Genomic DNA, 435,033 nt, shown 5'->3' with positions numbered 1-435,033 from the left:
GTACTTTGTAGAGTTAACAATGCCGTTCGAGGATGCTATTGGGGAGGCTTACGAGCGGAAACTGTTAAAGTATGCAGATCTGGTGGCAATCAAGAGACTGTGGATGGCGGGCTCATATGAGACTGGTGGAGGTAGTTGTTAGAGGGTTTGTGGTTAAATCAGCTACATTGCTGTTGGGGGAGTTCAATATTAGATGCTCCTCGTTAAAGGAAGCAGAGAAGACAAGTCAGTGGTTATGGTTGAGGGGGGCGTGGTGATGCAGCGGGTTGGACTGGGTCTTGCTCTCCGGTGGGTCTGGGGTTCATGTCCTGCTTGGGATGCCTTACGATAGACTGGTGTCCCGTTCTGTGTGTGTCCCCTCCCCCTCTAGCCTTACGCTCTGTGTTCTGTGTTGCTGGGTTAGGCTCCGGCTCCCCGCAACCCCGTATGGGACAAGCGGTTCAGACTGTGTGTGAGAAAAGAGAACAAAGGTAGTTGGGGTTGGAAGGAGGTCTGTAATGGTGGAAAACTAGTGGCAGGTGGTTAGTAATGGGAAGCAGCTGGCAGTGATTAAGGAGGTGTGGCCTTTAATTAGGGTAGTTTAAGTTGGTGGAGTGTTGTATTTGCACTTTCTTCTGGTGGGTACAGAGGTAAAGGTGTAGTGTCTAGAAGGTATGTATAGAGCTGTGGTTTAAGTGGTTGTTGAGTTAGCAGAGGGTCAGTATTTGTTGAGACTGAAGGACACTAATGTCTGTGAAGTAGGGTGGGTCTGGGATGCCAGACTGCACTGTTGAGCCTTCTGGAGATGTCATGGGCCTAATGCAATGAAATGCCAACAAATGGAGGTGCCCAGTTGACAACCTCAATTAAATACTCCTGTTGGTGGTCTGTTTGGTTTGGTGCGGTGCGTGGGTTGGAGAAGGTAGTTAAGCTTCTTGGTCTTGGGTCATGGAGACAAGTTGGCTATGCTTTGTGCAAATGACACAAAGCTACAGGTATACTTATCAAAATTTAAAGTAATGAGTAGTTAGACTGTTCTGACAGATTTCTCAAGTGTTTTATCTTGGAAAAAGGCTTCATGTGATACATGTCATGTTAGGAATTTGGGTAACTTTAGTATATCAAAAACGTGTGAGCTACAGTTTCCATAATGGCCTTCAATTTCACTCAGAGCTGCTGGTTTTTATTTTAACTCCCCCCCCATTCAAGAGATGTCTCAAAAAAAATCTTTAGGATTGACTTCTCCCTTGACTGGCTATGTGCTGGATAAATGTGTGCCATGTACTATTATCTATTAAAGCTATATGGAGCTACTCAGTGTATACTGGTTTATACAGTGTGGTGTGACATTTATCATAGTCACAAATGTCTGTGTCCACATTTCTATGATGTAATAAACTATGTGTTCTGGGATAGCTAGTAGTGCAGCTGTGGCCTTGGATCTGAAGGTTATAGGTTTTAATCTCACTTATTGCTGTGGCACCCTTGAGCATGGTTCTTACCCTGAATTGCTCCAATAAAATTTAATTTATTCATTTATACAGCTGAGTCACTTTGGAGAAAAATATCTGCTAAATTAACGTAAAGTCTACACAAGGACTCAGATTTCCATGAATGAGGATTGGGATCTAACTGCATCCATAGTGAAAGACCTTTTGGCCTTCACTTTGATGCACTCAGACTGCCAATACTGGCCCCCCACTGTGAGCCACAGGACCAAGGAGATGCACAGGGACTTTGTGCAAAGTTACAGTAACCCGAAATTTACTCCAACTCCACCACGGATGGTCCCAAACCCAGCTGAGAAAGGAGGGTTGGGTGTGGGGCTAGCTACCCTACACCGTAAGAACCTTGCCAACAAGGAAACGTCACGACATCTTAGCTCTTGGGGATGCCTGGAGAGTCCTTGTTGGCGGCCGATGCTCCAAGAGGGGTGGAAGGCATGAGAGGTGTACTCGGCAAGCTTGTAGCCTCAGGGCTGTGAAAATGTCATGTTTAAAAGGCTTGGCTGGGGTGCAGTGCTAATGAGTCTTGTTCAAATTTCAAGTATGAATATCTCTGAAAATCCAAGCAAAAAGCCTAAAACTAATTTAAGCAACATGGGTTCCAGTTTTGCTACAGTCAGGGCTTCTGAAGTTTGTGGTCAAATAATTAGTAGTGTTTACAGCTCTAACAGGCCTATTTAGAAAACATCTTAAGATATATTAATACATGATATCAAGAACAATTTAATCAAAGAAACTATTGTGTTCATTGCAGCTTTTTTTGGTCAAACTGGCAATGTCAAAGATTTTGTATACTTTTGTTGTAGTTTACATCAGGTAGCTTGGATCAACAGCATGCTTTGTACTACACTGTTGATCACAATATGGTTGAGCAGTCTGTCAGAACTTGCTAATGGAATGAGTTGTGTAAAGAGACCCAACTACTGTATGTGTATTGAACATGTTGGAAACTTTATGTAATTTAGAGCTAGTCCAAAAGTGCCAGTCGAAGCTTATATTTTGTTTTCCCCTTTTTCAAAAGGGGGGAGCGACTGGTAACCTGGCAACTTTTATCTGCAAAATAACCACATCCCATTAAGTGAAATTTCTTGTCCCAGAAAGAAATTGTCTGCTGTGCATTGTTCAAGGTTCCCTCATTTAACTATAGGGATCTGTTAGCTCCCCTGTCCTGTATACAAAAGTGAACTTTGTCAGTCTTTCATATGTATTAATTAAACTGACAAACCGAGGCAAGAGAACTTTAGTATTTTTGCAACAATGTTTCCATACACATTAGGTATTTATATATTGCTTATTTATACTGAAGGGACATTTTTTTTTTAAATTCATGAATGGAGATTTCATTCATGAAATAAGAGTGGGGTATTTTTGTAAGTGAAGTTGTACCCTGGGCATTTTTATATTCTATAGTAGTTTTTACAGCTCTAAAATTTGACTTGGACATTGGTGCTACAGGTTTATGTTTTGAACTTAAATATTTATCCAAACTTCATCTAATATTGTAGAAAATTTGCTTTTATCACAATTCCCCTTACAAGCATTGTTGTACTACATTACATACTGTTTGTACATTTTGTAAAATATTCTTGTAATGTAACATAAGGGTTAGGTCTATTGCCTTGCAACCTGAAGGTGTTTTTTGAATTTTTCCCTCCTGCAGTATTACTCAATGTTCTTACCTTGAACTGATGTAGTAAGGAACACCCTGATTGTATTAAGGGGTAAATCATTGTCAAGTTTAACATTGTAAGATGCTTTGGAGAAAGGTGTAATTTTTTTTATACATATTCAATAGGGAAAGTTGGAACTCTTCCTAAATCTACACCCTACCTTTGTGAATAAAATGTTAATACACCTTAATCCCTCAATTTATGCATGGCTTAGGTTCTCTAAAACATTAGTCATGACACTTGCCTTTATTAGCAGCTGTACCAATGTAGTGTGCCCCCCCTCTATCTGAAACAGTGAGACAGGGTACACTATGGATGGGACTCTAGTTTTATGGTTTTAATATGAAGCAACAGCAATGCTTATGTCACTGTGACAGTAAAACTCCACCCTCACATGCAGCATAGAAAAGATGAGCTGCAGACCACTGATGGACTGCATGGGAGTTTTTTTTTTTAAATTGAAAAACTGTATAACAAATGTAGCTCTGTTTATTGTTGGATATAGAAACAAATATGAAAATTAGTTGGAGAAATTGCTGCTCCCCTCAACTGCTTTCTAGAGTTGAGCACATTTTGCTGGCCCCTAATGGCGAGACATGAAAATGCACAAATTTGGTATGAATTAAACTTCCAATTCTATTTTGTGCGTGCGTGTTTTTAACTTATGGGACAGCTGCTAGCCTACTGGTTAGAGGTGTTGCCTTTGGACCCAAAGTTTGCAGGTTTGATTCCCCCTGGCTGTAGTACTCCTTGAGCAAGGTACAGTACTTACCCTAAAGTTGTTCCAGTAACATTACTCAGCTGTATAAATGGAATAACATTGTCATTTGCTTTGTAGAAGTGTCAGGTAAATTAATACATGTAAATGTCACATGTATGAAAACTTCGTTTTACTTTGGGGTGTTTATTCTTCTGCTGAAAGCTGAGAAATGAAAGGTGGTATACACTCCTTCCCACAGTGCTGCCCTTCATTTAATTTCACATGGTAGGTGGCTGAAATGGTAAATGCTTCAAAAAATGAACTCCTTTACATGGTAATCAAAGTAACTGTTGGACTTGACTGAAAAAGTATGTGGTTTTAAAAGCTACCTGGAACATGAATAGTTTTTTTTTTTAGAATCAGACATTAGATTAGTGTGCTTACTTCATACTGAAAATCAAGACAAAGGATCAAATTAATTTGCTAATAGGCTTTATTTACCAAGTATATTATGAACACATTACATGCTATTGAAATAAAAGGTAAAATGTCAATAGCCTTGAAAGAATATAGTGTTATAGTACAATGGCACAACCTGAACTCATAACCAAAATTCTCCTGCCCTGCTTTCAAAAAAAACAAACTTAGAGGGTATTACAAAAATAAGATACTTTAAAAAAAATTTCTAGGTATCCATGATAATGGGGAAAAAACTAAAATGAACTCTGGATTACATAAGCAGTGACTGAAGGAATGGAAAGATGTGCAAATAAGGGCTCCTAGAAGCCCTTTGAACACTACCTAGAGCAAAGGTAGCAATGTTCACTGAGAGGCTGACTATGAGGGGTAGGGCCAGGTGACAGCTGGCAGAAAAGGACTACAAAATGTAGTGGGCAGAAGGTTCTGTTGCTTCAATGATTAACACAAGAATGCAGGCACTTCTCTGGGAGTTGAAAATATTCACTTTACACATATCCACATAACCTATAAGTGCAAATCCCAGTGAAGCATCTAAATGTATGTGTAGGGAGAATATGTGGCAGCTGACTACTGAATACAGCAAAGACTTGCACAAAAAGGTGCCATTTCTGAACCAATGAGACCATTACAAAAATATAGGAAACTTTTTCTTTTTCACCACAACCAGATTGGATGAACAGTATTCCAATACTTTTCAAGTTGACCTTGGTAATTTCAGCTCATATTACACTGACTATTTTAGATACATTCCAACCTTCATGTCAAACACTCATTTCCAACTTAACCATGAAAACTCAGCATAGTATCCAAACATCTATCAGTAAATGCATGATTAGTGATTTTTAAATTTGTATAATGTCAATGTAAAAAAGCCTGTAATATCTTTCCAAGGAACCTGAAACTTTTGAACACTTATGTTGATGAACCCATACTGTAAAGTATTCTTCAGACTTTAATGTTTGACATGTAAAAGTAAATTCATTTGACCTGTCTTCCACTTAGAGGAAACACTACAAACATGAATTCATTTAATGCTAACATATGCAAAGTAATGGTCACAGTGCAGGACCACATTTCTGAATGTCAAGAACATTCAAAACAATAACATGAAAAATTTCACCACAGCACTGGCCTGATTTTAATGCACTCAGAAGACCTGTACTAGCCTGATGTGCTCTTGCTTGCAATCACAGCGATACTTCATACAGATAGAGCAACATCACCTCAAGGTGATAAAACTACAGGATATTTAAAATTTAAAAATAAGTCAAAAAGATCCTCTGTCAATGCAACAACCGGTAGTGTCATCTTAGGGCAAAAAAGCTTTAATATTAGTGTTTACACACTGCATATTTTCAGTACTTTTTGGGAGTTTGGTAAAAGGGAACAGAGTCCATCTAAGCTACCTTTCCCTCAGGGACTGATTCAGACCTTGAATGACAAGAAAACTGGCTTCTTGTCTAAATAACGACTTCAGATAAAATTTACGACATGAGGTAGAATGATAGGCAGCGGACCCTTGGGGTCCTTTATGACTGGAGCTGCCCACTGTCTGCAAGTTCAGTCAAAACCAACAACAATGATGAAACCAGTCGAGCCTCCCTGGATAAGCATAGCACTGGTGATGAGGAGAGATGGGGGCCAGAGGGAGTTACAAATGCAGGAGACCAAAGCCAACGAATGAGGACATGTGCAGCACTGCAGTACAGCTAAGGCTGCTGTCAAAGGCCAGAAAAAAAGGAGAATGAGGCAGAGTCTATAACCAACAACCAGTACAGCATGAGGCACAGAGAGCACAGGCAACATTGTTTCTTGCTCCATATACTGAAACAAAGCACAAAAAAGGTAAATTTCAAAGGAAGCTAGTCTGGGACAATGGCACAACAGCAGATGGAGATCAGGTTTCAGCCAATAACAAATACAGAAGAGTCAGTTTAAGTCAGTTAAAAAGTAAATGCTAAAAAACATTTAACTAAAGTCTGTGAAAGATTTGGAAAGCAACTAAGCCATTCACTAGAGCTTTGTGGCCAACAGGGTCAAAACAGCATCTGGCAAATACAAAAGAATGCCGGTGTGCCTGAGTGCAGACAGGAGGAAGGTGAAGGGCAATAACTGAACGCATACCAAACACACTGCTGTAATTCAGGCCTTCATCAAAAACTAACTTCCTTCTGAATAGAGAATCCAGATTGTTTCCCAGGCCAATTAAAGTTCTCCAACTGTGTGTAAAGTGGTATCCTGTGCAATATCAACCCGGGGTAACCGACTTTCAATAGAAGGGTTCGAGAATGCGAAGGGCACCATCAATGAAGCACACAGGGATGTACAAAAATGATGGAACTATACACCATCTAGTGGCCCCTGCATGTTCTATACAACAGTATTTCTCATTTCATTTCAAAAAGACAAATGGACACCATAGCCTAGTTCAACTTGGTTTGCAACTTACAGTGCGGCCTGTGAGCCAGAAGTCAGGTCCCACCCTTAATCTCATTTCCAGCACTTGACGTTTCTTCCGTAGCATGGTGCTGGCATGTCATTCAGCTTCACTGGAAGGCCAGTCCAGAGTCCCCTTCTCTCACAACCATCTATTTTCCCACAGTTTATACCCAGCTGGTATAAAGACTGGCTGTGTAAAAACTGTCCATAAGTCTGTCACAGCACCCTCAATGGGGTGGCTATATGAGGTGCGTAAGTGCATTTGGGATTATCATTCTGATTTTGTGGCGAGGCAAAAACTGGAGTCTATATAGCCAGCTCTCTCAAGACTTAACTGTTTGTACACCAGCTGGGAATTTGGAAAGGGATAAGAAGGGGGGGAAAAAAAAAAAAAAAAAAACAGCTCAGAAGACCAGCAAGCAGTGGCCAATGACAACTGACAAGGTTTCACCTGTTCTCACTGGAAAAGGGGATGGACAGTGGAAAAGTGGAATGTGAGCACAGAACTGTAACAAAGAAGCAGAATACATGTGGAGGAACAAGTGAACTGTAGAGGAGTGTGTGTTCATTTACTAATATATATAAGGGTGAGAGTTGGCGGCGGAAGTGGGTGTGCTGGGGGATGGGGCGAGCCATTTGAGGCCCAAGCTACACCCTCAGCTGAGCTCATCCTCGGGGTTGTGCTGGTCCAGCAGCCGCACATGCGTGAAGGGGAAGTGACCACGCTTGCCTTTGCACTCGCCTTCCCACTGGCCGTTCACGTTGATCTTAGTCACCTTCACCATGTCACCTACCTGTGAAGCAAAATAGTGGAGGAGCAGGTGAAAATGCTGTACCACACATACCATTATATACTATGTAAACTGAAGACACTAAACAGCTGAAACCGAAATATGAAGGAAATAATTAAAACAGAAAGGCACCCTCCTTTGTTAGACACCAACATCACTAGCTACAGAGCAGAAGCTCAGGCTCAGAAACTCTTCAAAATGGATGTAGTTCAGAAGGTCTGGCTCTTGGGGGAGGGGCTGTGATCTGCTCATAAAGCAACAGACCTGGATGGGAAGCCCTATCTACTGACAAAGGAAAAGTAGCCAAGACGCAGGATCTTTCAGCTCCACTGCACTGAAGTAGGGATGTGTGGGGAAAAAGAGGCTGGTCTGCCAGGGTTCTGCTGCTCATACAGCCTTCAAGGGGAGGAAGTGCTCCACCAAACAAAGCATTTCCCTTCCACAGCAGCCCTGAGTGCAGAGTCCCTTTTCTGCCCAGCCGAATCCTTAATGCTTTGTCACCACACCACCCACAGTGCTACCATGCATGAAGACTTAACAGCGACACTCAGGAAAACTAATACTTTGTTAATGTATTCTTCACAGGCTTCAACCCAGGAAAGCTTGAATTTCATGTGTATTCATTTATACAACAACAGGATATCCACAGGAGGTAACAGGTTAGGTACCTTAGTTGACAGAAGGAGGGGAACTCCAGTTGTTTACGTTCTGACCTAGGCAATTGTTTGATAAGTTTAGATCCTTAACTGCTGAAGAACCAGTGTGATCAGGAATCTCAGAAAACATTCACATTTCAGGCAACTAGCAGAGACTTTGCATCTATGGCCCCACCCCCCAGTGTGCCAGAGAGAACCTGAGATACCCTGCAGGCCTGGGAATACAGATGGCCTTCTGGAATGTATTTCCTGCTCAAAGGAGGTCAGTGAATGATACATGCCGTACTCCCACTAAACATTAGGAATGTTTCAATTTCAACTTATAACTTAGGCATTATTATAAAGAGATCAACATATAAACACCACCAAGAGACAAAATACAAAACTTTTCAGAACAAAACAAAGCAGCATTATTGATTAAGATCAGAGTCACAACTGCCAGTAAGTTTCCAGCCAGTAGCTGTTTAAATCATGCACTACACTACTATGGGAATAAACCAGATTGAACAGTCTGCTTTCTATCTCTGGAACAATGTGAGGGACTTAGACAATGTTTTTTTATAGCTTGTTCTGGGGAAAAATATCCAAGCAAAAAATACATCATGTCCCCACTGAACAGAGTGACACTGTCTGCTGCACTGTGATTTGGACAGGAAAATAGGTACCTCCAAAGCTAGTGCGGTCTTGTCATAAGCATTGGGCACCCTCTTCTGGATGGCCCTGGCGTAGACGGGCCCATTTTGCAGGTTGGGCAGGGGTGTGTTGACGCTGGGCTGGGCATAGGGGCCAGGCTCCCCTAGCAATGGAGTGGGTTGGGCACCCCCAGAACCATCTGCAGTCCCCCCAGCTGAGGCGCCTGAGTTTGGGGATGCTGGCCGATACCTCTCCACATAAGGTACTGGAATCATACCGGCACGGCCTTCTGAGTTCTGTGCATTCCACCACTGCTCCTCTGGCTTCTCCAGCACCCGGAGCACTTCGCCCTTGCGGAATGGCAGGTCTTCTTCATCATTGCCAGGAAAGTCGAAAAGGGCACGTACGTACTCTGCTGCCTCTGGCCTCTGGGGGGCACCCCCTGGCCCCAGGCTGGTACTCACGAATCCTGCATGCTTGGCCTTGCTGATGGGCTCAATCAAGGTAGTGGTGTCCAGGTAGTGGATCTTGTAAAACTCTAAGAGTGCAGGGAGTGCGTCAAACTCCTGGTCTCCAATGCGAAACCGTGGAGACACCAATCCTACAGGAACAGGAGGTTGGGTAAACAAACAGAAAGGGCGAAAGTTTTAATGTGTTCATTATTTTGTCATATTTTGACACGAAAACCAGACAGACTAAAAACACTCCGCATAAGTACAATCTATTAATTTTTTTCAGTTCAAGACTTTTTGCCTCATACATCAGGAATACAAGAGGCTCAGCTCAACTATCCGCAGCTGTTAATGAACACAAACTGGTTTTACCATCAACCTCTCAGAGAAGTTGGGTTCTACAAGCAATGGCCATCATCAAAACAGCTTTCCAAAACAGGCAACATTATAAAAAAATTCACTTTTTCATGACTGCCAACGTAAAGTCCAAGTGTTTCTAAATTATGTCTCAAATTTTGAGAAAGTCAACTAAGCTAATTTCTCAAAGTCCTTTAGAATTTTTCCACCTCCATAAAGGTAAGTATCAACAGAAGGCATAAGGCTCGCAAGTAACACATTTAAACACCAATCTTAACTGCATTTCTGATTCTGACAGACTGCTATGCCAGGACACCTCCCAAAAAAGTCAATCTGAGGTAAAAGACATCTTCAATAATGGAACAGCAAACCACATGGAAGCAGAAAATTCAAAATTACTATAATAATAGAAAACATCAACTAAAATCTATTTTAATTACACAAAATTCCTAAATGAAACAAAAAGAATATGGTGTAGGATAAATCCAGAAATCTCCTGGATCCCTATATTTTGCAATGAACATGTCTTAGTTAACTGCTGCAGTTTATGCAAGCTGAGTGCTTACCAATAAAACAAACCCCACAGAGCTCTTTGCCACACCGTGGGTAACACATTTTGAGTTCATTTTGGGTAATGCCTGCAAGAACGGTTATTTAAAGCAGGGACAGCAAGGCGACCAATGTACTGGTGGCCAGTTAGCAACCATGCCTGGAATCAAACACATTCCACAAACACCATTCCAACAAGTCATCCTCCCACTGTGACAACTGGCCCATTCATTCAGGACAAACGTGTGTCCACTCCCTCCTTGTTTATTTAACTCCCCCTCCGCTTTGTGCAACTACCTCCAACTCCCCTTTCCCCCGCCTGCCGGCACACACTTTCCAACCATTTGCAGTTCCACGCCTCTGCCCCGATAAGTGATTCTTGCTGCGGAGGATATCAGAACAAAGGTTTTTGTTCCTTGTGGGTTTATTTGGTATTTGTATTGCCATTGATCTACGCGAGAGGAAACGAAAGATCAGGGTGCCCCCATTGGAAGGCTGCTTCTGGGACAGGTGTGCACCTACCATCAGACAAATACAAAAGGAGCAGCTTTCATGCCGTACAAATTTAAACAAGTACACCAGTATAAAAACGCACCGCTGAGCAAACAGCAGAAATATCTTAAGGACTCTCAGGAATGCAAACTAGTCTACTCAGCACAGCCCCAGGCACCGGATTTACCGCACCTAACCTGACCCCGGTATTTCCGAGGGGGTGGGTTCAAGTTGCGAATACCAGACCCCTTTACCCAAATGCTCCAAGACAAATGCACACAGCACAGCAAGAAGATGCATGAAGACACAGGACCCCAGGCGCTTTTCTGTATCATCATGACCCCCATGACCCCAGAGTGCTCAGTGTCCCTTTTCTGTACGCATCTGTATGCTACTGTTACGCAACAACAAAGCAACAGTTAACTGAATGTATTAAAAGAATCCTGCAAGTGATTTCAGTCAAAGAGTTAAACAAGACCCACCCAAGTTTAACCTGTCATTAATAAAACTTGAGCCAGGCTTGTAAACCTGCCACCATTCAAATTTATCCAAAAGTAATAATATTTACCTGGACACTGCCTATACACACACACACACACACTGACACACTACCTGGGCACAGAAATACGAGCCAGCAGCACTGTACAACATACATGCATTAGGAAATTTAAGCAATTTCCAGTCCAGCTGGACCTGGACACGTTCCAGTGGCCTCGTGCCGCTCATCGTGCCCACACACCCCCACCACCCACCCCACACACGCGCCTTCACAGGATAAATTCTCCGCGCCGATTCTCGCAGCTCTGGGCACCAGGGCTCACTCAGTCACTGATCGCTTCGTTTTTCGTTAAAAATAAATGTGTCTCCACAAGCTTGCTGCCATTAACTAACCTTCGCTGGGATCTTTTCCAAAACGGTGCTGAAAATACCAGCACTGCTGTTCCCAGTGAGTGATTGGGCTCCCAACGCCCAGTTAAAACTAAAATTCCTGCCTAAGAGAAAGCTTCCAGTTGGTACGTAGTCCTTAACTCAATCAATGGGCAAAACTGCCAGGTTGCAGTGTTTACTGTACGTAAGTGAAACACGGGGAGAGAAGATCTTAATACCACCCAACAACAACGCGGTGAAGGTGCCGTGTCCACCGACAGGCTGCTGGCGCCGCGGAGCGCCGTCCCGCTCACCTGAGCCCGACTGCCGGCTGTTGCTCACGCTGTTGATGATATAATGCGACACTTTGGAGTTCTCCGACACCGAAAGCACGTAGTCGCCCGGGCTGGTGATCGAGTCCCTGACGAGGAACACGCCGTGCCTCTGTCCCTGCAGGAGAGAAACCGCCTCCTGCCGGCTCAGCCTGCCCCAGTACCAGCTCACTCGGTCCTCGGCGTCAAAATTGCCGGCCATGTCTGCGACTCCGACACCGAGGTTTCAGGCCTGTCCGTAGCCTTCCCTCCTCCTAGAGGCGGCCAGCGCGCAACTCATACAAAACTTTGGCTTCTGTGGAACTCGCTCAGCAAATGCACGGCATCCGCACCGCGGAATTTTTTCTCTCTTCTTCTTCTCGCTATTCCGCCTTAGTCAAGAACAACCACACACTCAATGGTAGACAGAAAGAATACTACGGTATTGGAAATGAAAGACACACTATCAAGTGCACAGAACCGAAATCTCCGTCAAAATTCATTTGAATAAAATCTCTGAACTTCTAACAGTAACTCCAAACTGAAATGGCGGATCGGAGGGGAGGGGGGCAAAAAAAAAAAATTGACCTCATTCGCCGGAAATGATGTAATGAGGTTAGCGAGCGCAAATGAAAAAGCTGTAATGGAGGGCGCGCTCGCCCATGCTAGTAAGGTCACTGTCCGTATTCACGTGTACTCTTTGGGGTTTGTACGTAATGGATTTACATTAATTAAAATTCAGTAAAACACCATTAAATATAAAGACTTCCACTCATGCTGAAAATGAATCCTGCGCTAAACACCAAGGCATGTAGTGAACTGGAAATTGTAAGTAGTAAACTGGAAACAGAAAGAGTTAATTAAATCAAATACTGTACCGCAGTGCCTCCTACCACTGACGTATTGACAACAAACCGCAATTTTGGACCGTTACCACCAGGTGTCAGCAAAATATCATGTCAAAAATAAAGTAACTAGACAATAGCAACTGTCTCCTACTGAGAAGCAATGCGAAGTTACCCAGTAGATCGGTTGTACCAGGGACACCAATGTGTAGCTGGAGCTCCGGTTCTATCTGCAATAATTTGCTTATTAGCTGTGAACATGCGCAATATATTGTGGCGCGCACCACTGTGGGATTAGATGAGGTGAAGAAAGACGCAGTGTTCGTGGCGAGCGGTTTATTAAAACAGTAGCACCAGGATAATATTGTTCTCGGTCCGATGACCCCATTTCTTCTAGGGCTTTTTTTTTCCTTCAAACTTTATTTAATAAAGTTATCAATAATACACACAACCAAAACAATACATTAAAAAACTCACAATCAAACAAACCCAACACCATTTTCCTACAGTTGGTCAACAAAATTACTAAACTATTACATAAAACACATTGTCAAAACAAATACCAATGTGCTTCCCATAACAACCCCCCTTCCTGACTACAGGCAGCCTGCCTGAATATGCTGGGAAACACGGTCACCCCATCATTTTCCCCCTAAGTGCCCCCAGTGGTTGCACACCCACATTTAACATTATTTCCCATAATGCAATTATTTACATTAGACGGGTTTTCCTCCTAAATACAAGTAACGCGGGTCATTACAATTTAAATAGAAAAGTCAGTGCTTCTCTTTACAGTTGTATTTTAAAAGGGGAGCGATTTTCTGTACACCAGCCATCTTTGCTTTTTTAAATTACTGTTATTGACATTATTTATCCAACAAGTTTGCCCAAACTCAGGGGGTGCGGTGGCGCAGTGGGTTGGACCGCAGTCCTGCTCTCCGGTGGGTCTGGGGTTCAAGTCCCGCTTGGGGTGCCTTGCGGCGGACTGGCGTCCCGTCCTGGGTGTGTCCCTTCCCCCTCCGGCCTTACGCCCTGTGTTACCGGGTAGGCTCCGGTTCCCCGTGACCCCGTAAGGGACGAGCGGTTCTGAAAGTGTGTGTGTGTTTGCCCAAACTGACATTCAGTATTACCTAGACAACTCTTCAGTCATGTCCCCATTAATTCTCGCTGCATCAGTTCAGAGCGCAGTACTGCGTCTGCCTTGTTCAGGCCTAGTACAGCAGGAGGGGGATTCAAACCCAGAACCTTCAGGATTCAAGGTGACAGTCCTAAGTAGAGCACTTCCTGCTGCCCTTATTTACAAAGAGCTCCATGGCTGGTTTGGATGCTCATATATAAACATTCAGGTTTTGAATAAATAGATGCAAATTGCGATTCTGAGCTTTACATTTTAGCAAATCGCTTAGACTTTATTAGTATATGCCATTAACTGATTTAAATACACTGCCTGTAGTTTAAATAAAACCCTGAAGGACTCCCAGAAACAATTCCAGAAAACTGAACCACTGTCCATGCATGTTTTATTTCAGAGATGCAAAGTACAAAGTCTGACTGAATGATTTTACTTGATCCCTCTGCCCTCCCACTGGATATTTCCTATTTCCCACTGTACGCTTCACACTCAGAAGCATGATATAAAGGTTTGGAGGAATGAGAAAGCACTATGTTACACACTGAAGCAAGCAGCCTTCTCAAGAAATAAAAAGCAGCAAGTATGGTGACAAAAAATGCCTTTGGAAAAGCCGGTGAGTTATCTTTTACCGAACTGCATATACACAGTGTGTGTTACAGTGAGTTCATTCTTGTCTACTTTAACAGATGATGGGAACACTTGTCATAAGAAAATGGGAGGCTGATTAGAGCCAGTGTAAATATAGCTTCTGTTTCTAACATCGCTGTATGAATAAGGGAGGCTCCAGCACCACCACCCCGAGACAGTTGTTGAAGCGGTAAGTTGCGTGTTTCTCTCACATTCATTACTGAGAGCTTGGTGAAACCACTGGAAACACAGGATAGAAGATGCTGTCTGAATATGAAGACTCAGTCACCTATTTTCCTCCCATTCTTCGTAGTTTTTCCTTATCTGACCCCTTGTCGAAAGGGAAACAAGTCTTCTTTAGTAACACAGACAACACTGAAGCAGTGAGCTGGACAGAGCAGAAAACTTTTAATAAGATATTTGCTGAGTAAATTCGAGACGTAATATTGTTGTTCCACTGAAAAGCTTTAACAGGAATGCTTAGGTAGATTTACAGAAATTTACCCAGAACTGGACGGGGGTGCGGTGGCGCAGTGGGTTGGACCACAGTCCTGCTGTCCGGTGGGTCTGGGGTTCGAGTCCTGCTTGGGGTACCTTGCGACGGACTGGCGTCCTGTCCTGGGTGTGTCCCCTCCCCCTCTGGCCTTACGCCCTGTGTTACCGGGTAGGCTCCGGTTCCCCCGTGACCCCGTATGGGACAAGCGGCTCTGAAAATGTGTGTGTGTGTACCCAGAACTGATGAAAAACGAGTTGCGTGTGACAAATGCGTACAATAAAAATTGCGAAGCTATGAATGCAACATTTAACGCTTCTAATTTCCTTGCTGCCCGAGTCGTTTTATGAAAACTTAATGCCTTTTACAGTGACCATCCTCAGAAGAAAAGCAAGGCCTCTTTAGTTTCCACAGCGACTGTGTCACCTAGTAACCTTGCTCTTTCCCTGTGACCGTGACAACCAGCACATTGTTATCATCAGCTCTGAGTTGGAAAGCCTTGAACAAGTGTTTTAAACAGCAGCTGGCTGTAACTTGCTGGAAATGGTGTCAAATGACCTGTTATTCACCTTGATATTTTGCCATGGGTATAAGAACTGCAAAAACACCAGATAAAAATGACGATAAATAGCCTGATCTCAAGGTATGAAATTATATGTACGTGGTACAGTCAAAAAGTTCTAAGAGTGTGTGCAGTGTGATGCGGCTCTGTTTGCAAGCTTACACGTGCTCACGAGTTAATTGTTTAGCAGTGTCATGCAGTTGCATCTTAGAACTTACTGACCGGACCACTTTTTTGCCTCTAATTCTTGCAACTTTGTGCTGATTTCGAAAAAAATCTTTAAAATTCTGTGTAAAGTAATAGAATGAAAGTTAATATTTATGTGATATTTGATATATTTTATGTTTTACAAATGTACCTTGGCATTTTTTTTTCCCCCCATCAGGCAGTGACATTTTAGACATTCAGGGTTGTGTACACAGATAAGACTGACAAGTGCCACATTACATATTCTGATGGTGAAGGTCTCATTCAGCCCCAAGAGATGTTCCACAGTCTGAATGCGTGTGTGTGCCAGAAACATGTTACCATATTCGCTGCCCTCTCTCCCCACTGCTGTCATTGTCAAGTAATGACACCATTAGGATTATCTGGATCTTGCCCCTAGTTTCTGCAATTTGAATGCATCTTTCTTCCAAATGTGATTGTTCACATTTGTGAAATGACAGCGCGAGTATGTACGAGTAAGTGTGGTCGCCTGGTGAGGCAGTGTGCTGTGACCTTTGAGCCAGGGATGATCCACATAAGCTGAACGTATGAGAATACATTGCCATTCATAGGCGGAATAAAGTGGAGATAAATAGGAAATGGAGTGTCTTTCAGGTAAGGCTTGCTGTTCCCCTCTTCATCTACTTCCTTCTATTCTTTTTGCTACTGTGCTTCGAAGTCAGCTTTGACGATTGTGGGTACACACTCTAGCAGATGTACAAAATCCCAAGGATATACACACACCTAAATTAAAAGTAACCCAGGGTGAGTCAGCATGGAACAGAAGACACACCGGTTTACAATTCACCCCAACTTTTTAGAGTACAGAGTTGACCCTCCATGATGCAATGCAGTGTTCAGTAAAACAATTAAAGTAACACAGTGAAAGTCAGCCCAAATGATTCTGTAAAAATGCAACCAAGAAATGACTAGGCACATAATGATATTGAGCTGCAAACAAGCATGCTAAGATGCACCATCTTCCACACTAGATTGCTTTCATCCCAGCGTTTTCTGGAATGAAATGCAGACACCGCAGGTTCGAAATAATGTACTCATTCATGTTTTGTTATTTGTGGTTCAGGGATTTTCCTACCATACCTTTGCACCTCTTTTGATCTCCACACATCTTTATTCTACTTTATTTTCACCACTTGGGGTTTTACAGTATCCCACCTGATCTTGCTGACATACGCAGTTGGGTTCCAAGTCAGAGCAAATGATGGGCTGCTCCAGGCTCTGTGGATCTCCCGTTTAATGAGTGCAGAGAGGTAATTGCTCTAATAGCATTAGCTACTTAATTCCCAAACTATCGAGGGATGCCTAGTTGTACAGTGTCCGGCGTGTGACATGCATTTAGCTAATAGCTTGGAGACAGTGCATCATTGCCAGAACAGCCCAATGGCTGCAGTGATTCCCTTGATGGAGAAACAGGAGAGTGGCAGGCATGGACTGACAAGCCAGCAGGGATTCAATCCCACAAGCTCTGCTGTCAACATTCTTCACCCAGCCTGTTGACAGAAAAAAGTAACAGCCAAAAAAAGAGGAAACAGGAAAAACTACCAATATCTTGTTGAAAAAAGTCATGTTTCAAGTTCATTTTCCTTTGTATTTCACTATGTGACAGCAAGTCAGGTCATATGTTTAATTTTTCTTTTTAAAAATTGGGGAAAAAAAAAAACAAATTTTCTTGCCTATTCAAATAACACTTTGCTGTAGAGTTTATCCTATCTTACTAGTAGCAGAAAAGAAGGGACTGCTTTACAGCAGGACATGTAAATATCAGTAATTCCCATTTTAAAAACCATGTGTTGCAATTCAGCTGTTACAAAAATATGTGTTAGGAAAGAAACAGTACAGCATTTCTGACAAATATTGCAGAATGAGTGACAAACACCTTGGCTGACAAGGATACCCTACAGCCAAGGCAGCAGACAATCTCTCAGATGCAAACTGATGGATTTTTAAACAATGACCACAGTATGGGTTCACTTTAGTATTCCAGGTGCACAGGTGGCCAGTTTTTCTCAAGGAATGGCTCGTTCTGTATATACTGTATATATACAGTGCTGCTTGATAGTATATGAACCCTACAGTGATGGTCATTATTCTTGTATAAAATATTAAGATAAACTCATAAAATCTAAATCTTAAACTTATAAAATTAAGAAATAATTATGATTTACACACCTGATTCTTCTTACCTACTTGGTTTAACCAATGCAACTTGGGACTCGCTTATTTTTGCACCTGCACTACTACCATTTCTCTACTACATGCTCAATTTCCTCTAAAGCAGAATATGGAATTGGCTGTTACACACCTCTGATATCGGATGAGAAAGACCGGTTCTCATCACATAATGATTTCGTGCTAGAACTAAGGGACATAAGGGGTTCGCATGCTTTCAAGCAGCACTGTGTACATAACAAATCTAAGCACTCATAATGTATTACACTTAAATTCTAATTTGTTAAAGTGGTTTTATTTTATATGCATAGCAATATCTGTTATGAATTAATTATAATGGATAAAATTACATATATGAAAGTGAAAACAAAAACATGCTTTTACATACGTAGTTGAACAAAGGGTTGAAAAACATTACTTATATTTCATAATCCTTTAACATTTGTTAATATATGGCTTACTGTGCCTTTCTGAAGTCACACAGGACAAAAATTACTACATCAGGTAGCACCTGGTTACAGAGTTCAGATTACTCACCACTTCTGCGTCTTGGTTCTAAACTTTGTCCTCCCTTCAGGTGCTGACAAAGGGTCACCACTGGCAACAGCTTTCAGCTTTGCAATATTTAAAAAAAATATTTTTAGCTTGCCTGCTAAAACACAGCAGTATGTGATAAAATCAAGACTTCACCCCTTTCCCTATGCTTTTTATGTTGTTGCTTCTCAGGCACACAGGGTTCCTACGTTCAACTGAACAACCTACCAAAAGGTCTAACACTTTGCAAAAGTGTCACTTACATTATGCAAAAAGGTGTCACAAAGTGCCAAAGTTCGAATACAACAGTACACACAAAAGTAATAATGTCCCATAGCAATTTCATGTACTGTAGCAGCTTTTCAAAAATACATGGGATATAATTGAATGTCCTTATGATGTATAGATTACTATGCGAGTACTGAAAAATACCTTTAGCAGTCATAGTAGACCACACAACTGAAAAGGAGGGTTTTCTTTTTTTAACAGCTCAGGTATATCTCTTATAGGCTTGAATGTACCTTCTCCTGCTTACTGTGAGCAAGTCGAGTGGAGTAATGGGTAGAGAAAAAAGTACTTAACTGGGACTTTCAGGTATAATGTTCAATTTGAGTTCTCACCCAATCTTCCATTTCATCTTCTTCTGGATCATTTGACCCAGAAGGCTGTTGTGATTGCCGAGAAATTTTTAACTGAGCAGGTCTCTTCTCCTTCCCCTTCCCTTCTGCTTTTCCTTGTCCCTCTCCTGTCTTTTGCCCCAGTGAACTGTCACCTCCCTGCATGTCTGAAATCATCTGTATTTTTGCCTTCGCCTTGTCCTGTGCCACCAAGTTAATCGACCCAGCTGCCTCCATGCCCTTCAAGCTTCCCGTCCCAGCACCCTCAAGCTCGCTGGCTTGGCTCTCTCCAAATTCTAAAATAGTGGGCAGGTTGCCCTGCTTGGGACAGCGCTTGCGTAGACCCACCAGGAAGGGCTGTGGCAATGAGAAAATGTCAACGTTGTTGCCCAGGTCAATCCAGGTGACACTGGGAAAACGGCTTGGGTCCCTCAGGGCGTCTGTAAGCTCTGGGAGTACAGCTCGTGTCAGCCGGTTACCGTTGAGTGCAAGCGTCTCCAGATGGGGCAGTGCAGCCAGACAGGGCAGCAGTTGCAGAAGGGCCTCATCCGTGAGCTCAGTGAAGCCCATCTCCAAGTTCTGAACACGGGTGGTGTGACGCTGGAGGTGAGCACGTAGGCGCTCCACGTCCCGGGCAGACAATGGTATTCCGGACAGGTCCACGGTACCACCCAGTGGTGGGGTGGACAGCACAGCTTTCAGGCTGGCAGGAAAGAGAAAGAAAGCACTGCACATTCTACACTGCATTCCAAGACAGAGAAATACAATAATTCATAGCATACATACGTAACACAGAAATAACACTATTTTGCCTTATATTTAAGCCCTATCCCCATGAGCGAGCTTCCACACTCAGTCTATTTCCTCTGGACTTCATGTGGACTCTTTCCACACAAATGCTGTTCTCACTGATGTCACCGTTTTGTTTTTGGTTTCTCTCTTTAGTGATGGATGGTCACAGCCCCATCATGAACATCCTCCTACTCTCCCCCCGTCTCCTTACAACCCCACAATCTCTGCTTTAATTTCCCTGTTCTGAACTTGTACTATCTCAAACAGTCACCATCAATGCTAGTTTTTTGGAAATATTACGTATATCAGACCACTTCCTCTTACGAAAATGATGCAGTTTTACCTTGATCAATCTTCTGATTCCGTGGCTTCATTTTATTGTTGCTATTAACGCAGAACGTATTGATTACAAGTGAGGTTGTAAAAAAATCCACAAATTTCTTTGGCATTTCACTGATATCATTTACATTTTTTTTCATTTGGCAGATGCTTTTCTCCAAAATGATGTACAACACAAAGCAAACAAAACGAGGGCTGCACGTGGCCCACCATTTCTCGTAACACAGAATGCAAGCGCACTTGTGAAATTGTTAATACATATTATAACTACAATATATAGTATAAATTCTATTCATTGATGTGGTACAAGTTAGACACCTGAGTACACACAACTCCTAAATAAAATTAAAAAAAATAAATCATTTTTCAATTTAGACATTTTACGTTCGGTATATCGCTTACTACGATTCTTACACCTGCAGCCCTTCGAGCAGTTTGCAATAATGATTTTGACCCTTGGCCTAAAAAAGATTGGACAACCCTGCTCTATATAACAAATATACCTGCAAACTAAGAGTAACACTTGTTAGTGGCATGTGACAAAAGCTTCCGCCAACAGAATTTCAATCAGTTAAAATGGTTTTTGGTGCTTGACTGATTTGTGTGTGAATAACGTGGGAATTGTGCGTGGGAACTGATTTGGGGCTGGAGTTATAAGGGTTGGGGGAGTGCGGTGGCGCAGTGGGTTTGGCCGGATCCTGCTCTGTGGTGGGTCTGGAGTTTGAGTCCTGTTTGGGGTGCCTTGCAGAAGACTGGCGTCCCGTCCAGGGTGTGTGTCCCCTCCATCGTTGGCTTTGCGCCTTGTGTTGCCGGGTTAGGTTCTGGTTCGCCCGACCCCACTTGTGACAAGCGGTTGTAGACATGGTGTGTGTGTGTGTTATAAAGGGTCAGGCCTAAAATGTCTGAAAACACATTTTTCCACCCAAAAGAACGCTCACTGAAGATCTTGCTCCCGATGTCATTCTTATTGTTCAAGCTACTTGCCATTTTCTCTGCATGCACTGTGCACAGTAACCCTTCTAATGGTTTTCAATTTCCCAAGTCAGCTAACATGAAAAATCCAGATGAACATATGTTATTGTTATGAACAACAATAAGTAATAATGATGCTTGTTGTTCCATACCACTCCCCCACACTCTCTCAGATTACAGCTCTCTGGCAATCTGTGGCGCTCCCAGGAGCCTTTTAATGGAGCTAGATCACTAATGCATGAAAGCTGCCTAAATGCCATAGCCACAGAGAGGAGACAGGGCAGATCCATGTACACACACACACACACACACACACACACACACACACACACACGTCAGCATTTACAGACACGCTCAAAGAAACGAGTTAACAAGCCATGCGTTTGCCATTCACAACCCAGAAAAGAGGCACTTCAGAAACATAAACAGCCCCCCCCACATCCTGCATACAATCACACACAGACAAACCTGTAAAAGTCCATCTGCGCACGAACGGAGGAACAGATGGAGAGGCTAAAGCGATAATCAGCTGAAAGGGCCCTGGATCGGTCTACGATCAATATCAACACAATTAGGGAGGCTTTCTCAATTAGTTGAGGCTAAGATTAGCTGGATCCTCTATCAGTCTCATTAAACAAGAGTCACAGCAGAGCAGAAAGAGGCTCAAAAAGACCAGCCTATTGACATCCAACGGTTTTTTGAAGATTCTCAGGAAACTGGCTGTTTAATTGCTGCGCTATTTAGGTAAGCAGGAGGAATATGACATGAAACTAACTGATACGTGCAACCAAAGTACACCCACATCCCGAACCGAGGCAGAGTTGTAGTGAATCGCTTACTGCCATCTAACAGGACCAAATTATAAAGAAATGCTACATCGACAAAACTTAAAGTCTTAATGTCTGTTTTTGCTAATCTCTTTTGGAAAATAACATGTTGATGCAGCTGCTGTAATAAAATGCTTCTTAACTCCAGTAATACCAGCAAAAATAAAGTCATACCTCTGCAAAGCTTTTTGGCTGCACTGTGTGGTCCTGTCAAGCCTCACCATTCATGCACATGTGATGACAGCTGCTGGAATTTCAGCGTGGCACCATGCAGATGGTGGCACTTAAATTAAGTTGCCTGTCTAACTAAATATGCTTATGGGCTTTGCATTTGAGGGCACATGGGGGGGGGGTGGGGGTTAACTGTTTGCTCTCTCAAGTTAAAGTGAAAGTGAGGTGATGGTATATAACGTCATGACACAGAATCAAAAACATCCCACGTTCACTCCTATTAGACTGTGCATAGCCAAAATATAGAAAATGTGTTTCTTCCTTGGTGGAATTTTACAGGCTTAGGAATATAAATGGGAAGGCAACCAAAGTTGAAAATAGCCAAAATGCAGGGCTATAAAAATGGACCATTAAGTCTGCAGGATCCATTCCATCCTTTGGAGATTACCAAGAGAAGAACGTTATAAGCAAGGGGCGTGAATACAGAGCAAACTGGATGATTTTCTGTCATGACTGGACTGAATACCAGGGGAATAGTGAGCAGGTGAAAAAGGTAAACAGGAAGGTGGGGATCAAAAGGATAAAAAGGGAAAGGTAACAGCGAGAGCAAGAAATAAGGGGGGCGAGAGAGAGATGAGAGAGGAAAGAGAGGAAAATGACAGAGTGAGAACTGTGGAAGTTTAAGGGGTGTCTACGCCAGATATGCCTGAATGCTGAGGCCATCATAGATCTCTGACAAAGAGCCAAAGCAATAGGGCCTAACCCCAGCCTATGGTTACCTCCACCTCCCTGTGCTTCACATATATTCACACAATCTTGCCTCCTTTAAAGGTTCTCTTTTGAGCACATACACATCTCAGTCTCTATCTCAGACATAGGGATGCACCAGATCCCATTAGTCTCTCCTACCATGCTGTCTCTACTGTTATCCCCTCCTAGAAAGTTTCTCTTTCAAAGATACACAGTCCCGCCCCGAAGAAACACATCTTTAAATTAGCCGATCAAGCATTCTAAGAAAACATGGATACACGCGTTATTCCCATCTTGATTTTCTTACTGAATACAGAAGTGGTTCTAATTTGTGCACTTAAGTTCTGCTGGTTTCCTTCAGTGTGAAAGTAGAAAAATAGTTTCAAGGATTAATAACATGAAAGGGAGAGTTCCTCCCTTGAAGAGAAGAGGAAAGGCAAGGCTCCTGCTGGGAGTTGCAGGCTAAAATATTCCATTCCCTCTTGCTCACACTTACAGACAGACACAAACAACTGGTAGAGAGCTTCACGTTGAGTCAGGTGTCAAAGGCTTTTGCTGTAGGTCCCTGGTCTGCTGGGTAAAAAAAAAACAGCACTGTCTGCTTGGATATACACATATGCACACAAACATGTTTTGACACTATAAAGACAACATGTAGGATGGAATCATAAAATCACTTTATTTATATACCCAGGGCCAAACACTTAACCAAACAGCGCATCCAAAACACCGATTATTTCAGCAAACCAGGATCACTAGAAATGGTACCTAAAATGAACTTTTTGAGTCAAGGATTTTCAAAAGCAGTTAATCCAACCCTAAAAGCAGCTGCAATTCCTCATAAATTTTAAATCTAATGTCGACAAAAGTTTCCTACCGGCAAGTTTACTGAGTTCCTGGGACACAAAGGCATCTGATGAATTCTCCTTTGGTAACACCTTTGGCACCACCCTACCTGTAGATGATTCCACCCTCCAGTAAACGTATCAGTGCATCACATGGGTTCCTCCAAAAAAGACTCAAAGAACCCTACCACCTACATATATGTCACAAATGCCTCTTGTTCCAACACACAGACAGAAAATCATGACACTGATTTACTATTGGATCCAGCCCTCTCACCCCTTTAAAGGAGCAGGCAGGTGAAGTCATTGAGTTGTTTTCTCTGCAAATGAGATTACAACCTGTCTATTTGCACCATTTTATCCCTCTCATAGTTGAAGGGCAATCATGGCACTCATGACAGGTATGACAGGTGATACTGATGTAGGAGACAGGGAAGGCAGCACAGTTTGAGCACTATTCATTTAAATCCTTACTGTGTTAGTTACCTCATAATGACTGAATGCTGGTTAAAAAGAACCAGAGGATTGAACCCTTCAAGACAAGATGGAGATAGGGAATTGTATAGAGATGAGATTTTACTTTTCTGTCTGTAAACCACAGACCAGCCTGCATGTAAATTCCTTTCATGAGTCTAACATCCAAAGGCAGACTGGCTATGTCAATACAGTCACCAGTGTTTATAATGGGTTTGATTAGTTTTTCTATCCCAGTAATTGTCCTAAGATGGATGTAGCTATTAAATTCCAGATATAATTTAATTTCTGTGTGGTATCTGAAACCCTCTGTTACAATGCTTTTAAAAAGACCAAGAAAGAGAACGAGGTAAAACAAAGAGTACAGAGCAGAATTCATTAGAGAGACGATACCCCCTAAAATTAAAATAAAAATGAATAACTCTACTGCCTTTCTTGTGATAGCCTAGTGATACTTGTTTACTCACTGGTTTCCCAAGTCCTGTCCCATTTGTGTTTGAGTCTCGAGTTCTGTCTTTTCAAAGCCACTCTGTACACCTTTTGGCTCCAGTCCTGTATTTCGTGTCACCTCTACATGCTAATCACGTATTCCTGTTTCATTTAGCAACTTGCACAAAAATCATGTCCGCGTCTTTGTTTTATGTTCATTGTATTGCATACCGGTGGCATGGTGGCACAGCGAGTAGTGCTACCGTCTCACAGCGCCTGGGTGGTGTGAGAGGACATGGGTTCTATCCCTGCTCAGTCTGTGTGGAGTTTGCATGTTCTCCCTGTGTCTGTGTGGGTTTCTTCCCACAGTCCAAAGACATGCTGTTCAGGTTCCCCAAAGTGTGTGAGTGACACACAGAGAGAGAGTGTGTTCCACTGATGTATACATGAGTGACCCCTTGTGAGTAGTGTAAGTTACCCTGGTGAATAAGGTGCATGGGCTGATAACACTACATAGTATCCATTGTAAGTTGCTTTGGAGAAAAGGATCTGCTAAGTGAATAAACATCTGTAGTGTATTTTCCAGTTTGCACTGTGCACCTACAAATACACTCTGAACATGAGGTCATTATACTTTACGTTCAGACGTTACAGCAATATGTGTCTGTGATGGACTCATAGATCTATATGTGGAAAAATGTATCCATTGTAGACCCTGACAAACTACTATCAACAAATTCCTGGAAATTAGATAGCATACATCAGGTTGTCAAACTCATGGTTGCACCTGTCATGCAACCCAGACAGTGAAATAGAGAAGATCCACCCACCTCACCTGCTCACCATCAAGGAGGAATAAACAACACCCAACAACTGCAGAAAGATTGCAAAATCGCTTACAGAACACATGCCTCCCTTGTGATCTACTCAAATCCCAAAACCTGTGAGTAAACCACGTGCCCAATCTTGGATGAATCCCTCGACTCTGATTCGGATAACAATTTGAACCTGACACTTGCTCTTCCTGGGACTCGACCTTCACCTCGGCCCTCGACCACGACTCGGCCCACCCCTCGACGGAACTTCGGACCTCAACCTCGCAGTCTCCACTTCAGCAACCCTGCACGCATCGTTCCCTACCTCAGCACTGCTCCATTCGGGAAGAGTTTCCTGGTTCCCGTTTCCAATAAACTCAGCTCTTGGTTCCAGCCACATCTGTCTTGGCATTCACCATGACCGCACCGCAAATGAGGGATGTGATATTTCAGAGGACTGCAGGACATTCTCAGAAAAATAAATATTAGTGTCATAAGGCACTTACATCACTAGTAAAATATGAATGATTTTTTAAATAGTAATTAAAGTAGAACGGTTGCGGACAATATAGTATCCATATAAGCTTAATAAAATAATATCTGTTCATGTCCATTGCTTCTGCATGAAGCAGACCAGCACGGAACTTATTAAGCAGCACGCTTAACTGAGTGCAGTATTGTAGATGGCTCTGTAATTTTAACAAACTTACAGAAGCTTACCCATAAAAAAGAAGCAGTGTTATGGTAGTCACTGAGAATATCTTTGACTCTGTAATAAAGTCTCATTTTCATGTAAATGTGTGTTTTTAGTGATGAGTTTGTAAATCATTCAGTAAAACTGTATGACTAAACACGACACATGAAAATTAATGGTCATTAACACTGCACGTACCAGCCTTAAGTGTTACCAGAAAAGACTATTCAGGGCCACCACCAAAAACGTTTGGGAACCACTGACTTATACATCATTAATGAACACTTCTTATTTGCAATAAGTGGAGCTCCTCCCACTAACACGAGTACCGAGACAATCTCGGTGGGACTGCAGCAAAGCTCTGACAAAAAATGAAGCCAGAATCGCAGCGCTTTTGGAAGACAACATTGTGACGCAAAATGAAGTATGTGGGGCCTAATCGCATTAACACAATAATGCATAAGGCCCCCACATTCTGTGCTCCGATAATTTCACGGGAAGAGGTGCAGAATGAGAAGAATATGAGGGACAGTTATAGAACATGTGGGGTACTGATCCCCTCATTCCACTGAAGGTTCCACAAAGAAAGCTGAGGGCTTGGGATATCCAGCTTGAGCAGACCTTCTCCACCTCCCGAGCGCTTCCCCATTTCCGGAACTTCAAAGCAGAACTGCTTTTTTTCCCCAAAATTAAATTATTAACATTCTGCCAGGAGAGAATATTAAACCTGTCACCGATTCTCTTCTTCACAATGCTCATTTAGAGGTGAAATACTGGTGCAGGAAGTACGCATGATGTCATTGTTTGCAAATGAATGGTTTTTTTTTCCGCTCATAACGAGCACTTCAGTTGTTTGGTTTATTTTAGGCACAACCAAATTCTGCCCCTGGCCGATTGCATCAGCCCCCTGTACTCCTGCTGTACTCTCACCACCCTCTTGCATCCACCCCACACATACTCAGACTGTCCTCACCATGCCTGGGGCTTCCTCTTCAGAAGACCCTGCCGTCGCCACTGTGAATGGGGGCTCAGATGGTAGGTCAGCTGCCGACACACTTTCTCCATGGAGCTCAGGGCATCCCCTTCCTGAGGAGTTGAACGGAACAACAGGGAAGGGGTGGGAAGAGCAGCTGTCACTCAAGAGGCTGAAAAAACCCCAGTGAGTGAAATCTCAGCGGAGAAACACACGTTCAGTTCTCTGACAGAGGGAACAACAGGGAAGGGGTGGGAAGAGCAGCTGTCACTCAAGAGGCTGAAAAAACCCCAGTGAGTGAAATCTCAGCGGAGAAACACACGTTCAGTTCTCTGACAGAGGGAACAACAATGCCCTCTGCAGCTTGGAGTAACCAGCTTAAACCTGTCAGTAATGACTCAGATACATTAAATTTTGTTATTCAGCAGCAGACAAACTTAGGCAAGGAGAATTAATGAGAACCACTCCTGTTACATATTAGAGAAGGCACAGAGAAACATCAGGTGGGCTGCAGGTGAACCGACTTTTTCATATGTCTTCAAGCTTACCAGCACAGATGTAACATGGGGTATGAAGGAACATGTCCATCAAAATTTTCACGCAAGGATAATGTGACCCTCGATATTTGTGCATATGTCCACTGAGCACCTACTGGAAATATTCTTTTGATACGACCGGTTAAGCCGCTGCTTGGCAGTGATGACCGCTGTCAGCTCCAACTTTCCAAGACAGGTCATTTGTTTTCCTTTTGTTTTTCTTTCCAGCCCCGGTTCGAACACGCTGGAATCGAATGCACAAAAAGCACGAGACAGAGAGAGTAGCTTTGCAGGGCCCTACCCACACATGACCAGGAATATTTAATCTTTGCTTTGCACAAGAGCAAGAGTTGAGTTCACAGAGTGAAAAAGCAACTCCTGTCCAGCAACCGCAGCCTATGGATTCCTCGTGTACTCTAAAAACTAAGCTTTGCCATATTAAATTGTAACATAGATTGTGACATTGTAACATAGACTCTCTCCATCTTTCCCTTTCCCTTGGCCCCCCAACTCCCAATTTCCTTTATTCCCTAACACTTCTGCTGAAAATCCTACTGAGGGCAATGAGTGTTATGACCTTAACGCTAATAAAGCATAAAAGCAGAAGGTTAATTCCTTGATCATTTGTTGCATATTACTTCATTTTTGTAATAATTCATCATTCATAACTCATTCCGACTTATATTTGGTGCTTAGTTACATTTCAAAATCATAATGAGATCTTCCTCCAAGAGTTCCTGCTCAATATCGTTATGCTGACCAATCATTAAACACTGACGTTTCAGACCTTGCAATACAAATAACTGGAGCATTATGTACAACTTATTTAAGACATAAAAACGTTGACATTTGAAAACAAGCTCTTCCACACATCCCTATTAAGTTGCTGGTGACTCATAGATACCACCAAAAGAGAATGCCAGAGACTGCCTGCTAACAAGGCCGCGAGGGTCCCCCTGCGGCACAGGTCTCATGGTGGACAGCTATTGATAGGAAGCTTACTGAGTATAAATTCTGGGCCTTCTTAGCTTCTTGTCTCTCTTCAACAGCAACTCTGCTGGAAGAGACCAAAGCTGACACATTTCAGAGATTATAGGCTATTCACCGTATTTTTACTTTCTTTAAAAGTACAACCAACCCAAACCAAGTATAGATACAGCTTCACATAGAGGAATCATCATGCCATTTTTCACCTTAGGCTAACCCCTCAGAACAAAATTAATTAGCCATCACTTGGCTCATTCTTTTCCTTTACACTACTTGAAAAAGATTTCTTTCTCATTTTATAATTTAAGTACTATTCACAGCTTTCACAGCTGTGGATATCAGTGACCAGTCAGGGTCTTAGACTGACTACTCAAAAGCACTATAGTCGTAGTGGTTAGGAGACATTCATGAGGTTTCTTTTAAGAGCGAAAGCTGTGTGCTCATGACTGAAATGATATAAAAAGGTGTTGAATATAGAGACGAGCAGCTAAATATCAACTTTCAGATGTCGTTTCGCGGCTTATGAGTTCAAATGAAACTGGGTAATTGTTTTTACCTGAGATACAAAACTGAGATTTGGTCAGAATGTATTGAAATCTTTTTGTTACCTGTTTAAGAGATTTTTCAGTTTAAACTCCATAACAACGTCTCCTGCTGTATGTTCACTTATAATGGTGGTGAAAGTGCAAATGTGTAAAATAGCTTCTCTGAATCATCCTTTCATTTCTCTTCAGTTATGTTTTTGCTAAACTTCACTGTCAGAGTCGAAAGCTTTACCATCTTTCTTCGGTGCTTTATAGTCAAACCAAACGTCTGCCCCTTGCTGTCTGCCTTAAGATCTTCTACTTTCCCCTCAAAAACTGAACAACGCTGGAGATTTTCACTGCCAAAGATTTGGATTTATTGTATTTTCACTGAGGCATACTGTTCATGTTTGTGTGTATAATGAGTCATACCCGCTTAGTGACTGGCTTCAGATCCTCTCCTTCATGATAAGTCACCCTTCCCTTGTTGGCTGCTTCTCTCTTTTCTTACTCATTGGCCTCTAGGTTGCTCTTAAATGTGCTTTACTGGCTGCTAAAGCAGATGCTGTAGTAAATAATGTCAAACAATGAAGAACGACTAAAAATATTCTCCCTGCTCCTTTCTGCTCTGTCTACACATGCTATTCTCAGAGCTAACCTTTAAAGTAAAGAATGGGAAGGAAACAGCCTAGTGAGTTATCCCCACTGAACTGATTTTTCCACCACCCAAAACATTTTTAAAACACAGATATTAAGATTGAAGACAGACAATTCTTGGCTTCTCTTTCTCTTTTTTTTTCTCTTGCACACTCACACACACACACACACACACACACACACACACACACACACAATTTTCCAGGTGTGACTGCACAGACAGCAAATCAGATCTCGCTGCCCCAGGCCATGCCTCTGTGGTCCTCTCCCCTGTGCCATACCAGTATTCTTCCTTTGTGTTCCCCTCCCCCATAACGGAAGGTATCCTTCTTGTCCTTTTTAACCCCAATGTCCTGGCCTCACAGCTCCGGTTTCAATTTTAATTGGACAAGGATGGAAAGGAGTAAATGGAACATCACGCACAGGGGCTAGTCTTCTCAGCTGAGCACAGCTGCTAAGGGGGAAGGAGTCTGAGTCACCAGCGGTGCGTGGTGGGGCCTATGAGGCCCATCTCTTGCAACCATATCGGCCTTTCCTGCCCAGGGCTCCCATTCACTCACTTCAGCTTAATGTCAATCTGTGGGACACCTCGCTGGCATGCTGTGAGACTGTCACCATCACAACTGATGGAAAAAGCAGTTATCCATCATTACAAACATAGCCACATGCTATAACCATCAGTGACTGCAACAGCTATGACGCTGGTAACAATGCTGATGCTATAAATAACCAAAATAGACTTCTGGACACCGTTGAGTCCTGAGCAGGTTTTGCGATTGTACAATGAAAAAAAGGCTTTTCCTGAATTGCTCAAGTAAACGCCGAGCTACACTAACTGAAGTGTATAATGTATAATAAGCATAACGGATGTCATGTAGGTACTCCTCAAGAATAATTTACAATGTATGAAAATAATGTTTATTATACATTACATATTTTAGCATTTCATTTTTTGACAGGAGTAATAGGCACACAATATTTAGATTTAATCAAAATATTTCTCTCCAAAAATGTTTGCTAGTATGTGTTTGACTTAACAGTGCCAAGGTACATAGGCTTCATACAAGTACACACACACACACACACACACACACACACACACACACACACACACACACACACACACACACACACACACACACAGTCTGAAACTGCAAGTCCCAAGCGGGGGGTCACAGCAAACCGGAGCCGAACCCAGCAACACAGGGTGCAAGGTTGGAGGGAGAGGGGACACACCCAGGACAGGACGCCAGTCCATTGCAAGGCACCCCAAGCTGGACTTGAACCCCAGACCCACTGGAGAGCAGGACCAGGCAAAGCCCGCTGCACCATCCCACCCCCCTCATGCAAGTACAGCCATCCCTTAATCCATTCCTGAAAACAGTTACGATAATAAAAAGGCAGATAGCTCATTCTATCAGTCATCTCCCAATTCTCTTGCACCAGGCCACCTTTTGCAACAACATGCACAGACACAAGCTTTGTCATCAAACACTACCCAGGACAAATCTTAATTTCACAGCAGAAGATGACATGCTGGTCGAGAATTTCTGATGCACATGTAGCTCTGAGTGTAAAGGAAGTGCAGTTCTGGCTATGTGAGGATATACATTGGACGTACATTTATCTTCATGAGAACCTTACTGTTTTAGGGCAATGGACATGTCGGGCCAAACTGATGATGAGGTCATGAGTGATGGGGTCCACTAGGTTGCGGAAGCTTGCATAGCGGTACAGAACGTCATCCAGGGACGTTGACTCCATTCCTAAGTCCTAGGGAGAAGAAACAGGACACACAGCTGTAACACGTAAGATTGTACTTTTCTTTCCATCTAAAAACACATTTATGTCAACACCAGTCTTGACATTGCCTATAAACAAGGTCTGTAAACCCCGGTATATTTAATATACTAAGTGAATATTTAGGTGGGTGGAGTAGTTGAGGAAAGTATTTTGTGAGTTTGCTCCCATGATTCAGCCCCACTGCACCATACCTCCTGACAATTTCTAAAATATTTTCAGAATACAGAAAAACATTGTATGCTAGTCTGGTGTTTCGAACCCAGCCACCAGGCTCAGAACAGCCACAGTTGCTGTGGCACAGCCACTGACTTGGTCATTTGGAATTCATATTGCAGTGGAATTCTTCAATCTGACGTGACCATTTAAAGGCCTCAGAGGAGAAACTAAAGACTGGGGAGGTGAAAGAAACATGAAAACGGCCTTGATATTAAAGCTGAATATTAAAGCCTGGTTAGCCAGTGGCTTACTCTCACAAGGGAAGTGATAAATTGTGTGCACATAACTTTTAACATGTATTGTAAATGTGTGTGGGAGAAAAATGCACAAGTATACATACACAAGTAGGAGAAAAAATATCTCAGCTTTAATGGAAATAAATACCTCTGAACATAAAACAAGTAACCTTTAATGAGTGTACATGATTTGCTCTCTGATGTCCATTATTAAAAATGCTAAATATACAGCAACAGATCAGCAAGTACAAGTCCAAAAACTGTTAGAGTGATGGTGCACAACGAAGAGAAAAAGATACAGACGAGGGGGAGAAAATTAAAAGAAAATTTTGCTTTTGCTTAAAAGAGTCATATGAATTTGAGGCTGTGTGAGTCTGAAATATGACTGAATAGAAGAAACACAGCCAGCATCCTCCAATTCTTTTTCACTTTGACATTGTTACCGGGCCAAAGACCAGTGAAAAAACGAGCTTTTATTGCAACCCCATGCACAAATATAAGCATCAGGTCTTACTGTTGTCCATTCAGAAGGGAAAGGAAGTTGTACAGAAAAGCACCCATTAATTCCAATCAGGTAGTTTCTCAGTGCCAACACATTTCCAGGAGAAAGCATAGCCTGCTCTGCCTAAAATCACCCGTGGAGTTCAATCCCAGATTGCATTGGGATGGGCTGTTGAATCACCGGAGCCAACTGGAGGGAGTTCAACTCCGGAATGCCCCCAGACACAAAAAAACAAGAATTTACTGTGTATATTATTAGGGTGGATATAAAGGAAAAAGCAAATAAACATTAAACAGCAGTTAAAGTCTTCCCAAAAAAATCAGCCTATACACCTCCCTGCCTGCCATCATAATGCAGGCAATGGAGAAGTCATCCATTCAGGAAAACTGATAATTCCCCAAACCACTCTGGATGAGAACAGTTTGCAGGTTTACAACAGCTGTGCCCTTTTTAGTAGTTCAAAATGCCCTGATACAGTTAATGGAGTAACACTTGATCTGCTACTTCACAATATTATTCCCAGCTGGCATGGCCAACTAAAACTAAAGAAGGTGGATGATGTTTTAATTCTGACGTTTGACTCTGAAAGGCTGTGCTGCTTTTTAGCTACTCCCGGCCTTGGGTAACAGTTTCCTTCACTTCGATCATCTCACTTTTACCAGGCTTTTCTCACAATGCTCCTCTTTCGTCAGAACAGCAGAGCCAAGAGTAGCATCAGTGTCAACTAGATAGGTAACACCGGCCATCAAATTAGGTTAACTTTCAAGAAGAAATTGTCTACTATGGTGTCTGATTAAACAAATATGCTGCATGAGCTTGGAATACAAATTGACACAGAAGGGTTCTGGCATGGAGGGGGAATGAGGGAGGAAAATGAAAATGGATGAAGAGAATGGGTCAGTTTTGTAGTTGACCTGGCTTGTTTCTCTGATGGATAGTCTTCTCTCTTGTATGCTATGACAGAGGGGGATTGGAGGGGGTCAGGAATAATGAGCTTTGAATATTGAAAAGGCAGGAACAGTGTTCTCCTCCTGCGTGCTATTTCCCCATTGCCTTGTTCACTCTCTGTTTCCCTCCCTCACCAAGACAAGGCAGCATTCATTCAGCAGCTGAGGAAATCCTCACACGTTCAGATGCTCCACTGAGCTGCAAGTCAAAGCCACTGAGACATGACTGATTATGAGCTGACTGCGGGGAGGTGGGAAAACCATTCTCCTCACTTGACAATGTGTCACAAAGTGAGGCTTAGTGGAGGAGAGCCACCATTTAGCATTCTTAAGAACTTGCTCCTGGGGGGGGGGTCAATGTCAAGTCTCATGGCGCGTTCAAATCGAAGTCGGTTGCGAATCCAGCCTAACTGCTGATGCTGCTCTGTACTCTTTGACAGGGTTTCATTGCACCAGTGAAAATACAGCACTGTCTGCAACTCCTCCCTTGCACACACACAAACATATCCTCAATTCAGGCATGTATCTGGCTCTGCCCGGCCGCTGCAATACAACAGACTGCAAGATAACACGGACAGCGTCACTGTGGCAGATTCAGTAGCTACTTCATAATCCAGATTGCTTTAAAACACTATGGCATCAACAGAGACGTTCCCAGTTTTGCAATTAATTTGATTACTTTTGCCAGCGTACTGCACAATATAGACTAGTCTTGCCAGAGACACCCGACCGTCGATTCGGGGGCTTAACCACGCAGAGCAGTTGCAGTTCCTTCCACTGCCGCTGCGATCGCCTAGATGGCGCTAGATCTCAGCTGTCACTCACACCGCACTTCTTCATCACGAGGTGCTGTCCAACTAAGACCACGCTCGGTGAAACGCTGCACTGATTTTACATCATGCACTTTTAAAAGTCCCTTTTCTGTTTCTCACATTAATGTTTAAACACTGGGGTAAAGATGATGAAAACGCTAAATAGGCCATTTTTCAGATTTTTTTCTTCTCTTTTCAGAAGAACTTGTAGCAGGAATAGCCTACACATCCGATTTAAACGCTGGAGTTAGACGCTTACATACTGAGTGAAACATTAAATCGTCGACCCCTTTCGACAAGCCCGGCTGTGTCAGTCCACGTGAAGAAACGATCCATCCCTGAGCTCTTTTCCACTCACCTGTCGGAGTGTTTTCAGCAGCTCGGTCGCCTCGTCCTGCTTCCCCTCTTTGGCCATGGCCATCATTTGCTGGATCATGACCACGCGGCGCTGGTAGGGCGGTGGTGGGGCATGGCGGCCGAAGCGGTCCCCCGACTTCAGCACGAGAGAAGCGAAGATGTCGCCGCGCTCCTTGCTGGGGGTCCGCTTCCACGCGCCGTGCTGTGGACTCGGGCCGGGCTCTGGAACGGACCCCTTCGTGTGTCTGGTTCCCATGATGGTGAACAGATGTACAGAAGTGACAAGCGCACCTGATCCGCCACCCGGTCATACAGATGAACTTAGCTGAAGCTCATTTAAAGTAAACAAACGTGCATTTTAGCTCGCAACAGTGTGCGGCTGCAGCATTGATCTGCAGCACAATATTACACTGTATACGAAAAACTGTTAACATTTATTTCTGCACGGATTCATTTTTTCCCCCCTACAAAGCGTCCAAAAACAAAAGCGCTTCCGATGACACCTTAATTATTTCGAATATCATCATGATTATTGCGCGCGAGCAGAAACACAGCATTAAACACAGGTTTGCAAGATGCAACTAGATAAAACTTAAGTGAATAAAACATGAAATCAGTCTCGTTTAGCTTAACTGGTTACTGACTCCCAAGTGACACAGGAGAGTCCGATTGCAAGAGCTTTAAAAACACCACGGAGAAGAAAATTTCACATGGTCACTGATGTGCAAAAAAAAAAGAAAAAAAAAAATCACACGAATTGCCTCATTTCAACCGGTTGGATGACGAGAGTTCAGTGTGAGAGCAGAGGAGCATGACGGCTGCGGAGTACAGTGTAACACACGCATGGGACACAAAGAAAGAAAGAGCACCCGTCAAAAGTTGTTTCTAGGTTATTTCTGCCACGCCACGGCAGAAAATATTAAGCATGTAAACAAAGGAACCGAGAAGAAAAGCACACAATCCCCAGGCAGTTCTTCGAATGGGTGTCACCGATCACACAGCAGCAGCAGCAGCAGCAGCACAAAAGCTGGAAGATTTGCGTTTGTTGAGACGCGGCGCCCCAGGGTGTGACCGTCTATTTTCGCCCGTGTACATCCCACCGGGTTAGGTCCATTCAAGTCGGTAACATGTTGCAGGTAAGCGTGTCCAAGAGTGGGAAGCAGCGTGAAATCAGTCCTGAACACTTAGTTAGAGCAAAGTGACACTAACAGCATCAGCGCTCTTCTCCGACGGACTTGATCCGTGTCTCTAGTAACCTAACGGGCTTCTTTTCTTCGCGAGCCGCAGCTCGATCCTCCTCCTCCGCTTGTGTAGCTCCTCTCCATCTTTTTCAGGTTGCGGGTATTGTCCTCCTGGTGTTCCTGTCGTCCAAACCTCTTTCCTTTCAGTCCGAAGGTTTCCACTTCGTGTTTGACTTGTGCTGTAGCGGGCTACCCCCCCGATCGCGGTATTTACCGGGCACTGATACAGTAATGATATCCTCCTGTACCAATGGCTACATAATTTTAAATTTATCTAACACCCTGAGTCACTTTGGTTTGGACAAAAAGCATCCGCTGAATAAGAAGCGCGAGTCCACGTGTTTCAGGAAACTGACAAAGGCAACCATTCGCACTTAGTTAGTGGTCAGGATACCTTCTCTTTACCCGATATTCGGGTGTTACACACACACACACACACACACACACACACACCCTGGACAGGACGTCAGTCCATCGCAAGGCACCCCAAGCGGGACTTGAACCCCAGACCTACCAGAGAGCGGGACCCGGGCAAACCCTCTGCGCCCCCTCGCCCTCTCTCTTCTGGTGTTAAACCTTTTTAAAACAGTCATTGACTATGTTTGCTTTCTTGTCAAATAAAGATCTCTGAATGCTTATTTGGCATTCAGAGATTTGGTAAATTACTGTATAGTTCGCATCTCATATAGTAGTGGGCCGTGATTGAAGCCGTCGCCTTATCATTTGAAGGTTCCCGTATCATTTTTTGAACTCCTCCTATATTGACTCTTACACGGCGTACTTAACCTTGATTTGATACAGTAAGAATACCTGCCGCTGCATAAACCGATCAACCACTGTAAAATTAACACTGTAACAGTAAACCCTGTTGAAAAAAGGCGTACGCTAAAGTATTAATAATCTCAAGAGGTATTAATTATAATCTTCATAAGATTCACGAGGTTTTAATACTTGAAGCTGCATTTTTTTTTTGTTAAACCTCCGGAATCACCACGTTTCTCACCATTTGCAGAGAATGTACCCATCTTTTCTGAAGCACACACGCTTTTAGCTTTGTTCCCATTTTGGAAACGCTACAGTCGCACCCTGGCACCCCGGGCAAGGTTAAGATGCCCTCCGTGGCACTGAATAATATCTTGTTGAAGTGCAAAGTTAACTCTGTCTAGGGTTCGGATCTTTGCAACCGGGCAGCATCAGTTATCATCGGCCTTCCAGTCCTAACCTGAGCGAGACGATGATGCAACAATGAAAAAAGACACCACGCTTCAAGGTGTGACACGGCATACCCGCGAGCTTTTTAAAGGAAAAATTCTCCATTTAAATAAGATCGTTTATTAGTACATTATATACTTGTTTACTGACTCGGTCAGTGTATGCTTGCATGTGGAGTACAATATTTACTGCTTTAAGTGAACTCTAGAAAAAGCAAATTATACATATTGTGTCATTCACTGGATTTTGTAAAATTTTTTGTTTAGAAGAAGAAAGATTCACTTAAAATTAACTAATTAAAACCACCACATTTCCTCCAGTCTGGGGAATTTGCAGATTTCTTGATATACTGTACGGAAGCATGCTGATGCCACATATTTCAAATTCATACCGGACAAACTGCGCCAAATATACAGAGGAACAAGCAATTGACGCGCTTCTGTTACGTACTTTTGGAAAATTAAAAATACATATAATCGCATTTCTTGCAATGCACTGACACCTGGTGGTGAAAGGTAAAATCACAGGAAAATGTAAGCTTGTACATAAGCAGTATTCATTGTTTGCCAAACGAATGGAAGATTCAAATAATATGAAAGAAAGAGCACTAGCTGAGGATTCTTTGAAATGTATATATTAGATGCAGAAAATTTATAATAAGGCAGCGCAGAGCCAAGCAGTTACGGACATGAACGGAATGTACCAGATGAACTTCCACTCCCCTCTCCTGCTGTAGAACCGTGAATACAATATTTACTCTGAATTATGGCAGTATCATTATCAGTTGCAGTGATTCCTTGCATATAATATTGTTACTGGCATGGATATGAACGTAATACAGACAAATAATTATTTGAATTAATTCTAATAGCATGTTTGTCTTTTTTTAAAAAAAAGTATAAAATTATTTCAGTTTTACTATGATTAGGACGATAATTAACTTCCGTTTCAACTGTGAAATAATTTTATTAATGTAAAGTATAAAATTCAAGTGTAATATAGAAAGGTATTCACCCTGAATTATAGCAGTAGGCTATTAAAACCAGTTGCAGCAATTCCTCAGATTTAGTGTTGTTAGGGGCAAGCATAAATACAAATTCTAATTCTCCTTTTTCTATTGTTAGAATAATAAAATATGGAAAATAAGTATAAATTTCTTCAGATTTGTTATGATTAGGACGATAATGAATTGATCTGTTTGATCTGTGAAATAATTTAGTATAACTTATTAAATTCTAGTCTACTTTTATTCCACAACTAATCAAAACACTACATAGAGTTCATTGGAAGTTGTTTTGGAGAAAAGCATCTGTTAAATAAATAAATGTTTTCCAGAATTTATTTATAGACTTTATAGGAGGATTCATCAGATTCTTAAAAGGTTTATGGCCTACAAAAAGTCAAGAAACTGTATCTGAAGTCCCAAATTAATAAATTCAATTTAAAATTATTGGAACTGTGCTATTCATCAAAGGTAATTAAATACAAACTCTGAATACACAAACACATGACAAAAAACAAAACAACAAATGGCATAAACAGGACCTGCAGCTCAACAACAAAAATGGAGTCCTTCTTTGCACTGGACTTTTTCATGCAGCACATTTATAAATAGCAAATTCAGTCAAAACAATAAAATGGTACACTTTAAATCTGTGCTGAGGCACTAGCCACACTCATTCCATTGAATTATAAATATTTATTTCAGCATTTTTAATGGATTTGAACACAAAGAACTTACAAAAAAAAAAAAAAAGAAACTTCTCCCCCCAAAATTTCTTTTTCCTCTTTATATCCATATTTAGACCGTATATCACTGATTTTGGTCAAACACAATCCTTGCATATTACTTTTCTCAATACCTCAGCATTATTATATGAAAAACACCTGATGGTTATAATCAAAGTGTTATCTGACCCGCAAGACTTGTATGGACTTGGATGACAGTACATGCAAAGCATTTGTATTTGTAGAACATCTACACTGAGTCCACAAGTGTGAACACTGTAAAATAATCTATACCGTTACACTTAACTGCTGTAATTTTGCCTATTCTTCATTTTGAAAGACAAAAAATAGAGGCAAAAATACAGAAATCTGCTTTAAAATACATTAAAATGATACAAATAATTTGACTTTTGACTGAATGCCAAAGGTCTTACTCTTATCCGTGAGGAAAAAATATGAACTAAGAAACAAGTGGAGCTTAAGACCTAGACTTTTAAATCAATAAATTCAGTTTCTACTTTATTTTGCAAATATGACACTGCCATGAGTTATACTGACAGCCAGTGGTGAGGCTTAGCCAAAGACAGATTGCTTTACACACTATTTATACCCTGAACGTTTCTGTAAAAATATATACAGACACCAGAGCTGCAGTGTATGTTAAGCTTAAAAGGTTTTTTGGAAGAAAAAAAAAAAAAATCTTTAACAGCTAGATGTAATTTCAATAGTTTCAAAGTAACTTTCATTTGCAATTGAGTGCATATTTCAATCAACAAAACACTCAGTTTTTTATACTGAAAAGAAATTCCTTTTAATGGATGAAAGCATTTTATGATTTCACCTGTACAGTTACAGCAATAAATTATTCAACTAATTCCTTGACATCCTTACTGCTATTTTTTCCCCCATTCTTTTTTAACACAAGTTTTTACAGTACAGAACTGGATTTTTTTCAAGACACTTCCATATAAGGGAAATTCATAAACAGCTGTATGTTTCAACTGTATAGGTGTGATGACCCATGGTGCGCAAGATAGGTTCACTATTCACTCAGATTCACGAAAGATACATTGTGGCAGGAGAGAATTTTAAAATTCCTCAGACTGAAAGCCTTTAAATGCACAAATTAATCATTAAGACCTTTCCAAGATAAAGAATCTTAGAGAATAAAATATGGATCACCGATTGTCCAAATAAAGACCAAATTCTCTGAGGGTATGAACCAGTCAGCCCTCCTTAAGGCTTCAGTTGATCACTGATATACTGAAGCATTTCAATGCAAGTACAGTTTTAAGATTATGTCCTGCCTCAGAGTGTCCTGTTTTACATGAAGTTAACGGCCTCTCTATGCCTCAGAGAAATTAAAATTTTGGTTCATCCTGCTTTGGTCTTTTTTTTTTTTCTTTTTCTTTTAAACCAGGTGGAAAAGTCCTATCTCTATACCTTTACCTAGACAGTGTAATTATGTGCAAAAGTTTACAAATTGCATTAATAACAGTAACAATGTACAAAAAGAATATGCACCTTCAGACTTGCCAATTTCTGACCAGTAACGTATTGTGAAACAAAATAAAACTCAGATGAACATAAATCACGTAACAACTTTTGTTTGCCAGCCAATGTGCTACTTTCCCATTTCCCTTAAAGTAATATTTGTTTCAGCAGAACTGAGGGTAAACAAAGTTAAACCTCAAGCACAGAAACAAAGCCTGGTAAGTACTGTGAACATTTACATCTTTTATAACGTAGTAACCATATCTGTGTGTGATGTTTTTGAAGGTAAGCTCCAAATTTCAGGCTTACAAAAACTGCAAGGTGCGCTTTTACAAGTAGGGAATGGTTACTATGACAATTTGAAAGTGTCTATACTTAGATATGTACCAATTCTCAGTTTTTCAGGACCAGACCAGCATTTTAAACCCAGCCTTTGATCTTTATTTCACAAGGCTGTTCTTAGCTGGAATCAGTAATTTTCTGTTCTAACCGAACACTGATCTGAAATCTATAGAGATGGAGTGTTACCTTATCTCATCTCACACCACTAATCATACACCGCAACCTGCCCAAAGTATCACTATCCCATAATGCACAAATAAATGGCAGACAGAGTTTTCAAGGATTGCAAAGAACTAGTGGGGGTTGGGGGAAAAGGGAGGTGCAAATATTTCAGCATGAATGACACAGGACTTATAGACCTTGTTTCCGCAAGTCAGTCTGCACAACGTAGTACATTATACTTGTATAAAAAAAGAAAAAAAATCATTGGCTTTTCATCCAAGTTACTACTAATAACACTGTTGAAAAATAAAGTGTAATTTCACCCCAAAATCCATCCTGCCAAGCATCCACAGCAAAACCATTCTAGATGTCCAAAATGCCTTGGGCTTCCTTCAGCAGCCATACATTCAGGAAAGCTATTACTCTCACTTTTCCAAGTCTTTCTTTTTGAGTCTCATTCTTTAAGGACTTCAATGCAGGAAAAATACTGAAATGTACCATCTGAAAGAAAATATGAATCAATACAATCTTATGAAAATATCACATGAATTGGGCTGGCTGTTAAGTTTATATCTTCTACCAGCTGTAGCCAGCAGGGGGGGCCTTCTCGTCTTTGTTGCTCTCCAGGGAGAAGGGTGGGATCCGCACATCAAAATGGGAACCATCAGTCCTTTCAATGCGGAACGTCCCCCTGTGGAGAAAGTGAGGTTAGAGACTCAACAAGAACAGGTCTATAAACCTGGTCTAGACAGGGATTCAGAGAAAGTGTAATGCTACACCACTGTTTTTCTTCATGAACAACAGATGACCATTACAATGACCATATCATACAGCATCACAAAGGGAAAAGTGAGACTTGAAATTCATTTCCTTAGCACTTTTATTTGCTTACAGGATTATATCGCACACCAGAACTGATTTATGTCCACGATTGTGGACAAGATGTCTTGGAATAGAACAAAAGATTAATATTCCAGCAATTAAAACTCGAGGCCACCTCTTCTGGACATGTGTTTGAATGCCACAGTACACCCCAGGCGACTAATTGCTAAAACATGTAATACAACAAAAGGATTGAGACATCACAAATATTTGGTCTTTTTAAAATTCGTATCTGGAGTCAAACACTTATGAGATGAAAAATAAAGCACTATATAACTATGCTGTAAGATGTTAAGTAAAACATCGTAATTACTTCCTTACAAAAATATAAAAAAAACGAAATGGCAACCAAGGTCACCATTTGTACAACTGCCTGGTGTAAGAGGTAGATTGTGGAGGTAGGAGGAAGCTTCTTTTTTGGTGTGTGTGTTTTTTTTTTTTTTTAAACTTTGTGAGCTTTCCATCTGGTCTAGTATTGCATAAAAGAATGTAAAAAAGTGGAAACAAGAATACATAAACTATTGTCCAAAGTGTGCTGGAGTGTTCAAGAAACTGGGCATGCGTCCTCAAGAGAGCAAGTTGAAATCCCAAGATGGTCTGACCCTCTAACGCATCTGAAAAATTTATTCATGCAAATAAATTTTGTACAAAAGGGTCAAGGAACCAACACTGAAGATGTTTAATGTGCTCATACATACACCAAATGTGACTCTGGGTACATGAAGAAATGCAGTTAGCTTCTAGTCTGCTATGCATGTCTGAAGTAGAACATTGAGGTAAGTTGATTCAAGCTGTCTTTCCCTTATACATGGAAAATTGATTCACATAAGTGGAAGCTGGAGGTGAACTGGTAGGTCCCCCACAAGGAAAAAGCTTTCAGGCAAGTTGGTCTATAGCTGCAGCAGAGCTTAAGCAACTGCTCGTGAGAAGATGCAGTGAAGAAAGAGACAGATCTCCCGTGGCTGTCAAGGGAGGTGGAGGGGATGGAAACATGGAACATATTGATTGGCCTGCTGAAATGGGAAAGTCCCCCTGCAGAAGGTGGAAATAACCAAATTACAGTTGGGAGATAAAAATTCCCAGCCTTTTCCTTCTGGGGATGGAGGAAATAGCCAGTGGCAAAGCAGCATGTTCCTCTCTACCACGGGCACCATGCATTCGTAGTGATAATCCACCAAGGTCCACCTTCTATCCACCAAATTCTCTTCCAGTGCATGTGTCACTGCACTTCATTGGGAGAAGTTGTCACATACCCACGGACATATTCCACCAAAACAGAAAACAGCACCCCTCTACTTCTCCATACTGCTGAGGAGATATTCCATCAATCCATGAGAGCCTTCCAAATTTGGTCAGATTCTACATTATGGATTTCAGAACTAACATTTGGTTTGAAAACAAAAGACTTATAGACTCTCTGCAGATGACATCAAGCTCAAACTTAAAAACACTATTTGCTTATGTCTACACACAGCTAGGGGTTTCAGCAACAAGTTCAGAAGTGAGCCTCAATCCTACTATAGCATGACTCCAGCCCAACATCTAAAGAAGCTGATCAGAAATGGGCGAGTATTCCCCAACATCTCCCCCTTCCTTCTTTCCTGGAAAGCTGTCAACATTCCTTAGTATAGTCCGACATGTTGTTGATCAGAACACCAACCATTAGCCCCACTGGTCTACACACGCATGCAAAGGACAGGAGCCAAATGCCTCTGGACATAGCTTATTTATTTTTTTATTTTTTGCAACTTGATGAAATTTGACAGTTTTGGTCAGCTATCCACAGTGAGCTAAATTTTTGCTCAGTTTAAAACTCCCCCAAACAGTCTTACCCAAACTGATTACAACACTTAGGGTAGAACACATGCAATGTTTTAACAGTTTTTGAAGCCAAGTTTCCTCTAATACAGCTTTGCACCCTTGATGAATTTTCCCATGGGGATTAATAAAGTGTTATTACAAATAACAGGTTGCCCAAGTAACAGAGCCTGTAATATTAACATTTCCAAAAAGCAAATTTGTTTAAGCCACTTGTAAAATCACTTTCCCAACAGCACTCCCTTCCAAATGATGCACATGTATTAGCATACACATAACTGGAATACAGAACAAGCAGGGCTACTCCTCTCAGCCAAACCTTATACCTGAAGGGGCCATTGGAAGCTAAAGACAGAAAACTTCAGGTCTAAAAAAACAAAAAACACTGCCTTAAATGAGTTGTCGATTAATTTACCTGATTCTTTTTCCAAAGTAATTTGCAATGTTAACCTGCTTACAGTAATTAATGGGCAAATTATAGCTTCCCCATTTATACAATGGGTAATTTTATCTGGAGCAATTTGAAGTAAGCACTTTGCTCAATCATACCACAGCAGGTGCTGGGATTGGAGCCTGGGTCTTTTGATTGCAAACTGGCAGCTGTAACACAATGCTACCTGCCACCCCAAATGAAACAACAGTACAAATACAACAGTATCAAACACTATTAACCAGAAGGGAATATATGCCTTTACATCTTACAACCGGTTATAAAATCAACTGACCAAACCAGATATTTGTAGTGGGTCAGTGGTGTCCAGATGCCTAGATGCCTGAAGCTGTTTAAAGTGTTTGGCCCAAAGGGTTGAAGATGAGAACAGCTTTGGGGGGCCTGGCTCACCCATCGACTGGACCAACCAATATTAAGTGCTCTCTGCTTCTTCTACAAACAGTGCTTTTACCATTGAAAAGCTGTTTTCATTTGGTCAAAACCTTGGCTTCATTCCATTTTAAGTGCACCCTACAGCTCTGAAGTGCCTGCCTGAAGACAGAGGGTAAAGCATGCAGATGCAGGCATGTATTCAACACTCGTAATGTTCCTCTGCTGCTTTCTGAAGTGCAAATACGCAAGAAGTGAATCACAGAAGCTGACAATGCCTGGTTATAAAGGTCCTAGCACTTTGTGGTACAAATTCCATACTAAGCCCTCTTCCAAAATAACTTATTTCAGTACACTGTCAGACCAAAACCACTGAAGTGACATCCAAACACAAACACACCACAATGAAGAACTATATTCAGAGACATACTTCTAACATGAAGTCTTAGTCATTGCTTTAATAATTTCCGACTTCCAGATAGTAATATTAGTTTTGATACTATCTTGTTCCTTCCAACTACTTCCAATGACATTTCCGCTTGAATGAATGAAAGCAGAGCAAATCCACTGGCTTCCATTAGGAGGGAAAAAAAAAAAAAAAAGATGATCAATTTACTGATAGTACCAAATCTCTTCTAATTTTCCAGTTATAGAACTCTGAATTACCCGTAAAGTAACAATTAAAGAAATGTATAATAATTAAAAGAACAAGGAAAATGTAGCATTCATCAAAAAAAAAAAGTGCCAAATTGGCATTATCTTCACATTTGTCTTTATAAAGCTTCTAATCTGCAGTGTCTCCAGCCCATGCCTAATGTAACTCTGATGCTCGGATTGAGGTGTGGGGGGCACCTCAGCAGTAACTTGACTAACACCAGGGCAGAGCCATAATTTATCTGATGTGAGAATACCAGAAACAGGCAAGGGGGAATTGTTGGGATTGAAGTGAGGGGGAGTTGGGGGACGGGCAGCGCTCTCAGGCTAGAGAGAAGGGGCCTGGCAGGAAGCCGTCAGGAGTATCGTCTTTCTTGCTTTCGAGCGAGAAGGGCGGGATGCGGACATCGAAGAAGGTGCCGTTGGGCCTCTCGAAGCGGTAAGATCCCCTGTGGGTGCGAGAGACAACAGGCACCGTCAGAGCACGACTGCCGGCCCTTCTTCATGCTCTGACTCCACCAGCAAAATGCCATATCTATCGGTCCTCTTCCTTTCAGTAACAGCACACTTGGGTGGACTAGGCAGCAAGGCCAAGAACACCTGGACCAGCTACAAAACCAATGACGTTATGCCTTCCTCGAGTACAGTCACTCTCACATCTCCCTTATAAAAACTTTCTGCTCAAAGCATCTGTTCAAATTCATCATCACAGCCACAATGAGATCAGAGACTGAGGTTTTTTCACACTCATCAATGGTTTCTGCTCATGATGATTAGTGCACACAAATCACCTTCCCCTCTTAGTGCACTAAAGCTATTCAGAAGCATCTGGATGTGTAACATTGCTTAAGTACTTGCTTAAGTATAATGCTGAGCATAAAGACACTGCTAAATGAAAGCTTCAAACTTAACTTTTTAAACAGATGTACATAACAGCCTAAACATTTGATAATGCCCTGTTAAATCAATACAACTCACTTCACAAATATGAAAAATAACCAATGTTCAACACAGGTAAGATGGAAACCTAAAACACTACGCAATTAAGTTGGTGCTATTCGTTAAAACGTAGGGACTTATAGTCCATATATAGTTTAAATACTATAAAAACAAAAGCACCCTTCCTTGTATGTACAAGAAAACTCCGAAAGAGACTTTAGCTACTATTAAAATAGGGCTGGACATTTTTACTTCATGAACAGAGATTCACTCTGTATCTTATTTACATTTATTCATTTAGCTGACACTTTTCTCCAAAGCAACTTCCATGGTTGAGGTTACAATTATTTACCCATTTATACAGCTGGGTAATTTTGCTGGAGCAATTTTTAGGGTAAGTACCTTGCTCAAGGGTACTACAGTCAGAGGTGAGCCTCAAACCTGGGACCTTTGGGTCCAAAGGCAGTAGCTCTAACCACTATGCTACCTACTGTCCCCTACTACTATTAGTCTGCCAATGGCAAATTGGAGATAATCAGCTAAACTAGCAGAATAAATACAAATTACTGAAAAAGGTCTAAAAGATAAGTTAATACTTTAGCTTGCAAAGTCTAGATCATCAATAGCAATATTTCAATATGTTACATGAAAACATACAAGGCTGAAACAGACCTGAAGCCCTAACAGTCACCACTTAACCTACAACTAGCATCTGAAAGTCATGTCAACACAAGGTCTGCTATGAGCAACCTGCACTACAATACAATGTTACCACCAGAAGATGTGCTGAAAACTGTTACAAAACCACACAATACATTAAAGAGTGACCATCATTGCCATTCCTATACATGGAGCTTCTCCAGTCTACATCATTCTACTGAAACAGTGCTAATTATGGCAGTTTGAAACAACCAACCTTCTATTACTAAACACACACACATTATCTTCCAAGTGTTCTATTTTAACTACAAAAGGCAAAGTAAAAAAGATGTTTCATATTGACTATATTTGATACGTTATATGACCAAACACACACATTGTCCTCCAAGTTTTGTTTTTTTGGCTGTAACAGGCAAAATAAAGCTAAATCTGCTTAACTTGTAATGCAGAGGTGTTTAACAAAAACTAGTCACATGCTTTACTTCAACTAACAATGCAAAAAATACTGAAGTACACATTCAGAGTGAGGGCATTTTGACACACAGTACACTGGGGGGGGGGGGCTTCATACCCATAAGAGTTAAAGTTGTTCATTGTGTCCTGAAAGCAAAAACACATTCCACACACACAGACATGCAAACGTGTGTCTGACAAAGTGGAGTTTTTGTGTGTGTACGGGGGAAGGGTCTTTGCTCTCAGCTGTGCCCCCATAGGTCAGACTGGGTGAGGCAGCTGAGGGAGCGATGAAGTGATGTAAGGAGGGGTGCAAAGTTGGTAATATGACCTACCACATGTGTCCGCTTGGTGCCTGCAGTGACACATGGCTGCTGTACTGGAACGCAGGTTGCTCCTTAGATAACACTGGCTCCTGTGGGTGAAGATGCATACGTAGGGCCAAAAATGTTATCTAATGTGCATTTTATATTTTCTGCATTTAGCAGACATAAAATACACAAAGAATAATCTAAATTCAGTCACTGTAAAACATTCGATTGAGAACTTTCCATCCTCAAAGATTTTTTTTTTTTTTTTTTTTTTTTTTTAAAAAACAAAAACCCCACATACCCGGCCCACCACACCACGGCCTCGAACAGTTTCTAGTGTCCCTGAGAGACTGAAGATCCTCCAGTGCCGCTCCCGGAGCTGCACCACCTCATTGCCCATGTTCTCCAGACGGATGCAGTAACGCCACTGCAGGCAGGCAGATGCAAAGAGACAGACACAGATGTACAAAGACGACACACAAAGATCACTGACAATACTCACTAACATGCATGTGTGGCTGCTGAAACACTGAATAGTGACCATTAAACCATGGCCATTCAATTTCTATTAAGGATCAAATCTGTAGTTCTGTGAACAAAAAAAAAAAAAAAAAAAACCCAACACAAATTAAAAAGAAAAAGAAAAAAAAAAAAAAAACTGTTAAAGTTTGGATACCATGTATCTTTTAACCAATTCAGGTGTTGTCTCTTTTACAGGGACACAGGCCAATAAATTGCACACTGTAAATAAAAATCTGTTTCATAACACCGAAAGCAATATTACATATCCTACTTACCCAATATACATGGGAGTTCTGAGCTTCCTGTAAATAAATAAATTAATGAAAAAAGCAAAATACAACACGATCATTATTCAGATTTGTCAAGGGCATCATCCTAATGCAATGCATTTAACAGTAACTGTCTTTTTAATTTAAACATGCTCATTTGCTTAGTACGCTCAGACAATATCCTTGTAGTACTTGGGAAGTCAGTCATCATTGGGGGTGAAAGCAGAAGACCTACCCGCATGCCCATATAGAAGGGGATGACAGTAACGCGGATATTCTCGGTGGTTTCACGGTGAACATCTGACAACTCAAGCCAGGGGTGGTTCTTCTCCTGCCAAGCACGGAGTGTGTCTCGCGGGACAAAAGGTGGCACTGATTTTACCAGGCCAGGCAGAGGGACACATGGACATGTTGTCAGTTAGCTACTGATGAGTGCTCTGATGAGATGAGGATGGGTAGCATTAGTGTTTTTTTTAAATGAACTACGGCCCTTTCCCCAAGGTAAAGTTGGCTGCATATCACGTCATTCTGACTAAATGGATGTATTGTATCTCTTTAGTTTGTTTTAACAGTACTACTGGCTAGGAGTGGTTGGGTGATAGTACCTTTGGAGGGGTTGAATGTGAGGAACCGCTCAAAGAGCTCGTGCTGGATCGGCACCTGATCAGTGGAGCTGTACGGTAGGACATCCTCGTGGCTCACATAGTCCAGCCCTAGAGTGATGACAGAAAGAGGAAGTGTGATCGAGGAGGACAGAGGACTTGGCAGAGAGGGATGAATCGGGAAATGCTCATCTGTCTCCCTTCCTCTTTCTGCAAGTCCAATAACACAGTAAGAGGAAGACAGAATTATTCTGGAAGACTTCCAGTGCCTCCCACCTGGAATTGCATAGAGGGCCCTGCTGTCATCGTGATTCGCCAGAAAGGTCACCGCTTCTGTCTGTGATCTCTGAGACTGAGCACAACAGGAAAAGATTTCACCATATCAACCACGAATCTCATGTCAAGTACATTCAGTTTTTACATGGATTACCTACTACAGCAAATCATGTCTTTCAGTAAGAGAAAATAAAAATGTAGCTATAACAGAAATATAAACATCCTTGCAAAATTTATTTACTGAGGGATCAGAATGGTCGCATATTTAGACTAATGTTTTGCACAAAGAAGGCCCTAGCTAGGAGGGTTTGGAAGGCACTCACAATGTGCGGACAATCCCGTGTGTCAATGAGGACCTGATAGTATGTGTGGGTTTTCCCCTTCACCTCTTTTGACCCACGAGTACCGGGAGGTTCTGACTTACTGTACCGAAAGAGGGAAAAACAGGGGAATGTAAGACATTTAAATAAATAAATAATAAAAAAAAAAAAAACAAGAAGTGATTCAAATGCCCCAAGCTTGCAGGCTACAAATACACAGCAGAATGAACTTTGAAAAGGCTGATGTGGTAAACTGTTTAATTATTTGAGGCCATAATCCAAATCCTTTTACATTCTGCCTAATTTAAAGAACCACACCAAACAGATCACTTATTTAGCATGAAATTTCTTTTAAAGCCCAAGGTTTTTTACTTAACTTACTCTGCTTAACTCAAATAGATGGCACATACTTGAATAAGACATGCAGCGTTTTGAGATGTGAAGATTTCACATGAAACAGCAGCATGTGCAGATAATATAAAGGAAAGTTGGCAAGGGTGGGCAAAAGTGGGTACCTCTCACTTGTAGGGGGTGTGACGTCACGGTCGTAGAGACGGGCATGCCAAGGGAACAGAACGATCCCTCTGTAGCCAAACACGCTGTGAAGGAACAGCTGTGGAAACGGAGGGGGGGGGAACATACAAATATTGACATATGTGGGAAACTGCCAGCTGCAGACATTCCTACCCAAGCACTATACCTTCAGTTTTACTTTTACTGGAAATTAACTAGAACTACTGCCAGTATTTTATGCAGTCCAAAAAACTAAAGAGCAACACAAATTAGACAAACTAGAAACACAACAACGTACACAGCCGAGGCTAATCGGTAGTGTTTCTACAGGTTACACTGCAGAGGGACAACGACGGGGACGATCACAGCGAACTCAGCCCCTCACCTGGCCTGTTTCATATTTGCCGTGCTGCTTTGGTGCCTCAAACACTCCAACTGTCTCCAAAATCTTCCCCTCAGGCCTGTTACTAGCCAAGACAGGACGGGACAAGAAACACACAGGCACATACAGAAAACACAGACCAACTTAGAAATCAGGAAACAAGCAGGCAACGGTCAAATTGACAAAATTGAGCATCTGGACCACTCAACTACTATACTGGATTGGACAACACAGTTATGCAGACGGTACTAATCAAACCTTGTCGATCCATAAGGCTTTCAGTCCGCACATAACCAACAGTGTCCCGAACAGCAATCTACCAGTTAACCCAATTCAAGGGACACACTGTTCTGTTTGTGAAACAGCTGTGAATGACTGCTGAAAAAAAATCAGACTTTAAGCAAACGCAATTAAACGTGGCTTATATAAGGGCACGGAACAATGTCGGATGAATAGGAGCGCAGTTCTAGCTGGGTCACTTGCGAAGCCAAAAGAGCAGCCACGGGCCCATAGGCAATGACAAAGAGAAGCGGTTCAGTTCTCCATGGCGCTGTGCCACTTCCGGTGAGCACCGGGGTCTCTTACTGGCACCAGCACAGAAGACAGCGGTTGTGACATGTCGCAGAAGGGGAAAAATACCGGGTAGTGTACTTCCTACTGCTTGATAAGGTTACATAACCCAGATTTGTATCAGGCTCTCGTCTTTCTTTTGTAAACCCTAATGCTTTGGACAGAGCTTTATGTACATGATGAATCATACAACACAGACATATCAATATGCATAACATACCGAATGCTGGCGCAAGTGGCTCCTTATATAAATATATTTTATTGATCTCATCTAATTTCCAAAAACATACTAATTGTTATGAGCTGACTTTTTTTTTTCTTCTTCAATGTTACACACTAAAGTTATCAAAAAAGCCATGTTAGATACCAGACACTCCACAATGATTTGCTGATGCTGGTGACTCGCCAACGTCGCGGTTTACTTTGATTTGTCACTGATTTCACCTCAAACACCTCGATAAGTAAAGCAGCAGCTGGATTCGAACGTGGAACCTGCAAAACATTTAACCCACACAGCAGAGTACCTGCTGCTGTCCCCTCAGTCTCAGTACAGTGTGGCGCGCGCACGCTGCACACAGTCCCCCCCCGTCTACAGTAACGGCCTCGTGCTGGTTGTGTTTATCCGACAGCAACAGCGGAGCGACCTTGCTGCGTCACCTCAGCCCTCGATTACGCAATAACTAAGTGCGCTGACCAGCGCTAATGTGTAATTATACACAGCCAAGTCCTCTTAGTTTAACCTGTCACACTGTCCGAAATCGCGTGCAAACCACTGTGTGTGTTAATAACGACTTGCAGCAGCGCGTCTAAGAAGCTAATTCCGTGTGGCTGAGGGTAGAGCTCAACCGCGGCGCGCACGCGCTCGCTCAGCGATGGCGTTCGGTTCCTGCTTACCGCGAGGACAGGAACCGCGCCTGGGCACCACCGGCCACACCGCAGCTCGAGCACGGCAGCGCGTGTCCGTTCACTTCCTGTCTGCCGCAAAGGTCCGCGTGCAACGCCGCGAACGCTCGTTTTCTACCGTATTTACCTACTGAGGACAACAAACCCCGTCTTAACACACAGGCGGCCATCTTTGTTCAGATGGCTCGTGGAGGGCTGTGGGTTCTGCCCGAAAAGCATCACGGGAAATGTGTGCTGTTCTTGAGTCCGCAATGGAGCCGATAATTCGCATAATAGCATTATCTTCGCTGCAGCTTTTACCATTACTTTTTTTCTCTTTGCCTTATTACTTGTTTTTGATGCTTTCAGGCTATGCTAGTTTAACACCAGTTAAATATACATTGTACGTCTTTTCCTTAAACGGTTCTACAGGTGGGGCAGCGTGAAAGAAATGTTAATTTCCGGTTATTTGTAATCCCATGGAAATCATATTTAATAGCATACATTTAATTTGACCTTCATAAATGTACGTTCATGGTGAGCACGCTGAAAATCCCCCCCTGAAGTAACCCGCAGTCCCTTTTCTGGTCAGTTGGTGACAGCAGAAGTCAACAAGTAAAGTAATTCAATCAGGACCTCCGGCGTGGGTTTGTAGTAGAGTTTAAACACCACCATGCTTTACCAGGGTGCATCACTAAATTATTAAATGTTTTCTTATTAAATGTTGATCTAAAGCCCTCTACTAGTTTGCAGCATAGGCAAATAGAAAAAGAAGTCATAAAACCTAGGGTAACGTGACAAAACAAAAGGACAATGCCAGCCTCCCATCACTCACTGTGCATTACCTACGTTAATTCTGTGTGTCGTCGAGCAGAAATTAATTTCTGGTATTTTTTTTTATTCTCCATCGAGATGCTTCATTTTAGTGCGTATAAAATACATTACTTTGGATAATGCTTACTCGACCGTCTGGTTATTGCAAATGTCTTCGCCCTTCTGAAACTGTCTGTCGCCTCATTCTTTTTCTACCTCTCGAACTGTCACAGAAGGGAACACATTAAAATACTAGAAAATACCGTCCGATCGCTTAGCGTTATATCTAGGCTCATTTCAAATAAGGAAAGTTTTCTGTCCCTGCATACCAGTATTTACACAAACGTTTTGTACAAGAAGTATTTTGCCATTTCTAGATGGAAATAACAAAAAAAATAAATAAATAGATTTTTATGTCTAAAAACTACATCATAAATATCTTTTGAGTCAGACCTCTGGTAATGACTTTAAACTGTTCCACTAGACGATCATGTTTTCTCTTAATTTTTTTATTAATAAGGACATCATGTCCACATATCTCCTCATATCAGTGATTAAAGGATACGGCTACATCTGGAGTACAATAAGTATATCTCAAAGAATTTAAATTTGACACCCGGATTAAGTTTTTTTTAAAGATTATTTGGTATTACAGATTATTATGATATGCCAAGATCACTGTCCAGCAGGTCCGTGTCAGTGCTTCTGTCATATCGTCACGGTAATAACTTGTATGTAATACAGCGCAGAGGACTTTAAATCCAGCTAGAATTAAAGCACCGATAAGACGATAGAAACTTGAGCTCTGTATTTAATTTGTTTTGCATTTATCCATATTTTTGAAAAAAAAAAAAAAAATGTTATTCCACTAGAGAATTATTTTATGCTGCCTCTCAGAGCAAGCAAAGAATTTATTGAAGATATTGCGAATATTAAACAGCCAGAAAGAAGGGTTAAGTGTTGCAGCTGCTTGAGTCTGACAATATATTTAGAAATATGCAGGAAATATTTGTAGAAATGTGTGAATGCACTTAAGAAGTGCAAAAATTCTAGGTATTCTTTCATTTTGGTTTGGTAGGCCTAGTGTTTCAACCAAGTCAACACCACCTCAGATTTGACCACAAGTTCTGTAATCCGACAGAAAATCACAAGAATGACACTTTTTTTCATTTTTATACAGACAAATGGTGCTTGAATAAGGTGAATACAATTAAAAAATAATAAATATTAGATACATGATTTACAAACTTGAGAAACACGTTCACATTTTGGCATATTGAAAACAGTGACTCAAGAAGAGAACCATTAGCGTACGTAAACCTCGGCCACAAAGTTTGTTCATACAGTCACAAAAGGCTTATTCGCGACTATTCGAGACAATGTCCAAAGAAATTCCAAAGAAATTTCCGGCATAACATATTACTCAGTGACAAACTGAGAGAACAGTGACAGTCAGCCTATATGTCATCAGCGTGCCCTTAAGAACGAGGACATAATTTTTTTCTGAACTCAAAAATATGAGAACAGGTTGAGAAAGCAAAGAAGTGACAGATGGAGGCAAGGTAGGACTGTTTCACATTGCGCCGGTGGGGTTGACGAAAGGGTCAGAATTACAGCAGGTTTGTCACAACGGCAGCATTGTAAATCAGGTCAGAGATGTACCCCAGTGAGGTCTGGGGCACAGCTGTTGCTTGGTGGTCCTGCTGGATGTTCCAGTACATCTGTTGTGGTTGCATGTGTACCATTTTGTCCACAGAGACAGAGCCAACTCTTCCCTGGGTTGCCAACTGGGGTTGAGCCCTGGAGCATCCATATCCTGGGGTGGAAGCCCACAGCTGGTTGAAGTCATCCCATTGCTCCTGGACAGGGCAGACCTGCCTACCAACTACAGCAGGGGGAACAGGTTTTTCCGAATAGGGCCAGTAACTCTCCTCCCAGACAAAGGCCTCTTGAACATCCGCAGAAGTAGGTTGAGAAGGATGTGAGAGGTGCTGGGGTGCAGAGCCCTTGCGCTGCCTAACCCAGTCTGGAAAGAACTGCTGCGGACCATTTCCCCAGCCTACTTCAGGTGCTGCCTGCCTCATCGGTGCGGGGGAAGTAAAGACAGGACCCTGAAAGGTGCTACCAGGCATGGAAAAGCATGCAGATGCCACCCCTCCTCCCAGACTCTTCTTTATGGCTTTGCCAAGTTTGCCATTCTTTATACTCCTAGCTCTTCTGTTCTGGAACCACACCTGCAAAAATGATGTGTTAAGTTTGTTGGTCGCATGATTGTAAGTTACGCACAGCTAACGTTTGAAAATATGTTTAGGAGAACAGTGAGTAGTAGAAGCTCGCAACTTGCCTGTATTTTGCTCTCTGGGAGGTGGGTTAGTGAAGCCAGCCTTTCCCGCAGTGTTATGTCGGGGTACGGGGTTACTACGAAAGTTCGCTCCAGCTCCGACAGCTGCGCGCGGCTGAAAATGGTCCTTTTCCTTTTCCTCTGCGCTTCCCCGAGCGCCGCTGGCCTTTCCGCTTCAGGAGGCGACACGGTCCGCTCACTTATCGTGTCTGTCGATGACAAAAATACGTTTAAAAACGTGCTCATGATTTTTCTTTTTTTTTCTTTTTTTTTAACAGTAAGCACAAACAGTGACCCAGTGTAAATAGTGTATCTAGCAGTGTAAGTCACCAATAGGTGTGTGGGCTGGTAACAGTGGAAGTCGCTTTGGAGAAAAGCGTCTGCTAAATAAATAAAATGTAAATTACTAAATGTAAATAAATCATGTGGACATCTTTTACATATACATCCCTCTCAAACAAAAATTCTTTACACTCAAAAATATACAGTTACAGTACCTCAATCAAATAAATCAGGTTAAACGCCGGGATTACGTAAAGTTACATCAGTCAGAATCACGAAAATACCAATCGTAACAGCAAAATCTACGTATAAAAAGTTACACATCAAAACTGATTCATGCCCATTGCCAATGGTCTAACAAAAGACGACTTATTCTACACTGTCTGTGGTCCTGGAAACACAGATTTGTTACCGTTTATATCATGGACATGGTCATTGTGGCTGGAAAACGGGAAACTGATCTCCTTCTCCATCGACTTGTGGGAACTGAAGAGCCTGGAGTCCGCGAACAATTCCATAACTCCTGCTGGAGCGCAAGTGGAGCGACCAGAAGCACAGAACGAGTGTAGCCCTGGGACACTACAGTTAAATCTTAGCCAGAAGGCAGAGAAGCGATGTATAGGATGTCCCTCTAAGCCTAAGCTAAGGTCCTGTGTCTTCTGCCAAATCCCGCTCGAGTCTACGTCTTATATGCGTCCTGAGCGCCGTGGAGCCCCACCCCGTCAGACCACCGCCACTCCGTCCCTTTCCCTCATTCATGAAGAGAAAGACAAGGGAAGGGACGGAGATGGGGGACCAGCCAGCGGTAGGGGAAACAGGTGACGAAAGAACATTTCATTGATCCCATTCTCTCCACCACCTTAATTTCCTCTCTAGTGGACGTTGGGATGGATTCGGCCGTCTGTTTTTCATGATATGGCCTTCAACGATGCAGTCAATAGCAATGTGGAGGATAATAATAATAATAATAATAATAATAATAATAATAATAATAGGTTAGGGTTATCGCTTTGCAAATTGAGACCAGGTTCGCCTCCTGCAGAATTCTTGAGCAACCAAGTATTCACACTGCGGCAGCATTGCTCTAGTTAAAATTACATTTGCATTTATTCATTTATCTGACGCTTTTCTCCAAAGCGACTTACAATGTTAAGTCTTAAGAGTGATAAAATTACCCACCTGTATAAATTCGTAAACTATTCTGTGTACGAACCTAACACTGCAAAGCGCTTTCGAGAAAAAGGCGTGAGCCAAACGATTATCATCTTTAAGAACCACATTTTTCATGAGAAGGACGGTTCCCCTTCACTGTAATAAAACATTGTAAAACAGAGAATTTATTCTACTTTCCGTTTATCTTAAAGGTTGTTAAAACTACTATTAACAATTTTATGTACATTTTTATTAACTGAAGTCATAAAAATGTCCATAAAATGTCTGTAGAAGTTAAACAACATCTCATAATAAATCTTCTTCCCAAACGCAGTTTTTATATTTTAATATCCAGAGCCAAATTATGGAAGGGATGATATTGTGCGGATTTGTACGGTGAACAACAGTGCATACCTAATCTGAGCCTAGATTAGTTCGGTAATCTGGGTGTTGTCGAATTTTTACCGTTTCCAGCTTCTCTCTGGAGGCTACTCAGATAGAACCTTTAACAATAAAAACAATAAACAATAAAATAGTATATTATCGTTTTTACTACTGATTATTCTTCCTTTTCTAAATAACTTTGTGGTTGCAGTGCCGGTTACCACAGTGAATGGGACATTCCTCATACGAGAACTACTTCATTTGTACTTTTACGGTTAGACCTAGTTAAAGGTATATATTTATGCAGTTTATTTTATTAATCATTTTCATTTTGATTTCAATCATTTTTATTCCTTTCGTTTTACTTCCTTGACGTATTTTTTTTTTTATCTACTGAACTACCGGAGAGGTGAAGTGTAATTCATTTACATTACTATAGTATAGCACACGGCCTGGCCCGGCTCTACACACCCCTATAACCACGGTAAATTTCCGCCACTTTGATATTCATATCCTATGTGGAGTGACATTCGTAGGGAGTGAGGGGGATACTTCCTCCAAAACACGTGTTTTAGGAAGAGTGAAAAAAGCAAGTTGTTAATAATGTTAGCAAATAAAAAAAAATAAAAGGTGTTAATTTTGAAACTGAAATGACACAGAGATTAGGCATGGGGTTCTTAGTTTAGCTCAGATCTAAATATTTGTTTATAATTATTTCGGTCTAAGAAAAAACGATCTGAAACTCAAGCTCTTCATATCCATAACTCCTGTGCTGGTGGTGCAACATAACTGAACTGTATTATATTTCAGTAAATGACAGAGAAGCAGGATCAAGTCCAGATTTCAACAGAACTAAAATGAGATGCACATAAACACAGTAAAAGGGCGAAGGCTGGAAGGTAACGGTCGGACACCAAGCTTCCTCCACGAGTGTGAAGTGTACCTGTCGGACTCGGCGGGAGACACCGGTTTACACCATCAGGTGAGAACCGAGAGTCGAGGGAGCAGGAAGAACCGGAAGGAGATGAAAGCGGGTGGTTGGATCCAGCGCGCGCGCACACACGCACACACACACACACACGCACACGCACACGCACACGCACACACACACGACAAGCAATTCGAATACACATACTCTGTGAAGGCGAGTATTTTTGCAGATTTTAAGGGATGCAATAAGGGGAGGGGGCGTGTCCTCCCCAAATTTCAAACCTGCCTCATCATTTCGTCCCTCTCCAGTATTTTGTATCGTCCAATTTGCTATTGACGATCTTTTTGTCCCCCAATTTGTGACAAGATCTTTCGCCACTCGTTTGAACACATGAACTAATACGGTACACACGTTTATTTCCCATTTAATAGTATTTTTTTTTTTTTAAGTCGGAGAATAAAGTAGATGAACATATACACAGAAAACAATTTGTACAAAAGACAAATTAAATACTTCATTATGTATTGAGTAAAATACAGAAAATGTGTAAAAATATGTTAATATACCTGAAAAAATATAAAATTGTTTATATGGGATAGCAAGTACCAATGAAGTTGAAGATTTAATCCAGGCTATTTGCGTGTGCCGCATGATCCGCTTGATCAGAGACAGCACTTGATTTTCTCCAGTAAAATACCCTCTCGTACAAATGGGTAGATAATGCATTTTTTAGATGTACCTTGTCACACAGGAAAATATCGTTAACAAAAGCACACATACACACACACACACACACACACACACACACACACACACACACACACACACACACACACATTTTCAGAACCGCTTGTCCCTGACGGGGTCACGGGGAACCGGAGCCTAACCCGGCAACACAGGGCGTAAGGCCGGAGGGGGAGGGGACACACCCAGGACGGGACGCCAGTCCGCCGCAAGGCACCCCAAGCGGGATTCGAACCCCAGACCTAGTGGAGAGCAGGACTGCGGTCCAACCCACTGCGCCACCGCGCCCCCTAATTTTTTAATATTTCGAATCGTATATTGTACCTTAGGTCTAATTCCAAGGATTCCGTATTTAGCTTGATAAAAACGATCATAGAGTATGTGTAGGATAACAATAGGGCAAGAATTCATCATAAATGCATTTTTTATATATATATATATATATATATATATATATATATATATATGACTCACTAGTCAAAATTCAGATTTTAGAAATTTATACTTAAATTTCCACTAAATTCAAATTCCAACCATCAATAATTTCAGACGAAACACAAGTCATGTCTTGGATTTGAAATATTTTTAGCCGAAGGTATCTACAGAGCCTTTGCAAAGAGTTTTCACTTTAATAATAATATTTCTAAGATTTTTTTTTTATATATAGCACTTTTGAAACAGCTCCTGAAAGCGCCTGACAGTAAAAGGAAATATTTAGAAGGTAAAATAAAACAACGCAATAAGGTTTATTATAAAAAATAACGGAAAGACAGCAACAAATTAAAAAAAAGAAAAAAACTGATAGTAACGGGAGACAGAGAATGGAAAAGAACACTCAAATATGTTATCTGAAGACAATTCCAAACACGTAGGTGTTAAGGCTGGATTTACAGGTGTTTTACTGTAATAGAGGAATGACGGTGTATTTCAGGACCATAGAAACTTCTGCCTATCGGAGTCGGTGATGACATGGTGAACATGGAAAAAGCTTGCAGTTATACAGTGAAAAAACAAATGAGTGCAAAGCACAGAACCAAAAAAAAGAAGGAAAAAAGAGTCAAGAAAAAGCTAACAGAAGTGGATGGAGAACTGGGAGAACTGAAAAATGCAGTCTAAACCATGCCAGCCTACCTTCTCAGCTAGAATTTATTTCACATATCTGAAATAACAGTTCAGATCAACAGATTCTGGATATGTTTCATGTACATTACGAGCAGTCAGAGCTCAGGTACCGGTATGTTAACATGGAATTACAAGTAGTCAAACAAAAATCCCTAGTACTTCATCTTTGACCAGCGTCATCTAACTGTAATAATGATGTGTTGTGATCTTGACCGACCAGAATGTATTTACAAATATTTCAGTCAAGAATTCGCGAAAAAATAACATTGCGAAAGGGCTTGCTACATGAACAAAGCGACGCACTGAGTGTGTGATGTGGACAACATCAAACGATTAAGGAAACATTTATTCGACCAAACCGCTACATCTCAAAATAGCCAGCAGGTGTCAGTGTTTACGCACTAAAATGCCGACCCTGGCTATACTCAAACAACAATTTTGTTTTTAAAAGGCCCAGACTGCATGTGTGTCAGAAACACACACACACTGGCTGAAGCTGCTTGTCCCAAGCGGAGTCACGGCGAACCGGAGCCTAACCCAGCAACACAGGGCGCAAGGCCGGAGGGAGAGGGGACACACCCGGCATGGGATGCCAGTCTGCCACAAGGCACCCCAAGCGGGACTTGAACCTCAGACCCACCAGAGAGCGGGACCGGCCAAGTCCGCTATGCCACCGCACCCCCCTCAGAAAAACACAATGCTTTTTTGTTCCTATAACATTAACGCTTTGGACCCATATCTCCTGGCACGCTATCCTGTTGGTTATGAGGTGTTGTGCAAGTAAATTAAAATGATGACACCCAGAACAAAACTTTTAAATACAGAAGGCTTTATTTTGGTTTTACACTGTCTTTGTCACTGCAGTCTTTTCAAAAAATGAAACTCAGCAAACACACTATGACTTTAATAGGGAGTCGGACTTTATACTTCTTTGGTGGAATACACACAGATATGCAACAAAAACACAATTGCACCAAAAAAATTTTTACTTAAAGTAGGAATCATACAGCGCTGTGATTCATCTGAGTCTCTTTCCTGATGAAGAATCTAGAAGAAGCCATAAAAGCTAGCTTTGGTATGGCGCTATTTTCTAATATAGTGTCTGTATGTTAGAGGTGCTGTGAACACAGAAACTTCTCTGAATCATAATTGGGGATGAAGATGACAAAATACAGTACCGTAAAGCTCTGATGCATCTATCAATAAAAATAATAGTAGCACAATAATATACCAAACAAGTTTATAAAATGCTTACATGTTTGAAAAATTACTCCTGCAGCTACTTTGCATTTACTTTACGCTTCTTACTTTAAAGATTTTTGTCTTTACTTGATATTTCCAAGAATTTCTGAAAGAGTGAATATTAAGACAGGCCAATTTCACATTGGATGAAATGAGAGATTATCATATGGGCTGCACCTGTTCATGTTTCTGTTTCCTGTGCCTTTGCAAGCCAGTGTCTTATGGCCACAAAAGGTACCTTGGTTCTTTTGGTTAGGAACATCTGAGAAACAAGTTGTTAAAGACGGAAACATTTAAAATTTTATTCTGAGTAATTAATGCTTGAAGATACAAACATTTCCAATTTTATTTATTTATTTCTTATTGCATTTCTTTGCTGTTATATTTTCTAAAATTTTTGTTTGTTTTGGAGATTGTCCGTCTTTCCATGTACCTCCATTAGTTGGCAGCAAAAACGCACTGAGACAGAACAGAAACACAACAGAAGTGCCGGACCTCCTTCATCCACTGTGTTTACCCTGTTTGCAGCTTGTATCTTGTATACTGCCAATGGAAAGACGGAAGCACTACTGACTATATTTCATTATTATACTTTGTCTGAGGTTTTTACAAAACAACACCTGTTAATAAGTGCAGGGATGTCTGTATTATTCAGCTTTTTCAATTGCGACTTAGTGGTAAAAGGGACTTTGGAAGTACAAAAAATTAAATTCCGGTCCCAAATGTATTCATAACCCAGTGCATTCTCCTTATTCACATTAAGGCTTCTCGAAGAATCGACGAGAAGCAGAGAATGGTAGTGAGATTTACATTTGTGCAGTGGTTAGTGATCTTCTATTCTGGAGAAATCTGCAGAATAGGTTAAAGTAGTAGTTCCATGATTCCTCCACTCCACTTGACTGTGTTGACTCCAGACTTTATAATCCAGGATGAGTGTACTATTAATCTGAATGTACAGAGGAGGGGGTGATGTGGTAGTTATGGCCATCCCTGAGTGGGTAGGATTTGAGCTGTGATAATGCAGGGGGAAAGAAGAAGTGGGAAGGTGTCTAGTCCTCACTCAAACCTGCGTAGATGGTTGTAGAGGGACTGCACATACGTGAAGACACACATGGGGTCAGGCTTGTGGCCCATCACCATCATGTCTTCCACTTCAATAAGACGGTCACAACCAGCTTTCTCCCTGAGACAGGAAGGAGAAAGAGTGTCATTGAGAAAGTTTGCATGAAAGGGTGTGTGAGCAAGATATATGCTTAGTGCTTTTTGGATGTGCATGAGATTATACAGTCTAATAATTTAAAACTGAGGAACTGATATATCACTGCTAACAGCTATGTACTTGAAGAACTGCAACTGAAAAAATATTGACTATGTCCTCCTGTTTTGGCTTTGGCTTCTTCAGCAGAAATATCATCACACAAAACTGAATATTTTTATAAAAAAATACCTATAGGGTGATAAACTGTAATGCCTGTGTGTTAAGATACAAAATCAGAGAGATTTATTGTTAAATACAACCTTAGAGTCAGACTTGCTGGTACAGACAGAATTCCAGTAGAAATAGACTAATGGAAAACAGGTGGAATTTCCAAAATATTTGGAATGTTCAGAATGTTCCAATAAATAATGAAAAGGCTGGTTTTCCTAGATTCTCATTGGGCAGATTCTGATTCTGCCTATGTACATATGGGCATACGGTGAATGTACGGTAACTTAATGATGAGGATACGTTCAGGCAGACAGAAATCTTTGTGGTACATTATGCTATGTCGCATCCCACTTACTCCGCAGTGCTGAAGGCTACCTCAAAGTTGTGCTTGCGGTTGGCAGGCAACAAGGCATTGTAGTCAAACTCAGTGGGGAAGAAGGAGTGTACAAGGGCGCAGAAGGCCATGCCATCACTCCAACTGGAGGAGAAGTTCTGGATGTCAATGTTCTTTGAGAAACCAAGGCAAGAAAGGAAGAATAGTCATAAATCAATTTTTTGGCTGTCTTATTGCTAGAGGGGTGAATGGTGATGATGACTGGAGGACCCCATACCTGGACAGGGGCCACAAAAACTTCAGCAGTAATTCGTTTATTGAAGGAGGGGAGAACAGCATTACTTCAGGGGACCCAGAATTCCTTGCCACACTCTTGGTGTGTTATTGTTTTTGTTACATTATTTACCTAGCCCATTCTTTTTTCAAAAAATCTTCAAAAATCGTAAATCCTATTTAATTATTTATTTAATCATTCATTTTAATACCTGCATTTATTACTGTGGTCAAGATTAAAGAAAGAGTTCATCTTCTTGACCTTCAGCAACAAGTTCAACTACTACTTGATCAGTCGCTGCCAAAATGTAAATCATGCAAAAAAATTGTACGACATGCAAATAAATAATTTTTAAATGTAACTTAGCTGAACTGACAAAGACTAAAACAGTGTTAAAGAGGGGTGAAAAGAGGGAAAGGCAGACATAGGAAATAGAGCTGTAAAACGTGTCTGGCAACAGGATGGAGGACTGAGAAACTTCCTCTGTACGGATGATTGCCTATTTGCAGACCAGAGTAAAGGGAACACTTGCAGAAAGAAGGCCAGGCATAGTACCCTGACGTCCCCTCTCTAGCCAATGAAACCCTCTCAGTCCAGGGCCCGGAAAAACTCTCCCCACCAAAGGGAACATTTCATCTAAAACTGAGCTCTATGTCCCAGTTCAGGGTCCTCTTGGCGGCCAAGGGTTTCTGTCTGACTCTCCCTCTGGGCTATGCTTTTAGCAAAGCAATTTGTTTCCATTGCAGGCTTTGGCCAGGACAGTACTCTATTTAAACAGATCCATATGCGATGGCTGTTGTTTCAACACATGTATGCGTAGACACACACACACACACACACACACACACACACACACACACACACACACAGAGCTTTGATAGACTGAAGACTCAAGGTGCAGCTCAGAATTTAAAGTTGAACAGGCTCACAAGATACTGAAATGACAAGGTAACCCACCTGGTAGCCAATGGTTTTGGATCGGCACCATTCCAAGAGGATCTGCTTGATGCTGCTGGCACTGGACACACCAAAGCTCTGTGAGCGTTTCAGCTTGGGCTTGGAATCTAGGGCCTTGGGTCTTGGGGAAGAGTGTAACAGAGTCAAATGTGAACTAAAGAGTGCCATTTAAAAATAGGTATAAAAAGTTGGCAAGAAATGGAATAAAGAAAGGGATCGGCAGAAGTTGAGCCATGTACCTGATGGGTTCTGAGTCCAGCCTTTCAAAGCCTGGACGGCGCGGCTGTGCCCCAATGGAACGTGGCAAAGTCTGTGACCTCACCAGCTCACGCCTCTTTTCCATGGCCCTGCCAAAAGACATTCCCTTGTCTCCATCGATACCCCTTGAGAGAAGAAAAGCAGAAATAAAATGTTACCTTATCCCTGTGCCAGCACTTCATTAAATGTAGTTTGTGACTGAACTGAACATGTTTTTTCATATCCTTTCATTCTTCTGCCAAACACACTCCCAAACGTAGTGCCAAATAGACTTAACTGTACCATGTTTTTATATTTTTTGTAACTCACCTGTCTGTGCTGGGTGGTGTGAGAGGAGAGTAGGTAACTGACTTGGACAGCAGGGATGAGGTCCTATCTACAAATGACAAACCAGAAGGCTCATAAGAGAAAGATGGACAGATGAGTATAGAGTGATACAGAGATAAAGACATTATTGGGAGGCAAGGATAAAGAGAGGGATCTAATAAAACTGAATTGGCTAAAGGGAAGAGACAGTAAAAATACAGGAATAAAACTCACTAGAGATAACGTCAGCCTTACCAGTGGCAGCAGGAGAGCCCATCGTTTTCACTGGTCCTGGGGCCCATGTCTTCACTTCAGGTGCTGAAATAACAGAGTTCAAGTCAGACACTGAAGGAGGAGGACCAAGACAGACAAATGAGGACTTGGAGACACAGAAGGTAACAAGAAGAAGAATATGACAGCTCAAAATATTCAGGTTCCTCTCACCTGGCTGACTGAGAGGTTCTGACACTGGGTGAAACAAGGCATTACTTGATGCTGGTTGGCTGGTTAGCTGAGATTCCATGGGAAGTGGGGCCTGGGCTCTGGCAGGACTTCCCAGTGGCTCTGGGGCTTTGGTTATTGGGGAGGCAGGCGGTTCTGAAGCTTTGGTTGTAGCGGTGATTGGAAGGTGGAAGCGTGACCTAGCCATGGAAGCTGGGTGCTCCTGTGGAGGGTCTCCAGGGCAAAGCCTTAACTCTTGGGACACAACACCTTTGTCCAATTGGACAAGAACATACACATTATATTAGAACCACATTCTGAGTACCATAGTATAATATTTTGTTGAACAGCAATTGTTCTTGACTTTGAACCTACTTTCCTCTTGTTGTTTCCAACCCTCATCCCCAGGACTACCTCCTTAACTCTATGTTAAAAGCTATTCACCAAAGAAGTATGTAGCCCGTGCACAGACGGGTACCTGAGTTTGCTTGGTGTCCATTTTCCAGCACAGTCCTTGCTGGGGTAGGGTCTACGTCAATGGGTTCTTCTCTCTCTGTGCTCTGTGAAATGAGGAAACAAATCTTCAGTTTTCATTTATTTACAAATAAATCCTGATGAACCTAATGAGCTGCTTCTTCTACTGGATTTAGTACTTTCAAACCATTTACTAAAAGCTTTAGACTAAGGACTTTAAGTATCACTGTCACAATGTCTTGAAAGTGATCTTGAAGTGGTCAAAATCGATTTCATATTCTGAATTCAGATTTTGAACTCAAAATCAGATCAAAAGTTGAGAACCATTAAATGACCATCATTACACATTTTCATATCCTTATCCTTATGTACATGAAATGCAAGTGTAAGAAAAGTGTTATATATCAGGCTGCAGTTTGTTTCTGTTGTTGCTACACGTTTGTGTGGCATCTTAAACATGGTCTCTACCTGCATATCTTTACCCTTTCCAAGTTGATGCCCAGATAGTTCTCGGGCTCAGAAGAGATACCTTGACTCCATCACAATTCCACATCATCTGTGAGAGGCTGGAGACTAGATGGTGGGTTGAGATGGATTTCTTTCAAAGATTAAAACAAAAAAAAAAAAATTCTAATTTTTTCAAGCCAAATTGTAATCATGAGATTGGAGGATTTTGAAAAATTTTTCATATTGTTTTCTATTCACATTGAAAAGTAGGAAGAAGCAATATTCCAGAGTCTTTTTGAGACATAATAAAAATGTGTTACTGTAAATTCAGGAAAGAAACAAGCTAACCCGTTTTTTTTTTTTTTTTTTTAGTTTTGCTTACTATACTTGATTCAAAGAGGAATATTTCAAGATTTGAGATTAGACACACTGTAAAAAATGAATATGTAGAATATAACATGTTAAAGTAGAGATGGTTAGTACTCCCCCCTGATAAGGATGAAACAGATCCTGGTAAGCCTTCAACACACATGATTACTGCATAGCCACCTACTTAGCGGTATCCGTAATGAGAGGTTGTGTTATTTGGCAGCAGGTGGCATTGTGGCTAGAGTTGTTGCCTTGTAATTGGAAGGCCCCAGATTCGAAGCCCCATTCTTACTGTTGTACCCTAAACTACTATAGGAAATATTACCCGGCAGTATAAATGTAAAAATAATTTTTAGTGACTTAATATACAAATCTAGTATCGTAAGCCAATTTTGATAAACGTAAATAATATTCTTTAGGACACAATGCCATATTTCTATAATATTGAAAAGATCCAAAAGGAAAATAAAGTGTAACATTACTTATTCTTGTATTTTAAACTGATCATAATCATTTTAGGAAAAATAAACTCCATGTGCATTTAGAAGAATACTTAAGAATCCAAGAAATACAGTGACTATACACGGTTACCTACACGGTTGAGGCTACAGTCTCCAGTGATGCACTTGAGTATGTTTCTGCTGTGAACTGCACCATTAGGGTAAGTGAGAGGGACCACATGCCTGCCTATACAGCTCTGGTTGACTCAGACAACTGATCCCACAGGCATAAGTACACATACTAGTGGAGCATCTTATCAGCGAGATAAACAGGCTGGAAGTTAGGCTAAATCTGGATCTGCATGACGGGAAAAGTCCAACCCTCAAATGACACAGTTCAACTACTGATTTTCCGTTCAGCTACAGAGTTTTGACAGACAGATCTGTCCCCTGTGGACACTCTCCTTCATCTGTTCTCATCAGTCATTAAGCCATTGCATGAGCATTATTACTCCATTTCAGTATGCACTGAGCCACTGAAACACAAGTGCCTAACTGACCATAACAGGCTATGTGCCCATGGAAACCATGTGACAATAACTGACCCCCCTTCCCCCAGGACAGACTTTGCTCTTTGCTTTTATCACCACCTCCTGCCCTGTTTTACCCTGACCTATACGTCTGAAGTAGTGTAGCGCCTTGGGAGCTCAGCAAATAGCTTCAGGAATGAGCAGCCATGCTTTGCTGTCAGCTTGGGAGCCCACATTTAACACATATAATTTCTCTGTGCATTTTCACAAGCACAGAGTCACAAGCAGACTGACAAAAACATACATGCAAAAGGGTAGTAAATTCCTGACGTGCGGTAAGTTATGTGGTTGTTGGGGGAGCTGCTAGTTGACATCAGCTCTTAAAAATGTTGATGAGTATGAGTTTTTTTAGAAGGGAAGGATTGGGGGTTGGTGTGGGCAGCTGTTTAAAGCTAGCTACAGGACCAAGCCACTTAAGGTATCATACAGCCCCACCTCCTAGTTCCCCAACCCTGCTTTTTTTGGTATCTGTGTGGTTCCTGAGGCTTTCAGCAGGCTTGCGCGTGGCTTTTCTAACAGCAGTGCACACATCTTTTCCTGTTAACAAATTACTAGAAGGGCCTCAGTAAGCAGCACCCTACCCCCATGAGTTCGCTCTCCCTGATGAGATTACATAGCTAGGATTTATGTTTGTAGGGCTGTATCGTGAACCCTGCTGAAGGTCTCCCACACAAAAGCTCCTTGTCCAAGATCAGACTGGTCTATGAGCTCTGCAAAAGCCTTCTTGAGAGCTACCATGACCAGTGAAGCTATTTAGAGGATAGGGAGCCAAGCGTAGCCCACTTGGGGGTATGCAGTGTCCTGGAGGTGAGCTCTTCTCCTCTCCTTCCCTGCACAATAAATCTATCCCCTCCCACTCTAAAACCCAGATACTGCATTATTGGATTACCTGGGGGCAATGATAAAGTACCAATCTAGACTGGTTAAATGGAACAACATCCATAAAGGGCCCTTGTCCTGTCCCTAAGACTTCCTGGGGAACAGTCTGTATTGTGTCCTTTTTCCAGCCCTCAGAGATCTAGGTACCCACCTCTATCCAGTCCCAGTTTGTGATACTCATTTATCCCTTTTTTGAAACAGAGGGGCCCACTCTGAGATTGGGCTATACCTTGAACAGGGAGAGATGAATCTGCCTATTCATCACCGTGGGAGTGTACTACCACATGACAAAGAGACAAAGGCACTGGAAAAATCTCCCACCAAGCTTTCATGCTCTTTTTCAAAACACAGGACACAATTAATGAGAGAAAGAAAGGCTGAAAGGTGAAGGAAAATGAATTCATCAAGATGCATCTTTGATAGCATCAAAGGAAATGCGTAAAAGTACTGAAAAACATATGTGGCCTGTCACCTGTATTTCATTTATACTGTGCACCCTGCAAAATGGACACAGGCTCTCCAGGGATTTGAACCTGCAACATTTTTATTAAACTGGATGCTTTTAAACATTATTTCAGGAAAATTTTCACATCCAGTCTGACGATTCTACTGGTGATGATTCATCCAGCTGCAATCAACTGAGGAAGTACTCAGTAAGAATTTTTAAGTACGTCATCAACTGGGTACAGTTAAGATGGGTTGGCAGGTAGGAACTGGGTAGCCACATCATCAGCTTCGTTTAGATTCTGGAGTGTGATTGTGTATTGGGAAAATGGGTAGGGTTTGAGGCTGTGTGCTTGTGCGGGGTCTTTCTGTGAGCAAGCCTCAGGTAACACACAAACCCTTAGGGATTAACCCACCCTAAGGTTTCAAATCCATAGCTGCAGAAGACGACATTCTCCTTCCCTCCACCAACAGGCCCTCTCACGAAAACAAACAAATAAAACGTAAAAATAAAATTGCATCTTTATCCCCACGCTTGCGGATGGATCATGGCTTTACGGGAAACATCCCCCCCTACTATTACCCTGCCCTCTTGCCAATACCTCGTAATACTAACCCCCACCTCTTCTACTGAAAAATCTAAATTAAACTTGACAATAAAAGAGAGAGGGGGAGTTTCAGGCTCCCAGCTGACCTGATATAAATGGCCCACCTCAAACAAAAACTCCATGAAGTACTCATTCGCACTGTAGCTTTCATTCTCAGTCCCCACCCATGCTTTCCACCCTGACCTCTCAGTGACCTTTACAAAGGCTGAACAATGGTGGTGGGAGATGGGCCAGGGAGGGCCAGGGAGTGAGGTCATCACCAGAACAGAATGTTATTAACCCGTATCCATGGAGACCAAAACAGCCGCTTGTCTCCACATATGCACTGACTGCAAGTCATTTCGAGAGGAGTCCCCACTTGAACCCCAAACTTCAGTTTATTCAATTCTCTTTAATTCATATTGTTTTTATTTGCTTGAAAGGCATTCTGAGGTATCCCCCAAACGTTTAAATACATATTGCATAAATCACAATAAAATGGAATATTATTTTATGTCCACCCTGCAAGCCAAATTTATTTCTCCCATTCTCTTTAACTGACTCTCCTCTACCCACTCTTCTACTCTCCCGTTGGTCTCTATTGCTAGACATTATTAGTCACTCAGGAGATTCTTGTTCTAACCTCTTCTTCCAGAAATTCATCAAGGTGGGCCGGGAACCAGGAGGATTTTAAAAGTCCAGCTCCATTTAGAGGAGGGAGGGGTCTGTCTCTGAGCAAGGGGGGAATTTTGTGGTTTTAGCTCAAAATGACACCCCCTAGGCAGAAGAGGCCATGCTTGGGATTGTGCCAAAGTAAAAAACAGCTTGAAGATCACAAGACCACAAAAATACAAACCATCCCACTTTAAGACTCTCCTGAGATTTTAACGAGTAGAGCTGCTAAGCAGTAAAGCTTCCCTGTTTGCAGTGTAAATGAAATTACTGAAATTAATAACCATCTCCTTCTCAAAGTGGGATCTTACAGTGTTACTCTCCTTTAAATCGCTAAGGAAGAGGAACATTGTAGAATAACTGCTGAGTGAATGAATCAAGCACCCTTTTCTTCCACATCTGAGGACCATGCACCAGAATGTAATTAAAGCTAGGGGCTTATTGGAAAAAAGGGATGTTTGGGGTAGGGGTGTGTGGAGGGTTGCTGAAGGTGCCCTGTGAACTTTTACAAGGCCTTTAACAGTCGCTGTGAGCCAACAAGTATGGGTAGTAAAACAGAATTTTGGAGAGGTACATAATCAATTAACTGTGCCAAGGTAAACTGCCCCTGGAATGGGTGGAGGGAGAATTTCAACTTTTCCAAAAAAAAAAAAAAAAAAAAAAATAAAACCAAATGTCGTGATGCCTTAGAAACAGAGGATTTCCTCCTCAGACAGTACTGTTTTAATGCACTTTTCTTTAAAGTCTTCAGATCAAAAAGGTTTACAATTTTCCAGGAGTTGTTTTTAACTTGATTTGATTACACTTCTGGACTTGAAAAAAACATGAATAACCGAATGCCTCTATACTGCATATTCTATGAAATACTGTGAAATTAAAAGATCTGGATGGCTCTATGGATTGAACTGGGTAGTGTTTCTTTTGCTGGTCCAGGCTTATGAATGACCACACAGTTTTATAAATGACAAGAGCAAAGAACCAGACACAGATGACTTAAGGGCTGATGTTCCAAGGGAATTTAACAGATCATCAAGATTAACATGCTGCACATGTGGTTTTCAAGAGCTCTTAGCAAAATCCTGAAGATGTCTCAGTCAAGTGGCAAGGAAGAGTGACTGGCCACGGTTAATACTAGTGCGGACAGACCACCATGGCATACATGACATGATGCATCTGTGGACCAAATAAGTAAAGTAAATAAGAATAGATAAAAACTGAAATTAGGAACCAATTTAAAGCAGTAGATAAGTGGGCTAGAGTGATGATTTTATGCATGTGAGACAGAGGGTTAGAGTGATATCATCTAATAAGAACAAGATGGCTGTTTGTCTGTGTTCTGAGAGAGACAGAGAGCCTTGTCCCAGTAACATTAGAAGGTTAGATGTCCACCCAAAACATAGCTCTGGAATGACAAAGGGAGTTAGGATCGCTGGTGGAAACTCACAGTCACACGGTCCTCGCTGGAGACAAAGAGAGGACACCAACCATCTGTGTAATGTGTGGCTCTGAGAGAGAGGAGGGCTACGGCACTTTCTCCACATTCTGAAATCTTATAAATTACACACATTCATTGCTTATTTTGATTCATTTATTTTGTTTTCATTCCCCATGCAAATCAAATCCTGTGTAATATTTAGTCTTCTGGTATTGTCAGATATGCAGAGGCAGAGAAAAGATATTTCTTTGTGTGATAGCCAGCTGTGCGGGAATTTATACTTCGATGAAGTTTGCCACACTAATTATTATTTCTTTATGCCAATGGCTGGGAGACATAATAATGATGACTGCAAGTTCTAAAGTGCTGCCATAAAACACACTATAGCTTGATGCCCCAACACTACTTTGCCTTGGCCAGAAAGAAGCAGGATTCTGGACCTTCATAATGTTCCAAAGCTGATCGTACTACAATGATAGTCCCGCAGGACTACAAACCATGAGCAAAGTCCCACTGACAATCTCGGACGGACATCTTCGTTGCTGACACGGAGGAATGCCAATTGCCAGTTGTTGGGCAGGTGTGCAGGTGTGTAACTGTACAGATGTCTGTGTATTCATATGAGTGTCTCTTTCTCCAGACACAACTGGTTATTAGCCCATGCTGCTCTCTGTGAAAAGGAAGTAGAGACCACAGAGAAACAGAAGAGACCCAGGCAACCCTGAAAAGCAGAGAAGGCCAAGAGCCCTATGCGTTCTGATTCCAAAAACTGACCCCTAGTACTTTATACAAGTACTGAGCTCAAGTACAGATTACAAATATTCTATACAAGCACGAATGCAGCACAATGAAACCCTGTGACTAAACTTTTGAGATTGTCACCCATCAGATGGCTGATGCTGGTTAATAACTCTTCAATGGCACACCAGACAAACTGACTGAAGTAGTCTCAATATGAGTTCTGAAAATGAGGGCACACTGAAGGTTGTAGTATGAAGTTTACATCCAAACGTCAGTTGACTGTTGCACTTTTACCAAGAGAACTATACCAGCTCCACAAAAGACCCTGTATATCTAACCCATACTTTGGTTCTGGCCATCAGGTGTAGCAGAGGCATTCAAAAAGAGCACAGGGAAGGGAACAGGAGGTCCAGACGTGTGGAGGAGGTGGATCTGTGAAATTCAGAAAAATTTTGGCCACACACTGAGAAAACATTTCTGCTGCAGTAAAACTGAAGGATGAGTTTGCACAAATCTTCTTTATCTTTATCTAATGCAGTGAAAGACACAAAGAAAAAGAGACCATTGCCGGTGCCTCAAATGGAATTTATCTCCTTGTAGAAACTGGAAACTAGTAAAACGACACTATTTTGCTCTCTAGCCATTCCTGCTCAATTTATCGATGAAGTTCGCAATGAAGTTCACCATGAACATAGACAAAAGCTATGGAGACATAAACAAAACATTTGTTTCATACCTTTTTGGCTGTTGGGTCAGTCAGTTTAGTTGTTTTCCATATTGAGATCTGCTTATATCTCAGAAGAAATGAAATTGGCTGCCTCTTGCCTTAGTGAGAGGACAGAAAAGTAACCTAACCCTTTTCTACATCTCAAGAACTGTAGGATTGTGTTCGCTGTTTGCAATGTATGCGGCAGTTCATCTGCAAATGATCTTTGTCCATTTCAGTTTTTCTAGTTGCACTACATTTAAATTGATTAATTTTCTTTATATTCTTTTCACGCTACTTGCTCCAAATAAAGTCAAGTAATGATTATTTGCCATCTACCTTGGGGAATGCTTAGCCTTGATGAGCCACCAGATACGCTATCTTTTTAAACCAAAGCATAGAGGTCTCCTGAAACATATAAAATCACACCACATCATGCAGCACAGCATGGAGGGAATCTAGTTGACCAGCAATGAAGTTCAAAGGCATGTAGATGGAAAACAGGAGTATTCAAATGTGCTGCCCGAGACTGCTTATGTTGGCCGACTCTAAGCATATACATTTACTTGTTAGCTTGTAAATAAGTATTATTATCCTTAATATTATTCCTTATTTTGCAGACTCGCTTGTGGAACGATACTTAGCAGGAGTGGGATTCAAACTTCAGATTGTAAAGCAAGGACCCTAATCACTACACAGAGTTAAAATTATTCCTGACACTGTTAGCATCCCCTTGATGTGCCAACCCTAAAGTGTGCACCCACAGAGTACTTACATTGTTCTTGCTGAACACTGCAATAGTGGCCCGGCTGGAGAATCGCGCCTCCGCCGATCCAAGGATGGGGCCAACACCAGTGCTAGGAGCAGATCCCTCACTGTTGGTGGATGTGGCAGACTGGCAGGTTGTGGATTGTAGGGCCTCCTGGCTGCTGTAAGGTCGACTCATCGATTCCAGTGTATTTGGTTTGGTGGTGCCGTCTCCATCATTGCTGTTGCTGTCAACGATGGCGCTCCTGTCGCACACAGTGCCCGTAAGTGCCTCCACTCGGCGGGTCAGTGCCTCTAGTTGGATCCGGAGCTGCCGGTTCTCCTGCTGTAGTTGTGCCACGGCCCGGCTCAGTGGACCAGTCAGGTGGTCAACCTCCTCCAGGCGACGTTCCACACCCAGCTTGAAAGCACCCACATCTGCATGGAGCTCGCACACTGCAGCCTGTAGGGTGGCCTCGTAGCGGGCCAGCGCCGCACACACCGTTTCCCCCTCCACAGGGCTCTCCCCAGCTGAGTCCATGACCCCAGTGCTCCTTACTCCACCAGACGCGTACCGCCACTTGCTCTCAACTTCGTCTGCCCTCCACTCCCCCGTGGTTTTTGTCCTCTTGCCAAGAAACCCGTGGGATAGGAGCAACCAGCCTCAGTGTCAGTGTTTCTTGCTACTGACTGTGGAGAATCGAGTGACAGCTGAAAGCGCTGTAAAAAGAATGAGGGTCTGTGGGGGCAGCAGGCAAGCCCAAAGAGCTGAACCCTTCAGAATTCCATTGAAGCGATGGTAGGTTCCTCTCAAAATTGTCCTTGGAGCCTGAAGCACGCTCACCACTGTACAGGCGGACGGGTGTGCAGGAAGACAACAAAAATAAAAATCGAGAACTTGCGTCCTCGGTTATTTCCTAAGTGTACAATGACGTTACTTTCAGGTAGACTGAAGAAACATGGGAAAACCCACCAGCTATGTATGTCTGACCTTGGAGGATGTCCTGCAGGTGCCTTGTGCTGACAGAGTGACAGAGAGTGAGAAAGAAAAAGGGAAAGAAAGAACGCTCCTCTGACCTCCTCTGACAGTTCACCTTCGGCGCTCGGGAACTCTGGTCTGTGTATCTGCTCGCTCCCCGTGACAGACGGCTTTAAAGTACTTGTCTTGCAGACACACTTCTCTCTCTCACTTCTGCAACCAGCTGGTGGTGGTGGTGGTGGGGGGGGGGGGAGGTTGAGGGAGGGCTTAATTTTACTTTTTCCCAGCCCCCTGTAAGCGGTTGGTGACTGTCCTCCTCCTAATCTTCATCCCCCGCCTCCCAGTTCCACACTTGCACACCCTTTTCATGACTCTTTGAGTGCTCTTTAACTTGCTGAACTTTTTTTTTTTTTTTTTTTCCAGACGAGCTGCTCGAGCAACTCTTCCATGATTGGAGTTGCTTCAGCTCGGCTCGAAAGAGCTTCTCGGGCTTGATTTACATTTTTGTTTGCACCGCTGCTGGAGTTTACAACCTAAATAACGGTCAAAGAGGACAGTGCAACAGCTGAACAGCATCCTCAAATAAGATGTATAAGTGTTTGTGCGCACTAACTGGCCGTTTGTTAATGTTCTCTAAAAACACCGTCTCTCAGGCCACGGACATACACATTAATAAGCATGCCGATCTGCTCTTGTCACCCAGCTCTTGTCATGTTTAACAGGGAAATGCTCTACTTTGTACTCATATTAAGAGAATAAGAGACACGAAAACTGACAGCATAGATGAAGGAAGAAAGGTAAGACGTGAACTGTGTCGTTTCCTTATGTGAAACTAAAGGTAAAGGGGAAGTGGGGTCACAACAAAATGCAATAATGCTTCGCAAAACATATGGATATACTGTAGTGTGGCTGATTTTATGACTGTTTGAGGTTTTTTAGAGTTAGGGGTATGTGCCATATAAAGAGTCTTATCTACACTGCTGCTTGCAAGATGAGGGTTTCAAAGGAGTAGATGTGTCAGCAGGCATCGCCGATGTGTAAATCGGCACAGCTATGCAAGGTGCTTTGCTTTTGCAAAGAAATTTGAGTTTACCAAAGTCACTTCTGTTCAAAGCCTGCTAGTAGTGAATTAGCCAAGTTGGTTCAGTTGTGAACTTTCTAGAAGATGATGCAATGGCTCTCAGTGACCTCACTTCTGAAGCTAAAGGTGTTATCTCTGCGGGTTCAGAGCTGAGTGAGCAGTTATCACTCGTTTCTCCTGGTGTCTTGGTGCAAACTCAAGGTATTCAGCACAGGGTATATGATGACAATGGTAGATAAGCGGAGTTCAGGGGAAGTGCTGCAGAACCACAGCCTCTTACTGCGGTATTTGTTACCATGGAGCTACATTGTATCCTGTGCTCTGTCTCTCCCTTATCAGATAGAGCAGGTGGACCATGAAGAACTGCGGGGAAAAAAGTGGAACCAAATCACAGAGGATCTTGCATTACGGAATGGACGCACAGGGACCCCGGCTTTGACCCTGCAGCCAGTGGCGCTTATCAGACCTCAGAGGAAAGCCAGAGAGAACACTGTTTTGAACCTGAGCGTGATAAGTGTGTGATGCACTGAGATGTTACAACACCCAGAGTGAGACAGGACTTCTGAATAGCGATAGAAAGGACAACAAGCAGAGCAGCAGTTAAGGTAAAGACAGGCTGGCTCCAACCTTCTAGAACAGTGCTGCAGTTTTCCGAGGAAGGACAGAGCAAGATACTTAATTTAAACCACTCAGCTGTGTTAATGTGCAAGTCTCTGTATGTAACTGTGGGTAAAAGCATTAGCTGAGGATTCCAATACATATTGGTCCTCATTTATGAGCAAAACATGTTCTTGAAAACTGCTCCTAAACCAAATTCTTGTAAATCAGGACCTATATTACAAATAATTTCATTTGTAAAAAATGATAACGTTATCCTACGTCCACAAAGTCCACTAAATGTTTATAAGAAATTACTAAAAAAAATCACCTGATCATATAAACCAGGACAAGTGTACAGTGCTTCAATATTTAACCATGGATATTGTAACAGAACATAATGAGCCAGTTATTTTAAAATCTGTAGTTTTTAAGGCTTGTAACCTGCAGTTATTGAGTTATACCTTTAGTATGATTTGAGGGAAAACAATGGTGATCACTCTGAACTTGTCAAAGCACAGGTATAACATACTACTGATGTTTTATTAAAAATGATGGTTCTGCTGTGTCTGGCACACTTCGTGAATTCCTCTGCATCATGATGAATCATGGTCTATTCTGTTATAATTTTGCCAGTAATTCATTTCATGGAATGAATTTTTCCTTGTTAAAAAAAAAAAAAACAGTAAGGCACAAACCTGACTTTCTTATAAAATCGAAATCTCATCAAATGGGGTATCAAAGACCAATGTGAGTATGTTGCTATAATAATAAAAATAATGATAATAGAACAGCAGCAACAACAATAATAATAATAAAGGTTTGGTCAAGGCTATTGATTGTAGTGTGAAAAATTACATTTTTATTTTTCTTTTTACCTAGATACTAAAGTTGTCACTGTGTATTTTTCTTTTTATCCCTCTCTGATTGCAGAATGAGAGCAGGGGACATTCTGGGATTTCTTGACTTTGACAGCCTTAAACTAAAGGCTATTTTGCATGTTGTTCTGTACATATTAATGCTAGGGGCTAATCAAGGAACACATTGTCTTCATGGCGCTTAAACTTAAGGTTTAGGTTCCTCTTATATGATTGTCAGTAGATTATTAAAAAGTCCTGTGGTCTTTAGGCAGAGTTCAGTGGTAGGTCATCTTGTTGGGAAGGCTTGACCATGTGTTGTCAGAGAGTCTGGCTGTAAAATGTATATTCCATTGTTGTACACAATCTTCTTGAAGCCTTTTTGCGTGATCTGTGATTGCATTAATAAGTTAATACATTTTCTCGTGCACTAATATCCATGTAAGCTTTTATTAATCAATGGAGAGGCAGAGGATTGTATGCTTGGATCTAAACTTTTGTTGTTAAGCATTTTATTTATCGTTTGCAAAGAAGGGCTCCGGCAGTTGTTTGCAATGTGTTGACATTATACACAAGAAAGTGTCGTTTATCATCCCTAAGTGGTCGAGAAGCTTCTTCTTTTTTTATTTTTCTTCCATGCTGTCTAAGACCACTACTACAGAATCCTATTTCGGAGAGCTCTGCGGTGTCGCTGGTCTCTCTGTTGCTGTGGCAAGAATAAAGAATCGCTTACTGAGGCCTTTTGTTGTTTAATTAAGACTTCTTCCAGAGTACACTCATTTTGGCTAAACATCACAATCCATCTGTTCTGCTGAAGAAACCGAAAGGCATCAGATTGTGAATGCCCCCCTCAGGGGGTGATGCCAGCCTGGGACACTATCAGCTTTATGAAACTCCTGCCTACTCAGCCCGCCGAAAACCCCGCGGCTTTCATCATTTCGCAAGACAAACAAAAGTCGTATCTGCGCGGTTCCTGTCGTGCAGAATGTAACCAGAACGAAAACCTGCATGGCTATGAGATCATTGTTTCCAGGGGAACTCGAAGCATGCCAAACATGCACCAGAGAATAAAATAAATAATAAAATTAAAAAAAGAAACACAACGCAAGCAGCGGACGACGTCATTGCAAACGATACGTAATGAAGTGCACATGCAAACTGGCAGAGAAGCAGGGTAGGAACTGGAGAAACTGTAAAACAGATTAATGGTTGTTATTTTTCCTCATAACATCGACAAAATCTCATGAGAGCAAGACATGCTAACGCCGCCCCCACCCTCGCAACTCTCAAGCCCGGCAACAGGAGTTCTCCATCTTAAAGCCGCGCTCTCCCGATTTGGTCATAAATGCATACCGTGTACACGAGCCAAATTTGCATTGAGAGAACAAAATGAAAAGCTGCTGGAACAATGCTGTACTTAAGCATACTAGATTTAACACGAAATGTACAAGGTCAAACAAACTCCACAAAGCAAACAAGGCAGCAGGACATTCAGAATCAGTATCCCCAATTCCGACAAAGCCTAACATGACCCTTGGTGATAGGCATGCCTCTGTAGAGCGCATTGCACGTGTGTAACGAAGGTTAAAACCTCATGCATATACACGCAGGCAGGTGCACACACATGAATTTATGAATGTGTGGATGAGTAGATCCCAGAAATACCGTCCCCCTGCCCGTTGTCCATTCCACGTGGAACTCCGCACACTGCCCTGCAGGTGCCAGCTGGAGCACCTCACACTGGCCACCAAACATCGAGCACAACATCATGCAGAGCCAGATCCTATAGGCCAGCAGTGTTTTATAAAGATACAGAGCTTCTCTTATTTAGACATTACAGTTTTACAAACTGGTGTTACAAGTATTGCAAAATTTGAGACCAGATCTCATAACAGCTTCCTATCGTTAACTTAGCTAAACAAATCCCATATGACAAAATGCAGATGAAGACGCGCAGAAGAACGTCTTGGTTTACTGCACCTCCCTGCTCTCTCACGCACGCACATGCACGCATGCAGGTGCTATGGACCGTCGTGCGGACGAAGCAATGCAGATTCCCAGGTGATGATGGATTCAAGATGGACGAGAGAAGGAATGATGTCATATTCCCAGGCTCCAGCCAAACACTCTGTCTTATCCATCAACTGCTGCTGCATTGGGCCACCCCTGTTCAAAAGCATGCACGCACACACATGCACACGCACACGCACACGCACACACACACACAGACGACCCCCCGATACGAACGTCATCACCGTAAGAGAGCAAACAGGATTCTCAGTTCCTGAGTGCTGTTTACTTTGTCTGCCTTATTTTTCCTATTTACTGCCCTCATGGGGATATACTTCTAAGAAGCGTCCATGCAAGATTAGAAAAAGTATAACTCACAAAATATAGACATTTACCAGAAACAGACACATGTGCACAGAGTCATAAATACATCATCTTGAGCTGATGAGGTCATTATCAGCTATCAAGGTGGTCAAAGACGAGGAGCCAAACCCTGAGGCGAGCAACGCGGCATGAACACGTTTCAAAAGGAAGCAGGCACTTCTTGTAAAATGTTTCATGCAGTTCAAGATGCAGAGCACAGTCTTTGAAAGCATTTTTTTTTTTTTAATGAGAACCCCCTCTCGCTCCCCGTGGCTTTGACAAGTGGAAGCGTTTGTGCTCAGCATTCATGGAAGAGTGTGTGTGTGTGTGTGTGTGTGTGTGTGTGTGTGTGTGTGTATACAAGTGCAAACCTGCAGGGAGCCCATGACTGATAATAGTGAAGGAGCCAGGGGACCTTAGGGTGCCTTGAGAGCTGGCGAGAAGCTTCACTCTGTGTCCTGACACATTCCCTTAGGGTATTAGCTTTGGGGTATTAGTGATGTTCCAGCTGTAATTTATAATCACTGATCCCTGTTGAACCTTGAGGTCTGTAATCCATCTCTACAGGAGCAAACTGAGAGCGTCTCTGTGTTACAGTACAATAATTCTTCAAATTCTGAACCGAAGAACCATGGTTTATGGCACTGATTGCTACCCGACATGACTGCTTGCTGGGTTCATTCCCATAATTCCTATACCCCTCATCCACATGAGGGCTCATGATCATCAGGCCATCCTTCTTTAGCTGTGAAAATCCTGGTGTATAGTATCAAGCCGAGTCTGTTAGAAGGGCTCCTCTAGAGACGAAGACTCCATCGCCACCTCCGTCAAATGATGAGAGCTAATGAGTGCTGCTTAAGAGTACCAGGCCATCCAAGTGGACTCCATTTGGCGCTCTTATCTTCGTGTGCGCTGTCCAACACCCTCCTCCACCACCACAAAGTCTGGAGCAATCCCTGACAGTTAAGCATGCTGGGATAGGCCTGGGAGCCTGACAGCTGAACACTAAGTGATGCAGATTACTCGTAATGAGGGGAGAGGAAAACAATGAGAATGGGGGGCGTGAGTAAGGAGGGGGGAACCTCCAGCCGTATCTGTTGACGTGATAGACGGACAGCACCACGAGGGCAGTTTATTTGAGTAATGGACCAGACTTGGCCACAGCTGGGTAGAATGACCCTGATCGTGGCTCTCAAACAGAATGCGCTTACTCACTGCACATGTTCATATGCGCACAAGTACACACATATGGACCAAATAGCAGAGAATGACCACATTCAGCACAATCCTAATTCCCCAGATCCACCAGGTGTGCTTGGGGGAATCTGCTGCATCAGTTCCCTTGATTTACACACTGCCGCATGACCAGCTAGGGGTAGGGATACGAGTCGGACCTCCTTGAGATGTGCGGGGGGTAAACTTTAATTATGCGTTTTTTCGTTGGAAGCCAGGGGTGTTTCTCTTTGATGTTTTCCATGCGGCGCTTACAGAAACGGCGCCTGTGCATGCAGTCTGACCCCTGACCTTTACTGCAATAGGTACGCCGTTTTGCTGAAGTGGATTGTTTTTCAGTTGCGGTTGATCCATCCTAGCTGAGGCCTGGCAGAGCAACAATAGGATGGACACCAGCTCGAGATTTACGCCGGCTTAGGTTCAGTCTGGAGACGGCGCCTCTGTTGGAAACGGACAAACGAAGACAACGCGGGACGCAGGCGACGAAATCCGACGACTTCATCGGGACTTAGCGGGTTCGCAGCTTTGGTCAGCGAGCTTAAACGTTGCACTTCTGCAAGCGCATGATTGTGTGCTCGCTATGAAAGGATGATGGGAAGCCATTTTACGGTGAGAGAAAAATGTCCCATTGCTTTATTGCTGTTGTTTTCTGCACAATTTTGTCACCTCTCCTGGCTTGGAATCCCCCGCCAGAATTACAGCCTAGATCCTACAAGCGTCCCTCTCCCTGCCTCACAATTACAGCATGCCTCTGAGGAGAAAGAGCCGTTTTGAAGACGAGCCCATAGATAGGTCACGGCGGCCTTCAAGGCTGGTTTTTCCAACAATGCATGAAGACGAAAACGACTGCTCTGGACGCGGCACGCGATGCAGCCATGCGGTTTGCTGCGAAAATGTCCCATTCATTGGAAAGGACCTAATGATTACCATCCCCCACGCTCCTATCATAACAAACTCAGAAAACGCAAACTCTTCCCTGCTGCCTCATGTCTTCCAGCATTTTCCGGGTCAAGCGGCTAAAGACGGAGGAAACCAGAAACAATTGTTTGAAGCCGCTTTGCTCTTAGCGCGGTGACCCACACGTGCAGATACCAATTCCAGAGACCGCAGTTGCTAGGATACCCCACTCCTCCGAAATACCACTCTTAATGAAACTCACCTCTAGGCTTGTCCTAACCCCCCGTCTCACCGATACGGCGGTACTTTAGTTACAACTTTCAAACCGGGACAGTTCCAATTAAACGCGGCTTCTCAAAGATCCACAAAGGCTCAACTTGCACGGCTGAAAAAGGCTTACATCGCAGTTAGTTTACCGCCGTGACTCTCTTGCACGAGGCCAACCACGGCTCCAGCAACATTATAACTTATTTAGGCGAACGTGCGAAGCGTCAGATGATATCATTGCGGAGTCACTGTCCCCGATACCGGTGTCTGATGCACGGATGAATTATGCAGCGTCGCACGTATTCGAGTTGCTGTCTTCAGCCGGATCAATACTGCTATTCCTGCGTTGCAGGGCAGTGCTGCGGGCTGCGCCTGGGTCGTACTCGCCGTCCAGAATTGTGTCAGTAGCCTTATGGAATTCTCCAGCTGTGAGGTGCAACAGTTGTCACCGAGCCTCAACCAACCCTTTCAACCACATGGAAGTATGCGGTAATACCTGCCTAACATTATCCCCAATCCTGCGGGATTAAATTGAAGGGCTTAACGGAGGGGCCAGCCTGGGTCTGTGACTATAGTTGAATTCAGACACTTAATAATACACAAACCCCGCTGTATCTGAGGAACACACCACGTATTCACAGTCCAGCTGTCTCGCGGCCAACTAGGTATCAGTTTCTGCCGAGCGCACGTGGCCATTTAAAAATACGGTGCTTTAATAAGGACAAGAGAGGACTTTCTAAGGCTGTGAAATGACCTACGTGTGGAGCGGTAGTTGTACACGAAGACCCCGGAAGAGAGGAGGAGAACGGGAGAAAGACGCGAAGAGAGACAGAACTAAGATTAGGATGCCAAAAAGAAATGCCCTGTCCGCCCGCCCGGCACAGTGTCGTGCAAGAAAGCTAGAGGAAGAGGACGGTATTGCCGGAGAAGATGAGCGAGCGCTTTGAGATATGCCCTGAACAATCACATACGCGCATACATTCGTAGGTTTAAACACATATTGAGAAATAGGCGCCTGAAACACACACACACCCCTTGTATTCGGTTATTTACAGGGCATAATTATTGGCAGGTTCATGAAGCATGTGTCCTGCTGGTGCACTGTGGGGCCTCTAAAGCTTCCCCTGGAGGTCTGCAGCTGACACCGAGGAACCAGAGGAATGTCCCAAACTCCTTGAATTACAACCCTTGTAGGGCAAGGCAGTAGTGTGTGTGTGTGTGTAAGAAGAAGCAGAGGCACACGCTTACCACCCCAATTTACCTTCACCACTCTATTAGTACTACTATGTTAAAGAGGACTGTGGAAAAACAGGAACGGCTTGTTTCTTTTACCTGGTGGTGTCACTCTTAGGAACCGGAACATGAATGGAAGAAAGGCTTTAAACGGTAAATGGAAATGAAATCAGGCATACATACATTGACAGGTATTTTCTATACTGCAGTACTACAGCATGCAACATTGAGGTATTACTATTTAGCAACAGGTAGTGCAGTGGTTAGAGCTGCTGCCTTACACGTGAAGGACCCAAGTTCCAATCCCCGCTTTAGCTGCAGAACAGTTGAACAGAGGAGGTGTTCTGGGCTGCTGTTGTAAAAAAATTACCCCGCTAGTAGCTTCACTTTTTCAGTCGCTTCCAAGAAAAGTGGCAGCTAATTCCAATCCATGTGGATATACTGTGCAAATGGTCATAAACATACAATGAGCATTAAAATACATAGGTTCATTTTTAATGTGATTACATGAAAAGCATCACTGCTACTTTACAATTCAACACAACGTAAATGAGAATACTGTGTAAATACAAGGCGGGAGAAAGATGCGCAAACACACACATTTCTGAACCGCTTGTCCCATTCGGGGTCACGGGGAGCCGTAGCCTAACCCGGCAACACAGGGCACAAGGCTGGAGGGGGAGGGGACACACCCAGGACGGGACGCCAGTCCGTTACAAGGCACCCCAAGCGGGACTCAAATCCCAGACCTGCCAGAGAGCAGGACCCGGTCCAACCCACTGCACCGCCGAGATGCGCAAACATTTTTTGAAAATAAACTTGTTTCAAATGTGTCCTCTGATGGGATTGCGTTTGCTGTTTTCCTCCTTAAGAATTTTCCCAGAACAAACCTTACATAAAGACAAGCTCACAGGTGCATGCTGGATGGTGGCCATGTCTGGTAACTTGGAAACCAAACAAAACAGTTTTTGCCCGCTTTCCTCTGATCTGCTTTAACGAGACCCTTCAACAGTTCGAGTAATGTGGGACAGCTTGTTTTTCATTCCCGTGTGTGAACAAAAGGAAGCGGCACGACATTGTAGGGGGCTCCACAGGAAGGGTTCTCTCAGAGCCAGAAGCCTAGAATCGTTCAATCCATTCAGTGCAACAGGCGGGATGGGACCGGCGAGCCTGCAACAAGAACGTACGAGGTGCACATTTCAGAAAACGCTCAACCCAACACATCAGCAGGATTCTAACAGCGAATACAGAACAAGAAAAATCTGGGATTGCCATCTTACAACCGCACAGACCTCACACAGTATCAGAGAATGCAGCCCCACTGATGGATGGGAAGCGGTCAAATCCTTTATAAGCCGCACCGACAAAATGGATCCAAGCGCTGAAGCCTCAGAGCTAGTGGACCATAAATCAGAAGGACTGGTGCAGCAGATTTTCCGTGCAGCCACCACACCCTCACTCAAACCACCCCCTGCAATGACTGACAAGTTTCCACATCAGCCTTTTCAAAGATTACGTTTTCCCCGATCGGCATGGTAGCTCTCACCTGAATTCTTCTTACCTAAGGGGTAAGGCAGGAGAGAAGAGTCTATATGCATGTGTGAATCTTCAGGATACATAAACGGATGTATGAGGAAAAGGAGGGCAGGATTTGTGAACTGAGCTGATGGGTAGGCAGGACTGGTTGTCGTTTTGGAGCAGCTGCCATTCCTCAGCAAAGTGTTTATCGTGTGGTTATATGCTGGGATCCAACTCGCAGGTGGGGGTGGGGGGAAAATGGGACGAGGTACCTCAGAATAGCCCAGACTGACCCTCTAAGGCCTCTCACTGTCTGGGGCAAAGTGTGCCGTTTCTGGCCTTGGTGGGGGTGGGCCATTTACATACATCATGATAAAGACAAAGAAGTGAATACTGTCAAAACTGAAAAGAATGTGCATAAAAACTGCTATTGATGATCATCAGTGGACACACATTGTGCTACATGCACAAACCCAGAAATAACACAAATAGAAGAATGGCCGATAGCATCGCCTGACGCAACAGTTCTCAGATGAGCACCAGATCTCCGCTGGAATATGCTTAAACCTGTCAACATGATGATATCATTCTCCAGACTTTTGGGAAGCCTGACAAAGTTTTTCTTGTTTTTCGCTATTCATTGCTCTAATATCACGTCACTCAACTGTTCATGTATGTGTGAAATGAATGAAAGGCTGTGATTGCTTCGCACTCAGGGAAGCATACTTTTCCAATTTCCTTTGTGTTGCACAACAAAATCAGGCTTTTCATCAGTATGTCAGTCATTCCGCAGCGGTGGAAACAGCTGCTCGAGGTGTTGTACACCGAGTACAGTTTGATAACAAGTCAGCAGGACAGTGTCATTCATTATAAATGCATCAATAAATGAATAATCTCATTTGTTTATAGTAGTTTAGACTAGTAGAATGCCTTTCTATCAGGAATTGCACCATTACCATTGCTACATGGCAAAAAAAAAAAAAAAAAAAAAATATTCAACAGCAATTACTATGACAAGAGCTCAATACATTAAAGCATTAAAACATTGATTGATATTTTTCCTTAGCTGTGTAAAACTGGGGGTACATAGCAATTCTGGGTAGCTATGTAGTTTTTCCACCTACAGAGGATTTTCTTCCTGCTTGAAGATGTTTTTATCTCCTTTCCTCCACTGCTTTCCCATCAACACATGTGTTTTTACATGTTTTTTCTTTAATTGCCCATGTTCCCATATGTAAATGTACCAATGTAGATGAATGATTGACATTATACTGTATTTTGTGTCCTGAGGCAGCCAAATAGGGAAGTGTGTTATATAAAAATAAACAGAATGAAATAGAATATATCCCTAAACTGGAATATTAGTACAAGGGACACCATTTCAAGACATCATAATCATCACATCATTCAGATGTGTTTTAGCCAGCAAAGGAGCTAACTTGTGTCAAAGAGTGATTTTTTTTCTCTACAGGTATTTTTTTTTTTTACATTGAATTACTAAAGAATTACTGAAATAACATTGTTCCAGTAAGCACTTAAAGCCTCCACCTGTGGACTCGAAGGGCTCAGGCTGAATCCCACCTCCTACCGCAACACACGAGCAAGAAACCAATCCTGAACTGTATAAACTATAAAATAATTTTAAGTAGCTTAGCACTGTAGGTCGCTTTGGGGAAAAGCCAGACTACTAGAGAGAACTGCTAAATCTCTCACACACACACACGCTGCCTGAAACCACTTATCCCAAGCAGGGGTTGCGGTGAACCGGAGCCTAACCCGGCGGCACAGGGCACAGGGCTGGAGGGGGAAGGGACACACCCAGGATGGGATGCCAGTCCATTGCATAGCACCCCAAGCAGGACTCGAACCCCAGACCCACCAGAGAGCAGGACCCAGTCCAACCCACTGTGCCACTGAGCCTCCCGTACTGCTAAATCACTATTTGTGATTCTAACCTTGGAATAAAGGAGTGTTTCACATTTCAGGTACTACAGTGGAGTGTGTTTTGAATGCAACAGCTCCCCCTTGTGGACAAACTGAACTCCCCATTCAATGACACAAATACTGTACTTAGAACAGCTCAAGTTTAATAAGCTAACATTTATTCTAGCTTATACATTAATGTATTCATGAGCGATGGAGTATTTTGAATTATTAAATTAGAGCGATTTTAAGTTTGTTTTCGGTGTCTTCTGGAGGGCTAAATTTACTTTTTTGTCCAAGCTGGTATACTGCAAATGCGCTGTTTTCACACTGACGGTGAATGTACAACCTGCTTGGCATATTTGCTACATTAAAACAGTACAAAAATATTAAAGGCTTTCAGTGCAGACACACAAGAATGAGGGAATAACACCAAAATGCTGTACTGTTTGGACATGATTAAAAGAACAGCGCAGTATAAATTACAGTATAAAGTGTGGTGTAGGTTAGCCGTCTTATAACAGCTTCGGGTGGACTGCAGTGATCCCACATGTAGTGCACAAAGTTTCTTTACCAGAATCCTCAGGTCTTCCATCAGTTGCACACTTAAGACAGTTCTTTAATAAACTAAATGCACAAAAGGATCAGATTCATAGGTGTCATATGAACGAGGGGGTTATAGGACATATAAACCCCTAATTCACCCCCTCAACGTTCAAACGGACCTGCGTGCAACTGAACTAACTCTTCTAGTACTATTGCTAACTAATTTTTGTCCCCCAAACACCTGAAAAGTTGCATTTTAAGTTGCTTTCATGGTAGTACTTACTAAGCCAGGACCAGCAGGAGCTCTTATACGTCAGCCATCGTGGGCAGCAGCTATTCTTTGGAGTTACAGGATCACGAAGCCATTTTCCCTCCAAAACCAAAACCCAGGACTGCCTGCTGAAATAGCTGTCATGAGCTATAAAAATTTTCGCATCCATTCTTTTTACTTTTTCCCCTCTTTTAGTGCATCTTTGTAAGTAAAATACTATTATAGAAAAAAAAAAAAAAAAAAGTGCACATAATTTGTCACAGTGATCTGATTTTTTTCCACTGTCATTAACTGATTGAACCGAGACCTTTTTTCCAAGGGATAGAAATATCAGATAATGAGATTGCTTTACACCAGAGTAAATCATTTTAAAGTTAAGTAATCTCACTAAAGTAATTTAGGGTTAAAACCTTGCTCAGTTGTACTACAACAGGAGCAGAGATACAAATTGGCAACAGAAGTAACCTGCACTTCCTGCTGCCCTGTTCAGTCCTATTGGAAGCATAGCTTTTGATAGTGACTAAACCAGTCCAAAGCCCTTTTACAAATTAAAATTTACCAACTGAATCAAAATATATACCCAAAAAGTATACTAAAAAACAATAGACAGCCACTTAAAAGGGATTTATCAAATCAGATTTATTTTTCTTTAAGGGTAACGATCAACAAACAGCAGCAGAATGATATTCTTTATCGTATTAAGTTAGGTATGTTCAATGCATTCTTTTTCAAGAAGAAAGTCCACAAAAGGGTCACTGCAAACAAAAATACTATATATGTATATATCAAATAAGATATATAAATATATATGAAAAATGATAATGTATCAATATGTAACAACTGGCAGGAAGTGTTTCAGGCTGTGAGTCCCCTGGTTGGTTGTCAGCAATTAGAGTCAATTACTCAGCCAAAGGGGTGAATTGTAACAGGTTGTATGAAGAATTTTAACAGCAACGCACAGGACTGAAAGCATAACAATTGCCTTAACGCCACCTTTAAATCTCAGTGGGGAGGGGGGGAAAAAAAAAAAAAAAAAAAAATCAAGTTGCACATTGCATCAGAGAACAAAACAAAGAGGGGAATATCTCCTCAGTATATGAAGAATCAGGACATGAAGACATGATAAAACGGCAAAAAAAGAAAAAGAAAATTCAAATACAGAACCAAGAACAGGTGATATTCACTTTATACTATAATTGAGGAGAGCAGTTGTAGATAGTGAGTCTGCCTAGCTCATCCTAGATTTATAGATGTCCTACTTTAGTATTAATGCCACCTTTTGAAATTAATTTGACAAATACAGCCACAGCCTAACAACACTGCCTGCAATCAATTATTCAATTCCACCTGTGGGTGTTACAGAAAAAGGCACTGTATATGAATTTGGTTCTTTATCCAGAGTTCATATAAACCTTGATTGTTTAATCACCACTCCTCACCCAAAAGTATATGCTAAAATTGTCAAACATTGTGCTGTCAACATCAGACTAATCTCCCACAGGAGACCGTAGATTAAACTTCTGTTACCTTGGCAATGACATTCTTAACCCTACCTGTCAGATCACTCCACATGCTGCTCAAAATGCTGTTAAAATGTGATCAATCATGTGAGCTACTATTGTACTGCTCAGTAAAGTAAAAAAAAGCTACGATACAGCGTATGTATTCAGAGTGTAAGGAACGCACACCTTAACCTAGTCAGGTGGCGTGCAAATACAGCACTGGAAAAGGAGCTAGTGCTCTCACTTCTGGATGGTGGGGTGACAATGTGGAGATGAGTCATTCACAGAGGAACCACAGAAAGGTGCTATATTTGAGAATCGAAATTTGAGGGGCTTTCTTTAAACATTACTAAATAAAGCACCTACAGTCTTTGGCTGACCAACCATCAAGGCTACAGTTTCATGCCATGTCAGTTATTAAATCAGTTAATTCTAAACTCAACATATTCCATGTTTTTAAATTCAGCTTTTTTAAATAAACTTGAGACATAATTATGAGATGCTGACATAGTATCAAACCCTGAGCTAATAATGTCTCCAAGACATTAGAGATACGACAGTTTATTCAAAAAAAAAAAAAAAAAAAGAAATCTAAATCATAGCATTAAACTGATCATAAAAATTTGCCATCACATTCTGAAGCCCTGCTGAAAGTCTTTCAGAGGAAGCTCCACCTCCACCATGAAACTGTCCCACAGAACCCTGAGACACACTGGCCCTTGCAGAGTAAAGTGCACACCTTGAGATCATACCTCCCCTTCAGGAGTTAATACTAAATCCATACTTAAAGGGATCTTGCTTCAGCATTACAGCAGACAGATCTTTTTGTCTAAAAAGGCTGAGGAAGACAAACCCATAAACTTGTATGTTAAGAGGCTGCTCAAATGAAACACTGTAGTAAAAACAATGTTAGTGATATTTCAGGTGGAAAGATACCACGCATCATTGTTTGAAATGCAATGGTCAGACCAACTTGAATCACACTCATTAAGCTGTGAGTTAAATTCATAAAGACTTAACAGAGGAAAACCTGGTTCAGTCCAATGCAATAAATGGTGAAGTGAGTCACTGAAATAAGTGTGGCTGACAAATGTTGGCTAAAAATGACAAAGAATAGATGTAAGGACAATGAAAATCATGAGGGATGTGAGAAACCACTATTTCAATTCACAGCATGTAAAAAAAAAAAAAAAAAAAAAAAAAAAAGGCAAAAAGACCCTAACAGGTTACATACTGTGGATGTACTCAATTGACTTGCATGTGATTGTTAGCTGGTCCAGGTGGCTGATTAACACATATGATCTAAAGAGATGAATGGCAAGTTAGATATACTGCCAAATGTCAAACTGAGAGAAAAACATTCTTTTCAACTGAATAATCTCATATACCTTTCACCAACTAATTCTATTGTACTGTTCTTCCACATTCCAAAAACTGTTAGAATTAAAAGGAAGAACAAGAGAAATAACAAGTTTAAAGAAAAACATGTTAAGTATCTAAGTTCCATTATCTGTTCCATGAAAGGCAGGAAGATTCAAAGTACGGAATATCTATGACAACTGTCACCCACTGTTGTCATCACCGCACCTGCATTACAGATAAACAATCACAGATGATAGTAAGCCTCCTAGCATTTCAGTGCAACAAAATCCTCAGACCCACCTGCTGACCACCAGGGTAAATTCAGCACAAATGCAACAGATAATTTCACTATGCAGAAGAACCAAAGTTAGAATTAACTCCACCTTTGGGAATGAATTGCTGGAGAAGGTGCTGCAACAGTGGTTTTTCCATGCCGACAGCCAGCCCCCCTTCCTCTGGCTGAGTCAGGAGGGTCTGACAGCTGCTGTAAGCACATGCAGCACTTGCTCTCCAATTAGAACTGAGCCTCTCTATTAGTCAAACAAATACCTTTCACACAGAACCCTGGAGCTCAGGACAGTGCACCAAAAAGCAATTAAGTCATTTTTGCTCACTAAGACACCTCCATCTCACAAAACCTTGTCAGCTGACAGTCAGGAAATGGTAACCTTCCAAAACCCATAACAGGATCTAGCCTTTCCTGATCACCCGAATGACAGTAAAATTACCCTTTCTGCTGTATCTCGTAATACCCTTCACAAAACAGAAGAAGCATGTACCACAATATAGATTAGTTGAATCTGCTTTCTTCACAATGCTATTGTGAAAAAGTGAGGACATATTGGGCCTCTGAAACAGTTCACGTCATTGTCTGGGCACTGGAAGACAGCCATGGCACAACTCACATCACAAACCCCTCTATGGCACCCACGCCATCAGAGACAATGGCCCCTCCCCTGGTGCACAAGAGTACTGGCTAGACAATTCAGGCTCATGCTGAGCAGACACACATAGACACAGGATGGAGATGTACCAGGCTGTAGCTGCCAAATGAAACATACAACAGAACTTTCTGCCTCGCCCCAAGAGAGACTGACCTCTAAGCAGAGAGACTGGAGTCATGTAAGCCACAGTCTGATATCAACTGGACCCAAGAATGTCCTGGGCCTATTCTCAGAGGCTAGGAGTCAATGTTTCACACATAATGGAATACAGTTGTGACATCAATAATGAGTCCAATTTAAAAATAAAAAAGGAGAAATCACCCAAAACATACAAGATGAGAAACTCAAGTGATCGCTTTGATATTTTCAAGATACAGGCTTGGTTTTTAAACTATTTTAAAACTGGCTGGTTGCATCACAGGCCACCACTGTGCAACAACACTCAGACCTACCTGAATTCATTCTGTCACTGAAAGCCCTGCACAACCATGTGGTAAAGATATGGGAGTGTGGAAAGTCCATTCAATACTAAGCACATTAACTGTTATAAGACTCAGTCCAACTTCTAAAAACAAAGCCCAAAAACACTAAAGCCCACTCTATAAATTAAAATAAAAATCTTAGGGCTACTTCAGTAGTGATATTCTGTGCAATTTCTATACATTTAATAACTTCTATAAATATTGCTCCAACTGCTCTGTAATTCAGTTTATAGAACAATGGTCTGGGCTAACACCTTTCGTCCTGTGGTGTTAAAAAAGGAGATGCATACATTGATGACAGTTCCCAAAGCCAAAATCATTCACATGCATCACGGTGCATTCATTATTCATTCAGTGTCAATCTATTTTAGGTTGGAGTACAAGATGTGAAAGTATTGATACCTTGTGAATAAAAAAATAACAGTGACCAAGAAGTCCTCAAAACTTTCTCATAAACACATTTGATAGTATAAGTCCTTAAAAAAATTAAAAAAAAAAAAAGTATGCTTTCACCAAAGTTTCTAAACAGTTAGATTTGCATTAATGCCAGAAAATATGACCCTGATTCAATCACAGTGATAAGCTTTTAAGATGGGACAGTCAGTAATTTATGGCTTACAACCACAGAGGCGCCACACAGTGGCCAGTCATAAAACTTACTGACTGTACCACATATATGGGAAAATAAACTGCAAAATACAAAAATAAAATTGTTAAACGCACATTTAAGGTTCATGAATTAAGTAATGTAACAAATCTGAGTATTCAACAGAAATTACATCTGACCTGCTTGCCATGTTTGATTGATTCAAGGGACTGATGGGGAAACAAAAGCACAGCAGTGAGACAGACCTGAAACTTCTGTTATCACCTTGTCTTCAAATGGCGCACATTAAATCATATTGGTAAGAAACAAATAAGGTTACTGTCAGTTGCAGCCTCACAACTTTCCAATGAAAAGATATATATTGTTGCAATGAACTACATGCAGTTGTTTGGTGTTTTTGCACAAGCATCAAGTGGTGAACTTCCCTCCACTCTGTCTGTACACTGACAACTTATTGCTTTGAAAGGGGCACTAAGAGCTACCAATGCCCTGTGAAAACCTTAAGATTGCAGGAAAAGTTTATGATATGGGAGAATTGGGTACTCATATTATGCATATGATTGATGAATCACAGAGTGCTGATGTGTAAAGTACTACTGTACTTGTAAACATAAGAGTATGACCTTATTTAACAACCCTGGCAAGTGTACCATGCACCTGCAGATCAAGAGCTTGTAAACAGAGCACTAGGGAAGCGCTCACAGACATCTATCTTAACAAATACACGAAGGGTGCAGTACCATTCAGGGGGCTAGAACAATTAGTGGGTGTGTCTTATAATGAGCAAAGCTGAAACATTAAAAATGCTGGTGAATTGTATTTTCATGGATGCTTTCCTGAAGACAACCTAGTCCCTTTTACTTGACATACATCAGAAATGGCAAGTTAAAAAGTGTGTGCATTCCAGGGAAAGAGAGAGAAGGGGGAAGAAAAGAAAAAAAAAAAGAAAAAAAAAAAGAAGATGTACTGTTCCCAAATCATAACTGAAGTTACGAAGGTCAAAAGAGTGACAAAGCTTTGCGAGATTCTGCAGTCTTACTTTCAGCATGTACAGCAGAACAAGGACAACTGGTAGTGTCTGCACAGAGAACTGCCTGACAACTACAGAGAAGAAGAAATGGAAAGGGGGAATAGGTGATTAATTACAGAAAGAGAGTACAGGCAGGAGAGAATAGTGAGAATTTGAAATAAACTAATAAGCCACAACATAAATGGCTTAAACAGTATTAAGCAAAGGTCTGATAACCCAGTCTCCCCTTTCCCTGTGGCAGCACACAAAAACCAGACATTTTACCTCTAAATTTACACTCCAATCTCTCCATCCTTTGGGGACAAATAAAAAGGAGGCAAGCGTCTCATCCAACCTGGATGAATGCTCCCATCAAAAGGGCCATTTGCATAGATTCTCCCCCCTGAGTTACTTCACATTTCTGGATGGAAGATGACAATGAAGGAAACAGGAGAGATGGCAAGTATAGAAATAAGGAGGAACCAGAAAATGTCAGTAGCAAGGTAGAAGGGAGCAAGAAGGTAGATCTAAAGGCAAACAAGGCAACAGCAGTAGCAGTATTAATAACATAAGTAATGCAGTTGCATTATTAGATGTAGTAGCAGTAGCAATGGTGGCAGTAGTGGGATCTATTGGTCTTCCATGGGGTTGTCTGTGGTGACGGCAGAGTCTTGTGCCTTGCCCTGGCGTTGGTACAACCGGTAGCCCTTCCGGCACAGTAGCACAAACCAGTAGACCTGGGGTGCCAGGATGAAAAGACTGCACAGGTTGAGGGAGAAGGGCAAGTGGAAGGGCACACTGTACAAGGAGATGCCATAGTGCTGGCCATACGCCCAGTACATGTAGGGGAAGAGCATGATGCGACACACGAAGAAGGTCAGTAGTACAGCTACACCGTTGGCCTTGTGCACCCAGCAATTCTGGAGACCCAGCTGGTGGATAGGTGGAGAAAAAAGGGAATTGTTACAATACATTTTACATTACCATTTCAGTGTAACTTAATGAAGCAATACACTGAACACATTAAGATTAAACATTAAAATTCTCCCTTTTCTTAGAGTCTTCTGTAGTGCCACTAGAACACACTGCCAATAAAGAAATGCCCACGCATTTCAACTGCATCAGAAGGTAAGGCGAAACAGACAATGCTTATTTTAATTTCCACCACATACCACTGAAAAAGTAGTGAAACTAAAGCAGCTGAGAAAGTTTACTTGTAGCATACTATGGAACTGCCTGTGACAGTCATTTTAGTTTTCCTGTACATCAGGGAGCCAAGTGCAAAGACATCCTAAACAGATGACGGACTGAATTTCTGAAGAGAAAGCACACTGTGTTACTGTAGTAAGGACAGCCTATAAATGAAATACTGTTTTGACTCATTCAACAGTCCAAACATAGAGGAGTGCAGCATGTAAGTTTGCACTACCGTGTAAACTGCTTTAAAGCCTTCCTCCTATTCAATACAGTATTGCTGCAACTGAACAGAGAAGTGTTTATCACTGACAAACCTTTTCCCGCTCTGGGGGGGAAGAGTGTGGGTACACAGGGTGCTAGTCTCACCTGTATGAGGATCTTCCCCAGGGAGACAAAAGGAGTACTCAGCTCTGTTAGGAACAGGCATCCGATAAAGTAGTCCCCCTGATCCTTCCTGAAGAACTATGTTGAAATGGGAAGAAAGGTCAGCATTTTTTATCGACGTCTGGAGGGCTTAGAAAAGAAGTTTTGGCCAAAAATATGCAGAGGGGAACTGCTGCTGTACTCTTAAGTATTTTAAAAAAAACATTACTCACTCACTCCCCCGATGCACAAACACACACCAATGGAACAGTGACGTCAGAAATAGGACCTGCTTCGCATGATAAATAAAACATTTGAAAGAACCCCGAGGACATGGTCCAAGAAACAAAGCAGTAGCTTTGCTGAGTGCAATGTGTGTAACATGACACCCTACCACCTCCGTACCTAACAGACTTCTGTTCATGCAAAGGTGTGTGCTAGTGTGAGAGAGAAGGGAGAAGTACAGGGGCAGTATCACCCCAGCAGCTGGACCTAAATTATGAAAAGGCTAGCTGGTAAGGTGATATCATATCACTCGACAGCTACTCCAAACAAGAGGCTGGGTTTCTCCTACTGTGGCCTTCTGGTTATACAAGAAAGATGCAGCTTGCATGTATGTTTACTTGTCCTCATGTGGATCTGTGAGCCTTATTTCCTCAAAAGTGTTTTGAGTTGAGAAAATGTTTCAACATAGGTTTTTATGAGGCATGAAGGCAGGAAGAAAAAGACAATAGATGGTGAAAAAAAAAAAAAAAAAAAATGTATAGTCTCACCAGTGTGATGGGCAGAAGGATGGTCAGCAGGGCGATGTGATGTAGCACGAGCAGGAACTCACGCCGGACAAATGCGTTGACTGTCTGGAAAGAATGCTCCTTGTACTCCTCATGGCCTTTGACCCGGAAGCGGTAATAGTGACTCAAATACATGGCATAGATGTCGTAAGTCATGTATGGTACACCAAACCAAACCACAAACTGAGTGGCCAGCCAGTGCCTGTGACAAAGGGGCGATAAATGGTGTTTTTCAGCGGGCGAGTGACAATGAAGCATCTCACACATTAACAAACAGACAATCCATTCTCCATCTCATTTTCACCTGAAGCAAAGCCTTAGAAGCACTTTACCCATTAGAAACACAAAAATTAACATGACTTTTATTAAATCAAAAACAGGATAATTTCAATGCCAGAAATCCCTATGTCATAATCAGTCTACCTCATAGAGTCATTTACAAATGTTTGGGCACCAATGATCAAATTTCATGTCTTATTGATTTTCTAAGTGAAAAGAAGTTAACACAGCCTCTGCTGGGAGCAAACAAAAATGACAGACCAGACTGGAAGAAAATAAAACAAAATATAGCATGTACATAAGTTTGGGCACCCTGTCAGTTAGTACTTAACACCATCTTTGGCAGAAATCAGAGGTTCCAAAAATTCCTTAGAGCCAAACAGTCTTTGCATTCTTGTTTTAGGATTTCACCCCACTCTTCCTTGGAGAAGACTTCTACCAACCAGCTTCAATAACTGCTTGTCCCAAGCAGGGGGGCACATCCTGGACGAGACACCAGTCCATCGCAAGGCCACAACTAGGCACCCAGGCACACAGCCAGGCGAAGGTACTAGTTTAGACATATTCCTAGATCATCTTGCATGTTGGTGGCGCAGCAGGTAGCATTGCTGCCTCAGTACCTGGGCACAGTTTCCAACCCAGATCAGTCTGTGTGGAGTTTGTATGTTCTTCCTGTGCCTGTGTGGGTTTCTTCCAGGTGCTCCGGATTCCTCCCATTATCCAAAGACATGCAGTTCATCTTAACTGGCAATGCTATGTTGCCTGTAGTGTGTATGTCTGTGGGCATGCGTGTGTTAGGAAAACTCACCCCAGCCTTGTGCCCAGTAATTCTGGAATAGGCTCCAGACCTCCATGGTCCTCACCAGGACAAGCTGTTTGTGAAAATTAATGAATGTATTCCACAACTGCATGCACTATGTTTCAGATGTACCCACAGATTGTCAATGATATTCAAATCTGGAGAGAGCCATTAAGGCCATTCAGTTTCTTCACTGCCTGAAGGACATTAGCTTCCATGATATGTTGACAGTAGAATCCATTCTTCGATCTACCGGCACAATATTTCCTGTACCACTGGCTGCCACACAACCCCACAGTACAACAGATTACCCCACGCTTAACAGTTCACAAGGTGCTTTTCTTCAAATGTTCTCCTTCTCCACCCCCGAACACATCTTTAGTGAATGCAGCGAAAGAGTTCAGTTTTTGTTCCATCAGAATACAGCACTTGGTTCCAAAATGCCTCTCTGCCTTATCTAAGAGTCATGTTATATACATCAGATGTTGACTTTTGTGATGAGATTGTAGGCAAGAGGTCCTTCTGATGACTCTTCCAAGCAGATCATGTTTGTGCAAGTAACACTGTACAGTGGAGAGGTGCACCACTACACCGTGCCAGCTAAACCTTCCTGCAGATTTTTTTTTGCTTTACATACCTGACCAATTTACAAGCAGTTCTATCAGCTCGTATCTTGAATTCAACAGTTCTCCATAACTTCCCTTTCTTAATGACATTTTGTCTAGTGGAAATTGCAAACAGGAAGCATTTAAATATCTTTTATAGCTTTATCATGCTTTATAAGAGTCAATTATCTTTATTTTCAGATCCTCACTCAGCTGCTTAGAGGACCCCATAACTGCTGAATGTAAGCACAACACCCTGACAGGTTTGAAGGGTCAGAAAATGTATTAAGCTCTGGAACTGTCTTCACCTGACTTTAAGACAAGGGGGTGCGGTGGCACAGCAGGCTTGGCCGGGTCCTGCTCTTTGGTGGGTCTGGGGTTCGAGTCCTGCTTGGGGTGCCTTATGACAGACAGATGTCCCATCCTGGGTGTGTCCCCTCCCCCTCCAGCCCTACGCCCTGTGTTGCCAGGTTAGGTTTCGGCTCACCGCGACCCCACTTGGGATAAGCGGTTTCCATCAATGTGTCTGTGTGTGTGACTTTAAGGCCTAATGAGTCATTTAGGGTATGAGATCTTACAAAAATGGTAGCGGATCAACCGGAATGGTGCCCAAACTTTTGCACGCCACATTTTATGTTTTATTTTTCAAATCTACTAAATTCAGCAAATATTATTTGTGCATCAAAATTTAGAAAAATCTGTCATATCTAATAGGGGGTGCAGTGGCGCAGCAGGTTTGGCCTGTGCCTGCTCTCTGGGGGGTCTGGGGTTCAAGTACCGCTTGGGGTGCCTTGCAACGGACTGTCGTCCCACCCTGGGCATATCCTCTCCCCCTCCAGCCTTGCGCCCTGTGTTGCCAGGCTGGGCTCCAGCTCACCACGACCCTGCTCGGGACAAGCGGTTTCAGTCAATGTGTATGTGTATCATATCTAAGTTTGCTGCCTCCAGATGTTTTGCTAATTTATTTTCACCAAAACATGTGATTTGACTGGGGGTGCCCAAACTTTTGTACATGACTGTAGCTAAACACAAAAATACTATGCTTTGATATATAAATTTGACACATGCTTCATTCTGCATGAGACATACTGTATAGCACAAACTCAAAATGCCCATTGCTTTGCCATCCTTCAACAAATAAATTTCAGTGGCAAGGATTATATAAAAATGCATCAAGGTCTACAACAGTTTGAGTACACACTTGCAAAATGTGCAATATTTACACTGGGACAACAAAGCAGACTGATATACTTTGTAGCTGTGGAACGGGATAGTAAGATAGATTGTATAGTTAAAGAAAATGATCCCTCCCACATACCCCTTTTCTCTTTCACCTCCATACTGTAGATGGTGAATAGGTCTGGGAATGGAAGAGACTAGCAACATCTCTGCTGGGCATGCGGGAGGCAGGGCATCAGAGGCAAAAAAATTGAGAAGGGTGATGCTTTAGCTGCAAATTACTGGAAGCTTCCATAGCTAATGGAACATCCAGACCCCAAGATGACAGAGAGGAAAAGCTGAACACAGGTCATTAGGTGGCATTTCACACGCACCCATGTCTTTTTTTTTTTTTTTTTTTTTGCTTCTGGCAGAACATCAGATCACATGTGGTTGTGGAGGGTTGAGGTGGGTGAGTGTCAGTTACCTGTCTGTTATCACATTGTTGCAGGAGGAAACCACAATTATTCCAGCTGTTGTGGCCATGATGGCATGGATAGTGGATACCAACCTGGGAAAGAGGGGGCAATGGAGACAGAAAATGTAGCTAAATATATGAAGATTACATTTTAATGTACTCTGGAGTCTGTCAATTAACAAAGCAAATCCAATATTTAAATGTGTCTGAAAAATTCAGTACAAAGCTTCACAGCAAAAGTCCAAAATTATTAGTAAAATATGTCTGTAAAACAGTTCCTGTATTGTAGAGTGTTTCTGAACAGTTGCCATACCACATAAAGCCCAGTTTTGTGAAACTCATAACAGTTTTTGTTTGGACAGGTTTAGACAACCACAGAACTGGTTCATCTCTTATCTGAGGCTGTGTTGTAGTTTTAATGAACTTTCTATTCAAGAATTAGTCTATGCTGTTCAATGGTTACAAGTAAAGCTCACTATGTGTTTTTGGCATATACTGTCAAGACTTTTCCATGTTAAAGAATTTATTTTGAGTGTATTTCAATGAGAAATTTTAATCTGTATAATTTTTATACTTCTTTTCAAACGTTTTACTTAATTTTAACATGTTAACAGCAAGCAAAATGTCACTCAGTCTATACATATAAAACAATAAAAGAGCAACTTCCATATAACTAAATAAAAATGTGATTTATACCTGTGGGATAAAATCCAATACAGGAATAAAATCCTGTTCTTAATATACTGAACTACAGAACACAGGAAGTACCATCAGAAAACTGATTTTTAAAATCCGGCACGAGACAGTACTGAAAATTGAAAGACGGCCAATTATGGCCAAATATCGTTAAGTAAAAGTACATAGTATTGAGTCTGAAATTATGTAAGCATCTTTATAATTGTGATTTGTCAGTTTTCGTATGATCTGTCATGTCTGTCCACCCCTTTTGCATAAGTATGTATGTAGGTATTTACTCATGAAATGTATGAAGATTTTCTTGAAAACAAATGCACAAGATTTAAACAGAGTAAAATATAACCAGTTTAACAACTAATCTCTTTTTAATCAGATGGCAAACTTAAGCAAAAATTTTCTTAAGTGACAGCCATGCTTTTCAGCAGTATCATTCATGTGACAAACTAGGAACCCTCAGTCCACTGATTTTAGGCAGGAGTTGAGCCCTGGATTACCCTCTCCTTCACTGGTGTCTGTTTCTTTCTTTCTCTCTCGCTCACACACACACACACACACACACACACACACACACACACACACACACACACACACACACACACACACACACCATGCCCCACTGTCCCCTAGGCTGGATACTGTCACAAGACCCAGCTTCGCACAATTCACCCTTTGTATTTTCTTGGTTTTTTGGGGGGGTGGTGGAAGGAAAAGGTTGCTCTTAGTTCTTTACTTTGTTCTTTTCTAACATTCAGAGCTACAGGATAACCTTGATTTCCTCTCAAGAACACAGTGTTTCTATTTGTCACCATTTATTGCAGCTGTGTACAGCAGACTAAGTTCTCTAATGCCCCCCCCCCCCCCCCCCCGCAAGCCCACCTGATCCCTCCAGTTAATGAACTGCTCAGTAACCTGGAGCCTGAGTCACACGGGACAGCCACTTGTGGCTGAAATGGAAAAACCAGCACAGCTCCCCCAACACCTCCATTATGCAATAACATTTAGCATTTACAGTCTTTGCCATCTTACGAAGGTAATACATTCCTGAAAAACCCTTTGTACAGCAAATTCTCTTAACTTAGATGTAATTATCATTCGTTTCGATAGTAAAAATTTTTTATGCAATCCTGAGCCACAACAGTGACAACTATTTATAATAAAATAGCATCAAATCCTGTTTAAATAGATACATACAATTACTTCAGTAGTCAGCATAAGTTATCACAACGCAACATAAGGCAATTTCGCTTGATTAACTAATACTGTATGGCTGTCTACGTACACTCATTCATCACTTTCGTAGCTATTGCATACCATATACATGACATACACAAAACATATATACTCAGTTTTTCTGTATTCTTTCCACCTCTAACAGAAAATGACTGAAAACTCCCTCAGAAAGTTGACGTGGTGTCTTGCAACTCGTGCCATTTCATGTGTGCCACAGCTCACGATGTGTTATATTACATTTTTCTTGTGTTTGTGTGACTTTCTTCCCAAAGATGTGTTTCAGGTGAACTGGTGACTAAATTGCCTATAGTGTGTGGGTATGACTTACTTAAAAGTGGAGAATGCTTGCACAAATTGCACCTTTCTTGGTTCTGAAAATAGAAAATTAAACACGGAAAAGCTGTCGCTACGATTATCCACCGAATCAGAATGAATGGCACTATATCAAAATGCAAAGGTGCTTCGTAATTGTAAATTTGCCAGGCAAAAACAGGAATCAGTCCATAGCGGAGTCGCAGGGCTCGGTGGTTAAAACACATTTAGACAATTATGAAGTGGTGACCTTGTGTCCCCTTTGGTATTGGGGTGATCCAGAGACCTTTCCACCTTTCACACTCATGACTGAGTCCTAGCATCAGCAATCTATTCAGACAGCAAGGTCAGGTAAAGGTCAAGCCTTCTTATGCTTCAGTTTCACACACACTGCCATCTCTCCACTTGAGAAGACAGGTGCCCAAAGGATTTGCATACCGTCCTTGAGTTTGGAGCAGAGCTTTCCAGGGGCTTCAGACAAGGAGAAAGACAAAACAATGTCCACTTCTAGACACATGAGCTGAAAAATCTGCCACAACCTGGAATCAAGTCATTCAAGAGATGATGAGAAACCAACAGGAGGTTTTTTTTTCCCCCCACGCTAAGTGTACACACAGATATGAACCCAGAGTTAAGAGTTGTTTTCACCAACTCGCCTCATGGAGGGGTTTAACCCAATCGGGGAACTCCTTATAAACAACCCAGAAGGGCTGTTACCTTCTATAAGAGAGGTTTCCAAAAAGTAAACAGAGCAGTTGCACTTGTACAAGTAAAAAGTTCACAAGGCGATTCATCCCAACACTTAAATGCATTCTCTGCAACGTTCCTCAAAAATATTCATTGATAATTTTCACCTGTATAGAAATAATATGTATATGAAAAACTTATCAAAAAAATACTTCACACTGTGGAGTTTTATTTATTTATTTATTAATTTTTTTTAAAAAGAAAAATGTTACTGGACTGCTGTTTTACCGCATTTATAACTACTAAGTCAGTGTGGCATATTGCATAACCTTAGCACTCCGTCTTAGGAAGATTATGGACAAGGAGACTATTCAGCACGTTTGGACACACACAGGGCCCTACACATGTGTTCATAGTGTGTGTGTGTGTGTGTGTGTGTTTATCGATATCATAATGTCATAAGTAAACCAGAGAGACAATCTGTACAATTTATGCATCTGTAAATCTGTGTGCATGTTTGTAATAGTGTTGATCTAAGTGTGTGTGTCACTACTATTAGTGCCAGTGTGTATGTGCTTGTCACTACAGACAGTGCGTGTCCGAGCGTGTGTGTCACTAGTGACTGTGTGGTCCGAGTGTGTGTGTCACACAGACAGTGTCCCGTTAGATCAGCACGCCGGGTGGTCATTTCCCGGCGTCAGACTAAAGCTTTGCCACACTAAAACCATCAAGTTTTTACTGTTTAAATTAAAACTAAACAAGCGGGGTTCCTTGCACTAAAAACTGCGGAAACGCTGCTCTCCATTTGGCAGCCACTGCAGTTACATCTGTTGGCTCAATTTCAGTTTCGCCAGGGCAGTTTTGTCAGACCCTGTTGTTTAGGGAGAAACTACAGAGCAGGAAAACACAACTAGAATGACAGCAATTCACCTTCATTCTCATTCTGACGCCTGCTTACTCCCCTCCAACTTCGCATTGTACAATGAATACACCGGTAAAAATTTAAAAAAAAAAAAAAAAAGCGCTTACCTCTCGCTGACAAGAACCACGTCGGCATGGGTCCACTGAGTGAAAATGGACGGGAGCGCTTTCCTGAGGCAGAAAAAAAGTCCCGGGAAAAGCACGACGGCGCCGCACCACAACACTTGCAACATCCTCGCGCTGCGCTCGCGCCGTTACTCGGCTCGTCTCCTGCTGTGGATACGCCGGTCGGTCAGCGGTGAGGGGAGGAGTGTGAAGGGGCAGGACGCCGCGTTTTAATACCGCGAACTGGAATCCGCCGTGTGCGCTATAGGCTGCATTGACGCTCACACCACCAGCCAGCCACAGTGACCGTCAACACTGTGCTTTCCCTACCTCAGCAACAGCACGCTATTGTACACCAGGCAGGCGGTGGAAGAACTCGGTGATCGATTGCTATTCCCTTTCTGTGAAAAGCCGGTAACGGGTGCACTAAGATGACTCCACGTCCTCTAGACTATTTATTAAATTAAAACCTTAGAAAGTCTTTCAGTGCTGTAGCACATGTGCTTCGCAGTCTGCAGCGATCGCCACGAGTAACACCCAGCCGACTATTCATTAGCTCTGGTGATATGCCAAATCTAACGGTGATAAGACGGTTTAAGTGCCCCGCATCAGCCTGCTGTGATCAGCAACTCTGCGATCATCTAAAATGCCTGTGTGGTTCTGATAAGGCGAGTCGCAAACTCAGCACTACCAAGGGCGAGAGAGAGAGAGAGCGAGTCGGCACAACAGCGACATCTAGGGAGAGCTGACCTCGCGCACATAACGGCAGCAGCGCGCGGCGGCATTTGTGCCTCAGATACCGCGTTGTCCAGCTGTTTGTGTTTCATCTGCGAGTACACTGTCTCTAAATGCTCAGTGCTCTTTCTCTAAAACCAGAACATTACCAGCCTACATGAAATTTCTCATTGCTGGCTACGTTTTTATCCAAAGCAGCCATTACAGATTGATATAAAGCCACTCCAGCAGATCATGAGTTCTCTGCAGAGTAAATTGCGCTCAGCTTGCCAAAGTGCTCCCAACTCTCTGCCCCTCATCATCTCTCTCTCTGTTGACTTCCTCTGCCTGCCCATATCAAGTTCAAGACTCTGGTTACGGCATATAAGAAGCTTAAAGGATCAGCACCCTGATACCTGCAAGACCTGATCATTCATACACCCTTGCAGGACTGTTGCACCTCTGGAAGCCTGATGGCCTCACTCACAAGGGGTTCTACTGTGAAAGTTTGCAGATTCTTGGTTTTTGTCTCCATTGTGGTGGAATGAGCTCCCTCTCTTCCTCAGAGCGGCCGAACACCCTTCCTGCACTCAAGAAGATTCCCAGATTCCAGCTCTTTTCTCATCACATCATCTGTCACAGTCATCCTTGCATTTCCTGTCACACTCAGTTCTCTAGACAACTACTTTTGTAATGCATGTCAGAGGAAAACTTTCATATCAGACAAACAAACTGCTTTGATAATCCCGTGCCTGTATCTAAAGGCCTTTGCCTGTTGTTAATGTACTTTTGTTTACCCTGAGTTGTATGTCACTTTGGAGAAAAGCATCTGCTGAATAAACATCTGTAAATATATAAAGAGAAATATAATAAAAAGATATTTATTAGTACTAAATTCATAATCCACAGGAATTATATCATATTAGCAAAATGATATTAAAATTTTTATGGTCATGTGTGGAAGGGGGGCACGGTGGCGCAGCGAGTTTGGCCAGGGCCTGCTCTCTGGTGGGTCTGGGGTTTGAGTCCTTCTTGGGGTGCCTTGCGATGGACTGGCGTCCCATCCTGGGTGTGTCCCTTCTTCCCTGTGTTGCCGGGTTGGCTCTGGCTTGTTGTGACCCCGCTCGGGACAAGCGATTTCAGTCAATGTGTGTGGTTTATCAGTCTAATTTGCAAAGCACCGGGGACTCCAGGCTCATGTTATGAGTGAGATAATACATAATGTTGACAATCATCTACCACCACATAGCTGCCTACCTTCTCTGGCCCATGACTCTCACCCATGCCATTGCTTGTTACCTTATGCAATGTTCCTGTCAGGCAGCATGTCTGCTTTAACCATTATAGGTTTCCCTTGGGAAGTTCATTCTGACCGCTTGCCATCGTAATTAGAAGTAAATTAGGCCTGAATGTGTTGGTTGGATTGTCTACATAAAATTTCTGGATATTATCGTATTACATGATTTTTCAAGTATAGTATTGAAGATGTGTTTCTTATTCAATAACTTATTTAACCTGAAAAGAATGAACCTAGGAGTGCATTATTTTTCAAACAGCTGCATAGCTTGGACTAATTTATACCATGGCAGCTTAATTTTAAAAAAGAATGATACATGTCAAATTCTTTCTTAATGCTCTATCTGAATGAACGTCAGTAAAAAATACTGATGCATTGTATGTCAGTTAGGGGGTGCGGTGGTGCAGTGGGTTGGACCACGGTCCTGCTTTCCGGTGGATCTGGGGTTTGAGTCCCACTTGGGGTGCCTTGCGACGGACTGGAGTCCTGTCCTGGGTGTGTCCCCTCCCCTTCCGGCCTTACGCCCTGTGTTGCCGGGTAGGCTCCGGTTCCCCGCGACCCCGTATGGGACAAGCGGTTCTGAAAGTGTGTGTGTGTGTGTGTATGTCAGTTAGACCTGATTTTTGCTGTGGTATTATGAGGAGTTCATTTATTGCATTCAGAACCTCATCCAGTCATTACTGAGCATTTATCCAAACTATATCTGTTGTATATACATATAGATATAGAGTACATGGGGGTGCGGTGGCGCAGTGGGTTGGACCGCAGTCCTGCTCTCCGGTGGGTCTGGGGTTCGAGTCCTACTTGGGTTGCCTTGCGACGGACTGGCGTCCCGTCCTGGGTGTGTCCCCTCCCCCTCCGGCCTTACGCCCTGTGTTACCGGGTAGGCTCCGGTTCCCCGTGACCCCAAAAGGGACAAGCAGTTCTGAAAATGTGTGTGTGTGTGTGTGTGTGTATACAGTACATGTAAATATATATAATTTGCATTAATAAAATTACCTTTCATAAATGGGACAGCTGGTAGCATAGTGATTAGAGCTACTGCTTCTGGATCCAAAGGTTGCTGATTCAATCCTCACCTCTGGTTGTAGTACCCTTGAGCAAGGTACTTACCTTAAATTGCTCCAGTAAAATTCCCCAGCTGTATAAATATATAAATAGTTGTCAGTTTGTAATTGTAATAATAATGGTAACCTTAACAGTGTAAGTTGCTTTGGAGAATAGAATCACCTAAATAAATGTAATGTAAATGAATATTTCACTTACAGCACTTGAATAAATCATTATCTAAACAGGTTGGTAATCACTATAACCATATACTACTCTGTAATTACATACTGTAAAAACATACTAATTTTTAGCTTTAATTTAATTACTAGTTTGTCAAACTCCAAGTTCTAGGAACCAGTAGTAAAATCAAGAATCTCATCTGAAGAATCACCTTTTTTAAATTTTGTCAGTTTAAATAAAGGTTTTAAAGAATCCGAGAATGAAATCCTCTGCCAAAGTCATGGTCAGATATCAGGTCAGGAAAGCTTCTTAATAAAGTGTAACTCAGCTGGAACAAAGACCTTTGCACACTTGGGGTGACAAAGGCTGGTACAGAAAAACTTACACTACATGACCATCACCTCATTTTTAACTATCAAATATATGAATCCTTTAAAAGCAGCACATCTCATAATGACTATTTCTAAGTATCCCTAAATTTTATTTCAGGTATGAAAAGTATCTCCACCCGTGACTGACAGTTGAGGAAATAAAGCTGTGGGCATTGCTGATGTTCACAAACTTCTCTCCTCTGGTTCCCACAGTGAAAGTTTTATTTCACACAGCTCCTTGTCCTCATTGGTTTTGTAGATAGTCATACTTGTGTATATAAATATAATTTTATGGCTCCATCATAAAATACTGATATGAGCTTCTGCTCACTTACATCAGGCTGGATGGAGTTTGATCATTTGCTTAAAGCCCCAGAAGAACATACCTAGTTTGAGTGATGTCAAAAACAGGATGTATGAGGGATAAAAAAAGTTAGGATATAAAACTGTGCCACAGAAAGAGAGAGTACTAGAACAAGGGCGAGGGTAAGACACAGTCAGACCTAAAGGTTTGCTTCTTGTTTTCGACCGGAAAACAACTGGAAGATTTACACATACTAACAGGTACTTTAATACATTAAGTTCTACTATTTCTTCATCTTTCATCTTCCATTTTTTCGCTGTGGATGCTAACAATGTTCAGCTCTATAGAAGACTTTTAACAACCTTCAAAAGTATGCTGAGGAAAGGTCTAGCTTTTGTTTCCAGACATTGAATGCTTAATTTTTTGGCAAACAATTCACTGGTTGTCAGAGAGACGGATGTTATAAATATGGCATTTGATCTTTTCTTCACTGTATTCATTTATATTTCTTTTTAGAGGAAATATTTTCATTATCTATCCTTATTAGTAGTTAAATGTGATATAATATGGAACTTGAGAAATGTTCCCTCTTGGCTTTAATGACAGTAACCTGGGACCTGCTGAGGACACCATGTCTGGAAGCTTCCACACCTTTAACTGGATCCTGATCTGTGTAGGTGAGGTTCACGTCTTTGTTCCCAGACAGTCCTTTTGTCCATATCTCTTTCTTGTCAGAAACAATTGTCAATATTCTTGGTACTTCATATGTTCATACGAAGTTTTTTTTTCCTTCTATTCTCAGGCACATTCATTTTTGTTACCGAGGCCTCGTCCTCTCAGAACAATGAAATTTCGATGACACCAAGCTTAGATGGTACTTCCTTCAGCTCCAGTGTCTCTTTAGCTACCAAGAGCATGAGCACCAGCCCCAGTGACATGAACACCAGCCCCACCGGCATGAGCACCAGCCCCACCGGCATGAGCACCAGCCCCAGTGGCATGAACACCAGCCCCACCGGCATGAGCACCAACCCCACCGGCATGAGCACCAGCCCCATCGGCATGAGCACCAGCGCCAGTGGCATGAGCACCACCCCCAATGACATGAGCACCACCCCCAATAACATGAGCACCAGCCACAGCACTACTCACAATACAAGTCAAGAACCAGATAATAGTAAACCCCCTGAAGTGGAGTCCTCATCGGGACTCTTACCTGGGGCAGCAGCTGGCGTGGCTGTCGGCACCATTGCAGGCGTGGCTGTTGTGGGTGAGTGAGCTTTTCCCAAACCAATCGGTCTACTTCCCTCGTTTGATTTTCTGACATATGAAATACACTAGTGATTCTGACATATTAAAAAAGTTTGTCACACCTTTCTAGTATATGTTGTAAATGTATTAATTATCGCATTCCAAATGTCAAAAAAAGTATTTAATTGTGATTTATATGCAAAAGTTGATTTTTTTTCTTTGACAAGCTATTTAGTCACATCTTCTCTGCATGATCTTTGATTATTTTTTGTTACCTTTACTACTTCTTTTAATTAAATATGTGAGTTTTTGAATGAGACATAAATGTAGTGCCATCTTCTTGGGTGATTATGAAAGTGATCAGCAAAAAATATGTTTTAACTAGATTTAGATGTAATACACATTAACTAGCAAAAAATGTTTTGGGATATGTGATTTCCCAGCCAAAAACATTTACTGTTGCCCTAGGTCAGTCAGTGTCCATTGCATTTCCTGTTGGTTAGTATTAATGAAGGCACTTTGCCCTTCGCTCGGTTATACAGGTGGGGGGATCTTTGCTGGTCTGAAGTTCAGTGGGAGACTCAGTGGCTAAATGTGACTCAGATGACAATTTGTGGCAGTACAAGGAAGGTAGGTGGACTCTGAAATTATTCACTCCCTTTCGACTTTCAATGGCTCTTCCTCCCTCTCTCACTACCCATCTTTTGTGCTGTCGTCACTGGATCCGTTCCCTTGCGTACTGTTGCACAATTAAGGGTTTTTATTACCAAAGAGTTTTATGGTGATCTTGGAGTCGTTTTTAAATTTTGTTATTATATTCTTTATCACCATGCAAATGTTGATTACTTGATTTGTTGCTTCAGAGTGAAAAACTGCATCAGTGTGGAAGTGAGCAGTGCCAGGCTCAGTGTTGCTGTCTTCCTCAAGGTACCACTGGGATCGCAGAGCAACGATGAGAGATCCTTGATTCCAGACTGACAAGCTGCAGCTTTTGCCTTATATCTGTGCAGTTGTCCTGTACTTCATGTTGCACATTATTCCTAAAAAAAAGCATAGACTGAAAACTCCAGTGATTATTAAGTTACGCTACAGAGACACACAACAGACTCAGCTTGACACCAGATGTAATCATCCATACTTTCATATTCGTATTATAGAGATTACTCTTATTTTAGGGCTGTGTTGTTTTTATTATATCTGGTCTATGATACTGCCAGACAAATATATAAAATCTGTAAGAAGTTTAAACGAGACTACAATTCTTTTCTGCAGATCTCCTGTCTGTCTTTATTCTCCTTTTTTCACTCATCATACCCGAGAAATCAGTAGTCCTAAGATTCCATTTAGCATTATTTTCATATAAAATACGACGTGAAAATATTCTCAATTTTAAAAATGACTTGAAAGAATACCGCCTTTTGTTCTGATTGGTTTAAAAATCAATCAATCAACTGGACATTTAAACTGCTGCACCAGATTGATTATAGTATGTTGTAACAAATTAGAGAAGATATTTTACATTCATACAATTAGTTACTTGATACACGAAAAACTTTTGTGGAAAATACCATATGATGGTTTTACAACCATTGGTAGGTCATCAGCAAATATTTTGAATCCTTTACCGTATCTAGGTAATTTCCATTTATGGGGTAAATTGTATTTGCAATGTCAACATTACAGTCATCTGCTTCATCATGAAAATTACTTTTTTCAAAATGAGAGGTGCATGTCTGTGGCACAGGGATTGGTATCGCAGCAAATGCTGTAGCGTGGGGCCACTGAGCAGAGAGCACAGACGACAGAATGATCTCATCCAAACGACCTAGGTATCAGTGGATCTCAGCAGTTTGCTCCAGGACAAGTCACACTGGCACTTAAACACCTTCTGAGGTCTAACGGTCTGTGTAATCTGTGACAGGTAATAGGGATCAGGACACTAACAAGGGTAATAGCATCCACTTCAGATGAGTTGGAAAAAACATCTGATCCCTGCAGTGACCAGGCAGGAGGTGGTAACCGGTTACAGAGCTCTAGAAGCTGAGAAAGAGCAGCCTGCACAGCCTGCATCACTTCGCCTCTCCTCTCCTCACTGAGCAGTTGAATCAAATATTTATCCCCTCTCAACAGCTTCTTTCTAAACAAGATCCCATTTAATCTAGCTGAGCAGCTTGTGGAGCTGCCCCTCCAAGATACCATGTACAGGCAGGACCGGTGGGAAGGAGAAGAAAGCAGCAGAGGACATAGAGACAGCGAGCCTGGAGAAGGATGCAAAGAGGCACAGCGGACATAGGAAATTTGGGCAAATAAACAAGAAGAATGATTGACGAAGTGAAAATGTACAGTGAGGGAGTTTAGACTCAAGAGGCATAACAGGAGATGTGCACAAGGAGAGATGGAAAGCGAAGACAAATAGGGCAGGTAACACGGTATTTAAAAGATGCATATAAAGGCTGCAATAGACTGGGAAATTAAGGGTAAATCTTGGGGGAATTTTTCTCTTTTTTCTTCGAGGAGTGGCATTCTGACAGGCTTTTAATTTCGTGCAATTTTTGGCTTTCAGAATGATTTCTATTTGGTTTCTCAATTTCCCAGAGAGGAGCTGTTGTAACTCTGAAAAGCCAGTTAACCTGTATTTCTTAAAATACACACCCGATTAAACGGATGAAGCTATGAATAGTAAGGTTTCTGGGATAAAAGTGACTGGAACATAAATGATGCAAATAATGTCCTTAACTTGCGGCAGTCTGGGAAACTTTTGTCATAGTGTCCTGTTACCCCAGACACCTCCAGTCGGAGCTCTTGGGACTATGCTATTCTTCGTTACTAACAAGTAGGTTATTGCAAACGGATCATCTTTCTTTGCCTGGAAACACAATTTGCGCTGACACGGAGAATGCACACATGGCGAGAGAATTAAATGTGGAGGCCACTCTCTCTTTCTTTCTTTCACACACACACACACACACACACACACACACACAGCATGAGATTACACCTTGTTCCACATCTGAAGAGTAATCACTCTGGCAGGCACCTTCCTCTCTGCTTCAGATCATGCTTCAGACTCACCCTGGGCACTAAGGAGATCAGCCACATGCCAGCTTCATCGGAAGGTCACCTCAGACTGTACAGGTGACCTCTGCAACAGCTTCCCACTGTGCCTGGTTCAAATCACCCATTTCTTCAGAAATATCGGTGCATATAGTGGAAAGAAGCAAACTAAGTTTACTTAAGAATCACACGTCTGCAACTACGTCTCCCTTTCTCCTAATGTAATGAACAAACTATATTATAAATATAGTTTCTCTGAGATGTACTGTATGTCGCTTTGGAAAAAACATCTGCTAGATGAAGAAATGTAAATGTAAACATTTTCAGGTGAAGGATGAAAAGGATGTTAATCATTACAATAGCGCGATATTAAACGGTGTGACCTCCAAGGCAATATAATACACACACACATTTTCAGAACCGCTTGTCCCTTACGGGGTCACGGGGAACCGGAGCCTACCCGGCAACACAGGGCATAAGGCCAGAGGGGGAAGGGGACACACCCAGGACAGGACGCCAGTCCGTCACAAGGCACCCCAAGCGGGACTTGAACCCCAGACCCACCAAAGAGCAGGACTGCGGTCCAACCCACTGCGCCACCGCATCCCCCGGCAACATAATATTACCTTGTAAATCCCACACAGAAATGATTGTCCTCGGGATCAAGGTGCTGACCGCCAGCGGATCTACACAGGTATTGCACGTCAAAATTAAAATGATGGTAAAATAGATAAATGCAATAGAATTACCATGAGAATCATACCATTTTTAGAGGAAGAGCAAAAAATTTGGATTAAGTCAGTCTGTAAAGAGAGTCCACTGTAAGAATAACTCAGTGTACAGAGGGGTGAATCCATGGTCATCAGCAGCTCATTTGTGAACAATTTAGAGAAATGTAATCGGGGGGTGCGGTGGCGCAGTGGGTTGGACCGGGTCCTGCTCTCCAGTAGGTCTGGGGTTTGAGTCCCGCTTGGGGTGTCTTGCAATGGACTGGCATCCCCTCCTGGGTGTGTCCCCTCCCCCTCTGGCCTTACACCCTGTGTTGCTGGGTAGGCTCCGTGACCCTGTATGGGACAAGCGGTTCAGAAAATGTGTGTGTAATTTTTCTAATTATAGTTGTCTATTGTTACAGCATAATGTTTGAGACATTAATATTGTAACGACCTGCGTTACCGAGAGTTTCAGTGGGAACTGTGGTTATTGTAAATAGTTGAATTATAGGAAAAATTTAAGTGTTCAGCTCCTGGGGGAGACTTACGGGGAATGTAATGGTGTGACTGTTTGCCAGCAAGAAAGGGAGAAAGCCTGAGGGCGCTAAGCAGGCTGAGAAGGCTGGCTTGAGATAAAGGTCCTTGAGGAAAAGGGGTCCTTGGACCGAGAGCATTATTTCCCTGTGTCGGTGTTCTAATAAACGTTCGTCATGAACACCTTCTGTGTGTCCTTCTTCGCCCCATCCCAACCCAGAGCGCAGCACACCACAATATTACTGCACCGCACGTATCTTGCTTGGCACCGCTACCTTATCACATTTTTTTGCATAACAGCAGCTTTCACTCAGAGGTTAGTATAGGGACTGTTTATAGAGCTGTATAATAACTAGAACAACTGAGATTAAGTACTGACAAGTACAGCGGAAGCATCATTTCTCAGGGTACAAACATTTAACCTCTTCACCTTCTTCTCCATAGGAGTACTTGCTGGTCAGCAGCTCTGTTAGACAAAAATGAGGACACAAACCCTGTGAAGCATTTTTCTTGAAATTAATTTATATATATATATATTTATTTGACTGCTCCTGTTAAAAAGTGTGACTCATCACATTACTTCAGAAAGCGTCAAAAAGTATCCTTTGTTTAGCTTATTAAATTAACCAGAAACAGTAATGGGTCACATTCAGCACCACTGCATAGTACATTCTCGGTATTGCATCGTCATATAAAAATATTCATACGCAGCCACACAGAACCACACACCCATCTTCTTACACATATGTAATTGTATGTGTGTGTTTTTAAAACATTCTTTCAGTGCAGTACAGTGGCATGAGATTTATTTTAAATTAGGTATCCTTTCATTCACAGCAGTTCTGTAGCAGCCACACGATGATATTAAAAAAAACAGAGACCAACTCCCAGCCCGAGGCGGGCACCCCCGTGGCTCAGCACTCCATCCACAGCCGCGATTGGGTGGGAAATAGGGGGTGATTTCAAACAGCCCAACGAAGAAAGAGTAAAACCGAGGGGGAGGGGACTAGAATGGTGAGAGATGACGAACAGACTGTGTAGAGAGGCGCGAGCGCGGTGGAACAAGCAGGCAGGGATAAGGGCATGAGCTTGTACTGAGGATACAGGCCTGCCATGTCATCTCAGCAGAGGGCGCCACAGAGCTGTCCAGGTTATGCAGTTTGGGCTTTAGGGTTAGGGCTAAAGTAAACAAAGAACCAAAAATAGATCTAAAAGGATCTCTTGTGTCCATGGTGATGTTACGAAGGAAGGTGGTGCAGCTCGAGCAAGAGTTCCTGTCGCAGTGCATAGAGACGGACCTCCAAGACGGAGATGGAGCTGTCCTTGTTATTGCCAGACAATGCTCCCCCTTCCATTGGCCACCTGTACGGGACGGATGTTCAACTCCTTCACAGTGTGAGCAGCCTCCAGTCATGGTTGGGGTGGAGGGGGTCACTAAAGGAGCGGATAAACCGCACCCCCTGTCTGTGAGAGCAGGCCAAAGTAGGCACCAGGCTCACATTCCAACGGATTTCTTCCGTCTCATCTCACATCCTAGAGCAAGACGCCAGCTCATAGAACAGCACATAGGCATCGCTGCTCCGCACTTGGCTGGAGGACATTGGCGTTACTCTGCAGGAGAGGTGGGAGGAGAGAGAAAGAGAAGTGGGTGAGTCAGAGGCAGCAGAAAGACACTGCAGCTGTGTGGGAATTATGGGAGGCGGGCAGCACAGGTGTACAGGCAACAAATCGTTGCAGAAGAGCTTCACCGGTGGGTGACCGATGTGTGCAGCAGCCCAAATGGAACAGGGACTACATGTATAACATAGGGTAGCAGGCACTGTAGTGGTTCCAGTTGCCGCCAGGACTCAGGTTCAAATCCCACCACTTGCTGCAGTACCCAGGAGCATGGTACTTATCCCAATTTTCTGTTGTAAAAATTACCCTGCTGTACAAATTGTTAAAATACTGTATTTAACATAACATTTTAAGTTGCTTTGGAGAAAAAGCATCAGCAAAATATATACATGCAGCAGCTTTAAGACCGGGAACAGTCCAATGAGCTTGATAAAGACATTCTAACAGTAAGTGGAGGAGAGCTGAAGGGGGAGAGCGAGGCACTGTGAGCCTACAGTGTGTAGGTGTGTGACCCATGGCTGCTCCGTGAGAAAACAGGCCTTAAAGGCTCACCTAGAATCGTTGAAGCTGTACCACTCTCCCAAGGTGGGGTTGCGGCAGTAGGCTGTGTAGTGCCCACCCAAGGTGGTGCCTGAGTGATTGGACACTGCGTACAGGTTGTACACGGCATTAACTGGAGGAAGACAAGACAGACAGAAATAATTACTACCGCTGCCCAACACTGCAGCACTGCCTCTGATGGCTCAGAATCATTTTGAGAAAGTGAATGCCAGGGGCGAGAGTGGATTCTGGAAACTCACCGCTGTTGTCAGAGGCAAATTCCCTGAGATCCAGATCCTTCAAGGGGAAGTTGACAAATGTGGACAGCTTACTGGTTCGGACACGTGCTTCAGAGAAACGTTTCAGATCTTGACGAGGGCGTCAGTCAAGGACAAAAGCTTATGGAGTTTTCCGTGTTCTGATTCTCACTTCCATACTCACACACACACTGTCTGAAACCGCTTGTCCCCGAGAGGGGTTGCGGCGGACCAGAGCATAACCCGGCAACACAGGGCGCAAGGGCTGGAGGGCGAGGGGACACACCCAGGACGAGACGCCAGTCCGCCACAAGGCACCCCTGGTGGGACTTGAACCCCAGACCTGCCACTGGAATACTCTTGAGGAACAATGTTTTCAAAGTGCACACACCTGTTTAACATGTAATACCACTAAATTCTTTAGTGCTCTAAAGAAAGGATACGAAGCACCAAGATCCTGGGGAACTTCTGGATGGTGAATTTCTTTGTACATTTTCTCCTTGCTTTACATCTGTGGCATGTCTGCAAGAGCAGGAATACACAGATATCTATAAAACAACTTACAAAGAACTGTTCAGGTACTAATGTCTTGCAAAATAAAATTGCTCTGCTGCACAACATCACTGCAGAAATCATGACATGATAACTCATACCACGCACACATGATTGAACGCTCAGTGGTCAGTAGCGGAGCAGCAGCCCCACACCCCACTGGAAAGTGAGCTTTTGTGGTGAGTAACAATAGAGCCCAAAGGAACTCACGGGCTTTTCATCCCCATCTAGCATATCCTCCTTTGTGAAGAGCCTCATGCAGTCCATCAGAGTCACCTCCCCGTAGCTCTTCTAGAGAGGAAAAATAAAACGCACAAAACATTACCCACTGTTGCCCGGAAGGACAGATTAACCGCATCCCCTGCTCTTCTGGTTATCCTTTAGTTACCCTTGCTAACTGTGATATTCCACACGACGGGTACAAACACTGGGACGCTGAGGTGGGGGACGTACTTTGGCGATTGGCAGAGAGAGGTCCCAGAATGGGTCAAAGACCGTAGAGCAGTATCCACATTCGCTGCATGTCAGTGTGCTCTTCAGCTGGCCCACAAACAGGTCTGTGTGGAGAAGACGTGCATGAGCTTATGTCCTGCGCGAGGGCAAGAAAAAGCGGGGACGGTGGACTAAGGACAAACACTTACCCACCACTCTGCTGTCCTCTCTCTCCAGGTACTTGTTCCACATTTTCTTCCCCTTCTCATCGTCACTGCAAGCAGGAGAGAGGAAAAGCGTTGGCTGATGTCATCGGGAGCAGAGAGTGACACACCTCTGAGACATACCTAAGAGGTATACCGCCCAACCTGCTTTTCAGGTGTCCTGTATTGAATGTACTGTAGAGCAGAGGTGCCCTGTTTTGTCAGTTAGGGCTGCCCTGTGCTGCACCCTTTCAGGCATCAGCAATGCCAAATTCCTTCAGCAATCCTGTAAGGACTTGGCCGGACTAATACACGCTTACATAACATTGCAAGAGGAACCGAGCAACAAAGCGCTCAGCTTGCGTGACAAGTGGAAAAGAACTGACGGCTCTAGTGAATTTCAATGGACCATGTAAGCTGCCGCAGAAATGCCGGAGTGACGGTATGCTCTAACTTTATGATTCTGACTACAGGAAACTATATTATTTTAGAGTTTAAAGTATGAGGCCGATGCTTTTTATTCTGTTTAAATTTACATAGCATTTCTGTGTATAATGTTACTTTCATATTATGCTGCATTTCTTCCATTTACATTTAGCGGCAAAAGTTCATCCTATCAAGTATCAATCATCGTTGTTATTGTTAACAGCTTTTTCAGTGCTGGACTGCTGTGGTCTGGAGCCTGTCCCAGAAGCCCCGTACTATGAGGCATGGTATGTCCTGGACGAGACACCAGTCCACTACAGTACTGTTACACAGTAAAATGTATATTTAAAGGTATGCATACTTATGCAGCACAGCTCTACGCTGGATTGACATGGTGCTGGTACTTACGCCAAGTGGTCCCAGTCTTCTGCGTGGGCTCGTGGCCTCACAGTGATACGGTTCACCTCGTTGTGAAGGCCATCCAGCAAGAATCGCAGAAACTCCTGTGCATCCTGCTGGCTGAAGCACACAGAGTGTATGTGTGTGTGTGTGTGTGGGGGGGGCAGTGCTTGGTGAAGCCAACCTTTGCAACAGAGCAGCATGATGGACAGCTACAGGCCCCTCACCAAAACCCCTCAGTCCAACGTATTACATAACAGCCCTCTTTAGCAGCACGTCCTCTTACATAATCTGCCCATAATAGCTCCCTCTGTCATCGCTCGATTTACCACATGACATTGCAGGAGAATAAAAAATAAAAGTCTCCAGAAATAAGATGCTGAGATGAAAATTCAGTGTTGAGATTCTTTGTTTCAAAGACCAAAGAGTAAATTATTTTTAAAAATGTTCAGCCTACTTGAAAAATCTGGATTGAATGTAATTATACATACAAAGAAGATGGTTAAAATTGTTTTAAAAAAATCTTCAGTTATGAGAATTGTTTTAATAGAACAGGTAAAAAGCAATGTATCAAATTAACAGTGTGTTTTTTTTTCCTCGAGATGGGGATGCCACTTACTTGTAACCCACAAATCTAGGAGCATACTTCTGGATCTGGGTTTTGAACTCAGAGGGACTGACCGCCTCGCTGCTTGACGACGTCCACAGGGTCTGTATGAGCTTGGCAAACTCTGGTGGGGCCAAAGAGGAAGCAAGTGCATGTCAGAGCCTGGCGGCAGGACCGTGTCATTCAACCAAATGACCATATCTGCACAACAAAGATCGAGGGTGGGTTGTGATGAAACTGGGATCCGTGGCGAAACGGAGCTAAGCCTGTGTCCTCACCTTCCATGAGTGTGGTGTGAGTGCGGCTGTTGCTGTTGAGGTCTCGGCGGTGGGAGCTGTGCAGACAGTAGTCCCGCAGGTCACGCGTGTTACTCAGGCACTGCAGGATGGAGTTCATGAAACACTGTCGGGAAAAGAGGACTTATAGGTTAGATTCTATCAAAGACCTCCATAAAGGGAAAATCAGCAAGGCCTCCCCAAGGAAGTAAAAGTCCTTTAACCAGTACGGTACATGCTGCTTTGTCCCATCCAACACTGGCACACCTGAGGACCTGTCATGTCATGGAAGTGTCCCCAATCTAATAGTTGTGATTAGTGCTGTCACAAAAAGGAGGAATAACTATATTTATAGGTTCCATTTTTCTACTGAATTTTTTTAAACGTGTTCTATGCTGTTGCCTCAGAAAAGACCATTCCCTTTTCTTGAGCACAACACAAATTTGTAGCTAGTAGCCCTTTGTAGGGCAAATATAAAGAAATACCCAACTGTTGGCACCCTTCAAACAAATGTCAGTGGTCTGAGAACATTTTATCCTCTGTGCGGCCGCACGCTGGGGTTCTTTCCTGTCCTATATGGCCAGCTTATTGCAGGGACCCTTAAGTGTTGCTGTTCACGAGCAGTGCCGCTCTACTTTCTTCGCCTCTGTGGTCCACGGCGGCCCAGCGGAAAACTCACCGTGTTCCCCAGGTTCCGTAATCCCACCAGCCCCTGCGGACTTTTTGAGTTCTGTAGATGCAAACAGACGGAAAAAAGGTCATCAACAATAAAACGTAAAGATATGCAAGTTCAGAGTGTTAAGAAAGAATGCCGGAGAAACTGGCCCTGTGACTAATGTAACGTTTGAATCGGAAACCTTTTACCATGCACATATACACTTAGGACCTATGGCTTCCCACGGAGTGAGTCACATCCACATTGTGGAAGGCCCGGCCGTGGGTGAGACAGGTCAGAAACCTGACACAGCACTGTGTCTTTCCAGGGAACTGCACCCCTGTCACTGATGACACAGTGGAAAGACATCAAGTCCAACCCACCATCTAAACTGGCACGCACACACACACCTCACTAAGGCTGATGGGAGAACATCAGCAATGGGAGAGTACAGGACACTAACAATGTTTTTGCTGGTTTCCCTGGTCCGCGAGGAGACAAGGCGGCCTGTGATAGGTTTTCATCAATCAAGGGAAGCTCATAAAACCTGTTTTGACAAGTATACAAGAATGGTTTACATTTCTGTCAAATCTGCACAGAGTCCCTTACATAAGTAAATTTTATTCACCATTTAACAATGACACGTCTCAAATCATGTCCTCACCGGTAATCTGCGTGAGTGAGATTTGCAAAGAAAAAAAAGTGCCATATTTACATTGATTTGTAGCTTTCAAGCTATTATTGCACGATTTTTTTAAAGCACTGATGACGGCAGACTGCCAGGAGAAGTGCGAGGTAAAACATGAATTTGAAATGAATCAGGATTTGATTTCCCCTGGCTTGTGACGCACTTCCTGCGTGCTTTTGAGGAGCCACAGTGATGTGGGTGCGTGTGTATGTGTGTGTTTGTGTGTGTGCAATCTCTCAGACACTGTCAAAGCAGGAGTCTGTCGCGCCCAAGTGTACGCGTAATGGCGTAAAGGCCCAAAATAGCCACCACCCCCCTCCACCGTCCCCAGCCCTGCAGTTCCATTTAATCGTCTCCTGTGTGCCAGCAACGCCAAACTGGTCCCTGCAGCTCGCCCTTCTCAGCCTCTCCAAGGGGACTGTATATGTACAGCTATTTTTACAGTTGCTGGCCAGTGGCTCGGAAACTGCCAGTTTGGGGGTAATAGCGCTGGACCGACCTGGCCCGAGACAGGGGGACAGGAGACGCAAACAAAACCGATCCCAGCTCCACCACATTCTGTGTACACTTTGAAAGAACCAAAAATACACTAGAGTTACCCGGGCATTTATTTCTGTTAGACGCCAATCATCATTTAACATCAGTCGAAATTTATTTAATATACAGGCTTTGATAACGAAATGGAGACATAAACATGTTAAGTTTATTGTTGGTAAAAATAAACTGCTGATGACCAAGACAGATAGAAAAGAATATTACTGGAGAGGATGACAAATGTGAGACACAGGAAAAAAGCTATAAATAATGTTAAAAGTTAGGAATGATCCGGTTCTGTAGAGAGACTGCAGGCTGCCGAACAGCAGACGGATCTTTCGGTCGGGTCCGGTCTGTTGGCTAAAGGAATTCACCGGTTAAGATGACAAGTTACTGGAGCACTGGAGAGGAGCGCCAGTTAAGGTCACACATCGTCCTCTAAAGAGGACGCAAATGTGTCCAAAGCGTCTGTCTAGATGGCTGTGTCTGAAGTCAAAACACTAACATTTCATCATCTCGTCTGCACTCACACACCTTAGAACCATGTTACAGAAAGTGAAACGCTGCACTGGGTGAAGGACACGTGCTACTGTTCTAAAGTGTGTGATGTTTTGTATGTCACATTTCAAGCCAGAAGGTCCTTCGCTGCGGCAGCATTTATCCTTGTCACGAGGCGCTCACCCTGTGGTAGGCCGGTCCTCGAGCTGCCAGTCCTCCATCACAGGAGAGAGAGGGTGGGATTTGGCCCTGTGCACTGCAGCTCTAATCTTCCTGGTGCTCTCTCTCATGCGTGTGCACACACGTGCACACACACCACCCTTTCTCATCTCTCTCACACCACGGCCAGCATGCTTCCCGTGGAGGTGAGGAAAAGCACGGCAGGACATCACCTTTCTCTCACTCTAGCACCTCTCCATCACACTTTATCAATCTCTCTCCCTTGCATAGGTGAAAGTGGGTCACAGTGTACCGGCATCCTTCTGTGTCGGGGAGGGAATAATCCTGCTTTTATAAACCCTAAATACTGGGAGCGGAGCGCTGTGCCACAACCAGAGCTGATCCCAGTGATTATTTGCTATTATATCAGAAATGTGAGAAGGTATACATATCTGGCACAAATTTAAGACTACCTCAGATTCTTTCTGTTGGCAAACTGTTAGAGAAAAGTATCTGATTTTGACAGGCAAAAGGAAGATGATAGTATCATGTCATGTCAGAACTGTCACTAAGCAATGCTATGATTACGGTCTGAGTTGGAGACATGTCAAGGCTTCATGCCAAATCTTCATGACTTACTGCTGTCTCTTATCCAGCCAAAGGACAATGTAAAGTTCAACAGAATAATAGTGAGTTCCAAGGTCACCAAATGAACCAAACTGGAGGGCAGCTCGACACTGCCTGCCAGAACAGTGATCAGTATGTTCTTCTGTGGAATGCAGACGTGATGGCCAGTTGGTGAACACTATTCTAAAAAAAATTGCTTAAGGACTCTGCTATGAGCTCCTGAGAACTCCCCATTCTGCCTAAGAGTACAGTGAGTACTGAAGAAAAAGCCCAATGTGTGACGAGATAGGGTGGAGGCATAGACGTGGGGTGGTGTGAAAGAGTGGTAACATGGTGGTATGAGATGGAGTTATAGCATCACACTGGTCCTAAGAGATTTCTGAACAGTATCCAAGCAGTTGAGAAGGACCTGAACTGCAGTGTCAGTCTGCTCCTCGTTGGCTGGTTGAGTGCTACCTGTAAATTTCTTCAATGATCCTCTGAGACCCCGAGATCTGTGCTTCCCGAAAGACCTACGAATCGGCTTATCTCATCTCATTACATTTCCACTTATTTAGCTGACACTTTTCTCCAAAGTACCTTACGATGTTAAGCTACCTACAATGATTTACCCATTTATACAGCCAGTGACACAACGCTCTTGACAGCCAACTCAACAGCGTCGGCTCACGTCACAAAGCTGTAAAAGTGCCACTATAGGTCCTTATCAGCAGACCTTGAACATATCAGAGGACCTGCACTATCACCTGTTAGAAATAAAGCATTCCTAAGGGGGACAAAAGGAAACCAAATGACATTCCATGCCTTCTGCATACAATCCAGTCCTGTGCCCTTATGAGACAGGGATGACACTGTTACATGTTACATAACTACATGGTTCCTCAACAGCAAAACCAGAGTATTGCTTCAGGCTGGTGCTCCTTCTCATGTTTCCCATAACAAGAGGGAAAACGTGCATCAGCACAAAAGTGTATTCATACAACATTCTAAAATCCCTGAACCTGACAGCAGCAGTGTCAAGCATGAAAGTGCAATATATCTGGGGGAAAAAGAAGGTCTGCTCAATATATCTGGGATTTAACAGTATTAAACATTTAATAACTACCAAACGGTGTAAATTAAATACTTGAGTTAAAAACACTGATATATAGAAATATATGACATGAACTCAAATGGTTAACTGAATGGGATAAGTGTGAAAGATCGAAGGCAATGACTTAAGGTTAAAAGATGTGCGCTTATAAGTATCTTGTAAGCCCTTTTGTGTTTTCATCGTCCTGCGGTTCAGGAAGGAACTTCATTATTTCATAACATACAGGCATAAAACTAAACAATTAACAAAGAGCAATAAGAAAAAAAGCTCTTCTTCACTCTCCACAAGATGACCTTGGCCATAGCATCTGCGGGATAAAACAGGAAAGATCCCCTGTTCAGATGTTATGGAGCTCTGGGATGTCGAGCTACACGTCTCAACAGTCAGGGGCTTAAATCTGAGGCGAATCTGCCGCAGCTCAAAACTGCCCTTCGCCACAATATAATTGTAATGCATGAGGTACGTAGTACGCCAACTGAATGAAAAACACAAAGAACAAGCCGTAATATATACTGTAACACTGAACAGCAACATGAAGTTAAACTATTTTACAAGAATTCCGCACTACAGAGAAAGCAACCGGCTCGCGCCGCGAGTCTATGGCAGCAGACGGTTGGAGGCGGAGCGGGAACGAGAGCACGCGGGGAGGAGAGGCCGCGTGCCGCGACGTCAGCGCGCGTTCCGAAGCGTTCGCTGAGTTACATAATAGCCAACTTCGGGTTCCTTTACCTCCGCGCGTGGGGATGCCTAGCGGCACACTACCCACGGAAACGAAACAATACATAAAAAAGTACATTAAAATACTGTACCAAACACCTACTGTGAACATTATATATATATGCTATGCGAAAGTAATGAACGGCGAAGCATTTAGGTTATTAGTTTATAAATAATTACACAACCTGTACCACTTCCTCCGCAAAGTCAAAGGAATATCGCACACAGAAAAAAAAAACCTACTAGGCTACGACTGGTACGAGCAGTTCCTCTGGAGCCTAACAGTTACTCGTCCCAACGGTGGGAGCATGAAGGAGGTGTCACTTGATGATGGAGCCGAGGGCGCAGCGGGGCGACTGCGCACACGCAAACACTCACTCACCTTGGCTTGGTTGATGAGGAGTCCCACGAACGTGGATACGAGTACGGAGCCCGACACCGTGGAGCTCTTGCGCCGAATGTCGTGTTTTAGGAAGGGGAAGGCGGCGGCCGGTGGCTCCTCCGGGACGGTCACTGTGTACGACTGTCGCAGGCTGGGCATCGCGGCGGAGAGGAGGCTCAGGAGCGCAGTGTCGCAAATTCAGAAACGGACTATTTCCCTGTTTTCCAGAAGGGAAAGTTTGGGGACCAGGGTTCGCCGGACGCCCCGTCGTGATGCTGCAAAGCTCTGCCGTGCTCGACGCTGTGATCTATGTGTCCATCGGCAGCCCCTTGGTTGGTACAAGAAGAGTCTCTCGTTTCTTCGCGATTGTTCTCTCCGAGTCCCCGAGGACACAACCCTGGCCGCCCGCCCGCACGTGTGCAGAGATATTCACTGTGCCGAATAAAAACGTTTCTCAGAAGATGCGGCCAGAGTCGCCTCCGCAACAGTTATTCGTAGGTCACGATCGATGCAAAATAAATTACGAATACATACATAAATAAAGAGAGTTCGTTAATTTGATTGGAAGAAAAAAGCTACGTAAATGTTGCTGAGTAAAGAATAGAGCTATTAGTATCTTGACTGTCTCCGTATTGTGAAGACGGTGAAATAGATGGGAGACGCTGCTCCGCTCGGTTTTACCCCAGACTGCACACGCCCCCCTCGCGCTGGAACAGACGTCAGAGGACGCCTCGTGCGCTGCAGACGTCAGACAGCGGATCGCGAGCTCCAGTCCCATTGACATTCTTAGTTACGGGTCATTTCAGGCGGTCAGAATGTCACCGATTGCTCACTAATTCTGTTGTCCTTGGGGGTTTATTATTATTATTATTATTATTATTATAATAACCCTGTGAGATAAAGCGACATTTTCCGTAACCTTTCATAATTCAAGTCTCAGTCTTTATTTATATTCATACTCACTGTATTATATGCGTGTGTGCGCGCTTTGCCGGTGCAGTGGGTGCAGTACAATTCGCTGTGGTTTTGCAGAGGTAATACTCTGGTTCCGGACTGAACATTTCCACGCAATGACACAGTCTTGGGACCGTCTGGGCTCCTGTGTGTCACTCAGTCCGGCTCACAGACATGCACGTGTCCTCGTGTATTCTCATTTGACACACAGCCCACGTGCATGGGTGTAAACTTAATAGCGGACGATGGGCCATCCTTCCCGGCTTCCGTCTTCCAAAAATACCACGTTTTTTTTTTTCACGTATCTTCTAGATTCTGTAATCACTGAAGGCTCTATGACGTGTCCTCACCTTCTGATAGTAGTACTAAAGTACTGGGTATGTGGAGGTGAGACACATTGCTACCCTGGTCATTATGAACCTCATTACACAATAGTTTTTTATTCCATCTGGCTGTGATTGGAGCATGCAAAACCATATTAATATTGTTTGATTTATTAATCTGTTTGAAATTTCAGGGTTTATATATTATGTGTGCTTAGAAACTATCAACAGCAATGCAAAGTGAAATCAGTGCTTATAATATGAGGCACATTGCTCTTGCTGTGATTGGTCATCTGCTGGCATTATCTTGAACAACTTGCAATTTTTCCAATTACACAGCTGTATTTTTTTAAATGCAGCAATTAAGGTTAAGTTCAGTGCTGAAGGGCTTTGCAGTAGGCATGTACCTAAGACTTGAACCAGAAATCTTCAGGTCACATGGCAGGTTCCTAAAGAATACATTACCAAATACACATTTATTACAATAATAAACACAGTGGATAGAGGACAGCTGTTTCTGGGATTTAAAATATCTGGGCTCATTGACTGTAAAGCTAGCATAAGCTCCTCACATTCAAGACCCAAGGGTCACACTACATATACAGTATATAATGTACGTATTGACAACAGACAGATGGCAGGTAGATGAAATGCAACCTCACTGTACACAAATCAGCAATATGAACCACAGGTCTGACTGAAGCAGCATGGCTGGTAAGAGATGTCTTTCAGTGAACAGTGTTGCATGGCAGCCTGGCAGCATATGGTGGCTCTTATGTCTACTGAGCAGCATTTGATTAATTTTCTTATTTTCCACTGTCTGACTCAAAATTAAAACAAAGTTTTGAAACAGGTTCGTTTCACAGGTACACACCTATCTTGGTTAAAATGTGACTTCCTCTTCATTCTCTTTGAAGCCTGATCAAGGTTCAGAAAGTGAAGCCACTACTACTTGGTTCTACCTGAAGGGATAATCAGAGTGCCAAGTCAGAGAAAACAGAATAAAATTAAGACAGTGGCTTCTGTGCCCTCATAAACTACAGCATTTGCAATCCCTCCAAATGAAAGTAGAAATAATCAAATTAAACCAAATTTATTGCAATCCAGGGCCAGCATAAAGCTCAATTATGGCTCCATAGCTGTACCTTGACCTATAGAACAAACCAGCACCATAGATTGTGTTTCTGTATAATGTCAGGTTTGGCGTATTTCCCTTGTGAGTCACTATGCTTCCCTTTTCCGTTTGAACGATTTTGCCTGAAGTCTAAAGTAGAGTTAAAGGAAAAATACATTGGGAAGGGAGTCCCTCAGAGGGACACCTGCAGTGACAGCTCAGAAACCAATTCATTTTACACTGAGATTGTTGTCAAAAAAGAAGCCAAATCTTTCAGCTGGTACAATACATTCATATATTGAATGGCTCTTAATACAGTGCATACATGCTGCACAATGTACCTCCAGCTCTCCTGGAGGCATGGGCTTTTAATTTCAAAGGTCGCCAGGGCAAAAGGCCATAAGACAATCTGCTGGATGACATTCTGCTCAATGGGCACATTTAGAGGTGCAAGAATAATTTACTGCACACTGAACAATCTCTGGGTTAACCATTAACTACCATGGGTTATTATGCCAGTTTTACACCTATCCCAAGACAACTGCAACTGTACTGGTCAGTAAGTAAGGATGTTTCATCAGCTGAGTGTCAAAGGCCTGGATGTGTCTAGAATACAATTAGAAGACAATAAAATGCAGTGAAATGAATTGTAGCACTTTTGAGGTCTTTTCACATTGGTACATTGGGCATTGATTTAAAAAAAGAAAATTGTATGAATCGATTCATAATTTTCGCGAGGAAGCCGAACTTTCCAAACTCTGTCCAATCTTCTCTAAAGCGCTCTAGTCCCTTCTAAAGAAGGGTTGTACCACAGTCAAAGCAACTACTCTTATCTTAGGAGAGTTCCACCACTTGGATAAGGTGAGTCATCCCAGTTCGCTTCTGAGCGAACAGTGCTGTGCACCAATTGTCCATAAGAAAGCCTCCAGTCAGTTACCTTCCCACATGACAATGCGCAAACCACGGAGAACCCTGTGCATTTCATATATACTCCAGGAATCACTGTTAACCACTCAGTTCAGCATCTGTCAATGGAGGGAAAGCCTCTTTTTCCAATGGCAATGGCGGCATCTGATGCTTTTTTAACTCGGATCATAGCCTCCTGCTTCCTCACATCAGGAGCAGGAAATCTGAAATTTTTACACTTAAGTGATACCAGATGATGACCAAATGTCATTGTCTTCACCTGCAGCACATCGCAGTAAAACTTGGAGAACTCAGACATTTAAAACATCATTAGGACGGTTCATCTCTACACCTCATTTAATTTAACTGAAGGGATTACTAGCCATGCTTTTTTTCCTTTTTACATCACTACTGTGAAGCAGTATGGGAAATGCAAACCATCGATGTGCTTGAGTGGGAAGCCTCTGCAAGAGCTGCTGCTGTCAGCCTAAACAGGCCCGGTTCCTGCTTGCCAGCATGTTTGATGGAAATGCTCCTCCAGAAGATTAAGATTATTTACTTTTAAATGGCTGTCTAAGATAAATAAGGTACCATTTCATGCTGTGACTCCGAGGTGACCTCCAGATGGTGTCATATCAGTCCCAGGTTTGAACAGTAGTTTGGAAGATTGCATGTCTGCAACTAGGGCTTAGTGTTGGGCACGGCAGGTAAGCGCAACGCAGGGTGCTGTGGCAGGCAAGATACGAGTCGGGAAAGTGGGACAGCTTGTCTCGCCCCGCTGATCCAACTCCTTGTGTGTTGGCATTCAAGTCAGCCACTGACAAGCAATGCCTTGCGTATATGTTAACACTAACATCTGAGTGCTTTTGTGGGACAGAGAGCAATCTGGAGATGATCTGAGAAGGAAAACCTGCCCCACCCGACCTCCTTCGACTCGCTGCAGGGTTGGTAAGCAGCAGATGATGAGGTCAGGTGAGACCTGTGACATTCCACATCAAGAGAGCACACGTTTTTAATCCGTTTCAGTGTCTCCCACTGTCACATTAAAATTCTTTTGTTCTTTGAGCAGAGAAATGAAAAGCTGCCAAAGCAGATAATAGGCTTGTACGGTTTGCAGTACCTAGACATATCTTGATTCTACGTCACACACAAGTACACTATATACGCAAGAATGCTGCTATCATCCTTTGCTGTACTTTTTGGTATTTAATGCAAGTTGAAATCGGCTGTTAGAAACACCGTTGCCAGCTTTTGTGTAACGTTATCGGATCTGAGTCAAGGTAACTTGGCTCATAAATGGTAACTTATCATTATCAAGTCACCATTTATGAGCCATTTCAGCAAGTTGAAGACTTGAGTTTACAGCAGGAGAACCAGGGCCAAGTGCAGCAATATAATTACAGCGACAACTGCAACCTAATATACAAATCAGGGCAGCGGTTCATTGCGTACACTTCAATCTCACTGCAGTGTACAGTACAAAATACAAATGACCAATTAGAGAGAAACGGCAGCTGGTGATAATGCAGAGCAAAGTGCGGCCCGAGTCCGACGGGCATGCCAAGGTATGCGTCAAGGAGACGCTCCACTGGGTCCCTACCTGTGTGTGCACAACAAACAGCTCAGGGACACTGTGTATTCGCATCCACCCATGTCCTCGTGTGGCCCGGCGATTACAGGAGGTTCTCGATTTACGACGGGGTTCTGTTCCGATGACCTTGTTGTAAGTGGACTTTGTCATAAGTCCCAAATCCTCATACTGTATTATATAATCCATAAGGTATATATGGATATAAGTATGAACAATTAACATGCATGAATGCTATGTTGTATAATACTATTTTATATTTTTCCTTAATTTTACACATTACCCCTGTTAAAATTATACTAAAATAGAATAATAATAATGATATAAATAGAATTTTCTATTTTCATGCTGCACTATTATTTTTACTTTAATTTCTAAATCTATTTTTCTTTGCTGCACCACCAGAATTCTCATGTTTTCGCTTGCCAGCGATTGTGTCGAAAAAAGGTAACTTGAAGGGAACCACAAATGACACACTGTGTCAATAAAACCATTTGGTAAATGAAACATAACCGCTGAGAGAAATAGTGACTGAGTCGATAAGAAATATGAGCGCTTTGAGCAGTGTGGTTGTCCAGTGCTATCGTACAGCAGATCAAGTGGTCATTGTTAGATGTTTCGACCAAATACAATATATTTGATAGGACAGTAGGGGGTGTGGTGGCGCAGTGGGTTTGACCACAGTCCTGCTCTCCGGTGGGTCTGGGGTTCGAGTCCCGCTTGGGGTGCCTTGTAGCGGACTGGCGTCCCGTCCTGGGTGTGTCCCCTTCCCCCTCTGGCCTTACGCCCTGTGTTGCCGGGTAGGCTCCAGTTCTCCATGACCCCGTATGGGACAAGCGGTTATGAAAATGTGTGTGTGTGTGATGGGACGGTCGTCATAAGTCGCATACGTGGTAAGTCAAGTCCTGTATTATATGCTTGAGAGCCCAGAGCTGGCCAAAAATGTAAGCACAAGTTTGAACTGGGATGATTTTTTTCCTTTTGTACAGTAAAGCACTATAAATCTCTACCGCTATGTGACTGAGTGCTAACCTTTTCAAGTCCCGTACGCCTGGACGACCTTCAGTCTACTCATGTCATGTGCTTCTGATAAGAACAACTACATTCCATTCCATGTGAAAACCAAGGTTTCGGAATGCTGGTCAAGTGACAAGAACCCACAGGAACACTTCCTCATGTCCATACATATTCATATGCCCAGGGGAAAGGGAACACAAGTCGTGGCACCGTGTTGCAAAACATCTACTGATGTAACAGTAAGAAGATGCAGTAAGAGAGTAAAAAAGCTGTGATTCCCACTGCAGGTCGCAGTACCCAGCTGGCTCTTTTTTCTGTGACACCGGAAACTAACAGCCAGAAGCAAGTCCTTAGTTCTCCAGGTTATTTTTTTTTCTTCCCTCTGGTATCTTTACTGTTCATTTAGAATTCGGTACACTTACTGAAGGTAGCAGCTAGCAGCAGAACTGAACTCCTTCTTAGGTTCGACGGAGCCGAGAGAAGAAGACAATTGCCCAGGTCGTGTGGCTGGCCGGCGCCGTTAATGCGGGGACAATGCGAGCGCTGGCGGGGAGGGGCTTAACGGAGCCGCCACGAACCAGCGGCGAGCCCCGCAGCACACAATATCGCCGCTGTACCCAGCTGCTGCTGCGATCACGCCACATGATGGACACTTCTTAAATGTTACATAAAGACAAAAGGCTTTTTAGGCCACAGCAAAAGGAAGAAAAAAAAAAACACCCCACACTATTTTCTGTGTTAATACCACATACCCTTTCGATGCATCTGTCAAATGTTAAAATACGAAAAGTTCCACATAAAAAAGCTACAATAAAATAAATGACGTTAATGAATTCATGCACTGTTAAGTATTTGTTAAAGAGAACAAATACAAACAAATATAATAAAATATATATCATTACGTACACAACGTAGAAATATATTACGCGCGGCACGAAGTACCTTGAAAAACACGGCTCTTATTTTGGGCTACACAAACCTTGTCCTCAATTTTAGCCCTTCAGGTAACTTGTCTGTAGCGCTGACACGGGAAAGTTAAGGACATGACTCCCCAGGGTCTGTCTGAAGAGCTCAGACAGGAACATTAAGGACAGAGACCCCCTCAAGGTAGCTGTGTGCAGCCAGAGACAGAGAGAAAAGCCACAGTGAGACACATACACCACGAGAGCCTGTGTCTTGTCACAAACTGGGGGACAATCCTTCTCCCTCCCCATGCTTCCACCAGCAGGAGTGTGAACTGCATCTTCAGAGCTCTGCGCTGCCCCCCGACTCGCTCCCAACCTCGCCGTGGGCTGCTGCGCAGGGGATGCAAGCAGCGAGCAGCCCTGCTGCTGTTGTGCGGTTGTGCCGGTAGCCGAACAATGGCAACTGACAGCTGGGACACCGCTGAGCCCCTGGATTACAGAGGCTCTGTCTCTTGTCTGAAAATGTGTGTGTATTTGTGTCCGTGTGTGCCTCTGTAACCCCAAATGGCCCGAACATGGACTACAGCTCAAGCTAGCTGTCGCGAGCAATCAGGTCCGGTTCTTTCCTGGGGTGAAAGAAAGTTTTGGGTTAAATGAGGACAGAGGAATCTTATAAGTGCAATCAGGAATTTATAAGCGGAGAAAGAACTAGAATCTATCGGCTGGACTTCAGCCTCTACAGAGAACTTTGATTCCACTTTTCATTTTTTTTTTTTGATTATAAAAGGACCACTAGTTCTTCTACAGTGTCAGCTTTAGCCACACAGGATCTTGAGTTCATTATTTTTATGGATTTTTTTCAAGAATTTATTAGAATTTCCACTCACGCATATAAGGAACATAATACTGAGAAATTTTAATTGCCATCTATTAAGAAAAATACATAGATATTCTGCACTGGAACATTCTAGAAAAGCAATGAAACAGCAGCCATTTGAAGACTCTAGAAAGCACCAGAACATTCTAGAAAGCACTAGAACATTCTAGACAGTACCAAGATGTTCTAGAAAGTATAATCTCCTAAAGGATGTTGGAATTTTCAGTGCTTGGAACCCGGTGCCAAAATTTGCTACTTTCAAGAATGTGGAATATTTTTCTAAAAACCGACATCTAGTGTGAACTAACACTAAACATATTTTTAATCTAACAAAACTAAATGGAAAATGCAAAAAAAAAAAAAAAACAATTGACGTGATAAAAGTTTTATTATATTGTGTTATATAAATTTCATTGCAATGACATTAATTTCAAACATGGGATGCTGCAGGTGACAGACTTGTGCCTTCATTACTGGCATTCCTGCCTCACCTGAGGAGCACGAGGTACACCGGTATGAAAGGCGGAGGGAAAGGGAACAGGTCTGACTTGGACAGCGCTCATGACCCCACATGAGCTCTTGCTGTTTGCTGCATCAAAGGGGAGGACAACCTGGATATCTCTGCATCGGCAGGTAGCACAGTAATTAAAGACCAACACTTATGATGATAAAGCTGCAGGTTTAATCTCTCGGAGAAGACCTCGCCGCTGTACCAATGACCCAGGTACATGCCTTACATTCTTTGAACTCAACTGTGGAGACCAATGGTTTCCAGCAAGTTGAAGCGCATTGCAGAGGTAAGAACGGCACTAGCGAGCTGCATGTCACAAGACCGAGCCTCCTTGTGACCGCACTGCCATTATAGGGGTGAGATCAAGGCCATCAGAAGAAACTCGTCCGCCGACTTGCGGCCTGTCACTCAACATAGATACGCTTCTTTTGGCCCCCACACAGAGCCTTTGTCCACATCATGGCTGGCAGAGGCCTCTGGAGCGAGGCCAAGGTTGCCACTTCAGTGGCGGCAAGATGATCAAATTACGAGCTTAGGAAAACCGAAACCCCTCGCTACTGTTCACATCATAAGGGGATTACTGGGTCGGGACAGCCCGCAGGTATGTGGGGACAGCCCTTGGGGATGGCTCTGGTGAAAAAGACAGGAAAGGCAATCAAAGGCATGTGGGCAAAATGAGAAAAGGTGCCGCCTAATCGTCCTTGATATAAATCCTACCTGTGTCTTTCACATGCTGCTGTAATGAGGAAACAGCAAGCTGCAGCCTTTAGAGAAGGGTTTATATCTCTCTAGCGGCCACCTCAACAGGCTGAACACAAACCAGCACACACATTTCCAAATCTGTACCATCCATTTCATTAAAGATTTGTATCGTGGTAGTTACCAAACTGGATGCTTAACCAGGGAACAGTACTTTCAAGCGCAACGTGGAACACACTGCCATTGCATTGCGAACAGGCATACTTACTTGATCCTTAAACTGCAAAACATACACATCAGTAAAATTTTAATTTGTTCTTTCAGCTGATGCTTTTATCTAAAGCCACATGCCTTGCTAAGGTACCTAATACATACACACACACACTTTCTGAACTGCTTGTCCCATATGGGGTCACGGAGCCTAGCCGGCAACACAGGGCGTAAGGCCGTAGGGGGAGGGAACACACCCAGGACGGGACGCCAGTCCGTCACAAGGTACCCCAAGTGAGACTTGAACCCCAGACCCACCGGAGAGCAGGACTGTGGTCCAACCCACTGCGCCACCGCACCCCACTCTAGTAAATATTTCCCTGCTATTTAAATGGATAAACCCTAACCCTAAGTGCAAATAGCTTAATATCAATAATTGCTTTGGTAAGAAATGTTAGCTAAATTAATTATTAATAGTAGCAAATCTCTTGTTTCAGCCGTGATTTAATTTACCTTAACTGACATTTGTGGTTGGATGAGACCGTCAATGCGATAGAGAGGAAGTAGGAACTATGTCACTGGTTTTGTTTTGTTTCTGACTGTGTTAATCAACTGATGGTAGGAATATTGGTGTCCATCCGGTACCTACCTTAAGTGGAGTCCAACCACCACCTTTTGAACCCTACTTGTATACTAGCAGACATTGTTTTCAGGGTAATGCAGAGGGCAATATGCTACATTTATCCAGAAAGTAGTCAGACTGACACCAAATAACACAAAACTTTGGATTTTGAGACACCAAGTGTGTATCTTTGTTCTAAAACATTTAGTGCAAGCATCTAATACAAGCCACTCCGGAAAATAAAGTACCCATTATGCAAGTAACATGACAGCAAAATGGATAAAAATGAAATAATAAGCTCCTTGTACAAAAAAGGGTATATATTTAATTTGTTATTGCAGTAGTTTTTTGGTGTGAAGGATGCTGTAATGCAAGGGGTGATAGTCTACTGTAAACAATATAAAAATAAATACCCAGCATAATAAATATATTCAAAGTGAAATTTGTAAACTATTTAAGTACTGGTTTGCAGTTAAGCAAACATATGATGTATGTGAGGGAACAGATCATGTTGTGGTGGCATCCAACCAAACAGGCTCAATATCCTACTTTCCTCCTTGGCAACGCAGCTTCGGTGATCCTTGTAATAGGGTTAACTCCCTCTCTTCAAGAAACAGCCTTATCCCTCAAAATAGCCGTACTTTGCTTACATCATGGCAAAAGATCACACTTTCTGAGCCAGCTGCAATGTAACAGGCCCAGTCACACTGGGATCATCCCCTGTGGGATAACCACGCCACATACCAGAGATCCCAATCAGCTGGTTGATGAGGAAGGTCCATGACAACCACAAACAACAACAATTTATATACAGCTGCATTATTACATGAGTCACGTGCTCGACGTTCTGGTTTAACGGTGAACACCCATCCATAACCGCGCAACTCTGGTAAATGGAATTACGGGAAACCAGTCTCAATGATGCACAACATACCGCAAGTACATTGTGTACCAAGAGCTCGAGGCGAGCATCTGTCATTAGCTATGACATGGATCTAATTGTGCCGTTTTCTCTATCATAAATTGTATACAGTAAATTAAATTTTAAATATGGGGTGTCAAATTTCTCTTCAGGGCTTACACTCTCAACTCAAGCGCCACAGACTGCCTAAACTACAGTTCATCTGTGTTGGATCAGACCTCTTGGTTCAGACACTGCATAGCTGAGTTTGGCTCCAGGATACATATTTTATTTCTTGTAACCTACAATAAGAAGAAAACTGAGCTTCAAGAACACGGACGTAAGTTCCCTGTGACTTACCTGTGGTTTGCGTGCATTACCGCTATTTATTTTACTATTACGACTTTTATGTTTTGTTCTTCAAAACATATTTTATATTTATAAAACACACTTTTAGTAGCGTAGTGGTTACAGCTGCTGCTTTTGCAAGCAAAGGTTGCAGGTTCAAATCCCACCTCCAGTGGCGGTAACCCTTGAGTAAGGTACTTACCCTAAAATTGAACCAGCAATGTAAAATTACCCAGCTATAAACATGGGTAAATACTATAATTTTAGGTGGATTAGGAACATTGTATAGTGCAGCACTGTACTGTCCGGTCATCTGCCAGTCATCACTTTCCTTTAGTGTTTAAACAAACCTTTGCTGCCCCCTTGCGGTCCATCTCCATCAGAGGAAGTGCAGCCGATCCTCACCTTTCCAACATAACTGGCACCAGAAATCTGTTCTTCTTAAATCCAACGTTACTTTTAACATTGAGGCACAGTCAATAACTGCCCAAAACTAGATGCCCTTTGATTCATGCTGCACCGTGCCGCAGCCACGGCGTGACGACAGGTAGCGTTCTTCTCAAACGTATTGTGCTTAGGTTTTAGAATATGTTTGGGAAACGAACCAACTCCAAAGAGCACTGAACCTGCCCTTTATGTCCAGCAGCAAGTTCCTGTTCTACTTGTACCAAGGTACAGGGCCCAGGCCATCCATCGAATGCAAGCACTGCGAGTAAAAGCATGGACAGAGTGTGACCGACACTGTGCTGCTGCTCTCTGCTGCGCTGGAAAGTTTTCCTTTGAGATATGAGCTAAACAACACATACACTCGCCTGACACAGCTGAAGGCAAGGGTAGTCCAAAGGAAAGTGAATACAAGGCATCGGAAAACATATTCTCTTCGATAAAGGGCAGACACATTCCTTCCTGACGAGGAAGGGCAGTAGACATAGCGTCAAGCGTGAGAGATGATCCAGGAGTCTTACCGTGGTTTCTCGGCCAGGAGATGTTGGCCGGCCCACGCTGGCCCTCTCCCAGGATCGGCCCATGCTGCCGATGGCCTCCTGTGTAGAGCTGCGTGAGATGGCATAGCTAGAGCGCCCGCCAAGGCAGGAGTCCATTGCCTCGCTGGGCCGGGTTCGACCGGCCGATCTCGGTCCCTCAATGTTCCTCCGGGCTCCACGGGGTGAAGCGGGGGTGTCGGCGAACCCCAGCGAGGCTAGGTCCCGCGTCAAATCCGTCTGACTCACAGAACGACGACGACCGAGCGGGAGCCGGGGGGAAGCCGCCGGGGAGGCGGAGAGGTAGCCGGGCCGAGCAGGGGAGTGGCTGTAGCTGGGGCAGGCGCCACCCCCGCTCAAGCCGCCGGGTCCGCAGCCCCTCGCTAGTGCACGGCTCAGACTCTCACTGCGTCGGTTGCCCAGGAGGTCTGTCCGGGGCAGCGGACGACCCCGTTCTGGCTCCGGCGACCCACCGCAGTGGCAGTCGCGCCCCGTATTTGTGCTTAGGTAGCCTGGGGAAGTGTAACTGGACGGTGGGCTCTTGTAAGGGAGCCGGTCCCGCTCGCAGCACGAGCCCAGAGTGGAGCCGCAGGAGGAGCCATAATGGCTGGTGTAGGAGGAACCGGTGTAGCGCTTGGCCATGGAGGACATGCGAGACATGCTGGATTGGCAGCCGTAGGCTTGCAGTGGCAGACCACATCGGCTACGGTAGGAAAAAAGAACAGTAAAAGACAGAAATCCTGTGAGTCCTAGTTCACAGTGCCATCCCCAGCAAAGGCATCAATAATCTGTCATCATTACTGGAACTAAAAGAATGATTAGTAGGTAATAGATGTCACACGGTTACAATTCACGATGTTCATCACAACGGGAAAAAAAAAACAACATCAGAGCATTCCACTTGATAAATGTAGAATTAATCAACGATCATGCTGTAGTAGAGATCACCAAAAGGCCTTTCACTGTCCTGGTGGAGGCAAAGTCTCGGGTCTGCAAGTGGCCATCGTCATCTTCCCTCAGAGTGCATTCGTGCTTCTCCCCGGCAAAACAAGCTGGATCGATGAGCGTGCCCTGCTGCAGATGCCTGCTCCGACACACTGTGCTCAGCATTTGGGCTGCAGTGCTCTGGAACAGCACCATAAAAGCCCACAAGAAGTACGCTACCGCAGCAACCAGCACACCGGAAAAAAGCCCGTGGGGCTCGACAGGGCAGTCAGGTCCGACAACTCTCCTCGGGTTTCGCAGCACGGTGCGGCATCAAACCGAAGGGAGCAGCAGATGCGCATCACACAGAAACAACCGGAAGATCTGACATTTGCCAGCCTGCTATGTTTCATCAAGCCATCTCCTCTGTTTCACTTCATCTATGTTATGCAGCAGATGCCTTTACCCTGCTAGTTACTTTCATACATAACTTACTGCTCTAGATTTTACTGTTCGAATTCAGTCAGAGTCTCTTGAGGTGAGAACAGCAGAGGTCCTTTGGGGACTTGAATCTATGACTTTGCTCCATCCTGAAATGAATTTCTAATGAGCTATGTGACTTTAAGTGTTAAAAAGATTGAATAATTTCGTAATTTAACGTTCATTAATAATTCAATAATGACTTCACAACTACGTAATAATTTCATAATTTAGTTTGTCTCTTTGGTATTAAAAAAGCTGAATTTACTACTTGTGATCCAGGTGGAAGGCGCACATGAAGTCACAAATCTGATTTTCCAAGCATTTGTATAACAAGTAAAGAAAGAAGAGGACTGAACAGAATGCACTCAATACCAGCATTGATCCTGAATTAAGACAAGGTCTCTACAAGTAATAAGTTTCACTAGTTTTTCACCGGTGAGATGACCGAGCGAAGGAGAGCGAGCATAGGTGGGCACGCTATTTCTGGGAGACAGAAAGGGTCCCACTCAAGGGAAGAGCCACTTTCTGTGGAGACAGACGGGCTCTTGTTGGCAAGGCACCGCACAATGTGAATAGGCAAAAGTGTCCCGCACTGGGCCCCCTCTGTTTTTGCGGGGTGGCGGAGGGGAGCTCCTGTTTCTTTAACTCCGTTTCCGTCACGGGCCGCGGGGACATCAATAATTCAGCCAGCAGATCCGAAGGGTAGTCAGCGAGCTGGAGGCTGTCCAGCTAAGATGCGCTCTTCAGTGCAGATCCCGGAGGAGGGAGCGGGGGGCGACTGGGCTATGGGAAGAGCCGACACTAGGGGATCCACACGGATTACCAGTGGGCAGAACGATGGCTTTAGGGGAGACCGCAGAGCACCCACAAGGCCACCTTTCAGGGTCAACACGGGGCAAACCAAGAAGGGAAATTGCTTGGCTTACTGCTGGAAGCCTGCTTTTCAATCCACAACAACACTCTTTTCCCAGCTTTCAAATTCATAACAATACCCTTTCCCCAGGAATACTGTCACCAGTTACCCGACGCAGGTCATGCAGAGGGATGGGGCGAAACAGAGACAGGCAGCAGCTCATATATACTGCGTAAAGCATCATTCTGTTCGCAGACTCAAAGCCATATAGTGTAAGCAATATCCTAGAAAGACAGGGCCAAAGTTAAAATGTGACAGGGATGTGTAAACTGTTTTATATCTAAATGAGATAGGTAATTCCAATCTTTGAGAAGAGCCAAGCATGCTGCTTTAACTTTTAGATCAGCCCTTAGCTGCTCAAAACAAGTCATACAGTCATCCATAGACACACGCAGTGCTTCCTCCCTTTTGCTTTCTCCAGAGGTTCCGCTCGCTGCGGTTCCCATGACGACATGCTAACAAGCTTCTTTCCTTTGACACAAACACAGTGCGCCAATGCAGTCTCACTTACCCACTTCGACCAGCACAATGGATGTTTATCGTGGTTTATCACCAGGACATAAGGCTGCTTTATTACCTCACAAAAAGCATCTGGAAGCAAAGAGCGTGTTATTTTTCATCTTGGGAAAGACAACAAAATGCTATAGATTATTCTTCACCATTCTTAGAGAGACACTTTTATACAGGGCATACAGTTTTAAACTCTGCCCATTTACATAGCTGGACATTTCACTGAAAGAGTTCAAGTTAACTACATCACTCATGAATTCAACAGCAGACCTCCCATCAGAGCCCGAACCTGCAACCCTTCCGGTCCAAAGTGTAGATCCTCAATTACTACAACAAGGTTGCACTCTGATATAAATAGCTCCCACGACGGGGGGAAAAAACTGTGCAGTCGAAAGGGGAGTGTGCCCCATCGTGGCCAGGGCACCCTCATTCGTACCCACCCTCACCATTTCTCCCCCACAGCAGCACAGCCGCAGCCCAGGAAAGTGGGGGGGGGGGGTCTGCAGTAATTTTGTCAATCTGCTGCAAATCCAAGGTACTTCGCATACAGTAAAGTGCTTAAGATGCACTCTCTTCACGTTCAGCAGTTTCCATGGCGTGAAGCAGGAGGGGGGATGCAAATTTGGGTGACCTCCCTGATGAGAAAGCGCACACGTCCATCTATGGTTGGGAACTTGCTATAAAACGTATGCAACTTCCCAACACTTTCCAACACTACATATACACTTTATGGAGTTGACAGACTGCAAGCAAGGCGGAAACCCTTCATGAGATACATTTTTTTATTTTTTTACTTATGCCACCATTCTTACAACACTCCGTCCCTATGCGCTCATGTAGGATTTTTGCATTTAACCTCATGTTTCTTCCTACCCAGCCAGATGTGTGTCTGGACACGTTGCACCGTGGAAACTAAACACTCCAAAGAAGCTAAACAAGAAGATACAGAGCGCACCAATCCAAAGATTGTAGGAATCACAATAATGTTACCCAACTCTAAACTGAAACCTTTTGGGACAATTTGAGCTGAGATAAAATGCAGGGTGTGCTTGTTACGTCTCCTGAAAGCCTTCATCGCCGAGCCACCAAGCACCCGCGTGTCAGCGAGTTCCTGGTGCTGAGGAAAGCCTACATGCTGTACAATGGGGATGGAACACTTGCTGTGTAGACTGATGCATGTGTTTGCACACTCAGGTGACCCTCCTTCCATGTGAATAGGAAGCCTACTTGCTGCATGGCAAAATGACTAACACATCCGTGTGACCAGGTGCCCTACCTCCAGTCAGCTGTGTGAGAGAACAGTATAAACCCTGTCGAGCTGGGTGATCTACCTGCAGTAAATTGTCATCTTTGCTGGTCTGGCTTGAACATTATTGTCTGCCATAGAAAGGTGTACACCACGCATAACCACTTGCGCCACCTTCTGCCGAGAAAATCATGGACATGCTGAGCACCTGGGCTTTTTCTACGAGCTGAGCAACATGGGCATAGTAGGCAGACTACCTTTGTGGCAAGAGAATACCAACTTGGTATGTTAAAGCATGACATATGTGCTGTTTGGCTTGACTGGAATCAACAGACCCAACAGCATGCAGGGCGTGCCTACCTGCAACGTGTTGAACGGATACTCTCAGTGGCAGGGAACAGCAACGTGGGCCTGGCGGCTCATTCTCCCTCAGCACAGCATCGCCTCCCTGCGCAGAGCTGTGGAAAAGTGAGAAAGAACTACAGATGTCAAGAGGCTCGGGAACTACTCTCTCTATGCACCAAGACATCCTAACTTCTGTCTTTTATTTTATTATCATCGCTTCTGCTGCTGTCAATAACTGAGATATGTGCATACCTAAACCACTCACCCTGACCCCCGGTGCATTGCTCTGACCTGTCGAACTGTGCTTTTTTAGACAGGGTGTACCATTCCACGGGTCCAGTGTACATTTCTGAAAAGTGCAGTGGGTGGAGTGATGTGTGCTGCGGAGGTGCTGCTCTGGCCCCATATTGTGAGGAATAGAGAAAGAAGGAATTATATAGGAGGAGCTGATTCAGAGAGCCAGGGATGAGGTGACAGAGCTGATAAATATAGCAGATGCCCATGACCTCCACAGGACACTCAGCACTTGCTCGCATTCCAATTTGCTGTTAAAGAAGAGAGAAGAAACTCAAAGATCCAGTGTACGGTGCAGAATACGCCGGTCCATATTTTCGAAGACAATGTCAATCAATGTATGTAGCCACTGTTACTCACAAACCCGTTTCATTGTTACCTGGTAATGTAGTGTGTACCCAGCACAGTTTATAATAGTGCATCCTAAAGCGGAAACTTACATTACTTTAGAACATGATAGATGTTTGTCCTGGGTGAACTGATGATTCTGATTAACCCTTCAGCCACTGTAGGAATGTCAGTTCATTTGAAACGTAGAAAAATAATTAAATAAAGTCACTCATGGCATACTGAACCGCTCAAATGGACCGTGCCCCACAAATAGACCTTAGGGGAAAATTAAAATGGAAAAAAAGAGTAATTAAAAAGAAAAAATAAAAACTTAAATCTTTTAAGGACAGGTCTAAAAATACCATTTTCAGTTGGGGAAAAAAAAAATTAACTTTTCATTCAGTTTCCTGAAAGATGTCAACGAGTGCGACGCCTCCTAAGCTACGACTTGCCGTGGGCTCCGAACTTTGAGTGACACGCAGCCGTTCGGGCCACGGCGGCTGCAGCGGAGAGCGGCGTGCTCTCTACGTGCAAGGTGCGTCCCAGCTACGTGCTCGGCGCGTGCAAACGTGCGTGCCCCGCACGCGCCCGCCCGCCCGGTCTGTGAGTGTTACTCATTGCGATGATGTAAAGTCCCGGGTAGCGGGACGAACATGCTCGCCAAGAAGAGTTCAAGAGCCCCCAGTCCGCCGCCACCAGCCTACGGCAACTCGCGGGCTCTTTAAAGGGAACATGTCCACCGTCTGCGCTATTAATTTGTAAACCTGAACAGTCTGAATTATGTGCCAAGTTGACGAAGCAGCAAGCGCGCGGCTAGCAAGAGAGACAGGTGCCGTCAGCGAACCGGCCAGATGCCGACGTCACATGCAGCCCATGCAGCTAACGCTACACGTACCCAGCTAGCTCGCCCACTACAAGACGTAAAACACCTTCACTCCGACTGCATTTACGAAATCTCTCTACCGAGTATCTCGAGAAACCAGACGGAGAACCGCAATTCCAACCCAGAAGGCAACTGAGCCACGCAAGACTACAAGAACAAGAGCAGAGAGGGACTGCAGTGACTGTTCTCACCCGCAAAGTCCGAGCCCATTTTTAGTCACACTGTACTGTTAAAGTAACACATACAGTATGGCATACTGCGGTCCTTCCCAAAGTAAAAAACAAAGGCTCTGTGCTTCCCCTTCCTCAAAATGTAATTCCACATGAAACCGGTACAGGCTTGGGCAAAAATCAAACAGGAAAAAATACTTCACTTTGATTATTTAAAAGCCCGTGCGTACTGAGGACATGATTATATACAGTTCGTGGCCAAATAACGGATCGCCCTCTCTCTCTTTCGCTCCCTCTGTAACTCTGACGTTGTTCCAGAATCGACGTTGCTGATTGGTTTACATCGCTCCCCTGACGTCATTCGCAAACCTCATGCCAAGAAATCGTCATGGCGACGGGAGTAAACGCCGAAAGAATCACTTCAGAGCGCGGCGAGTGTCGTGGACGTTAACTGCAGTCACGTAATGCTCATTGATGTTGTTTATCATAATTCTTTTATTCACCGAAGTGACTTACAATGTATTGCAAGCTGTCAATAATTATTTATACGTTATGTAGTTGGGTATTTTTATACAGCAGTTTAGAAGATCATCATGCACACATGATTGGCATTGATTGCACATATTCTCGAGTGATGATTACATCTCATAGTAAGATATATTGTTAACCCTTTTATCTGACACTGACTGGTTATGCCAGGCGATTTACAGTGTTAGATACTCAACTTTATAATTATGTACTGTATTACAGACCTGAAGTTGAACATTTGTACTGTATCAAATCGGGGTAAGTGCTTTGATTAAATGTACTACAGAACATGTTACATCAAGAGTGGGAACCTTCAGATTGCAAGGCAACAAGCCTTGACCATCACACCATATTTAATTTTTTTTTAAAATCTGGAGTCCTTCATTTTCTTTTGTTGATTTTGTTGTTACTTACAGTGCATGATGTAATCTTCAGGAATAACAATCCTTAGAGGCATGTATTTGCCAAAGCAATACATTGCTTCCATCATTATCCATTTGTTTACTTTCAAGTCAATGGTCTTGTGACACACAATCATTTTAGAAAAGGAACTCATTATAAAAAATAAGGTTTGTATGTATTTTATCAGTATTGCTTGGTTTATTGTGGACAAATTTCTAGTATGCCTTTGTTACATGTAATGTGTTTTGTCCATAGTGAAAACAATGCATTTTCATTTATTCGGTCTCTTTACAAATGGTTGTTTTTACATTGTTGTACAATGATATTTATCTTATTTTGCATGCGTTCACTTTCCATATTTGTCAGGTTCTACACACAAGCAAACTGACTGTACATTTGTACATTTATAACATGTAAGATAATTCCTCTTTTTCACTGAGAACTGAATGAAACTGTTAACGTCCTACGAAGGTAATAAAAAAAGTTTGATGCCTTTCATTTACATATCAGGTTTCTTGTACATAATACACCCTTCACTCAATGATTAAGAATTATTGTCCATGTTCTGTGGTGTATGTCCATTGTGGCCAGCAATTTGGTAATTCTTTGTTTCAGTATCATATACATACTCAGAACACTAAAGTTTTATAGTAAATTATCTTTTGCAAATGAGGTCATTCAAATCATAAATTGTAAACTAGTCTTTTTATTTATTGTGATTCTGTTCTTTTATTATGTTCTTTTTTGCTTCTTTGTTCAGAATGCATTCATTTGGCTAATTTATTTATATTGCTCAATTAATAACCTCTTTATGTTTTCTTTTTGGACATTGAACTGTGTTCAGATGTAAGTGCATGCTCTTTAATAACTTTTTTCCTTATGGTGTTTATAATTCAAGAAAAACCCAAAATCAGTCAATTCAGAGCTACTTTAACATTGTAGCAAAGCATCATAAACACTGTAGAATGCTAATGATCCAGCTATAAGGATTCCATCCAAGGACATTTTTCCCTTGAGCGGATCTCAGAGCTTGTATGTGTATCGTACACAGACAGCTGTGGTGGCAACTGAACTTAATGGTCCAAACAGAAGTATTTCATACATGAGGAAACTATACCCGGACTTGGGTTTTAAAGCATTCTGTTTCTAGTAGGTTTAGTTCCCTAGGATGCTATTACTGACATATTCTTTAGTTCAATAGCACTATGTTTATGAGTATGTGTGATTTTGGTTTAATGTAATTCCCATTAAAGTGTGAAGGTATGTTCTGTGGTGTCCACTTTTCTTGGTCTGGAGGCAAAAGCTGGACTGTTTTATGACTGATTGCTGTGGCTGAGTGATAGTAGGCTCTGCTGCCTGTTTCGCAGATGTGCAGTGCTCCTGATTCTCCTCCTCATCTTCTGCTAGCATTTCCTCTTCTTATCCAGCTGAGATTAGGAAGAAGGCATTTGTATGTGCAGCAAGATTCTGCTGGTTAAAGCACTGAAGACCAGGAGAGGGGCCAAGGGTCGGAGGTCACCACTTGAACTGGTAGCTTTGATGGACAGAGAAAAAAGACATAGTAAAGTAGTGCGGAACTGTGTAGCAATACAAAGCATAGGAATGTGTTCAAAATGTATTTTCATCATCAAAAATTTCATTTATATGTATATATATATATGTATATATACATATTCACACACATACATTCAGTATAAAGATATAAAACTCCATGAGTGTACTGTACAGTTGGTGAAAATGTACAGTAGGTGAAATTTGCTGTTACCATGATCATCCACATCCTTACCGCATATAATGAGTGGGCAGTAGGATGTAGACACAAAGACGGTGCCATGCCATTATATTGTGATGCAGTTGGCACATAGACCCTGTGGTGCCAGGCAGACAGACTCACCTAGACAGGTCTTCCCATCTCGCTGCAGTGTACCAGTTACACAACTGCACACAGCTCCTGTCATCTGGCTGGTGCAGATCTGATCACACCCCCCGTTATTCTCTTCACACCAGTCTGATTCTGGATAGGGGCAAACACAGTGAGAATGTGTATTTGACCTTCAAGAAGCACTTGAGGACAGGTTGGCTGGTGTTAATTCTCAACTGCCACAAATTTAAGAGTAGAGTTAATGCACCTTTCTACTGCTAAAGCACAAACTGTCAGCTACTTTCTCAGATGCATGAAATTGATTGAACCAAATTTAATCTCTCGGACTGTGCCATGCTGCTTCCACAGAACTATGACGTCCTTATGGTCAGTACTGCTTAATAATGCATCACACAAATTGTAATTTTATTAGTGTTGAACACTAAATAAATGTATAGCAGAAAGTTTTGTCAAAACGCTCATGGAGCATAATGAACAGAATATTTTACAGATATCAGTTTGAAATGCACTGCATCCTACACCATGCAATGACCATTTTAATGTTCATTCTCTTAAAAGTTTTACATGCTGAATATCACTATCGACATCCATTACTAGCAGTGCCCCATTCTGATGGTTACATGACTGGATCTACTGATAAACTGATACTGATTGAAGGTTATTGTGAAAATTCTGTGAAGAATGTTGGTTCGGGACCTTTCCGCCGGATGGGCCCCACTGTAAGAATGTGTTCCTTGTGTTCATTGTAGTCTGAATACATTCTTCTTTTGTGGGGACAGTTCTGCAGGGAAAAAGTGCACATGCATACGGTGTCAAAGTAAGCCAGTGTCTCCAGTGTAGTCAAAGCGGCACGCTTTGAAACCCGTTAACATACGTCGCCTGTCGGGACACAATGCTGCACCGGGAATAGAAGTCGCACAGCTGTATGTCTCTTATTTACATTTACATTTATTCATTTAGCAGATGCTTTTCTCCAAAGCGACGTGCATCTCAGAGAAAAATAGAATGAGCGCATTACATCAACAGAAGAGTTTTTCTGTTATCCTTTGTGACGTGAAGTGATCCTACCTACCACAATGCTATTGCAGCTTTACCTGTGTTGCATATAAGCTATAAGTATAAAAGTCATAACTACCTAGAAAGCAACAAGAGGAGGGAATATCAAAATCCACAGCAGATGGCTATACTGTACTTACAATTTATGCAAGAATGGATTGGGATCCTGCTTCAGGTAGTATTTTAGTAACATTCTTCAGATGGAATATGGGATCATTTTGTTAGACTTACCACTTTACAGGCATTGGTTTCAGAGTCACATAAGGAGACATCGCAGTGGAGGTGCACCTCGTCATAGTCGCCAATAAATTTAAAGACAGTGACATGAAATCGGCAAGTCAGGGACACACCGTTCTCTGCCATACCAATGGTGTTGTCCTTGATGTTTGGACATCTGCAATAAATAACATATGTTTGACTTGATTTACAATGGTTTTAGGCAGATAAAGTATGCTTTGAAATTCAAACAATTTTCCTAAATCTACACTGTGAGGTACATTTTTGCAGTGTTACAGTGTCAATAGCTACCCTTTCTCAATGATGATGTATCGGAGACGGTCACTACTGTATCTGGATGGGGTGGCCCAGCACATATTGACAATGAGGATGAGCTGGTGCTCATCAGCCCCCTCCACAAAGACACCAACATATAACACATCCCGGGTGCTTAACACCACTTCACCCTCACGGTACGGGTATCGATATGATGCATTCTTGTACAGGGCCATCTTTGTGATGAAGTTTCCTTCTTGAGTGGGTAAGGTCAGGTTGATAACACTGGAGAGAAGAAGTAAAGAAGTGTTAAATATTAACATGACAAAGGCTGACAGGTGGGTTAACACTGCCAGATATTGTCTTAATGAAAATTCATTGCTTAACTGTTCGAGCATGCCGTAACCAAAGACACTATATAACTCAACCTAATGGAATGTCAGGAAAAGAAAGGATAAAGACAAATGGTACAAAAATGTACGACACAGATTTTATTGTAATACAGTGTTTTGTAAACTTATGAATGTAATGAATTCCTGAAAAATCCTTTGTAAGATGAATTCTCATAACTCAGTGGAGAATGGTTAAAGTGTTTATGGATTCCGAGCTCAAAAATTGCTTCCAATTTATCCTAAAGAACCACCAAATCCATGAAAAAGGGACACAGTTACTTCAATAGTTAACATCAGTTATCAAAATACAGCATTACAAGACAGTTTCTCTAAATTGATTATTCTTTAATTCGCACTTTTTGAGCTCTTTTAAAACTATTGCATAAATTAAAATAAAAATAATCACAAACAGAACATCGGTAGATGTAATCCTTGATAATTAAGATGAAGAACGCAAAAAATTAAAACAACAAAGACAAATGAAATCAATGAAAACAATGCTAAGGAATTCATATACACCAAACAAGCTGACGTACGTGTGTGTGTGTGTGTGTGTGTGTGTGTGTGTGTGTGTGTGTGTGTGTATTACATTGCTCTAGTGTATAGATGGGTGAATGATGGTAGGGATATTAGTGCTGTGCATTTAGCATTGCAAGTTCTTAAATAAAGGTGTCAGCTAAATGTTATTTAAAAATCTTTGTAAGTTGCTTTGCAGAAAAGTGTCTCCTAAATGAATACATGTAAATGTAAATGTGTTGTGCTACTCAGCTATTAAGTATGAAGAAATGGCCTCATAAACTGAAGGAGGAGTATTAAATGAAACGTCTCACAATGTCGAATTCTTGTAATTTGAGTGGGTGTTTTTTTTTTTTTTGTACCACGATTGCCCAGGTGAGAGCAGCTAAGAGAACACTCTTAAAACCAGCATACAAGATCCTGTGGCTTCTCACCTGAGCATAGGCTTGAGCACTGTCTCCAAAGAGATTTTGATGTCCAATTCATAGGCACAGGAGAACTCAACATTGATGGTTTTGTCACGTGTGATGACATTGCCTGTGTTGTTGACACTCTCAATCCACACCGTGTTCTTATACATGATATGAGTTCCATTGGACTATGGAATAAAAAGGGATGCATTAACAGAGTCAGTGTCTTAGATGTAGACTTCAAGAGAATAACACCAGTGGAAGAAGTTTCTGACCTGCACAATAGAGCCACAGTGCCCCTTGGTGTTGTTGATATGAAAGGAGATAAAATCTTCTCCCTCAATGCCCGGGCAATGTTGATCGTTGACTCGTACGTCCTCTCTTTCAAAGCCCAACTGGAACAGCTTGCACTTAGAGATTGACACTTCCATATGTGCATGTTTGCAAATTACCTCCGCTTGGATTACATCATCCTCAGCTACTGACCAAAACAAGGAACCACAGATGAGGCAAAGCAATACAAGCGATGATCATACTTTTTAAAAACATGCAGAAAGCACCCCATTCTGCTAATCCTACCAGGAGGTATTTGCCTCACCTCCTCCACTGATGGGCAGCTCTGGGCATCCACAGAGGTCTCCACCATTCTCTTGTTCACAAGTGTTGTTAGTGCAGATCTCTCCAGCACAAGGGTCATAGATCCATTCTGCTAAATACATGTCCATGCACAACATTAGCCATCATCAAGCACATCCTTTCTTCTTCTGGACACTAATGCAAAAAAAACAAGACACTAACTGCAGAATTAGCTGCACATTTGTACGACTTTGCCTAATAGTTTTATGTTAATATGTCATATGCTTTGAGCTGCTCAGGCTGTGTGTACAGTGTGTCATTTTTATTTATAGCCTTTCAACAACTCTTCCCCTAGAAATCCTACAGGTGACGCTGTGTCCTTACAGCAGTTCTCCTGAGCAATCCACTTGGTGGTGAGTGTGCCGAAGGAGCGGCAGGCCTCAGCGTAGGCAGCCAGAGAGCCGCACACCTGTGCCTTGCGGTGGTTATAGCAACCATCCAGGTAACAGGACTGATAGAAAGGTCTAGGGTCCAGCAGTCCATGACAAGGCTGAAAGAAACCCTTCATCTGAGTCAGTTTCAGGCAGGCATCCTCGCCCTGTAGCTCTGACACAGCGGTGTTGTCACATGATTGCGCCAGGGCCACATACTGAGTCTCATCACAACTGCAGGGAACCAGCAGAATAATAAAAGTGTCACTTCTTTTGAAACATTCCAATGCGTTCTACCCTGGGTCCAATACAAGTACTGCAGGGCTTTATTGCCAACATCTATTAAAGTATGTCTTTAGCTCTCACCCCTCACCTATTCTGCATGCCATTAGTCTTCCAGCTCTGCGCCAGCTCCAAGGCGCTGACAGCTGGCTTGCCACGGGAGGTGATGTAGTCATCCGTAGGATCCCCGTTGAAGTTGCCGCACAAGCCGCAGACCTTGTTCTGCAGCCGTGGGCCCATAGTGATGGTTAGCGTGTTGAAGCGATTGTAACGCACTTGAATATCTTGAACTGTGTCAATAACCACAAAGCCCTCGGATGTTGTAACCCTGGTCATCAGACCTGTGACGAAGGGCACTGATACCGGTGTCCCGTTCACCTAGTCAATGCAAGGAAGCACTGCTGTTAGTGGGAGATCCCCAAACCATTCTATGTTATTCTATCTTGCATCTTAAGTTAACTTCATACTTTATTATTACTTCAATGTCAAGAACTGAAGTACTGCTGCTGTGCATTAACTTAGTAGGTCCAGCTGAACTTCTGACCTGGCAAAAGAAGTGCCCCTACCCACAGACCTTGACAGTATTGCCAGAGATGAGGATGTTCTCCTCGTTGATGTAGAGGTAGACATGGGAGATGGTGGTAAGGTTTGGTGTACTCCACTTGTCAAAGTTGGCAATGAGCTGGAAAGAGAGCTCAGGCAGCTTGTGGCAGATGGTGGAGAGGACGAAGGAGCAAGAGGCCGGCAGGCGCAGAGAGGCCCCATCGAAAGTCCGGAAGACGCCGCCTCCCGAAGCCACGCAGTGCCGACTTCGGCGGGCAAAGCAGCCCCTCACACCGTTTCGCAGAGCACATTCCTCCTCAGCTTTACAGCGCCGTGGGTCACACTGGATCAGGTTGCGGCCAATGCACTGACAACGCTTTGTACAGTCACTATTCCAGAAAAGCTGCTTAGGCTGGACAAAAATACAGTGGACGGGGCAGAGGGAACTGAAGTTAGTTGTAGGGGTAGACAATCAGCTTTTACTAGTCTGTGCCAATGAGGCTTGTTTGTGGGTGGCAGGGTGGCACAGCGAGTAGTGCTGCTGTCTTACAGTACCTGGGTGGTGTAAGAGAACATGGGTTTGATCTCTGCTCAGTCTGTGTGGTGTTTGCATGTTCTCCCTGTGTCTGCATGGGTTTCCCCTGGGTGCTCTGGTTTCCTCCCACAGTCCAAAAACATGCTATTCAGGTTCACCCATAGTGTGTGAGGGACAGAGAGAGTGCGTTTCACTGATGTATTGCTGATTGACCCATTGTAAGCAGTGTATCTGGCAGTGTAAGTCACCTTGGTGAATAAGGTGTGTGGGCTGATAAAACTACATAGAGTTCATTGGAAGTCGTTTTGGAGAAAAGCATCTGCTAAGTAAATAAATGTGAATGTTAAGGTAATGTTCAAAGCTTTATTCCAACATAGTAGAGGTATAGAAACTCCACACAGACTGAGCTGGATTCAAACATACACCCAAAGAGCCCGGATGCTGTGAGGCAGCAGTGATTCCTTTGAGAAGAGCGACATCTTTGATTTTCGTCAAGGTTTCAACTTGTGTCTATCAGCAATTTGTAAACTTACAAGTTTTTCTGTGTAAGGGCTACTTCCAAGTAAATTCCTGGTATGTATCTGAGTACAGCACACGCAAAAAAAGAGGACAGGTGGGAGGACTGTTTCTTACCTCATAGTATTTGCCATCAATGTAGCAACCACAGTTTTGACTGAGGATGCAGCTCTTGCCGTTGAGCACATAGCCCTGGTCACACTGGCAGCCCTCCACGCAGTAGTGGTTACAGTCACGTTGGCCACGGGCTGGGGTACACTGAGGTTGGCAAACGGTCATGCAACTGGAATAGTGACTGTTCACTGGGCATGTCAGGGCTGTATACCGTCACGGAAAAGAAAAATGTAAGGAGTTTTGTAGCTTCCAACTGTACAAGAAAGGAAACTGTCAGAATTAGTGAGGAAACAAGGTAAAACAGAGCTCACTCACTGCAAGGAGTAAAATTCCTCCAACCAATCAACGGGACACCTTGCGTCTGACAAGTGCTAGCATAGATCTGCAGCCAGTTGCATATAGTCTCCTGTGTCCCTTGATCCAAACAAGTATCCTGGAGACAACTTTGGTAGAAGTAAGCTGGGGCCACCTTGCTGTGGCAGCGAGAGAATACACCTCGTCTGTCGATGATTCGTCCGCACAGCCGCACAGCCTCGGGCTCCACGTAGCCGTAGAACCCGTCTACCAGGTGGAAGCGGGTGTTCTGATTGCCATTGTTGTTTCCATTGCCAGCATCGGCCACGAGGCCACTATCCGCAGCCAGCCCTCGCTCCAATAGGCCACAGCGGGGGCAAGTGTCCCCACAGCCCACCTGGCAGAAGTTATCCCTCTCTGCCCACATCTTACCCCACTCTGTGGTGCTGAGGTAGGGCTCTGCAGGGAGGCCCTGGCACAGCCCACACGTGGAATTGTACATGCTGCGGGGGAGAGTCAGCAAGAGCAACGTGTTCCAGTCAAATGCCACCTTCAGTCCAAAATCTGTCTCTAGCACTACCTGCAGCCCAAAAGTGAAGATGTTGACTTTCCCAGGTCCCAACTTAAGAGGTAGATACAGACGTTCCTTGTTCACCTGTAAAGGTATGAAAGATTTAATTACTCTGACATTTCTGTGTTGTTTAGAAGTCCACTTTATATTTCTATTCTATTCTATTCTATTCTTGTGCTCATAATTAGATCAAGTGGGAGTTTAAAAGTTCACAAGGTGTCAAGTACTATTTTTTGTTTTTATATTAAGTATTTCTAAACAAAGTATCTCTTTCACAAGCTTATCTGAAATTATTTAGCATGTTGCCAAATGAAAAAGACTGAATTCTGAAAACAGAAAGTCGCTCTTGTCCCTTTCTAGCTGGCTTACCGTAACGGTGTGTTTGTAGTTCCGAGAGACCTCAATTTCATAGTCATAAACCTCAAGGATAAAGCCTCGAACCCAAATTGCTTGCCCTGTGTCCCGATCTTCATTCCTTGCCAACAACTGGAATGGTGGAAAGCCATCACTGCTTTGCTCCTCACCAGCCCCCTCTTCCTCCTTCCCACAGTTAGTGGTAACAAGCTGGAGGGAGCAGCTGCTCTGCAGCTCAAAGGGTTGGCTGCTAAATGGCAAGAAGTGACCATATCCTGCAGCAATGCACACTGCCTCAGTGCGTGGCTGGCAAAAGTAAAGTCCAGAATCCTCTTGGCAATACTCCTCCGAGTGGCACGGGGAAATCTGGCAATAAACCCGATTGTCAGCACCATTGCAGAAGCAGCGCTCTTGACACTCCCAGTCTGTCCAGAAGGTCTCGTTGGTGGCCAACTGCCGGCCACGGTGCAAGCAACCACAATCGCTCTTGTGGATGCACTGGCCATCCTTCAGGACATAGCCATCCTCACACTGGCAACCTTCAGAGCAAGGTAGTGGACAAGGTCCTTCTAGCCCCAGGTTGGCACATGTTAAAGGGCAGGCAGAGGTGCACTCCTCAAAGTGACTATTTTCAGGACAAGGCAAAGCTATCAGTTCATAAGACAAGACAGAAAGAGAGCATGTCAAGGAAGAAGGACACTTAGCTCACAACCTTTAAGCAGCTACATTTGGTCACACTTTACCACATATTAAACAGTAAGCTTTAGTTTCTTCACTTTGCAGAGGTCTCCATTTGCATTCATTTTCTCACCTCAAGAAGATGTTAACCGTTTTACCTTTGGAAAGGTGCGGACCTGACCTTTGGTGACATCTTTATTTTAGTTAAAACTTTCAAAAACTCGCAGTCTCGGAATAATCAGCTACTATAGGTCTCTAAGCCAATTCAGTAATGAGGTAAGATGAAATTTACTGTATACGTCAAGTCACAGTTTGCATACTCACTACTGGAAAGAGCAAGCAATGCAAAGGAATACATACGGCAACCAGTTGAACTTCTCCAGGCTCCAAGGTTGATCTGGGCATCTTGGCAGGCAGAGGCATAAGCTTGTAGGGAGGAGCAGAGGGCAGACCGGTTGCCCTCACGAACGCACATATTGTACAGGCAGTTTCGGAAGAATGGTGAGGGGTTGACGACATTGTGGCAGGCTAGAAAGGAGCTGTTAGTGGGGTCATTGATGTTGCCACAGAGCCAGGGACTCTGGTAGAGACGGAGATCCACGCACATTCGGTACAAGTCTTCACAGTCGCCATTGCATGTCAAGTCATCAGCGATGGCTCGCCAGCCCTCAGTGAAGAGCTCGGTGCTCTCGGCCAGTCTGCCGCTGGGCAGCCGAAACTCATCGGAGGCATTGCCATTAAAGTACCCACACAGGCCACAGGTGGCATTGTAGTACAGGGTCGAGAGAGTGACATTGAGAAGACCCTGGCGTGTGTAGCGCACTTTGACCAGTCCAGGCCACTCTGCCACAGTGGCATTGCCAGGGGCACGGTAGATTAGCAGAATCTCCATGGGATGGACATAGGGTAATGGAACAGTCTCACCATTAACCTGCAGGTTTGCACACAAGGTGTTAACATTGCATAAAGCTGGATGACTTTTCTAAGCGTTTAAGACTTGAAACTTTAAAGGTCTTCAAACAAAGTCATTCTTATAATTATTCACCCTATTAAGCACTGGAGATACAGCCATATTTTAACCTGCAGCTCGTTTTTAATATAATGACTCACCATTAATACCACTACAGCTCTTACCTTGACTATGTCAAAGTCAGTACCACCCAGCTGTGCTTCCAGATTTGCTATACGTGCCATCACTGGCCGCACCCAGCTGGGACCCTTGTTCATCAGCCGGCGGCCGATCTTCACCTCCGCAGCAGATACATTGCGCGGCACAATCCCACAGGGCTTTAGCAGGAAGTAGGAGTTCTCGTTGGGGATCGTTAGCGCGGAACCGTCAAAGGTGGACAGGACCTGGTTCTGAGAGAGCGAGCAAACACCTTCCCGGCGCGGATAACACCCAAGCCGACCTAGCTCGGCTGTGCAGACCTCGCCCTCCACGCAGGAGTCGTTGAAGCAGGAAATCTCACCTTCTGGTCCGCAGGTGCAGCTCTGGGAGCAATCACCACCATCATCACCATCTGCCGCCCAGAAGGACTCATTGCGGAGGTAATATAGACCGTCACGCTCGCATCCGCAGTCTTCCTTCCGAACACAGCGGTTCCCGCTCAATACATAGCCCTCATCACATTGGCAGCCCTCGGTGCAGGGGTGGGTGCAGTACAGATGAGAGGTCAGGTCAGAGCAGGAGGCAGGGCAGGCGCTGGTGCACACTTGATAGTGGCTATATTTAGGGCATGTCAGTGCTTAGAGACATGAGAAAGGGTTAAAAAAGAAATAATTTGTTTACTGGGATGTCAAACAATTAAACAAATGGCACAGTCAATAAAGTAGATTTTTTTGGTTTAAAACATCCTTCATCCTTTATTTTATGATGTCAAAATTCACAGGCAATCACTTTTTAGCAGCGTAAGCAGTCATATCTTGATCTGATACAAAACCCGGGCTATTGATTTAATTGGAGCCAGTACGTCCAAAGTAGCAAACTCACTGCAGAAGGACCGGGACCTCCAAGATCGGATGGTCACCCCCAGAGCCTGGCAGGCTAAAGCATACGCCTGAATGGCTTGGCACAGGGTGGTGATATTGTCCCGGTTGCTGCACATGTCGTAAACGCAGCTGTACACAAAGGCAGTGGGGTCCACCACCGTGCGGCAGTCCCGGAAGGGCCCGTCGGTCTTGTTGATGAGGCCGCAGTAGTCGGAGCGGAAATAAAATGACTCGGTAGCTGGGTCACAGACGCTGCAGTTGTGTGCGCATCCATCTGTGCAGCGCCAGTCAGCATCCTCCACCTGCCAGCTGCCACCCAGCTCCACCACACTTTCTGCCAGCGAGCCGTCGGGCAGAACAGGATCATCAGCAGGGTCATCGTTGTAGTTGCCACACAGGCCACAGGTGTTGTTGAAATATGAACTGGGCAAGGAGATGGAGGCATAGTGCTGCCCGTCGTATGTCACAAGTAGCCCAAAGTCTGTCTCCAGAGCCACAGCCACCCCAGACTGATAGACTCTTATAGCCCCCAGCTGGAGCTGCACAGGTAAGGTTTTCGTCAAACCGTCCACCTGGGGGAATCAGAGAGGCCTACATAAACTGTGCTTCTAGAGGGTAGTTGCACTGCACTGACTGCATCATCCCACCTAGATGTGCAGTGCATGCAAATAGCAATATATGCGCCACGAAATTATCAAGGCATTATGTAAAATAATTTGCTCCATGAAAAATACAGATACATACTTAGAAACATACACATACCCTTAGAATACTGATCAAGTTTTTGGTCTGCTATTGGTGTAAACAAAGCAGAACATTTTGGCAATATAAGGTAAAAGAGAATATAATCAGATGGGTGAAAAAAGCTAAAAAGTTTCTCACCTGCACAGTGCCCTGGCTCCCCTTTGGCAAGGTAACACGGTGACCATACATCTCTACTGTGATATCTCTTAGCCAGGACACGGTGGCCACACCGCGATTCTCGTTTTTGGCTTCGACGCTGAAAGACGGCAATCCCGCGGTCTCCCAGCAGGGTCGCGCCAACAAGTATGAGCATGTGCCCTGGAAGTGGTAGAGGAACCCATCAAAGGTATGGTAGTGTGGGTCGCCAAAAACGACGCAGGTGCTGGTGCGGGTGGGCTGGCAGGAATACGCCCCATCTTGTTGCTCGCAGGTCTCCAGCTGTCCGCATGGTGCTTCCTGACACATGACTTCATTGTCCAGATCCAAGCAGCGGCACCTCTGGGAACACTGGTCCGACAACCAGAAGACCTCTCCACGTCGGTGAAAGCGTCCTGAGGGAAAGGAAAGAGACACACAAAATGTATCTCAATTAATTGAAAGAAATGAACAACAATTAAGCTGGCTTAATGTTACACCCGCGAGATTCCGAATCATCCGCTTTCATAGATAGAATTCAGTCATCCATGACAGGCAAAGAAAAGAGTAACTGGACCTCAGATTTTATTTTTACCATTATAACTGCATCCATTAGCTGGATCTATCTGGTCAGTGTCTATTCGAAACAGCCAGCGTCCAGGCTGATTGACATTGGTGGTTTGCTCAATGTTGACGACTTCATTAGAACGTGACCCTGGGAGGTTGAAAAAGTGACTGATATCCCCACCATTGAAACCTGCCTAGAAAAGGAGCACAGAATATGGGAGAGAAAACAAAAGACGATGGAGAGGAAAATGTGTTTATAGCAGCTGCAGCCATTTTAGCGCACAAACACTTTGAAAGCTTCTCAGGTTACCTGTGCCGTTGTGCCTCCTAACCCTGTCAGTGGGTCCCCGCCACTGGCGGTGCCTGTACTCCAGGCGATCTCTCCATAGTTAAACATAGCAAAGTAGGAGATGCCATCAGAAATGAGCACAGCTTGAAAGGTGTTCACCTGGCCAGGTACAGAATGGAACGTGGTTCACATTTTATGTCTTCCAGATATTCTACTTTTCTTATTCTCAAAGTTTTCTTCATTTGACACTATTAATTATAGTGAAAACATATATCATTAGAAAGAGGTATTTTATGAAAAGAGAAACATTCTTACTGGTGTGGTTTGGCTGCCCCCATAAAAAGTGACCTGATGCCAGGTGGCAATGAAGACCCACGTGGCACTGAAGGAGGTCATAGTTTTGAAGTACTTGCGGACATCTTGGGTAGCCCTCTCCAAGAGGCTGGGTTCAGTGCTCTCACGGTAATACACATCGCCACGAATGCCGTTGTGCACATCTGCCCAGAATGGTGCAATGAATGAGCGGCTATCAGTGAGGGGGAAGGCCTCGGGTGTGAACTGACTGACCTGAACGTTGAAGGAGATTACGCCATTGTTGTTGACCTGCGAGGATATTAAACAAGTCCGTCTTAGTCAAAACAGAAAGCGTTTTTGCAAGAACAAGAATAATCATAACTTTTGCTGTGCCTTTCAAAGCTGCTTCTCAGAGAACATTATAGGAAAAGGAAAGATATAAGAATAGTAAAACAAAAGAAATTTATAATGAAAATCAATATGGTAAAAAAGTTAAAACAATAAAACAGCAGCACAAGAGAGCAAAAGAATATATAGCAGAAGAAAAGAAGCATTTGTTATTTCAAGACATTTCTAAACATGTAAATCTTGAGCCCGGATGCAAATGTGCTCAGAGTGGAAAAATCCCTGATATTCATGGAAAGGGATTTCCACAGCTTGAGGGCACAGCAGATGAAAGCCTGTAGAATGTAGGTGAGCTGGAGGGGTATGTAGGAGGCCAAAGTCAGACGAATGAAATCAGGGGTATAGACTCATATAAGGGCAGAGAGGTAGAGAGATGTTGGGGTCAGTGTTGCGTCAGTTTTGGCAACTTGCAGAATGTGTAGAAAAGGGGTGTGAAGCAGGACATTCAAAATTGTCAAAAATTCAACATTTAAAAAAATTACTCCATCAACAGAAAAAAAACTATTCTCAGATAGGCAATATGGGAATTAAATAGTTGTTAAGAATGATTAAGTTTGGGATGTGTGTCCTCCTTAATGAGCTGGCCTGAACACAAGCTATGAATGATTAAAGCATTTAACATATCTCAGAAATCATAGGCTAAAGTAGAGTGCTCAGCATATGCTGATATTACAAAAACCCACAATAAGGATCTTTTTAAATTTGAAATTGAGCAAAATGTGGGTCTGGGGTTCGAGTCCTGCTTGGGGTGCCTTGCGATGGACTAGCGTCCCGTCCTGGGTGTGTCCGCTCCCCCTCCAGCCTTGCGCCCTGCGTTGCCGGGTTAGGCTCCGGTTCGCCACGACCCCACTTGGGACAAGCGGTTTCAGACACTGTGTGTGTGTGTGTGTGTGTGTGTGGGTATTTATGACATACAAAATATGTCAATTTTTAATTTACCACATTAAAAAGGGTTGCTAAAACTCACAAATATGGAGCGATATGGAATGTTGAAGAAGATGAATGGAATGAGCAGGGTTATTTCCGGAGAACTCCCATCATCCATTTTGGGAGTCTCAAAGTCTCCATTAGCCTGTCCAAAAGGATACAGGATACTCTGAGACAGAGCTGCGGGGGACAGAAAGAAAGAAAGAAAGAAAGTTGAACGTTTCAAATGAAACACTTCATATCACGAGATTACAAAAGATGGCCAACTCATATCTTTAAAATTGCTACCATTTACTGCTGTATAATATAATAATAGTAGCAGTAGTAGTAGTATAATAATAATAATACTATATGATCACAGTAGTATCTTCATAGCTGGAAGAATATGTATCTTCAGTTGTTAATGAATTGTTGCTTTCAAGAAATATGGAAGATTTTAAGATGAGCACTGATTTACTTTAATATTTCTTATGTCTGATAACTCATTTTTATTGTGCTGCCCCTTAACAATCAGTCTATCATGCAACCTTGATGGGTTAGTTTCTTGTTCTGTAAAAATCACATTGATCTGTGAGGCCCTTGATGGACTGGAGACAGAGAGGTAGAACAGACCACAAAGTGTCACAAACCAGAGACAGTAAACTCACCTCTAAGAATCAGGAGGCAGACAATGTAGATGAACACAGCTCGATTTCTTGGTTTGACCATCCTATTGATCCAGAGCAAGATATGCAGATACAGAAACATGATTGTTGGGACAATTTCAAGCAACAGCTGAAATAATCTAAATCTTACCTTCTGCGCTTCTCTTAGTCAAAATATTATTTCCTATATTTCCTGTAGCTCTCTGTACATTTGACTCTTGTCCAACCTGAACTCACAAAATAAACACAATAGTCCATATGTTTCTTCCTTCTTCTCTATCGATTTTAACGCAGCCAACTGCAGTACAGCAAGTTTCAAAGGGAAATTGTCATACAGATGAGCCTCTTAGTTTTACGAACAGCAACAGTAGCACGAGAACATACAGGTAGAGAAAGTTTACAGAGAAATTGTAGACATGTACACAGAGCAAGGGCTTGAGGTCAAAAAGTTAGAATATATCTTGTGCGATCATGTAGTAATAACTTCCGGAAGGGTGTCCAGACATTGCAGAATTCTTAGAGTGCAAATCAAATATCAATTTTTCATGAGGGAGAAATTTCACTTGTCATCCACATATTTATAGAGAGAACTAGTGATGCTGGCCACAAAATTAAACACATTTCCTTGCCAAGTCTGTAAAAGTAACTATGGAATGACATAACATCATCATCATCATCAAAAAAAAAAAAAATTGATTGTGATTTAGCAAGAAAATGGATGGAGAAAAATAAAATGTCGCTGAGTGGTTTTGTGAACCCCATTCCAGTAGACAAGTATCTTAACATATTCCCAGAATCCATGAACCAAAGAGCCTGGGGAGGCTTTGCATTTAAAGCACAGCTGAGATTTCCCCAGGAACACCGTGCGAAGGTGCACTGGAGCGAGGCAGATTCTGTAAATGAGCTTGAAGTTTTGTTTCTGCATGCTGGGGGGGGTGCAGGCAGGGAAGGTATCTCTTAACATCTTGCCAAACTGGAAGGGTGTTGAAAATGACAAAAGTTTTGAATAAAGATGGGATTTCATGAAACTTCTCTGTGAAAATCAAAGACTTTCAGAGTCTTGAGCAGCATGACTCAGACCCTACATCATCCAGGGAGAATCCACCCTTGTCTGGAACTACTTGGTCATTTGTTCAATTTGTGCAACTCGGTAGTAACATCTATTTTTGGTAAAAAACTGCAGCCTTGTTTTTCAGTTGACAAAGTGTGGAGAGTTTAATTCTGGGCCTTGTCTGTGCCAGATAAATCTAGGGACCTAGGTGCCTAATTTAAAAAAAAAAAATCATCTGACATATAACAGGGTAGGTTTTGGAATAGGTACGGCAGGCAAGGCAACATTAAACGTTAATCCAGACACCGTTCATTCTATCAAATATTGAAATAAGTAGGTCCATGAACTCATATGCTCTTTAATTAAAGAGCAGCCTCTTTTTATAAAAATATTTTCTTTATATCACCATTTCCCATTTTCTGTCATCATTGATATAGGTTTGTCTTTTCTTTAATAATAATGAATAGGTGTGGATGGGAAGCATTAAGTTTATATGGGTTGATTAAGGGGTGGTGCGGTGGTGCAGTGAATAGTGCTGCCACCTCCCAGTGTCTGGGCGGTGCGATACAACATGGGTTTGACCCCTGCACAGTCTGTGTGGAGTTTGCATGTTCTCCCTGTGTCTGTGTGGGTTTCCTTTGGGTGCTCTGGTTTCCACCCACAGTCCAGGTGAATTGGTAACTCTAAATTGTTGTGAGTGTGTGTGGCTACCATGCAATTGACTGGCATCCCCTCCAGGGTTTTCCACACTCAGCCTTGTTACCAGTGCTTCTGGGATAGGCTATGGTTTGCTGCAACCTTGCTCAGGATAAGCAGTTACTGAAACTGGATGGACGGACGGGTGTATTGTTTGATAATAACATTAGAGGTATAAACATTTTACTAAGTATGTTACCCAAATTTTGTAGTTACATTGAATTCAAAACCATAATTCTGGAGACCTAGACCAAGAAAGGCTGAGATATAAGCTTTCAGAAATTCCCATATCTAATATGTAGGTGGTGGTATTCATCCTTAAAAATAAATAAATCAAAAGATATACATAGATGAAAAGAACATGAAGGTTTGGCAGGTTAGATAAAAGTCTGAGATCTGCATTTTTTGGAATAAAACACTGAATGTTTTCAAGGGAATTCAAGTTGTGCTCTTGACCAGTTAATGGGACCTTGACATTTCTCAAGGTGGCCAGGGTGGATAAAGAAGTGACAAAAAAGGACACAGAGTTAGGAAATGGGAGAAACGGGGAGAAAAGAAATGGGCTGCTGAAACGTAAACTTTCCATCTTAAAGAGCAGTCTCCCAAACCTCCCTTGGGTATTTCCCAGTCTACTTAACGCAACGGCCATTAGCCGAGCCCTGAAAAGCTCCCATTATCCATTGGGAAACAATGTGACTAGGATCACATTCTCCATGGCTCTTGTGTGAGTGGGCAGCAGCGCAGCCCAGGCGATGCCAAGGACTTCGGCTCTCTAAGTCTATCCTGTGTCCGCACTCCCGAGTCTACTGGGGATTGTGGGGTCTGCCTTGAGGGCACTCTGGGATTCATAGTGCCATGCATCCATCAACTGCGCCATAAGAACACGTAATGAGCTCAAAGCTCTTGGCTTTTCCTTAAATTGAGTCATTCTTCTTTTTTTGGCATCTGTTCATCATCGGAACAGAGTTTATGAGAACAACATGGTTTGTCCAGACAGTTTTTTACTTGTTGAAACAATTTTTTAAATATTGACAGCAGGTGTCATATTCCATATTCCATATTCATGAGTGTTTCTTTAAAATGTTTTTTAACTACTTATGGCACGGTGGCACAGCAAGTAATGCTACTGTCTCATCGCGGATGTGGGTTTGAACCCTGCTCAGTCTGTGTGGAGTTGGCATGTTTTCCCCGTGTCTGCATGGGTTTCCTCTGGGTGCTCAGGTTTCCTCCCACAGTCCAAAGACATGCTGTTCAGGTTCCCCATAGTGTGTGAGTGACAGAGAGAGAGAGAGTGTGTTCCACTGATGTATGGATGAGTGACCCCTTGTAAGCAGTGTATCTAGCAGGGTAAATTACCTTGGTGAATAAGGTGTGTGGGCTGATAACACTACATAGAGTTCATTGGAAGTTGCTTTGGAGAAAAGCATCTAAGTGAATAAATGTGAACTTTGCAATTGAAAGCAAGTACTCCATTCAAGGGTGTTTTGGCAGGAGCAGGATTCAGACTGAAAGATGACAGCCTCAACCACTGCACTCACCTGCCCTTGGCATTAGCCATGGTGGGATTGCTACCTGTCATACTTTATTTAACCTTCTTTGTATGCACTCGTTTGTGTATTTTATGCACCTGATATTTCTGAACTGTACCCTTTAGAGTGCAGTTCTGCCTTTGTAATTATTTAAAGTGAGCAAAGTCGTGTACTGGAATATTTCAGTTATTATACATATTTACATATTTAATACCTTTTGGTATTACAGTCTTAAACCACAACTGTCGATCTGCTACATTGTTTACGTGTAGGCTGTTATAAATATGATTCCCTTTGGGGCACTCTATCACGGCACAAACAAGATAAACACATATGCTGTTTTTTTTGTTTCTTTTCCCTTCAGACTAATGTTTGTCTTAGTCTAATAATGCGTATTTCATAAAATTTCTGTGCCGTTCCACAAATATCAAAGCAGGACCACTATGGGTTTATATGCGAGTTTGACTTTCTGATCAGTCTGTCCAGAGTGGGCATGTTCACTTCGAGTTTGGCGTGGCATGGGTGCACAACAAGTAGTGCTGCTATCCTGCTGTGTCTGGGTGCCTCAAGAGGACGTGGGTTCGATCCCTGCTCAGTCTGTGTGGAGCTTGCATGTTCTCGCTTTGTCTGTGTGGGTTTCCACTGGGAGCTCTGGTTTCCTCCCACACTCCAAAAACATGCTGTTCAGGTACATTGATGACTCTGCATCTCCCAAAGTGTGTGAGTGACAGAAAGTGTGTCTCAGTGATGTGTTGATGAGTGACCCATTGTAAGTAGTGTATCTAGCAGTGTAAGTCACCTTGGGTAAATAAGGTGTGGGCTGATAACACTACAAAGTGTTGTTGGAAGTCAATTTGGAGTAAAGCGTGTGCTAAATGAAGTAATGTAAATGTTTGTGAGATGCGTGTGGGTTTCCTATCTATGCTTCAGGTTTTTTCTCCTCTCCGAAGGCATGAGTTTCAGGAAAACTGGTGACTCTAAATTGCCCAAAGTGTGTGTGTGAGATTGCTTTGTGATGGACTGGCAGCCCATCCAGGGTGTGCCCTGCCTCATGGCTTATGGCTCCTGGATAGGCCCTGAAACACTGGAATCCTGCGATGGATAAGCAGTTATTACTAATAGATGGATAAAGAAAGGGTTTAAATGGTGAGCTTGATTATAGAGGTGTATCTTGGTTCCAGTTCAAGGTTTCTTTGCAATAAAAGCAAAGCATTTCTCTTTCCTTTTTAATAAATAACAAATAGCACTGCTTTATTCCATTCTTGGTTTATATGTCAAAAGCTGGAAAAAATTCCTTAGAATGTGTCCCTCATCCTTATATTTTACACCAACTTCTCCAAGTAGTAGAAGCTCCTAAATACTCTTCCTAGGGCACAAAAACTGGCAATCGTGTTAACAGAAAATTTTGTAAATAGAGCAATACATGTATTAACTAAACACATTACTAAATCTTAACCAGATCATTAGTGCCGTTGAATTACTGTGCCCTGTTTTTCTATGTGGACTTTAAAAAGGCAGCTGAGGATTAGTTTAGTGAATAACATCCTGCATTTACATTTATTCATTTGGCTGACACTATTCTCCAAAGTAACATAAATTAATGTACCTACAATTATTTACCCATTTGTACAGCTGGGTAATTTTTTTGCTGAAGCAATTTAGGGTAAGTACCTTGCTCAAGGGTACTATAGGCAGAGGTGAGATCTGAACCTGTGACCTTTAAATCCAAAGGCAGCAGCTCTAACCACTACACTCCCAGCTGTCCCATACCCCCATGCACTTAACTCCTTTCCTTTTTCTCAATACCTTTTACTTTACATGTCAAAATGTCTACATTAAAACAGTTTTGCTATTGCTAGGTTACCAAGTAAGCATTCTTCGTCCACCATTCAAGGTCTCAAACACAAAACACTTCATGTTAGCATTCTTCCTATTTGTGAAAATTTTAATGTTCGTAATTCCACATATGAATGGATTAAGCATGAAGAATAATGCATGGTATTCAGTGAATATTGTGTCTATATTTAAGTAAACCAACTGATATAAACCACAGTTCCAGCAATGGGGTGATGGAAGAAAGTAAAACAAGTAAAACCATTAACATTTCAGACGTATTAAGGAAATATTACTAATTGATGTGTTCAGTGTTTCAAGTTAACGTGTTATGCAATTAACACGTGTTATACTAGAACTTTTTATTTACAAAACTGTTTACCCCAGATAAGATGCAACCATTAAAAGTTTTGAGTACAGTTTAACATTTTACACTTATGTCCTAAGAAATAAGAAGGCAGGTACTTTAATCAAAGGTATTACAATGTGAGCAAGGATTCAAGACTGTTTCCTTCAACTGCAAGATGATGGCTCTAACCCCTATGCTACCCACAAAAAATATTATTCAATTAGCTGATGGTTTTATTCCAGGTAACTTACAGCATACTGTAAATTCAGATTTTTTAAGACACTTTCAGTGACTCACTCCTTTTGAATAACAGAGTATTCTTACTGTCTCAATCCAAGATAAGTACCTTGACCAAGTATACTACAGTAGGAGTTGATTTTGGGAACAGGTCCTTCAATTCCAAGGTAATGGCTCTAACCCCTACTCAACCTGCTACCACCCAAACAGTATAGTCATCCTGTATGCTGTTACTGCAAACATCTGAACAGTAGAAATGTATGATCCAAACATCAGCAGAGATAAAGCAGCATGTTAACGTGAGGGATGCTACATCGTTGATGTACGGATGCCAATATTCTAGGACTCAGTAGACCGTCATGGTACCCACTCACCTGTTCATAAAGTGGAACTCACACCACTCCTCTCACCAGGATTCCAGGAGCACTGAGAAATCTCCCATGAAACCAGGCAGCATCCACAAGCTTATCAGAGCCCCAGCAGGCAGGTGTACCGAGGAGAACAGCAAGCAGTCAGGGAGGAGGGATGGGGTGCGGGGGTGGGGTTGTGGGGAAGGAGAACCCAACCTCACAGAAACACCTTCTGTCCACTTCCCTTGGATTACTGGTAATTGCGGAGCAGAAAAACGAATCCTGCCGGAGGCTCACCTGATGGATTTCAAAAATAGGACCAGGCGGCAGAAAGAGTAGAAAAAACCTTGTGCATCATTAGAGTGTCTTCCTCCAGTAAACGGCATTACCTTTTTCATGAGGGGATAGTGTTTAACTTAATCTGAGATCAGTTTTTTGTCGATGGGGCAGACCCACTGTGGGAAAGGGAGGGGTGGATGAGTGGACCAGGAGAGAGGAAGGGAGGGACTATGAACTGTGGAACGCTGAAACCAGACCTTATTTTCTTCCAAGCATGGATGGCAAAGAGTGTTTCAACAAAGAGGATTCCTGGCAGAAATGTCAGCCTGTTGGAGTTGGCCTTATGACTCCGCACCACCCTTCGAATAGGGTATGCTCTGTGCTGTAGGATCTTACCTGCCAAGAACAAAAAAGAGCCCCATACTCACAGAGGGACATAAAACAGTGAAAACCTACTTTGGAAAGCAGCAAAAAGAGATCCAGTTACAGTATTAACATGAGTTACTATGGGCACAGTATATGTCCTTTCTTGTTGTCTCCTTCTAATTAAGTTCGCCTCAATTTCAGGCACACAAGAAAGCTGGAGCTCATTACCATAGATTTCTGCAGGATTGCATTGACTTTCAGCACGGAAATCACAGCTGAATCCTTGCTGATAAAGGCTGGGACGAGTTTGAGTTAGATGGTCCTTTGTTAGGAGGACAGTAATGGTAACAGGAGAGCAGAGAGGCTAATGTGTGAGAGGCAGCAGTACTGAACACAAGGCCTGAGCTTCTATGGACTAAGGTGAAGTAGGTGAAAGTGCTTTCACTAGAATGTTATTTTGCACCTCCAAGTTCTTGTCTTGTAACCTAACAAAAGCCTCCAAACACAACTGTGGGCTAGCAGAAATAGGAAAAATGGATGGCATATAATTTACTGTAGTAGGTTCTCTGTTCCCAGATAGCTCATCTTATGCTCAATCAGTGTTGAGAAATAGAGAATAAAAGCGCAAGACATGATAAAGATGGAGGCTGTTAGGACACATTAGTGTAAAGGGGGGATATTATTGCAATGGAATCAGGGTGTTCAAAGTGACTCCTGTTGGTTGTATTTAGGTTGCAGAGTGATGAAATTATCTTAATCACAGTTTGGCTGAAATGATGAAACCTCAACTGCTATGAATAAGTATGCCTGACTTGGAATTGGATGGAGCAGGGAATTTGCATGAACATGGTTACTTGAAGATCTCTTCAATATAAAGGCACACACCTTATGAAAGGCTCTGTGAGCTCTACTGGTATTCAAGTGATCCAGCACATATCCTCAAATGACATCACCTAAATTATTTTATCTGCTGCAATCCATGGGAATAAGTATATTCAAAAACATATCTGGAGTTGGAGATATACAGCTGGCCCTTGTCCTTTCAAAAGCATAGCTCTGTTAGTCCAGGATGGACAATCATTTGATTCCCAATTTGTGTTGTTCATTTTCAGCCCTTGCCCAGCAGTTGGCCTGGACCTGCACTTCTCTCCTCTTGTCCATAATATAAGTTCCCCCTAGGAAACCAAAACCTTCTTCTAGGCAACTCCATCTTTCAAGCTACACAATGGGCTTTGTTCAGAAGCCTGTACCATTTCTCCAGGGCTGCAATAGCAGGGGTATATCAAAATACCTTCTGGCTAGGCTTCCCTGTCTTTGGGTAGGGCATAAGCAGCAGGGAGTCACTTCAACCTGCTGACCCTAAAGGGTCTCTCAGGCTTGGACAGGTTGACCTTTTTAATGAGACCTTGAGTGTCACCTGTCTTACATCTAAATGCATAGGTTTATTCAGGTGTTGTTCAAATGTTCAGGTGGGTTATGTGTGTAGGTCCTTAGAAGTGGTTACATAGGAATGGCAGTTCAAGTGAGTGGGGGGGGTGGGGAAGAAAAAATGATAGACGGTGAAAAAACATCAACACACGAGTAATCAGGTTTAAAATTAAATTCTTAAAGGTTTAATAAATTATTAGTTCATTGTCAGGGGTCGCTGAGAAACTTTCCAGGGCTCATGGCTCTTCTGATTTACACTACAGCATTGACCACAGCTGCCAACTTAGGAACATATGACTCCTTGCCATCTCTGCCTCATACTAGTAGTACAGTCTTGGATTGTGTCAAACTGTAGCTTTCTGCAGTCATAACTTTAAACAATATGATGCATCTTTAGTGCTGACCCCTCTCCCTTCCATTGAGTGAGCATAGAGGAGACACTAGAGCACACAAATTGCCATGTATCTTGGACACAGTGGCAAATCTATATTGAATGTGGTGAGCTGAAAATGTTGTGCAACTGCAGAAGCATCACTCGAAAATGCTCTGCTCATGTCATACTTCAGCAACAATTGTTTCTTTGGCTAAGCACTGTCAATAATGTTCTCCAAAAAAGTCTGAAAACATTTTGTTCATGGCAAGTATCGCATCCGGCAGGTTATGACCATTGTGACCCAGGCAAAGATGGCATGCAGCTCATTTTGAGTAGCTGTACCAAGAAGGTGGATGGTGTCTTTGAAGGTGGAGCATCTGGTCACCCATGCTTCACAATACTAGAGGAGCTTGCACTTCACAGTGATACTCCTTTACTAGTTCCTCTACAATGCTAACATTAAGAAGGTGACCCGTGCTCTCTCCACTGGCCCTTATAATCCTTAATCCTACTGGTTGCACTATGCATAAACCAGAGGAATTGACAGCATACTTCACAGATCTAACACTTTCTCCATACACATTTTAGTATATACCTTTTAAATATATTTCTTCAAGCACATACATTGGAACACTTCGTCAGTACTTACATAGCCAGGCAGAAAACATTCAATGAGTGAACATAAAGACTAGTTTCCACAGCTTGGGAGGAGAAAAAAAAAAAAATTAGGATGCATACGGTCACACCTCCTCTATCCTCCTTTAACAGTTTCCATTACAGTATAAGAATTTCCCCTCTTTATGCAACAGGCAGTTTTCCTGGCCCAACCTTTGAACAAGAATTTTTAAGTGCTAACAGATAAATAAAAGGCAATAACAGCATCTCTCTTCAGCAGCACCTTGTCTCTTTCTAACTGAATCCTCTCCATTCATCACACTTCAATGGGCAACTTCTGCTTTTCCACCCTGGGGTATGTGCTGCTGGTGTCCACTTCTGTGTTCTTTTGTTCCCCACACCAAAGCTGCGTAAAGCATCCAGCTTTCATTGCCCGTCACTAAGAATTCCTCCCATCTCACAGGACAGCCACTTCCTGGACAAGACTTTCCACGGTAAGGTGTTAAACCTTCTGCTGTAAAAGCTTGATCTATAGCACATTTCCCTATAAGATATGCTTACGTTCTTAAGAGACATTAACACCAGTGTTTCAACTCGGAGAAATGGAGGTTGCATACAGAACTCTCTTTCAGGGACCATGCAGATGTACTTCAACGCAGGGATAGAGGCAACAGGATAGCACACTGATCAAAAAGCACTGTGCAACTGCATCTCATACCTCATACCCAGATGGACTAAGGAAAATATAAAAATTAAAAGGTTTAAAAAAAAAAAAAAAACACAACAATGTCTGTTCAACATTAAACTAAAAACTCTAATGCTTAAAAAATGGAACCCTCCCCTTCCGCCGCCCTTGCCATCCTAGACTTCCAGCCCTCTGAAACGCTGTCTGGATCAGCACAATACACATGGCCCCATGTAGCATTCAGGGTTAATGCCCGATCACAGAGAAGGGTTGAGGCAGTAATGGGTTCCATCCAGAGTTTGTCCCACTAGTCCAGAACAAAGAATGGAAACGCCACTCTTAAAAAGCATCAGAGGAGTTTGATTTGTGATCATGAGTGACAGGTAATGGTAACACATAATACAGATGGACCACCATTTTTGAAAATGAATAACTTATCCTAAATGGCCACACTTGCAGAATACTAGGAATGAATACACTGACACAACAGTACAGGTCCCGTTGTCACATGGCCTTCCTTAGTAATGCTACACATTGACAGTGTCAGTAGGACCATTCCAAAAGACATTGTTCCTCAGGCAAGAAGGTGCTTTGAAATCTACCACTGTACTGTGTGCCACGTAAACACAGAATCAGATTCTAAGTGACAAGAATAGTCTCGCTCTATAAGTATAGTATAGTATTTTCAATCTATATAAAATCTAAACATAGCATGAAATGTACACTATTAATAAATGATTAATTCTCTTGATATTTTATGCAGTGGCAATATTCTTTCCGGGACACTTATCTCTCCCATAAAACTGAAGCAGGACATTGTCGCAAACAGCTTATTTTCTTTAAAAATGGCTGCAAAAAGACTGCTTTCCCCCAGAGGCACTGATTCCAATAAAGAATACTTCAAGCTAGAACTTTCAGGTGTTCCAAGATTTCGTTCTCTTTTGAACACGCTTCATCACCATTACACTGGATCTTGACATTGTCTTTTTCAGTCAAGAGAACACCATCTTAAAGGACCTGTGGTGGAATGTGATGCAGCTGTAGCATAATCAACATTAAATGACCAAAAAGAGTAGCCCCAAACTGGTAACAAGAATACCATTACCAGGGAAACGGTTGAGTTGGCATGGCAACCGTTATCTCACCAGCCAAGCTCTGAGAACTAACCCCAGAGCACACATGGTGCTGAATGGAAAGATCTCTCAGGCTGAAACAAAACGAGTGCTGGACCGGGTCACCTCTCTGACAGAAAACGTCTATATAGATCAAGGTGTTGGATGTCTACTGCGGTGTATGACTGGAAGGTTGGGGGTGGGCGGAGGACACAGTCCGCTGGGTGAACCCACTGTAACCCAAGTGCTGAGGAAGTCCTTTTGACAGTGGGGCCGGTGTGTGTTACACCCAGTTAGGGTTGTCTGTGCCCCCACTGAGTGGTTCTCCCCAAACACCAAGAACATCAAGCTCACCTCCACTGCCCCAGTGCTGATGACGCCCTGTATCATGTGCTCTCTGGCCTCACCATCTGGAAGGTAAGAGGGGGCCCATTTGCGGGTCGAGGAGATGGCAATCATGTCCAGGGAAATGTCTTTTATACTTGAAAACTCCATGTCCCTTAACACCAGCATATCTGCATTTCAGCAACCGTACCCCATGGGAGCATAAAAATGCAGTATGTTGGGGCTCTCCATTTCCCACTAGAACAACACCTCTACGAGACAGATTATTTCTGTTTAAACCACATTAAAACAAGGAATGATTGCATTCTTTCATACCCATACAATAAAAGAGAAGAATGGTGAATGTTTTGGGGGAAAAGCTGCCTATAACAAATCTCAGTCTAAATCTCAGTCTAAACAACTCAGCTCAGAAGTTCCAAGAGCTTCACTATTTGTTTTCTGAGGGTTGAAATGAGGCACCTGAAATTGGTAACTATATTCAAGCCATTAATGGACACCATCGATCGTATCCCAAATATATGCAAGACTTTTCAAGCATTATATTATAAGAGTCAATTCCTGGGATATAATTATACAGTGATCTCACTTATTTACATTATATATCTGGACTTAATATACTTCTGGAGGAGAGCTGTGTGAGCGGCACCAAACACACCACTACTCTACCATGGAACACCCAAAAAAATTAATGTTGTGCATTACCAGAACCAAAGAGTTTAGACCAATATATTCTCTTCTCAGTTTTGCTGGTAAAGAAAATATATATGGCCATTTTCCCATCCAACAGTCCACATTTTATACAAAACACTTCACACCAAGTGCCAATCAATCCCAAATTAACCAAGCTCAAAGGAAAACAATGTCTTTGTTGAGCGACAATATATCACAACCATGCACAGCATGTTGGAATCAACCCTGAGCAGTTCCAATATCAAATTTTGTATTTGTTCAATTTCTTTTTAACTCAAGTTACGTTATGATTATGAATTTGAACAATACATGATTTTATATTAAATGGGCATTCTCTATAAAGAGTTCCCTTTCTTAAAATAATGCTTCAGTGTAATCATTGCAACAACATGTCTATTTACTTTTAAACATTATTGGACTTTAAAGCACCTTATTTCTAAGATCGGACACTATTACCTTAGCAACCACTTTAATTTCAGTCCTATCTAGAATTGTTTGGAACCCAACACGTGGTCGGAAGCCTGCAAACATCTGTTTCGTGGGAATTAGCACGTGCAAAAAAGGTGAAGGGCTCAAACAAAATTTTTTAAAAAGTTTGACAGGTGGTGTTCTGATCCAAATGTCAGACACGCAGGAAGTGTATCTCTTGGTCCTCTCTATCAGTTGATGCCACCCTAATCCCCAGCCACACCTGAGATGGAATCACCTGGCATTATGCAATCTTGCCATGCTCCACCAGCACACAGTCCAGCATAGCTGGCCCAACACAGAAGATTGTCTGCATATGCATACCGGCCCTGGCTTCCTGCACAGGAAGAGGATGGACTGGCTCTTTGAAGATGAGGAGGTAATGCCACTGTCAATAAGAATAAAGAAATTAGGAAACCAAACCGCCCAAAATCACCAAACAAAATCTTGCAGGGATCAGTAAGAAAGACTTGTGTTGTGTGTAGAAGTGTGTGTTGTGTTGGTGGACACTCTGCCTCCCAGACACTGGGGCTTCCAAGATGAGGCATGTTGCCCTAGTGAGAACACTTTGTTGGCGCAAAGCAAGTCAAGAGAGTCAGCTGTTATTCCTGACAGGATGGTCCCTGTGGCGCATGGAGAGCGAACGGACCGGATGACTGTGGGGTAGGCTTAGGAAGGAGGAGGCTATCCAGTCTGGAGACGGGAGGAGAGCTGGGGATGCTGGGGCAGAGACATAATCTCTCTGTGGTCACTTGGACTTGGGTACCACAAGGATCTCATCCCCATCACGAATGTTATAAGAGTGCAGGACGCGGGAGCTGTACTTCATCTCCTCGGGCCCAAAAGCACAGCCCAGCTCCTTGTCGATGTAGTAGAGGCGCATGTTGGTGGTGGGCAGCTGTACCACTGTCCTCAGCTGCTTTTTCAGCTCAGCTACTGTCTGGTCTAGCCGGATTCTTGTTAGCTCCACCTTGTCCTCGAAGCGCACATCCACCTTGGCGTGGCAGCGTGGCCGCAGGTCAATGTCTGCCAGTGGCTCCAGCTTGCCGTACTTTGTAACCAGGCAGTGATACCTTGAGAAAAGAAGGGCACAGGCAGCCAGCCTGGTTAATACTAGAACAGGAGCACTCCACTATATGGTCTGTTTGGGTGTGTTCCTTTTTGTTCCAGTCCACTGAACAGTTTTATTGTGGCTAATACATCAGCTGAGTTACTGATTTTTTTTTTTTCTTTTTCTAAAATGGTCAATTTTGCATAATTTAGTAAATCTGAAAAAAAGGTATCAACAGAACAATTGTCTAATTTTCATTTTAGTTACTTTGCCTAAATAGAATGAAGTGTATTTATCAGAATATTTAACAGAATTTAATCTTAACTGGTTCATCTGAGACAAAAATAGAGACATGGCTATAAATGTTCAAATTATCCTTTATAGAGACTGAGCTCTTTTGCGTGTCAATCAGAAGCCTGTCATGTGTAGCAGTGTGACAATTTTCCGAAACCGCCTCTGAAAGGACTTATTTCAGAGTTTCAAAAAAGGGTACAGTTCTCTGTTCGGAACTCCCTCCACCCTTCCACAAAGCATCCGTGAGAAAGCGCTCTGTCCCACAGGATGCCTAGAGAGATAAGGGAGGAACGATTAAATAAAATGTTGAATAAAGGCTCGGCTTTGAATGTCACCGTAACAGGTGAATTAATCAGAGCAATTTCCCTTCCTTTCTACAATGTTAGCCACTAGTCCGAATTCAGCCCTGAGTCTTTACAAGGCATAGGGAATTCTCTCAAGCCAATTTTTTAACAATTTCACACAACATGTCATTCTTCTTTTTTACCGTTAACCCAGGCTCTTACGTGCAGGTCCTACATTCAGCGCCAATGCGCAGGCAACACAGACCTGACATTCCACTATCAGTATATACAGTTCATACCTGTTGCAAAATCCTGCTCAGATTTTAAGCAGAGAAATCCTTAATGCTGGATTTAAAAACAATTTTTTATTTCTCTGTGGATGAGTTTCTGATATGCTATGCCTAGAGACTACAAGGAAAGACAAGCACTGCACTAGTCCCACCTTACAGGTCATAATAAGCACTCCTGTCTCTGGACATAACTCAGTACTTTATAAACCAACTCATCTCAAACAAAGTTCAGGTACTAGAGAAATGACGAATCCTGACAACGTACAGCATGACCCTTCAATATTAAGTTCTAGTCATTTCCCAATCAAATCAGATGTTGACTGATAGATTAAACTGTTTTATGGTGCTGTGCCTTGTTTTCGCCCAAACAAACTGAAAGGAAAATCCTTCTGTTCTCAAGGAATACTATTGATGTACACCATCTTAGACTTATATTTTTAAATATAAATCAGAACCTCTGCAAATGTTCCTAAAATATAAATGAATGTGATAATGACTTTTACACATTTATAACACGTCCATATTTATCGATATCAAAATGAGTATTATAAGAACAAAGTGTAAACAGGTCTCCTTTATGGGATATTTGTCAATCTGAACACAACCCCGCACAGTGTCCAGGACTAGAGTTACTCAAAGTAAACTGACGCTCTTTAACAAATGGGTCTCAGAACCAGTCAGTGTTAAATCACTGCTTTGTTACTCTGCACTGAAGCAGAGGGCAAGTCGGAGTGCTCGCAACCCGCTTATGGGGCTCTGATCTCTAAAGGGAGAGGGCACGCTGGACCCGTCAGAAATGGGATAGCCAGCTTCTGTCTACTGCCCTGCCTACACACCACCTGGGAAACTGGCAAAGGGTCAAACGCTGTTTGATATTGGCTGTCCAAAAGAGGGAGAAAGACTGCGTGGGAGACTTGTGGAACCATGCAGCGAGTTCTTGCAGCGCTGGGTGAGACTGAACAGGTCACCTCCCAAGGAAGGGCTACCAGGTCAAGCAGGAGAGGGTATCGCTGCGTGGGAACCCGCCACTGGGCTCAGTCAGCATGCATCGCTGCACTGACACTGACGCCACTCACACTGGCATGGGTCAGACATGCTCTGACGAAGTGGTTACAAGTCCTAATAGTCCTCACAGGCTGTGAGGTCACTGTGTCTCTGAGGTAAGGCAAAAAGAGATTCAAAGCTCTGGCTATTATAATCCTGTAGAAAACTTCTGCAGTTGAGCTCTACTAAGACTCTTGACTCAAATAACACAGCCAATGCTGCACAGTGATTTAGTGATTTCATTAAACTGCAGAAAACAGGAATGGATCTGACAAGGAATCCGCAAGGAGGCAAAGAGGAGTGAAGCTCTTGACGAAAGCACATTTGATTTTGATTATGTGCCTTTGCAAGATCAGAAAGTGATGGCATTGACGTGCATACGTACAACCCCCTCAAGTTCTGCCACATGCACACCAGGAGCCCAACTCTTGTTTCAAATCCCCAAGCACAACCCCTTTGTCACTTGGTCCAAAAAGGCACTCTATCTGTGTCATAATGAGTCTGACAATTTGCGCAAATATGCCTTTAGAAGGGATATGTCAGCTACGATTACAAATGGAAATAGGTAAAGTGCTGAATCCATCTCAAAGTTGGGGGGGCGTACAGAGGGAGGAGGTATGGGGGGTGTGTGGAGGGGGAGAAAAATCAACCAGGCACCTTGTGTATCAGCTTTCTGATCAGAGTATTATTCACAAAGGAGTCATTGAGCAGCCAGAGACTGGCCACATTGTCTCCCAAAGGTTAGATTCCCCAATCAGGGACTACACTCTCACTGCAAATCCCCTCTCTGCATTCTCCTGGGGTTAAGTGGAATTTGCACAGTGAGGAAGGGTGCCCCGTTTCCCACCTCTTAAGATTCCCGGCAAAGGGGATGATAGCAGTACCCTGTTGAAGAGGAGACGCTCAACTAGGCCTTGACGTGCCTTATCGCTTTCTGTTGTGTCGCAAGACACTACATTTCGTTTCTCTGTACTTTAGGGACTTAGTAAGTAGGGCAGAGCTATAGATAGAAATATCATGGACTAATGAGTGGGGACAACCAGCCTGCCACCCAGCTGCAGCATAGACCACCATGGGAGAAACCACATGGCATTCCTCCCCTGCTCTGTGTGAGAGGCAAAGCAATGGAATTAAATAAAAACAAAAAAAAAATATGAACACACAAATAAATAAAATACCATAAATAAATGTTTTACCAGTAGAACAAAGCACAATGTACTGATATCAAATTCTGAAACTTCACCCATAAAATTGAACAAGATTCCATGGAAACTCATGTAAGTGTCTTGTTTTTCTTTACTATAGTAATGGTAAGAGCTGAAAAAGGACAAAAGGATAAATGTATAAAGCTTTCTGGAAAATCTCTACCCATGGTATCACAGAGTTCTGCTGCTTCTGCTGAACCTGAACAGACATTAAAAGGGGAAACTCTGAAACCACCTCATAGTCTGCAGGCAGAGGTATTATAGTTGCTGCTCTGATGGCTAAACCGAGTCAAGTGAAGTGTATGGCCTTGTGGGGCAAACACATGGCACACTGTGGAGCTCGTGTGTCAGCATGTTGTACCTGTAAGGCAGCTCTTCCTCAGGATAGTCCAGGTGATAACGGATGAAGAACCTCTCTGCGTCCTCTCTCTCCCCATCGGTCACCTTGCTCCCGTTGAGAACCGACACGGACGGCAGCCTGCAAGGGGGACATGTGTTTGTGTGCCTGCGCAAGAGTAAACGCACATGTCTAAGGCATGCCAGTGACAGCGCAACTGTGAGCATCACATCTGACATCCCAACTGTAAGCTTTAGTGTACAGTGTTCACACACGCCTTACTTAAGCTCATTCTGCGTGAGCACTGGACTGTGTGACTGTGAGTCAGCGTGAACATATATTGTTCACTTTGGGAAGGAAAGAGAGATGACGCAAATTTCTAAACCGAAATGCCCCACTATACAAATGCATGAGTCAGACTGTAAGCATCTGTACAGCTCCCAAGTATCTTCTGAACTTCTGAACGTTTTACAAACGGAGCTGCGAAAAACCGGGAAAAGGCCGCAGATGCGACACACTTACTGTGCAACAATGAGGCTGCGCCGCTCTTTGTTGGTGTAAGACTGTAGCAGCGGAATTCCCAGCAGTCTCACCTCCTCCAGCTTGGGGAAGAAATTCAGCTTCTCGATGTCCTCCCAGCTGTTCAGTCCTGTCATAAAAGCACATGAGACACACAAAGAAAATTCTTAATGAAAAAAGAATGCCCTTAAACATGGTAAGCTCAAAGTCTGGATGCAGGGATTCACTCTTTCATTGGCTTCCTGTAGCTGGCTGTATCAAGTATAAGACAACTGATGCGTCTGCTCCCCAGTACCTGCAGGACCTGATCACTCGCTGTGTCCAAGCCAGACTGTTATGCTCCTCCACTTCCGGCTACTGTGTTGGTCCCATTATTGAACCTCACAAGTTATCATATAAAGAATATTACATTATACACACACACACACATTTTCAGAACCGCTTGTCCCATACGGGGTCACGGGGAACCGGAGCCTAACCCGGTAACACAGGGCGTAAGGCCAGAGGGGGAGGGGACACACCCAGGACGGGACGCCAGTCCGTCGCAAGGCACCCCAAGCGGGACTCGAACCCCAGACCCACCGGAAAGCAGGACTGTGGTCCAACCCACTGCGCCACCGCACCCCTATTACATTATAATCTAGTGGAAACATTTTCTGATAACTGCTACAAATTCGATTTAAAACAACAGAACACTTTGTGAGTTTTTGATTGAATGTATTTAACATGTACCGTTTATTCATTGCTCAAGCTCAAAGAAAACACTTCCATAATCAGTTAAGATTGGGAAGAAAAATGTTGTATATGCTGGAATAAGTCCTCTGCTATCAAGAACCTAATGGCTTGTGAACCAAAGCAACAGTGTCAGTTATCCATCACCTTACACACAGAGTCTGAAGCCGCTTGTCCCATGTGGGGTCGCAGGGAGCCGGAGCCTAACCCGGCAACACAGGGCGTAAGGCTGGAGGGGACACACCCAGGACAGGATGCTAGTCCGCCGTTGCAAGGCACCCCAAGCGGGACTCGAACCCCAGACCCACCGGAGAGCAGGACCTGCTCAAACCCACTGCACCACCGCGCCTCCCCTCCATCACCTTACTCGAAAGTTTGTTTAAGTTTAGCAGCATTACTCAGACTTCCACTGAACATGATTACAGACAGACCTTGGCTCATATCTGTGATCAGATCCTTCTTGACTTGAGGGTCTAATCCAAACTCCCCAAGGTTAGTCTTGTCCTTTCCTCACACAAAGCGCTATTTCAGAATTTGCCCTACAGCTCTAATGCTATCTTCACTGATACAAGCAGTATGTGACTGAATGTCTTATCTGATGAATACATGTGATATTAAGTTTCTCATTTGAAAAGGCACTGAGCTTTTAAATGCTACGATCATTAAGCAGTTTCCATGATTTTGTACCTAACAGTCTATGAACAATTAAGGAACTTATTTATCTCAATGAAATTCAATACAAATTCAGTTTTTCTCAAATTCCATGAAAGTTGAAATCAATACAACAACACTGATGCACCACTAACAATTTGCTCAGGCCAACAGGAATTTAGTGTCTAGAAATGTAAAAACTTTAAGCCGTCCATTAATTCCATTCGTTTAAACTACTTTGCGCTGAAAAGTGCAGTTGCCCACGGCAACAAGCGGCAATTAAGTAGCTATGACGACCTACATGATGACACAAGAATCAAGAACATGTTCTCAACCAATTGTGATCCCATTATTTATTGGTGTTATTTTTTAAATTAATTTTTGCATGAAATGATACATTTGGATGCAATTTAGGCACAGAAGAATAAAAGTAAACTCTTACATTAATTAAATCACACAACTTAAGAAGCACCAAAAACTAGTTTAAGGCATTATGATCTTGAAAAACAAAGGTTTTACACCTTTAAGAACTTTAAGGCACTGTGGTATAAATTTCTATGTACAGTACTTTTAAATGTATGAATATGTGAAAATCTATGCCAACCAATCTCAGATGTTCAAGTTTCATGGACTGGTAAGATTGCTCCTATTAAAGTATAAGAAAGAATAGTTATGTCTGCTGGATTAAAAAAAAAAAAAAAAAATCAACTGACAGAATAAAAATATGGAGCAGCTACAAAAAAAATCAAGGATTAAATGAGTAATAAGCGTGTCATTACTTTTTAAAAAATAAATATTCCGCTCCGCATAACTGATTTATCCGGTAGCATCTGACCCTGGGCAAAGGCAATGGGATTGTGTGATTTGGGCTCATGTTCATCAACTGAGGTGTGTTTCACAGAATCTTTTGTTAGATTCTTCTTTTAAGGACGGAGGCTATGCCCATGTAAGTACTTATCCTGAGAATACAGAGAAGCTGATAGGACACGGATTAAAAGAATGGCAAAAGAGATAGATAAGATTCCGAACAACAGCTTGATATGGATCTTATTTCTGCAAAAACTTCTTTAAGGTGCAGTGGGGCTGGGGTGAGATTTTGTACCATTTTCAACCAGCCAACATCCCACCCACACACCAAAATCTATGTGAAAGGAGGTAATTTGGTGAGAAAAGCTGCTGCTATCAGCTCACTCATCTCCTCTCCTTTCAGGTTCATTAGAGCAGCAAGGCAGGGTGATGGCGCAGGCTCCCTGCCTCCAATGAGGCCTTGCGGGCAGGTGGGAATACACCTCTTCCTCCTTGGCTACATCCAGCCTCAGGAAACACTACCTCACTGTGCAATTACTTCAGAGGGATTGGGGACATGCTCATTCCTCCCAGACACTCTGGAAGTGTCAACTGGCCTATTAGTGCAGTTTGTTATCAATTTTCAAAGACTATGCAAAGACGTTTAGGATCATATTTGATCCTAAAGGCTTGCCAGCATACTGTGAAATTAAATGCTACACACTGCAACTGAAGAACTCTGTCATTAAAACGCAACAACATAATGAAGAACCACATGAACACTCGGATGCATACTGATCTGGCTTTCTGCTTGGAGGAGAACTAAAGGCCAGGTACACAGCTACCTGAGTTGTGCAGATTGATGCTTCGCAGGTTGGGGAAGAGCCGGCGCAGGGCTTCCCCGGAGTCCTCAATGGAGGAAAGATTGTTGTTGGCCATGACCAGCGTATCCAGGCCAGGGAACATGGGGCCAAACTTGCGGACCTCACACCAGTCCTGCAGGTTGTTGTCAGTGATGTGCAGCAGACGCAGTGACGGGCAAGGTGATACTGAGGGTGTCACCTCCTCATACTCATTAAGGCACAGGAAGAGCTCCTCCAGCCTGCAAGGACGGGTAAAGCAGAATGTTGATTCATTCCCTGGGAAGGAAGTGACAATCTCCCTTGTTGCCCTCCTTGCTTAGTGTTATCTATGGTTGAAACGCAACAGTGGGCATCCCTCCCTGTGTTATCTTTGTGGCTGGGCTGTGGACCAGGGCTTAACCAATCTAACACTTGCACATGTTGCCTACTGAAAATGACTTACACAAGCTGTTTACATCTGTCTGTAAAGCCTACAGTGCCCCTTAACCAGGTCCTTAAACTAACTACTATCTTCCAGTGCCAACTCAAAGAAACTCAAATTTCTAGTTGGCCACCTTTGACCTGTTCATCTTTGTGTTCCATAAAATTCGTATTCCCTAGAATCCCCATCCATGTGGCAAGCAGCATGACTTACTCGGGGATCTCCCTTGTGAAGGTATGCACAGTCTCCCAAGAAACACGGGTGTTATTGAGGACCAGCCGCCGCACTCTGACAAAGGCCTCGGCGCAGCTGGTGTCCAGCGGTGACTCGCTCAGCGGATTGGAGCTCAAGTTCAGGAATTCCAGGTTTGGGATGTTGGACACAATCTTGCTGATCTGTAGTTACAGGTAACAGCTGGCATTATGGCAAGTTTGAAGGAAATGACTGCAGTTCACCTCTGAACTAATTATATGACACATACAAATTAGACTTTATGTTTGGATTTTTTCCAAAGCAGAGATGAAAGAACTTAGACAACTATGCAGCAACAACAGAGCCTGAGGCTTGAAACAGCAACTTTTTGACCACAATACCTGTCCATAACTACTAGGTCACCTGCTGGTTGAAAGTGGATAGTTTGAGCGTTTGTGAGCATTAAAGGGTCAAACACCCACCTCTTGCCAGTCCTGCAATTTATTGTGGGAAAGGTCTAGCTCCACCACATGTGCGCAGAAAGCCGAAATCTCACCCTCATCACCAGCCCGGCTTATCCCGCACCCATTCAGCACCAGAACACTGGGTAAGTTCAGGCGATCTGGGTTTGGGCAAAGAAGGAAGAACAAAACAGCCAAACACTCATGGTTTCTTGTGAATAATATTAAGTACCCATCAAAGCACTTAATATTATAGGCAGTACATAAGGACATACAACCAAAATTCACTTCTCTTTAAAATTGCAAAGCTCTCTCAGATCTTGATGCATACTGTGCCCTCACAATGCCACACAACAAAAACTGTGCAGCCCATACATCCAGTAAACCTTCTATTTAACATGGGCTCTCTCAGATAAGGGGGAGCTTTGAATATTCAAAAAGTGTCCCAACAAGACCATGAAGCTTCAACCGTTTCATCCAGAGTCCGTAGGACAAACATAGCCATATAATGAGCCTCATTGTACTGGATTCATCCGATGCTGCCAAGGTGGCTAGATCTCACCATCTCACCTTTCATGGGTGAGCCCTGTGGGCCGGATGGTACTACTACCAAAACCCCTGGGCCAGGCCCCCGACGATACGGGAAGTTATCTGGGCTGTATTTCTCACTGATCGCCTCCAAGAAGGTGCGACCTTCATCTCCACAGGGATCCATAGCACAGTCTGTCATGACATCTCTGTTGTCTGTATTAGATGGGTGAAGGAAAATGGACAGAGTAAACAGCTAAATAGGACAGGGAAGTCAAACAACAGAGGCAAGAGATCCCTCATCTGTACTTCACCACCAAAGACACTGCTTGCCGTGCCATCAAGTGAGTAGACTTTAAATGTTCTCCGACATGTCACTGCCATCAAAAGAAAGTCTTTGTCTCTCCAGAAAAAACAACATTGTACGCTGCTTGGAATGTCCCAGCTCTACTCAGGAGAGACAGGCAAGACATCCAATTAAAAACCACCGAAGTTCCGCTGGTGGCATCTCAGTATGGCAATTCCGTCTACTATTCTTTACATCGCAGCAATCAAAATAAAAATCATACTACAATGGAAAGAATCTAGGAAAAGAAAAGGCTCATTCAATGACATAATGAAATACAAATTATCTCCAAACTGAAGGACAAAGGGGGCTAAAGCATTTCGTGTATAACGTGCAAACTGATGATGGAAGAATTAAGCAAATTACACCTAAAACAATATGTAGTATATAAATCAACAGCTACATTTTTGCATTCCTTGGCAATTTCCCCCTTGCTGTAACTATTGTTCCTGTTAGAGAGAAGAGAAAAAAAAAAAAATCAATGTTGCAACCATTTCTCTAGTTTAAAGGCCTAGGATGAGGGGCGTCCTCTCTTGATAGATAGGAACCTATGGAGCGTATAGAACTGCTGCGCAAGAACACCCTGCACTGCAGATGTGCCTTGTTGCTTTAGGATAAGAAGTATAATAGAGAAGGTGAAAGGGTTAAACACTGGGTCATATAATATGTGGGTGAGATAAAGGTGTTTTTGTCTTTCTCACGGGAATGGACACGATGTTAAAGAGTGCTGCTCGTGGGATAGTCTGGCAAAAAAGTGGTGTAATGTGGTTATTAACTTTTTTCATCAAGTGTATATGTAACTTACAACGTATACAAGCACGAGAAAAACTGCTGTAAGCTGGATCTCTCTGCAAGCTCCTGCGAGCGTGTAGACCGAGTCCCCGGCGTCGTGAAATAATACTGGCCGAGTGTTACTCTCTCCTGTGATTCTTTGATTTTACAGCTACTACATTCCTCTGAGGTCTCAAAATTTAAGGAGAATTTCACCTCCTCTACATCTCCAACACCTGCTACAATTTACAAGACCACCCAGTGCGACCTACTTGGACCTGGTCAGTGGTGTCACCACACAGGAACGATGATGAGGTGCGCTCTCACCTGCAAGCGGAGCAGCGTCCCGGTCCTGTGGTCCCACAGTCGCAGTCTGCCTGCTGTCCCTTCGTATGAGAAACATGTTGAAGAAAGACCCAAGGTCCTGCCTTTGATACCTGTCCTCCATTCACTGCCCACATACCACTTACACACCTGGGTCAGGCAATTGCATTTTAGCCATACTTCCACCATTTAGAAGTCATACAATTTTAATATGGTGGGTTTATTGCTGATTTTAGTAGAAATTACTAATGTACAATACAACATTCAGTACTACACTCAGTTGGGATTATAGCAACATAACAGTAAATAATAATTGTACAACCTACATTTATGCTCTCCTGCTCCTCTACAAACAGTCATAGGTGAGTGTCGCCTCACCCTGTGACAGGGGAGCTGCAGAATGTGGCTGTGACCTCTGACCCCTCCGTGGTTCCCTCTGAAGCGGGCTGTCTAAGCAGTGAGGCACAACGTGGCAGTCTGAGAGCACAGCTAAGCGACAAGGACAGACACGTGTCTCACGGAAGCACCGCAGCACCTGCGGAAGTGTCACATCCACGGCGCTGTGGCATCAACACATCTGAAAGTCATACAATGTCCTGCGTCCACAGCAGAGAAAATGTGCTGCGCGTATGACAGTCCTGTTGTTCCCGACTTATCGATGATGAAAGCATTCAGTAATGAATCTTCCAGTTATTACCAATATAGCTGATTACATTTTATTAGTCGACTGGTTTATTGCATGAAATCATAGCAAAGAACTTTCCCCCGAAACACTCGAGCTGACTTGACATTTTCTGGACATTGGAGGACATGTTGGTGTCACTAAAGCATGTGAACCTTAATCTGCTTGTGTTGAAAGTTTGTGTTTTTCATGGATGAGAACGGGGATTCTTGCAGTACCTGCAGCTTTGTCCGTTCCACTTTGAGAGCTCCGGTGATACTCTTGGCCTAAAAACAAAAGCACACCAAGACTTAGAAAAATTATGTTGTAGGGAAGCCATTAATCAAATTTACAAAGATATTCTGCCTGTGGGTGAGTGACAGAGAGAGTGTGTTGCACTGATGTATGGATGAGTGACCCATTGTAAGTAGTGTATCTAGCAGTGTAAGTCACCACGGCGAATAAGGTGTGTGATCTGATAACACTACATAGAGTTCATTGGAAGTTGCTTTGGACAAAAGCGTCTGCTAAATAAATAAATGTAGATGTAAATGTTCATTTGTTTGGTAGTGAATTTGGGTAGGATAACGGGCATACAAGAAACATACTTTCGAAGAACTTAGGATCATTCAGAAATATTTGACTTTTAACTCCAAATGTGATCCTCAGAATACCAAAAAAGTAACTCAAAAGAAAAGGAACCCCCCCGACGCCCGTCAATGATCAGGCCTATCAGGTTCACCCCGCTATCAGGCTCAAGAGGCATCTTTCCATAACTTGTTAAAACTGAACTGGACTTTCGCCACTCTGGCTCAAGGCAACCAGCACAGACAGCCATCTTTCACCCCAACTGCAAAGTCCTACTGAAGTAGGTGTCACTGTGAGCCTCTGATATTCAGTCTTTCCAGTTTCACCTTTCGTCAGAGACCAAAGAGGAGCCGTTACCAAACAACCCATACTGAATGTAGAGACTTGCCAAAGAAGGTAAACAGTGGGCAACTTTGTGCAAAAGCTTACTGTCATCAAACCGTAGATTGGAAACGTTTCACAAATGCAGGGAAGATCACGTAGTTTTTATAGAACTAATTAAAAACCAGATACTCACAGAAAGGTGTGTTGGTTCTATCAAATAAAACTATTATCATGGCAACACACAGTTGTTCTGTTCAAGACATTCAGTTGTTGTACAGGGATTTTCCCCTGAGGCAAGGGAGCAAATTAAACTATGAGAAAAGAACAAAAAATATAACGTACATTATCGGTTTATTGAAACTAAGATCGAAAATCAGGGAATCATCGCCCAGAATCATTTATGAGACGCAACTTCCACGGCATTATTAAGCAAACTGAGGTATATCAGGAATTGCTGGACTACAACAATTTGGTTTGCCTTGATTAACTGAATAGAAAATGTGTACACTAATCTTATTTTTTCACTCACTCTTCCACCATGACTGACCTCTGGAGAATCCCAGCTTTGCAACAGTTAACAGTTCCATATTGCTCTAGTATCTGTAGTTTCAGCCTGAATTATCTTTGCTCGTCAAAAGGTTGAAAAAGTCTGAAACATGGATGAAAATTTTTTCCACATCGGCAACTAAAACATACAAGCTAGGATTTAGAAACTGTTTTAAACAGCAGTTTTGTTAGAATGGATTTGACTAAAAATAAACATTTTGTCGATATTTCTATTTTTAGTATATATGAAGTACACTCCAAAAAAAAATTCTTTTCAAGATAACCTTGAGCATTTCTCTTTTTTCACAAGTTTTTGCATCTTGTTTATTAGTAAGGCTCAGGGAACTAGGAGGAATTATTTCAGTGTCAGTGAAAGATGTGTAGTCATTTTTGTTTGTGTTTATTTAGAAGGCAATAAGTAAATTTACATTTATTTACTTAGCAGATGCTTTTCTCCAAAGCGACTTCCAATGAACTCTATGTAGTGTTATCAGCCCACTCACCTTATTCACCAAGGTCATTTACACTGCTAGATACACTGCTTACAATGGGTCACTCATCCATACATCAGTGGAACACACTTGCTGTGTCACGCACACACTATGGGGAACCTGAACAGCATGTCTTTGGACTGTGGGAGGAAACCAGAGCACCCAGAGGAAACCCACGTAGAGAACATACAAACTCCACACAGACCGAACGGGGGACTAACCCACATCCTCTCGCACTGCCCAGGCGCTGTGAGACAGCAGCGCTACTCTCTGTGCCACCGTGCTGCCCCTTACAGCTTAGATCTATTATTAAAAAAAATAAATGACATTACTAATAATATTCTTCCAGATAACCCTTCAAAAGAACTAAAAAGCTTAATGCACCTTTAGGCTTTTTTATTTTTAGATTGATGTCAGAAAAAAGGCAGCTTCACAATACATACACGCATCGAAAACAGTGTGAGTGAAGGATGCTCTTGCGGTTGAGTAAACTCACGATGGAACACTGTACAAATACACCCAGTGGCTGTACCGCACAGTGCCCCCTATTGCTGCCTTTCCGTCTCACACCGGTGCCTCAGTTTATGAACAGGTGAATTACACATTTTCAAAGATACAAACAGTAGTCAGTGCATTCATTTACTTTAAGTACACCCTTTTCACGTATTTTCTCTTATTTCTGTTTGGGTATGGGTGGGCAGTGTGGGAATGACCTTTTATAAATAGGGATGTTACCATAAGGTGCTTTGGAGAACAGAGTCGGCTAAATACGTGTAAATACAGTGCAACAAACATGATCTGTGTTTGCGTGCCAAGCTGACAGATACAGAACAGCTCATTCCTTATTAATTCAAATCATTTTCACAGTAAATACAGCTTATACATGGTGATTGTGCAGGCTCCTGATCAATTACAGGATGAGAAACAGTACACACGAAAAGCCAACAATCAGGACTCAGGAACAGTAGCTCAAAGTTAATAGGATTAAAATTTAAATCTTATACAGTATTTCATGTATTACAGCTAAACTAAATTCTGGGAGGTCTGTCTTATTAAGCTTTTTTGAACTTCTGATCAGAGGTGGTTAGAGCAGTTACAAATAATTACAGAAGAATATTACTTTTTCCTTTCTTAAAAAAACTACTCAAGCAAAAAATCTCATAAATTATAAGGTCAAAAAAAAAAAAAAAAACCTAGTGAAGTTCATCCATCCCTTATATAAAATGGGGTTGTGTATTTTCAAAACCTGCTTATGACATCTTATGAGAATTTATACACTTTTGTTTTTTACAATGGGCTTACAGTTCAGTACTGTGCCATTTATACCTGTCATGTGGTCATTTTACTTTATTGCACAATCCGGACACCTAACACAAACACACGTCAATCACACACGTACCTCGCACAGGTGCTTGCTCACAACACAACTCTCGTTTCTGCTTATCAGTTCAGAGTAGTTAGTCAATATGACAACAAACAAACACAGAATAAACACTCATGGGAACATATAAGAAAAATACTGAACAGAATAAATTAATTTAAATATGTACATGAAGTTAAGTATGCTTAGTGTAAGGCAACATGGAGTAATTCAGAACAAGTAGCACAATCAAGGCTATTACAGTAGAAGGTGGGATAAAAACCTGGGTCCATTTAGTCCTTGCAGAAATAAACTAGAAATATGAAACAATTATCAAAGTTATTTAAATCACTGGGAAGCTTTCAGAGAGCAGGGTTGAGGATGTGAAAATTTTGTTTTTGATAGGATTTACAGAACAGTAGCTGGTGAGGGACAGCAGTGATGGACTTGAATACAGGGAATGGCTGGATCTTCTCTAGCAGTGTTGTACAACCTTCTACTGCCTGGGAAGGTTTAAGTAAAATGTGATGGGGATATTCTTCTTCCTCCCTCTTCCCTCAGTGCTGCTGTATGCATGCTGCCACACACACAAGCAACTGTAATAAAACAGCTTTAAAAATACAAACACCCTTACACAGGTATAAATAAAAGCCTTAATCTCACGATCAAAGGAAGAACATCTAGTGTCAAACATTTGCACAGCATAGTGTTCACGTTTCGCGGACTGACATATATCAATACCATTAAATTAAACGAGAAAAACGATGTGCTCCCAATCCACAAAAGCTTCACCCATTTCATTCCTCTTGAAACATGCAAAACTCTAAACACTGGGAAAATCTCACCCAAAATACAGTCCAAAATAACATCACCGCTCTGGTCACCTTTAAATCCAGCCTTAAAACCCATGTGTTTAAAATAAACTTATAAATAACACATTTTAATGCTCCCTTTTCTTTTCCTTTGTTGCTCACAATTTATCTTACGTTATTGTTTCTTTATTACTTTTTTTTTTTTTTTTATTTTGCCCTTCGAGTTCATGGCAGCACACAAATCTGGATCAGTCTATGTGAAGTTTGCAAGTTTCTCCCTAAAGGGCTCTCCTATTTCATAAAACTACTTATAACTGCACAGCCAAAATGAACTGCGTTTCCACATGCAGCCATTAGTTTGAAGCAAAACGTACTCAGAATGGAAGAAAAATAGGAGCGAGTGCACTTTATTTTTTCTCCCAGTTCACAGCTTGGATTTGGTGTTCCTGAGTGTCAGTGATTAATGACAAATGCTGCACATGCTTATGGGACGAATGGGTCAACAATCAGTGTTCAACGGTGGTTTGTGAAGACAAAGTATTTTTATTTTCAATCATTTCACAGGAGGTCTCTGAATATTCGTGTAGCTTGAATTTAAGAGAAAATGTTAAAATGTAAAGAATTACAAATTATGTTTTACTGTAGCTATATCCAAGATTTTTACACAACCAAACCTGTCAAAAAAAAAAAACTGAAGGACATCAGTTTCATTAAGCTTTTAGTCACAGTGTACGCAAGTTCAAAACAGCCTCAAGTTAATGAAGACTGGAAATACATATGTGAATAATACACTGAATGAGAGTTTGTGGAGATGACACATTTTTACTTATTGTAAACTAGTTTTAATGTAGTAAGTTATAGGGTTTTCAAATTTAAACACTGAGATGTATGGTGGCATGTCTGGGGTGTACCCTGCCTCCAGGATACAGAGGCCCCACACCATAACCCTACACTAGAGAAGTGGGTATGTTTGTCCCCATCACTTTCTTTTGGTCTAAGCACCCAGTAGCCGATTCTCGTTCTCTATGGGAACACGAGAGCAAGTGCGCGTTTTTCCAGTATGTTTTAAAAAAAAAATTATTTCTGCCTCTTAGAAGTGCTTATGTACAGATTGTTAAAATATTATTTATTTTTTTTTTAAATCAAGTTAGGGTGAAGTTTTGCACTCCTTTAAGTACTCTCATCAGGTACAATAAAACTGCAGCATGACGCTCGCCGCTAGTGAAGATACCGTCCTACAGTTAATTTTTTTAATAAACACTACTTCAAATGCTTCAACCTAAGTTGTTTTGACACTATGACAAAAATTAGACACATTTGGGACAAATTCCTTTAACATGAGATGAGACACAAGATCTATTATACAGAGCTATCTATTTATTGTACATATTGTAACGTTAAGTTTAATTCTGAAACTGTTCTATTCTAATTTTTTGAAACAAATTACGTGTATAAAGTCAAAAGCCCCAATTACAATGCTTCTTTTATTGCCCTACAGCCTTTAAAAAAAAAAAAAAAAAAAAAAAAAAATTCTTGGATGTTGCTAACTACCTGCAAAAAACTAAGTAAAATCAAAAAGCTGAATAACTGGATTAAATAACTTGGGGGGCCTTAATACTTGGTGGAAGTAGCAATTCACTTGAATTACAGCCTTGAGTCTGTGTGAATATCTCACCAGCTCTGCACACCAAGAGGGAGAAACATTAGCCTATTCTTGTTATAGAATCATTCAAGCTCAAAGTGCATGGTGGCCGTTGATGGACTGCCCTCTTCACATCATTCTAAGGATTGTCCATAGGACTTAGGCTGGGGTTCTGACTAAGGCACTCAAAAACATTTATTTTCCTCTCCTTCAGCAACTGCATGGTTACTTTGGCAGTGCACACCGAGTCATTACGTTGAAAGATGAACAATCTTCAGCTTTGAACTTTGCAGTGGGCTGCACACTTTCTTCAAGAATTCGCTTGTTATTCTGCACCATCCTTCTTCCCTTCTGTCCTTCCATGTGCCTCAGTTTCAGCTAAGGAGAAAACATCGCCACAACAGCTGCCACAACCACACTTTACTGGAGGAATAGTGCTCTTTGGATGGAAAGACATGCTGGGTTTTCACTACTTTGCATTCCAGCCCAAACGTTTAGAAGTTGCCTTTAAGCAAAACAAACAAGATTTTGTGTTGGGCCATCAAAGAGTGGCTTTTCTCTTGTCACTCTTTCATTCAGACCAGGTCTATGGAGTGCTTTTGATAATGTCACATGCACAGTGACCATAATTTCCCATGAAGACCTGTAACTCCTTCCAAGTTGCCAGTGTCCTTCTTGCTTTTTCAAGCAGGATGGGTGACGTTTTATACCCATGATTATTAAAGGCTGCGTGCATTCTGGAACTAACAAACCACATGAGAAAATTGTAATGAGGGCACATTCTTTAAAGTTGAACTCCTGAATCTGTACTGAAGAGATATCATTGTGTTGCAAAGTATGCATAGCTGTGACCATGACGGTCTACGTGCCTTATGCAGACAGTGTTTGTTCATACTACAGGTATGTTTGTATTGTTATTCTTTTCTGTTAAAATGTACTATACAGCAAACTTTCAAGTTACATGGAAGAAAGCACTCTTTGAAAATTTCTACTAGAAGGAGGGTTACTGTGCTTAGAATCTAGCATAGAGATGAGTCAATCTTAACACACTAGACCAGAGCGTATGTCTGGCTGTGACTGTGATTGTCTCCTTGACCAATGTCAATATCTTTTGTTTATCTTACAGATTTGCAGAACAGATACAACCACCCCATCACTGTTTACGACTGTCCTACTTGTGCTCTAAGTTACATTAACTTATTCAACATATTTATTTTAAATTACTTTTCTAGGGGGTCTGGTGGCGCAGTGGGTTGAACTGGGTCCCGCTCTCCGGTGGGTTTGGGGTTCAAGTCCCACTTGGGGTGCTTTATGACGGACTGGCCTCCCGTCCTGGGTGTGCCCCCTCCAGCCTTACACCCTGTGTTGCCAGGTTAGGCTCCGGCTCCCCTGACCCCCTATGGGACAAGCGGTTTCAGACAGGGTGTGTGTACTTTCCCAGGACTTCTGGCCTCTTTTCTGCCCATGAATAAACTAGATTGTCAATAAAGGCAATACAAAACGGACCTTTAACTGGTCAACACTAAACTAATTGATCCCACTGTACAGAGTAATGTCAAGCCTCTACAGTATTACTCGCTGCTCATTGGTTAGGTGCTTTACACATGTCTATAACAGTCCATGACACATCCTTGCCCACTGGACAGTCGGTAATGAAGTTATGTATGATTGCTTATACCCTAAAAGTTGACATTTTGAATTCTGCTCCTGCTCTGTTGCCTTGAAGGAATGCTCTTACCTTTAAGTGATCCACTATAAAAGCTATACTCTGTAAACTGAGAAATTACTGCAAGTTGCACTACACAAATATGTTGGGTAAATGCCAAATGAATTAGGCGATTATGGGGGGGATATTTAAAAAAAGATACAAATACGGAATGAGTAAGAGGCCATAGACTTCCACCCTAAACCTAACTACCCTAGCAATTCCTCCAGAGTTCTCAACCCAGGACAAAGCTGTGACTGGCACCCAACAAAGGTAAAATGTATTCTGCAGAAGACAGCTGATTGTAAATAGGTGTTGCTGGTTTATGGTAAAACAAACAAACAAACAAACAAACAAGCACCTTCAGAACCGCTTGTCCCATACGGGGTCGCGGGTAACCGGAGCCCACCCGGCAACACAGGGCGTAAGGCCGGAGGGGGAGGGGACACACCCAGGACGGGACGCCAGTCCGTCGCAAGGCACCCCAAGCGGGACTCGAACCCCAGACCCACCGGAGAGTAGGACCCGGTCCAACCCACTACGCCACCGCGCCCCCTATGGTAAAACAGATCAAGTTTAACTAAAATCCAAACAGTCAACTATAACCAATCAAATCCATAAGTGCCAGTGAGGAGGCGATGCTATTGGTTAACAGTAAGTTTCTCTCATTGGTTTCGGGAACAGCAACAGCCAATGAAATCCATGGAAGTTAGCTGAAAATGAGGAAGTGCTAAAGATGTTTTATCTGCAAAACCTATTTTCCTGTAAAAATATATTTCTTTGTTTACAAATGTAAACAAAAAGTATCACTGCCAAAAGCTACACTGAAAAAAAATACAATTTGTCCAGAAAGACAGGGGCAGCTGGTAACATAGTGGTTAAAACTGCTGCAATGAATGGAGCCAAAGATCACTGGTTCAAATTCCACCTCCAGCTGTAGTACTATAGCTACAGAGCACCTGTACTTTATTTTATTTTGACTACATGAAGCCAATTTTACAGCAAATTCTCCCATGTTGCTGAAGATCTCTATCATACAGTAAAGAAAATAAAAATAACCTACTGTACTGTAGCTGTAGAGCAAGGTACTTACTTACCATAAATTGCTCCAGTAAAAATTACCCAGTTGTATAATTGGGGAAACAGTAGTAAGTATTTTAACACTGTAAATCACTCTGGAGAAGGGAGTAAGCTAAATGACTAAGTACAGTAAGTATATGGCAATGGAGTAACCATTACTACAGATATGTATTGTAGTTTATTATAATATATCGTGCATGTCATGTGTGTTAAATTGAAGCATTCAGAAGGGGGGGGAAAAAAAAAAAAAAAAGTCCTAATCTGATTTCTCAGAAGGTCAGTAATTGAGCTCAGAAGGAGAATTAAGTTAAATGAAGTAGGTCACTTTCAGAGAACAGCTGCATGCGTCTCCTCTTTCTTCAGCCATATACTCGACTTAGAATAAGTAATTCATGTATTTGCCAAGATTTCTAAAGCTGCGTTTCATTAGTTGCAACTATGGATATTAACTGTAACAAACAAAGTAACTGTCGCTTCTGAATCATGATCATGTCCTTTTCAGTCATATGTGAACCATACCATTCCTGTTGACAATACACACTGGTAATTTAATCACGACAAACAGAGATTAATATATAAGAATAATAATTTATGCATCTGACCTGTGTTATTGAGGGTACAAGGATGAAAACGCTTTTCAACGCGGAGAAAATGGCCGCTAGACTGCAAGAAGAGCGTTTGTTTTCATTTGGCCAACTCTACTTTTTTCTTTTTTTTTTTTTTTTTTTTTTTTTTTTTTGGTCCAGGGGTCGGACAGTCTGATCCTCGTCCAAAGGGGAGGGGGGAAAAAAGAAGGGGAGAAAAAAATAAATAGATAAAAACGCACAAAGACAGCAGTTCCAGTGGAGACGCTCATTCCGAAGCTCTCTCTCTCTCTCTCTCTCACACACACACCTGCACTGGCACTGCTGTGCTGACTCTACACACCGCACCGTCAGTGCAACATTGACACACTGACTGATGAATAACGCCGATACGGCCGCTCATTCATTTCATTATGAGCTTTGGCAGCTTTCGGTGTGGAACAAAATTAGTCTCAAGCGAACATGAATGAGAGCATCTCGCACCGTTTTCGATTAAATTCGGGCAAACTCGTCCCAGTTGTGCCGGCGATGCTCGCTATCGAGACGCTGTGTGTTACTGGTCAGATGAGATGGAGGCAGAGGCAGAGGCAGAGCCAGAGCGGACGGACACACACACACAGGCAGCAGCAGCGGGCAGCCCTACACAACAAGGCAGGATCTGAGACAGACACACGGTGACGGTCCCCCAAGATGAGCTCCGTGACCCCAACTGTCCACACCGGCCAGGACAACATTTGCAGGTGTCACTAAACAAAAGAGCAGCATTCTAGAAGCTAAACCTCAACAATGCGGTCACGTTCGGAGAGTTTCGCAAAACAGTATTTGAATTAAAACTCACCCCTACCTCCAGCTCACTATGATTTTGTTATTGTTGATCAGTTGTCACCCAGACCCCCCCCTCCCTATCCTGGAAGTGACGCAGCACGCAAGTACACCTGAAACCCGTCCGATGCACCGTGCAACACTTCTGCCAGTGGCTCCTTCCTCCCCCCACAACAAACGCTCTTATTTGCTGAGCCTTCTGTACGTCGCGCCATGGACCAATGAGAAGCGAATGCTTGTTGAAAGCGAAGAAAAACAACGACCCGGCCCACGCGCATGCGCATAAATTAAATATGTTTATCTTTGCGTGAGGGCGTCAAGCAGAAATCCTGCGGTTTCAGAAGTGTCCTTTGAACCGTTGCGCGTGCACGGCGTTTTAAAAAATGCGCGATCCTCGGTCCTTTCCGTGTTACTTTCACCGGCAGTGAGGTCGACCTACAAGGAAAGGAACATTTATAGCTCTTGATTTGTTGACGGACATAGTTCGTTGGATTTTAATAGATCATTTATTTTTGTCCTCTAGATGAAGTTTGTTGTAGTATTTTATTCTTGAACTTCAACACAGTCGCCAGCTGAGCATGATCTGACTACATGAGCCTCATGAGCCTATTTGATGCAATGGAGGAGCATCAAAAGCAGAATTTAGTTGTTTGAGCGAATGAAAACGTGGCCAGACTTGACTTGTGCCATAGCGCGATTAATCTAAAGGTTTTGGTCTTCAAATCCCGGCCCGAGGTCGTTCTGTCCCCTCCGCGTCATTCTGCTACTGTTTCTCGCACGTAAACGCGTCACTCATAACACAAAAGAAGTACTACCACGAAGAATTAAACAAATTAGTGATTTGCAGAACAAGTTACACGAGGAGCCAAATAAGAAACGGCGTCTTCCTATAATCTCTAAAAGACGTGACGATCTTTAAGCGCTTCGCTGTTACTTAGTCCTATGTATGTGTGCAACAACAGGCCTAAATTTCTGAAGTAGCAATAATATAAAGTACTGCTATAATCCTTCGGATTCCTTTACTGGGTAGGGGACCAGTACAGAAATCTGCACGATTATAGTGGTATCTTATATTACCACTTCCATCACCCAAGACAAGCCAACATCTCAAGCACCATCATGGTCACTAAAATATATTTCCCATATTCAAGATGTATTGACAATGTATACATCACTTTTAGTTTCATATGGCAGTTCACAGATTTGTGGAATATACTGCATATATTATGACCTTTCATAATAAAAATGTGGCTTCATATCTAAGTGTGATATGCAGAATATATGCAGAATATTATGATCTGGATGATCATTTGGATGGATCTGGATATCATTTCTGTATTTTATTTTGAACGGTCTGCTATGCTAATGGATATTACATTTACAGAGGGCTACACATTATACACATTCAAAAGCAAAGCTGTTATTCTAGAGAAGAAGTTCCGATGTAGTGAGCTTTAGCAGATGGACACTTCAGGAGGAGGCTTGGGTGGGCTCCAGATGGATGTTCACAACACCAGTGCCTATAACACTGTTGTCCTTCTCACAGTTATGGGTTTTCCTCCTTTTTCTAGTCTGCAGAATAACAAAAAACAAGATCATGTTGGAACCTTTGATGTCTGATTGAAATAGGACATTAACATGCAAAAATATAAATATATACACTATATGGCCAAAACTATGTGAACACCCCTCCTAATTACTGAGTTCGGGTGTTTCAGCCACACTTATTGTTAACAATTGCATAAAATACAGCAAATAGCCATGCAGTCTCCATTGACGCACTTTGGCAGTACAATGTGTTGTTCTAAAGAGCTCAGTGACTTTAAACGTGGCACTGTCATAGGATGCCACCCTTGCTGCAAGTCAGTACGTGAAATTGCTGCTCTGCTAGATATTCCCTGGTTGATTGTAACTGTTATTATGGTGAAATAGAAGCACCTAGGAGAAACAACAGCTCAGCCACGAAGCGGTACACCATGCAAACTCACAGAGTGGAGCTATCGAGTGCTGAAGCGTGTAGCGCGTAAAAATCAGCTATCCTCTTGCATCATTCACTACAGAGTTCCAAACTGCCTTTGGGAGCAACATCAGCTCAAGAACTGTGCATCTGGAACTTCATGAAATGGATTTCCATGGCTGAGCAGTTGTACACAAGCCCAAAATCACTATACATCATGCCAAGCACCAGCTGAAGTGGTGTTAAGCACAGTGGCGGGACAGCACGGTGGCACAGTGAGTAGCGCTGCTGTCTCACAGTGCCTGGGTGGTGTGAGAGGACGTGGCTTCGATCCCCACTCAGTCTGTGTGGAGTTTGCATGTTCTCCCTGTGTCTGCGTGGGTTTCCTCCAGGTGCTCCGGTTTTCCTCCCACAGTCCAAAGACATGCTGTTCATGTTCTTCCACAGTGTGTGAGTGATAGAGAAAGTGTGTACGGATGAGTGACCCATTGTAAGTAGTAGATCTAGCAGTGTTAAGTCACCTCGATGAATAAGGTGTGGGGGCTGATAACACTACATAGTATCCATTGGAAGTCACTTTGGAGAAAAGCGTCTGCTAAATAAATAAATGTAAAGCACACTGTTATTGGACTCTGGAGCAGTGGAAATGTGTTCTCTGGAGTGATGAATCATGCTTCACTATCTGGCATTCTGATGGATGAGTCTGGGTTTGGTGTATCCCAGAAGAACACTACCTACCAGAATGCATAGTGCTTACTGTAATGTTTGGTGGAGGAGGGATAATGGTCTGGGGATGTTTTTCAGGGTTTGAGCTAGGTCATTTAGTTCCAGTGATGGGTACTGTTAATGCTACAGCATACAAAGATATTTAAGTCAATTGTACACTTCCAGCTTTGTGGCAACAGTTTGGGGAAGGCCCTTTTTTGTTCCAGCATGACTGTGCCCTTGTGCACAAAGTCAGGTCCATAAAGACATAGTTTAACGACTTTGGTGTGGAGGAACTCGAGTGGCCTGCACAGAGCCCTGACCTCAACCTTACTAAACACCTTTGGAATGAACTGGAACGCTGATTGCATGCCATGTGTTCACGTCCAACATCAGTACCTGACCTCACAAATGCTTTTTTGGCTGAATCGACACAAATTCCCACAGACAAACACCAAAGTCTTGTGGAAAGCCTTCCCAGAAGAGTGGAGGCTGTTGAAGCAACAAAGGGAGGGAAACTCCATAGTAATGTCTATGGTTTTAGAATGGGATGTTCAACAAGCTCATACAAGTATGATGGTCAGGTGTCCACATACTTTTGGCCATATAGTGTATAACAATGCAAAGACACATTGGTGTCACCCATTAACCCCACCAAAGGAGCTGATTCAATGACTAGAGAATCTACATGTTTATCGTGACACTTACCTTGAGCACAGTTTGAGGTGTATTCTGTTACGGCATGGTCGCCTAGAAGTGGTAAGACACACTGTAAGTGAACACAGGCCTACAACCGCCATGGACTACACACATACACAAACACCTTTGAGTGGGATGAATATATGCTGTACATGCCCATGTATAAACTCACTCACTCACTTTCAGTAACTGCTTGTCGATATCCTTGCCATATATATTTATACCAATTTACCAAGGACGTTCATCTCTTTAACCACCATGCTACCCTGCTGTCCTCTCACATTCCTAAGTTGCCCTGTTTAAGTCCATGACAACAACCGTTCTTGCTTACTGGTCTGATAGTAGTCATAGACCTTGACCACTGCTGGCTTCAAATTCTTCACTAAGACCTCTTGTCGGAGTTCAATTGTGATGTTTTTAGGTGTATTCTCTGGAATCTGTAAAATATAACTTCTTATTTCAGCACCTCAGAGTATTTCAGAGACCCCAAAAACAACCATACACCACATTGTGTGCCTACTAACAACTGTGCACTCACCCCATCAAGATACAGTATCACATGATCATTTTCAATCTCGGTGCGATCCACCACTGAGCTTTCCTTCAGCTAAAAAGAGGGAGAGGTAAAGAGTTATTACATCTGTAGTCATCTGAACTCATCAACGTCCCCAAGGTACACTTAATGAATCAGGTCACAGTCATAACTAAGGTAAAGTGTGGTGGATAATGTGATATATTTAGATGTGAATCAAACTCCCATGTGACCAGAAGACATTATGATATTGCTCCAGTAAAAACAAAACAAAAAAAAATTACAAAGTGGGATTATTACATGGCCTTTTACTAGCATCCCACATAACAGAGAGTCTAATGCAAACGATTCACATCTCGGCACTAACAGCTCACCGTCTGGAGGTACTCTTTTTCCGGGGCAAACCCAGACAGCATTGACACGTCCACAATCATCATGTTTGTGATGTTCCTTGGTCCATTATATCTGTGAAGTTGGATGCAGGATGGAATTCTACAACATCACTCCAGTTTACACATTGGTTTTGAAGTCCTTATATGTAGTCATTTATTGAGCCTGGTTTTAACTGGCTGTGTTTATTCAAAAACTTTCTGTGGGTGAGTGACTTCTGAAGCAGCAGCCACCCAGTAAACCTTCCCACAGTGACACATGACACCATGAACAGGACAGTGGAACAAAATGATAGCCCAGTCCCTATACTCCCCCTACAGGAAAACAGCTGCAGCCACTGGGGCCTTGAATTTACATTTATTCATTTTGCAGATGCTTTTCTTTACAGAGATGTACAATTATTTTTAACTAGTCTTCAGCTGAAGCCTTTGTTCAAGGCCACTTACAATGCTAAATATACTATATTGAGCTACCCACAATCATTCACCTATTTAGACAGCAGAGAAGTGTAACACACTCACACAGTTCCTTACTAAGGGCAGTTTTGGATTCACCAATTCACCTGGAACACATGTCTTTGAACTGTGGGAGAAAACCGGAGTGCCCAGTGAACACCAGTGAGAACACTGAGACAACATGCAAACTCCACACAGACAGAGCTGTCTTTGCACCTAGGGCCATACCCATAACCCAGAAGTTGTGATGCACTAGCGCTACATGCCATAATGCCACCTTACAGCTGCCTGTTTAACGAAAAGAAACAGATTTACTTCACACGGAGGTGAAGCACTCTCCTACGGCTGCTGGTGCAGTTGCCTTCTATGTGTGCCTTGACATCAAAGACAGAAACATCAGTTGGAGGAGGGATGTTGTAGTGGAGCACTATCTGTGAAATGACGAGAGAAAGTAGCTGATGAAAAACCCTGATGACCAACACTCATGCAGATTCTAAATGTACCCTGAGAGGTTGAATTCAAGCAAAAATTTGCAGATGACTTGTTACAACACGCTGGATTCAGTACATATGACAGATAAACACCAGTATTTATCAACACCAACCTGCACAGAAACGCAGCCTGTGCCCTGTGCCTCGATGGTGTACTGCCCCGGGATATGGTGCAGCACCCTCTCTTGGTTGAGCAGCCTGTTGCTCTGGTCCACCTCAAACCGGTGCAACTCCTTGTCCGAGGATTGCACGGCAACGGTGGCGGAGCCCTCAGGGTTGTAGGTCAGGGTAGCATAAAATGATAGAGCCTGCAGAGCCACCACTGTGTCCTGCACCAATACAAATAAACACACACCATATTGATGACCACACCATGTTTGGGCTTGTGGGTATTCCTGCTTTGGTGACTTTGTTCGTACCTGTGTGGAAGAGAAGCCTCCCTGCGAGTTTTGCTGCCTGACCAGCCAGCCAGCGATACGGGCAGCCTGGCCTAGGTCGTAAGAGGATAATGGGGTGTGGTTCAGGACAGCCAGCAGCACATAGGAGCTCATCTCGACTGACAGTGATGAGGAGGCATCAGAGCTGGGTGGGGACCAGTACAGGAATCCACCTGAAGGATACACACCATGATGCATGATCAGATACTCTGCACAGGCTAGGAGACAGGTCATCTTCTTATTCTTTATTAATTTAACTTAAAGTTTGCTCCAAAGCAGCTTACAATGCGAGGTTTATATACTACATTGTTTACAATAATTTGGCAATTTATGCAGCTGGGACATTTTTTTGGAACAGTTCAGGATTATTGTCTTGACCATGGGTACTGCAGAAGGAGGTGGGATTTAAATTTGGGTTTAAACCTGGGTTCTGACTGCAAGGCAATGCCTATAACTACTACATTATCTGCTGCTACCTGTTCCCCACTGCCCTACATATATATGTATGCATAAAAGAGGCACCGCTGTCTGAATTTACAAATTTTCAGTGATAATGTAAACATGCTAAACTCATGAACAAGTTTTAAAAAGTTACATTGGTATAATTATTTTCAAATTTGCATTTTTCATTTAGCAGATACTGTTCTCCAAATCAACACACAACTCAATGAAGTAACACCCCGTTCAAGAGGGAAAATGTATCTGATAAAATGAGTTAGTTCGTACAGATGTCCTTCCACCAAATTAAGATTTAAAATAGAGCGAGCTGCACCGGCCGTCTCACAGTGCCTGAATGGTGCGAGAGAACACAGATCCGATTGCTGCTCAGTCTGAATGGAGTTTGCATGTTCTGCCCGTGTCTGTGTGGGTTTCCTTGCTTGAAGTCAATGAAGTGAACTGCACACTACCTTCATTGGATGCCACAGCATTAAGATGTTCCAAGAGCTGATGGCGAATTTCTGTCTCCCTGGCAAGGCTGAAGGTGTAGGCCAGTAGAGCAGTGGTATATGTGCTGGACAGATCACTAGTGGCATTCCGCAGACATGCCAGGCTTTTGGTCAACACAGGCTCCTTGCGGGGAAAAAACAAATTCATACTCATATTGTGATTAATAAACAGGTTGGACAGTTGTCAATCATGGCAGTTCAGAGTATCCTATAAATTTGCAACACACTGGCTGAATTTTTAAAGGAGTATAGACATGCCTTCTCATACAGACAGGAGAAAATTACAAATTCAGTTTTTAGTTTAGGATTACCTCTTGTAAAAAGGGTGATTATTCCTTGGTTTTATGATGCCAGACCTAACGTACTAAAAGGAAACCAAAGAACGGCCAAAAGGACATTATAATGATCCAGCCCAAATAACACCTGCCTTGTTAACTGGGTGCTTTACAATTAGCTTCAAATGAGTTGCTTGAAACAGCTACAGGACCTGAGTGTTCCACAGGGGTATACTCACGGACACAGACATGTTCATCTCCAGCAGGGCTGCAGTGATGTAGGCAGTCATGGTCACATCATCTGTAACTCCACCCTAAAAGACAAAAAAAAAGGAATTTAAGAAAAAAACTTTGGTAGTGATGAAATTTTTCAAACAAAAATCTAAAAAAAATTAAAGAATGGCACATTTTTTAATCTTATAAAATGTGTACTGTAACTTGTATTTATTTTGATTGAGCTTAGACTACCCTGTGGTAGGAGCTTGCTAACAATATTATCTATTAGTTGTTGTTCAAAGAAATGTTATATATAAACAACAACATACTATACTTTTACATAGTTTTTATTTAGCGAGTGGTCCAAATTTTACATTTGTGATCTTTGTCACCCTTTTTAGACATGTTGAAATGGATGGATGGACAGGAAATATTTGGACAATAGTTCCTCTTAAATTCACCATAAGAAAAAAAATGCTTAGTATGTGGCAGTAGGTGTTATAACGGTTAAACCTGCTGCCTTTGGACCAGCTCCTGCTGCAGTACCTTTGAGTAAATTGCTCCAGTAAAAACAATATCCAGACGTACAAATGGGTAGATAATTGCAGGTAGTTCAGTGGTTTGAATTGTGTTGGAGAAAAGCATCAGAAAAATGTAAGAACAACAATGTAAAAATGGACCTTCATTCTGTTGTTGAAAAGTTTCCCCACAGTTTGGAAACAACCATCCTTTTTCTGTTTCCTTTCTAACCATTTCCTGGCTTCATTGATCAATTTGGGGTCGACGTAAACAAATGACTGCATTCTGTTAAAGGACCTCATTACAAATGCCGTTAACCTGGAAGACATGAAACTAGTTAAAATCGGCACACACACACACGCACACGCACGGACACACCATTACAGTATGTTACATTTTATATACAAATACTGTAGATATGCTCACCAACTGTTCTGTGTGCTTTCGTCACCAAAGGTACTGAATGCCCCATTGCTATGCTGGTACATCATTTGTCTCTGATAGCCTGTTTGAGTGCAACATTACATTACTTTGCAGCTTTATCCTATGTCAACTGCACTGTAGGGGTTGCACGACTTCAGATTTTTTAAAGTCGACAGTTATGCGATGAAAGTCGACTTGACCTTGACTAATCGCTGATGATGTCATAGAAAAAAAACAGGAGAAGGGAATGCTTTGGAACAACCGACAATCTGTATTCTCAAACTGAATGGATATGCTGACAACAGACAGCTCATACATACGATATATATGTATAACAGGTTGCAACTCAGCAGCAACACTAACACTTGTATGCTTATGCTACAACTCCCATTTAAGTGCAAAAGAAAAAAAGACTGATGCAAAATAAATAACGGTATAAAACTTGGGGAGGAAAACAAAACTCACGCACGATCTAGCCTGTAAGCCTACTCGCTGTCATAGTCCTGCTCAGTCACAGCTTTTACTTTTCAGATTTGGATCGTTCCTCTGCTAGTGTTAGTAGCACAGACTTCATCTTTAGTGAAGTATTTCCACACACTTGATGAATCGATGCTGGTTTACTGCAATGACCACCAGGCTCCTCACCTGTTGTCTTCTCGGAGGCGTCCATGTTGTTAGTGTCAATCATGTGATCAGCGACTAGTCGACGCCAAGCTTATATCATCATCGCAGAGCAGTAAAATCGAAAAATTGACTAATCGACTAGTCTGTGCAACCCCCACCGCACTGTGATGTTACCGTAGTTTTATCACAGAAATCATACTCTAAAATAAACATTGTCTGAAACAAAAAGTTTTTGACCTTCTGCTCTGTGTACAACATCCCCCTTTCAGTCCATCTTGACCTCTACATCTGTTTTTTTCATACTCTAACTGGGGGTTTAGCAATCTTATCCAGATACAAAATTTTTTCTGAGCACTGAACTGCAACCATAACATATTCTTATGTCTTGGCAAAAGGCTGAGGGAGCAAGCCTGTGACCCAACAGCATTACCCAGAAACGTGTGACTCACAGTCAGGCCCTCTTACCAATTTTGAGGAACTGGGTAGCCTGCTGGAGCAGGGCAGGGGTCAGCTGCTGCGTGGTTCTCAGGTACTCTAGTATATAGATGTTGGGAGCCAGCAACGCCATGTTCTGCTCACCACAGCCATATGGCATGGCCAGCATTCCATCCAGGTTCTGCAGAGCTCGGCCCAAGATATCCCCTGCAGAGAGAAACACCATCAGGGTTTAGATCAGAACAGCTGGTCCAGTGCCCAACTGGATGGGGCTCATCAGCATTAATTATCTGGCTGTAGGGCAAAAGGATGAATAGGAACCTGACACAGTGGAGATATGACCAAAATATTATATTTTCAAATCCCACTGGACTAACAATTTGTTTAATATAAAACATGATGTATGGATGAAAGCAGAAAGTCAACGTTTTTTAGCAAGTAGGCAGCAGTCTTGTTTTACCAAGGACAGACAGGGAGGCGTAGCCAGTACCCTCCACCTTATTGGCTGGAAACTGCAGATGGATTTCTTCCTTCAGTGATGTTCCTGCAGACACAGTTACAGACAGCATCAAAGGTCAAAGCCTCCCTCAAGGGAGAACATGAGAGCACACAAGCACATGGGAACATACTCTGTGACCAGATCAAATCAGTTTCCAGTCCCAAGAGGACCACTGTTCTTGTACCCATGACAAAATACCATATTTCAAAATAAATGACAATGAAAATTAAAACAATATTAATTTATGTAAAATAACATTCAACAATACACACACACACACATTTTCAGAACCGCTTGTCCCTTACGGGGTCACGGGGAACCGGAGCCTACCCGGCAACACAGGGCGTAAGGCCGGAGGGGGAAGGGGACACACCCAGGACGGGACGCCAGTCCATCGCAAGGCACCCCAAGCGGGACTTGAACCCCAGACCCACCGGAGAGCAGGACTGCGGCCCAACCCACTGCGCCACCGCACCCCCCCATTCAACAATATTAATCAATAATTTATTAAGACGTCACAGAGTAAAAAATGAAACATTCGTTACAGATAAAAGGTGTCAAACAAACTGATGTAGCTGTCAGGAGAGAAAATGGTCCAAAAGAGATGGGTTTTGAGACCCTTTGTATGACTCAAGGACAATATAGCCAATGTTCTGTCTACTTTTATTATACTTCATACTATACTTTATACATTGGATCTTCAACTTATGAACACAACTAGGACTATAAATCTGTAACTTTATAGCTTTTTCAGAATGCTTCTGCATCAATTGATATATTACAAGACTACAAACATTACACTCATTAGTACAGAGCACCTAACCTCTGACTTATTAGGGATGCAACCTTTTTAAAGTGTGAGTAAGAAATATGGATTTAGGATGAAAGACAGATCATTGCTCATTGGTTTGCCTGACACTTACATTAATTCATTTAGCAGACACTTTTCTCCAAAGCAACTTACAATTCCATGAAGTATTTACCTGATACTTTTTCATTCAAGATGACTTACAATGCTAGATACACTATCTGCACTTAATCACTCATCTACACACCAGAACAACATAATATACTCTCATACACAGAAAGAAAGTAGGCAATTTAGAATGACCAATTCACCTGAAATGTTTTTGGATTCTGGGAGAAACAACAGCACCTAGAAGAAATCCACGCAAACACAAGGAGAACATGCAAACTCCACACAGACCATGCAAGGATTGAACCCACATCCTCCCACTACATCCAGCCACTGTGAAACAACAATACTATTTGCTGTGCCACCGTGATGGTTGGTTGCCCTTTCATGTGCTATGTGGAGTTAGGCAGCAACTGATGTATCTATATGGTCTTAACCTATATGCTGATCTGATGAGAACCTTGTGCTAAACAAGAAAATGTAAATATCAATTGAATTCTGGGTACAGATGCACACATACCATTTGGACAGAGCAGCCATCCATGATTGACTGACTTTTCAGTCCCTTCAGCCTGAAAACATGGGAGACAATATGTGAACAGTTGGCAATGAGGTAGGAAGGGAGCGTCGGTTCAATAAAGGTTTCAGGTTGTAGTGTGGATTATTTTGGAAAAGTGTTAAATGTCTTAGACTCTCCAAGCTACCTTTGTAGCATCCTTGTCTTTATTGATGCCAGTACCAGGACACCTCAACATTAACTCCCATGCCTGGCACTGGGTATCTTTCTATCTGAGTGGGTCAGCTTACCTTTGTGTTTTAGTGTTTATTTTACAGTGTAGAAAATTTATGATTGGCTCAAATTGAGCCAGTGGTCTTGTTTTTACATCCTATTGAATGTTTTCTGTCCCAGATTTGACTGGTGAATAAGCTCAAAGAATGCATTGACCAAATAGTCTTTTTAGTATGAATGTGACAATACTTCATGACATGATATTGCCCAATACGCTGTGTTACACTTCAGATGAACTGATAGAGTACTTTACCTAACTGGCTGCAAGAATTTATCTTCTTCCATAGTTAAGTTGGGTTGACTCACCTTTACTAGCAGGGGGAGAGTCACCGTGTCAATACGGCCTTTCTCCGGAACACTGACCACTTCATTATCGCATATCGTCTGGGACTGCACAGCTTCTGCTGTCACACTGACATTGACAGACCCTAGATGGACAGACAGAGATTCTGACCTGTGACACACATTTCAGGAACTTAATTACGTGAATGGCATCCAGTGCATAAGCACATAAAGTGCAAAACATACATTCACAATGAGCAGCGACAATGTAATCATCCATGGTTTAAGGGAGCACAGTTACACACACACACGCACACACACACACACACACACACACACACACACACACACACACACACACACACACACACACACTGTTTGAAACCAGTGTTTCACATCCGTGGCGAGCCGGAGCTTAACCCGGAATCACAGGGCGCAAGGCTGGAGGGGGAGGGGACACACCCAGGATGGGATGCCAGTCCGTCAGCATGGTTAAAGCTAAGTAAAAACCATTCATATTCAGACAGCATAGAAGAGGCCTTAGGGAAGGTCACTACAGCAAGTCACTATGATCTCCCTTCTGTGGAAATATGGTAGATGACATTTCCTTTGGAAATGGGGTATGTATGCTCACCAAGTACTGAGGGAATCAATGTCCAGCGGAATGTCTTCCACTGGCACACACAGGTGGAATATTCACTGTCGGCCATGGGTTTAAGAGTGTAGTCTGTGGATGTGGCTACCATGACCGTCACCTAACAGAAATGTGCATGCCTTCACCAGAACACTGGCACAACATAAAGAAATCACATCCATTTGCACACTCTGGTCCTGCAATTGCCATTTGGACCTATCGTTAAGATTACTAAAGGCGGCAGTATGAAAAACAAACTCCATGAACTTCACTCATGCATGTTTCACAAACTCTTTACAGCGTCACAAAACTACTTACACATGTGCAGTGTACAGAATGGGGGTAGTTACCATGATGCACTTGGGCTCAAAGTTGAAGACAGTTGCTCTGAGCTCAAAGAGCTCCCCACGGACGATGGAGTAAGGTAAGGTGAGTTCCAGGAAGAAAGGCTGGAAGACAGTGAGTTTTGAGGGGGCTGCCAGGCCCACCCCCTTGCCAGACAGGCAGATTACCTCTGTCTCCCAGGAAGTGATGGTGTCAGGGGCTTTGAGAGGGATCATGGTGGATCCAGATTCCCTGCACAGGGAAAGAAATACACATGCACATATAGGTAAACACTCGAGCCCATACAAAGAAAATACAAGCTTGCTACAAACAATTACAGCCTTACACAGCGCTGATTGAAAGTATGTGAACGCCTTCTGTCCCTTAGTTTTATCACAAAATTGTTATTTAATCAGAAGCAGTCTTTCTCATCTGACATAATATAGGTGTGTAATTACCAATCTCATGAGTTTTTTTAGGGAAAATCGTGCACATTGTAGAAAAACGGAAGTAGTGTAGGTGCATTGGTTGAAGAAAGTAGATAAGTACAGTCATGTCTAAATCATAATTGTTTATTCATTACATAAATTTACAATTAAACATTTAGATTCTATAAGTTTATTTTAATATTTTATAGAAGAATAATAACCATCTCAATAGGGTTCACATACTTTCAAGCAGAATTATATAGCCTGCAGAAATGATTCTTGGAACCACTACAATTGGCAGGTTATTGTGTGGCTTGCCAGGTGTGCAATACTTACCCCACCTCCACGAGATCCCAAAGCCATGTCTCGGGGAAAAATGCCCGTGCCTTATTGTCAGTATTGTGGTACAAATGGGTGGAACCTTCCCATTGATCCCTTACATGAAACTCATTTGAACGCTGAAATATTTTTCCATTAAATATTAAGCAACGTGGAAGGGGCTTAGGCAAGTTGGTCAGAGTGTTTAGTTCCAGGTTCTGAAGAAAGAAACCATAAATGGTATAACAGATTTTCTTGTACTACACCTGTAAGTGAAGCCATAAATTTTTCTGATATGAAATTGATTAGCATTGTTATGTTTTTCTGAGGCTACAAAAATGAATTATATTTTTTTTGTAAAAATTCAACCCAGAGATCACAGATCCCCTAGAGACCCTACTACTCTAGCCTAAAGCTTGGATATCAGTTTAAAATAAATAGATGAGATATAAATGAACAAATGAACTCTGCAGTATTTCTGTATTTGAGAAATATTGGTATATACTGTAGGTATACAGTGCTGCTTGATGTGTATGTGAACCCTATAGGGATGGCGATTATTCCTGTATAAAATATTGAAATAAACTCATAGAATCTAAATCTTAAATCTTAAACTTATAAAATGAATAAATGATCATGATTTACACACATGATTCTACTTACTTACTAGGCTTAACTAATGCAATTATAAAATCACTTATTTTTGCACTTCTACTTCTTCAGTTTTTTTGTACTACACAGATGATTTCCTCTAAATCAGCAAATGGAATTGGTAATTACACACCTATTATGTCAGATGAAAAAGTGTGGTTCTGATCAAATAAAGATTTCTTGTTAAAACTAAGGGAGACAAGGCATTCATACACTTTAAAGCAGCACTGTAGGGATTGACAGGTATAAACATTTTTCATACCAACATTTCTTATAGAATCAGTTAACAAACAGTTTGCGAAAATTACTGCCCATGATTGTATAGGTAGAAACCCCTGTATTATGAAAACTAGCACTAGGAAAACTAAACAAAAAGTTCCATACCTGAAACAAACTAAGAGCATTTGCTGAAAAATCATCAAGCACTTCAGAGTGTGCAGAGCGTCTCAGTCTTACATGAACACAACCTTCATACGGATCCAGAGAGTATCGTCGTATACTTTGATATGGTATCTTTCCAAAGATCTAAGCAGAATAAACACACACATTTTATGTTACAGAAGGGCGACAAATTGCATACAATAACAATAATAAATCTGAACAACAAACTGGAAACAACAGCAATATTGGGAGTATATTCTGCTGTCATACTGAATGTAATAGTTCCGTTGTCAATTATAACAGTATTTCACATTTCCCCTTCGTACGGAAGAGCAGGAACATTACCGAAGTGTTTTGGGACTGGGACCTGCAGTTTTGCTCCAAATGTGTTTCAGCGACCACTGAGTCTTCTCACACTGATTTTATAGGGAGACACAGGAGATTCACAGTGCTGAAGTAAGCCACACCAGGGTGTACCTTTTTAGCGGTCAAAGTCTTCTCTGGATCCATTAGCGTTACACTCTGATCCAAAACTGTGAGGCCGCACAAAGAACCGGCCCAGGCCTTCAGCTGAAGGACAACCTCCTCACCAGGAACAGCCTGGTCTGATGAAAACTGCAAGGAAACCTAGCACACATTCGTACACCCCCACCGCCACACACACACACACACACACACACGCATGCGTAAATACATACACAACCACAGTGAGATAAGGCTGAATTTGCATGTGAGTAAGCAGTTTTTGCAGAGTAAGTTCACTTTAACGAAGTGGATAGAGAAGAATAAACATTCTTAGTCTTGCGGGGACATGTTCATGCGCAGACACACACGCAACAGGTATACATGCGCGCTCACACACTACCTTATTTCTGAAGCAGTTCTCTGGGTAAAAGATTATGCTGTCAGCTACCAACTTCTTGCTGGGAAGCAGAGCATATACCAGGAGCCGAGGTTCATCAGCCATGTCAGGGGTCACAAGGACTTTGAAGGACACCTGGCCTTGTATCACTGCAGCAAGAGAAGAGTTTACCATTTTTGTTTTGCTGCAGGTGCTGTGAAAACAATGGTTATCAGCTCACCATTGCTGTCCTGGAAGGGGACTGCCACATGGCCATGATGAACGATGTTTCCTTTAGACAACACCTAAGTCAAGGGGGGGAAAAGTTCACTCATTTCATGCAATAGTAACTCAGGAATAATAGTCTGGAGAATAATTCATTAAATATATATTTACTGCATAAGTAAGAATCACAGTTTGTAAAAGTTACTATGAATGATGGAAACATGTAATGCATAATCTGTATGGCCTGTCCTGGTTAACTGAGTGTGATTTGTACCACGTACTCCAGGAACAGCTGCATCACCTGTGTATGATTGGTACTGAGTTTTTTACCATTAGGAACTAACCAAGTACAGCAAATTCACAGGGCCTTCCTCTGCCTTCTCCCTAAAGATGGTATACAGAACCGTGAACTGTTGCTCCTTCCCACATGGTGATACACCCTGTACTAGCTGGATGGTCAGGGTGCTGTGGGATACCGGGGATGCCTGAGATACTTCAGCCTCACGACGGGGAGAATACAGAGTAGAACCGGAAGTTTCCACATAGGGGCAACTAATTGAAGGAAAACTGTGCTCAGTGTGTGGATTTGCCTGCAAAATAAATCACATGTTTAGGAGATGTTTGGTGTCCAGTTTAAAAAAATGCATTAAACTGCATTAAAACCATCATGTGATTAGTTTAATATTTTTGAGGAACACAAACAACAAAGCCAAAATATACACAGTAAGATTTGCCTTCCCAAAACAGTAAAAAAATACACAAACTAACTCATAAATACACACAGATACACAAAGGAAAGGAACTAGACCTTACCCACAGAGAGACTTCAGGCAAACCAGTTGTATTTATGGAGAAGGAAGCTATGCCATTTATGTCAGAAATTACAGTCTGAAACCAGTTAATGGACCAGGATGACAGAGAGACTGACATATTGGCAATGGGGGTGTTGTTATAGTACAGTGCTTTGATCTAGATGCAAAAAAGAGGTAGATTCTTAATTTATGCACTGGCAACATTTTAAATAATTGTTTGTTTCTCTTTTAAAAAGCCTTCTTGATTGTTTAGTGTGTGTATAGCAGCCAAAAACAAAATAATGGCGGGAATAAATATATTTTGACTGACATTGATAATCATACAGAAACACAATTCTGCTGATAATCTAGGAAGCTCAAATATAAATGAAAAATTGGAAATATTACATAAAAAATAGTAAGAATGTTAAAGAGAACATAACCCCCCCCCAAAAAAAATTGAGGAATAATATAGTTTGTTAATAGATTTTTTCATACTAACCTTTCCCTCAACGATGGAGTCATTTCTAAACTCTTTCGGTAATTCTATAATTATCTGTCCAATTTTACATTCCAGATTTATAGAAGCAGATTTTTCTAAAATGACACCTAGAAAAAATGATGAAATACATGCAGTAATTGCAGTTACATTTGGTATTAGGCAGGAAACAAATTGAAAATTACAGTATACGATACCTGTTCCTCCATCCTCTATTTTTACAGTGAGAGACAGTGAATTTTCAAGGTTTTCGCTCCTATTCTCAGTAAAATGGGTCATGGTGAATATATGGGTGGCACATCCAGATTCATTCAACTATAGACATGGAATAAACAATGCATGTAACATGCTTACATTCTGCATATGGCTATATTAAGCATTGCGGCAACAAAAAAGAATGTTATGGGATTGTCATTTTAAGGAAACATCTTTTACACAGATTAGATACATTAGATTAGATACATTATACATTAGCAATTCAAGAAATTTTCAATATGTAAAATCAAGTACACATATTCAACTTATTTTTAGCAGTAATTCCAGGATATTTCATTGACATTCTGGATAATAAACATTAAAATCTGACTTTTAATATTTATTTCAAAGAATTTTAAAGTCAGTCTGTTTCATTCAATAATTCAGATCTGCTAATAGAGTACAGCTTGAAAGAATGTGAACAGTATAGTTATTATTATTAAAATTAAAAAAAATATATTAAATCATAAAATAAACTGATGCAATTAATAAAATCATTATAATATACACACCTGATTGTATTTACCTACTTGGTTTAAGCAATGCAACTTGGAGTTCACTTATTTTTGCACCTACACTACTGTTTTTCTACTACACCCATGATTTCCTCTAAAGCAACACATGGATATGGTCATTACACACCTATTAAGTCAGATTAGAAAGACTGGTTCTCATTAAATAATTATACACACACAAACACACACACACACACACACACACACGCACGCACACTGAAAGCCCTTGTCCCAAGCGGGGTCACAGCGAGCCAGAGTGCAACTCGGCAACACAGGGCGCAAGGCTGGAGGGGGAGGGGACACACCCGGGACGGGACGCCAACCCATCACCAGACACCCCAAGCGGGACTCGAACCCCAGACCCACCAGAGAGCAAGACAAGGTCAAACCCACTGCACCACCACACCCCCCCCCCATTAAATAATTATTTAATGGTAAAACTAAGGGACACATGGGGTTCACATACTTTCAAGCAGCACTGTATGGTGTTTTAAGAGCATTGCCTAAATCTAGCATACATGTTTTGAAGTTCAGCTGTAACGTCTTTAACTTACTGAAATGGTGTACATCTGCTCACCTTGACAAATTCCTCATGACACACTGAAGTGACATTAGGATCGAAGCTCTGATACATATGATCTCGACACAACTTCAGCATTGCCATGCCAGCCACAGGTTTTCCGTAGGTGTAGCTAGAAAAAATACCTCTTAACTGACCAGATCCATGAACAGGAAGAACCACATCATTCACAGCCAATTATTAAACTATGCAATGCCTTGCTGATATCATTATCATCATCATCGCTACCACTGACTATTCCTTAATTTAGAAAAATGCAGCACATAAACACATCCATACTCACCTGGCACATGCTCCAACTGTCAGAAATTTTTCTATGATGTTGATACTCGAAGGTGCATCCACCTTTACTTGAAACCTGGGGATAACTAAAGAAAGATAAGCAAACTGGTGAATAATATTATTAACATTACATAGCTGATGCCGCATGGTCTGGTCTAATTTTCAGTAGATTTATATGAAGTCCTATTGTTTCCTTGTGATGTCTTTTTAATAATCTGCTATTACACACACACAGACTGAAATCACTTGTTCCAAGCAGGGTTGCAGCAAACTAGAGCCTAACCTGGCAACACAGGGCATAAGGCTGGAGGGGAAACACCCAGGACAGGACACCAGTCTGTCACAAGGCACCCAAGCAGGACTTGAACCCCAGACCTGCCAGAGACCAGGACCCGGCAAAACCCGCTGCGCCACTGCACCACCGCACCTCCTCTAATTTGATATTACTGTTGTACTATTACAGATATTTGAAAACTGTTGATGTTTCTTTCACCAGTTTTTAATCCACTTTTCTCTCAACAAAACAAATGGCAGGAGTGCAGGGATATGGATATATGTCATATACCCTGCGTTATATGTTGTTTTGTAGAAAAAAAAATCATGTAACATAGTTTGCTCAAGGCAACTCACCTTACAGCCATGAGTCTATGATACCACCTGTTCTCCCCACAACCATGTTGTTTGTTTTGATATAGTTACAGGTTTTTTTGTTTTCTTGACAGCTGCTAACATCCTTTTTTTAAATTGCCCTCTTAAACTGTCTTCCAGCTGCAGGAGTTTAGTGATGTTTGACAAAAAGAAGTAACCAGCAGGGTAACTTAAATGCCTGATCTTTTCAGCAGGAGCCAAAAAGGAAACTGCCAGTCGAGGCCAGCAATAATGCATGGACTCACCATATTCTTTGACTGTAAAGTCTTCCTCTGTCTTTTCTCCGTCAGTGTGGACAATCACATGGTACTCTCCCAGGGGCGCATTCGAACTCAGTGGGTAGGAGAGCTGCAAAAACTTGCCATTGCTGGTGGTGTTGCGCCACTGTGCAACTACGTAGCCGTAAAAATTCTGTGAGTGAAAAGAGTCATTAGTGCGTGAATAGATGGATCAATTGATGGAGCACTGCTCATCCAAGTCTCTCTAAATACAGTAATAGTTTTACCACACTGGATTTTCATCACATTTTCATGTTTTCATGATTCGGCTGCATTACCTTCAACTCCACAAGGTTATACTAGAAAAGAGAAAGAGAGAAGAGCTAAGCTCATTACAGTTCCAGCTGACAACACCTGTTTTCTTACATCAGTCGATGAAAGGTTAACAGGTAAAGGTTATATATCGACAGTCCAAAACAGCACAGTCCAAAAGTTCCTGCTAGGCAGAGCACCCCCTCATTTTTTCAGCTTAGGTTTGAAGAGAGCTGAAAAACCAGCTGAACTCGGGACGGATGTTAATTGATTGCTGTAGGATTTAGCAATGTGCTGCTTCCCAGCTGCTTGCTGGAAATGCTCTGCAGAGGGGCAAAGATGAATGACATTTTCAATTACAATAAAACCGGGTTCTCTTTTGCTGTTTCCAGCAAATTGCACTGCCCACGAACCTTTGAACGCCCATGCAAACATTCACCCACATGTGTTCCCAGAACACAACCCACCACCTTACTGACAAAACACCTCCTCACTAATCTAATCTGTGGGCTACCACTTATGCAAGAAAAACAAATAATATTGAAAATGTTGCAACGTCAGTAACAAGACTCTGGCTCCACTGATTTAACTCCACTGGAGTTAAAAGCTGACTTTTATTTTTAAAATTGTTTAAAAATTGTTATTTTTATTTTTTTTTTTTTGTATTTTGTATTTTGCAGTATTTTGACTCCAACCATTCCGGTGAAACCTGTTAAAGTATCATGAGATAACGGCCACCAACTAGATTACATAATGACGTCTCAGGAAATGACACCGGCAACAATTATATTGTTATTACTTCTGTATTTCATTAATAAAAGTGATTGATGTTTAAATAGAGTGGCGCTGGTTATTGAACTCATTCAAATAATTATTACCTGACTGAGAATTTTAGAAAAATGAAGATTATCAATTAATGTTCCATTTGCTGGTTGTAGTAATTATACATAGTTCAATTTTAATTTTTAACCTACATCATGCTATATACCCTTATAGCCAAGGTGCTAAAATCAGGAGTTCAGTCCTGAATTTTTTAGCTTTAAAGTGGCTCAGTATATCATAGCAGGGGTTAAGTAATAGCATGGCACACAATTGGTAAACAAAAGGGGTTAACACTGCATACTCCTCCCTCCAAGTGGAAACTCATTTGATTCTTACCCGTTGATTAACGGGATTCAAGTCTGTGTCCATGCTGAAAATTCTGAAATGCACTAGACAAAGAAAACATATCAACAGAATGTTAACAATACACAATATTATTAATTATATATTTTATATATTATAATATTTCCTCCCTGACCCTGAATGAACAAGCAGCTACTGATAATGAACGGATGAATACAGATGATTTTCATATGAACCGGTGCTGGATGCTGAAACAGAGGTAGAGTAAATGAAGTAGAGATTGGGCACCTGTCTGTCCCTGTTTGTAGAAAGGTTTATCAGTCCGTATGAAAGTTAGGGTGCTCTTGGGCACAAAACGTATTTCTTTTTTGTCCGTCAGTTGAAAGTTTGTTCCTTTGAGTTCCACCTCAATGAACTGTGTCGTCCATCTCTGCACAAGGGGTGCCTGAGAAGGAGGAAGACAAAAGGTCTTATAATGTCATATGACCCATCACAATTTCCCTGAGCAACTCCTATGGTCCCTGTAACACATAAATTATCTTTACAAAACCCTTCTCTGGGTGCACTGCAATCCAGCAGCTTTTGAAATTTTTTTTTAATAAATGAGATGACATGTTGAAGAAGACAATTGTGTAGGTGCCTCAAAGGGCCTGGGTTGAGCAATTTGACACAGGTTCAATCCCCACTCAGTCTGTGTGGCGTTTGTATGTTCTCCCTGTGCTCAAAGAGTGTTTCCTTCCATAGTTCATGCTTTTCAGGTGAACTGGTGACTCAAAATCGACAGTGGTACATAAATGTGTGAATTAATGATTTGTATGATTGTCCGTGATGAACTGGTCTCCTGTTCGAGGTATACCATGACTTGCTTAGTGCCTTGTGCTTCCTGGATAGACTCTGGACTACCATGACCCTCCCTTGGAATAAGCAGTTATAGATGGTGAGTGAGAGTGTTTTAATGAGTGTTTTATTTATATATAAAAATGAGAATGTATTATTTAATAAAGACTCTAATAAATGTGGAGTTGTGTTAAAAATGAAACCTTGCACTCCAGGAAGAAGAGTACTCGCCCCGATTTAAAACAAATACATTTACAATAAAAATTTTACTGGCCCTGATGGCAGCTCGGTACTGTATAATAATTCTGCAGCATTTATAATAAGAAATGTAATGTAACATTAAAGACTGAACTAGAGTGTTCCAAGAAAAGACCAGGTTTTCTTCCCTTGAGAACTGTAATTAACAATAGTTGCTCTTGTAATGCCCAGCTGCATAAAGGTAAGCCACTTTGGACAAATCTGGTATTGCACAGAGGGGATTTAATTGCCATGTAAAGCAATCTCTATTTTAAAGCTCAAGATAAGACAGACAAGTGTATTTTCCAAGCATAATCATGGCATAGTCACAAACAATAGCTAGATGTAAAAATGGAACTTAAGGGCTCACCTGGAACTGAATGCACTGGTGAAAGTCCTGCTCAACAGTCCCGTTGAATAGCACTCTACTCTGGTCATTGTCTTTCAGCAAGAAGGTCAGACTCAGTGCCTCAGTGGAGTGAAAGATACTGGTGCACAGGTTGGATTCGGTGCCCGCTTTGACTTCAACTGGGAATGTAGCTAGGAAAAGCCTACAGGAAGATGATATCCAAAGTCCTACAGTTTAACTATCAACCATATCCACAGAAATTAAAATTTCATGACATACAGTGATCATCATCTGAACATCCACAGGCCCATTTTGCTATTCTAATAAACACTGAGTCTGAGAAAATTAACTTCTTTTGTCAATAGATTCTCTATTTACATATTGCTGGGCACAACACAGTTCTACAAATATTCTCTATTCTGCATCTACAGTCTGTTCTGCATCTACATACAATAAAGCCAAATTCTGCATTTCAATCTCCTAAAATGGAAACTCCTTTCAAATAAACAGAATGCATAACATCTGTCACTAGGAAAAATTAATTCAAATTTTACTATGCTAGTTAGGCAGTTTTTACATAATAATCCAGCCCCTGCAGCTTTAGAATAGAGCATTTTAAGTCTGTGCAGCCTTGATTTTTTTTATTTTTTTTTACCATATATAGCTTTGCACTAAATATGTCTATAGTTACAGGTGTACTTACGGACTCTTTCCAGCCTGACAAGTGCAGAGCGCAAGACAAACCAGAAGAATTGTCTTCCACATTGCTGAGGCTGAGAACTGTAGCAGTAGAGTCCTCTTCCAGTTGCACTATCCTTGATTTTAAAGAATGTCTCTAAGTGTTTATACACCCAATCCACTTTTCACACATAGATAGATTTCCTCCCTCGCTATTGACTGAAGGGTAACATTACGGACATTGGCCTGACTTATCAGTTTTTTTACTAGCACGCTTAGTCTGTAAGCACCAGTATGCTCAGTAGGCACTTTTTCAGAGATGGAACTGAAGCCCATTTAGGGGTAACACTGAGATCTAATAAGAAGATTAATTATTATTAAAAACTATTATAACCGGTAAGATTAACAGGTTTGCAGCTCATGTGTCAGTTATTTTTTGCAAGCTAAAACACATAATTATTTCTCACTTGCTCACTATCATGAACTGCTTGTCCAGGTCAGGGTCATGGCAATCTGAAGCGTATCCCAGAGGCCCAGTGCGCTAGGCTGCGGAAGGTACACCCTGGACGGGACACCAGTCCATTGCAGGCTATGCGTGTGCATGTTCACACACCGTGAGTGTTTGAGAGTCACTAATACACCTGAAAGACAGTTTTTGGATGGTAGAATGAAACAGGAGCATCTGGAGTAAGCCCACACAAATATGAGGAGAACATGAAAACTCCACATAGAATGGATTTGACAATATGCCAAAATGACCTGGAGGCACTCCCTGTTGTTGCCCATGGACATTACTTCCAAAACTCTATTTTACCCATTTCAGGATATTGTTTAAATTATAGGAATCTCTACTGGTCTGAATGTTTTGTCTTAAACTCAATGCTTCACAGCTCCATGGTTTTGGGTTCAAATCCTACTACAGTACTGGAACACATCCCCCAAGTCAGGCCTGCTTCTGAACTTCTGGGGACCCTCAGCAACATTGTACTTGTGGTCCCTCTGAGAATGAATACATCAAGGAATTAATACTTTACATTAATTTTGATCAGTAAAATATTTAAATAACAAACAAAAATAAGTATCTACAGAATAGGTAACTATTACTAAATAAATAACAAAAATCCTTTGAATACAATAAACAAAAACAAAAAAACAGCTGGTGACTTCGGGGTATCAAGCGATCGCTTATATCACTTACAGCAATAAATGATCCAACTACATAACCTTGTTCCAAATATCCAGCAACCTCTTTGTAGCTGAACATTATATTCTAGAGTGTTTAGTTTAGAGCAAATGTACGTATGTGTGTCAGAGTGCATAGATCGATGAGTGTTTGGATCTGTTCTTATAACAAGATACCTTTCTGCCACACTACCTACTGCTCTTATTATAGTCAAATAAGCATAATGGTTTAGATTTAAGTTAGGTTTGAATCTTACCTCCTGTTGTAATACACTAAGTAATATACTTACCCTAAACTACTTGAGTAAAATTTACCAAGTTTTAGAAATAAGTAAATCAGTGTAAGTAGCTCTGCAGTGTTAGTGACTGAGGAGAAAAGTATCAGCTGAATGAATAAGTAACTACAAATGTAGAGTTTGAATGCTGTCGCTAAATGGTAACGAGTGACACACACATTGTCTGAAACCACTTGTCCCAAGGTGAAGCGGAGCCTAACCCAGCAGCACAGGGCGCAGGGCTAGAGGGGGAGGGGACACACCCAGGATAGGATGCCAGTCCATCACAAGGCACCCCAAGTGGGACTCGAACCCCAGATCCACCAGAGAGCGGGACCTGGCCAAGCCCGCTGTGCCACTGCACCCCCTGTGCAACACACACACACACACACATTTTCAGAACCGCTTGTCCCATATGGGGTCATGGGGAACCGGAGCCTACCCGGCAACACAGGGCGTAAGGCTGGAGGGGGAGGGGACACACCCAGGACGGGACACCAGTCCGTCGCAAGGCACCCCAAGCGGGACTTGAACCCCAGACCCACTGGAGAGCAGGACTGTGGTCCAACCCACTGCGCCACCGCACCCCCCCCGTGCAACACATTTTGCAAAAATACAACTTTCAGAAGAGGCCTTCCACTGTGGGGGGTGCAGTGGGTTGGACCAGGGTCCTGCCCTCCAGTGGGTCTGGGGTTCGAATCCTGCTTGGGGTGCCTTGCAAGGGAGTGGTGTCCTGTCCTGGGTGTGTCCCCTCCCCCTCCAGCCTTACGCCCTGTGCTGGCGGGTTGTCTCCGGTTCCCTGCGACCCCGTATGGGACAAGCGGTTCAGAAGACGACGTGCGTGCGTGCTTTCCACTATACAACTGTTGTTGGCCCGCTGCAGCCCGAAATAACTTCGTCCATCTTTACTTGTTCATGCATCCGGCCTTCCAGAATGTTCTCATGTGACATAAATAGCAAATGGTATAAACAATGCACCCGGCCAACACTAAATAGAACACCAGTTTTAGAGAAGTGACATCTTACATGTCTAACAAGAATAACAGCTGACCGATATAATAACTTATTAAACAGAATAGCTCCTACATTATGGCTTATTTTTCTTACAGTCTATTATCTGCTCAGTTATAAGAAAGCAACTAACATATTTGGGCCCCGTTTTTTTCACTCTTGTACAGTGGCCAAACTTTTTCTCTCATCAGTAAACAAATAGGAAAAAAGCAATAACAGGTAACGGGTGCGGGGGGCTACTCCTTTGTGGGGCGTGTTTATAAATTGTGGATTTGGAGAACAGGCTGTACCAAGTGGCTTTCCGTGGGGGGGGGGGGGGGGGCTGCATTTAATAATAAAAAAATTTTTTGCACACATTACGGATTGAAACGCGACGGCAAAACGTAACTCGAGACAGACACCCCAATTCCTCAGCACCGTAATTCTACTTCATTATAACTAGACAGAGTAGATTCCACCACCCGCCCCCCCCCGTCTCGGACAGGTTTACAGTTTGTATTTTTGCCTGGTTCTCCAGCTGTAACGACACACGGTGCCGCAGGCTCCGCATCGCCGCGTCATCCTCCTGCTGTACTTAGCTGAGGGCCGGGGAAGGGCTCTCCGCAGCGCCGGCGTTAGCTGATCGCAGGACGCACGCCTGTCCACCGTAAGAAAAAAAAAAGGTGGCTGTTATCCTTATTATTAGCTCTTTTTCTTTGGTGCCCTCAGCAAAGTCAGCGTCCCTGCAGGTGAAGGAGAGACAGCGAATGAATGATGAAGCCGTGTGCGCGTGCCGTTGCGGTCCTCCTCCTGCTGCTGTTCGGTAAGGACGGTCCGTCCACTCCCTCAGTCTGGCCATTAAATAACGTGAATTGAACCTGTCAGCAAGAATTTCGGTACCACGCAATTAGAAGAATGGCGTAAAGCAGGGAAAGGGTTTTTTTTTAGTTATATTTTGGATAAAAAATGAGTGAGGCTGGGGTCACATTTTTGCGCACACACATCTGCAGCTGTTGTTTATATTTGAACTGCCTCCTGCACGTATGACTCGAGTTTATGAGAAAAAACGTGGCTTCATCTGAGGTGTTTTTTTTTTCCATAGCAGTAAAAATACATGATCCAGTGCCATGGCATGCTGAGCATAGCCCAAAACCATTGTCAACAACAAGGTGAAGGTAGTGAATAAAGCTAAAGGAAATATAGAGATAAATGCATGTTAAGAGCACTCACTCACTCATCACGCACTATTTAAGCACATCTGGAAGGAAACACAAATTATTTAACAATAAACGATAAGACGAAAATGTGACCCCGGTACTTGCTTGTCATTAAAACAAGGTCTAGAATATGTAACCCAGTGAAGTGGAAGGATGAGAGAAAGAGAGACCAGTAATACCCAGAATGCACAGCGGTGCTGTCTCGGCAGTAAGTCTTTGACGGTGTTTTAGCTGTGAAGCTGTTGCTGGTACAAGTGTTCTGCTGGGTGAACGATGGCGGATCTGCCGCTCTGTCTTTCTCAGCTGCGGTGACAGCGGTGGTGGGATTTCAGTGGACCACACCAAAAGGTCCACAGATGTTCCCCTGCCTTACCTACATAGAGCGGAACCTAAGGGTGGATTGTGAGTTCCCTCCCACCTACAAAACCCCTGGGCCCTACTGCGAATACAAACAGGACAGCAGGCTGGTGGGCAGCACCCGGCCCGGCATCCAGCCTGTGCCGGAGCTCAAGAGGAGGGCCAATGTTACCCTGGTGCACCCCACCCTGTGCCGTCTTATCTACGCTCGCATGCCCGGCACATCTGACGAGAAGGCCTACACGTACACCTGCCGTGTCTACCAGGGGAGTGTTGCACTGGAGAACAGCATGGCGCTGCACCCTCGTGAGTAACGCGCTGTATCCCTGTGAAGCCGAGCATTGGCCTGCATGCCTGTGGCACAGACGGCAAAAATCAAGAAACTAAAAAAGAAAGATGGATTAAGACACACAGTTTTAGTAATAAATGAACTGATAAATCAAGGCATAAATTTCTTGCCACACTCTAGAGTAGGAGCTCTTTTTAAATTCTCCAGGACCTTCAGTTTTTCTAAGACCCTTTACTCAATCTCCATCTATAGATAAAACTTTGAAAGTTTTAAAACTGCAAGCTGTTTAATTCACTTTGTATGAGAGTTTTTGGATGTTTATTGCTCAAGTGATGCATTTTTGCAAGCTTTTACCTATTCATACTGCTGAGTATTTTTAAGATCGTTCAAAGTACTTTCCTCAGGGGTGCACAGCAGGGATTGCAGTGGGACTAGAACCAGCAACCTACAGGTTGTTGTTCAGAGAAGACTGCTGTTTTTGTGTTACTGTATGAATGGTTGGCCTTCGATCCCTGATTGCAGATGGAACAGGAAGTTTGTTTATTATCTGACAATTTTGTATCTCTAAAGGTATGTTCACTACAAAGCTGCAACTAGGAAAAAGAAAGTAATCCTGGGGTACTTCAGTCTTTCCTCTAAAACTCTCGCATACATTCAGTCTTCATACAATGAGCTTAATTTGTTCCATGAAACACCTACAACATGTATAAATTTTGCCTTTACCTATTCATACTACTGAGTTTTTTTAATTAATTCAAAGTAATACTAGCACTATAGCAAGTGTTCAGAAAACCCTAAATAAGAGAATATGGTGCTTCTTTTAAAGACCATTGGAACAGAAATTCAGTAGTTAAATCATAAATTCATTTTGTTCATGATTTACAGGATACATAGAAGTCATTGCAAATTGATAATTAACATTTTAAGTTTAATATTTTAGTAGTTTATACAAACGTACTACTTACATTGATTCATTATCAATAACCACTTGTCCGGTGCAGGGTTGCAGAGGTCCAGAATCTACCCAGGTATCACAGGCTCTGAGGCAGGGTACACCCTGAAGGAAAATACATACATACATACATACATACATACATACACACACATTTTCAGAACCGCTTGTCCCATACGGGGTCACGGGGAACCAGAGCCTAACCCGGCAACACAGGGCGCAAGGCTGGAGGGGGAGGGGACACACCCAGGACGGGACGCCAGTCCGTCGCAAGGCACCCCAAGCGGGACTCGAACCCCAGATCCACCAGAGAGCGGGACCTGGCCAACCCACTGCGCCACCGCACCCCCTTGAAGGAAAATACTTTGAGAATTTAGTTCATGGGTTCTTATGATACAAAGAAAGAGATAAGCCCTAAGTCAGTCATTCTGCAAAGCCTGATACACAGATACTGCATATTTAGAGGCTATGTTTAGTGTTACTGATAGTGTAAAGGTATTCATGTTATTAAAGCTGTTTACATGACTTCAGCAACTTGGCTAATAGTTGCATAGTTCATGGTTTATTTCTAAGAACTCAAAGAATCCAGGTTCAAATCCCACCTCCTACTGTAGTACCCATGATCAAGGTACTTACTCTGAATTGCTACAGTAATAATAGGTAAATAGGTGTGTTACTGGGACTCATGTGAATTTTGTCCACTGTATGTGTCTCATTCCAGGGGATGTTCCAGTCTGTTCTGCCCTGTCTGTTTTGTACCACAGCACTTCACGGATCCGGTTTGCTGTGATGTTACTTCCTTTGGTTCTGGGACTTCTGACTGCTTGAAACAACCAAAAAACTTCCCCCGATTTGGGTTGGGTGAACATTCCTTGGTGCAGTTATTCACACATTATAGAATTTTTTTCTGTAAAATTTTTTTCTATGTCATAAAATCTCTTACAGAGTTATTTAATGTCAAACATACACAAGCTTAACAAATGTAACACAATTGACAGTTAATGGATTCTTTTCTGTGGTTTATTGCCATTCTAAACATATACAGTGGGTCCCAGACTTAAACAATTGAGTACCAAACTTTTTGCCATTACAAACTTTTTAAAGAATTATTTATTTGGTCTTTCATAAAGAGAGCGAGCATAACAATTAGAATCGCATGTCAAGGCTTCACCAATGTGCTGACAGATAGCCGTTGCAAAATGTAAGCACTCCCTTAAATCCTCCACGTAAGACCTTTGACTTTGAGGTGATGTGCAGTTGTTGTCAGCGCTTCAAGGTGAATAACATACAATTTACAGTGTTTCTTATGTTAGTGCTTTTCGTGTGACGTGTAGAGTTAAAAAGGGATTCTGGAGCTGCAGATGAGCAGAAGAACTCTGGTACAACATTGTTTTTATTGTGCTCTCTTTTTTTACAGCCTGTCAAAAATTAGACAGAGAGAGTCCGTAGTTTCTACCTACAGAGCTTAGCTGTTCAGGGACTGACATTAACATTTACATTTATTTATTTAACAGACACTTTTCTTCGAAGTGACATACACTACACCTCAGAGTAAACAAAAATATATTTTACCAATAGATGGAGAGTTAGCTACACATGTATGATTCTTGAAGTATATTTACTTAGTCCAAAACCACAGTTTTTGCCATTGCATATAGAATTAGAATAGAATAGAAATATAGAACTGATGACGAGGGCCTTGCCCGTTCTGTTACATTCACCTTACAAACTTTTTGAGCAGTAAACTATTGGTGCCAATTAAGTTTGTAAGAAGGGGACCTGCTGTATATATTAGTAAAGGACTTTCAGGGATTGTGAGAAATGTAGTCTTCCTTGTAAATTATTTGGTTCAGTTTTATAACAGGACTTCATAACACTAGACCTCAGAACATTTCAGATTTCTACTCAAGCACAAATTGAGTGAATTTATTTTGTTTTTTTAATTTATAGGTATAGACAATTTTATTAATCCAGAAGGAAGCCACAGATTTACAAATGTTCTGTGCAGAGCTGATCAAAGTAGTTTTTCATTTTACATCCTTTTCACAACTAAAATCAAACTTAAGATGAAATCCCACGCTTTTCAACAAATCCCGACTCATCATCTCTGAAGACTACAATATGTTTTCAGAAACAGTTTTATAACATTTCTATAACTGGTGGACCAGATAGTCTGTTCTTTTTGATTACTGCATGTTTTTTGAAGCCTCCAAAGTATTAGCTATATCATTCATTGCAATACTTCCAACATAATGTTAAAAAATACTCAAACCAATACTATAGTATTGTTAACATGTCAAAGCAGTTGTTGAAGGTTTTTCTGCTTAAAGCAATATCTGCAGATTTGTTCTACATTTGTGTGTTATGTTAACACTAATGAATGTGCACGATTGTGCTATTTCCCCACCCCTAAACCCTGCTTGCTATTTGCACATGCTTGAGGTGCCTGTGAATTTATTTAACATTTATAGCACATATTGCTTACTAGAATTAAAGACACTTTGTGAATATTCAGCTGCTCACAAACATGTTTGTTACAATTCTTTGCAGTATAACATTTTTCTGCCAAACACATTGGGCATATTTAGATATTCTGTGTAATATGTTATAACCCATAATAGCCAGGTGTTGTACATGTGAAATGTGTAATGGAAATCTGTATCTATGAATTAGTAAAAGATTGAGATGAATAAAGGTGTATTAATATCCCAAAGTTTTGGAAATAAGTTTACAGTGTTTCAATAGAACATTTCAGATCAAAACAAAGGTTAAAGAAAGTCATGGCACTGTGGAATGGAAGTTTTGGCTTTTTATCTTTCAGAAAACAAAATATGATTACATTGTTGAGGCATGAAACCACATTTAACTAAGAAATGAACAGCTGAAAAAATCTCATAAATCATCGGAGGTTATCAAAGGCAACATTTACACATCAGTAACAATAGTCATACTCTAGATGAATCCTTTGCTCCCCAAACATATAGAGTAATGTGTAAGACATACAACATCACAATCTGTAGTACACTCATCCCTGATATAATGAGTATTTTATTCTATACAACAGTGCCACTGCTTGTATGTGGTGTTTTGGGACAGAGATACATGCTGGGAATTTCAGTCACAGAGAGGTTTTTCAGCTGAGCTATTTTTTGGCAAACTAGTTCATTAACCCAGGGGCACAGTGGTGCAGTGGGTTGGACCGGGTCCTGCTCTCTAGTGGGTCTGGGGTTCGAGTCCCACTCAGGGTGCCTTGCGACGGACTGGCGTCCCATCCTGGGTGTGTCCCATCCTTGGTGTGTCCCCTCCCCCCTCTGGCCTTACACCCTGTGTTGCCAGGTAGGCTCTGGTTCTCCACAACCCTGTATGGGATGAGTGGTTCAGAAAGTGTGTGTGTGTGTATGTGTGTGTGTGTGTAGTTCATTAACCTCTAAATTTCCATGGAAACAACTATTACTATTGTGGTAGTATCCTTCAAATGCCCGTGGCTGGTCTCCAGACTTTTAATATAGGCACTGGATGAAGACGTTCCTTAAAGCAGTTTCTAAACACAGTCACCCTTCTTCTTCCACTGCAAAAAGTTTTCATAACTTTAAATGTTTTAATTGTTCTGGATAAATGCGTAAGCGGGTACTTTCCTTGTGCCTTTGGCAACAGTAAAATATGAAACTCTCAGCAGTGCATTATTTGGAGAACAGCTGTAATATCTAGAGTGTAATGCACAAGTGCTGCAGGTTCCTAGTCAGGACAAAGAGACCTACCTTTTTGATCAAGAACAACATCCTGCTAGCTGACTGTAATTTTAAGCCTGCTATTGGGGCCATGTCAGTGAGTAAAATCAGTGCCTCACTGCTCCTAAGCTGCTCGGTGGTGGTGGGGTTCACGTATTGCTCAGGGTGCACAGAGATCACATTTCTCCCCATGTTTACACCCCTCAGACATGCATGGAAGAATGCATCGGCAAACTACTAGTGTTCCTCCCTTGCCACAAAAACCATGCGGGTGGTTGCTATGAGTCAGGACCTACTCAATGGCACATACATACAGTACATAGGTGTCATACAGCCCACTTGCAAATACAGTGATGGTGTTAAAATATGTTGATTAAAGCACTAAAGCCTCATTGAGGACAGTCTGAGATTTCAAGAATCAAGCCTATGCTTCCATGGTTTCCGGAAATAGTTGCCACCTTAACATCACTGGCAGGCTGGCTAACAAGCCCAAGTGCAGCACATCTAAGGTCATGCAGAATGGGAATGACAAGAGCACATTTTAGACAAGAGCAAGGTTCCTCACACAACAAAGCAATTCTAACGAGGAAGAAGGTCCATACACATTTAATACTGAACAGGGCCTGTCCATACAAAGCCAAAAAAAAAGTTATTCAAACAAACCATAATAAAAATAGGAATGTGCACCTCATGGTGTTAAATTGGACATGCGCAGATATTTTTGATCTACTGTTTATCTGTAAATTTTGCATGGGGGGTGTGGTGGCGGGTTTGACTGGGTCATGCTCTCCGGTCAGTCTGGGGTTCGAGTCCCGCTTGGGGCACCCTGCAGCGGACCGGCGTCCCATCCTAGGTGCCTCCCCTCCCTCTCTAGCCTTATGCCATGTTGCTGGGTTAGGCTCCAATTAGCCGTGACCCTGCTTAGGACAAGCAGTTTCAGATAATGCGTACGTGTGTGAGGTGTGTACATGTTGACATATGCATGCTTCTGTTGCTTCGTGAACACACCCTAATGGTTCTGTTCTCTTCATCGTTTCAGAACATCTTAATTCATTCTGCTAAGAATGCTCTGTTGAACTCTGCCTCAAGTCTGCTTATCTTTGCTGTTGCGCTTACAGTATTATTGGAAATTCTGCAAGCTAAAAGTCAATGATCAGAAGCAGAGCAACTTATTTTTATGCATTACTTTGATAGGAAGAACGACCTTTTGCACGTTCTATTACTTTGGATTCAGCAACTTCTCATATTGGGAATATAGGTTAGGTATGACTAGTAGACTGTTGATTTTTTTTTTTTTTTTAAGTCTGTAGCTTGTTCATGACGATGAGAAAATTTACTTCTTTATTACACATTTTTTTGACCTAAACGTATTTTTACGTTAATTTTCATACTTATTGGAAAATAAATTGCTTGCAAAAAACTAACACGAAAACCGTGGGGATTTTGAAAAATCTTTGAAAAACCTTTTTCCAAGTCCCCAGTTTTCGTGTTTTTTTTTTTTTTTTCCCCAGTTATCTCTATCTATACTCCTTCAGTTATGCTTTTGTATGTCTGTTGGTATAATAAGTTAGTTTTCGTGCCGCGTTGTTGCTAATATTAATTTGGTAATGCCTCCTCATGATCGGCAGGGATGCGAGGACACACTGTCTTCTATCGCCCTCAAGTTAATTTATCTTGAAATGCATTAACTTGGTATCACAGTGTATGCTTTACTTCTTAAAGCACTACATTATTTCGTAGCGACTGACAATTTCTTGCGACAAATAGAGTCTCATTCAAGCAATCCTCTCACTCCTCTTCCTGAAAGTCGGCTATAACCTGGGGTCGCAAGATAATGACGTCATGTCATCGTCTTTTTTCAAAAAAAATTTTGACATGCGCAGAACGTAGTTTTACTTATGGAGTTTGGAGCGGTTAAGTGCAAGTCTTCCGGTTGATATTTTTATTTTATGTAATAATTATTTGTTATTTTCTCATATTAACGAAGCGATAGTAACGTTCAATGGAAAACGGATGCACTTGATTTCTGATAATTCCTTTTCTGCTGTCTTTTGCTAACTCCAGCAGGACAGTTTTTACTTCGTCGGTTACACAGCATCTGATCGTAGTCACAGTCCGTGCGCCTCAGTCTGCGTGTCTTTGTTTTAGCTGCGAAACGGGGCAGGACCCGGCTGTCTAGTTCAGTAACTCAGTTAACTGGCTACTAGTAACATGATGATGATCTACTCTGTTGTGAAATGTGTGATTAGATTAGTGGAATACTAGTAGCTGGCGTAGCTGTATCTATCCGTCAAAAAAAATACCGCGCATGATGTGGCTCTGCCGCGCTCATTGTGATTGTTACACACACACAACAAATGCAGTGCAAAGAAAATCTAGAATCCTTCTGTGACTCATATCTAAGTTTCGCAAGGTTTTGTTGTGACACTCCGACTGAACGCAACGTTTCGTTTTCAGCAATACTATCGTAGTATCGTAAAGTTATTATCGTTTAATTAACTATGAATCTCTACAGGTTGATTACATAAGAATAACACGGAAACGCTTTTGTATTAATTGATAAAACTGTCTGTAATTATGTTTTCTAACGTTTTGGTGAATGGCCACAACCATTATTTATATTTTCCTTTCCTTATATAGACCACCACTTGTTGTGTTCTTTTGCAGGTGTGTTTTCATCCCTCCTGGGTGATTACAGTCTTTCTTTGGATCTCGCTGTAGTTTAGGATGAAGGGGTGAGGTTTTTACATTGTTTGCACTTTTTTACATTGTGATAACCTTAACCCATGCACCAGGTTACCAAATTGTACTATGCTTTTTTTTTTTTTTTTTTGCAGTCGTTTTGTTTTTCTAACATAATTCTGTGTCCCAGACAGCAGAAAAGCCCGGATTCAGATGGGACTGTTCCTATAATTGAGGAAGGTAATATTTAAAGTACAATGCAGATTTTTACCAGTTCTTAGAGAGAATAATAATAAAGGATCTGGCTGTGCAAGGCAAAATTATGGTATCCCGCTGGATATTTATCAGGTGCAGTCGCCACCGCAGAGGATCCTTCCGCAATCCCTGCCATCCAGTCAGCAGCAACTTTCTCTTCAGATCAACCCATCAAATATCTCTTCAAAACAGAAGGGGCTGGTGGTCAGGTAAGTGAAACACACCCTTCTGTCATACTGGTAGAATGGGAATGGCCAGCCTCTGTCATGGTTATCACACACCCTCCATTGGGGCTGATGAGACTTGGTTCTACAATTATTCCCATGCCAAGTCAAGACAAGTGTTAACTGGCACTAAAATTAATAGAACAAGGCTGCTACTGATCTTGTATGATTTGCTGCCTCAGAAGAATTTGTCTTTTTTAGTTGGTTTTATAAGGAGCACAGGGTCAGAACAGCGTCCACATAGATGGTACAGTGAGAAATTGCAAATGTGTTTACTTACGTAGAGCGAGGGCTCGGGGTGTAAAGGTTACAATTTATCACAGGTATGATCATGTAGCGCTTGCTAATAACTTCCGGAAAGGTGTTCAGGGATTCCAGGATTCCTTGGAATTATCAAGTGGGGGAAATTCAAATGCGTCAGTCATCCGCATATTTATAGTGGAAACTTGTGGTGTAGACCTCAACGTTGTTAAAGACATTTCTGGCCACACATATGTATTTCTAGAAAATATATTTCTAGAATTTGTCTAATGAAAGCTATATCTTTCATGACATTTATAATGGAAATGTGAGCAAAAAATTGATGTACACTATTTATTAAGGCAAAAACAAAATATACAATTTAAATTTTCTTAATACTGGTGGGGACTCTCAAATTTGTCACAGTCCTTTTTCTACCATACTGATAAATTGTGAACCCAGGATACATTATTACTCAGACTCACCCACAACTTGACAGTCATTTGGTGTGGTGATGGTGACATCCCCTTCAGAAAATGACTGTGGCTGTCTGCCGTAGGTGACCTACCGAGTAATCCAGGTGTCAGAGGGGCAGTCGGATAGGACCGGAGCTGTTAGTGTGGTGACTGGATTTCCTGCTGGAACGGCTCAGCCAGTGACCCAGGTGGAAAGCCCTATTAGATTCCCTTCAGAATTATTTTCAGTTGATCTTTTGACAAAAACACAAAAATATGGAATTGTTGCCATTTGCTGTTGAATTTCTTACCTTTTCTGTTCTTTTACAGTGCAGTTGCTGCGTTATCACTGCTGTGTGCTACGCAGACATTTTTTGTCCATTGTATCGCTTTAAATCTGCCGCTCGTGGAATTTATAGTTTGTGGAACAGGATTGTTTTCAGTTGCATTGATCAGTATTTTTGTAACGAGTAGACAGTTTCCTCAAATTCCTCACCGGTGTTACCAAGATTTTTTCCGCGGTCCTGCCGGTTTTAGGCTGTTTTTTCCCAGTCTGAGGGCTTGGAGGGAGAAAGCACTGAGACCCAGTATACTTACTACCCTGCCACAATTTCTGAAGCTGCTCCTACAACCATGGTGACTAGCGTGCAGGCCCCTGATTCACTGTTAAACCAAAGCACACCTACAGGTGAGAGGCTAAGTCTGTGTATGGATGAATGAAGACATTTCAATGTATGAATCTTATTTTCTTGTTGTAGATCTGGAACTGTTAGAGAGAAGGCTTCTTGTACAAAAAGTTGTCTAAACTGACTCACATTCATTATTTAATGTGTTGTTTCCAAATGCATTTAGTACTGAAATATTGTAGTTCATTTTAAGTAGATTGCTTTAATAATAATTCTGGTATCAAATGATTTCAATACTGTACATTAGTATTGCTCTGATTAGAAACTGAGTAAGATATTGGTTATTTTGCTTCTCGATTCTGCAACAACAGTACATGTGCATGTTTTGGTGAGTTCTCATGAAACTCAACACCCTGGCAATACCTCACCAATCATGTTTTGTTAATGTCATCATACTTTTTATCTAATAGAAGGCTATAGATGCATTTCTGAGTTTCAGATAGTTGAGCGTTGGAATGCCTACAGGTAGGCGTGATAAGAATATGAGCGCTTCCTCATTTTAAAAGTGTTACACATTGCCTGCCACCCATTTCCGTGGTTTCGCTTAAGTTTCAGAAAAGCAGACGTGGTTACTGGAACCTCTTGTGCAAATGCAATAAATGATTGTTAGTATTCATCAGCCTGTATTATTTAAATATGGAAAAATAAAAACTTGTGCCATTGCAGTAACGGGACTCTATGTACTTTCCTTTCTCAGGGCAGCTGTACGTGATGATGTCTCCCCAGGATGTTCTCCCCAGTGCCCACCAGAGGTCCATTGCTCCTCGGACACAGTCATACAATGTGTAATGTCCTTTGAGGTGCAGCGGGTAATGCCGGTGCCTCACAGCGCCTGATCTGGGGTTTGATCCCCACTCAGTCTGAGTGAAGCTTGCATGTTGTACTCCTTTTTATGGAGTGTAGAGAAAGACAATGATTAAACCCCTTCTACCTTGGAAACCATGTGAGGGGTCACCATAAGTAAAATTCGAGTTGACAAAACTTACTGTACCGTAACATCCTCTTTCAGTTTATATGTTTTATTAAGACTAGTCAAATTTTTTTTTTCCCCTCACTAGTTGAATAGACTATGTAAGAAATTGCAGAATTGGGACTCTTGTGCCAGTCAGTTAACATTGTTTTTACTTCAAAGCAAATCAGATGCCCCGAGGACATCTCGAGATGACAAAAGGAGAGCACAGCACAATGAAGGTAAAATACTATGAACCTTATGATACCAACAATGTGCTAGCAGTATAATATAAAGTTCAAGCAAAATTAAGATATGCCAAATATGTCAATGAAAAGTAATTTTTATGAATCTGTGACCAGTCATTGGGTGATTTTTTGGAGGTTGCCTGACAGGAGTTTCTCTCTTAACTGTACTCATGGTGCAGTTGAGCGCAGACGCAGAGACAAAATAAATAACTGGATTGTCCAGCTGTCCAAGACCATTCCAGACTGTACTACAGACTCCACCAAGACTGCACAGGTGAGAGAATCAGGTCATTGGCCTGCAAGCATACTGTTTCCACCATTTGTATTGTAACCAGCATCCTATGTCACAGAGCAAAGGGGGGATCCTGTCCAAGGCCTGCGACTACATCCAAGAGCTTCTGCAGAGCAACGTTAGGTTAGCGGAAGAGCTGAGCTCTCTGGAGAGGCTTAGAATGGACAACCAGCTACTACGGCAAGAGGTACCTTTTCCCCTTGAGTTCGTCACCTGAATGATTGCTTGTTCCACCATGGAATTCCTCATTTTTTTTCCTCTGCGTTTTTCTTCTGTCCAGGTGGAAGATTGGAAATCTAAAAACCAGGCTCTGAGGAACCAGCTGCGACAGCACGGCGTTGTGGTTGCACCAGCTGTTGACCCCCAGTGACAGAAATAAAGGAATTAGAAAGATTGGCGTTTTTGAAGGGACTTTTGGTGTCAAGGTGTGAATATTCTCAGCAAGGTACTGCTTTATGTTGCTTGAAATGAAATGTCTGTTCTCACAAAACTTAACTACCAGTTCTTTTTTTTTTTTTTATTTTCAGTAATTTCGCTGTTACCATATTTTTGTTCGTTCTCCTCAGAGAAGAAAATGGTCAAAGCTGGCCTGTGCTGGATTTAATCATTTATCTCTAAGACTAAGGATGAGAACTTTAAATATCTTCGTATTCATGTGGTCTGCTGGAACAGTAGAACAGAACGCACAATGGACTGATGGGTAAACATCTGTATAACGTAATGTGGGAGGAATGTTTTATGTCTGCTGTTGTTCTGGATACCTGGGCAGAGCACTGCAATTGATCACATGTGGTATAACTGCCCAGGAGTGTTTTCATTCTATTTTTTAAATGGTGTTTTTTGCTTCTTGGTCTTTGTTTTTTTTGCTTTGCATTACGCATATTTAGTGTCCATATACAACATTTAAATGTCTGTGCACAGGTTTTAGAAGAATGATTGGGGCTGTTGCTTCAAAGACATGGACATTGTCTTTTTAAATGGTGTTCTCTGTGATCTTGTTCTTATGTATATTTTTACCTTTTTAAACGTGTCTAGTGTTCAACTGCAGTAGTGAATAAGCTACATCTTCAAGTACCTTTGTATAAAACCTTGCATGCAGGAAATATTTAGAAATGACTGTTTTAGAATGTATTAGTCTGACTTCTGCCCCCATAAAAATTGTGCTCTGTGAGCTCCGCATAGCATATTAAAGTTCTGTAGTGAGTTAGAGGAAAATTCTCATTGAAAGATAGGTGAGCTCAGTTTCAAGAATAGACACCCCTCGACTTAGGCAAATAGACCGTTCTTCAACCCCTTATGTAAGTCAAAAGTTATATATGTAAGATTCCCCCTCCTCCCCCACCATTCAACCTAAGAATAATTTTTCCATCTCAGTTATTGTACTTTGACGTTTTTTCGTTATTTTTGTATTCGTGCTAGCTGTTGCTTTCACGTGCTTCTTTATATGCGCAGCATCCTTCACTATCATATTCACAGTCGATACGGCTAAACCTAGTTCCCATGCTATAGACGATAATCTCTGTCCACCTTCATACTTCCTGATTATTTTCAATTTAATCTCCGAATGGATTGCTGTACGCTTGTGAGACAATTCTCATTTTCCTTCAAGTGCATGTTTACCACCAGGTATTGTGACTAATGAAATGGGTAAAAAATATGCGAAAAAGCACTACGCTAATGAGAGGAGATGCATTCACAGCTCAAAACGCACGGGAACTGGGAAGATGCAGCTTCCTGCCTTGTTGGGCTCTGCCGACTTGCGCTTAACGTATTTCAGATGTTTTGCGTAAGCGCTGTCCGTAAATGTTTATGCTGGGATTTTTTTCCGTAAATCTGGATTTCCGTAAATCAAATTTACATAAGTAGAGGGGTGTCTGTACATCCTCTATGTTCAGTCAAGCGCTGATCAGCATTGTACTCTTGACAGTATTTGAAGGGTTGTTACATGAAAGGAAGATTTATATCAAAAATGCACTGAATATACCTTAACAGGTTTGCCCTATTTGTAATGCATAGGAATTCATCAGTTGTGTCCAAGTTGTCTGTTTGAATTTAGACACTGAAAAATAAAGCTCATTTGACATCTGTGTGAATTTCACTTGGTGCCATGGTCCAAAATTTGCTGTTAGCTCATTGAACTCTGTTAAATAGAAGTGCTCTGCTGAAATACTGTACTTTTATTGTGTTAATTGTCATTTTAAGAGTATAACCACCAATGGGAACCAGTTCTGGGCTTCTGGTGATGGTCTGATGGTGAATTTAGGAAGGCAATTGAGCTTTCCAGCCATCATTAGGACATTGCTAAGACTGGACACTGCACTGTTGTCTGAAGCTTTGAGACAGGTTGTGTTGTTGGACCTTAAAATCCTATGAGAAAAATCATGCATCGAGGAGCCTCTTGAGAAAACTAAGTACAAGGAGGTGATGGAGCTATCGTTAAAAAGGCTGGAAGGCAAGGTGTGTGCTCACCAAAGTAAGGTCATTGCATGGGGACTGTCAAAGAGGGAAGGCTATTCAAGCTGTTCAGTTACAGAGAGCGCATCTAGATGGCTGTGGATCAGGAGAGGTGAGCAGCAGGTTCAAGGTAGCGCTACATGCACACAGGCTGGAGTTGGAGGTCCGATCAACCTTGATTCTACGGCCAAGTGAGGATGCGAGATGCTGAAAGACCCAAAACGCCCCGTGACTCCAGGTTACAATACATTGCAAGACGGGTGCAGTGAAGAAAAAGTTTTTTTTCAAGCCTCACATATAAATGACACATTTTTCAATAAAATGATGCAGTCCTGCATGGTCTTGACAGTTCCTGCGACTAGGAGAAATCGAAGAAACAGCGGCACCTTCATTCCCACCACCAGCAAACGTTTATATGTTTAAGATTTTAATTATACTACACCTTGGAAAAATGGGCACGTGTCGCCCATTAATCTTTGATGAGTATGTACGATTTGTGAACGATACAAGTAAGAGGAGCACAGAAGAAGCCGTAGCGCCGTTACCTAGAGAGTGCGTTCCGGAGAGCGATACCGGCGCTCTTTCCCTCGAGTTTCGCTGAGCTCCGCGCGCAGCCGCTGGTTTCTCTACGTCACGCGGCCGAGCGGAGCCGAGCTCACCTGCGCTCAGGTATTCGGGTACTCCGGTAGCGCGCGCGCTCGCTCTCGGGACGAAGGTGTCGCTTCGCTCCGGTTTATTTTCCTTTCATCCTCTTCAGCCTGCGCTTGGTGTGTATTTGAAGCTGCGAACGGGAGAGTCGGACAACAAGTTCGAAGTTGTTGTTGTAAAGAAGCGCGACCCGCAGCCTCCCTTGGGTGGACGTTTTCCGACGAAGACGGCCGATCATACCGCCCTAGACATGTTTGTCGCCATTCTTGTGTTTCTCCTCCTTCTTCAACAACAGGAAGGTAGGACTCCGCAATGCGCGGCCCGCACTGACAATCGCACCGGGAACAAGTAAAATAATAACGAGTCGCATCCTCGTAAATGAATGTTATATTAGCTTACGTTTTAACGTCCACCACCAGCTGTACGAAGGTGATGTAGAGTACTATGCTTATGTCTGTTAAAATCATGAATTAGTTCAGTTGGGCGGGGGATCAGCTTCAAATACTAGCAGTATATTTAATATTAAGTAGACTTTTTAATGTTGTGTGTTTTTTTGTTAAACTTCTGTGACTGTTTGCCTAATGAGTGGCACTAAACTACAACCTGAAAAACCCGTTTTGTGTGGTCAGAGCAGGAACTTAAGCTACACTGGGATTGGCTTCACCACCAGCATATGCACAAGTGTTAGTTTTCTTTTATAACTAGTATTAGTAGATTCTCTTAAACCCCCCCCAAACCTGCTAGAACTGTACTTCTGTTGGCATTTTGCATTCATGGATGCCCCCCAGCCCCATCCTCCTCCTTTGCTACCCCCTCTGGCAGTGCTGTGGTGATACTATTACTGCTTCTTTGTTCTGTACTTGATGTAAATTTGTATAACTGTCGATTCACCTTCATAAAGGTCTTAAATGTCTTCATCGCTTCATTACCCCCACTGCATGACGTTTACCTACTTAGCAGACACTTTTCTCCAAAGTGACTTCCGATGAACCCTATGCAGTGTCATCAGCCCACACACCAGGCTTATTCACCAGGGTGACTTGCACTGCTAGATACGCTACTTACAAGGGGTTATTCATTCATGCATCGGTGAAACACACTCTCTCTGTCACTCGCACACAATGGGGGAACCTGAACAGCATATCTTTGGACTGTGGGAGGAAACCAGAGCACCCGGGAAGAAACCCACGCAGACACAGGGAGAACATGCAAACTCCACACAGGCTGGGTGACGATCAAACCGATGTCCTTTCGCACCACCCAGGTGCTGTGAGACAGCAGTGGCATGAGCCACTGTAAATTTGTATCTTGTCTTGGCTTATCTTTGTTTTCTTAAGGTTTTTTTTTTTTTATTATTACATAAATCTCAATCGCCCCTCTTATGGTGTTTGTGTTTGTTTACATATATTTCCACTGTGCATTTGCCAGTGAAGGTGTGTGACGTAATTGCTATGTGGAGCAGTGTACCGTGGCTTTTCCTCTACAGCCCCAGCCCTGCCCGCTGCAGACATACTGTTGTTTGCTCGTACATTTAAACGCGTTTTCCTTGCTTTGCGCCTCATACGGTGGGTTAAAACCACTGATTCTGCTCCACTGAAACTCAAAGTTCTTTGGCTATGCAGCCGCCACCCTTGCTGAAACAATATCTTCCGTAATTGGTAAATAACATGCGAATATATGCCTCGGGTGCAGGTTCGAATCCAGCTCAGGGTGTGCTGAGTTCGCATGTCCTCCCTGTGCTTGCAACCCAAAGACATGTCTGAAAGACAAAGGTAAATGAGCTGCGTACTCTCCTTACCGTGGAAACGACGTGGGTGTCACCGAGTACAACTGGACTCGACCACACCTACCCTGGTATAATGCACACATGTAAATAACTTCCACATGGAAAACTGGTTTAATAAAATGTAGCAGCTGTTGAGCAAATGATTTCCAACCCATTGTCTAGACTACACTTATTCCCCTTAATGTAGCCAATGAGCAGAATTCGTAGTAGATTATTCTTCTGAATTTTAGTTTCGATTATGAAGGAAGAAGCGTGCCCTAAACTTTGCCTTTCGTCTGACCTTGGATACGGTAGACCCCTCATTCCTGTATGCATTTTTGTTGTTCTCCCGCATGGTGACATAAGGTTTACAAAGAATGTTTTTATTTCAGGCTTCAACTTGAGCAGACTGTGCCTGATCACACCCAAAGCTTTTTTTATGGTTACTAAGTTCAAACGCAACTGTATATTTTCTCCTGAAATTACCATTGAAGCATTGCTAATGCTGAGTGTAAGTTTGGTATACAGTACTGTACATAATGGTATATTAGTGTATGAAGCAGTGGTACTAAGACGACTGTTTATTTCAAGGTACTCTTGTACTTGTTCAGGTGAAATTGGATAATGTTCAATAATTCAGTGTGGAGGTCATTCTATAAATGTCCCATTATCAGGGAAAACTGTCTTTCAATGAACAAGTACAACATGGTTTACAGTGAACTAACTTGTATTATGCTGGTCGCTCCCTGAAATGTTTGCTGCAGTGGTGGGTGTTCATACTCATTGGGCCAGATGATTGGTTTTTTTTTTTTTTTTTTTTTTTTTTTTTTTTTTTTTTTTTTGTTTTATTCATGACATTTTTTTTTTTCCCCCACTCTATTCATAGGCTCACTGGCCTTCTCTGTGACTACCTCAACACCAAAGATCAGCGTCCCTGAGAACCAAGGTATCAGATCTAGCTACAAAAAAAATCAAAATTAAAATCTACAAAAAGATCTATCCAGAATGGGATTGTAGCTTTCACTTCAAATGGTGGTGTATTTCTGTGTTAATATACAGCCCTAATGTAATGTTAGTAAGGCATCCCCAAGTATTACTGGTGTTGGGGACAGAATCACCCCCACCCGCCTTTTTTAAATTTAAAAGTCCCCAAGGTCCCTGCCCTGAATAGTGCTATAATCTGGGAAATCTGCATTCCATTCATACAGGGAATGGGCAAGGGTGCTGCTTTTTTTTTTTTTTTTTTTTTTTTTTTTTTTTTTTAAATGACGTTAATTCTATATTTTATGTACATTCAGTATAATTGCATAATTATTTTTGGTTTCTGCCTTTTTTTTTTTTTTTTTAAAAAGGTGCTGATCTTAAATGTTCATATAGTGCTGATTTTGGAACACCAAGAGTTGAATGGAAATTCAGAAATCTGCAAGGATCTGAAACATATGTTGTCTTCACTGGAAACCCTACAGGTAATGTAAATGTTTATATTGCTACCTTTTCTTTTCAACAGTATATTCTTATGCAACACACTTGTAGTCTTTCAGGAATGACACACACACATACATATTGACGGAAACTGCTTGTCCCAAGTGGGGTCACGGTGAGCCGGAGCCTGAGCCGGAGCCTAACCCGGCAACACAGGGCGCAAGGCTGGAGGGGGAGGGGACGCACCCAGGACCAGACACCAGGACCAAGGCACCCCAAGCGGGACTCGAACCCCAGACCCACCAGAGAGCAGGCCCTGGCCAAACCTACTGCGCCACTGCACCCCCTTTAGGGATGACATTTTTGTTTTTCTCTGACCATTCCTTTCTCTGTTTGTAGGAAGTTATAAAGACCGTGTAGAGCTGTACAGTGGTGGGCTGAGGTTCATCAAAGTCACCCGTGCAGATACTGGGGAATACAGTTGTGACGTCTCCAATGCTGATAAATTTGGAGAAGCCAAAATTCAACTGATTGTGCAAGGTAATGGAGTTTGACTGCTGTTCTACAGAAAGGGATCCTGCCTTGTTTGTGAATTTTTAAACCCCCCAAATTTTTTTTTTCTAGTAAATGTGTTTTTAAGAAAGTGTGTCCGTGTTGCAGTGCCCCCCTCCCCGCCCCTGTGTGGAATCCCCTCCACTGTGACCACAGGGTCGCAAGTGATCCTGACCTGCAATGACAAGGATGGATCCCCACCAAGCACCTACAAGTGGTTCAAGAACAAGACCCCTTTGCCAGAAGATCCTAGCAAGTTTGCTATTTACAAGAACTCCACATACACAATAAACCCCCAGGATGGGAACCTGGTCAGCACCCTTGTAGTCTTGACTAAGATAATGTTTTTTAAAAGGGGAGTTTCTTGTTTTGCGCATGAACTCGCCTAAATTCTGTGCGTCGTACGGGACGTTACGTTAGCTCGCAAACCCTTTTAATATGGGTCAAGAAGTTGTGGATGTTTCACCGAATATATTTTGTATGGTCTGTAACGAGCAGATGTAATGCATCCTCGTGAACTTTACGCACATTATTGTGGTTCTGTGCAGTCCTCTCTAACTTTGCCCTTGTTCTCTCAGTTGTTTGCCAGTGTGGCCAAGGAGGATTCTGGGGAGTACTACTGCACTGCCAGCAATGGTTTTGGCTCACCAGCGAGCTGTGCCCCCATGCTGATGGAAGTCAGTAAGTGTGCCGTTTTAACTCGTCCCCTGCCTAAATGATGAGCTCGCATTCCGAGATTAATGTTACGGAGGACGGTGTTCTCCCATGCTGCAACGATGCGGATTTTAGGTAGGCCCTTTCCCTCGAACATGTAGCAACACCTGCTTCAAGGCCACAACAAAGTGGCATGTTGAGCATGCAGAGTTATGCTGACCTCTGTTGTTCAGGATGAATGTCTATAATATTTGTAAGCAGTGTATGTATTAGTATAGCATACAATTTTGATTTAGAAAAATGCACATTTATAAAAAATTTTTAAACTACTGCATTTTTCATCTCTTGAGTGCTATTCCATCAGCTCAGTTATATGGATATGTGAGGTCAAAGCTTGCCATCATTGCCAGGAGGCCTGAAGTAGGGACTGGCTATGGAGAGTAATGACTTCTCCCTCTATTCAGAGGACGTAAACGTTGGGGGAATTGTGGCTGGCGTGATTGTGGCTCTGCTAGCAGTTGCGCTGCTGATATTCGGACTGTGGTATGCTCGCCGCAAAGGATACCTTTCCAGTGAGTAAAGCCCTTCGCAGCTGAATTACACTGTAGCACAACTGGTATTTTATGATTGTCACTTTTTTTGTGACTTTTCTGTCTCTAATTTCAATCTCTTTTCTTTACAGAAAATGTTAATGAGTAAGTATACTTAAATTTTTACCTTTTGAAAAATTGCTTTTAATATAGATCATGGATTTCATAGGAGGTTTTGTAACAACTGGGATGTGGTGCATTTGTTGCAGAAAGAGTTCAGTTTAGGATAATATTTACCTGTGAAAATATAGAAGTCTGTCACTGCTAAAGATTTAAATTGTCATTTACCATAGTATTTAATCCAAAGTGACATAGACTCATCTAGTGTTTCACTGACTCCTCTGTCCAAAGTCACTAAGTGGCGGATACAATACGCTCATTTGCCACTTATAAAGCAGAGCAATGCAACATACATTGCCCATAGTGCATCATTATATGGATGAATCTAGAGTTCACAAGGGGTTGTGGTTTGGGTTGTGCAGTGATCTAGAACGCACCAGTCAGGTGATGGATGGTTTTTTTTTTTTTTTTTTTTTTCCCCCCCCTCTCCCCTTATCAAACTCAGATCCAAGCAGATGCCACAGTACACAAGGGCAGGAAACATTTCTGAAGAGGCAGATGTAAGTAGCGCTTTGGTCAAAGTGTGCTGTCTTCAATGTCTCTCTCTATGCCCTGAAAGCTTCTCTCTCTGCCACTAGATGCATTTGTTGACCATTAATTATGGAGTGAATATTAGCAGGGTCTGGAAAAGACAAATAACTGTCCTCTTTTGTGCTAATGTGTTCTGGCGTAGGATTCCCCCCCCTTTCCCCGTCAGTTCGTCTTGGTGTTTCCGGAAGATTGTTGTATGCTGTGCAACTCACATCCATAGTGCTTGATACTTGTGCGTTTCAGGGGGAATTCAAGCAGAAGTCCTCGTTCATTGTGTAACCATCGCCGAAGGCACAACGCGGTATGGGTGTGGTCCTGGGATCACAGTTAATATCTGGTCAATGTGGATATTTTTTGTTTTTCTGTTGTTTGAGCTTTCTTTTAAACCCAGTTACTGAAATATCTGTATAATGATAGCTTTTAAGATGTGCATCTGTATCAGTCCCGTAGGTACTGAAGATGTACGCATTACTGTTACGTTTCTTCTGAAGTGTATTGATTTGCGCACTGATTTGTCTATTTGGGTCTGTCGGTTAAAATTTGGTGCATGGACAAACCCATATCTCATAATTCCCTCCACACACACATGCAAAATTTGGACTGTGGTTCTGTTTTATCAAACAATCCAGTATTTGTACATGTTACTTCTCATTCTTGTGAGGGATTTCATAGCCAGTCTCAGGGTAGCCTACTGTAAAAATCTGTTTTTTAAAATTTCTCCCCTGCTTCTCCCCAGTCCTCAAGGTTCCTATGTTACTTATAAATTCACTGTAGCTTTATGATTTAAAAACAAGCCTAGTATCACTTAAATCCCTCAAGTGTAGCTGTGACTTTTGTGTTTGTTTTTAAATTATTTCAGAATATGCTTGTAATGACTCAAGTCTCTTTCTGCAACAGAATATTGTTGGAAGTCTTCACCCTCCACCTTAATAGATGACTAATTGCTTTAACATGACATAATTCAGGATGACAGTCAAGATGTAAATACCAGAGTTTCTATATATCTTTGTGTGAATATGCTAAGGTGCCCTGTGCTAATATTTACAAGCAAGAGGGTTAAAAGAAAAAAAAAAAAAACTTACAGCTAGTATGCATTTCTTGTCTTAATTGTTTGATTAAAAGCTTTGTTTTTAGATGTTGAGCAGTCTCATGCTTTCTTGCTGTTTTCAGTATGAGCTAAAACATTTTAAGCTGCCACCCTGTGTGTTCGCAAAGTTAAATGTTGTGTGAAATGAAAGAGTTGGTGATACCAAATTAGTTATGCTTGGAGGAAACATCCTTGTTGTTGAAACTATATTTATCCTGAAGGAAAACACATGGTGCTACAGCAGAATGCACACACTGGTATAGTAAGACACTTAAACTGCATTGATGTGTAGATATGAATAAAATGCAAAGAAATAATAGTGCCGAGAGCTCAGCACCACTCAGTAAATGATCACTACCCTGATGGTGGGTGGACTCAGAGCCAAGTGGCTTTTGGGAGGCATGAACTCCGATAGTGATCTTTGGAACAGCTCCACTGGAGCAGTCTGCGGCTGAAGGTGCCTTCCTGTTTGGTGAGGGTTGGCGTTGCCGTCCATGCAAGTACAGAGTCCTCCTCTGTAGGACTTCATGCAGCGGGTGCTAGGACTGAGTCAGGCTTTCTTTTGTGTGCCAACTGTCTGCTGCCATCCCCTTTAGAAATACCCCTACTATGGAAAAACACACACACAGCTTCTCCTGAGTGGGGGTCGCGGTGAACTGGAGCCTAACACGGAGCACAAGGCTGGAGAGGGGGACACCCTGGACGGGACGCCAGGCCATCACAAGGCACCCCAAGTAGGACCTGAACCCCAGACCCACCGGAGAAGAGGACCCAACCAGACCTGCTGCGCCACTGTACCCCCCTCATCTGCAGAAGACTCCTACATTGAATTTGGCTTTTTTTTTTTTTTTTTTTTTTTTTTTTATATAGAGAGGGACACAGTGACACAGAGCATGTGTTCCAAGAGACGTGAGAAACCTCAGTAAGTGAAGGTGACTCTGGGCTATCCTGTACAGCTGCAGTGAGGCTAAACCAGTCCAGTCTGTTGTCCAAATGCACCTGGGCCAAAATGGACTTCTTGCACTCCATCAGCACCCTCTCTTGAAATGGTTCAGTTTGCACCACTCCACAAGATCAGCTGCAACTCAAGACTAAGGAGAGTTGCCAAAAGGGTCACAGAAATTCCCTGCTCTGTGTTTTCTGTACATGAGTTGCTCCTTGGGTGTGAGAATGTCTTCCGATAAGACACACAGTGCCCACCCATCCAGGGTTAGACCCAGAGGAATGCAATGTTTTGGAGTTCAATGCATTCCATCTCAGTCAAAACATGTTTTTTTTTAACATGGTGTTTTTCACAAAAATACTGCACCAGTACATCTTTTGTGAGCACAGTGCTGTATGTGGTTTCCACAGGTGTGAGAAAACAAGTTGTCTTCTGCTGCTACTGAGTTTTGAACTGCGCTACCATCACGTACATATCGCACCATTTCTTTTCTCTTTCTCCATGTTTTTCCCCACTGTAAAAAATTTTATTGATTTATTTTCGGATACCAACGGCGGGGGAGCGCGGTGGCACAGTGGGTTGGACTGGGTCCTGCTTTCCGGTAGGTCTGGGGTTCAAGTCCCGCTTGGGGTGCCTTGCAGCGGACGGGCGTCCCATCCTGGGTGTGTCCCCTCCCCCTCCAGCCTTATGCCCTGTATTGCTGGGTTAGGCTCCGGCTCCCCGTGACCCCGTATGGGACAAGCGGTTCAGATATGGGGGTGCAGTGGGTTGGCCCGGGTCCTGCTCTCCAGTGGGTCTGGGGTTCGAGTCCCACTTGGGGTGCTTTGCGACAGACTGGCATCCTGTCCTGGGTGTGTCTCCTCCCCCTCCAGCCTTATGCCCTGTGTTGCTGGGTTAGGCTCTGGCTCCCCGTGACCCCGTATGGGACAAGCGGTTCAGAAAGTGTGTGTGGGTACCAACGGCTATCGAAAAAATAGATATGCTCTGTCCATATTGATTTCCCATTATTTTCACTACAAGTTCGTTTGGCTGTAAAACGAACTTTTGGAATAAAGGAGGTGAAATGTATCGATTAACGGAAAGAAGTGTGTGTGTGTGTTCGTGTGTGAAAGCGAGTGAAAGAGCGAGTGAGCATAAGTGAGTTAAAAAAAATAAAATAAAAAAAAAAACTTCCCTGAAGGTGCCTCTGTTCTCGCAGTGCTGCGCAGTTGTACTGTCCTGTAACCACCAGATGGCAGCAAAGCGCCGGTCGGTGTGAGATTCCGTTTGCGTAATGTCGCTGTTCGACCCACTTGGCTGCGCTCATCCAGTCATGGAGCAGCGCTAAGTTCCCACAAGAAACAGCCTGTACTGTTCAGCACCGTCCGCGCACAGCACAGCGCTGCACACACAGTCGCTGCTTTTCATCTGACAAGTGAATCAAAGAAGCAGCGAGGCAAAGCCACGTGCGCACCTTTTTACCGTGCAGAACTGTGGCGCACAAACGCGAGGGCTGATTTTGTGCACGGTTTTTAAAAAGTCCATGTTAATAATGGTATCCGTCCCCAAACGGCGTACACGTTCGTTTTCTGCTTCGAACTTATTACCAGCATGTTATGTATGAGGAAAAAAAGACGTTTGATGTGGGAAAACGACGGCCCATGGTATAAGGTACGAAGCTGACTGTAAAGCTGATTCGCTGCAGTCCAGTGCGGTTCCTCATTTACACCCCTTGGAGGTTTAAGCTGCCACACAGTACAGTGGAAGAAATAAAGACGAGCACGCAGGCAGGATGCGAGCGAAGACCGACGCGTTCCTCAGTCGCAGCGCTGACACGCGGTGCGCCTTTAAGACAAAGGGGGCGGCGCCCTGCGAAGGCCCCTCTGACAAGGCCGAATTCAGTCAACATCCATTCATAAAGGGCTCCCTGCAACGGGGCGAACGTAGTGAAAAAGAGCTCTCGCAAGTATCATTCGTCGCTCGCGCGAGCGAGTCCGTGAAGCGACTCGCCCAGGAAAGCCCTTCCAGTTCGCTCAGCGAAAGTGAAAGTGGGCTGAGAAAAGCAAAAGTGACTTCCGACGGACACCCCCGTGAGTCGCGCAGCGCGCTGCTGATGCGAGTTGTGGAGCAGGAAGCGCAGGTCGCCGCACGCAGCTGAGCCGCCCGTCGCGGAGAGGAGAAGGTAAAGGAAGGAGAAGGAGGAGGGGGTAGCGAGCTCAGCCAAAGCGAGCCCAGCGCTTCAGTCTCCACCACTCCACCACTGTGGTATATGTCCGGCTCCGTGGGCTTCATGCTTCCCCCAGTGGTCAGCGCGTCCCGCCAGTGTGAGTAAAAGCCCAGATCATCTCATCATCATCATCATGGAATCCGGAATCATGGCAACGAAAGAAGACTTGTACACCAAAGTGACCCCGAGGAGGTACCGCTCGGGGACTGTCAAACACGGGTCCAGTCTGGACGTGCTGCTCTCCATGGGCTTCCCCAAAAACAGGGCGTAAGTATGATCGGCGCGACCTCACGTACTACGTAGTACCTGCTGCAGCGCCTGTCCCACGCGCCGGAGAGAGAGCGCGCGCGGCGCTGCCTGCTTCCGAGGCGGCGGCGGCGGACTGACTGTGTGCCGCTAGTTGAGTGTGACGGGAACATGGTATTAGTGTAGTATTCGCGTGATGGTAGTGCGCACGCCAAGGGTGTTTTCGCTAACTAGCCGAGGGCAGAGCGGTATTATTGACCACCATCGGGCTCAGAGTAAAAAAAGCTACCTGAATTGTCACGATATCATAGTCGTCGTAAGACCTAGACTAGTAAGTACAACGACGAGCTCGGAGCCTAGTAGGAATTGGGCTTCCGTGGAAAAAAGTGCAGGTTGAAATATAAAACTTGTTGGCCAAGTTTTCCCTCTTTCTGGTCCCGGGATTTGTACCATTAGCTTTAATTAGCGGAGCTGGCAGCGCGCGCTGGTCCCGCGCCCGGCGCTGGCGCGTGCCTCCTCGCCGCGCTCGTGCCCCCCCTCAACTCAACTGCTTTCGCTTCGGAGCGACGGCACTTCGGAAAGAAACGCTCGTCTGTGTCTGACTGCAAGGAAAGAGCTGCAATACTCTTCATACACAGCATTCCTACATAAATAAAGGACAGCTGTAATAATTATATGTTGCATATTCATGGCATAGTTGCACATTGGAGTACACTAGCGTCAGCACTGCTGTAACACCGATGGTTGTTATATTGAAATACCGATTTTTTTACTACACACATCTAATGATCATCGCATTTTAGAAGTTATTGTAATGCAGCAGTGTAACATCCCTTCAGAAATGGGGGAGCCTGAATAATTAGAAGTGGAATTATACACCGATCAGCCAAAACATTAAAACCACCTGCCTAAAATTGCACGTAGGTCCCCCTTGTGCCCCCAGACCAGCAAACTAGCTCTGACCCGCCAAGGCATGAACTCCGCAAGACCTCTGATGGTGTCCTGTGGTATCTGGCACCAAGGTGTGAGCAGCAGATCCTTTAAGTCCTGTAATTTGCGAGGTGGGGCCTCTATGGATTGGACTTCGGTTTTACCAGCACTTCCCACAGGTGCTCGATTGGACTGAGATCTCGGGAATTTGGAGGCCAAGTCAACACCTTGAACTCTTTCGTGTTCCTCAGACCATTCCTAAACAATTTTTGCAGCGTGGCAGGGCCAAAGCCATCAGGGAATACCATTGCCATGAAGGGGTGTATGTGATCTGGAACAATCTTTAGGTAGGTGGTACATGTCAAAGTAACATCCACATGAATACTAGGACTCAAGGTTTTCCAGCAGAACATTGCCCAGAATATCGCACTGCCTCCGCTGGCTTGCCTTCTTCCCATAGTGCATCCTGTTGCCATCTCTTCCCCCAGGTAAATGATGTACACGCACCTTTCCGTCCCCATGGTCTAAAAGAAAACGTAATTCATCAGACCAGGCCACCTTCTTCCATGGTCCAGTTCTGATGTTCACGTCCCCATTGTAGGCAATTTTACGGTGGATGGGTCAGCATGAACACTCTGACTGGTCTGCAGCTATGCAGCAAGCTGTGATGCGCTGTGTGTTCTGACACCTTTCTGTCAGGGCCAGCATTAAGGTTTTAAGCAATTTGTGCTACAGTAGCTCTTCTGTGGGATTGGACAAGACGGGCTAGCCTTTGCTCCCCACGTGCATCAGTGAGCCTTGGGTGCCCGTGACCCTGTTGCCGGTTCACCGGTTGATCTTCCTTGGACCACTTTTAGTGGGTACTAACCACTGCATACCAGGAACACCCCACAAGACCTGCCATTTTGGAGATGCTCTGACCCAGTTGTCTAGCCATCAGTTGCTCAGATCCTTACGCTTGCCCATTTTTTCCTGCTTCCAACACATGAAATTCAAGAACCGACTGTTCACTTGCTGCCTAATGTATCCCACCCCTTGACAGGTACCATTGTAATGAGAAAATCAATGTTATTTGTGTCACCAGTCAACCGTTTTAATGTTTTGGCTGATTGGTGTACACTAATACTGGTGGTGGTAGGGGGCAAATTAAGCTTTCTTGAACATTCTGGGGCTCATGCTCCACTTCTTACACCGTCGTCTGAACGATTTACTTGAGATCCAGAATTAAGGCACAATACAGGTGGAAATTTTGTTGGCATCTTATGCATACAGGAGGGTTTAACATTCTCCAGGGTTTGACTCAGGCCATGGGACTGGTGTGGAACTCATGTCAAATGACCTTGGTGGCCTGGTGGGCTCCTGGTGGATGGTCAGGTTCCCTGTGGTCAGTTTGGAGGCCAGTGTGTCCTTGTGACAGCCTGGAGGGCTCTGTGGACTCTACTGCTATGGTGATGGTCCTTCCCGGGTGCTCTTTGGCAGCCCTACTATAGCACTGGATAGATGTGAAACTAGAAAAGTTATAGAATAGCGAATGAATGAATGCATGTGATAGACTGAGGTTGTGTTTTTTTTTTTTTTTTTAATGCAAGTTGAATAAGCTACAATAGGAAGTTCTTCTTCCCCCTCTTCTAATTATTGTAGGACTTGTAGTTATATCCAAAGCCACACAAATAATTATTAAAGATGGGTATTTTATAATGATTCTCAGAAGACTTTTCTGACATTCCAAGTGTCATGATCAAACCAAGGGAAGCTAAATTTATGCAAAACTGCGAAAGGCCCTAAACCACCTTAGTCCTCCTGCAGCTATTTGTGACATTAAACTCTGTCCCATGTCCAGCTGTCTTGGTTTAAAACTGAAACATTTATTATTTTTAAAATGCACAGAAGTAATTGATCTATTGGTTAAATTTGCGTAAGTGTGGGCTTCCCACCCAATCTTTTTTTCTACCAGCAGCAATTCCATTGCAAGTCAGAGTTCACTGCTAAGCCCTTTTACATGTGATTGTGAACAAAATAACTTTGAAAGGGAGTGAAAGCTGTAAATCCTTTGAATCAGTGCAGATTTATCTCAGGAAAGTCGATTATCATTGACCAAATGTTACTGTTTACTTAATCTTTTTGTAGGGGTAGGAGGCCTACCCACCGTCACACTTTCCAAGAGGATTCATGGTGCTACTTTTCACTGAAGGTTTGTGGTCTTCTTAGCAACATCAGCACTATAATCTGTCAGTGCTGTGTTTTAGGACAGGTTCTGCTTCAGAGGAACTGCACAAAAAAAAATCTGGTGATCGCCATCTGTGCACACGCTCTCTACGGGTTCTGACAATCCAGCCTACGTAGCATGTGACCAGTGTTCAGTCGCGTGTTCTTCTCTGTATCTGCCGATCATGTCTGTCTGCTTTTTCGATTTGCTTCAAACACCGCTCCTGACTTGCCGGTGCTCTGGCACTGACATGCACATTTTGGCCCGAAGGAAGGAAGGAAGTTGGAAAGGCAGTCTGCCGATTTCATGAAGCCTTACGACACACAGGTCACACAAAGATACCCTGAGGGTTGCATGGTGGTACAACACGTTATACATTTGTCTAGATTGCCAGCATTCATTTGACTTATGCAAAGTGACTTTTATAAATGTCTAAGCCAGGCATTTTGCAGAAGTGCTACAGCTGTAGATATTTGTAGTTGACTACAGCAAATGACAGTGCCCTAAGGTTTTAAACATGCTACTCGCTAAAGAACAAACATTTATATTCATTGTTTTTTCGTTCATGGAAAATGCGGTGCTTAGAAGCAAGAAAGCAGCGAGCGAGCTCTGTATCACATGGGTTCTTTGAAAGTTTGTTCATGTGGACTTAACATGCAGTTTGGCCGCTGGGACATCATCATACCGGCTCAATACGGAAGCATAAGGAGGGAACAGGATACTATACTGTGTAAGAAACCGAAACCGGCCGCTTCAGGAAAGGAGTGATGTGGTTTGTTCTGCAGTGCCAGTCAGATTCAGTCACTATTTAATTCTTTAAAAATGTTTTCTTTGACCAAAGCTGTGTGTGTGTGTGTTCATGGTAAGTATATATCTACCTACACAAAAACATCGAAGCTGTAGAAGAGGTTTGTGTAATGCTTGTCGACAGAACCTTCTCAGGAGATGTTTGGGGTTCTGTAGGTCTCTGGGATATGTAGGTACTGAACGGACTTACTGTGTTCCAAACTGTTGGGCTGGAAAGTTTGCTGCAGTACGGTACAGAGTTGTGGGGGCAGCCAGAAGACATGGTGAAGGATTGTTAGACTGTGCCCCGTAGGAAAAATTTATCCAACACTGATAATTATTTCTTGAGTTCTGGGGCTTTTGAAGTTGAACAGAACCCATTCCTGTAAATGGCTGAACTCTGGAAAATGCAAATCATGTAATACTGCAGCACCATGTCAAAGCTGAAAAGGAACACACTGCAACATTTATTGCATAAGTTGATAGGTCTCTGCACACTTAAATTTCACACTTTTTTTTTTTTTTTTTTTTTTTTTTTTTTTCCCCTCCTCTCATGGTCTACTTAACGTTCAAGAATTTTCTAATGATACAGTTTTGTAGCCCTAATTAGTTTTCAAAAGGAGACGAGATGAGACATTTGTTGACAGAAAAGCTAATTTATGAATTTCTGAGAAATGGAACAACACCTGCATGAGACACGAGATTCACATGCAGCAATAATTGGCCTGCTATTTGTTTAAATCAAAATCAGATGTAGTTTTCTGATCTCTAGAGTTTTGAGTAGTTTTGTGCAGTAATATTTCCGTTAACTTGTTCCTCTCTATCTGAAGACAGAATCTTCAATCTAAGAAGATTGATGGGGGTTTACTTAAACTTTTTAAAGTATCTTTGATTGATATGATGTTGCCATAAACTGGGTAATATTTTCACTTTTGCCTACCAGGTTTGTAAAGTTCTTTTAAGTGTGTTTTTGGAACTTTATTTTTTTATTTTTTAAATAAATAAAAACAAGACTGTTTGCTTATTGCACTCCCAGGTCTGCTGGAGCTTGTTTCACAGTTTGGTGGCCTTGGTGCTTGTTTAATGCTGTGCTGAGATTTACTGTTCCATGTGTGAGCAGCAGTTACATGGCTTCACAGCAGAAGTGTAAGGAGAAGAGACAAGACACAGTTATCTAAGCACGTTCAGTGTTGTGCATTGTGTTGCTTCCCATTTGTGAAAGCATGTGCTAGGGCACACTCTGTGACAGGGCCGCTGTCGCCACTTGCTGTCACCTCTTTTTCCACAATGGAACAACTGTTTGACTTGTTTGAACTGCATGGCCAGCTGCAAACATAACCAGAGTGTCTTGTGACCACTTTTGGCGAGCATGACATGCTGTCAAATATCCCTCTTGACTTCTGTCAGCCCCAGGGGTGCTTTGTCATTTTGCAAGAGAATTTTGGCTGATTTTTATTACTTTTTTTTGGGGGGGGGTCAACAGGGGTCACAAGCATCATCACATTAGTAGTCAGCAGTCAGTCAGCAGTAACTTCCCCCTCTTTTTTTTTTCCTTTTTTTTTCTCTGTACCACTTAACATGTCTTTTTTTGAAAACGCAGACCTTCATGTAATATCATATATAATGCTAGGTATCCATGAGTCTATGAACTTTGGCTTTGGGTTGACAAAGCAGGAGGGTGCTAGACTTCAGATTGGAGGACGGGTAAGAAATACATCCCATTGTGCCCTTGAACAAAGTGTTATAGCTCTGCCATGGCGAAACAGACCTGGTAGCAGTGCAGTGTGAGTTGGTAATGGCTGGAGGTGTCATGCATTACTCTACAAGGAAAAGGATGAGTTTGTAATAAAGGCTCACACACTATAAATTATTATACAACCACACTGAGCACATTAAACAAAGAAAACTCATTTCTATTGACTACAAATCTGGTGTGTTTCTGTAGTTTTCATTTGGTTGTCTAGTTTTCTGTAAGGAATGCTTCAGAATTGCATTGTTTAAATGAATTTCTGTCTTTGGATCCAAGTTTTGCAATTAAAAAAGAAGGGGGGGGGGGGGGGGGAACATGCCGAGTCTGCGAAATAAATCTGAAAGACAGTTGGCAGGTATTTAGGGCACATGAAAAGCAGTGATGCAAAATTTCAATGCTTTGTGGAGGTATGTCCATCTTCTCTCCTGCAAAGAAATGTCTAATGGTCACATGCCTTCCCCTCTCAAATGTCCTGTTTGTCCTGCGCAGAACATTAACATCTTATTTTTGTTCGCTGTGTTAAATATTAATTCGGATGCCGGGAAGTTCCAAGCAAGCTGAGCCGGATGTTAAAGGTACAGCTGGTTTTGTGCTTTTATTTTTTTTTTTATTTGAGAGAATGGTGGGAGCAGTCAGCGGGGAGTGAGAGTGAGGCACTGCTTTTGAAAGGTTGTGTTGAACGGTACAAATCCTGAAAACATTCCTTACCAGCTGTGTGTTGTTGCACCAACATGTTTCTCACTTTTGTATTTCTGGATGGCCAACTGCCATCAAGACCTGAAACTGCTCTTTTGGGCAAATGAAGGACTCTTAACCTGTCCGATCACTGTGCAGACACACACTCGCACAATAAATACAATAGGTGTTTTATCTGCATGTGTTTGCCCTGAAATAGTCTTCCTTTGTTTTACTTGGTTGTCTGTTTCCTGTTACCAAAGTTCCTCTTGGGTTGAGTATGTCAGTCTATGACAATATTGCTGCTAATTCTAAAATGACACACATAGCCATTTTTTTCTTCTACTTGCTTGCAGTTAACCCACCAGGCTGTTCACAAAATTGTTTTTTTTTTTTTTTTTTTTTTTTTAAGCAAATAATTTGAAAATAAATGTTCATGAGAAGCGCAGCTTGAAACTGCCTATCGGGTGGAATGACAAGGGAGGGGTGAGATAAGGAAGCAGAACACTTTTTTTTTTTTTTTTTTTTTTTTTCTGTGTCGAAAAAAAGGCCTTCCGCCTTCCCTACCATCTCAGCACAAACAAACAAACAGGATAAAACTCTCTTTGGTTGCCACCTCTTATGTGTTAAGTCTTGTCTTGGAGCTTAGATCTTCCACGTAGCTTGCTGGAAGACTGAAAGGGAGTAGAGTAACATGCTTATCTTTGGCTTGAAGGTTACAAACCGTACTTTTGCAAGGAAGAGATATGGCTGTGTTCATCTCCGGTGCTTGGGGCCAGTGTGCATGCAGGTTTTTTTTTTTTTTTTTTTTTTTTTTTGGCTTTAATGGGCTGCTACTAAAGCTTGAAAAGCCAGATTAAATGGCGGTCAGCCGGTTAATTTTATCCATGCAATCAGTTCAGTGCAATGTAAACGTAATACGCGTCAGCCTTCCAAAGCAAGCGTTGACATGTCATTAAGTGCAACCTCTTCACATACCACAAACCACCTGTATCAGCCATCTGCAGTGTTGCTGCTGCTTACCCTGCCCTCTTCTTGTCCAGAAAATGTGCTGACTTTAGAGGCTATTGATGGTGTTCTGGGAGTAGGTCTCCCTCTGCCTTAGCCTGACTCTTAACAGTCAGCAGCGTACATATTATTTAAGTGTTTTTTTCACAATATTTCAATTGGTTTTCCCCTAATGACTGTCCAAAAGAGCTTAACCTAACATCTGACACGTCTACCAGCAGACACGAAGCAATTTATAATTAGAAACGGCAAAAAAGCAATTAACGTATACAGTTTTAAATGTCAATGAGGAAGAAGCCAGAAGGCAATGGAAGAGGGGAAACGATAACTTTGGAGGGCTGTATCACGTACACTTTCATACTTGCATTTGCACAGCTTGTTATGTATCACCTCAGGTGTCTAATTTTAAAGCGAACAACATACGTAGTCCTCCTGAAGGTCCTACAAAGCAATGACAAGGTGTTAGGAATAACTGTCTAATAATATTGCCTCTGAAGGGGAACTTCTACATTCGTGTACCCTAATTTGGAAAGAAGCTGTTGATTTATCTATCTGAAAATACTTTAAAAAAAATATTTGAGTTGTTTAGAAAGACTCGGCCCTTTTTGGAGGGAACTGACACCATCTCGTAGGGGGGGGGGGGGGGGTGTGGTGGCGCAGCGGGTTTGGCCAGGTCCTGCTCTCTGGTGGGCCTGGGGTTTGAGTCCCATTTGGGGTGCCTTGCAACGGACTGGTGTCCCGCCCTGGGTGCATCCCCCTCCAGCCTTGCACCCTGTGTTGCCAGGTTAGGCTCCAGGTTGCCGTGACCCCGCTTGGGACAAGCGGTTTTTTTTGTGTGTGTGTGTGTGTGTGTGTGTGTGTGTGAGTGACACCATATCACTCATTTATCTTCAGTTGCTATTTCCCCCCTGCCTCTGGATAGTACTGATGCAGTGGCTCTTCTGCTGCTTCACAGCTGCTCCCACCCAAAATGTCAAAATCTCATAAAGGCTTAACATTTGCGTGAAGGTTAAGCTGCGCCTGTTTTTCCAGTGCCGCTGTGGTCCACGCTGCCTATCAAAGGACTTCAGAAGAAGAGTCTTTGATCGGATGTGCTCCTCTGGGCCTGGACTCCCACATGGTGCCTTTTGAAAGAGAGGAGGTGTGGTACGTTGTTGACAGCTGGAAAAAAGGAGAGTAGCAGCCTGCCCCAGGCGTTGGTGCTGACGCTGGAGAGCTTCACTCTTTCCAGTCTCACCCTGGCCTGGCCTGCCGCGCTCACGTAGTGCTGGAACGTCTGAGTTCGCAGCACCTCTTTGCCAGCTACCTCCCTCTGAGGCTGAGCTGGGGACTGGCCCCTCACAGACGGGGTGTCCCATCTGCCCCAGTCCCACCGCTTATAGAACGAAATTGCGCACGAGACGCATGCGTTGCTCTCATTCTGAAACGAGTTACTTAGTCTAGCTGTTAAATGGCCGAAGCAAAAGGGGGAAAAGCATTTTTGTTTGACAGTAGCGGTTTGAACCTCACTGCGTTGGCTGTCTGGAAGTGAGAGCGCCTCTGTGTGTGTCTTGTGCAGACTCGTGGTTTGATGGGCCAGTCTTGAGGGTCATCTGCATCTCAGTTCCTTCATACTGTAGGGAACTCTCCTGTTTGGGGTGCATGATAGGCTACTGGGGAGGGACCCGAAGGGACTTGAGCTTGGCGTGGACAGGTGACGTCTGGACTGGGACAGCTGACCGTATGACTTGAGCGGGATTGCGCGGAACCGACAAATGGAGAAGCTGCATTCTTGGAAACTCCTTCGGTACATCTGGTTTCAGCCTCCTACGCAGTCCCTCTTCATAGGGGTAGCAGCCTACAGCAGGATCAGACACCTCTGACTTTCTTTGTCCCTCAAGAAAACCGGTCACATGGAGGCATACCAGCATGTGAAACCATCCTACTGTTCTTATGCCATTTTGTTGTCCCCTGTACTAAAAGTAACAGTTACAAAAGTGAGTAAATCTCCACCGTGAGCTTGCATATGTGTGTCTTATGTATTCAATAATAAACATTCGCTCTTCTGATTTTGTGTGGATACAGTACCACGTTTTTGTAAGTTACATGGACAACTAAACGGTGTCCTGTGTTCTTCAGCCTGTCTTTTTCGATATGAAGCGACTTCTTGCTTACAAAAGACAGTGTTGTTGTTTAAGTGGTTAAGGCTCCTCTCCCATTAGGCCTGTGCTACTGTCACTGTTCCATGTGGAGATCACGTTATCTGTGGCTTCTTGGTTTGTGTCACTTCCTTCCTGAAAGCAGAAAATGACTAAATATAGAGGTCTTTTGGGACAGAGTCCCTTTGGCGGGTGCCGGGATAGGAGTAGGATCAGGTTACACGCTGGTTCCGTTGATTCGGTGAATCTCGCTGGTCAGCGTCTCCGAATCAGGGAGCTGAATCTGTTTTTATTGTCAGTGTTGAAGATATTTTTTCTTACTTGGGCACTCCCATAAGGCTCTGTTTTCGCTAAGCATTCTTGAAGGTGCGCACAATGGAACCTAATTTTTATTTGTTTTTTTTCCTGCTCTCACCTGGCACAGCCTACTGGTGGCTTGACATCAGGCTGACGTGCTGCACTTGTTGCTCGACACCCATGTTGCATGTTGAGTTCCACAGCTGCTCACATGCACTAAGGCCTTGTGTGCATCTGGATGCGTGTTAGTGTTTTCCCTTTAACTCCTCCTCACCGGACCACTGTGTTTTTCGGGGGGTCGGGGGGGGGCTGCACCCTTTGAACACCATCTGTCGCTTCTTGGACTCTTATTCCTTTTGCACTGGATTGGACACGGGATGGGGGTGATGGGGTGTGCAGCTGGTGGATCGGCTGACACCGTCTCGCCAGATGCTGCCCATTCTGGTATCCTTGGCCCATCTTTCTCCAGCCCTACCCTACCCTACCCTCAAAGCTGCACCACAGAGCACCTAGTGTTCCGAAATCGCCGCTCCCAAACACCAGCTGGAGGTCCGGAATCTGCACACCCACTCCCTCCTCAGCAGCTGAATTCCCCATTTGCTTACCGAAAGCCATATTGCTCAGATCATTCTAGAACATTCAACAAGGCCCAGTTGGTGGTGACAGTTGAGGAGGGCAAACACTTGTTGCAAGACATTTCTCATTTTCCTTTTTTACTCTCCAGCTCTGTTGTTTACCTATGAATTGCTGTGTGTGTGTGTGTGTGATCTTATGGATGGACCAGGCCATCTGCCTCCGTGTGACCCTTGCCAGCACACGTGGGGCCATTCCAAGAGTGGAGCCTCTTCCCAGCATCTCGCCTTTTCATCCCAGATGGAAAGCGCTGGGACAATCTGGAGAGCTTGGCACAGCCACCTGCCAGTGTTTTGACGGTGGCTTTTTCGAGTGGTCAGAAAGTAAATCGGATCCGATGGGCTTTTAATTAAGGACCTCATCTACATTGGCTCTGGTGGCTGCCTAATGATGACATAATGACACTCAGCTGGATTGCATGAATCTGTCTTGTTGTGACATTTATGTGATGTCTCAACTACGGTTTGGTGAATGTTTTTTCTTCAGGAACCGCACTTGTAATGACTATATAAGTATAGTACTTAATTCGTGCGGTAAATACCCTGTTATGCTATACTGTATATCATTTTGTTTATCATCACCAACTGCTTGTCCAGTTGTGATGGTCCAGAGCCTTACCCCGAAGCACAGGGTGGGAAGTGATACCCTGGACTGGGAACCAGTCCATCGCAGGGCAGTGAAACGCTCAATTTCCCACGGCATGTGTGCAAAATTTAAACCCAAACGAATATGGAGAGAACACGCAGACTCCACACAGACCGAGATGAATATGAACCCATATATTTATTTTTCTTATGTACAAGAACTTAAGCTCATTTTCCATCTGTCTTGATGACATGATGTAGCTGTATTTCTATAATCCTTGTTCCCTTGTAATGCCTTGATGTGATGTTTGTGTGGGCTGAAGTCTTCTTTGATAAACAGATGGTCATTTACATGTTTCTTAATATATAAAGAGAAGATTTCCTGTAGGTAGGACTTGTACATAAAGCCTGCTGTTAAAGGACTTCTCCACTAGTTAACTCATGTGAAGATCAGAGGGTTCTGCAACCAGGGGAATATTAGGACTTTGCACAGGCGAGGCAAGCAGTAGGATCCCAGCGCTGGACACTAAAGCGCATCTGTGTGGACAGTGCATGTGCCAGGGCGGGTATCTCTTGATCATGCTAGATCTTAACAGAATTGAAAGGTCAAAGCGATCTTGGCAGGGTCAGGTGTCACAACTTGACGAAAGCGGGTGCGGGTCTGAGCGAGTTGCTCCCGCGAATGCCAACGTGCCACCGGTCGTTACCAGACAACGAGGGCGTGCGATGACCCTCGCCTCATGTCGCTGTCTGCCTCGCTGTTTCAGGGCCATTCCCTCTGATTGCAGCCAGGGACACATTCATGCCATGTTACCCTTGAGAAGCGATAAAGCTGATTACCCTACCGTACGGCAATCTTGCCTGTTTCACCTGAGAGCCAGACAGCCATTTTTTATAGCTCTATAGAGAGAGAGAGAGAGACACACACACACACACACACACACACACACACACACACACAGTCTGAAACTGCTTGTCTCAAGTGGGGTCGCGGTGAACCGGAGCCTAACCCGGCAACACAGGGCACAAGGCTGCTGGGGGAGGGGACACACCCAGGACGGGACGCCAGTCTGTCGCAAGGCACCCCAAGCAGGACTTGAACCCCAGACCCACCAGAGAGCAGGACCCGGTCAAACCTGTTGCACCACCGCATCCCCCCTACTCTATAGACATAAAAATATAATTTTATTTCTTGAGTCACAGGGACGCTGGCAATTTGTGCATTTTTTACCAGTCCACTTGCAAAGCCTGCTATTTAAAAGTTAGAGAATTTTTTTCAGTTGGGTCGCAGCTCTGAGAAACATGACTGAAAGGCCAGCCATAAGCTCAAGTCTCCTCATGTAAAGCCAGTTGACATGGTGGAAAAGTTAGAGGGTTGTCTTGTCTTTTTTTTTTTTTTTTTTTTTTTGAGATGCTGATAGATAATTCTTTGGCCACAGTGGAGGTTTTATGAAGCCATGTTTGCTTTGTGAGCGGTGGCGAATAAGCCGTTTAGCAGACAGTCGTATCCTGCGGTGACAGTAATAAGTGTCTCCTTTTTGAAATCTGGAGCTCTCCTAGTTGCCTGATAAGCAGTTTTTCTGCAAAAGTATCAGTTGACATCTTGGTCAAGCTGTCACTCAGAACAGGGGGATTTCATGAAATCCTCAGCTGCTTTTACGGGCGCTGCACAGTACGCAGTGCTGCATGAAAGTATGTGAAGCCCCCGTGTCCCTTAGTTTTACCACAAAATGGTTATTTAATGAGAAGCAGGCTGGCGTGTTACCAATTCCATTTGTTGCTTTAGAGGAAATCATGCATGTAGTAGAAACACAGAACTGATGCAGGTGCAAAAATAAGTGAACCTCAAGTTGCATTGGTTAAACCAAGTAGGTAAATCAAATCGGGTATGTATATTATATGTTCATGTATTCATTTTATATGTTTAAGATTTACATTTTATAAGTCAAAATTATAAAAGAATAATGAGCATCCCTATAGGGTTCACATACTTTCAAGCAGCACTGTAGATGTCTTGCATGTTGTTGGGCAGTAGGCTTAATTCGGTTGCCATCGCATGAACGTAGTTTGACACTTTGCCACCAAGTCCAGAACGCCATAGTTTTTTTTCATCCTTATATGTGTTGGAAATTGTGTAATACTGTTGTTTAGCAAGATGACGGTACATGTTTGTCTTGCAAAATACCTTGAACATAGAAGTGAAAATGTTATCTACAAAGGGTGCCTAAGCTGCTGATTGAGATGGCAGGAAAGAATGCTGTTGGGCAGCAGTTTGAGGTATGTTAATGTTCGCACCTGATCGGCAGGACAAATCCAGGTTAGATGCTGCAAGTGTACATGTGATGCTTTTCAGTTTGCATTGCAACCTGGAGCTTACACATCACTGCCAAAGTGAAGCAGCGCAATGTCTGTATACATGCAGTAGTCGAACAAGATTTTTATTTTTTTTCCCCCCACTCACCAATATTTACTGGCTTTGTGTAGTTGGCATCATAGTTTAACTGTGTCCTTTTGATCATACGGTCTTGTGTCCAAGGGGGGGACTTATCACCTGTGATCACTGACATATTGAAAGGGTAACTATTTATTAACAAACAGGATGAGGTAAAGAGCTAAGATGGGTCCTAAAGGGCCTGGGGGTCTGGGGTGCGAGCAGGGTTTGAATAAGCAGCCGATGCACAGAAACCACAACCAAACTGAAAGTGACATTTGATTACTAGGTAGGGTTCAGCCAAGTTCTGTAGCAACAGAATATGAAGGAAAACACTGTTTATCTTTTTAGGAATGCCCTTTTAATGTAAACAGTAGCCATAAGTCAGCTGTTTGATGCCGGAATTTTTTCTGTCCACATGTTGACCTCGGGAGGTCACAGAAAACCATGTTGGACCGAGATGTGAGATGCCAACGCTGTGATTCTGAGAGCTGATGTGTACATAATCTGTGTAAAATAACAAGGCAGAAGTAGCCTGAGAAGTCAATTTTTGTCATTTTTCAAGCTACTTCAAAGCTCTTTCCTGGTTTTTTTAATCATAGTTTGTCACTGACTGGTGACCTTGACTTCTAGGACATTTTGCAGTAATGGTGTGTATATAATCCAAGTAGTGCCAGGTATGATCTGTCATTATGCTATTAGTCTCGGGACTGCAGGTGATTCTGTCAAAGGCTTATATTAAAGTTTAAGAAAGAGAAATGTGACAATGTCGCTTTTTTGGGATGAATTTAATTCAGTGGTAAAAGCTGAATGATTGTATTGCAACTTGAGTGTATCGTCATAGCTGTAATGTAAAGGCCAACAGAAGTGAAACTTTGTGATGCTCTGATGTTCAGAGCATTGCCCTTTTCCAGTTACTGGTTTCAGGGTTTTATTGAACGATTACTAACTAGCCGCATTCTGACACAATTGGTATAGAATTATCAGCAAATTTCTCAGCAGGGGGGCAAAAAAACACCCCCACAGAGACAGAGAGTGCAAGTTAGGCAAAAGAGCCATTAAAAGTAACTACTGAAATGATTTTTTTTTTTTTTTTTTTTTTTTAATTGACGGGACGTTTCTCCCCGGTTTTGAAACGTTTCTGGGGTAGCCCCATGCTGATGAGGACAGATGCGGTCGTCCTGTAGCATACAAACGAATACAGTAAACAAGTACAGATAAAAGTAAACATGTACAATTGGAGTGTTAAACTCTACTATTGACCCAAATGAGTCCCTTGAACTTGTAAGTACACATGTGTATCATGTGTATATATGATTGTATTTACTTTTAAAAGGTGCCAAAAAAATTAGTTTTTTGTTTAATGGCCTTGCCAAGTTATGGCCCAAGAGTGCTTAATGTAGGATAGTGCATAAAATGAAGAGTGACATGAAAGAATTTATTAAAACAGATAATGTAAATATATAAACTAATTCGTTGGGCCAAACTATAGGTTGGGGCTCTGTTGCACAGTTTGAACTTTACTTTTAAGGGAACTCATTCCAGCAATGAAATTGCAGAATTGCAGTGGTATCTGGAATGAAGAAACAGGGTGGCATCATAGGTGGATTAGTCATGCATTGTTTTTTTTTGTTTTTTAAATTAACAAAAAAAAAAAAATTCCGAACTTCTTGTATGCGGTGACCAAGTGATCTTTAATCTCTTTAATTTTAATGATGGTTGAGTCACACTTCGCTCAGTTTTCCTAAGCATAACCCCTTAATATTTTTTTCCGTATTTCAAAAGATAAATTAAGACAGGTCCTTGTGCAATTTGCTGCCGAAATGGCATCATGTTGTTGTAATATGACTTCATTTTTCTTAATCAAGTCTGCCATACAAAAACAGGAATAACATGCAAATGAGCTTTTTTTTTTTTTTTAATCAAGCTCATTTTTTCCTCCACATATGGCTCTCTGGATGTTTGATCTTTTTGACTCAGGACTTGTTAGGTGCGCTAAATATATCATGCTATCCTTCAGTGGTGTGTCAAAGACTGCACATTTTTGTTCTGCTTTATTCCTTCCCTTCTTTTTATAACCACAGGAAACATAACTCTGGATTACCAGAAATAATGAACTGACTCATGAAGTATGAGAACTTATGGTATGAGCTAAAGCTGTATAAAAATGGGGTTTGTTGCCAGTGACAGCTTTTGTATTTTTATTTAACATTCTCTTGGAGAATTAATTTTCACTAACCTTGGTGTGCTAAATGCAATACAATATATAATGTGACTGAAAGCCTTCTCATTGACTGGCAAGAGTGTTTTGAGGGTAATGAAAAAATGTGTGAAGGGGCCTGTTGAAAGTAGGCAAAGGAAATCAAGAATTTTTCAAGGCAGATGCCCATGAATGGCTCATGATAACCTGTTGTGTTCATTGAGGAGCAGCGGAGGGGCACCAATGTCCTTGGCTTTATCTGATTTGGTACCTCCAGCATTTTTGAACTCTTCCAGGTCTTTTGCCCAGCAAGGGTGGACAACCAGTTGACCCAGAGCCCCTGGAGGTATTTTCTTGACAGGATTTATGAGTTTTGTTTCTTGTTCTCGGTTGCCTTCTGGCTTTTTCCATACTTGTATTCACCTGTGTATAACCAGCGCTAATTGTTGTCTTTCTGCACTGTGTGTATTATTCTGAGTGCCCAGAGGCCACCTGTTGGGTAGGGTGCTTTGCCAAAATATTGTGTTTTATTGAGAATTGTTTGGATACTTAAGAGTTGCTGACTTAAACTAGTGTAGAACATAGACTGATTAATGAAATAATGTATTATTCAAAACTGAAGGAGTATAGCAAATATCTGTTAAGTATAACCATGTTAAGTGAAGTGTGGGTTTTTTTGTTCTGTTTTGTCCAAGGTTATGGGTATTCTGCAACTAACGAATATTATTGCGAATCCTCAGCTTAGCTTAAGCAAGACATTAGCTGAAGGGTATTTCAACAATATCAAAAATAGCTAATCACATGGTCACTTTAAATGAAACCAGCATATACAAAGCCAGCAGGGCAGAAGATGTCTACAATAAAATGTTTGTAGGCCTCTTAGGGCAGATTTTTATTTTCTTTTTAAAGTCTGTCATTGATTGAACATCCTTTGGAGTAACTCCTTCATTACTGGAAGGCTAAGGACAGTTAAATATTTAACCTACATTTATAAATTTAATTCAAATTTAGTTAAAATAGCAATGCTTGGATAATTTAAAAGAAAAATAAACATTTTTGCAAAAATTTTAATTACAGCTAATACTTATGTATCTAATTTGGTTGAACATAAAAAAAAAAAAGTAGCTCATTTGCAGCTAATATGTTTGTGAAATTTTAAGTATTCTGTGCATTCAATTTACAGTTCAATCAGATATGATAAATTAAATCTTTAGTAGCAAAAACCAGCATACAAATCGCAAGAAGCAATCCCAGGGATCCTCTTATAACATGATCAAACATATTTTAGTCTTGAATCCAGGTTCTTAAACCTTGGGTTACCTTGATTATGCAGAATGGTCTGTTTCAATACTATAGCTTGTACTTAATGGCTTCAGACAACTAGTGACTTATAGTGGTATGATAACGTGTCATATTTATAAAAAAAAAAAAAAAAAAAAAAAGTAGTAATAGTGGTTGGGGGTGGTCTTGGAGTATAACATAGTAACTGCCTCTTAAGAACATGCCCCTGAGGATCCCATCCTTGCCCCCCCTCATTGTATAAAGGGTTGGATTCCGGAATTAAATCAGAGCAGACATTTGGAAGTATGAGACCAGTTTTGTGAAGGTGGGAATGTCTCGTGCTTGATGGCAGATGTGATTCAGCACCAAATTTAATTTTCCACATTGAAGTGAGAGAAAAGAAAAAAAAAAAAATTTCCACTAAAAACAGAAACCACCCTGAAATAGAAGTGTGGGTCCTTAACACAGCACGGGAGTGTGGTGAGCACACATAACTGTACTTCAGAAATCATTAGACGAATTCCGTACATCTAGTAGCGTAGCTTGATCTGCTTTTCGAGAAATGACTACTGCTCACCACATCATTTGAGCTCTAGAAAATAAACACAAATTTAGAAAAGCATCAAATACTTTGTATTACCTTTGTATTGGTGTTATATTGTTGGGCGGCATGCTGGTGCAGCAGGCAATACCGGTACAGCACAGCACTACATGTGGTAGATGCGAGTTTGAATTTGGCTCAGTCTGCGCAGAATTTACACATTATCCTTCTGTTAGCATGGGTTTTTTTTCTGGTTTCCTCCAGCAGTCCAAAGACTTGTTTCAGGTGAATCTGTGACTTTAAGTTGCCTATGCAATCTGTATGTGTGAGTAAATGTTTGTGTGTATCATGATGGACTGTTGTTCCATCCAAGGTAAACCCTCTCTTGCTTCATATGCTTGTGGAATAGGCTCTGGGCCATGATGTACAAGGACCATTTCACAATGAAGCTGCTAGAGTCTGAGCCGCACCTAAAAATGTGTCCAGTTTTAAGCTCGGCAGAAGGGTTGCCAGTACATGACAAGCCACTTCAGTATTAAGATCCATACCAGATCCCCGGGTTATACGTTAGCAGATGCTTTTCTCCAAAGCGACTTAAAATGTTAAGATACAATTATTTAACTGTTTATATAGCTGGGTAATTTTACTGGAGCAATTCAGGGACAGTGCCTTGCTCAAAGATGTTACAGCAGTAGATGAGAGTTGAACCAGCAACTCTCTCAAAGCTGCATCTCTAACCACTATGCCACCAGCTGTCCTGCACGATGGTACAGAATGGTACATTAAAGCAATGGAAAAGCTACAGTTTAATAAAACTTATGAGTAATTATTTTGTGAAGACAAATCCTAGTACAGGACTCTAAGGCCTATGATGCACCAAGCAAGTTAAGTTGGAGCAATCCAGCATGTGTTCCGTCCCCCTTGGTCTGGGCACGGGTTACTTTTAACCCAACGTTTTTAAAGTGCATAAATAAACGTATTAAGTGAAGTTCTTGTTTTCAAGAAGGTGGAGATTGCAAGCTTCTAGAAGTGCACTGGACCATATGATTCAGCAAGTCAATGATGCCATAAAGGCAAGAATGGAAACACTAAAGTGATCCTTTAGTCAGAGAGCTGGTGCAGTAGAGAGCTGGAAGGTTTGATTTACTGTTCTCGTTGGACATCTGGTAGTGTACTGCTTGAAGTCACTGCCTTTGGACTGGAAGGTTGCAGGTTTGAATCCCCCCCCTCCTTCAGCTGTGGTTCTCTTGAGCAAGGTACTCATCCTAAATTGCTCCAGTAAAATTACTTGGGTTTATAAATGGGTTAATAACTGTAAGTAGCTCAACATTGTCACTTCGGAGGAAAGTGTCCGCTAAATGAATACGTGTAAATGTTGCCGCCCAGAGCAAAGCTGCTCTCTTGGGAAAACGCTGGTTGCTCAGAACCCGGTGATGCTACAGGAGGCGTGTGGTGTGCTCGGCCCATGAAGCATGAAGTTTTTCTTGAGCGGCGAACTGCTGGTGCACAAGAACTGGGGTGCTGCGCTCTGTAGCATATGGAGCCGGGTCAGTGGAAGGCACCGCGGGGGGTTGTTGGGAAGGAGGTGTTCCGAGTTGACGTCTCCAATTGGCTCGCCAGGGATTTCCTGGCTTTGCGTTCTGCGGCAGTAGCGGTCACTGCCGGGTTCGTAAACAGGAAATGTCAGGATGCGAGCAGCTGGAGTCTTCAGACCACCTCCCCCCAAAAAATTAAGGGGGTCTTGGTGGGGGTGGGGGGGGGTTACAGGGGCTGCAGTGGCAGGTCAGAGATTCAAGCTCACTTCTGTGTGGCCTCGGAGGTTAGGGTGCGGTTGTGTACGAAGGGCCACCCAAGGCAGTTTACAGCGACCTGTTTCCTTTCGCTGTGGTCAGTCATGGGCCGCCTCCTACTGCGAAGCAGCCCAAAAGACCACCTTCTCCCCTTTAATCTGAGGCTCCTTTAAGAGTGTTTACAAAATCTGGAAGCCATTTCCTCTTTCGCCGTTTTCCCTTCCGTGCCTGGGTCAGGCAGTCCGCAGCATCCCCGGTGGGCGTTCCACGTCCGCATTGACGCCATGTCAGAAGATACCGTGCCATCGCTGTCTTCTGAGCGGGGCCATCGGAGCGACGTGCCGTTCTGGCCAGTGTTGTCAGTTTGTGGAGCAACGGTCCGTCGCATTTCTCCATCGGCAGCGATGGGGGGAGGATCAAAGTCTTGTTGGTCCAAAGGTCTCAGGGCTGATGCCAGTTATAGAAACAGCTGTGAATGAAGGGATCAGAGAGATGGCAATACGTGAGCTCTCATTTAATAACATCTAAACCTCTATAAGTAACTATAATGTCAGTAACACTGCTCTGAAAATCAGGTTTAATTTGCAATATAGCCTGTACAGTTGTGGGGGGGGATAGTTGATGCCCACTCCAGTTCCGTGAACAATTTGTTGCTTTGCCACCAAATTTAGTGATGGAATCGCCTCCCCCTCCTTTCTCCTCTTCATCGCTGTTGCATTATAGTCGAGCCCATGCGCTTCGCACCGCTGTGACCCCTGTGTCACCGCGAGTTGCTCCATCGCCTTTCCGTGTGTCCACCTCCACGCAGACATTTCGTCAGCGCCCAGCCTGTGTGGCTGATGTTTCGTGGGAGATTATGTGGCAAATGGCTTCAAATGATCTAAGGCACTGGAGTACGGAGCTCAGCGCGTCTGCATTCTGAGAGAGAGAGAGAGAGAGAGAGAGAGATCTATCTTTGGATTTTGCGTTGACTCAACCATCAAATAACAAAGTTTTTTTTTTTTTTTTTTTTTTTTTTTTTTTTTTTTGCGCAGTTATTTTAGTTAATTTAGACATTTTAATTCATACCGTCTTCGAGGGGAATTTCCCTCAAAAATGTCCCCACAGAGTAAGCGAAAAAGTGCTCGACAGTGGTTGAGGGCCCGTACAAACATTCGCAAAAAATGTGGAAAGCGCGCGCACGCACGCTTCTGGGTACGGGAATTAAAATTTATAAACGAATCAGGAAGTTTATGGACCCAAGGTCAGCGAGGGCCCCTCAGGTACTTCCAGTGACTGCTGGGGGGGGCAGGGGCCACATGGGAAGTGGGTTGGGGGAGGGGGGCGAGAGAGGACCAGATGTGGAGGATACGGGGGGGTGCCGCAGGACCCTTGACTTGTGGGAGTGGACCTCTTTTAGCAAAAGAACCAACGTGGGCCCTTGATCGCAGTCGTCCGGCTGAAGAGGTCGCGAATCGAAGCCTTCCCGGCTTCGGCGTGTGGGCGGCAGGGCGGGGTCCACCGTCATTGCTTTTGTTTGGATTGTTTCTCTGCGTGTTGCGCTATCGAGCCGACCCCTTCCTCCTCTACAAAGTTACTTGTGAAGTACTCTTCGCCCAGATAAGAGGTTTCTCAGAAGGGCTTCTGGAAGCCCTCATTCCCTTAACACACAAATGTTATGTGTGTACGCTGTACTTGCGTCAGACAACGCACGTACCGTAGTCGCATTTCTGGGTTTATATGCCCGTATTTCTGATTATATGCTGTGTATCGATGTGCTTGCGTCGTGTTCAAGTTTGTAACTATTTTGGCATGTCTGCACGCGTGCGCGAACGCGCACGCTATATATTTAAACAGTTTGCTGGCGCGTGCCTGTATCTGTCGCGCGCGTGTATTTGCGTGCCGTTGTGCGGTGCGTGCGTGTGGCTGCGTGCAGCATGTGTACATGTGTGCGGTTGTGCATGTCGTGTGCATGCGTGTGTGGCGTCGTGGGCGGCAGAGAAACCGCCGGGCTCATATAGAGGCCCTTTTGTTCGTCTTCCTGTCTCGATGAGAAGCTCTCCGGGAGTTGTCGGCAGGGAAACTCTCTTCCCCCCTCCACGGCGGCGTGGGCGCTACCGCCGAGACGCCATTTGTCGAGCCTCTGTTTGTTTTCGCTTGGCGTCAATGGAAAGAATCGTAAGGTTTTGAGAACATCAAGCTATTTGGGAGGAAGCGACGATAATCTCACCTGCACAGATGCCCCGCAAGGATCGGAGGCGCTTATCTCTTTGTGCACGCAGTGGGTACAGTTGCGAGTTTCGCTTGAGAAGTCACGGAGCTCTCGGGGTCGCGTGCGGCTTTGAACTTCAGCGGTCATCGTTTACCCCTTGGCTGCGCGCGGAAGGCGACGCGGACGTTTCGCACAAGAGCGCGGATTAGCTTTCCGACTGCTGATGTGTGGGAGTTGGCCGGAGGACGGGACCCTACGAAAGGGGGTATTGGGATTTAAGGGGTGTGAGGTTGAAATCCGCACCCGTGTGCCCTTATTGTGCTTGGCAAAGAGGGGAAAACATTACCGACGCTTGTTTTTGATGCAATCAAAACTAGCCGCAATGTGCTGTTTTGTTTCCGTGATCAGCTGCAACACTTTTTTTTTTTTTTTTTTCTCTCCCCTCACCTCTTCATTTTCAAACACCTGTCCAAAAATGACCGCCTTCTGTACGTCTGTAGAAATATGAGCGGCAGACTGTTTTCACACGGAAATCCAGCTGAATCGAACAACGTCGCATTCACTGAAATCCAGGTCGCGCGGAGCTGGGAAGTGTCAGGAGCTGCTGACACGAACAAGAGGTCAACGGTCACATACTTCACCTGCATCGCTGGGGTCTGGGAACATGCAGTTCTCATGGCCTTGCAGTAGATATTTGTCTCAGATTTTAGCACGCTGACGCTACTCATCCCGGATACAGCTGGTGGTTTTTTTTTCCCTCCTTTTTTGCCTAGAATTTGGATTCCTGCTCTTAGAAACGCGTAGTCCAATCTGTTAATTTTCCAATTCAGTGGCTGTACAAAACAACAATACCGTTTCTTTTCGGAGAAGAAAGACTGAAAATGCGTTCAGACAGTCTCATCTCTGCCTGACACATGGTGGTCACCTTGGCTGCCTCTCTCTGACAGTTTAGGGGAAGTGAGTGTGCGGCGTCCCATGATTCACTCTGCCAGTCACAAACAAAATGCTTTATAAACATTTTCCAGACACCTACTTCGTGCGCGTTAAGCTAAAGCGCTTCCTGGACCCGCCCAACAAACGCTAGTCACCGGGTGTGTGGGATGGCGAATGTTGGAGACTGACTGCGCGGTCTGTTTGGAGCCCCGTGAAGGGCTTTCCCATCATACTCGGTCATCTGCTGGTACCGCCGGCCTGGGGGATTCCTCTGAGCGGCAAGCCCTTGGTGAAGTGCGATTAAAAATAGATCACAAAACCGTGAATTTCTCAGTGCCTTGCTGCAGTTGTGCGCCGCCCCGGAGCCGGCCGTTTCGTCACCTAACGCGAAGCCAAAACAGTGAGTCACGCTCGAGGTGCAACCCGAGAGGTTCGAGAAGCATTAGTTGAGGCAAAGGTCTTTTTGTACGCAAAGACTCGCTTTGGATTAAACCGTAGGCCACGGCTGACTGCGTTTAGGCTCGGGTACCAAAAAATAAAATTCCTACTTTGGTAATATCTGTGCATCGCTCTAATTTCTGGAGTTCGGTTTTTCAAGGAGGCCTACTGTGACGATGCATAATGGTAATGGAGTTCACTCTTACTCAAGCGTCCGTGTTAAATACGATTCTTTCAGCGTAATGGCGCCCAATCGTGGTGCGAGTGGTACACCCGAGGTCAAGACATACTGCCTCCAATGTACCATGGCTCGATGGCGGTCTGATAGCAATATCCTTATGTTTTGCAAGTCATCGGTTTTATTTAAGTTGGTGACGACTGATGCCGCGTAGCAGAAGGGGGCCTTTAGTTCTGCCAGGCTCGCAGTAGAAGTTTCGGTCGCGGTTGCGATTGTGTGCTTGTTATACTCAGGCCTCCTTTTGTGGCCATATATAATTAGGCCTTCACTTCTCCTGGCTATTCTTGGTTTACTACCCATGTCGTCTAGGACCATGGTGTCGCACTGTGTGCGTGCGTGCGTCCGGGTATGCATGAGCTGGGGAATGTGTAGCTTCATGCGAAAGAGGTTCTACGTAAGGCCCCTGCACGCTCAGAGGTTCCTCTTCGGGTTTGGTTTTCCTGCCCGTAATACAGCATGTAATGTCTCTGTTGTGACCAAAGAGCACTGAAGCGATGACAGAAACGTCTCCTGCTTCTGCGCCAGACCCTTGGTCACATGTTGCGAACTGCAAACCATTTTTTTTTTTTTTTTTTTTCTCTCTCTCTCTCTCTCTCCTTTTTTCTTCTGCTACTTCTAAACATAAACTTTATCTGGGCATCGTAAAAAAAAAATTCTCTCCAACACCTCCACACTTGGAACGCCTTTCAGAACCATGAATTTGCGTATGCTGACTCTTCTTGCATTCAGGCTTTGTGGTAAAACTGTTCTGGTAGGTTTTTCGAAGCAGTTTTTAATGCTTTTTCTCTTTAAACTGTAGCTGTACTTTAACGTGGGACATTTTTTTGTCCCAATTCGGTCCAGTCCCGGTGCTTCGTAACTGTGGGAATGCAGTTGGAGAGGAGCTCCGTTAAAACGCCAAGTGAGGCTGAACCGCTACCGTTACTGCAAACGAAGACGGTGCAACTTTCTTGACTTCCAGAGCACAACGGAGGCGCCGGGCACTCGTCTGAAGCCGTTGTAACCGCCTGCGGTGTTGTCACAGGCTTGGCGAGATCTGCAAATGCTTGTGAATAATGCATACTGGTGAGGCTTTGGGCCTTTTTCTACACTCTGTCTCGCTGTAGCTTCGGTCTCAGGAGGAGCGGCCTACTTCTCAGGAACCGAGAACCCCCCCCTCCCACATCAGCCACGAGTAGGACTGTCTAATGCAATGGGTGGAGACCGATGAAGAGAAGGGGCTTCGGTCCAGCTCTGACTAAGCTGCTCTGGGCAATGGGGGAGGTGGTGTGGCAGGAGCAGAATGACACATTCGTCACACAGTAACGCAGTCCCTGGTCTCAAGCCAGTTTGATTTTGCGCAAGCCATGTGACGTAGAGCCTGCACGTCGGACCTCTCTGCTCCCTGTGATGTGAACGAACGTGGATATTGGTGCTTACGTTTACATTTATTCGTTTAACTGACGCTTTTCTCCAAAGCGACCAACAATGTTAATGGTTACAATTATTTACCCATTTATACAGCTGGGTAATTTTACTGGAGCAATTTCAGGGTAAGTACCTTGCTTATAAGTCGACAACTGGTAGCATAATGGTTGGAGCTGCTGCCTTTGGGCCCAGTGGCAGCAGGTTCAAATCTCACCTCCGGCTCCAGTATCCTTGAACAAGGTACTTGCCCTAAATTGCTCCAGCAAAAATTACCCAGCTGTTATAAATGGGTAGATAATTGTAAAGTAGCTTACTATTGTATGTTGCTTTGGAAAAAAAGCATCAGCTAAATGAATATATAAAGACTCAAGGGTAGTACAGCCAGAGGTGGGGGACTGAACATGTGACCTTTGGCTCCAAAGGTAGCACCTTTAACCACTACGCCATCAGCTGTCCCCCCACAGCTTCAACCTGTCAGGTTGGTAGATGAGATCCATCCTCTTCCAGAAGGCAAATGAAGTACCTATATAATTGCATTTATTGCTGATCCTTCAAAAAGGTATTGAAGTAAAAAAGGACCCAATATCTGACAAGTATAGAGTTGCTGTTACCGAAGGGAGTTTTTGCAAACGCTTCACACTCTGCAGAGGTGCTGAATGTTGTCACCTCCAATGCTGAGCCTGCCAGCTAGCGGTTCGTGTCTCCGCTAACCAGAGCCTGTGAGCTTCTATGAATTGTTATTCTCGCCTGTACCCGGAGCCCTCGTGCTCTTCCATGAGTGAAACGAGAGCTACCCTGTCCCGGAGAAAATGAGCTCTGCCTGGTGTCGTCAACATAATAGTCCCATCAGCCTCTGTCATGTGACATCACCTAGGGGCCGATGGGATGTTGCGTTTCCACTCAATGCCTTAAAGCCAGCAGCAGGACAACTCTGGGTTGTCACCCATGGGGACACTTGCTCCTACATGCCTCTCTTCCAATTGTGTTAAATCCCTAAGTGACTGAGAGCAGATCAAATTTCCACGGTGCCTTAACAGGCTATTTCCATAATTCATTTGCATCTGCATTTTTTTTTTTTTTTTTTGTTTCGCGTGGCACAGGGTCCTCAGAGCCTGTTCGGTGTGCCCAGCTGTGCGAATGCTTCGAGCAGAGGTGTGTGCTGAGCAGCTCCATGATGAGCAAGTGAGGGAACCAGCCTTGTGGTCGGGATGCTGCTTTCATAATCCTGGCAGCGATGGTTCGCTTGAGTGAATTCGGTCAACATTTGCTTGCATGCATTGGGAAGAGTGCGCTTTTCTAAGGACTTCTGAGTGTGAGAGGTGTCTTCGGACCCTCCTCAGCCGCTGTAATGCGTATGCTGAGAACGTCTCTCCACTGGTGAATAATGTCAACTGTTTAATTCTGAGCATGAGAAACAAATGCGAATGTCACTTTTTTTCCTCCCCCCCTTTTCTAAGAAGTATACTGTGTGAATCAGAGCACAGTGGCTTGGTGATTGGCCCACGAGCAAGGTAAAATCTGCTTGTAATTAAAAGCTTTTATAAAAGGAAAGAAATTAAAATCCAAGAACTCATTATGGATAATTGCCCCATTTCCACATCTAAAAACGCCTCCAGACTGACATTTTTCTTTTTCTTTTTTTTGGGGGGGGGGGGGATGATTAACTTGAACATATCTACGTGCAGTAAGAAGAGTAATGCCGTGTCTGAATTTTTCTTTATTTTTTCCTGTGCTGCAGTACGGGCAAAAATTTTATTCTTATAAATCGGCTCTTATGTTTCAGTGCATTCACAGATTTAATAATAAAAAAACTTTTTATATGGTGCCTTTACTGTAAACCTCTTTGAGAACCGGCTGCAAAGACTAAGATTAAGAGGGTAATAAGCATAATAAATTACAGCAATAAAACATCAACGAGGTGAAATGATGAAAATACTGCGACGAGAAAGTTTGGCAGTTGGCGAGAGAAAAGGTGGGGAAAGGAAGCGCTTGAACGTGTTAACGGTGTTTCTGAACAGGCAGGCTCACATGCACGTTTCCGTGACTTTGTGCGCGAGCTGGCGTTCGTGTGTTCGCATTGTAACCTTAACACCGCAAGTCGCTTTGGAGAACAAATCGGCTAAACGAATGAATGTAAATGCACGTTTGCGCACCTGTTCCCATGCATTCATGCAAAGCACTTCGGAGCAAAAGGTGGGGCTGGGGCTGGGGCTGGGGCTGAGGTTGGGGGTGTTGGCTCAGTGACTCCGATCTGCCCAGAAGCTTCTATGAGGAAGGAGCCGCAGTGAGCCTGCAAGGAGGGACTCCAGGTTGGGTTCAGACACAGGAAGTGCACTTTCAGAGAAAGGGGACATTCAGATTGTGTCATGATGCAGTGCTACGCGGACATGTCACGTGGGGGGGAAAATCACTTTTTGTTTATTGAGCAAACTTTCGTTACCTGGTGGAAAGTGAAGGACTGCGAAGGGGCCTGTGAGCGATGGAGCTCCAGACCGCAGCTTGGGCTCGGCTGTCGCCTCACGCTGCTGGGTTCACACCCGCAAGGATGCAGATTCTTCAGTCGCACCGCTCTGCTCCCTGTCTCAGAAACGACAGACGACTGAAATCGTCTGTATCGCCTGGCTCTTTGCACCAGCCTGCCGCTTCCCTCCTCAAGACACACGCTCAGCCTCATGTTGTGTGAATGCGCCCTCCCCACCCACCGCAGCTGCTATGGGCTCCGGGGAGAATGGTCCCAGCCTACATGATGGCTTCACAGGGGACCTCGGTATTTGAAGCTTGGTCGAGGAGTCCTAATTAGCTCTTGGGGCAAGAGAGAGAGAGAGAGAGACTCTGAGCATGTGGTTTGTCTTCATACGTGAGACAAAAGTGGCTCATGTCCCTTTGAAGCTTCTAAACCAGCTTCACCTTCTCGCCTTCCTTGAGTAGCTGCTGCCCAAACTGGATGCTTTGCTATTTAGCTTGGATGCGGGGGGAGGATTACTAGCTGTATTCCTTCATCTTGTCCCGTGGGGATGTTCTTACGCATTATTTACATTTATTCGTTTAGGAGATGCTTTTCTCCAAAGCGACGTACATCTCAGAGAATAGAATGTGTGCATTACATTAGGAGGAAGACATGGTTGCAGATGCGATTCTTAAGTACGGTTAGTTTCTTTCCACCATATGCACCAATGTTCATCGCACGAGTAGCTGCATAAAACGCAGAACATTGACGATTCCTGATCGCCTTCCTACTTTTTTGAGATACGCAAACGTTACATGTTGCCAGGGATACACAAAACAATGGCCAGCAGGATGTCTGCTGATTGTTTTGCATTTTCTTGCACGATGCTGTTCTACCAATTGCTTTCTTGAAAGCTCCAGGTCCCTAAATGGATGAAGTGTACTGAAAGTGGACTATTGCAGGGATGGGATTTTGGAGGATGGTGGTTTGAGAGAGCAGAGGGGTGTTCTTCATACCCTGGCAGTGTGACGTGGAAAACGGGTCGCTGTCTGCCTGTCGTGTATGGGTATTGTCCTTTGGCATCTGGTTGGGGGAGGAGCCCAGTGGACAGTGGGAGAGGGGGAAAAACACCCCCCATCGCGCCAGGTTGGTGTGTGTGTGGTGGGGGGGGGTATGGTGCTGTGTGTGACAATTAAACTCTGTGCGAAACAATCGGGCCTTTGCAATCACCGTGTAATGAGGTCACTTTGCCGGGGACAGAAACGCACACAACCGCTCACACTCATGCAAATGATTTCAACTTTATTACCCTCAAGCCACTGCAGTATGTGCATATGCCTTTACGGGTGCACACATAGAAACATATACGTATGCACTTACTCGTGCACCAGTTTGTTTTTTCCAGCAGCACTTTGGTTGTGTCTGGTCATTAAACCATATTGCCTTTTGGCTGGGATGTAAATGCATGTCTAACGAGATTTTTTTTTTTTTTTTTTCTCCTGTGGATGCAAATGTCTCTGTTTTGCTTTTTTATCTAAGGAGCTTCTGTAGAGCAGGCTTCTCAGCTCTGGTTCTGGACACTAGCTCTGTATGCTGGTTGTTGAGGACCCCCCCAAGTGATTAGAGGTTTAATGAGCTATTGCGTGAATGCATGACAGGAGTCCCAAAAAAAAAAAAAAAAAAAAAAATTATTTTTTGTAAACTTTAATTTGGTGTTGCTTTAGAAAAAGGAAATAGTGTCCTCTGGTATCGTGTCCTACATGGTTTGAACTCCACACGATAAATCATCGCACGTTAGTTAGTGCAGTTACAGTAAAACCCAGCGCGCACACTCTTTGCACTCCTGGCCCTGCTAACCAGGCCGCCGCGCCGGTATTTGCCATGTGGCCGGATTGACGGCTCACGTTCGTAGTCCAGGCAATGTTGTGGCCGGACTGGCTGAAAGGTGCCGTGCCGGTGTTCGGCATCTGCCTCGTGCTCTCGCTGTCTCGGAGCGGTTTCCTGTTCTACCTGGTGACGTCTGTTCCGTTTCTCTGCCGCCACTAGGTTGAAGGCCCTGGTGTCCACGGGAGGAAGGAATGTGCAGGCAGCCTGTGATTGGTGAGTCCATCTGCCCACGTGCAAATACACCCACGTGCACATTTACACCGGTTCTCGCGCAGACCAAGTGCACGCTTGCACGCGTCGGACATGTGTTGATGATGGGTCGCGTGGACACGCGCGCTGTTGCAGTACAAAGCGTTAAAACCCAGATGTTTGTTTTGAACTGCTGTTTACGACGCGTGAACAACAGGGATCGGCTCTCATCTCAAATATTCAAGTGTGTAGTGCTGCCATCTGCTGGCATGCTCTCTGATCATCTCGTCTCTAGGGCCACGACTTCAGAGTTTGTAAAGAAATCGTGTTTTGTTGCATTCCTCCCTCGCTGGGATGTCCCTGCTCCACCCCCCCCCCCCCACCTCCCAGGCTGTTCTCTCATGTAGATGACCCCTTCCTGGACGAGCCCTTGCCCCGGGAGTTCGTGCTGTACCTGCGGCCCAGCGGGCCCCTCCTGCACCAGCTCTCCCATTTCTGGCAGCAGTCGCGGCTCGCCTGTGGCAAGAACAAGGCACACAACATCTTCCCCCATATCACGCTCTGCCAGTTCTTCATGGTGAGCCACTAGAGGGGATGAAGGCAGCCTGTCATTCATTAGCAGACAGCTGTAGCAAATCTGTTCTTTTGGAAGTTCAGTTGCAGCATGACTTTGTAGTGTGCAGTAACTGCAGTGATTGCTGTTTCAGAGTGTTAATGACCCTTGGGTTCCGTGCATACCGTGTTCCGCAGTGCGAGGATGGGAAAGTGGAAGCCTTGTGCGAAGCCCTGCAGGCCACGGTGAACCGGTGGCGGGGCCGTTTCCCCAGTCCGCTGCGCCTGGAGCTGTACACCTCTTCCAACTTCATCGGCCTCTTTGTGGAGGAGCAAGTGGCTGAGGTGCTCAAGGTCTTTGCTGCCGACTTTGCGTCTGAAGCTGCAGCCAAAGCAGGTGGGGGGCCCAGGGTGGGCGGACAGTGCTCCTCAGCTGAGGGGGTTTTCGCAGGCAGCGGAACACACTAGAGAGACGGGACCGAAAGGATCCTTGCTGTCAGTGCTTTTAAACGACAATTGCTCGGTTCTTGAGTTCAGCTTGTTGTTTTATCATCTTAAATAATTGTCTTGATTAGTTTTTAGTTGACATATAAACTCTGTGTGTGTACATTGCTGCTTTTATGCATTTGCTTTTATCAATACATTTTTTTTCCCCATTTATATTTATTCATTTAGCAAACACTTTTCTTCAAAGCGACGTACATCTCAGAGAAAATACAATTTGTGCATTACATTAGGAAACGGACATAGTTGCAGACGTGTGATTCATAAGTACACCTAGTTTTGTTTCCACTTTATTCACCGATGTTCATCGCATGAGTAGGTGCACAAAACTCAGGATGGACGAACCGTGATCACTTTGCTACAATTTTTTTTTTTTTTGTTTTATTTTGTTAAAAGGTACACAAACATTTACATACAATACAAGAGTAGCGGCTGTGTAAAGGCTTATATGGGCATGATCATAAAGTTATTGTATGTGAACACTTACACCATACCTGAGCTTGAGAGCTCATGGGTGAAGTGAGTCTGGAAAAGGTGAGTTTTCAGACCCTTCTTGAACGTAGACAGAGTTTCAGCAGTTCTGAGTGAGAGGGGGAGGTCATTCCACCACAACGGAGCCAGAACTGAGAACCTCCTCGCTTTACCTTTTGTGCACGGGATCACCAAGCGAGCAGAAGTAGACGAGCGAAGGGGTCTGGTTGGGGTGTAGCGGTTGATCAAGTCTTGTAAATAGCTGGGAGCAGTTCTATTCATAGATTTGTAGGAAATAACCAGGGTCTTGAATTTGATCCTGGCAGCTATATAGGAAGCCAGTGCAGAGAAATGAGTAGAGGAGATGCATGGTAACGCTTTGGCAAATCAAACACAACTCGTGCAGCAGCATTCTGTATCAGCTGCAGAGGTTTGATGGCATTAGCAGGAAGGCCGCACAGGAGAGAGTTGCAGTAGTCCAGACGGGATGTCACCATGGCTTGGACGAGTAGTTGCTCAGAGTCAGTTGTAAGGTAGGGACGGATCCTGCGGATATTATGCAGGATGTATCTGTAGGTCCAGGTTGTGACTTCGATGTGCTGAGAGGAAGATTGACTTGACTCAGTCACCACTCCTAGACTCTTAGCCAAGGAGGTAGGCAAAATAAGTGAGTTGTCCAGTTCGATCGATAGATCGTGACAGGAGGACAGGCCGGCTGGGAGGTGAAGAATCTCTCTAATCATTGAACAGATGCTTTTCTACAATGATGTACAACTTAATTTCATGCTCTTTTTTGTACACTATTTTAGCCATGCTGTGAATCATGTCATTAATGTGGTCATTGAGGACGCACTTATGACCATTCCATTTTTGTACCATATCCTCTAATTCTCACTTTAACAACCATGGTGTATATTTTCATTAATGCCCATATTGACATCCAAACCTGAGCAACCTACCAACAATACTGGCCTCTGAACAGGCAGTGTGGGTCCCACAGGTGCGTTAGTTACGGGTGTATGATGAAAATACACTGAAATTCATTCGTTATTAGCTGATAGACAGTAGCATCCCACTTCCACTCTACTGTCGATGACAGTGCAATCAGTGAGAGTTTGGTAGCCAGGATTCCAGGGAAGCTTTTTTTTATACTGAACTGCTGCATGTCTCACCAGCAATATTTGCGAAGTGCACAGATATGCAGCCCAGAAGTTCTCAGATTTCTCCAAAAATGTAGACCAATTCAGGGGTCAGCCACAACTCTGTTATCCCTAACAGCCATTTCATAAACACAAAACAATTTTTGCAACACTCAACAAACATCTACAAATATTCACATTACAATAGCAACAGCCAATAGAATTAAACAAGAACAAAGGAACTCCAGTAGTAATGCATCATAAGAGAGCCACAGATCCCTCTACCATAATACATAAGGTATAATTAACTTTAAATAAAGAATGTAAGGCTTTCCAGTCTTCTGCATTTTTAGTGGGGGGTGGGAAATAAAAAAGTGAAATTACAGTAAATACTATATATTTCATGCCAAAATGTATTGTGTATGTTCTGCATTATACACCTGTAAAATTTAGACAAAAAGTAGGCATTATTTAATTTTTTATTTTATTCTGTGCTTGTTTGTAATGTAATTTTGGTGAATTTTACCGTCATGTTAAAATAACCGTGTTGCCATTTCTTAGCTGTTTAAGTAAAACAATTCCAATCATTAGACCTCAAATTGGAGCATTTAATCTAATCATGTGGTTGATGGACAGTGTGATTACCGGCAGCGGTCTGGTCCCTAACCCTAATATCAACCAGGCAATGGCTGTATTCAGTTTAGCTAAGACTTTTTTTTTTTTTTTCCCTTTTTTTTTTCCCCCTCTCTCTCTCGCCAAAGAACCTTCAACTGTGAGGTTTCTGTATTAAGCTACTTAGTTATTCACCTATTTATACAGTTGGGTGGTTGTTGCTGCATCACTTCAGGGTAAGTACCTTACTCAAGGGATCTACAGAAAGGGGTGAAGTTGAAACTTTGGTTTTTTGATCGCAAGGTGACAGCTCTATCCACTGTGCTATCTGCAGCCTACATTTATTTGCACGCTTACGTGTTCTCCCCTACCCTTGCCGACAGATGTCCATGTGGAGCCTCATAAGAAGCAGCTGCACGTGACCTTGGCCTATCACTTTCAGGCCAATCATTTGCCCACCTTGGAAAAACTCGCAAAGGGCATTGACGTCTCGCTGGGCTGCGACTGGCTGTCGGTGCTGTATTCCCGGGACATCCGATTCGCCAATCATGAGGTACATCTGGCTCTTATGTCTGCGCTCTACTTGTGTATATTCTCAAACTCATAAGGCATCTCTCCAGGGGTCAGGCATGCCAACACAACAAAGAAAAGTGAACCCTACCCTTTGTGCCACTATCTACCCTATTGACGTAAACAAAAAATACATTAGTCTAACTTGACTCCTAACTTAAAAAAATAAAAAACAGGAGAAAAGTGGTACAAAAAAAGAGCACCCACCCTCTTCCAGGAATTGCTCGTTTACAATGAACTGTTTACATGTATGTACACCAAAGACACAGCTGGCACCTTTACCACTGTTTATACAACCATTCCACTTCCTAATCACACATATACAAGTTCTCATTCCAAACTAGACAGGTTAACTATAGCACCTCAATAACAACAGCAAGACCAGAATCTTTCTTGGGTAGCCAGGCTCTCTCTGGTTTGATGGCCACGCAACTTTTCAGTCATCTTCCATTTCTGTTGGCCAATAACAGATAGATATCAATTATTCTTCCCAGCTTCACCTGTGGAGGGAGAGAGAAAATACTACAGACCTTTAGGCCAAGGCTAACAGTCATTCTGAAATTACCCTACTTTTAGGAGTAAGAGTACTTGAATCTTAAAAAAAAAAAAGCGTGTATTGACAGCACAAACATGTTTTCATTGACATGAAAGAAATATTAAGACATAAAAATGCAGCCCTGTGTGTACTTCCCAGAACATCAGAGTCAGTTCGGCAGTGTTGCTTCTTAAACATTCCCTCTGATGTGCAGCCTCCCAGTCCCCTGGGCTTTTCTACCAGAACATCCCTGCCTTGTTGGGTTCAGCTGAGCCCTCAATCCTGTTTATGTAACCAGTGTCTTGACATGTCTGCTGGCTATGTCGTCAATTACGTCGGGTCTTCTCTCTCTGCATCTTAAACGCGCTGCACCGTGGTTCATTTGTCACTGTAACCAGCAGCCTGGTTACATTTACGAAGCCTGTTGGTTATGCAGAGTTGGAGTGAATTTATTTTGCACCGGTCTGGTGTCGTCCTTCTCGGTCGGTTCCCAAGCAGGCGCCCTTATTCAGAGAGTCCAGTGTCCCTTACAGTTGTACGTTCCTTAAATTTTTAACTGAAGAGCAATATCGTTCTTTCTTGCATCTATGACAATGTTCATAAATAAATTCTGGCCCTGTGCAGTTTGAGTTAAAGCACCATTTTGGCTGTGTATACATATTTCTGAGCAATTTGCGCTTTGCACGTGTCTACTCAGGCCAGTGCAGGGCTGATAGATCTTCTATGAGAGAACTGTAGTCCAAACTGCTTTCTATTTGCCTGAAAAATGAGTAGCTTTCTAAATGCCCAAGAGAGGAGTGAAACTGATTCAAACACAGTATTTTGTTGTTCGCTTCAGTGCCCATCTCTGATACTCGGTCCCTCCGGGATCAGAATAGCGTCATAGGGCTCTGTGTTTGCTGCTGTTCTATCTCACTGCTGGCTTTTCCCTTTTCCTCCCCAGACGCTGCGGGTGATGTACCCCTACACGCCACAGAATGAGGATGAGCTGGAGCTGGCCCCTGGTGACTTTGTCTTCATGTCGCCTATGGAGCAGAACAACACCAGCGAGGGCTGGGTCTATGGCACCTCCCACAGCACTGGTCTGTCTGGCCTTCTGCCTGAGAACTACATCAGCCGGGCTGACGAGTGTGACACCTGGGTGTTGCATGGGTCAGTCCTCTCTCATACTGACTTCTTTGTGAGGTTGGACATGATTCCTGGTCTGCATAGTGGGACAATGCATGACAATGGCAAACTACAAAAAAAAAAAAGTGAGGGCATGTGCCCACGTCACACTTAGAACTGGCAAGTGCTGAGTCTGTGCAGCATGTTGAAGGGAGGTGGGGTGCACCCTGTACCGTGTGAGGTTTTTATTAGGCAACAGGCTTTGCTGGCAATGTGTTTGTTCCTGGGACCATGTGTGTTAAATGTACATCTATCCCATGTAGGTCCTACTCTTTCCATGGCCCTACTTCCCCCTCAGCTGCAGGGGGTGCTGTGGGTGGGATCTGTGATGGCCAGCTAGATGGCCGGCTGCTTGACGAGTCGAGCCCTGGAGACCCATCCCCTCTCAGTGTCATCTGTCACCCCGTACAGGTACAGAATGTCACATTGAGTTACTGTTCCTTTTGCAGATCGGTCTGTTAATCCTTGTAAGCTTCTTCAGATCTAAACAATGCGCTGATTCTCTTTTCCTAGGGGCAGCGAGTCAACAGCCAGTCTCTGCTTCCCAAGAGGACCCTCTTTGTCTGTCGACATGGCGAACGAATGGATGTTGTTTTTGGAAAGCACTGGTTGTCCCAATGCTTTGATGCCAAAGGTGAGGATTTTTTGTAGGTGGAATGAACTGGACTAGACTGAATCATATTGTACCTAATCGTACTGAAGAGTTTTTAAAGTGTTCTAAACAATTTGGAACCAGTGCTGAGAAGGTGTTGATTAGATTGTAGATTTCAGGCACATTCTGGGATTCAAATTTTTTTTTTTTTTTTTTAAAGAATTTTCGAAGACCAGTTTTTTTTTTTTTTAAAGTTCTTTGTTTAACTTCCAACATGACATGGCTTTAGGGGCATATTAAATGATGATGACGACAAGAGTCTTACTGAGTGAGAAATGTCTTATCAATGTCAAGCACCATCTAAGTGTGATTTGGTCTCCCTTGTGTGTTTCTCTGGATGTGGCTTTACAGGTCGGTATGTTCGGACGAACCTTAACATGCCGCCTAGCCTGCCCCAGCGGAGCGGGGGATACAGAGACTATGACAAGGACAGCCCCATCACTGTATTTGGCTCCACACAGGCCCGGCTTGTGGGTATGTGCTGAAATACTGACAATAGCACTGTGGTTTACTTTGATAATCCAATTGAAAGTCCCTTTTTTCTTTTGGTCAAATTTGACTGTCTATTAAAATCTGTTTAGTGGCTTTTTTTTTTTTTTTTTTTTTCTTCTCCCCCTCAGTGTCATGAATGTGTATATATTTATGATTTATACACACTGACTGTGTTGTTTGAATGTGTGGCTGTACTCATCCCCTGTGCTGCAGGGGAAGCCCTTTTGGAAAGCAACACAATGATAGATTTTGTATACTCCTCACCATCCCTGCGCTGTGTCCAGACAGCCCACAACATTCTCCGAGGTACGGTATCTGACATCTAACTCTCTGGGTGTCTCCTTGCCTAATAATGTGCAGTTGTGAGAAAAATGTTTGTGAACTCTTTGGAATTTTCTTGATTTATACATGAATGACTCCTAAAATGTGAGCTGATCTTCATGAAAGTTATAGTAAAGGGCAATCCTAAATATGGAATTTATGTTAGAGCAGTTCTGTTTTATTCCTATGTTTTGGATCATTGTGACTTTGCATGACTTAACTTCTTTTGAATATTAGATTAGACAGATAATTGATGTTTTGCTGTAGAATTTCCTGCTTCAGTTTAGGATTTGTTAGTCCCTTAGTAATTACAAGCTGTCCAGTCCCTGAGGCAGCAAAGCAGCCCCACACTATTACACTCCCTCCACCATGCTTCACTGTTTGGATGAGGTTTTGTTGTTGCAAAGGTTTTTCTTCCTCCAAACATAACACTGTGCAGATTTACCAAAAATTTAAACTTCTGTGTCCATTTATCCAAAGGACATTGTTCCAGTAGTGCTTTGGAACGTCAAGGTGGTCTTTAGCAAACTTGACATGAGCGGCAATTTTTTTTTTTTTTTTTTTTTTTTGGGAGGAGCCAGGTCGCTATGGGTTCAGTTTGACTCAATAGCATCAACAGCAACAGTTTCTTCTGTGGTAGCCTCCCATGAACACCATGCTTGTTCAGTGTTTCACTTATGGTAGACATATGAACACAAATGCTAAACTGTAAAAGATGCCTGTAGATCCTTAGTGGTCACCCAAGGATTCTTTGTCACTTGCTAGAATATTTTGCATCATACCTTTACAATGACTCTTGTAGATTGCCCACTTTTAGCTACAGTAACTTTATTTACTGACTCCGATGAAAATCGGATTACATTTGATGAGCCGTTCATGCAGAAATCCAGGTAATTCCAAAGGGTTCCCAAACTTTTTCACAACTGTAGTGGGAACTTTTGTCCTGTCCTCCTCCTATTCCTCTGATCCCATTTCAGGGCTCCAGCAGGATGGGAAGATGAAAATCCGGGTGGAACCTGGGCTTTTTGAATGGACCAAGTGGGTGTCGGGCACTTCGCTGCCTGCTTGGCTTTCCTCAGCTGACCTGGCAGCAGCAAATCTGAGTGTTGACACAACGTACAGGTGAGAACTAGTTGTGTAGTGGTATCTTGTGTGTAAACTCTTTGTGGGGGGGTGTGCAGAGCAATGTGACTTTAATGGTGGTCTGAGCTGAAGCGCCATTAAACATTCCACTGGCAGACCTCATATCCCCCTCAACAAACTGGCTGTGTCAGAGTCCTACGATACCTACATCAGTCGAAGCTTCCAGGTGACCAGGGAAATTCTTGCAGACTGCAAAGGTAAGCAGGACTGGTCTCTGTGTGTGTGTGTGTGTGTGTGTGTGTGTGTGTGTGTGTGTGTGTGTGGGGGGGGCAAATGGCAGGAATGAGCACATTCAGGCAGGAATGAGCACATTCAGGCAGGAATGAGCACATTCAGGCAGGAATGAGCACATTCAGGCAGGAATGTGCTGCTGGGTTGGCTTAATCTCAAATCTTGATTGCTTAGCTGAGGTCATGATACAGAAAGCAGTTCACTTCTGGTCTTCCAGGTTTAATCACAGGTGCTAACTGATGGCTAATTCTAAAATCATCTGTAGTGCTCTGGTCCATGCGATCAGAAACCCCTCACCCCTAGTATGTGAGGAACAGCTTCCCCAGGTGTCTGGAATAGATCTCCTCATGAAGCCAGGGATAAATTCTGTGATAAAGGTTCTACTCTCTCCAAGCATATAGGCAGTGGGAGGACAGAACCAAGCACCTTTTAAAATGATCATCTCTCACACATGTAACTTAATATCTAACAGGTTAATATATTACTGTAAGGACTTTCAGTATAAATCATTTTTGGTCGTAAAGGACTCGGTGATAAATTGCAGTAATAAACTATGCTATAGCTTTACTGACTTGTCAGCTGCAGTCATAAAGAATTTCACAAATTGTCATCTACTCCCTCAATCTCTAGAAGGAATTCCTTGTTCTATCTTATTTTAATCTTTTCAAATCTCCCTTTGAGACTGGTATAAAAAATGTTTGCGTGGTACTTAATAGATGCAGTTACGTGCAACGGTTGTTGTAGAAGTTATTTAATCTTTATTTCATTGTACATTACTTCTGTATGGTAATAGTCAAATAAAAATGAGTGCATAAAATCAGGTGTTTAGTCTTGTTGTAATGTTGTGTACCTCCAATGCCCCCTTTTTAGCTTTCATGTCAGTTTCTTTGTAAATGTTGGGATTTCCTGGTCAGCCCATCTGAGCCCTTGCTTACTACTTGTATCCGGTGGTTTTCCAGGGAACAATGTGCTGATAGTGGCCCATGCCTCCTCCCTGGAGGCCTGCACCCGCCAGATGCAAGGCCTCAACCCACAGAACTCCAAGGACTTTGTACAGGTGGTCCGGAAGGTCAGTGTGCACACCAGTATGCGTGGACTTGTCTGCTTTCTTTTCTTTCCTCATTTACACTTCTGTGCCCTTTAGTGTAAAGCTTCTTTTCTCATATTCAACTCATCTCTTTATCTCTTATCATATTTATGCCCAAGCTGTGAATACATCTATGCTTATGTGTGCCTGATCATCTGCATGTGTGAAACTTTTTTCCCCCTCCTACAGATCCCCTACCTTGGCTTCTGTGCTTGTGAGGAGCAGGGAGAGACTGGTGTATGGCAGCTGGTGGATCCACCCATCCTGCCACTGACACATGGGCCAAACCATAGCTTCAACTGGAGGGAGACCTTGCTGCAGGACTGAGTCTGTGTGTGCTCCTGGAACACCAGAAAGCTCATCTCTCCAAATACCTGGCTGGGAACCCTATCTAGCTACCACCCTCAATCCCCAACCCCAGTCCGATCCGTCTGCGTTGGTTGCATGTACATTACTGTCAAGTTGGACCCAAAAATACTCTGAGCCAGCCTGCTGCCAGTTTGGCAGCTTCATTCCAATATAACATATTTATGGCATCATCGTATATGCTTGTATGCTAACCTAGATGTGTGTAAATGACAGTGAGACGAGCAGACACAGCTGCTGGTCAGGTCAGAGCGCACAGCTGTGGCTCAGGGAGCAATGTACAGCTGCAGGTCAGAGGGCATCTGCATGCAGCTGGAGGTTAGACCAGCTGTGAGTTTGTTACTGCTAATAGACTATGTACCTGGGTACACTGAGCAGCAAAGCCTGCGGGGATGGCCACATGATGATGGGATCATTCTGCTTGTGGGAAATTAGGAATGGCACTCTGGGCTGTGCAAGTCCTCACCAGAGCAGTGACTAAGTGGCTGTTGTTGGTTTATGTGACCCCAGTCACCCATCAAGAGGGACTTGTGGCACAAAGAGTCTGGCCACTCTTTGCTTTTCCTGCTATGCAGCTGACATCCACATCCAGCTGGCTGCCTTCCAGCGGTCTCCATGTAGCTTAGTCGTTGCCCTAAGAAACATCTGCCCACCTGTAGTAACAAACTCTAGTGAGAAGCACATGGATTTTATTCTTGACAATCACGCAAAGAAGAGTTAGCGACGGTGTTCGGATGGGCCATTGCACACCACCAGCTCAGATTTGGAAAGATTTATTCTTAAGAGTTACATATGCTTTTTGCCTGGTAAAGGCATCGTACCCAAAGTGACCTGAATTGCTTCTGCTTTTACACTCTTATACAGCTGGATGCTTAATGAACAAGCTAATAGTCTTGCTTAAGGATACAAACAGCAGTTTTTTCTGATGTAGTTTGAACCTGTAATGGTCATGTCCAATGTCCGGCTCATTATGGTATCCCTGGCCAGCTGATGGTCTGTGGGTTGCTACGTGCCCTCGGAGACATACAGCAGTAACTTTTTGCTTCCGAAGCACTTGAACAACACAGTGTATGATGTACAGAGGCAGAGCTATGCTTCCCCATCCTACTGTTCAGATGGGTAAAATGGATTCCTTAAAGTAGAGGTAAGCCAGGGAAATTGTAACTCGTCCCCCGTCTCTATGCGTGTGTTGTAAAAGGCTAAACCAGGGGTTTGTGTTTTACAGTACTTGAGGTAATTTTCATTAAAGTCCCTGAAATATGGGTTGCAAGGGAAACTGCACTGTGTGATATTGGCTGAAAAAATATTGGGTGTTGCAAGGTGAGTTATGGACAAATTTAAAAAAAAAAAAAAAAATCCCAGCTTTCTAGAAGGTGTACTGTAATCACAAACAACTTGGTTTGGTTGAGCCAAGTGACTTTTCTTTTTTCTTCTCCCTTCCTGTCTGCTTTCTGAGCCTCTGTTGGCTTCATGAGCCATGACATCCATATCTGCTTGCTTAAATGAAAACTTCATATTGCATCATAACAAGCTTTATGCTACTTGAAGTGGTAGCACAGCTTTCATGTGTATTCAGTTCAAAAATGCTGAAAAGGCAAATAATAACAATATTAAAACTATTTATTGCAATGAAAACTAAATAGTTTCACAGTTCCTTCAGTATCCACCTGATTTGTGGGGAATATTGGTCTGTCTTTGACCCTGTTGAGATCACACATTTCTACATTACTTGGTGTTGGTGGCTTTGTTTTCTTTGCCCGCTTCTTTGGAAGCAGCTGGTGATCTGCCACTTGATGTGACTGGTGGTTACTTCTCAGCATTTGGATGTGCTAATTGCTGTTTTCCTGTGTCCCCTCCACCCCCGCCGGTAGCCGTGATCATACACAGTGTGTGGCTTTTGAGTCTCAGACTTGGTATGTGAGGAATTTGTGGGGATTGAAAAGACGAGGCAAACTTGGAAAGAAAGTCAAAACAGGGTGATGCAAGGTGCTGGCAGGTTCGTTGGCTTACAAATTGATCCGCGTAATTTTTCTTCTTATTCAAAAGTTATGAGTTAAATAATAGTATTTTTGAAGAGGTAGAATAAATGTTGTGCCTTAATTTTAAAGCTTCAACACATTCTGCTGCAGGTGTGCAATTACACGGGACATTCAGTGAGGGATAGCCTATGGCTTTTTTTTTATTTTTTTTATTTTGTGAATTCCAAAAATAAAGGTTTCCTACTAATAAATGTCCTTGGACAAATGTCTCACATAGCACAGATCACTGGCAGACTTCCTATGTGTGCCATACTCTTGATATGTCAGAATGGTTAAGAATGAAGATGTTTCCGTTAGCGTTAGTGTTCCGATGTGCCCAGCAAAGTCAGCATTTCTAAATTAACTCTAGGGGAGCTTATATGCGCCACCTCTGTGCATAATGAAATCAGTTGATTTAACTCAGAGTAGAATTAACACTGCCAGGTTTCAATGTGTAGAGGGAGAATGGTCTGTGTGATGTTGAATACATGCAATACACAGATTTTGTGACAGCATTGTTGGACACAGCTTTTAAATATAATTGGAGGGACAGAGGAACATCTGTTATCCTGCTTTACACAACTGTGCTTTTGTACAATGCGGCATATATTGTCCCATATTCTGCGTCCCTCTATGTTCAGCTGTATGCTTTTGTAGCACGTTGCACTGATTACTTTAACAGACATTTTGTTGCACTTTTTTTTTTTTTTTTTTTTTTTTTTGGAGCAACTTAATACAGCTCTGTGCATCAAGGCTTTCTAATCACATGAAATATTACAAGGTCTTTATGCAATTTCATGTACAACTTGATGTACTTTTGAAGTTTGAGATGTGTATATATGTTACTGCACACACACATATATATGTGCTACTTTATACATAGTTACATTCAGTTGGAAGGTCATAAATATTTGAAAAACTAAAAGTAACAAACGGCACCTCCTCTATTACAAATCTGCAGTGGAACTGAAACCTTTGCAAGTGACAATTTATCATCTGCTGGGTCAATTCTACTCCTCCATGCTGGTGTCCATGCTTGAGTTTTAGCCATAGCCTGAAGTTACAGCACTTTGGGCATTGCCATGTTCCCCTTCTGTGTTACCAGCTGAAACTGAAGACTATAGCCTAAGATGCTTTGTGCTTCCTGCAGTGATCTGAATTGCTGTCACTGGCCCTGCTGGTGCTTCGCATGAGTCTGATGTTAACAAGCAGGGTAAGAGTGTAAACTGAGTGGAACTCAAACTCTTTACTTGAAAACTGAAACAACAACAAAAATGATGCTTTATGTATATTTATTTTAATTTTGTATGCATTTTCATAAGTGTTTTTAAAGAATGTGTATTCTATTTTGTTGAAAATGATTGCCTCGGTAATTATGATGTTATTAATATTAACTGCTTAAGAAAAATATATAAATTATGTCTGCAAAATAAATGTTTTATTGGCAAACTGTCTTTGTTTGGCGTGAGTTGACCGCTTTCTGGAATGGACGCCTGTCAGCGTAACTCTTTGAGAGCTCTTCTGAATATGGGGTATAATTTGTAAAAATGTTATGGGCAAAATACATTTTAAACACGGCAAATATGTTGAGGGATCTTTCACAAGAAATAAAAGTGCTATATTTGGCACAATTCACTTTTGCCTCAAGGAATGTTGTCATCAGTGCCTGTGGTGAACCATAAATGTTCTAGGAATAAGTTATATAATATAGTTATAACATTTAACATTCATGTTCACATTCAGCATCCACATTTACCCAATACTGTACATAAAATGTAGGGTGAGGTGCATTTAATATTCTGTTTTTAGGTTTAACAGATTTTTCTCAAAGGGGTGTGGTGGTGCAGCGGGTTTGACGGGGTCCTGCTCTCTGGGGGGCGTCTGGGGTTCGAGTCCCGCTTGGGCTGCCTTATTATGGACTGGTGTCCCGTCTTGGGTGTGTTCCCCCCCTCCTCCTCCTCCAGCCTTATGCCCCGTTTTGCCGAGTTTGGCTCCGACTCACCGCGAACCCACTTGGGACAAGGTGTGTGTGTGTGTGTGTGTGTGTGTGTGTGTGTGTGTGTGTGTGTGTGTGTGTGTGTGTGTGTGTGTGTGAGATTTCTCAAATATGCAATTCAAAACATTAGCCTTGAAAAATGTGTGTGCTGTTTAAATTTATCCAGATGTTCCCAAAGGGACACTGGAAAAAGGTGGGAAGCAGGTACTGTGTAATGCTCTTGTTATCCAGCCTCAGGCTTTTGGCTCGGGTCCTCCTTCTATTGTATCCTAGATAAATGTCTTTACTGTCAACTGACACAATAAGAGGACCCAGCTGTGTAAGTGGGTAAATCTATTGTTCAGTTTATCTAAAAATTAAAAGTTGCTGTCACCTAGGTGCAGCTAAATTATCACAACGCTACTAATGGTGGGGAAAACGCCTGGAAAGAGCCCACAATGTTGTATACAGTTGCTGCAAACGTGTTTTCCAGCTTGACGTTCGCTGCTCTCATCGGTTCTCCCACGTGACGAAGAGCGATGCCGCCCGCGGCCACTAGGTGTTGCTCTACAGCAGCTCACCGTAAAGGAAGCCACGTCACGTGCCTCGCGACTGGAAAGAAGCAGCCTGTCGGCTTTTCGAGGCGGGAGGACGTGACAGACAGTGACGCTGTGTAGACCGTCACACTTGGGCGTTTCTTACAGAACCAGACGGGGGGAAAAAAGACAAAAAAAAAAAAAAAAAAGCAAAATCAACATATTACCCATTACGTCAAGTATCTGTATGGTTCGCTTACTCAATGCATTGCTAAAAATGAAGGCTTAGGTTTAGTTACCACACATGAAATGCATTTGCCAGCCGAAGTTCGTGAACAGACCACACTTTGACTGAATAATAGCAATAATGATAATAATATAATTTTTGGTTTAATTTTTTTTTATCTTCTTGACTTGAACGCCAGCATGGTAGTGAAAGGCAGCTACTGGTTTGAGCTTGACTGCTGCTTCGTGGCGGCTCGGGTGAGGTGAAAGGGACAGTCAGTGTGTCAGGGAGGGAAGAAGGTGACGGCGTGCCCGCGTGCACGACCGTCTTCCTGTGAGGACTGGACTGTACACACACAGCAGAGTGCTGCACAGCGCGGTGTTTCCCGGCCCTCCGCAGTACCGTAGTGCCAGTGACGGGCTGTCAGTACCTGTACATGTCAAAGCAGATGTTTTGAGCGCTTCTCCCGGCTCCGCTAATAACACTGCCGCTCCGCCGCCTCCTCGATTTTTCTACCGCTTTCTTCACACGCGGCGCAGAGAGAAAGTAAGGGAACCCGAGCCCATTCCCCGTATGTAATATAGTATGTAAATATGTGCATTGTTACGCACAGTATCCGCACAAAAACAAATTTCCTTCACATCCGAAAAGCCCTAGCTAGCAGCTTTCTCCCTTTTTATTACATTTACATTTATTATATGTATGTATGTTACATTTCTATTTCTATGTAGGAATGGATATTTATTATAACATATACTGTACATTTATTAAATTTCTTATTAACACATAGTATCCATTCGTGTAAGTCGCGTTGGAGAAAAGCGTCTGCTAAATAAATAAATGAAAATGTAAGCGTTATTCATTACATTTAGCAGACGCTTTTCTCCAAAGCGACTTACATCTCAGAGAAATACAATTTGTGCATTACATTTAGGAAAAAGACGCACATAGTTGCACGGCATGTGATTCTTAAGTAAACTTAGTTTGTTTCTTTCCACTTTACGCACCGATGTTCATAGCACGAGTAGGTGCATAAAACTCAGAAGATTAAACAGCAGACCAGTCATAATGATAATGTAGATAAATTAAATATCAAGTGTACATTTTGCCCATTTACCTTACTGGAAATGCAGCAGTTGATACGCGCAATATAAGTTATATAAATATATTTTTATATATATAGTTTATATATATTTATATAGTTTATACATATATATATATATATATATATATATAGACGGGAGAGATCTTCTTCTTCTTATTATTATTATTATTATTATTATTGCTCCCAGTATTGGATTGAAGTAATCATTTACAAGAAGAGTTAAGCGACACAGTTTTTACTGGGAAACACGGGTTTAACCGTAATTGTCTCTGTTTCAGTTATTATTATTATTATTATTATTATTATTACTATTATAAGTACTTTGCACTTCCTAGCATTATCATTATTATTAACAGCAACAAAATAATAATAATAATAATAATGATAGGAAGTGCAAAGTACTTAGATAAATTTTTTTGGTCTCTTTTGGTGAATTTCTCAAGAACTAGTTGAAATATTTGAATGAGAGGAATGATGAAATATAATAGTCGTTAAAATGACATTTTTAACATGGGAAATATCGTTATTAACACTGTAAGCAAGGGAAAGGAATTGTGATTTGCATTATTAGCAAATGCTACAGTTTTATGTGCTGATAGAGCACTGTTAAGAAGTTCTTCCATTAAAAAGCTGTAGAGTGAATTTCAATACCACAAGTAACGAGCGCAGACCAACACAAATAAGCCTGGTGCAGTACAAGAGAATAAAAATACAGTTTTACAGGTTTACACCCATTTCCTCAGTTCAAAAGTTGCAGTGGCTTCCAGGGGACAGGTTTGCTATTTTAGCATAAACAGAATTTTTCTTTGTTTATGCAGTATAATATAATATAATATAATATAATATAATATACATACATTCATTGGCGAGCCGGAGCCTAACCTGGCAACACAGGACGTAAGGCTGGAGGGGGAGGGGACACACCCAGGATGGGACGCCAGTCCGTTGCAAGGCACCTCAAGCGGGACTCGAACCCCAGACCCACTAGAGAGCAGGACCCAGCTAAACCTGCTGTGCTGCTGCTGCGCCGCCCCCTTTAGTATAATATAATATAACATAATATGATATGTTAAACACCAGGGCTGCAGTGGTGCAGTGTGTTGGACCGGGTCCTGCTCTCCCGTGGGTCTGGGGTTCAAGTCCCGCTTGGGGTGCCTTGCAATGGACTGGTGTCCTGTCCTGGAATGTCCCTTCCCCCTCCAGCCTTACACCCTGTGTTGCTGGGTAGGCTCCGGCTCCCCACGATCCCATATGGGACAAGTGGTTCAGACAATGTTAAATACCTTGAATATTAGACTACAGTTTTCTCATGAGATGTAAGTAGCAGTGATATAACTTATTTAACAATGATGCAGTTTGGTAGGTTCATACAAGTTTTCAAGAGATGAAATGAACATCTACTGCCCCAGCATGCTACCTAAATGAGCAGATACAGCTCCAGAAAAATATTTAGAATTTATGTTCCACGGTATATGTATGTATATATGTGCCAGATCATATCATGCCTCTGATGTTCCCGTGAAACAATTAAATGTGGTTTTACTCCAGTCTACAATGAGCATACAGTTGCCAATAGGGGTTTTGATATGATTCAACATGTCCATAAGCACAGATAGAAATATTTAGTAGCTGTAACAGGTATTATTATTTTGCTTCAATCTTGAAAAGAAATTATGGATGATTAATATACCCCATTGAGCAGAAATACTGTACATAACCTCTTTACTAGTTTAATGCTTTTAAGGCATAAGTGTGTATTTATAATAATAATTCATTTATAATAATGCACTAGGTGTAACTAGATTTGCATGTACTTATGTGTCTTACATGTTTCAGTCAGGATGGTGGGAAAAAAAGGTGAGGAAATGCCTCAGTTGGAAGAGATGCAACATTAATTTTTTTTGGGAGACTAAATGACTGTCTCCCCTCCCACCATCTTGCCATCACTCTGCTTAGGGAGCTAGGCTAATTTTACCTGGTGTAGCGAATGGCACTTGTGAGCAGCTCTGGTTTCAGGTGGCCTCAGCGGCAGACAGTTTAAAGCTGGGCAATGAGTTTATTCTGCAGCCAGCCAGGGACATGCAATATCTGTGCTGCTTGTCCTGGTTTGACCCGAACTCTCCATTCAGCTTTGTTCACCTCTCTCTTCATGTGGTTCTCCTTTCAAACCGGCCTCTCGATCCACAGCCCTGACAGAATTCACAAATAGACCGACTTATATTTCTGAAATGTCTTACGTTTACAAAAAATCATCAAATAAAAGGTTAAAGCAGCAGCTGTGTTTGTCAGGCCTTGAGCAAGTTAGCAGTTGTTCAACAGGTACCAGATTTCTCTGCTGGGGAAGTGAGGAGTAGTGTTCTGCTGTGTAGCTCAGTGGTCCACAATGTTTCTCCCTTGATTTTTCTTTATATTGGAGATGTGCAAGTGGCATTTTCTGCATAGCCTGGATAGGTTTTTTTCAGACTTGCCTTTTTCAGCTGATATTTTAATTAGAAACTTTTGGTTCAGTGTGCTCTCTTCCAGCATTACGAGAATCGAGACTGGATGGCAATGGATTCTTGGCCCATTGTATTTTTTTATGTACTGAATAATTTAGAGCAGTCAGCTTCAGTTTGTGGCTGCAGGCAGAATCTAGCCTGCCACTTCATCAGTAGGAACAAGGCATAGAAAATTCAATAGGTTTCCTGACCTCCTGTGACCCCGTAATACTTGAATGCATTTATATCACAGCTTTTCACAATGACTTATAAAATAAGAACATTATAAACATGTGCTCCTCTATCATGTTGGCTTTTTGTCACCCTTTCCCTTACGTCCTGAAGATATAATGCTGTGATGACTGTTTTTGTAGCACCAGCCTGATGGTTTTAATATTGCTGTTCTTCACTACTTGCTGTGCCTTGAGTATATCATGCTCATGCATTGCTTACTGCTAGGTGTGCTAGGTGTAACATCAACAAGGCATCACTCATCTTAGCAGGCCAACAATATCTCTTGAGACTGTCCTTTGAGCATACCAAGTGTGTGGGTAGGACAATGCCAAGGGCACTGAATCTGGCTCAGAGGTATTGCTGGGGGTGTGAGGAGGCATTTTGCACAGAGGTCATAAATTCTAAAACAACATTCCAGTGCTATTATGCATATACCGAATTGTTCCAAACTGCCTGAAGTCATTAAAAGTCCTAGTATTAGTCTATGCAATAAAAAGGGTTTTAGCTACTTCTAGCTAAAAAATCATTTTAAATTTGCTATTGGCAGCATAGCTCTGCTTTGGCCAGATACCATATTATTTTGACAACACAGTCATCTAAGGTATATCATTACCGTACCTCACTTTTACTGACACATGGTGCAGAACAGCTGCCATGGCATTCAGGATTATGTTGATGTTGCTTTGAACTGCTATGGTTATTATTTTACATTATTTCAAAAGTATTCCTCCTCACCATACATTTTTTTAAATTTATTTTTATTAAAAGCTACTGTATACATATGTACATGTATGATCCATGTACAGTAAATGATAAAGATGACCAGTTTTTCCATTTTTGAAATGAATATACCTCTCTCCTTCCTACATTCTGTTGAAAATTGGATGCTTCTGCTCAGAGAAATATTATTCAACTTGTGCTCCAGCAGGGTATTTGACTCCACAGAAAGTGTGCAATGGATTTATACTAACAAAGGAACTAAAAAACCAGTTTGAACAGCACTGACTTTTCCAGAACTTAGACGTCAGGCTGCCACTCAGTGATGCTGCTGCTCGGAGGTCCATGACATCATTATCACCTTACGAACTTAATCACTGTGCTTCAAAGCTGTTTGTTATCTCTGTTACTTTACTGGCAATATGAATGGTGTGCTCTTGAGGATTGCTATTTTTAGATCTGTCCTCCAGTTGTTTTAAACAGTCTCTGAACTGTTGACCCAGAGAAACAGACATTGGAAACTTATGATGTTCAACTGTGCTTTATCTGCTCTTGTGTGCAGGGCCTGCTGGTCTCCTCTCTGGCTTAGGGAGCGTATTAAGGAACCTAATCCAAGCTCACCATGGAGGATCTGTGGTGTTTCATTGTATTTATTGTTTTTTACAACGTCCCAATCAGCTTATCCTCTGTTGCTTGATTATCTGTCAGCAGTGTTCTCATCTCTGACTGGGTTGGATCCTCATTTTGGCATTCTTATGTCACGGCTGCTGGCGGGGTGCTTGATGCCCAGCAACCTGCAACCAAAAGAAAAGATTTCTGAGGGTATCACTTCCATCCCTCTGTTGGTTTTTGCATTTCTTTAATGTTAGTGGCATTCAGTGAAGCTTTCGCAGGGTTACATTTGTGGGGCCTCACGTCTCATGTCTGCTGGCTTCCATAAGGGTCTTGCAGAAAAGAAGCCAAAATGTCCAAGGCTGTTTCTGAACTTGCATCTCACCTGCAAATTGAAGTGAGAAGAATGTAACAAGATGAAATTAATTACAGGAAAACTGTGATAAACAAAAAACAGTAGTCTTTGCCACATCTTTACACTCTCCAATGAGCCAAAATACTGTATCGAGTATGGTATATGACCGTGTAGTGAAGATAAAGAAACGACTGGACCACTGAACAAGGCTGCATCTTAAAACCCGTAGGCTTCTGCGGTTGGTGTCAACTGACTGGGAGTCTTGTACTTCTGGATTAAACCGCGTCGTGTGTCCCAGAAGTACAAAACTTCAAGGCTGCATCTGGAACAAGTTCCAGTGTGAAGACATAGAACCGAAGGAATGCTTAAATATTAACAGGCTTGTGAAACAGCGACTTGATAGGAAGTGTGCACTAACGGAACATGTGGTCAAACTACGGTTTGAAAAGAGTCCTCTTCGACCATGGGTTATATGAAGTGAACAGCGTGAAGTCGCGTGTAATTTGTGGACATGATAGACCCCGGGAGAGTAATTGTCGCCTGACACACTATCATTGCATTAACCTGATGGTAGCCAACCAGTGTGGCGAATAAATGAATTACTGATCAGCATTATCCAATTGTTCTGAGATTCATTTTGATGCTGAGAGTGCCTGATTCCCATGGCTACTGCCACTCAAGAGTCCTGGAGGCAAATGCTGCTAATGCAGACAGATTGCTTTGAAAGGTCCTGCCATTAAGTAGGCTGCTCAGGTGCGCTGCTGTATTGATCCTAATAGGACCGCTGACCTTTACTGCTCCTGCTGCTTTCGGTCTGCACATTGGCATTCTAGTGGGGCCCTCTGCTTGAAATCTGTGTCACAGGAGATATGTGTGCATGTCTGTGTTGGTGGGGTGAAGTTTGAAGTTACAGCTTGCATATTCATGTCCTACCATTAGGTGGGAGTAAAGGTTCACTTTAAAGACTGGAAAGTAAATGGCACAAGGTGACAGCTTTAACCCTTGTAATGCTGTGTTGCTCTTAGTGGTGTGTTGTGAAATCCTTAATTGATTATTTCTGTAACATCCAGTCCATGTACTCATTCTAAATAATTATATTTTCAATGGAAGGGGGGTGCAGTGGTGCAGTGGCACAGTGGGTTTGGCCGATTGCTGTTCTCTGGTGGGACTGGGGTTTGAGCCCTGCTTGGGGTGCCTTGTGACAGACTGGTGTCCTGTCCTGGGTGTGTCCCCTCTAGCCCTGTGCCCTGTGTTGCCGGGTTTGGCTCTAGCTCGCCGCGACACTGCTTGGGACAAGTGGCTTCAGCCAATGTCTGTGTGTGTGTGTATTTTCAATGGTCTCCATCCAGTTAGTGAAAAACCAGTACCCCAAGCTTCCCAAAGGGCTGACATACTTTAAATGGTCTACCAACAATAGACAGAGGCATACTCTTTGATCCCAGTCCATGTAAAATACACAGAACAGCAGTAAGTAGGATACAGGGATGCTTTGATATTTTGACCCCACAGATCATCTTAGTTACTGTGGGACAGAGGAACCTCTGTGTAGGTCACAGGCCTGCTCAGTAAAGTTTCTTAAGTCACTTTGGTAAATAAGGTGCGTGGGCTGATCACACTACACACTGTTCATTGGAAGTCATTTTGGAGAAAAGCGCCTGATAAATAAATAAATGTAAATGTAATGATTGCTGTTAGAATTGAGTCTCTGTACTGCGCACTAGCAGTGTCACCGGCAGCTGCCAGTTGGCATAGCAATATAATAGTGAGCTATGAGGGGAAAAATATGGCCCTCACTTCCAGGAGGATGTAATTCACAACAGATGCCCAGCTACTGCACATACATGCCACAACACATTGTTCCACAGAAGCCTCATATGAGATCCCTTGTTAGTGTGTATTTTCTTAGATCCTGTTTGTGTCACGGTAAGATAAGCTTGCCACGTGTCTTGTGTGTTAATTAGTTATGGATATTTGGAGGTGCCATACGGTGCAGTCTGCGGGCAACCTGACTCTTATCATCTCAGTTGGATTCCTGTCATGATTACTATTGTGACAGCTCAATTTTATGTTTATGGACCAGCATTGTTGAAATATTGGCATGTTGTGACACGCCACAGCAGTTTGATTAAACCCAGGCTGCAGATTTTAAACCTGGAACATTCTGAGGTGTCTTGTCAGTCTTTTATTTTATGAATCATTGATATGAGTAGTTGCTATTAACCTGCAGAAATGCCTTTTCTTAACCGACTACACTGAATGAATAAGCAAGCACGCAGTCTTCTTCTGTCTAATCCATTACCCAGTTTATGAAGCAGACACTGTATACTTTCTTTGCTTAGAAATATACCTTTTTAGCTTCCTGTAGAAATCCTTTAGAAAATTTCTACTTAGTATTTTCAGCAGTGTCAGATGTATAGTACTGATAATACAAAAACCCTCAAAGCAGGGAGAAGGGAGGACTGGTGGAAGAATGGCTAAAAAATAAGCAAATCATTTCATTTCCTGAAGAACTGCTGAGAGTGAAAAAAAAGAAAGTCATGGATGGACAAAATGGAAGCTGAAAGAGGGACCAGGCGGTTTCCTGTCGTTGAACAATTCAGTGAAATAAAACAAAGACCCGATCTGGCCTGTCCTGGGGAAGGTCAGACATAACTGTCAGCATGTAGATCTGAACTTGAATGAAAAGACCCAGCATGCAATGTTTAGATGACAACCTTCTCTCAAGGGTTACTGAAGAACCAGACCTTGGTGCTCTGGAAGCTTATGGTCCTCTGCAAGTGAACTTAGAGATGCAGGTAGCGGTCCTTTGGGTATGGAGGAGGCAGGGGTTAACAAGCTGATTGTCAGCTTCCTCAGATGGTGGAAATTGACGGAGCTGCGGAAACGGAACCTGCGATGTTACCTAAAAAATATACATTGGGCAGATCTTTTTTGCAAAGAGTGATACTGAAGTGATTGTTTCAAGTAAATTTCTTTAAGACAATACTTGATTTTGCTGAACATAAGAAACTGTCCAAGCAACACATTTCACCCAAGCGTTGATGCCCAACAGCTCCTAGGATGTGGGTCTGAATGTGGGTTTGAACCCAGCTCAAGTCTGAGTGGAGTTTGTATGTTCTCTCGCTTTTTGTGTGAAGTTTTCTCCTTTCCTCGTTCTCCATATTACAGTATGAAGAATAGAATAGAATGGTGCCCCCCCCCCACATAAAAGGTAGAATGTGTTTTTCGTTTGGTAGCCGGTTATTGTAAATTATTGTAGCAGTAATAGTATACAGTATGTTGTCCTCTATGTCACGCTGTAGTCCAGTAGAAAGGCTGTTTTACTCCTATGTGTGTTCTAAACATATTGTGAGAATGACAATAAAGTTGTCTTTGACTTTGGTATCACAGGAAACGGGGCCTAAGGTGAGGATGGAACTGTAGTGACAGTATTTTGTGGTGTTCATCCCCCAAAGATGATGGAGTGTCTGCTCTCTGACTCAGTTGTAAGTCTTGGGAAATAGATTGGTAGTGAACATAAGAAAGCTCAGCCATGACTGGAGATATAGCCTTGAGAATTACAGTTAGGGTATTTTTTGTGATAATCTTATAGCATTACGTTTTATGCAAAAATTTTTATGTGCATCTTCAGCAAATGACCGGACAAATTGCTTGGTTATCTCGCTTTTAGGCGCTGTTATATTCTCTCTAGATCCAACTTAAGTTCTTTGCCTTTAAAAACGGACAATTTAGAACCGAGAACAGCGATGACGTAGTTTGAAAAAAATTGTTTTCAACAGCTCTCCACTATAAAGTTGTTGCTTACAATAGCTGTATATACTCTATAGGGTTTATATCTTTGTGTATCAGTCTTTACAGTAATCTCCGTGCCAGATTAACTCATGCTGGACAAATGTTCTAATTTTTCCCCAGTATGTTTTGACAGCTTTGTTTTCCTGGAAACAAATTGTTGATGTGACTGATGGCTGTTTATTTGTGGTAACGCTGTTGACTGCTACTTTTATTAATTCATACGCTGGATGTGGTGTGTTTAAATGCATGCACCTCTTGGTTTCTGTGTTTAGACTCACAGGCTAAGAGCAGCGGTCTGCTATGAAAGGTCTAAGGTACTATAGAGGTCGAGGGTCATCTCACAATGACTTTGATCAATGGCTGTGTTTTGAACTCTTTGGCCCTCAGCTCCGGATGTCTGCCTTAACAGAAGCAAGGGATTAATTTGAGCACCCTACAGGTGTGACGGCTTTAAGGAAGAGCAGTGACCAAATGTTATGTGCACTGAGGCAAGGATAACTCGCTATGGGCATTGTGTTTGCTTTGGTTCTCTCTGAAAATATTACCCCAAAGCATAACTATGTTAAACCGATTATTGATTTTTGCTTTAGGCCTCAGTATGGCTTGTTGCCTTTAGGTGCGTAGGATCAGCCCCTCCCTAATAACTCGGCACATGCTGAAGTGATTGGGCTTCGGGAGGGTATTTGTTTTACAGCATTAAAAACACACGTGTTAATGGTTCTGTCAACAAGACAAGTACTGCACTTGTGTTTTGTGAGTGCATTCCCTCTAAGAGTTTGAAAATCGCAGACTGGAGGCACTTCAGTTGCTTTGTTTTAATTGAAGGGAGGCAACATCTTCAAGGATGCATGTAGCCCCGGCATTTGCTCTCACAGCAGAGACTAGGTGTGTGTCAGGCATGACTCTTGAGCAGCAGAGTGTAGTCCTTTGTGTGGATTTGGAGCACGGACCATGTTGAAAAGGGGGCTGAAAGTGTTCGTAAGAGACTGGTATGATGTTACACATCCCTGAAGCTGCTTTCATTTTGCACTTTCCTGTTATCGTTTTGTAGAAGTGAATCCCCCTGACACATACATACACACACTTTCCCTTTCTTTCTTTCCTAGGAACCTCATCCCCAACACCACCCCCCCCTCCATTCAAGACAAGTGCTCTTTTGTTTGCTGGTTTTCCCATGACCTTTGACCTCTGGGGTGGCTGTCTGGATCCGAGAGCAGTCGTCTCCCACAGCCCATGTTACACCACCCCTACGCGTACAAACATGTGCACACGTACAGACCTGCACATAAGCACACGCTATCTGACACATGAATGTATGAACAGGCTCAGTGTTGCATTTACCTGTTGCTGTATATGGGATGCTATTCTTTGCTCGAAGGCCGTGACCTGTACTTGTTTCAATGCTTTTTTACATTACTGAAAGCCTGTTGGTGCAACCATCAACAAAGGGGGCTATGGCGAAGCTAAGGCGAATTAGTTTTCAATTATGTTATCTTTTTACTATAATTGCGAAATGCTTGACTGCACATGATGAAAGTGAGGTCTGAATTTAATGAATCATTTATATGTTTACCACCATTCATCCTCCGAAGACAGGAGCCGCTATGCTTTGGGTTTCTGAAGTGCTTTAGATTGTGTTTACAGGTTATCCCTTAGTGAAACTTTAACAGCCACTGGAGCCCTCTGACCCTTACAGCCCTTGTGTCATTTAAGATTTTCCTTCCTAGTTTTCAAAGTCTGATGTGTTTTAAGTTGTGACAAACGGTGGGTGAGATTATTTCAAATTAGTTTCAAAAGAGCTAAAAGTGCTAGAACTACTGTTCCCAGCTTTCATACTGTACATTTTCACATCAGCACCAACCACTTGTTGTCCCCCTTGAAGGATACGCTCTCAGGACAAGATAGGTTGGGTTGAAAACAACCGCCAGCATTTTATCATACATTTTTTCACTGTAAAAATGTTTGTCCTGTTTTTGTTTGCAGCTTACATGTGTGGAAGGACAAACACACAAAGCCACAGAACTGGCAGTCGTTTTTAGAGACATTGTGTCCCTTGGTTTCAACAAACCAGTGCATTGCGTACCTTCAATACTCAGCAAGTGGTCTTGAGGAGTGAGTGTGATTAATGGTTTCTTTAATGGCTTGTAAGAAGTCAGTTACTTATTCTCGTGGGAAGAAGCTTGTCAGAAATGTTTATATTATCACTATCAGTTTCAGGCAGAAAGCATGAAAATGTGATGAATTTATAGAGCAATGTACAGGCAGGCTATGGTTCATTTTTGAAAGTCTTCCACTTCTAGAGAGAGTAGGTGATGGACATGGATGTATTGTGCTGCAGACAAGTTCAATGGGTACATAAGACCAAAGACAAGAAAAGAGAGCTCACCATCATCTTCCTGTAATTCAGCTTGACAGGGTCTTATTAAAATAATATTAACATAATAATTTTAAAGGGTTTTGTGGCTTGACCCACCTTGGTGTTTTCCTGGTTCTGACAGTTCCAGTTTCAAAAAGCTTTGCCTTTTCATGTTGGACTTTAGGTCTTTTCAGATAATCACCTTTAGAGGTTGGGTATGCTGTCATTTTTGGTACGGCAACTCTACTTCTTTGTGCCTAGATTCAAACAAACATTGTAGTCTGGTTGAATGGCTTCAGCCCAAAAAAAGGAAAAGCGCAACATTACGGAGGGAAGAGAGGTGGATGATGCCAGGAGCAATTTTGTTCTGGCTCAAAATTCTTCTTGGCAAACCTTAAATGATCTTCGCAGCAGAGATCAAACATTTGATGGAGTTTTTTGCTTCAGTTCTTGCTATTAGGGAAAAAATGCATTTCCCATCGAATGTGCAGTATAGCACTGTAAAATTGTCATTATTTACAGATGATATCTTTTTTGTATTTAAAGTGTTAGTTAAAATGGGGGCATGGTGGCACAGCGGGCTTGGCTGGATTCTGATCTTTGGCAGGTCTGGGGTTTAAGTCCTGCTTGAGGTGCTTTGTCATGGACTGGTGTCCCATCCTGGGTGTGTCCCCTCCTCCTCCAGCCCTACGCCCTGTGTTGCCAGGTTAGGCTCCAGCTTTGGACGAGCGGCTTCAGCAAGTGTGTGTGTGTGTGTGTGTTAGTTAAAATGGGTCTCCTTCAGCATGACTGAGGAGGCACTGTGCGGCCTTTAAAAAATATATTATGGATGAAGAGATATACTTTTGATCTGGAATTTATTTTAACTTACAACCTGTGACCAGCTGGCTTCATGGTTGCTTGCTAAAAGTAGCCTCAATTAAGTGATGACCTGCCTTATAATAAGTCTTCTCTATTGTTTCAGCAGTGTAGTGGGAAAATTTACCCTCTAAAAAGTACACACCTCTGTACATGTACTTATCTGTGGGCGATTTTTCACTCATCCATTGTGTCTGTGGACTCGTCTGCAGCCCCCAGAATACCCTCTGTGTTTACTGTAATGGAATTCCTACCCATCTCATCCATTGATGTATGAAAAAGAGAAAGATCAGTTCCTGTGCATCTACATTACATTTACTTATTTAGCAGATGCTTTTCTCCAAAGTGACTTCCAATGGATGCTATGTGGCATTATCATCCTCCACACCTTATTCAACAGGGTGACTTACACTGCTAGGTACACTACTAATGGGTTACATATCCATGCATCAGTGAAACCCACACACTTTGGGGAACCTGAACAGCATGTCTTTGGACTGTGGGAGGAAACCCATGCAGACATAGGGAGAACATGCAAACTCCACACAGACTGAGCAGGGATCAAATCCACATCCTCTCACACCACCCAGGCAGTGTGAGACAGCAGCACTACTCACTGTGCCACCATGCTCCATCTGTTTCTCACTTCCAGCTTAAAAGCTCTGTGTTTTTTAGTGATGGTCTCACAGTTGTCTTTACTGTATACATACAACTTTGTGATTTTTGCCACCTGAGTCACCAAAGTATTTGGAAGGGAAATTACTCTGCCCAAAAATTCTGTGTGTTGTGTGGCAAGCAGATAGTGTTTTCTCAAATAAAAGTGGACGTGTGTCCAGGGAAAAGTGTACCAGTGTGTGTCTAATAGTCCTGAACATGGATGTTAAACAATCCAGCTTCCTGTAGTCTTTCTCCCCTGAACTCCTGATGTGGCACAGGATGTCCTGGCTGTGCTCATGTGGTATCAGCTCACCATATGACTTACTCTTCTCCGCATTGCATGTGTAGGGATCTACAAGTACCTTCTGAAAGATCTCTGTTTAAGTGACTGGGGCCGATCAGAAGCCGGCCGTACAATTGTGGAAACAAAGTTTCTTCTTTATTTATTTGTCGGATGACTTGGTGAAAGTAGCCTCACATGTTACAGATGTTACTTTTGTGTGCTAACCTGCTTATAATTATTTAGCTGTCTGTATTACTGGGCAATTGTTGCTGCATAAAATCAGCATAGACACCTTGCTCAAGGGTCCCACTGCAGGAGCAGGGATTTGAACCTGGTCTCTTTCTATTAGAAGGGACCGAGTCTTACCACTATGGTACCTCCTATCCTTTTTTTTTTTTTTTTGCATTATTTACACTGAGACAACAATGTTTTTACAAATATCCTTTTTCATGGGTCTGTGAGAATAGTACTAAGCAGACTGTGGGAGGTGCGGTGGAGCAGCGGGTTTAGCCGGGGCCTGCTCTGTGGTGAGCCTGGGGTTTGAGTCTTACTTAGGGTGCCTTGTAGCAGACTGACATCCCCTCTGGGGTGTGTCCCCACTCCCTCCAGGTTTGTGCCCTGTGCTGCTGGTAGGCCCTGCTCAGGACAAGTGTGTGTGTGTGACCAACTTGGTTGTATAATAGACCATTATAGTACTGGGCAGCATTTGTACACAGTAGGGACCTCTGCTGTCTTCAATGTAGTGATCCTGTCCAGTCTAAATAATGAGTCTGACATTTAGTGCTATGGCAATGACTTGGGGTTTGACTGGCAGCGTGAGTTTCACTCTGTGTTTGTTCAGCAATGAGAGGCCTTGTAGGACTGGCCTCTGTCTGTCAGTCTTGATGGGCTCGAATGACTGAATTCCAGGCATTGCCCTGTGTTGATGTTCAGGGGTAGCGTGGGTCACGGCAAGCCTCTTCTTTTCAGGTTTCTTTAGTCTCACGTGTTCCTGCTTTGGACTGAAGGGGCTCTGAAGTTTTACTGGTGATCAGTGCATTTGGTGACTTTTCTGTTATTGGGTGTTGGATCTCCACATAGAAGAGGGCTTCCCTCAGTTGATCACAACTTCTCTGTCAACATCTCTCATTAATTTCCCGTCTAAACTGTACCCCCACAACTTTATCCACTTTGTAAAATGGACTATTTCTTTAATACTGTCTTACTCTGTAACTCCCATCTCCTCCACCACTATCTTTCTTATACTGAAATTGTAGGAGAAACTGTTCGGAGGATGTACTGTTGAACTCATGAATCCTCACTACCCTTATAATTTCAGTAAAACACCCAGTTGTGTAATGGCCGAAGTTGACAATTCTCTGTTAAATGGGTAAACAATATGATAATAAGGACTGTTTCTGTGTCAGTTCTCAGATAGTCCTCCAAACTCTAAATTGCCTGCAGGCCAGTCCATTTTTTTTCTCAGATTGGAGACCTTGTGCTTTATAGCCTGCTCCAAGCACCAGAACAAACTGCATGCATTAAAGTTGGCAGCACATGAACTCATTTTAAATGTGATTTTCATTAAATATGATTTTTCCGTTTAGGAGATAGATGAAGGAGAAATGTGAAAACACTGTCCACATACTCAATAATGACCTCATACCTACCCCAAGGCCCTGGCTGTAACCTCTACCAGACTCATCCTCAAGCTCAATGTGCCTCTGCCCCTGTCATTGTCACCAGTCTCCAGCAGCTCACTAATGTTCCTGCAAGGGGTTAACGTAGCAGGGGTTTGCAATGAGCTGTGTTCACAGGCATCAGCAAGGCCTCTAGCACATCTTGGAATGGTCAAAATAACTTCAGCTGAAACACTCCCATGACATACCCGCCATAACGGAACAACATGCAAAAAACCCTAAACAAACAGCAAATGTCCATCCTCAAGGTCTGGTGTAACAAGCAGAAATAATCCAATAATTACTTTCTCATATTTATCACGACAGGGCAGAAAGCTGTCTGAGCGTGTTTGAAGGCAGGACGTTCTGTCTGCACATGGAATTACTGGCTCTATTTTGAGCATTGCTTGGGGACATGTGGCTAGGGCAGCTGGGGCAGCTGGACAGACACGACTGCGCTAGGTGAGGAGAGGGGAGGCCAGAGAGACAGCAGAGCAAAAGAGCACGTGGGAGTGATAGTTGCTTCTGTCTCTCTCCCCCAGGACCTCGGCCCTGGTTTTACAGCCTGGGGTGAGTGCAGACAGACTCTGAGAAAGTGGGTCAGTGCAGAGAGAGAGGCTGGGAGATTATGCAGACGTGCAGAGTGCTGAACCGAATTAGCGTGTTTTTATTTTGGGTTATTGGACAGGTCTTCATAAAGCGATCAAAGCTGACAGCTGGTTTTTTTGATGCACAGACAAAATCATAGAATGGGGACTTAACGTGTTTGCCTGAAACATCATGTCTGATATATCTTTGAATGCCCTTTTAAAAAAGTGAGGATCTATATTGGTGAACATGGTATTTTGAATTAATAAAGAGTACAAATTTTTCTAGATGTATGTAGTTATTTCAGCCTTATAGTCACTGCTTCATGTAATGTAAAATGGACCATCATTTCTGAGAACCATGTTTGACCTAATAATTTCTGATTAGAAACTCTAACAAAATAGGAATGAAAACAAATGAAAGTGAAACCAGTCTATTGCAGCTTGGCATTCATTGTAGGTGTGTTATTACTACTGGCACCCTGTATGCTGGACTTCAGCATATATGGTAAAGATATATCAGGCCTATATTGTGACTCTGAACAAGTCCATTCTGCCTTGCCGTTTTCCCCCAGTATCACGCAACAACCTTTTGTGTGAAACTGGGGAAGGTGTTATTTCAAGTACTTTCTTCTCTGACTTTGTGTGTGTGAGACAAGTGATTTGTGAAAATGTAGTTTAGCGGTTGGGTTGTGTTTGTCTTGGTGCCAGGGATGGTGTTAATTCTCCTGAGAGGTTCAGTGGAGTCCTGACTCTGCATGGCCGTGAATTAGGTGGCAGGGTGGAGCGCTTGTTCTGTGTTTGAATGTTTCTTTGTGCGAGTGTACATAGAAGTGCATGCGTTAGTTTGAGTATTTCTTTCAAACTTGGGAGCACATACTGGGTTGTGCATACATAATACTTGTATAGCAGCAAGTTCTTAGGGAACTGAAGTTGTGGTCCAAAGATTCTTGGTTCAGGTCCTTGAAAAAGAAGTGTTGTTCTTCCGCTCACATACTTATTTTGCCAAGAGTCATGCTCAAAACAAGAAACTTATACTGAGAATATTAGGTTCTGTTATTATGCACAGTGTTAGAAATGCTTCATCAGCCACACTGTAAAATGATCTTATCTTTAGTAATGTAATTATTACTGTATTTAATAACTTTTCATCTTTATTCTTTGTTACTTTACAGATTTGATAATAAATGGTGTATCAGGATGGTTTTTAGTAATATTCTGTATGTGCATTATGGCAGCACAGTACTTGAACACAGCTGTAGCAGGAGGCACATGCATCGTCTCATTGCTGTAAGAAAACACATAGCGCTGTACTGTAGAAGATATGGACCTGTACTTCATTTTCTTCACAAACACCCTTTTATAAACATAAAAGGCAGAAAATTAAAATATGCGAAAACTTTGATTTCAAGTGAAAATCTACCCCAGCATATGTCTTGCAATGTATTTCCAGGTATACAGTGCTTTACAGATGTAGTCACAAACAAGGAGTGACATATCTGCCAAACAATAGCTACCAGAGCACGAAATGTTGGGGACCAGGAGTTTATAAACATAAAATGTATAACTTCATATAGTGTGAGTGTTGGAGTTGCTTTCAAGGAAACTCTGTTCATCAGTTGCAATAATAATAATAATAATAATAATAATAATATTGAATGGCAGCAGGGTTGCACAGCAGGTAGCACTGGTGTATCATAGCTTCTGGGTCGTGGGTTTGGATGTAGGCTTGAAGCTGGCTCGGTCTTTGAGGAGTTTCCATGGTTGTGTGGGTTTCCTCCCATTATCCAGATGCATACGTCTCAGGTGAATTGATGATCCCAAATTGCCCTTAGTGTGTACAAGTATGGGAGATTAAGTGTATGTGTTATGTCACTGTTATGAAGTGATATTCCTATCTACAGCATACCCTGCTTCGAGCCTTATGCTTCCATGCTATAGACCACCAGGATCCTGCGTAATAGATGGATAATGATTGGCCATCGTGGTATTATAATGCTGAATATGCCTTGTTATCTCCCAAGTCTACATATTGGTTTATGTATGTTACAGAGTATGACAAAAGTAATGGAAGTCCTCACAGATGTTTTCATGTTTTTTTACTTTCATGCCATTTGCCAGTAATTGTAACCAGGGATATCACGAGCTCCTGGTCACAAGAACTGGATGCTGATGTGATCTTGATTTGCACAATCAATTATGTGTGGGTGTGTGTGAAGATGTGTATAGTGCAGCGAGCAAACGTAAGGGGTTCCGAAAGCTGAGCCATAGTTGCGCTTCATGCCATTCACTTATGAAAGATCAAGGTCGAAGACCATCTCTGCAAGTGCATTTCTGATCTGTTCTCTGCGTTGTGTGAGCGAGACTGTACTGCATCTCTGTGTTCTGCTTGGTCCTGATACAATAGAAAAAAAAAAAAAAACTTTTACACATGATTGTGGTAGCACAGTGCACAGGAATAGCTGGCCTCTCCTTCCTTTCACGGTACCTGCGTGTAAACAGACAGACACACACGTACACGCACGCGCACACACACGTGCGCAAATTCCCTGTCTTAAAGCAGACAGTACTCTGTGTGCAAATGTGCAAATGTTATGATTCAGACACAAGGAAAGCGCTCATGACTTGGACCTTATACATTTTGAAGGCTGCTTGTACAGAGTGGCCATTCTGTTTGCAAATATTGGCTGCCTTCAGTGTTATCACCAAGACCAGTTATCAGTGCCCTCCCCTGGGCTAGTGATGCATGTGCTTCTGGATGGCGACCTCACCTGCCCTCATGGGCAGGCTAACTTTTCCAAATTACCTCCACTCCCCCCTTTGCTTTGACCCTTGATGCCCCTGTTTTCCTTTGCCATGGCTCTGTGCCATGCATTAACATTTCTGCCTAGGAGATTGGCTGCCCATATGACAAATTGATACGCTTATGATATATCTAAAAGCATTTATAAGCATTTACATGGTGCATCCACCATCTACCCTCTTTCCCCTTATAATTTGCAGGCTCCCATGTATAATAAAATAAGTGCCCTGGAATGTTTTTGGCAGCGCAAGGGTTAAGGGAAAAAGGTGTAAATGCCCGTAGGACCCAAGAGTACATGACTTGGTGGTGAAATTTTCTTCCCGTGAACCGTAGGTTTCTGTGGTAACACCAACAGCAATTGATTTAGGGACCCTGCATTCTGAGAAGGAGTGCAAGCTATGTGGACTTTGGTCATAGAGCCATTCTTGAGAGCTGCTCCACCGAAAGCTGGTGAGGGGTGTGGGTTTGGAAGTGGGGGGGGGGGGGGATGGTTTTCTGAGGAGAGGAGTAAGGTGGCGACTGGAGTGCCTGGAGTGGGGGCAGTGCAGGGCTGTAGTCCTACAGATGGGGGGCTGCTGGAAAGGAAGTAATGCTCATTTCAAAGAGTGCCTCTCAGCTGCGAGCATGCTCACTGCAGCTCACCCGCCACCCCCCACCCCCCATTCCCAGAAATCTAGCCTCTAAATTTGAACTGGAGAGACGTGAAGCAGCGGAGCACACACTTTGCGCTGGCTACTGTTCCACTCCTCTCTGTTTTTTTTCACTCGCATTCTGCCTGTTTGTCATCGCCCTTTCCCTGGGGGTGACAGGGGGTCAGCGAGGGGTGCAGGGGATCATCTGCAGATGAACATCACAACTGAATGCAGAAAGAGAAATGAAGAAATGAAGAAATGAAGGAAAGGGTATTGAGGGAGAGTGTCCGTACAGCGTTTTTTTTTTTTTTCTTCCTGTCCATTTTTTCCCTCTCTCTCTCTCTCTCTCGGTTATGCTGGTGAGCAGAAAAGGACAAACTTCTGCCAGCTGAGAGAGAAGCAGAAGATGAAGAGGAAGGAGAAGGAGAGGAGGGAGAAGGAAAAGAAAGAGCGGCATGAGTCAACTAACCTGGGATAGGCTCATAAGGTCAGTGTTTTGGCCAGAAGGTGTGGGGGAGCAGTCTGTCTTAAAAAAATAACTTTTTCTTTATTCTCTGTTCATGCATAAAGTGAATATAAATGCAGGTGCAGATATGGACTTGACATGTGGCTACTGCATATGCATGGCATGCATGTGCGTGCACCATGTGCTGCTTGTGTAAATGCTGTGGGGTTAGTGACTGAGACTTTCTGGGCTGGTTGCTGTGTGCATGAACAGGGACCCCAGGTTTGAGAGTTTGTTTTTGCATCTGTGTGTGTGTATAAGCATGTGTGTGTACGTGTGCACGGTTGTTGTGTTGACATGGCAGGTCAGCGCATGCTGAGCAGTCTGTCAGATGTCCCCCATCCGTTCTGAAAAAGCTGTAAAAAGTGGAAGGGAAGACGGACTCCTCGGACAATGTGCTGGACGAAACCTGCTAATTCTGCGTCGGTACGCAGAGACGGACAAATGCAACTCGCAAACAGAAGTTCCGTCGACTCGCGACTGTTTTTCATGGGTTATTGTAGCCCGCTGTGGTCTGAGAGGAGCTGCCACGGCAGACTTGTGGTTAGCATTCAGCACAGAGGTGTCAGTGTGGTCTGTTTTGATTTATTATTCATCTTCGTTTAGCTGAGACCTTTACCCAAAGCAACTTACAATGTTTGGTTTGTGCTACTTGTGGTTATGTGCCCATTTACTATACAGCATGGTATTTTTTTATCTGGCATAGTTAAGGGTAAGTAACTTACTCTATTGTACCTCAGCAGGAGCAGGGTAGAAACCAGGGATCTTTAGCTTGCAAGGCAACAGTTCCAGCCTATATGCTTCCTGCTGCTGGTTTGGCTTTCAAAGGAATGGCTGAGCTGTGCTCATTGCTGGCCATGCACTGACACATCGCTTAAAAAATGTACCTGGAGCCCCAGGGAGGCACCTTTCTCCTCCCTCCAGAAACACTGCATATATGCCAGTGGGGGAGGGTGAGGGGATTCGGTTTGACCTCATTTCAAAACCCGTTCAAGCATTAAATGTAAATGCCTTTGAGTGTACAAATTCTCGTCTGGCTACATTGAAGAGGGCTTAAATTTCTATTTTGGGCTGGTAGGGGTCAGGGTTGGAGGGTGAGGGGGTGTGCTGGATTCTTTTTCAGTTTGTGGGGGTTTGAGAAAGTGTTTTCTCCCGAGCGAGTAAGCGGTTCTTTGTTGCGTCTTTTTTGGGGACTTGGGTCATCCACAATTTTCGGGAGCTGAAGAACAGATCTGTATTTGCAAAGGTGATATCTTGTAGCTATTAAAGCTGTGATCTTTTGTTGCAGATGGATTGTATTTGCTGGCACATATGAAGAGGGAGAATATGGAAAATGTGCAGTATACCCCAGAGAGCTATTATTATTTTAATACGCAATGCTAAATTTGGTGTTGTAATTATTCTGTTGTATATCACCCTGAAATTCACTACTATGTAACAATGCTGTTATTATAACATCAGATTTTGTGTTCTGTCCCGGCAATGTCACTTTGTATTTATGGTATTAGACTGTGACTACAACATTAACCGCTGTCATTAAACCTGTCAGTCACACTAAAAAGTAATGTACATGAGCAAATATTACATGCATAAAGAATGTTTTTCCACCCCTCATCATAGACACTCATAATTCAAACATTCTGTCATATGGAATGCAACAATTTCTGCCATTCAATGTGATCAGATCAAGTTATCTGCACTTTTGTGCCGTAAATGTACCAGATCCAGGGTGAAGCATCTCTAACCACACAAACCACTCAAATTGTTAACTAAGGCCAGTGGATGATTGCACTACTGCGGTTGTGTATAGAATGCGGATTCTGGAAAGGGGTGGCATCGCGATTTGTGTTTACATGATAAGCTGAATTGTGTTGTCCTATGCATGCTAAAAAAAAGAAGGTCCTGTGCACATCCTTAATATGCTTTTATTTTATTTTTATTTATTTTGATTTGGGAGGGGGGCACGGTGGCGCAGTGGGTTGGACCACAGTCCTGCTCTCCGGTGGGTCTGGGGTTCGAGTCCCGCTTGGGGTGCCTTGCGACGGACTGGCGTCCCGTCCTGGGTGTGTCCCCTCCCCCTCCGGCCTTACGCCCTGTGTTACCGGGTAGGCTCCGGTTCCCCCCGCGACCCTGTATGGGACAAGCGGTTCTGAAAATGTCTGTGTGTGTGTGTGTGTGATCAAGGGAATGAAGAAATTAAAATTTAAAGGAACTACTGGCAAAAACTAAATATCCAGTACAAAAGAATTTGTTTGTGGCTAATGTTGTGGTTAGAGATATTGCCTTGAACACTAAAGGTTCCTGGTTTGGGTCCTGCCGCTGCTGCAATTCTTGAGCAAGCTACGTGCTAACTGTTTTGGTGAAATATTCAGCTGTGTAAATTTTAGTAAGCAGATTGCTATACACTCTAAATTGCCTTGGGCAACAGTGTCAGAAAACTACAATTAGTCAATTAAAGGTAAATGTATATAGGTGAAGGGGGTGCGGTGGCGCAGTGGGTTGGACCACGGTCCTGCTTTCCGGTGGGTCTGGGGTTCGAGTCCCGCTTGGGGTGCCTTGCGATGGACTGGCGTCCTGTCCTGGCTGTGTCCCCTCCCACTCCGGCCTTATGCCCTGTGTTACCGGGTTAGGTTCCGGTTCCCCGCGACCCTGTATGGGACAAGCGGTTCTGAGAGTGTGTGTGTGTGTGTGTGTGTGTGTGTGTGTGTGTGTGTGTGTGTGTGTATAGGTGTGGGGGGGCACGGTGGTGCAGCGGGCTTGGCCGGATCCTGCTCTCTGGCAGGTCTGGGTTTCAAGTCCTGCTTGGGGTGCCCTCTGACAGATTGGCATCCCAACCTGGGTGTGTTGCCAGGCTAGGCTCTGGCTTGCTGTGACCCTGGGACAAGTGCCTTCAGGATGTGTGTGTGTATATGTAGGTGTTGAAGTGTGAGGGGAAGAATGAAATTCTGATGATAACTATAATGTACCACACAAAATCTTGTGTAACCTATATTCCTGCTTAATTTCTGACATGTTACATCATAGTCAAAAGTCCTCACTGTGGCCATTGATAAACTATGCCGAAAGTTTGCTCTGGTATGTTTCTGTTTTCCTCTCTGACATTGTTTAAATTATATTGATAACACACATTCCATAAACTGCTGGAAAATATATTGTTAAAAATAGTCTTGTGCTACCATTTTGGTCTGTTAGTGAAATTACCATGAAATTTGCACTCTTACATAACATACCTACTTTAATCACATCAAACTACACCAGTAGTGACACAGAAAAACTGCAGAACTAGTTCAAACATTCTTTATAAATATTATAATTAATGATTGAATGTGTTTTTGGTGATTTTTTTGAGTGAATTTGTCTTGGTCTGGGAACAGATTAAAATATGTTTTTTGGAAGTGTGGAACTAGCTTCTTTGGTGTCTGGACTTCCAGATGTGTACAGATTTGTACAGATTTTACAGTATATTCAGGTAAAACGGGATGGGTGCATTCTTACATGACAATATAAGTAAGGCAGTGCCATGTCTTACAATTAATGCATTCATTGAGGTATGTAATGCTATACGCTGATGAGTGTTGTCATGTGGTTTATTGGTTATTGGCTCTAGAAATCATGGGTGAAGCTGCCAGACAAGTTATGATTTTTATTATGCCCTGATAGAATTGAGCTCAGGTGAAGATAGTTTAAGGGAAAGTTAGTTTGGTTTGCTAGATATAGCAGTGGGGCAGAGTTGGATTCTGTTACTACCATGTTTTGTGTGGTATATGAAATCTGTGAGAAACATGAAGTTGTAATTTGGTTGCATCTGGAGTGCTGAAATCACACTGTGCAATTTTTTCTTTGCTTTTTTGCCTTAGCAGTTAGTACTAAAGGGGCACTTACCAGGTAACCCACATGACCCAGGTTAGTTTTCAGTAGAAATGTGAAGATTTACTGAATAATTAGTCTTAAAATTATGACCAGATGCACCATGTGATCTTTTAAAATCATCTGGGCCGTGATAATAATAAGACACCTGTGTACTGAGAGCAAAGGTTTTAAATACACCTGTGTAAGGCACACCTGAGTTACTTCAGTAAAAATATCACATTGTTTAAAACACTGGTGAAAACATATTCATCTGTGTGAGTTCCTCTGGACATTCTGCTGGATTTATGTTTTGCTTTTTATCATTGCACTACAGCCGTGGGATGAGTTTCTGTTCATCACAAAGCCCTAACTGTACTTGAACTTGTGAAACTACCAGTGGCAGAAAAGCAGAATGTGCTCCTCCAACATGTGCAGTTATGACCAAAGCACACACTGCTGGTGCACTTTCTAAGTGTGACATGGTGTTAAGAACAGGACAAGGCTCATTGAGCCCATAGCTGGCCTGTGTGGAAGTGTTTACATATCCCTCTTCCCATAGTACGGGTTTGGCATGATCTGACCCAACGAACTCCTCTGGGTGTTTGCACTCCGTGAGGTTAAAAGAGGGCCGAAAACACAGGGTGTACAGCAGGAAATCCTGCAAGAGAGAGCCAGAAATAGGCCTTTGGTTTGGCTCTGGGAACCAACGTTCAACTGGGGACGTTAACCCACACAGAATTGCCGCAGCCATCTCGCACTGAAAATGATGGTTTTCCACAGCCCTGGCTTCCTGAGAGAGATTGAGACAGAGGCACAGAGAGACTGAAACGTGAGTGAGTGAAATAAGTGGAAAGGGAGGCTGAACCATGTTTCATCTCTCATGCAGCATGTCTCACATTCTTAGCTGTTGACCTGAATGGAAAATTGCAGCTGGCCTGTTTGAGGGTCATTTTCTGGACTCGCTGTTGTGTTATGTTGTTGTGTACCTAGCACTGTGCCATCTTGACTGTCCACACCTACTGAGTAGACCCAAAAATGACAACTGCTATTTACTTCCACTTACACTTAAATGCCAGGTGGCTACCGCACTTTTTTACGATAACGACACAAACTGAGTACACGCTCAACTGGTGTGCAGTCCTCAGTGTTTGTCGCCCCTTGTCGTGTTGGAAAGGAAATAGGAAAAGCCTGAAGAAGTTTCCAGTGGATCCGAACAAGCGCATCTTTTACACGCCGACCCTCGTTGTGAGAGAGGTGCTGTGTGTTTCCAAAAGGGTCACTTGTGTACTTGTGACTGAGGGGTACAGGGGGAGCAGGGTGAAGGGTCGTAGAACGAGGTCACCCTCTTTGTGTTCATGAAAACAGGGCTTGAGTCACCTGATCATGGCTAGGTCATAGTTTGCTTTAGAGATGGACAACTCTGACAGAGGAAGATCCCATAGATCTCCAAAAATTAATTGGGATTCCTGTGTCTCTGAAAGTGTCTGGGTGTTTTGAAAGCAAGCCTTTCCGATGTCACAAAATGTCAAGTGTTCTATTAATAATTAGTCACCTTTTAAGACTAGATACTTCCTGCTCTTAGTACACTGGATTTTGAGGCAGAATTCATAGTCTTCTTCACCAACTTTGATGAGGAATCTGGATTGTTGACACTCTCTAAACTACAGATTGAAGGAAGAAGAAACGCATATACTGTAGTACCTTGAACCTCAATTTAAAATATATCTGTTTGAAAAATCCTGATCTACATTTGCTAGAGAACTGACAAACATTTGTATAGTTGTATGTGGCCTCTTTTTGTTGCTCCACTTGCCTGCTTCTGTTTAAAGCTTAGGACACACCACACTATGCCAAAACAGTTTAAGTGAATTTTTTCCAGGTGACATGCAATGTTTTCCTCTAGAATTTTTCTAACCATTGTGGCACTCTATCGTAGTGCTGTGCTCTTCCAACATGTAAAATAGTGTTTAGGTTTAGGCAAGAGAAAAGAAAAAGCAAAAACTGAAGAAACAGATTTGGCAGTTGGAGGGGGAATTGTGAGATGGGACAGAAGAGTTGTGGTTACCCTCTGCATGATTGTACATCCAAGGCCCCAAGAATGTGCCCTCTAAAGAAAGTGGAGCAGTTGTGTGGGTGCACGTTTTCGGGAAAAGCTGTTTATCATAAGGTTGCTGTTGTTTCTGCTAATGCTCAGGACTTTGAATTGGATGTTACTGCCTCATCATGTCAGCTTGTTAAGAGAAGTAAGGTGACAGGACGTAGTGCACAAATGGAATTCTTGTTTATCTCTTTCTGTGGCTTTTCCTTGCTCTCTCTTTCACACACATACACACCAGTTGCACAAAAGACACACTGTTTGATTTGAATATAGCATTTGCTATCACGGCTGTATGCAGCTGGTTACACAGGGCTCTATTGTTCTCCAAGGCATGGCTTGTCCTGGATGAATCGCCGTCGAGCTGTTTTTTCGTTTCATGGTAGGGACAGCCACTGACTAGAGGCTGAGTGAGTGAGAACTTGATTGGTGGTATGTGGCGCAGATGAATCCCAGAGGCCAATTTTTGTCTCCATTTGACACTCCTTATATCTGGTTCCTGGTCCTATGAAAAGGGGCCTTGAACCAAAATGCAAAGCTAACTCAGCCAATGACTACCATGGGAGAGTCTGGAATAACAAATCGGCAGTGGCAGAATCCTGCGGTACCCCTTCACTCGGTCTACACTATCCTCCTCCTTTCCTCTGCTTGGCTGCAGCAATGACATCATCGGCTCACTTTGCACTGTTCTCATTGTAGCTGAATAAAGTACAAGTTCCCTAGCTCAGAACAAAGCATCCTGGCAACAACAGTTGTACTTGTCCCCAAGTCCACCATCCCAACCCTCTTCCCCTCCTAATCCAACCAGCCCTCTTTTCTTCAGCAGCAAGGGCTGCCAGGCAGCGAGAAGGGGTCAGGGTAAGCTGGGGTTTAAGGTCAGACTAAGCTCTGTTCAGTCACTATAGCATGCACCTGTGGGGAAGGATGTTGGCTCTGGGTGTTGGGGTTTGGAATCTCTCTTTTTATATGTATTCATCTAGGCATTGCACGGGATAGGAGGTACTGAGGGAGTTTTCTCGTGAGCATGATAATCACTTTTGCCTTTCATATGTTTCATTTGTTTTTCAGGCTATAATGTTCTTTGCTTAAAAGTTACTGACAGCCTCACGTACACTGTTTCTTAGTGACCCGAACTAAGAAATCACTTCTCATTCACAGGTATTTAAAATATGTATGTATTCATATTCTTTCAGCTGTATTTGTTTACCATTACTTAGTGTCAGGCTTTTTTCTAAAAATGTTTTCCTCTCAGACATTTGCTGTGTGCCTGTCTGCCTCTTGGTGTCTGAATCTAGATCTAGAGAGAATGTTATTTCTCTGCTCTGTTATAGGGAGTTAGAATGGAAGCGTGGCACCTTCATTTGTTTCAGTTAATGCAAAGACCAGAAAATAAGAAAGATTCCCTGTGCAGGTCAGTGAAAATTTTTCTGTCATCCGAGTTTTCCCAGAATTCGTTATTATACCGTGGATTAGAACAGAGCTGTGGCCAGTTCCCTTGCAGTATTTTCTAAATCACCTCTCTGAAACTTTTTAGTACCATACATGGTAATAGATAGCAGCTACTTCCACCGCCGGTGTATGGTGCAGCAGGAACCCCTAAGGCCCTTCTCCCTCCATAGAGTTAAATTTCTTTGGGGCATAGATACAAACTGAAACACCTGGTGTAAATCCTCAGAAACTCACTTGACCCCCCCAGACACAGCCACTCATATGCTGACTTGTAGGTTCACACCTCTATGCGCATGCATGTTTCCCCATACACACAAATGGAAAATGTAGAAAAATCAGGAAATCAGCATGTTTCCACCTCGGTGGTCTTCACGTAAACTTCCTTGTCTCTGCGGAACAATGGCTTGCTCAGCTTAAGAAAACAAGCATGGCTGTTCAACATGAGCTGAGATACGTGTCTGATGTCACTTGTGGTGATGGCAGAGTAAGATAATCTTGGCTGGAAGAGTTAAATCTTAGTGGAGCAGACCTGATGGATGTATGAGAAGGATGGCACATTCCCCATGGACATTCCCTATGTTGGCGCACAGCTGTCTCCCGGTGACATTACAGGAAGGTCACTGCTGTGGCCTCCGTCCCTGTCTGGGCCTCTCTCTCTCTCCCTCTCACTGACGACATCCCAGATTTACTGCCCGCGGCTCATGTTTTTCTTTAATAAGAGCTCTCGTGTCTGCCTCGCCTTGTCTCACCTCCCCTCCTTCCAGATGGTTCCAGATGCCTTTCTGAAGAGGGGGGCTTTCCTCTAAAGGCTGCTGTCATGTCAGCGAATGTGATTTATGAGAGGAGTTTGGCTCCTATTGGTATGAAGGAACGATAGATCTTTGAATGTAGTGCCTCGTAGATAACAAATGATTTAAAGCTAAATATAATGCCTTACTAGGAAGCCTGGTATTTGGATGCAGCTGAGAACAAAATGGACTAATATACATATGATCTTTCCATAGACCATTGAAAAAGGGATTTTTTTTTTTTTTACTTATTTTATGGATTTGATGTAGATGTATTCTTCGAAAACTATATACATTTGTGTTTGCTGAAGACAAAGTGCATTTATGACAGCTGGGGCAACAGATGTATTTTGTTTGCATGCTATATTTTGTTTGTAGGCTGTGAAAATGTGCAATACTTGTACTAAGAATCAGAATAGCTAATGAAATGGCTGAGTTGCAGTATTTGTGTAGGTTCCATATGAGAAAACAACCTGTGTCCGGCCCACAGCACAAAATACTGTCCCACCTTGTCCCCAGCAATGCAGCTGCAAAGAGATTTTGGCATCAAGGGGCATTAAGAGAACCCAGGCATTGATGGTTTTTTTCATTATTTAACTCCAATACATGCTTTGGCTTTGTGCCTCTCCACAGAATCTGATTCATAAGGGTTGGCCTGTGGCATGGGTATTGGATACAGGTTTAAAGCCATTTAGTCTCACTGCTTTATTTCAACTTACTCTATAGCTGCCATCATTCAAATGGTTTGCGTTGTGGTGATTGACTCAGCGGGCTTTCTAGGTAGCAGTGTTGTGTGGACATACAGTTTCTTCCCACGAAGGCCTGTTCACTGGAAATTGTTTGTGGCAGTGCACTGCTTCGTTCCACAACTGTGCCTCTTCTATTTTTCAATGATCTGAATTGGTGAAATACGGAGGCCGGATATCAGGCCGTCACAGTTTAAAAACCCGATTCATGCTGGATGGACCACAAACAGTGCCCTTTGATGTAGGGCAGGAGCCATAACTGCATTATTCATTATTTGAGTGATAAATGAACACCCCAGCTCAACCCCTGCTGAAGCACACGATAAGCAAGAAGGAGGTGGGATGGAAGGTTTGTAACTGAAACTCGCAGTGTCTCTGCGTCATTAATTGAACCCAAGTGTGACTAGGCTAACTGCTGTGTGAAGCAGTGGGAGAGGGAGGGAAGGGTGGAGTCTGTGAACAGCAAAGGGCCCCTGGTCGTTAACCTTGGAGCGGTTAAATCATCTCTGCTGATATACACCAGTGAAGGTGGGAGGCTTCCAGGGTACAGAGTGTGGGCCTGGGGGGGCTGCAGCAGGGAAAGCCCGCCGGAGGCCCAAGTCTTACTTAACTGTTGAGGAGGGAACCCGTGGACACTGTGCCTCTTGCCTGTGTTTTATGAGGTGATGAGCTATTAAAGCCGTTTACAAGGCGGCTGGCTGCTGTCTGGGCGGAGATGGCAGCTTGGAGCACAGGGGGAAGGGTCGTTTGTCTGACAGCTGGGCTGAACCTGTTACGCCTATCAGTTAGTCTGCCCCCCCATTAAAAAAACAATGGAAACCTCACCCAGAGGGAGAATAAAGAGCACCCTTCAGGTGCTCTTTTCAGCCTCTCTCTGTATATTTGTGCAAGTGAGTGCACTGATGGATTCTTCCTACTCCTTGCTACCCGCCCACAATATGAGTGCCAGTTTCCTTCACTCAAATTTCTGTTTAAACTAAGGATGTCATTTTCCATATGCGCTCATTGTGTTTATTTTTTCCCCTTTTATTTTTCCTTTTGTTGTCCATTAAATTGCTCAGTATTTATTAGCAGTACTCTATAGCATGACATCCAGATAACAACCCATCCATCCAATTTCAGTAACTGTTTGTTCTGAAGCGGGGGGTGCGATGGCACAGCTGGCTTGGTCGGGTCCTGCTCTCCGGTGGGTCTGGGGTTCGAGCCCTCCTTGAGGTGCCTTGCGACGGACTGGAGTCCCGTCCTGAGTGTGTCCCCTCCCCCTCCAGCTGCGTGCCCTGTGTTGCCGGGTTAGGCTCCGGCTCGCTGCGACTCTGCTTGGGATGAGTGGTTTCAGACAGTGTGTTTGTCCGTCCTGAGCAGGGTCGCAGTGATCCTGAGCCTGTCCCAGAAGCAGTGGCTGCAAGGCTAAAGGAGGAGGCACACTCTAGACTAGAGGTTTGCCCACCAGATTACAATGTTACCAGAAACTTTTAGCAAATTTTTTGAAGTCCTCATGTCCTTGTTTGTCAAAAGCATTAAATAGCAACAAATTTTTTGTCCAGTTTTTAGAGTACAGAGATGCATTCTGTCCAATGTATGTCAAGCTTATAGTCTTCAGGTTAGTCCTCAGCTGACCTGGGTGATAATTTTAGCAGATGGAACACAGAGCTATTCACTTTCAGCCTAGTCCATATTTTTCTGAATTAATATTTATTGGGCCAGAAAATGGGCAAAGGGAGGCCAAAAGGGGCACCGGGTCCACTGGGAGGGCTCCTCCATCCTCCCTCGCATGTACCTTAAAGGAATTCGTCAAGCCACATGACGTTGCCTTTCACACAGGCTTCGGATCTGTCAGTTTGCACAGACCCCCTGCTCGTGTCTCAAACCCGCTTTTTGTCTGGTCTCCGGTTCGCAATTAATAGCCCCCGTCCCAGTTCCATTAAGGCTCAGCGGGCATGGCGGTGGTAATGGTGGAGGCATCCATCATGTGCCAGTCTTGCTATGCCCGCTTCTGACCCTGGCCGAGTTGGAAAGGGTACGCCCACATGATGGATGTCCCCACCCCACCCTCCTGCTGTGACGGAAACCTAGGACTGTATCCATGGAGGTGCCTGGCAATGATGTACACTCATAGTGGGGTACCAGACGTACTGGGTGAGGAGGGGGTTTCAAGAGCTTGCACTGTGCTGAAGCAAGTCTGTGAAGCTTTGAAGCCGCCTAAAAAAAGTAATGCAGTGGTTATTTGACTGCCATTGCGTATCTTTTTCCCGGTCTGTTTTTCCAGCCGCCACTTCTCTGGCACTCTTTTAGGCCTGCTGCATATTTGTGAGGTTCCCGAATGAGAGGAAAAGCTCGAGCAGAGCAAACTGACAAAGTGACATGAAGGCAGTAGGGAGGGTGTCAGGCATTTCCAGCACGGTGGCAAAAACTGCCAAGTCCTAAAATGGCGGCTGTCAGGAATACTGAGAGAGAGAGAGAGAGAGTGAGAGAGAGAGGAAGAGTGAGAGAGACTGAGAGAGAGCCTCATGAAAAGAGGGAGAGTGTCATAGAAGCGTTTGGTCTAAAAGTTCAAAACAGGAACGGAGTGCAAAAGTGGGTAATGAGGATGGATAGAAGAAACTGGAGGAATGGACTGTCAAAGCAGGTTGGAGACATGAAACTGGAGAAATATGAGTATGTGAGAAAAATGACAGCGTGAGACAGAGAAGGAGATACCAGCAGAAAGAGAAAACAAGTCAGAATCGAAAAAGAGACTAAAATTCAGAAGTAGGCTGCAGCCCATGCCAGAGGCGCTTGAAATGCGTCAAGCTGTGTGTTTGGTCTGGCTGTCTTGTTCCAATGGTCGCACAAGGTTATCTCACTGACATTAGCGGTGGGCCTTTGAAGACGGGGTGAGGGAGTTTAGCAGCGTGTTAACACAAAGCTGAAAGCAGGTGGAGAAGGGCAGCTTGCTTGATATGGAAGACATCTATCCATGCATGAAGAACACGTGACCGGCTCTTTGGGACAAAGCAATGTTTTGTATATAGTGTTTTGCCTTTCTCTCGGCACACTGCCTAGTGTGTTAGCCAAGGGTTGCGGAAAAGCACTTGACAGTTGTTTTGCAAGAACGCGACAGATACCAAAATCAGTGGGACTAAACAAGTCTGGCAGAGCATGAAGCAACGTTAAAGAGGTTCTGCAACCCAGAAAGCCGTTTAAACAGCTTCAGACAATATTTGAAATTCCCTTTCTTATATACCATCTTCATATATTTCTGTCACACTAGGTAATTTTGCTTCCTGCGGGCACCTAAAATCTTATGATGACACATCTGCAAGCCGTATGTTTCACATGCTTAGCAGTGTTGGATTTCCCTCCACTTACAAATGGCCAATATTGGACATATTTATAGGGAACTTAGGGAGCGCTGCTCAGAACTGGATTTAAACTGTCTTCAGTATTCCAGTTCTTTCCAACTTCTATACTAATCAACAACACCGAACTTCTATACATTTACATTTACATTTTTTTATTTAGCAGATGCTTTTCTCCAAAGCGACTTCCAATGAACTCTATGTAGTGTTATCAGCCCACATCTTATTCACCGTGGTGACTTACACTGCTAGATACACTACTTACACTGGGTCACTCATCCATACATCAGTGGAACACACTCTCTCTCTGTCACTCACACACAGTAATCAACAACATAGAAGCAGGTACTCCACAAAGCTACTATCGGATCACAGCTAGGTTTAAAAAAGTTTAACTTTTAATTTTTTAATGCTCCAGATTTGAGCAACACCGTTGAATTTAGCTAGAACATCTGCCTCAAGCAAGAAGTTCATGTGTCAGATTAGACCTCGTCCATGGAAAGTTGAAGGCTTATTTCTCTGACATTTGAGGTGAAAAAAACTAGTCAACTCAGTTTAGCCTTGCAGCTCTTTAGCTAAAGTTTCAAGCCGTCATGCTCTGCGATGCTGTTAAGCCCAGCAATGATCTGCTGTCTTTTGAACCAGACGTGAAGAATCCTGTCACCATTTTCCACCTGCTGCAGTTCTTCCTGTGCTATGCTAACTGCTAACAGCCTACACTCCTGCTGTGTTCAGCTAACAAAAACAAAAATGAAAGCAAACAGTCCAGTACAACTTAGTGAAAGCAGTGTCAGATAATAATTTTTGGCCCCTGTACCTTAGCTGTGTTGGACTGTTGATCTCATTGCGTAGGCCTGTTCTCCCTGAAGCTGTTGTTCCTCCTCCTCTGAAATGAAAACTCGTACATCAACCACAGTATGCTGATATACTGTTTATTATAGTTCGTCAGTGCTGACACCTTTGTGATGTCGACAGGTGTCTAGGTTGTGTTTTTCTAAGGACAGATATTTGTCGGAGGATGGAGGACACTGACACTCAGGTTTTCTGTACTGCTGTTTCCTCTCTGTGTTGACAGCATTACGGAAAGATACTTGTGGCCCACTTTTTGAGGAGGACGTAACAGCTATGCCCTTTTCCCAGATGGCAACGGCTCAGTGACGATAACAACTGCGGTAAACAGCTAGCAGTACACTACTCCATTTAACACACTATTTAATGTACTGAACTCTTGTATTCTTGAGCAAGGACGTTAACTGTAATTGTTTCAATACAAAACATTGCAAAAGAACAAATGGCGAAAGATGTTATGTTACCCATCAAAATATTGTGAGATAACCATTATGATGGCCCCGTGCATTTTTATTTGACAATGCTTGCAAGTTGACAGAGGGGTTTCTCAGTTTGATCTCTAAGGTATATCCGTGTTTACCTTCCTTCCTCCCGATTTATCATCAGTAACTGATGTTACAGTCACCAAAATAGACAACACTGCTTCTTGCCACAATAGTGAAGGCACAGGGGTTTCCCAGCTGTTTTGACATATAACTTTTAAAGCAGAAAGAGTCCTTGATCACTTGAGAAAAGCAGGCATCTGCGTCAAGTGCAAAACAATCCATGTTCGGCCACTTTACTTCCATAGCATTTTCTACTCTGTCTTCTATTTCAGTCCTTTTCTTTTCTCTACCTTATCTTTCACCCCTTTTCGAATGATTTTTTTGCCAAAATATGCTGCAGTTTGGTGAAACATTTGACAAAATTTATTGGCGTTAGCCTAAAAACTTACACTAAAGTCTCCTGATTTGTCTGCCTTTATACTGCTTTGTCTTTCCATTTCTCTCCAGTTCGTCAAGGGTAAGGACACTTTCTTAATAAAACTGTTATTATCTCAGGTTTTAACACCAGCTGATGACAGATATTTTGCATTGGATGTTTTGTAAAAAATGTCCTTGATAGTTTTCCTGGGGACACCGCAGGATCCAGCCTGGAAAAGATAAGCACTTATAAATGAAAACTGGTATAGTTATGGTACCCCAATGCAGTTTGGTCTATTTACCTGCAAAATTCTGTAGCAACTTTTTAAATGAAGATTGAGGACTTATATCTAAACTAAATTACAGCATTTCTGTTTTTCTGGTTTTCCTTGCTTTCATTTTACCTGTGAGCTCATGAGCCAGTAAAGGAACTCCTTTTACATTTAAGTCTCTCAGAGAAGGTCACTATTTTTTGTAAAAGCAAATCTAGCACGTATTTAACATGCTGTGAAAATGTAAAATTTTTTGTTTTTCGGACATAAGAAGTTATTATATGCAAGCTCACGCTGTTTTTGTACCCTTTATGTGTATTTGTGTAATGAACAAAATTAATTTTGGGAATTAAAGTGCAAAAAAGCAGAGGACTGAGAACTATGAATGGAAAATATTACCCTACCCCCACCTCAAAAATGCACAGACAGGCCCCTCTCTGTTTACTTGTACAAGGGAGCTGCTATTTGGTGTGTGAAGAAGGGCACGGAAAAAGCCCCCCTCCATTGCTTGGACCTGGTGACCCCAGTCAGTCCGCTATACCCAAGCCCCTAGTGTCTTACTCTTAGGGAAACCAACCCAAGACGGGCCCCTGGCTCCACAGGGAGGCCCATAAGGCATTGTCTTGAGTCTAGAAGTGGCTGTCGTCACTGCGTACACTTTTTTCTGAGAAAATGTGCTTTTAGGAAGGAACAGCCCCGAAAAGCTTGAGTCATCATTGTGCTGTTCCTGTATGGCCTGCTGAACTGGAAACCAGACAGAATACTAAGATTAGGCTATAGCTGCTACATGTGAAATATTCACAAAAACATACTCTGCGAATATTTTTTTTTTTACTTACAATATTTTATATACAAAGTCTTTAATCAATGACAGAATGACAAAATCAATGAGGAGAGATTATGAAATGTTTACAAGGTCAGTCAAAGTGAATATGAGAAATGTTTCAAAAGGGCTTATCAAAGCAAACTTGAAAAAAATTTGAAGGCACTTAGATACTAAAGGGTAAATTGAAAAGCCTTTATTTCCAAACGGCTAGTTGATTTCTATGCATATTCATGGTCATATCAAATGTTTTTTGTTTTGCTGTAGTTTTGAAGAGTGACATACTTTCTTCTTGTGTGTCTTCTTTGAGTATTTGTGGATGTGTTGGGTGTGTGTGGTGCCACAGTAACAACAGGTTTAGTGTTTTTGATTCAGCCAGTTGAATGTGGATAACTAATGGGGTTTATCCATAGGCCTATCCTTGTCAGTCCAGATAGCCTGCCTTATGGTTTGTATTAACATGCAGAATAGTAAAGTAAAAAAGTCAGCAAATAATCCTACACAAATGGCTGTGGGTCAGTAAAGTGACTACTGGACTGGCATCAACAGTTGAGTGTCAGCATTGTCCTCGACAAGAGCTTTTTATGTGATGCTGGTTATTTCTGTGTTGCACTAAATACTACTCCACATTCAAAGAAAAGTCATAATTACAGTAATGCAGCCATAACCTTAGGAACAAAGAAACACTTAGAGAAGTATTTCCAAATCCCTACCACTGACCCCAACTTTGTTGCTTGGCAGACAAGGGGGTGTGGCTTGTGGAGGGGTGGCTACAGTGAAGAATGGGGAGCGAACGGAGCAGACTGGATTGATGTGCTTTTGTCTGACAAGTCTCCACAATTGGACTGACAGGCCTGCGATTATAAAAATTCTGGAGTTGGGTTGACTAGCTGTCCCAGCGTGGTCTTGTGTGCTTCTCTCTTTAGCTCGCTCTATGGATCATATTGGCGGCCTACATCCCCTCATGAGATGATGCCCTCACCATAAATTGCATCGACAGCTCTGTCCTTGCTCCGCAAAATCTAAAGAGCTTCCTAATTTAAATTTCATTGATATGCATAGCTTCTCTGTTACCGATGGCCGCTCCAGCAAAATGTGATCATTCCGAGTCAGATCTCCAGCAGTGCAGCTTGTGAATATTCATGAAGGCAGAGATGCAGCATTGCCTTTGAGAATGGTCCATTTCAATGGGACAGGAAAATGGACGTCTGCAAAGAGCTAAGAGTATTTCTATGAAACTATCATCCTGTACACCACTGGTCCAGCCTGGTATCTGCAATAAACTTGTGCAGTCTGCAGGGGGCAGCGCTGGGAGTGTTTCTGCAACATCGCTAGGGTCTGTTTAACATGTTAAAATGTAAATTTCACCTGTCTTTGGTCTGTTGCGTCAGGGCTTTGTCGGATGCATTCTGCACAGCTGCAACCTGCTTTCATATATGTGAGAATCCTGCTTAGCCTTGAGGATGCTGGTCAGCATAAAGTATTGCACCATGTAGCAGCTGTATTTCCAGATACAAGTGAAATAGAAACAAAAAGAAAAAAGCTTGTGTGGAGTGCAACTGATGCTCAGTAAAAGCTAGCTATTGCAAGCACCACTATGTGTATAAATGAGGTTTCGTCTGTGCGTTGGCCTCACTCTTAACTTTATTAGTACGTTTGCCACTTTGCAGATATCTGAAATATAATAGTGTCCTTTCTACTTCTCTCCTTCTTCATCTCATCCCACTCCATCCTCCAGAACTCCCAAGCCTCCCGCTGTCCCTCCATTTTTCATTACTGCAGCCAGCCGGTGCCAACTTGAGAAGGTGATGGGAAACCAAGCATGTAGTGGATGGTCTGAGAGTTCAGGTTAGTGTTATAACTCTTCTCACCCTCCCTCACCTGCTTCTAGTCAGCTTTCCACAGATAGGCACTGATGAATGGGGTCGATCCAACCTAAGCAGCCAGGCAATAAGTGTCTCGAAAGTGGAGATGGTTTCTCAATGTAGACAGGAGGAGGGCTTTTAATGTGCCAGCGTCAACGCTTTTCCAATCCATCTGTTTTCCCGCTAGCACAAATGGCTGTGTGCAGTTTCAGCTCCACTGCCCCTGTCCCTCACTGGCCTTTTCAGCTGCACTTGCTTTAAACAGAGGATGTTTTGTCTTTTTTAGACTCAAAAAGACTGTCTCACTCCCAGGTTTCTAATTGACACCAATTTAATTTTAGTGAAGCAATAACTGCCTGGGGCGTTGGTTTGACATAATTTGAAAAGTTGTGTGGAGCTGGTTTTTTTGAATGTTCTATAAAGAAGTGTGTTTATCTTCAGTGCAATTAACCATCATAGCCTCTTTTCATAATCAGTTCATTGCATAATAACTTTTTTTTTTTTTGTTCTCAGAGAGAAGGCAACCCTGTAGGGTAAATGTGTGAAGTGATACGTGTTTTGTTCATGGTTTTAAATCACATTTAAACTTGGCATGTCTCCTGTGCCTGTTCCGTCACCCTGTGATATCTTTGTGTGTGCTAAATGAGCATGCACACAGGAAGTATACCAAAGGGGGTCGTAGCTGTCTGGAATGCTTGTGTAGCCCCCAATTCCATATGGGCCATTTGAGGTGTAACTTCATCTCCTCATTTTCGTCACCATCACCTTTGTGAAGTTTTACAAAGGGGGGCTGTTAATGTTGAGCCTTTAATTATGAGGGCCCACTTAGCCTTTCCAGTTCCTTTGGATGGATTGTATGTCAAATCGAAGCTGCACCTGACAATGGGTCACAGTCTCTTAAATCACGCAAGGCCCAGAGAAGTATTTTTTGTTGACTCTTGGCAGACTCATAGACGCAAACAAATGAATGCCAAGGACCTTTCCAGAAACTTTGCATACTTGCTGGATCTCTGTGATTATGAGTCATCCTTTCCCCTGTTAAAGAGTGAGAACTTTCCTTCATCTAAATTGTGAGACATTCATTGCTGTCATGGTCTCTCTTCATGACCTTGGACTCCATCCCTATTATTCTCTTTTAGACTTTCAAGAAGTTAAGAGGTCACCGTCCCATTAAAATGTAAAAAAGTTATAGTGGCTTTACTTTCCAGATTCAAACATCATTTTTTGAATCTTAAACCTGTAGAGCAAAAGAAAGGGTATAGACATTTTTCTGTACTCAGTAGATAGGTATTTGTTCAGCAGAGTAAATTTTTATAAACTCTGATCCAGTAGATGTTAGCTTGAGTGTAAAGTGACCCCCTGGATCCGTTCTCCAGCTCTCTCTGGAGTGCTGCTGATAATGGCAGGAAGTGTAGGGTCGTGGCAGCAGGGTTTTCTGAGGTTGTCATGCTGTTACAGTAGGGAGTCTTATTGCATCTACTCACATCTCCCCCATCCCAACAAGGCAAGAAACTCCAATCTCTGACTAGGTAGCCATATGCCCAAATCCCCAAAAAAGCCTCAAAGCTAATCAGTCCTGCCGGGTTTTTAGGTTTATGGTCATTTGCTTGAGATTTGTGTGTAGAATCTCAGCATATAATTTGATTTTCAAAGCTTATCACAACTCTGATGCCTGCAACAGGAAGTCTGAAACAAACATTTGACAGTACTGAATTCCTGAACTAACATGCAAGGAGATGCCACACGTGAACAATAGATCTTTATTCTCCCAAAGTTCACCTAAGGCTAGAATAAGAGTCTTGTACAAGTTCCTACCTGTGCTGATCACTTCCACCTTGTAAATGTCTCAGTGGATCAACCGTACATTAAACTGAAAATTAGTATTGCTCTATAGTTATTTTTTTAAAAATAATTAGGTATAAGTTACTTAATTCATAATTCACTTGTGTGTCCCAGTCACCACTGTGAATAATAGTAAAAAGAACACCCGTGTACTTTGCTATTCCATTTTCTCTTGCTGTTCTTGGATATGTAGTATGTATTTTTTTTTTTGTCCTTGCAATTCACATACTCATTACTTCAGAAGATAAGTTAGTTCTCATTTCTACTTTAATCACAGTCTTTGTGTGACCAGGCTTTAATTTTCAACAGCAGGTTTATTGTCACGTGTACATAGTAGAAAATAATAAATGCAAACACAGACAATGAATACAATACCAACATTAATTACAACATCAAAGAATATGTGCAAGGAACACACATCAGGTCTGTTCATGCAGTTGTCGGTATGAATGACATGCTGAAATGTTTACAAGGTCAGTCAAAGTGAGTATGATATTGAGTAACCTTGTGGCCTGTGGGTAAAAGCTATCCTGAATTGTGTGGTGTGAGTGCTAATAGTTCTGTACCTCTTGCTGGAGGGAAAAAAGAGTAAAAAGTGTCTGTGCAGTATGATTGAGGTCTTTAATAATACTCTTAACCTTTTTAAGGCAACGTATGCTATATATGTCCTGTACAGAAGGGAGCTGTGATCCAATAATATTTTGAGTTGACCTCAATACCCTCTGCATTATGATCCTGGACTGAGCAGGTGCCATACCAGGGTGCAATACATTCGGTCAGGATTTACTCCTTTGTACATCAGTAGAAATTGGTGAGTAGGTATGGAGACATTCGGACTATCCTCCATCACCTGAGGAAGTAAAGATTTTGGTGAGCCTTCTTAACAACAGCCAGGGGGTAACTGGTAGTGTAGTGGGTGGAGCTGCTGCAGTTAGACCCAAAGGTCACAGGTTCAAATCTCATCTCCAGCTGTTTTACCTTCGAGCAAGGTACTTACCCTAAGTTGCTCCAGTAAAATTACCCAGCCATATAAATGGGTATATAACTGTAAGTATCTTAACATTATAAGTCAATCTGGAGAAAAGCATGGATAAATATAATATAAAATATGCTGTGCCCACAGGTCATCATTGATGATGACTCCAAGAAAGCTTAAAGCTACTGACCCTCCCTGAAGCTTCCCCTCAAAAGTAGAGGGGACTACAGTTTTCCCCCTTTTTTCCTAAATTCTAGGACCAGCTCCTTTGTTTGCAGTTTAGTTTTGCAAATTCATCTGAACTGCATGTGTTTGGAACGTGGGAGGAAACAGGAGCACCCAGATGAAACCCACATAGACACAGGGAGAACATGCAAACTGCACACACAGAGAGCTTGATTTAAACCTATGCTTGAACAGCTCACTTGCTGCGAGATGTTGCTGTGCCACCCACTAAAAAAAATTTTGAGGAAAAAACACAGAAAATTAGGCATTGAAAACAATGCATAAATACATGCAGATATACATACAAATGGATTTGTGCTCATACCCCAGTATCTGCAAACATTTCCTTCAGAAGAGCTATGTGTGTAGGTCTATCACAGTTTACGTTAGGTATCAACCAGTCAGAGCAGGCCTAACATGTAACCTAGGCTCAGTGCCTCCCTCTCTCAAAGTTTCCAAAGCAGGCTCTTGTTTACATGTGTGTTGTAGTTTTACATGTTTTTAATTTATTTAATGTATTTTTTTTGTTTTATTTTTCATATAAATTACAAAATGGATTTTTAGAACAACAGACACAGCATTCCCCAATTTAGTTTGTTGTTCTAAGGATGAACAGTACAACAGTGTTAAATGCTGAGCTGTAATTTATAGACAATACTCTGGCATAGCAGTTTTTATCCAAGTGTGTCAAGATGGCATGAAGTGCAAGAAATATGATGTCCTCTGTGGTGCAAACTGAAGGTGGTCCAAACTGCCTGCAACATTCACTTTAATATATTCCAGTACCAGTCGCTCAAATCATTTAATCGCAACAGGTGTAAATGCCACTGGTCTACAGTCATTAAGACATTTAACTTTTGTTTTCTTCGGCAAAGAGATTATTATATTTTGGAAACAAGCGGGTACTATGAATTTCCTCAGCGAAATATTAAAGATGTGTGTAAGGACATTTGCTAACTGATTGCTACAGATTTTTAAAACACTCTCTGAAATTCTGTTTAAACTGGATGTTTTGGCAGTACTGACTCGTTTAACAACGAGTGGAAGGACAGATATGACACAGGGAGTTAAAATATGATGAACAATCCAGTGAGATGCTGCTATCGCTGGATACATCAGTAATATCAGGCCTTTCCCTGGGCCTCAATTAGATGATCAGTGGTTTGCAGCACAGTCCTTTATATACTACTTCTGTTCCTTTTCCTTCCTTCTGACTGTGACTTCTGACTGGAGTGTTCCTTCATTCAGTTCTCCGAGTTCCATGCTTCTACACTGCCCCCTTAAGTAGTGGAGGACTAATTAAGATGATAATATTTGAAGATGACTGCTATTAAAGTCAAGTGGAAGCCTGAGGATGGTACAGGTGTGCTAACGTTTTTGTAGAGGTAGGGAACCAGGTGTCTTATTGTGTGGTTCAGAGAAAATGGTTAGCTGGGAGCGTAATCTCTTCTCAGAGCAGACCGGCAGTGAATCGGACAGTCTGCCTGTATCTGGTTGCTGAACCCTCAAATTTAGGGCCATCTTCTTAGACCTCCTCAGTGCCTGCATGTAAACGTAAAACAAAAAAAGAAAATAAAGTCTTCTGGGCACTGAGGGCTGAATGGGGTGGTTAGTAATTGGGAGCACTGTGACCTTTACTACCTTGGATTAGGAATATGAGCTGAATAAAGTGGGCAAAATCAAGCCTTTTGAAAGCTTTTGAACTATTGCTATATACATGCCACGGATGGTACGCAGCTCTTTGCAGATTACTCAACAAATGACTGTTTGTTTGTGAAAAATGTACTGTACAAACACTTTTAAAAAGAAAAATCCGTGGCTAGTACAAGATATTATTACAGTTAATGACACACGTTTCAAAATTTTATTGTCTATCCATTACTTCTATCATAAGTGTGAGGGATTTTTAACACTTCCCTCACTACAAGTACAAAAGTAGAATAGTTCTCAGGGAGCTGGATTCATTTCTGTTTTCTTTTTGGATTCATAATAGAAATCCAGGTGGTCCAGCCACTTATGTCTTATGAATATGTCAGTCCTGGTGGATAGTGTGTTGGCGTGTGTTCTGTCCTCTTTTGAAAACTCACTCATTTTAGTTTATAAAAAGTCACTAATGGCTTGTCCTGGTCAGGGTCACAGCACTCCAGAGCCTGTTCTGGAATCATTGGGTGCAAGGCAGATGGAGGTTAGACCCCGGATGAGACACCTGTAAGAAGCCGGAGCTCCCAGAGGAAACCTGTGCAGATAAGATCATGCCAACTCCACACAGATACAGCAAATACACACAGAACTTCTGCCTGAAAGCCCAGGGGCTGTGAAACGGGAGCGCTACCCATTGTGCCACCATGCCGCCCAGTAAAGTTTAAAAAAAAAATTATATTTCACTGTCACCATGTCACAAAAGCCACTCAGTAAAATGACAGCCTAGACAAATCAATCCCTGTCTGTCAACCCCACGCTCTACTGATCAGTCAGTCATATTTGATTTAGTGTGGCACATTTCCGCAAGCAAGTTGTCACAAACTGCTGATCTGATTTTCTACAAATCAAAAACAAATAAAAAAACAGAAATCCAATTTGTCAGCATAGGAATAACTGAGAATTGTTACATGATCCATTGTTTAAAAGTGGCGTAATAAGATTATTAGAGAAACAATATTATCAATTCCTGGCTTTGCTGATACTTTTCTCCCAATGCAACCTACAGTTTTCGACCTATTTTTTCTGGAAGGTAATTTTACTAGACCAGTTCAAGCGTATCTTCCTTCGTACAGACTGCTGTTAGTAGGGAGTGAGATTTACACCGACAGCCGTTAGAGGTTTACTCTACATTCTGCACCTTGTTGTCCTGTATAATAAGTACTTGATATAATTTTACAGTATTCTCCATTACGTGGCTGGATATTTTCATGAAGTAATTTAGATTAAATAGGGATTAAATTCACAGGGAAGATTACAAGTAGAAGGATTACAAGTCAGTGTCCTTTGCTGTATAAGTCAGTGTCCACCAATGTGACTGCTCCTAAAACTAAAGTGTATAAATGTACAAATTGCATTTCTTTTTGTTGATCTCCAAGTACCCTACAACCATGTTTACCAAGGGCCATTAAACTGAAAGGTGACGTATCCCTAATTAGGTTGTGAAACTCCAGTCTGGAAGGTGGAGAGTAGACAGCAGAGAAAGTTATTTGCTGTTTTTCATACGGCTTTTTGGCATGCCAACCAGCACCCACGCCAGCTTCTGAAAGCACAGCTGCCATCATCCTCTTAGTGTGATACAAAGGACCAGACAGTGTTTAGGGTACCCGGGGCAACTTTGACTAGGCTACTGCAACCTGTCACAATTGACCTTCTTTGAGGAGAACATGGAGGTACGGCACACTGTCAAATAGCAGAGGGAGAGCAAAGGAGGGATGTTGTACTCACAGATTACCTGGAAATGTACTTACATTATTGTACACTACTGAAGCCACCATGTCTGCCCAACCACCAAGTACTTCCGATCCTTGAGGGGGCCCGTCCCTCCGAGCTCACAGAGAGCACTAGCCTCCCTCTAAGGATTCTGGAAAGGCTACTGTTGAAGGAACTGTCTTTGCAGCATCCTTATGACAGCTGCAAAGGAACATTATTAAAAGGCCTGGTGTCCTGGTGAGTGCCTGCTGCCTTGTAAAGAAACATCCCCCATTAATGGGACAGAAACAGGGGTCAAACATTAAATAATTGTGGTTAATGAGTAATTGTGGCAGGTGGGGCCCAGGCCTGAAGGGAGTGAAGCTGGAAAGCTGCCCTTTTAGGTATGAGCACATTGGCAGCTACTGTGTTGGAATGCTCAGCTTGGCACCCTAGGGGAAGTGAGGAAGTAATTAGAGTCCAGCACATATCTTTGTGGAAAGGAAAAGCAAATTATGGCCTCAGAAATGACCCCAACTCTGGCTGTGCTCTGAAGAGGCTACGATGGTGATTGTTTTTTGGTGCAACTGTTTGTGCCTAATCATGTGGTTTCATAGTCCATGGTGTAAAAGATTGTGTTTGCGTGTTTCTGTGTCCATCCCTGTGTGTTTGGTAGTTGAGTGTTTTTGGACATGTCTACATGGGTATATATGCAAGTGAGGGCTGGGGTGAAGATTTGTGTGAGTGTGTGCATTTGTGTGTGTGGCAGTAGCTTGGCAGTACGAGAGGCCCAGGCGTGTACGATTGATGAGTCCTATTTCGATCGTGGCTGTGGCCCAGACATGACAGATTGAATTTATTTCGTTGTCAGGCACATCCTGTGACAATGTCCCCACGGGAGGCCAACAGCTGCTCTGGTGAGGGGCCTCGGTCTGCAGCTGAAACCTACCAGCCTTCTCTGTGTACCCCATCCTGTACGGGGCCCCCTAGCCGCTCCTCAACAATGTTTACAGAGCCTCCCCTAGTGCTGAAAAAATAGCCCCGAATGTAGGGGGTCTTTGTGAGAAAGGAACTTTTGTAAGTTGAGGAATCCATTTCTCCCTTCACTATAGACTCATTGCGACTTTGCAACGAAGCAACATAGACCTAGCAGGCTCTCCCATGACCATCTCCGTTATGCCGAAATCGGAGTTGACAGTATCACTGGTACCTCTATGTGGACCAGTGTTCATAGTATGACCCACAACTTCAGATTCCATGCTTGTTGGCATTTGGTTCAGTTCTTTATGGGCGCTGAGCTACGTATCTGTGCAGGACATATCTTGCCGACTTTTTGAGAACACCGTACCAAAGCTGGTACATTAAGTTTAGTGTTTTCTTGGTGGAGGCCAACTGAACACTAGTGCAGTGAACATTTTCCAGGGGATGCTGGGAGGAGGTCTCTGAACGTGAACTCCTCTGCTGTCGACCAGTCAAATTTTCTTCTGTTCAGCACATTTTAATATGCATCTTGTCACAAAGCTCTTCAAAGGAGGTTTTGCATCAGGGGAAGAAATGAAAAAACAGTGAACCAAATATGCTTATATAGCTATATGGTGGAAGACTGATAGTAATTTGGTGTACTGTCTTAAGGAAGGCAGTGTAAATAACAGTGTTGGGGAGACGCTAGGTGTCCACGTTGATGTTTTCGGTGTCTGTGTGTGTGGGCCTTTGGTGTCGAGAGGGAGAGAGAGAAGAGGCAGTGAGCGGAGAAGGTCGGGGGGTGTACAACGCAGAGGAAGAGCTATTAATCTTTCTAGACGATTTGATTTCATGGTGCAAAATGACTGCTGCCCAGACTATTGCTCTTGTGACAGGTAATTATTTTAGTCCAAGCCCCACCACCCTCCTGTGCCTCAGTGAACTCCCCCATCCTTACGAAAAAAGACAGGAGAAAAAAATCCCACCAGCTCAGTCTATTTTTTGCTGTGCCTCCCTGCCAAATTAGCTGCTGCCGCGCCGACCCAGATAAGCTGGCGGAATGTGGGGCAACGACTGTGTTGGTGCATTTCAGCCGTCTCGCCCCCTCGGTCCCTCAGGTCCTCTGTTCTCCCCCGTCTTCCGGGCTCTGTGGGATGCTGGGGCATGCATAGACACACAAGCACCCATACACACGCTCACACACGGACACATGCACATGAGCTTACATTAACTAAGTGGCACAGTTATAAAACAGGAGGCAGCCCCCTACTCCACTTCTCCAGCGGTGTCTGGTTTAACAGCCCAGAGGATGGGTAGCCGCGGCTGCACTGAGGCAAAAGAGCCTGGGTGGAGAGAGTGGTGGATTTTAAAGGGGGTCAAGTGTATGAGGAGCCAGGAGACTGGGCTCGTGCTCTACATGTATCTAAATGGAACAGGTAAAAAAAAAGGGCCACACCTCAACCCATATGGTAATGTGTATTGTTAAAAGGAGCCCATTTCATCAATGAGGTGAGCATCCTGCGGTGACAGAAAGCACACAGGTCTATTTATACCTCAAATGGTGAGATGGAGATAAGCTCAGAGACTGAGTGGGGTATCCCTCCCCCCCACAAAGTGAGGCTGGGTGCACCGGGCCAAAATAAGCCTGTCAGTTTCAGGTCAAGTGGTTCACCTTCCACGCACGATGAGGTGGGTAGGATTTGGGAGGCCGGCAAGGGGCCGATAAAGGGTGAGGGGGCTTCACGAGTAAGAGAATAGTCTGAGTAAGGTATGTCATGCTGCCTTACCCCTTGCTGCTCAGAGCTGGCAGCACAGCTATGGACCTCAGGTGCACCTTGCCACTGCCCCACAGTATCTGCTCTCATATCTGTCTTTCTGCACCTCAACAGCCCCTCAGGCAAATGGATTTGAAGCAGACATAATAGCTCAATGTGATACCTTCACTTCTCCCCCACCAGTTCAATTCCTTCTGCCATATTATTAGCGCAGCAGATCCTGGTTGTACGTGTAGCAACACTTTTAGTTGCAAGGCAGCCTTTTTCAAGCCTGCTGGGCCAATTTACAGCAAGCATTTCGGCAACGCAAGCTGTTTGTGCAGGGCTGCATTGTGTGGGGCAGTCATAAGTCAAGGAGCACGTTGCGCACGCTGGATTGCCTAAAGGAGGTGAACAACTACAACCTTAGCGAGTACTTCAGAGAGCGCTCCAGGCAGAGCACCTGTACAACAAAAGAGCCACTTTCGCTGAAGGATGGTGTGCTGGGAATCGATGCAAGTCCCTTTCTTCGCTTATTAGGTAATCCTGCAGTTACCTTGGAGGATTGAAATGAATGGGAGGCCTGTGAGACAAAAGCTGAGATGTCGAAGAGCAGCTTGCATTATGCTCCATCATACAGTGAAGCATGACTCATTTGCAACACTACATTGTACTTTGGGTGGTGCAGTCTGCTTACTGAATATGTGGTAACGTTCATTTCATTGATTAATTTTCAAGGACCACTTGTCCTGATCGTCCACAGCCTAACTTGGAATCACTGGGTGCAAAGCTGGGCCGTGTACCTGGACAGGATGCCAGTCCGTCACAGGGTAGCCACACATGCCCGCAGCTTACTTGTCACACACGACAGGTAGTTCAGTGCCACCTATTCACCTGAATTGCATGTCTTTGGACTATGGAAGTATGGACTGTAGGAAACTGGAGCACCCAAAGGAAATCCACACAGACACAAAGACAACATGAAAACTCCGACTGAGCAAGCTTCAAACTTATGTCCGGAGGCACTGTGAGGTTTCGGCACTACCTGCAGCGCCACCGAAAACCTCCATTCGTCATTAGAACACGTGACAATGCTCTCCCTCGACTTTGTGGAGAAGAATTAGGAGAGAAAACAATATTTCCGCTTCACAGCCCATCAGTTAACCTCCACTCCATGGAGGAGTGCCATTCCAAGTACAGAGCGGGAGAGAGCAGGATGGCTTTGAAGGCCTGGTCGGTGCTTTGGGTCGTTGTCACCTGGCTCACTGGTGAATGAGGCAAAACAGAAGAGATGTTTTGCTGGGAGGACCATTGTGTTCCTTGAAAAATCAGTCCGATCAGCTGCTCGGCAGTGACCGGCATCCCCGTAAGCCTCAAGATCTGCTGCAGGAATTAGAAAGGTTAGTGGTGTACTAGGCAGAAGCCTGTCGATTGCTCTGGTTTGCATGATCCTGTTTCCCTGCGCTCTTTGTTTGCTGGCTAGCTATTGCCCCTCATCTGTATCGTGTTCCCCATTCTGATCCCTGTCACGTAAAACTGTGGAGTTAGTCAGCCAGTTAATAGGTGCAGAAATGCAAAGGCGAAGAGCCCCCCCCCCCCCCATCCCTGGACCCCCTCTTATCCCTCCCACCCTTGCCTGCGTTTCATCGATCTGATTGCGGTGTCATTAACTGAGTGCTGTGCTGTGTGTGCGCGCACACGTGCGTCCTTGTGGTTTTACGTGTCTTTTGTGCTTGCTTTTGCCAGTGTGGACATATAGCTCACTATAGTGAACGTCAGAAGTGAAATGTATAGTGAAGTTAGGTGTGTGTGGAGCACGTGTATGCGTGTGTCAGAATCACAGCAGGAGTAACAGTGAGGGCAACTCAGCGGGTTCTGGTCTCACTCCACCACCAGCCTTTTCTTTAGATATGCCCTTTGTGGCGTCCAGGACCCCTGAAAGGACCCGAAAGAGCAAAGCTCTCCTACTAGTAGAGCCTTCCCTGGCCTCCTGCCTGTCGTAACATCTTAATGCACATCAACTGTTTGAAGTAGTATGCAAGAGTTGCAAAGATGTTGGATAGCGACCCACTTCCTACGGGCGTGAAACCGCTAGTTAATTGGGCCTTAATTACCATTTCCTGCACTCCGAAGTCTTAAGCTCAGGTCTGACTCCCAAAGATCCTGCACTCCTGAAGCCCTTTAAAAGTCATTTATTCAGGCTTGCCCGGGCATTTTCAAGAAATAGTCATTTGGGTGCATTTTTAAGATTGGAGCTGTGCTGTTGTTCCTACCCACGGCAGAATTTTGAATTGTTTTTGAGCGGCGGTGGTACTTATGAGCTGCAAACTACTGCATCGGAGCAGAAAGTTAGAGAAGGTGCAAATGGTGACATGGAGCAAAGAATCAACGCTGGCCATATACTCATGAATGCGCAGAACGTGTTTCCTACACTCAGTGTTGTGTCCTGGTGCTGAGTTTTGTTTGTCTCCTCTTATTTCTCACCACACCTGGCTAAGGCTGGTCCCCATCACTCCCATATCTCCAATCCAATTTCCCAGACCCCCACCATTTAGCTTTTTAATGTCTGTTTTCACTTCAAATGATTACTAGACATGTATTGTTATATGCATTACATTTTTTTTTTACTACATGGTGTTAGATCTTGTTCTGCTTCTAATTTCAAGTTTAGATGTTAAATTCTTTGTGACTACAGCCTTCTCCATCGCGTTCCTAGGGATTTGTTCCGTTCTTCTGGGAATCACTGCGATCCCAACTGGCAAAATTGTCACACAAAATGGCTAAACTGATAGCTTCATTTGCTGAAGTAATTGAGTTTACAGTTTAATTTGGAGCTCAAACACGTAACCTTCTTGCACCATGTCTGTTAAGAAGAGCTCAGCGTTGTTAGGTTCTCCTCTCTTTTCTCCTTTCCGTTTTTGAAGGTATCCAGGTCATGAGAGCGGCCTGTGGTGAACAGGGTGAAATCACAGGGGCTGCCTTGTCTGATGCACCGTTGTGCTGCAAACAGGCAGTGTCGTGTAATGACATTAGCGCTGCCGTGTAGCACGGCTCTGGTTTAATCATCAGCGGGGGAACTTACGGGGCCTCCATCGTCTGCTTCGCCACCCAGCCTAGCATGCTGTGAAGCAGAGTAACATCTCAATTTGCCCCGACACCATTGCAGTGGGGGGCATAAATAATACATACAGTACAAGTGCTTTAGAAGTATTGAGCTCGTCTGTTTGCCGTGCGCCAGACAAAAGCTATATCTGCCTCTCTCCACAAGTTTCTTTGCTGCACGCACACACACACACACACACATGCACACACACACACACAAAGCACATGCTTATGCCTCCTTCACTTTAGCTCATATCCAGACACAAATGCACACATGGACATAATAGACAAAAATCTCTATTTGCCTCCTCCTCACCCTCTTTCTGGTTCCACGTTGTTTCTCACACAAATACACATAAATACACACAAACTCACACAAATGCACAAAATTCAGAGAAACTGAATAAATCGCTTGCTCCCCTTTAACCTCCGTGTCTCAGGAGCTGAACCCTGTTTGTCTGACAGCCCCCCTCAGCTGTTTCCGCTTTCCCTTATAACCTCCTTGTCTGTCAAGTTCACAGTTCATGTCTCATCACACCCCCAGCATCGCACATATCGACTGTAACGTCCATCAATGTATCACTCGGTGTCCAGCTCTGCTCTTCACAAGGTCCTTTTGGGGTTCTGCTTGTCTTCCTCTGAGGGCAGTGAAAAACGCTGGATTCCACTCTGCTCAGCCAGTTCCGGACCTTTCCACGCACAGCGCATCACCGAACGGGGGGTCCTTTCCCCGCCCCGCCCCCCACCCCCCACCCTAGTGCCGTGTGGCTCAGTGCAGCCCACTGGGGCTCCCCTTCTGGGGTCCACACCACAGCTGACGGCTAATTGATGGTTCTGACAGCTCGACAGTGGGGGCGACTACGAAGCAAACCTCCTCACCCTAGCCCAACGGAGCGCGAACATTCTCACAGCGTGCGTTCACACGCACGCCGTGCACACCAGCTCACGCGCACTCATGCATGCACACTCGCACGCGTGGGAGCTCACAAAACATACGCTACTTTCTCCTCGACTTGTACGGGTGGAGGAGGAATGAGGGGGACACGATAAAGAAAAAAACTTGGTTTCGCAAACGTGTGAGCGTGCTGGAAGGACTTGGAGGAGGACTGAAAGCCACAACCAAACAAAGCAGCACAGACCGCTTTTATTTCCTTTATTTCTCCACCGCGACGTTTGCAGGGACACTCCATAGAGAGCACTGTCCAAACTAAAACCCTGTGAGAGGGAAACAAATGGAAACGAATGTGAATCGCTGTGCCCTCTCCCAAACCACCGCTCTGCAAGCTTTCGTCTCAGCATTGCGCCCCAAACTTTGAGACGGATTGCGAGGCGAAAATGTTGCGGGAGAAAAACTGAATCGCAAAATAAAAAGAGCTACACAAAAGGTGAGAGTTGACCGCCGCACTTACCATTCAGTTCATCCTTTTCCCCCCATCGTCTCTCTTCTCGCTCTCTCTCTTCGCTCTCGCCGCCTTTCTTTTCTGCCTGTTTTTTTCGTTAAACTCGCCTTTGTCCCCGTCCTCCCTCCAGTCCGAGGCGGTGAATGTGGGTGTCAAGCTGAAGGAGCAGAGGTCTCGGTACGGGAGGGGGTTACGGGAGGGTGCAGGCTTTGGGGGGATTGGCATTGTCAAAGCCATGGCTATCCATTGTCTCGTCCCAACCTGGGCCTCCCACTCAGAGTGGAGGGGAGCGAATGCTTGGAGGGAAGAAAGACAGAGATGGGGGGCGGAGAGTGGCGAGTGCCAGCAGGTTCTGCGCCTCTGTCCCCATGTCCTGCAGGGAGACCCTCGTCCCGCAACCCGTTCTCTTACTCGCCTTTTTGGAAATTAGGGCGAAAGGAGAACGAAGCACCTGAAATCACCCCCTGGTTTGCCCTCCCACTGCTCTGTTGTCTCCCCCCCCGACTTTCACCATCCATTGCCTTTCGCCACAGAAGCTTTTGGGGAGAGCGGGATGATCACGACTGGAGGTGGGGTGGCTGCTTCATTATGGTGGATTAGCTAGCGATGGGGGAACAGGAGGGCTGACGCAAACCTTTGAATCTCTCAGCCCAGAGACGAACTGGGACAGAGCTGCCCGCTGTCCTCTCACATGTCCCACGCACAGTTCACATGTACCTAGGCCTGAAATGATGTACCTGTACCTACGGGCTGTTTGTAAGTTTTCAGATGGTACTGGATGTTAGTCTCTGTAAGACTGTTTAGCATGCGCAAAATACATCTCCTCAAACAAATGAAAACAGCAACTCACACAGTTCACACGTTACAAAGGTATCATAATGCACTTTTTTTCGTTTTAGGAACCTTGCATGGTCTACCACCTTTTGAGTATTATAACCAAAATGGTGAATTATAAATTAAGAAATAAGAAATGCAGAACGAAACTTTAACTGTCAGTTTTTATTACATGGCAGCCCCTTACTACTAGTCCTGTGCAGTTATGAAACAGAGACTTAGAGGCTAATATGAATTTTATACAGGCCACAGCATCTGTCATTAGAAACAAAACTGGACACATGGGCATTTTATATTTTAAAAATGAAAAAAGTTCTCAAAGATGTATAACAATTTCAAAGACATATTTCTTTCTTTAGTACATTTTCTGTCTGTCACCGCTGTGACATTTAATACAGGAGGGAATCCTTGATGTTAAAAATACATAGTCTAGTTGCTTTTTTCTCAAAAAGGAATTCAAAAAAAAAAAAAAAAAAAAACAGAAGATAAACGTTAGGATAATAAATGAAGTACAAATTTATTATTCCCCTTGGAATAAGATGATGGAGTAGCTAAGAAAACAGAGTAGTGATGCACAGTGACCTTGGTGCTATATATTTTTGTAGGTAAAATGAATACATTTGGATGTTTCTCACTACAGGTACTGTCTGCTTTCTTCATCAGTCCTAATTCAGCCAAGTCTTATTCATTAAAAAGGACGACAAAGGATAAGCTCTCAATCTGTTTTAAGAAACATGCCTCAAAACGTGAGGATGCAGGTAATGAGTACCCACCACCTAAAGTAATACATCTTGTCATTATGCTTGATCATAAGCCCAGGTTACCATAACGGAAAAGCTATTTAACCAAGTAGTCCGTCCCCCGATTATAAGTGTATTAAGTTGGACCTTTGTATGCCTTCGGATATAGATTTAATTAAAAGTTTACTGACAAGCAGTCACATATACTTGAGTATATACTTTGAGGTATATGGAAAATTAAATTGATTTAAAGGAGATGATCAGAGGAAAGGTGTTTCCTTTTTTTGTCACTAACTTTTTATTTTGAACGTTCTTGTGATTTTCGTAAAGTAGTAATGGTTGACTGAATTTTGTTTTCATAAGGCATATTCATAATTGACGTATCGTTGTACAAACCGAAAAATTTAGACTTTTTTTTTTAGCTAAATGCATGACATAATCATAGGTCAGGATTACTTTATTCATGTGTGTTACTGTAAATAAATTCCAGTGAATGTGCACAGTTAGGGTTGAATATCATCGTAAGAGGTTACATGAGTGTGCATCTGACATTTCTGCACGTGTGTGTGTGTGTGTGTGTGTGTGTGTGTGTGTGTGTGTGTGTGTGTGTGCACATCTGCACGTGTCGGTGTGTTTGCACACAGGTGTGCTCATCTGTGCCTCCGTGTAGGTGTGTGTGTGTGTGTGTGTGTGTGTGTGTGAGACCTGCTGGCAGAGAACCTCTGAAGGAGACCACCTGGTTCCTGTGCACTGGAAAGAGCTTTGCTTTGAGGGCGAGCCTCTCCAGAAAGTTAAACAAAAGGGCCCGCTGCCGTGGTCCCAGTAAGATAAACACACCCGTAGTTACACTTTAACTCGCTACCGGGTCGCTTCGGGTCAAACACGGACCTGCTTAAACTGCGCAGACCTGAGCACTTCTGTAAACAAACAGCTCTTTTAAGGCTTTTTCTTTCATGCACATTCAGAATCCCTACAAGGATGGAATTGTTCTTTTTTTCTCCTTTGTGGTTTTTTGTGGCCTTTCTCTACCCTGATAAATAACTAGCTGGCTTACATTGCATGTGTCATACACTCGTGCCTAGTAGCATACAGTTTCAAAATTAAAAGGTGGAGCACTGTAAAAATGGATGACACGGGTAAAAACGGAGTGCTGCCTTAATGGATGTGGCGTAAATGTAACAGCTGCAAGCCCTGAAAGTCGCTTTGGATAAAAGTTTCTTATTAGCGGATGGATCAGTATGTAGCTTGCTAAAAAAAAGTGAGTTTAACCAGGAAACAGACAATGCTTTCTTGATTTCCTTCTGCGCAAAATTAAATGTTAACAGATGGTTTATGTGGGATTAATCCAAAATGGCTGAAAAGAACTGTGTTTACTTTCTTTTGTAAAAGCGGCATGCCAGTAAATAACAAGGGGCCTTCCCTCCTTGGCTGTGAAACTCGTGCCTAGAAGAAAAAAATCAGGTAAATATAGAAATGTTTTCATTTTTACATGTAGCATAATTATCCTGCGACGGTAATTCATCTATTCTACTCTAATAGAGAATATATTTACACTACTGCTCTGCTGACAGCACACTTTTGTGGGTTTGTAAAAAAAAAAAAAAAAAAGAAAAAAACAAGAAAATCAAAGAAAAATCTAAATGTATACGGTGCTGAAAAATGTTTTTTTTTTTTCCCCCTTCAAGGGAATTCATTCAAACACCGAAAATATTAATCGAAATCAGATTTCAAAGTTTCTGTGCTGCGTTATCGAGGCGATGAACGGGCGAGTCTGTCCAGCTTCCCTGGGATCTCCTGTGTCTCCTGCCCTTTCCATGTGTCTGGTGTGTCCTGCGTGTCCTTCATCAGGCTCTAGCAGTTTTGGCAGGGAAATGAGAGTAGAACCCAGTTGCTGATGTGCTGACAGCCCTTGCTTACAATCAAAGTTAAGCAGGATGAATTAAGGCTGTAGGCGCAGACCAACAAGGGGAGCACGCAGGTATCGAGCCGCTATTCTCCGCCTGGAGACCTGGCCTACAGCAGCAGAATCCTCCGCTCAGTACCACTACCCGCTCACGGCCCCTAACCTCCCCACCAGTGTAAACACAGCTCCAGAGGAATGTAAGACTTCTGACAGGGAGTTGGGAGCGGAGGGGGCTTGGCCTTGGTTCATTCGGTTCAACGTGGACGCCGTGCGCCCCTATCCCAGCCCCCCGTTGGTGCTGATGGGAAATGGGCCCCCTGGTTCTCCTGACCCATTTCGGGCCTTCTCTCCGCCCTTGAAAGGAGAGCCGTATTACGGCGCATACAGCAGCAAATTAAAGCATATAGCAACGAATACCAAATTAGGAGCACAGCAGATAGCGGCCGAACAACCATGTGAAGACGTGTATAAGCTGATAAATGTTTGCACTTCATCATAATAGCTCTTGAGCTGCGGCGTGACACGTCCTGTAATGCTTTATGTATTTTTTAATGTATTGTTTCCGTCTCTCTCCTTTCCCAGCTGGTCCCCCTCTCTCTGGATATATACCGTGTTACGTAGTTACGCACATTAAGGTCTGTTCTACACCGTGCTGTGTTTTTCCTCTTAACTGCGTGGCTGCTCTCAGTGCTGTGTTATGTATTTACTGCATTTATCACTTGGCAACACAGAGGGTCTAACTTCTGAGGCGGTTTCAGGACAGCTGCCAGCACGTCCATACGGACAAACTATAGTTAGATCAAAGTGGACAGCATCTGTCATTGTGTGTAAAGTCAGTGTAAAATGAACGTTTGACCCCATCCCCACTGCAGGCCTCCTCTCAGACATTTTTAGAGTGCCCCCAGTGTCCTCGGCTCTGTCCCCCCTTGCATCCCCACTCAAATCTGGGTACCTGATGATCGTAGGGCAGACGGGAACGAGACTTGTCTTTGTGTTGCTGCAGGTCAGTTCAGTGTTTAAGAATACGATAATTTAAAATATGCCCTGCTATGGACGGGCATCCCATCCAGGGCGCGCTCTACTTCATACGCTATCGTTTTAGCATAGACTCCAGACCGCCACGTCCCTGCGGTGGACAAGTGTTTAGTAATAATGAATAAATGAGTCGTCGAAAACATGAATGAAAATTAAAAATAAAATGAGTATTTGGCCGATATTGTTGATGAAGGCACAGGTATCCAGAGTGCAATTCAGGTTTGCATTGTCTGCACCTGTTTTATGTCTCAGTCCAAAGAGCGGGGTGAGCATTATATTGCAAGCACCAGCCCACTCGCACTTCTCAGATGGTTAATAAACAGAAATTTGGATGTGTGGATGGGGAATTGAGAACAGGGTTACAGTACAATAAAATACTGAAACGGCGCTATCCTGACATTGTATTTATTAATACCATCGCTAACTCGCTCACTCATTCAGTACTGATAACCACTCGTCCTAGGCAGGGTTGTGATGGTGCGAAGCCTGTACTGGACGCATAGGCCTCAGTCCACTGCAGGGCGTTTTTGGGGCAGGGATGCTGAATGTCTTCTAACCCTTTTAATGCCCTGGGCAGACAGACATTACACAGAGGAGCTACAGCGCCATCTGCTGGAGTCTGCTAGTAATGTACCGTTGAGTGTGTGTGTGTGTGTGTGTGTGTGTGTGTGGGTTTGTGCTGTGTGTCTTGTGTGGAGCAGTGTTTTGTCCAACACGTTGTGCTGAGACGCTTTTAATTTCTCTCGATTTATTTTCCCTTCATTTGCTTACATGCCTGCCATTTTCCCCAGCTGATTATCTTGACAGTACTGGCTTTTACAAGGCTGGGTGTTGAGTTATATCTTCAAGGGCGTAACACCTTGTCAGGTATCGGGAGGCCCAAAAATACGAGCAGCTGCACTCAGTAGAGCTTTTCACAAATATTGTTACACTTATATATGTATTTATATATTTATACACGAAGTCATAGCAGCGTTGAAGCTACCATAAGAGATACGCGGTAATACAGAAACCTTAGCAGCTAAATAATCAGCTGAAAGGGGATATGTATTCCGATGTAACTCTTTTAAATTTCACTAAGGAATGCAGAAACTGAGTAATCTATATAGAGAATCCTGAAGGTTCGTGTTTTTGCATTGCTTTTTATTCATACCCAGTCAGTTTTCATATTACACAAATATTTTGGATTTGCAGTATAAAGTCAATAGGTTATTTTAGTGATTTGTTTCTCTATGATTGTGAAGGGGAAATGATTGACCAATAACACGTCAGTTTATTTGTCCTTTACAGTAAGAGGTAGTGAAAAAAACGAAAGCGTGTCTCCATTTTTGAGTGCAAATAAGACAGCTTGCCCGAGGAGCTGAAAATAATTACATTTGAAGTCGCAAAAATTGTCTAAATGAGTCACATTCATTAAAACGGAAAATCGTCCCATGTTTTTTATGCGCCGTTCTCCATCTCTTCCCTCCCTTTGCAAGCTGTGGTTGTTTAAGGGAACATTCTCCTAATGATTAATGATCAATGGCTGCTCCTGTCTTGTCAACATGATGGCATTGAAAGCCACTGCAGCAGAAATATGATAACCGCGGCTAATGAGGGCCGCACATTCTTGGCGTAATTTTGTGCCGAAAGTTAGCAAAGTGGAGGAGGAGTGCCGGTAAGGCAGGCCTGTCGCCTCTCGGAGCACAAGGCCCCCAGTGCACACAATAATAATCATTGCTGTCGGGGTGCGGAAATTGAAGTCGGCCGCGTCCAGATGTGTACCCTGCCGCTTGCCAGAGGTGTTCGCTTCTTTGCATTCCTTGCCATTTCACCTTTAAGAAAACTGTCAAAAACCACTCGAAAGCCAAAGAGCGTGGACAACTGCCGGTGGGATCGATGTTGAGCGGCGGGGAAAACAGATGGCTGAACATATAGGCAGCTAAATTATTCATGGGGCCTGGAGCATGTACAAGAGTGAGACAGAGGAAGAGGGAAAGCGAGAGGAACCGAGAAAGAGAGAGATCCTGAACCCTAAGCCTGCGGAGTATCGGAGAGACACATTGCCTGAGGAGGCCGGACAGGGCGTATGGTCCGCATCTCCTGGCAGCGGCAGGGTCCTTGGCATGCTCACAGTTACATCGATTTATCTTACTTCCTCCTTGGCTTCATTGCCATAATTCCCTCTGCAGGACGATATCATCCCACCTGCAGGGTGTCCAGACGCATTTGGACGTGACGACTGTCCGCATTTCAGAGCATCTTTCTAGGTCTGCACCCCTCAGCCTCCCAGCAGGCTAAGCCTGTCTACCTGGTCTATTACAGTGACCCGTGACCGCATCACACACGCTCACATACACATACACACATTTCTATTCACAGTCAGTCTGTCACACCTATACATACATATGGACATGCAGACGAACATGAAATTGATTTTGTCTCCAATGCAAAGACACACACTCTCAGGTATATTTACTGTCAGTCTGCCGCACTGATACACAGGTACGCTCACGATCAGTTTGTCACACACACACACACACACACACACACACTCTGTCTCATTGGTGTGTTTGCTCCGGGCTCTGGGGAAATGGAGCAGAGAGGAAGCTCCGTGCCTACACAGAGCAAAGGCTGTCTGGTGCCATGGCAACCGGTGGAGCTAACCCCGCCCTCACTGAAGCCAACTGAAAGGGAGCGAGAAGGGGAGGGGGCGGAGTGCAAGAAAAATGTGATAGTTGCAAAGAGTGAAAGTGAGGGGAAGATAAAAGGCTGAAAAGGCAGAAAGAAAGGTAAAGGGGGAACATGGAGATGCAAAGATATGGGGAGGAGAGAGAATGGCTGCAAGGGCAAAGAAGCAGGAAGAGTGAGAGAAATGAGAGGCAAAGTATGAGTGGAGAAAGGCAGTGGGGCCCCTTCTAGGATGGCTGCCAAATGGGAAGAGGAGTAAATGAGGACAGGAGAGAGGCAGAGAGGGCAAGCAGGGGGGTAGCAAAGCATCACAGGAAGAAACAGGAAGCAAGAGAAATGTAGAAAAGTATCTTCCCAGGGTGAAGCGTGAGGCGCGTGAGGGAGGGAGGGAGAGAGAGAGACAGAGAGAGAGCGAGGGAATGAGGCAATTGGGACCAGAGGGCGTCTGAGGACATGCAAAAAAAAAAAAAAAAAAGCTCTCACACAGACATCTTTCATAGGCTCTCAGTGACTGCGCAGTCCACCGTGTGGAACTAAGCCAAGCCTTACAGCCCTCCCCCAGCCCCCTGCTTGTTCTGCGGACCCCTTCAAGCCACATGAAGGACCATGGGGGCGGCCTAGATGAACGGCTGTTGCAGGGCCCCCCTTGTCAATTAGTCAATCCTCTTCCCCTACTGTGTTCTTGAAATGAAGCGTCTGGGCAGCACTGCGGAGTAGATATTGATTCAACAAGGTCCCCCCAAGGCCGCTCCTCCAGCCCTTGCGCTCGGTCAGCAGACATCGGGTCAGAACCATTTCCTCCGGGGCCAGTTATCTGCAGGGTCTTTCTCTTGGTTTTGCCCTCCTAGAGCCCATTTCGTTGGTACAGCCTGCCACACCCTACAGCTGGGTCAGCAGACTCCTACCCACATCTTGGACAAATTCCTACATGCACCAAATGGTATTCATTTGTTCTCAGAATATTCCAGCAAGGTTATATTGACATTAACACATTGCTTTGACATACCAGTCAACTGATGCGAAGCAAAGGGTTCCTTTGACTATTTTTTGTAGCATGGCTCAGAAATGCTTTACATTTAGTCATTTAGCAGACACTTTTCTTCAAAGCGATGTACAGCTCAGAGAACGATACAAAGAGTGCATTACATCAACAGAAGTTGAGATTTGGATGCAGACACGTGGTTCTTGAGTACAGTCAGTTTGTCACATACCGCCATATAAACCAGTATACATTACACGAGTTGCTGCATGTAGGGCTTTCCCATTATTAAACAACTCCTTATTAAAAATTATTAAACACAACAAACATGAACACATGTATTGCTTACGAGATCAGTGAGTCCAGAAAAGGTGAATTTTGAGACCCTCCTTAAATTTAGAGAGCGATTTAGCCGTTCTGTATGAGAGGGAGAGGTCATTCCACCACATCCACATTGGAGCCAGGAGCTTTGTGTTTTTGATTTTGGACCTCTTGTACGTGGGATCACCAAGCGGACAGAGGTGGAGGATCATAGCAGTCTGCTTGGGGTGTAGCAACCGATTAGGTCTTGTAGATATCGGGGAGCAGATCCATTGATGGTTTTGTAAGCGGTAACCGGTCTTGAATTTGATCTGGGCATGTATAGGAAACCAGTGCAGAGAGACAAGGAAGAGGGATACATAGGAACGTTTCAACAGCTCAAACACACCTTGTTCAACAGCATTCTGCATCAAGAGGTTTGATGGCTGCAATTCGGAAGGAAATGTGTATAGCTCTGGGGGCCTTGTGAGTCACAGAGGACTGGGACATAAGAGAGGTGAAGGGACTGCAGGAGCAACAGAAGGCTGCTTGCACGAGTGTCCCTGACAAGCAGGTTCAAGTCACCAGGGAGATCAGTGGATAGTTATTCCCTGGAAAAGAACTCAACAAGATGTTGAAGTCATCCAGGATGTGTCCAGGAGGGCAAGGGGGGCGATGGAGAACAACTACGATAACTGTAGTCGGGGCAGTGTTGGAGACAACGTGGAACTGAAAGGAGTACAGATCAAGCCGCTGGAGAGGGAGAACAGAAAATTGCCACTGGGGAGAGATGAGCAGCCTTTGCCTTCACTTCTGCCAGAAGAACAAGGGGTGTAGGAGAAGGAGTAGTTGGTGAAGAGTGCTGCAGGTGTAGCTGTTTTTTCAGAGGTGATCCAAGTTTCTGTCAGGGCCAGGAGGTCAAGTGGCAGATGAAAGGTGTAGGATGGGATGAAGTCAGCTTTTTTCACAGCAGACTAGCAGTTCCAGAGTCCAATGAATAGATTAAAACAGGATTGATAGATGAGAATACACCGGGTAGCAGCGTGTTGTAGCAGCGGGAGTATCAGAGTCTCTGAAGACGGTGATATTGCTTAGTTCTGTCGCCACTGACAACTTTGATGTCAGGCACCTCCGGCGGATGATCCCTTACAGAACATGATGTGGACAGCTGACCTCAAGTAGTAGCAGTGGACTCCAGCAGGTAGACTCCCTTGTCTTTGCATCACAAGGTTGTCACTATGTGTCACATGCTGTAATATGTCGCTGACCAATTTACATCAACTGAGAGCCAAAATTGAAATTATTCCATAATTAGAACAAAAGCAAAGGGCTGGTATAATTATTCTAAACATCTGGGTGACACACAGTCTACAGTGTGCGACATACTGACAAAACTGCAAATAAATAAATAAATGACAAAGAAATTTTGAAAAACCAACAACTACACAATGAGCAGCAACAGATTATTTTGATCCATATGCAGAATTGCACAAGGAAAATGTGTGCTGGAATATAGTGGTAGCAAACAAATAAATTTACACGAACACAATGAACTGCAGCGGTGATCCTACGTGAATATAATGCACACTGAGCCAGATGGTTGAATTTAGAACTATTTATTTTGAAGTTGAGGGCTAAGAGCCAAAATCAAAACTACTCCGTGATTAGAACAAAAACAAAGGGGTGGTGCAATTACTCTAAACGATAATTCAAAACGCTTTAGTGAGAAGAAGGTTCCCAAGTGCACATTATCTGCAGACCAACTGCATTTAGATGGTTTGCAAAAAACTGAGTTATATGATAAATATAAGAACAAAATTGTTTTATAAAACAATTTTCTGGGTTGTTTTATAAAATTTCTCTCTTGTGGAGTGATAGAAACCTGCATTTCTATGCCTAGTCTTTGCAGTAAAATGCACTTAAACAATACGGTAGTGTGGGACCTCCATTCAATTTCCTTACACACTGTTTACAGTTTGTGGTTTTTGTGAGTATCCATGAGCAATAACATGATGACAAAAGATGAACATTTATGAGATGAATTGTTCAATAATCACAATTAAAATGGTGAGTTTGGTTGGAAAGAATGCATTTTTATTTTTAATCATTTTAAATTATCATTTTGCTCAGATGTAATACAAAAGTTAAGAAGACAAAGTATTTTCATGTATTATAGCTTTATCCAAGACTTTTACAGAAAGTAACCAGTAAAGTAATTGAGAGATATCTTTCTTTTATTATCCCTTTGGTTATGTAGCTAGAAAACTACATTAAAATTTGGAAAAAGTAGCTAGAAACCTACTTTAAAATTCGAAAAATGTATTTACAGAATTGAAATTTTATGTTCAACATTAAATTACAAAAGAGCAGATAAGTTCAGAGCATTTGTGCTTAGATATTTGTTATGGCATTATCACTGGTCAGCATCTATTATAACGCTATCCTAGGTAAAGCCTTTGAGAGATTAACCTTCAAAAATTTAAATTTTTTGTCTATTGCCAGTAATGACTTTTACATTTTCTAGTTTACATTTATTCATTTTGCTGATGCTTTTTTCCTAAAGCGACTTACAATGTTAGTCTGCCTTCAATTATTTGCCCATTTGTACAGCTCAGTTATTTTACTGGAGCAATTTAGGGTAAGTACTTTGCTCAAGGGTACTACAGCCAGAGGTAAGGATTAAACCTGCAACCTTTGGGTCCAAAGGCAGTAGCTCTAACCACTACACTACCAGCTGGTTTACAGTAAATTATGGCTGAAATATACAATTTCACATTAATTATCATGCATATTTCTGAACATTCTACAATTTAGTACTACAGTTAGATGTTCACTCTTCACTGTCCAGTCTTCACTTCAGTGCAGTAGCTATATGAAAACTAAAATTCTTCAGATATTCTGAGTGTATTTAAATAAAACAAGTAATTTTAAATACACAAAATACACAAGTTTAAAGAATGCCAACACATCTCAAGAACATGTTACCATAGTCCTAATGCCAAAAGTGAATAAATGAACAGTGACTCACCAATTAAGTCAGTTCAAAAACAGCCTATGCTTCCCAGATAGGCACCAGACCACTGCAACCCTGCATTAAGACAAGTGGTTCTCATTAATGAATGAATAAAATATTTTAAATATTCTTTAGTCATATTCATAATTTTAATATCACTGTTTTAAAATATATTTTGCCATGGTTCATTCACTTTAAGTTGTAAAAAACACCAAGTTAAATAGTGAAAAACAGCTAAATTCAGTGTAATTACCTTTTTATTTGCAATTCTTTGTAATTCTTTGCAATTCCTTCTTTCATTAATCCATAATTAACAAGTGGTGGTTAGAACTGTATTTTTGTTAATGAAATAGCAGGAAATTGAAAGGAATATGAACCACATTAGATGTATGCATGTATTTTTATGAAATTCCTTCACCCATTGTTGATAATACAGTTTTAGCGCTGCATTACTTGATATTTTGTCCTATAATGGAGAGCCAGGCAATATCAGCTTTTATCGCAGCTTGTCCACTGGGGTGCTGTGTTGCTAACTTTGGGCCAGCCGTGTTGAATCAGTGCTGGTGCTCAAGTGCCTAAATTAATGGAAAACAACCCAGCATAAACAATTCCTTTTTTCCAAGGCCTGGTGCTCCCAGGTACGCCATGTGAGGTGCAAGGTGGTTCATGTGGCATATTATAAAAGGCATCTGGGAACACAGCAATAATAGCACTGGTTGCAAGGCTACTGTTGGGAAGGCAGGCTTATAATTAAGGCGGTTTTTTAAAAAAGCTTTTAAAAATTAAACAGTACAGAATCTACTCTAATAAAAGTAAATTTGAGCTTTGGTCCTCGGGGGGGGGGGGGGGGGGGGGTATTTTCCCTTCTTTCACTTTTATTTTGCATCCAGACCAGAGTACTCATTTCAAAGAAATGAACAGCATGAACGTCTATCGAAAACAAAAGGATCCCCTTGGACCCCAGTAGTTTTTCCTGCACTGCGGCGTGAGTGAGCAATGTGTGGAATTTGTTCTCTGGCTTTATAATAATAATGACTGTAAAGATAATGATAATAATCACAATGCTGATTTCCACTGTGTCTGCATTGCCTGGAAAACCCGAAACCCAACCCACTGTTGGAACATTTAATATATAAAAAAAAAAAATTCCACGGACAGTCCTCAAACATGGCCATACTTCAATGGCTGCTACAGATAGACAACCAGAGATCTAACTAATGCAGAGTCTAATGCACTTGTGGTTTTGTATGCATTCAAAGTACAGAAAGGCAGCATTCCACTCCACACTTTAGTATCAAATTGCACAGCTTCAGCTTAAGTGCAGCTTTGAATGCTCTGTCCTCACAGAAATGTAGACTTTCTTTACGGGTTTTTTGGTGTACCTGCCAAACACGCTGTTATGATCCCATATTGATTTAAACACCAGCTCCACTGATTTGACCACATCCATCACAAGTGCTCATTTCTTAGCCTCAGGGACCTGGTTTTCATCAGCTAACATGGAGTATAATTTTCCTTCACTCAGAGGCTGCTAGGCTGATCAGGCAGTTGGTCACTGTGTCTGCCTCTCTAGTGGGACTGTAAATGCTCCAAGACATTTCACGTTATCATTTCATGCATTCATTGTTAGCACTTTCTTGTATACATTGTTTTTTTTTTTGTTGAAGTTGGAATTTTCAGTTCTGGAATGAAGAAAAACAGTTAAGACCTGAATTATTGACATCTATTTGAAATGAGAGTGTACTGTGTTTTGGCTTGTTTCCATTTGTTGCTCTGAGGTTCTGCTTTTACTCTTTCGGTTTAGTTTGGTTAAACTCATGTAATGTCCCAGGGAACATAACAGAACAAATAGAACTTGTTTTGCTGGAGAAGGTTGCAGGGAAAGCAACTTAGCGAAGAACTGAATTCAGCATTTATTTTGTATTGCTTTTTAAAGTATTTATTTCAAAATAGCTTTGGTTGGGCTGGCTTGAATTATTTACAGTTAAATACACACACACTGAGACCTCTTGTCCCAAGCGGGGTCCTGGCGAACTGTAGCCTAACCTGGCAGTGCAGGGTATAAGGGGACATATTCAGGACAGGACGCCAGTCTGTTGGAAGGCACCCCAAGCAGGATTTGAACCCCAGACCCACTAGAGAGCAGGCACAGGCCAAACCCACTGCGTCACTGCGCCACTGCAACCCCCCGCCAAATGCAGTTAATGAAAATAATCAAATGAATTCATGGCCTAAACATATGGGTGCTAATAAAAGTTTTTTTCATATGATGACAGTAATTCAGGGGAACCAGTAACAGTTAACCCATGATGTGTACTTTTACTAAAAGCTGTCAAGATAATGACAAGCTATAAGCATTGTTTACTTAGGCCACTATGGACCTCTATTTAGACCCATGTGAACATGTCAACAATGATATTGATTCCACTGTACAACTGTACAGGGTTATAATGAAGTGTCTAGAGATGCTGGGTTTGTTCAACATCATGTCAGCCATGTTTTTAGAAGTGCACACCCTTTGTATTTTCAAACTCTACTCATTCTTTTGTCTAGGTGTTGGAGTAAATGCTGATAAAATCCAGAAGGAAACATGTGATTAAGTGAAGCAGTGAAACATCTCCCTTTGGTAAGTATTGACGATTACAGAAAAGATGAGAACTTAATTCTTTGCTTCACCCCAGGCTGATGTGCATACAGTGCTGGTCGTTTGACCCTTAGTAAACCAGTCTTAAATATATACTGTACACCTGAGATGACAGGCAGCATGTAGATTGAAGCGATACTTCACTTGGCTTCCTGTGAGTCACACAAGGAAATGTACTAAGGCTCACTAAGGATTTGAACTTCCAAACAAGGTCACATGCACTAGCATAATGGATGATTTCCAAAATGATGGGGTCACAATGATTTCCACCCACCTATAAGCAATGGGGCAGACAGAGGGCTGCTTGTAAAACCAAAGGTACCCCCTCCGTGTATTTGGAGCCTTGCTGGAAGTCCCGTGATTGTTCTCCTTTTGTGGCCAACAGATTTTACAGGTGGGAGCCCTTGATCCATCAGAATTACAGCTCACAGAACAACTGTCTATGGAACAATTGCATTCTTCAGGGCTGCCCACCCCCAAACATGACCAAGCTAAAATCTGAAGAAAGGGAAGCGGAAACCACATAATGACACTCAAAGCAATTAAATCCCATGACTCATGCACATGCCAGTTGATGGGCAAATTCCTCTTCCATGACAAAGCAGCAGCTGTCAGTGGCCTGAGGTCAGGGGTAAGAGATTGCAGGGAAATTGCAGATTTCTTCGTCAGAGGATGGAGTGAGGTGGGATCACACAAACCAGCAAAAATGTGAGAGGTATGTCATGGCTGTGGCCTGGAAAGCGTCCATAACTACAGCTGTTTGTTCCTGCACCTACCTGGTACTCATAACCACACCCCACCCCTCCCATGCTCATATCACCAGGAGAGGTTCTATGCATTGGGATGGACCATTTAGTGGAAAGTTGAGCATACTTTGGAAGCTCTGTGATTCTTAAAGTTGGGCAGTGATAAAGCATTGCTTCCACATGGGTCTGCCCCACCACTCTATGTGGATGCCTGAATCTGAGGGCAAGACCTAATACCTTCGGCATTCATGACTCCCTAGAATAGCTCCATTATCCACACCTCACATTCTCATATTCCTGCACTTGCATTCAAGCAGATAGGTACACCTTAATGCAAGGTTAGGTCATGTTGCCAGAGTCAATTCAATGTCTCATCAATGTCGTGCAATGTCCTGTGTTGCCCTGGATGACACACAGTCCAACATGTCCAGTTGTGTAGTGCTTCTGACAAATTTTCAAAAGTCTGTTATTTGGAACACAGAAAAGACTGTCTGCTCTGTTTGCCTACTCTGGCCTCTGCAGTGCAGACTTTGCATATGACTTTAGTGAGGGAGGAAAGGTGGCGGTGTTTGGTGGGGAAGGGTTTGGGGTATGCTGGGTAGGCTGTTGCGTCGTGATCTGATTCATAGGCTAAGGTAGGGTGTGGTTCTCTATGCCTGGCAATTAGCCCACCCGACATCTCAGCTCCAGCCAGCAACCAGACACGGTCTGCCTCGGTCCGGTCCAAACAAGGCAAACAGCCCAGCTTGGAGCAGCGTACACTGGCCAGTGCCTGGCTGCCTGGCACTTGCCACTTGCAGGGTATTGATTAGCCAGCGCAGGCCCCGCCTCACCTGCCGCTCACTGGTGCTGCGCCAGCCAATGCCTGCGATGCAGTGAGACAGTGCGAGAGTGGTTCGAGAGAAGCTATCAGCCAATTGGAGCAGTCCGCATTGTGGCAAAAGGTGGTGGAGCGAGGGGGGGTGGTGCAGGGGGGAGAAAAATCGCAGAGCGGACGAGGGAGGAGACGGAGAGAGAGGAAGAGAAAGAACGCCAAGAGTCTGCGGGTGGTGTTGGGGTGTGCGTTGGGGGGGGGCTGTCTGCCACTTCCTCGCCATCCCAAGAGAACAGAGGTGCTATAAAACTGCGGCTTTCGGATGAAGTCATTGATTTTATTGCACCGTCTGTCTTCTGCACACCTTACAAACCGCTTCATTTTGCGAGGCTCACTAAACACTTGCATGTCCACACACACACACCCACAAACACTATCTTGGCTGCGCACGTTTTGCAGTGCTCTTCCCGTACAATGGTTACAATAAAACATTCATAACTTCACTTTGTTTCTCAGCCCCTCCAGTGCTTCACTCTTCTTGATCAGAGTAATTGTCTAATGCTGTACTTAAGCACACATGCAGCTACGTAATTGCCTTACAGGTCTGCGGTGGACTTCCCAGTTTCCGGTTTATGTGAAAATGAGCCATGTTTCTAGTATAGTTGCTATATGGGCAGACTTACTCTTTGAATTCCAAGGAAAGGGATTCTGAAATGTTCAGAATGTGGTCATTTTTCCTAGGATTTGATTTGAACGATTATAAATAAATACCATCTTTTCTTCACTGTGTCAATCAAACTGCTTCACAAAGCAAGTTAAACTAAATCAAAAATTGTTTTGCGGAGATGATTTTCATGCAGCGGAGGCTGTGGTGGCGTAGTGGGTTGGACTGGGTCCTGCTCTCTGGTAGGTCTGGGGTTCAAGTCCCGCTTGGGGTGCCTTGTGACGGACTGATGTCCTGTCCTGGGTGTGTCCCCTCCCCCTCCAGCCTTATGCCTTGCGTTGCCGGGTTAGGCTCCGGCTCCCTCCGACCCTGTATGGGATAAGTGGTTCAGACAATGTGTGTGTGATTTTCATTCACAAAGAAAATGGAGATGATGAAGCACACAATTTGGTTGGTGTGCGATATTATTTCCGAGGGGGCTGCAGTGATGCAGTGGGTTTGACCGGGTGCTCCTCTCAGGCAGGTCTGGGGTTTGAGTCCTGCTTGGGGTGTCTTGTGATGAACTGGCATCCTGTCCCGTCCTGGCTGTGTCGCCTCCAGCCCCATGCCCTGTGCTGCCAGGTTAGGCTCTGGTTTGCCACAACCCCACCTAAAACAAGCTCTGTGTGTGTGTGTGTGTGTGTGTGTTTGTTTTTTTGTTGTTTCTTACGTCACAATTCTTTGTGTATGCCCATGTTTGTGCCGGCATATTTTTGAGGGTCATTAAAACATCATTAATCTGTTTTACTGAAGTCATGCTCATATTATAAGTATTGATATGGGACTGAGTCAAGCCTTATCCATTACTTAATCAAGACTGTTTAGTAGTATCTTGTCCAATGCTATCCAAAAAATGGAGTTTTGCCTGGTTGTCAGATAAACACATTGTCTCCATCATCAGCCTTTTATGTGTTTGTTTGAACATTTGGCTATAACAGACCTTTGTGCCAGTCAAAGGTCTTTGATTATGTACTGCAAGCAAAGAAATTTGGTATTTGTTAGACAACCTTACAGTTAAAAGATTTGTAGTACTATTTTAGGATGATCTGCTATAGCATTAGTGAAGGAAGTATTGAATATTATGCCCATAGCTGGAAAAGTGTGAACAATGTGCATTAGTCCATTATACTGTCAGGAAGCACCTGGAAGACTAAACAGATCTATTGAGTTAGACAAGACTAAACAGATTCTTAACAGGTTACAATCTGGCTAAGAAACTGGACTTCTCACAGTAAGGTAGAAGTGCCAAGTCCCATGACATTTGCTACAATCATAAAAGGGCATGAATCGTTTCAGTAAAAATGCCCGCATATGTAAATATATTAGAGGATAAGTCATTTAGATGAAAGATTTTCCTTGTTATTTAAAAAATATATGTTACATGCCTCTCAAAGCCATGAAAATGTGGTAAAAGGCTGGTTTCAGTAGTCCAGAATTATTCATTGATGCCCAGAATGAATAAGCCTAGAAGGGCAGCACAAAGCCAATGGGTAACCCAAAAGACGTATTCCTGGAGGTGCAGTTACACATATTCTCAGTGGGATGAAAGAAGCCTTTTGGACATATTTCTTGCTCCCAATGAGAAAGCTGATCTAAGGTGGTTTAAGGGCTGGCACAGAGCAGACCTTGACCAAAAGGAAGAGTAGGTGATTTCATCATCTGAAACCGCTTGCCCCATACGGGGTCGCGGGGAGCCGGAGCCTAACCCGGCAACACAGTGCGTAAGGTTGGAGGGGGAGGGGACGCACCCAGGACAGAACACCACTCTGCCACAAGGCACCCCAAGTGGGACTCGAGCCCCAGACCCATTGGAGAGCAGAACCCTGTCAAACCCACTGCACCACTGCACCCCCCAGGTGATTTCATATACTTCATATATATATGAACTTACATTGTTGATATGAAATATAGTAGTATATACTTTTACTACTATATTTCATATCAATAATGTAAGTTCATAAGGAGTCCAGCATGAAGATTGGAAACAAGTACTGTAAGTTAAGCCTAATTCCCCTTAAAAATGCTTTATTTTAGCAGGATCAGATATGTATTTAGCCATGATATTAGTCTACCACAACACTAAATTGCCTTTAGTGTGTGAATGGGTGGGTGACTGTGCATGTGTGGCTACCCTGCGATAGACTGGCCAGTCCAGTGTGTGCCCCCTCTCAGGTCTTCACCCAATGCCTCCGGGATATGCTCTGGTTCACCGCGACCCTGCTCAGGACAAATGGTTATTGAAATGGAATAGATGGACTAGTCTACCACAACCATAATTTCCAGGGCATTGCAAGGAGGTGCATTTTAGGATGTTTAAATGTACAGTACAGTGCTTGAGTACCAGTACATCCCATAGCCTTCAGTCTTCAACTAGAACTGACAATATGAACTGCTGGACTTTCTTTTTTACTTCAAGTTGTTTGTTAAATTGTCTGTTAAAGTTAGTTCAAATGGCACACTTCGTTGGTTGCCCTGCACTCCAACCGCTACCAGTAGCTACCAACCACTATTCTCTTCTTTTTAACTTCTAGTTTTATCAGGGTAGCAGTTAATGTGTTCTGTCACAATGACACAGCCCTTGTGAGGCATTCACACCCCATGGCGGGTGGGCAACACCAATGAAATGTCTTGTGCAGCTCTCTGTCTGCATGACCTTCAGTATCCTGTTGTTTTTAAAAATATATATACACACACACACACACACACATTTTCAGAACCGCTTGTCCCTTACGGGGTCACGGAGCCTACCCGGCAACACAGGGCGTAAGGCCGGAGGGGGAAGGGGACACACCCAGGACGGGACGCCAGTCCGTCGCAAGGCACCCCAAGCGGGACTTGAACCCCAGACCCACCGGAGAGCAGGACTGCAGTCCAACCCACTGCGCCACCGCGCCCCTCCTATATATATATATATATATATATATATATAATATATATATATATATATATATATATTTAAATTTTCCATTAACAGAGGGGATAGTAGAAAAGAAGACGAAGAGGAAGGTAGTGGAAATGAAAAATCGTTACATGTATATGACTTTTAGTTATTAGAAATTGCCTCTTTTATCTGGTAATACACTAAGTGACTGTATATCCAGATGGGTTGGCTAGAATCTAGTGAGATTTGACATCAGTATATGTAATGGAGAGAAAGAGCCAGAAATCATACATCTTAGTTTGTGCAAATCAGACATCAGAAGGGGTGGGGTGATGTGTAAGCGGGGGGCTTTACGAGAAACCGTTTCAGACTGAGAGCTGAGGAATCAGATTGTCTGTCACCACTTATTTAAAATAGGGACATTCTTTATTGTATTGCTGCTGTACTCTAAAAATAAAAAGAGATGGTCCATGAACATGATGGTACTGCTGGTTCACAGCTGTACAATAAATGGTATGTGTCCAGTTAAAGACCCACACCTTGCTCATCCAAGAAAAAAAAACAAAATCACTGCCATGACCATTCATACAACATGGAATTATCCTATTCCTTTTGCTCACTGGTTCCTTTACCCTCATTCAGTTCCTCTTGCTTTAGACTGTTGGCAGAATGGTTTGTGAAGTTCATATCCATAGCTGGCTGAGCACGACTGTCCCCCTTTGTTTTTGATAGCAGTCCTCATCAAGTCTCAGTTTTTATTTATGTTCATTCCTGCACACCGAAACCGCAATATGTCTCTACAGCCAACAAAAAAACAATTGGAATCAGCAGGTGAATTGTGGCATTTCTAAAGCTCCTAAATAGATTTCATATTGTCTGCAGGTAAAAATAATTTTGTTATCTTAACTCGATTTGAAAGTGGAGCAGGGCTTCTTGGGCAATTCCACAGGTTGTGGTTGCAATCTAAGTCATCCGTTTTGTCAGTTCCCTTCGTTTGGTCTGAACATGCTTTGACTGACTAATGGAGAAAGAAAGGTGCAAAGGTAGCGCACATATGACTCGTTTCTCACATTGTGAGGTACCCATCCAGGAAGCGGGTGCTTATTTCCAATAATAATGGGGCTGGGGGAGGAATAAAACAAGCTGCAGGATTCAGTGCTCCTCTGGCATTGTCAGTGCTGTCATCAGCGGCTGAACTGGCCAGAGTGGGCGCAGGCCTGACCTTGTTCCACAGCATGAAGCAAGTGAGGTGGCCAGATCGGACTAGCCTCCTACCTGGGAACAATGACTGCCTTTGTTCAGCAGGTCTCTGGAACTGGGCTGCAGCACAGGCTACAAGATATCTATTCCAGATGAAGCTGCCCATTGTCCCCATCTCCAATAAGGGTGTTTCAGTCCTCTCAGACTCACCCCTCATGGACTCCCACCTCACAGCCCACCCCTCCTCTGCTTTTAGTAACAAACACACATACAGTATGTATTAGAAACAGACTCAAATGCTTACTCGAACTGCATAGGCACATATAGAAAAACTAACACGCACGTACACAAATACATATATTTGCGCCATGCACATGTACAAGCAGTATCAAAATTTACGTAAGCATACACGTTCACGTACAGTCGCGGTCCCTCGGACCTGCAGATAAACATGCAGACGCATGCACAAGCACAGACATATGCGTACATTGTCTCCGCATTGACACACGAGACAGACCAGTTCGTGTTTTGGCTGCTTTTTTTGTTTGCTTGGGGAATAATGTGCCCACTGTGAAGGGAAGTGTGGCACTTTACAGTTGGCCTGCTGTTTTCAAAGCTACATTTGGATAAACAATGACACATAAAAAAGCAGACAAATTCATAGGAACGTTTACACTTTTACTGCTGCACCAAATTCACAATTTTCTCCTTGTCACTATCTCTGGGTTATAGAAACAGATGGAAATTCGCTATTTCCATCATTTGGTACTTTCTCCATCCTGGTGCTTTGTCAGCCTCCCAGTCACGCACTATATACAAGTTCTTGCTTCTGATGCATTCAGGTGAATGGGAGCATTATGGTTAAAAAGCTACGTTGAGCTGTACTCTACTGGCTCGTTCGTTGTCCTGCGTCATCATCATCATCATCATCATGTGCTGTCTATCTCCCTCCCCGCCATGCTTTTTGGATGATATAAATTTGTTCACATTATAAGTAAATCACAGCAACATTTTTTAAATACTTTGCGGCACTGGCGACACTTTGAATGATTCAAACCTTGTAGACCTGTGGGCACTCTCTACACGTATGGGCCCTTAGAACCATCACCATAATTCATTTCTCTAGCAAGGCCATGATGGCCATCTTCTGATGCTGCTCATTGATCACCCCTTAACCAGACAGCCTGGACAGTCATTGTAGAGCACAAGTTGGGTTGATTTTCGGTCTACTGAAAAACTTTTTCTAGGAAATTAACTGGACAGAAATTCACATCAGCATTTTGATAATGTCACTTTCATTTGTGTACTCGTTGCACAACAAATTTTAAATTCTGGCATGACATAAGATGCTGGATGGGGCTATAGAACAACTCAAGGATCTGAGTTTCACCCTATGGAGATCCAGAATGCCACCCTACCTATAATTTCTAACGCCCTCTTCAGCATCTGCGTCCACTCCATTTTCAGCGGCCCCTAGTTATGTTAATGTAAAGAGAGTGCTAGTGGCCTGCAAATAAGAATTGTACAGCAGGAAGCTAATCCATGCAAATCCAACACTTTTTTTTTTTTTAAAACTTTGTCATCTAAAATGTTGGTGTTCATGTTCTGTTTGTGTTCTGTACTTTCCTTCCATCCTCTCACTGTTATGTGCCATGTCTATAATACTCTAGAGTTTCTGTTTTTTTTTTTTCTCTTTTGGGAGCACTGTAGCACTGAATAGACACACAGTGTACAGCCGGGTAATTAAATCTGCCCGCTTTTCAAGGGCAGTTTCCCACCCCCCCAACCCCACCCCCAGCTTCCCCTTTCTGCATTTCTTTTCAGCTTTTGGGACTGCACGGTGGCCCGGCTAGGTTTATCGAGGTTGGGGCATTGAGGGGGGCACCACAGGGGCCTGCCATCTGGCCCTGAGTGCTGTCCTGCTGGACTGTGGGAATCCACTGGCTTTTCAGACTCACCTCCTGAACCCCCTCCCCCCCACTGCATGCCAGCTGGTCCCTGTGCCAACGGGTGCCCCCGTGCCTGGTATCTTCTGGAGGCCTGGCCCCCCATGCCATGATGACTCATGAGTGACCCCTTGTTGCTTGGTTGCACAACAGACTGATAAAAGGTTGCATGGCTTGCAGGTGGGGTGTCATTATTTCCTGTTTTGTCAGCGGAAACACTTCAGGGGTAATGTTTTAGAAATAATCATGGATGCTTTGTAATGGTTTTCATCCAGTTTCATCCAACAGAATATACCTCATGGTAATCTGCAATGTGTATAACACAATGAATAACTGGAGGCTTGAACTTTGAAACAAATGATTCTTTCTAACAGAGTGGGTCTACCAGGTAGAGCTCTCTCGGTCTTCTCTTCCGGAGTAGGTCCAGTTAAAACATTTTTTTCTTAAGATGAAGCAAAAAAATTGTGTCATAGCTCAGTAGCACACAGTTAATATCCGGTGATAGCTTATTCAGATACATCACTGGGTAATAAGGTGCGTCACTGAAAATGGATGAATCTGCAGTGAAATTGTGAATATTACACTATTTAATTTGAAAACTGGGTCAACAAGAACAGTTTTGCCCTGTAATTTAACTTCTTGTAATTTTCATAATTAACACCATTATTGAGCATATACATTGAGTCCTTAAGGCTGAGCAATTTTCTACCCTTCATTCTGTTTCACAGCGATTGCTTTTATTGAATTCATTAGTGCTGGGATTGGGCAGGGTTGACTTTTCCTCATTCTCTGGGAGGTGGAATGTTCTGGTGTGTAATTCTAATAATTTCATTTTAATGGCAGATCCCTCAGAATAGTTTTCAGGAGTTAAGTGGTACCAAAGCTGTTCTTAAAATACTGCAGTACATTTTGAGACATTACACAGAAATGACAGTCTACTGCAGTTACCAACCTTGGTGACAGAATTTTGGACAGATCTAAAATGATAAAAATAAGAAACTCCTGAACTGCAGTCACAGAGATGAGACAATGATGTCTGCTATCCTTTCAGAGAACTGGAGTGATGCGTCAGTGACATTTTTCAGTGCTTTTTGCAATAGCAAAATTTTGGCATCAACTTTTAGGCTAATAATACAGTAAAGAATGCATTTTACTCTCAGGTACTCTGATTCATGATACACTACAACAGGTTGTCTGAAATACCACTAATGTAGTCTGTGTTTTGGCTTTGTCCTCATCAGCTTCTCATCTACTGTAAGATAGTAACACAAAGACGGAACCCATACTTGGGGAATGTATCTTATGATAAGAACAACAGCAGAGGATTAATATATAGTTTGTAAGGGGGTGCTCAGGTGGGGACATGGTGGTGCAGTGGGTTGGACCAGGTGCTGCTCTCTGGTGGATCTGGGGTTCAAGTCTCACTGGGGGTGCTCTGCGATGGTCTCGTGTCCTCTCCAGTCTTACGCCCTATCTTGCCAGGTTAGGCTCTGGCTCCCCCACAACCCTATATAGGAGAAGCAGTTTCAGATGATAATGCAGATAGGAGAGTTACATTTTTAAGTCCAGAGGAGTGACAAGGTACTTTGAAAAACATCAGACTGTTTCAATTTCAGCTTTTTTGTATTATTGTGTTTTATAACCATCTGCTAATAAATGCACAACTATTCCATGGCTGTTGGAATTACAACTGTTTATCAGTTTAATCTTTGCCCTTTTCACACAGTAATTGCATAAAAAGTTTTATTTCTAAATGTAAGTTTTTCCTGAAGCTTTTGGACAGAACCACAAGTCCTATCTAAACATCTGGAATTCATTCTCAGTGTGCTTTTAAGTGAAGTCCACTGGGTTTGCCAGGGAATTTTTAAGATATTTCATGATTGCTCTTGGTTACCTTCTAGAGTGTTACTCCCGTCATGGTTTCTGCTGTACATATTAACTCATTTGGTGAGATGGTCGTTTCCAAGGCTAACTAAACCACCATCAGCCTGATTAGTAAAATAATAATAGTTCTGCTTTGTGGAACTTCTGGATAGCAGAGACCCCTCAGGCTCAATCTACGATGTCAACTACAGGTCTGTGAAAACACATTTTTTTGAGATAAGGCCTTTAGGATCCCATTGTAAACCTAGATGGAATCAGTTACATTGTATTCATACATTAGCACATTGATTTTGTTTTATTATATTCATTGCCTGTGCCCATGTAATTTAGCCCTTTAAGGACCAGCAAAGTAGAGCCCTCCAGCACCTTAGCAAACTGGCCTGTCATTTCTGTGCTTTTGTTTGATATCATATCTATTAATATGGTAAAATGCCAGTATTTCTTTGTGAACATTAGTTTTCCCCATCATTGAGTATATAACCTCCTGCGACCACACAGAGGCCATGGCTATATGTCGTTGCACCTAGTCTTCATGGTGTCTTTCCTTAATTAAGTTCCTGACTGCTCATTTGGCTTGGCAGCAGAGGTGGATAGACAGACGAGCTTGCTAACAAGGCAGGCACTGGGTCAAGCTGTTGGTCCACGCGACTGAGCGAGTATTATGTGGGCCCATCTACGGTATGGGGCCGGCAGGCTGCCAGATGGGCCCGCTGGCCAGAGACATTCCTGTTCTCACCCTGTGCTGGGGTGATCTGACGGAATCGTGTCCGCTTCACATACGTGTCCTTTCCTTTCGTTTCATGTCCATACTGTTGAAATAATAATAATAGATTCTTCTTCTTATAACAAGAACAATAACAACATTATTGTTGTTGTTATTTTTTAATATACTTTTTTTAGCTAATGCTTTTCTCCAAAGCGACTTAAAATGTCAGGTTTGTCTACTAAGCAACTTATAATGGCTTACCAATTTTTACAGCTGAGTAATTTCTTCTGGAGCCATTCAGATTAACCTCCCTGCCTGAGGGAAGTATGGCAGGAGTGAGGATCTAAACCTGGGTCGTTTGACTGAAAGGCGACTGCACGAATTTTCCTATATACCCATATGTACAATCTAATTGTACACGAGTGTTTATCTCACTTTTCTCTCTCTTTTATTTCTTTTATATATACCCACATGTGAGCTTAGACAATCATACAACATCACATTTTGACAAATAGCTTCTCTGTATCTGTTTGCCCTGCTTTTTTTTACTTTACAACAGCAAAATAAAGAGGGAAACTGAGTACAGTATACCATTTGGGCCAAGCCATATCCCGCATCATCAGGTGCTTTTAATGGAGGACCTTGGAAAGCAGAGGTTGGTGGGTCTGGTCTGGTCTGTTTCAGTTCAGCTGAGGTTTCTGCCCAGTTAGTGTTACTAGAGTCAGTTTTTTGGGTCTAGATGATAACTGACATGTTTCTTTCACTACTGCTTGTATTATTCTGCATGAAAAAAGGAACGGAGCACTCATTTTGAGGAACTGCCGTTATAGGACATAAGTGGATATGCTGATATAAGTGGTAATAGGATGGGTAAAATCAAAGAACTACCTAACTCCTAAAGATCAACAGACAATACCCATGTTTGAATTGATTAAGATTTATAGTTTTACCTGAACTATCTTAAACAGAGGATTTAATTTCTCTAAGGTCTTTTATTTGGTTGTCATATGCAACAGATGGATGGCATTAGGGGATGTTTCTGGGAGTGGTGGATGTGCCCTCAGCTCACTGGCATAGACAGCATGCCCACCCCCTCCTGTTTGGCCTCCTGTTTGTGAACTAGTTCGCCATCATTTACACTGTGACTCGGCACCCTTCATCCTCCCAAAGACCTTGGGGGCAGTGAGCTGTGGGGAGTCGACATATCATCTGGGAGGTGTTAATGAGCATTTAGTCGCAGTGATGGCAAAGAAGGCAGAAGGGCAGAGGGACAATGGGCCTGGAGCAGGGAGATGGGTTGGGAAGCATCCCTGATGCATCTGCCATGTTTACCCATATTGCTCAAAGTGAGCATTAACTGTATTCATTAAATCTGAAATTCTCTACAGTTTCCATCATTTTGGCTTGAAGACATATTTAGTTTATGCATACTTTAGAATATTCTTTTAGAAATGTATACTGCATGTAATGAAACATCAATTACCATGTGGCATGTGTGGCTATATACACAGTATGCCTGCTATGTATGTATAAATATTTACATTTCCATTTATTCATTTAGCAGACGCTTATCTCCAAAGCGACTTCCAATGAACTCTATGTAGTGTTATCAGCCTACACACCTTATTCACCAAGGTGACTTACACTGCTAGATACATTACTTACAATGGGTTTTAAAATTTTTATTGGCTGAAGGTAAATGTCAGATGTGCACTGGCTACTGGGACACGACTGCAAATAAAAACTGAATATGAAAATTAATGCGGCAGTGATACTTCTTCCAAGGGGGACACGGTGGTGCAGCGGGTTTAGCCTGTGCCTGCTCTCTGGTTGGTCTGGGGTTCGAGTCCTGCTTGGGGTGCCTTGCGACAGACTGGTGTCCCGTCCTATGTGTATGTGATACTTTTTCCATTTATTTTTATCTTTTAGTTTGGGCTCTCACCAGTACAAAGCACAGGCCTCTGGTGCCCATTGTAGTCCTAACAGCCAGGAGCTCTGTCCACCAGGACAGTGTCACAGCAGGACCTAGCGTGAGACGTGACAGTGGAAGGAGTACAGGAGAAGTGTCCACCTGCTGAGAGCTGGATGGAGGGCAGTATGGGTTTTGATGATGTATGGAAATGCTCTGCCTTCTTGTGACAGTGGCTGAGTGGAATAGCAGTGCCAACAACAGGGTGAAGTCCACCAGGCCCACTTCCTCTCACTCAACTCTGAGGAATCCAACCTCACAACCCACCCGAACCCGTCACCCTACACTGTGCCTACAGGATATGAATCAGAAATGGGAGTCAGACAACAGGAGCGTCCCTTTGTGTTCCCCATCCTGCTGACCAGCAAACGTGTGGTGAGTCAGTGAGGACGCTCAGTTCCCAACGTGAGCACTTCAAGCCATGAGGTGATGGTGTCCCAGGAAGCTTGGCAGCCAGCTGCATGCAGTGCCCCTGAGCCTGTGCCAAGGGAGAGAAACGCATTTGAAATCAATTTCAGAGTCCTTCTCCTTAGTTCTGTGGTCTCTTACCAGTCACTCTGAAATCATATTTTTTGTGCCACCGAGTGCCTTCGGCCAGAAGCACACTGGAGGACCGGCAAGTGGTTGTGGTTTTCTCTTTACTGCATCAGCCCCGCAGCAGTGAACAATGGGCATCCCACAGAGAAAGTGATAAACTGTGGTCACCAACCATTTGATGTGCATTGTTGGTGTATTTGCTAATAGCTTGCCTATACAGGCCAAGCATATTCTTTCAATTTTATTTTTAATACAAATCACCAGTACTGACAGACTTTTTGAGACAGCCATGACCCTCAAAAGTAAAATCCTTGACAATTTATGAGAATGCGAGAGAAATGGTTTGCCCTTCTTTTTGCAAGGTGCTGCCTCAGCTGGCAATATTAACTTTCTGTACTCTTATTGTCATAAGCATTATTATATCATAATTAGTAACATATGAAGGCATGTCTCATGAAATACATAGTGGATCAAAGTCTCTATGTGGATCAGAGTTTATTTTGTAGCTAATTTTTTCAAACCGATCAGTATCTTTGGCCAGGCAGCCCTCTATCACTTTAGTCTTAAACACTATTCTCCTGGGACTGTATTAAAACATTCCTGTGACTTGTGATTAAAAAGCTGGCGATCACTGTAATGACTGCTTGTTTCTTGTAGTTGAGAACATTACTTGTTGATTATTAATCACTGAGCAGTTGAGCACATTTGTATGTGTCTAAAAGTTTGAGGGATCTCACCAGATGTCAAGTGTGGCAGCCTGAACCACATTTCCATCCTTCCATCCTTTGTAGGTTCGTTTTGGTCTTAAGAGGGAGCAGAAACATTAGCCAAACAGAGGCTACTAATGTTCTCGCTAAAGGCTTTGTGAGGGGGGGGTGTGGTGGCGCAGTGGTGCAGTGGGTTGGACCAGGTCCTGCTCACTGGTGGGTCTGGGGTTCAAGTCCCACTTGGGGTGCCTTGCATCAGACTGGCATCCCGTCCTGGGTGTGTCCCCTCCCCCTCTGGCCCTACGCCCTGTGTTGCCGGGTAGGCTCCGGTTCTCCGCAACCCCATCTGGGACAAGCAGTTCAGAAATGCTTTGTGAAGCTCATCAGAGCGTTAACAACTTAGTAATGAATTAATTTCGATCCCACAGTTTTCTGATTTGGTGATTGGGCCCTCTGTTAACAGCACTTGTCGTTCTCTTTAAGGCCAGACAGGTGGAACTGTGCAGTAATATTTATTTTGTACATACTCTCAAGTCAGTCTCAGTAACAAGCTAATGAGCAAAGTGCTCCTACTCGCCTTGTCACGACCAGTCATTGTCACCAAGGACACTTCCTTCGCTTGGATGGTTTGTGGACTGTTGCTGCACCTTTACTATTACTTTTCCATGTGTGCTTTTTACATAAAGAATAACTTCATAAATGCTAGCCGTTAACCTACTGCACCACTGGACATTTTTGCTGGAGGCAGAATATTTGCTGATATCTGGACTGCAAAGCGTTCCCTTGCACGGACGGCTCCTCCATTTGCTCCTGTGATGAAAACACAATTACTGAGGGCTTTGTCAGTTTTAATTGCACATTTATTCACATGGATGACATGCTGTCTGCTTTTTGATTCGCCGGATTACATTTTTTTTAGTTGTAGTTTACTACACTTGAGTTTCCAGAAGACAGATCATTTACAGTGCTAAGTGATCTTCTGGGCCACAGTTACACCAGGAAGTAGGGCTTGGAAATGCACTTCCAAAAATTATTTCTGAAATGCTGTTTCTTTGGAAACAAGTTAATGAGGAGGGGATGGTAATGCTTGGACAGTGGTACAATTAAATCCTGTGATGAAAAGGCTGCCTTCTCGCTCTGCGTGAAAAGGCCACTAAAGACACAATGTCAGTTGGCCAATTTGTCTGTCAGGAGGGCCTTCATCTGAGACAGGCCTCTTTGCTGGCTTCGGTGACCTGTTCAGTCACAGGAAGCCTCTGAATCGCGTCGCTGCTGTTACTGACAGGACTTTAATGAGAGATAAGCACACCTGAATGCTCGTCAGATTTCACCCGAGGATCAACAGGTCAGATTGAGATAGATGACAACCTTCTACACGCTGATCAGATGTGGACATAAATAATTGCTGACCTGGGTAGGTGGAACATTTTCTGCAGTGTGCCTGCTGGCCATCCACCTGGGTTCCACCCCTGGACCTGTGCAACACGTCCGGGATCACAAGCAGACTCATGTTGACGACGCATCCAGGACATATAGGCTTAAGATCAAAGCCACATTACAAGAGACTGTAACTTCAACACTTTGCCTATTGCTTGTTTTCAGAAAACATCGACCCTGCTGAAGAGTCAGTTGCTAATTAAAAAGCTGCTCTTTGATAACTAAGCTCCTCAAAGTGGAGGTAGCGGCACAGACTTGTTTATTTTGACTTTGTTTCCTTCCTAAAAATGGCAGGCACATATGGGGTTAATCAGTCTTCAGCCTTCGCAGAAACCATACTTTTTTGTTCTTTTGTCACAGAAACACAAGTGTCTAGTTTCTATTTATCTTCATCCAATTGGGCATCCTTCTCAAACAGGACGTCTCAGACCCAGTTCTGTGAGAACGGCGACAAAAAAAGGACCCCTCTTTTCTTTTCTACTGAAGCACTGGCACTAACCTTGGGAAAGATTCCACCTCAAAAAAGATTAAAAAAGAAGAGAAAGAAGGGGAGTTATGATAGAACTCTGTGAGAGCGGGTTGCACAAAGGCACACTTGGCGTAGCCGGTTGCTCCGGTCTGTTTTAATTGGTTGGGTCTGAGAGCCCTCTGAGAAGCTGACTGGTTTTCCCTTGACCTACAACCACCTGCCGGTCACTTACCCAACTTGATATGACAGGGGCTGCTGAAGAGTTAACAGCTCCATCCACAGCCGACATGCAACACATTGCTTAATTAAAAATGGTAGTAGACAAATTTGTCAAATTTTAAAATGCTGCTTCCATATTTTGGTATTATATATCCAGTAGCTGGATATTTCTGTGATGTAAAAATAGTGTGGCACAGCAGCCCTTTCCTGCAAGTCTGAAGTCTGAAGCCTTTACTTTCAGTCAGGGTCTGTTGAACGCATGCAGTGTGTAGTGTAGTATCTAGGGCAGTTACTTTTCAAGCTGAAGGTCTACGGTTTGAATCCTCCTCTTGCTGTAGAATCCTTGAACAAGGTGTTTACCTTGAATTACTCCAGTGAAAGCAACCTGCTATATAATTGCTTGTTGTTACACAAGCCTAACATCTTAAATTGTTTTAGGAAAAGGTGTCAACTAAATAATGGTTAATAATGATGAAAAGTGATAAGGGCCACCTGCTTTCACACTTAAAAGGAATTGCTTCAAGTGTCCCCTCTAGTTTTCTTTGGACAGCAGTCGATGTGACGTCATTGGAAGCAGTGGGGTCTAATTGGGAGGGTGCTGTATAAGGCTGCAAAGAATAGCACTCTTGAAGTGGGAGGAGTGAGGAGCATTAAAGCTGCTTGTTAAGCACCATACACCTCATTTTATGCCTGTGTGTTCCACAAGTCCCCTTACCTCATGCTGTAGGCATGCCCAGAGTGAGGGAGCACATTGCAATGATGGAGTGAGGGCTTACAGTGAGGTGCATTCAGAGCCCTTGTCCTCATGGGAGTGTTTCGGGCTTGAGTGTTAACCTCTGTTCCAACACAAAGGCAGCCCAGTGGGAGTCTAGTAGTGAAGGAGGGATTGACTAGGGGTGTTTGGGGGTTGCGTGTGTGTGCAGCCCCCTGGGACCATTCCCACACAGGTGGCTACAGTGAGCCCACCCTGTGAGACCCCCTCCATCAACTCAGCCAGACTTCAGGGCAGGACAAGGACCCCCTCAGAGTGATTTCACACGCTACATCTTGCTGCAGACCGCCTGTGCCACTCTCCCAACACTGGTCTTCATTCTTCTGCCTGGGCATGAGCAGTCAAACCTTAGTCACCCTTGACCAGGTCACTCGATGATGTAATGGCAGCCTGTCCTCAAGTGTAGACAATAGCAACCCCCCCAAGGACAGCTATTGTTGCCCCCCATGATCATGATGGGTTACCTCATCGTCTCTTAATCAGCACCTCTTTCCCTGTTCTGAATGCATAAGGGGCCCAGCTCTGGCCTGAGAAGAACTCTCACCCTGGTTGGAGTCCTTTCCTCCGAACCTCCCTGCAGCTTGGCTAAAGCTTTCGGTCTCCTTTGATGTCGGGATGTCTTGTGTTTGTCCAGAGGCCTGCTGTGTGCCGAGGACACAGTCAACGAGGTGAGAAGAAGGGGAAAGAGCACTGAGCTTCAACGATGCCATGGGATTGATTCTTCCCTGGCCCATTCCCAGCTCCCTCCTTCCACCTCAGTCTGATGACCAGTGGTTTTGGGAGATGTTCTTTCTGCCTAGGCAGTTTTTGGATGGGATTTTAGGTTCAGATAAATGCATTTTATAAACTGTGGCCTTTTTTCTACCTAGGTCTCAAAAGACTCCGGTTGCTTTGAATGCGGAGATCCTGTCAGCCTCAGCCATATTTCAGAAATGGAAAACACATGTTCTGAGGAAAGATGATCTTGCATCTTCAACAGTGCTCAGTTCTCCATAGAAAAATCTGTTCAGACATGTCAGTAGCTGTGGTAAGATAAGCCTTTTCATGGATGCACAGGGAATGGACATTTTGGACATTACATTTGAAGTTCAATTTCGCTAAACAAGGATATCACTGTTAGCACTTTCAGAATACTGAATATGAAAAAGTACAGAATAATGCAAACTACTCCTTTAAGACAGAAAGGCAGTTCTGAAATGAATGCAATTTTTCAGTTACTGTGTTTTAATATCTTTTTAATTCTCTCATGCAAAAACATTTGCATATTCAGTAACCCTGGGAATTTTATTGAAACTACTGTAGTGAAATCAGTCTTTAAAATGAACTATGTCACAAGCCAGAATGTGGACCACAATTTCCTCACCACAAATACCTGCCATGGTTCAGTGTGACTCAGAATTAACTGTTTGTGTCCTGCTGTTTTTCTGGTGAATATTTGCTTTGTGCATCCTGAGTTGACTTGCCTAGTTTCCATGCGTCATTTCTGTACTGATTGGGTGTTGGTGGTCGCTTGACTCTCGTTTGGATGGAAGCCTGGTGCTTACTGGCCCCTACCCCACCCTTTTCTCTGTGTGTCACCACTCGTGGCTGGTGCTTTTGAAACGAGATGCATGATTCACAAAGGGCGTTGCCGACTATGCTTGAATTCCAAGAGGATCAGGAAGCTTGCGGACTTCCAGGATAGTTTTCGCTTTCAAACAGCCAGGCTTTCATTGATCTGTGACTCATAGCTGCTCTCAGCCTGTTGCTGTCTGCAGCGGACAAGCAATACTTCAAGTTTCCTACAGCCTGTTATATATGTTATTAACCTCTAGAGGAGTCAAGCCCCATTTTTCAGTCTTTACATGACCATTTTACGCATTGTTGTATGGGGTTTTGCTTGTGAGGGAAAGCTGATGTTGACAGTCTCAAGAATATAAATCTGAATTTAAATAGCTTTCATTTGCCTTTGATTTAATGTAATGTAGCGAATCGGTGGATGAATGTGATCACCTTGGCCATTTCTCCTTTCTCAGACCATATTTGCACTAAATCCCATCATCAGCCACTAGTATCCTTACACAGTGTTCCAGTGAGTCACTGTGTCAATTAGGTAATAAAGCAAGACCTCACACAGCACTGTTGAGGCAGAAGATTGAACTGGGAGGTTCTATTTCCTTCCCAGTTTGGTGCTTTACTTCAGTGTATGGATATGCACACCAAATCTTTACCATTATCAGTTGCAGCAGTGGAAATATTTTCTTTCTTTTATTGAAAAGGCAGAGAGTTATTCATATATCAAAAATCAATAAGGATGGAAGCAGAACTTTGCTGTAACTCTCTTTCCTCCTTTGTATCTGTTTCCATCCCTCTCCATGTGCAGCCTCATCTGTGTCTCCAGGTAGTTTCTTCACATCTGGCTGATTTGCTGAGCCAGCAGTCCCTGGTTCTTAGAATCCTCGGCACGCTTCCCGCCAGAGGCCCAGCCTCCCTTGGCCCGCCCCTTCAACGGGATTGAGTAGCATAAAGCGGCTGTGTCCTCAGACAACCTATGTGCTTTTAGACATGTGCGGTGAGGGGCCCCAGTGTAGTCTGGCAGAGAACCACCACTCTAGTGGCTCTGCAGGAGCTTGTCAGAAGGACTTCACAGCTGTTGCCAACTGCCCTAGCTCTACTCTGCAGTGGCAGGAAAGATAGAGCGAGAACATCCATCCACCATTAACCAGTGCTTGCCTTTTCCTTTGCCTTCCCTCCCTTCCTGATGTACTTAACAGTGGATCGATATCATATAATACCTCACTAAAAAGTATGCCAGGATGTGAATAATAGCTCTTTGACAGATTGTTTCTCATGTGATCCAATGTGTGGCAAGATTACATCATCTGATACCTCTGCAAGCTCTACATTTTACTTACATCCCCTTGTTATGAAGAGGTTCATAGCTGAAGTTTTTTCTTTATGAAGAGGTTCATAGCTGAAGTTTTTTCTATCACATGACGTCAACTTACAAGTTATTAAAATACACCACAGGGTGCTTTTGCTACTCTTTGGTTCTTCAGGACAGCTATAAAAATCTTTAAATTGGGCCATGTACACTGAAAAAATCAGACCCTTAAAAGAGTCAAAATCAGATTGAGAGAAACTGTTCTGAAACCAGTTTACTGAATAAGGCTTATGGAATCCCAGGTGGCACCTTTCCCAAAAAACAGTCTTGAGCTAAAACATATCCACATACTTTGACCAGGAGTCCCAGAGCATCATGCTCTAGCTGAAATAATTTTACAGATAGGAAGAGGCTTTAAACTGGCTGTCTGTTAAATAAACATTTTCTACAACCTCCTTAGGCACAACTTGCACATTGCCAGCAGTAAGAGGCACGGGGTCCTGTGTTGCTATTGTCTTGCACAGCAGTGTTCAAGACCTGAAGTTTGTTAAGAAAGCAAGTGACTCTGCTAAGTGGAGAACAGCACATTGAGCCTTTGAGGCACTGATGAATGAAAACAATGTCTCAGTTATGCAGAACACACCTCTGGCTATAAAGCCAACCATTTTGATTTTTTAAAGTACGTATAGTTTTTATGTATGTTTATGCATGTTTTTCTGACTCTTAGGGGAATGGGGTAGTTCTTTGCAAACCTCACAAATAGTTTTTCCGCTAAGATTTTTTAATCACTCTTCTGAGCTCACAATTCTGAAATTTTGTGTGGAGAGATTTATGCTAGTTATGTACAGCATTAGATATTTGATAGATTTATTTTTTACTTATCTGTGTATTAGGGATTTTGCATGACGAAGATGTAGATACAATAAATGAGCAATATGTAATTGCACAGGGACAATGCGGTGTGCAACAAAAAAAGGCAGATGAAAAATCAGCATACAATATTCTTCCTGGCTAATTTAATTAGCACTTTAATTATGTAAATATCATCTGAGACAGGCATCAGGCAGGTTCATGCAGCCCTTGTGAAGGTGCCAGCTCTAGAGAAACAAACCCGTGGTGTGTGTAAACATCAACACTTCCTTCACCTCAATGTGTCATGCAGTGTGGAACGCCGTGCTTCTTTCCTCAAACAAATGGCCAACAATAACGCCGAAACGCTTCTCAGTCTCCATCTGTTATTTTTACAAAAGAGCAGTTTAGACTGATTATCACTGGCTTCTGTGTGCAGAAGTTTGGGTGCGGAGGTTGATGAATATTTCTTGATGCCCTTCTTGCTAGATCTCCACAATGCTGGGTATACAGGTTCCCATATCATCAGATCCACTGTCAGGTCTTTTGAACCGAACAAGTATTGTAATCAAAACAGTGTCTGTTCACATTCAGTTGAGTAGAGCTTTATTTAATTGAAAAGATTCATTTCTTTCTTTCTTCATTTTTGGTTTTGTTTGTAACAAACTAACAGAACCGTAGTGTAGTGAACCACCTTAAGGATGTCCAAGTGGTGCAAACCTAAAAATATATTCTGCAGTCTGTTCCCTTGTAAAATTCTGTGACACAGTAAGTAAAAGTGCTGCCTTGCACCGCTTAAGGTGAATGATAGATGTGGGCTTCAAGCCTGCCTCAGAAGGTGTGCATGCTTCTTCCCGTGTTTGCTCCCCTGTGATCTGCACGGCAGAAGGTACTGCTGAGCCGTTTCCGTCCCTCACTTGCCTTGGAACCTCACAGAGTGGTTGCTGTAAGTTGACTCAATAGTACTTGCATCAAGAAAGTATGAAATCAATGCAATGCCAATTTGTCACTTACTTGATCTATTTTTGATAAGTAAAAGGTGTGCAGTGGCTGGATAATAAGAGCACACTCCTATGTGGTATTCAAGCCTAAAACATTTTGTACAAATTTTGTGCCTGTGTGTGAATCGGGGAAGAATTTATGGCATTTCATTTCTTTTAACATCTGGATGTTAGATAATGAAGTCCACCCACATGCTCATCAGAGAACAGAGTTTATTTTATGCATTTACAGTATTTGTGCAGCATTTTCATTCTTTCCAACTGCTTGATTCTTGAGTTAATGTAGGCAGTAGGAAACCCTAAGATGCACTGTGTGATGTTCAGCCTTTTGTGGAGTCACAAAACAAAATGCACAACTGATAAACCACCAGCAGCCTTTCTTCAGCCATGTCTCCTCATTGCAGAAGCTTGTCTAAGGTTTGGTCTTTTTGTGTTTACGATAATTTGGCTCTCAGCGTGTACATTGCCACCCTGGTAAAGGGCCTGGCCTTTCTAGCTTGAAGATAATGTGTTCAGGTCCCATGAGGGGCCTTCTGACTAACATCATTAAAATCTTGGTTGAGTAACAATTGGTCCCTGAGGGCCTAAAAAACAATCAAGATAACCAATAGAAGATTTTGCAACTAGTTACAAAAAGAGGAACAATAATTGAAAGTAAAAAAAAAAAAAAAAAAAAAAAATTGTTAATAATAAATTTATTGGTATTACTGTAATATGCAAAACCCACGCCTTTTCAAACAAAAATCAAGCAAATGGTACAGCTCTGATAAGACTACACTAAAGTATTTGTAAAGTTATATTTTGTAATGCTAGGAGCCTCTCCTGTGCTCATCTGCAAAGATCATCCAGCTAATAGATATCACCAACGTCTACAATCGCTTGTCCTGAGCAGGGTCACGGCGAGCCCAAGCCCTACCAGCAACACAAGGCACAAGGTTAGAAGGGGAGGTTGAACTACATATGAACAGGAGGAGCAAATTAAGAATATATTTAAAACTTTAAATCCTGTAATTAAATGGAGCAAAATTCAACAATAAATCAGTTTTCCACACAATTTGAAGTGTCTTAATTCCCACGTGATACATTATCCTCTTAAATTTCCCTGTTTCTGAAAATCCTGGATCAGTGGACATACAGGTCAGCCACAACAGACAAGAGCCCCTCTGCTTGTTGGACGTCACATGTCCGACCATGCCAGCTTGACCAAGGAGACACTCATGTGACTCTCAGCAGAGAATTGTGCTACAGCGGTAATGACGACAATGGCGGTAATGCTGTAAAGTCCCAATTCAGTGCCATCTTTACACATATTGCAGAGTGTACAACTAGTCACAGGACAGAATTAAAAAAATATCTGTTAATTTTAATAGCAATAGATAGAAGACAGCAGATAATATTTGACATTTGATCCCCATGCCACAGTAACAAGAGTTCATTTCCTTGCTAAGGCACTAAAGAGAGAGTAGTGAAAGAGTTGCAGTTACAGTACAATGACATCATTCCTACGATATGCTCTTGTGTTCTCCCAGATGTCCTTTCAGATAAAACCTTGAAGCATGCATGGAGTTTTCTGGCACATTTCCTTACAGTTACCTGATTTCTCAAAGCTAAATTAAAACCCCAACCAGTATGGGATCTAGCAAAAAAAAAATGTGCTAAGTTTTTTCAGTTCAGTGTAATTTGGCTAGTATGAGTTAATACTTTTTCAGTTCATTGGTAATATATAATACAATATCAGCTACTCTGACCTTTGTCTTTAACAGGATGCATCTGTGAGTCTGTGTTTTTTTTTTTTTTTGCATGTGTTCTCAGGATTTATTCTAGACAGTAGACTTCGAGTGTGAGGTGCATTATGGGAAACACCAGTGCGGGCAGCAGGGGGAACAGCCAGGAGGTGCAGTAGGTGGGGTGAGTGGAGGGAGGGGGCAGTGTGGAGGAGCGCCAGAATCAATTGCCGGTGTAATGAGATGGCAAGGTGCCAGGTTACCATGGAGCTCGCTCTGGCTGTCCTCCACGGGAGGACTGGTCCAAATGAAAGTGAGGGAGCTGGGAGACCATACAAGCTGAAGAAAGAGGCACCAGGACACAGAGGGCAAAGGAGAATGCAAAGGGGTGGAGGTGTTGATAACTGGAGGTATAGCATGTCAAGAAGGAGACGGATGGCCGAGAGACTGCCATGGAGGAGAAAGTTGGGGAAAATTAAATTTTTTGGTTGACCTGTTAGCGTGTGTCATAAACTCTCAAGGCTTCTTTTCTTTGTGCCTGTTCTTTTTTCCAAAGTTGTCCTTGAACCTTCATTTAAAAGAAAGTGTGGGGGAATGCGATCCGAAGACAACACAGAGGTCTTTTTAAATTAAAATGTCAAAAATACATCCCCCCCGCCTCAGCGAATGGATCAAAACCTGTTGTATTTAGCTGGCAGAGGATGAAAGAGGTGTGCCCCCCACCCCCCTGCCGTGCTCCTCTAGATTCTAGCCTGCCACCATGGATTCTTTCTCCTTGCCTTAAGCCCAGCTGCTTTCTTGGCAAGATTAATGGTATTAGCCGGTTTAATTTCACCAAAAAAACAAAGCAAAACATCCATCTCTTCATTCTTCCTCTGTGACTCCAGGACTTGCCCAACTGTCAGATGAGATGTGTTAATATGGTTAGGTTGGCACCGTTCATAGATTACTAGGAAACAATCCCAAGAAATGAATAGAAATTACTAGCCGATTAATACAGTAATTAGACTCGCTGCTGCCCTCCCCACAACATCTCCACCTTCACTTGCCCTACCCACCCCCATTTACTTCTCCCTGACCTGGCCTTCTTGCTTGCTTCCTTGCTTGCGTGCTTATATGGTGACTTTAAGAGGGGGGCTTTAAACAGCTTTAACACTTCTTTATGATCCCTGCCAGTGTCCTCACACCATCACTGCCACAGCTCACAGCAGGGAATTGTGGGGTTTTATCGGTTCAGTCCACACACTTCAGTTCCATTGATATCAGGAATAATCAGCTGGATTTTCTCTGCTTTCTGCTGAGGGATTTTTTTCATTGGTGTTTGGGGGCTGCTAGGGAAGGAATTGCACTGCATGACCCATGTATGCCCCCACCCCCACATCTTGTATAAGATGAGCTGTTTTGCCAAGAAAAAGCATTAAAAATGTCTGTTTAATTCTACCAGTGTACCCAGGCTTGAAAAGACATGTATGCAGCAAATTTGAAATAATGAAGCAAATATTCTGCTGTCATAATTTGATTTTGGCATAATTCCTTACATATCAAAAAGTGCGGAGAGTGCGATTGTGTGCAGCTCCATGGAAGATTTGAAATGTAAGCCTGCTGAGGGTATTTTTTTGTGACACAACAGGGTGTTCAAGTTGGAGGAATGACCAGGTATGAGGCAGTGTTGGGTGTAATTATGTGTTTTATTATTTATATGTCCTATACTTACAGAAATAAACAAGAAAGCCATAAGTAAAATAATACACACACAAACACGCAATGTCTACAACCGCCTATCCCAGATGGGGTCATGGCGAACTGGAGCCTAACCCGGCAACGCAGGGTTGGGGGGGGCACACCCAGGACGGGCCACCAGTCCGCCGCAAAACACCCCAAGCAGGACGTGAATCCCACACGTACCACAGAGCAGACCCTTGCCGAACCCGCTGCGCCACCGCTGAGAATAATAAGAAAAAAAAGGCCCTTCTAGATCTCAGTGAAACAAAATCAAAGTATAGCTCTGTATGTTTGTATTCCAAACCCCTTCAAACTCAAGATAAAATGCATTGGTCTTTTAAATTACCTCCAGTAATCTTAAATGTGTGCAACTGGGCTCATTTTCCGTAATTAGGTGTCCCAGAGGTATGGCTGTCAGTCGAAGAAATGCGATGGTCTAAGCTGCCGCCTATCGCACTACTTTTCCTCTTTACCTTTTTTAATATGTATCTGTAACTGAAATCCAGGAAATATAATGTTGTGTCATTCACACCGTTATTCGGGCACTTTTACACCAGATTTTCTTTTAGTAACACCGAAAAGCCACCAGACAGACCAACATAGTTGGTAGCATCGCTTTGATGCGTAAGGTGTTGAACAGCTTCTCTCCTTGTATTAAACATCATACTTGATGTTTCCAGATCTGCCCGTGCTCAAATGATCTGCATATATCTGCACATGTAAGATAAATCTACTTAGCTGGATGGGTCTACTATAAAAGAAAGAAAGGTTAGGGGATCATAGAGACTGCATGTGCTCCAGGCACTGATGTCCTTGATTAGCTCCTGGTTAAATCTTCTCCATCTTGAGGCTCTGTAAACTACATTTTTAATTTTTTTGAGGTACAATCTACTGAATATCCTGATGTATTGGTTGTGTCAATTGCTTTGTTTTCTGAAAGTGTGCCGTTGGTTGCATCTTCATTCCCCTTCCTTCTCATTTTGAAATACCCTTCATGGGATAACCTATGCCCATGACAGCATAGGGAGTCACAGTGAATCTTGGTGAATGGTGGGGTCTGGAGGTGTGAATATAGTGTTATGGAGCTAAAGTGGTCATTGGCCTTTGTCTTTCAAGAAGGTAAGAGCAATAGGAGAGGAGAAGCAGCTCTCTTTGGGACAATGTGGCACAATGAATAAAGCTGGTGCCCATCCTGTGGACAACGTCCCAGGTAATCACCTTGACCATGGCTCTGGAGATGATATGCTAAAAGACAACTGAACATCAAGGCCTATGTCACAAAGCTTAGAAAAAACTTAAAGACAGGAGTTACAACTTTGCAACCTGCTGCTTCTGTTAGGTTAACTGTAAAAAGAATGCACACACACACACATTGACTGAAACCGCTTGTCCCAAACAAGGTTGCGGTGAACCAGAGCCCAACCCGGTAACACAGGGCATAAGGCTGGAGGGGACACACCGAGAACGGGACGCCAGTCCATCACAAAGCACCCCAAGCGGGACTTGAACCCCAGACCCACCAGAGAGCAGGCCCTGGGCAAACCCGCTGCACCACTGCACCCCCCTTTTTCTTGAATGCACATGTATATTTCAGTATTTTTGCAGCTGTATTTCAGCTTTGATGTAAGCCTTTTCCTTGTTTTCTCTGCATTCCCCAGTATTCGGTGGATGAAAAAGTCCTATTTACATGGTAATGAACCTCTATGTACTCAGTTTAGTTAATGTTACCGTGTGCATATACAAGGTGTCTCATAAAATGTATACCTGCTTTAATTGTCCAAAATGGTCTTACATAGTTCCATTGAGGTAGATATTGGGTATGCAAGGAAAGAAGGGTTTGTGACAAATGTCGAAGTGCTTTCAAATTTCACTGACATCTTCGCACTACCAAATTTGGTGGATGATTGGGTAGCAAACGTCAAATGTGTATATTTTTTAAACACCCTCTAGTTTATGCCTTTTTTACTTTAATGATTGTTTGAATGTTGTAAACTTCTTTAAAGGTTAAAGTACTTCATTCCAACTTACATTGTCATAAAAATCCTGAATTAGAAGCATAATCGTGACAACCATAATTCTTAAGTCATAATCGCAGGCTACTATAAAAATTTTCTGTCCATAAATCTTTAACTTTTTTATTGAACACAGAAGTCCTTTTTTCTTTGTGTAAGTAGCATATAAAACCATTTTTGTACTGTAATTTACAGCATAAAATCCATAGTGTTTGGCCAATATTAGATTTAGTTTGTGCAAAGCTAATGAAATGAAGAAAAAGAGGAGCGAATGGATGCAGATGGAAATAAGACGTAGGTTTTCTCCTCCTTTCCAATGCTGGCAACGCACTCCCTAGCTTCATGGCATGATCCTGGGTGGTTTTGCACATGGGTCCGAGCATGTGCTTGTTCCCTGTTGTCCCTCTGTGATTCCTGGGCTGGTCTGAGGCCGGGAGAAGTTGCACATCCAGTGCGCCTCATGGGGGAGGCGAGACCATGCCGGCCATGCTGTCTGAGGTGTGGATTAATGTGAGGATTGGCAGAGGGGTGCCGCAGTTGTGCGTGAGCAGAATACAAGAAAAAGAGAGCAGGAGAGAGAGGGGGAAAGAAGGAGGACACACAGTCACATAGAGTCCCTTAGTTGCCTGTGCTCCTGGCTAGCTCTTTTTATCAAACAGACTGTTTGCCCCGACCGTCTGTTTGCTGGCTGCATTTTCTCTGTCTCAGATCAAGTGACACTTCCAATATCGGTCGGTCACAGATAGCTGACATGGATCTATAGGTCAGTCTGTTACCACCTACTGACATGGCTTTATGGGGAGACTTCATCGGGACTATACACACACACACACACACACACACACACACACACATTGGCTGAAGCAGCTTGTCCCCAGTGGGGTCGCGGCGAGCCGGAGCCTAACCCGGCAACGCAGGTTGCAAGGCTGGAGGAGGAGACGCACCCAGGATGGGATGCCAGTCCATCGCAAGGCACCCCAAGCAGGACTCAAACCCCAGACCCACTAGAGAACGGGACCTGGCCAAGCCCACTCCACCACCACGCCCCCTATTTATAGGGACTAGCTAGATCTGATTCAGGCTAGCTTAACAGGTAGCTGCATGGGAACTAGAAGGTTAATTTTTGAAGGTTGTTCAGTCAGTCCTATAATCTGAGTCTTTAAATGGCCATTATAAGGTTTGTAGTAATTAGTCCAAGTAAATGTATATATCAGAGTCCTTCAAGCTGTAGTCATCCTCTGACAGGAAGATTCTTCCATCCCAGGTCTCATTTAATTTCTCTTCTGATACAAGACAGAAGTTGGGGTGTGACTGTCAAGTTAGGGTAACTAGCTGACATTCGGACGATGACAGGCACATTTCTGGTTGGTTTGATCCCCCCCCATCCAGAGAGATGTGGTTCCTGTAACTCCCCTGAGCACAAAGATTCAGCAGCGGTGGTCCCATTCGTGGACCTTCACCAACCCTACAAAGAAACTTTACCTGTTTCATTGCCAGGTGATGCTATCAAGCATCTTCATACAGCTGGTCACTGCATGCGCTGTTGGGTCACTAAATGCTCTAATGTGTCTGTAATATTTTTCCAAAATGTTGCCCTGTGTAGTTGCACTGTTATCTCTGCCTGAACATAATTCGAAAATTAAATTTACCTGATTTGTACACGCTTTCATTTTTGCTCATCCAAGATTTCAGTCCGTCCATGCGGCTCTCGCATTCGCACTGAGCTCTAAACGGGAAGTACGACTCTGAGATTTATGGATATTACGGATATATGAAAATATACTGCGCTTATCATCTTGAGTTAATAGCACTCTCATTACACTTCGTTCTCTCTCCCTGTGATTGTGAAAACAAGATGAAATGACATTAAAGAAGCCATAGCAGTATGAGTGTTCTTGGGGTGTCTATACTTCTGTCATACATTGGCTCTTATTGACCACTGCAGCAACAACCAGTTTGTCTTTAGTAGAGCCACATCTGCGTTTATTCGGCGTGTGAGAGGGAGAGATAGGAGGGAGTGTCACAGTTGCGTTATGGTGAAACGCGTAGTATCGGCGTGAAGCAATTTTGCCTCAAAGAAAGATGGCACAGCTCCAGAAACAATTTCTCGTTTTAGGTGCTCGCGACATACAGAACGGTGTTTGTTTTTGGTGCGTGGAAACAATCCAGCGAATTTGTGTGAACGTGTATCTCCTCGTTCGTTCGGGGGTGCACAGGGATAGGGGTGGGGCACGAGAGACAGAGGGCTGCCTGAATGGGGTAATGGGGCGGAGCCAAGGGCTTACCTGGGCTTCCAGGCGTTAGGGGGGAGGCTGCAGTGTGACAGTGCTGGTGCGTCTTTCCAAGTTGTCCATGCCGAATTTCCGAGATCTTGCCGTTCTCCTTTCACTTTTTACAGAGAGAGTGATTAAATGGGAGATGGCAAGGGAGCAAGGGAGAGAGACGGAAAGAGAGTGAGGGAAAAATCAAGCCAGTTTTTTTTAAGACCCGATCTTGGCTTCCTTACAAACAGATGTTGGCTGTCATTTGGCTGTTAAGCAGGCACCCGGTTAGTAGAACACAGAGGTTTCTCTAGTCTCAAAGATAGGTTCTTTCATTCTTGTCGTTTTTTTTTCGTCTTCTTTCTTTTCAAATTGACAAACTCAGTCCGAAAAGCACGGGAACCTGTTTTTTTTGTTTGCCGTTTCGTCCCCCCCCTTCTCTCTCGCTCTCACTCTCCCTCTTCCTGATCGCTTTCTTTCTCTCTGATCGCTCTTTCTGTCTCTCCTTCTCAGTCTAGCGCTTTGTTTTTACCCTTTTTGCATTTTGTTTCTTTTTTCCGCGGTCATGTCAGTTCTGTGGTTGTGTTTCGTTTTCTCGCGGGCCACAATGGAGCTCGACTCGCCAGTCCCAAATGCCAGGCGCCGCGGGCGCAGCTAGCCGAGAGAGCCCATTTGGAAACAATGAGGAGACCATCGGTAAGTCATTATTAACATGCTTTAAAAGCTGGAGAGTGTCTGTGTTTTTAGTTTTGATGTTTTTCGCCACCCCCCATCCCTTCCTCCCAAATAACTAACCATAAAAACTAATTTGGCAGGATAATTTGAGCCAAACTAAGGAATTGTGGGTGTCTAATTTGCACCTTGTCTCCCACCACTGAAAGGCCTAAAACCCATGTTCCACAGCTTTAGTTTCCCATTCCCGTTCGTTGTCGATGAGTGCCAAACTTGTGCCGTTGCCATCTTTGTGCCCTTTGACTGTGGACTTGCAGATCCTGTGTGCCAAATCCCAGTTGTACGCGTATGTAGGCACCGCTCAGTGTGGTGGTGTGTCCCACCGTACCCCGCCCTGCCTTAACCCCCCCCCCCCCCACCCCCACCCCATCTTTTGACCATTCTCTCCCAGGGTTCGAGGTCTGCTGCTTTGTTCCGTCTGTGTGCCCGCGGTCATGAAGCTCGCAGGGTGTACCGTGTCCCATTGCCCTCATTTTTCAGCATTTTTCGTAGGTGTCCTGTTTTTTGTTTGTTTTTTTTTTTTTTTTTTTTTGCCCCTTGGCATGGCCTTGCAGAAAATGTAAAGAGAAAAGAACCTGGCAGCAGCTTGAAAGTCAAATCTGTTCATTTGAATTCAAGTGGCAGGAAACACAGGGACGTCATTCCATGGGCTCTAAACGCCTGAATTGACCGTACCCCCCCCGTTCCCCTTTTCACACAGTCACATGCCACTGGTACTGTGCAAGTTAACCGGAATTTTACCGGAAACACCAAAAATCTCCAAAATCAGGAAAATTTAAAAAATCAGGCTCTGGAACTGCTTCTGTTTCTTGTTTTTCAAATTGAATATTTTCAGAGATGCTTTTATGACGTAGTAAGCTGTTCTATCTAAACCTAATAATCTAATAATTACTTATAGAACCTAGAAAGTTCCAAGTCAATGCAATAAGTTATGTGACTGTTCATGACAACGTCTTGTTAAAACAGTAATGAAAAATTGCAGTTCAGTATATATAAAGTTTTTTGATTGAGGTTGAACAATCTACTTATAATGACTTTAGAAAACATTGAGAAAGTTTAATTGCAGGAAAACAAATTGGTGCATTTCACTGTAAATTAAATTTGAACCTTATGGGAAAAAGGGGAGAAAACCCATGCAGTTTACTGTGAGCATTAAGCAATTTTTTTTTTTTTCAAAAAGTGGGGTTAGAGCATGGCTATATATTCTCTCTGTGGACCATGGATGATGTGCTCCAGTCACCTTCTTCTGGATTTATAGTGTCTGCAACACCTTGCATTGAAAGTCAGATTCTAAAACCTCGTTTTTTTTTTTCTGACTGAAAGAACAGCGGAAAAAATAAAAGTAAATTACTAAAGTGTAAACATATCTAACATAATATACCCAATTTTTTTACTTGAACACACAAATTTATTTTTAACAGATTATTTGTCTTTATAATTTATTTCTTTTTCCCGTGATAAATGAGGGCTACAGAACAAGAGCAGAGTTAAGCATAGAACCATGTTTTGATAATACTCCTTTCTCTCTTTCCCATAGCAGTTCATTGTATAAAAAAAAGGTTCTAAATTTTCCCAAAATTCTGAAATGTATTCATGTGCACATAACCAAGGGGCAAAGTCTAACAAAGGAGTTAATTGTTTAACCGTGACCTTTAACTAATTGTCCTTCTCCTTTCTTCAGTGTAAATGGCCATAATCACCTCCTCAGGACCCACAAAATCATGTAATCACGTTATCGTTTTTTATTCAATAGAAATGGCTGTAATCCGCGCTATCAGATTTTCTCTGCTTTGCTGTAAGGACCCTGACTGAGATATATAAATACAAAAATCAGAAATACCGTACAGTAAATTACTATCTAGGCACTTGTTTCATTAAATTAAATAGCAAATAGGTATTTTTCGTTATTATTATAATTTTTTTAAAGCATCTTGAAGCAAAATAATAGCATGATTTGAAAAGGAGGGCATATTGTTTAGAATACAGAAATACCAGGTAAGAATTAAATTAAGTTAGAAATTATTTCAGTGCAGGACGGTAAAGTATTGTTTAACTATACAGCTGAATCAAGTAATTCTGCATGTAAATATTATTTTCTTGAATTAATGAATTGTCAAAAATTTGATCAGTTCACAATTTTTGAAAATGCAGATAATGCAAATCATTTGAGTAAAATACAAACACAGAAAAAGGCAGTGTAGCTCTTAAGAACGTGGAAGTTCATGGTGAGTCCCTGTTGTTAGACCTTTGAGGAAGGTACAGATTCTTCTATTTAACTATTTAATGCTATAAATAGATGACAACTGCTAATAGCAGCAATAATTATTATAATAACATCAATTAAACTTTTCAATTTTCTATTTCACTTTGCTTTTATATATCTGATAAAGAAATAACGACAAAATTATCAAAAGAACTTTATATTTAGCAATTTTGCCCAAATCTTAGTTTTGTGTCCTTATTGAGTTTTGTTTTTAATTAAGTATATGAATTTAACAGTGTGTGAGCTGTACGTCTGAGACCCCTGTGTGGTCAACAGTGCAGTCATTCATCAACACACTTGTTATCCTTTAAAATTGGCTGTGCGTCGTCGGAACGAGTGAGGGGGTCCGCCTGTGTTGCAGCACCTGCTTCCAGAACTGACTTCGGATTATTCTTTATATCTACTGGCCTCGCACACAAAAGCAAATCCCTAATATCTCACACACACTGGCTGAAACTGCTTGTCCCAAGCAGGGTCGCGGTGAACCGGAGCCTAACCCGGCAACACAGGGTGCAAGGCTGGAGGGGGAGGGGACGCACCCAGGATGGGACGCCAGTCCATTGCAAAGCACCCCAAGCAGGGCTCGAACTCCAGACCCACCAGAGAGCAGGACCTGGCCAAACCCGCTGCTCCACTGCACCCCACCAATACCCCTCAGAATTCATATTCATATTACTTTAAATTCAGTCCATCATGATGGTGGTGTCCCAGGGACTTATCACAGTGCTATACAAAAAAAGTAAATGTATATAATTAAGTAAACTAATATTTTGTATCTGTGTTTTACAATCCCAGACTTGAATGGGTGTAAAATTATTTTAATATATTCTGCAGTTTTTTTTTAAAATCTGAGCTAATACTGCCTACTACTAACAACTGGAATTGCCTTTTTTCACTATTTGTAATACGGCTGTCTGCGTGTATTTGCGTAGGACAGTAACACATAATAACACACTGGACTTGCTGGCAACTACATGGAACGTGAAACTACGTTAAGATTTCCATGTGCCTGGAACCTTATGTGGAAGAGGTCTGTAAATAATTTTATTCATTGGAATCAAGTGCAAGATTGAGTGCTGTAGATGCAACAGCAGAAAGATCAGGCCATGAGAGCAATGCGGTGGGTCGTACAGTTGGGCTTGGACAAACGGCACCCAGACGAGGACAGACAGATGAGGATGGACAGACGGGCTTACGTGCCGGGTCGATGCATGACGACGCGGCCTAGGGAGGGGAGTGGCATCGCAAGGCCGCTGGAGTTCAGGCAGGCCTCAGCACACAGCCACGGTGCGCAGTTGAGACCCCCCATGATGCTGGCACTGCCACCCTAGTCCAGCGGCCGCAGCAGCAGCCACGGTGTCAGCTGAGGTGGCGTAGGGCTCCAACGGGACTGACGGCACAGCTGTGCGCCGTTGTTTTAATCCAGGCCGGATGAAAGGAGACGAGGCAAACTGGCGGAGAGAGGGAGCGAGCGAGCGAGCGAGCGAGCGAGGGAGGGAGGGAGGGAGGGAGGGAGCGAGGGAGGCACAGATCGGTCTCCCGCTCAGCCAGGTGAGACTGCATCCAGGCGCCTCGCCTTTCTTTGAGCATGGACGGATGTGGCCAATCCTCTCGACTCTGGCTCCACAGCCATTTTGAAAAGGGGGGAAAGGGGCCGCTGTCGATTTCTACGTGGCACGGCTTAGATGGAGGTTCTGCCGAGAACGACCGTGTTCTGGATTAGCGGAGAGGAGACGGTCTGTGGTGCTGGGGTTGTTAGATGGCAATTTTTGCAAAAAAAAAAAAAAGAAAAAAAAAACAAAAACAAAGCTGCAGCAAACGCACTCTTTTTAGTCTCCCCTCTTCTTTTGTACCCTTTTTTCCTGACTGAAAATCTGAGCTTCTTTTCTTCCCCTTTGTCTTCTGCTCTTTCTCAGTTTCTACATTTTGCATCGCTTTTCCCTGTTTTAACTTTTTAATGTATTTTTAAAATTGTACTTTCATCTATACAAGGAGGTTGGGTCCCCCACCTCCCCCCCCCCCCCGACCCCCCCAACACCCCACTGTCCGTTTCGGTTTCGATCGTGGGAGTTTAAGACAAAAGGAAACAGAGTCCGAATTTTGGCACCGTGAAGGAAAGTAAGACCAGCAGCCAAAGATCCTGCTGGGATCCAAAAAAAAAAAAAAAAAAAAAAACAGAATCTAAACGACACGCCAAAAAAAAAAAAAACCGCCACCCTTTCTTTTGCATGGTCACAAATTCCACTTTTTCTGCAGCCAGCCCAGAAACTCCACCTCGGCAGTGTCTCGCCGTATTCACATTTGCGCCTCTACTACTCTTTTTTTTTTTCCTCCAAGTCCTTTTCATTTTTGGGTTTCGTCTTCCCCGGGGCGTGAAGATGGGACAACCGCACGGCAGATAGCGAGCAAGACTTTTTGGAGGCACTTTGCTGCTCGCGTGGTCATTTGCACTTGTTGAAATGACATTATTTGCCTGTTATTTTGTGGAGACTCCTCTCAGGACTAAAGAGGTTGAACCGATCAAATAGATTGTGTGTGTGTGTGTGTGTGCGTGTGTGTGTCCTTGTCTGTGCTTGTGTGTCTCCGTGTGTTGGTGAAAGGAGAAGGTGCGTGTATGTGTGCGTTAAGTGATTTCTTTGGCAGGGCCTGTTTTTGTGTGCAACTGACAATGCAGCCCTCGCGTTTCTGCCTTTTTGCTGCAGGTTCTGAACGCGGCCAACGGCCCGGCCTACTCCGACCTGTGGCTCCGAGCCTTTTCGAAGCCGGCCCCACTAGATAATCGGCCACATGGACTCCAGGCACGACAGCTGACCCAGTAGGTTCATTTTCCTATTTAATTCCTCTCCTTTTAACGCTTCGGCCTATTGAAGGTGTCGATTTTTTTTTTTTTATCCTGGTGCCCTGGCCCTTACCTGTTCTTCGTTTGTTTGTTTTTTTCACTTATTTGTGAAATAGTACTGATAGATATGTCTGTGCCAAAAACTGACAATACCAAATGTGACCGTTAAAATGGGTAAATATTGTAATATTGAATTGTGCAGGTTTTGTTCAGAGAAACATTATTCTGTGTAAATGATTTCTCTTTCATATAATTATTTATTTAACACTTAAATTGATATTGTAAACATCACAAAATACACTAATGACCCTGGTTATTATTTCTGTTCTATGCAAATAAGTAAATGGTAAATGGTCAGTCATGTTTGTCACTGAACTGTGTGCTTGGTAATGCTGTTTTTCCTTTTTTAGCATAAATGATTTTGTTCAGTATTTGTTCATCATCTCACCTTTGGCTTCACTGTGTTTTCCCTCCACGGTACTCTTTGTAATTTACATAGCAGTGAGGTACTAAAGAGAATTACCTCAAAGTTAAAATTTAAACTTTTTTAAAAGACAGATTTTGTTGCTGAACATGTATTTTTTTTTTCTTAGCCGAACTTGTACTACATTTACTATAAATAAATTTGTTTAGCACTATTATTGTACAAACGTAACACCGTATGTCAGCCTGGACACAAGCATCAGTTAACTAAATTTTTCTAATAATGCCTCTTCCATTTTCTGGCAGTTTCTTTTTTATTTATTTCCTTTTTATGTTTTTTTTTTAAACTTTTGTGTACCCTGCGATGCACTGCTGTCCCATCCAGGTTGACCTCTACTTACGCTAGTGCCCTGTGCTTCCAGGATAGGTTTCGGACTGCTGCAACCCTGCGGCAGGACAAGCAATTATCGATGAGTGAACAAGCGAGCGACTGAGGGGGTGCGCGAGCGAACGAGGGAGCGAGGAAATGTTTGTGATTTCATTGCGATGTAATGAATACTTGTTAAATGAATAATTGTAGAGTTAGAAGGCATTATTTATTTTACTCAAAACAAGTACCCAGTCTGAGAGCCATGCAGTTTTCAATACACGTTATTTTGGCTTCTCTTACTTTTGCTAAAAGAAACGTGTTTTAGCCATAATAAGGAAGTATGTATTTAGGCGACTTATTCAAAAAAGTACAAACATGTCAATAATTTCAACAAGTTATAACTTTGGCATCCAGTGGCCACGTAACAGTTGTTTGCTTTTGAAGAGAAGGGCGTGGGCATGAATTTCTACATTCGCATAGGTCACACCTTGATTTTAATGGCACATTATTTCAACAATGTACGTTCATGTAACGTTCTCAACTGACTCATTTCAGGTTAGCTGGTCATCCGTCATCAGAAAGAAATTATACAACATTTCGTGAACAGCAGTGAAATCCTTGCACAACTGCTTGCTACTCTGATTTTTTCCGCTGTAATTTATCAGCATTAACATAATTTAATTTGCGTGTATAAATTTAAATATCACAGATATTACTTTTTGTAGTCCCTATTTCAGCTGGTTCGATGGCTTAGAACTTCTACTTAACAAGCCTCATCTATCGCTTGTAGCTTTCATGTAGGCATTTGTTACATGTTTTGCTTCTTAATCTCATTCAAATCTCATTCTGATGAACTCCTATCATGAAGAAAGCTGGAATCCCAAGCTTGGGTTGTGTACCAACATGTCTTATTCATCAGCCAAGATTAGCATACATATGCCTTTATCATATGAAACAAAAATCAAACTCAACTACAGACATTGTGTCCATGCAGCTGTGTGGCAGTGCAAACTCAGAAGTCATCATTTGTGTAGAATAAAGCTGAATATGTGTCCTAAAATAGTAAAATAATTATAGCATTCATACTTTATTCATTTCAAACATCTATAGGTTTTTCGATATATATTATGAAAAATTGATTACCCAAGATTCTAGGTTTTTGTTCGGCCTCAGGTTGCCAGAGGCAGTTCTTGTCTTTGTGAGAAGTAAAGACTATAAACAGGTCTAAACAGTATCTTCATGAAACTGATGTGTTCAGCAAAGTCTTGACCATTGGTTTCATTGTGTATATACATATTTTTTTATTATAACTTACCTGTGGATTTTTGACTCCTGAGCTGGAAAGATAACCAGTCAACCTGTGTGTGTTCAAGATTTAAAACATAAAAATGTCTCTATCTGTGTATATGAAGAAGTTTAGTGCTCCTTTTTCATACACTTTATGGTGACCATATTAAGGCAGAAATGTGTTGATCTTTTATTGTATCATTTGTTAATGTGTTTCCGTCTATTTGGCAGTGTGTCCAGTCATGTATCAGCATATGACCAATTCTCGCTGTTAACAGCTGCTGTATTTTTTGCTTTTGCTGAGTTGAATATCACGTTGGATAAAAGTGTCTGCTAAATGAATGAATGTAAACGTAAATGTAGTTTTGGGTGTCACTGTCCCAGCGTGTCTGGAACTGATCAAGTTATAATGCAGCAAAAATGTCCAGGAAGAGCACTGGTAACCTTCAGCACGTCCCCATCAGGTTTATGAATCTGTCAGAATGCGTCCCGCTAAGGTCTGTAAGATCCTTGCCTGTTTCCAGCGAGTCCCAGGAGATGTGTTGTACCTTCCATTTCCCGGTAGGGCATTCTGGTCCCTAGCCTCAGAGTTACAGAACCAGGCACAATGTGGTTATTTTTAGGCGAGTGCCCCACTGCAGACCACTGGTCCAACTTAGATGTGAACTGTGCACTTGTTGACATTTTAATTAGTGACTAGCATGATGGCTTCACACTCTCAAACTCCTTTTAGCTCATTTTAGAAACTGATTTTCATATAATTACCTTTTTTTTTTAAAAAAAAAAAAAAGAAAATTGGCAATGTTAGCACTGTGGCATGTACTTTGAATTTAAGCTTAATTTAACCTTTTTATATATATCACATATTTGTGTTTCAGATATTTCTTAGTCAGCTGTATGATATGAGGATAAATGTAACGTGGACACCTAAAAATAGAATTTTAATGTATTATGTAGAGGTATAAATAAAGTACAGTTCAGGTAAATTTTCAGTGTTAATTCAGCAGTTAAGTGATATATTCCATTGCAATTTTTTATTAGAGTTGTCCAGAAACCTTTTTTCTCTTGTTCCTCAAGAGTACACATATTTTAATGTTTTAGCACAAAATGTTTGACTACATGTATTGTTCATAAAAGCTGCAGTTTTTTTCAACTCCTAAAAGAATATTTTTCCTCCCCAGTTTGCAAAAATTATATTTATATATTTATTGTTGCTGTTTAAAATTACTGGTAATATAAATAAGTTGATAGCTGAACCTGTAGACATTGAAAATGACTAAATATCTTTGGCTTTTGCGACCAATAATTGATTATGATGAATAAAAAGCAGTTATACACTTCAGAGGTATAATGACTTAGTTGGACATTACAAATTTTTGTACCTCAAAGAAATGGATATAAATATTATCAACTATTTCTACTGTAATTTATTTTCAGTAATGGGATGGATTTCGTTCACTTCTGATATGTTTTGTAAAATACCGATGTTTTTTAAAATACTAAAAGAAAATCTATATATGTGTATATATATATATATATAATATATGTATAGAGAGATGAAATCCATCACATTATTGCCTGATATAATTACAAACATTAAATATGCTATTATTACTGAGGTTATTTAATGAAAATGGTATTTTCCCTTATTCTATTGCCTGTACTTCTTTACTTTATTATAAAGTATCACTGAATTAATCATTTATTTTCAGATTTATTTTTACTCAAATCTCTTCCTGATTTCTAAATTAATTTGTTCTGTAACACCTTTATTATCTTCATATCTTTGATAAATATTTACAGATTAGTCTGATCAGTTTGCACTGGGGATATGACTGCTTTGTTGCACTCTCCACTCCATGAATTCTGTACATGGAACTTTCTTCACAGCGTCTTGACATTACCCAAAAACCTTTTGACAGCTGGGAGCTCCATGTGGCTGAGTTTCATTAATGTTGCAGATGAATTGCAGACACAGCTTGAGATTTTTGTTTAGCCATGTTCAGCTGTGCGATTGTCTTCTACCCGTTTTTCTTGCTTTAGTGTGTGAGCTACAGCTGAAAACTCTCTGATGGAGTGCATTACCATGGAGTGAGATATGAAGGTATGGGGACCCATTCTCTGGGGCCTAATTCACATTAAGAGCAACATATCTATTTGGAATGCATTTTTACTATCCACTTCTGGTCACTTCCTAACTTACTGAATAATTTCTTATCCATTAATGAGGACATGTGGCACCGATGACAGGTTAGCCAAAGAAGCTCATTTAGCATGAACCTAGAGTAGGATCATTGGAACCTGCAGATGGATTATGCAGGCTTGCTTAATTCCTGGAGAAGATATTTTTTTGGTTTTTAAGAAAGACCTTTCACAAATATCTCAGGGGTTTGGGAATAATGGAGTCTAGTTTTTGGACAAACACAACTAGTAATTGAAAATAGTCAGTACTCTTGAGTTCATTTTTGCATTTTAGCCTTGTGAACCTAGAGAGGAATCTCATATGTCTGTTGTCATGACATGAGTAACTAACCTTTGCAGTTCAAGCTAGTCATCCAGTCTGACTTACCTAGAGCTCCACGGGGTGTTTCACAAATTATCTACAGCTTTGATGTCATCGGGTGACACGGGAGAGCCTTCAGTGGGTCTTAGTCACCGTGCGTTGTGGACTGTTTCCCCAAATAATCATGTGTGTTTATTAACAAAGCTGATGCTGAAAATTATCAGAATACATCCAAAGATGTGGTGCTTGACCTCATGCCCCACTTCTCTCTGGACTCTTGAGAGATGATGGATACGCAGTTGCAAGTGCACTTATACTGTTTTATACTGTATGCTTCATTTGCTTGTCGATTATTGTACTGGCATTGAAACCAAGACATTGCATCAGCGAATAGGAGAAATGCTCCTGTCCTCATATGCAGTCTGCTCTTGCGTTATCTCATGGTGTCCCTCATGACCTCTATACTGTAGCATTAATTTATTGTATTGTTTTCAGTCTTGATGTGAAGAGATGCTCCTTTAAATCTTGGGACATAGTGTGGGTTATGTCAGATTAATTTTAGTATGTTCAAAAAATACTGTCCAAGTTTTGTGATCTCTTGGTGTTGGCAGTTCCACTTGAGACACAGCAACTGAGTTTGTCTTCACTTCCGTAAGTGGACAGAGAGCAGATGTTTTCAGCTTTGAGCTTGATCACATGTCTCAGTGGGCTTTTCCAGCTATCGGGTTCCATCTTAAGCCAGTATCCTGTTTTTGAACCACGTATCTTAGTAATGTATGGGTCAAGACCCCTCCTTGAAGAAGAACTCTGCCTGCCACCACAAACCCGTAGATCCGAACTTGTGGTGACAGACAACACAAGCTCGCATCTATAGGCCTGTGGGACCAGAGCGCCAGCGTCCGCTTCTGAAGAATACCCACACTAACCACATACGCACGTAGGTCACTGCAGAAGTTAACTGAAAGGGGAAGGCCAGCACTGCGGGCCATTTGGAGAGCTGTAGCTTTTTTGGAAGAGTACATAGCCTCAGTCCTATGACACTCATTTTCTTTCAACCTCCACAGTCACTCCAAGTTCTCAGGATCTAGAGCAACCCATTGGGATTGCGTGTGCCCAGGCTGAGGTAGTAGGTTGTATAGTTTAGCATTACACCATGGGAGATAACTGTACAGCCTCCTAGCTTTCCTTGGGCCGTGCTCAGCTTCGGCCTCTATGTCATATCTCCAGTGGGGTGTAGACCTGCAGCATCATCCTGCGGTGCCTTGTGACTAAGGATAGTCCAACTTAAGAAACAGAAGCAAGGCATCCAAAAAAGCTGTACTGTATGTCCTGTTAGCGGGACCACCCTCTGCCATTTGTTCAGTCTCAGGTGGAGAGGAGGATGTGCAGGGGAGAGTGTGAGAACTACAGAGGGATAAATGGTTAGTGCTAAGGGAGCAGAAGTCAGGCCCAAAAGCCAGGCCAGAATAAACATGTTGATGTGTGTCAGGGATGGAATGTCCTGGGAGCAGCCGTGTCTCAGACGCATGATTGACACAGAGCTCTGCACTTTTCTCTGTGGGTTACTGGGAGTCTGAGTCAGGACTGTGGTCTGCTAGGCTGTGCCGTGTCATTCTTCCGGTCCGACCGGCTGGATTCCAAAAGCTGCAGCTATGTGCAACCGGTTGTCAATTTGTTGTGCTCTATTTATGGCCTCACCGCCTGTCATTCTGCCCCAGCGCGTCCACCCTGGTGTCCAAAGTTTGTGATCACAATGCAATTCTAGCATGTCGGCGCTTTCTTGCTTACCCTGAGCTAATTAAGTTTTCTAATTATTGTCCTGTTTCAAGTTTTATCTGATTTAAGTAAGTTAAGAAATCTCTCATTTGCATTGGACTCCATCCTTATGTGTCTTCTTCAGTTGAATATAGCCTAATTTTAAGATGCATTTATGCTCTCTAATAAAAAGTGAAATTTTTTGTGAAATCAGTATTGCTGTATATGTTAAGTAGGGGGTGCGGTGGCGCAGTGGGTTGGACCATGGTCCTGCTCTCCGGTGGGTCTGGGGTTCGAGTCCTGCTTGGGGTGCTGTCCTGGGTGTGTCCCCTCCCCCTCTGGCCTTACGCCCTGTGTTGCCGTGTAGGCTCCGGTTCCCTGCGACCCTGTATGGGACGAGCGGTTCTGAAAGTGTGTGTGTGTATATATATGTTAACTCATCACATCAGCAGTTGTTTTTGGACTGAAGGGAGCAAGTCTCCTTTTTTTTTTCAAAAAGTAAAGCTTTTTGCCACATTTATAACCGTTTGTTAGAATCTGGAGAAAAAATGTATTTTTAAAAGCTGATTTTATGTAAATGAAAAACACAATTTTGCATGTTTCATTCTACCACGGACTGTTCGTTGTCTGTTAAGTTAGAAAAACTCTCAACCTTTTTCTCTTCTTAATAACGCTGTTGTCCCGTCAAAGAAGTCCAAGCCACGATTGAAAATGTAAATTGTACCTCCCTCACATATAGTAAAATTACGTAAGTTAAATACAGCAGTAATACAGGGATGATTTGCGGAATGCTGGACATTCTCTATACAAGGATCCACTGTCACAGTTTCCCCCAGAATGGACAAGATGATACAAAACACTATTTATGGCTACGGAGAAGAACGTTCCTTTGCCAGCCAATTCTGTACAAAGTTCACATGACTTCATCAAAATGATTTTAGCCCTCGGTTGTGTGGGGAATAGGCACTTCATAACCAAACAACAACCAAGCAGGGTCCTGATTTCCCTTTTATCTCCCTGTTCTAATTGATGAAGGCAAGGTATTTTACTTCATTTTATTTTTTTCTGATTTTTCTCATTTCTTATGACAGCCCTACATTTCTTTTCTATGCTAAGGTAGTGTGTAGTGTAGTGGTTTTAGACCCCTACTTTTGTCCTTGAAGCTGCTGGTTCCAGTCCTTAGAGAGTTACCGCTGTAACGCCCTTGATGAAGGTTCTTAACCGGAGTTTCACCAGTGAACTACCCAGCTGTGTATAATAGATACAGCCAAGTTGTTTTGTTCAGTTGTTTGAGATAAGAATTGCCCTGGGGTTTAATGATGTTTTACTCCTATGAAAAGATGTCCAGGTCTTACCAGTTGTTGGTTGTCCAAGAGGGAGGGGAACAGAAAAACAGCATGTTTTTACATTACAGTTACTGCTTTAACTCCAGCAGGCCCTTCTTACCATTAATGTTATTGATAGTAAGTAGGATGCAAACCACACACACATTTTCAGAACCGCTTGTCCCATAGGGGGTCGCGGGGAACCAGAGCCTACCCGGCAACACAGGGCGTAAGGCCGGAGGGGGAGGGGACACACCCAGGACGGGACGCCAGTCCATCACAAGGCACCCCAAGCAGGACTCGAACCCCAGACCCACTGAAGAGCAGGACCTTGTTCAGCCCACTGCGCCACTGCACCCCCTATGCTTCCTACTCCACCTTTACCCTAAAGCTCTCAATAATAAATATTGTTGAGAATACTCTTGTTTTTCCTTCAGCCCTTGGTTGGAGTTGAATTCCTAGGTTGATTATAGTGCTTGGACTAGTGTCATGTCTGTTTACTTCTCTTGTGGATGACTTGTTTTATTCACAAAGAGTGAAAAACTGTGATTTTTTCAGTCAGTCAAAATTTGGAAAGGTGCAACCAGCTTAAATGATTTCATCCAGTTCCAGTTAAGCCACTTTTCTGATCAGATACTGATCAGACCAAACACAATTCATTATGTTTATTTTCCACTATCTCACTTTGCTAACAGCTGCTGTCCTTCTCTTGTCAGATCAACCAAATGTTGTCTTGTGCAACAACCTTGTCCAATGATCAACCAGTTGACCAGCCTTATAAGGACTGTTTGGTGGCAGTGACATATTACACTTATATTAAATGGGAATTAAACATTTTTCAGTGTAAAACGGTCTGTTAATTTTTTTTTTCTTTTTTTTTGAAGACAGGTACAGATGCCCTGTTGAATGTGTTGCAATTCTGGTGCCACACGTGCAAAAGTGTTCTTGAATTTGGCATGCTGCTTCAACATCATATGAAACCAATAAGAGGTGCTCTTGCTGCTCAGTTACCCTAGTGATCAGGTCCATGGGCATAAATGTGGGCTATATACTCCTACTAGTGCCCTTCATGTGTGCCCTACCTAAGATCTGCAACACATGCCACCCAAAGTTTGCTTTGTTTGTGTAAGAGGACCGAAGGGTTTTTCTTGCTAGAAGAACTTTGTTAGTGCAATGCTTGCTGTTTTATATGACATAGTTTCGTACAGATGCCCGTAAGACTTGCCAGAGGCTCCTCCAGGTGAGCCTAACAATAGCCCCATTATTTGCTGTGCATACATATGTCAGTAAATTAAAAAGGGGGATTTTACCACCAGACTTCATTGTCTTGAATCAAAAACCCCATTAAGAAAATGCTTTGAAACCTTGCCATGCTCATCATAAAGTGGCTCACTGTTTTGTTAGGGTACGAATGATTGCTAAAATGATGTTCACAGATGACTGTATGTTGGATCCAGATGTCCTGGTTTCTCAGAGTTCTCCAATTGTGGAAGCTTTTTTATTTTCGGCAGCGATAAGGGGGTGCTGTAAGTATACTTTTGATTTGTGAGCTGAAAGCAGGCATACTCAAGGGTAGCATAGCATGGAAGCAAGGAGGCAAAACGGCGCTGAGTGGCGTTAACGTAGATCCGGAATGCTTCGTAGTTCAAGCGGGTCAGGTTACGCATTGTGTCAGCGAAGGGCGAATGCACGGTGGAGCTGCACAGCTGGAATGGCAGAAGGACAGGTGGTCTGAGGGGCTCTGTCAAGGTGAACGAGCGCACTGCGCATCCTTCTCCTTCCTCTCTCACCTTGTCTTACACCCCCCACTGCTCTTTTCCAGATGCACTTGACTGGCGCTTGTGGTGGGGGTGTTTCTGGGGGGATATGGAGCAAAAGGTTGCCCCCTGTTGGGCAGACCCTGAAGTTGCAAGGCAGGTCAAGCACACCCAGAGAACAATGAGCAGTGGATTCTTCTGTGTGTCTTTGTTCTCTATGACAGAGCAGTGTGTGTGAGTCTTGGGGGGGATCCAGTTACAGCTTCCCTCTAGAACAGGGAGTGTACAGGCAAACCTACAGCTTTTGAAAAGCCTAAATCTAGTCTCTTTTTAGGGTGGCTGTGCAGGGACATCTGTGTGGTGATATGTTGTATGAATGGCATCGAGGTGCAGCGTTCAAACATCTGTACATGTACCTAAGAATCGAAACCAATGGTGTGTGGACGAAAGTGTTCATGAGCCAGATTATTTCAGCCTCTGGGCTCTCTTTTGAGTCAGGTAGAGGAGTGCTACTGGCATAGCTCTCATGTCAGTTGGTTTTGCCCATCACCCTGGGTGGGGTATAGGCCATCAACAATAGTTTTCCAAAGACCTCCTAGCTCTATTGGTTCAACCCTTTAATTGCGATGTCCCCAGAAGGGAGGACGATAGCTGTTGCCCCACTCTTTTTCAAGCACCTGCTCCTATTCATTGTTGCCCTTTCTCACAGTCACACACATTAACAGTTTATTTGCATACATTTATTCAGCTTATACTTTTCCCCAAAGCAGCTTACAGTATTAAGCCACTTACAAATATCATTTCCGCAGCTGGGAATTTTATTTTTTCCACTGGAGCAATGCAAGGTATTTAACTTGCTCTAAAGTACTACAGCAGGAGGCAGGATTTGAACCTTCAAGTGCAAGACCGCACCTCTTATTGCTATGCTACTGCGATCCATACATTTGTGCTTCCACAAGCTGACCCTCATTTCCTCCACATTGCTCTTCCACTCATGCACTTCGCACTTGACTGCTGAACTCCATTTACAGACAGGTTGCAGTGTCCCGGTACAGTGCGGCTGACTCCTTCCCCCTCCCAGTCCAGATTTCTCTTCATGCTCTCTCTCTCACACACATACTCTGCTCCTTGATGTCCCTCTCCCACATTGGTGATAATAAACGAGGCCACGTCAAATAACACAACTCGAAAGGTGGGCAGACCTTGAGACACGCTCCCCTGCCTCAAGCCGATTCCTCACACCTCTTAGGATCCTCCTGAAAGCCCTCATCTACGTGCTGGGTTTTCTCTGGGTGGGTGCGTCTCTAGATGTCCCTCTGAGAGACACTTGGGGACAGAGGGGTGCAACCCCACTGTTGCAGACAAGTGTTCAAAGGAGACACATCTGTCCTAAAAAGCTTCAAAAGTTCCCATCATGCTCTGTGCTTGGACTCCTCCAGGACGTTCTGCTGTTTAGCGTGCTTGTGCTATTTTTGTCCAAACAAACCCTTTATGTAGCAACACAGTTTTTTCTTTTGTCTTCGGAAATTGATACGAGCTCTCAGATTCTTATCCAGCATAAATATGCAGTTATCTGGCTAGCTTGCTCTGGGGGTTTTAATTAGTTACATGTGTTATAGTTGATACGCATGTCAGGGAAGGACACGGGGACGAATTCAAAGAAACACTTAATCCAGCTGCAGTCACAGCCCCTACATCTGCATCTAGAGTCCACACTATGTTGGTTGATCGCACTGCCTGTTATGACATGTCTGCAAAGTAAATTGTTCACTTTGATGTTTTCACTGTGGACTTAGAGACCTGCATGTGCAAGAGCTATATCTTCTGTATACTGAGATACAGAATCTGTTGTACTGGAAGTGTATACAACTATTCTTAAGAGGAAGAAGGTCTTGACTGTAGCCTCAGTAATTTTCTTTGATTCCAGTTACGAGGTCATAACAGACGTTTGTCCAAAGTATGTCTTCCAGTAGCAGGATGAGAAAGGAGATCTGGTAAGAAAAGGGTTCCAACTCCTAGCATAGTAATATAGTACTAGGATCCAGGTCCATGCCCTCATGTTGCAGATGCAAGTCTTGTGTGATCCACAAGGTAACAAACCTGTCTTGGCACCAAAAGGGGAACGTAGTGGTCAAAGGTCTTGGGTCTGAATCTTGTTGCAGTACCCTTTATCGGTTTACTTACCTTCACTCCTTTAAAAATGCAAGCCTATAATAATGCCCAATAAGGCTCAATAATGCCTTATAATAAAGAAGAGGAAATGCTTTTAAATTCATCTGTTTGCTCTCAATGAAGGTAAACCAATTAAATCATGCGGGAAATCTGTGATAAACCTTGGAGAACCTTGTAAGGTCTATGGGTATGCAGATCTTTGGTGATAATGAGTCAGAGGTAGGTTTTTGGTAGACAGTGGTGTAGATGCTGGAGTCAAGCATGCTCAGGAGCTTCTGTTCTGTTTTAGAGAGGATTCGGTCAAAATCGCAGGCGGAATCTAAGGGAAATTCTGACTCAGTTGTAGACACGTGTCTACAATGTACCCATCCAAAATTCCTGGCTGCCAGATAGCAATGTATGGCTCATTCACTGGCAAATTTATTTCGATGGCCGAGGCACAGGGATGGGTGTCTCTCTGGGATGCTCTTCCTTCCTGGTGCCAGAGCTGTTTGACTCATATAGGGCAGACAGAGGTGACATAACATTGGAGTTCCTCTCCCTGTCTGCGCCCCTGTCTCTTGCTCTCTCGCCTCCCCTTGGCTTGTCTTTCGTTCCAATGGGGAGGTCGTGCTTAGAGTGAGTGTGGAAGGACGGCGTGGAAGCGTGACCGTGTGCACGCGCGTGTACATCTGCAGAAGCATCGCATCTACATATGTGAATTTGGACCTTTGGCTCGTGCGGATGCGCCGCACTGGAGGGTGGGAACTGGCTTGGACCCGCAACAGACTCCCGCCTGAGTCCAGCTAGAATGTCGATAGCTGCGAAGCACACCTTAAAAAAAGAGAAAGAGACACCTAAAGCCCCCAGCCGTCCCAGGCTGGTGGTCTCCAAAAAGGCGAGGCGATTGTGGGTATCTGGGCAGTCTGCGGCGATAATAACACACAAAGACAGGGGGGCCGATGCTTTTTCTCCAACAGTTTTAGATGCGCCACCCTCGCCTGCCTTTCCTCCCCTGCTCAGGCGTGGGGTTATATTTGTTCCTCTTTATTTACTGATTTATTTATACACATTTGGCAGCTGTGTTGTTGAGAGGGAGAAAGTAACAGTGTCGTTGATGCAGCTCGATTTCTCAGACGTGCCACTGCTGCCAGAATGCAAGGAACGTAATTATTATTAGAATTTCGCTGCTCGTTTTTGTTGCCGTCGAGCCCGTTAGTGCGGAGACACATAACGGTTGCTGCGGCCATCAGGTTTTTTCCAGCAGGTAAATCACCATGCAGACGTATGCGCAGTCGCTGTTTGTGCCGAGTGGGAATGTTTGATGCGTTCTGTGCCAGGGGCCTCGAATGTTCATGGTGGTTTCTGAGTAAGTGCATCTGTGTGTCTCTGTGTGTGTAAGCAGCCAATGTGTGTACACACTCTACATACTTCTCTGTGCATGTGTGCCTGCGTATGCGTGTACACATGCGTCGCACTTCCAAGGAGACCGTCAGCCTCGTTCAAGTCTGTCTGATATTTGCATTGCGTCGATGTCTGGCAGTGTCTGGAGGAAAGGCGGGTGATAGATGAGGATGGTATCGGGTGGGGGAGCTTCGTGGGGAATTTGAACAGATAAGGGGGTGGGGAGTGGGTACAGAAAAGAACGGTGATTAGAGCAGCATATTGATTTCTGATTGCACCATTAATAGTGCAGACAGTGCATGGTGCGTGCGTGCGTGTGTGTGCGTGCATGTGTGTGTGTGTGTGTGTGTGTGTGTGTGTGGGACTTTCAACAAAGAGGATTTTCTGCTTTTGGAAACGAGACATAGTGAAAAGGAGAGAGAGGGAGAGAACGAGGGCGAGAACGAGGGAGAGAAAGGGACATTGGAGACTGTGTGGTCTGGGGATTTTTTTTTTTTTTTTTGCCGCCGTCACTGATTTGTGCCTGTTGTGCGTTGTCCGTCGGCAGTCTCCTCGCCTGTGATTTTCCTCCCCCCCGCCCCTCCGTCTCTCTTTCCTCCCTGTTTCTCTCGCTCTCTCTCCCCTCTCTTTCCTGAAGCCCGGGGGAGCCAGTCAAGATTAAATGTAGCCTCTATAAGCCAAACACATCATGTAGCTATGTTTGTGTGGCCTGCTCTCGCTCACTCGCTCACCCGCACTCTCCCTCTCCCTCTCTCTCAGCCACTCTTCCTCTCCTTTCTCATTGATGCCGGGTTCATGCTTCAGTGAGACTGAGACAGAGGCAGGGGCTGTTGGAGAGAGAGAGAGAGAGAGAGAGCGAGAGAGAGAGAGAGAGAGAGAGAGAGAGAGAGGAATATACAGTCAAGCGGGACAAGGATCGAGTCCGAAAGACATGACCAGAGACGAGGGATCTGGAAACAGGGACCGAAAATGGGCGGAACAGGAGCAAATTATACAGCAAGATGCGGTCGGCTTTCTCTTTTTCTCATGCTCTCGCTCTCTCTCTCTCTCTCTCTCTCTCTCTCTCTCTCTCTTTCTCTCTCTCTTCCTCCCTCCCTGGTGGCACAGAGAAGCAGGCCTCTGGTTTTAAATGATTTCAGCTGTTTGAGGAAATGAATGGATGATATTTCTCTGTTCCCCCCTTTCCTTTCCTTTTTCAATCCCTGCTGCCGCCGAACGCGGATTTGTAAAGGAAGCCGGCTGTCGAGGGGGAGAGAGCAGGGGTTCCCGATATTGCTCGCACTGATCCGTTTTTTCCAATTGCGCGTGCTTTTCAATGTGTCCGCTGCCGAGAGAGAGACAGAAAGGGAGCGAAGCAGACAGACAGAGCAACTGTGAAACTCGGGGGGGGGGGGGGGGGAGAAAAGAGCGAACGAACATGAAACAAAAGTAGGGACGCAGTGAATAGAACTTCAGCAACAGGCGCCGACACATTCTTACTTGTTTGGTTTTTTGTTTCTGCCGACGGAATTTTTTTTCTGTTGCAGTTTTGTGCCAGTTTTTTTTTTTTTTTTTTTTTTTTTTTTTTTCCACCATCTGTTGCAAAGATCAGATGACTGCTACCTTTCCCAATTCTCCCAACGAATGGATATGAAATAGTGAGAAACACGTGAAGGTGGAATGAGGTGGGGTAGCAGAGGGGAACAGTGTGTGTCTGTGTGTGTGTGTCTGCCTGTGTGTGTGTGTGTGTGTGTGTGTGTGTGTGTGTGTGTGTGTGGCACAGCCGCTGCTGCCCCCTCCTCCTCCCCCCCACCGATTCTCTCTCTCACTCTGCAACAAGCCCTTTGGCCAAAGGACTGGTCTCCACCGGCACAGTGGCCCTGTCTACAGACGGATCGCTTCTGTGGACCGGAGCCCAATGCCTCCTTCTTTCCACCATCCGGAACCACCGCCCGTCACTGCCACATCCCTTTACTCCCTCGCCTCGGCTGCCGCTTGCTTCTCCTTCGCAGCGCATTTTTGAATTTACATTTCTTTTTTTTTTCCCTTCGTATTTTTTCATCTTAAAACGTGGGAGTTGCCTGCATGCCGCCTCTTTTTTCTTCCCTTTCCCGTCTCGCTCTCTCTGTCCATCCCCGTCGCTCTGCCTCCCTATCTGTCTGCGTGTCGTACACGCTCTCCATCCTCTCCGTCCACCCTCTTTGGCTTCTCTTTTCCCTCATCGCCATAGCCGGGCTGCGTTAACGCTTGCCTACCCCCATCCCGGGCTCTCGTTGACCGCGAACCTCCGCGCCACCACCCCACCACCGCCTTCGCTTTCCTCTACGCCGTCCTTCGACTGTCCGCAAAGCCAAGCGGTCTGCTACCAACCTGGTGGTATCCCGAGGCGGCGACCCGAGCCTCCTCCTCCTCCAACTTGTCCAGCAGGCGCTGTCGGAAAAGCGTTCCCCTTGTCCTCGTCTGCCTCGTCTGGGAATGGGGTGAGTTGTCCCATTTTCTGTCTCCTACGTCTCGTCTCCCCAGCCTGCAGCTGAAATGTCTGTTAGTCAGTGTCATGATAGCTTTTGGAAGGGCAAAACAGACCATGGAGACCGTCGTAGTGGGTCTGTTTGAGATCTGGGGGGCTGGCAGGTCCTTGACGGTACAACTGGAGCAACATGCCCTTAGGAAGGGTCCGCTTCTTCTGCAGAGTCACCGTCCGGGTCCAAACCTCAGAACTCTGACCCGTTTCTGTCGTGTTTGCTTTGGCCATTCAGAGCAGCGTAGCTGCAGATCGTTCGCCCGGACCTCGGGAAGTCTTAATTACTGGACTCTGGAGACAGAGACGGTGTGTTGTGTGTCTGTAGACATACTGGTGGAGGGCAGGCTAGGGAAACACATGAGGCAGGTGACAGTGCTGCCTGTGAGAGTGTGTGTGTGTGTGTGTGTGTGTGTGGACGGGAATCTGTGTTGTTTGGCTGGTGCCTACCTACACATGCTTGATGTCAAGAGACTTGATGCTCAAGTTCAGATGGTAACAGGGCACCCGCGCCACCGAACTGTTCCTCCTGCAAGAGCTGATTGTTCCCTGCATGTGCATGTCTGAGCCCCCTCCCCCTCCCAGTCTTTTTAGTATGTTTGTTTTTGCTTGTTTTGTCAGCGGTGCAAGTGTGGCGTGGAGATGGAACGGTACCTCTCTCAGTCCCTGAGACCCTAACTTGTGACGTTTTGCTCTGATGTCCACGGGTTAGGCTCTCGGGAGCTGTGAGGGGCGCCCAGGCATCATCCCCACGGCTGGGGAATGAACCACCGGGGGGCGGGGGGGGGGGGGGGGGGCGGGATAAGGAGAGAGGGATTGCGTTCAGTCCGAGGATAAGGCAAGCGGGCGGCCGGGTAACGGAATGCCGACAACAGGGTCATGTGACAGCTTGGTGGGCAGAATCAGCTGAGGAGTCTTTGTGGAAGGGTGGGGGGTGGGGGGTGGGGGGGGTGGTGTTGATGGGAGGATTAAAACAAACAAAGCTCATTTCTGTAGCATGAATGCAGAGGAGAAATCGAACACATGCAGTGCCCTCGTGTGCGTACGCCCCCTCTTGATTTCTTTGTCTTTATCGTCTTTTTTTTTTTTTTTTTCTGGGGGGCTGCTTTGCCTTCCTGTCCCTTCCTGTCTTGAGAGCAGCACAAAGTACTGTAGAGAGCGTGACACCAACGGCTCGGTACACTTGTGTTTGACCTCATGAAGCCCTCGTCGGTGAATCCTGCGGCCGAGTGTTACGCGCGCGCGTGCGTGTGTGTGTGTGTGCGTATCGCCAGGGCTGCGTGGTGACCGTATGAGATGCCATACTGTTGTCTGCAGGGTCTCACGTGCTGCGATTTTCCTGCCCCCCCCCCCCCCCCCCCTCCCCAGACCCCCATGCTCCTCCGCTCAGCCCACCCACCGTCTGGCCTCTGTCTACAATGTAGAGGTATCCGGGCTGCAGCAGGATTATGGTGTAGCAGGACTGTAGTGCAGCATGCAGCCTGTGCTGTTCGCCTACCTGTAATTTTGCTTTAGCAAATGAATAGAATCAATATTATGGCCACTGATTTTTATTATTATTATTATTATTATTATTATTATTATTATTACTACTACTGTCTTGGCTGCAGTTCCAGAGCTGGTCAGCAGAGATGAACATTGAAAGTGTAATTTCTCTGTAATTATAATTAATTGAGCCAGCAAAAGAACATGTCCAGTCACAGTTAGAGTAGCAGTGGTGATTGTACTGTACTCGCGAACCCGTAAAATGCAAAAGCCGCGATCCATCCCCCGCGCACGCGCTTTCCCCGCAAAACTCTTTCTGCTCCGCAGCCCACCCTACCCCACCCTGCCGTCGGGAGACTTTCACTGCAGGGCGAAGTGATGCTGTTGTGGTTTACCAGGGTAACCAGCACCGTGTCCCGTCTGAGGCCAGAATCAGCGTAGCACAGCGCAGCTGTGTGGACACGGTCCCCCTGTCATCAGCTCCGGACAGGGCCATGGTGGCACCGCGCTGATCGTATTTGGCCTGATAGGAGGCCGGGAAGAGTCGGCTGTGCCATGGAGGCCGTAGTCTTTTCCCAATGGCACCGGGAGCAAGTTCGTCTGTAGCTCGTCGCCAGTTTCATCGCACGCTTACATTTATTCATTTAGCAGAAGCTTTTCTCCAGAGCGACTCACAGTGAACGCTACGCAGTGTTTAGCTGGCACCGTCTCGCCCGACGTGACTTATAGCGCTAGAGGCACTATGTACTGTCCAAGCATCAACAGTCATCATAGTGCACCAGTGCTCACCTGGGGAGAAGTGCCTTGAGAGAGGTGAGAGGTGAGGAACCAGGGGAGAGTTCACATTTAACACCTTTGATTTGTCCGCTTGATTCTTCCGAATGCAGGTAATTCGGGGCCTCTTCGCTTGCCGGAACGAGCGCGGCTCATCGGAAGGGAAGCGCGATGCACTTTTCTTCACAAAATGAACGTCAGTACAGCAATCTCCATCTGATCGATGTTTATTAATGTAACGAAAATACGGACTGTGCCGAAAACTAAATTCCAAAAACGAAAACGGGAGGGGATGGAACATCCCCAAGTGCTCACGTAAAGAGAGTGTCTTTTTTTCACTCGTGTGTGACGCAGCGTGCGGACGGAGGCACGGCACGGCATTTCTGCGTAATAGTCTTAGGCCGGCATGCTTTCTTAGTCGGCTGGAATTCCGGTAGAAATCCACAGAGTCTGTACTCAAATAATGGACCCCTGATTCTCCTGAACGCGCAAGTTGCTACACGCAGTTTTTTTTGTTTTCCTCTATTCAACAGAAATTTGCCGCGTTGGGCCAATTGTACACTGGAGGCTTGTACACCCCCACGCTCGCTGCGGTACGGATTGGATCCCTTTTGTCCCCCTTCTGCCGCTTGGGAAGCAGACGGCCTGCAGCGCCTGTTCTGTAACCTCGTTACGGCACACCAGCCCCTCGGCGCATCGAACCCGGGATCGCTGTCCGACTAGTACCAGAGCCTCCGATCGCGTCCTGCTTCTCAACCTAAGTGCTCGGCACCTGAATCTTGACGGCGACGCCGGAGAGGGGCGGAGGGGGTGTAACCGCACCCCGTTTTTCCGCAGTCCTGCCATTTTTGAAACGGACCAGATGAAGGACCGGAACAGGCTGGGTCTCAGGCCCGGTCTGACGCCGTGCATGTGAGTGAACCCGCTTTATTTATTCTCAAGTCGGCGCCAGGAGCGAAGCTCGGCAGCTCGACGTTCGGTGGCGAGGGCTCTCGCGCGAACGCTTGGCGAGGGGACATATGGCCAAGTGGCGAGGGACGCCGCTCTATTTTCAGAAGCCTCGCGAACAGGCAGCCGCTATCTGCAGCGGCAGCTTCAAGTGGAACGCTCTGCACAGCTGTCTTGCCGATAATTGACAACAGTGCCTCTTTAAATTTAATTGGACCAAACAGTGCTGTTCTGACAGACGGGCGAAGGCAATGGGCTCCGAGCCTCTGAGCAAGAGAGCGCCGACCAGGCCGCCGCCTTTGTCCAAAATTCTCATTCGGACAAAAACATAATCCAAAATTACTAGTTCTTAAAATCATGTTTCTCTTGGCCTAAAACTGGGAGATGAAAATTAGCAATAAAAATGTCATACTGAAAATATACTTGTCCTCTCATAAGAAATTCTATTTTGGTTTGCAGTAAGTTTTTAAACAAGCACATAATGAAATGTATTTATATAGTTATATAGTTATATAGTTATATATATATATCTATACTGTACATAAATGTATTTACATATAAACCATCCCAAAAATCATGTATTATGCATGTAAATATGATGTTCTACTAATTTTTATGAATGACAGCTGCAGACATAAATATATTCGTGCTTTTTATAAATTTGGCATATTTACAAATTAAGGAGCTGTTGACTAAGGAAATAAAATGGCCATCCCTAAATATAGTTACTGCTCTTCAAGGGTAAAATTTGAAAATAAGACAAGTAACTGGAAGAAATAAAAGGCCACAGAAATACAGTTACTAAAATAATTGCGCGTTGATTTTTTTGGACTGGATCCAGTCAGAATCTTTGTTCGAGTTCGGTATTTCTTTGTTCCGTGATGCCAGACACGTTCAGCTGCGCGTTCTGCACCGTTTTATCGAAAACGCTCGCAGAATTCTGAGAGGAGAACAAAAGTGAGCGGAAACGGATGAGGCGGCGGTGTCCGTGTCGTGACACCGCTCCTCGACCGTTACCTGTCCTCCAAAGACCTCGCTGCGCCTCCGTGCCGACATCCGGGCAGATTAAATAAGGCTCGGCAATTAAGAGCACGGATTTAAATGAGATTAACGGGCACACGAACGCTGCTTAATTAATCCAAGAGGGAAAAGTGGCTGGCTAATGTCAGCGATCCCTGCTCTGCGTGCTCCTCGGCACAGATTACAGGGCGTGCTGCGGAGGGAGGAGGATGTCACCTCCGCCTTCTCTGTCCCACTTCCTCTTTCCTGCCTCCATACTCACTCAGTCCTCTGCCACCTACAGTTATCAAGGCAGGCAGCGACAAGCAACCGTGTGGGAGAGATCCGTGACTCGTTTGTGCCCCCCCCCCCCTTCCCGAGGCCCTGCCCGCACCGGTCCGATCCTGACCGCCAATGCGACAGCTCCTCGTCTGCCTCCACCGGTCCCCGCGGCCCACTTTGTACTGCGGCAGTCTTTTTCCGCCGGGAACAGATATTGCAGTAGATGAAGCGGCCGTGGCTCGGGTAGGTTTGATGACGGGACAGGTGAGGGCAAAGGCGTGGTGTTCAGGACGACATCTGAGTTTCGTACTTTATGGCTCTAAAGGGGTCGCCCACACGAGCCCAGGAAAGGCCCGACAGCGCCAGGGTTAAGCGGCGTGTAGAGCACCGCCTGTCACACGTTACACCACGTGCGTGCACATCTGCAGCGCTTCTCACAGGTGAAGAGTGGCAGCGTTGAGGCCTTTGCGTGCGAAAAATTTTACGGCCAGAGGAACTCGTATTCCCGGCACGTGCGGTAAGCGAAATGAATTGAAGTTCCTTAAAATTAAAGTAATTTTCACATAAGAGATGTTCTTTTTTTTAAGCCGAAACAGAACACTGAACTGGACACGTTATACTCGTTCATAACTAGTAAAGCAGCTAGCTCGAGCCTTTATGACAAGCCCTTTCTGAAGATAATAATTTAGTGCATGCTAACTGAAAGGAGCAATGAAAATACCAATCTAGTTTTTCTCAGTGATCTATTCAGTTAATTATTTTACACTCAACTGTCAAAAATATTGTCTATTTTTAATGTCTGTGTCATGGAAAAACTTTCGAAGACACAAGGGCTCTATTCTGATAGCAGGAGAAGTGTGTATATTGGTTGATAGCACAGTAAAAATGTGTGATTTCTAACTTTCAATCTCCCACCAACACATTCTGCAAATACCCAGGTGAGCAACTGCTTCCATTGGAGGAGGCCTGTGGCTCTGAAGATGATGTGTGGTGTTATGGTGGCGCCGCAGGTAGCGCTGCTGCTTCACACCACCCAGGCTGTTCGGGCGTAGCTTTGAATCCGGCTCGGAGAGTGTGGAGCGTGTATGTTCTCCCCGTGTCTGTGTGGCCGTTCTCTGGGTGCTGTGGTTTCCTCCCACACTCCAAAGACATTCACTTCAGAGGAATTAGAAATATTAAACTGCCTGTAGTGTGGACGGACTGGTGTCCTATCTAGTGTATCCCTCGCCTTGCATTCAGTTATTGTAGGATGGGCTCCGGACCACTGTGACCCTGACCAGTACACCAGAAAGTGGCTGTATTGGAGTATCATTTTGGCCGTGTACATTTCTTACAAGTGGTTGTGATCCAATGGCCTCAGAATCCGGGTCTTTGTCTGAAAAGTTGTTCCGCACCACAAATTTGACCGAGGCATCGAGAGCACAGCGCAAGTGAATCCGAGCTCCGTGTTCATAATGCAAAATGCAGCAAATTAGTCAGTTCCAGCTTGTTGTTTCCAGCAAAGGGAAAATGGGTATTTAATTTGCAACTCTCACTCCCTTTTAAATTTATTATTTACTTGCGTGATGAATTTATCACGCAAGTAAATCCTTTATTAATTCAATTGTTTATTGGCCATTTTCTAGACGATTACTTATCCAATTTATAACAATTTTTGTGTGCTTTTTTCATCATGACACAATTTTAAGAAGTTCTTTATCAAATGAAATAAAAGCTGCTAACCTTCATGCGGAACTCTCGAAAACTTTGACTACTAAATGAGGCGGTGCGCTACCTTCAAAAACAAATAGTGTAAAAAATGGTGCACATTTGAATACCCTTTTCAAGCAGACGTAGAAAGATATTGTATGTATCTTGCCACAAATACTTTACCTGCGTATTCCACAATGCTTTGCTCACCAGAACATTGCAACACCTCTACATCTGTGAAGCTTTCTTGACAGATGATCACGGCCATGAGTTTACTTCATTTTGACTGTTGTCACAACCTTTATGGGAAACTGCTATTAGTCGGTTTTATGACACATATTTCTCGGAGAACCCAGGTTTAGCTACTTTACGCTTGAGTGCCACAGCATTTGGAGGTGTGGTTGAAGCAGAGATTTGCAACTGGATGCCCTTCCTGATATCAACCCTCATTATTTAACCCTGGCTAGGGCCCGGCACTGACTAACCGGCGACTGGGGCTGCGCTCGGTTTAGTGTCACAACCATCTGAACGGCATGTCTTTGGGCTGTTGGAGGAAACCCACACAGACATGCAGGGAACATGCAAACTCCGCACAGATTCAGTGGGAATCGAGCTCACGTTCTCTCGTACCACCCAGGCACCATGCTGATGACTTTCGCGGAGAAACATATCAAAGCTGTTTTCGGTTGGGCCCGGCGCAGTGGTTCCTAGAATATGCATTTTGCCATCCGTCGTCAGTCATCAACTGATGATGAAGAAATGAAGATCGAAAACTGTGGATACAACCATTCATTCCCGGAAGGACCGAGACTCCCGAACGCGTAAAATGCACCGCTTGCTCCCATCGTGCCCACCATTCCCATCACTGCATATGCGATGACTAACAGGGCCGCTGAGTCATGACATGTGCTTGGAAAAAAATAAAAACCCAAACATATTTGCCCTTGTCTCTTCACGCTGCGGTTTCACAAGCTGACACAAAGCTCTGTCTGTCTGTCCCAACGCATTTTACTAGCTGTGTTATTACTGCTATGTTAGCTAGCCTGAGTCATGGCTAATTTTTCAGGTCTTGTTCAGACAGCGAGTGACGGACAGACCGCAGCCTGTCTTGAACCCCCATCCCCAGGCCCGACCAAGAAAAATGTGTCCCGGAATAAAGTTGCACGAAGGCCCTGTACTGGGGGTACGGTGAGGTCATCTATACTGGCGTAACTAAACTGGCCTCGAGTGTGTCTGGGCAACAAGGGTTTGACGAACCAACGGTAACGAAGATTTAGCTCCGTTAGCTCTGATCGGCTCCGGTGCTGGACGCTGCTGTGCAGATGTGCGCTCTTCAGCATACGTGGGCTAAAACGTCTTGAGCTTTTCACTGCATACGTTGCCTAGTAATTAGGTTGCTGCACCTTTTGAACTGATTTTTAACATTTTTTTAAAAAAAACTGGAAACACAAATTGGTAGCAAAATCCCTAAATCTCAGTCCTTCACCAAGCTCGATGGTTTCTGTCTGGGAGCGAACCTGTCGATATCGGCCGGTGGAAACAGTCTGTCTGGCTGATGATGTCTACGTGTGTGTATCTCTACATGTCTCTGATTTTGTATCTCTATATGTTTCTATGTGTTTACATGGGCATGGTGCTCAGTGACCACAGTGAAAATGTTTGAGTTCGTCTAAATAGTGGTCCATATAAATGAGTATACTGTACTAAACTAATTTTTTACGACGGCCAAGCGTTCATTGTCTAAACACTGGAAGTAGCTGAAGCAAACGCAAATACTATATTGGGAAATGATGTCACTCTTATTTTGCACAGCCTTAAGGAAAAGGTGACCAGTTGCTGAACTGGGCCCAGGAGTCCACCATTTAAAAACTCTACATCTGTTGGTGTAAAATGTTTATTCTCCTTTGTATTATCCAATGACTCATGATAGTCATCATTAGTTACAATGGGAACAGGGGAATATGATTCAGAAATCACTGGCTAGGAAAAAATGGAGAATGTATCGCATATTAAAATATTTTAATATAAAAATTGCTGGATTGTGTTAAAATATATTCATAAAATTTTTTTTGGATAATATCTTAAGTTATTTTGTTTTAATTGTCTGAATCGGGAGGTCTTGCCAACATTTATATTCTGTCTTTCTGAGCTCAGTTGAAAACATCCTACCAAGCACTAATAAAATTTTTCTCCTTTTTAGTATTTGAGTCAATTTTACTATGTTTGTGTGACATACAGGCATATAGGTGAGACTGACAAAACCTTTATTAATCCCAAAGGAAACTGCACACAGCCACAGTAGCACACAGACACGTGGGACTGTTAATGGACAACAATTTTACTGTTTTTACATCGACTGTGAAAAATCGATATGTAAGCATACCGATGCAAGTTTCCGACAGAGAGGACAACCCGATGAGCTCAAGTGCTGCCTGGTGTCAAGTGGGAACAGTAAGTGGCCGAGAGCATATAAGCGCCACATCCACACAGGGGAGGGATGCCCGCGGTCTCCTCCGTAGAGTCCCTTCTCCTCGAGCTGGCTGGATTTGTGAGGAAGAAGGGGCGCTCACTCACTCTCTCTGTCTCATCTTTCTTCCTCTTGCTCTCTACCGCCGATGAAGCGCGGTCCGGAGGCACCGCCCCGGTCCACGATGTTCTCCCCGGTGCCCACGGCACGGCACGCCGCGAAGCAGAAGCGGTCGGCAGGCTGTCGGCCATCAGAGGAGCTGCTCCATGGGACAAGGCGCAGATGATGGCACGGGGAGACCCTTTGCTCTCGGGCTATGACAAGGCGTGATGTGAGGACAGGGCCGGGGCAGATCACTTCACTCGTCACTTTCTGTCTCTTGCTCTTGCTCTCCAAAGAGGCCCTGGGGATTTATTATGTCCTTGAGTGGAAGGGGAAAATCTTTCTCTTTTAATACAGCCCTGTGCCTCTTTCCTTCTCTCTCCTCTTGTTTCACACACCCACCCCTCAGTGCATCTCTCTTCTGCTCTTTCTTTCCCTCCTTCCTCTAGTTTCGCAGCACCCCTGCTCTCTCTCTCTCTCTCTCTCTCTCTCTCTCTCTCTCTCTCTCTCTCTCTCTCTCACTCGCTTTCTCTGCATTTCCCGCTTTCAGCTCATGTCCTCACATGGCTTTTGGCCTACTTACTGCGGCACCGAGCAGCAGCGTGGTTCGAGCCAGCTATGACAGGCGCCATGAGCTGCGTGTGCGCATGCTTCGGGAAGCGGGCGGAGGGACGAGTGAACGGCTTTCACTGCAAAAACCCTTGATGAAACCATGCGAGAGCGCGTGTGTGCCCACGCCAATGTGCAGGACGCGCGAGTGTTCCTTCGTGTGTGTCTGTGGGTGTCTGTGTGCATTAGTCGCGTCGCTCTCGGTTTGCCTGCACATTTTTCGCACAACACAAACACCCTCCTTGGCAAGCGGAAAAAAAAACGCTTTGTGCTAAAGGTCAGATTTCTTGGCGCATTCAGGCCAAGTTCACTGGAGCGATGTCAAAGGCAGCTCGCCGTGTCTCCAGTGAAGGTGGAACTCGAAATACTTTGCTTCTTAGGCCTACAAACATTAAACGCAGGAGTCACATTTCACATTTATTTTGCTTTCTGTATATTCTGACACTGCAAACAAAGCCTCCTTCAAAAAAATCACTGCATCCCACAAAGAATTACAAAATTAATAAAACAAAAACTTCCATAGCAACTATCGAAATTGTATTGTCCTACACACATACACACACACGGTGCCTGAAACCGCTTGTGCCAAACAGGGTCGCGGCGAGCCGAAGCCTAACCCGGCAACATAGGGTGCAAGACTGGAGAGGGAGGGGACACACCCAGGACGGGATGCCAGTCCGTCGCAAGGCACTCCAAGAGGGAATCAAACCCCAGACCCACTGGAGAGCAGGACCCGGTCAAACCCGCTGCGGCACCGCATCCCCCATATTGGCCTGCAAACCTCTGATTTTTTTTGTGACTTCTTTGAGATTTTTCCTGGCCCTCTCCACACTAGCCATGAAATAAATAATGTACCATTTGCAAAGCTTTTTAGCAACAGTAATAAAAAGAAACTCAAACCCGCACAAAATGCGCAACACTGAAGTGCAGAGAGAGGACAGCTGATGCTGGTGCTCGATTGGTCCTTTCTGCTCTGTTGTTTACATATGAATCGAGGGCACAACCTTTTCATGCTGGAGAAAGAGTGGGATGCACTTGATGCCCACAGAGGAAATAAAGATATAACCTTGAGGAAGCTCTCGTCACTGCTTATGATCAGCAGTAGCAATATGTATGGGTTCAAATCCCAGTTCTCCAATTATTTTTTCTACTTTCTTTTCAAGCAGTAAGTCACAGATACAGAGAGCAAGCCAGTCTGACAACATAGAAATTAATACACACAAACTAAAGAAAAGATTTTGTGTGAAGTTTGGGGAAGAAGCTACAGAGTCAGACCTCCAAATCACTCCACCATACAGACTTCGGAAATCTCATATTACAAGATTTTACACTGAACCAGCACATGTAGTTTGTAGCCTAAAATTTGGGTAATGAACGCACTTGCACTCGTTGCAAGAACAGAAAGGATTCGATTCAAAATTTGAACCTTAGTGATGTCAAGCATCTCGCAAGGCGAATAGTCTCCCCGCCGCCAATGTGCCTGCTCACAAGCAACTCAGACGCCTTATGACTTTTTATCATGGTGCGAGCCACCATTTATCGTCATTATGAGCCCTAAAACAAAAGAGAGTGCTAAAAGAGAAGTTAAAAGTAAAGCCTTACATATCAGTTTAAAACTAAGGGATAAAATGCATAGAATTCTCATGAAAAGGCAACGTCATAACGAATAAGCGCGCAATTTGATTTACTATTAATTTTTAGCAACTGATTCTTTATGAATAGCTCATAAGAGAGGAATTACCATACATTACAAATGATTACAGTAAATATAATAAGACAATTGCCCCATTAGATTCTGTAATAATAATAATAATAATAATAATAATAATAATAGAGGGGTGCAGTGGCACAGCAGGTTTGGCCAGGTCCTGCTCTTTGGTAAATCTGGGGTTTGAGTCCCGCTTGGGGTGCCCTGTGATGGACTGGCATCCCATCCTGGGTGTGTCCCCTCCCTTTGACTGTGATAATAATAATAATAATAAAATTATTCACACAGAGTAAAAGGGAGTTCTCAAATTGCTTTATTACAAATCTAAAATAAAGAAGAAAGATATATGGGTTATTTTTAAGTAGAGGAACTGGGCAAAGAAATTAAATTGCTTGTTCTTTACAGGGTCATGAACCTATTCTGAAGGCAGAATGTGTGCGATTCAGTACATCCTGAATAGGATACCCGTGCATCACATGACAGTCACTCGCTCATAAATGCAGCAAAGGCAATTTAGAGTCACCGCTCGTTCATTCACTTAATTTTTCTTCACAGTTGCAGTGTTCCGGAGCCCATCCCAGAAGCATGGGCTGCACCCTGGACAGGATGCCAATCCATTGCATGGTAACCTCACGCAGATGTTTACACAATTCATGTGAAACATGTTTTTGAACTGTGGAAGGAAATCTACATAAACCTGGGAGGAACATGCTAATTCCACACAGACTGAGCTGGGTTAGAGTGTGCAGGGCAGGAGCTGTGAGGCACCAGAACTACCCTCTATGTCAGTTAAAATAGAATAAAACAACAACAAATAAAAATAAAAACTAAAATTAAGATCTATGATGAGAGGGGAAAAGGAGTAAGGAGTGGATGAGGGAGCACAAATGTATCTATAAGTGACTGAACGTGTGGGTCTAAAGACTGAATTTAAAGGTGTCCAGAATAGTTGTAATGTTTGCACTCAGCTTTGAATTACATTCTCTCTGCATTTACAAGATAAGCCAGAAATTTTGTTTGTTTGGTTAAAAAAAAAAAAAAAACTGGGCGAACTTTCTGTGGCACAGGAACAGATCATTTTTCCCTTTTAAATTAATGGTATTTCCAATCCATGCAATTTCAATAACTGCTTATCCTGTGCAGGGTTGAGGTGAACTGGAGCCCATTAATGGTATTTAAGAATTTCTTTTATAACAATTCACCTTACAAGCAGATTTCAGGAGCAAATTATGCTAGTTATGTGAGGGAAGCCTCTATATATTCATTTTGTTCAACAAAAGGAATGGGAGAATAAAAAGAACACATTTCAGCCTGAATTAACCATATTCACCTTGGAGCCTCAAGTTACATAAAGTTTTCATAAGTTATTTTTGCAATTTTCCCAGCATTTGAAGAGGACACTGCTAGCCTTTTAGTGTCAAACCCTCAGCACCACGTTCAAGGTACCGATGCTGAGTTACTGCAGCACTGGAAAAAATATATGAAGTACGATATTAGTTTGAAGGCACTTAGCAATAGCAGTAAACAGCATGTGCTGCAGATTTCATATTTCATGGTCATATTTTTAACATAGGTCACAATATTTTAGGCTTATGTCTAGCCAACTTACATATGGCACATTGCACAGTAAAATATATATATATATATGTGTGTGTGTGTATACACACACACACACATACACACTATAATGTCTGAAAATCATTTTTTATTTTCTTCCATGCACTAAAAACCATTTTCCATTGTGTGTCAGGTGTTTCATAAGCAAAGTCCCACTTGTGGGAGCTTTCAAGGCCACCAAGTTTTTGTTGCTCTGAACATCTTGAGTGAGCAGAACTGAGATGTTCCCACTGTTCCCACTCTTATCAGGCAGTTGGTATGGAATATTTCTTGTATTTCTGTTTTTCCCAGTATGAAGGTATTTTTAATATTCTGATATTTCGAAGACGTCTCAGATAATCTGAGATCTCTTCAAGTGACATGAAATGATTTTCTCCTTATTCATGGAAATACTGTCCTGCCTTGCACATACCTTCCCAAGATGACTCATCACTTTATTGTATCTGGATAGTAAAAGGAAAACTCAGCAGTAACAGGTAACTAATTAGTTTATGCAGTGAATTTATCCTTTTGCCATAATTTATATTAATTTTAGTAATTAATTTCTCTAGAGCCACTTAACTTCCAAATGGACCCTTTCCCGTTTACACAGCTGGATGTTTGTGTTGTGGAAGCATTTCATGTTAAGTGATACTCCCCAGGCTACCACGGTGTACCTTCTCCTGGGATTTGAACCTGAAACCTGCTGGCCCTTTCTCGCATTGAACCTTCTTAGTCCCCAGACACTTAGCGGTTTGAGGGGGGGGGAGTCCTGTGAGATCCTGGCTTTCACTCAGGGATTTTTAGATAGACAAAACCTTTTTCAAAGGTCCAATATAGTCCATAAAACCAGTTTTCTCTGGTCTTAAATCACCTGTCAAAATCGGACACTTACTTACCTGTCCTGCTCGGTGTGCTTTGCGGTCCTATTCGTTTCACATTCTCCTTGGCTGATGGATGCTGGTCTGATTTGCAGATTTCAGCTCTGCTGCTTGGACGCATTTGAACTTGTCAAATTAAACAGAGTTTATAAACCTTCCACTCTCTATCTTGCGCTATGGCCTCCTGCCTTTTATAAATGTTTGCATATGATGGATTGGTTTGCAGTCGGATATAGCGAGCGCATAAAACATTATTAGCCGCACTGTATCTGGCCTATTTCATCATGACCATTAGTGTAGTCATACATGGTCTGAAAGTAACTGTCAAGCAATGATCTGCACTCATGTTAGAGAGCGAATGCAAGCGATATGGACAGATCCAGCAGCGTACTGAAGAGATTTGTGCACTTTTCGGCAACACGACCGTATCCATGGTGAATGTTCAGACTCAGTGTACACCTAAGCGTGATAAATGAACCCCCTTGTTTTCTGTGGCGATGTGCAGTCAAAAGCAGCCACCTTCCTTTGTTTAGGGTCAGACGCCGTGGCGGCCAGATACTTCCCACCAGAGCTGGGGAGAATATTAAAAGGGTAGGCCTGTCTGCAGCCACCACGGTCCCCCCTGAGTGGCCTCCAGTAAAGTGGCTACCCTTACCTGCCATCCTTTGTGACTTTTATTATTATTATTATTATTATTATCATCATAGGATTGCAATGGCAGGAGGAGGAGGAGCTAGACTTGCCATTTGGAAGATGGATTACTGTGTTGAAATTACTGAAATGTGTTTCACATTTTAAACGGATGTGTCTCTGATGGCTTAATAGCTGAACTTATTTAATGAATATATGGTTGCAGTTATTTAAATTTGAACTGTAATTTACTCATCTGCCACACTGCCTTTACAGTGGAGCTAACCGGTATCTTTTCGGAAAATGACACAGGGAGACAACGAGAAAAACATATCCCCTCTGTGAACGCTTCTTCTGCTGGCGGGGGGGGGGGCGCGCAGGCCTTCGGCACCAATGCCACTTTTGACATGTCATGCCGCTGGCACGGCTGTGGTCCCAGCAGAAGCACAAAGCAAGCTTGTGTGTGTCTGAAGGAGAGCCACTTCACCTCCTCCTCTCCTCCTCCTTTCCTGCAGCTCTAGCCCACTGAAAGACAGCTCAGTGCACTTGTTTAAGAGACACTCGTGTTCTGGCCCAGGCTGCAGTTCAGAGGAATGCATTCTGGGGAATGGAGCAGCGGCCGAGTGGGAGAGAGAAAGAGAGAGAGAAAGAGAGAGAGAGAGAGAGAGAGAGAGAGAGAGAGAGAGCGTGAGACAGCCGGCACAAAGCCTGACCTGTTCCACCTCTCCACCTTCTTCTCCATCTCTCCACCAGCAGAACACAGCAAGAATGCCAGTGCGTGGTCTCCTGGTTCTCTCCGGGGCTCTCGCTCTCTCTCTCTCCCGCTCTCACTGTCAAGTAAAGTCCTTTCATAATGAATGGCAAGGTACAATAATGGCCCCACCGTTACCATGGAAACCAGACATCAGCTCTGTGTGTGTTGCATTTTTTTCAGCAGGCAAATGACAGTGGAATCCAAGGCGAAACACTCCGTTGCTCAGTCTCTCACAGCCACTTTAACCCTGTCTCTCACCTTCTCTGTCTTCCTGTCTCATGCTGTTTCGGGGAAAAAAATGACGGAGACGTGCACTCAAAACAGAAATACAGCGCAAATATACAAAACAAAAAAAAAAAAAAAAAAAAAAAAAACAGAAAAATTCCCAGCACTGCAGAAAAGAGGTACCAAAACAAAAAAGGTGTGTCTTCATGTGCTTTTTTAGGGCCTCCGCTTTTCTGAGTTTCCGTCAGTCATCCATGCAGTTCTTCAGTGTAGCTTTAGACGGGCATCAACATTATAGCGTCAGTCCAACATCAATATTTGTGTTCTCATATTGCAAATATTGCACAGTGCACAGCCCTGTATCATTGTGAAACACTTGGATTATTTCACACGTCAGCACTGTATTCCCCTAATCCATTGCTGGTTTCGCCAACATACCTTGCTTGACATTTCCATGTTAGTGAGGTTGAGGCCAAAGTGTGGCTCCATATATTCCATATATTTTAGGCTTTGTTTGCAATGTTCGCCGCTAGCGAGGGCAGCAGAGGTAGACTCGGCACATGTCAGAGCAGACAAAGAGTTTCCTGGCGAGGAAATATTTCATTAGGCTTTTAATTACCCATGACAGTACTTTGTGTTTGTGAGCCTCCATCCGCCTCGGCCTTATCGGCCCAAACCCGCCCCCCCCGCCACGGGCCCATCCCTCGCGCTTTCTGCTCCTGGCACACACGCTCTGTGCTAAGGGGATGCAGCGTGCGTATGGAAACGTGTGCAGCTGCACTGCGGATGCCTGCGATCGTGGGATAGGCAGGGACACAAGTGTGGAAGGCAGGGCACCTGGGTGGGGCTTCTGAATTAAAGAGTTCTAACCCTAACCCTGACTCTCACGTCTCTGAGCCAGTTCCGCTGCAGAATAAGCTCAGAAGCGTGCTTTCATCATTGCAAAAGTGCGTTAGTTTCAAATCGCAGCTCTCGGTGTAACTTTCACATTTTCTTTAGTCATGTGAAAGATATCACAACTAAAGAGAATGCTTTAGCGTGCTGTTAATGTGTGCAAACTGGTGTAGAGCTCTGACAAGCGTGCCGCTTTCCACATAAACAACCATAGGATGCTCTGGATTAAATTCACCGTAGGGATGAAAGCAGCGGTAGTAATGCCGTGTTGGCATGGTTACGCGTTCTCTCACCGCTTCGAGTAATTAATCATCGCATCATCATATCAGTTGTGCTGAGGCTGATGGCAATGTCGTGCATAGGAAACTTCATCGTAAACAAAAGGAAAAGAGAGAAAGTCAAAACTGCTGGCATTTGACCCGCAGGCCGGTGAGGATCGACAGCGGGAGTGACAGCCGATGAAGGATCTACAGCTGCTTTCCAGTGCTCCTCAAGGAAACGGAGACAAATTAGAATTTGGCAATCAATAAGCAGGAGCTTGTGGCACGATCCCATAGTAGAGTTGGGGGTGTGCCGTTCCTCACTGCCGTGGCTCTGCTTCCTTTACAAACGAAGAGGCACTTTCGATGTTCTAGAGGAGAAAACCAAAGTTGAGTGCTCTGTACCTCCCTTCCCCCTCCTGACTGGGCAGCTGTTCCCCACGGTGCTGAGGACCGCGCGGGGATGCTCGAGACACACGCCGACAGCTGCTCCTGGTCGAAGCGCCATCGATCCCGACCTCAACTTTCGCATCAGGCGAGAGACGGGTTGGGGTTTCTGCGCAGGGCGGCGGGTGGCGTGACGGAGAGATCGGACAAGCCATACGGACAGAGGCGCCCCGCACCCCCCAGCCAGCATCGAGGGTTTCAGCCGCTCCTCGCACCGTAGTCCTGTAGCTGCTGTCACTTTAAAGTTTCAGGGGAACTCCGAATGTTTTCCCTTTCAGTACTTAATGTATCATCAAAGCTGGGATTAGCATTTTGTGGGAGAACGGCTTTGGCTGCTGGAAGATTTAAGCTTATTAGCTTTAAAACCAGGATGGGAGTCTCAAGTGATGTATGGCAGACTTCAAAGATGTTTTAATCTGTCAGGGTACAAGGCCTGTGTGGACTATTTATGTCGGCGTGGTGGGCCGCCTCTTTCAGTCATTGCTGCGAGCCCCACCCCCCTTGTGGCCCCAACATAGCTCTCCCCTATTACCGACCCCACATGGCAGAGCATACCCTACCTGCAGTGGCCCAGAAGATGGACTCATCTAGTGGACTCGGTATCCATTGCACCCACAGCACACATTTCAGAAGGTTCATAAACTGCTGGGATGGATGGACGGATGGATGGATGGATGGATGGATGGATGGATGGATGGATGGATGGCAGTCAGAGCAGTGCGTGGTCCATTGCCCTTTTTCCTCACTCCTCTGCCACATCCTGGGGAAGTTCATGAACATTTCAAGAAATGAATAACATTTCAAGTAACAGACTTACAGATTACCATTTCAAGGTTGCACATTCACAGCTGAACTCAGCATCTACAATAGATCACGTTCAAGCTGCTATTTTCCAACTCCAGTCTTCTTTTGCCCTCAGCATCAGTCAAACGCAGAAGAGCTCTCATCTTTAGAGAGGTTGGCATAACGGGAACTGGAGCAGTAAAGGGCTGCAAAACAGCTACTGGAGGTTGTGAAACAGAGGTCTAAACATAGTAAATAGCACAGTGAGTGCAAAAGAACACTCAAGAGGAGAGTGCATTTGAACTGTGTTTAACAATTGGCTGGTTTTCAGACAGCAGCCATTCTTAACATTGTTATTTTACATTTCCTGCACATGCATTCTTAGCAACTTAACTCCTCCGGCAGCACACCTTGTGCGTTGACACAGCTGGGTCATCGCTGGGCCAATTCAGGTGAAGCACTGATGACTCAGTGGGACAGCAGCAAAGTCCCTCCCGAGAATCTAATAAGCAACGCTCCAAAAATAAGTCTTCAGCCACTGTCGCTGACACTGCTTTACCTATATTCGGCTTAAACTTTGTCTAGTGGTTCTTCAGGGCTCCTAAAGCTGCTTGCACCAAGTGTTAGTCCACTAAAGAGTAACTGTACTAAATCACGTGTGTACAGTGGTACCTATCTGAAAGGCAAAAATCCTATCTCATTAAATTTTTAATTATTTAAAATTTAAATCAACCAATCAAACCAACCAATATTAAAAAATATTTAAATTTATTACTCATTAAGGAAGGTAAGTGTTCTTAGGTAAGTGTGTATTGACAACACAAACAAATTTTTCAGTTACAGAGAAAAATAATCTTATTTTTGCTTTATGCATAAGATTTTTCCCCTTGGTAGATTATATTGCGGGGCACGGTAGCGCAGCGGCACAGCAGCTTTGGCTGGGTCCTGCTCTCTGGTGGGTCTGGGGTTTGAGTCCCGCTTGGGGTACCTTGCAATGGACTGGTGTCCCATCCTGGGTGTGTCCCCTCCCTACATTGTTTTGTGAGCCCCATTAAGGGTTTTAAATTGGCTATCTTACATACACTTGAGCCATTTTGGGGATCTGCAGCAGATATCTATACATCATTGTAAATCAACACAGTAAAACGGTTATTTAATGCATAAAGAACTTTATCTTAGGCTACATGCTTCACCAAAGATGTAGCAAGGGTTTTCCTCCGCATCAGATAGAGCACTTCTGAACCAGGCCAGAACTGGGAATTTGAGATATTTGGGATCTTAATTATTGCCTGGAAATGACAGATTTCAGTCAGCGTTCTCCTTCATGTCCTTCTGTCTCAGGTTTATTCCCAAATCCTCTCTGGTCCTTCTCCTTTCTGGGGCTCTAGGAGTCAGGAGGCTTCAGGCCTCACATCCCACCTGAGTCTTCTTCTGATACGACTCAAGAAGCACTAGGCAGCTTTTTTTACCACACTGACATGCAAAAGGCACCTGACACTGGCTGTCCTTCAGGAGCACATCCTCTACGCTGGTCAGGCTCCGCAGGGTGAGCAATGAGCTGCCTGTTAGCAACCAGGCTCTTGACTAACATCGTTCGGAGCCATTTGGGGCTGCAGGTTTCTCCTCCAGCCTTCTCTGTGGGAACGGGGCCACGACGAGTGCTGCAGAGCTGCTGCCCCAGTTCCTGGGTCCCCAGAGAAGGCAAAGCCATCGGTGCGAGCAGGGCAGGTTAATAATGGAAACCTCAACTGTCTAAACCGGAGGCTGGGAGAAGCAGGACTGATGTGACATATCACCTCGCCCCGTACCCTCCAGCTTATCTAATTCCTATGTGAAATCTAAGAATAAGCTTCTGGGTTGAGGGCATGAGATTCACCCCATGCAGTTTTGAGAGTGTCAGACAACCACAGCTGTACATCAGTGACAGCGTGTGCTATAAGAGGCATGGACTTCCAAGCTGTATTCCTCCATCTCCAATGTCTCAAGCATACGCAACCCTACTTTTTCTATTGGCAAGACTTTTCCCAGGTGACACAACCTGATATACCACAAATACAGGGCTTTACCTTTGTTGGATAGGGTGTCCTTAACAACAAAGAGGCTTTCGTCTCTTCATATGCCCATGCACCTCCTTACTCTCCTGCTACCCTCCTCACACAGCTCTCAAACGTGAATCTTCCGGTGATGTGCCAGGTCGGGGGTGAACACCCGCTAAGGTGTGAGCTGAATCCACTTTAAATTACAGTGACATCTATTCTTAGGACTGTATTGTATGTTTTCTCACATTGCGCAGTAAATGCAATGCTACACGTAAAGTTCGTAGACCATTCTAGGCAACAAGTGTTTGGACGTAAAGAAAAAGGTGACTGGTGAAGTACTCACATAGATTTCTATCTGTTAATGACTGCTTACATACAGAATTTATTACAACAGATGAAATTGAAATTACTCATGAAGCTTTTGAAGAGCTTATTATTTCATTGTTTTATGTCTCTAAGATTTTTTTGTTTTTTTTTTTTTTTTTTTTTTTAAAAAGTGCTAGACAAGAAACCTTTTTTGAGGCTGTGGTGTTTATTGAAATTTGGTGGTGAATAACATACTGCAGCTGTGAATGTTTGCATGGCGTGAATGAGTGAAGGTTCTGTGTGAGTGGTGACATCACTGTCTCACGAGCCTCCATTTTCAGTAAAGCATTTCCACAAGCCTTCTTGGTCTTGCAGGTACAGTGCTGGAGTGTGTGTTTGTCATTACGCTATGCTAAAAATACCATGTCTCGAGCCTTTCCAAAAGCCAGAAATACAGACTCAAACCCTGCAGCATTTTCCATGAATAAAAAAACGTACCAATAATAATAAGGCATGCAGCGCAGAATTTGTTATATTAAAAAGTCCAAAGGCCAATATCTGAATTATGCTGCAAAATAGGGGAACATTGCAAAATAAAAGCAAGTCTATATTTTCCACCTAGGGTCAAGGAGTTCAAAAATCTTAAAACACAAGAAACCCAGACTGAACTAGAATTTTGGAAGCACTTGTAGCCACATAACATGAAGAAGTATTTTGTCTTTCAACTTTATTAAGTTTTTCCCCACAGTGGGTTTGATGTTAGACTACAGTAATTTCCCCTAGTATTATCTCAGTATTGTGGTGACAGTCTGATACTGACTGACAGCGTTATAAACAAAAGAATGCGGCGAATAAAGACAATAAATCCAGCTGAAGCTCAATATCCAAACTCAGTTTGTGCAGCTTCTTCTGCTTTGGCATGATTTTTCTGTCAAAACACTGAGCAAAGCACAAAGCACTTCCTCCCTCTGGTACCAGGTGACAAGCCCATCCAGAAGGCCTGAGCATTGCAGACGGGCCCTGCTGGTTTGGGTCATTTCTCTGATCAGGACGTGATCCCAAAAGACTCAACAATATAGGTCAATGGTACTGATGTCCGCTTGGTGAGGAAACCAGCAAAAGTCTAAATATGAAAAATGAACTTGCCCAAATGTGACATATACTGTATTAACCTATATTCCAACTACTGCTGTCACACTGGTATTCAACAGGTTTGGTGATCTTACCAAGCAAGATGTTCCAGAAGTATAGCGATATTCTTTCGTATGTTGTACGATCTATTTTTTTATAGTTTGATTCCTAGGTATTCAATGATGTTTTCCTGCCCAGCAATGAACTAAAGAGTGCCTGGTGAAACAGAGCAATGTATAACTATACTCCTGAACAGAGCTCCGTATCCAGAATACTTTGGATTTTTCACTAGTGGCTCATCGTGACGGCAGAAAGTATTAAAGACTGCAACGTACTTCAGGGGTCAAACCCAAGATCCTTGTCTTCGGTGCTTTAACCTATGCCGGTTGCCCTGGTGACTGGACCACGAGCAGGAGTAGAAGGTGTGCAACACATTTTATCTATTATTTTCAGACCTATTTCCTGTTTTCTGTCTTGTCACTTTGATGTCACTTTGACGTTGGGATTGCCGTCAGTCATTAACACTCCTCTGGCAGTGATTCTGAGGACCTGACCAGCAGCAAAGGCATGGTACTGAAAAAGACAACATTCCTCTCCCATCCTGGGTACTAATGAGAGATGGGGAGGGAGGTGCATGGCATGAGGACTGGTGGGTGAGGTTGAGCCACGCCTGTGGGTGGAGATGGGGTTGGGAAGTCATCTGTGTGTGGAAGCCACAGCAGGTTCTCAATGCAGCCATCTCCTTCGTCCCCATTTAAAGGTTGCTTAAGGGGATGGGGAGTGTGTGTGTGTGTGTGTGTGTGTGTGTGTGTGTGTGTGTGTGTGTGTGTTAGTGGGCAGAGGGAGCAGTTGAAGAGCGGTGGGAGTTAGGGTGGGTGTGTGGGGAGTGACCCATTGAAGCATGTGCTACTTTCTCCTTCTTTTTCCCTTCCTTCTTCCTCTTATTATGAGTGTTATTATGTTGAAGGGGGAAATGAAGGATGTGGGCAGTGGCGAGGGGGGTCACAGGGCCCTCGCATTTCTTCGTGAAAGGAAACAGGTTCCCACACACACAGGAAGAGCGGCGTGCTGCCCGAGTGAGGTGGCATGGCCAGGACAGCACGGTCCCACAGAGACCACACACTCTGTATCTGAGCACCACAGGCCACAAGAACCTGTGTGAGAGAGAGGAGCTCCCTGTTCAGCAGGAACACAGTAAAAACTGGAAAACATCCACTGACAGAAGAGAGAAGAGTCTGGTCACTAAGTAGTCGTTTTTTACATTCTCCGTTGAAACTGTCATTCTTTTGCTCAATGTTACATATGTAAAACGAGTCAGATTCACAGGGAGAAAAAGACCTTACTGAACAGGTGATCCTCCCTAGTTTCTATATTAGTATGTTAATTTTATTCATTATTGATGGAAGCTGAATTTCAACAAATTTTAAAACACCCCAGTTATTTTTAAAATATCTGTAGACCTCATTTTTCTGTGATCTAGCAAATCTGCTGGGTTTGTTCATGGGAAAGGAACACCTCAGATGGCCATACCTCAGATGGTAGATCCATGAAAGTTGGCCGCACCAAACACAGGGATGCCTTCCGGTGCCCTACCCACTTCCGAAAACACGCGAACATGGTTGAAACTTTTTCCAGTGCAGAAGTCAGATTTAAAACGTAAGAAGAGGCAAACGCATTCAGAAAAATGTTTCGGCTGTGTCATTAACATTTCAAGCCAAAATAGAGAACTGCTCAACAAACCGCATTTTTATTCTGAGGAAATATCATGAAACTGACTGTGGATCCAGAACAAGGTACTAATGACACCAACAGAGTTTTTGAAAGAGATTCTTCCCCATTTTCCCCATGACCCTACACCCTCACGATCCCCTCCATTCACAGAAGGCCGTCTCAGACAGAACCCCCCAAACCCTTCCCCTGGCCCCACGGAGCGCCTTGGGGTCCCCTGAGGCATGAGCGGGGCAGACAGGCGTGTCGGAGGGGGCAGCGGGGAGAGGGAGCTTCAAAGGGACCGCAGCTCACCACCTGTCCCAGAACACGCCCACACTACGGTTGGTGATCACAGGACCAGCTTAACGTCACAGACCAGCAGCCCTACGGGATCCAGCTCCATCTACTGAAGAACAGAGCCGTTCCACACAATAACGGCGCATTGAGCTTCCCTCTTCTTTGCTCTGCTTTCATTCACGACACACATCCAAGCGCTAAGCATTCTACTAAATCCGCACTCTTGTGCCACCACCTTCACCTGCAGGCTCAACCAGGTGGCATCAGAGTGGTGTGTGTGGAGCAGCAGCTGGGTGTCACATCCGAACTCACAAATGACCCATTTTCTGTCGCCTCACATTCCGAATCACACTGCTGGACTGAGCATTAACATTCCTGAAGGTTACCTGGGTGCAGTTGTCAGACAGGCTCCCATTATTCAGAATGCTGGACACAAATTCGTGTACTGGAAACACAAACAGGTGTGCAGGTGAACACACTGCCCACTCCCATGGTAAAGACTGCGGTGTGTCTACCTGACAGAAGAATCCGGAAGAGTCTGCGAATGCGAATGAGTGAGCGGGTGTAAAGATGAGTGTGCAGTACGGATGGCACTATGTGTGAGTGTGAGTGTGTGAGAGACTCCATGGGGTGGTGGGAGGTTGGGTGGGGGCGTTCAAACAGGTGGGTCCCAGCAGGTGAGTTGAGAGAGGCCTCCATATGATGACAGGCATTTACCACAGGGAGAGCGTGGGACCCCACGCTTATTCAGCCCCACTCAGGGCAACAGAAAGGGGGATGTATTTACCCATTCAGAAGGGTCTAATTGAGTCTGCTCTCAAGGGGTGGGAGCAGCACAATAGGAAAAAAGATGAATCGGTAATAGCAGGTTTAATGAATGTATGAATGAATTAATGTGATTACAGGATGAATAAATGAATGAATGAAAAATGGCGCCAAGAACCCGGGACATGGGAAGGACATCTTTAACACAGAGCAACAGCATTGACATCCTAACTGATATGGTTATAATTCCTTTTTTAATGTTAAAAACTAGAAAATGACTAAATAATTATATGGCTGAATTATATTGCTGACAACTTATATTCTAGCAGCGTCTTATTTTTGCTTTTGTTGGCAGCACAGTGGCTCTGAATGTTGCAGGTCGTGCTGTTGTCTCCCAGCACCAAGGCTGGGCAACTGGACACGAGTTTGAATCAAGTTCCGTCTCTGCTGAGTTTGCATGTCTCCTCTGTGTTTCTGTGGGTTTTGGCCTTGGCCTTGAACCCACCACCGTGTGAGTGTTTAACGTTACGTTGCCCTGGTGCCCAGAAGCGTGAGCGATTGTTGGAAATGTAGTGCTGTGTATCTAACACTGCAAGTCACCTTGGACAAAGGTGTCATCAAAATACTAGTTAATAATCAACATACATCATTTTGGACAAAGGTTCTGCAGAGAGAATAAATGTTAATGTTTGGACACAGCAAAGCCAAAACAAATCTAAAAAATACAAAAAATATTTTGGTTGCCAGCAAAAAGGAATGGTTCGATAAAATGTGCGGCTTTTGGCTCTGACTAGAGTCAGAAATGGTCTCATTATAATGGTCACTAAATAAGCTTCTCAAAGAAAGCTATATTCTAATTATACAGAACAAGGCAAAGTAACTAAAGCGCTGCTGCTCCAAAAAACTGGGAGGAAAGACTGATCATAGTGATTTCATGCTTGATTGAGTCCACTCTTCATGTCATCTCAATGGTGATCAGAAAACAATCCTTTTTGTATTGAGGAGCAGCATTTGGTAGCGGTCACCTCTCAGGAGGATGGAGAAACTTGCTCACCTTCCTCGGCAGGTGTTGTCGATCCATCCTTGAGCAGCGCTTTCCAATTAGAGCAAGAAATGAGAATCAGACAAAGCGCAAAGTCAGAATAAAATCTAATTCACTCTACTTCCAGCTATGGAAAGTCCAGTAAACTATAGCAGAGTTCAAAAGTAAACTCAGCAAGGAAAATTTAACTTTAGAAATATCCCAAGTAGGTGCTGTTTTAGCCTGGTGTCTTTTTTGTTTCTCCGGTCAATCGGTGTCAAGTCGTATCTATCTGGATCGCTCACCTTTGGCCCGACAGTGAAGAATCTTAATTGCACTTGCAGAAACTGCCCATTTATAATTCATAATAACAGCCCACCGAGCTGACATCCAAATCCACAACATGTGTATTACAGCACATTTTCCACTTGTCAAACAAACGGACGGCTTTTTATCACCCAGCTGTTACCCCTGAGCGTGTGTGTCCCTCACTGTGGGTCAGAGCTGTGATTTATGTGTCTCTAATTGCTGTGGCCTGATAACATCACAGCATGTGCCGGCGGCCAGGATGTTACCGGCTGCTTGTGCGCGTGCCCACGTTATGGGGTATTTAGATTAAATTGGACAGAACTACATAAACACCTCCATTGCATGAGGGGCCATGGGGGGATTCCACTGAGTATTCAGGTAGTTACCTACTCACACTTGCCATCTCCTATTCTCATACCAGGGTGCAACTAAACAACAGCAACTAAAGCAGATGTCAGCTTTGGTGTGTGGGAATAAAAACCTGCAAAAGCACAGCTGAAATATCCAAGAAAGTATGGAAAGTATTAATATCCTTCAAATATTTGTATGTTACAGTGAGTTGGTTTCATCCTACTTGCCCTGCAGGGTTGCAGTTCTGATACATTAATAAAATTCTTAAAGAAGCAACAGTTAGCATGTGTCTAGTATTTCATATATAGAGGAAGAAAAAAACATAAAAGCTAAGCAAGTTGTTAATTTAAAGTATTTAAGTCACCCTTGACTTCAGACCAGCTTCAGCGCATCTTGGGTTTCGGTGGGATCTTGGACCGTTATTCAGGACGGAAAGCCTCCAGGTGTTTGAGAGATGACGAAAATGGAGATCTACTCCATACACTGCAACCGTGAAATTCCAATCAGCAATGTTTAAATGTAGTGGTCTGAAGGCCATGGAAGGTATTTGGAGTTATCCTGGTGTTTCATAAAACTGTGATTGAATCTTTTCAATATTGTGACTCTGTTTAACTTTAGGGTGCATTCCAAACAACACCTTTGTGGCTTCTTTCAAACTCTGTTATCTGTATAATGAGACATTTACAGATTAAAGAGTTCATTTTCTGACCATTTGCAGCTGAGAAATATAAATACGAGCATCGTGTGTAGCTCTATGTATAATAATCACTCACTTGCTCACTATTGATTACTGCTTATCTTAGTGCACAAGCGTAGGGCTGTGGGCTAGGCAGGGTACACCTCGGAAAGGATGCTGGTCCGTCACAAGGTTGGCACACACACTCTTTCACTCCATCATAGACATCAAAGGCAATTTAAAGTCACCAGTTCACCAAGAACTTCATGTCCTTGTACTGTGGGAGGAAACCAGAGCACCTAGAGGAAACCCACGCAGACATGGGTAGGACATGTAAACTCCACAAAGACTGAACAGGAATCAGGCCTACACTGACTGCACACTTAGTTATTTTTCGAACTCTCATCTTTTTGAATGTACTGTTTTTATTATGTAGAGCTCATCCAGTATGCTGTATTTTGACATTTAAAAGAACATTTTCCTTCCATCTCACATATTTTATTTCTATATTTTATTTTCCCTTCTCATTGGGGATTTGTTATTAATCTGTCCCAATCAGGATTTGTGGGCTCTCTTAATCTGGGACTTTGACATTTTGTCAGCTTGTCCAGCATCAATGTTGAATTACAGTCCGATTGGGACAAGTGAAGCAGTGTGGGATTTACTTTATGTGCTCCATCCAGTTAATTCGTGCTACTGGTGTGTAGAAAGCCTGAACGGCGGCTCCTTTGTGCTGTTCAGACCGCTTTCCTCCCCATGTCCTTAGCTCTTACACCACTGCCTCACCGTATCCCGTCACCTCCATGGCTTCCTACTCTCCTGTCCCTGGCCCCTCAACCACCACCCGCCCTTCTCGGCCCCACTTCCTGGCTGCCTTCTCCCAATTTCACCCGGGTTAATTCTGTGGCCCCTCTCCCTCCGTCTCGTACCTTTCACCCCTTCCTGAGCCTCCCTTGCCCCCCTTCCCTGCTATTCTTTCCCTGTGCTTCCCTTCCTCTGTCTTCCTTCCAGAGGTTCCTTATGTGGCAGTGCTTTGGTAGAACAAAGTTTGGAGACAGTGACCAGAACATTACCTCGCAGTTGCATAAATTGCAACACCTCTCTCTCTCTCTCTCTCTCTCTCTCTCTCTCTCTCTCTCTCTCTCTCTCTCGCTCCCTCTCTCTCTCTCTCTCTCCCTCTCTCTCTCTCTCTCGCTCTCTCTTTCTCTGTGTCGCTCTCTCTGTCTGTCTGTCTTTCAGTTTTGGCGGCCGGGGTGGGTGGTGAGGGGGCCGTCTTTTGCTTGGAGGCATACTAATATTTCTGCGGCTGAAATTGCTTTACATAGTTTTGGATTAGACGGTGCTCAGCAGGAGTCACAGCAGCTCCTGCCGGGGAGTCTGAGATGCCCGCCCCCCCAACCCCCCGCTACCCGAGCGCTGGTGGGCCGAGACAGGAGCACATTAGCCTGTTGTGCCTCCACTGTTGATTGCTATTCTCCTACTGCTCCATTCATCTCCCTTGCAGGCCTCCTTCTGTGAAGTGGTGAGCAGCACTGCATGTTGGTGCAAAAAAAAAGAAAAATTATGATAATAAGTGAAAGAAGTCAAAAACTGTTGCCGGCAACATGAAGCCTTTACAGTACAAAGACGTGCGGAAGTCTGAAAAAGATGGAGTTGTTCCGTGTAAATCCAGAGTCAGAAAAAGTTCAAGAAAAGATCCACAACTGAAATAAGGGGAGTTGTTTGGGGGGAGCCAAGGGAGCGGGGGGAGGGGGGGGGGTGCTCTTGTGGAGTCTGCAGTGATTATGCTGCCAGTTAGCCGCTAATTCAGAAATTACAGTTTACGCAAAGAAGTCCAGTTCCTTGTGTCAGGGTGGATGTACAGAAATAGGGTTTTACACTATAGTTTAAGAGTGGCTAAAAGGGAAGGAGGCACCAGGGGAGCCCAACGTGGTGCTACGCGATATGCGATTCCAGTAGCGAAAGGCCTGTTGGGCTCATAACGAACGAGGCAGGGCGCCATTTGGAGTTCAGGAGAAGATGCCTCACTTCGGGAAAGAAGGGCTCGGCAGGCTAGGAACTAGGCTGGTGTGACAAGTGATTAGGAAACCCCAGCTTTGGGTCCTCATTACTTCTCCCCATTAGCTTCTAGGGGTGCATTTTACTAACGATAATCCAGATGAAAGCTGGTGCTCTCTGTACAGAGGTCAAGTTCACAGACTCCTTTGCAACTAGCAGACTACATTTTTTTCTCAAAATGCCACTTTTAGACCCAGCGGCTATTTAACACCCCCCACCTCCGCGCCTCGCAGAAAAAAAATATGCTCGGAGGTCAAAGGGTCTCGTTCTCTGAAAGGCCACATGTGACCCGTGCGACTCCTGTAATGAGCCGAAAGCCCAGGAACTTAATTTTGTTCTGTGAAGAGAAGACATCCCAGAGCCAGGAGGCCTATCAGAACCCGCTGGCTTCGTCTAATGAGGTGTGACCAGACTGCAGACACGTTGCCATGGGAACCCTGAACGAGGCAGCTGCCTTTAGGTGATCAACTTTTGGAAGATATTGAGGCACGCTCTGTAACTCTACCTCATGGAACAAACAATGGAGAGCATATCCTGTACCCACAACTGATAATAACAGTGAACATCTGGGATTCAGAGCTTTGGAAAGATACTAATTTCATCATCCCAGCGATATTGGGGATGCTGTGGGAAGACATAAAGCACAGACTTCTACTCTTTCATTACCTATCAGTTTCATATAAACAGCATGAGTTGCATCTGAAGAAATTGAGCTGCATTATCTAGCTCAAGGGTATAAAGAATTTGTCTTCTGGGATTCACATAGCTCTTTCTGTCTCTTTTTCCCTAAGCCACCCACGTAATGCAAAACCTTATTCTGGGGCATACCTCCTCAGCTCAAATCGTTTCGCCTGTTCTGCTGTTTGAACAATGTACTGTGTGTTAAACCAAATGTCTGTCTCATGCACACGCACACACTGCTTACTTGATGGACAGGGTCCAAGATTCCTTGCATGAAGGTCCCAGGAGAAGCCATGGAAAGATGTTGCCTTGCCAACCACTGACCACTAACAACAAGCCAGGTGTCTGAGGCTACACTAAGAACCCAAAGGGGGCCTCCTAACTCTCTCCAAGCTCACCAAACCCCCAGCCCCCCTTCACAGAATTTGTGCCGCAGGCTCCTTTAAGGCTCAGGTTTCACACCAGCCTCCGAGTTCAATGAGTTTTTGGGGCCACATCTAAGGGTCCACCTCATTCTGCGTTGACTTCTCGTCACAGAGTTTCGACAGTGTTCACAATGAGAGGGTCCTGGTGGTGTAGATGGTGGGGGGGTTGCCAAAGTGACACACTGGGCACATCCAGTATGGATGGATGAACTGTGCTGAATTCTAGTTAATGAATCATCTAAAGTTAGTGTGAGCTCAGGACTGCCAAGTAGACACAGCCAGTGACAGGCTGTCTACTGTAAATTCCCTCTGTGGGAAAATGACCCTGTAAAGCAACAGCTTGTGTTTCCTTTACTGAGGGTTCAGTGAATAAAGATTTTTTAGTTTGTATAAGTTTTGACACAAGATGTCAAAAGACTCTCTTGTCTGGGTTCTACTGATTTGGTGACCTGCAGCTATCACAATCAGGCTTGTGAGTTATTTAAGGTGCTTTTCATATTTGTGCAAGGCAATATGGCACTTTGTTGCCTTTGATTTTTATTTCTTCTGACTCTGAGATTTTGAATTTGCGTAAAAATGGACACCTAAAAACATGTTTAAAAAAACTATCCTGTTGGAAATGAGAATAAGGAAAAATGTCTGATTAAGAATATGATGTCCATCCATCCATCCATCCATTTTCATGAAACTCTTGTCCTGGTCAGGGTTGCAGTTGTCTGGAACCTACCCCAGAATGACTTATTGGAAAGCTGAGCACTGGGTACACCCTGGATGGGATCGCAGGGTAGAACATGATTTTTTGTTGTCCCTAAAATATTTTATAGAGAATGGAAAGTTTGAGTAAAATATCACAATCAAAGCCTACTCCATGGATCCTAATCCAAGTAGTGTCAACCAGGTAAATCAGAGAAATCAAAATGCAATGTTATAAAAACATTTACAGTTACCTTCAACTTGCTTACAGTTCTGAACGAATCAGATATATACATTTGGCCCAATATTTAAAACAAAGTTGTTCACACACGTTGGTTGACGAATAAAATACCTCACTCATGGTTCAAACCCATTACAGCATGAGTACAAAGATCCAAAACTGTGCTTTCACTCATGATGGCTCTTACCTGATGTAACTTCTGAAGGTGTAGAACAAGGCCTACTCCTATGAAAAGCCGTCCATTTTCTCAATATTCTCCCTAAAAAGTTTCAGTTAACCCCAGGAGATTTCAGGTGCAAGCTAATGTCCCACACAATAGTGATGAACATTCATGACTTGGTAAAACCATGTTCCGAATGATTGGACTCTACAAAAGGTTTGTATGAATTGTTATTAGAATCGGGATTGGACAAGATGGTTGAGCTAATGGTATGGTAACTCGTGAATATTTATGGCCAACTGTGGGCACTTTTAGGTTAAACAATGCCAGTATAGGACAATCCACATACATGGCTGAGAGTTGTACAGTATATCCAGTTTGTGAATAAATAGACTCTGACTGGGCATTGTCCGGGGGCTGTCCGTCCACTGGTGGCATAGACCTCCCTCCAGGGCAGCCTCCTGTTTATTTCCAAGGAGAAGCTTTTTTCCCAGGTCTCTCTTGGCCTCCGACCGAAGGCTTTTGGCCAATGTCCATACTGCACAAAAGGCCCTGGCATTCCAGCTGTCTGCGTCTAATCCCCTGTGTCAGCTTGTGTTAACGCTGCAGCGTGAAATCTGAAGGCGCAAAGCAGCGTGGAATATTAAAAAACCACCGTCAGAATTCCTCTGGAAAGGCAACCCAGTCCACCCAATGGTAGCAGCCATGGCCTGGTGGATCCCCATCATGCGGGTTTGATGTTGGCATTGGTGATGGTGAGCAAGGTTGGGGGGGTGCTGGTTAGAAAATCAGCATTCAATGTCAACAGCCTCCACATTAAAAAGGGGAGCAATTGACTGACGCAAGACTAAATTAGCATTTCCTTTTTCTGCGTGCTCTTTTCAGACTGACAGAAACAGACAATGGAGGGATGACACGGCTATGTGGACGGTTAATTATCTAACTGCCCTAGTTCCCCGGAATCCATCCCACCCTCCTTTCCTACACACCCCAAATCTTTCCTTTGGTCTCAGAATAAATCATCTAAAAAAACGTGTGTGGCATAATGGCCGTTCTCCCCAGGACTTGTTTCACAACGTTCTCTCCCCTTGTGCATGACTTTGGGGCTTCATGTTGTGCCCCCTGTGCCTTGGCAAATCACCCGGGCCACAACTGTCTACATCACTGGTTTTGTTTTATAACTACAAAGGCGTACACAGGGCATTACTGTTTAATATATGGAAATATATGTAAAAGTTATAAATGACGGAAACCGAAGGACATAAAACAAATTTTAAAGCCGGAACCCTGTGGGACAAACAAAAAACTTATTACAACACTTTCTATTTATGTGCAATGGTAGGATATTGGTAGGATTAAGCACCTTTTTCCTTTATAGACCATTTCATTTAACGCACAGTTTTCATCTGCATGATTTATTTGATTTATGCATGATTTATGACACAGCAGACAAAAAGCTTTTTCTACTGATGCCGGTACCTTTTGCTTCATTTGAAGCCAACGTCAAAAAGGAAGACAGCAGCCAGAGCCAAAGCGCTCAGTTATACAGATACATGTAAGATCAGATCGTCTTCTTAGTCACATGCTACACCACGTAAAAGTGGAAAACTACAAACGCTATATATAGTGTGACAATGTATGCGTATGTGTTTATATGCATGGCACTTTTCACCAAGAATGTTTTATTATGTATTAGTCATCTATTTCATACCATTTTAATGTTTGCATCCCTGCACATTATGTGTGTCCAGATATAATGCTGTGCACTTGAGAAAAGTATTTTGAATTACTTTATTAAAGTATCCAGGTGTATAAAGTGGAAAAATTATGACATTTATGTTCTAGTGGATAAAAGGCATCTGCATAGCAAATAGATGGCTTCTGGTGCCATTAGTCTTCAGAAGGAACGTGTCTTGTCTAATATTATGTACTCAGACCACAGGAAATTTCTACTCCTGCCAGCCCTGTGAGAACCTTCTTGATGGTGCTGTTTACCAAGAGGGTGATAAGTTAGTGTTTCAGCCACAGGTCAGCGGCGGCACCAGTGGAACATAAACAGAAGTCAGGACAGGAAGACTGATGTGCAGATGGTGATTCCAGTGGGCGGCGGGAAGCTGTGGCTTTCTGGCAGTTTTAGTGGCGTTCCACTCAGGGAGAGAGATGAGATGGAGACTGTGTCAGTGCTGCGGGTTGGGGTTGTTGTGATGACCTTGTTCTGTCTTTCTGTGTTTTTGTTTACTGCTCCGTTGAAGAACATGAAAAGACATAGGACTTGCTCATTTTCCACAGTTCAAACACAAACACTAAAATGTTTTATTTCACACGTTTCATGCATATTATGTTTATGCGTTTTCCTCAGTTGATACGGCCATGAAAAAATGCTGTTTGTGTGGCAGAGTGCATATATGGGTGTATGTCCCTGCACACTTGGATATTTCTTGAGTGAGTTTACATGACTGATCTAGTCTATGAGTCTGCCAATGTCTAAATCTGGTCTGAACTGTTCAGCTTTTTCTCCCTTCTCCCAACATCCCTTTACTGGCTCATTCCATCCATCTATGTATTATCTGCAGGAACTGGTCCAATGCAAGATTGAGGTGGTCCAAAGCCTATCCCACAAGCATAAGGTGTAAGGTAGGGCACGCCCTGGATGAGATGTCAGTCCATCAAAGAGCAGTCAAACACCCACTAGAACACTGACACATGCAAATACTATGGGCAATTCAGAGTCACCAGTTCACCTGAAACATGTCTTTAGACTGTTGCATGAAGCTGGAGCACCTGGCATGAAGCATGGATCTCAGCAAAGTCATAAACATGTGGTTGGAACATGTGGTTGAACTGTTAGAACTGAGATGTAAAGTTTTGCCCTATGTGACCATTCTGAAATGTACATGATGAATTTACTGTTTCAGTCCCACCGGAGGTCTTGTCCAGCAGCACCCTCATGATGGTGGGCTGCGTGCCCCTTGCCTGGACTTTCATGTGTGGAGATGAAAGGCAGGACAGCATGGTATGAGTGTGTTTCTTACCATCAGCTGTCTGCTTCTTTCATCTATGTCCTACACACAAGCTCCTAAACTACCTGCATGAGACAACAAAAAAGAGTGGGAAAGAATGAGAAAAAATGGACGTAGACAACTTTGGGAGCTGGACACAGCACAGAGGGTGGGTTGGGGGGCAGAGGGGTGACAGCACAGAACACAGCATCTGTTGTCTCTGAAGAGGGGGCCTTGGCACGATCGGTGGCTTCGCTGTAAGACTATCCGCCCACTCCTGAGGCTTGGATGGGGCCCTCAATGGGCCTTTTGTCCCAATGCATCGCCAGTGACACCAACGATCCCAGTGCACCAGCACCTGGTGCTCGAGGCACTACCTTTTGCCATTAGAGGACAGCCTTTGGGAAGGTGAGGGTAGGCTGGGGGTTTGGCGTTAAGACCACTGCATTAGGGGCCACCCCCAGCTTCTATCAGAGCCTTGGGAGCTCCTGTGGG

The 435,033-nt window shown here is 43.3% G+C and overlaps 13 protein-coding genes, 1 long non-coding RNA gene and 1 other non-coding gene across 29 annotated transcripts; 4 read left to right on the top strand and 11 right to left on the bottom strand.

The window, feature by feature from the left end:
• Positions 1-4,764: 4,764 nt before the first annotated feature.
• Positions 4,765-12,440, bottom strand: LOC108936004 (adapter molecule crk-like). The gene is made up of 3 exons (XM_018755028.2): positions 11,885-12,440; positions 8,886-9,454; positions 4,765-7,567 (listed from the first exon to the last, which is right to left on the bottom strand). Exons 1-3 carry the CDS (start codon positions 12,102-12,104, stop codon positions 7,430-7,432), a joined length of 927 nt encoding a protein of 308 aa, XP_018610544.1. The 5' UTR covers positions 12,105-12,440; the 3' UTR covers positions 4,765-7,429.
• Positions 12,441-18,276: 5,836 nt separating this feature from the next.
• Positions 18,277-36,406, bottom strand: LOC108935997 (leucine-rich repeat-containing protein 75A-like). The gene is made up of 4 exons (XM_018755017.2): positions 34,748-36,406; positions 31,518-31,646; positions 27,170-27,282; positions 18,277-19,791 (listed from the first exon to the last, which is right to left on the bottom strand). Exons 1-4 carry the CDS (start codon positions 35,000-35,002, stop codon positions 19,062-19,064), a joined length of 1,227 nt encoding a protein of 408 aa, XP_018610533.1. The 5' UTR covers positions 35,003-36,406; the 3' UTR covers positions 18,277-19,061.
• A 3,330-nt stretch (positions 36,407-39,736) lies between these two features.
• Positions 39,737-52,003, bottom strand: LOC108936240 (polymerase delta-interacting protein 2-like). 2 transcript variants are annotated; one of them, XM_018755507.2, is made up of 11 exons: positions 51,811-52,003; positions 50,350-50,425; positions 49,967-50,064; positions 49,455-49,554; positions 49,132-49,207; positions 48,859-48,966; positions 48,489-48,625; positions 48,260-48,286; positions 47,764-47,889; positions 47,487-47,566; positions 39,737-41,616 (listed from the first exon to the last, which is right to left on the bottom strand). In XM_018755507.2, the coding sequence occupies exons 1-11, from the start codon at positions 51,987-51,989 to the stop codon at positions 41,502-41,504; spliced, it is 1,122 nt and encodes a 373-aa protein (XP_018611023.1). In that variant the 5' UTR covers positions 51,990-52,003; the 3' UTR covers positions 39,737-41,501. The 2 variants fall into 2 exon arrangements, with proteins under 2 accessions (XP_018611023.1, XP_018611022.1); XM_018755506.1 differs by lacking the exon at positions 39,737-41,616 and adding an exon at positions 43,379-45,548.
• A 2,156-nt stretch (positions 52,004-54,159) lies between these two features.
• Positions 54,160-55,891, bottom strand: sebox (SEBOX homeobox). The gene is made up of 3 exons (XM_018755225.2): positions 55,647-55,891; positions 54,956-55,161; positions 54,160-54,845 (listed from the first exon to the last, which is right to left on the bottom strand). The coding sequence occupies exons 1-3, from the start codon at positions 55,750-55,752 to the stop codon at positions 54,222-54,224; spliced, it is 936 nt and encodes a 311-aa protein (XP_018610741.1). The 5' UTR covers positions 55,753-55,891; the 3' UTR covers positions 54,160-54,221.
• A 5,271-nt stretch (positions 55,892-61,162) lies between these two features.
• Positions 61,163-74,509, bottom strand: LOC108936044 (smoothelin-like protein 2). Its single transcript, XM_018755099.2, has 9 exons — positions 73,368-74,509; positions 65,287-65,368; positions 64,812-65,078; positions 64,623-64,685; positions 64,371-64,437; positions 64,043-64,186; positions 63,804-63,924; positions 62,594-62,745; positions 61,163-61,992 (listed from the first exon to the last, which is right to left on the bottom strand). The coding sequence occupies exons 1-9, from the start codon at positions 73,878-73,880 to the stop codon at positions 61,866-61,868; spliced, it is 1,536 nt and encodes a 511-aa protein (XP_018610615.2). The 5' UTR covers positions 73,881-74,509; the 3' UTR covers positions 61,163-61,865.
• On the top strand, positions 66,188-66,308 carry LOC114910459 (U6atac minor spliceosomal RNA). Its single transcript, XR_003797651.1, has one exon. It is a non-coding gene; the product is annotated as a U6atac minor spliceosomal RNA (small nuclear RNA).
• Positions 74,510-92,938: 18,429 nt separating the features above from the next.
• tlcd3a (TLC domain containing 3A) lies at positions 92,939-102,808 on the bottom strand. Its single transcript, XM_018755101.2, has 5 exons — positions 102,645-102,808; positions 98,700-98,783; positions 95,354-95,573; positions 94,584-94,679; positions 92,939-93,952 (listed from the first exon to the last, which is right to left on the bottom strand). Exons 1-5 carry the CDS (start codon positions 102,767-102,769, stop codon positions 93,650-93,652), a joined length of 828 nt encoding a protein of 275 aa, XP_018610617.1. The 5' UTR covers positions 102,770-102,808; the 3' UTR covers positions 92,939-93,649.
• A 9,449-nt stretch (positions 102,809-112,257) lies between these two features.
• On the bottom strand, positions 112,258-141,108 carry LOC108936217 (ubiquitin carboxyl-terminal hydrolase 2-like). Of its 2 annotated transcripts, XM_029250930.1 has the most exons (14): positions 140,842-141,108; positions 139,159-139,256; positions 134,708-135,425; positions 118,094-118,144; positions 117,418-117,541; positions 117,152-117,263; positions 116,542-116,652; positions 115,714-115,778; positions 115,526-115,629; positions 115,283-115,363; positions 114,964-115,042; positions 114,524-114,631; positions 114,276-114,396; positions 112,258-113,717 (listed from the first exon to the last, which is right to left on the bottom strand). In XM_029250930.1, exons 3-14 carry the CDS (start codon positions 135,380-135,382, stop codon positions 113,633-113,635), a joined length of 1,716 nt encoding a protein of 571 aa, XP_029106763.1. In that variant the 5' UTR covers positions 135,383-135,425; positions 139,159-139,256; positions 140,842-141,108; the 3' UTR covers positions 112,258-113,632. The 2 variants fall into 2 exon arrangements, with proteins under 2 accessions (XP_029106763.1, XP_018610965.1); XM_018755449.2 differs by lacking the exons at positions 134,708-135,425; positions 139,159-139,256; positions 140,842-141,108 and adding an exon at positions 122,768-123,461.
• tecta (tectorin alpha) lies at positions 137,939-157,450 on the bottom strand. Its single transcript, XM_029250929.1, has 24 exons — positions 157,390-157,450; positions 156,783-156,922; positions 155,432-155,719; positions 155,138-155,275; positions 154,856-155,021; positions 154,264-154,676; positions 153,383-153,953; positions 152,527-153,137; positions 151,753-152,323; positions 150,730-151,361; positions 149,811-150,444; positions 149,499-149,698; positions 148,362-148,742; positions 147,879-148,165; positions 147,459-147,739; positions 147,097-147,207; positions 146,774-146,976; positions 146,523-146,686; positions 145,217-145,465; positions 144,920-145,082; positions 144,329-144,413; positions 143,645-143,764; positions 143,209-143,284; positions 137,939-138,741 (listed from the first exon to the last, which is right to left on the bottom strand). The coding sequence occupies exons 1-24, from the start codon at positions 157,448-157,450 to the stop codon at positions 138,681-138,683; spliced, it is 6,606 nt and encodes a 2,201-aa protein (XP_029106762.1). The 3' UTR covers positions 137,939-138,680.
• Positions 157,451-165,619: 8,169 nt separating this feature from the next.
• On the bottom strand, positions 165,620-191,587 carry tbcelb (tubulin folding cofactor E-like b). Of its 8 annotated transcripts, none has more exons than XM_029251275.1 (11): positions 191,529-191,587; positions 181,792-181,839; positions 181,218-181,341; positions 180,895-180,953; positions 179,493-179,666; positions 178,944-179,083; positions 178,483-178,664; positions 177,831-178,087; positions 174,820-174,946; positions 174,322-174,465; positions 165,620-170,865 (listed from the first exon to the last, which is right to left on the bottom strand). In XM_029251275.1, coding segments are annotated over exons 3-11 (1,410 nt in total). In that variant the 5' UTR covers positions 181,220-181,341; positions 181,792-181,839; positions 191,529-191,587; the 3' UTR covers positions 165,620-170,540. The 8 variants fall into 8 exon arrangements, with proteins under 8 accessions (XP_029107108.1, XP_029107109.1, XP_029107114.1 ...); XM_029251276.1 differs by having other exon boundaries at positions 191,523-191,574; XM_029251281.1 differs by having other exon boundaries at positions 181,270-181,341; positions 191,529-191,555.
• A 1,043-nt stretch (positions 191,588-192,630) lies between these two features.
• Positions 192,631-214,455, bottom strand: LOC108936246 (alpha-1-macroglobulin-like). Its single transcript, XM_018755519.1, has 35 exons — positions 214,252-214,455; positions 213,570-213,750; positions 212,414-212,570; positions 212,159-212,211; positions 211,027-211,047; positions 210,716-210,881; positions 209,824-209,908; positions 209,538-209,652; positions 208,388-208,505; positions 208,194-208,300; positions 207,714-207,869; positions 207,245-207,490; positions 206,917-206,980; positions 206,700-206,845; positions 206,312-206,461; positions 205,838-205,978; positions 204,821-205,020; positions 204,083-204,308; positions 203,733-203,853; positions 203,123-203,244; positions 202,547-202,598; positions 201,072-201,155; positions 200,642-200,818; positions 199,556-199,634; positions 199,291-199,447; positions 198,634-198,708; positions 198,081-198,243; positions 197,155-197,345; positions 196,849-197,064; positions 196,560-196,675; positions 195,774-195,864; positions 195,406-195,474; positions 195,199-195,304; positions 194,877-194,918; positions 192,631-193,078 (listed from the first exon to the last, which is right to left on the bottom strand). The coding sequence occupies exons 1-35, from the start codon at positions 214,311-214,313 to the stop codon at positions 193,074-193,076; spliced, it is 4,260 nt and encodes a 1,419-aa protein (XP_018611035.1). The 5' UTR covers positions 214,314-214,455; the 3' UTR covers positions 192,631-193,073.
• A 10,639-nt stretch (positions 214,456-225,094) lies between these two features.
• On the top strand, positions 225,095-230,566 carry LOC108936259 (upstream stimulatory factor 1-like). Of its 5 annotated transcripts, none has more exons than XM_018755543.2 (11): positions 225,095-225,167; positions 225,884-225,951; positions 226,089-226,138; positions 226,247-226,362; positions 227,177-227,281; positions 227,610-227,760; positions 228,456-228,510; positions 228,891-228,949; positions 229,135-229,229; positions 229,306-229,434; positions 229,528-230,566. In XM_018755543.2, exons 2-11 carry the CDS (start codon positions 225,944-225,946, stop codon positions 229,615-229,617), a joined length of 858 nt encoding a protein of 285 aa, XP_018611059.1. In that variant the 5' UTR covers positions 225,095-225,167; positions 225,884-225,943; the 3' UTR covers positions 229,618-230,566. The 5 variants fall into 5 exon arrangements, with proteins under 5 accessions (XP_018611059.1, XP_018611056.1, XP_018611060.1 ...); XM_018755540.2 differs by having other exon boundaries at positions 228,456-228,543; XM_018755541.2 differs by having other exon boundaries at positions 225,099-225,148; positions 228,456-228,543.
• Positions 230,567-232,256: 1,690 nt separating this feature from the next.
• Positions 232,257-239,054, top strand: f11r.1 (F11 receptor, tandem duplicate 1). Of its 2 annotated transcripts, none has more exons than XM_018755042.2 (10): positions 232,257-232,370; positions 232,459-232,648; positions 235,001-235,060; positions 235,467-235,580; positions 235,936-236,076; positions 236,197-236,399; positions 236,667-236,769; positions 237,207-237,314; positions 237,425-237,437; positions 237,898-238,203. In XM_018755042.2, exons 2-10 carry the CDS (start codon positions 232,600-232,602, stop codon positions 238,028-238,030), a joined length of 924 nt encoding a protein of 307 aa, XP_018610558.1. In that variant the 5' UTR covers positions 232,257-232,370; positions 232,459-232,599; the 3' UTR covers positions 238,031-238,203. The 2 variants fall into 2 exon arrangements, with proteins under 2 accessions (XP_018610558.1, XP_018610557.1); XM_018755041.2 differs by adding an exon at positions 238,227-239,054 and having other exon boundaries at positions 232,293-232,648; positions 237,898-237,952.
• Positions 239,055-241,873: 2,819 nt separating this feature from the next.
• LOC108936224 (ubiquitin-associated and SH3 domain-containing protein B-like) lies at positions 241,874-282,642 on the top strand. The gene is made up of 14 exons (XM_018755464.2): positions 241,874-242,486; positions 271,415-271,468; positions 271,835-272,021; positions 272,195-272,393; positions 275,106-275,275; positions 276,771-276,979; positions 277,258-277,405; positions 277,508-277,628; positions 277,998-278,120; positions 278,352-278,444; positions 279,437-279,581; positions 279,699-279,799; positions 280,793-280,902; positions 281,110-282,642. The coding sequence occupies exons 1-14, from the start codon at positions 242,353-242,355 to the stop codon at positions 281,245-281,247; spliced, it is 1,932 nt and encodes a 643-aa protein (XP_018610980.1). The 5' UTR covers positions 241,874-242,352; the 3' UTR covers positions 281,248-282,642.
• A 95,155-nt stretch (positions 282,643-377,797) lies between these two features.
• Positions 377,798-384,194, bottom strand: LOC108936275 (uncharacterized). The gene is made up of 3 exons (XR_001966261.2): positions 384,029-384,194; positions 379,862-379,964; positions 377,798-378,069 (listed from the first exon to the last, which is right to left on the bottom strand). It is a non-coding gene; the product is annotated as an uncharacterized LOC108936275 (long non-coding RNA).
• Between the last annotated feature and the right edge of the window lie 50,839 nt (positions 384,195-435,033).

This window comes from Scleropages formosus, chromosome 4 (genome assembly GCF_900964775.1).
Source record: "Scleropages formosus chromosome 4, fSclFor1.1, whole genome shotgun sequence".
Taxonomy (NCBI): Eukaryota; Metazoa; Chordata; class Actinopteri; order Osteoglossiformes; family Osteoglossidae; genus Scleropages; species Scleropages formosus.
Note: the sequence above shows the minus strand (reverse complement) of the source record. Positions and strands in the feature narration are given on the sequence as shown.

Bases quoted from the DNA above. Each gene is read 5' to 3' on its own strand.
- LOC108936246 (XM_018755519.1), bottom strand. From the start codon at position 214,313: ATGTGGAAGACAATTCTTCTGGTTTGTCTTGCGCTCTGCACTTGTCAG. The intron at 207,870-208,193 runs GTTAGTATGAAA...TTTTGCATCTAG, and splicing joins ACTCCATCGTTGAGGGAAAG to ATCAAAGCACTGTACTATAA. The intron at 194,919-195,198 runs GTAAGCAAGAAC...TACCACTTCTAG, and splicing joins CTATGACTACTATCAGACCA to GCGACCATGCCGTAACAGAA.
- LOC108936217 (XM_029250930.1), bottom strand. From the start codon at position 135,382: ATGTCTCGCATGTCCTCCATGGCCAAGCGCTACACCGGTTCCTCCTAC. The intron at 115,364-115,525 runs GTACGTCCCCCA...TTTCCTCTCTAG, and splicing joins TCTCTCTGCCAATCGCCAAA to AAGAGCTACGGGGAGGTGAC. The intron at 115,043-115,282 runs GTGAGTTCCTTT...CTGCTCTTGCAG, and splicing joins TAGATGGGGATGAAAAGCCC to ACATGCCACAGATGTAAAGC.
- sebox (XM_018755225.2), bottom strand. From the start codon at position 55,752: ATGGAATTGTTCGCGGACTCCAGGCTCTTCAGTTCCCACAAGTCGATG. The intron at 55,162-55,646 runs GTAACAAATCTG...TGTCATCGACAG, and splicing joins CCATGTCCATGATATAAACG to ACACGATAAGTGAGCGGACC. The intron at 54,846-54,955 runs GCAAGTTGCGAG...TCATTTTTGCAG, and splicing joins TCCCAGAGAGCAAAATACAG to GTGTGGTTCCAGAACAGAAG.
- LOC108936224 (XM_018755464.2), top strand. From the start codon at position 242,353: ATGGAATCCGGAATCATGGCAACGAAAGAAGACTTGTACACCAAAGTG. The intron at 279,582-279,698 runs GTGAGAACTAGT...TTCCACTGGCAG, and splicing joins AGTGTTGACACAACGTACAG to ACCTCATATCCCCCTCAACA. The intron at 280,903-281,109 runs GTCAGTGTGCAC...CCCCTCCTACAG, and splicing joins TTGTACAGGTGGTCCGGAAG to ATCCCCTACCTTGGCTTCTG.
- LOC108936044 (XM_018755099.2), bottom strand. From the start codon at position 73,880: ATGGACTCAGCTGGGGAGAGCCCTGTGGAGGGGGAAACGGTGTGTGCG. The intron at 65,369-73,367 runs GTAAGTACTCTG...CTCATTTCACAG, and splicing joins CAGTGTTCAGCAAGAACAAT to AGCACAGAGAGAGAAGAACC. The intron at 65,079-65,286 runs GTACCCGTCTGT...AATTGGACAAAG, and splicing joins TGGACACCAAGCAAACTCAG to GTGTTGTGTCCCAAGAGTTA.
- tlcd3a (XM_018755101.2), bottom strand. From the start codon at position 102,769: ATGTTGCAAGTGTTGTGGTGCGGCGCCGTCGTGCTTTTCCCGGGACTT. The intron at 95,574-98,699 runs GTAACTGACACT...CCTTTGTCACAG, and splicing joins AACAATGTGATAACAGACAG to GCACTGGCTGGCCACTCAGT. The intron at 94,680-95,353 runs GTGAGACTATAC...ATTTCAACATAG, and splicing joins TCCTTCTGCCCATCACACTG to TTCTTCAGGAAGGATCAGGG.
- tbcelb (XM_029251275.1), bottom strand. The intron at 179,667-180,894 runs GTGAGAGCGCAC...CATCTAATACAG, and splicing joins GGACGCTGCTCCGCTTGCAG to ACAACAGAGATGTCATGACA. The intron at 170,866-174,321 runs GTACAACATGCT...TCTTTTCTCAAG, and splicing joins GAGGAAGAGCTGCCTTACAG to GTATCACTGCCTGGTTACAA.
- LOC108936240 (XM_018755506.1), bottom strand. From the start codon at position 51,989: ATGGCCGCCTGTGTGTTAAGACGGGGTTTGTTGTCCTCAGTAGGTAAA. The intron at 49,555-49,966 runs GTACCCACTTTT...CTTTCGGTACAG, and splicing joins ACACCCCCTACAAGTGAGAG to TAAGTCAGAACCTCCCGGTA. The intron at 47,890-48,259 runs GTAAGTAGGATA...GCCTGCCTGCAG, and splicing joins AGAACTCCCATGTATATTGG to TGGCGTTACTGCATCCGTCT.
- tecta (XM_029250929.1), bottom strand. From the start codon at position 157,450: ATGGTCAAACCAAGAAATCGAGCTGTGTTCATCTACATTGTCTGCCTC. The intron at 151,362-151,752 runs GTATGTATTCCT...ATGAACTGATAG, and splicing joins GAGAAGTTCAACTGGTTGCC to CTTTGCCTTGTCCTGAAAAT. The intron at 143,285-143,644 runs GTGAGTCTGTCT...TGTCCATCAAAG, and splicing joins AGATGGGAAGACCTGTCTAG to CTACCAGTTCAAGTGGTGAC.
- LOC108935997 (XM_018755017.2), bottom strand. From the start codon at position 35,002: ATGGGAACCAGACACACGAAGGGGTCCGTTCCAGAGCCCGGCCCGAGT. The intron at 31,647-34,747 runs GTGAGTGGAAAA...TCTTCTCCCTAG, and splicing joins TGCTGAAAACACTCCGACAG to GACTTAGGAATGGAGTCAAC. The intron at 19,792-27,169 runs GTGAGGACAGTC...CTTTCCTGCCAG, and splicing joins AAGAGGAAGCCCCAGGCATG to CCTGAAAGCTGTGCTGTCCA.
- f11r.1 (XM_018755042.2), top strand. From the start codon at position 232,600: ATGTTTGTCGCCATTCTTGTGTTTCTCCTCCTTCTTCAACAACAGGAA. The intron at 232,649-235,000 runs GTAGGACTCCGC...CTCTATTCATAG, and splicing joins CCTTCTTCAACAACAGGAAG to GCTCACTGGCCTTCTCTGTG. The intron at 236,077-236,196 runs GTAATGGAGTTT...TCCGTGTTGCAG, and splicing joins AATTCAACTGATTGTGCAAG to TGCCCCCCTCCCCGCCCCTG.
- LOC108936004 (XM_018755028.2), bottom strand. From the start codon at position 12,104: ATGGCCGGCAATTTTGACGCCGAGGACCGAGTGAGCTGGTACTGGGGC. The intron at 9,455-11,884 runs GTGAGCGGGACG...CTGTTCCTGTAG, and splicing joins CAGCCGGCAGTCGGGCTCAG to GATTGGTGTCTCCACGGTTT. The intron at 7,568-8,885 runs GTACCTATTTTC...TTTGCTTCACAG, and splicing joins AGACCGCACTAGCTTTGGAG to GTAGGTGACATGGTGAAGGT.
- LOC108936259 (XM_018755540.2), top strand. The intron at 228,544-228,890 runs GTAATGTCCTTT...TTTACTTCAAAG, and splicing joins CGGACACAGTCATACAATGT to CAAATCAGATGCCCCGAGGA. The intron at 228,950-229,134 runs GTAAAATACTAT...CTCATGGTGCAG, and splicing joins GAGAGCACAGCACAATGAAG to TTGAGCGCAGACGCAGAGAC.